This window comes from Peromyscus californicus, unplaced genomic scaffold, assembly GCF_007827085.1.
Source record: "Peromyscus californicus insignis strain IS unplaced genomic scaffold, ASM782708v3 Scaffold_3__1_contigs__length_106647218, whole genome shotgun sequence".
Lineage (NCBI taxonomy): Eukaryota > Metazoa > Chordata > Mammalia > Rodentia > Cricetidae > Peromyscus > Peromyscus californicus.
This window is the reverse complement of record NW_026294551.1, coordinates 79,639,510-80,216,225: the sequence shown is the minus strand read 5'-3', so window position 1 is coordinate 80,216,225 and position 576,716 is coordinate 79,639,510. Positions and strand designations below refer to the sequence as shown.

Sequence of the window (576,716 nt, the reverse complement as noted above, 5' to 3'; positions counted from 1 at the left end):
GTCCGGGTCTTAGCTACAATGTTCCACATTCTTCTCCATTTCCATATCTTGGTTTTCTAAACTTCAATGTCTGGGACTACTCTGTTTGGCTTGATTTGTCTGTTCCAATAAACAGCCTGTTATAGGAGTTCCCTGTATGTGCTATGTAGAAAGAATGCCTGGAAGTAAAGTCTGGCTCTGCCTCAGATTAGTGTTCTCAGGGCCTCTGCTTCCTGAAAAAGGAAGGGTGATTATAATTAGCTCACAAAGTTATTGAAAGGATGAAATACCTAACAACACATTAAGCATTTAGAGGTTGATAGGAAATTTTTAGTAAACATTGCTGTATGTTTTCACAATAATTTGGTTACATATAAAATAGAAGCCATAAAAAAGCATATTTATAGGCCTAACACCTTATTTCACACCCAATATCTGCTCTCCTCTCTTTTCCTCACTCTTTTATCTCCTCCCCTGCTATTCACTCCTCTTCTCTTCCCTTTACTCTCTTCCCTTGCCACACCTCCCCTTCCTATCCCCCTTCTTGAGATAGGTTCTCACCACATAGCACATACTAGCCATGAAATTGCTTTGTAAACCACTAGGTTATTTTTTAAGTTTTGTTTATTTCTTTTTTATGTATGTGTGAGAGAATGCTTACATGAATGTATGTGTACCACATTCATGCCTGGTGCCCACAGAGGCCAGAAGATGGCATTGGCATTGGATTCCTGGAACTGGAGTTATAGATGGTTATAAGCTGCCATCTGGATGCTGGGAACTAAACTTAGATCCTCTGTAAGAGTATCAAGTGCTTTTACAGTTGAGCCATCTCTCCAGCCCCAAGTCAGGTATTTATTTAAATGTACTAGCTTTTGAAAATAGATTTTGGTCTTTTGAGTCTTTTTCTTACTTTGGAGAAATCACAAACCTGATCATTATTATTTTACTCTATTCTCTTATATAAAGGATTTGTATGATGTATGTATCTGATTATGATCATTGGCTGACAGTGGATTCCTCAGCTGTGTAACCTTGGTGAGCTCAGTGGCCACAAAGAAGACCATGGCTGAACTCAATGGGTCACAAAAACAAAGCAAAAGATGTTAATATGAGAGAGGTACTTTGAAGTGTTAGCAAGGGTAGGAGGGAATGGGAGAATATAGAGGTGAGAGTAACTAAAGTGCATCATATACCTGCCAAAGAACAAATTTAGTAAACTAAAAAGAATGGATTTCAGTAAATCAACTAAAGAATATAAAAACTTGCTCCTCAAATAGAGGACACTTTCATAGATAAATGGTGTTGTTAAGATTGAAATTATATGGTCTAATGGAGTATCTTACTAGGCTAATTTCTAATCCATGATTTATGTATTATACTATTCACATACTTGCAGCTGATTTGGAGTTCAGTTCCTCCATATCCTGTGTCTATAGTCTGTGGTATCTTCAACAGTAAGGTCTGACCTTCAGTTTCTGGGAAGCAACCAAAGGCAATGGCAATAGCCATTGGGAGCCTTTTGGACTCCTCCTATGAACAATTCAAAGACTTTTTCCTTGCCTGGCACTCATTTTTGTTGGGTAGTCTATAGCTCTTGGAGGGAGCATTGTCAGCCCAAATGGCTTTATATATGTGTGTGTATATCTGTATATAAATACACACATACATACATACATATATTATACAATATCTGTATATGTGTACATACTGCATTGTATATAATATATATGTACATTAAATGAACATAAAATAATGTTTCTCTGTGAAATAAGTTACTGAGTTGGAATCATGGACCCAAGATTTTTGAGATTAGAAAGATATGGGCTCAAATCTAGAATCTACATGCAATCTTAAATAAATGACTGAATTTCTGAGATTGTTCATCTGGGAGAATGATATTAATAACTCTCATTATAAAGTGAGGATTATAAGAAAAATAAAAATGATGCTTGTTTTATTTATTAAGTTAGAAAGTAGTGAAATTTCTCCAAAGAACTGGCACTATAACACAATGGGATTTCCTAGAACTCTGAGAACTAGAGATATACATATTCCTTGAGGACTCTAGTTATAAAGCATAATTTCCTCATCCCATTTGTCCCTGGCCCACTGTACAATTTACACCATAGAAGAATCCGAAAGAAGCAGTACTGGGCTGTGCATATCTGTTCTTCCAGGGAGAGTCATATCAAGATCTAATTAAGTTAAATTCTAATACCCACGTGTGTGTGTGTGTGTGTGTGTGTGTGTGTGTGTGTGTGTAAATTATGAGCCACTGCAGTTTGTGAAAGTAGTCATTATTTTCTGTCTCATTGGTGTTTGAATGGAGAAAGCCCAAATGTGCAGCTCATATCATCAGAGGCAAGGGCTAAGACTGGTGATCTAGGCAATGAAAGGGAGGTTTGGGCCTTTGTTTCTTCTTTCAACCATCACAATAATTCCAAATTATTGTCACCCTTAGAAGGTTAAAGCCATACTCATTCTTACTTTATGTTGAACACACCTCAGGGTAAACTGCAGCAGCCTAAGGTGTTGAGTGACACATGATCCATTCAGATTTCCAAGCACAACTCTTTCAAGAACATGCAGTTTCCTGCTTCTGTTTGATCACTTCATTTTACCTCAGTTGCTGCTAATATATGATCCCAGACTTGGCTTCCTAGGGAGCTGTAATCAAGGACTACAAGCTCCTTGCTGAGAGACACATTAGTATTCTTTCTAGAATTGATGTATGATGTGTATTATCATTGTGTATTACACTTGCCTTGGTTCTATCTATACGCAATGGAAACACTTGCTGCCATATTCCTTTAAGCAGTAAAAAACAAACACATGAGTAATTTTTTTCAAAGTTCTTTTTTCAAAACAAAGTTGCATGAGTAATTTAAATGGCATAATTACAAACTATGCATTAAAGAAAAGTTCACGCCTCCCTAAAAATGTTAATTAGGGTCTTCTTATTCTCTATTGTAGATTTTGTTATGAATTTAATTTTCTTCTTGCTGCCTCTTTTGATTGTGTATAAATAGGATATACTATATGAGTGGAGGGTTATTATATTCAAATATGTTGAGAAACTTTGTAACTCTAGTGCATGGTGCCTTAGTAGTCATCTCACAACATAATGCAAATTTGGGCCAAAATAAGCCATTTATCTTTTAGTACATACCTAGTCTATTCCTCATATGACAAGCTACAAAATAGGGAAAAATAATTAGTCCTGATAACTTCTAGCTAAAAGGTAACTTTTTGATTTATTTCTTCAGCAGGTTAATTCACCCTTAGTGCTAATACTGCTATTCTGTCCTGCTTCAGCATCCTCTTTCAGCTTCTTGGTTCCGACTAGAAACCAAATCCTTCAACCCAAACTTTATCCTTAGTAGAAAAGTGAAAGCAGAGTAGAAAATATAATCATTTTAGTAATGCTTGTCTATATCATAAATATTTTGTTTTCCCTGAAGATTCACAGTGGGAAGACTCTTCAAAAACTGTAATTTTAAAAACAGCCTGAAAATTGATTTTCTTTCTTTATTCTAACAGGTCATTCTAGCAAGAGGACTCTAACCTGAAACTCTGAGTATGCTTCAGAGTGCGTGATAAACAGCTAATTACCTGTCAGTTACCATAGCAATGTTTACAGGAAGACAGAAAAGCTCTCCGTGCCCTGCTACCCTGTCTGAGGGAGGAAAACCCACATAATTTCTTCTTTTTAGTCCCTAGTGGAGCTGCTGGCAGCAATTTTAAAATATTCTTCACTTGGCAAATTCTTATATGACCAATTTAGCTTCCAGGCTTTGAGCAAAGTCTGTGGATCTGAGTAAGCAGATAGGGTAAAACAGATTTCAAGGATCTGTGAGATGCTGAAACAATAGACTCTAAAGAGTTGTTCTGTTCAGAACAGACCAAATTGCACTACTCCCTCAAGGAGCCATCTTCAGGGCCCTCCACCTAGCCCCATGAATTTCCCAAACAAGCATCTATTGGTTGCTGGGGCAACATGGTACTTTTTCTTTCAACACATAGTTTTTGAGCTCGTCATGGGCCAGCCCAATATAGCCTAAAGGGAGCAGGAGTTGAGGTGGACCGATGGAATGTTTTAGAAATGGTTATAGGTATCCAGTCCCAACAGGCTGTAAAACATCATGTTAGCCCATGTTTCAAAAAGATAACAACAACAGAATCTCCACCAATACATGCACTTCTGAAAAGTCCCCATCCTAGATTTCTCCTACCAAATGTTGTCTCCCCTTGATCCCTGGTTGTGCATTTTGATTTGGGACTCCAGACTGTGAAAATGCCATGCGCTTGCATTCTACCCTCGGAGGATGTTTGCTTTTGGACTCAGCTACCTAACAAAAAGATAATAAGGTATCATGGATTATCACTGTTTAATGTCATATAGTAACGACTATCAGCAACCAGGTATATGGCTTGTCTTCCCTACGATACTGAACTTCATTCATTGGATGCTCCAAAGCCCTAACTCTTCTCAGATGAAGGCACCATCAGCAGAGAATGGAAATAAACTACCTCCTGTGTGCCCAATCTAAAATTCTGATCTGCTGTTGGCTTGCTAACTAGATTATTTTTATGATGTATATACCCTTCCCCCAACCCAGGCAGTGTTTTAAGCAGTCCTCAAGTACTTTACGCAGATAAGTACAGGATCAAGTTAGCATATTAGATCATACTAGTTTTGAAAAACTAGTTTTGAAAAACATTAGCAAAGGTAAACCTGTTAAAGAGAAAGACATAGAAAAAATATATGGGTGGGCATAGGACATTTAGATAATAATTCAAGAATTACATGGAAGCCAAAATCTCATGTACTATATATAGGTGGACAGTGAAACACAGGAAAAGAGGTTGTGGTAGTGCCCCTGTCCTGAAAACCAGGCAGCAGATGACACCTTTAATTGTGATAGAAGACACTGGAAAAGGAGCCTCACATTTAATTGGAGCAGCATATTGAAACTAGGAAGTAGATATGAAAAATAATTTTTAAAAAAAGCATGTTCTAAGATTGTCTGTTGTCAAGAAAGTCAGCCAGAAACTTTCAAAAGGCAGTTGTTGGGACTAGAGAGATAACTCAGCAGGTAAGATAGTACTGATGTTACAGAAAACCCACATTTAGCTCCAGCACTGGGATCCTGATATTGCAAAATCACCCATATCACCAGTTCCAGGGATTCTGACACCTTTGACTTTTGCAATCACCTGAACTCACAAACAAGCACACACACACACACACACACATACACACACACACACTGAGAGAGAGAGAGAGAGAGAGAGAGAGAGAGAGGCATTCATATAATTAAATATAATATAAATAAATCTTTAAAATGGCAACTCTTATTCTAGCCCAAGTAAACACATCATAATAATTAAGACCAGAGAACATTCCAGAAGCCTGTTCACTGAACAAGTGCAAGTTAATTCTGGGTTTAAAAGTTAGAAATAATTAAGTGGTATTTTCTCAAAGTTACACTTTTAAATAAGAAAAATTAAAAAAAAACTTTTTTTTCTTTTTTTTTTAAGCAGTTAAGTCTCAAATAGTGACAGGTTAAGCTGTTTCAGAACACAACTTCACAAATTGTTTGAAATAAAATGAGCAATCCCCATCACTGTCCGACAACTGCTAGTTTGAACCTAACTCAAATTAAGTGAATATTCTTCCAGACCAACTTAACACAAGTTCTGTGTCATACAAAAGCAGCAGAATCACCAGGCTTTCCTGCTTGCATAGCCTAAGTGGTACAAGTCTAGCCAGTTTGTACTTGAAACTTAGTGAATGTAGAGTTAGAGATGTTGCTAACTTTGATTGTAATAAAAGGAAGCTGATTTCTTTCCTGTGAAGCTTCTAAAATCTTAATGCTTTGCATATCCTTAACAAGAGTCTAGAGTATGCAAGCTTATCCATAGTGCTAATAAAGAGACACTGTTTCTTTTGGGGTCGAGTTCAACAGTGGCAATAGTTTAAAGAAAACAGATTATCCATTCTGTTTCTTCCTCCCTGACATTAATATGTGGGGGGAGAAGGAATGGTACTAAAACTGAGTCTGAACTTGACACTCGTGTGTGCCAGCAGAGGTGGAAGGGCAGCAATATGCTAATGCATATTAGCTGCTTTACCTCGTTATGCAGTTGTTTAGAGGTTTTGATTAATGGAAGCATTATTAGCAACAACAGCACTGGGTTCTTTTTCATACAGGCAGCGCTTCACTCCTAAAGGTAGATGCATTAATCTCTCTTATTTTGTTTACCTTTTCTCTCCTTCTTTATAAATACTTCCCCATGTACCATTGCTACAGTGGAAAGTCATTCGAATTAATTTGCCTACCAGAAAAATATCCTTAACTAGAAAAGGATCCACAGTGAGATGGGCCTATGATTCTCCAATTACATATAACTGATATATAGAAAAATATGCATAAACACTTGTAATATGCCTCTCCCATGGTAAGGCCCAATATAGGTAGAGAAAACTAGTTCAAAGAGTTTTTTTACAAGAACTCATAGTTCTTGAAAAGCTAGGAAATAAGTACTAGACTGCTCAGATAAGTACTGTAGATGAAATCAGAGAATAAAAGATCTGGGAAAACCTTAGAAATAACCCACAGTGGTACATTTGTATAAAGAATGAAAATTGCAAGCTTTCTTTGACATGATTGGGGGGATGTGGGATCATTCAAACTATAAAAAAAGCTGAAGGTGGAAACCTATTCTGACGTTCAGAGGATTTCCATTGAGTTTAAAGGGTTTGACTCCCCCACTCCCTTCCTTGAATTGGTTTCACTCCTTCCTTTTTTCATCCTGGTAAATGTCCCATATAACAGAGGATACCCTCAACCAAATGCTCATTCTTAACACCTCAGAGTTTCCCTCAGTCGATCCTTAATCCCTCGAGGCTCAGCTGTCAAAATATACATATCAAATGATGTTATCACTATCAATACCCTGAACTGCATCTCTTTTTCAGAATTTTTCCACTTTGTCTCCCTGCTTATGGGTCATCTGGGCAAGCCTAATCCATATATGACCAAAATTCATTCTTAAAACATCTAACTTTTTAAAAAATGTTTAAAAATAGGCAGATTGTGTTATTTGTTAATTTTCATGTAGTAAATGTTTCCATAAGTATGCACAGATCATTAAAGCCTAACTTTAAACTGATGCCATTGAAAGTACATTTGGAAAAACAAAACAAACAAACAAAAAACAAGCTAACTCCATTCTCAAAAACTGGTGTGATCCAGTGCTACCGTAGCATTGTATTTAATCAGAGAATTGGATTAAAGTTGATAAGAAATTGTACTTAGATATTAGTTGAAAAGACAGAGAACTTTCTTTTGTTGTTTTGAGACAGAATCTTACTAAATAACCTGTGTTGGTATTGACTCATGATCTTCCAGCCTCAGCCTAAAAGATTGCTCAGATTACAGTAGACTACCATGTTGGGCTTGAGAGAGAGCCTACTTGTTCCTCTAAATGAGAAACTGGAGAGAAAGTTACCTTCCAGCATCACTAAATTCAGTTACTCAAATGTTGTGTTAAAAATTTTGCTTTCATAATTTATTTTTTATTATTTATTCAAAAGTCATTCTTGCAAGCTCATTTTGTGTCAGACACTATCCTGAGTGTTGAGTAAAATAGACATAGTTCTACATTCATGAACTTGTAATCTAGTGGTAGTCACAAATCATAACAAGGGCCATAAAGAAAAACAAGACAGCATCTAGATCTGTAAACAGGAGGTGAGCTGCATCAATATCTTGGGGAGAGCATTTCCTAAAAGGACCAGCAGGTAGACTGGTATTGGGACTGGAACATATATGCATTTTAAGGGTCAAAATCTGTGTGGGAGAACCAAGTTAGTGGGACACTAGTAAAAGAGATTTAAGGGAAAGAAACCTTACAGGTATGACCCTGTATCAAGGTAAATAATTTTGATTTCATTTTAAAATGGATGCAAAACTATTGGAGGTCTTGCACAATAAAGCGTTATAACTTGAATTATATTACAAAAGAGCTTATCTACCAGACAGTATTGTGTAGAGAAAGCAGGAAATCATTTAGGGGATGGTAGTTAGAAAATAAGTGAAAAAGGAAGGTGGTTGGAACCGAGATAAAGCTACAAATCTGGAGAGAGGTGGATAGATTTTTGACTGAGGAGATTTAATGATACACAAGATGTGTAGTGAAGAAAAAGAGGAAAGTTGTATTTGATGTTTATGTGACCTAAGCAGAAACAAACCTTCATGTCCACATATTTTTTGAGACTCACAAAACAGTATAATAGACCACCTCAGGGAAGAAATGTGGGATGATGATAAAAACATGGCAATTATTCATGAGTGGAAATACAATGTTTAAAGCCATGGGCACAGAATATAAATAAGAAGAGAGAAATCTAAGATCAAGCCCTTTTTGAGAAGAAGAAAGCCTGGTCACAAAGATGAGAAATAAAGGACAATTGTAAAGTAGATGTCCTGAAAGTCACCTGAAGTCAAAATGCCAGACAGGTGGTCTAGGTACAGGAAGGATTATTATTTTTTTATCCATATATCTTTACTTTCAAGTGTTCATTGCAAAAATGTGATTGGTCTGGTTTACGCCTCTGGCTTCTGCTATGCTATCAATGTTGAGCTGTTGAAAATTACCAGTGCCCAAGTCCAGTGCAGAATTTAGAGGGAGTGAGAAACAAGAATAGATATGTTTTAAAACTCCTTAGGGGAATCTAATATATACCACAGGCTGAGAAAAACAGTTCTAGAAAGTTCCAATAAAGAAAAGGTGAACTTAAAAAAAAATGTCAGACAGGTAGGAATGATGGTCAGGGCCAAAGGTTCCTGGGATGCTGGATAGAATGAGAGCATGACAAGGGTGGTTACAGCATGGTGATGGCATCATGGTTCTGACAGATGAGGGCTGGAGAAGAAATGGGATAGCAAGAGGAGGAGAAAAGGAGCAGAGAAAATAGTTTGAGGGAAACAGAAAAAAACAAGAAGAATTTGAAGGAAGATGTAGAAGTTAAGGAACGTTTCTCTTTGTTTGTTTCAGTCAACACAGACCACAGGGAATAACACAGTAAGCAGGGCACTGAGAGTGGTAAAGGGCGGAAATCGGGGTAAACTCAATGGTAAGGGCTGTGGCTTCAGAGCACGAGCAGACTGCCATTGTAATCAAGGGAAGGAAAATACATCACCATGAAAGTTGGAAGGGTGGTTGACTGAGCAGTGGGAAGTTCTATTGTTTGTATTTTCACAGTGAAATAAAAATCTGGGTCATTGAATGTAATTGATTAGGGAAGGAAACATTGGAAGCTTGAAGGAGAAGGGGAAGTTTGGGGTGGATCTCTCAGAAAATAAGAGACTAGATTGACTAAAGAAGTATGTTATAACTGCCAGGCATTGACAAAACCTCATAGAGACTGTCAGTCAATTTTCTGCTTTTATTCTATAGAAGGTTCAATCCTGTGTGTACCAACATGACTCCCTGCTTCTCTTGTCTTATCTCCTCCCACCTGAGAAAATCCAGAGAAGTAAAGCCTATTTCTCAATAGTTCCAAAAATGCATCTCAGTGAAGCCCCTGTATTTGACTATAGCCTTTGTTTAGGCTTGATCTCAACACTCTGGTCATGGGATGCTGTGCTTGGTCATGCAAATATCCTAAGAGGATGGAATAGAATTGAAGTCAGACCATTCATCTAAGGTTAGAAAGGAAATGGTTGGGCTGGTGAGATGGTTCATTTGGCAAAGTACATGCTACCCAAGCATGAGGACCTAAGTGTCAGTCCCCAGTGGGCATCTGTAATCCCCGTGCTGAGAAACAGGCAAATCCCTGGAGCTCTTTGTCCATCCAGCCTAGACAAATCAATGAGCTGTGGGAACAGCAAGAGAAAAACATCTGCCTTACAAACTAAGTTGGAAAGCACCCATCAGTGCACTCTGACACATATGTACCTCCCCACACAGAGATAAATAAATACACAAAATAAAGAGAAATGGTGACTGACCATAGACAATCATAGTATATATTGCCATATGAGTCTCTAATAAGAGCTATGCAGTCAAAACAGCCAGTATTGGCCACACTGCATAGTACCATCATTTTTACTTGCTGGGGAAGTTGTAAAGAAGAGTAGAGTATCATAAATGTCCTCTAAGAATCCTTTCAGGCTAATAATCTGTCATTCCCTGGCTTTACAGCCCCCAAACTTGAGTTGGGGAAGGGAACAATTCTACAATCCAATTACTGAAGACTCTCACAAAGCCTCCAAGTTATTTGCAAGCTGAACTTACTCAGCATGCTTGCTCTCTGCTTGTGGCATACACACTGTTTCTGCCACCCTGTCATATATTCGCTGTACCAATGCTTTTTTTATCTCTGGATTTTTTTTCTACACCTGTCGTACTTCATTGAATTTTCCTTAGAACTTCTCATATTCAAAAGAAAATAAGATTTATTTTTAACACATATTTTCCGTCATTATTCTAAAACACAGTTCACTTTTTATCTAATTCTAACTAGATATGTGTTTTTTAAAAAATGTTCCTCCCTAAGAATTTTTGTCATGGATTTATATTCTTAGTGTTTGTGCATTCACATAAGTTGCTATGGTAATAGTATAAAATTATTCCAAGTCTCCAGGGCTTCCATGAAACTTTGTATGTAGGATTTAGAAATAACATTTTTATAAGCCCTGCATTTCAATTAATAAATAAAGTAAGCACAGACTCCTAACAAGCATATGGTGGGGCAAAACAAATAAGCAAACAGGATTAAAAGATACTACATCATTGCCCTACTAAGGCTAGACATTCCATGTGGTAGGTAAAGGCATTGCCTTGAAAGCTGCAGAACTAAGTGATTATGATCTGGGACTGAAATATTTATATCTGATGCCCTTGTCAGATTCCTTGGGTTTAGAAATCGGCATTGCCCTTGGTTCTTTTTCTTGATCTCTATACCAGTACAGAGAGTATATTTATTTATTCCATAAAACAAGGAAGCTCCAGGCTGGCTGGCTTCTCTGCAGGACACAGGGGAGAGGAACTTCTTGAATCAGGCTTCTGTCAGGAAGCTGTTTTGAACTTGACCTCCAGAGCCAGAATAAACTGATAGAAGCATTTTTAATCCCAAAGAGACATTGCTCAAGTTCTGCATCAAACACTTTTTCGCTCTCCATTTTCCTCTTAAACAATACAAGAGACCTAATCAGTCCCCTTTAAGAACCCTGGATAAGGCAAGTTTTTCTCCCTTTCACACAGACTGCACTTCAATCTTATCCTTGGTCCTCTCACAGAACATAGAAATCACTTTCAACTTAAAGATTTGAAAAGAAAAATAGGACCAAAAATGTTTCTCACAGAGGTAGCCTAGGGTAGTTTATCTCCCCTCCCCTATTCCCAGCTCAAACTTCAAGCTATGTCTGTAATCCTACAGGCATGGTGGGTGGATTAGGAATGTCCAGATTTTTTGGCTCTGCCACATGAGTTTTCAATATAGTGTAAATACAGTTTAAACATAGTGTAAAAATATTTTCAATTTAAAAAGTGAAGGATACACAAATTATTGACAGCCTGATTAACTATGCATTTATAAACAATTTTTCCAGTCATCTAACCCTTCCTTATTTTCAGGAATTGGAAAGCTCCTTCTGAGTTATTCTTTCTGTTTGTTGTTGATGAATTATTAAGGACTCTGAGATGTTCTGAGTTCTTCCTCCTCACTCTCCATGGGTATTTGGTTAAATGAATTGGCGATAGCATTGGATTTAGTAAACTGAGAAAAGCATATGCCCTCCCCATCACATGGCTGATTCACCGAAAGCCTGGCAAAACCAAAAAGGGCAAAAGAAGAGAATTTCTTCTCTCTGCCAGATGATCTTTGAGCTGTGACTTTGTTCTCTGGCCTTTGGACTGAAGCTTGGGCTGAAACTTTTGAATTAAGGCTGTTAGTTCATATAAAGTACTTTGAAAATTATCTAGCACCAAGTAAAAAGTAGCTACTAGGTGCTATTTAGTTGACTACTTAAGAAGTGCTGCCTACATCTCAAACAAGAGGCATTTATTTTTCTGAGTTACCAAAATAAGTAAAATTCCTGCCGTGTGGTGTTCTGAAAAATCTACAAAATTACCTGCTTATCTCAACATGAGAGTATCATGACTAATAAGAACAAAAAAGAAAATACTACAGGAAGTTACAAAGCTAATTAATTAATTAATTGTTGAGTTCTCTTAAGCTTTAGTATGACACACAGTCTTAAAGTTTTGGTATATATGAATAAAACTCCCACCAGAACTCCAATTTGACCCTTTCATAAATGTTTGAGATTTTCAGTTGTAGGCTGGGAACAGTTGTGCTCACATTTTATCCCAGCACTTGGAAGCCAGAGGCAAGAGGATCTCTGTGAGTTCGAGGTCAGTTGGTCTGTGTAGTGAGCTGAAGGACAGCCTGGGTTACATAGTAAGAGCCTCTCTCAAACAAACAAAAAAAAGATATTTAGTTGTACCTTAATCATTTAACATTCAATGATAAGCAGGTGAATGAACAAGTACTGATAAACCTTTCCTAATTTTGTCCTCTGATGGCCCCGCTGCTTTATTATTTTACATATACGTGAATGAGGGCAAGAGACTTAGTCGAGACAGATTTCCAATGACTCAACAAGCATTTATTATTTTTCATATATACATTTGTATGCATACATATGTATGTCAATCACTGTCATGGGTGTCAGTAATACATTATGAACAAAAAGGGTTTAGGAGGAAGAAGCTCTCTAATATACTATGTGTAAAAGCCAAGTGGGACAACCAGAGCTCTTTATTAACTATCTGGCTGGAAAACTTTTTGTTTGTTAGTAGGATTGGAAAATGACTGGTTCTGCCATGATGATCTAGACAGAGATAGAGGACAGAAAAGGATGTGGTGAGCTTAAATCCCAAAGATAAAAGCCCATTGGGATTGAATGTCATATTGGACCCCCTTTTTAAAATGTGAAAAATCTATTGTGATGAAACTTCTGTTTGTTCTTCAGGACAAAGACATTAAAGGGATTCTTCAGACTTTTCAGTTTTTCCTCTCTGTTAGACATGCATGGGCCACTTAGAAGCAGACTGCACTGTTATGATCCTAGGCTGCTTTTAACCTCATCCCTGGTTGACATGTAGGATCTGTCTTATGTTGGCATTTAGATGATATGTTGAAAGTGAACATGAATAAGGATCCAGGGTATGATTTAAGCATCAAGGTATCTAGGCAAGAGCAGTCCTTCGGTGCTTATCAGCAAGTGTGATGATCAGAAGAGATGAAGAACAAGATGGAGAAGTAGAAAAGGACAGAGAAAGATGAACAGCTCTGCACTAATGGCAAAGATCTCCCCTGAATGCTACGGCAACCATACTTCACCCACCCAGTATTTGTAACTTATGGATGTTCAAAGTGGTTATTTTTTAAAGGCCACCTTGATATGTCTTTTTTAAAAATGTAAACATTTCATTTACACATCTATTCCACAACTTGGAGCAGAAAGGGGTTAAGCAGCACATTGTCAGATGACACCACATCACATGACAGAAGAGGCGCTTACTCTCAAAGAATTTGCAAACCATTGAGAGAACAGACAAAATAAATAAATAAGGAAACAATAAATAAATACTTGCCTATTGTAATTCGAGATTTAAAAGATTTATGTTCACACTTTTGCCACAGAACAAAAAAATTCTGTTTAGAGCGCTGCCTGCTGGTACATAGCTGTAATCCCAGCACTTGGGGAAGCCGAGGGAGGAGGTTTGAAAGTTCAAGGATAGTTTAGGTAACATAACGATTCCCTGTCTCAAAGAAAAAGAAAAAAGAGAGAAAGAAAAAGATCTGCTCAGACGACTCAGTTACTGGGTTATTCCTATCTTCTGTACTGGCTTCTTTTTGTTTCTGTTTTTGTTGTTATTTTGGTTTTTTTTTTGAAACAGGCTCTCAAAGTGAAGGCCTAGCCAAAACTTTCTATGTAGAACAAGATGGCCTCATCTTGACAGTAATCCTCCTACCTCTCCCCAGTGATAGGATTAAAACTATGAACCACCACTCCAGGCTTTCTGTATGTGTCTTTTTCTGTGAATGAGTATATGAGCACACGTGTTCATGTATATACATAAAAACACATTTTCCTATGAATTTAGTAGACATCAAAGGACAGAACATGGTGAGTCTTCTTCTTGTCCTCATATTTATATTAAGGATTTCAGATATTGTCATATATTTATATTGAAACATATAACATTCTTCATTCAACTTCATTTTAAGTGCCAAATAATAATTATATGTATGGGGAACAATGCAATGCTTTGAAACATGCTAAAATAAGTCACCACCAACAATTTTTAACTATTTTATTATTTTAAATTTTCTTTTAGGAAAATGGCTAGCTGAACTTTGTAAATCCATAAGTGAGGAGAGAAAAAGGAATCAACTTATTTACCCAAGTTAACACTCAAAATGCTAAATATTTTTATTATACTAAGAAGTTATTTTTGGTCTCATTCTGATGAATTTTTAGCCCAACACAAGAGATATTCTTATTTCTATCACTATAGATTAGTTTTCAATGTTTTTTATATTTTTACTTACATAAAAATTATTTTGTGTTGAATGTAAAATACCTAGTTCTCTTATTCAACACAATAATTTGGGAATGTGCCCATATTGGTCCATGAATAATTTTTCTGTTGCTGATCACTGCTCCATTTAACAAATATCCCACAATTTCAAAGTACAGCATTGTTGATGGACATTTGGATTGCTCTTTATTTGGGGCTATTATAATTATACATTTGCTGTGTCATTCTGATAAAAGTTATAGCCATGTGCATTTATTTCTCTTGGACACAGACTATAAATGGAATTTCTAGTATATTAGGTTGGTTTCTATTTATTGGAAACTGCAAAAATGCCATTCTAAACAGTTAAGTCATTTCTCAGTCTCAATAACATCATACAAAATACCTGTTGCTTCATATCGTCACTGGCACTTGGTCCTTTAGGTTTTAGTTTTAGCTACTCAGAGAGCTGTAGTAGTGTATCATTATGCTCTTCCAGCTTCCCTAATATTCATGATTTTCATGTAGTTACAGATCATTCAATATTTGCTGTGGTGAGGTAATTTATCTTTTTATCACTGATTTTTATAGTTCTTTGTATATTGTAGATTACAATTCTTTATCAGACATGCTTTTCAAATATTTCTGCCTATCCTGTGGTTTAATTTTAAACTTTATTAAAGTCTTTTGATGAGCAGAAGCTTCAAATGCTCATGAAGTCTAATTTATATATTGTTCTCTCATAAGAATAGTTTTGTTTGCATTTTCTTTAGGAAAACTTGGCCTGCCTCAAGCTCCTAATCTCTTACCTCCAGAAAAAAACTTATAGTGCAAATTTTCACTTTTAGTTTATGGCCCATCTCCCATTTAAAAAATCACTATAAATACGTAGCTGTTCTAACACTCTCTATGAGGACATTCTCTTCCCTGTTTATATATGTGCTTTTATAAAAAGCTATTGGCCATATTAAAAAATAATATCATTTCTAGTTCTTTTGTTGCCTAAACTATTTATCCATAACACTTTTATTGTGTCATCCGGTTATATGTCTAGAATAGATGCTTACACACTCTGTCTTAGTTACTTTTCTCTTGCTGTGTTAAGACACCGTGACCAAAGCAACTTATGGAAGAAAGAATTTATTGGGTGCTTATAGTTCCAGACAGTTATTTTCCATAAACATCATCGTGGGGAGCATGGCAGCAGGCAGGCAGGCCTGGTGCTAAAGCAGAAGCTGAGAATTTACATCTTGATCCACAAGCATGAAGCAGAGAGGGACTAACTGGTAATGAATGGGGTTTTAAAACTTCAAAGTCTGCCCCCAGTGATGCATCACCTTCAAGAAGGCCATATTAGTTAACCTTTCCCAAACAGTTCCATCAACCACAGACCAAGTATTCAAATGTATAATATCAAAGCACTTTCACAATGGTTAGATAATAAGCTAATTAACAAACCAATGTGAAAATACAAGAGATTAAGAATTTGTTAGTGTGAGGTTAGCTTGGGACAGCACTTTCCTATCTGCTGGCAGGGTGAGCCCTGGGTAAGCTTGTTCCCTATCTATCTAAAGGCTGTGAATCAACAAATTCAGATATGTTGTAATTCTGTGTCCTTGAGTGTCTGAGAATGTCTCAAATGAGATACTTTTGCCTGAACACTTAACATTGACCAAATGCCTGCCAATGAAGATAATTGCAGGAAGGCAGACCTCTAAGTTTACATTGGAGAAAGGAACAAAGACCTGGTTGTGGGAAACAAGTTTTGACTGTGTGACTGTTTTCAAATGTTGCTGGGGGATGTTATCGAAATACCCCAAATGTATAGGGGAAGTTGTGCCCAATAAATGATCAATCACATTGTTAGAAACTCCTGGAAAAAGAATCAATTGGGAAAGCTACAATAGCACACAAGGAATTCACTGCAGGTAACAGCTAATACATTCAAAAGGCAATATCACCAAAACACCTTGTTTTTTGGCTTCAATCTCCATCAGAGTGCTTGGATCTGATGGGTCAGCCTTGTCAATGCCAGCTGAGTTCCTACTTCATATTTCTGCAACTCACAACAGTATGATCCTATAGTTACTGAAATGAATGATAATTACCAGCAGAAAGGTCACAATAGAACCCTGTTGCTTAGTAGCTGAGAGCTTTATTAGAAGGAAGGGGAGGAGGGAGAAAAAGACCAGGCCTGTGGAGGAAAGAGAGAGAAAGATGGTGGGGTGGGGGGAGAGAGAGAGCAAAGCAAAGAAGGAGGCTGGGGTCCGTGTATGGATTTTTAAGGGCATATGGAGCTACACCATGCATGTGCTGATTGCGTGACCACACTGCGCACACATAGTCACCAGCGCACACTGATGACATAAGAAGCAAAACACTTTGCTTAACTCCTGAACTGTGCCTGTGCAGTCATGTACCTGGAGTGAGGGCAAAATTCTAACAGTGGCTGTTCTCATTCAACCCATCATACCCTCTCCCTATTAAATTCAAGAATAAGAATTTTAAAATACTTTTAGTGCATGTTGCCAAATTTCTTCACAGATTGATAACATGACCAGGACAACTTATAGAAGGAAGAGTTATTTGTATTTATGATTCCAGAGGAAGAGTCCATAATAGCAGAAGATACATGGAAGCAGGCAGCAATCATAATGGAAGGTGATTAGAAATCACACCTGCAATGCAAACCATGAAGCTGAGAGAGAAATTAAAAGTGGACAAGGCTATAAACTTCCAAAGCCCTCCCCAACAATGTTCTTCATCCAGCAAGGCTGCACTTTCCCCAAACAACTCTACTAACTAGGGACCAAATGTTCAAACACATACGGGAGACATTTCTCATTCAAACCAAAACATTTAACATCAGCAGAAGGAAAACTCAGAATGCTTGGTTGTGTGATCTTGCTGCTTACTAAATATGTATTATTGGGAAGTGACCTATGCTTTGGATTTACCAGCTTTGAAGTGGAAGTATTAATAGATTCTACCTCATAAAAATCTATGAGGAAGTAAAAGTGTGAAAATTCAAATGCACACACACACACACACACACACACACACACACACACACTTGGCATTGGTAAGTGTTCAACATATGTTAGCCATTACTCTTAATATGGCATAATTACCAAGCCCTTGAATTTCTGCCTAAGTTTTATTTCTTAGCAATTTAGAAATATTGGGGAAGTTTTTACAGAAAAGTGAAAAGGAATCTCAAATACCTGCAAGTGAGTAAAGAAAGAGCCATAGTGAAAAGAAAGGAAAATCAAACATCAGCTTCTTCAAAAATGTGTTTAAAGTCAGCCTTAGAAACACACCCTCCTTTTTATTTGTGATGATGTTTTTATGCCAAAACTCTATGCAAAACTGCCAGTGTTTATACACACACACACACACACACACACACACACACACACACACACACACACACTTTGGACTTTTCTGGGATGAGCTCTCATACTTTTCCTTAGACTTTCTAAAGGACAGTTGGAGAGAGAATTTCATTTTTAATGCTTTGTTTTGTAGGCTCCCTCCTTATAATCAAAGGATCATCTATCATGGTTCTCCCTGGAAGCCTTAGACATAGAACATTAGCTCTGGATGGTGATTTGAAGTTTCTCTACAGTCTGCAGTTTCCACAAAGGTAAATTAAAAGCTGAGCAAGGAAGTGACAGGCTGCAGTTTATATAGCTACAGAACAGCAGAGCCTGGCAGTAAGCCTCAGAGCTGTAACTCCTGGCATGTACCTATTTTGCTATACCAGATTACTATGTCTCCTCAGGCAAGCCCTCCAGCTTCTATACTTGTCATATTTCTCAATTCACTCCACGTAAAGGTGATCATCATTAACTTATTTATGAAAGTAGAAGAGCCATGGAATAAAGTGAAATGTATTCTCTGAAAGAAAGAAAAAGCAGGTATTAGAAATGATGAAAAATATATTGTATTGTTTTGAAAAATGATTATTAAGCACTTAAAACAGACCAAAGCATTGTGCTAGGCATTGATGTGGCCATGGTTCACATTGCAGTACCATAAGATGACCGGTATTTTTCCTTGTTGAACACTTGATGTTTACATCTTATGCTTCACGGTAAGACAGGGATAGGAGTCTAAATCAGCAGTAGAGTACCAGCTAGCATGTGCCAAGCCCCAAGTTTAATTGCTAGTACTAACAAGAAAGAATTATATAAATAAAAACAGTATATATGCATTTATTCATTGTACATATGTTTTCTTTCTCTTTCATTTCAGGACCTTTGCTAGATCTAGAGAAAGCTAATTATACAGTCAAGGTAATAGGATTTTAAACTATCTGTAGCCCTTAGCATATCTGGCTACAGAAGGTAGAAGTAAAAACAATGGTTTGCACTTTCACTTAGTCTTAGCTGACTAATGACATAGGCTAGTTTGCCTGAAGGGTCTTCACATCTCTGCTCTTCATTTTAAGTATGGAGGTGCTGAACTCACACACACACACACACACACACACACACACACACACACACACACACACACACACACACCATAGATCAAATGAAACGCAAATAATCAACGACTTAACTCCAGTTAAAACCAAATTAAGGAAGAAAATGGGGCCTATACAGGGACACTTTGCGCAGCCTTGGAGGAGGGGATTGGACTTGCCTGGACTGAATCCACCAGGTTGAGCTGAATCCCCAGGGGAGTCCTTGCCCTGGAGGAGATGGGAATGGGGGGTGGGCCAGGGGAACAGCGGGGGGGGGGCAGGGGGGGACAGGAGGAGGGAGGACAGGGGAATCTGTGGCTGGTATATATTAAATCAAATTATAAAAAAAAAAATTAAAAAAAAAAGAAAATGCTTCTATCACTAGATAGCTGGACTATTCCCTGTTGGCTAATTTCCTACGTGGCCCCTAAATCAAAGTACAATTTTTCTTGCCCAAGAAAAAGCATCTGTCAAACTTATGTCATTTTCTTGTGACATAGGCATGCAATAGCTGAGTACTTTGGAAATGTGAACAATGAGCATTTTTGACATAACAGTTGGATCATATCAAAGCTAGCTTGCTACTTGTTCCTTCCTCATCCTCTCTGTGCAGCCAATGTGTACGCAGAATATACTGAAATTAGTATGTTTCCTTTCATCTCACGGTTTTGTGGCCTCGTTGGTGAAAGTAGAGTTTTCTAACATAAAGCAGAATATGGCATGTGCAGAAGGGAGGCAATTTCATAAGTAGAAGGCTACTTCTGTTCAACTGACTAGAAGAACATGATATTGGGATGAACACCTTAGCCCTTTTTTCTACCATATTAGCCATTCTCCTGGAGGAAGAATGAAGGAGTTATTAGCTGCTGATTTCAAAGAAAACTGGATAAATATATAGGACAATTCCCTGCTCTTAAAGGAAAATGATGGATGAGAATAAATTCACTTGGTTTTAAAATGGTCGTACATTAACAAAAGATCTCAACATTGTGGAGGTGGAATAAAGGTTCTTAGTACCTTATTCAATGTTTCCTTGAAATATCTTATTATTCAAAATCAACTTTAAAAAATTAAGTGTTACTCTTTATGTTTCTCTAAGGCTACATATAATAATGGAGCATTTGAGATGCTTTGTAAGTATGATATATATAAGCTGGTTTATTATGGAATATATTATTAATAATTTTATAGTGGTTGCTGGTTTTATACTGTTGGGATATATTATATTAAATATAATGTATTAATAAATTTAATTTTCTTCTTTCAGATATTTTGTGGCCTCTAGAATATTTCAAATTACAAAAATGTTTCACTGAATATGTCTACTGGATAGAACTACTCCAAGTAATTTTTCATGAATATGTTTATGAAGGAAAGCTGCAATTCAGGAACTCTCTCTCTCTCTCTCTCTCTCTCTCTCTCTCTCTCTCTCTCTCTCCTCCCTCCCTCCCTCTGTTTGTGTGTGTGTGTGTGTGTAGAACAACATTCTGGAGTGTGACATAAATGTGGAAAAAGATGGAGAAATGAAGATTTTAGGTCTATACACTTGAGGAATTTAGCCATCAGGGTGATTTGTCATGTGTGACTGTAATTCCTTCTTTTTTAAATCTACCTTTTGGCTTCTTATATCTGTTTCAAGCTCTAGAGCCAGAATAAGAAAACTAGGGTGACTAGACTCCCTTAAACATCCAGGATTAAGAAAAATACGAGGAAGAAAAGACAAAACAACAAAACAGCATTTATGTTGAGCTATACACAGAGATATTAGTGAGAGAAGAGCATTGGAAACTGTGTCACTGTGGGGGTGGGCTTTGAGATTCCCTATGCTCAGGATACCGCCCAGTGTCTTGGTTGACTTCCTGTTGCCTGTAAGATGTAGGATGCTCACTACTCTTCCAACACCACTTTTACCTGCATGCCAGCATGTTCCCCACCATGATGACAATGGACTGAACCTCTGAAAAGAAGCAAACTGAGCAGGGTAAATTACAAAATGTAAGTTTTGAGAAGAAAAAGAGCACCAGGAAGTGGAATGGAGCTAAGTCCTGTGTTCAAGGAGATAAATGGATTAAGAAACTGAGTAAAAGGAGTTGTGACCTCAGAGCAAAATCCCACTCAAGTCTCCAGCCTGTGAAAAGGAATTAAAGAAAATCTTAAGAATATATGGTGGTACACGCCTTTAATCCCAGCACTCAGGAGGCAGAGGCTGGCGGACTTCTGAGTTTGAGGCCAGCCTGGTTTACAGAGCAAGTTTTAGAACAGTGAAGCTTAGACAGTGAAAAACAGGAAGCTGGTGAAGATATAATTGAATGAGGGGGCCAAGTTCCAGCCCCAGCAAGCAGCAGAACATGGTAGCTTCAGTCACATGGTTCTGGGTTCAGTTATAGAAGAAAGGAGTTATGAATCAAGCCACTGTTGCCAGGCATGTGTCAGGGATGTCCCTGAATGGAGGCCTAGTAGAGAGGCCATTGCATGAAGCTGTGAATGTGAAGTCTGGATTGCATTGGGGAACCCAAGATTTTAGAGATGCCAGAGTCGTGAGATGCCTTCCAAGGAGAGCAACTAACAGTGAGTAGGATCAGCCCAAGAGAAAGAAGTGTGTTGCAGTCAACAAAGCTGAATATAACTGGAGATCTGAAGAGCAATTTTACATCAGACATGGAGATGCAGTTTGGAGTTTGCCCAGTTGGTTTTCGGTCTTGCTTTGGTCCAGTATTTCTTCACTATGCTCCCTTCCCTGTGATTTGGCATGGTAATGTATATCCTCTGCCATTGTGTGTTGGAAATATGTGATCTGCTTTTTGATTTTGATTTTATAGGGGATTACAGTTAAGAGATTACATGAATCTCAGAAGAGACTTTGAACTTTGGACTTTTAAATGTTGTTGAGACTGTTATAGACTATGGGGACTTTTGAAGTTGAACTAAATGCATTTTTCATTATGATATTGTTACAAGCTTATGGGGGTAGGGGATAGAATGTAGTAGTTTGAAAGTAATTGACCCCCATAATCTCATATGGAGTGGCACTATTAAGAGGTATGGCTTTGTTGAGGTGTTTATGGCCTGGCCTTGATGGAGGATGCATGTCACTGTGGGGACAGGCATTGAGGTTTCCTATGTCAGGATACTACCCAGTGTCTCAGTCGACTTCCTATTGTCTGGAAGATGTAGGACACTCAGCTATTCCTCCAGCACCACTTCTGCCTGCATGCCTCCATGCTCCCCACCATGACGATAATAGACTTAACCTCTGAAACTGTTTGTTAGCCCCTCAATTAAATGTTTTCCTTATAAGAGTTGCCATATAAGACATGGTTATGATGTCTCTTGACAGCAATAGAAACCCTAAATAAGACATAAATAGTCAGAAAACTGAAAATATGGTCTGAATTTGGAGTACAGCTATTACCATATTTACCTGCCTGGTGTATAATATCCCCAAGTTTGATAAAAACTTTAAAAAAGAGCACACGTTTTAAAATTATCTCATAGATAATCAAGGTACATTAAATTATTTAGAATAGAAGAATAAGGTGATAAAGGACTCTGGTTTAAGATAACTGATGATAATATAAAGAGGATGTTGGCATGAAAGAAAATTGAAGGCAGAGAAATTGAAATATTTGCCAACTGACAAATATTCAATAAAGCTAACAATTATGGTTAGAGCAGTTGAGTTGTAAAATTTAAGTTTTCTATTTGAATTCAATAAGCAATTGTTGAGAACATTAGCCACACTCCGCACTGCATTAGTCAGTTCAGTCCCTTGTCCTCATCAAGCATGCACTCTACTGGGTAAAGTCATTAAATGTTTCCAAGTGTCATGAAGCATTGTGGAAGCTAACTACAAGATGCTTAATACATATTTAACAGACTCTCTCCCTAACCAAGCCTTGTGAATCAACACTTGAAAAATAACTCACCAGAGCAGAATGAGTTTGTACCTGATAGCACTCAAGTTCTTTTTCTCAGACAAGTTATAGAACTAGACAACAGAGGAGTCATGGCAAAGTGAAAGTACAGTGTATTTGAAGGTGCTGGAGTCCATGAGCAGAGGAGGGACCTAGAACTGAAGACAACCAACTCTAGGAGAGCTTAGGTTTTATTGGGGTTTAGGGTTTCCCACCTGCTTATTTCCCTTCCTCCCCTTTTCTATTGATCTAACAGTGTCCATGTGCCCCTTTTACAGTGGGGATTGAATCTCTGTCTCTGTCCAATAGCAAAGAAATAACTGATCTTATTGCTTGGCTGGTTTAATAGTAGACACCCAAACCTCCTCTGCTCTTCATTGTATAATGGGTACAGAGAGACCTATGACAAATGAGAGGAAATGGATTATGTTCTGAAGAAATAGAACCAACTGCTGGGGACACAAAACCACCAAAGGTAGTGGAGCTCACTGATTACTGCTTGGGGCAGAAGGTCAAGGAAATACTAAACTGAACTTATTATGTACCCTCCTTCCATCTTTTTTTTTTTTTCAATTTTTTTTTTTTTTTTGGTTTTTCGAGACAGGGTTTCTCTGTGTAGCTTTGCGCCTTTCCTGGAACTCACTTGGTAGCCCAGGCTGGCCTCGAACTCACAGAGATCCGCCTGGCTCTGCCTCCCGAGTGCTGGGATTAAAGGCGTGCGCCACCACCGCCCGGCCCTCCTTCCATCTTAAGGTCCACAATGTCATGGTGAACCAGAGAAAGGGAGAACCGCACAGTTGAGGAAGTAGCAGATGCAATAAGTGAAAGAGAGAAATAAGTGTTCTATGACACTTCCCCATGGAGATGTGACACAATTGTCTACTCACCCCAGAGAAATCTCCAACACGGATCTTAGTAATGACACTACCAACATCGAACTTGGTGGATGGATGAGTTTATTAGGGTTACTTACAAAAGTATGGATGAAGGGACAACTCAGATGTAACCATATCACCACCTCTAACCTGGGTACCAACTCAGAGAGTTCCAATCCTGAATCTCTCTGCATGATATGCAGGCATTTCAACATGTAGGAAAGTCTCCTCTCCAGTCTTGTTTCTTGGTTCTATAACCTTGGACACAGACCTTATGATATTTTATGTTTCATTTTTTCAGATATCTGAGATTTGTTTACTTTCTAAGTGTCATGAGCTCCCCCATTTTACCAAAAGACTATGTTTCAGTATGGAGGAAACTGTTACAATAGCAAAGAACATGAGGCTTTTAAAGAAACTAATGGAGTCCTATATAACTAGAAAATGAGATCAAGAATTGAAGAGAAGACATACTAACATTACAATGAATTCTTGCTATTCTTTATTACACATTCTGATTTTGCATGTGGAGGCCCAAGATTATCCAACCAGAGATCATTCTTCATAGCCAGAAGACAAATATATACATGTATATGTGTACATATATATATATATATGTGTGTGTGTGTGTGTGTGTATACATACATAAATGCATATATACATATAAATGTATATATCATATATCCTAGACTATAAATCTCAGTGGTTTATTTCTGGTCATGACTCTTTAAAAAAAAGACTTTAAAATCTCTGCCATTTTCCTATGCCATAGGATGTTATTGAATATAGCTAGGAGTACCAAACACAATCAACCTGCTATTTAAAACAGCTTAAATTGATCTTAAGGGTAAAGATAACACAGTTGATCTCTCAGATGTCTCTGGCTTTGTAACTTATCCTTGACATCAATCTAATTAATTCTAGACAGACATCTTATTCTCAATTATTTGTTGGAGAGAACACACTCTTTGCTCTCAAAGGCAGCTGTGGACACTCACCAACCACTCTGATCTGCATGAGCCTTTGGGATATTTAAGGGCTTTTCATAGAAACTGAATTGATTTGCATTCAGAGCAAACCTTTCAGATTTTCACAGGATTCTCTGGTTCAGTGTTTACCCTATGAGTAAAAGTAGAACAAGATTTTGTGTCCTGCTTCTTCATCCTGGCCTGCTAGCAAAATATTTCTTTCTTTCTTCCTTTTCTTTTCTCTCATAATTTTCTTGTTGAAAAATCTAAACCAGACATTTTCTTCTCATGCTCCAAGTCTTTTACCAGAACTCAGTCAGACATTCATAACTTATCATTCAGAGACCCAATTTCTGCGAAAAAAGGAACCCCTAAGAAGCATGGGATCCTGCTAGTTGCCTTGATTCTCTAAGAACACAGCACACCATTTATTAATTCTACAGATTCTTAAAAATAAATGAAAGCATAAATAAAATAATAAATAAAGGAAAACTCATTAGGCTCATATATCAAGGGAGGTTTGTTAACTTACCCAACAGCAGGCTCCAGAATAGGTTCTGACTTTGGGGAAGACTTAATTCAGTGGCTCAAGCCTAGGAGTCTTCTGTCATGGTTTGATGGTTTCAATGCTTCCCAGATCCACATCATACACTTCATCAGGAGGAGAATGGAAAAATAACAGAGAGAAGGAAATCTATTTTACAAGTTGCTTCTTCATGCATTGCCTGGTTATATATAGTGTACCCATTCTTGACTCAGTCTTTGTGTTCAGAGGAGGTAGAAACTGCTGAGTGATTAAGTTAATCCAGCCACTCTTAATGTCAAAGTAGTAGGGCCCAGGCAGGCCATTTCATTATGGGAACTAAAAGGCATATAAGCTCTGTATTAGACAGGCTTATCTAGAGGAACATAGGGTATATGTGTGTGTGTGTGTGTGTGTGTGTGTGTGTGTGTGTGTGTGTGTGTGTGTGTATACACACACATATTTGGGGAGTTATTTCATTGGCTTGTACAATAGGGAGTTGAGTAATCCAACAATGCCTATTAGAATGGAAAACAGAGAACTCAATTGGTGCTCAGTCTATAAAGTTGGATGTCTGTATATGAGGTTTTCCTCTGTCCCACCCAGTCCACAGCTGCTCGGACCCAAGTAAACACATATAGGCTTATATTAATTAAAACTGCTCAGCCATTAGCTCAGGCTTACTACTGACTAGCTCTTACACTTAAATTCATCCCATTTCTGCTAATTTACATGTCATCATGTTTTCCATGACTTTACCTGTGTGCCATTGCATGCTGTTTCCTGGACAGCGGGCTAGGGTCTCCTGACTCAGCCTTCCTCTTCCCAGAAATTTCCTTGTCTGTTTATCCCACCTATACATCCTGCCTGGCTACTGGCCAATCAGCATTTTATTAAACCAGTGTACAAAAGCATTATTCCACAGCATTTCCCCTTTTCTGTTTAAATAAAAAGGAAAGTTTTAACTTTAACATAATAAAATTATATATAAAAAACAGTTATCAAGCAAGAATTACAGTTACAATATCAAGTCTATTTATATTTGACAAATTCAAAGAAAATATTCTATTTATCCTATATTTGTGAGTCTAAGGTTTTATATCTAACTTATCTTTTATCATAACTAAGGAAAATTATAACTATCTAGTCTTCAACTGCAGCAAAGACCTCAGAAGGATATAATATTACCTAAATAAACAGGGAGTGCATTGTAAGCAACTTTTAAAAATCTAGAATAGCAGAGACAGTTGGCTGCCTGGACAGTCACCTAAAGTTCCTATGTAATGTTGGGGTATCCATCTTCAGCCCATAGGCCTAGTCTCTCAGTCATTTTTTTTTTCTCTGTGTCCTGTAGAATGTTTGGCAGTTTCTTCTGTGAAGCAGGAATCTGAAGGATCATCTTACAAAGTTCAGTGGTCATCTTCCTATGGGTCCTGCATGTCCAGTTTATATGACATTTTGTCAAGACGTCCAGGCAAGAACAGTTTCTTGTCCAAATGACTATTTTTGCCAAGAAGAAGATAAACTCCCTATGGAGTGCCTTTGACACCCATCTTTCTCTCCGAAGTAAATTGGTGCTTCCAGGAGCAGACGTGTCTCATTGTCCAGAAAATCTAAGTTTTTAAAACATTTTAAATGCCTTATTCTGTAGGTCTTTGAAGTGTTTGAAAATTACCTACCTAACTGAATTATATCTATGTATACCTAGAAAACTTAACATGACTATAAGTTTGATTATCATCAATGACTAATTATAAATCTGTCTTTCTCAACTATATACTATAATTTCAAATGAGTTGCACAAACAAAATATCTTAAGAGTAGAAATATACACACAGTATAACAAAATTAACTTGAAATTTGTATCAATAAACTAAAATCTATACCAATGTAAAACATTTTAAACAAGTTGCTTTTTAGAAGTAGGTTCAACAATCCACCCTTTTATTCTATCATATCTATATCCTATATTTCCATATCATATACTTTCTTCTTTTAGAAAGATATTGACTATGACCAATATCAATTTGTAACCAACAACCTAAAACAAAGACAAACATCCATAATCCATTTTTTTGGGAATGTGGACATAGTTTCCTAGGCTACTTCCTGCAGATAAAAGGCACTGGTAATCTTATGGGTATCCTAAGAAAATTAAGAATTATGGTCAAGTCCTGACTGGAATAATCTGTGATATTGTATTCTCTGAGTCAGTTTCCTTGAAGCTGTTTTTGGATATTGGATCAACCGGTCACAGGTTCTCATCTTCTGTGGAAACAAAAGCAGAACCTCTTTTCCAAAGTAACGTCTCTCTCTCTCTCTCTCTCTCTCTATATATATATATATATATATATATATATATATATATATATAATGTATATATTGATTTAACTCAGCAGCTTTTACAATCAAATGTCTCTCTGCAGTTAAAAATCCCAATGACAGCATAATCCAAACTCTCTGTGTGATTTCCATCTTTATGGGGCTTATTTTTTATATTACTTTTACAGTCTCTTTAAAGACTTTATTTTAAAAGTATCTGTTTTTTGTATAACTGTCCATATTTATTTTTCTATCTCTTTTAAGCCTATGTACATTTTTATACACACTGTAAACTGTTTAGGGTTTATCTCATCTGCATTTGTCTTATTCTGAATCTATAATCTTTATCTGGCCAAGAGAGACTTTAAACTGCTAAATTGTGTGGCCAGAATGAAAAGTGGCAGCCTTGACTGCTGACTCCACCCATTTCAGCTTTTCAACATGGCAGAGGTAATTCACCTCCAGCTCTGGGCCATGTGTACCACCAACTCTCAGAAGCAGTGGGTCTATGCCTCCATTAAAGCAGCGTGTAGTCCAGAAACCTCTTTTTCTTTCTTTCTTTCTTTCTTTTTTTTTTCTTGTCTGTATTAATAAAATCTATATCCACCATGCAGCATACTGCACAGCTTGGAGATGCTTCTATGTAGTGTGGCAGGAATCCGCTATGCTGCAGGCCAAGCCCACATGCTGCTGCAAACCCAACATATTGTAGCTCATGGCTTGCCTGTGAGACACAACTAGGAAGCTGTTTTTAGATCCATTTTAGAATCTTATTTTTTAAAGCTTTCTCAGGTTTTAGGTGGAAACTCTCACCCCACATCTTGGTGCCATTTGGTAGCTGAGGTTTTCCTATGTCCCACCCAGTCCACAGTCACTCAGACCCAAGTAAACACATAGAGGCTTATATTAATTAAAACTGCTCGGAAAAAAAAAAAAAACTGCTCGGCCTTTAGCTCAGGCTTACTACTGACTAGCTCTTACACTTAAACTCAGCCCATTTCTGTTAACCTATATGTCACTATGTATTCCGTGGCTTTACCTGTGTGTCATTACATGCTGCTCCCTGGAAGGCATGCTGGCATCTCCTGACTCAGCCTTCCTCTTCCCAGAATTTTCCTTGTCTGCTTATCCCACCTATACATCCTGCCTGGCTACTGGCCAATCAGCATTTTATTAAACCAGTGTACAAAAGCATTATTCCGAAACAGCAGATGTCCCAGCAATTTCAATCCCATGCTGAAGCCCTGGAAGTTCCCTTGAAAGCTGCTTGTATTCAGTTCATGTTGGAAGGCTACAGAAATGGAATCTGGTATCAGTGGAGGACAGCAACCACAGTAATAGATATGCTTGGTCAGGGAGAAGAGATCCACACCACAAGTATGCAACATAGTCTTTTCCTTGAACCTCTCTAGAGTTGGGCTTCTATTGGTAAGTGCTGACCACTTCGAAGTTGAATCTCCCAAACTCCCTACAGTTAATACTCTCTAGAAACACCTTCCTTCATAGGTGTGTGTACTAGGTGACTTCAAATCCCAGAAAGTTAGCAATCAAGATTAATGATCACAGATTCTAAAGAAAAACTTTACAATTTCCAAATAGAATGAAGGAAACTAAAGATGTCCTCTTGTTGAATAAGTAAATGAGTTCATAATGGTTTTAGAGACTTTAAAATAGAATTACAATTTAACAATCAATCTAGGAATGAAAAGTTTAGCTCCTTGGATCAGCATCTATCTTCCAATTGCTTGGTTACCAGAAATGCATCATCATACACAACTCATTTCTTAGATCATTTGTACAGGAAAAGTCAGTTTCAAAATCTTCTTTTCATTCAAAAACGTATCAATATTTCTTCAACCTGATTTACTTCCTAAAAAATTTTCTCCAGTAAATGTTTAAAATGTTTAACTCTTCTGTTTTTTTTGTTGTTGTTGTTTTTGTTTTTTTTTGCAATGGAACTAAATCCTTCCACTCACTCAATTTTCCTTTTATTCTGATATTTGAATTTTTTTAATTTTCTGGTCAAATATTACATTAAATTCCATTTTGTTGTTAGTGCTTCCCTGCTTTACTTTGTAAAAGCCAAGTCTAAGTGTCAGAGAATTGCTATTTGTCCTTCATTTGGTTTCATAGTCAAATTAATGGCTGAACTTAATGATTATCTAGAACTATCCATAGGCTCCCTTGAACCAGGTGGTACAATATCAACATAGACTAACAGTACCATCTTTCAGAAACCAAAGCAAGATGTTGGTCAGTGAGTCCCAAGTTACAGTTGTAACTACAGAATGAAGGTATAAGTCCTAATGTTCTGTTTCAGAACATGATAAATCATACACTGTGTGATTTAAAAGAACTAAAAGGAACAGGTTTCAAATGTGCTCACTACAAAAAAAAAATATTGAAGGAATAGGCATATTAATTAGTCTAATTTGGTAACTACACAGGTATAGGTTTATACAAACATCTCATTATGCCCCATAAATATGAACAATTACTATTATTATTATTATTATTTGTCATGCTGAGATGTAAAATAAAGCTTTAAAATCTATAATGATTATCAGTTTAGATCTTTTTTCTTTATTGCAAACTTTACTTAGTAACCACTGCCTAAAAATATGCTGTCAATTACAGCACATGGTTCAAAATAGCTTCTTTCTGTTCAATGGAAAATGTATCTTTTATATCTTTCTAAGGCTTTGTATATTAATGCTTATATATGGAACTTAATCCTCTTAAATTATAGAGTAGAACTTGGCCTTTTTATTTTCATTCTTATAATCTGTTTCCATCTAAATTTGCTGCTGTCTCAGTAACAATTTCAAACACTGTAAATATGGACAAATTTAACATAAATGATGTAAGTATCCATATATGTAGTTTCATGCTGTGCTTCATTCTTGGACTAGATCCAATGTTCTATCTATGAAAATCTAATTTCAAAAATTTATCTGACATAATTAAAACTGAGTACAGCATGACAGCCCTAACATATTTTAAATATTTTTAAATTTATAGTCTTGATCCTTTCCTCCAAAACCATATAAAATATTCTAGAAAGCATGATAGACACAATGTCCCTAAGAACATTAGGGGTTTTCCTACTCATTGTTTGGTCTCTATGTATTGAAATAAATTTTGGTATTTCAGGAAAGAAAATTGCCAGCTTGGCAAATATTCATCAGAGCATGATATGGCCTAAGAAGGTATGCATTGGAGATGAATTTGGATTCAAGTCTTAATTACATCATTTACTCACTGTGAAGATGTGGGAGCAGGTTGCCTAGTTCCTTGAGCATTGGTTTATTTCAGAATTAAAGCAGTAAATGTCCCCAAATCCATTTAGGACAAACCTGGATCATAACAGGGAATCAATGAATGCTATTATTAACTCTTGAGTTTCTGAGGTTTATTGAAAACTTTTCCTAGAGTCTATATAGTTTGTATGGAAGGTAGAGAACAGAGAGAAATATGTAGTAACATATTTGGTAATTACAGATTAAATGTTTGAAGAAACATATTTTTAGAGTAGAAAATTAGAATAATTTCTTTTTGATAGATCTACCTGAAGTTGTCTTAGTTAATGTATATCATCTGCACTGCAGATCTATGACAGACACATTTTTATAAATAAGGTCTCAATGGAACACACTCATTTCTTTTGTTCATTTGTATTGTTATCTTTCATTGAGTAGAATTAACAGACACTTACTGCTCTACAAATTCTAAAAATAGTTACAATCTCTCCCTTAAGACAAATGGTCTACTCCTGGGATAGACCATCACTTATGAACAGTAAAGACAGAGTTAGAAGTATTGGTTGACTGGTCTAAATTATCTTCAACATCCATTTCAACAATTTTCTGATACCATAAATTACCTCTAAATGGTTCTCATAAGATACATCCCAGAAAAAAAATATTTTTTAATTATAGCCACGTATTACAGCTTTCTGGGTTGCCTAAAATCAACTCAAAACAAGCATTATGTTCAGGTAGTTTACTTTAGGGAACTGCATTGTGGGTGAGGGGAAGGCTATGGTATTGAACTGTGAGCATTTGAGGCTCAGTATGTAAACACCTTTTGAAATGCTGTAGAAAATGCTTGTAAGATGTCCGCCTGAGGATAGAAGATGGGAATATGTGTCTACCAGCTTGCATCTTTTCCTGGATGAGGACTCCTACATTTTCACATCACCAAGCTTGACAGGATTGCCATGCAAATCCTCAACTCAGCCACACAGCAGGTCCAGATACAGAAATTATGAAACAAGTACAGATGTGGTGAGGTGAGAGGGACGCAAGAGGTTGCTACAGAATGGAACAAGTTGCTAAGCAGCAGCTGGAGAGGGTGTGTCAAAAAGAGATGAGGCAGAGCTCAGGAGTCCCATGTAGTACCTAATAGTTATTAAATGTTCAGAATGCATAGATCACGGAATGGGGAATCCTTTCTTTCCTCTCTCATAACTCTGATACCAGTGCAATGAACTGAACAGTTTCTTTAACCTTTTTATGATCAAATAAATTAATAAGGGAATTTAAGCCAGAGACATACAAGAACATATCAGAAGTTAATGGTCTTCCTAAGATTTAATGATGGGGTAGCTTATTATCTAGTCTCTTTGCTTCAGTTGACTAATTTGTCCCACAATAAACATCCTCCATCCATGAAATTGTTACCTATATGTTATGGATGAATACACTGAGATTCTAGAAATTCAGTCATCTTCCTAAAGACAGTGAGTAAATGAAAAGACTTTACAGGGACTCAACCCAGGTCTTCCTGAGTCCTTAATCATTTTTTCAAACATTTTCTTAACTTGTGCTTTAATTCTTATAGTTTTCTCTTGACCAAACACAGGTATAGCATTAAAGTCATCCTCTGTTAGAATATTTGTGAGCATTTTAAGTATCACTGCACTATGACTAGGCTGTACAACTATCTATGACAGTCAATAAAAAGATTGAAAACCTTGACATCTTTATCATTTAATCAGTTACTCTAATCACTAGCTATTGATTAGCTGACTATAGGACAGTGTATATCCAAAGTAAATTGTGCTCAGTAAGTATGTTAGAATTCTCACTGAATCCTTGTGGGCTCTTAGACTTTCATTATTTAGCTTCTACATGGGAGAGAAATTATTTGAGTCTATAAATGGTATTTAAAAGTACACTAATACATTGTGAAATGATTCTTCATGGTTGTGAGCCATGGCTTCACAGATGATGAAAAACAGGCAATTTCCCTAGATAAAAAGACAAACTGACATCTAATAGACTGGAACAGTGAAAAATCAATAAATGTAGAGTCATAAGTCACGAGTTCAATGTGTAGCCCTGCTATGCCTATGGACCAAGGCAAGTCCTTAAGGCAGTTTGATGCTTTAAAAATATTATTTGAGTATTCCATATAGATCCACCTCCAACTCTCCCCTATCCAACTCCTATTGGACATCCCCACACCCTACTCTGAACTTCATTCTTATTTCTTCTTCTTCTTCTTCTTCTTCTTCTTCTTCTTCTTCTTCTTCTTCTTCTTCTTCTTCTTCTTCTTCTTCTTCTCCTCCTCCTCCTCCTCCTCCTCCTCCTCCTCCTCCTCCTCCTCCTCCCCTTCTCTCCTTTCTACTCCTTCTTTTCAATAACCTTCTGAGTCCATTTAGTGCTGCCAGTGTGTGGCTGTAGAGCCATTCATTGGATCATGGACAATCAACAAGGGCCACATCCTTGAAGAAAAATCACTCCCTCCCCAGCAGCTATCAGCTAGCAATTAATTGCATATCAGTTAGGTGTGGGGCCTTGTGGGCCTGGCCTCCATCCATGTTGGAATGTTGACTGGCTTCATCCTGTACAAGTCTTGTACTGGCAACCACAGCTTCTGTGAGTTCATGGGTTCAGGAGTCCTGTCTGTTTAGAAGACACCATTTCCCAGCAGTCCTTCCAGTGTTCTACCAAATGCTCAAAGATGACCTGAAAGAGTTGATTTTCTTGGTTTTTCTTTATACTTTCAGTCATTCAAAGTAATGTAGGTAGTATTTCTCCCCCTTTTTCTGAGTGACATGTTCTGCTGCGTGATTGCAGAACTGGAGTCTTCTGTATTTGGATTCCAATTCCTCAGTGGTCTATGTAAGCAGGGAGGATGTCTAAACAAGAAAGAACACTGATGGCCAGTATCTGTGCTAGTACTAACTGATGGCAAAGTAGAACATCATGGTCTTTGAAAGAAACTCTGCTGGGAGCTTAGGGTTGATTTATCTCTGCCTCTGAAGTTTCAAAGGAAAAGTTTCTCCCTGTCAAAGTTCCAGAAGAGAAAAGAAATGGCATGTTCTTTCTCTATCCCAGAGCAAAATAGCCTGAAGGGAAATAGCAAGGGCTAAGAAAAACATCTTGTGCAGTGTCGGCTAGAGTGCATGCTGACACTGACATTGTTCCTGACTCTGTTTCTCCCTCAGCTGGTTATTTAATCCCCCCTTTCCATTAAAGACCATCTGTAATGTATCTGTATTGCAAATGTTAAGAAAAACAGACCGGGGCATCTGTCGCCCACTACAGTTGCAGGTGTCATAGTTTGAATTGAAAGTGTTGCCATAGACTCATTCCCTTAATATCTGCATTTTCACACTGTTTGCAAAGACTCTTGATTGTTTTGTGTTGGCAGAAGTAGGTCAGAATGGAGATGGGAGGCAGGTCCCAGGTTGTTTTAGCCCTGCTTGTTTTCCTTTGTTGCCCCTGCTTTTCAGTCCATCATGGCATGAATGACGTCCACCACATTTCTCCCACTATGGTTTGAAAGGTTCCACCAATGTTTTCCCTGTGAGGATTGGTTGGAACCCTCTGAAACCATGAAGGCTAATAAATCTTTCCTCCCTCAAGTCCTTTTTGTCAAGTGTCATGATCACAGTGACACAAAAAATAACTAACACAAAAGGCTACACACTAAAATGTTTCTGATGTCTCCATCTAAACACACACACACACACACACACACACACACACACACACACACACACACACACATGCACGCACGCATGTATGCACATAGAGAGAGGGAGAGACAGACAGACAGACAGAAAGGGTAAGATAGTGGCAACGTGGAGTTGACTCTGGCTTATTGCATAATTGGGACTTATTCCCATTGGTTAAGCAATTTCCCTTTCCTCTCCTCTTAGCCCCTGGAAACTACAGTCCTACTCTCTAATTCCATGAGTTAAAATTTGTAGAAATCTTATACAAGTGTAGTCATACAGTATGCGTCCTTCTGTGACTGGACATTTTTATTTCAATATAATATTATCCGGGTTCATCTGTGTTATTACAAATTTCAGCATTCTCTTCTTTTAGAACTATCATATTATCCTCAGTCCAATTTCTGGATATTTATCCAAAAGAATTAACATCTGGATCTTCAATAGGTAATAGCAAGCCATTGTTCTTTGCAACTCCTTTTGCAATAGCAGAAGTGGAAACAACAAATATCTATCTGTAACATAAATAAACAAAGGAAAATATATGTAGATATGTAGATATGTGAACATACAGTAGAATGTTGGTTAGTTTTTTAACAGTTGTGACTGGTCTTTTAAATCGCTATGAAATCAGAGATTTTAAGTTTTATTTTTAAGCAATCTCCCAACATTTAAAAATAAACTATTGCTCACTCTTACAATGTAGATTTCAGCCTAGTCTCCACAGTTCAGCAGCTTCACAGCAATGTCCTACATTCCATTAGAGGGATAGCCCATGAAGCTGAGGAGGACCTGTCACCTTAGGTAGATAAGTGCTCCTTCCTGTCCCACAGTCCTTTCTGGTCCATTTTCTGTTACATTTCTGGGATGTCCCTGGTAATATGAAAGGCTGATGTTTTTCAATTTGAAAAGGAAAAACTTTTTTTTAAACTTCAGAGACTGTACGTTCTTTCTGAGTCATCAGTCCCCAAGAAGAAAGCACACCCAGTTCCAACCCCTGCCTGCCCCATGCACATAACAAAAGCTTTTTAACATCACTCAGACTGACTTGGGTCCCTGTAGATTAAACACGGAAAATTGTGAGGTACTAAAATATTAATTTCAGGAATATAAATATTTTTGTTTTCATCATTATTTAGTCTCTAGTGCCCAAAATAACGGCTGACACATAGTAGGTGCTTATTATATTCTTGTCAGATGACTGCAGTAACTGAACTCATATGATGGCTCAAGGTCTTTAAACATTGTGGGATAGGTAAACAGCCTATCTGAAAATCATTCTAAAGCATTATATTCAGTTGTGACTATGATCACATTTGTTGGCCAACAAGTAAAAATAAAACTCTAAGCCACTTGATTTCTATCCAGAGGGAGTGGTTAAAAGACTGGGAGAATCAAGCCGGGCGGTGGTGGCACACGCCTTTAATCCCAGCACTCGGGAGGCAGAGCCAGGTGGATCTCTGTGAGTTCGAGGCCAGCCTGGGCTACCAAGCGAGTCCCAGGAAAGGCGCAAAGCTACACAGAGAAACCCTGTCTCGAAAAAACGAAAAAAAAAAAAAAAAAAAAAAAAAGACTGGGAGAATCAAACTTTGTTCAAATGTTTGTTTGCCACTGGAACCTGATTGTGTTGCTCTACCTGTAAATGGTATGTATCTCTCAAAGTTGGGGATTGAATAGGATGACCTGTGTAAGTCGTCCAGCATGCAGTGCTAGTTGATAAATGTGAGGTATTGGTGATAGGCTTAAAGCTTGCTTTAGAAAAGAAGGGAACAAATCATGTTATGATGGGCAGAGAATTCGTGTAGGACAGTAATAGTGGGAACTGGGCTTAATATTGAATACTCTAGGCGGTGAGCATTATACAATAAGCTTTAAGCAGCCTAACTATTTAAACCCCCCTCCACTCCTTCTTCCTCACCCCCACACACATTCTGTGCCCTATAAAAAGCCTTGAACAGCCCATGGTCTCTACAGGTGCTGGCAAATGAAGAGTCTTGGTTTTCTTTTGGTTGTCTTCTTGTATGTTGGAACTATTATCATCTTCAGTTTTAGACATTTAATCGCTTCCTAAATTTGTCACAGCAGTTTTGAGAATAATACACTGATCAAAGAGAGAAGTTTGCCCCACATACTTTGGCATTTCTACAGTACTTCAGCTTTCAAAATAAAAGCCCCTTGTGGCTAAAAGATCATTTAGAAACTTACCTTGAGAGCTCTTCCCTCATGAGGAGAGGAAGCATGGAACATGTTGAGGTTTTTCAAGCACTATTCTACTTGGACTCTCAGAACCCATGAGTGGACATTTCCATTCCAGTTTTGGACCATTTATCTAGAACTAATAAAAGCATTTACAGGAAAAGAAAAATTGTTGAATGAGAAACATCTTCAGGTTCTTCCCAACCAAGTATCAAAAAGAAACCATTGGAATTATACTGATAACACTTGATCCAGTTGATCCAGTTTATAGAAAAAGGAAGTCACAAGCTTTCCAGATAGATCATTTACCTTTCATAAACACACACACACACACACACACACACACACACACACACACACACACACACACACACATGCACTCACACACATACCACATATAATTACTTATCCATATACTTATTAAATACATAGCAAGGACTGATTCTATTCATGTCCCTATACCTGTTTAATACTGAGTAACATAATACCACTTTCAGAGGGAATATAGTTAGACACTTATCCCCACATTCACTGTCCTGCCAATGGATGAGGAATGCCTTTTGGAGGTCCTATAAAATAATTACCAGCTTGAATTCTGGACTCATACAGACCTACTGTAGAATCCCATTCAAATTATAAGCTGAATTGTCTTGGGGAAATTACTTAATTTCTCTCAGCAATATCGATCAAGACCCAGGAAGAAATAATAGCATCTCTCAAATGTTGTTGAATCAGTGAGAAAATGCATGTTAAGTGATTGTCATCATGTGAAAAACTTGAGAAGTTTGTGACTGATACATATATTAAGATAAATGGGATGACTATTATAATGTCCCACTGCTCAGTGGTCCTCATGACTATCTTAGGGCTATCTGAGTCCAGGAATAAAATCTGTCACCACAACAATGATCTGTCCTACATAGATATTTTAAAAATTACCTAACCTGAACATGAAAAAACGGGAAGAAAACTTTAAAATTGAAGAATAGGTATGAAATTGGATGATTCAATATACAAGCTTACTTTAAAATTGTAAGTTCAAGGACAGCCTAAACTACAAAACAAGACTGCTTCAGAAAGAAAAAAGAAAAAGATGAACATCCAACTTTGACTTGAGATGGACAGTGGTAATGAAGCAAACTATATAATGCCTAACTATATAATGTCCCACTGCTCAATAGGGCACAATAATCATTAATGAGAAAAAATTAAAATTTTGCCCTAAATTATATTGTAGTTCTTACAGTTTTATATCAGTGAAAATGATTTTATTCAAATTTAAACACTGGAACAGGATGTGGTAGAGTCAAGAAATGCTAAAATAAGATAATTTTCTCAAAACATTTCTAAGTTGTCTTTGTGTCTCAAAAGAGAATTAATGTCATATAAAGTTTGCTTACTGTTATGTTCATAAGTGTTCCATTATGTCTGAAGATCCACACTTCACCTTTTTAATATCACACCATTCATGATGGAAAGACAAGCTTTAGAAGTTGCCAAAAAAATTAGCTACCCATACTTCATGAGTTTAGAGGTCGATGAAATTTTATAAGAGATTTTCCCCACTTGACTAGAACCACAGTTACTTTAATTATTATTAAAATTTAAATTTCCATGCAAAGGTAAATGCTTAAGCTGCTATCAAATATTTATGCTTTGCATGAATAAATGTATCAACATGTTTATACATGATGATATGCTCATTGACCAAGATTCAAGAGCTTCAGAGGATTGCTAAAAATAACTGAAAACCTCACCCTTCTCTCAAGCAACTGTAGCCAATTCTTAGTCTCATACATAAACTTGCATAATTTCATGTATACTTTTTCCTTTCCATAAATGAGATTACATTAAACACATTCTTCCTTGAATTTTTTTCTTACATACAGTGTACGTTGCTGGTCTGTGTATACCTTTGTGTGAAGAGGTCCCCCTCTATGTATCTAAACATTTTACTTAATAATGATCATTAAGTTATTTCCAAATATTTACATTTTCAGTGAGTACTAAAATAAATGTTTTTGCATGAATGTCCTTATGTATTTGGGTGAATATTTCTTGACATTGAATTCCTACATCCCAAACATAAAATTATAATAATAATGCTAAATGCATTTGAAATATGACAGGTTACATGAAATTGCCCAACCAAAAGTTTTTAGACCAACTTAGAATCTCATTGTATTTACTAGAAAATTTTCAAATAGCAAGTTCTAATTAAAAGTAAACTAAACAGCTGGGGATGCTGTTTGATTAGAGTATTTGCCTATCCTAACATACATGTGCAAGGACCTAGGCTCAGGCCTTGAAGCACAAAATAAGACAAAAAAATAAAATTAATCTAAATAAATGGAGATTTGATTTTTGTCACAAAACAGTAGGCCTGCATGGAGGTGACTACTGATACTTACTGGATAGCCTAAAATGTTCATAGCTTCCTACTTGTGAGTCTCTTGGCTTTTCCCTTATGATGACAGGATGACAGTGATTACTCCAGATATGTCTCCATCCCCAATGCAATGAATCATGCAGGAGCATCTAGACAGTTCTGTCTTCTTATCAATAAACACTTTCTCACACACCTGCACATTATGTTTATTGTTTACTAAGCCTCTGCGGGACACTTTTTGGTTAGCACAGTGTCATTCTAGCCATCATAACTGTAAAAGACACTTGGGGAAAACAAGTGTCATTTTGTACTCCTAGCATTTAAAGCTGGTACAAACCAGATGGGTAGTACATACCAAGGTCTTTTTTTTTTAAAAAAGCCAGCAAAATGTTTGAAAATGTCAATTTTATTGCATTTTTGCCAGCATTAAAAACTCAAACTAACTTCTCAGCCTTATGATAACAGAAAGATATACAATTGCAGTGATTAATTTAGCTGCTAATATGAGTTTGACCATATTTTTAATTTAAAATGGTCATTTCTAGTGATGCCTTTCTATGAATTTCAACTTTATGCTATGTAGCTGGAGAATTTCTCTCCAGCTCCCTCTAAGTCCTGCCAGTCCTGGGGCCCACTTATAAAATAAACACACAGACTCTTACATTATTTAAACTGCTTGGCCATTAGTTCAGGCTTATCATTGTCTAGCTCTTACTCTTATTTGTGAGTTGTACATTTTAGCATATTCAGGAGTACATACAGTTGCATGAATCCTAAATGGTCTTAGTAAAAACTCAGAGCCAGATATTGGGGTAAATACTGAAAGATCAGAGAGACAAGGGAACAAACCACAGCAACTCCTCACCTCACTAACTCCATGAATCCTCTGACTGAATGTCCCTAAGTCCCCAGCCTAAAGACCTCTAGTTCCTGTCTCCTCCCACCTTATATGCCTTTCTCCGCCCAGCCACTTCACTACATATCTCAACCTTCCTAGTGCTGGGATTAAGGTGTGTGTGCTTCCCAAACACTGGGGTCAAAGGTGTGTGCCACCATTACCTGTCCTCCATGTTTAACTCTGTGGCTGACTCTGTTCTCTGATCTCCAGGCAAGCTTTATTTCTTAGATTACAAATATCACCACAACATACATTCATACAGTACATACAGGAGTAGAATATTCAAACAAAACATACAATATAGGATTGTTAAGTCCCAGAGTTAGGAGAAGTGAGAAAATAAAAAGTCCACCACCTGGGAGGAAAGCCACTAAATACAAACCTCAAAAGAAAATTTTGTTTTCTTTTTTATCTGTAATTACACCAAAGAATAAAACATAGCTAGCACACTACCTCAGAGGATGGACAGAGATAAGGAGGTGCTACATGAAGTTCTAATAAGTTAATGTCAAGATCAAGTATGCCAGACATGACTGACCTTCAGCATCACTTAATACTGCCAGTGTTCTTGACCTGCATGTCTAAAGGTTAATTCAGCAGATCTCTAGGAGACTTTCACATGGGCTAATTTTGGCTTTCATTTTTTTTTGTTTTCTTTTGTTTTATATCTTTAGCAGGGTCCACAGTTGAATCCAAGGGTTTGCAGTCTTCAGATGGGTACAGGCAAACTGTTTGTCCAGATGGGTGCTCTATATGGTGCTAAAACACAAGCGAAAAGCAACGGCAGGGACTCTAATTCAAACCAAACCAAGATTGACATGGGTGCTTGTACTCACTCCAAATAGACAATAAATTACAAGGTAGACAATACAACAACACACACCTGTATAGATTTTTCAAGAGTTAATGAGCAAAATAACTATATTAGTTAGGTACTACGATCGTTTTAGAATAAACTTTAATCGTAGAGGAAATGAGTGTCCAGATAAATTTGCATATTTTGAATAAATATCCATGTTATTGTCTGCATTACCTGGAGATAAAGTCTCAATGATGTTGAGAAAGAGACAGAAAATTTATATATTCATCTTTGGGAAACTTCAATAGAAATATTAAATGACTTCTCGGCCTCAAATATTCCTCAAATTTTATTTCATATTTCTTTTTTTGTTGATTTTTGTTTTTTGAGACAGGATTTCTCCGTGTTGTTTTGGTGCCTGCCCTGGATCTCGCTCTGTAGACCAGGCTAGTCTCAAACTCAGAGATTGGCCTGGCTCTGCCTCCTGAGTGCTGGAATTAAAGGAATTTTTTTTGTTTATTTGAGACAGTTATTTCATATTTCATAATGAAAATCAATTGGTCCCAAATTACCTAGACATTTTGTTTGAATAATTTCTATGAAATCCCTCCCTCTCCAGAGGACCTGGATTCCATTTCCAACATCCACATAGTGGTTCACAACCATATTTAATGTCAGTCCCAAAGGATCATATTCCCACTTCTGACTTTCTTGTACAATTTGTGCATGTGGTATACAGACACACATGTAGGCAAAACAACCATAAACATAAAATTAAAACTAAGGGGAAAATGTTTTTAAAGAAAGAAAATGAAAACAATATAGATTTATACCATGCTCAAGATTTGTTTAGAGTCTACCTGACTTTTTAGCCTTAAATAGTATTGATTTGGAGGAAATTAGAGCTCTCTTAAGGCACAGACAGTGAGCATGTGCAGACCAAAAACTAATGCACTAGTGTAAAACTCTCAGATTCACACAACAACTCATTAGTGATATTAATCAATAAACTTTATCTACTGGTTTCTGGCCTTGAAAAGTGATCTTACACAAACAAGATATAGTTACTTGTGACTATACACATCCACACGTTTTTATGTCATTAAATTTACATGTCATTGTTAGATGTCATGAGGGCATTATAGACTTCAATATACCAGAAATGTACCTATAAGGATTAGCTTGATTTATGCAATTAATCTTCACTGAATGATCTTCACTCTGTCCACCCACCACACATTTTCCACTCCCCACCCCACCTGCTTAATAATTTAACTTACTTGTCATTTCCTGACATAACATCACTCAGCATATCAAATTAATAGTCTGTGAAACTAAAGAATCCCTCCTCATAACCTCATAAAGAGGTAGATTATTTGAAAATTGAGTTATGAAACATTAAATATCCAACTCAAAGATCTGAAAGATTATGGTTTACAAAGTAATTCCAAAAGATTATATTTTGTTGATAAAATTTTGGTGTCTCAAAAAAGTGTTGGCTTTTCTTAAAATATGCTGGCTCTTATGGACTTAAATTTTGAACCAGGTTGATCTGGAAGGAAGGTCACAGACACCTCACAGCTTAAAATATGACAGGCATATGTACCATGGAGTTTTTGCTGTGGAATCACATGAAGATGCTAAGGAGGAAAACAGAATAGCTTGGTTTTAGTTATTGAAAAAAAATAATAATAATGAAATTATTATATATAGTAATTGTGCAGTTATTATATAAATAATAATAAAATTAATAATAGTGCAATTAATAATAATATAATAATGCAATAAAAATAATAATAGTGCAATTAGGACATGTTACAAGCAGTACAAGATAAACATTTTCCATGTCCTAAGACAAAGTAGGAATTAATAAAAGGAATTTGGGGTCTTGAGGCTGAGGAGGTGGCTCAGTGAGTAAAGTGCTTGGTGTACAAGCAAGAAGACCTGAGTCTGGATCCCCAACACCCAAGTTAAAAAATGGGCATGGTCACATGTGCCTGTAACCCCAGGACTGCAGAGGCAGAAACAAGCAGGTCCACGGATTGGCCAGTCAGTCTAGCCAAAATGGCAATGCCCAGGATCAGGGAGAGACCTTGTCTCAAAAAGTGAGATAGAAAGGAGACAAATGAAGACATCCTGAGATCAGCCTCTGGCCTTTGCAAGTGTCACAAGGGTGAGTACAAGCACACGTGCATGCACGCACACACGCACACACACACACACACATACATACACACACACACACACACACACACACACACACACACACACACACACACATGCACACAGTGGAGGTCCCATCAGAGACACTAGTGTGATTTTTCTAAAGAAGAGAGCTCATAGAGTCCCCTATTTTGTTAGTGTTGGAACACAGTCATGCCAAGTACATTGACACCTTAATACCACAGGGGCTGAGCTGTCCTAATTATTATGCAGTTGAAGGAAATGAATGGAAACCACACTGGAAAAGAACGATAATTTATTTTCAGTCCATGGGAAATTTCCACCATCCCTTGGGAGTGGAATTGCTTAGGAAAACAAATGGAACTTAATATGGTAGCTTTATGATTTAAGTTTAATTTATATCTGTAATTTAATTGACTGACATGCAAGCTTATTCAGGCACTTAGGCACACAATTTGGAGGGCAATTGGTCACTTGTTTCTTATCACCTTTGTTCCAAACAAGATCCTACTTGGGGTCCCTAAGTCTTCCTTTTATACCTTATCTAGTTCATTTGGTGTTATATTTTATAGAATAATTGCCTATAATTAGCAAACCCTGATGAAAGCATTATGATTAGCTAAAGCAGATTCATTTCTACTTCATCAGTTTGGTTCATTTGAATCTGTACTCAACGCTTCTTTTTAACCACTGCTTCTTTATTTAAATAAATTAAAAGAAGCATCAAAATATCTTCTCTGTACCCATGATGGAAGGGGTAAATCTGGGGTGCTTTGAGGTTATGTTTTGATCTATTTGTAGGTCCTTCTAAGTGTCTATAAATTTATTTATGCTAAGAACATTTTTAGACTTGAGCTTTACATCCAATGTGAATTCAAAGGAAGTTTAAGCAGAACATTTCTCTCTCATTGAAGTATCAAGTATCAAAATGGTGTTTGATGTCCAAGGAACTTGTAAAGCCTTCATTTTCCTTTGAGCAAAGAAGGTCATAATTTTCCACGATCAGAAAGGATGTGAAGCCCCAGTTTCTGGGTTTTCTTCACACGTGCTCCCCCTTCACTATAACTGTTTCCTTTTTCGTTCTACTCTCTTTCTTAGCAGATTTTCTATCTCAAGATTCCTTGGATTTCTTCACTAAAGCAACCCAGTAGTTTTGCATGCCATCACTCTCTAGTGAAGAGGAGGAGCCAGTATGTGGATGCAACACTGGGGTTTATATGGGGATTAGTTGGATGCAACACTGACCTTGAGGAAGATAAAGCACCAAGAAACATGCTCACCCACAAGCATAGGGATGGGAGGGTGGTTCAGTCCAACTCCATCCCATGTCCTCTAAAGGTTTCTTTCATATATGCTATGATAAAAACAGTATATGGATGGGCATTTGTTTGTTTGTTTTTTCTCTTTATGATATGGTGATTTACGAAGATGGTAACTAACAAAGTCATGATGATAATGGTTGGAACATTTTCAGAGTTGAAAAAAAACACTTTGAATTTATTCCTCTTGATATTACCACTAATTCTTCCACCTATGAAGAACACCAGAAATGAATAGGTTGGTCACCTCTATCTTTCGATGTATTTTTTATCTTGTATTTTTTATATTGTTTGAGACAAGTTCTCTCTACATACCCATGGTTGGCCTGGAACTCAATATAGACCAGGCTGACTACAAACTCAAAGCAATCTTCCTGCTTATGCCTCCCAAGTGTTGGAAGTACGATCATGTTCAACCTAGAAATGTTTTATGAGATAGTTTATACTGGACCAGCATTGTATAATTGCTGTAAATCCCAGAAACTTCAATAAACACTAAAGGCAGCAAGTCAAAACTACCAAAACCATAAAATTTAAGAGGAGAGATGGCTCAGTGGGTAAAAATCCTTGCCACATTGCACAAAGATGAGTTCACATCCCCAGAGCACTGATAAATCTAAGTGTGGTAGTGCATGTCTGTAATCCCAATGTGACTATGAGAGATGGAAGGCAGTGTCAGGAGAAACAGCTGAAGCTCAAGAACCAGTTGGACTTGAATACATCGCAAAATAATAATAATAATAATAATAATAATAATAATAATAATAATAATAATAATAATAATAACAGAGCCTCTGTGCCAGGCTTAGGGGATAAAGACCACCAACTGTTCTCTGGATCTCACATGTGCTGTGCCACCTGTGTATTCACCCTTACAGAGGAAAGTACATACATACGACCTCACACCTTCTCCTTACAATACTGTTTAATCATTCCGGTGGCCATCTCTCAGCAGCTATTATGACATTGAGTTGCTTTAATATCCTTTCTCTATATGAGACACATACGTCCTGAGAAGGGGAGGGGAGAGATTACAAGGCCCCCAGGGATATGGTTGTCTCATTGGTTTGTATCCTATCCTGTGGCTGGCTTGCCTTCCCACTGTTCATGCATTCCCACACTGCCTCAGAAGCTTTGTGCTCAGTGAAAACTTTCACAATTTTGGCCTCACAATGATTGGTTTAAATGGTGCAGCCCTGAGAAATTATGTAAACCAACTCAAAGGCTTCATTGTAAACTATCACTGCTATTGTAACCGACCCAATTACCTTCCCTATGTACTGCAATTCATTTTGTTTCTCTTCTTATGGTGAAAGAAAACTAAATCTAAATCTCCCTGCCTTGCTCAGCCCTATCTTGTGGCCAAGGCAGCAACTGTTGGAGTGGAATGTGGAGTCTGAAAGCATGCCCTCATTTTGTCGTAAATCTCTCTCAAAAGTCATGTATTCAAAACGGATTTGAAAATTATGCTTTGAGTATCCCATTGTGCATGCCAACATAATTAAAAGTGAAGCTAAGCTGGCCATTCCTACTGATGACTTAAGGAAACCTAAACACCATGATCAATGGCATCACATTCTCATTGTGTTAAAATCTGGTCACCATCTCCAGATACCTAATCAGCTTTCCCAGAATGTATGTCCTAAAGTGCTTATCACGCAAGAGATATCTTTGATAACCATTTTACTGTAAATTACCTTGTACCTAATATAATTTCAAATTTAATCACTACATGTATCTTAATTCCTTTGGGTTTATGTAAGAAACACATTATACTGGGAAGCTTAAAAACCTATCAACATAGATATTTGTCACTCAGAGTTCTGGACTGTCTGATCCACTCCCTTCATAGATGCTACCATCTTACTGTAAACTTATGCGGCCTAAACCTCATATTGAATGTATATACTAAAACACCTGCTCTGTTTTTTTTTTAATTTTAAAATCTTTCATACAACATATTTTGATTATATACCTACCATTCCCACAAGTGGGAGAGTGAGAAACTTTGGGACATTCAGCCCTACCAGAGATGTCTTTATAGAGATAACCCCTCTTCAAGGCTCAGGGATCAGTGTGGAAGAGGATAGACTTTTTTTTTTTTTTTTTTTTTTTTTTTTTACGCCTTTAATCCCAGCACTCGGGAGGCAGAGCCAGGCGGATCTCTGTGAGTTCGAGGCCAGCCTGGTCTCCAAAGCGAGTTCCAGGAAAGGCGCAAAGCTACACAGAGAAACCCTGTCTCGAAAAACAAAAACAAAAAAAAAAAAAAAAAAAGAAGAGGATAGACTTTTAAGAGCCAGCAGTGGTGGAAGACTCCAAAGAAACAGCACCATCCAGACACAACAGGACTGATACACATATGAACTCAAAGAAATTGTGACAGCACACACAAAAGTCAAAACTAGAAAATATCTCAGCACTGAGAAGGGAAAGTGGATACAGAGTTCCACGTCTAGCCAAGGAGCTATTTGCAATTAATACCTGCTGGAAAGGGGAAAATCAGTTTTTTCCAATGGCATGTCACTGAGTATATCAACCACACCCCAGGGCAGGCCTCATGCCCAGTAGATAGCCAACACAAAACGGACTCCTTTCTGTTACTGGTATTGCTCTCAACATATCTACCCTAAAGCTCACGAGGCATCAACACCAATGTCATGTTTTGTCAAGAGCATTAGTGATTCAAATTTTTCCTTATTTTTCTCATTATCTAATAGAGTTTTACTATATTTGTGCCTGTGCCTCAAAGATCCTACTTTGTTCAACAATGTTTTTTTGTGTGTGTTACAGGTGACATCATCCTAACTTGAGACAAAAGAAAACAAAACCCCTGTAGCCAGAAATTTGAGGTTCTTGTTACATAGGGAATTGTGTATCACTGCTTGGTCCTAAGTAAGACATTAGCATGTATGCATAGGAAGTTGATTGATTGGTAGAAGGCAGGCTGTTTTGTATTTGTTTTTAGTGTGGCGATTGAGAGAAGGCAAAGCTGAGTTCTGACATCGCTGATGAAATTGCCAGGAACAGTCATCCTTGCTTATCTTGCAGCAGCTAGTGGAGTAGCTGAGGTGCTTTGTGAGGGCAAGCTACATCACATCCATTTGTGGTGTCACAAACACCACCATGTGAAACCAAGCCTCCATCACACGTTTCTTCACACACATGACAGCAGTTTGCTTCTCAAGCTCACATGCACTCTAAGGAGGAAAATGTGGAATTGACCTGACCTGGGTGGGAAAGAAATATCGTGTGTGTGTGTGTGTGTGTGTGTGTGTGTGTGTGTGTGTGTGTGTGTGTGATCAATCCCTTCAAGATGAAAAAAAAAAAGGAAAACTTGTGTTTTATAGAACCTTGGGTATATGTGTTCTTCTGCTTCCCTGCTAAGAAGTCTAGCACCAAGTTTGCTTTTGAAGTGATCCATTCAGTACAGACAGAACTTTATTGTGTGGCATAAAATATAACTGTCCTCAGAACTTACTAAACTGCTTGAGAAAATGATGGAACAATGACTCCCATAGCCTTTCATGAGAGTCACCCGATAGGGGAAGTGTTGGCCATTCACCCTTGCTGTAGTGACCCGTAGCTGTAAACACAACAGGTAGAAATAAAGCAGCAGGCGACTCTCCCCTCGCAGTCTTCAATTAGACGTTAGTCTTCACATTGTGTTCTGTGTGTCTCTGTGAAGACAGAAATCTTTGAGTTGGCTTTCCCTACATTCTCTTCCCTGGAGCATAACTAGATGTAAGAATTTTTTGCCTGTTTGTAATCAGTTTATCTGAGATGGTAACAGAGCCTCTGAAGAGGGGTCCACTGTGCATCTCCAGGCAATTTTAAGATTTTCAAAGAAATATAGTCAATAGAGACACAACTTGAAGGATTTTGAGGTAGGAAACAAAAAAAAAAGTATTTCAAGAAAAGGGAAAATTATGTTATTTTTTTCATAATATTTGTTACTCAATCTCATATTTAAACTGAAATGTAATACTCTAAAAGAATACTTATAGCCTTGCTCAAAATTTGTGAAAGAAAACATTAATTTTAAGTCACTTAAGTAATTCTAGCAAGCTAAATAAATATTTAGTGACTTTAATTCGTGTAATTTACCCACTTTAAATGTACATTTTAATACACTGACTTGTTGATGGAATTTGATTATTACTAATTGGCTCAATCAATATTTGATAATATGCATTAACTTCAAAAGCAAGGTCTTCCAATAAGCTTCTATATTTAACATGCACTTAAATTGAAGCTCTAAGTCTCATTCTTTTAACAATATATTTGAATATTATGTAGTACTTTGTAATAGTGTTGATAAGAAAATGTCATTTAGAGGGTAAAGCATGGAAACAGAAAAGAAAAGAGTTGTGCAAATATAAAAATCCGCACATGTAGGATTTTATGTATATACATATATACATAGTATATATGTTGTTTTATGTATATACTGTATATAATGATACTACCTTTATGCCTTATATAAGAGGTGCATATTAAACCTCTCAACTCAATAAATTCAGGTGACATTTCCTTTTCCAGAAAATAGAAATTCTGAAACTGCAATGACTGTATAGGAAAAAGCAGATGCACTTATGTTGTCAATGAACCCACAAAGCCTGACCCCCTTCCAGCAGCTTTGGATGGTAGGGCACTGAGAAGGTGGAGTTTATATCAGGAAGGACTCAGGCCACTCCACAAGGGCTCACAGAGGTGGATTCTCTCTCTGCTACTTTTCTGTTGCATAAGGACACAGTCTTCCTCCTCTTCAGCAGGCTCTGTGGTGGCCTATTGTCTTAGAATCACAGATAGAATCTGCTGATAACTTGACCTTGAACTTCAAAGCCTCTAGAAATATGAGAAATAAGTAAAGAGAAATCACTTTTCATTATTCTGACACAGTGACACCAAAAAAAGCTAAGTCCTCACACAGACCCAATGGCTCACTATTCCCAGGCATCTTTCCTCCTCCTCTTCAATGAAAATCTGAACACTTTGAAACAAATCATTGCAGAAATCTGAGTGGGATATAATCTTAGCAGGCATAATGGGCACTAGCACACCACCTTCCATTTTATTTTACTGCCAAATAAAACAGAAAACCCCCACATGTTGGGGGGCTGCCCTGGCTGCATCTATGCAGTCCCAGAGGAGAGGGGGGTCTAAGTATGGACAATAGGAGGCAATTAAACTATGAACTGCAAAGCTGTTTATCAAAATCAGCCCTGCCCACTAGGGACAGTTGTTAATCTGGGATTAAATGTTATGCTGGATGTATTTCCTTGGTGCCAAGCGAACACCTGAACATTTAAAATCAAATATGCTAGCAGATGTTTCTAGAATAGCAGCATTAGGGAACCAGATCTCACTTCAATTAGAAACACATTTTCCATTGTTTTAAAAATTACCTTTACAAGCCAGTAAGATAGCTGAGTTTGTAAGGGTGCTTGCCACCAAGACTTGACCTGAGTTTAATCCCTGGAATTCACATGGTGGAAGGAAAGAACCACCTGCTGTAGGATGTCCTCACAGGCACCATGGAATTCAGAACCCATACACAAGCATGCTTGCACACAAGCACACACACACACACACACACACACACACACACAACCAAAAATAGAAATTAAAAAAAAAATAAAATGGTATAAAGCAACTTCTCCATGCTTATCTTTTTACCCATAGATCAATGCATCTCCAACCTTCATCTGAGAAGTTCCTGTGTGCAGTAGATTAACACAGAGACTCACAACTGTCGAAGATGCCAAGAATAAGACAATAAGTCCTGGCAAGAACATAGACACTACACCACCCTTGCTCCACCCTCTCCAACGACTCAGGGATCATTGCTGAAGAGGGAGTGGCAGGGAAGTAAGAGCCAGAGGTGGTGGATGACTACATGGAAACAGTGTCCTCGAGATCCAGCAGGGCAGCCATTCATAAGAACCCACTGCACTTGTGACAGCATGTACAAGACCTGTGCAAACCTGAGCATGAAGACAGGAGTGGAGCACACACCTCCACCTCTGGCTGCAGAGGTGTTGGCAATTGCCAGATGCTGGGAAAGCGGGAGATTGCTTTCTCTAAAACTGTGGCCACCTGTTAAGTCAACCACACTCCAGCGGAAGATTTAACATCTAGGAATATTTAGGCAACATGATTTAGGCTTGAATGACTTATACAAAGAAAAGAGGTGGGTAGGAAAGAAGGGGTGCTTCTGGGAAGAGCTGGGGGGAGGTGTGAATATGATCAAAACATTTTGTAGCAAACCTTTAAAGAATTAATAAGAATTAAATAAAAAGAATATTCTTAAAAATAAAAAATAAACTTGAAGTATTTTAAAGTTCTTCAAATTTACAGAAAAAAACTGGAAAGGTAGTTCAAAGGGTATCTGTATATCCATCTCCCATATTCCCCAGTTGTTCTATTATATTAATTAATAGGCTTATTTTTCCAATATAATATTTTTATTAATTATTAATTTGGGAATTTCACGTATTGTCCTCCCAGGTCCACTCCCCTAAGCCTTGTGACCCACCCCCGCAAAAAAGAGGAAAAAAGTACACCAAGTCCAATATGTGTTGTCCATATACTCAGTGGAACATGGTCAAATTTCCAGGGGCCAGCCTCTTAAAGAAAACTGAGTCCTTCCCCACCCCCACCGCTGCCAGAAGCCGTCAACTCTGAAGAGCTACACTTCAGCATCCCAATTACAATTTTTAAGTGTTTTCTTTGATGGCTTCCTGTCTAGACTGTTTCCTTTGGTGTGTGTGCGGCAGGGAGGTTGCCCTCTGTGTCTCGAATTCTCAACTGTGAGTCTGTAGTCATCAAAACCACTGCAAAACAATATGCTTACTCTTAACTCTAACCTCACAGGTCTCACTTATGTTCTCTTGCCGCCCTAAGATTTCGACAAAGACCTGCATTATTTCAGGTCTTGTCTTCTTATACTTTTTAAAATTGAAATCTGTCTGATGTTTATCTTTTCTTTTTTTCTTGGTTGGTTGGTATGGGTTTGTGTGTGTATGTGTGTGTGTGTGTGTGTGTGTGTGTGTGTGTGTGTGTGTGTGTGTGTGTGTGTGTGTGTTGTGTTGTGTTGTGTTGTGTTGTGAGAGACTGAACCCAGGACCTTACACATACCAGGCAGACATCCTATCACTATACTACACCCCAACCCCGAAGTTGTACTTAAAATTAGAGTGGGATTAAAGCTTTGTGGGGGAAGACCACATAAGAGAACTGTTTTTGTTTTCTCCTCATCATATTGCAGATCCGTTCCTGTCATCTTAATTCACCACCGCTGCTGTTGACCTTGGCCTGAGATGCTATCATGAAGTTTCTCCAGTATAAAGTATATCCTATTCTCTCTCAGAAAGTTCTCTGAAAAGAAATGACTTTGCTCAGCTCTCATGTCAAGGGTGGACAGCTGTGGTCCTCTTTGTGGGGAAAGCACCAAAATAAATCAGTAGGAATGCTTCTCAGCAGACTCATCTTCTCCAGGTATTTACTTAAGTATCAATTTATGCTGGCAAGTAGATAAATACTTGTTGTTATACTTTGAGCTTTACTGTCTTACTTATTTATTTATTTATTTGTTCGTTTATTGCACAAATTGTTCCAGCTTTAGCCATTAAGAGAAATTCCCACTGGCCCCTGAGCCTCTTTGACCCAAGCCTCTTTAACTGAAGAGTGGAGGTGCATGACCTAAGCAAATATCTACACTACAAATAATCACTAGTCTAGACCCATCTTGTGCCTTTTCTGCCTCAATTCTAAAACCAGTGTTTTCCCACAAGGGGCTCTACTTTCTTTCAGGGAAAAATCTCATTAAACATGAGGTCACAAGCTATGCTGTTTTCTACTCACATGTCCTTGCTTCCTAGCCCTGTCAGCTGACAAAAAGAAAATACAAGCATATATCCCAACTCATGCTTGTAAATGTTTGTGTGGCCTGAGCTCCCCTGCTGTGGCTGCTTGTATCGGTGGCATTCAATGGCTCTGTGGGTATTTCAGAATGCCTGTACCCTGTTACAGTGTGGGTGTGAGATGTCACTTACAAGCTCTTTTGCTTAAGTATTTGGGGAATTTAAGACCATGCACTGAAACTAAACTAAAACTAATGATTTGACTAATTTTTGAAAAGTCTGGGAAGTATATAGAGTTTTTTTTTTTTAAGAATAGCTCTTGTAAAAATATAAATGTGTCATTAAAAGGATGGAAAATGACCTGAGTTGGGAGGCTATTGTAATTTAGCTTTCAGCCATCTGCAGAGGACCCTTTGCTCTTAGCCACAGACATGCCAGTTCCCATGAGAGATGATTTTTGAGGTACTGTTAATCATACTAACCTTCCGTCTGATAGACCCCTTCATCCACAGAACTACTAGAGACTGATAACACACCAAAGCCCTGTCATAGAACAGAGCTGAAGTTTCCAGCACCAATCTTAATTCCTATCTAGCAAGTAATAAAATTACCGACACCCAGGAGGTTTAAAGCTGAATACTTCATCTGACGTTTTTGTAATATCCTCAGAATACCCTTTAAAGACACTTAAACTTGTTTTCTGAGATTAGTATCTTACTTAGGCCCAAATAAATGCAATTTTCCTTGTTTTCTACTAGGTTGATTTTTAGACTAGGCTGACAACCCATAAGAATTGACAAAGCCTCTTCAGGCACTTTGTCTCTGAGTTGAGTTAATATATGTCTGATAAAGAAGTACAGACTTCTTTCCCAGACAGCTACATACATTATCTCTTTGTCTTCCCATGCTAAAAGTGAGGCCAAAAACTGCACCACTCACTGGAGATGACCTGCCTCTTCCACCTGCTACCTTTATGGATCAGATCTTCAGCCACTGAGAAATCTTAGACAAATCCCACTGCCTTTGCGAGCCAAAAGTACTCAGCTAGAAAATGATGAAAAAAGTTATTGATTTTTTTCCAAGATGAAGTACAGTATAAAAATTTAAGAATCTGAGAAATATTATATGAGGTATCTGGAAAGCTTTCTCCTGAGGCATTTTAGCTAGAATTGGGATACCCAAGTGATAAACTCTTTATTTCTGAAACCGCTTATACTAATAGCACACTGCAACAAAAAGGGCTACATAGACGATCTATGTAACAAACAGAAAAAATGAAAACTCAATTCCATGAGTCAGTTTGGGGACTTACCCAAGACAAAAACATAATGGGAGTCAGATATAGTGGTGCACACCTATAATCCTAACATTTGAGAGGCTGAGGCAGGAGGAGGGTGAGCTCAGTGTAGCCAGTGATACAATGTGAAAACCTAGCTCAAAAGAAACATGTAAAACCAACACACACTCATACCCTCATGCCCTCATGCCCTCATTCACTCACATACACTCATACACACTCACACTCATTCACTCATACACATATACTCACACACACACCCTCACACACATACAATCACACACACACACTCTCACTCACACACACACACACACACACACACGTTTATACACACATGCATACATACACACATATACTCACACATATACATTCACAGTATACATTCACATACTCACATATAGATACACTCACACAGACATACATTCACATACACACATGCGCTAACACATACATTCACATACATATATTCACATGCATTCATATACTCATACATATATACTCATGCACATACATTCATACACATACACACACTCACACACATGCATTCATACACACATATACTCACACACATTCACACACAATATATATATAAAGGAAATTAATGGGAGAACAAACATCGTAACTCCAAAATTTTGACACCCATTTTTTTTTCTTTTTTGGTTTTTTTCGAGACAGGGTTTCTCTGTGTAGTTAAAGAGAAACGTGTTCTGCTTACTTCTAGGCATTGTTTGCCATGACAACGCATGCTTTCTATTATGAGTTTAGTAGACCCCCTCTAACCTCCATTTGCCACTGGGCTTCTTGAAACACACCGCATGAACCCCCTGTGTCATGCATTTTTAACAGCTACATCTAAGTGAAACTTCAGATCCAGAGACTGGCTTGCTGCTGCTACCTTCCAAGGCAGAAACAGACTCAGAAATGAAGAGATTATGTAACATTAGTTAAATGTTCTATGCTGGGATGGTGCTGAAATTTTACACAACTGTTTTTGTTTTTTTTCAATCCCTGCTGAAAGCTTTGCTCTGTCATCTGTGTTGCCCATCCTGTATTGTACAATCTGAAATTCTAGCGATTGAGCCATTGTCCTTCTTCAATGCACTCTGTCAGCACATCTGCTGCTTCCCTTCATTAGATGGTACGTTTTCTTGGCTTTTCATGCAGCTGCTAATTTTTCATGGCATACCATTTGAAGGCAGTCATAGAGACTAAGTTTACATAAGGCTCTTTCAACCTGTGTGTCCCCTTTCTTCGGGCTGGTCACTTCAAACTGACTATGACTTTAGTCTAGTGCAGTCTCTTGTTTCAGGGTCTCAAGGGTAATGCGAGTTTTGTGATCTTTTCAAGTAAAAACCATGTGTTGCTTAATGATGAGAATATATTGTAAGAAATATATCATTTGATATATAATTTGATCACTGTACAAACACAGCATGTAATTTATACAAACTGAAGTGGGCATGGGACCTCCATCATATATTCCATTCACATTGATCAAAATGTCACTTGCTGCACATAACTACGCTTCCCATGAGTGGGACATTTTTTCTAAGTTACTCTTAAAGACTATATAAAATTATTACTTTTTCCTGCCCAGTGCCCAAGCTTCCCATGCTACTTGAGCCTATTACAAGTGCCCTGTTGAAAAAATCAATGTTGCATGAGAAAATCCCCCAGATTTTAGAATGTCATGGCAACATGAATATCCAATGTTCCATTAATGCTCCTTTTGCCCAGAAAAAGCAATATCACACTAGACCAATGGCCTTGATTCTGACTTGGAAAGTGCTTCCATGTAGCAGGTGAAAGACAATTCTCTCATTTCAACTGTGAAGGTTTCTTTCCTTGAGGATATTAGTCCATATATCCTTTTGTGGTTCCCATACTTCTCCAACATTCAGCCCACAAACATGAAGCAGAGCTTTGAAAATCCCAAAGCTTTTGCCCAGTGACATGCCTTCTCCAACAAGGCTATGCCTCCTAATACTTTGCACATAGTTCCACAAACTGAAGACCAAATACATGAGCCTATAGAGGCCATTCTAATTCAAACCACCACAAAATTTAAGATGGGAAGTTTTTAATCATAATATCCTTCAATACTTTACTAGGTCTTCTAACTTGAAAAAATACTCAAAATTATGTAAGTATTTAGCAAACACAGGCACTGTGCTGTGGTGAAAGAATACAACAAACACAGTATTATGTTCCTCATTGCTATAAGGCCTTTAACCAAGTGGTACAATGATAATATTTTAGTGGGTATATATTTTTTTAATGTTTATTATTGTGTGCATGTATAATGTATGTCAGAGGCAAACATGCCACTCGTACCATGGTGCACATGTGGAGGAGGTCACAGGATACCTTTGTGGAGTTGGTTTTCTCCTTTCACCTTGATATGGGTTCTGGGGTTTAGTCTCAAGTCACCAGGAGCCTTTACCTGCTGAACCATTTCACTAGTCTGGGAGCCTGGCATTAAAAGTCAAAGACTGTGAATGATAACCACGAGGTTAAAGACAGAGAAAAATTATGGCCTCAATTCCAAGGTCAGGTAAACATTCTCTGAAGTCATAATCAATGTGAAATCTAAAAGTAAGGAGTAATTATTCTAGCGCAAAGTCAGACATGATCATTTCAGACAAAAGAAACATTGTACAATATAATCAAAGGGGAGAAATAAATTGCTCTTTTCTTGTCAAACTCTTGAGAACATGGAAGCTTGGGCAAGAAGGGGTATGTTGATAAGTGAAATTAGTGGGAGATTCGGGACAAGGTTATAGAGCCTTATCATGCTAAGCCTTGTATTTTATTTTAAGTTCAGAAGTAGCAATTTGCTCTGTAAAGAATGGTTTAAGAAAGCATGAACACAAGGAGATGGATTAGGTAGGTATTAAACGTGCCCATGTGAAAAATGACAATGGCTTGGATTAGATGGTGGTGGTAGAGGTGAGTAGCTGATGGGATTTGAAATGTATTTTGAAGGTAGAACCCAGAGGACTTGGTAATAGAACAAAGAAATAAATGAAAGTAAAGGAGATAGGGAAAGTTTTGGCTTAAAAAGAGATAAAAATTCCATCCGTGCCCTTTCTGTGTTTTGACAGCCTACTTCTTCTTAGCACTGGATAAGATTCTATTGGCCACATACACTGTGGTGCATCCCTTTACATGCTGAGAGATTTCCCAATATTCTTAGCTTTTAGTGATTATTATGAAGCTGCTATAAATATCCATGGACATAAGTTTTCAAATTCTTTAGACAAATGCCAAGGATTATGGGTTTGTTGGATCAAATGGAAAAACACGCTGAGTTTAAAGATAGAGGAAACTTAGGTGCATTACTCAATCAAAATAGCTAGTCTAAAATGTCTATACTCTAGATGGTTATATGGCACTCTGGGAAAGGCAAAACTAGAGAGACAGGAAATGATCAGAGGCCCTCAAGGGTTTTGGTTAAGGTACGGATAGGCCAAGAACAGGAGATTTTATGGTGGTGAAACCATTCCCTATGACACTATGGTTAGATACAAATCCTTACAATTGTTTGAACATTTAGAATGTGCAACACTCAGTGAACCTTAGTGTACACATAGGATTTGGGCAGTGATGATGTATCCATGCTGGTGCATCTCTAACAAAGATTGGATGGTGGTGGAAATACTCAGTATGAAGGAAGCTATCCTTATTTGGGAACAGAAAGTTTATGGGAAATACCTATACATTCTGCTCAATGTTGCTATGGAATAAAGTGGCTTTAAATATAAAATCTATATTGAGAAGATATGTGTGGTGTGTGTGTGTGTGTGTGTGTGTGTGTGTGTGTGTGTGTGTGTGTGTGTATGCGCGCGCGCGCGCGCATGTATGTGTTGATCTGTCCATATGCTAACAAGAGCTTTACAAAACACTTCACATTCTTTGTCTGACTTAACCCTCATAATAACCTGTGATAAACATCATTTTGCCTTTCACAAATAAAATAAGGCTCAGATATTTCAAGTGTACTGTCTGTTTTAACCCAATAAGTTATTTACAGCTGAAGCCATCACCAAATTCTATAACACAGCCCAGGGCTATTTTTTCCTCTCTTGTTTCATTCCCACGATGTTTCCTAAAATCATATTGCCATGCCCTCACCAATCAAGGAAAAATCATTATCTATCTAGGACCTATAGTGATCATAGGAAGATCCAATGAGCTTTATTGATACTTTACAATATTTTACAAACCTAACTCATGTTATGTCCCTTAATTGTCATATTGGTCATTTAGAATGGACACTGCTGTTTACCTACTTTATAGATAAGGAACCCAAGGCACAGAAAGATTAAATGATTTGTCTGTGTCAATAGAATTACCAATTGTTCTAAACAAGTATGCCATAGTCAGCATGGTACTGCCTATTATGAATTCCACAGAGAACATTTCAAGAGTAAAAGCACAGACAATAGGGCCATATAGTTGAAGGAACACTGAATTCAGACTCAATGTGCCAGCCTTGGCTCTATCACCGGTGAACTCCATGCTCTTCAGTCTTCCCCTCATACCCTGCCTTGTTCCTCACCTCCATTTCCCTCTTGGGCTCTATCTCATTCCAGACATTTGGGTGGTTTTGTCTACTTCTGGCAGATCATACAAATTTTCAAGATCTGGTTCATATATCTGGTAATATTGCCAAGCATTTCCCTCACTGACCTCCTTCACTGACTTTTCTCTTCCTGCATTAAATTTTCCCTCTGCCTCAGAATCCCAGGATTTCTTAGACAATTCTCAGCTGGTTTCCAGAGTGCTGGGTTGATAGCTTGGCAATTAACTCATCTTGCTAGCTCACTCCCTGTGTTAAAGTGCTAAATTACAAAGGGTGTTTATCATATGTCAGGCCCGCTGTCTCCTGCTGTCGGTTTTGATTTGCTAAATACCTGCAAAAGATCTAGTGCCTAGAACACCTGGTCTGGAGGGCAGGCTGCATGCTAAGCTGTAGACAGCATCTCAGAAGATCCCTGGAGCCCAGCTGGAGCTGCCCCCACAGCATTCCCTTTTCAAAGAGCAGGGAAGAAACAGGCAGTGTCAATATAGACAGTAGTCTGGACTCAAATATTAAGGAAATTACCCTCATATATACACCCCTCTTCCTGGATAATTCTCTAATGACAAACTAATATACCATCATGGAGAGTTTATTACTATGTACAAGGCATCACTCACACAAATTTACTGAGTCTTTGCAACACTGTAGATGTTAGACTTGCCCCTGGCCACCCACAGTAAGTGGCATAGCATAGCAGATTTTGCCTGGTTCAAGTTTCAATGAAGCCTGAGAATTTATCTTCATCCCCCCACACACACAACTGCCAGGCATCACTGTGCTTTCTTGAGTTAGCAAGAAAAATTTCTGCTGTGTCTTGCTTCTCCGCTATAGACTTCTGCTACTCCATGCAATCATTACTATGATTAATTGCATTTTGAAGAAGGAATATTAAATCAGTGATTTCTCATCTCCTTGTTAAGAGGAAGAAGTTTGATAGGTGCTAATCAGAGCATACTTGAGACAAAAATCTCTGCTAGCAATGTCATAATGCTAACTCTGGCTAGTTACCATCTAGTCTTCCACTTTGAAAGTAGGGAGTCAGTGGTCTATTGGTTCCATTGGACATGCAACTTTTTTAAAAAGCTGAAATACTAAAGCCAGGAGCTCTTGTTGATAACTTCACTTTACTGGAGTCATACATTCTTGAATGAGAACTTGGAAATTTGTTTGCACATGAAAAGTATGGCTCTTGAACAATTTACCATTTTAAGCATCAGAGTCTTAGGCTCAAAATGATTATAGTGCTTAATCACCATAGTGTAGGAATTAAAGTGTAAGGCATATTCAATCAGGAAGTGTGAAGCTTTGAAAATGCATGTGGGCTTGACTCTGGTCTCTGACAGTCTGAGACACTCAAGGCCCTTGTGTCTGTTTCTCTTGACTATAAATGAGAATGATAATTGTGCTCTAGGATTATGCCAAGAACTGCTTCAGATCCTGGATATGAAATATCTAGAATACAACCCATCACTGAGAACTATTAAACTAGTGTGAATAGCATAGGGAAAGCAGGGGGAAAGGCACAAAATGAGATAGAAATCATGGTCCTCTAGTACATACGTGTAATCCCAACACTGCAGAAGCTAAAAGAGGAAGGTGTTGAGTTCAAAGTCAGCCTTGACCACATAGGAAGACCCTTCTCTAATCTTTATCCAAAATCAGTTAAAGTATGTTAGTAATGATACTTAAAACTTATTATTTTTGCCAATTATAAGACATGTTAATCTGATTCTATGATATTAAACACTTAAAATATAAGACAACATTTAAAAGAAAACTGATAGAAACAGGTACACTAGGTAAGTACTGACTAAAAGAAAGCTGAGTTGGAAGACAAATTGTGTCATAAGATAAAGAACATGATTAATCACAATTAAAATACTGAAATGATGGCAGGTTCAACTTAACCAGGAAAAACATAGTAACTATAAAATTATATCCATTCATCAAATGTTATACATATCTTTATGTATTGTGTTTAAAGACATATATCGTTGGTTTCTTGGGACTGAGTTTTACTCTGTAGCCCAGGCTCACCTGATACAATAACCCTGTCTCAGCCACTGTAGTATGAGGGTTATGGGAGTTAGCTGCCATATCCAGCCTTATGCTCATATACTCTTATATTTTTGGTTGTGAGCCTAGCCTTTAACAGCTGAGCTATCCCTCCAGCCCCTTATGCTCATATACTACATACACACACATGTACACACACACATAAACTCATATGTAGGTTAAACTAAGACCCTTGTTTCTTCTTCTCAAAAAATGTCTGACACAGCCGGGCGGTGGTGGCGCACGCCTTTAATCCCAGCACTCGGGAGGCAGAGCCAGGCGGATCTCTGTGAGTTCGAGGCCAGCCTGGGCTACCAAGTGAGTCCCAGGAAAGGCGCAAAGCTACACAGAGAAACCCTGTCTCAAAAAACCAAAAAAAAAAAAAAAAAAAAAAAATGTCTGACACACTTGAAAGGATCATGGAAGCACATGGAAAGCCCAAGTGAGGCTTCTACCTGCACTGTAGGCTCTCTTAAAGGGGACTACAGTGGCTTTGGTGTGCTTGGATACAGCCCCACATAGCAACCACTCTAGTTTTACAGACAGATGCAATGCAAATAAGATGTGATGTATTGGATGAGAATAGCCTGGTTTTGTAACTAGGAAAATCAAGTTGTTTTAGAAAAAAATGATTTTTTGATGGATATGTTTGGGAATGCATAAGTGAAGCTTAATCTCTGGTAATGGTCATCTGGGCTATACTATAACATAAGGTATGATGCAGACATAGAGAAGAAACAATGTTTTTTATTTCAAGTTATCCTTCTGAATAACTTGTCACTCCTGGATTCTCTCCATTTGCAAAACAGACATACTAAAATCTGCCTTTTGATCTCCTGGTTTTACAAAGGACATATTTAAACAGATGTTTATATAAACAGATCTGCAGATACACCCATAGGCATGCAACACACATCAGACATAGAAATTCTTAAACTTCTCTGCCTCCTAAAATCACCTAGGAATTTTTGCTAATTGCCCATACTAATTTAATCAGAATTCTGAGAGTAATACTTAATATCTATGGTTTTCAAACCCTTCTAATTCCAAAGTAGAACCAAGTTTAAGAGTTTGAAGATTAGAGTTGGGCATTGCAAATCATACTATTCATGCAAATCATGTTTTTTTTTATTAAGAAACTTTTATTCATTTTATATACCAATCACAGATCCTCCTCTTCCCTCCTCCCGGTCCTCTAGCCTGCCCCTCAACCCACCCCCCATTCCCTCCTCCAAGAAAGTAAGGCTTCCCAGGAGAATCAGCAGAGCCTGATACATTCAGTAGAGGCAGGTCCAAGCCCCTCCCCCTGCCTCAAGGCTATGCAAGGTGTCCCACTATAAGTAGTGGACTCCAAAAAACCATTCTTTCAAATTTATTGTCTTTTATGTGTATGAGTGTTTCACCAGCATGTGACTCTGTGCACCACATGAGGGCCTGGTGCCTGTGCAGGCCCTACAAGGGTGTCAGATCCCCTGAAACTGGATTTACAGATGTTATGAGCAACCATGTGAATGCTGGGAATTGAACCCAGGTCCTCTAGAAGGGCAGCCACTGCTTTTAATTACATAGTCATCTCTCCAGTCCCAGTGCAAATTATTTTTGAGCTTAAAATGTGGAATTTCATTCAATAAGTTGGGTAAGTCAGGGGGTTAATAGCCTATAGTTCTAATGTATTCCTAGGTAAGACTGATACTGCCCAAATGTGAACCAGTTAAGAGAATATAGAACTAATGGAAATTCTAAATACTATTTGCAATAGATTAGGGGAGAATAAGAATTTTTAGAATATTTTTATAATTTTCTATCAATGTCTGATAGAAAAAAAGATAACATCAAAACCTTGAGACCAGAGATGAACATTACCAATACATTGTGTCTTAAAGAAAGCTTGATTGTTACAAATCTTCTCTGCCCATCCCCTCATCTTCCTGCAGATAAGGAGTGAGTGAGACTGGGAAAGGTTAAGTAGAGAAGAAAACAGGAAAAGGCAAAAGAGTAAAACTCTTACCAATTCAGTTCATAAGAGATTAAGGAGGAAATTAAGTACTTATGGAAATGATATTCAGTTTGTTTGGCAAATTGAATGAGTTATTAATATGTGTATTTAAAATGCTGCTATGTATACAGTGCATTTAAGAATACAGTGTTATTAAAAAGAAAAAAATGAGGGCTGGAGAGCAAGAGTACTTGGTGTTTTATCAGAGAACCCAGGTTTGTGCCCCGGCACCCACATGACAGTTAGCAACTATCTGTAACTCCAGCTACTGTACATACAACTGGCCCCTTTGTACCCGCCCACTCACAAACAGTGTACATACATGCATCCAGGCAAACACTCAAACATGTAAAATAAGAACATTTTTTAAAAGATGAGCCAATATGTGTTAATGCCCTGAGAAACGTTCTGGGTGTATTTGCCAACAGAGCCTTGGTGTGGTGGAGAATAATAAAAGAAACTAGACTGACTTTGACAATAAAGAATCTACAGCATCCAGTAAGGCTGAAGAAATGTGTTCCCCAGTCAGTTGCACACTCTATCCCATACTGCCTAGAGGTCAATTCATTAATTTTAAACACAGGCCCAATTACAATTTCCCACAACAGATATTCTGCAAATAATGTTTCAACATTGATTATCTACTATGTGTAAGTATGAGTACCCATCCCCTTGCATCTGTTTCTATCAGTTGCTGGATGAAGCCTCTCTGGTGACAACTGGGCTGGGCACTAATCTATGAGTATAGCAGAATATTGTTAGACATGGTTACATTGACATTATTATCTCTCAAGTTATGTCTGTTTCTATCCTAGGTATCTGGGCCATCCAGCCTCTGGGTCTTGGTGCTTCAGGCAGTGTCAGGGATTGGCTTACTCTCAAGGCATGGGTTTCAGGCTGGACCAGTCATTGGTTGGCCACTTTCACAATCATTGCATCACCCTTACCCCAGCATATCCCATAGGCAGGACAGACTGTAGGTTGAAGGTTATATGGCTAGGTTGGTGTTCCACACAGCCAACCATTAGGCCGAGCCAAAGGTATCAAGGACATCAAAAGAAAACCCACAGTATCAACTAACCTGGACTCATAGGGGCTCACAGAGTCTGAGCTGACAACCAGGGAGCCTGCATGGGACTGACCTAGGCCCTCTGCATATATGTGACAGTGTGTAGCTTGGTCCTCTTGTGGAACTCCTAACAGTGGGATGTAAAATAAATTAATTGATTAAAAAAAAACAAGGCCAACCCCTTGACCTTAAGTAACTCATGGGTTTAGTAAGAGCAATGCAATGCCACTGAAAGAAATCAGATCCTTTATTTTCTCTAGCTAGCTGAGAATTTGGTCTTGAGCTTCCTATTTTTTTCTACCTCCAAGAGTTTTACCAGCATCAGGAGGCCTTCTTTGAATCCTGCTGAGGTAATACCCTTTGAGGATAAGGGAAATAAGAAGATTAGAGTAGGAAATTCTCCCATTGTCTCCAACTGCCCAGTTTATGACCTATTTCACACACAGCAAGACCCATTGCTGATGAGATATTGGGTCCACCAATATGCAACTTGGCTCTTTCCCAGAGAGAGCTGTCTGGGCTGCAAATTTACAATGAAAACGGATCATTTTTGCTTCAGGCAATTAGGGGGATGGTACAGAGTGGAGGGTGTTGAATTTGCAGCTAATTATTCCTAAACCGGCCATGCTTTGAGTATTTAGTTATCAAAGTTGCTCTCAATAATTCCTGAATAAGGAATTCAACTTGGTTTGGGATGCAGGAAAAAGAGAATGTGCAATCATAGGATTTGGGGTAAAGAAATTAAAATAAGCATCCAGTTTTCATTGAGATGGTTATGTCAACTTATGAGTCACCTGGTCTTTGCCCATAGGTATGAACATTCTGTCATGGTGGGCAGGAGAGAATGGTGATCATGACTGTTATGCACAGAAGTAAGTGACACTTTGTTCATAGCTAAAAAGTTCATCCAAAATATACTTATCAGTTGAGAGCAAATATTCCACACATGGCCAAGCTACATGGATTTGGTTATTACCTGTTCGCTACAATATTAGTGCTATATTTCGTAATCGTAGACCAGCACCATCTGTAAATGAGCATAAGATCTCTGTTCAAGAAAGATATGGTCTCACTCAGCTCTCATTTCTCCATGAAAATGAAACCTAAGCTTCTGCCCAAGAAAAAGGCGTAGATTATGGATATGTCTTCATACACATGTGAATCAAAGATGTGAGACTGTCTTAGTTTTACAACATTGCTGTTTGGCTTTGGCTTCTATCAGTTTGACCATGATCTGTCTGTAGCTGCTTCTCTTCATATTCATCTATTTAGCATTCACTTGGTATTCAAGATATACACATTAATGGTTTTCACCAACTTATGGAAAATTTCTCATTATTTAATAAAATATCTTTCTGATCTTGTCCCTTTGTCCTTTTCTCCTGACATTCCTGTTAGATGCCACTTAATACATTTGAATAGTTTCTTACAGTTTTTCTGAAGCTCTTCTCATTTTAACTTTCTCCTCTCTTCTCTATATTGAACAATTTTTGTTTTCCTATTTTTTTCCTTCACTGATCCTTCTGTAGACTGAATTCTACTGATTCCTCTATTGAATTCTTCTATTTATCTCAGTTGCTGTGGTTTTTTAAATAATTTCTATTTCCTTGTTGAAAACCTCATCTCATGTTCCTGTCATGCTTTCATTTCATTGTTTGAAACATGGCTTCATTTAATTATTTGAATATGGCAGCTACTTTTGAAGTGTTTGTCTCCTAAGGCAAGTATGTTAACTACTTTGGATCAGGTGCCATTGACTATGCTGACATATATTTTCCCCTGGGTATGGTACATACACTCTCTTGACTCTTTGTATGTCTCACAACTTGGGATTGAAAGTACAAACTAGTGCATCAGGTCTTCACTCTGATTCTCTGATCCATCCTCAATGGTTGTTACTACTGTTTTCCTTTCTGTTATTATTTAATAATTTTCTTCAACTAACTGTGAAATCTATTTCTCTTAGGATATATAGACTGATAACTCTACTCATTCCCTTCCTTCCTCCTCCATTTCTTCTTTCCCTCCCTCTTTCTTTCCTTCTTGCCTCTTTTTCTCATTCTCCCCACCCTTTCCTACATCCCCAATCTTTTGCCTTGCTTCCTAGAAATCACTTTTAGATCTTCCCAACTTAGTTTCTGGCAAATGATTAAACAAATGCTGAGTTCAAACTCCTTCAGGCACAAAGTCTTCTATCCACCACCACTGGTTCAGTGTAGATAAGCAACTGCACTAGGTATTGTCTAGTCCCTAGCAGAAATAATGATGTCTCAGCCAAGAATACACCTACTATAGACATACTGCAAGTGGCAGCTTGATTAGCCACATTTATCTGACATCCCTTATGTTTACTGAAAGTATTGCTAAGCTTGGCCACCTCTTCAAACTGCTCACTTTTGTTTCCGCTGGGGTAACAAAGTTGCTGATCCTTGTACTTATTCCATCCTAGAAAAGGCTCTATGTCAGTGGAGCCTGCCAGACCCATAGAGCATCAGGATTTTAAGCGCATGTGCTCCTCCCATTGCCTTGTGGCTTTAGCCAGATTGTTGAAATGGATAGGTTTTGGCTTTTGTTTTTGTCAATGTTCACTTTTAATTCTACCTAATTTCTCAGGTGCTTTGTGGCGGCAGAGTCTGCTGGTCAACTCCCACAGCCATAGCCCAAGGTCTTGCTTGCCACATGTGCTCTAATCTGTCGATAGCACCACATCTGCTGATAGTGTTCCATTATGGATTCTCTAGAAGCTAAATAAGTGAAAGAAAATCAGATTTTGTCTGTTTCACCCTGTGGCCTTTGCAGAGGTCTCTATCCTTCCCAGAGCCACTCCTAGGAATAAATCCAGTGTGGAGCAAATTCTCGTTTTCCTTATACAAGGAAGAAGGAAGTGATTAAATGAGCATTAAAAAAGAAAACCAGTGTGGTTAAGTAGTTGAAATGTAATTTAGGGGTCAGCTAGATGGGGCTCATGATCTTACAAAGCTACAACCTTGGGCAATGAAACTAAAGATTCTAGACTTGAATAACTTGAAAACAAGGCCATCAGGAATACCTACCTTACAACTGGTGAATACACTGGCACAAGGCATGAGAGGATGCTGTTGGGTGTGGTGGGTGGGAAGCTGCCTAAGTGTGATACATCATGGTTGGAGAGTAGACATGAGGCTCAGGGACTCTGGGATTCTTACTGTCTCTGTCTACCTGGGAAAATCCAGAGATGACTTTTCTCTAAATCACATCACCTCTCTGTAAAAGGAGGATTGCATCAAATGGTTTCTGAGAATCCTTGCAACTTGAATATTAATAAGTCTGATTTCTACCTTCTGGCATAATTCAGTAATTTGAAATTTACTGTATGTCACCTTTTAATATCAAGTGAGGCAAATTGAGTTCCTGTGAACAGATGCTACTTTGGTTACCTTTTCACTATTCTAAACATTCATACCTGGGTCTGCCTGCAGTCCAGGAGACAAAATGTTTTAACAATATATAGAAAGCCAGACTTGTAGTCCAAGGCTCTTCTTACCTCATTTTGTTATCTGCCTAAATATTGGAGCACGAGTCCCAATAGCTACAGGAATGAAATCATGGGTTCATCAAGACAAAAATAGCTTACTGGGAGATAACACAAATATCTAAGGCCATCTTTGTGGGTCTTTGTAATAGTAGTGAAATCCATAGTCTCAAGTTCCTATCTTAGAGTCACCTATAACAGGCAAGCCTTAAAGCCTCTTCATAGCTCAAATTTTGTTATTTATACAACTGAACAAGGGGGAAACAGTGCTCTTACCATATGTATTAAAATTATTCCTTTCAAGTGCTTAATAAATGGTGGTGGTAATGACCATTGTTTTTCTTTCATAAAATATAAAACAATGATTCTCAACTATATGTAATGAGTTGAATGGCCTCCTCAAAAATAATATATGCAAATTTTATCCCTTGATATGAATGGTTTCTTATTCAGAAATAAGGCCTTTAGAGTTATAATGAAGTTAAGATAAGGTTGTTTTGAATTAGAGTTGTCCCTGATCCTATAGCTGGTGTCCTGTAAGGAGAGACATTTATATACAGTTCCACAGGGGAAACACTACAGAGGCAAACATTTCAGTCATGCCAAGGATCACTCAGGACAGCTGATGACAACCACTGGAAGGTACAAAGAAATAAAAGAATGCCCTCCCCAGAGTTTTTAGAACGAGAAGAACTTCCAGAGGGAAAATGACCCTTGACAATTTGATTTCAGACTTCAGTTCTCCAAACTTCAGCTGTACAAGAAAATGTTTCTGATATTGTAACTCTCCCAGATAATGGAAATATGTCATGGCAGCTCTAGAAAACTAATACATACAATTGAATATTAAAAGTCACCTGGGGAACATTTTGAAAATATGCATTCTTAGCTCTTATATAAGCAAAAATTTTGTTCATAATATTTAAGAAGAATTGGGAAATGTGTTTTCTAACAGCTTTTCAGATAACTATACTACAACAGCAGAGTTGAGAATCATTGATATGGAATGCCATCAGCACTTTCATAGAGTTATATGTACTATTGGGTTTATATAGTTACGTGTGGTGGTATTGTGTTCCCCAAAATATTGTTCACCCTAATAAACTTATCTGGGGTCAGAGAACAGAACAGCCACTAGATACAGAAGCTAGAAAATTGTGGCATTCACGCCTTTAATCCTAGCATTCCAGAGGCAGAAATCCGTCTGGATCTCTGTGAGTTCAAAGCCACACTAGAAACAGCCAGGCATGGTGACACATGCCTTTAATCCCAAGAAGTAATGGCAGAAAGCAAAAAAGTGTATAAGGCGTGAGGACCAGGAACTAGAGCTGGTTAAGCTTTTAGGCTTTTGAGCAGCAGTTCAGCTGAGAGGCATCCAGTCTGAGGAAACAGGATCAGCTGAGGAACTGACAAGGTGAGGTGGCTGTGGCTTGTTCTGCTTCTCTGATCTTCCAGCATTCACCCCAATACCTGGCTTCAGGTTTGTTTTTATTAATAAGAACTTTTAAGATTCATGCTACAGTTATGTGCTAAGGTATGTATACATTTACATAGAGATACAAATTTCTAAGAATTGGTGGCATAGTGCTTCAAGTTGGGAAAAACACAGTGTTCCTCTCTGTTATGAATTATGCATGGGGGACCCCAAGGGTATCCCTCATGTGCAGGGAGACATGCTGGTATGCTGGGCAGATGCAGCGGCAGGCTGGTAGGTGTCCCACGCCGTGTGGGCATGGCCATGGCGCAGCCGGTGGACATTCACAACCCAGACGCTGCATCCACGTGGAAATGGTTTATTACAATAGAGAGACAAAGAGAGTCCAGTTGGCGAGAATGAGGAGGGTTTATATGAGCGAGAATTGGTGAGACTAAGGTTGGATGAAGCACAGGGACAAATGGCCAGACGAATGGGAACACATGAACTGTGAACCAATGGCTGAGGGGTCACCAACTGGATCGGGCCCTCTGAATGGGTGAGACAGTTGATTGGCTTGATCTGTTTGGGAGGCATCCAGGCAGTGGGACCGGGTCCTGTGCTCATTGCATGAGTTGACTGTTTGAAACCTGGGGCCTATGCAGGATCGCTTGGCTTGGCCTGGGAGGAGGGGCCTGGACCTACCTGGACTGAGGCTACCAGGTTGATCTCAGTCCTCAGGGGAGGCTTTGCCCTGGAGGAGGTGAGAATGGGGGGTGGGCTGGGGGGAGGGGGAGGGAGACTGGAGGGGGGAGAACAAGGGAATCCGTGGCTGATATGTAGAGCTGAATTGTATTGCAAAGTGAAAATGAAAAATTTAAAAAAAAAATTAATAAAATATGCCATTGTGTAACAATTAAAAAAAGGAAAAAAAAGGAGAGACAAAGAGAAAGACAGGAAAGAGAGACACAAAGGAGAAAGAGAAGGAAGAGAAAGCGAGGTATGCATACCTCGTGGGGACGGAGACAGAGCACACGCAGAAGAGAGAGGAAGGGGAAGAGTTTTCCTTTTACATCAGAATGCAGGGTGGCCCCAAGGGGCGGGATTTCAAAGGGCAGGTCCAAATATTAACACTCTCACTCCACTGACCAAATGTGTCATGCCATGGTAGAAACCATCTGTTAAAAGTAATAATGATTTAGTCATCAACTGAACTCAGTATCAGAGTTTCTGATAGGTGCCTTTAATGAGCTATCTTATTTTTGTGGATAAGTTTTTTCATAATAGTTTTTAAAATTATAATATAATTACATCATTTTTCCCATTTCCCTTTCTTTCCTCAAATTCCTCCCATGCACTACCCCCTCACATTATACCTTGCTCTAATTCATCAATTAGATTTTGTTATTGTTTACCCTTTTAAGACATCATGATTCATAGAGGTGAAGTAATTTTTCAAGGTCACATAATCATACAAATTATACACAGTAGGAAGATAAACACAGCCTAATTTCAGAAGTAGCTCTCTCTAGAACGCCACTTCAAAGTTTCTGATTTTATTTGTGACATTTAAGAGAGAGAGAAACCAATCCCTCTATGATTATGAGGAGCACAAAATGAAAACAACATTTGTATTGTATATTATTTGGAGTAGAGTATATAGCATACCTGGAGGCCACATACAAAGAGATCAAAATTTATATGAAGACAGGAAAAGAGAAACAACTGTGGACATGTGACTTTCTAGGGGTCCAGGGCATCATCCCAAAAGATTTCTGCAGGGAGTTTTCTCTGTGAGATAAACAGACACAAGTTCCCGAAGATGCAGCTGTGGTGGTGAAGTGGTTACTATGAATGCCTTCAGTCTAATCATGAGTTCTAGGCCTAAGTGAGAAACATTGTCTTAAAAAACATGCTACATGAGAAAAAGACAGCCAAAGTTGTCTTCTGGCCTAAACATGTACCTGCACATATGTGCACATGTACCCAAGCACTCCCATACATGCATGGGAGTACCCAAGCACATGCACACACACACACACACACACACACACACACACACACACACACACACACACACACGGGTCGGGGGGACAAAATGGCACCAAATCAATAAGATAGCTAAAATCTGCGAAATGTTACATTACACAGACTTATGATACCAGGGAAACTGAGGTTCTCCTCATTTAAGCTATGCTGTTTAAGCCAGTATGGCGGTCAGACATACGGCAGACAAGCAGCGAAGCCCAAAGTGTTAGGAAAAGCATGCTTAGACAAAAAGATAGAAGAGGAAGAGAAAATTATCCTTTCTTGAATAAGTCAGAAAAGCAAGCAGGCTCATAAAGCAACACAGTTACACTCCATACAGACTGCTAGGGAGAGGGAAGTCTGAGAAGGAAAGTACAGAATCTCCTTAAGGGGCTAATCATCCCACCTATATATAGCTTGAGCATGGCTTATTATGACCCTACCTTCCTAGAGGCGACCCTGGCTTCCTATGAGGCAGTTCCTTAGCCAGGTCATTGACCCACCCAAATGAACTAACTCTTAAGGGAGGAGACAATGGCACAGCACTACCTAGATCAGTGGTTCACACATGTGGGTCACAACCCCTCTGCAGCTTGCATATCAGATATTTACATTATAATTCATAACTAGCAAAATTACAGTTATGAAGTAGCAATAAAATAATTTTATGATGGGGAGTAATCACAACACAAGAAACTATGTTAAAGGGTTGCAGCATCAGGAAGGTTGAGAATGACTGACCTAAATGTAAATTCCATGCTTTACTGTAACAAAAGAGATAGATAGACAGATAGATAGATAGATAGATAGATAGATAGATAGATAGATAGATGATAGATAGATAGATAGATAGATAGATAGATAGATAGATAGATAGATAGATAGATATAAATATCTACTCTACTGTTTCTGGATCACTAGACCACTGAAGAATTTTAACTGTAAGAAGGAGGAGGAAGAGGCAGACCATGCTAGAGGTTAACAATTTCTTTTGCTTCTCAAAGAACTCTTGGAAAACACTGAGTAATGGAGGTCACTCAAGAGATCAATATTGTGCTAATGAACATGGAAGACATTCCAGGAGGCTGATACACTCCACAGTCAGAGAGCAAGGTCATTTGAGGACAGATAAATAAGGAGGGCAGGCCCTGAAGTGAAGCACAATAGAATTCTTTGTGGAGAATTTCTTCACCTTCCCTGCCTCCCTCCCACACCAACAGTGGCGACTCCTGGAATAAATATTTGTATTATATGATCCCTTATCCTTGACTAGTATGTATTAAAGCAAATGTTGAAAACTGGCTCAAATTCAACCCAATACAAAATACTATGAAAGTTTAGCATTTTGTCATGAGTATTCAATTGCTATCAATGCTTCAACTAGAAGGAAGTATAAGCTAGAATATATAATTTGTGTGATAATCAATTCTTGCCATATACATAGGAAAATAACGGCAGTCTATGGAAGTGAAAATGACATAAACAGCTAACAAGGAAAGAATATGGAGACCCAACAGGCTCACACAGTCAAGCAGAACAGTCTCCAGTTGTTAGTCAAGTGGTTCTAGTAGATGACAGTTACCTATTGCTGCACATGTAGCAGATTAACTCAAAATTAGCCACCTTCCACAGCAAGTATTTTATTATGTCTCATGATTTCCTGGGATTGGAGTTACGGCAGAGCTTGGTTAGGTTAGTCTCCTGATTTCCCGTCTTTGAGGTTGTTCAGTGTGTTTAACTAGCAGATAGACTAGTTGGTGGCAGAGGGCATCATGGCTTTACTCACTTTTTAGTCAGTTTTGAATTGGTAAAACAAAATGTTTGTGACTGCATAATATATAAAGAAAGTAGGTTCATTTACCTCACCACTTTAGAAAGCTGCTGAAAGTCCAAAAGCAAATATTCTTATTTGTTTGGTCCTTGGATGACTACATGGTGAATAACATAATGGTTGGGGATAAGCCCAAAGTCAGGGTGAGGAGAGGGTAGTCTTGTTTTTTTATAGCAACCTACTCTCAGAGGAACTAACAGGGGTCCTAGAAATATTAGTCTTATATATAGTCCTAGAAATATTAGTCCTTTTCAGAAGTGATGTCTCTAATGATCCAATCACCTTCCATTAGACTCCATCTGTTAATGATCCTACCACCTCATAATACTGCCACATTAGGAACAAGCTTCCAACATAGGAGTACTTGAAAGACAAACCCTATCTATTGCTAACTGGAGGTACAGCCCCCAGGCAGCATCAGAGTAAACAAAAAAAAAATCCACAAATGCAGTGAGACTTTTCTGAAGGGTAAATAAGGAAACACACTCTTTCTGATGGTAACTTTCTCTTTTACTTCATCTTGAAAAAATATCTCTCCAACAATCTCTCTGTCTCCACACAGCTACATTCTTTACATACATCTTCATATATCTCTTTACATATGTACATCTCTCTCCTGCACAGCCACACATCTCAACACATAGTTACATCTTTTTATATAGCTCCAATCTCTCTCTACACACATCTCTCTTCTATACACATTTCTTCTATCTACTCTGCTACATTCCTCCACACACTACTACACCATTCACTCACTCTTTACTCACTCTCTCACTCACTCACTCTCCTCTACACACACATTTTTGCCTGAGACACACATCTCTGTCCTACATACACATCTCTGTTCTATACAGCTACATCATCTTTATCTCTCTACCCACCCAGCTACATCTCTTCATACTTCTCTCACACTTTCCCCCCATTTCTCCCTCTACACATTCATCTACATCTCCCTTTCAACACATATACCTCAATAGCCAAATTCTGGACAATTATAAGTTACATTTTCAGGGTCTGACCCATGCTCATAACACATGATAAGTCACAGAGCTTCTCTTAGGCTAGGGAGGTTGTGCTGACTAGGCATAGTAAGTAAAGTAAGCACATAGCTCTGAGTAGTTAGCTTTTCCAGAAAGAGAATGACATTGAAATTCAGGATTTAAACATCAAACAGTTAGTTGGCTGAACCTTGAGGGTAGGAGTAATTGCAGAAAATCCATTACTGCAGGGGTTATGTGTACCAAAGTTGCTTCATGCCTGACCTTGTTCAGCAAAAAACACCTTTGAACTTGTCCTTGTGAATTTTTTTCCAGGGGCAGCCAGTTTGCTTTGAATTTGTTCTGAAGTCTAAAATGGGCTGTCTTTGTGACTAAGCATACTATTACTTTCCTATGTCAGTTATGAAAAGTATTCTAGTGTTATTTCTAGTCATCAAAATTATACAGCTTAAGTAGAAATCATCTTCCTGACCATCCACAGCTGTATGTGTGCCCAATAGATGGAACATATACATGAGATAAACACACAAACAGTGAGAAAACACCCGTAACTATTTTAGGAAAGAAATGTATTGGCAAATGAGAGAAATTACAGAAAGAAGCAACCAGTCCAGATTCTATGGTCCATAAGCCTTGCTTGATGGGATTACTCCACCAGAGGACTATTTCTCTGACACCTGAATTATTAATTGCCATCTGCTGCATTTTCTTGTGGCCTCTTGTGAAGCCATTGCTACCAGCAGCCCTCAGCACCTATCAACGCATAAGTGTGGTCCTATAGTGAGTTGACAAGAAGGCTTAGCTGAGACTGTCAACCTGACTATCTGTGTGTGGCTTCTGTTGCATATCCACTAATCCCAGACAAGTTAGATGCCTTTCCTGGAGGCTATGGACTTCTATAGAGCACATTCTAAAAGAAAAGTAGAATCTTCCCATGCCATGAGGTCCAGGTGTGGAAACTCTTCTTCCTTATTATTAGGTAAACAAGTTTCTAAGAACAATTTAGATTTAAAAGAGTAGAAGTAAACTCTACTTCTTAAAAAAGAGTAGAAAGGAATTCACTGCTATTCTTTATCAATGACATTATCCTTAATGAGACTATGTTGCATCTCTACATGAAACACACATTTTAAGTAAACTAGTTTGAGATGCTTTGGGTTATCTATGCTTATCACATTAATGCATTGAGTTATAGGGATATTGCTTTGCATTGTGTTAATACTTCACAGGTGAATGAAGTGAATACCAGACACTGACTGAGAAATTGGGTTTAGTAAAACTTGTTTATGAGTGAGTCTCTGCTTCAGAAAAGATCAGATGTGGACTTTAAAACTTTCTGGGACCCCAGACCCTAGAAAACTAGTTACTTTTCTTCTTTAGGCTTTGACTTCCATATCTGCACATAAGCAATAATAACAGCACCTGCGTCATCCAGTGCTGGTAAAGAGACACGTAAGATTGTGTATACAAAACTATAGTTATGGCACATAGAAATCATCCAATAAATGTCACTATTGCTATTTATATTAATTGTTATTAAGGTTTCAATTCATAAAAGAAAGATTGTACTTTTGAGACTAAAACCAGAATGAGGAACTCTTTAATGACATAAAAATCATATTATAAGTTATATTAAATTAAAATGAGAGAATAGCATGGAGACATTAGCATGAGGACTATAGTACGAAAAACATATATATATTTGACAGTCAGAAAATGTCCCAAAGTCAAGATTGCATTTGCAAAATAATTTAAAAGAAGTTCAGAGTTTGGAAGAGAAGAAGTAAACACAGACAAGTATGAATGTTCTTGCATAGTTAGAAAGCCTTAGGGCAACAGTGGTTGGTAGGAACACTGTGAGAGATGAAGTTAGAAGGCTGTAGAGCCTTGAATTCTAATTTAGGGCATGTAGAATTGATATTTTCACTGGAAAAAAAACTGATGAAAGTTTAAAAATAAGTTTTATCAACAATAGTAATAGTCTACAAAAGTGAAAAGTGAAAGAAGAAAATAAGAGACTCTTAACTTTTGTGTATAATATACTGGTGAGGTAAGCAAAATAGAGGCTGGGAGGTTGATGGCGGAAAATGAACACATGACAGGCATAAAGGAGACAACAAAGAAGCAGCAGGGCTAAGGAATCATGACCGATTCAATGCGAGGAAAGGGGAAGTGCTAGGGGTACCACACATAGACCAGTGACGAATGAGATAAGCAAAGATTGCCCCAATGACGGAAATGTCAGCCTCTGTGATGGGGGCTTAATTGGAGCAAGAGCGAAGCTCGAGGAAAGGGAGAAAAAGAAGCCTTGGGTGGAAGGCCAGAGAATGAAGACGGGAGAAATTAATAAAGTACAAGACAGAGTTATTGGTTCAACCTTCAAAGGACAAAATGTGTAGTAAAAGCATGAATCATTCTGCCTAGAAGCATGGGCATTTACACACTTGAGTTAGAGCTTTCAAAATAAATGGGCCATGTGGGACATCATTTGTAATCCCAAATCCCAGAGCCTGCATGATATGGATTTCAAAAACATTTAACCACAAAGTGGGCTTCAAACTCACAAATTGAGTTATGAAATAAGGGGGTCCCCCAGCCAAGTCTCCACATTTGTTTATAGACAGATGTTGAGAATATATATATTATATATATATATATATATATAATATATATATATGAAATTAATTTCTGTATTACTAAGGTTCCCTTGAGCATTCTGTGTGAATGTGTGTCACATAAATATTCCCCCAGGGAGCCATTTAATCAGGCATAGGTGAAGGCTTTGAGATACAGAGAGGTTCAGTGTGATTACCACAATCCATGGGTAGTTCTTGCAGATGCAAGACTGGCTGCCTGCTTCTGTCTCCTTATGCATTCTATAGCTAAGCCAAATTAGGAACCACCTGCTTCATCCAGCATGATTTACACTCTACCATGGTGAACAGGCAGTCACCGTGTCTCTCAAGAGTTGGAAGCAGTGACCTGGATTATATGCCCACAGATGCAATCTGAGGATCCTCACCTTAGATGCCTACTTGCCACAAGACATAACCACTAATGTTCATTCAAGGAAGAGAGTGTTCCTAATTCACCCGTCTTTCCAGCTCCAATTCATTTTATATTCTATCACCAAATAATCTTCCCTGAAAATAGCAGTAACCACGTCTCTCTTGCCCAGTGAGATTATTTTATAGATGATAAATGGCCTTGCTTCTTTCCATATGCTTCCAAGCATCCCTTTTCCTTCCTAGTAGTATCTTTTGGGAGAAATCTCCACCCACTGTATATTGTCTTGGAAGAATTTCCAATATCCCTGTCTAAATTACTGAGTGCTGGTATTCAGTTTGTCCACAGTATAGTGTTGCTCATATCCTGGATGTGTCTTTCCTTTTCTGTTAAATCTTTCAGGAAATACTCTTATAGACACACCTAGAGGTATGTTTCGATTGTGATTCTACAGCCAGTCAAGTTGAAATGAAGACTAAACACCATGGTTACCGTAGCATAATGTTTTTCTCCCTGCTATCTGGCCCACTTCAGGCCTATTAGGAGACCCAACATGTCCAATCAGAACATATCTCTCTAGAGCTTGAATCTTGACCTAGGACCAGCATCAGAGACAACAATGAAAAGAGACAGGTCCTTCCTGACAGGTCCTCTGGGTACTAGATAGCCTTAATTCCCTGATTCCTTTTTGGTCCTCTAGAACTTTGTTTCCAGAAAAGCCAAGGAAATGTGCCTGCCTGGAATCAACCCACCCTATCCTAGATATCAAGGGTCTCGGATTTCTAAGAACAATTAGTCCCTACCTCTACCTAGCACTTTCCAACAAGAAAGCAGATTGTATCATCCCTGACCAGTGTACTTAAACTACGTAAAGTGGATCACAGGGCAGCATATTGTAAGAAAGTCTTAGAGGCGAGGAGTACAGAGGACAGCTAGTGAGAGTCAGTTTCTCCTTCCACCATGTGGGTCCTAGGGATCAAACCCATGTCATCAGGATTGGTGATAAGTGTCTTCCCTCACTGAACCACATGACTAGCCTATGTACGTGTTTTAGATGGAAAGTATAAAGAAGAAAGAAGAAATTATCCAGCATTCAAGGAACATTTCTGTAGTCTTTTTACTATTTCATTTTCAGCAGAATTGGTATTACGTTTTCATGGTTGTATGTCTGTGTGCTTCCTTGAGCACAATCATTTCCCCATCATTAAAAATAATTATTAAGGAACAGTACTTTCAGTAATAAAATAATCTTGTATAGATATTTTAAAGTAGATCTGACAAATCCCCAAGTTTATTCATTGGCATAAAGATTCAGATCAATGTATAGAAATATTTTTCTATATTTCTTATTACTAGTGTAAAAATAGTCTCCTTGAAGAGATATTGTAATTTTTTACAATATTGTATATTGGCAATGCTAGAAAACCATTCTTCAGCAAGATTTTACAATTTGCCCTCTAGCCAGCAGCCCCTGAAACATCTGATTTTCCTATACACCTCTACTATTGGTTTTTGTTGTTGTTGTTGTTGTCCATCAGATGTCCGTGGGGCTATTGTTAGCTACACTTTCTCTCCCCAAAGGGGAAACACACACACACACACACACACACACACACACACACACACACACACACACACACACCTTAACTACCTGCCACTGAGAAGATGAGGATCCCTGTTGAACTAATGCAGAAGGAGATTCTCTCTTGCCCTTTCCTCCTTTGGTATTATTCGATTATCTTCATCTTTTTCAGTTAAAGAGCAGGTTCTTCTGGGAAGCCTAAGGACTGCTTTTTCTCCATTAGATTAAAGATGTGTCAGTGCTCACAATTGTCTCAAGCCAGTTCACCAGATGTATGAAATATAAAGCAGTTGGAACCAGAGGCTCCAGATGCAGGAGGTGAGGGAATGACATTTTTATGGGCTTCTCAGAATGCACAGTCATGGTTGGTGATCCTACTGTCGGAGACCTAATGCAATTAACTTTTAGTCAGAGAAAACTTGAGATCTGTTTATCTTACGAGCTTGCAAATATGTGGATACTTCTCATAGAGATCTCACAAGGACAACTCAGTCTGTTTAGTTCTGTAGAAATACCAAACCAAGTAGTTCCCTAGAAATGTTGTGCTGTGGGAAATGTAAGAGGTTAAGTGTAAGGTATGTGGAAAAAGAAGCAACCTGAGAAAATCAAATATGCCTATTTTAGGGTGGCTGAAAGTATAACAAAGTTTCCATGAGAGCTGAAGAAAAGCCATTGAATAAACCAGAGATCAGAGATTTTTCTTCCTGGCATTAACCAAGAGAAACACCATGTTCATAATGTGGACTCACTAGAAAGTTGTCTTACTGGCTGGCTCAAAAGCATCACTTTGTGGAAGAAATAGTTGCTAGTTTTTCCTCACAAAACTCTTAATGAAGTCATTCTATTAAAACATAGTAGAAGCCGGGCGGTGGTGGCGCACGCCTTTAATCCCAGCACTCGGGAGGCAGAGCCAGGCGGATCTCTGTGAGTTCGAGGCCAGCCTGGGCTACCAAGTGAGTTCCAGGAAAGGCGCAAAGCTACACAGAGAAACCCTGTCTCAAAAAACCAAAAAATAAAAAATAAAAAAAATAAAATATAGTAGAACCATTTACCTGAGGACTTCCTAATGCTATACCTCCATCACCCAGGGCTCTTAGACCACCAGACACTCGATACTCAGCTGCAGATGGTCCAAAATCCAATCTGTGCATTTCAAGGACATCCCTGCTCATCTCTCCTACTCTTTTATCTCTAACATTTTTAGCTGTGGTGAGGACACAGATTTATTTCTTTGTATAAACTAGACTGTCTGAGAGTTTTGAAAGCAAGTTCTCAGCCTTTGTTTCAAAATATCTGTGATATTTTGAAAACCTCAAAGAGCTGTTTACCATGAATAGCAGAGGGATTCTGTATATATAGTATGTATTTATCACTCTCAAAAAGATAGACAGTTGGAAAGTGCCTTGGCAGTCTTTTTAAACCAGAAGCAATCTGGACTCTAGGGAAGAACTCAAGATATAACATTGATGTCTGTAGTTGGAATCCCCCTCCTTTATTTTATTTTTAAATTCATCCTGAAGCTCTCAGAAAGCCAAAACTATCATGAGAGAATGATCTGAGCTATAACAGACCAAGTGAAGAAACCTGATTGTACTCCCTTCAGGTAAATGTGTCACTAGCTCCCAACTCAATGGCAGAATGCATCAGCAGCCCATAGTTACTTCCTTTATTTCTTAAAGGACAGACCTGGGGAGCTGGAGAGACACCTCAGTAGGTAAAGCACCTGCTATACAAGTATAAGGACTTGGGTTTGGATAACAGAACACACAAAAAAAGGAGGCATGGTTGCGAATGCCGGAAAACTCAGAGATAGAGGAGAGTCAATAAGAGGGTCCCTGAAGCCCGTTGACCAGCTAGTCTACAGGAATGAATGAGCTTTCGCTCATTTAATGAAATGCTGTCTCAAAAAATAAAAGTGGAGAGTGATTGTGGAAAGGCAATCAATATCAGCCTCTGGTATCCACATACATAAGTAGATACATACACATGCACATACAAGCACAGGTGCAAACACCCACACAAGTAATTGTACAGTACATGTATATGTACATCACAGAAGAGAGGGTAGGATTCTGATGATGTCTGGCCTAAGGGAAGAGAGCAGAATGAAACTGACAGATTTGCGTATCTCAGAAAACATGTGTGATGTTACAGAGGAACGTGAGAAGTACTACCAACATCTGTGTTGTACATTCCGGTCTCAAATTCCCAAGCTGAGTGTGTAAGGTGTGTGTGTGTGTGTGTGTGTGTGTGTGTGTGTGTGTGTGTGTGTGTGTGTGTTGAGGGGTAAGGTTGGTAGAAGAAAGTCAGTTCTTCTCCTTCAGTGCACATCAGATCTGGAAGCTAAGCTTTGAAACTGCATTTGCCTTTATTCTTCTTGACTTAAGTTAATGGAATGAAAATAGTTTCAGAATACATCATTTCTTTTCCAATTTCACATAGCTGCAAACCCTTTATTAAGGAGAGCTGACCTTCCACACTCTAGTGAATGTGTTTTGTTCTCTTAATTTCTCCTGCAAGCAGATAACTGGCTCAATGTCACTTGCCAGGCCTGGTCTAGGACACTGAGCATTTAATTATCCCTGTGTTCAACAAAAACATGCCTAGATGGTAAACAAGATGCTTCATCAATTGGCCAGAAATATCAAAAGGATTTGTGATTTAATCTCAGTGAGTGAAATTCCCAGTATAGGAGGCAATACATAACATGTATGTGGTGGGTTGTTTTAAGTTACGTTGAAGGATTGCCAATGAAAATAATGAAACATGAGGGGTATCAAGTTTGACACAGGTAGACCTCAAATAAGCACTGGTGTTATAGCAGTATTGTCATTGCCACAGTGGAGTACCATGTCAGCCCAAGTGGTTTGCACATTGCATCACCTCCTTAGCTAACTCTACCCATATAGGCTTCTTCCTCCTCTTGAAGTTGTACTTGAGGTTTGAGAAAGAGAGCCATTGGTTTTAAATAAGTACTTCAGAGTCACGCTGATTGGCAACAACATTTAGAAACCTCTCATCTAAATTCTCTACACCTAAGCCTCCTCATCTACAGGATGAAGTTCAATACCTACTTCACATGTAAGTAGAAAAAGATATAAAGTAAATTCAATGCCTATTCTATTGTTTTACAACAGATACATATTAGTTATTCTCTTTGAATTAATTCTTGCCATAGTTTGAGTATAGATAATGGCCTCTGAAGGTCCATTTGTAAAAGCTTAGTCCCATGTATTCCATTACAGTGACAGAGAACTCATTGTGGTGGTTTGAAAGAAAATGTCCCCCAAAGGGAATGGCACTATTAGGAGGTATGGCTTTGTTGGAGGAAGTGTGTCACTGTGGAGGCAGGCTTTGAGGTCTCATAGACACTCAAGCCACATCCAGTGTCTTAGACCACTTCCTGTTGCCTGTGAGGCAAGTAGTAAGAACTCTCAGCTTCCTCTCTAGCACCATGTCTGCCTGCATGCTACCATGTCCCACTATGATGATAATGGACTTAACCCCTGAACTGTAAGACACAATTAAATGTTTTCCTCTATAAGAGTTGCTGTGGTCATGGTGTCTCTTCATAGCATAGAAACCCTAACTAAGACATTGATTAACATTTATGAAATGGTTCCATCCAGAACACTTCAGCTTGGACTTGGGAGGGAAACTCAGTCATAATTGCCATATACATATCATTTCTTGTGCATGAGGGTGGTTGCAGTCACACAACTGGCAATGGATACCAGAGAAACAAATCATAGCATCTCCTGTTCAAGAGGCATAAGAATAAGGCCCAAGAAGCACACTTCTTTTTGAAACAAATATTTGGCTCTGCCAAATCAGTAAAGTTGAATGTCCCCCCTTTCTTTTTATCTGAAAACAAAAGGAAAACCCCAAGCCATTGTAGGGCTGGGAATCTCTCTAATTTTATTCTGGGTCATGTCCTCAAGATGTCCTTAGCAACAGCAGTCATATCTCTTCAAAGAATTCTCTCCCATTACCTACACCAACGCCCCAAATTTGTGATACCTTTTAATAGCTGTTTTCTGCTACCTCAGAAAGTATGAATTAGCTTCTCCACAGCCTTGTCTTCTGCCAAATCTGCAGCATTAAAAAAATAGCCTCCAACACCTTTTGTTTGTTTGTTTGTTTTTACTTTGGGGATAGATGTTCCAGGATGATGTCCATGAGCCCTATGGCACTTTTTTTTAAAACCCAAAGCCCTTTTACAGCTCCACTATGTCAGCTTCCATCAAGCTGTGGATAGGTGGAGAGAGTGTCCTTGTTGATGTTTTAATGACAAGAAGCTTAAGGAATCATATAAAATGAGAACCAGAGTTAGTTTGGTAACCAAGATGGAGCCAGAAACACAGGATTCTTAGTTGGTGTTCTTCAGGGCTCCAACTCAAATTGGTTCAAGTGAAAGAGAACTGGCTTTTCGAATTGGGATCTCCTATGATGAGGTAGAGGTGTGTGTGTGTGTGTGTGTGTGTGTGTGTGTGTGTGTGTGTGTGTGCACATATGTGGAGGCACACGTTTTGGTGGAGCTTGTGGAGGCCACTTTGCTTTTAGAGATAGAAGCTGCCACTAGTCTGAAATTCACTAAGTGGCCAGAGAGCCCAGAGGATCTACCTGCCTTCACCTCCTCGGCTCTGGGTTTACAGACGTGTGCCAGCAACCCCGGCCTTTTCTATGTGGGCTCTGGGGATGAAGCTTGAACCTTCACGCTTGTAAGGCAAGTACTTAACTGACTGAACTGTCTCCCCAGCACTGAAGTGCAGCTCTCCATGCAGACAGAACCAGGATCCTAAAGATGTCAGTTTCTCTGACTCTGACTCACATAAAATGTGTGTAAATGTGTCTATGTGTATGTGCTATATTCTCCACCTTTCTGTGTGTCTATGTGTTTATTTCTACATCATCTCTCTCTCTGTGTGTGTGTGTGTGTGTGTGTGTGTGTATCCGTAGAGTTTCACCCCCACTCCTTTTCTCTCTCTTTTTTATCTTTTTGTCTCCCTGCCTTTTCCTACCAGTCTCTCTGACATCTCTGTGTCTTTCTCAAATTGCTTTTTTCCAGCTGGCTGCCCTGATCTCAGTTATAACCTCGGCTTTCTCCTTTTTAAATTTTTCACTTTCAGGTAGGTTTGTTCCGTACTGTATAAGATAGCTTCTTGACACTTCAAGCTTCTGTTCTTCCATCCAGTGCCTCATCTAAAGTCAGGATGCACATCTAAAACTTACTCCCTTTGACCTCATGCTTGCCGGGACTTCACGGATACATTTATAGGCCACTTCAGTTACATACTGGTCCTTGGAGGGAGTCTTTTTGATCCAATTGCACTGGAACCACTTGAGTGCAGAGTAATAGCTCCCTCAGGGAACAGTCTGAGGGTCTGACCAAAGTGAGAGATAGAGCCAGGGGGGGTCTACTGAATAGGCAAAAATGATGCCTATCAGTACAGCCTTCGTTTTATGGGCATATAGACCCCTGCATGTGTTATCTTTAAAAATTCTTACTCCTTTAAAATTAGGTCAAGAAAAAATCTCATATATTCCTGAAATAATACCAGAAGATAATAAGTGAGCATAAAGGGCACATATACAGGCTGAGTTCATATGTCTTACGTATAAACATCATCTACAGAAGACATTTATAAGAAAAAAAATCTGCTTGCCTTTGCAGAAAGAGAATGGCTAAGGAGAGGGATATCTAGGTCCACCATGGTGTCTCAGCCTCAGTTCTTCTGTTTGTCAAATGCATAATATCAGTTGCAGAACCTTCTGCAGTTCACAGAATTACTCTGGATAGTTCTCACAGAAATGATTATTATAATTTTATACAATTTCTGGGGTCTATAGGTGACTTCTGTTTAACGAACAAGTCCATTTAGAGAAAATGTACAGTCAACCCTTAGGCTGCTGTGGCAAATGTCACCCACAATTAGGAGCAAGATGATGGAGGTAGAGCATGGCAATTTCGCCACAGTTGCCTCAGAAAGACAAAAAGACACTTCTACCATGGTACATGCCAGAAGATCCAATCTCAACTATGTTCATCACCTTCTGCTCAGCTCTCACACACAAACACAGAAGCAGCAATCTGCTGCTCCTGGATAGTAGAGGGACCCTTAGACCATGCGTTATCCAAAGCATCGATTCTCTGAGCATTTTCAAAATCATGGAGTATTGAGTTGAAAAGAATGGGCTTTAGATATGAGACAGCCTAGAGTCATGATTTTCTTCCAGCCTCTTAACTCTCCATTTCTACCTTCTGCTAAAAAGGAATCCCTGTGAATAGAGATGAGGCACAGACGTATTCACGAGATGCTGTTAGATTTTCTTCTACAAAACTGAGAATGTGCTTTCTGCTTGCTTAAACAAGCATCTCCCTGGCATGTGTTTCTGCGTTCAATATGCTCAGTTCACCTCTCTGCAAGTGTTTGTTTTGAAACTTTCCCTGGTTATATGTCAGTACCAGGCAGCCTCTACTTCTAGTTTCAAATGCTCTTGCCTGAATCTTCCTCTGAAGCCCGTGCCTCACAGCCACCTCCTTCTTACCCAGACCAGGCTCACGTTGTGTGGATAGGGTCACCAGGTGCTTCAGAATGGATCAATTCGCTTTCTGCCCCCTGGACATCAGGCCCATGTCTGTGTCGTCACTCAGCTGCAATAGACACAAAGATTATTAAGACATTTGAAGTGGAAACAAGTGGGAGGTGTGATTAAAAGGAGAAGTGAATGAGTCTGCAAATTCCTCTCAAAGAATATGGGGAGTACCAACCCTGTCTCCGCATTACTGATGTTCCATATGAGTCAACCAGTGTTCTCATGCCTAGAAACAGAATTTTCATTCCCCTCTCTCCTACGTATTTACCCCTCCATCTCTGCTCCCTCCTTCCTTTCTTTCCTCCACACTCATTTCATACTCTATTTGTTTCATGGAGAATTCCCCTTATGTTCTTCGTATTCTCCTTCCCTCTTTTATTAGTCTATAAGTTTCTAGAGGAGAGAAGTCAGTTTTTACTGATTTCCTATGTTCTATCAGTTCATAGGTCTAAAGTATGACTTTGAAATAAATAGTTGTGCTTCAGCTACACATTAGTTATGTAGTATTAGACCAGTCACTTAGATTTCCTCAGTTCATTTGTTGGGGTGAGATGCTTTAAATATTATAAAGTATCCAATATAATGTGTATCCCAATGGAATTTCCTACCACGCATGTGCTTAAGCATGCGAGGGCTGTCAACTCACCGGAGCTTATCATGTAACTTCACTAGACATAATTGCTGTAAGTTTAAAAAAGGAGACCAACAACAGCCAAAGAGGAGCAATGACGCTGTGAGGACGGAGGGGAAGAGCAGGCCGTGGCAAGAGCATTCAGTGGAATGTCTAATGCTAAGAGCATCACAGCAAAGCCCTTCCCTGCCCTTCACCAGAGGCTAAGTTCAAAGCACCTGGAGGATGTTTCCCTGGATTCTATTGTATATTTCAGAAACTTTGATTTTTTTTTATTTTGCTTTCTTTTTCTTTACACTAACTAAATGTTTCCTCACTTCCCACTACCTTCCCTTGATGAGCATCTCTATTGTCGCTTGGACATGGTATTTGATGTTGTTACAAGTAGAGGAGGTATCTTCTTTTCTTGGTTTTTGGGGGCGGTGGGAGTTTTTGTTTGTTTGGAGGGGCTTGGGAGGTATGCATGCATGTATGTATGTATGTATGTATTCATTTATTTATTATTTGTTTGTTTGTTTATTCATTTATTTATTTATTTTGAGATTGCATCTCACTATGAAGCCCAGTATGGTCTGAAAGTCACTATCCTCCCACATCCTCTTCCAGGTGCTAGGCTGTACACATGAACCACCACACCAACTTGAAAGCAATTTTTTGACCCCAAACTGCACCTCATCACTCCAACAAGAGCAGAAATGGTCTGATCAGGCAACACAGCTCCCCCTACTGGGAGAATAAGACTTGGGTTCTTTTGTGATTCTGAGGAATCAAAGGCAAATGACAAGTATAACTGTGCTCTGATCTTCCCACACTACAAACTCACCTGGAATGTTAGGTAGAGTGTTATTTTCTAAACAAGGCAGTAGTAGCAGAAGACCTTAGCCCACGATCACTTCCCCTGTCTCAGGACTTTTTTTTTTTTAACCGAAAATAGATTCTTCCCTCATACAATACATCCCAACGAACCATAGTTTCCCCTCCCTCCACTCCCCCCAACCCCTCCACCACTCACCACATGCCCTCTCTCTAGATCCACTTCCCCTCTGTTTCCTCTTCAGAAAGGAGCAGGACTCCAGGAGACAACAGCCAAATAGTACAAAACATGATACAGTAAGACAAGGCAAAAGCCCTCCGATCAAGGCTAGACAAGGCAACCCAATAGGAGGAAAAGAGTCCCAAGAGAGGCGAAAGAGTCAGATACTCACCAGCTTACACTGTTGTTGATTGTTTTACTCTTTTGGGGGGGACCTGCCACCCAGCTCCCAAATAAATTCACTCACGGAGGCCTATTCTTAATTATGAATGCCCAGCCTTAGCTTGGCTTAGTTTCTAGCCATCTTTCCTTTTTTGTTTTGTTTTGTTTGTTTTGTTTTGTTTTGTTTCAAACAGGGTTTCTCTGTGTAGTTTTGGTGCCTGTCCTGGATCTGGCTCTGTAGACCAGGCTGGCATGGAACTCACAGAGATCCTCCTGGCTCTGCCTCCCAAGTACTAGGATTAAAGGCATGCGCCACTGCCGCTGGCTAGCCAGCTTTCCTTATCTCAAATTATCCGATCTATCTTTTGCCTCTGGGCTTCTCTTGTTCGCTTACTTCTGTAAATCTTACTCTTACTCTGTGGTTTGCTGGTTGTGCAGCTGGGTGGTTGGCCCATGGTGTCCTCCCCTTCTCTCATTCCTAGCTAGCAGCTCTCTCCTCCCACTTTTCTCCTTCTACATATTCTCTCTGCCTGCCATCCCCATCTATCCTTTCTCCTGCCCAGCTATCAGCCAGTTCTTTATTAGACCATCAGGTGTTTTACACAGGCACAGTAACACAGCTTCACAGAGTTAAACAAATACAACATAAGCAAAAGTAATACATTTTAAAATATTCTACTACATCCCACAAAAACACCAAGATAACAGCCACAACAAACACAGAGGACCTAGTAGTGCAAACCCATGCAGGCTCCCTTGCTTGCTTCTCTAGTCTCTGTGATTCCACGTGAGCCTTGCTTGATAGATTCACTGGGCCATGTTCTTCTGGTGTCCTCCATTGCCTCTGACTCCTAGAATCACCTCTGCCCCTCTTCGGTCTCAGAGGGGAGGGACCTGAAGGAGACCTCCAATTTAGACTCTCTCCCTCCCTCAATCCGCATAATGTCTTGCTGTGGGTCTCTGCACCCACTCCCATCTGCTACAGGAAGAAGCTTCTCTGATGATGACTGAACAAAGCACTGATCTAGGAGTATAGCAGAATATTATAGGAGTCATTTCCTTGATTTTTTTATTGACAGTCATGTTCAGTTCTACCCTAGGTCTCTGAGCTATCCAGTCTCTAGTTCCTGACCATTCAGGCAGTCCTGGGCATGGGCTTCTGATTCTCACCTAACTGAGAATTGTTTAGAACTTGTGAATATTCTAGCTTTAGAACATTTTTTTCCATTTACTTGGTCTCACCTGTGAATCTTGCCCATATAAGACATTTGCAAATTACATATATACAAAATGTAATTTGTATATACAAAATATTACAAAATACATATATACAAAAGGGTCCACAGTCTTTACCTTTCTTTCATCATTCGTTTGTGCCCGTTTGAAATGGATAAACTGAAGAGCAGGTTAAGATGAAGAGCAACGAAAGCAGGCATATTCTAAGAGATTGTTTAGAAAAAAAGAGAGAAAGAAAGAAAGAGAGAAAGAGAAAGAAAGAAAAACATGTATTAAGTACTGTATCTATCCATTTAAATCCCTACAATCAGTAAGAAAGATGACAGACAGATGGAGAACATACTCCACTCTAGCTTGGGAAGGCACAGATAAGATTCAGGTCCTGTGACTAGCTCCTTCCTTTAGAATGAACAGCATTTACAGGTTTCCTTATTGTTGTTTGGCTGGTTGTTTTGGTTTTGTTCTTTGTTTTTGCCTTCAATATCATTCAATATTTTTCTATTGAAGATCACTTGTTTCTTTACAAACACCCCAAAAAGGTGTGGGAAAGAGCATTTTATCCATGTGAAGCTCTCTATCATCCTGAAAACCTTTAGTTATTTATATGTTTCATTTAATTCTATACTTACTAACACTTGGGTCAGTTCATCTTAATTATCATCTTGTGATACTTTCATTGGATAATTCAAAAACTGATAGAAAGTCATGGGACAGTTTTTTATTGCTGCTCAGGATAGTAGAAGAAAATTATAAACTCAAGGTCAGAGAATATCCTTTTCTCTAACTCTGAAGATGCATCAGCTCTTCTTATTCTCAGATTCTTAGAAAAAACATCTTCCAACATCATAACGAGCCTTTGATGACATCCAAAAAGGACACTATTAACCTGAAAGAAAGGGTTCAGGAGCACCCCTGCCTGTCAACCGAGTCACAGACTAAATAGATAGAAGCCACAGTGCAGGAACAGAAAAACACACTAAAGACTTCTTCCATTTAGATTCTGGGTACAAAGAGTGAAGTTGAATCTGATAAGTCATTGCACCTGCAAACACAAAAGCATCCTTCAGGAGAAGGTAAGATAGCACCGAACTTCTAATTAGGAAATTAACCAAATTATAAGCCCAATTTGGCTTTTGCTTTCAGATCTACCAAGTGGCAGGTGGGCAAAGAGACTCTGGAGAATTATTTTCTCTTATTCTTATTCTCACCAAGAAAAAGGAAGCATATTGAATAGACTGAAACAATATAAATCTGGAAGCAACCTTTGAGATCATTATAATGCGCACACATGTTGGTTAATGAAATCAAGTCTCAGATAGTGTAATAGACACGTTAGGGACTACCCAGCTGCTGTGGGATGTTCTGTATGGCAAATGTGTTGCTAATTAGTCAATAAATAAAACACTGATTGGCCGTTGGCTAGGCAGGAAGTGTAGGCGGGACAAGGAGGAGAATAAAGCTGGGAAGTGGAAGGCTGAGTCAGAGAGACACTGCCAGCTGCCACGATGAGAAACAGCATGTGAAGATGCCGGTAAGCCACGAGCCATGTGGCAAGGTATAGATTAATGGAAATGGATTAATTTAAGCTGTAAGAACAGTTAGCAAGAAGCCTGCCATGACCATACAGTTTGCAACCAATATAATTCTCTGTGTTTACTTGGTCGGGTTTGAGCGGCTGTGGGACTGGCGGGTGACAGAGATTTGTCCTGACTGTGGGCCAGGCAGGAAAACTCAAGCAACAAATGGCGTCCAACGTGGTGGCAAGAGTTTCCACCTAAACCTGAGAAAAGATTCTAAAACGGAGCTAAAAACAGCTTCCTAATCGTCTCTCTCAAATGAGCGGCAGCTGCCAGTTTGAGCTACTGGTGGGTTCCTAGCATGTGCACTCGACCTGCAGTATGGCAGGAATGAGTCCTCTGCAAGTGGCACATTAAGCTGCGTGGTGGATTTAGCCTTTGCAGGTACAAAACAAAGAGGTTTCTGGGCTATACACTGCTTGGATAAAAGCATAGAGACCCACGATAGCTCCCAGAGCTGGTGGAAAACGCCATGTTGGGAAGCTGAGGTGGGCGGAGCCAGCAGCCACAGCTGCTGCAGTTTAAGGCAATAGACTCACAATAAGACAGATTCAGATGTAATAGTTTACAATGTGTGTAAAAGATACGTAGGCTTGAAAGAGAAAAAAAAAGGTGATATATAAAGTTATATAAACAAATACATAGTTTTAAAAAATAAAGTCTTTAAAGAGACAGTAAAGGTAGTATAAAAAATAAGCCACGTAAAAATGGATATTACACAGAGAATCTGCATTGTGTTGTCTTTGGGATTTTTAACTGCAGAAAAACATTTGATTGTAAAAGCTGTTGAGTTATGCCAAAATGTATATTTTAAAGGTACCTTGACTTCAAAATTTGGATATAAGGATATGTTACTTTGGAAAGGAGACTCTGCTTTTGTTTCCACAGAAAGCCAGAGGCTATGGATTTGTTCCAGATTAAGACACATCAGGTTTGACCAGCCAAGACCCCCTGAAAGGTCTCCGATGACACCATGGCCCAGATGATCCAACATCCAGAACGGTTTGAAGGCATCTGGCTCAGACGATACAGCCTCATGGACTATTCCATAATCCTAAAATTTTCTTTGTTTCCCCATAAGATACAGCGCCCCCCTCCAGCAGGAAGTAGTAAGAGAAGCTACGCCCAAATTCCCAAATTATATGTAATTTTACTTTGTTAAGGTTAAAACCTTCCTTTTTGAAAAAAAAAAAGGGGGGGAAGTGCTGTGGGATGTTCTGTATGGCAAATGTGTTGCTAATTAGTCAATAAATAAAACACTGATTGGCCGTTGGCTAGGCAGGAAGTGTAGGCGGGGCAAGGAGGAGAATAAAGCTGGGAAGTGGAAGGCTGAGTCAGAGAGACACTGCCAGCTGCCACGATGAGAAACAGCATGTGAAGATGCCGGTAAGCCACGAGCCATGTGGCAAGGTATAGATTAATGGAAATGGATTAATTTAAGCTGTAAGAACAGTTAGCAAGAAGCCTGCCATGACCATACAGTTTGTAACCAATATAATTCTCTGTGTTTACTTGGTCGGGTTTGAGCGGCTGTGGGACTGGCGGGTGACAGAGATTTGTCCTGACTGTGGGCCAGGCAGGAAAACTCAAGCAACACCCAGCTGTTGATGACAGAGCTCAAATTTGAATTCAGAACCTTTATCTACTCCTTTACTGTTCTTTGAAGTCTGTGGCCCTTTACCTCTTGGAAGAATAGTCTACGTTGGTTTATGTTATTAGCAGAATCTTAAATACCTTCATTTTTTACAGAAGTAAGAGAACAGGAGAATGCTGAAATCCAGTGTGGTAGTACATACATACACTCCAAGCATGTGGTAGGCAGAGAGACAGGGAACTAGTTACAAGATTATCCTCATCTACATAACAAGTTCAAGACTAGCCTGGGCTATATGATACCCTCTCCAAAAGTAAATTAATAAATAACATGCCAGTTTTGTATTATAAATATCCCAACTGCAACAAGAATCTTGAAAATTGTTCATCAATGAGACATCTATTCTCCTAATACCATAGTTTGAGTCAAGGTTACACAATCACTAATGGAGATTAAAGTGTGTAATGGGAGGCCTTACCCTCTCTGGAGTGGATAAGGGGTGGGATGGGAGGAGGTAGAAAGGTGGGAGAAAGGGAGGAAGGGGAAACGGGGATTGGTATGTAAAATGAAAAAAAAAACTTTTTTAAAAATTAAACTTAAAAAAAAGGTATGTAATGTTTGGCCATGCTAATGCTATGGAAGCCAGGAAATTTGATACTCAATTTACATCAGGGATGCCAAATATCAATGGAGGACTGGGTTATCAAGTCAGCTCCTAAGGGAAACACAATAAATTCTTAGAAATCATCCATGCCCCTCAGAAGATGCTACACTAGAGGAGATAATACTAATTCTAAGCATATCTGGCCAAGGCTGCATTTGCTCCCATTTTGGAACAGATTGCTCTTTCTTCAGCTGAGCAACAGATGAAGTGGCAAATTGACTTGTATTCAAGAGCAATGTTGTATGAAAAATATGTATCTTTAAACACTAAACACTTAGCAAAGTGGATGCTTTTCCATGAGAAATGCAAGCAAACTACGACCAATGGAAGAACAGCGGTTCCATGACTCCCATACATTACTTTCCTGTAATAAGACTGAAAGCAATTCAAGGAAGAAAAGGTTTATTTTGCCTTATGGTTCCAAAGGGATAGAGTCTATCTTGATGGGGATACATAGCATAGTAGCAGGAAGTGTTTAAACTCTTCCTATTTCCTTTTCCTCTCCATGATTTTGCTGAACCCTGGACTTAATTTCACCAAAATGTAAATGTATGCTGGGACCTGGATGAACTTATTTGTAAATTTAGCCAAGATTGTCATTGTAGGTCACTGGCTCAGAATCATGTATACTGATTTATGCAGAAGTTTCACCTAAGAGTTTATATGTTTCCATGTTAACAATATTCATCATCACAGGAATTATGTGGTGAAATTTTTTATGAGGTGACAGAATTGGAAGGCATAATAACTACTAATAGTTTCTACTCCTGGTCCTACCATTAGCTAGTTGAGAGCTCCTGCAAAGTTTGTTCAATCTCTCATTCTCATATTCTTTACCTTCTAAGAGACAACTTGGACAAGGCAACCAGATGGACCGTGGATCCTAAAATTCAGTTTACACCGCTGTTTGCAGTGCACACTGAGGCTTCAGTTATAAAAGAACACAATGGGCTGAGGGTATATCTCAGTGGTACAGCGTGTGCTTGGCAAGCATAAGGCCCTGGATTCAATTCTCAGCTCTACACACATAGAAAAGCACAAGAGAGAGCATAAGACAACTCATTGCCAAAATAGTGCGCAACCTTCCTCTCCTTCCTTCTCTCTCTGCTTTGCCCGCATCACCTTCATTCCCCAGGCTCTTGTCACTTTCTATCCTCTCTCCTCCTCTCCTTTCCTTCCTCCTCAAAAGGCATAACTAGGTGCCCACGTGTGCATTCCATAAGGGTACAAAAGTAAAGGACATTTGGCCATACTCTTGCTCATACATGGAAATGTCTTTCCCCTTCATTCATTTTCAATGGAGTGAAGTAAGTCTAGTCTGATACTATTATTGGAAAGTAATTCAGTGTGAAGTTTCCTTGGAAATTATATTATATATCCCTTTTAGATACGCAAGATTACTCTTTTAGATTCTAGTAGCGAGGCATATTCTAATCAATCTAAATTATTGAAGTTTCCCGAAGCTCGCTATGCTCCGTTTTGTTTTGTTTTGTTTTGTTTTGTTTTGTTGTTGTTGTTTTATTTTAAAAAAGGGGGGACCTAAAACTTCCAGCATCCTATTCCAGGCCATATGTAATCTTTCTCCCACAATACTCCATTCAGCCCTCATTCCAAGAGAGGAGGATGGTATGGAACTAGACAGATATAGTTTACCTCACAGCTCCATCACTTACCACCTGGGTCACACTGGACGCTTAACATCACTAAAGAGATGTTGATTCTGCATCTAAGTGTACATGATAATTTCATCCTCACAGAACTGTGGAGAGAAGGATTAGGACTCTTCCTTACCAGAGCTGTACTCTACCTGTAGGTAGACACAAGACAGAAACTTGTGAGAGCTGGACAGATAGTGGGTTTTTTAATAACTGTGGAGCCTGGGGAGGTGCCTCAGAGTTAGAATGCTTCTCCTACAAATGACCCAAGTTTGTTTCTCAACACCCACATAGAGAGGCTCACAACTGTCTGTAATTCTAGCTCCAGAGGAATCAAATCCTCTGGCCTTTGTAGGTACCTGCACTAACATGCATACACACACACACACACACACACACACACACACACACACACACACACACACACTTTAAAAATACAAGATCTTTAAACAATAACTGCATTATTGTGAGCATAATACAAGAAGTCACACTATACAACTGCCATGTGCTAAGAATTGTGTTATTAACTTTAGCCAAGCTCTAATGACATAATTATCTCAAAATGTGTACATGACGGCTTAAGTAAGAGAAGTTCCTTTATTGCTCATCTAAGTGTGAGTGCACATGACAGCTTTCCTGCATGTGGTGGTCTTTACTCAGCTTCCTCTCACCTCGTGTTTATGTTGCTCATATTCAGCTAATAAAGAGAAGATGCAGAAATTACTCCTGCTTCCTGAAAGCCTTGGTCCAAAAGTCGCACATATAAGTCACCTTTGTCTTCAGTTGAGTCTGGAGAAGCAGTCATAAGGAAGTCACTTCCCATAAATAACTCTGGACCAAAGGACATAGTCAAATGCTAATGGACAAGTAACTGCCTCAACTATGATGAATGAACACGTTGGGCCACTTAAATCTACAAAGTAGAGGTGTTATTATACATGATTTATCATTAAGAAAATTTCAAGTCAATTTTTAGGCAACCTCCAGGATCCATTTACATGAATCTTCCTGCGGTGCTAACTCTAAAGTTGTATCTCTTCCTCTCTGGGTCTTGAGGGGCAGAGCTCAGACTCCCAAATAGTGGGTTCTGTATACACAGCTTATTACAACTATTGATTTACATGTAAAATGTCCTCTCATGGGCTCTTTTGGAAAACCAGAAAATCTAACTCTCTAAGTCCCTATTCCATCATATACACAATTGCCTCCCTCAGTTTTTACTGTTTGTGATATGGTGTGTGCTTTCCAGTGAAGTCACTGCCATCTCTTCTCTCTCTAATTTATCACTGCCCTGTCACACCCCTTGACATCATCTACCAAAACTATATAGACTTTTTTGCCTAGAACCTCTGTTATAAAAAGATAGCTTTAAATTATTTTATTTGTTGACAGGGAGTATCAGCATTTTGCTGTAAAAACCTCCTAAGCCATGAGACAAAACAAATTACATATTCCTTTTTGAAACTGGCAAGAGACTAATAATAGCCTTTGGCATATTCAAGTTTTGTACTTTACACTCCACTCCTCACCTCAGATCGTTACTCATTCCTGACTCACAAACTCATCTAAATAAATTTTCCTGCAGCCAGACTCTTGTGGGTTCACAACGAGATTTTCTACACTGTAGAAATGGCTTTGTCTTTTCTGCCAGTTCCCTCCCTCCCTGCATTTATTCACAATTCCCACTCCTCCTTCCACCCCAGTAACAGTTTTGTTTCTGTTAGCTCCATTCACCTGATCAATGTATCAGCTTTATGTTAGCCAGGGCCTGGTGAGTTTTGACTCTGGGTTCTCACGATTAGATTTTGGTGTAGGAGTTAAAAAAAAAACAGAAAACAAAGGATCTAGAGAGAAGATGGACATTAACAGAAAATCGAGAGAGCAGCAAGGGCGATATTCTCCATCCTCTGAGACAGACTACCAACTCCAGCTCTGTGCATGGTACCTTGGATGGTGGGGTTGCCTGAGCAGGCCATTGTCATCACTTAATATGATACAACATTAAAGTCTTATCCCTGATCTTACAATGGGGGTTCTGTACTGTCATGATAGTGACTAATAACTTGAAAGATGCTCATAGGATTCTCAGTTTATAAATATGTGTATTGTTTGCATACAGCATGGTTTCTTAAACAGTCACCTTGCTGTGTGCATTTTGTAGCATCAAGTGGAATATTCACCCAACATTTTAATGCTCTATCTTAGAAATTAGTCTTTATTTTTAAATTTTTCTCATCATCCTTCAAAATCTTCCTTAAATTTTCATTTTTGTACCTTTTTCTACATTACTTGAAGTTACTTTTCATGATGGAAAGAACATAACATGATATCCATTCACATAGCAAAGTGGTAAGTGCACAATGCAGTATTGCCACCTCTAGACATAGCACTGTGATACAGAACTCTAGACAACAGGTAATGTTGCAGCATCTTATCTACTCAGTAACACTTCCCTGTTTTCTCAAGCCCAGACAGTTGCCATCTACTGTCTGATTTCATTATTTTGACTACTTGAGACACATCATGTAAGTGGAATCCTAGATTATTTTTCTTTTACTGGGCCTATTTTCCTCAGCATAAACTTCTCAAGGCTCATCTGCTGTATTGCAAAGAGAATATCTATTTCTTAAGACAGAATGGCTGTCTGGATATAAAATTGTCACTCAGTCACATAAATATTTTTTCTTAACCCATTTATCTGTTGGTGAAAGGTGATTTCCACATCTTGACTATTACTTTAATGAATATTTACCTACATATTTCTTTGAGATTCTGGTTTCAGTTATTTTGGTTTTATAATCATTAACAGGATCTTTGGATCACATGATAATCCTTTCTACTGTTTTAGAAGCTGCCATACTGTTGTTTCCCATATTATTCCTACCATTTTACATTCTCACCAACAGTGTATATTCCAGATTTTGTCCATATACTTACTATACTTTATATATAATACTTATATATTTATATTTTAAATGTATTTGTATATATACATGTGTGTATGAATATTTAATATGTCCAACAAGATGACTCAGCAGTTAAAGACATTAGCTGCACAAGCCTGAAAATATGTTTAATCTATATAACTTATACAGACATAGAAGATGAAAATCGACTTCACAAAATTGTCCTCTGATCACCACATACCTAACATGTCACACTTCCACCCCCAGTGATAATAATAATATAATTATTATTGTTGTTGTTATTATTAATAAATGAAATAAAGATTTTTCAAATAACTGTTAAAGTATGAGCTGACATCCCATTGTGGATTGTTTGCAATTTCCTGACAGTAAGAGTGACCAAACTCTTTTCCTACACCTGGCTGCTGTGTTTATATCTTCCTTGGAGAAATACCTGGTTTTTTGCCCATTTTCAGTTGGACCTTTTGACGTTTTGCTGTCGAGTTCTAAGAATTCTTTAAAGGGAGTTGGAAGGATGGCTTAACAATTAAGCACACTAGCTATTCTGGTAGAGGATGAGGTTTCAGTTCCTGACACTCATAACCATTTGTGGCTCCAATTCCAGGATATCCAACCCCTCTTCTGGCCTCCCTGGGCATGAAGCACACACATGGTGAGCATTCACATGCAGACAAACAGTACTACACATACAATGAAAACAAGTAAATCTTACATATTTCTTGTATATTTTGGTTACTAATCCTATGGCAGATGTTTGCATTAATTCCTTGTTTTTCCTAGAATGTCTTTTCACTCTGTTGCTTTGTTAGCTGTGCAGAATCTTTGAATTTGAACAAGGCCCACTTACCTAACTTTGTTTTGTTACTGGTACCTGTCATGTCACATTCCTGCACTCACTGTCACGTTCAGTGTCATGAAGGCTTTTCTCTTTGTTTTCCTCCTGAAGTCTTAAAGTTCGAGGTCTTATATTGAAATGCTTAATAAATTTTGCACAATGAAATACAGGGAAACATAGAAAGCTTTTTTCCTTTAAGAGCAGAAGCAAGGTCAGAATGCCCGTTTTAGCTACTTTGACCCAATATAGTCCTGGGAGAGCAATTAGGCAAAGAAAAGAACATTCATATGAATCATAAAAGAAAGAATAAGCTGTATCTGTTTAACAATGACACAAAAAACTTAATGAGCACACATACCCACATACACACACACACACACACACACACACACACACACACACACACACACACACACACAACAAACACGCTAAATTTTTAGGTTCCCAAATCAACACACACCAAGCAGTTATATCAAAAATTGTTGATGCTCCATCAAAAATCTAAACTGGAAATTAAGAAAAATATATTTAAAATTACATCAAAAAGAATGAAACACTCAAGAATGAATTTAATCAAAAAGGTGAAAGACTTGCACACTGAAATTTTTAAATCATTGCTGTTTGGAAAGACATCTCGTGTTCACAAACTAAAAGACTCAGAATGCTCCATTGTCCATACTATCAAAAGAGTCTTACAGATTCAAGGAGATACCTATCAATATTCCAATAACAATTTTTTACAGAAATAGACGATGTAATCATATACTTTATATGAAACTAAAAAGGGACACAGAAGAGTCAAAGCACATTTGAACGGGGGCGGGGGGAAGAGCAAAGCTAGAGCTCTCGTGGTCAATTCAAAGTACGTGACATGTAGGCCTGGTGGCACATAACGATCATTCTAGTACTCAGTAGGTTACTGACATTAAAGTAAATGCATAGGTCACGGGTGCAGAACAGACAGCAGAGAAAGATGCCTACCTTTCACAAAGGTACCAAGAGTAGATCTTGCACAAAGAATAATCTCTCCAACAAATAGTATAAGCAAAACTGCTTATCTAGTTGACTGAAAATATGATAAAGCTGAATTTATCTGTTCCTTCAGCATCAGAACTCATCTTTTCTCTGTCTTTACAGCTTTTGTCCACCTTCAACTTCACCAAGGACCTTTTTCTAGTAAAACAAAAAGAAACTGGGCTTCTCCCTTTACACAACATAGCCTGCAGTTGGTCTCAGAGAACATTAACCTGGTAAGAATAAAAAGCTCCTGAAATTTTTGATACAACTTCCTACTTTCCCCCCCTTTCAGGATATTTATGATGCACACTAAGAGATCAAAATCTTTGAATGTGTCTCTGAAAAAAAAAGCAAAAATATTTTTAATGTGGCCTCAGAATTTGCAAATTTAGTCTGCTACAGAATCCCACCCCATGCCTCTTGTATCATGAAATTTGTAGCCAGGCTTGCTGGAATTAAATAGTCTCCATGTTAAATATTCTGGAGAAATCTTTCCCCACATCAAGTTTTTTTTTTTAATTAGGTGTGTTTTTTCTTCTTATTTGGTTTCTTTCCTCAACTCTAGTGTGTGTGTGTGTGTGTGTGTGTGTGTGTGTGTGTGTGTGTGTGTGTGAGAGAGAGAGAGAGAGAGAGAGAGAGAGAGAGAGCTGAATTATTGATTACAAGTCTTCATCCCTCCCTCACTTCCTATAGTCATTATTTCTGCCATAGTGCTTTTCAATTCTTTCCTTAAAGACTGAATTAGGTATAAAACATGTGACTTGCTCAGGTCAATGATATATTAGTAGATTTAACATGCGCAGCAGCTCTAACATCTTCCTCAATATCTGCCATAATCACGGAAAAAGAACATATCTCACTAGTCTGTGTCCCAGAAGAAGGATAAACTTGTTATCCTCATTGTAATCATAGCAAAAGAAACAAAAACAATTCCAATTAGAACAAAATCTGCACAATCACCATAAGAATAGACCCCAATTTCATGTTTACCATGTGCTAGGCTCTTAGGACTTTTCATTTGTTATTTTTTCTGTATAATAAGAATCCTATGATGAATGTTCTATTAGCTCTCTTAAATAAAATGACATAGGCAAGGGACAGAAAAGTTAGGTCACTTTCCCATGGTCACATAATACAAAATGATCCTCTTCTGTCCCAACAACTCAATCTGTAACGTTTCTTGGCCTGACTCTGACATTCTGAAATAGTCCAAAGTAGGTTTAGCATCTCCTCATCTCAGTTTCTCAACTGTCTTTGAGTCCTTTGGTGGGTGCCTGCGAGCTACAAGTTTTCCTTAGCTCCGCACTACAATAAATACACTCAGCTCTCTGAAGCAACTTGGTCTGTGGTGCATCAGCCTCCAAGTGGCATGGAGCCTAGGAACAACACACACTCTTGTAAAACCTTTCCCTGAGGATAGATATAGGCTGATCAGTCTAGCCAGCATTCAGCAGCCCCTGAGAAGCGATTGGCACAGTGCATGGAGTTCATACCCTTTTCTACCATGTGCTAAGAGCCAGAGAAGGGAATGGTAAGACTATGGAAAGAAGCTAAGCTCCAGGAAGGAGTAAAGGCTAGAGAATGCAGGTGCTGAGTGCAGATGAGTCTCCTTCCTCCTCTGCTTGTGTAATTGTTCCTTAAATCTTTCTCTGTGAAGTACAAATACGCCGTGTTCAGTTCTATTTGAAAAAAGTTGACCTCAAATGCATTTGCACCTACCTTTCCATGAACCCCTTCAAGCAATGAAAGAAGATTTAATACCTCATGTGTGCATGGTTTCTTGTACTGAAGTCCATGGACAAGTGGGAGACTCTTCAGCCTCTTCAAATTCCCAGAAATGAGGCAAGGAAACTGGCATCACCCTAACTAATGAGGTAAATTGAAATTGAAGTCCAAAAGTATTAATATTTGAAAATACTAGGGTTGAAAGAAAAGATATCTCTGCTCACAACAGTTTTTGCTAGAATTGGAACTATCGATTCAGCCAACATTTTTCTAAATAGCCAATCTGTGATGGCATCAGGCTTTATCTGGGTAGCCTGATCGAGGTGAATAAATCACAGTTGTCTTAAAATTATCTGTAGTCTAGAATGGTGATAACAGACTGTGACATGGAGCAGTGATCTGAAGGCTATGAGCAATGGGACAAATCTGGCCCCATGCCTGTTCCACAGGAATGCAGTCCCTTTCTTCTCATTTGCATGTTGTCTAAGGTGGCTTTTGTGCCAAAATAGCAGAGATACACAAGTGTGGCAAAATCTGTGTGGCTCACAAAGCCCAATGTATTTACTAAGTCTTTGCAGGAAAAAAAAAAAAAAAGTGTGATGATCTCTGATCTGGTCCAAAGAGGGCTAAATGAAATGAAGTGTGACAGGTTTTATGATAGAATTCTGTGAGAGATATAATAGCATAAGCTTCAATGAAGCCAGGAGTGGGTTCATAGAAAAGAAAATACCTTGGAAAGTATCCAAGCAGAAATGTAGGATGTAAGCATGACAGACAGAAGTAACAGTGTCAGTGAAATAATAGAGATAGGAAACAGTAAGTCTCCTGAGAAATTCTCCCATAGTTAGGCCTAGCTGGCACTTACATTGCGATGGCAGGGGCGGAAGAGAAGAGCCAGCAGAGAAGGGAAGACAGGACTACCTAGGAGGGCTTCCTGTTCAAAGCCTGAGCTGCTGACTGTGGGCCCAAGAACCCTTTAGCCTTTAAAGTGTCAGATAGAGACTGCACTGAAAAAGAAATCATGTATTTCTCCCCCAGGCTGAGCAACGTCCCAGGAAAATTTGAGGTCTCACAATCATTGGGTCATCATTATAACATAGCAGGAGTTATAACTTCAAAAAAAATTAATTAATTCAGTATCTGTGACATGGTCTTTAAAGCATTTCCCACCGTTGTAGTCAGAGCAGCAAGCACAACAACTAAAAAGGAAAGTTATGGTAAAGAGTGGGGAACCAATGAATAAGGATGTAGCACAAATCCTAATTGGTCTTCATAAAATCCCAGAGCCAGATATTGGGATAAATAATGAAAGATCAGAGAGACAAAGGAACAAGCCATAGCCACCTCTCGCCTTACCAACTCCTCAGCTGAAAAGGGAAACTGAGCGCCTGTCTCCTCCTGCCTTATTTCCTCTCTCAGTCCAGCTATATCACTTCCTGTCTCTACCTCCCTAGTTCAGGGATTAAAGGCGTGAGATCCCAAGGGGTGGGATCAAAGATGTGCACCACCACTGACTAACTCTGTTTCTCTTTTATACTGGATCAATCTTGTATAGCCCAGGGTGGCCTTGAACTCACAGAGATCCCTCTGCCTTTGCCTCCCAAGTGCTGGGATTAAAGGTGTGTGCCACCACTGCCTGGCCTCTATGGCTATCTAGTGGCTTAGCTCTGCACTTTGATCTTCAGGCAAGCTTTGTTAGATCACAAACAAAATATCACCACATAAGACATCTGGTTTACTCTGGGTTGGGAGAGCAGGTTGAGGAAACTGTTCTAAGAAAATAACATTGGCTGGAGAGATGGCTCAGTGGTTAAGAGCACCGACTGCTCTTCCAGAGGTCCTGAGTTCAATTCCCAGCAACCACATGGTGGCTCACAACCATCCATAATGAGATCTGGTGCCCTCTTCTGGACTGCAGGGACACATGCAGGCAGAATACTGTATACATAATAAATAAATAAATCTAAAAAAAAAAAAAAGAAGAAAATATCGTTGAAGACAAGGCCTGGGGGCTGAGTAGACAGAAGCCAGAAAAAGAGTCAATGTGTAGTATCAGAGTTCTGTCTTAACTTACACAGCTGAGTCATTCCAAAATAACCCTCCACTCCCTGGTGGAATTTCTACAGTTTGTAGTAAAAAGGGTCATGTCCTTGGATGTTTGGTCTCTAGTTGACAATGGGTGGTAGTAGGGCCTTTGAGAAATACTGGGTCATTGGGGGTATCACCTTCTCCTCAGAAAGGATTAACCTTCCTTTTGTGAGTTAATTCTCACAAGACAGGACCCTCCCCATTCTCAGGCTTCCTGTTTTACCATGTAGCCTCTTCTCTCACACACCCTAGCACTATGATGTCATTACCACGTGTACCCCTCAACAGAACCAGGCATTTCAACACCCAGAACTGAGAACTTAACCAGGCCTCTATTCTCTATACATTATCCATCCTAAACTATTTTGTTACAGCAATAGACAATAGATGAAACCAAAGGGCCCTGGGACTGAAATCTCATTGAGTCCACCTGTAAAACAGGAATCAGAACGATGCCCACCTTGTGAGCATGCTCCAAGGACAAGATAAACTGAAGTACTTTAAGTTACATAACAAAGACTAGCACATGCTAACCATCAAGGGATGTCAGCTGTCAATATCAGTACCTAGATTTTTCTTCTGGTCTCTAAAACTTGTAAATCTCCTTCTTGGCCCTGTATTCATCTAAAATTCTTGGAGTAAAGCAATCGTGGTCTATAAAAAATTAATTTTGGAATATAAGTATAATATCTTTGATGAGTGACTCTCCTAATCAAAAGGAAATCAATCTTGATGAAATTCCATCTCTCACTGGCTTCGGAAATCCCTTTCTGACACCCCTAACAGGTGGTCTTTGAACAGCACTTGGATCATGCCAGTGATGGAGTAACTTGCTCCCTAAATGGACTTCTCTGATCACAGGAATATTTTTCCATATGAATCAATTAAGTTTCCTAGGACAGCCATACTTAGAACCTAAGTTCTGTACTCTGAGTCTCATTGGTGGTAACCTACAACCCCTCCCCATGAGGAGCAAAACCTCTGAGAACATTCTCATGTGAATTCCAGGTGACAGAGTAAGATCCATCTATTCCAGGGCACTGTCTTCTCTCTGGCATGAAAAATTATATCAAAAGACACATACTTTTCCACAAGATTCATCTTATCCATCTTTACATGCCAGCACTCAGTGCAGCGTTTCTCACTCACAGTAGCAGGTACCTGGTAAGGCCCATTAATAAACTAAGGGGCAAAATGCCTATCTCAAAGCAAAGTACTCTTTTAAAAGCAAAATAAATCTGAATACGCCTCTGGCCCATTTTACTCTGAACTCTAATGTGCATCAGTGGACATGAGGAAGCCAGTAAAAATGCAGGTTGCTGGACTATGCTGTCACAGAATTTCATCAACCTGGAGATTCTTTGGGCACCTGTACTTTTATCAGGCACCTTGAACATCTCCGAATCACTCCACTTGGAATGCAGATCATATTTAAGAAGCACACTTTAAGCATTGCAGGTATCAAGCAACTTTTATTGCACCTGATATATGGAAATGCTTGCCATATTTCAGTTATTCCTACCCAGAACTTTCCATTTGCTCTCTTCTCATTTCTTTCTCCTTGAAACATTTTTTTCTGAGCTACCCAGCCATAGCTTCCCTCTCATGCTGAGAGATAAGTATGCCCCATCTATTACATTCTTTTCGGGCTTCCTAGGGAGATAATTAGGCATTGCAATTGATTGCAATTTATTAATCAGAGCAGGATGTTACAGAGTTTGGGAGGAAAATCACAGAGTCTAGTATAAATGCAAGACAAGTATACACAGTGACAAGGAAATAAGACAAAAATAACAACGAAATCATAAGCTGCCTTGAGCTATTGCCCTATTATATACTAGAATATTCTAATCTATTAAGTAGGGATATTTAAACTTCTCTGACCTATAACCCTGGCCAGATATGTGTCTCATTCACTAAATATTTGTTGAATATTTACTATGTATTAGCTACTGTCCTTGGTCATAAGAATGCACTATTAAATAAGAAAAAATTTTGCTCTTAAAGAAAGGTTGATAATAAACTTGTTTATCCATATACTTAGAAATGGTAGGTTATTTTATGCTACATAATATGTAAATAGAATTGCCCAATGGAAGGATGGAAGAGAGCTGGTCAGACCTAGTGTTACAAAGGAAGGCTGGGGAAAGACCATCCAAGGAGTTGACTTTTTTGCAAACATCTAAGTCATGGAGTACGTTTTCTGAGGACCTCATAGAAGGACACTTCAAGAAGAGGAAACAGCCATGTTAGAGGTCTTGGTGGCCATCAAAGTGGGATATGTATACTCTACAAGTTGGAGAAACATCAGAAAGGCTTGCACTGTGGAGCAGAACATGTGAGAAGAGGAGTGGCCACAACATAATTACACAGGTGGGAGCACTTAGGTAGGCAATCTGTAGAGGGAGCATTGCACCCAGGATGTTAGAGCAGCAAAACTCTGGGCAATCATTGCCTAGCCTGTTCATGGCACAGACAGAGAGGCTAGTAGAATCCCTTGAAGTAGAGAGCTAGTGCCCAGGTCCTGTGAGAGGCAGAGCTTTGGTTCTTGTGTTTCTTGGTTTCTGTTGCTCTTTACTCTAAAAAGGAACAATCTGAATTCACTCCCAAAGTTAATCTGGCAGGAATCAGTTTGCTCACATATAACATAAGGGAGTCAAATAAATTATGTTCAGAACTTTGGCAAATTTAACATGCTCTTCCTTCCTAGTTCTAAACTACTCAAATTAAGAATGATACCATAATAATGCAAAGAAAGTCTCAGAAATTTTTTCCTCTTTTTCTTCTAACCACTAACCAAATAACAAAATATTTTAGCTGTGTTGTGTATTTTTAACCTTAATATCATTACAGTTATATATTTGGCATGAAATTTCAGAGGGATTAGAGAAAAAAAAGTAAACTTTGTTGATGGGTTTCTGCATGGTGTTAGAGAATAGCTAGTAATGGTTTGGAGATTCAGCTTTGGAGTTTGATTATATTTATAAACAGTGTTGCACAAAATATTAGAGATGAGATATGGTGAAGCCAGACAGAAATCTTCAAAGGAACTATACTATGACTCTGGGAATTGGCCAAAGCCATGCAGTCAATCGTGACATTTCATTTTTTTAATTACTTAATATCTCTTTTTTAAAAAACAGACAGTGTGAGAAGTTTGAGGTTATTGTATCCCCAGCTCTCTAGCTCTTTGGTATGGAAGTTTACCACAACTGGGCAGAGAGCAGATAGCCATACAAGTGGAGGGGCCTAGCTCCATATAGAGCAGTATGGAGAAAAAGCTACATAGCCAAGAGCATTGTTAAAACTAACATCAACCTCACTGCAAACTCAGGAGGGCAAATGTCATAGCTGGCTAAGGCTCTAATACTAATTGATACCAGCAGTCAATATGCCAGAGCGCAGATAGAAACTCTGAAGAGCAAGACAGACATTTGAGACCTCGGTAACATCTCAGGCATCACCAATAGTCTGGAAAGCTATGTGCTTATTCTGGAGGGAGAAGAAAATCTCCTAGGTATCCACTACCCAAGCTAAATGTGAGCCTTTGCAGGAAACTTGGGCATAGCTGATGCCTGTCTGAACCTTTAAAGCATTTTATAATTTACATGCAGTCACAAGCCAAAAATAAAATTCACATAGTGTTTAAGCATAACTTCTGATCAACATTTAACCTTTCAAATGAGATGGCACCAGAGCAAAGATATCACTCCCTAAAAGAGTTTTTAAAGGAAGACCAAAAACATTTGAGGGGAAAAAGAAATACCTGAGTGCAGATACCAGTGGTCACAAAAAGAAATGGGAAAATCAAGACAGATCACTGAATAAATTAGTAATAGTAGCTACATCTCTTAGGATTCGAGAAATGAGAATGTATGATGCTTTGGTAAATTATGTAAGATATCACAATTTAAGAACAACATGAAAATTAAAAGCCTAATCATAATAAAAAAAACATTAGGAATAATCTTTGAATGGATCCAGATGTTGACTTTAGCAAAGGCTTGAAATGAATATATAAAAATATATTTAAAGGATTAAAGCAAACTATAGCTAAAGAGTTACAGGAAAATACGACAATGAGTGACCAAATACACAAAATCAGAAAAGTGATAGAAAATATTAAAAAAACAAAATTGAAAATACAAAAGCTGCAATAAAAAATTGATGTCCAATACCAAACAGTCAGCCCTGAAAGCAGGTGACATTACACAGATTGAACATGTTGCTTTTAGGTATAGATAGATAGATAGATAGATAGATAGATAGATAGATAGATAGATATAGATATATATTTACAAATACATATATACATACAAGAACAATTAGTGAAAAAAAGAGCTGGGAAGGGTGTTGAGGAGGGCTTGTATGGAGGAAAGAAAAGAAAGAAAGGAAGAAAAATATATTTAATTAAATTAAATCTTAAGAAAATAGAAAGTCAACAGGACATTGGAATTGATGAAATAAAGAATCAGTAAATATGATAGTAAGTGGAGACTGTAAAATCTGAAAAACAACCTAAAAATGAAGAAAATGGGCAGTACCTAAGAGATCGTGAGGAATAAATTATTGAGATTATACAAGTGGAGACAGAAAAATAGAAAACAGAGAAAGAAAAATAGAGTGAAAAAATAAAGAAATAAGCCAAATAAATCACAGTTGAAAACTTCCAAAATTTGTGAAAACTATCCATACACTCAAAATGTACAAATCCCAAGTCTGATTTTTAAATGACCAACATCAGACACATCATGTCTTTGCTGTTAAAATCCAAAAACAAAAGGTTGAACCATAGAAATGGCAATGCTTTATTTATAATAATAAAAATAATAGAACTCATAAAGCAGCTACTCAAAATGTTGAAAAATTTTCAGCAAATAAGTCAGTATCCTCCAAAGTTACTTTCAGGAAAAAAGAGAGAATAAAGACTTCCCCAGACAAGCAAATATGGAGAGAACTTGTGCCTCCAGCATCAATAAACTCTCAAAGGAAATCCAGTAGGTAGAATGGACCTGACCTCAGTTAGCAATTCAAAGTTATATAAATAAAGAGCATGTTAAAAATAACTCAGTGGGAATGTACAAGAAAAAGGACATACTTTTCCTTTCTTCTTTAACTGTTAAAAAAAATAAACTTTATCATAAACTTTTAAAAACTGTATTACTGGGATTCTGCCATATGAATATAAATATGTATAGCATTAGCTGTAGCCTTAACTTTATCCTAAATGGATGAAGTAAATATAGCTACATTGGAACAAATTTTCTATATTTTAAATATGTATACATTTGAACTTGGTTTTGATAAAGTACAATTTATCATAAACAAACACTAAGGAACTAATTTAAAATAGTTGATAAAGATCAACAAAAGAATTTAAATGATATTCAAAAGGTCAATAGGGAAGGAATAGGAACTGGGTGTGGTGACACACACCTGTAATTCCAGCACCACATGGAAGGCAGATAGGGACAAAGAAATAAAAAGGAGGAAAAGTGGGAATTTAGGAACTACAGAAAAATAAAGATGAAGAATATAAGATACATAGGAAACAATTATCAAAATATCCAAAGCAAGTTGTTTTGTTATTTTTTGTATTGTTGTGCTAAGACACCATAAGTAACACAGAACTTATGGTGATACTGTGTCCCCCAATATATTATACACTCTAATGAACTTATCTGGGGTCAGAGAACAGAACAGCTTCTAGATAGACATAGAGCCCAGAAAATGGTGGCACACACACACCTTTAATCCTAGCATTCTAGAGGCAGAAATCCATCCGGATCTCTGTGACTTCAAGGCCACACTGGAAACTGAGCCAGGCTTGGTGGCATACATCTGTAGTCCCAGGAAGTGATGGCAGGAAGCAGAAAGGTATATAAAGCATGAAAACCAGGAACTTGAGCTTTTTAAACTTTTAGACTTTTGAGCAGCAGTTCAGCTGAGATCCATTCAGGTGAGGACTCAGAGGCTTCCAGTTTGAGGAAACAAGATCAGCGGAGAAGTTGGCAAGGTGAGGTCAGCTGTGGCTCATTCTGTCTCTCTGATCTTTCAGCATTCACCCCACTACCTAGCTCTTGAATTTTTTATTAATAAGGCCTTTTAAGACTCGTCTTACAGGCACTGAAGCAGTAGATGAGAGATTACATGTTGAAACAACAACCACAAGGCAGAGAGAGAGAAAGAGACTGGGCCTGTCAGGGGCTTTTGGAACTTCCAAGCTCACACCAGGACACACCTCCTCTTACAAGGTCACACCTCCTAATGCTTCCCAAGCAGTTCCACAAACTGGGAGCAAGTATTCAAATGCATGAGCCTTTGGGAACCATTCTAATTCAAAGTGCCATACAAATTAACCAAGGTGACCAGGTGTGGTCATATGCAGCTATAATTCTAGAGCTTGGGAGACTGAAGCAGGGAGGGTCTCAAATTGTATTTCAGTCTAGACCACCTACTTAGTTGGAGACCAGTTTTGGTTATATAGTAGTACTGTGTGTCAAGAAAACAACAGATGAGTAGATAAATAAACTGAACATTAAGTGTAAATAAATCAAATCATTTCAGGCAGAAACAATCAGAAAATGTAAAACCAGCAATATACTAATACATTGACACAATGATACAAGGTTTTCCTTAAAAGGATGAGGAAAGACATATCCTGTGAAGACACTAATGGGGTAAATGCTGTAAAGCTATATTAGTACCAGAAAACATAGATTTAAGGAGAAAATGTCTGTAGAGACACAGAGGACTTTTAAAAAATTGAAATAGTCAAGAATATATTCCAATTATAAATATGTACAGAAAACAAGAAGGTACTAAAATTCATGAAGTAAAAGCTAATTGAACTTAAAAGATCAATAATAAAAGAATAATAACTGTAGATTTAAATATCTTCCCTCAAGAATAATTTTAAAAACTAAACAGAAAGACTTAATATCATAAACAGCATAACAATTTATATCTATGAAACAGTCCACCAAAGACTACAAAATGCACATTATTATCAATAGTACATGGAGAATTCTCTGGCATATACTATATGCTGAGTCTTACAATTATATCAATATATTTCTACACAAGTCATTATAAAAATTAGATTCTTAGAATGTGATTAACTTAGAAACAAAATTTGGGAAATGTACAAATATTAGAAAATATGGCAATGTACTTAAAAATAACTCATAGATCATAGAAATCACAAAGAATATTAGACAAATATTTATTAGACAAATATTAGACAAATAAAAATGAAACCATAACACTCAAGATTTATTATATAACAATAAAGGAAATTTGTAACTACAAATGCCTATATGAGGAAAGAAGAAGTATCAAAAATACATAACCCAAGCTTTGGACACAGAAAATTAGAATAATAATAAAATGTACTCTAAACTTGAAACAAGAAATGGAGGTCATAATAAATAGTGGAGCAGAAATCAGTACTCTCCCTCATATGTAAATCCTTACTTCATATCCTCAGTCTTTTTGTATTTCACTAGGAGTACCTATGGAAGCTGGGAGACTAGAAAGGAGACATTGTTGGAAGGGCTCCTTTAGGGAGCATGGAGAAGCAGAAGGAAAGCAGAGAGAGAATACTGAGTATAAAAGTTAAACTGTGAAGGATTGGAGGGATGGAAAGATGGGAGAGTGAAGGGGAAGGTTAATAAAAATAAAAACTGTATGAAAAGGGCATATGCAAATCTACAAGCCATCTTATCACTCGTGTGTGTGTGTGTGTGTGTGTGTGTGTGTGTGTGTGTGTGTGTGTGTGTATGTATGTATATATACACTTTTAAAAAATCAAAAAGAAAGAGAATGGAGTCTCCCTGATTGGCTGGACAATGCTGCCCCCAGAAGTTGTGAGTTACTAAACAAAAGTCTCAGAGCCAAATGTGGGATATCTCCATACGAGCTGTTGATTAGGAAAGTCCCAGAGGACCACCCCCAAAATGGATGCTACTTGCTACTCCTTTGGGTTGCCTATCAGAACTAGATTATAAGACACTGGCTATTTGCACGCAGTGGAGAATTGAGAAATTAAAAGTGAGAACTCAACAAGTATCAGATTTCATCAGCTATCATCACAATAATAAAGTGATTAGCACAGCAAATGTTACATGCCTGACAATCATAGGAAGATAAATCTAAGGGACAAGTGGATAGATGGATAGATGCATGGTAAGACAAATGATCACTAATTACCTTTGAGAATTGTTGAATCACTATGCATTTTGGTGTAAACCTAGAAATACTTTCATAGACTAGCTGGCATAATTGAGAGAGAAAATGAATGGGAAACTATTCATTGAAAGAGGCAGGAGCTCCTAAGGGGTTTTATGACACCAAAAAGACCTTAACTAGTATCTTAGTTAGGGTTTCTATTGCTGTGAAAAGACACCATGACCACAGCAACTCTTATAGAGGAAAACATTTAATTGGGGTGACTTAAATTTTCAGAGGTTTAGTCCACTATCATCATTGTGCAACATGGTGAGCAGACAGACATGGTGCTGGAGAAGTAGCTGAGAGTCCTACATCTTGACTCAAAGACAACAGGAAGTGGTCTGTCTCACTAGGCATAGCTTGAACCTACATGAGACCTCAAAGCCCATGTCCACAGTGACACACTTCATCCAACAAGCCCACACCTAATCCAGTAAGGCCACAGCTCCTAATAGTACCACTCTCTTTGGGGGCCATTTTCTTTCAAACTACCATACCCAGATCCTTTCAAATGGCATTGGATGTGCAGGTTTGGGCAGACTATATTGTGGATGGAATTAGATTACGGGCAGTGGGGCAGGGCCACCTTAGAGACAAGTCCTAGCAAGATGGGACACCAGATAAAGCTGTGAAGCCTCTAGGTACAAAGGAATCCAAAATAGACTTGATAGACCTTCAGGTCCTAAGAGGGCCAGGACCAGATATTTTCAATGCTCCTGTATCTCTGGGAAAGTGAGTAGTTTTAGAACAACTTGAAAGGAAGGTACATTCTGTGTCTGATGCAAAGGGGGGATAAAGTTGAAACAATGGAGAGATAAAAATCTATGGGAGAGAGGGCTGGAAGATAGCAAGGAGACTTCTGTGAGATTTGTTTTTCTCTCTGATGCAGTTGGAACATGTTTGTAGGATATGTAACCTCCCTTTTTTATCTGAAGCCCAAACGGGGTATAAATAGCTAAGTGTGAATGTAGCATGACTGTTGTAACATGAATCTTAAAAGGTCTTATTAATAAAAACAAACCCAGGGCCAGGTATTGGGGTAAACACTAGAAGATCAGAGAGACAGAACACAAACCACAGTTGACCTCACCTCGCCAACTTCTCAGCTGATCCTGTATCCTCAAACTGGAAGCCTCTGAGTCCTCACCTGAATGAATCTCAGCTGAACTGCTGCTCAAAGCCTAAAAGCTTAACCAGGCTCTAGTTCCTGGTCCTCACGCATTATATACCTTTCTGCTTCCTGTCATCACTTCCTGGGATTAAAGGCGTGTGTCACCATGCCTGGCTGTTTCCAGTGTAGCTTTGAACTCAGATCCAGACAGATCTCTGCCTTTGGAATGCTAGGATTAAAGGTGTGTGTGCCACCATTTTCTGGCCTCTATATCTAGTGGCTGTTCTGTTCTCTGACCCCAGATAAGTTTATTAGGGTGCACAATATATTAGGAAACACAATATCACCACAGACTGTCGTATGGCAGTGACTTGGACACAATAGACAATGCCTGAAGGTGGGGCGTAAAGGATATGAAGTATTTTTTTCCATTCTAGTTGCCACCCTATGGGGGTTAGGGGTGAAATTAGAGGAAACAAAACATGAAGGAGAAATTGGACGGAAGTTCCTAGCAAAAGCAAGATCAAAAGAAACATGGTCATGGGTTTATAAGATGCCTCTTCACATTTTCAGCTATCACTCAGGTCTGTTTGCTGATGGAAAAAAAAATGGATTTGAAGCCAGAAATATGAATGTCTATCCAAGACATGGCAGAATTCTCACATGCCCTACATGAATAATACCACAGCTGAGAAGGATGCTGTGGATAGGAATAGTCCAGTGAAAGTAGTAGCATTCTGAATTTTTCAAAATAAAGTAAGACCTGTAAATATGAGGAAGGAGCAGGATTGTGTATGGGGGTATGGATCCATATGCCTTTGGTGTCATGGTAAACTTTGGCATGGCTGGGGTCAAACTAAGAATAAGGAATGGCTTAAGGTTTCTTCTATGTGTGGTGTTACTCTGAACACCTATCAAAACTTCGAAATGTATGGTGATGTCACCCTTCTAAGTGGAGCCTTCAGTAAAAGAAAGCCCTCTACAGTGCTTTTGTACAATAGCTACTTCCTTAACCTCTTTCCAGGTGAAGAGATGATCCAGCTATCAATGGAGAGATGCTTAGAGTACACCCAGGAGAGTGATGGGCACCACGGAGAAAGTGAAGACAAAAACAAACTAGTTGGTTGCAGAGAATTTGAACATTCTGATTTGTTTAAGTCTCCCACCTTGTGACCAACTTTGGTTTAAAGCATAACAGTTTTCTGCTGGGGATAAGCTTAGGGCATGCACCACATCTTTTTCTAAAGATACAGTGTTTACTGGATCCCATTGAACTCCTAACAAATCCCCTGAAGGTAAATTGGCTAGAGGCACCAAATACTGTCACCTTGATGTATGTCAATGGAATGATGCTGAGTGGCCAAGTGTAGGGGCTACTGGCAAAGAAGATTTCAAAGGGAGGTGAACTACTGAAGAGAAAGGCAAAGATCTGAGGCAATCCCCATCAATAGTCTGATCAAAGAAGTTCACCGAGGGCCCCGAAATCACCCATCAGCTTTGGTGCCTGGATGGCTGAAAAGACAGAAACGACATGGCTCACTCTGGCCATATCCCAGTAGTCTTTTGTTTTTCCCTACATAGTTCATCATGGACTGGAGAGAGGTGGTTCTAATAACAGAGTTTCACTTATTTCTTAATTCCAAGGCTGCTTCGTAGCTGAGTTTAAAGAACAGGAAGGCTTTCCCCCTAAACATGAGAATCCCTCTTGGGTCCCTGTCTGACTTTCCAGAACTTTCTATTCATCTTTCTCATTGACCAGCAAGCTCTGTGAGGGCAGATTGTGTTCCTTCTCTTGTCTGTTGTGCCACCCAACCTGAAAACCAACCTCCAGAGGAGCAAGTGTACAGAACTCAGAACTGTTACCCACGTGGGTCTGCTTCTTCTCCCTGTGCATCATTGCGGACTTTGCGGGTCCACAGACCTGCCAATAGGATGCCTGTTTCCAGGGAAATGAGATGACTAGAGAAGTGTGCTCAGCTAGATTTTTTTGTATTTAATGACAACGGCATCCAGCTTTCATGTGTCAGATTCCTTTCTGTATAAACACGGGTTTCCTTTGGCATTAGGTGCTCGCACCCTGAAGCAATGTTCTAATCTCCTTGGAATTAAATTTCACAACTACATTGCAAAAAGTGTTGTGAGTTGCAAGAGGATCCTCCATTTCACGGGTTCATGGTGGACACCTTCTCTAAGTTACTGGGTTTGAAAATCGGGCACCTTGAATCTCTCCTCCAAAAGCAGTGACTTCGTTATGCCCTGATTAGCATGCACAACAGGAAGGAAGGAAGGGGGTGTTTCAGTGGGTGGGATCAAGGATCACTCTTTATGCACACCATCACTCAGAATGATTCTTATTTATGTGTTACACTTTTCGTTTGGTTTCTTCAGATGAAAGAGATTCAAAGGAAGGACAAGAGGAGGAATCAAACATGAGCAAATTTGTGTTTGTTTCATCATTTCCCTGACCTCTTCTGGTGACAGCTTAGAGTCAAGGACTGGAGAAAAATCAGGCTTGAGACCTGGTTTGCCATGACACATACGTTTGTCATTGTTCTCTATATAACATTTGACAAGTTAATATCATTCAGTCACTATTCTTCAGAAATAACTAACTTTGTGGGTGATGTTAAAGGAACAGGAAGCTCGGGTCCCAATCACAATAGATATGATCACAAGCATCATTCCAAGTATTATAAGTTAGTCCATAGTCAGACCCCCTGAGCTCTCTGCCTAACCAGCCAGTCTATTCAACCAGTGAGCTCTGGGTTGAACAAGAGAACCTGTCTAAAAACAATGATAGAGAGCAGTTGGGGAAGCCATCCATCTCATATCAACATCTAGCCTTCACACACAGGCCTACATACATGCATATGCAGCTGCACACACACACACACACACACACACACACACACACACACACACACACGCACGCACGCACGCACGCATGCACGCACGCACGCACGCACGTGCCAAAATAATATTAATAAAAAAGATCTGTTCCCATGCGTATCCTTGTGAGCAATGTCTATTTTACCCGTTTTCTGTTTGTTTGTACTACATTGATGAGGAGGTTTATAAGACATATATGATGCTTTTTAGCTTTCATGACTTGTTTCTGTTCTTCTAAACATTTTGAACCAAGCTTCCCTAGGTACTATGGGTTCAAGGAAATTTCCTAACTTTCACCAGTAAGCAAGCAGACTCCCTAGCCCCGGCCATTACTTTACTTTCCCCTAGAATTTGCAATTCCTAACTCTGCTATTTTCATGCAGAGTAGATTTCTAGTCCCTGAAGGCTTGGAATGACCATTGAGGGACTGAAGCCTTAAAGGGACTAAGGAAGGCAAATTTCAAGAACAGACTATATCATCACAATAATGAGTCTTCATTAGTAAGAGTTTAAATTGAAGCCAGGCACTCGGGAGGCAGAGGCAGGTGGATCTTTGTGAGTTCAAGGCCAGCCTGGGCTACAGAGTGAGTTCCAGGAAAGGTGCAACGCTACACAGAGAAACCCTGCCTCACAAAAACAAAAAAAAGAAAGAAAGAAATAAAAAAAAAGAGTTTAAATTGACATAGGGCACATGGCCTAGATTAAAATTCAGGTTGTGCAATATGCTAGTTTGTAACCTTGAGCAAATGGATTTGTAAATTTTCATTTTCCTTCTCTGAAGAATAGAAATAAATGAATCTGTAGTTTTGATGATTATATGAGATGATCTGAGAATAATGCTCAGGCATATCACCACATAATCATGAAGGAACAGATCTGAATGTGAGGGCAATCTGGCTGTGACATCATTAACCATACTCACCGCCAGGCTTGATCTGGCTGATCTGACTGACTAAGATGTTTCATTCCTCCCCCACTGTTTCATGTGCATTCCTCATGATGCTGTACACTCAGTGGACAAGGACCATATTCCCCAAACAGAAGAGGACCCTCCCAGAATTGAGGAGCACCCCCCATCTTCATTAAGGGTACATGAGAGGTAGAGATCCCTGTTAGAACCTCCAAACAAGTTCTCAATAAATAGATTTGTAAGACACCTGGTATATTATAGACTTTTAGTCAGGAGCAATATATTGCTAACTCAGATTTTAATGATTCAGAGTCCGTTGTATATTTTGAAATGGTAAATAACTCAAAAATTAAGGATAAAACACTTAATTTTGTTGTTGAGTGGAGAGCATTTCTATTCTCATCAAATTAGAAGTATCTACAAAAAGATAGAAGCCAGGATTGACTTTGGAAATGCATTTTTCTATGTATGCATGAAGTATCTTCATTTAAGAAGATTGCGTTTCTTGTCCCATATTACAAAATATCATCATTGCTTTTTGTTAGAGAGTACCTGGGTTCGTGGTTGGCCTCTTAGTTTAACAAATAGGTCTAATCTATAAGATTCTGTTCTGTAAATATTCAACAAACTTTAATTTCATATGCTTTCCTTAGAGGGTATCATCTTTTTATGGTGGGCAAGAATATATGCTACCTAAATTCCATTTCATGAAAGGATTGCTCCAGTTGCCAGCAGGCATCCCAGGTGAAAGCCACCCAATGGCACCCATGCCTTGCTGGGTAGCCTCATGTGTAATGATGACTAACCAAGGCAGAAGCACAGGGCACTTTTGGACCCACTATGGGACAACTTTATCTGGGATGTGGCTTAACCTGTTTTAAGCCTGTATTGCAGTTCAGCTTCTCTATTTGCCTAATTCTTCTCTTACCTCTCTCCCATGCTCTCAGATCCCAAATATTTTGCAAACCAAACTTCATCTCAATGTCTGCACAAGCAATTTAGTTTAAAGATGTAGATTGGTTTTACTAGAGGTTCTGGGGTTGGGCAATGCTTCATGCTGCAGACTACAATAAGTTCCCAATGAATTGAGTGGAAAAAGTTGGTTTTATAGATGGAAAAGTCCTTTGAAAAAAAGAAGAAACTAGAGGGGGGCAAAGTAGTCTTTTCAAATGTAGAACCTTGAAAGGTGGGGACAATGATAGTAGACAAGTAAGTGGTAGGTTAGCACAGATTCCTCCAGTTTATCTTGGCTGTGGAAAGATTAAGGCAAAGAGCACACATTATGATGCCAATTGAAACTGCTCTGTTTGGGAAAGTTCGATGTTGGCTGTCTCCTGGTTGCTTGCAATGTCAAATAACAACTTTCTTTCAGTTTGGAAATACAAAAACTTCAGCCTGGGCAGATGTATTTTGATTTTTGGTCTGTTTTTGTTGTTATTGTGGTTGTTATTGCTGCTGCTGTTGCTGTTTTGGTACTCAATGCAAGATGTGAGTTCAAAATAATGACCTTCTGTGATGTCTGTTGAACACCAAGCTGTGACACAGAATGTGTGAATTTATGGAAATGTATGAGTTCTTATAGTCAAGGAACTCCTTAGGAAGACTACACACACGTGAGCATTTTCGAACTCCTCCATGCATGCAGATGTACCCCTCAAATAACTAAATAAGAATGTTATATTTAAGTGACAACATTTGATCCAATGTAGTTATGTGGCAAAAAAAAACAGGCTGAGAAAATATGCACAGAAAATTGACTGATCAGGCAAATTTGGAGAAGCAAGAGAGGCTTCTGGGAATTGTGAAGATTATAAGAAAGTGCATACATACTCTTACATGTAATTTTAAAAAAAAAAAAGTTTTGCTTTATGGGATAGAGTTGCCAGACCAGGCCTCTCACTTCGTGATAAACAAACTGATTCAATTCTGCTACCAATCCCATGCATCCTTGGAGTTCTTCTGGAAATTGAAAACCCAGAGCCAAAAAAAATCACTGTGGCTGCAGCAGGATGGAAAAGCCATGCTGGTTTAAATGCTGCTAGCCTGGTCATGGTGATGTATTAGTACAGAGCATGTTGGTACACCAAGGAGATCTGGAAGGTTGCAGATGAAAAAAGGCTTGGCAATGACAAGGTCTGCATTGTTGCTACACTCCACAATTCCTCCCAGACCACTTCACACCTGCTTCAAGGTGTCAAATGACAAAGCTTCTGTCAGATCAAATCCTGGGTCCCTGAATGCATAGACCAGGAATGGAGGCTAGATAAACATTTGTACAATGACCCAACAAATGAGCTGATGAGACAGAAAACTCCTCTCCATACTGCCTTGAGCATTCATTCATTCAAACATCCATTCAGCTCACTTCATTCACTCATTCATTGACAAATGGCAGGGGTGTTGTTAGTCCTACATCTAGAAGTCATTAAAATCTACTAGAATATAGAAAACAGAAAAAAAAGCAAACACAGAAATAACTACTGTTTAGACCAAAGCTATATCAAAAAATAGGGTGAAATGATGAACAAATTCTGTAACTCAGGTCACAGGGAAGCACTTTCCAAGAGAAGAAATAAGAATTGGAAACCATGAAGCCAGCAAAATTTGGCCAGAGAGAAAGGTGTCAGGTGTGGACTGCAGCATTAATTTTAGGCAATGGGAAGAACATGCAAGAGAAACCTGGGAAGCAAACAGCTTCATCTAAGAACTGCCAAAGGTCATACGACTACAGGAGACTGAGAAGGTAGTGTTGGTTTTTTATGTTTAACCCATTAAATTATTTTTTCATACAGTATATTTTTATCATGTCTTCTACTCCCCACCTCTTTCCACATCCACCCCATCTCCCTATGTACCAAACTTCATAATCTATCTCTACGTGTATGTCACTTTACTTCTATCTCTCTTTTTCTCTCCAAATAATACCAAACAAAATGAAAATTAAAACAAAAAAAGACAGAAAATACCAAAATAAAACAAAAAGCCCACAAAACAAACAAAGAAACAAACGTGGAATCCGTTTTGTGTTGAACAACTAGTCCTGGGCATGGGACCTGCCCCAGAGTATAGTTGATATACCCAGTGACTCTTCAGTGGAGAAAACTGATTTTACCTTCCCCAGCAAGTATCAATTTCAAAGAGCTTTGTGGTTAGGGGTGGGACTTTGTGTCTGCTTCCCCTTCTCAGTCTTGGCGATTTTTGTCTGGTTTGAACCTATGCAAGTCTTGTGAGTGCCATTGCTATACAGTCTCCATGAGTTCGTATGTTTCTTTTTCTTTTTTTTAAAATCAAGTCTTTCTATCTACCTTCAATAAAATGATGGGGGAAATGTCTATAGCATTATAAAATATGATAAACCTCTTTTCAGTAGGATTCTTATAATGCAAATAAAAGCAATCTGGAAAATGAAATGGTTACAGAGGTTTCTTTTGCAAAACTGAACAAAGAAGCTGGGTGCTCTTCCCCTGGCTAATGCTGATAATTATCTGTGAAGATCTCCTCTGCTCCCTAGATGAATGTCTGCGGGTTTCAAAGGAACTCATTCCACAGTGGCTGTAAGGGCAGACAAGAGGTTGTCAACACCTAAAGCTGTCAAGTTTGAAATAAAGGATTCTGAAACGTGGCATGAGTACACATCTTTCTAGAGGCTTCTCTTTAACATTTAAAAATTAGAATGTCTTAAAATCACAGCCATGTTCATCATAAAATATTTATAAAGCAGCCCACAGTTTAATTTTATCTTTATTCTCTGCTTGTAACTTAAATACTGAAATGAATTAGATGGAATTAAATATCAGAAGTGAAAAGACCTTAGAGACTACTTCATGCTTCCTTTTATGTCAAAAGAAGGAAGTCTACCCAGAGACAAGACAGGACATGGATGAGATCACATAACAAATTAGAATCAAAACATAGACTGAAGTTTTGTCTCAACTCTTGTTTCCTTCTAGGAGAAGCTCGATTAGGCAGTATAGATTTGTACATTTTATTATTAGAAAATATGATGGCAAAAGCTTTTTGTAGAATAGTCCTTCATAATTAACGACAAAGATATAAGCATTTCCATTTTCATGGAGCTTAATATTGTCCCTTTAAGAATTATACTAAATCATTTCTTCTAGTGACCACAACAGCAGTAGCACTTTAGTAAGACGCCACCTAGTGGAACTATGAAACAAAGCACATTCCCCCCACCCCACAAATCCCTCCCAAAGAGAAATGCCTTCCTCAGGCTCACATTTTAATCAATATCATTATCTCCCTGAGTGCTACATGATTAAAAATAACACTGAAAATTGTCCTACTTCCAGAACCCAGCAGGGAGGATGATACTGCTCAAAAAGAAGTTGGTTCCTGAGAATGAAGGTATTTGAGGTCACACTGGAAACAGTGGAGTCAAAGGGCCTAACACCCTACCTTTGATTTATGGTAAGAGAAAACAAAATAGAAGTGAGTTAACCATGCTACCACTTTCCATGATAGGGATACCCAAGGGGACATGTAAAGTAATGGGTGCTAAGTTGAACACATTATCATACACAATCTGTAAGGGAAAAACAAAAAGAAGAGAAGGACCTGGGAGGGGAGGGAAGGGAAAGAAAGAAAGAAAAATTCTAGAACAGGAGAAACCTAAACACCAAGAATCACCCAAAACACGATCAGATCTGGAACCCTGTGGTGAGGGCCTCACAACCCAGTTTCAAGACCCTAGCCAGAAGCAATGTAGAGAGCCCTCATGGCAGAATGCATGGGCCTCTCTGTCAGGCTCCACATAGAACACGAAGGCTGAAGGACGGATAGGAAGGCAATCACACCCTCGGAGGGAGGAAGGATAACTCAAGCTTGGAAGTATCCAACATGGACTGAAAGAGCTATTTCTAGGAGACTGGGCCAGTATAAATCAACACTGTAACTTATGAGAGCCTTGGAATTATCCATACAGAGACCTAATATTTCAAAGGAATTGGAATATAGTTTTCTCAGGGGCAGAAGATTAGGCCCCTATCTTTGTATTGGGTGGGGAGGATTGAGCAGTGGCACACAGGAAAGGATGCCCTCTGCAGAGCCCTTAGGGAGACCCACAACCAGAATGGAAGTTCACTGGCCTGCCCTGAGGCAAGGGAGGCAGATGAATACACCTGCTGAGCAGTGAGGGGTTTGCTATTCTAAGGGCCAAGGTATGCCCTTGTATCAGTGACCCTCTCTAAATGACAGTAAGCCCAGGAGATGAACACAGCCTCCAAGACACAGGACCTCAGCTCTGGACGTTCATGTGGACAGTTCAGGATGATTCCCCCAAGTCTCTTCTCCCCGTCTCTTTAGAAACTAACCAAGAAATAGTCTCATCATCTTCCAAGGCTGGATAAGTCAACATGCAACACTCAATGCTTTAATTATCCCCACTAAAGTCATATCTTAGAAGACTACATTATGATAATACCTAATTTGTTCTTTTCCCTGATATTTATCACATATTTGCGCCTCACTTTGAGTCTTGACCTCCTCAATGTAGCCCATCTTCTGTAAAATGAGGACGATAATAGCATCTCTTCCTGTGAAACATTGTGGAGGTTTGATAAGTGACCATGAATGAGCACAGTGTGCTCTCCATTCAGAAAGATAATTCACACTATGCATGCCTCTGTGTGTACACACACACACACACACACACACACACACACACATTCCTAATATCCTTGTCTGACCAATTGCTTCAGAAAATTCTAGACCCATTTTAGAGGTCTAAGAAGTTAAAATTATTTCTAAACTAATACTGTGAAATCACTTTTTCACTGGTTTGCTTGAGTGTGAAATGGGGTTCGCCAAGACTACATGAAGTATGTTGAGGTTTTTCTTTCTGTATTAACATGTAATGAACTTATCAATACCATTTCAACATAAATTTGAAACATTTTACCTTCTTTTTCTAACTGACAGTGTGATAACTATCGATTGAAATCTTTGGAGACCTTGAAATTGTCACAATTGCATTAGGCCCTGAAACAAAACTGTTTGAGACCCACTGACTAGGATGAACTCAGTTGCTGTCTTCTAATTCTCACATCCTTCTGCTTCCTACTGCTAAGCCTACTGATAGATCTCCCTGACTTATTTAAGGACATTCGTAGCTTTGAACACTAAGATCAAGTCAGGATATAATCTTGGAAATGAGGATGGAGGAGAGAAAAAAGGTTGTTTTTTTTTTTTTTTTCATTCATTCTCCCAAGCTCATAACTGGGGCATGGTCCTGAATCCAAAGACAGGTTAACAAAAGAAAAACTAGCAGGTTTAATCATTTCTCCCTGGAAATCAACTCTCAGAAATCAGTGGCTTGGAACTCAGTCTTATTCCAGCAAAATGCCATGAATCTCAGGCCAGGGACAAGATCAAGGGGGGGTGGGGGTGGCATAGACTTTACAAGAGGTGGGAAAACTGAAAAGGCAGGAAAACCTGTCCCCAAGTTCCACTGTTCCTGCTGGCACCTCTCGCTGAAATGCCAAGTGAGATAATCATTCGTGGCTCTGTCCTAAGACTAGAAAATGGAGGGAATGGTACAGAACCATTGGTCCCCATGAATTTCTGTCCTGCCACCAAGCAGAGAGTATCTGTCTTCAGTTCAACAATTCTCATTTTAATGAGACATATTTCCATTTCCTTCAGGGATTGAGGAAGGAGAGAGTATATAGTATGCTCTTTTCCTCGGACAGTCAGATGGAAGATTCTGGAATATCAAGTAATATACCAGAAAACTTTTCACTGCAGTAAGAACCTGGACACACACACACACACACACACACACACACACACACACACACACAAAAAAAAAAAAAAAAAAAAAAGAAAGAAAGAAAGAAAGAAAGAAAGAAAGAAAGAAAGAAAGAAAAAGAAAAGCCAGGTGGCACCAGATGGATCACGTTCAACTGCTCAGGAGATGACTGTTTAGGGGCACAGGCATGGGCAGAATTGTGTGGGCTCTGTTGTTTTTTGATACATTACCAGGCGAGACTTTCTGTAATGATTACAAATCACTCCCATCAGTTTGACAGCCCAGCAGAGCAGCAGCAGGAGAGTCTTAAGCTTGCAGAGTTAGGGGAAGAGCCATATTTACAAAACCTATACAGACCTTCTGTTTTCATCCTTCTGGGCCCTACCTCTGAGCTCTCGAGATGGAGGAAATGGCAGGAATAGGGATAGAGATGTAGCTAGGTTACAGGAAATGTTTCATGTGAAAAAACAAATAAAACTGGTAAGAAATAGTCAAAATACTGCACAGCTGTCCTGCTGGTGTCTACCATCATTTTAAGCTCCAGAGCACAGGGTCACATGTGCTTCATAATTTCCAAGAGTATTGTACATACCTCTTCCTGAAAGAAGTAATCTCCCCATCCATCTTCAGGAACCCTGGAAACCTGTATGATCATGAGTGTTTGTAACAAAAGAGGATGTTGTCTGGGGGTTTTATTGCCATAATAAAGTATCATGACCAAAAGCAGCTTGAAGAGAAAAGTGTTTATTTCAGCTTACAATTCTCAGGTCATACTCTATCGCTGAGGGAAGTCATGCCAGAAACTCAAGGTAGGAGGAGGAACTGAAGCAGAGACCATGGAGGAATGATGCTCACTAGTCTGCTTCTCTTGGCTTGCTCAGCCTGCTTTCTATGCAACTCAGGACCACATGGCCCTCCTACATGAGTCACTGATTAAGAAAATCACCCATAGACTTTCCTATAACCAATCATATGGGGCCATTTTCTCAGTTAAGATTCCCATTTCTTGACTCTAGCTCATGTCAAGTTGACACAACACACACACACACACACACACACACACAAAAAAAAAAAAAAAAAAAAAAAAAAAAAAAAAAAAACAACTAACCAGGACAAATGTCTTTCTCCATCCTTCTGTTAGAATTACCCACCCCCTCCAGGCAATTTCCCTTAATGGCCAGGATGTGGGATGTGGGGGGTTGTAAGTCAAATAAAATTCCCTAGACATGTCATAAGTCTTAGACTGGAGAACTCTGGAGGAGGAACTGAGGAGCGAAAAGTTGCATCACTCACATATGGCACTTCTGCATGTTTCTCATAAGATCAGGCACAACTAGTGTTCTTCAATAAAAAGAAAAGTTCTTCAGACAAGGAAGAAGCAATGGATAGATGGAGGAAGGAAGCGGCATTTGAGAGGGGTTGGCAGGAGATTTTGAAAGACTGAGAAGGGAAGAACACATTCCAGGAGGCAGAAATGTGAGCAGACTGAGAGACAGCAGAGCACAAAGCTGTAAAGAAGAGTCTGGAGTAGGCAAAAATAGTGGAAGACAAGGAAGGAAGACAGATGGAGAAAGAAGCCCACGGACAGCAATGCGTGTCATTGAAGATCAAATATTCAGACCATTGATGAAGAGTAAGAAGAAAGAAGTGTGAGATCTCTCACTGGCAGTTTTGACATCTCAGAGATCTCAAGACCTGGAGAAAGCCTGCTGAGAATTCCTGACAGTGCTTCTACACCCCGGTCTTCACCTCCTCAGACAGCGTTTGCTGCTCTCGTCTGGGCCCTTCTTACTGTCTTGGTTGCTTTTCCTGTTTCTGTGAGAAAACACCTGGCAACAGCAACTTAAGGAAGAAGGACTTATTTTGGCTCGCAGTTCAAGGCTCCACCCACCACAACAGGAAAATCAAGGTGTCCAGAGCTTGCCACTGCTCACATCACATCTACAGTCGGGGAGAAGAGAGTCAAGAGCAGTTGCTTACATAACAGCCTCTGTATTTTTTTCAAGTTAAAAATATTAATTTTTATTTATGAGGCTGCAGGTGCCTGCTCGTTTGTATGTACATTATGGTATACAGATCCCCTCGAAGGTGATGAGAGAGGATCAGATCCCCTGGGAGCTGCCTATGTGGGTGCTGGAAACTGAATCCAGGTCTGCTGCCAGAGCAGCAAGCACTCTCAACCTCACGAGCCACCACTCCGGCTCTTTGTTTTTCAATTTTGAATAATTAAATTTATTTTAACTGATACCTAAAAATATAAGTTTACGTAATGATGAGACATGTTTCCATACATGTATATATTATGTATTATTTAAAACAGAGTAAACCAGGCGTCGCTGGCACACACCTTTAATCCCAGCACTTGGGAGGCAGAGCCAGGCAGATCTCTGTGAGTTCGAGGCCACCCTGGTCTACAGAGTAAGATCCAGGACAGGCACCAAAACCACACAGAGAAACCCTGTCTTGAAAAACCAAAATAAAATAAAATAAAACAGAGTAGGCATATGTATCTCCTCAAGCATTTACTATGTACCATAAAAAGTCTCAACATGTGTTCCTCCATCTTAAAAAAATATTTTTTATTTATTCTTGGTGAACTTCTTACATGAATACAATGTATTACGGTTATATTTCCTTCTCCCCCCCCCCCCCACCTTCCTATGGATCCCCCAATACGTTTCCCTCCTAACTTCATGTCATATACATATCCCACTGCACCCAGTTAGGGCTACTCACATCTTCTTCATGAAGACCGTAACTCAAGCCCAGAGAATAATGCTACCCAAAATTAGGGTGGGTCTTCTCACTGCAATTAACCTAGTCAAGTAAAGTATGCACAAGGAGTTCAATTAGTGTTCTGCCTTCCTTGTCAGTCCACTGTGCCTGCCTCATCACCTGATTGTCAAGTCCAGTTTTGAGATCCATCAGAGCATCTCCCAAACAAGGCCATCTTTCTCTGGATATGTTATCTTTCCCCTGCTTCCGAAAGTCAAGAGGGCAATTATAGACTGACCCAAGGCACATATTCAACCCTGGCCGGGCCTCATGCCACTGCTTTCATCCCTCTGCAATCCACCAGTGCCTCCATTCATCCTGTAAGTTATCTCACTATGAAATTTTGCATGGGAAAACAGAAGCAACCTACATTTCACTACCATACTCATTTACAACCTTAAACTGCCCAGAACCTTGCTGTGATTAAATATGAATGTCACTTCTACCCTGCCCCAAGATGTTCTTTCCATTTAACAAAGGATTAGTAACCTAGTCATCTGAGACTTGGAGACAACTCAGGAAGTTACCTTGCAAACTGCCTTGGAAGCACTGCTTATTCATTTATTTAAATTTTTTCTGTTTAAGTTTTGAGTGACAGGCTATTAATTTTTCTCATCAGGCAGCTAACCTCGTTTTCAATCAATTCTTTTAACATAATTTTTATAAAGGTTTGGCCTCAGAGCACTTCATATTCAAAAGGTGTAGTCAATACTCAAATATATTGAGAAATTCCATTTTCCACCAGACAGCACAAATGAGACAAAAATAAAATGTTCAAAGTAATAAATACTAAAAGTTTCTCTTTCTCGATCCTTTCCCCTCATTCACATCTGCTCCAGCATTGTATCTGCCCTCAGAAATCTCTTCTCTGATTCCATAAAACAGTGTCTTTTCCTTCTCCCTTCCACTGACCTCTCTTTCCTGGCCCTTTATTTAACAGCCTATCTTAGAATGCCTCTCAGTGAGAATCACTGCTTTTAGAAGAAGGAGAAATTGATCCCTTAATCTGGGGATTCTCATTTTTGTGGCTGTGTGCATTTGTGTCAAGTCTTCTAATTCCCACCTTCTGGTCCTGCTAATGTAACGTGACTTAACCTCTGAGCCCTTCTTCCACACAACAGCACTGCATAGATTTGATGAAAGCTGATACCCACTCACTTTTATGCCCTCACACTATCCAAGCCTGCTGTGAAGTCATTTTAGTTCTGGGTCTTCAACTACAACATATGTTGCAAGCCTCCTACGCAAAAATGAAAGGCTGAACCAATAGAATTTAGGGGTCTGGGAAATATCTCATTGGATAAAGTGTTTGCTGTGCAAGCACAAGGACTGGAGTTTAGCTCCCCAAAACACACATGAGTTTCGGGTGGGTAAGGTGGTTCCATGTAATATCAGTCCTCTGAAAGTGGAGACTCTGATCTTCAAAGCAAGCTGACAAGCTAGACTGCTCATATGGGTATACTCTTGCTTTAAGTGAGAGATCCTTCCTCAAAGAATAAAATGAGAAATGATCAAGGAAGACTCCAGATATCAAGTTTGTTACAACACACACACACACACACACACACGCACATGCACACGCACATGCACACGCACACGCACATGTGTGTGCGCATACATTTATGTACACCACACACATACACACAAGAAAAATAATGGAATATGGCACTCAACAAATATTAATTAAGCACTTAAGTTGAATGAAGCATCCTTCTATATAAAGTAAAATGTGAAGACTTTAAAATAAAATATTAGTTAATGTACATGGGTTGTTTATGTTAGCTGTACTGCTTAGGGAAAATCTTTGGAAGATATAACATGGGGTTACTAATGCAAAGGATACAGTCTTGTGACAAACTTGAGGTCAAGTTCAAAGACTTCATGGTTATAGTTTGGCATGTTTAAGGAGAAAGAAGGATAAAGGAGGATTTGGATACCATGACATGGAGAGTGGTCATAGGCATGAAGGTAACAAGGCTATACTCTACTTTAGCAAAATGTTATAACTTGGGCAAGTGACCCCAAAGGCTCATGTGTTAAAGACTTGATTGTGGGAGCCCACAAAGATTCCAACTTGTGTTTTGACACAAAGTCAGAGGGTCAGAGTTGATGTTGCTCTCCAAGGCTGCATAATATGGTGCAAGGGCATGGTTACCAGGTATTTTTTACTTCAAGGCCTAATCACAAGATGCTTTTCCGTGGGGCATGGTTACCAGGTATTTTGAAGGATCTACACTGGGTTGTATGCTGTGCTTTGATCTTGAAAGGGGGAGGACTTTTGCCCCTTCCCTTGCTAGTGTATAAAAAGCCTATTAGAAATAAATTCGAGGTTGCTGGGTATTGACCCAGGGCCCTCCTGAAGCTATCCTGTGTCTCTATCTTTTTTCTTTGTCTACTTCTATATTTCCTGGTATTTCTTAAATTCCTCACTCCCCCTTTAAGGGACCTTTCAATAGGTTGGGGCTGAACCCCAACACTGCCCCCACCAACACTTGGTCATCATCATATAGTACTACCAAAGGTGTCAAAACCTTTAAGAGGGGGGACTAGCAATTGGATGTTAGGTTGTTGATAGCTTCCTATTGAATGGGTTATTGAGACCCATTATGGGTCTTAATAGTTATGGATCTTTCCTCTTGTTCTCCTTACTCCCTAGCTACCATGAGTAAGTACCTGTCTCTGCATTGCATTCCACCATGATGCACTGTCTTCTCACAAGCCTGTTAGCAACAGAGCCAGCCAACCATAGACTGAGATCTCTAAAACCATGGGCCAAAATAAACCATTCCTCTAAGTTAGTGTATCTCTGGTATTTGTCATAGAAACCGAAACCTATCACATGGAGAGAAAAGTCATGTAATAATGACATCAGTATTTTCATTTTAAGTTCTTTTATTGCTACGTGGAGATAGGAGACAACAGAGAAGACCAAAGCACTGGACAGTAGCAAGACATGGATGTTAACTAAATTATTAAGAGTTGAGCCAGAGAGCTTAATTTCATTCTGAACAATTCTGAAGGCAGAATCAATGGGACCTCACATTTTCATTGCCTACCTTGACTTGAGAGGATCCCAAGCTTGTATAGTTTCCCAGAAGTCTTCTTTTCTCTAGCCTCTGGCATCTGTTAGATACTATTCCAACCAAAACATATGCATTACCATGGAACAAATCACTACTGTTAGTCACATTTCGATCTAAACCCATTATTAGCATGTAAAATTATCCCCAGAATAGTCAAAAATTATGGATCTCTTCCCACAACACTGAAAATGGCCATTGGTTGCAGTCCCTTACAGCCCCAGGGGTTCCAACTCTTTATCTCCTTTTCAGGGCTTCATTGAAACCTCTACTTTGCCCGTTGTCAGGATTAGAACTCAGAAACCCAAGATTAGTGCCTTGAATGTTAGTTGGCCATTACTTATGATTCCACAACATTGATTCAATTCAAGGAATTTGTTCTAAGCCAGGCCAAAAAATGCTATGATCCCTGTTAACAACTGATCTGACATATACAGGTCACACACCCAGCTATTGTACATGAGAAAACAGTATTCTGGGGACTTCTGCAAAAGAACTCACTATCCCTAGAAAAGAAACACAGAGATCTCTATTAGCCACCATCTTCCTCTGAATGTTATCACAACTGGGAGCAAGACTTGCAAACTATGTGGCCACCACTGCTCATGGGACTGTCTATAAAATGAAGCCTTTCTGAAGAGGACAGAACTTGGCTCCTGGTGACAGTAATAAGGCACTGATCCCAAAATGTCAAAATGATCTGTCTTTTCTCTAGACATCTGCTTGTGAAATTCTGATTAAACTAATGTGTGTTACAATCCTCAGCTGCATTGAGCAAAGGTTGCTCTACCAGGAAGACAGAGGGTCGTTTATGAAACGTATCAACAAATATTTAGTAAGTACCTATTGTGTGTTCTGCACTCTTCTCCATATTGGTATTACAGAGATGAATAAGATGATACTGTCTTCCTATGACATTCCCATTTGGAAGAAATTATATTTGAGTAACTCTAAATGAGTGATATCAGAAAACATTAAATGGCATGAAAGAAATAAAGCAAAATAAGACAGCAAAAAATTGCTAGGGATTGTGAGAAGGAGAAGGAGTTCTTAAAATATTAAATCCATTCAGAAGTGTACCAAATACAAGGCTGCCGGTTATATTAAGGCTTGTATTAGCAAAAGTAGTGATACTAGGAGTAACTCAAGTGTCCTTCTGTAAAGGCCTGATGAAGTAAACCATGGTACATTTAGATGTACACTTTTGTGACACTGGCTACAAGATATATTGTTAAGAAACATTAAAAAGAAAAAGGAAAATTAAGAGCTGAGGCTTGAGACAGCTCAGCACTTAAGACTACTTGTTGTTCTTGTAGAGTCAGTTCCTGGAACCCAAGTGATGGCTACAACCATCTGTAACTCCAGGCCCAGGAGATCTTACACCTTCTTCTCACCTCAGTAGGCACCAGGCATGCATGTGGTGCACATACACACATGCAGGCAAGACACTCATACACATAAAATAATATAATAAATAAAAGCTGTTTGTAGAGTAGTCTGTGAAGTGTCACACCTATTGTGAGAATTGCAAAAAATTAGTATGTAGATGACAGATAGATATAGATAGATAGATGATAGATAGATAGATAGATAGATAGATAGATAGATAGATAGATAGATGGATGGATGAATGGACAGATGGATAGATAGATAGATAGATAGATAGATAGATAGATAGATAGATATAGAGAGATAGATAGAGAGATAGAGAGATAGAGAGATAGATAGATAGATAGATAGATAGATAGATAGATAGATAGATGTAGAGAGATAGATAGAGAGATAGAGAGATAGAGAGATAGAGAGATAGACATAGGTGATAGACAGATGATAGATAATATTTAGATATAGAAATAGAGATAGGCAAAAATGTAGACAGAAATGTGTGTGTGTGTGTGTGTGTGTGTGTGTGTGTGTGTGTGTGTGTGTGTGAGAGAGAGAGAGAGAGAGAGAGAGAGAGAGAGAGAGAGAGAGAGAGAGAGGAGAGTATGTGTTGAAGATATAGGGATATAGTTCAATTCCTATATGTAGAGCTTGTGAGCATTGTCAGGGCCCTGGGTTCAATCCAATCTACAGTTCTACAAGAAAAAAAAAAACAGAAATTTTATCAGTAATTTTCTCTCATAAAGAATCAGTAGGAAACCCTGAAATATAAGAAGTATTTGTTTATTTTAATGTGTCTTTCCATACAATTTTAGAATTTGCCATATGGAATTTTAATTGCAATATAAATTAAAATTTTGGGGGGTAGATCCAAATCTAGGAATAACGTGTAAATGAACTTTATTGTTCAGGAGGAGTGGCTTATGACATACATGACATCAGAGCAACAAGACCTGACTTGAAATAGAAATAAAAAAAAAGGGGGGGCCATCTGTTCTACCTGGTGTCACCTGGCAGATATTATCTCCACCACCAGGGGTAAAAGCTGCGGGAAGACAATCAACATGAGAAGCTCTGTGAGTACCGAGAGTAACACCACATGGGACCAGCTGCCAGGATTAGCCACAAGATCATTTCAGTACAGAGAGATGTTTCAGCAAGAAGGATAATATACTGTGAGTACTTGTGAGTGCCAGGAGGGCCTCACCCCAGAAGATCACAGGAGTAGCTGTAGAAGACCACTCCACATGCCAAAGGAACTCAAAAGACCTAGAAGTTGATGCAAGCAGGTAGGGTTACATCCTCACATAAGTCACATGACCTTCCAGATGATCTTAAGCCTAAATCCTTTGATCTGAGCCAAGCCAGGAGCCTGTGTTGATTCCATTTAAGCTGAGACCCCCCACTTCTCTGAACATGTGTTTTGTAAAATCTTCATCTGTTACACATCAAACTCATATTTTTAACAGGATCAGCAGGTCACCAGGAGAGGCTGATTCAAAGCCAAGTTCAAGAACATAGCAGATTGAACAGTACAACAGGCATGTAGGACCTGCAGCCTGTAAGCCACATGCAGTCTAGAATAGATACAATTTCGGTCCAAAAAACAAACAAATAAACAAATAAAAAACCTCACAAACTTACTTAAAACATTATAGTATTTTCTACAAGGTTTTTAAAAATTCAGTTGTGTGGCCTCAAACATGAACATTGTAGATGAAAATGTCTTATCCCAATGCCAAAAGGCTGGACACACTGACAACTGAAATAAAGGGGGCGGAGGCTTCCCTGGGTACTGATTTTTTCTTTCTGTTATGTCTTCTTATCAGTAAGTGTCACATGTTCAATGACAAGAGAGATAGTTTTCTGATTAATAACCCGTGTGTTTAGAAACAATAGATCACGATGAAGAAAATGAGACTTCATTCATCCCTGGAAGATTTCACACACCCAGAGCATTCTAAGCCTGTCTGTCACTGTGGCATATGCAGTATCCCTAACAATAACCACAGAAGCCTTAAGCCTACAACTTCTTGATGTTCTGTACCTTAACTGCGCAGCTTCAGCTGCATCCTTTAACCTCCATCTCCCTCACCCTCTGGATTTCTAAAGTAGAAAATTAGACAGGGAAGACAATGTAAGGAAGGGGATGGAAAAATGTCCAGTGCTCTTCTTTTCCAAAACGTTATCTTGCCCACTTTGATATTTCAATGTTTTCTCTAACTCACTGTGAACACATATCCTGTGCTCAAACTCAGCATTGCTAATTCCATAGCAAAACAGTTCCTCCTATTGCTTCTCAATGAAGCCTCTGAGCTCCTAGTATCAGTTAGAATGGACCAAGATGCTTCTGTATTTGCTAGCCCCCTACAGCTGCTATAGCCAGGCTTTTTCTTTGATTCCTTTCCCTGGTTTGCAAACCAAGGACATTAATTCTCCTGGAAATTTTTACAGTGCCACATGTATATATATAGTACAGTAGATCATGTCATCACTGATAGATGACTGCTAAGGACCTCTTCATTTGCATAGAATACATACTGATACTTAAAAGGAAGCCAAGCTCATTGTCATTGAGAAAAAGTGAAAATTTATGACTTCCCTACTAAATCACTTTCTTGAGACTTTTTGTAAGTCTTTAAAACAACTGTTTATAATGGAGAAGAAATTTTACTTATCCCTCTGGGTACCCCTTATTTAGCATTTTCAGGAAGGGGGGTATTGTTAATATGATGTCAAGAGGTCAGTAGCACAGTTATATGTGATGACACCTACTGGTTGGGCCCACCACGTAAGGCTTTAGTCCATCTTCCACCACATAGACTGTGGGCAGAAAGTCAAATCAGGACTTGCTCTTGGCAGGACTGCCACTTTCTTGTCTTGTTCTCAAACTTCCAGGACCACTTCCTCAGCTCCCCTTGGAGTGTAGCTGTAGTTGGTTGTTTTGACTCTTTACACTCTGCTCTTTGGGGGGCCACTAACCAGCTCCCAAATAAATCACACACGGAGACTTTTTTTTTCTTCCTTACAAATGTCCAGCCTTAGCTTGGCTTATTTCTAGTCAGCTTTTCTTAACTTAAATTAGCCCATCTACCTTTTGCTTCTGGGCTTTTACCTTTTTCTATTTCTGTCCATCTTTCTTTCTTTCTTACTCTGTTGCTGGTTGTGTAGCTGGGTGGCTGACCCCTTGCGTCCTTTTCCTTCTCTCACTCCTTGATTTTTTTCTCTTTCTTTTTCTCCTTCTATTTATTCTCTCTACCCGCCATCCCCGCCTATCCTTTCTCCTGCCTTGCTATTGGCTGTTCATCACAGTAACACAGCTTCACAGAGTTAAACAAAATGCAACATAAAAGAATACAGCACATCTTCGCATCATTACACAAATGTTCCACAGCATAAACAAATGTAACAAATCTTAAAATAATATTCCATAACATGTAACTCTCTCTCTCTCTCTCTCTCTCTCTCTCTCTCTCTCTCTCTCTCTCTCTCTCTCTTTGAAAATCATGCTTCATGCTACACTGGGTTCACAGCTCATTCACCTGCAGTGCCTTCCAATAAACAAAATGTTTTAATCACCCACTGTGTTCAGAGCTTATTGTAGTTAGACACACCTAGCAATGCTCAAAGAAAAGCAAAATAAATATTAATTTCTCATAATTAATAAAACCTAGAGTTTATCAGATGACACAAACTCTTCAGAACCCAATAAGGCAGGCAAATCGATTAGGGAATGGAGGGAGGAGAGGAGATGAATTCTTATCTGTGGTTAGATGGTCAGGAAAGTCATCACTGAGAAGGTGGCAATCAAAGAGAATCTAAGGGAATAAAGTTTCGAGCATGTAGCTACTAGAGAGAGCAGCATTGAAGATCCAAAGTGTATGAAGGTAAGGACAGGAAATATGCCCAGATGTCAATAGGCAGCGTATGTATGGCCAAAGTAGCTGGAAAAGAAAGAACAACTGGTAGAGTGATGGTAGATCAGGTCACAGCTGCAACAGCTGAGCTACAAAGGGAGTTTCAAAAAAACTAATTACAAGGGGTCATGGTGATGTCGAGGTTTACTCAGGATGCAAGGGAATGAGGATGAGGTCTTTCCTTGTGCTGCTATTACACATTTGTTACAATTCACACAAGTTGGCAGCTTCATCCAACACAAATCTGTTCCCCTATAATTCTGAAAATTGAAAATCCCAAATTGGCTTTGCTGGACTGCAGGGTCAAGATGCATAGTCAAGGGGTAAACAAGCCTGGTTCATCCTGGAGGTATGAAAAGACCCTCTGTGTCCTTGCCTTTTACCACATGTATTCCTTTGCTTGTTGCTACTACCTCTACCTTTACAGCGTCTCACTCCAATCTCTGTTTCCATCAGCTCATCTCCCTTTCCTCTGCCTGAGACTCCTCCAGCATCCGTCTTACAAGGGCTGTTGTGATTTTGTATCAGTAGTGTCTGGGTAAACCAGGATAGTCACTTCTTCTCAAGATCTTTAATTTGATCACGTCTGAAAGTTTCTTCTGCCTTAGAAGGTAACATCCTAAGTCTCAGGATTAGGTTATGCACATATTTAGCAGCTCATCATGCAACCTACCACAGATAGCCTGACGCTATTCTCAGTCTGCTTTGTTGAAAATGAATTTGAGGTGGAAGAGTAGAAATGAAGAAAGCGGTTAAGTGGCTCTTGTAACACCTCAGGCAAGAGTCGATGATGCTTTAGTTCAGGGTAGTGGCAGCAGAGGTGTCCAGAAGTTCTATCGTGAATGCTTTGAAGATAAAAATCAATGTGTTTTGCCAATATAAGTCATGAGAACAATAAAAAAGAAAATTGAAACACTCCAACTTTCCCAGTCTTGGCAGCAAGGCAAATAAATAAGCCTGTTGAAGGAGCAGGTTTGGAGAAAAAAATAATGAGTTTGCCTTTTTCCATATTAAGTTTGAAATGTCTATGGAAAACCTAAATTGATGTTTCAACATTTTTTTTAGTTAACTGTTAAGAGCTGAACCTATTCATGTGACTCAAACTAGACCTTGTCATGATAGTGCACTGAGTTATTATACATTTTACTTTAAATACCATTTACAGTTCATTCAGTATTCTTCCTTTATTCAATTTCCTTCTGTATTTCAACTCCCTATAGTCAGCTGTGATCTGCAAATGTTAAGTAGAAAATAAGTATTTCACAAATTTTAGTAACCTTTGCCTTTTGTCACAGGTCTGTTTTACTGTTACTCACTGTTGTTAATCTCTCATTGTACCTGGTTTATAAATTAAACTTTTCCATAGGCAAAAACAAAGCACATCTAAGGCTTGGTCCATATCTGTAGTTTAAGGCATTTTAAGATAAAGGAGAACTTCAATAAAAATCATGGGAACATTGTGAAGTAGTGTAATATAAACATAAGCAGTAGTGAATCAAGATTCATGAGCTATTCAAACTCTGCCTGTAATACCATCAAAATATCATCAAAGATCCACAGTAAAATTTAATACTAACATCCCAAATACAGCCAATGTAGCTATGCATCACAAAGCTGGCACGGAGTCTTCTTATATCTCAGCTTATGGTCTAGTTGAGTGACCTGAACTCTGGTTCCATCAGACTCACAGAGTACTAGGCCCAAGTGCAGACTCTTTGAGTCTATCTTCAAAGCCTTACTCGGGATATCTAGGTGGTCATAGTAGATGGCCCAAACCTAGGCAACAGTGGAAAGAGGACAGAAAGAAAAGGACACACGTGGTGTGTGTGTGGAGCGTGGGTTTTCAATTAAGAATTCATTGATCATTTGCCATCGATAGATACAATTCTACTTAATTCTGTTAATACTTTAAGAAATTGGAAGAAAACACTACTATTAGTCTCATTTTATTGATGAGAAAACTGAAACAAAGAGAAATTAAAGATTTTTTCCAGATTTTATACCAGCTCTGTTTGACTCTGACTTCCAGACCACAGCTGGCATCCATTGTTCTTTGTTGGGGATGATAACATGGATTGATGAATGGTCGGAGGTTTGAAAAGGGATCATTTTAAGCTGTTGTTGATAATGTCTAGACTTTTGTTGAGATTACTGGGGCAAAATCTGGGGCCAGGTGGCTCCAAATCTGGACACTGGACTTGTTAACAATGTGACTTTGCCATGATATTTAACCTAGGTCTAACAGTCCATCACTATAGATAGAGAAACCAGCAGCATCTATATCATAGGTCATTTTACTGATTGAAAATAATGCATGAAAGGCCTGTTACTGGTAGACTATGTGGACCCCGCATGGTCCTGTATCCCCTCAGCCTCCCATGTGTATCTTCCACTCTGCATTTTCTCAGAGATGCTCTCTTTTACTCCATATTCAAATCTGGTTGATTTGGAACATGTATTAAAATGCTCATCTTCCAGAGAAACTCTTCCCACAGATCTCTCTATGAGAAGGAAAGATGGTTCTTATCCACTGAGGTCTGATTTTAAGCATCTATCCCATTGAGAAATTTTCCAACAAAAAATAGCCCTACTTTCCCCATCACTATCATAACATCGTATTTTATTTATCTTTTCATACCTACCATTATCTGAATATGCATTGTTTATGCATTTGCAGTTATTATTATATCTTTAACTTGAATCGAAGGAGCATGATGTCACTTGCTCACCATTTAACCTTGAACTCTTAAAGAAATATTGGGCCTACAGAGAAAGCTCAGTAAACATTTGTTTAAAGAAAGGAAGAAAAGTAGAGGAACAGAGAAAAAGGAAAGTTCTTGGCATGCCATTTAATGTACAGAAATATTTTTAAAAGCACTAGTGTTATCATTATTAGGTAAATATTTATTTAAAACTCCACTCAAAGCTAAGCACGTTGCTAAACTAAATTCTTTGGTCTTCCAACAGGGAATAGCCCTTTAAACCATTGATGTATATGGACCAAAATCTTAGAGAAGGAAACCACAGTGTAGTCCTTGACTCACTTATTAAATTCAGGACTGACACAACACATTGTTAATATTTTTGAGACAACCCACACCTTACTGGAACCTGTCCCATACATACAACCTATTCTCCAAGTACCTACCTGGCTTAGTGACCGAACAGATGGACTCTGCTTTGTGTCTGGGAGTCAAGCCAACTCTTGCTGTGCTGGCTATAGCCAAGAATCTTACAGAAGCTAGTAGAATTTACTAATTTCCAAAAGGGACATAGTTCTTAGGTCCCACTTGCAAATTTGATTTGCTCGGGTTATGTATTTTAGATGGGCTCTTCATTGTTTACCCTCACTTAATGTTGGTTCTTTTTCCATCTGAGATGTTGAGACCTCATTGCTACAAGTATCCTCTTGGCAGAGGACAGACTGTGATTCAGATCACCTCTCAAATCAACACAGCCTCCGGATTCATCCAATTTGACAAACTGCTCACACTACTACACAGGTTCAGATGAGATGGATGGAGGGATTTTTTTTTTCTTTCAGAAAATAGTGTCATTCAATAAAATTTAGCCAAGGATGGTGGAAATTAGCTGTTTCCATCTAAAATTTGTGGATTTTATAGTACTGAATTCTATAGTACTCTGGTTATTTTCATTACAGTTGTATTGTTTGTATTTGTGGCTATTACAAAAAAATCACAAATGTAGTTTTCTCTACATAGGTTTAAATCTGAGAAAATACAGAGATAGCAGGTATATTTTTTCCAGAGTCCTAGCTAAAGGGAATCAGCAATGGCGGTTGCACAGAAAAGATGAGCTGAGATGTTTTTGCATTTTAGACGCTACTTCTCTGCAACTGGGACAGAAGTATCTAATTATGTTCAATCCAAAAGACGGTTTAAGGGCAATTTGTCTCTCAGTTTAGGTTGAAGATAGAGTTAGAAAGGTGGCACTATTGAGTCTTTCATGTCTTTCTCCTTCCTGCTCCCACTTCCCTATCAACATACTCCTCTATTATAGACTATACTAGGCTCTATTCTACTTTAACTCTTTAGTTACATGTTTCATCTGTTTCTGTGTCCTACATTCATACAGGGAGTGTGTATCTCTTCCTTTCTTCTTCCCTCCCCTTATCCACAGGTCATGTACATATGAATAACTCATGAATTAATTGATGAAAAAGAGAACAGAAGAATGTTCGTTTTCCTTGTGAAATCTTTCTCTGCGCAAAATAAGAAAAATATGTTTCCTTATAGCTGCCCTGCTATGACCTATTATTCCCACAAAAGTCTCATATTGACTACTTTATTCCCTATATATTTAGTATATGTTCCAAACTTGCACATATCAAAACATACATGTCTGATCATTTATGAATTTTCATATTTTCAAGGTAAAACTAATTTCCTGGCAAATGAACTCATATTTCAGTAATTGATGACTCATGGTAAACTTGGTATGCTATTCTAATCTTATAGAAGGTTCTTAAAGACAAATTCCTTTATGATGAGGCTATATATCTAATTCTAGACTTGTTAATTGATCAGTGTAAAAAAAAAATCCAATGTTGAAACTGTTCAGTGTCCTTCAAATCTCTCAGCCTGCAGCCTGTTTTAAGATCCAGTTAGAAACAAGCATTCATACCATGAAGATGAAAACCTAAGATTAAATAAAGCATCAATCATCTGATTTTCAAAAAAATCAAGCCTAGGTGGCTGATGCCAGAAGCCTCATAAATGAACAGCTGCCTGCAAACAGCTTTTATCTTGTGTATTTAAATACATTCATCTTGGAAATGTGAGCAAGAAAGCAGCGAAGCGAATGTTTGTTTACTGTTGAAAGCCTGGATCTTCACGGTGCCCTCCTCCACTGGATTCTTCTGCATCTGTCATTTTGAGCTAGGTTGCCAGAATTCCGACATGTGAGTGATCATTACAACTTAAATAGACCATTTTGGCTAAAGAGACAAATCTAAATGGGAAGTTAGAAGGAGACATAAATTTGCCCTAGACTGTATATAAAAAGAGGTCACTACAGAGAACACATTTCTGTTTCTAGGTGAGAGACTGAAAAAAGCTTAATATTTTAGATAATCTGTGAAATTTTAGGAAAAATAAATAGCTAAATGCAGAAATCAAGAATAGCAGAAAAGTAAAAAAACAGAGGACAATATCTTTATATTATAAAAAGATGTTTGGGGTTTTGTTTTTGTTTGTTTGTTTATTTGTTTGTAGACACTGGCTCATCTCTTCAGGTAGCCTTGGCTGTCCTGGAACTCTATGCAAACCAAGTTGGCTTTGAACTCACAGCCGCCTGCCTCAGCCTATTGAAATTAAAGATGTGTGCCACCATGCTTATCTTTTTTGTTGTTGTTGCTCTTTCTTTATTGAGACAGGGTCTCCATTAATAAGATGTTTTAATGAACCAAAGATATATTGGTGTGTGGCTCCAAGTTGTCCCAGATGAAAAAATGAAGATGTTGGGCCAATGTCTCTTTGGAGGATGATTTCATGGTCAAGAAGTTCAGAAAGTTCAGACTGAAAAACAAACTCTCCACCCTGAACCATAAATGCTGTTTCTCACCCACACATGAGTTTTCTAACAGAATGTGTCTACAGCTAGCCATGAAAACCAACAACAATGATAGAGTAGCATTTTTTTGTCATTCCAATAGGAGTATTTCTAGCCAGGAGGTTGTTTAATTAGAGTATTACTTTTAGAAATGAGGGGATAATATATCAATTGGGAAAACCACACATTAACACAATACAGTCACTGTCTCTGTCATTTGCTTGGCCATTAAATACCCAATAAATTCTTGTTATGAACCAGGCACTGTTTGAGTCACTAAAAGGAGAAATATGAAAAATTGGTCATTGGCGCAAAAAAGCTTGTAGATAGGAATATGACCCAAGTACAGCTACAGTTAGTCCATAGCTACCTATAGTAAACATTTGTGGTTTGGGTGATAAGAATCCCATATCAGCTTAGATATCAAGACAGCTTGCCATCAATAACAGTGCTCAAAAACTGAAAAGTATCTCCTACTCACCTAAAATAAGCCATTCTTTTGAAGCGTTTCTCATTTAGGATGTTTTCCATTTCTTACAATGCCATCCAACACAGCTTATCAAGGTACCCTTTATATGCCATCAAAGTGAATTCCAGATGTATCTGAGACAAAAAAAAAAGTCTCCTTCTTTATTGTGAGCATAATTTCATTTATTTTGCCTGAAATTCTATTATTAACAATCATAATAAAGCAACAAAGAGATGGTAATGATGATTGTGGTAAATAAAAGTAACAAGGATGTCAACATTCTGAATGTGTGGAGCATACAGTTTTCCATTTCTAACTTTATCTGATTCCTTGCAAAGCAGAACTAAAGCCATGTGTGGTTCTGTTTTTCTGTGTTTCCAGTTACTCAGGAGGCTGGGGCAGGCAGTTTTCAAGCTCAACGTCTGTCTAGGCTACAAAGTAAGTTCAAATTCAGACTGGGCAACTTAGTGAGAGCCTGTCAAGAAGGAAAGGAAGAGGAGGAGAGAGTTGGAGGGATAGTGGAGGGAAAGCAACTCAAGGGAAGGACTCAGGGGTCAAGTTCTTGCCTAGCATGTACAAAGCCCTGGGGTCAATCTCCAGTAACACACACACACACACACACACACACACACACACACACACACACACAGCACACATAAGTATAACTAGATTGTTCACAGTGACAAAACCTAGATCTCACCAGACCACCTACAAGGTTCTGTCTTCTCTGCAGGATTCTCCTTGCCCACTCCCTACTGGTAGAGTCTTTAAAATCTCCAGGCACTATCTTAGACATTACATCTTTTCCAAAGCTCTATTAAACTCCCAAACTTTAGAAGATTGCCCTCTTGTGTGCTTTGCTACACCTTGCTTTTGCTTGTCATCTTGCTCATTGATTGCTTCAATCAATGTAACTATAAATTCAAAATGGCCAGATATGCCTGAGGGATGAAGCATGAATAGTGCCTGTGCCTATGTTGCTTGGGGCCAACTAAACATAGCTCTCACTGCAACTATAATTTTGAAAAAAGCATAAGTCTGCCTTTAGCATATATATATATATATGTGTGTGTATATATATATATATATATATATATATATAGAGAGAGAGAGAGAGAGAGAGAGAGAGAGAGAAAGAGAGAGAGAGAATATATAAATTCTCAAGAATATTCTTATACTAGACTAGTTTCCTCCAGTTGAGGAAATATGACATATTTTGGCTATTAGATAAGAATAATGATAACACAGGATTCAGGGGCTATACAATAGTGAAGGACCCCATAATAATCAAATCAAGATTTTTCTCAATCTAGAAGTCTTTGTGAGACCATCCAAACCAGTTATGGATGATTTTTCAGAGAACTGCTCAAATTTCAAAGTCCTATGGGACCTAAGCATGATGCTACTACAGAAAGAGACTATGTTATTCTCTCTCCTTAAAACTCTATTAGAAAGATCTGCACACAGCCTGGTAAAACCAGAGTGAGGACCTGTGAGTATTAGTGATGAGAGATCCAGAATTAAGCCCCTTGTCAACTATATGATCTTACATTAGTCATTTAGAGCCTCTGAGCCTCACACTTCTCTACTGTAAAATAGTGAGTTGTCACAGCTGGTTGTTTTACATGAACTCAGGTATACTGCGAACCTATTAGGCCTCTAGTTGTTGGATTTTCTTGAATCCATGTCTAGGTTGTAATATTGTCCAATCTTAAAATATACACAGGACATTCATACCTAAAATTATCCCATTTGAAGAAGAGTTAAAAGAGTTTTGAATCAGTGCCTCTCAATCTTTGACAGAAAGAAGTCCCATCTATAGAGTTTGTTATGTTAGACATTGATGGGCCCAACTCCCAGGGCTTCTGATCCATTAAGAACAGGATGGGTCAGGTGGTGGTGGCCCACACCTTTAATCCCAGCACTTTGGAGGCAGAGGCAGGTGGTGCTCTATGATTTCGAAGTCAGCCTGGTCTACAGAGGTAGTTACAGGACACCTAGGGCAGCTACATGGAGAAACCTTGTCTCAAAAGAACAGGATGGGCCTACTGAGCTTGTAAGTCCAACAAGCCCCTGAATGACAGAGATAATTTCTGTTCTCAGCCCACATCCAATGATTATCATTGAAGCATCATTGCATATACATATACCAAATACACAGAACCTAGACAATTATTTGGAGCATAATAAATGCTCAATGTACGTAAATATTACTTTAGGATGCTCTAAGTAAAGAAAGTCATGAAAAGAAAGGCAGTTTTCTGTAGAACAAACCCCAAATGGTTTCCAGTAGTAATAGTAGCTCCACGATGAACCCTTCTAGACCTCACTGTGTCCCATTAACTCACTACTAGCTAAAAGTGCAACCTTCCCTTAGAAATTAAGGTTGTTTCTTTCCACTTAACTTCCGTTTTAAGGATGTTCCAGTATGCCGTATGTTTGGAGAGTAACCCTGGATTTTCAAAATATGTGCTACTAGAAATGCAAATGTCTGTGGACTTTTTCAGGCAAATAAGATTTTACTCAAGAAGTGAGTCATCTGTCTCTGTTTTCACCAAAGACACAAAGAAGAGGACTAAAACAGACCTGAAAAATGAATTGAAAATCTAAATAAAAAAATGTCCTTGCCATGGCATTGACGACCCACCAGAGCAATCGTGAGAAATTCTACAGGATGTGGACTAGCTTGCTTCTCAAGAGCCTTTTAATACCAGCATCAAAGAAGGAAAAGATTGAGAGTCAGGTCAATGACAGGTCTCCACCTTGTTTCCATCTAACCATGAAAAGCAGAAAGATGTTTTTTGAAGGCTCCAATAAAATTCTAGTCAGTGCTACAATTTACACACTTCTGAGAGTAATTGGGGGGAACTCTACCTTGGTAATAAGAAAGAAAATAAAGCATTCTAGCCTGGCCTCACATGAGGAGGCTAAAGGCCTCCTTCTTATGGAATCATTTTTCTCCAGTTTGTTTCTTAGGACTCCTGAAGAACTGACAGTTGACTTTGTGGTATCTGAGTTATTCGCTGACTCTTTAAACCATTCACTGAAAAGTGGTATGCTGGCACCTGGAACACTGATGCCAACTCATTTGGTCTTGGTCTCCATCTTCACAGGTGGAGCAGGTTTAGTGGCAGAGACACTCTCATCTGACACAGTTTTAAAAAGACAATATCTTATAGGATACCTATTATCTATAATGTCTGTCAAAGTGCATCTCCCACACTTCACCCCCCAAAAGGTCAGTAAGTACAGAGTGAAGCCTGGAATCTTAATTTTTTACTATCTTTCCTAGGCATCCTAATGTAACTGGTCTTATTAACACACTCTGGAAACAAAGCCCTGCCCTGTTAAAGGTCATCATTCTCTGCAGATGGATTGCTCATGAAGTCTCCTAAGTGGAAGCAAGACAGATTGAATTCCCTTCTATTTTAATAAAGAAGTGAGACAAAATTAAATCTCTGTGCTTCACTTTCTTCCTCTGGTATTTCAAAGGCCTGTGGGGAGTGGTTTTAATTAAGTAATTCATGGAGAGAACACCTGTTCGGGTATACCTTGGGTTTATTGGGAAAACAATGATTAAAAACCAAAGTCCCACTGTTACTGGGAATAGATAAGTATTTGTTTGTTTGAAGGTATAGATAATATTTGCAGAGCAGGAGAGGGCTGTATGTGTGTTCAACTGCATAAAGATCAAAAGCCTAACTGAGTCCACACTGAGAACGTCAAGCTAACATCTCCCAGAACTATTTCTGCCATTGAATGTAGCTGTGTAAGCACCATGATTAAAATAACCCTAAAATCATACTTCTTTAGTGTAGAAGGTATAACATAGTGGGATGAATATTTAACATTCTGAGCATCAGTCCCTTCCTCTTCTGAGCAAAGACACAAGTGAGGACAAACCAGAGGTAACACGGGGCCAGATTTAGAACAATGCTGAGACAGAGAAATCATCAGGCCTCCAATCCACCTGAGGCCTTCAGGCACTTTGAAAGACTTTCCAACACTGTTGCTACTGTCCCAGAAAGCAAGACCACATCAACAAGGGATGATGCTTTTTTTTCTCTGCATTCCCCACTGGAGCAGTCAAATGTACTGCTAATGGTCTTTATGTGTTCCAAGGCTTTTGCTCCCTCCCTGCAACATGAGAGATGAGGATGTGGGCACAGAGTACACTGTCAGAATAGCTTGACAAGACAATGTCATAACCCACAACAACAGAGAACTTCAAAACAAGAACAGTTCCTTGAGAAAAATTAACTGGAATCATGACACATTTAAAATGGTCAGAAGTTTTTAGACTCTGGCTTGATAGGAAAAGAAAATATCAGAGAGAGGTGAAGTATCTCAGCTTCTGTCAAATCAAAAGTTTGCATTGCTAACCTATGCTAGTAAAGTGGAAAATTAGTCTTAGATGAACAATCTAAAGCATGACCCCAAGAAGCGTTCATAATGATGCTTGATATCCATTCTCTTGTTAATATATCCACACAGAAAATCTCCACAACTGAGTCATCCAACAACTCAAAAATCACCCATCTGTTGTCCCAATGTATCATACCTTTTGGCACTTTTTTGGGCTATAATACATACAGAGTACAGAGTGAGTGCTCACTACTGATAGAGGGACACATAAGTCCTAAGAGTACATCCTCTCCCTACAGGGACATGAAGTGGTGTGAACCATGTCATCCCACCTCATATATGGACCTCTCTGTCCACATCCTCATCGACTTCTTGCAGAAATCAAGGACAATAATGTTGCATTGACTCTGAATGGACAAAGTAGTCAGCACCTGCTGCGAAAGATTAGTTTAAAACGGGTGATTCTTTACCTGATAAAACCACAGAGGAATATTGACAAATGATGAAATATAGCTTTAGTTATCAAATACAAAAATAATAATATTTCCATCGATAAAATAATAAAGTTGACAACATGAAATATGTGTAATCAGAGCTGGCAAACCATGTACTGGAGTCAAACATAATTAGCTACTTTTCTTGAGAGAAAATCACAAACATGTGCCGATGGCAATATCTGTCATATATTTGCAGACAAAAATACCCATCTAGGAAATTATGTGAATGCTACTAAATATAAAGGACTTGTTGTAGAACTTCTATAAAATGGGGGAAAATTAAAAAACTAAATGTTAAAATAACCTAGAACTGGGTAAGTTATGCAACAACTGTATGACTAAATTGTTGGGAGACTAGAGCTTGAACACACAACACTGATAAAAATGTAATCCAGCTTAAGATGAGAAAAACAGGTCAGGGAGACCTAAGTAGAGAAAGAAGAGGAACGACAACACATAGGGAAGGAAATGGATAAATAATACTAGGATGTGTAGTCTGACTTTCCTGTCCTGCCAGCTCCCAAATAACTACACAGAAACCTCTTATTAAGAAAGCTCAGCTGATAGCTTAAGCTTGTTTTTAGCTAGCTTTTATGACTTAAAGTAACCCATTTCTATTCATCTATGTGCTGCCCCAAGGCTCATTTACCTCATCTATGTACTACCCATCCTGCTCACTCTGCATCTCATGGCATCTCCTTGTGACTCCACCCATCTTCTTCCCAGCATTCTCTCTGCCATGAAAATCCTGCTTAGCTTTTGGCCATTCAGCTTTTTATTAAACCAATCCTGCTGACAAATCTTCAAAGTGTGCAAAAAGATTATTCCACAACAAGGATGTTTGAAAAAGCCCTGGGAACTATATTATATCATATTTACTTAAAATTACATTTTTTATATATATATATATATATATATATGTTTATATGTGTATGTATAAATACACACATTTATATAGTTTAATTGAAGTTATGTCAATTGGGGTGATAATGCCCCCCCCAAGTAGACTTTAACAAAACATGAGTGCTGGGCATGTGAAATCTCTTGGGTTGTTGGTCAGGAGAGTCCACAAGACCCCCAGAACAATCTAGGCTATTGCCATTGTCATTGGAGCCTTTGAGTAAAGAGCATAAGACCCTATTGCTGAAGACATAAACATACTGTGGACACAGGATTTGGAGAAATCAGTCTGGATCTGATCTGGAAGCTGCTTCATTGATGACTAGTTCTAATTGTTTCAGAAGTAGCCAGGCAAGCTACCAACAGAGAAAAGTATCAGCAGTTCTATGCCAATGAACCACAACAATGACCAGCATCAAAAGATAGAAAGATATCTTCTGAAGGGAGAAATAGTGACACTTATATCCTCAGGGTAACCACCAGTTACCTAATTGGACTTAAGAACCTCTCAATAGATGGGAATTCATGGATAGCACTGCCAATCTACCCAGTTACCTATGGCTGGTGAGGCCATGGAACCTAAGTGAGAACTACTGCCAAGGCCAGCATCCTAATAAAGTATAATTTCTCACTGCATTCTGAATACCTACCCTTCTGCCCACAGGTAAATGTAACTCTCACCATTCATCAAAGAAACATCTCCTTACTACAGAGACCATTTCAGAAAACCACAACTGGTCAAAATGCAGACATCATCTTACCATTGATCACAATTAATATATTTACAACACGTCCCCTACACTTAAGACTAGGGAATATAACAGAAGAAATAGCAGAAAGATTTTAAGAGCCAGAGAATCAAGAAAGTTGCTGAGAGAGTGTCTCTTTGAAAAAAAAATACACAAAGGGGAATGAAGGGAGGATCTTGGAGGAGCGAGAAGGGCATAATGTGATCAAGATACAGTGTATGAAATTCTCTAAAAAGTAATAAAAGTAGTATATTAAAATATATTTTATTAAGAATTTCCTAAAAGTCTAACTATAGAGTCTCTACAATCTGTCAGTGATAGCTCATTCTGTATTATAAAGTTAAGAACAGCTTATATTTTTCCTTTTTGTTAATACTCATTTCTAAATTTTCTGTAATGAACAGATATCCCTTCAGAAACTTGAGAGTCATTCATTTAATCATGAAAAGGATAAGTGATATGGACGAAAATCAGGTTTTTCACAAGGTCAGAGTAGAAGGACAGCATCCCTCCCATGGCTTGGTCCCACTCTCCACCTCAGTTTTACTCTCAGCTTCTTTCAGCTCTAGTCCTGCAAGTCCCCAGGTGTTTTTGCCATAGCTTTCTACCCCAGACCCTTAATCTAGCAAATTCTATTGTTTTTATAGTTATTTACTTCTTCCCACTACCATGTGGCTCACCCTGCTGGCAGGACCCTGCATCTCTAGCCCATTTCCCTTGAATTTTAATCAAACAAATGAAAGCAAACAGCAGGAGGCCACATCTAAGCAGATCTTCAGAAGTAAGGCAAGTTTCCATGAGGCCCTTCTTTCCTGCTCCATGACACCAATGTGTCCCATATAGAAGCTATCTCTTCAGCAGAAGAGCTCCGGTCAACTCACAGCACGCTTGTGGTAAAATCTTTGTGGCAGAAGCCATGTAGGTTTGAAGATTACTTGTTGCAGCAAAACTGATCACAGCACATAGTACATGGCATTATTCTGGAATGGTTGACTCATGACCACTGCCACGCAAAGTGAACTCCATTCTAGTTCCAATCTCACCCTTTGACCAGGTCAAATCCTTAGAAACATGATTTCACAGCACCAGAGACTTCCCTTTCTTAACATTTGTTAAATCCACACTGTCATAACTATTGTGTGATTATCAGAACAGTATCTTCCATACTATATGATCCCTGAGAGCAGGGGAATATAGCCTTATTTATTCACCATTGTTTCCCCACAGCTAACATAGTTCTCAACATACATTGATCTTTGATCCAAGACAGGAAAATGAAAACATGAAGGAAAATGTGGGCTAGCTAACAACACTGACCATAGAGATAAAAAAAACATATATCCAGCAAAACCAATATTCTGGGACCCTCATGTATTCCAGAAGTGAAAATGGGCGCTTGGCCCGGGTCTCCCAAATAAACAATAATGATGATGATGATAAAGTACTTTTACTATTAAAAATATTTTTACTATTAACAGCCCTGTAATAAGTGTGTTGTCATTATTCCTCAAGGTTAGTACTTTAAAAACCATTCAGCTATGAGCTGATAAAGCAAAGCTTCGAGATAGTTCAGCCCAAGAAACCTGTCGGTCACCTGGAGGTGGCAGTAGTTAGAGGCCTGAGTCTCAGGTGGAGCAAGGGTAACCTCTGTGCTGGTGCAATGGCTGTTGAAGATATCACTTCTAAGGCCATGTACAGTTTTAGTATCTGTGAGAGGAGTGCCTACCCAAGTTCATTTGTGAGGTGAGAGAAGAATTAAAGTACTAGAGTCAGCTGGAAATTTCTTGTAAGTTGGAAACAATGGGAAAATAGGTCCTGACCCCCTAATTTTGACTTAAGAACCAAGAAATGTTAAGCAGCAAGAACACCATGGGCAGAGTGAAGGGAATTTTTTTTTTAATGCATAGTCCTGGACTCTGCAGAAATCTATATTTTAAATGTCCCCAGATAATCCTCAGGAATCCTAAAATCTGGTAATCTCTGATCAAGAAAGGGATAATACTAATTTCTATCTTCAAAGTAGGGAAACAAAATCTTAGATTTGGAGACTGAATGGTAAGTACTATTTTTTTAAGAGTAATTCACTTCTTTATCTGCAAGACCACCCATGGATTCCATGGACCCACCATTAATTGGGGTGATTAACTGCAGTGTAGTAACAGATATGATGAGCATTTAGTGGCCTTTCCTATCTCGTGTCCTCGTCATTGTCAGGAGATTTAATATAGAGCCTTGTTAGATTTGGTGGGCACACTTGTTGCTCATGGTCCTTGCTGAGAATAATCTGAACTGGGCCGGTGGTGGCACACGCCTTTAATCTCAGCACTCGGGAGGCAGAGGCAGGCAGATCTCTCTGAGTTCGAGGCCAGCCTGGGCTACAGAGTGAGTTCCAGGAAAGGCTCAAAGCTACACAGAGAAACCCTGTCTCGAAAAACCAAGAGAGAGAGAGAGAGAGAGAGAGAGAGAGAGAGAGAGAGAGAGAGAGAGAGAGAGAGAGAGAATCTGAAAGTCAGGGTGCAAATATGGCTCAGCTTGATACTACAGGCAGAGCCCCCTTAGCCTGGAATGAAGCCCACCTGTGTGCAGCTGCTGGTTTAAAGTCCCCAAATCCTAGTATCTAGCCTTGACATACTCACAATTGTCTAAACCAGCCCTAGAAATTGTAAAGGCTTCACTTTTCCATGGTCTGGCCAAAGTTTCAAGTCCTCAGTCCAATCCAAAGTGCTCTCTAAAAATCAATTGCAGTAGCCTATGCAGGCTGGTGGGGACCAAGGCCAACCAAGTATCAGCTAACAGTGCCTAGGCAGACTCTCTGAGGCACCTGAACTGGTTGGGCCAGTTCTGCCAGGAGTCTAGAAGGGAGAGGAGGGAGGAGGTACAGGAATTGGCAGGGAGCCTAGAGTGGATGAAGGAGGGTGGGACAAGCTAGTTTCTGCAGCAGGCCAGGAGTGAGCGAAGGAAATCAGGAAGGAGGAATTGTGCTCAGGTGTATAAAATTGAAGGCTGAATTTGTAGAAGAGATTGGGGCTGATGTGACCCAACCAGAGACTTAAAAAGGAAGTTCTCCCTGCCACTCTTTTTTGATGGCATAGCTGGGGGTGATAGAAGTCCGGTCTTGCTTCCTGATAACCCAGCAGAATAAGAATGACAGAGTGCTGACATCTGCCTTGGTGTGAATCTTGCTGCACCCAGGAGGGAGGAGGTAAGACCCGCCAGCAGGAAGGCGTGCTCTTTTCTCTCTAGCTATCCCATTGCTTGCTGGTCTGAAGTTGCAAATTGCAACTGACCTTTGAGTCCTGGGTCTCGGGGCTAGAGTTGTGTCTACCAGTAGTTCCAGGAACCCTCCTTCTGTTTATCTCAGAAGTTCTTGGCCCAAGTCTGCAGGCCCAGGACATATAGGCTCATAATTCATGAGAGCTATTGCAGATGGTGATGTTGTTGAGTAGAACTTCCTCACATTGATGAATAGGCAGCCCTGGCAACTCACCTATGCCCTTACTACCTACTGTTTATAAATGACTTACCTATATGGAGAGCCTATAACACAAAAGATACTAGTCAATGCTTGCATTATTTCAGGTCTCTTTACAAATGCTTACTGTAGGATTTTGAAAGAAATTAATGTTTGTAAAAATAATGAGTGTTTTAGGATGGTGTAGAATAAAATTAGTAATGGTGGAGGCTGATTTAAATCTTCTCAACTACTAAGCATGACTATGGAATACTTTATATATTATTGTAAGCCTATGTGTTTGGTGGTGTTATAGCTGTAATTACGGGCAAGGAAGGTGAGACTCAAGGAGGCTAACTGAAGCCAGCTTTCATTCATCACAGAGCCCATACTCTCTGCATTTGCCTTGATGAGGCCGTTTTTAACCAGTGGGCTTCCAGGTTAGAGTGCACAGCGATGGTGCAGAACCACTCGGGTTTGTAAAGAGCCCTTTTCCAGGCAGAACCAAGGTGATACCACCATCTCCTGTTTCCAATCATATCCACTAACTTAGAGTTTGGTCTCTAGGACTCAGGCTTCTGTGACCCTTTCCTGTAGATGTGGAGACCATTAGCTGCCTGTGGTCAGAATTATGCAGTCCACGTGATCTATGGCATTAAAAACTTGGAGGCTGTACAGCTGGGGTAGGGAGCTAATCTAGAAGCCACAGAACTAGCAATAGAAAGGGGGAGGAAATACATTTGAGAAAGGGAGAGCTGGGTACTGCACCAGCATCCTGGGGGCAGCTAGAATTAAATCTCGCCACCAGAGCATAAAAACTCCTTACAACTCCAGAGCTGAGCTGCTCTCTAGTCTCTGTTCATAGTAAATCAGTTACACTGATCAGCCTGTCCCTCCACAGGACCTGTGCATTCAGACCTCTTTCCTCTGCCTGGAACACTTTTCCCTAGACTTGCCCTGTAAACGAATGCCTCTCATGCCACCAGGTTTCATTGCAGATGTTGCCTTCTCAGATCCAGGCATCAAAAATACTGTCCCCTCCCCTGTCCATTGTTTCCATAATGCTTATCACTCTTACAGTCTTCTCTTGTTTAATTTTTACCCCTAGTGATATTAAGTTCCAGGAGGATAGAAACGCCTCTTTTTACCTACTGGGCATTACCAAGTCCTTGGAGCTAAACAGTATTGTTATTAATAGCAGAAGCCCAGTTAATGTTTGGTGGATGAGTGAGTAATAGAAAAGGAAATAGCTAGACTACTAGTTTGCCTTCCTCCCATTCAGTACTCGTACTCAATCCTCCAGAGGAGACAACTATGTGCCTCTAAAAACTGAAGGTGTTTCAACAGCTGATTCCATTCTCGGGTAACAGAAGGAAAGAGGTAAAAAGGCACCAACTAGACTTTGTTCCATGAGAAACAAGCAGGAATGGAAAGGCTGGCTGTGCAGGCCAGAGTGATAAGCTGCACGGCCTATGACTCACTGCAGTCTGACCTTCCAGACAGGAGAGGTGGACGAAATCTTCGCACCACTTGGGTACTTGTCATGCCAATAGATCAGCTGCCGTAGAGTACTCCCTTATACTCCTGCTTTACCAAGCCACCACGGAAATTCACGCCAGGCTCCCTTACACAGCAGATGCTTTAGGGGATGTCATTCACTTTCAGGGTGACACATAGGTCATATTTGAAACCAGAGGATGAAAAGACGTTGTATGAGCTCTACTGCTCTATGAAACTGGTGCCTCCATTTCCCCCTGTTTCTGCTCTGGACAAGTGGAATGATCATCCATCCCTAACAGCAAGTGAAGTGGGTGAAACTCCAGTGATGAAAGCACTCTCTGATATTATTGTGACAGTGATATAGGAACCATCACAGTCTCTCTCCTGCCCTCAGGCTCCCAGTCCAGCAAGAGCTAGAGAGCAGAGAAAGCACAGGGAGGTGCGTTGGTTTGAGAGAATTTCACTTTCAGAAAAGCTACAATTGCGAACATAGTCTATCAGAGAGACTTCCTTGAAAGATTCCTTCTTCCACACAGCTACCTCAAAAATCAAACCACACACCTTAATTAACACCTAGTACACTTACTTTTCAGTAAACGCACAAGAGAATCTTGCATGCGCTGTTTCTCTCTGGCTCTCGCACAGTGGCTGGCACCATTTCACAGGCTGCTGGGTTTTATGGGTCCCTGTGTGCACTTCCATGTTCTCCATTGTAATGGATGTTAAGCTTTGCCAGCATCAGACCTGGCCCTGGCATGTGTGATTTAAAAGACAGCCGATTCACTGGCTGGCTCTGTGGTTCTGTTTTTAAGACACTGCTTATGTTGTTCCATTCTGTTCCCTGTATAATTCTTGATTTGTGGAATTTTAGAAAATAACTTTTTAGCGAGAAAATAAATTTTTGAAGTGGGATCCAAGCCTAAGTTCTGTTGCTTTTTGGAGAAGCAGGGACCTACAAAGCAATGTTGTGATGTGAGACTAGAATTACAGCAAGAGTCTAAGTAATCCCTTTCCAATCATGCCTTGGTGGCAGTCAGAACAGAGTGGCAGTGAAGCTTTGTTGAGACTTTTCTAGGTTCTAAGAGCTTCCCCTAGACGACTTCTTTAGTGTTTATGCCTCTTGCCTCCCCATGGGGATAAAGAGATTGTGAGATTTGGAGGGTGAAATACCATGGTGTAGTAGGTAACAGAGTCCAGAGTTGAATGAACACTGGTTAACACAACAGCCTGTATTTCTACACATCCAGGAAACACACAGAAGTCTACTGTATGAGACCACCTAGAACTCTTTATGCAGGAGTTGAGATTGCCAGGTCTTTCCTTTTCAGAGGGTGTTAGCCAATGAGATGATGCTAAAGATGATTGATTGACATTATCGGCATATTCCACTCTCATCTTGCTCACTACGATTTGGAAACATGTATGAACGGGACTCCTTTTCTCTGGGGCAATAAATTGACAAGTGTTTTCATAAAGATAAATAGTGTATGTTTCAAGGGGGAATGTAAGAATCAGACCAGTTGTAGAATATGTCGTCTATACGGTATGAAAATGAACCATTTTTAAAATTCTAAACCTTTAGAAGAAATTTTAAGATACTTCATCCAACAATGGGGCCTTGAACTAATGCCATACTAATGCTAATCATCATTTATTGATTGCTGCTTCATATGCAGCACTGATGGAAGGGCTTGTCTCATGTTATCTCACACACCCAAGACAGTTTATCATAGTGGGTAAAGAGTTATAGGTTCAAGGTTTTCAGTGCCTGGAGTTGTTAGTCCATATCTGTGTGATACTGGATCAATTTTCAACTACTCTGTGTCTTCAATTCCCATCTTGAAGATGGGAAGATAATAATGAACCTGTTTCCTAGGGAGGTTGTCGGATTACATGAACTCATTTATATGAACAATATACAGGGTTCCATAAATGTGTGTGTTGTCCATTTGTGTGTGTACATATGCACTGTGCAATGCCCAGTATAATGAGTCCTCAAATGTCTGTTTCTGCTACTTTTCCTACTAATATTCCATGAGACAGGTCTTTTCACTACTGATTTGTAAGTTTGAAACTGAATAGTCAGGTCAAAAGGCTAGAATAAGACTTCCAACTTCTTTAATGGTCTTAATACATACCGTATTTCGGATAAGGTACCAAGGAGGTAAATTCCTTTGAGAATCTAGTTTGAGAAAATGCATAATCTAAAACCTGACTAACTTCCCTTCGTATTGCAGGCACTTGCTGGCCTTGTGCCTTCGAGAGCTAGCGCGTGAAACATAATAGTTGCGAATAAGTTGTGGACCTAGAATTTCACCAAAAGCATCAGAATTTTCTCCTCTGTTTATAACTCTTTCCAATACCAGATAAGTACCCTACCCTTGGGGTCAAAATTTGTCCACTATCAGCGATCAAAGGAGCTCCTATTGCCAGAATCGAGTGTGGGACATGATTGATATCATTTTTGAAAGAGCTTTCCTCTAACTCTATGATAGCATTGTCCCATATGGCTCAAATCTGTTAATATCAAATCTCTGGAGCTGTCACTCACATCAATCCTGGTGTTAAAAAAAAATTTCCCTTAGGTCTTCACTGCTCTGGCTGAAGATGGTTACTCTATGTGCTTTGTTAGCCATAATTATCACTTAAAGCTGGGACTGTTTAACTAAAGTACTCCCCACACTTGCTTCTGCCAGGATCTCAGGGCCTCATAGCCAGGAGAAGCCACTCATTGTTCTGCAGTCTACATGGATGGAGCATGCAGAGCTCTACGATAATCCCCAAGTATTAATAGCCATTAATAATTGAAAATAGCTTTCTTTTATTGAATATTTGCCGTATGTGAATTTGATGAACTTATGTAATTTTAACACAGCCACATTCTAGAAAAGGCTCTCATCCATCTGACCCTCCACATTTTAGGGGAATCTGAAGTCTAGGGAGCACTCAGACTCAGCCAAGGTCACCAGACTGAGAGTGGCAACATGAGGCATAAACCTCATAAACCTGTGACCAAGCGCACATGCTTCACCTCTGGGTTCAATTGCTGCCACAGATTGCTCTTGCCTGAATCACCCTCCGGAGATGGTTCGATAACACATTACAGATTAGCCTTGGAAAAACCTGTCCTGCTGGCTGGGAGAGCTGTGTACAAACCTGTCTCACCTGTTTCCCTCAGTCCTCCTGGCCTTGCCTTCCCTGGCAGAGTCTGTTTATTTTCCTTTTGCCTCCTTTTCTGGACATGATTGAGCTCCTCAGCTGTTCAGCCCAAAGGCTCCAACTCTTTAATCACAGGCAAACAATAAGATGTGAAAATGAGGGGAGTTTTTCTCTCCAAGGAAAGTCAAGGCCCAACCCTACTCTTTGGATAGTAATGTCCATGCATTTTTTTTTCAATTTCTGTTTTCTTCCTTGTTCTTTCAGCATGGCTTAGTGGGAGACTGATTTCACAGCAGAGCATACAGCATGTTTTTATTGTACTGAAATAGTTAAAATAATTGACATCTTAGATTGAAGCCTGTGAGTACCATCATTTACAAAAGCATGACTCCATATCAGAAACATGCCTTCCTTTGTAAGTGGTGTTTATACAATTGGATTGTTACTATAAGGTATACAGAGAGAGGCAGATAACCTAATTAAAAGCATAGCCTCTTCTTATGTGACCATGGACAAAGAAATTATTTTTTCCACAGTATTTTCTAATCCCTGTATGGACATTATTTCATCAATTTTCACCCCAATCTAATGAAGTAAATACTTCAGTCATTTCACAGACAAGATAGCTTAGTCTAGTCTAGTTAAACACCAATAAGATGATGAGGCTAGATTTGAACCTCAGTCTTTCAATGTCAACATCCATTCCCTGAGGACCAGTACAGTGACCAGAGAATTAATTTGATATTCACTTATTCATTTTCTACTTCAAGACCATGGACAAGTCATCCCTGTGTCCTTTTGAAACTTGTGCTGAGGTTATTTTTCCAAAGGCCTGACAAACTGGCCTGCTCCTCATTTGCCAACCTTCCAATTAAAGGTGGAACAGCCGTAACCTGTACCCTAGCCATGACTCCTTAATCCTCTGCTCACTCAGCTCTCCTGTCACACAAAAGAAACCACATCAATAGCTGTAAGGCTTGTTTCTTTCCGATAATGGAAAGATTTTTCCGAACAAATGCTAGTCCTTTCCTCCAAGGGGAAGATGGAAGACATCTTTTTTCTCTCCTTCTGGGTGGCAACATTCCCTTCTCTTTTAGACTTCCAGTACACTCAAAGTTTTGAAGGGAATTTGCAGAATCAGAGCTTGAGGTAGTATCAGTAGGAGGGAAGCCCATGAATGCAAAGGTTTTCATTGTCACATTTGTCACTGTAACCTGGTAACCGCAGCAGTTCTGACCACAACATGCTCAAGTGTTTCTTTCCTAAATTGCTGTTTTGTCTTATAAGTGGAGTCATTTTAAAGATTTGATGACCTTACTACTGAGCAAATCATAACTTGAATCACTGTCATTCTTTTAGGGACCTATGTTCTTCTATAAATCTCCTAGTAAAGGGTTTTTATGCCTAGTTGGGCTGGGTAGCCAATGGTGGAGAGCAGGTTGGACAGTGACCATCTGAACGTCCCAGGAACACACTTCTCACTACAGCTTCCTACTTTTTTACTGTGAAAAGTCCCAAACTGTTAGATTTCTGTTTCCTTAACAGCAACAATGTCCCAACACAATAGCAAATGCCCATAACATCTATAGATCTGACTTAATTCTCAGCTCAGCATCTTGCAATTGAGAGGAGCTGGTGCATGGAGCGATCTGAGTGACTTGCTATGGGACATATAGCTGGTGATTAGTAAGTACAGACCTCTGAGGAGAAAGGTTCTCAGTCCCAATCTCTTTCCCCTGAGCTGCCCAGTGAACCCATTTCTTGCCTTTGCCCAGGTCTGTCATGAAGCTTTCCATGTCATATAAAAGATAGCACCGCTCTGGCTTGTTTCAAACCAGATGTACATTTAAACTGTCACATGTAGATTGGTGATAACCTGCTCTAACGTGACTGTGGTTGGTTTTCCTGTCTCTCTCTGGGCGTGCAAAACTGTATAAGAGGCTTGCCACTATGTAGTTACCTACTATTTTGTTGAAGTGAAGAAAAGACAGACTGTTGTGTTATATGACTTGCAGAAAAAATGGCTCTAGACCTTAGAAAAGGTTCCCTAGGAGTATAAGTCATGAGGTTCAAGAAGGAAAAAGCTTAGCTATCCAGACTGTGAGTGTTAAGGTCAAGTGGCTATTGAGAGGAACAGGAGCCATTCTTGGCTTTCAGCTGTTCACTGCAACATTCATTCAATATGGCACAGACAAATGCAGGCTTCACTAAAGCCAAATGCTGTTATTTACGTGGAACTTAGGTGTGTTTAAAGAGAAAAACTCTCTAAGTGGAGAATTAGTGGTACTGACTACAAAAGGAGTAAATGGAAAAATAAATACAATGAACCCAGAGCACTGTGAATAAGCCACAACTTGGCTCTGCCTCCTGTATGCTGTGACCCTAAGACAGGTTCTAGTTCTGTTTAAGATGAGTTGAGTACAAACTGGCATTAATTAGCACGCACAGAACAGGATGAACTGGGTCTGGAGATGTATGGTAGCACAGCAGTGTAAATATGCCTACTGCCACTCACCTATCCACTCAGAAATGGTTGGGACTAGTGTTTTATGCTGTGTGTATTTTACAGAGGCAGCACTTTATGTATGGCTAGGAAGCAATCTTCAAGATATAGTGGTGAGTTGGGGAAACACACAGAGAAAACCTGAATGCTATCATCTGTGAATTGTTAAAGGGATGTGGACATATACACTTGTATTGTTTTATAGGCAAGGACTCCTGTGGGAGAATTTGAGTTTGTAGAGGGAAAGAGGTTCTGGCAGTTGGAATAGAAAAGTAACAGGGCTGACTGTTCATGGATCACCATTTGATTTGTGTTCTGGGCACATGGAGAGCTAATTCATAGAATTTTATCCCTTCAAAAGAGGATTAGTGTAAAATTCAGACTTCTTAAAGCAGTGGTTCTCACTGCAGTTGGACCCTGGATTTCAGCTGACCAAAGTAATGTCCCCTAACCAGAATCATGGACATGATATGGTATTGTTACAAACCACCACCATCAGCAGCTCTGTGGCATCAGAATCTACTTTTTTTTCTAAGTAGTCTGTGTGAGCATTACAGCTTGAGAATGGGGAGGAGGCAGATACTGATATCAGCATCTCTGGGGTGGGGCTTGAGCCTGGTAGCTTAAGGTTCCCCAGATGATTTCACTGGCAGCTGACATAATGTAACAGGGAACACTGAAGCAATTTAAAGTAGGACCAGTTTTGCTGCCATGTGATTCCATTTTCTTCAGTGTGAGGCCCCATTCTTGTCAGCACCAGTGAGAACACTGTATTAGATCTTTTGAATGTCACACATGGTGGGCAGGGAGATGCCACATGTACTAGCTTTGAAAATAATTCTCTCCCTATCTAAAATGGAATTGGTTTGGGATGGAACTTTGTGGTAGAGTGATTGCCTAGTGTGTGCTAGGCCCAGTATTCAACATTTGGCACTAAGTGAAGCACAGTAAGAACAATAATTAATAAAACAGATTTGACCGTCCAACACCAAAGCATTAAAGACTCTTTATCAGTGACAAGGCATAAAGTCAGACTTCGAAGTCAAGAAGATGTATGTTTGAAAGCCTCTCTGAGAGGAAGAATTCTATGAGCAAGGGATATAGAGATCATGATGGGAAAATTTACAGAGAAGGCCAGCAAAACTGGTGGAAACCCATGAACTGTGGACCAATTGCTGTGGAGGCCCCCATGGAACTGGAATAGGCCCTCTGGATAGACCAGACAGTTGTTTAGCTTGAACTGTTTAGGGGGTCCCCAGGCAGTGGGATTGGGACCCATCCCTGGTGCATGAGCCAGCTTTTTGGAGCCCAGTGCCTATGGCGGGACTCCTTGTGCAGCATTGGTGCAGTGGGGAGGGCCTTGGACCTGCCTCAACTGAATATACCAGGCTCTGCTGACTCCCTATGGGAGATCTTGCCTTGGAGGAGGTGGGAATGGGGATGGGTTGAGGGGGAAGGCTGGTGGGTGGGAGGAGGGAGGAAATGGGGATCTGTGGTTGGTATGTAAAATGAATAGAAAATTTCTTAATAATAAAAATTAAAAAAAAAAAAAGAAAACCTCTCTGAGTCTCTGGCAAATAAGTTTGCTACTTACCCTGGAGGGCTACCAGATTCAAGCCAGACACCGATAATAGGTAGTGCTTGGTCTACTGGGGTTAGTCAATCTTAGGTGATAATTATGATGTCTGTATCCTCTCATCCACCCATTCTGTGTCCTCAGCTCTGCCACTGCCTCATCATGTCTGCTCATTGTGTCTTGAGCATTTTGTGTCCAGGTGACATTTCTCACATTGCATTTGAAGCCAAAGAACTTGAGCGCTGCCTCTTCTGTATCTCGACAGACAGATTTAAAAAAAAATCTGCCGTTTCTTACCAAATTATCTGCCATATTTTGAAAATATAACTGAAACCTCATTACATGGATGAACAGCTTTCTATCAACTCACTCCAAGCTTTGATAGTAATATAATTGTTGTAAGGATGTCGCAGTTAGCCTCAGAGGCAGTTGAGAAGGCATCACTGTTAGTAACCCGAGCTGGATGCAAGTGTAAGGAAAGCTGGTGGGGACTCAGGGGTCTTTTCAACAGGGAGATGATACTATGCAGAGGGTTCCCTTGATGGGAGGTATCTGTTGAAGGCAGGGAAGGACAAGGTATATCAGTCAAAGCCTAAGTCCTTTGGCTTATTGGAGCCAGAGCCATTTCAAAACGGAAAGCTGGACTGCTTGAAACTCTGATTAATCCTGTCACAGCATTGCACTGCTTTGAAAACTGTCAGAGAATATCAACACTTTGAAAACAAAGGATAATGATCTTGATGGGCTCTGTAAATTCGCTGCTACTCCGAATCATCTCCTCCAGCTCACACTTGTCAGTTGTGTTCTTGAAGAACTTGCTTTATGTGAGCCCTGGTTCCAAGGTCAGGGACTAAGTCTCATCTTGTGTAGGATCATAGGTCTGGGACAGATGCTCGATCTAAATTCACAGAAAAAATAAACATGATCAAGGATGTCATACAAGATTTCCTTGCCTGGTTTATACTCGGTGCTTGCTCTGTGCTTCCCACTGGTATGGAAATGCTGGGTGCTGTCTGTCTAGGTAGCAAGGTGTTTCCTACTGCTACGATGTTGCCATCTTATCTACTAACCTCTTAGGGAAGCTTACTCAGCCAACAGTCACCTGCACCACTAAACTGCCTTGCTGGATGAATTTCTAAGCAGCTCTGATGCTCACTGATGCCCCTGTTCCTATTCTAACTTCTCATTTCACTCTCCTCTGCTCCATGTCTGTGTCTGCTTCTCCAGTACCTTGAATAAATGGAAATGAGGAAAGGAAACATGTGGTTGGAGAGGTGATATAGAAATAGGATTTGTGTGTATACAGATACCTCACTGATATTTCATAAGGTGTTTCATTCACATGGCTTGAGCACTTTCACAATTCTGTCTCCTCTACCCAGATATTCGTCCCTCTTCCCCTCCTAGTCATCTAATACCCTCTAGACCTCACATCAGTTAGACTACTGATCACGCACACATTCCTTGCCCCACACCCTAGACTCAATCCTATGCCCTGCTAGTATGTTTTTCTAGCACCAATGATTCCTTTATGTAGATTATCCATGTTCCCAATGAAAACTTGTATGCTTACTTGATTTAAATGTTTCTCCCTTATACAGGAAACTTTAAAACTAACTTTCCCTTAACCCCCTGCCTCCAAGGTCATAAGATGCTGCCAAGAATCTGCAGATGCTCATTGAAATCAATACCAGGCATCTACAGCCTCCTTAGGGCCTTGAACATATTAAAGGAGTAGGCAGAGTGAGGACACCCAACCTCCTTTCTCTCTGTGATACTGGGAATGCACAATTGCGTGGCAGTACATAGAGACTACGCTCTGTTCCATTATGTTGCCAGGGCCTGCCAGGAAGCCTGTGGCTCCTGCTCCCACTCTGCCTCACATAGGGCCCCTCCCTGCTTAGATCAGGTCACATCTCCTGGGAGCATGCTCCTGAGAGTCCTCAGCCATGTCTAGCTGCCAAGGAAACAAAGGATATGACAAAAAAAAAAAACACTCAGAGGTAAGGCAAGTGTCAGAAAGGCCAGAATGATGACTTAGAAGAAGGTCTGAAATCCCCAGACATGATCAGTCACCTCAAACTAATCTCAGCAGTTTCTGGAGACCTTTGGGGTAGGAGTGCCATCTTCATCTTCCACCCAAAGCATGGGTGGTGTGACTTCCTGTGAAGATTCAATTGTTCTAGGTGGGCCACCTGCTCATTCTCGGCCCCAATCCTACTGCTTGTAGCTAACCATGTTTCTATCTTTGACCTTGGCAGGACATTAATGCTCCTGGCATTGACAAATCACCCAAAAGTTTTTGTTCTGTTTGTCCTACCCTGGAAAGCCTGGTGGAGACTTTCCCCAGTCAGCTTGTGGTTACAAGGGTTTAACTTCCAGGCAGTCAGGAGAAAGGCAACAGGAGTGTGGACATGAGAGTGTTTGACAGATCACCTCCCAGGTGGAGCTAGGAAGTGACCTGTTACAATGAGAAGGGGTAGAACAACATCAAAGTGCCCAGGGAGCCTGGACACCACACCTAGCTGGGTCTCTGATTCACTACAGATCTTACTACCGGTTAACTATGCCTCATCTTCCTCCTGTAAGACAAATGGGCAGAAATAGAGGAGTGATTTTTACATCCTCTTTGGAGCTATAACATTTGGAAGTGATGATTCAGAATCACTGTGGTAAACAGAAGGTCAGAATTCTGAGACATTCACCACACTCACTGATTCTTATGTCTCACATTCCTACACACACACACACACACACACACACACACACACACACACACACACACCCCTACGTGTCCTCAGGCAAACCACAGACACCCCTATTCTCTACTCAGAGAAGCCCATCTGTTTTATGTACCATCCCTCTGTAAGGAGCGCATGGCCCTACAGGTAATAAGGTACAATGGAGCATGGAGAGGTTCAGAAGTCATTGAACCAGGTGACCTCTGAAACCTACCAGCTTCTTAAGCCTTCAGCTATAAAGCTATAATATGGGATGTACATCTTCTGGTCATCTATTACAAAGAAACATGGGGCCATGCAGCTAGATTGTCTGGCTTTAAATTTGGCTTTTTCTACCTGTTTCTTTTGAAAAGTTTCTTAACTTCCTCTGTGCAGTTACCTCACAGATACATGATAATTAAAGAGTTAAATATATAATGTCATTAAAACAATGAAGGATATAATAAGCATTCACAAGTATGGGCAGTTATGATTTTATTGCTTAACATTGCCAGTTTTTCTAAACATTAGAGGATCATAGATTTCTCCATAAGTCTATTGAAGTCATGGTCTCACTCCCTAGGGAACTATGTACCAGAACATATATTGCATTCAATGTAGGGAACATGTGGCCCCATGACTTCAGTGGGAAATTGAGGCCCTAAACAAGAAAAGAAACCACAATCTAAGGGATTAAGGCAAAACAAAGGCTGGCCCCCACCTCCCCAGTTCCCAGGCTGGTCCTGAGTTCAGGCCTTTCATCCCTAGTATGATCTCTGTAACACAATCATGTACAGTTGCTCCCTTTGTTTTTCTTCTATGGACTACTTGTAACAACTGGGAAATTTTCTGAATGTCAGTTTCCATCTCTGTGAAATGGGTCTGTGCATTGCAGTCATTCCTGCATGGTTAGACAGTTACCAAAAACTCTGTGTGAGCACAGAACAAGTGAGTACGGAGCAGGTGAGCACGGAGCAGGTGAGCAGCCCTGAATTGACTCTGTGTTTCTAGATGACAGAAGACATTCAAGAGTCTAAGAATGCTGAAGCTTACCACCAAAATCCATATCAGTCCTGCTTAGATTTGTGTGTTGTCTGGATAGCCAAGAAGCTGGCTCCCCCTATAGCACCTTCCCTGAACATCCTTTCCTCTCCATTGTCAATGTTGTCTCATCACATTGTTTGAACCTTTAAAGGCATCATCTGATAGGATTTGAGTGAGGGAGTTACTTGTGTGGCTGTTGTGATGATCCAGGACTTAACTCTGAACTAGGGAGCCTTGCTCACCTGCAGAAGGCAGCACTGACTGTCCAGACCCTACCTGGGTGTGCTTAAATTGATCTCCAGGTTGTATCTGAGCACATCTCCAACAGAACCATCTTCTGGGCTTTATGAAACACCCATGACAAGCCTTGTCTCAGTTCACAGAGGCTTTAGATCTGAAGCCTGAGTGGAGTTTTCCTGAGTCTCTTAGACGGAATCACTAGCAAACGTTTCAGCCTTTTGGTAAAATTGGGAAAAAAAAAACAAAACCTACCTGCATCTGGTATTGGGAACCTCCTTCCCTAAATAACTCTAGGACTGGTGCAAGGCATATGATCCTGGTCACTTAAAGCCTTTCATTTCTCATCTAATTGGCTCATTTTTACAAGTGTACAACTACCAATAGGATTTGTATCTATCTCTCTCTCTCTCTCTCTCTCTCTCTCTCTCTCTCTCTCTCTCTCTCTCTCTCTCTCTCTCGTGTGTGTGCTATAAATAAGTTTGCACATGTATGTGTGAGTGCAATTGCCTGTGTTTGTATCTGTGGAGGCCAGATGTTGCCATCCAGATGTCTTCAGTTGTCTCTCCACTTTATTTTTTGAGACACAGTCTCTCCCTGAAGTTTGCTGTTTCAGCTAGACTAACTAGACAAGTCCCAGGATCTACCTGTCTTTGTCGCCCAGGGATAGGGTTATAGCGTATGTCACTATGCCTGGCTTCCACCTGGATGCTAAGGATCCAAACTCTGGTCCTCAAGCTTGCTCAGAAAGCACTTTACCCACTGAGTCTTCTTCCCTAGCCTTTTCTTCTTCTTTTTTTGATACAAGACCTTGCTGTATAGGACAGGCTAACCCCATGATCCTTCTACTTCAGCCCCCTGAGTACTAGCATTACATGCACATGCCATCACACCTAACTATATATTTATTTGCCATGGGAATTCCTAAACCAATTTCTCAACAAATTGCAGTTCCTAAAATTAGACCCCTTTGGAAGGTACTTAAATAATATTTACCTTGTTTGAAAGATTTGCAGTGATTCAAAAGAAATAATTGGATTACTTTAACACAAAAATAGATTTGAAAAAAAATAGAAAACATATAATGTGTCTTGAACATATTAGCACTATTTTATAACCTCTTTGACAACTTTGAATTCAGAAGATAGCTTAGCTTAATATGTATTTGCTTAACCAGGCATAGCTTAAAGGCTATTGATAAATGCATATGCATAAATGTGCATATCAGTATACATGTATATTGAAGTGGAAAATCATTTATATTTTTGCAAAAATATTTTAGTATAATTAGCTAATCAATAAAAATTATACATATCAATGTGCCATGTAATGTTTTGGAACATGCACACATTGTGTGATGCTTAAATCAGGCTAGACATCTCTCTCTCCTCATTCATCTTTTAGAAAAGCATTTTACTGTTTCAACCTAACCTGTCAAACAATGAACAATCTAGCAATTAACAAGTTCTGATAAATGATTGCTAATTAAATTTTATGATACATAGAGCAGAGCCAATCTATTTTTGTGTTAAAATAATCCAATATTTCTCTCAAATGGCTGCAAATCTTTCAAGCAAGGTATACATTTATTTAAGCACCTTCCAAAGGGATCTAGTTTCAGGGATTGCAATTTGCTGAGCAATTGGTCTAGGTATTTCCACAGCAAATAAGTAATTTCATTTACATTTCACGCAGGCCTGGTAAAGTGGCACACCCTGAATCACTCATTACTGTATTGCAAGGCCTCAGACCTCATAAATGGTGTGAGAGCAATGTGGGCATATAAAAGAAACAGAACAGTCTGGTTCCTGGAATTTCTTCAGGCTTATTATGAGCACTCCCTTCTTAGGAGCTTTCAGTGAGAGGACAATGAAATATGTGAGTTGCACAACCAGATTCAGATGGGAGATTTGAGCCAAGTAGATGGAGATGAAGGAGAAAATGGGGAGGCCGGACTAATGAGCTCTGAGAGGCCAGCTTGGGAAAGCAAACATTAGCTGTATGGTACTTTATTTTCCCTAAAGCTGATGTTATAAGGCTAAAATCTCTAGAGCCAATATATCTTCATGCTCTGACAAAATTCTGAGGGAGGGGTAGAGAAGAGCCTTGCTAACTTCCCATTTCCTCCATCAAATCTTAGTTCCTGGGACTTACAAAAGTGAACGCAGCAACAAAGATCTGCCTTCTGAGTTTTAGAAGGTGGTTTATAATCTTGTTAAAGGTTGCCATTGTGGGCAGCTATGGTCCAAGCCTAGGTTTGGATCACCAAAATTTCATGCCTGTCCTATTCTTTGTTAATTTTATCTTTGCCATCTCATCTTCATCCAGATCTAGCTGGGAGTTCAGTTGAAATGCCCAATGCAAAAGCTCTGCCTTACCTGTGCCTATTTCTAGCCACTTCTCTCACACTCACTTTCAAAACTGACGTGCACAGAATACTAAAATACATAGATGTTTTCCCTACAAGAGTGCAAGTTCCTTGGCAATGGCTGTCTTCTTCAATTTTTACTCATCACACAATGTTGATTAAATATTTCTCAACTAGCATAGATCAATAATAATGATGTTAACCAACATGTTTTCACATGTATCACTTGGCAGATACTGGGCCTTAAGATCTTTGTATATATCCTATGTTTTACAAACTGATGACAGTTCCCTCATAAGGCAATCATACTTCTGTGCCTAAAGAAACAAGGCTGAGTCAGAAGGTCATTGGATGTAGGTGTCATCTTTAAGAGAATAATCCCCAGAGGTGCTCTCCTCTTGGACCTCCCAAAGAGGAATTTTCCCTCTTTCTCTCAAATGCTATTGAAGGAAGTAAACCCCCCATAGTCTGCCTTGTAATATTTGTTTTGCCAACTTCATAGGTTATCAGTTCATCAGATCTATATATGCTTAGACTCAAGTTCCAATATGTCTGAACATATTCACTCTTGTCCCCACCTCAAACCAAGCCCTCAGATTAGAACTAACCTTGAAAGACACCCAAGTCACCTCCTCCTTACACCCAGCTCCATACTTAATGAGTAAGGGAAGTTTCATAATTCTTCTCAGTCCATGCTTTCCTCATACCAGATCTTTCTAGGTCAGATGAAGCTCCTATTCCCTCCTTTTAGATTCTCACCCATTGTCTTAAAATTGTGGTATGTGAAGTGGGTGTAGTGTTTGAGGAATTCTAAGGGCAGCCAAGGAATTTGGTTTAAATTGCATTTTCTCTATCCTGTGAGCTGTGAAAACACTGGCCATACACTGTGCTGGCCATGGATGAGTCTGGGAAACAGAAGACAGGAGTTTCTACATCAGCTTCTACTACTATCTGACTAGCCAGCCGTTAGAAAAAATGTTACCACATTTTAAAAATAAATATTAATGAACCTTCTTCATTCTAAGTCAGTCAAGCTCCCATTTTTGCCATTGACATTTTTTTTACTGTATTTGGCCTTAGAAAGCCATCCATCCAACTCAGAAACATTCCCTTTACCATTTACACCCCCACGAAGCATTAAACTTTATCATCTTATCATTTTAAAAATCTATCTTAGTAGTAAAATACAGTAACTATTTTTGCTTTTTCTGGATTAGTTTTATCATCTGACAATTAAATACAATTGCACAATGTATTCTGATTACCATCTCCCTCACAGCCTCCCCTTTCTGCTTCCCATCCTTATCAAGACCCTCCATCACTACTCGTCACTTTCCAAGATTCATGACTTGGGTTTGTTCTGCTAACCAGGGACATTGATGTGACTATTGGATTGGGACTGCCCATTGAAGCCTGATGTGGGATCATCTGCATGTACACAAAATACAATAACTTTTGCTATTCTTACTGGACAGTATAGCTTGAGCAAGACTAACTTCAGTAGACTATTTGGAAGACTGTTAATGCCTTAAAAAGCTGTTGTTCCCTTTCCATTTGTTGCTCAACATACACTGAGACCTCTCTTAGTTCTCATTATTGAGGCTAGAACACCAAATAAAATTGATTAAGGCCTAGCTCAAATGAAATTCCTTTCTACTAGAAAGAGATACGAGCACATATACAAATGAGGGAGACCTCAGAAAACGGTGACTACAGTCAATAAAATAAGACAAGATAGAGTAGAATTTGGGGAGGACTGGCTTAGGAGTCAGAGAAAGTCTTTCAGAATCTCAAGTTGCTGCTTGTCTCATCTCCAAGTGAAGAAGATGAGAAAGCATTTCAGACAGTGATCAAAGCAAACACAAAAGCCTTGAGACAGACTGTCCACAGTCAGAAGGGTAATGTGGAAGGAGGACACTGGGCAGGGAGGAAAGAGGGGCAAGACCAGGCGAGAAGTAAGCAGATGCCAGGTCACACGGGGCCTCCTACGCTGTGCAGAGGGGTCTGGATTTTAATGCATCCAGACTCCAGTTTCCAGGTTTAGGAGCTAAAGCTCAAAGGAGCTTAGTCAAGGTCACTGAAACACCCATTGGTCAAGGCAGTTAGGTATTGTCACTTGGTGACGGTTGTTCTGTTTGCCGGATCTGCCGTAGCCAGCCGTGCCCATGTCACTCAGCTGAGACCTTAGATGGAAGCTGACATAGCTCTGTGCTCTTTGCACTTGTTACTTTTTTCCCCAAGTCCTTTTTTTCTGATGTGGGATGTCTCTCTTAATTTAAGTGACTAGATTCCAATCATGTAGCTATTTTATAAACAAAAGAAAAAGTAGAAGTGATTCCAAGCCAGTTAAGTCCACATCAGTCTTTTAAACACGGAAATGCTCAAGTCAGAGACAAGATCTGATGGGTGGCTGTGTGCATCAGCTCACCTGAGCTGTCGCTGCCATTGTGGCTTCTTTCCTTCCTCCAAATTTCCGAGTTCCTGCTTCTCCAGTTTGATATGCTTCTGCTAGAGACTCTATAGCACAAGCATTTAAACTGAGAGGATTTGGTCAGTGTCTGATGCACCTTTACCCTTGTTAGTATTTAAAGTCTTGGCCAAATGAATAGTTGGTCGCCCCTCCATACACACACACACACACACACACACACACACACACACATACACACACACACATCCATGTGTGTGCATCATGCTGCACACATAGAGAACAGAGAACTCCCTTCAAGAGTGGTTTCTCTGTTTCTACTATATGGGTTCCAGGGATCAATCTTTGGTCATCAGGTATGAAAGCAAGAGTCTTTATCCACTGAGCCATCTTTTCAGCCCATAAAGAGCTTCTCACATTGCTGCAGAAGGGCATCTTCCTGACAGTCTGGGTTACAGTCCCTCTCTCAGGTCTCAGAGCACTCTATCCTCCCTCCATCAGAGCCTTCACCACATTATATCCCAGTTGCCTGCCTCTGTGTGTCTGTTCCCCACGAGTTCAGGGTACTCTGAAGTGAGTAGGCACCCTATCAGGTAGGTCCAGCAAGTACCCCTCAGAGCCTTGAACTTAGCACAAGGCAAATATTTGATTAGTATTTAGCAAACTGAAGGCTTAATATATGCAGATTGTAATGGTTTAGCATAATTTTATGATATTATAATGACTTTGCAATAGTGTGGAAAAGAAATACCTCTAGTAGAAGCTATATGTAAGTTCACTTCTTTTTCTGGGCAAGTGACAATTGGTACCAGATCCTCTCTTGATACTGGGTTGCAATCTCAAGGGGAAATAACCAGTGCTCACAGTGCACTGAGCTGAGTCTATTAAAAGCATTTTTGGTCTACAAAGCTTTATTACATAGCTCTATAGAAGTAGAGGATCATCACATTGAACTGAATTGAAATCAGCATCATTAGAATGTATGTGGTGGGTGGTAGTACATAAGGAAATTGCAGCTGTAACTTAGAAATCTTGAGGCCTGACAGAGACTAGATTTGTTGCAAAGGTAAGTAAGAAAACTGACCAGCAGACTATGAGAATAATAAGCAATCAATGGAGCTATACTTCATACTTCCTCTCAGCTGAATGATGGGAATGAACACAATAAAAATTAGCAAAAGTATTAGCATAGTGAGAATCTCCTCATGCTGGGATCTGGGAGGTAACCAGGGGCATTCTCTGCTTCCAGACCCCATGCCTTTCAGATAGCTCCAGCTTTCCTGCTGAGATCAGAGTAGGTAATGCTCAAATGAGGCTGGCCCTAAGGTCCTCTAGAGATGAGATCTCTGTGAGAGAGGAAGAAAGGAAGTGAAAACATTAGCAGTGTCAGCTGATCTCCTTTGGAAGCAGATGAGTATCCTCTCAAGTAATCATGGAGATATGTGGAGTCTAAGCATAAAATCAGGTTTGGACCCATGTTCTTCCACTTATTAGTTCAATAGTTATAGGCAAGGGGATACTTGCTAAGAAGCCCAGATGGTCTTTTCATACTACTAGTCATTACTTTGTGTAAATAATAATTTTGTTATTGCATTAGGGAGAGCTCTACAGCACCAACAATAGGAAAACAGAAAGGGAAAGTTTAGAGGCATTCAAGCTAGGAGTACAAAACTCAAGAAGGAGCATTTCTTGGTTGCTGTCACTTCTTTTATTTTTATGTGTAAAGAGCAAAAATTCACAATAGGATAAACCAGAAATGACTGCAGATTCTGCCTCTGCTAATGCGTTGGCCAAGGTCATTGACTCAAAGCATACAGCAAACAAATTCCAAATTCCCAATGGCTTATTTCTTCCTATGTCCAGTGTAGACTGACAGGACATGATCTAACCTGTAGCCAAGCTTTCCCCCCAAGAACTCAAAGGCAGAGTACAAGAGAAGGAAATACACCATTATCTGGCTCATTTGGCCTTTCAATTGCATATATCTGAACCATTCATTTTATTACTGGTCATAGGCCCTGCCTAAATGTAAGAGAGGTTGGGAAATGATTAAGTAGCACACAGTGAGCTACTGGCTGCGCAACATTGGAAAGTTTGAATCACCCCAATGTAGATGTAACCAACCGTCTTATTAAATAAGAAACACAGAGCCGATTCAGAGAAGAAAGTCAAGAGGTCAAAGCTAAGAGCCTTACCCTTCCTGCTTCAGGGATCCTCTTCAGCCAAGAGAGCTCTCCAAAAAGGGAGCTACTTCCTGTGTGTTTGTCTTTATAGTCTTTCTGTTCTGCCTTCTCATTGGTTGTAAACCCAAACACATGACTGCCTCGTCACTGCCTGTCTGTAGAGACTTCCAGGTCTTCTATGGTTGGGATTGAGATTAAAGGCATGTGTCTCCAATGCTGGCTGTATCCTTTTACACACAGAGATCTACCTAGCTCTGTCTACCAAGTTCTGGGATTAAAGGCGTGCGCCACCACCACCATGCTCTTGCTATGGCTCTAGTAGCTCTGACCCCTGGGCAACTTTATTTATTAACATACAATTAAAATCACATTTCAGTACAAATAAAATACCACCATATTTCCCCTTTTCTATTTTAATAAAAAGAAAAAAAGAAAAAGGTTATAACTAATAAAAGAAAAACTATATACAAAAGTACAATAACTATATACAATATATACAAGTAATGAATATCTAAACAATGTCTAGTCCATTTGTATTTGACAAATTCAGAGAAAATAATTTCATTATATATCCTATTTTGGTAAGTCCAAAATGTATCTAATTCACTTTCTATCCTAATTAATCTTCAACTATAACTAACTAACCTTCAACTATAACTAACTAATCTTCAACTCCCTCAGAGACCCAAGAAGGAAATAATATTAGCTAACAAAAATAAAAACAGGAAGGGCATGCAAGCAACTTCCAAAAAATTTGTGAGTTGACAGAAACAGCCAGCTGCCTGGACAGTCACCTGAGGTTTCTCCGCAGTGCTGGGGCATCATCTTCAACCTATAGGCTTAGCGTATCTGACAGACTCATTTGTGAAGTAGGATGTACACAAGGTCAACAGTTCAACCTCACATTGGGTGAGAGCAATCCATGTACCAGAAACACCTGAATTCCACTAGTGTCAAATTCAGGATTTTAAATTCTGGAAATTGTTGATGGTTTTTTAATTCAGCTGTCCATTCTTCTTGGCTGTGTATATATGGCTTCATCTCAGCATCCCGTTCTTCTCCACATCCCTCTATCAAATGCCAGTCTACTATTGAGAGGCGTGAGCTTAGTTACTCTTCAAGAATAACTGTTTCAGCTGCTGTTCCATTGCACATCAGAGGCCATCGGCCCACTGCCTGTTCAGCTGCCTTCGAAGAAAAGGGCACTGTACCTTCTCCAGATTGCAAAGACCACTTCAGGGATGGTGTCATATTGTCCTGGCCTCAGAAGATGCCTTTTGATAAAGCCATAACCACACTTGTTTTTGGCAAGAATCAGTAGTCCTTTGTTTCATGTCCTGTCTGTCCATTTTGTCAGCAGTTGATTCGAGGATACTTTGTTGTCCAGTGGCTAACTTTTGCCACAATGAAAGTTAACTCCATATGCAGTTTCTTCAATGCCCATATTTTCTCTGGAGTAGATTGGTACTGCCAGGAGCCGACCTGTCTCATAGTCATAACAAAAAAGAAAAATTTTCTAAGTTATTAAAACATTTTAAATGCCATATTCTGTAGATCTCTGAAGGATTTGAAGATGACCTGTCTAAAATATATCTGCTCAATTTTTAAAACATATCTAATATGACTACAAGTTCTATTGTAATGTCTAACTACTAACTTTCATTTCTTTATATCCTAATAGTTGGTAATAATAACATTCAAGGATCAGAAAATTGCATTGTTAAATGAACGGTATAAGTACAATTAGAAATATACATATAGCATTTTCTAACAATATCAATTTCAATATATATAATTTGTATACAATATAAAACAATCCAATCCAATGTGAAGTATTTAAAACTAATAATTGTCTTTTTCTTCTTTTCTTTTCTTTCTCTTTTTTTTTAAACAAGAACCTTAAATCTAATCTCCTTTGCTTAGCCTTTTTCCTAACCCTTGACAACAACTTGTAACCAACCCCCCTAAACAATGAAAATTATCCCAGACCCCAAAACCATTAAAAAGATCAAAAAACCACTTGCCCCACACCACCTCTTTGGGAATGTGGGCGTCGTATTCTTAAAATTGCTTCCTGCTGAGTATGGGCGAAGCTATCTTTATCCTGAAAGAAAAATTTTAGGTTAATTGTCGAATTCTAGGAAAGGTAACTATACCCTTCATTATCCAGTCTGTGTATAATGCCAAAGTTCAGGGTTTATCTCAAATCCTTATTCAAGTAGTCTTTGAGACTGGATCATCTCAGCTAGTCATCTCAAAATTGCTCTGAGTACCTTGTAGTTCAAAACTGATCTGTAGATGATGTTTGTCAGCTTAGTGACATTATTATTGTCCACGTGGAATTGTTGTTGTTGTGGGGCCCCATCTTCTTCCTGGAGACTTCAGTTGATGTTAGGCCTGGCCGTGATTTCCTGCAGAAAACTGATAAGAGACTCGAACACAAAGACATATATATGCAGCTAATTGAAGCCTTTTTTCTAGAATTAATTAGTACTCTATATGATCATTCATATCTTAACAAGGTTTAAAATGTATATATATCTATATATCTATATATATTAATCTTGTAAATTTTGATATAAAATTTATACTTTAAGAAAAGTTTAAAGAATCAGAATAGAATCAAAAAGTTGAGATTAGTAATAGAATAGTCCCTTAATTAATTTGGCTTTTCTCCTGTCCCATAGCAGAAGATGGCTCTTTTATTCTGGCATGATACAGGGAGTTTGCATTTTCCTTTTAACAACATGCTTGAGTTTAAAGAAGGAGAGAGCCATTCTCCAACTCCAAAGTCAGCTTTAAATTTTAATTGAACTGGGACTATTAGAAGACCAATAGTGTTAAATCTTTAAAGAAAAACAGAAACAAACATTTAGGAAGACATAAAATTTTTTAGATAACATACCCATACACCGTTTCACTCTGTTTCCTGGGATAGATGATTTGTCCCTTTTCTTCAGTTGTCTCATTTGTCCAGTGTTCTTCAGATTCCTTAACCTTCATTCTCCTAAAAGACAAAAACAAAAACCTTTCCCCAAGACTAATTTTGGGGATGTTCCGTTTTGGCAAGTTATTATCTGATTAAATGAAAAGGCATGTATTACTGGTATAAGTTAGTTTAAATTGGATGTTCATGCTGGTTGATGAACTATCACCTCCTCTAATTAAGAGGTTTCTCTTGTTCAAATCGAACCTTTATCAATTTTGATGGTACCCACAGCTTATCTTCTCCTGTAGAAACAAAAGCAAAACCTTGTCCCCAACGTAACACATACCCTGGTTTCCATTCTGAGGTCAGCACATCCTTAAAGTATATAGGTTGATTTAATTTTGTAGTTTTTTCTATTATCCAATGTCTCTCTGCAGCTGTTGTTCCTTTCTCATTGGCATTAAGAAAATTCAAAGTTAATAGAGCATTATGCAGTCTATTTCTGGGGGGTTTTGTTACCCCTTTCTGTTTATTTAGCATATCCTTTAGAGTTCTGTTTGATCTTTCTATAACTGCTTGACCTGTAGGATTATGTGGTATGCCTGTAATATGCTTTATATAGTAATAAGCAAAAAACTGTTTCATTTTAACAGAGACATATGATGGAACATTGTCAGTTTTAATTTGTGCAGGTATGCCCATGATGGCCATAACTTCTAGCAAATGAGTGATTACAGAATCAGCTTTTTCAGAACTCAAAGCAGTTGCCCATTGAAATCCTGAATAAGTATTGCTGGTATGGTGTACATATTTCAATTTTCCAAATTCTGCAAAGTGAAACATGTCCATCTGCCAGATTTCATTCCTTTGAGTACCTTTTGGGTTACATCCTGCTAGGCGCCAAATGTAGATGTAACCAACTATCTTATTAAATAAGAAACACAGAGCCGATTCAGAGAAGAAAGCCAAGAGGTCAGAGCTAAGAGCCTTACCCTTCCTGCTTCAGGGATCCTCTTCAGCCAAGAGAGCTCTCCAAAAAGGGAGCTACTTCCTGTGTGTTTGTCTTTATAGTCTTTCTGTTCTGCCTTCTCATTGGTTGTAAACCCAAACACATGACTGCCTCGTCACTGCCTGTCTGTAGAGACTTCCAGGTCTTCTATGGTTGGGATTGAGATTAAAGGCATGTGTCTCCAATGCTGGCTGTATCCTTTTACACACAGAGATCTACCTAGCTCTGTCTACCAAGTTCTGGGATTAAAGGCGTGCGCCACCACCACCATGCTCTTGCTATGGCTCTAATAGCTCTGACCCCTGGGCAACTTTATTTATTAACATACAATTAAAATCACATTTCAGTACAAATAAAATACCACCATACCCCTTTATCCTTCAGTTTTCTGGACTCAGTAGTTCCTGCTACAAGGACATAGAAAGAGTCGAGCACATTTGCTGGATGCTAGAAACTAGCTAGTATCATTGTTTTGATGAAGATTAATAAATTCTGAGCTGGTTCCTTGGCTATGGGCAACTGAAATGGGCTTTAACCTAACTTAAGAAAACATGGAGTTTACTGGAAAGATATGGGGTAACTTATAAAAATAGAACAAAACACTCAATGTGGAGAAGCAGAAACTGGGACTCCATGGCAGGAATTACAGGAAATAATGTCATGTGGTGCCTTTGGCAAACTAAGGGCTGGACATTTTGTCATTCCTTTCTCAAAACTCTATTAAGAGAAAGGGTAGTTCTTTTAAAGGAACTCTGGGTAGTGTTGCTAGAAGAAAAGGAGTAGACCCTATGCAGACACCCACTGTCCATTTCCTCTGTTACTCAGGAATGAGTCAACACACAAACCAAACAAAAGCCAGTTGCAGTGACTTTACGGAAGTAGTTAACTGAAGTAACAAGTCCATGATGCCCTCAGAACCTGGTGTTGTAGCCATCCTCTTCCCATCTTTACCACACTATTCTCTCATCCCTGTACTAAACTACTTTTCTCAGAAGTCTTATGGGACACAGTTTTCCACCTTACCCCTAAGAGCCCAGCCCTCAAGAAGGGAGTTCACTTGCCCAGCTATGAAATGGCAGCTGAATCTTAAATTCAAAGTTGAGCTACTCCACCAGATCTCTTATGGCTGAACATAATGTGGTGCAAATTGAGTATCTCTTGCTCAAGATGACTTGGTACTCAAAGCTTTCTGGGTTGGGAATATTTGCATATATATAGTGAAATACACTAGAGATAGGACTCAAGTCTAAACGTGAAATTCATTTATATTCTATATGCCTTATTCTCACTGCCTGAATGCAATTCCTATGATATTTTTGAACATTAGGAAAGCTCTTCTTATACTTATCTTCTTACTTGTAACTTCACCATCAAGAGTTGCGAGCAAAGGGACTGGAGATACATATGGCTCAGTAGTTAAGAACAATTTCTGTTTTTCCAGAGGACCTCAGTTCTTTTCCTGGCACCCTTGTCAAGTGTCTCACAACTGCCTGAAACTCCAGCTCCAGGAGATCTGACGCCCTCTTCTGGCCTCAGGAGGCATTGAACTCACATGCATGGACCTACATGAAGATACACATCTTATTTTTTTAAATAATAATCTTTTTAAAAAATTGTTCCAAGAAAAATATCTTAATTAACAGATTTATCTGTCATTTGGGCAGTTTCTCTAACCTCTCTAAGTCTTAGCTTACTTATCTATGAAATGTCTCTGGCCATATAACAGTAGTGCATAAAATGATGGTTTTGTTGTAGGGATTTGATATAATAGACAATTCAGAGAGGCCGGTCAGTAACTTAGCTATTTTTCTTCAATTTTGTTTGAATTTCATTTATTTTCTTATTCATTGTGTGGTGTGAAGGAAACTCCTCTTCTCACTAGACCTCAGTTTCCTAATTTATGATAGTCAAGGTCTGTTTCCTGTCTTGAGTCTCCTTTCAGCTGTTATTTCACACTTTATTAATTTCCCTGTAAGGAATCAAGTGAAGCCATGCTGTCTCCTGCTGTACCTGAGCGGGGGAGCATAATGCTCCATGAAAATAAACACAGGGTTAATGTTGGCAGCTGGAGTGCCAAGCACCTGGACATTATCATGGGAATAGCAATAATTTGCCTAGTGCCTGCCTCATGCCAACTGTTTCTCAGGACATTGGATATACATTGTGATATGTAATTCAAGAACCTGTTCCTCACTTTCCTTCTTTCTTGTTGACTTTGGCAGAATATATATTTTGCTGGCAGTATAAATTGCAAGTTGAGCAGACAGTCTTAGCAAGGTATCCCATTAAATATATATACATACAGGCATGCACAGACATCTATCCCTGTAGAGAGGGGTATAGATGACTAATGTTATGTCTTATCTTATTAGGTTATGTCTCTCAAAGAGATCAAGTGCTTACCTACCTAGAAAGTGGAAGCCATCTATTCTGACATCAAAGACTTTATACCTTGCATCATTAGACTTATTAGAATATTCTGAAGTTTCTTAACATCAACTCCTTATAGTAATTTATTTTGTGGTTCCTAGAGTCAAATTCAGCACCTTACCGGTGGTGAGCATACATTCTACCCCTGAGCTACATCTCACCTTTTAAGCCCCTTTGGAAAAGCTGTAACCCATGTCTAGCTTCATGATTGTCAAAAGGAATTGCACTCTTGCCTGATCTCTGGGAACATGAAAGACTGGGGTGACATTTCATCAGGAAGGCTATCAGTGGTGGTTGCCAAAGCATTTAGACCTCAAACCTTCAATGACAGAAGCAGCCAAGTGAGTCTACCTGGACCCCACCTAGAGAGACAGCCTCCTACAGCTTAGACCGTTCCTAGCTCACCTAGGGTGGGAACCAGAGCCACAGCTTATAGCTTCTTGGCTCACCAGACCTGCTTTCTACATAATGTAAACTTGAAGGGGACAGGGTAGCCACACTGTGCTTCTGTTAAGTTTGTTATGTGATATTGAATGGGGACGCCAAGCTGCAACCTTGTCAAGCATGTGACAGAGACTCCTAAAATGATGAGGTTAGTGCTGCTGTCACCCAAGTAGAAAAAGATAGTAAAAGTGAACTGAGGCCTCTGAAGTATTTCATTTTCAGTGGCTCATCAGATGGTTAGGCATGTAGCATTTTGTGTAATGGAAAAGAACAGATTTAAGTTATCAAACATTTTCCATTTACTAAGATATGCTCTGTGGCCCTGGAGCCCTGAGAGTTATGAAGGCTACTCCTAAAACAAACAGTGAGAGTTGTATACCAAAGCCTCTTCATCCATACACCCTGGATAGCAAGATGGGACCACATCTGGCATACCTTCAAGCTCTCATCTCTGCCTTCTTCTCAGGCTCACCACAAGGAGAATAATAACAGTTCTGAGACCTAGCCTAGCTAGTTAGGTGAGTCCAGAGCAGTACACCAGGTTCTGCTCTTTCATCTGACTCAATAAGCTGCAGATCACTGGACAAGCTGGCCTTTCTGACCAGCTTTCTACAAGACAAAAGGGCTGACTGGTCTTTAAGAGTCCTTCTGCTTTATTCTACCATATGGCAGTTTTTCCAACTTATCTTCTAATAAAATACTACCACTCACAGCATCAATTTGCATACACTCACTCAAACACAAGTGGACTCCTATCCACACTGCTGGACTCAAAGTGTTCCCATGATTAATTGTTGGCTACAGATTCCTAAGGCTTTCATATGGGTCCCCTTATATAGGTCCCCTTATATGGGTCCCTTCCATATGGGTCCCTTCAGACATCTGATTTTGTATCATTTCTCTACCATCATATCGTTGCTCTTTCATTGTTCTTTCTCTCAAAATTTACCAAGCTATTAGTCAATTTGTTGTGGGTGTGTTAGATTATCTAATAGGTCTCATGAGTGAAATACAGTAAGTAGAAGGAACAGGTGATGCCATCAAGTACACTAATGCTGTTTAGGAAAGAAGAAAATGCCAAAATTTTTATCCTCCTCAGTCTTTGCACTGATACTTCTTATTTCCCATCATGAGATAAGTTCCTTCCTCCCAAGCCAGTATCAACACTTTCCAACTGTGTCATTCTTTACCTCTTCAAATGCCCAGTGCTTCTCCATTTTCATGGAATATTAACATCTGCCCTCTTACCCACACATTGGCCAATTCTCTTGTCCTTGAGAATGTGACAGTGAGGGCATCATTGGGGACCCTGGGGTCAAGAGTGGTGATTTTTTTCTCTAACGTCCCATAGCAAATCTATTGCAAGAATAGCCTTAGGGTTTAACAATAAAATGAGACTCATAAAAATTGCCCTAGTTTTCTTTTCTAAAATTTCACCTCACAACTTAAAAGAACAAATGCCTTCTATAAAAGTACCATCTAGTTTTGAAATTTCACAAACATAAATGGTAATGTGCCTAATTTTAGTTAGATTCCATAATTAAACCTTTTTGTATATCTGTATAATTTCTTACACACTTCAGTCTTTCAGGAATCAGTAGAAGCAGGTGCATCTTGGCGATCACCCAAATGATGTGGACTGAGATCTTGGTTTTCTTACCAGCTGCTTAACCTTGGGCAAGTTCATTTTTTTTTTCTGAATAGATTCTTTATCATCAAAATGTGGGGAAACAAAGGGCTACTTCCTCTGGCAATGAGGTTAACTGACGTGGAATCCATATAGCTTAGGAGATAATAAGAGCTCCTTAACCTATTGCATGAATTAAGTTCAACAATTTGTTGATCCTCCACTGTGTAGAAGGTGCTGTTGGGAAAAGAAGAAATGGCTGATCCATTTGTTCCTTGAGAAAATATTTGAGTAACTACCATATACTTCCTATTCAACTTTCCAATCCCACAGTTCCCATTCCTAGCTCAAGTATCACATCTCCTCATAGGTCTTCCATAGCCACCACAGGAACATTCATCTCCTCAGCTTGTGGGCTTTCTTCAATGTACTGTCAGTGCTTGGCCAGTTTTGCATGATTGCACATTCATTGGTTGGTTGGGAAGGTCTGGACTTAGACTATATTCTCATTATAAATCACTAGCATCTGACCCAACAGTGAAAAAAATTATAAAGATTTCTTTTATTATTTTAATTATGTATGTGTGTATCTGTGTTCGCATATTTATATGAGTGCAGTTACCTGCAGAGGCCAGAAGTTCCCCTGAAGCAGGATTTATAGGAGGCTGTAAGCTGCCTGAGGTGGGTGTTAGGAACTGAAATCGGGTCCTCTATAAGACCAGTAGGTATTTTTAACTGCTGATCTATCTCTCTAGCCCACCAAAGAGACATTTCAACTGTTGTTAGAGGAGGATAAATCCTCATTTCTGAGTACTTCTTAAGAAGGAAAATATAACTCTTCACTTGAACCGATTCACAATCAAATGCAGTAGTGTAAGGATTGCTAAGTTAAAATTGTAAACCTTCTTTTTCTAGTCACATTTTATCAAGCTAAATATCAATGGGTACCAAGCACAGAAAACTAGGGGAAGAAATGACAGGAGATGAAAGACATGGGAGCTGTCTAGTAGAAGATGGTGCTAGAGTGACGTGCACACTTGCGAAGCATTCCTAAAACAGTTTCTCTCTCAGTTTTGGTTAGAGTGGTTCTTACAAAGAAAGCCCCACTTTGGACTGAATACTAAGAGCACTATAAGCATGCTGTGATTTGCACCTCCAACATTTTCCTGCCATCTTAGGATACCCCCATTTATGCTGCCCTCATTGGAAGGAAGAGATGCCACTCACTATTTGGAACCAAGTTCATATGGAGAAAAGAGGATCTTTCTCTTTTGTCTTTTGTCTTTCTCTCCTGAAAGATACAGAGCATTCAGAGAGCATTTCTGCACCATTTTCAATGACATGAGCAACATGTGTTCATCAGTGATATTTAAGAAAATATAGACAAGCAAAAAAGGAAAGTATCAACATACTATAATGATAACCATTGATATTTAATGTTTATGCTTCTACTTCATGGTCCATGTTTGTATGGATCTTAAAGTATATAATTATTGAAAGTGCTTCTATGCTTAACAGTATGCAGTGAATATTTTCCATGCCAACTAATAAACTTATACCACATTATATTTATAAACATATAATATTAAATTTAGTGGTAGGTAAACACAGACACATATAGTTATGGAAAGTGGGAAAAGAAGAAGAAACATTGGGAAAATTATAAAAGGAGCTATCTGGAACTGAAGAGCTGAGATGTTGACTAGACCCAGGTCCCAACCCTCACACAGCATTTATAAGAGTCAAGATACCAGCCATGAACTTGTTGCGGAATCATTTTGATCATCTGTCAAATGGGAATAACCATGCCCATAGTTTCCTGTGTTGGTATTATGGATGAAACAGTCTCATTAAAGCTTTCAAAGCCAGCCTGGTCTACATAGTGCATTTCAGGCCATCCAGAGCTAACACAGTGAGATCCTGTCTTGAAAAATAAAGGGAAGTACTTGGCCTTACAGTATTCAAAGAATGCTTACCAAATAACATTAATAGCATATTTACAATAGGAATAAACCAAGTAGAGCAGAGGAAATTCGAACAAAGGAAGAGGAAGAAAGAATAAGACTTGCAGGGTTTAGAGAGGACTTGTCCCTAGAATGAGAGACTGTTAAATAGCTACAAGGAAGCTAAGTGAGTGAAGGAGGCTTCAGGAGAGGTGATCAGAGCTTGTCACCCACAACTGCTGATCTGTGTGTCTAGCTCCACAGAGACTCAACTAAGTGCTGTAACAACCACCATAAGCGGTGCTGATCAGGCTATAAAGCTTCCCCTTACAGTGCCTAGTGCGGCCAGGATTACTGGCCTCTGGCCTCCAAGGAAGGGAACCCTCTTGAGGCCTTTAAGGAAATGCCCTCACAAATTCCTCTTCCAGAATTCAGGGGTTGGGGGAATGGAGGAGGAGTGAGAAGAACTGAAGAGAGATGGGGGATGAGATTCATTATTCTCTCTTCCTACAGAAACTGGGAGGCTGAGGGCACCAGCTAGAGAAAGCTGTGATTACCATTTCTCTGCTCTTGATTTCATCAAATTGTTTAGGTTCTAGCAGCTGTATTGAGGTAGAACTGCTATATAATAAACTATGCATATTGAAAACATGAAATTCAAGTTTATGTATATGCTGATGAACTACTAAGATCATGTGACAGCAATAATCGCCACACACAACTGTTGTTTTGTACATTTTTAATTAAAATATAACACCCTCCTACCCTTTTCCTTTTTAAATAACTGTATTGTTCATCCATTTCACACATTTTAATGAAGGTTAGAGACCAGGCTTGATTTTATGTCCCTTGTGGACTGCTTTTTCTGGAAGGAGGGTCTTATATGAATTTTACATCATCTTACTGAAGATTTTGGTATCCTCTCACCCCAATATCAATCAACTTTTGTAAAGGTGGCTCAATTTCTTTTTTATATTTTTAAACTTAAGTGTGGGAATGCATGCCACAGTGTACATATGGAGCTCAGGAGACAGAGGACACCTTGCAGGAGTTGGTTATCTTATTCCATCATGTGGGTTTCAGAGATTAGATTCAAAGTCATCAGGATTGGCAGAGAGACTTTAAGCCCTGAGCCAGAGTGCTGACCCTTGCACAGCTACATCTTGTAATGTGCATTATTGCAGATTCAAGTGTTTTACTGATAGGTAAATTTTTCTAAGAATGTTCCAAAGCAAATCTCATCACCAGTGCCCATATGTATTTATAACTGTCATATGTTCTTGCTAAAATGATCTTTTAGTCAGCATGTAATAACCTTAGTCTCTTATTCTTTTTTCCATTTTTAGTAGCTCTTTGAGAGTGTCATACAATTCGGTCTTCTCATTTTTGATGCTATTTCACCCGTTACTGCAACTCTTCCCAGGTTCATTCTCCTTCCCTATCTATACAACTTCGTGTCTTTTATTATTTTAAACCCAACAAGACTAATTTGTGCTGCCCATATACTTTTATGTGTGGCTTTCCACTGGAAAGTTGTCAACTTACCGGGGGCTACATTGCTGGAGAAAACTGTCTCTTCCTCTCCCGGTGGCTGGCAACTGTCAATGGTCCCATGGCTAGGGGTGAACCTAACTGTGTGCCTAACTGCCCTCTTCAGTGCTGGGATTTTGTCTGGCTTGGGCTTGTACAGATTTTGTGCATGCTGTGTCAACCATTGTGAGTTTTGATGTACATCTACTCTGTTATACTCATAATTCCAGGCTGTGTCTGTCTGGCATTTATACTCTTTCTGAACCCCCTTCCGCAATAATCCCTGAGTTCTTTTCTATAGCTTCTTATTTAAAGTTGTACTTATCAGATAAGTACATAGCTAGTCATCTTGACACTTTTTGGTTTTTATTTCCAATAATTTATCTTTTTCTAACCCTTCATTTTTAGTCTATATGTGTTTTTACTGAAATATTATAGACAATATAGAATTGAATTTTTAACTATTCAGTCAATTTGTTTATTTGATTAATTTTGATTGATTGATTTTTAGATAGCCTTGCTTAAGGCTCTTGATCCTCCTGCCTCAGGTGCTAAAGTACCAGGTGCTAAATATCACAAGCATGCACCACCAAGCCTAGCTGAGTCTATGCCTTTGATTGACATATTTAATATTTATTAAAAAATATGAGCTTTGTCCTGTCATTTAATTTTTCATGTGGTGTATTTTTTTTGCCTTATCATTTTTGTGATTTGGTGGTTTTCTGTTCTGCTGAGCTTTGATTCTCTTCTATTTCTCTTCTATGTATCTTTTCTTGTAGTGTGTTTTGTATGTTAATATTTTTGTAGTACTGCTGTCCTTTTGATTCTAGCATAGGACTCCCTTAAGCATTTATGGTGGTGAAGAATGTCCCACCCCACCTCACCTACAGTGGAAACCTTTGACATCGGCTCATACTTTTTAATTTCCCTGTAGAATTAGAAATAAGACAATTGGGAAAGAGGATCCAGATTAATTCATTTGACAAAAAAAGCTCCTCTGGAAGGTTTTATGCAAACAGAAAAATAAAACAAGACTCTTTACCTCACAAAGTTCCTAGTTTAGAAATTGAATTCAAACTACACCACAATAAAGGGATAATCATTTATGAAAGGAAGCAGAAAACATGCAGAGGGAAAAGGCATCTTTTTACACTTCATTATAAAGCACAGGGAATGATGTGTGTCTGGGTGCAGACAAATAACTAAAACAAAGACATTTTTCACTCTTAAGATCAAAAGCTTGGAGAAATCTGCGGAATGATATGCTGGGTCTGGTCACTAGAAGAGGTTAAGGAGTTAAAGCAGGGGAGAAATTGGTGCATCACAGTGTTACATTAACAGCAAGCCAGCGTGGCTAGAACATGAGATCTAAGAGGCCTGAAAATAGAGCTAGAGTGGAGGGAAGGGCATGTCATGTGAATTCATGAAAATAGTGGATAGAATTGGGGGTTTATTCTCATTGCAATAAGAAATGATGAATTTAATCACAATTTTAACATCAAGGATTTGATAATGATTTTAGCATCAAAGACACAAATACTGAAAATAACAGTTTTCTAACTAAAATAATTATGACTATAAAATTCTCTATCCTATGGCACCTTGCCTTAGGTAAAAATGATATGAACTACTTTATATTAAAGAGGTTGTTATGAAAGATATGCCAGAATCCAAAAACAAAATTCTAATTTATTAAACATGCAATATTTCTATTTTTCAAATCATTAACTCAGAGGTTAAATAACTTCACAAAATGTACACAACTTCAGGAGTAGCCTAAGTAAATTAATAAGACCAGGGAAAATGTCTCTATAAAAATTCCTCTAACATTTTGCAACAGGGATGTGTTTAAAATCTGTTTTCGAGCCTCTATAAATGATGTTGGCTTTTACAAGGAAAATAGGTCATTCTATGGAAGGAGAAGGTAATGGAGAAAATAATTGGAGATAAAGGCCACATGCTAATGGAATTCTAGGGCCAGCGACAGAATGCCCATAATGGTTATCCAGATATTACTCCTCCACCCGCCACAGGAACATGAAGAACATGTTATGGAAACCTGACACTTATTACAACAGAGCTTTGGAAAACAAAACAAAGCCTGAGCAAGCACAGGAGTAGAGAACTATCTATTCATACACAAAAAGCCTTCAGGAGTTAAAATCAGGATGATGATTTGACCTAGCAATTCTTTAATTCCCCTTCTTCAAATATACTCAAAATATCTTTTTAAAAAAGATATTCAAGAAGCAAATAAAATTATAAATGAGGGACCTTAACAAAACCATTAATGATCATGGAAAGGTAGATCAAAGCAACCCAAAATGGTCATAGAATGATGAATGGATAATTCAGTGCACCCATTTAAAAAAAAAAAACTAGAATTTCTGGAACATGATGCAATGCAAAGGATCCACAAAAACATCATTAGTGAAAACAGCCAGGCACATCATTCACTGTAGATTAAACTTATATGTAATATGCAGGTCTGGCGAGACTAAAGACACAGGAAAGACAGGAAAGCAGGTGAGTAGTTGCTAGGGCCCACAGCAGGTTGCAGTGGTGACTAATTGCTTATTCGACTGACATTTTTTTCCTTAGGGATGATGAAAATCCTGGGATGGTATAAGCTGATAGTCACATGTTGTAAATACGCAAATACCACTCTACAGTTTTAAATGATTAATTTTATGCTGTATGAATTTTACAAATTTCACAGCCAGCGTAAAAAAGCACACAAAACCCTGAGTGGAGAAGGAGAATCTTGTAGTTTATAAAGATAGTTCTCTCTCTCTCTCTCTCTCTCTCTCTCTCTCTCTCTCTCTCTCTCTCTCTGTGTGTGTGTGTGTGTGTGTGTGTGTGTGTGTGTGTGTGTGTGTGTGTGTATGTGTGTAATATTGAACTCCTATCCATGTAAATGACAGGGCTCTATTTATTAGGAGGTTTTTTATCGTTTGACAGTTTCATATACTTTACAAATGAATTTAATTTCCTTTTACCCCAATTCCCCTCTTACATGTCCCTCCTCCTTCCACTGGAGCCCTTCTCCTCAACCAATCCCCTTCCTACTTCCATGTTATCTCTTTCTGTATGACCCACTGAGTTTAATTAATTCCTTGCCTGATCATGGGCAGGAGGTTATTAGATGCAGCAAGAACAACTTATCAGTAGTCACACCACAGAAGAAAATACTACCCTCCCCTACAATCATTAATTTTCAAAAGTCCCTCTTGGAGGGGTGGGGCCTCATGGGCCTCTCCACCTCTATGATGAAATGTTGAAGGGCCCAATCTTGTGTAGATAATCATAGCTGCAATGAGTTCATGAGTGTAGTGGCTATGTAATGTCCCAAAGACATCTTTTCCTTACATAGTTTCCCATCCTCTGGCTCCTGCATTCTTTCTGTTCCCTTCTCTGAGATCTTCCCTAAGCCTGGGATCACCTTCCTGGACCTCTTTTTCTCATTCTCACTCATAACATTCTCCCCTTATTAGAGTAAACCAAATTATACCTACCTCCTGTCTTTATAGTGTACACATTCTAGTGGCAAATGAAGCATATGCTTATCAAGCAAGAAGAGTGTGGATCAAGGATGTAGTAAATTCTCTGAAAGAGAAGCTCCACGTTGGCCCAGGAGGTCAAGCAAAAATTCCTTGATGAAGTGACAATTGAGGAATCTTCTGAAGAATTTATTAAGGACAAAAGAAGGCAGTGAGAGGGAGCAGCATTGTAGAACTGGCACAAAGTTTCACAATACAGAGGTCAAGATCTGAGGAAAGCTTGTGAGGTGGAATTGTAGATGCTAGGAGACATGTGTTTAAGGCAAAGCCTTCATGAAATGGAGCAGATCCCATAGACCCATTCAGGATTTTAGTCCTAGACTTCAAAAAGGTATAAAACACCCTCCAAATAACTCCCTTCAGTGTTTCTGCATTCCCTGTCCCCATAACATGTCTTTTTTCCTGTTTATCACCCACTGCTATACAAGTTCCACAGGAATAGACCCTTTCTGCCTTCTGATAGGTCATGGTACATAGCATATAAAGTATGTTCAATATGAAAATATTGGAATCTGTGAAATTTCATACTGAAAACATCACTCAGATGGGGTTGGTGGAGCTTAGACAAGAGGCAGTGCAGCCAGCTACTCAGTGTATCCGAAGGAAGAGGTGGGGTCTGGGCTGCTCCTTCTGAGACACCCACATGCACTCACTGCCTGTAGATGAGCAACAGGTGACTCTTCTCCAAGTACCAATTCTTTGTTTGTTTGTTTGTTTTTCAAGACAGGGTTTCTCTGTGTAGTTTTGGTGCCTGTCCTGGATCTCGCTCTGTAGACCAGGCTGGCCTTGGACTCACAGAGATCTGCCTGGCTCTGCCTCCCAAGTGCTGGAATTAAAGGCATGTGCCACCATCGCCCGGCCTGCAAGTATCAGTTCTTATCCTGGAGAGTCAGGGCCTCTGGCAGATGAACGCTTCGGCCCTTTGATTCAAACTGCCCATGCAGTGCTTTACACCTTTAAATTCGCAAGTAGGGAACATCTAGTGGGGAAGGCTGGAGAGGCAGCCAGGTTAGTCTGCTAACTAGGAGTACTCTGAAGTCTCCAGCTAACTACATTCCTGAGGTCTACCATGCCCACAGTCATTTCACATGACCTCAAGGCTATCTACCTCTCTGCTTCTGTCAGATTTCAAATAAAAAAAAAATGTGATGTAGGTGGTATATCCCTGCCTTGAGTTTTTCCCACTGATTTCTCAGTCTTTTGTAATAGTAGTGACTTTTTATTTGTTTGAATTGTGTTTGAATTTGAAGGTTGTTGTTGGGACATACCATGCTATGACTTCAGCCACCTCTTTAATAAAATGTTATCTCCACACACAAAAAAGAATATCTGACACTTGTTCAGTCTACAGATAGCTCCTGGATTCACACACACCTGAAATTTCATGAATAATTCACATAGTTCTTAAACCTCTATAAGTGAGAAAATGAAAGATATTCATGACTGGAGAGATGCTCAATGGTTAAGAACACATACTGCTCTTACATGAGACCTAAATGTGGTTCCCAAATCCACATCAGGCAGCCCACAACCACCTGTATCTCCAGATCCAGAGAATTTGACATCTTCTGACTTCCACAGGCACTTCTACCCATATGCACATACCTCCACACAGATACACATATACATAATTTCAATAATAAAAATTTGAAAATTGTTATAATCTGACAAAACCAGATTGTAGGAGAGAGATGAAGTACTTCCCCAGCCTACTGTTTATTCTCCCCACCTTTTGTCTTCTTCCTGACTCTATGCAGGTAGTTACATCTAATATCCCATTGTCCCTAGATAAAGGTCTTCCCAAGCTCAAGCAGATTGCCTTATTTACTGGCCAGATGGAAAAGTGTCACCTGTGCGAAGACCCTGAGGTGGCTCCTAAAAGAGCTGCCAAAATGAGAAATGTTCAGAGCAGCTTCTTGGCCATGGGAGAATTCTGTTGGCTGCTCATTAATTTCTCAATAATAATACATTTTCCTTAACTGATAAATGAGGTATGACTTTTCATGGATTTATGGTAGTGAATGTCTGTGGGCCAAGGTCTGCAGGTAAGTCCACACCTGTGATCAGTACAGTAACTTCATGCAGAGGCACACAAGAGACATTTATCAAGAGGTAAGTGATTACAGGAGGACCTCATATTGGATTGACCTCCTACACTAGACCTCAACACAACAGGCTAAAGGTTAAAATGGAGTCAGACGAGATAATGTTCTGTGTCACTGAAGCTAAGTGATTATCTAACCTTCTGAGAAATCAACAGAAAGAATTCAGAGCTCATTAATTACATAATAATAGTTTCCCATTCTTTAATCCTCGATGAAACAGACAAATCATAACCTGATTTTAACCCATTAGTCATTCTTCCTTTTGCTCCATTGCTCTGTTCCTGTCTTATAAAGAAATAATTTGAAAATGACCAATTTGATTTTGTTCTTTGTTTCTGCTTTTTTTTTAATCTTCTTGTTTTGTATTTCATGAGTGAGGAGAACAGGTATTAATAGCAAGAGAGTGATATGAACAAATTATGTGAGAACTTAGGGGCCGCACTTGGGTTCTTATTCAGGACTGTGGATGAGTGTTCTCCAAGGTCCATGTGTTCAAGTCTTGGTTCCCAGGGTGGTACTATTAGAAGACAATTTGGACCTTTGGGAAGTGGGGCTTGCTTAGCAGAAGCCCTTAAGTCATTGGTTCATAAAGGATTGTCCTACTCCTATCTCTTCCTCTTTATTTCCAGGCTTGTAATATAACTGGCCTGCTCTGCCATGGTGTACCATTCTTGCCAAAGATCCAAAAGAATAAGGTTACCTAAACTGCAGACTATGAACCAGAATCTTCCATCCATATAATTTCCTACAGTATTTTATTATACGACAGAAAGCTAATAAATTTACTCAGAGTGAAATGAAGGCTTTTGACCAGAGAACAGATGAGATTTGTGTGTGTGTGTGTGTGTGTGTGTATTATTACATGTTTATATTTTACTTGTCTCATAAGTTTTTCTAACAGATTGCTTTTATTTTATGTATATAAGTGTTTTCCTGCATGTATGTATGTACATCATATGCATGCCACACCCACAGAGGCCAGAACAGGGAGTCAAATCCCCTTGGAACTGGAGTTACAGATGGTTGTGTGCTGCCATGTGGGTGCTGAAAATTGAACCTGGGTCCTCTGCCAGAGTAGTATATGCTCTTAAACACTAAGCTATCTCTCCATCTGCTTTCTAATAATGATTTTAACACTAAACAAAATTAGGTCCTAAATCAACGAGTGTATTAAATGTGTTTTCCAATTCTCCAACTCATGCTTCCTATAATGGCTGGCTTTTCTTCTATGAAGTAGAGCTTCCCTTCAACAGCTTGGGGTATTTAGTTACCCAGGAATAAATTTCCTCCAGGAAAGTAAGAATATATGCTTTGTTACCATTAGGAGAGAATGTTCATATAAAGATTTTCTTTTTCTTTTTTTCAAGTTCAAATAGAGACAAATGCACTTTGTGCTCTGGAAGAATTCTCTGACAATCTCTTTTGTGATCTTGTCTCATGCCCTACAATGCATTCCAGCATGGGGACATTCTCCTGAATAAGCTGTCACCTAGAGGCTTGCTTTGGAGAATGCACCTACTATAATGCTTGCAAGGAAAAGGCCAGCATTTGACAAAGCAATCTTCAAACCTCTACCATAGATTTGGCAGTCAGAAGCCAGCTGTGGGATATAGATACTACAATGCAGAACTGAAAGCATCATGTCCTTTTTTCACGGCTTTTGTTGTTTAAAATTCAATTCAAATAGCTCCTCTAGATTTGTAAGACTTTGTGAAGTCTGTGCTTAGATGAGCTTTGACTTCTAATTGCTATATTCCTTTAATGATACCTCTTCCTACTTAATACACACATAGACATGCACAGACACACAAATATAAATACTTACAAAATATGTTCTGGATAGTGTTATAATCACTCCAAATGATCCTAATGCCCCCAACACACACTTTATTCTCCATCATCTCCAAATTTAGCTACAGCATAACTTTCCTTGGAATATCTTTCTTCAATTACATCCATACCTATTGAATTCCTTCAAGTCTTCCATCAAATGCATCTTCAATCCCTACCTTTAGCAAACCCCAAAGCTGCATTCTGGTTCCAGTTTCTCTGTGTGACCCCGTCCTTTTGTGATAACCCTTTGTACTTTGTGTCTTTGTTCTTTGATGTGTGCAACTTAATTGTGTGCCTGTCTACTTCATCCCCAACTTTGCAAATGTTTTGAGAACAGGAGAAGTTACACTGATTTTTTTAACTTCCCCAGTTATTAAAGGAATGTCTGGTTTCTTACAGATCCTCGAATTTCAAAGGAAAGACTTTGTAGGGCAGCAATAGCAATTTTCATATGCCTGCTTCCATTTGCACACTTAATAACTAGATCTTGAAAACCTATTGTTTCTTGAATAATGGGTACCTGTAGAAAATACAAAAATAAGTCAAAAAGTAGTTCCTGCCTTCTGGAAGAGTTCGATCTAAAAGTATGTTTGGACAAGTATGCAGATTACTATAATACAAAAGAAGACATGTTCAAGATAGAGCATTGAGAATAATAGGTTAAATCCACTCTGTTTCTCTTCGTTCTCCCATGGGTGTTTTATCCAATACTCTTAGTCATCTCATCAAGCAGAATATAAACAACCTACCAAAGACAAGAAGAGTTTGCTCCTGTCCTTACAAGAGTTTCTTTTCTATGTCACACTGATGCCATTCTTGGTTGGGGAACAATGTCAAACACCTTCTATAAGGTGGTGTTTCTGTTTTAACTCAGAAGATAACTTTCTACTGTAAATGAGAGTCAATATTTACTATACCAACAATAGATATTTTTAATTTTCATGATTTCTCTAAACCAGGGATAGATACATTTGGTTTGCAGGTTCCATGAGGATAGCTGTAAGCTTATGCCCTATCTGACTTGCCTGAAAAGTCATTTCTGTGTCTACTGTTGACAGGGGTTTACCAGCCAGCCCCACGAATTCTTTTGGGGAGAATACCAACACTCCATAAAGGAGCTACTTTTCCTCTAGTTTCCTGATGCTTCTGGTTTCACAGCAGACTGTCTGGGCCATGCAGGGTGCTGTCTTCCTTGTTAGAATCACAGTGTGCTCTTTGCATCAAATCTCCTTATTAAAACAGGAGGCTCGAAACAATCAGAGTGGTGTGGTTCTCCCTCTCAGCTCATCTGGATTTTTTTTTCTGTTTACTTATTCATTTGCTTATGTATTCATTTTTTCAACAAATACTGATTAATTGCCTCCCTTTTTATATACTCTGCCTATTTTCTGAAAGAATCTGAGGCTGCTTGTGAAATCAAATATGATGCAAAAACAGGGTACCCAGGGATGCAAACAGAAAGAAGGAAAGAGGCTTTGTCACCAGCTCCAAAGGTGGTTAGAATTTGGCCCTGTTTGTCACAGAAAAAGAATTGTGGGATGCCTAGAATTTTCTTCCCTGCCCAATCAAAATATTCAAATTATGTGAAGAATCTAACTTTTCCTAAACATAGTTACTGAGAACCATTTGGAGTGGTTTTTTGGTTTTTTTTTTTTTTTTTTTTTTTTTTTTTTATGCAAACCCCTGTGGCATAAATCAAAGAATGAACTCATTGGTTCCACAATTGGGGGCATCAGTATGCTACCCTTACTTTTTTTGTTTAAATTATATATACACATATGTGTATGTGTGTGTAACTGTTATTATTCTTTTATTGTTTGACAGTTTTAAACATTAATATCTATATAAGACCTGCACAAAATTGGGCCCTTCAATATGTCATCACGAACAGGGGCTTCCACTCACCCAGAGTGACTATTGGCGATGGAGTTACTGGTGGAGGGAGGGGCCACCATTTTCTTCAGAAGTCTCATCACAGATAAGTTGTCCTTGTGCTGCTTAAAAACTACCCATTCACATCAGGCAAGTGACTCATATGAAACCAGAAGGCCACATACAGGAAGATGTGAGAGTGTGAGTGGAGCTTGTTGAGAAGAGGAAGTCAGTAGGGAAGGCTGAGGGAAGAGAACATGAGGAGAAAATGACTAAAATTCTTCTCACTCCTGGGGCTTTGCGGGGGGTAGGTTGGTGCACACGCATGTGCTTTTCTTGAACTCTTCATTTTTTTTTAAAAAAAAAGAGCATTTCCATCCCACTAGTAGAATGTTTATATCAATAAGTGTAAATGAATGAAATAAAGGAATAACACTGCACTTCAAAGAAACAATGGCCTCTGAGCTATAAATTCTTCCCTTGTGTGACCAGGGAGATTAAAAAATATTAAGTATGAAAATCCAGCTGTCAGCAGACTGAGACAGGCAGTTCTTTTGATTGTTTTGATACAAAAAGAAATGGAGAAAGTGAAACTCACTTTAAGATAGGTGCTATATGATTTTTCAGTATCAGCTTAAGCCACCTCATTGACAAACACAGTTACATGCCAGCACTTGTGAGCTATTGATTAGTTAGCTGAATTTCATAAGGTTCAGTTTCTTTTCTACCTCAAAAGTATAAAAGTTCTTTGACTCTCATATGTATATTGATTTTATTTCAACAAGTCTGACATAAAGTCATCCACAGTTATCCTTTTTGTAAGTCTCAATGGACTTCTGCAAGATCAATGGTGGGAGCTTTGCAAAAGGAATATTAGTGAATTGTGCTTAGCTAATAACACCACGTTGCTTATAAATACCATGCCATGCTGGACAGAAAGAAAAGTGAGTGGTGAGTCAGTCTTAAAATTCAAGCATATCTCAACAAGTTTACTAAATGGCCCACTTTGAGATGCTTGGATATAAATCCTAGTAAGTGCTAATTTTTGACCTGTAGCATGTTAAACTACTTTATTACATCTCCAGAACCATGTACTTGGAAGGCAGACATCCTTACAGAGGGACTAGTCACGTTGAGCATGGTGGCATTTGATTGTAACATGACACTCCCTGGCATGTTGTTTGGTTGGTTGTCTCTTCTGGCAGGTTAGTTGCTCCCGACTCCCAGTTAATCACCACCTCTTTCTCTCCTCCCTTGATTTGGCTTATACTCTGCCCACCAAATTAATGTGCAAAATCCTAATCCTCTGTATCTCAAAAACATGCCTTGAGAAATAAGATCATCATCAATGTAGTTAGAGATAAAAGTCATACTGAAATAGGTGGACCCCTTATGCGACTCATCTGCTTACAAAAAGTAATTTGTGCAGAGTAACATCCAGAGCAGAAGACCATCTGAAGATGAGGTCATAGATCAAGGCTATGTGTTTACAAGGCAGGGAACATCCAAGATTGCCTGCAAACCTCTGGACATGAAGAGTGGCACAGACTAGCTTCTGTTTTGCAGTCCTCAGAATGAGCCAACCCTGAGGCTAGCTTGGACTTCCAGGCTCTACAACTCTGAGAAAATATGTTCTGTTGTTAAGGTCACCCAGTATGTGGAACAGTGTTACAAATGGCTCCTTTCACTTCCACCACTGTAAAAGGACAGGGCTGGAAGATTGACACCACTCTACTTTCTAAACACCACTTCCCCAACTTCTGTCAAAGATAATGTATTTGCTGCTTTGAAGCCATTATTCCTGCATGTTTAGGCTTCACCTTGTATTTAAAAGAATGTGTTCTGCACAAGCGTTTTCGCTGTGATTTTTAAAGGATACATAGATCACTTAGGTTTTTCAGTGATGGTGCTTGAGAAGAGCGTCCTTTATGTCTTTCACATTCAAAAGTGTTTCTCTGGTACCTGTGTTCAACACTGATACTTCGGTTGGATGTAAAGTTGTTAACTGGCATTTTTCTATCCCTGAGGACAGATTTTGATGTCCTTTACATTTCCTGAAGCTATTTCCTCACTTTATCCAAGACTTACTTACACTGTTGTTGGTCGTTGGTTGATGAACGTGTCTTTAACTTTAACTACAGCATATGGGATTAATGACAATCATTCTATGTCACTTCTTTTCTGGTTTATAGTATCATACCCAACTAAATAAGAATGACCTTGAACTCCTGATTCTGCCACCACTTCCCAAATGCTACAATTATAATTGTGTGACACCATGCCTACCTTTCAGATTATAATTATTAGTGTGTGTTTCAGTTGTCCATTTCTACTTCCTCCATCAAAATCCTCAATTACATAATCCTTGTATATTGCCTTTGTAGTCCCTAGTTCTTGACAACATGCTTTCCCACTCCATTCTTTTCATTTCAGGCTCATTGTTGGTTCAAGCTCTGTCTCTCATTTCTTCCTGTAGATCAACCAAATCTAATATGTTTTCTTCTAGAAAAAGCTTTTGTGAGCTCCTAGAATTTTGCTTTGAACTCTAGGTTTAGGTTTCAAGTAACTCACTTGATAGGTTTGTGATGAGTTCACAATGAAGTCTTGGTCATTGTTATCTCTGCTGGCAATTTTGTATTGAGGGTTTGTTATTTTTCACTCATTATTTCTTCCTCCTTTCTTCCTTTGCTCTTCATGGTATGTACAGATCCACTAATGACTGTGGTGTGGGGTGTGTGTGTGTGTGTGTGTGTGTGTGTGTGTGTGTGTGTGTGTAAATAGTCTTGTTGCCTAGCCAGTTGTCCCTGGAAGAATTTTATTAAAAGTGAAGTGAATACATTTCTTAAGGATATGCATTTTAGAACAGTTATATTCACTGTAAAATTAAAAAGAAGGTACAAATACTCACCACATATTTCATGACACTATACACATATAGCTTTCATTATTGACATCCTTCTTAGAATAGTAAAATTGTTATTAGTGAACCTACACCAACATTTCTCAAACACCCAAAGACCATGGTGTACATTAGGGTTCAGATTTCATATACCTTCTAAGGCTTTCAACAAAATGTAAATTCATCTGTTAGCAGAGTCTTACTCAGAACATTTTCTCTCACTTTTAGTTTTTTTTCAGTTTTTAGTTTTTTGTTTGTTTTGAGACTGTTAGATTATCTCAGGTTAGTCTAGAAATCACTATGTAGCACAGGTAGCCTTAAACTTGCAGAAATCCTCCTGCCTCAGCCTGCCAATTTGTAGAATTATAAGTGTGAACCACCATGCCTGGCTGTACAGAGCATTTTCACGATCTAGAAAATTCTTCCATCTTCTGTACCTTTGTCACTCCCCACTCCCTCCCCACACCCCGACACCCACTGATGTTTCTGTTCTCATCAGGTTCACCTTCTGACGGAATGCTGTGGGATGACATCACACAGTATGTAATATGCCTTAGGTTTCTCCACATCTTTTTTTTAGCAATAATTTTATTTATTTTACATCTTAACCACAGTTTCCCCTCCCTCCTTCCCTGACCTTAACTCTCATCTGCCCCTCCTCCATCCACTCCTCCTCTCTTTCTATTCAGAAAAGTGCAGGCCTCCCATGAATAACAACAAAATATGGCATATCAAGTTGCAGTAAAACTAAGCAACTCCCCTTAAACTAAGGCTGGGCAAGGCAACTCAGTATAGGGAGTAGGATTCCAAAAGCCAGCAAAAGAGTCAAAGATAGCCCCTGCTCCCACTGTTAGGAGTCACATAAAAAGATTAAGCTACACAACTGCCACATATACACAGAGGGCCTAGGTAGGTCCCAGGTAGGCTCCTTGATCGTCAGTTCATCTCTGTGAGCTCTTATGAGCCCAGGTTACTTGATTTGTGGGGTTTCTTGTGATGTCCCTAACCCCCTCTGGCTCCTGCAATCCTTCCTCCCTCTTTTCAGGATTCCCACAGCTCAGCCTAACTTTTGGCTGTGGATCTCTGCATCTGTCTCCATTAGTTGCTGAATGAAGCCTCTCTGATGACAAATGGGCTAGGCATCAATCTATGAGTATAGCAGAATATCATTAGGCACCATTACATTGACTTTTTTTCTCCATTCATGTTTGGTTCTATCCTAGGTCTCTGAGCCACCCAGCCTCTTGGTCTTGGCACTCCAGGCAGTGTCACAGGTGGGCTCACACTCATGGCATGGGTCTCAGGCTGGACCAGTCATTGGTTGGCCATTCCTACAATCTCTGTGCCACCTTCCCTCAGCACATCCCAAGGCAGGACAGACTGTAGTCGATGGTTATGTGTTGATGTCCCAATCCCTTCACTGGGAGTCTTTCCTGGTCACAGAAGGTGGCCAGTTCAGGTTACATATCCGCTATTGCTAGGAGTCTTAGCTGGGGTCATCCATGTAGATTGCTGGGGAGTTCCCCTTACACCAGGTTCTACCTCGCCCTGAAATGCTCTTACATTTACAGTTGTCTCTTTCAGTACTCTCCCCCTCCACCATCATCCCTGCACCTGATCCCTCATATTCCTACCCCCACCCAGCCCCAGTCCACCCAGGAGACCTCTTCTATTTCTCCTTCCCAGGGAGATCCGAGCACACACTCCCCCAACGCCTGCTTGAGCCGTCTTTGTTAGCCAGCCTCTCTGAATCTGTGCATGATTATCCTTTATATTACAGATAACATCCATTTATAAGTGAGTACATACCATGTTTGTCTTTCTGGGTCTGAGTTACCTCACTCAGGATGATTTTTTCCTAGTTGAATTAATTTACCTGCAAATTTCATGATGTCATTGTTTTTTACAACTGAGTAATACTCCATTGTGTAATTGTACCACATTTTCTTTATCCATTCTTTGGTTGAGACATCTAGGTTCTGGATATTACAAATAAAGCAGCTATGAACATAGTTCAACAAGTGTCCTTGTGGTGTGATTAAGCATCCTTTTGGTTTCTGCCTGAACAGTATAGCTGGGTCTTAAGGTAGATTGATTCCCAATTTTCTGAGAAACCACCATATTGGCTGTACAAGTTTGCACTCTCACCAGCAATAGAGGAGTATTCCCCTTGCATGGCATCCCCTCCAGCATGAGTTGTCACTTGTGGTTTTGATCTTAGCCATTCTGACAGGTGTAAGATGGAATCTCAGACTCATTTTGATTTGCGTGTCCCTGATGGCTAAGGATACTGAACTTTTCTTTAAGTGCTTGCCGGCCATCTGAGATCCTTTTGTTGAGAATGTTCTGTTTAGATCTGTACCTCACTTTCTTTTTGGATTACTTGGTTTTTGATGTCTAGTTTCTTAACTTCATTATATATTTTGGAAATCAATTCTCTGTCAGATAGGGGGTTGGTGAAGATCTTTTCCCATTCTCTAGGCTGCCCTTTTGGCCTATTGACAGTGTTCTTTAACTTAGAGAAGCTTTTCAGTTTCATGAGGTCCCATTTATTAATTGTTGATCTTAGTGTCTGCACTATTGGGTATTCTATTCAGAAAGTTGTCTCCTGTGCCAATGCATTCAAAGCTATTGCCCATTTTCTTTTCTATCAGCTTCAGTGTATCTGGTTTTATATTGATGTCTCTGATCCACTTGGACTTGAGTTTTGTGCAGGGTGATAGATATGGATCTGTTTGCATTCTTCTACATGCTAACATCCAGTTATGCCAGCACCACTTGTTGAACATGCTCTCTTTTTCCATTGTATAATTTTGGCTTCTTTGTGGAAAATCAGGTGTCCATAAGTGAGTGGACTTATGTCTGGGTCTTTGATTCTATTCCAATAATCCACCTGTCCATTTTTATGCCAATACCATGCAGTTTTTATTACTGTAGCTCTGTAGTAGAGCTTGAATCAGGGATGGTGATGGCTCCAGAAGTTCTTTTATTGTGCAGGATTGTTTTAGCTATCCTGAGTTTTTCATTTTTCCTTATGAAGTTGAATATTATTCTTTCAAGGTCTGCAAAAAATTCTTTGGGATTTTAATGGGGATTGCATTGAATCTGTAGATTACTTGGTAAGATGGCCATTTTATTATGTTAATTCTGTGCATTCATGAACATCAAACATCTTTCTATCTTCTGATATCTTCTCCAATTTCTTTCTTGAAAGACTTGACGTTCTTGTCATACAGGTCTTCAACTTACATGGTTAGAGTTATACCAAGATATTTTATATTATTTGTGACTATTATGAAAGGTGTTGTTTCCCTGATTGCTTTGTCAGCCTGTTTATCATTTGTGTATAGGAGGGCTACTGACTTTTTTTTAGTTAATCTTGTATCCTGCCACTTCACTAAAGGTATTTATCAGCTGTAGAAGTTCCCTTGTAGAGATTTTGGGGTTGCTTATGTATACTACCATATCATGTGTGAATAATGATACTTTGACTTCTTCCTTTCCAATTTGTATCCCCTTGATCTCCTTTAGTTGTCTTATTACTCTAGCTAGAACTTCAAGTATTATATTAAATAGATATAGAGAGAGTGTAAAGCCTTGTCTTGTTCCTGATTCTAATGAAATTACTTTGAGTTTTGCTCCATTTAATTTGATGTTGGATTTTGGCTTGCTGTATATTGCTTTTATAATGTTTAGGTATGTCCTTCCAAGATGTTTTACCATGAAGGGGTGTTGGATTTTGTCATAAGTTTTTTTTCATCATCTAATGAGATGGTCATGTGATTTTGTTCTTTCAGTTTGTTTATATGGTGGATTACATTGACAGATTTTCATATGTTGAACCATTCCTGCACCTCTGGGATCAAGTCTATTTGATCACGGTGGATGATCTTTTTTTCTGTGTTCTTGGATCTGGTTGGTCAGTATTTTATTGAGTATATTTTCATCAATGTTCATGAAAGAAATTGGTGTGTAATTCTCTTTTCTTTGTTGAGTCTTTGAGTGGTTTGGGTATCAGGTTGACTGTGCACTCATAAAAAGACTTTGACAATGTTTCTTCTGTTTCTATTTTGTGTAATAATTTGAAGAGTATTGGTATTAGCTCTTTTTCAAAAGTCTGGTAGAATTCTACACTGAAACTGTCTGGCCCTGAGATTTTTTTGATTGGGAGACATTTAATGACTGCTTCTATTTCCTTAGGAGTTATCAATTTATTTAAATTGTTTATCTGATCTTAAGTTAATTTTGGTAAGAATTGTCCATTTCTTTTAGATTTTCTAATTTTGTGGAGTACAGTTTTTTAAAGTATGACCTAATGATTCTCTGGATTTCCTCTGTGTCTGTTGTTATATCCCCCTTTTCCTTTCCTGATTTTGTTAGTTTGCATATTCTCTCTACCTTTTAGTTAGTTTGGATAAGGGTTTGTCAATCTTCTTAATTTTGTCAAAGAACCAACTCTTTGTTTCATTATCCTTTGTGTTGTTCTTTGTTTCTATTTTATTGATTTCAGCCCTCAGTTTGATTATTTCCTGCTGTCTACTCCTCTCGGGTGTGTTTGCTTCTTTTTGTTCTAGAGCTTTCAGGTGTGCTATTAAGTTGCTAATATGATATCTCTCCAGTTTGTTTATGTAGGCAATACTTAGTACTATGAATTTTCGTCTTAATACCACTTTCATTGTGTTGCATAATTTTGGGTATGTTGTGTATTCATTTTCATTGAATTCTAGGGAGTCTTTAATTTCCTTATTTCTTCCTTGACCCAGTGGTAATTCAGTAGAAAGTTGTTCAGTTTCCACAAGGTTGTAGGTTTTCTATTGTTGAAATCCAGCTTTAATCCATAGTGGTCTGATAGGATGCAAGGGTTATTTCAGTTTTCTTGTATCTGTTGAGACTTATTTGTGACCAAGTACATGGTCAATTTTGGAGAATGTTCCATGGGGTGCTGAGAAGAAAGTGTATTCTTTTGTCTGTGGGTGAAATGTTCTGTAGATACCTGTTAGATCCATTTGAGTCATAGAATCTGTTAGCATCAGTATTTCTCTGTTTAGTTTTGTGTAGATAATCTATACATTGGTGAGAGTGGGGTATTGAAGTTTCCCACTATCAATGTGTGAGGGTCAATTGTGATTTAAGGTTTTGTAGTGTTTTCTTTACAAACATGGATACCCTTGTGTTTGGGGTATAGATGTTGAGAATTGAAATGTCATTTTGGTGGATTTTTCCTTTGGGTATGAAGCGTCCTTTCTATCTCTTTCGATTAATTTTTGTTTGAGTTTATTTTGTTAGAAATTGAATAGCTACACCAGCTTGCTTCTTGGGGCCATTTGCTTGGAAAATCTTTTTCAACCCTTTACTCTGAGGTAATGTCTACCTTTGATGTTGAGGTGTGTTTCTTGTATGTATCAGAAGGATGGCTCTTGTTTTCACATCCATTCTGTTGGTCTGTATCTTTTTATTGGAGAATTGAGTCTATTGAGATTGAGAAATATTAATGATTGTTGATTCCTGTTATTTTGTTGTACTTGTTGATGATGGTAGTGTGCATGTCTGTGTGTCTATATGTCTGTCTGTCTGTGAGTTTTCCTTCTTTGAGTTATTCTGTGCAAGATTACTTATTGCCTATATTTTTGTGGGTGTAGTTAACCTCCTTGGGTTGGAGTTTTCTTTCTAGTACCTTCTTTAGGGCTGGATTTGTGGATCAATACTATTTAAATTTGACTTTATCATGGAATATCTTTATTTGTCCATCTTTGGTGATTGAAAGTTTGTTGGGTATAGTAGTCTGGGATGCCATCTGTGGTCTTTTATAGTGTGTAGCATATCTGTCCAGGCCCTTCTGGCTTTTAGAGTCTCCATTGAGAAGTAAGGTGTAATTCTAGTAGGCCTGCCCTCATATGTTATTTGGGCATTTTCTCTTGCAACTTTTAATACTCTTTCTTTCTTCTGTGTGTTTAACATTTTGATTATTATGTGGCAAGGGGGTCTTCCTTTTCTGATCTAATCTACTTGGTGTTCTGTAAGCTTCTTGTATTTTTATATGCATGTCCTTCTTTCGGTTAGGAAATTTTTCTTTTATGGTTTTGTTAAAAATATTTTCTGGGACTTTGAGCTGGGAATCTTCTTCTATTTCTATTATTCTTCTGTTTGGTCTTTTCATAGTGTTCCAGATTTCCTGAGTGTTTTATGTCAGGAATTTTTTAGATTTAACATTTTCTTTGACTGATGTATCTATTTCTTCTATTGTGTCTTCAATGCCTGAGATTCTTTCTTCTGTCGCTTGTATTCTGTTGATGATGCTTGCATCTGTAGTTCCTGTTTGCTTACTTAGATTTTCAAGTTCCAGAATTCCCTCAGTATGTGTTTTCTTTATTGCTTCTATTTACATTTTCAAGTCTTGAATAGTTTTATTCATTTCCATCAACTGTTAGTATTTTCTTTGTTTTCTTGTCATTCTTTAAGAGATTTCTTTATTTCCCCAACGTTTTGATTGTCTTTTCCTCAATTTCTTTAAGAAATTTATTCATTTCCTCTTTAAGGACCTCTAGCATTATCATCATAAAGTTAGTTTCTTGTTCTTCAACTGTGTGGAAATATTCAAGGCTTGCTATAGTGGGATGGCTAGACTCTGTAGTGACATATTGCCCTAGCTATTGTGTTCTTACACTTATGTTTAGGCATCTAAACATGATTTAGAGTGATTATAGGTCTAGGTGCCAACTTCTGGATTTATCTTTTTTGAATGGGTATTTTCTTGCTTGGTTTCTGTTTCCTCTCTGATCTTCTGGCTGGAGTGGCCTGTTGTTGAGTAGAGGGTCTCTGCTGGCATTAGGGACTGGACTTCTGATGATCTAGATGGCCTCTGGTCCAGCAGGGGGGTGCTGCCCAAGTTTGGGGCTGGAGTTCTGGCTATGTGCATGGCCTCTGATCTGGCCAGAGGTTCTCTGTGTTTCTTGATGCTGGCTTGGCTTCTGGTGGAGTAAGAGGCTTCTGCCTGGTTTTCAGGAAATTGGATTAGTGTCTTGGGTTCAGATGCTGGCCTGACCTCTGATGAGGTTGAAGGCTTCCACCAGAGGTGTGAGGCAAGATATGGTGATGAGAAGAGGAGGGCCAGTTGGGGTTGTGCTAGGCAGGCACAGGCAAGGAAGGAGGGTAGGGTGGCTTACCTGGTTTTTAAGGAGCTAGCCTGGCCTCTGATAGAAGGCTTCTGCCAGAGGTGTGGGCCAGGATATAGTAATGAGGACAGGAGGGAAAGTTGATGTTATGGTGGAAAAGCACAGGTGGGGGGGGGGGGACACAATCTTACCTGGGGTTCAGGATGCTGGCCTGGCCTTTGGTAGAAGAGGAGGCTTCTGCAAAAGGTATGGGTGACAAGGAGAGGAGGGAAAGTTGGGTTTATGTTGGGTAGGCACTGATGGAGGTGAGGTTGCTGTCTTACCTGTGGTTTAGGATGCTGGCCTCACCTCTAGTGGACTAGGAGGCTTCTGCCAGAGGTGTGAGCCAGAATATGATCTCTCCATATATTTTAATGGCTTCATAGCTCATTTCTTTTTAGTATTGAATAATTTTAGTATTTAGTCCTATCCAGTTGTACTATGGCTTATCCATTCACTGCTGAAGGAAATACCAATTGCTTCCAAGTCTAAGCAACTATGAATAAAGCAGAACTATCCATGTGCTGGTTTTTATAATGACATAAGTTTTCAAATCCTTCAGAATAAACATTGTGAAGTATTATTGATAGATTTCATGCTAAGAGTGCCTATAGTTTTCTAAGAACACAATGAATTTTTGCAGAGTGACTGTGTCTTTTTGAGTTTCCAACAGTAATGACAGTATCTGCCATTTCATATCCTCTGTCACTTGGTGGTGTGGGAGGTTCTAGCCTTGGGACATTCAAATAGGTGTGTGGCTTTAACTGGTTTTTCCTGATGAGTGACTCATTCTATATACATGTTTTCCATCTGTGTGTCTTCTTTAGTGCAGTGTCTGTTGGATATTTTTGTTCATTTTCTAATCAAATTCTTTTTTTTAATGACTCTTAGGTGTTCCTTATACTTTTTAAATAATACGTCTTTATCAGCTATTCTTTCTGGGGAATAGTTTCTCCTTGTCTCTGTCTTATCTCCTTGTCTGTCCTCCTTTTGGAAAATAGAAATTCTCTTGTTTTACTTGCTTTACAGAAGTCAAGCTAGTTGCGTAGGAATTCTGTGGTTTTGAAATTGACATTTGTTCTTTTGATTTACTTTGAGACAATTTTTGTGAAGAAAGTAAGATCTTTACTTTGATCTTTTTTATTTATTTTTGCTCATAATGCTCAGCTGTCCTCTACCATTTGTTTAAAAGGTGGTTTTTGATCTAATGTATTGCCTTTTCTCATTTATAAGTATCCATTGACCATGTTTGTGGATCTTCTGATGATATATTTCTGGGTGGGTTGTTATGATCCATCGATCCATTTCTCAGTTACTTTACTAATAACACCCTGTCCTGATTTACTTCAGTTTAGGGTAAGTCTTTTATTTATTTTTATTCTTAAAATGTTAATAGCTCCTATAAATTTTATGTATTAATGCAGTCCAATGTGATCTTTCCAAATAAGCACAGTGCATGCACTAGTCAAAGAACCTTTCCTTCCCACCCTGCTGCCCATGCCCTTCCCAATGCCTGGTGATCACTGCTCTGCTTGCAGTTGGCTCTTCTCAGCTTATGCACGTGAAAGAGAATGTAAGGGACTTGCCTTTCTATGCTCAATGTATTCCTCCTAACATTCTCCAGACCCATCCATTTAGTGGTAGATGGCATGCTTTCATTCTCCTTTGGAGCTACATAATACTCTATTGTGTGTATAGGCCATGTTTTCTTGACCCATTAACCTGTTGGTGAGGACCTTTGCTGATCTCATGTCTTCTCTAAAAGACATAGACTATCCTTTTCACAATGCTGACAGATTTAATTCCAATCATCATTGTTTCGCCTTTTATTTCCTGTGCCTGGTGGTCAAATCCAGAAAATCATTGTCTTGTTATCAGTGTCTAAAACTGCCCCACTCCTCCAATGGCTACCAGTTGTTTCAAAGCTTCGGGTCTCGGGTGTAGGTCTTTTGGTCCATTTCAAGTTGAGCTCTGTTTCATGGGAAAGAGACATATCAGGATTCCATTCATTTTGCATGTGCATACATCTACTTTCCCTAGCACGATTCATCCAGACAGTGTTCTTCCTCGGATGTGTTCTGATGGTCCTTAGCAAGAGCCAGCTATCTGCAGGCTCACAGGTTTCCTTCGCAGATTTCTGGCTTGCTGCATGGTCTGTACATCTGCTTCTATCCTGGGGTTATGCAAGATTGGAGACGAGGAGTACATCTTGAAAGTCATGCTGTCATGCCATCAGCTTTGTTTTGCTCAAGATTTCTCTGGCTATTCAGCACGTTGGGCACTGCATGTGAATTTGTAATTGTGTTCTCTAGTTAGGTGAATTGTATCACAGGTATTTTGACTTTGATTGAATCTATATATTGATTGGGTAGTTTGGATATCTTAGTATTAATTCTCCCAGCCATGAGTATGGAAGGTCTTACCTTTTTTTTTCTCCTATTTTTATTTCTCTCCTCAGTATTACATAATTTTCACTGCAGATGCCTTTCATTTCTTGAATGAAGTTTATTCCCTGGGCATTTTATTTTGCTTTCTGTAGCTGTTGTAGATGGGTTTGCCTTTATGGTTTCCTCCTCATCTATTTTATTAGTGATATAATGAAAGATGCTGACTTTTGTATCTTTCCACTCTATTGAATTTGTGAATTCTAATTGTCTTTGGGAAGAGTTTTCAGTATTTCTACACATACAAGCATTATTTGAGAACAAGGATAATTTGACTTTCTCCTCTCCTGTTCCTATGCCTTGTATTTCTTTATTACCTAATTTCTCTGATTAAAACCCCTGGTATTATATTGAGTAAGAAAAATGAATATGGATGCCCATATCTTGTTCTTCATCTTAAAAATACTTTTCCTCCCATTCAGCACAGGGTTGGCTGTGGGTTTGTCAAAATGGCTTTTCTTATGTTTGGGCATGATCTTTCTATACCTATTTAGTCAGGACTTTTATCATGAAGGGATTTGGATTTTATCAAATGCAGCTTATGCAACAATGGAGAGGATGGAATGGTTGTTAATCCTTCATTCTGTTGATGCGATATTGCAGGTTTCCTGAGAGGCTTGTGCTAAGTCATGCTTTCCATGTCTTTGCCCAGTTTTGCTAATCAGTGCAGCCTCACACAATGAGTTTAGAATGGTCCCCTCCCTTTCAATGCTTTGGAATAGTTTCAGAAGAACTGGTGTTAATTATTCTTTTAAAAGTTTTGAAAAATCAAGCATAGATGCCATGGTCCAGGTTGTTTGGAATACTTTTGTCCTTTGTTTGGTCCTTTGTTGAAATACATTCTATTATTCAATCTAATTAGTTATCAATTTGTTAGGGTTTTTCATATTTTTATGGATCAGAGAACCCTGTTCCACTTTCAGGAGTCCCCCTAAGACCCCAAGCCAGCAGCCATAACATATGCAGAGGACCTAGTGCAGAACCATGGAAGCTCCTCAACTGCTACTTCAGTTTCTATGAATCGCCACAAGCCTTGCTTAGTTGATTCCACTGGCCATGCTCTCCCAGACTCTTCAGCCCCTTTGGTTCCCACAATTCCTCCTCTCCCTCTTCCAAGAGGAACCCAATGAAGACCTCTAACCTAGGCTTGATCTCCACCACATGCTTGCTGTAGGTCTTGGCATTAGCTATCCACAGCTCTCTGATGATGACTGGTCTAGGTACCAATCTAAGAATATATTTGAGCATCATTAAGAATCATTTCACATCCAGGCAGTGGTGGCACACACCTTTAATCCCAGCACATGGGAGGCAGAGCCAGGCAGATGTCTGTGAGTTTGAGGTCAGCCTGGTCTACATAGTGAGATACAGAACAGGCACCAAAGCTATGCAGAGAAACCTTGTCTTGAAAAACCAAAAAAAAAAAAAAAAATCATTTCACTGATGATTTTGTTGTTGTGTTCTTGTTTTGTTTTGTGTGTGTGTGTGGGGGGGGGTGGGGGCAGTTGTGCTTGGTTCTACCTTAGGTTCTTGAGCTATCCAGCTTCCAGTTCCTGGTCATCTAGGCACTATCAGATATGGGTCCCTTCTTGAAGTGTGGTCCTCAAATTAGACCAGTCTTGGTTGGCCACTCCCACAAGCTCTGTGCCACCATAGTTGCTTGTATTTTTGTATTTTTTAATTCTACCTCACAAATGTCTGCCTAGGATCTTCATTATTATTTTCTGTCTATTGGCTTATGGTTTGTTTTCTTGTTTGTCTAGGACCTTAAGGTGTATTATTATGTTATCTATTTGTGTTCTCTCTGAGTTTTTAATGTAGGCACACATAACTATAAACTTCCCTTCTAAGATGATTTTCCTTTTATCTCATAGGTTTTTGTACATTATGTATTCATGTTCATTCAGTTTCCCTTTTGATTTTTGCATTGATCAGTGGATCACTGTATTATCCAATCATGTATTATTCAGTTTCCTTGAGTTTGTGTATGTTCTAACCTTCTAGCTTTGTTTTGTTATAATCTGTTAGAATGCAATAAATTATTTCAGTTTTCTTATATAACCTATATGCTAGTTAGTTTTTGTTTGGCTTTTGTGGGAGGGGATAGTTGTTGGTGGAGTGTAGAGATGTATAAACATGACATAAGCTAGAGTTATTTGAATAGAGGCAAACTCAACTAAATTCCTCCATCAGACTGGCCTATAGGCAAATCTGTAGGGCATTTCCCTGATTAATTATTGACACAGCAGAACTCAGTCCACTGTGAATGATGCCACCCCTGGGCATGTGTTCCTGGGTGGTAAGAAAGCAAACAATTAGACAGCACTCCTCCATGGTTCATGTTCCTGCCTTGACTTTGCTCAGTGATGGACTGTGACATGGACATTGTAAAATGAAATAAATCCTTCCTTCCCTTAAGATGCTTTTGGTCACTGTGTTTATCACACACTAGAAAGCAAACTAAGATAACCTGTTTTAGAGAGAGCCCCATGGGCTACTGAGGAAAAAAATGTGTATTCTGCAGTATTTGGATGGAATGTTCTTTATATGTCCATTAGGTCCACTTGATCTGTCTTGTCATTTAATTTATTTATATATATATATATATATATATATCTTTGTTTAGTTTTGATCTGAATTTAATTTATATATATCTTTATTTATTTTTTGAATGAATGTTCTGTCTATTGATGAAAGTAGAGTTTGGAAGTAACCTGCTATTATTGTGCTGGAGGTAATCCATTTCTTTGTGTGTAGTAATTTAGTACATGAAATTGGGTACATTGATGTTTACCATATGTGTTTAGGATTGTTAGTCTCTTGATTGTTCCTTTAATCAACATGAAATAAATTTCCTTATCTCTTCTCATTAATTTTGTTTTACATTTCCTTGGAATGCCTTTGGCCATTCTTTTATCCTAAGGTTGTGCTTGTCATTTACAGTAAAATGCATTTCTTGAATGCAGCAAATAGGTCCTATTTTTAACCTGATCTCTCCTTCTGTACCATTTTGTTAGTGAATTGAGACCTTTAATATTCAGAGTTATTGTTGGAAGATGTGTATTCATTCCTGTCATTTATAGACTTGTAATGTCTGATGTTTTCTTACTTCTCATTGGTTTATCCACTGCAGCCTCTTGAATGTGTTCTCTTTCTCCTCAGTGTGATTCCTTTTAAGTAGATTCTCTACCACTGGCTGGGGAATCATAAGCTCCTTTTGTTTGTGTTAATCATGCAAAGTTTTTCTTTTCTTTGAAATATGATGCATAGTTTTACTTGGTGTATGATCTGGATTAACAGTTATATCTTTTAGAAGCTGAAATATATATTTCCTTGCTCTTCTGGTTTTCAAGGTCTCTTTGGAGAAATCTCTGATTCTAGTGGGATTTCCTTTATGTATTATTTGTTGCATCTTTCAGTATTTTTTATTTACTCTCTGTATTTTTTATATAATATAACACAAGGAGGTTCTTTGTAAGGCATTCTAGATGCCCTCCAAATCTTTATAGAAATCTCTATTCTTTCTGCTGTGATTTTATTGAATATGTGATTATTCCTCTAGCTTGAAGTTCTTCTCCTAGCCTAAAGATTTGTAAATTGACTCTTTTAATGGTATTTCATATATTATTTCATGTATTTTATTCTTACTTTACTTTGTCTATGTCAATGTTTGAATGTTCTAATTCATCTTTCTGGTCTTCCACCTCTGATAATCTGTCTGACAGTGCATATAGTCTGTTGGTGTGACTTTCTTCTGAGTGTTTCTATTTGACTTAATGAGGTTTTTGTTTCTAAAGTATCAGGGCATTTATCAATACTTTTGTCTCTTTACTGAATTCATTTTTCATGTGTGTGTGTGTGTGCGTGCATGTGTGTGTGTGTGTGTGTGTGTGTGTGTGCATGTGCACATGCTGTATGCATGTGTACATGTTCATGTGTGTGTACACATATATGCAGGCACATGCACACATGTGTCTGAAGACCACAGATCAACTTTGGTTTTCTTCCTCTATTGGGTCACACCTTAACTTCTGAGACAAGGTCTCTCACCGAAGGTGAAGCTCACTAACTGGGCTAAACTGGCTAACCAGCAAGATCCTAGGATCCTGCTGTCTCCACTACCCAGCACTGGAATTTCAGGCATGTGTCTCGTGGCACTCAGCTTCTTACATGGGTGCTGGGGACCCAAACTCAGGTCCTTATGCTTGTGTGGCAAGCACTATCCTGAACTGTCTCTCCAGCCTACACATCCTTCTTCTTTATCCTGTGTTGCTTTCCCTATGTCAGGCTGGCATTTATTTGTATTCTTTTTTAATACATTTAGGACTTGATTTGTATCCTACATAATTTTGCTAAACCTCATTACAATTATTCTTCTGAATTTTTCGTCTAGAATTTCATCTAATTTACTCTCATTGGAATCTGCTACTTTTAGAGGCATCATACTGCTTTTATTTTTCATGTTTCTTGTATTTCTGCTTTGGCATTTGTGTCTTTGAGATTATTTCAATGGTTCTGTTTTTACATATCAGCCACATCTTCCATTTGAAGTTTTTGTACCGTTCACAGAGAAATAGATTGCAGCAAAGTAAATGCATAATTCCTCCACAGAGGGCTGGTAATAAAGTTCATTAGCTAAAACTCCCTGTGCATGGCTGTGGTCATAATTTCCCCAATGGCACTCCAAGAACTGAATATTAACTGCTTTATAAGACCACTATACAAATATCATAATCACGGGATAAAAAGAATAAGAGCAGTGTTATGGGATTTATCAGATTAGGTACTAAGTTCAAGACTAGAAAGAAAATTGTCTTAGTAGAGAAAGATGAGATAGAAAAGGGAAGAAGAGATGTGAAAATTCTCAGAATTTAAGGATTATTAAAACTATGACACATATTAAGAAGTAAAAATGGGATTGAGGGAAGAGAAGAGGGGAGCAAAGTGGAGATGAGATGGAAAGTATATGAGTTATATGATAAGAATAGGAGAGCGTACACAATGGAATGGGTGCAGAAACACACTAAATAAGCATAAAAATCTAATTGAGTGATGTAAAAATCAAAATCCAGCCACTGAAAGGATATTTTTGCAAGAGTGAAGTTTTTTTGAGGTTTGGTTCATTTTGTTTGTGTTGTTGTTTTATTTTGGTTTGGTCTGGTTTGGTTTTGGTTTTTTTGTTTTTAGGGTCTTTCTTAGCACATGCTTTTAGTCCCAGTACTGGGTATGATTTTGTTTTCTATCAAAAGTAGCTAGCCCACCAAACGGCCAATATTGCATAAATCTCCCCCACCTAGTAAAACTTTTATGTAGATCTTTGAAAGTTTTAAGACAAAAAAAAATTGTAATAGAAAAATGTCAAATGTCGGCACAAGTCAGCATCTCTCCCTCAAAGGGAAGGCTTTGAGATCATTTCTGTGTAATGTTTCATACAGTCAACCGTGCTAACCACACTGATGAGGGAAGCACAGTTTGATGCTCCAGTTCAATTCTAGAAAGCCAGACTTGTGGGCATGCAGTGTCTGAGTGGAGGGCAAACCCTTTGGGTCCAGTTTCTTCTTGGTCACCAGCAGGTGTCAGTCCTTCCTTGGGTTTTCCCCAGCCATCTGCACGGAAAGTTGCTTTGGGGTCTTTCCCACCTGTTACGGTGCTGGATGTCACACTTGCTCTCCTATTGTTTGCATTTGCAAATGGACACCTTCGTCTTATCTGGTCTCTGGCTAACTCTGTGGACATCCTCCTCCATAGTCATCTCATAGCTTCAGCTCAGGCCAGTCCGCATGTCTTGATTATGTGGTTTTGACACAGCTGTGCTGTGTTCAGCAGCATCCTTCTGAAGTGTCTTTTACAGTAGTGGGATGTCTCCTGCTTGAGATAGTCAGTTCAGGATGGCCCTGAATAATCTCAACTTCAGACCTATTCACATTACACTTAAGCCTCTGTCTCTACAGCCCATGCTGATTTTGCATCTCTATCCACGGTGCCTCCAAATCCCTGGTCACATCTTAGCAGCCTGATCCATCTTTCTCCAGCTTGTGCCTATAATGTCTGTTTCTGTGTGCATAGAGCAAACACTTCCCTGGGCAGTTCCCACAGACTTCAGACCAAGCCATGTGGTGACCAGTTCAGAGTCTTCTTCCTGTTACTTATCAGAGCTCTTAGCTAGCTAATTCTTCTGTTTTCAGTTGTTATATAAGTAGAGACTATTGTTACCTTGACTCTTTCACCAACCTACAGGGAGGGCTCCTAATCTTCTATCATACTTAGAACTTTGAGTATTCTCTATTTTTTTCCTAAATAGTATAGTTTCCTTTCCATGAACATGAAACATCTTTCTATTCTTCAAGTAATTCTTTGTTTATTTAATCAGTTTTGTCATTTTTCCCATAAGTATCAGTTGCATTTTCAGATAGATTTATTTTTATTTCAATTTTGGGGATACTAACTAGAAACAGTACTGTTTTTACTGTGTGTTCATTACAACTATACATTGAAGAAGTTGAATTTATACTGACTATCAAGAATAATACTGAAAATCATTTGTGAGAGATTATGACTTTACTTTGTTCTAAATCAGTGCAATAAAAAGTTGCTTTTAGTGTTACAGCTCTTTTAGAATTTGTCTAGCAGGTTTTCTGGCTTCCGTCGGAAAACCCCTAAAAAAAAAAAAAGTTGCTTTTTAGCCTTATCTATGTCAGCTATAAAATATTTAATAAATTGAAGAATTTCTCTTTAGTTCCTAGTTTACTGCTAACCATTCAAAGCACCTTGAATGGTGGCTGCATTTTATTAAGCACTTTTGCTACATCTGTTTATGATCATGTGATTTCTTTTTCTTCTCTAACCTATTGATGAGCAGGATTGCCTTAGCTGGTTTTCAAACTGGAACCATTCTTGCAAAACAGGATAAATCTCACTTGATCATGGTGTGTAATTTTTTTTCCACATGGTTAGGTTTTACTTGTGAATATTTTGCTGAGGGATTTTGCAATTTTCTTTGGTTCATAGATAATTAGTTTGTTAAGGTTTGTATCATTAGGGTGGAAAGTCAGCTTCAAAGTTTCTTGCATAGAAAACTAGAAACTAGAAGTATAGGAAAATTTTTTAATGGAGAGAGTTTCTTGAGTGAAAATTTGAGGCTTTTTCCCCCCATTGGAAATAAGCAAGAGTATTTCTGTCTCATGAGTACTATTTCTACAAATTGGGCTTTCGTGTGATTTTTATATATTCACCTTTTCTTAACCAAATGAGATGGGAGTGGAATGAGAAATTGAACTCTCATACTGATGAAATGATGCTTAGGTATAGTGTCTGTTAGATACGGTATCTGGGTTTGTGGCTGAATTAAATAGAATAGCTGCAACCACTATTTGACTATTCATCACACCAGGTTTACATATACATGTAATGTCATATATAATGCATTTATATGACTTACATAAATGTCTATAGAAAATAGATAATCGATGTTATGCTTATCTTGGAGATAAAGAAAATAAACTAAAAGATAAAGAAACTTCTCAAGATCTAATAAACGGTTAAAGGTAGCAGAGATGAAAATTAGAATTTGGTCTGTCTGAATCAATTTCAATGATACAAAATTAACCCTTACAGAAAATCTTTGGCTTCTTTGTTTAATGATTTCATGTGAGTAGTTATAGATTGTATCTGTGCTAATATCTCACTGGCTCCATTCACTAGTAAGAAGCCCAAATCTTGATTGTATTCATCTGTATACGTACAGGTTTCCCCCTCAACAAGTATTATAAGGAAGTCAAGGCCACATCACATGTGTAATCTCAATAAATATGTGCAGTCACCAGTTTGTGTTTTTTCTAGCAGGCCACTCTCATTACCAAAATTTAGGACAGTAATACATAGTTGGTTTCTGAACAACAATAAGCCATTACCTGATGGGTTCATGATAATTTGATCTCTGACTTCCAGAAATATATTTTCCATAAAGAAGAAAAGAATTAAGACCATAAATTTCATTTTGTAATATAAAACTATTTTTAATAATGTATTCATCTACCTTAGAAATGTGATTCTTTTTTGGCAATAAGCTAAGTATTTTTTCCCTAAGATGGTCACAAACAGTATAGTAATCCTTTCAGAGAGTGAATTGTTGAATGCAGATGGGAAAACTGCCTAAAGTCTCATTGTGAACCTTGTGGTAATGTTTATTTTTCAAATTAAATAAGAGAGAAAACATAAAATGGATAAAACAGGCTGTTGGTTTTACTTGTAATAGCCAACTGTTCAATATCTTCAAGCCAGAAGAATTAAAGGGGGAAATCAAGCAAGAATAAATTTGTTTATTTTTAAAAAAATTAGCCATCAACCCACTCCATATGAGATGCTGGTTTCGTGGCTTCTCTTGAGAAGAAAATGTCATTGTGGGCTTGTTTTTGTGTGTGGAGCTTTTGTAGGCCATATAGAACTGTAATCAAGGCCCATGGCTTCCTGGGCCTTGTGATTTTAAGGTTGTTTTCACAGCTAGTAGGGATGTCACTCCCTTGTTCTGTTCAAGAGCAAGTGAGCTGCAAAATATGGATCCTCATCATAAATTGCAGATGAGAACTGTTTCGATTAGGTGCAATAGTACCATGTGCCCAGAGAATTAGATGGCATCAATTGCTGCATTCCACTGTAGATCTGTTAAGAACATTCTGGGGACTTTAAAAATATTTCCCTAAAGACACACAGATGAAAGCCGGGTGGTGGTGGTGCGTGCCTTTAATCTCAGCACTTGGGAGGCAGAGCCAGGCAGATCTCTGTGAGTTTGAGGCCAGCCTTGTCTACAGAGCGAGATCCAGGACAGGCACCAAAACTACACAGAGAAACCCTGTCTTGAAAAAAAAAAAAACAACAACAAAAAAGACATACAGATGAAACAAAATTCCAGAATTATGAGAATAAGAAAAAGTGAGAATATATGATAATTTGAATCTTGACTCTTAGGAAAATAAAGTATCCTTCCAAAACAAATTTCTCGGAAAATTCAACCCCAATGATGGCACAGAATTAATCCATACTGAAGTTGATGGAAGAACAAGAATGCATCTGCCATTCCATAGTTTTTGGTTCAGTTTAATTTATGATGTAAATTGAAGTGAGGGCCACTTACAGGCATGAATGTGAAAAGTTTATACAACATGACTGATGCCATACCAACTAAAGAGGTCCTGACCATGTACAGACACCAAGACCAAGGCTGACCCTAGAAATTAGTGTGACCAAATCCTCATGTCATACAGGTAATAAAGAGAAAGAGACAACCCAAGGAAACAATGAGTGGACAGTAAGAAACAGGTAGATGCTACTATTAAGTATGTTAGCATGGAGTGCTGTTCCCAAGATAAATGACAAGGTTTTTGTGGTATTTGGGTGAAGTAGTATCCCCAGCAGACTTGTGCTACCTAGAGGCATGCTAATATCGAGGCATAATCTGAGATAGCATAGGCTCAGTACCTCTGCTTCTGTCTTTCTGTGATATAAAGGAACACTCTTAGTAGGTGAATCAAATGTTTAATTCTATTGAAAATGTCATGCTGTGGCACCCAAAGTCTATTGTTCTTAGGATAGATTTCCAGGAGATGTTTCATAGACACTGGTTCTGGTCACATATTGGAGTGGACCTTCTGCTAAGGTTCTCTCCAAATCTGGTGCTGAAAGTGACAATTATGGATGCCAAAGCTATCAGAAAACCCTTCTTGACTTGCCTTTTTTCTCATATACCTTCTACAGTAGAATAAGCACAAAGATGTTTAAAGTACAGGCTTATGTGCACATGTTTGAGAATAAGCACAAAAGAATTTAGAATTGGTATGTCAATGGCACATCTTTACAAAGGGGCATGTTTTGTTTCATTCTCACGCCAATCCTATTCTTGGTATGTGAGTCTATTGCCATCTTACATCAAACTATCTAGTTTGGTTCATAAAAATTGGCAAGAAATTCCTTTCCTATAAATCCCTCAGTAACATTCATTAGTTACTTAATAAAAACCTGTGGTTGTCCTAGAAAGAATAAATAAAATCAAGGTGTAATTAATTCAGAAGTTGCTTACAAGCAAGTTTGAGAGATTTCTACTGCTACAGCTTATGTCTAAAGTAAATTATGATAAAGAATTGAGTCTATATATTTGTGATTATGAAGAATTCCACAGAGAAGAATGAAGAGAATGAAAAACTTGGAAAGGCTCTTTGGAGAAAATATAAAGCTTTCACCCAAGTCCATAAATTTGTGTATTTCCTAGGATGTGCTAGGAGTGTCAATAGGTGCTATTTCTTTTGCTTATTTTAGCCCCTAGGTAAAAATCACCTTATTACAACTGTAATGGAAATGGCATTCACATTGTCAACGAGTTACCGACTGATGACCCCATGTTGCAGTGGAAGTCAGAAAGTTTGAAGACCTGAAGTAAATTGCCTAAGTTCACACAGTTACTAAGAAGTCGGTATTTGAATTGAGAATTGTCTAAGCAAACCCTAGCTCCTAAGCCTGACTTTACATTATCTTTTTGGCCTTGATAAGGCTTATAAAATCCAGAATCACTATTTCTTTTCTTTATAATTCTTCTGAGGTTAGGTGGCAATTTAAGTGAGAATCTGTACAGCATATAAATTGTTTTCTTTTTGAAAGATGACCTTGTAGAAACCAAATTCTATAATACTTCTAGCTATATCACGAAATTCCATGTGAACTGAGGTTTAACAAAGACTCAGAATATACCAGTACAACTGAAGTTTTAGGAGGGTGAGAAATGTGTGCTGTACAATCACAAAGAGCAATGCTATGCAATTTGGGGAAATGTCAATACTACTTTCACTGTTAATTGAGGCTTCATAAAATGACACTTGATGAATTGATCATCATAGGCATGGGGTCATAAAAGGCAGTGGCCTTAACATAAATCACATGAGCAATCTATATGCATATATCAAAGGAACTTCTTATTAATTGGCAGGCATGTTCTAAGAATGTAAGCTGTTCTTAAGACTAGTTGATTTGATATAAGCCATAGTGAATCAATAATGTCTTCTCTCTCTAGGATTTCAATGTCTTTATCTTTATTATTACAAGTGCTGACCCAAGTCCTTGAGGAAAAAAGCAACATTCTCTCCCCTGGTTTAGATTCTTCTGCTCGGTTAGTTTCTGTTCTTAGATATTTCCATCTGTTGCATATTCTTCTGCTCCCAAAGATGCATTTTAGAATGGAATTATAATATTATAAATCTGGATATGTCTAGAATCATTGGGCTTCTGATGATAAAAATCCCCCTTTTCTTGGGATGTACATACTCCTTGTAGTTAAAAATGCTGACCCCAGCTGTTCATTTCACCCAGTGTGTCCACAGTATCCCCACTGCAGTAACAGTGATTGCCCCAGGGACTAGCAACCAGTCCAAACTGAACAAATCCATGTCTTCTTTGGGACTTTGGCAAGATGAAATATGTCAAGAAGGCATTTCTACTGAGACTTCTAGTCTGACTCCATATGTATTACTAGAATTCACAAAGGCTTAGCTACCTTTCCATATGGAGGGATACTTCCTATAACATTGAAAGAAAGAATTGAAAATGGTATAAGGAGTCTTCAGAGCTCTGGACCATTTCTCTAAAACAAATGCCTTCTCTTTTTGGCTTAAATTGAGTTAGGTGGAAGTCAGTTGAACAGAAGGTAATGTTGACCTCAGGGAAGCAGCAGGACGTGTAGGGAGCATACTGATTAGAAGTTATAAGATAGTCTTGGTTGTGACACTGACTTGTGACCTCAAGAAAATTACTTAATCTTTCTGGAACAGTCTTCTTAATCAATGATATGCTAACATTGGCTCACATAAATTCTGAGGCAACCTTTTCATCTTCTGCTTTGTGTCTACATCCATCACTTTAAATTTACTGACTCATAATGATCTACAACTTAGAAAGATTAAAATGGCTTATCAGCTGCTTTTCTCTGTAGACCAGACTGGCCTTGAACTCAGAGATCCACCTGCCTCTGCCTCTGCCTCCTGAGTGCTGGGATTAAAGGCATGTGCTCTGATTACTTTTTCATTGTCATGATAAGATACCTTACAAAAGGAACTTAAGGAAAGAAGGATGTGTTTGGGTTCACAGTTTGAGAGTATTGTCTGTCCCAGTAGGGAAGGTATATCACTGAAAGCATAAGTAGCTATGGTAACAGGAAGCTGCACATATTGCATCTTACAGCAGGAAATAGAGAAAGATGAATGCTGGTACTCAGCTATCTTCTCCCTTCCTATCCTTTTATTCAGTCAGGGAATCCAATCTGTAAGATGCTGCTGACCACATTCAGAGTGGGTCTTCCCTCCTAATTTAAACCTCTCTGGAATCACTCTCACAGACACACCTAGAGGTGTGTCTCCTAGATGAACTCCCATCCAGTCAAACTGCCAGTGGAAATTAGCCACCACAAAGCATAAGCTATTCACCATCCTAGTTAGCATATCTAGCTAATATGAAGAATACTTCTCTCTGTTTCCAGATCTCATTCTTCCTTTATCCCAATCTTTATCCCAAACGTGTGGAGTCAAGTAGCTACAAGGCCTGGACAACGAGAAAATCAATTGTGATGGTTGGAATGAAAATGGCCCCCATAGGCTCATATATTTGAATATTTAGTCACCAGGGAGTAGAACTGATGTGGCCTTATTGGAGTAGGTGTGGCCTTAGTGGAGGGGGTGAGTCACTGGGAGTGGGTTTTGAGGTTTCAAAAGCCCATGCCAAGTCCAGTCTCTCTCCTCCTCTCCTCCTCCTACCTCTCCCTCTCCCTCTCCCTCTCTCTCTCTCTCTCTCTCTCTCTCTCTCTCTCTCTCTCTCTCTCTCTCTCTCTCTCTCAAGATATATATATATCACTCTCCCCCCCCCCCCTTGCCTGTGGATCAGGATCTAAAACTCTTCAGCCCCCATGCTCCCTGCCATGATGGTCATAGACTAATAACCCTCTGAAACTGTAAGCAACACCTAATTAAATGCTTTCTTTTATAAATCGCCTTGGTCATGGCGTCTCTTTATAGCAGTAGAACAGTAACTAAGACATGCACTCATCTACCTAGAAAATTCAACTTGAAAACCTGAATCCAATGAATAGAACATTATGTACAAAGGCTATTGTATAATTTTTCATTTATATTCCTATGGTAACCATGATTTCTGAAAAATATACAGCTAAAATATATAATTCCTTTGAAACAGGTACCTACTTCTGTTATATGCAAATACAAACACATATGCCAATGGACTCTGAAGTGAAATACATCACTTTAAACTAGGAACTATATCCTAATTCTTTTTGGTGTTTTGTTGTATTACCATTCATCCTTTCAAATGAATCTAGCTATTAAGTTTGGAAATCCACTTATCTTCACATTTAAATATGCACAGATTGTTAAAGCCAATAAGGGTGGGAGTACTAAAGGAGTAGAATAGGAAACAAGAATGTAACGATAAAAACTGAGAGCTGCTGGTGAATGTGTGCCTTTTGATAAATGCTCTCACTGAGAAGTCACAATCTGTCCTATTGGCTTTATATAATGCTTGTGTTCATCCATTTATATAAAGGGCAAGAAAGGCTGTACAAAATATAACTATATATTGTATGAGATTTGAGGACCTTAAGAGGTCCTTGTGTCTGTGAGAGTTCAGTTAGAACAACAGATGCAATTGGAGACAGATGTTAAGAGACCTGTGGTGGGAAACGAGCCTTTGTAGCTGGAAGGCTGGCTAGGCAAAGGTAAAGTCCACAGGAAGGCCATGAGCAAAGGCACATCAAGCCACTGAGTCAAACCCACCTGGATCATCAGAAGCATCTTTCTGATTTAAAGTCAACTCATCTTTCTTTCTTTTTTTAATTTTTTATTTTTTGTTTGCTTTTCAAGTATCAGTGTTTGCCTCAGGATGAGGGTACACCTTGAGGCCAGAAGAGGATATCAGATCCCCTGGAGCCAGAGGTACAAGCAATTATGAGCCACCTTACATGGGTGCTGGAAACCAAATTCTGGTCTTCAACAACAGCAGCTAGCACTCTTAACTGTTGAGCCATCCTCCAACCCCAAGTCAAATGATCTTTAACTATTAGTGACGTTTATTGAGCCTACAAAATAACCTCATACCACCTCAGTTGATGTTCAGTTAAAAACCCAAAACTGTAACCTTGCCAAATACACATCACTGTCTCTAAACCCTTTCAAATAGTCTATAGATCAACACCTTTCCAACAATGTATGAGGCTAGATTTTCCTTCATAGACCAACCAAAGCAATGTAAGAACACAATGGATAAAGTCTGTAAGCAGACATGAGAATCCAGCAAATCTCTATCTGAACACTGAAGATGTTGTTTTAATTCTCATAAATTTTTTTGTTATATAAAATAGTTACATGTGATAAAATGCACCATATATCTTAGTATAAAGTGGATATATTTTTATTTTAAAAGAAGTAAAAATCAAAAAAAAGAAGTAAAAATCATTACTTTAAAATTTCTAACTTCGAGTCTCTCTTCAAGGAAATATAGTTATACAATCCACATAAACAACTCATTGAGTCCTAAACAATTTTGAAGGGTATAAAAGATCCCCAAGTCACCAAATGGTATGAGAACTGCTGTCCTATATAAATAGACTATATTCCCAACAGCCCAGTAATTCTCCTTTCATTTGACATTAATCGTTATAGATGCCATCTACTTCACAGCATAAACAATGCAAAAAACTTGTTCATACTTTATGAATATCACAATTAATCTCTTTTCCCTCATGCATTAATTTGAACAAATTGTTCTCCCAAAAAATTGCAAGCTCTTTTTTGTAACCTCCTGATGATGTGACCTGATTCTAGAAAATACCTATTTAAATTTTGGCTATAAACACATTCCATATCAGTATTCAGTATTTTTATTCTGAAACTTATTTTATGCAAATTCTAGTAAGTTATCCATGATAATTTACATACACAATAGGCAAAATATTTATTTGGGGATATTTGATTCATGCTTTTGTATTCTGAAAATGAGCAAGCTGATGGAATGGGTAGGAAAGAGAACTGTGGCTGAAATAGAATCATCAGTTTCTTCTTTATCAGTCACCTTTTGCCTAATTGAAAAATCTGGAGCAAAGTCATAGGAAGACCAAAATTGTGAATTTTTAAAAAAAAAAAAAAAAAAGTGACCGAAATATGGTACAGACTTGATTGACTTTGCTCAGTAATGGATTGTGACCTGAAAATGAAAGATGAAATAAGCCCTTCTCTCCCCAGATTGATTTTGGTCAATGTTTTTTCACAGTAAAAGGAAGCAAATTAAGACAGAACATATTCCTTTTATATAGAAACTTCAATATAGTGGCAGAAAATGTAGCCTACTGAAGGAGGCCAAGTAAGGCATAGGGATAACTATGGCCTGCCCAAAGTTATTGTCGTCATTTAATAGTGGCAAGTTCTTAATTTGTGAGGCTAGATTCTTTTTTTTTTTTGCATTTGGAGCCGTCTTCCATAAAATATGTGAGTCTGCATTATAATGAGAAATCTCCCAACATCTAAGCACTCCCAATTAATTTAAAATTGAGGCCCGTGCCAATTAAACAAAATATGTCAATAGGTCAGTAACCTCATGTGACATCTGATATAGGAACATTGACTTTTACACAAATTAGTAAATGGCAAAGGACCAAGAAATTCATCATATACTAAGGTAGCCTGCAGTTGCTGTTGGTTTTGGCTGACCCTTTTCATGGCCATAAACACTGTATAGCATGAAGAGTTTTCATTATTTTTTTTTATCTTCACTTACAAAAATTATTTCACAAATCAAATTAATTGGTATAGGCCTGTACTGAGACTTCAAATTCCTTCAATATGCATGTGTAAGTTTGCTTAGCATCTTCCTGGAGAAAAAGACACAATTAGCCTGGAAAAGGACCATAAACATGTCATTTACTCAACAAATCAAGTCTTCAGTGTCCTGTTCCATCACCTTAGAAGTTCAGGATATAGTTTGGGCAGGTATCTCAACTTCAGCACTATTAACATTTTGGATCAAATCATGCTTTGTGGTGGAAGGCTACCCTGTGCTTTGAAGTTGTGTTTGCCAATCCTTTCCTATGTGGTCTTAAGTAGACTTACCCACCTCCCTGAGTTCCAGCACCCCACTTATGATACAAGGAACAGCAGAGCATTAAATGACCTCCAGTATGAATATTCAGAAAGTGAACCAGACTTCTGAAAGAAGGGGACAGGAAAGAAAACTTAAAAGGCACTCATATTTTGCAAATGGTACACTATAAAGGGCCAAGATCCCATCTTAAAATTCCAGATTCTCTGAATGTTCAGGTGGGTTTTGTGCTCTTAAGACTTTCTAGTTTGTATTTTACAGCAATTTGGATTTTAGAAGCTGTTGTTACTCTTGAAATTTTTTCCTATGTCCAAATTTCTTCTTTGATGTCTGGAAAGATACATAATAATATATAAACTTCACAATTACTAATCCAACTGTTTTAGTTCTCTCTCTATTGCTGTGATAAACACCATGATTTAAAGCAGCTTAGAGAAGAGAAGGCTCTATTTGGCCTATACTTCAGGTTCCAGTCTATCACTGAGGGAAGTCAGGACAAGAACTCAAGCAGGAACTGACATAGAAACCATTGAAGAACACTACTTACTGGCTCACTTGCTCACTGGCTTATGCTCAGCTAGCTTTTTGACAATCACACAGACCTGCCTAGGGGTGGTACCACCCATAGTAGGCTGGACCCATCAATGTCATTCATCAGTCAAGACAATCTCTCAGACATGATCACAGACCAATGTGATCTGGACAATTCCTCGATTGAGGTTCCCTCTTCCCCAGTGACTCTAGGTTAATAGAAGAACTAACCAGTACCTCGGCAATCATGGCATTAGATATTGTTTGTTTCTTTCCACCTCTTTTGAGGCCCAAATTTGAAGATGTTCTCCTCTTTCTATCTTCAAGATAGGCTTGTTGACTGTCCTACTTTGTCTCTTCTTTATGGGTCCATCACTTGCTTTCCATCAAAATAACAACTGGCTTCTGACATTTACTCCATTTAGTTTGGTTACAGGCAACTCAGTAAAAGGATTATGCATGAATTGTAGCTATCAGTCAAGCCATAAATAATCCTGAATTTTTTGTGATGTCTGAAGTATGATATATTAGTCCCATGCTTCATATTTTGTATAATCAAACAGTAATCAGTAAGAACTATGACTACTGCAAAATGAGACCTCTGAAGCTTTAAGAGCAAATTTATCACCCTCACACACATAAAAGTCACTGCTAAGAGTCTTTTCTTTCTTAAGGGCCCTTGAAACCCAGCAACTGAATTCCATTCCAGACCTCCAAATGAGAGCAACAAGGTTATAATTGTCTCACACTTAACTACATGTTTTGCAAAACATAATAGGCAAAGTCATTTTTGTACCATGCACAGAGAATGAAACCCCTTATGAATTCCTATATGGCTGGCTCAGTGATTGACAGAAAGGAGAAATGAATGCAAAAGACTTCAGTGATGCTTCTCTATCCATGTGGTGCTGAGAGGAGAACACAGCCTTCACTGTTCTGGGCCTGGGCCCCACACTCACAGGCTTGCTATTCTTCTCCTTTACTCCTAGGCCTAGGGAGGCAGCTCCTTGTTGCCTTTTGTTTCGTTGGTTATAGTTATTTCTTTCCTATGTCTCTTCTCTGAGTTACTGAATTGCTGTTAGCTTAAGGCCTTGCCTTGACATAATCGGAGAGATGAAAGGTGCCATAGAGAAGAGAAAAACTTCAGCCATGCTTTACAACAGAAAATATACCACTCTCAAGGACTGTTTTCCATGGCTTCTAATGGAATCTGCTCGGTAGAGACATCAGCTTTGCTGGGGTAAGTAAAAGCATCCTGGCTTCCCAGATACAATGTAGGGATAATTGCCTCTTAGAATCATGGATTCTAAGTTCTAAATCAAGCCCAAGGTACGACTACTTTTTTAACGCTGTGTTAGAAATTCATTTAGCTTGCTGGGCACACGATCCACATACCTTCTCAGATAGAACATTGTATTTTTCTGCAATTGATTTCATTATGATAAGCTGAAAGCTAATGCTGCTTCCTTGCCTGACAGAGCTTGCAGCTTGGCTGTGCCCTAACATGTTTTATGATAAATAATATATCCTGCATTCATCCAGAGTAGCCTGGAGAAGCAGATGGAGTTAGAGGCTTGTTCTCAGATAGAAAGAAACTACAGCTCGGAGGAAAAGAATGAGATCACTGTATGGCTTCTCAATTTCCTCAGGATAAACAGGGAAGCTGGCACCCTGGAGGGTTTCCAAATGATAGCTGGGAACTTTGGCTTTCCTCTGAGTTCAAAGGAGAAAGCTGTTGTTTTTTTGTTTTGTTTTGTTTTGTTTTGTTTTGTTTTTAAATGTGTTTACTCCTGATGGTTAGCTGTGGCCTCCAAGAAAAGCTTTGTGCACATAGGTAGGTCTCTGGTAAGCACCCTCAACCGGATCTTCTTTGGAGTGCCATTTGGCTGGGGGTACTTGCATTTCTAATCACAAGGTGAAAGGTCAATTTTGAAAGTTACATCTGCAGAAATGCATGTACACGGAAGTCACTTTTGCTGCTTTCTAATTCTGACCACAGGAGTCAGAGTGGAGCTTGACTTCAGTCACCAACCTGGCACCTGTTTCTCTCTTCTCCCCCTGCTCCTCTGTTTCCAGACCCTGCAAATGTAGTCTGAGAGCATGTAGAGTGTTATTCCATTAATATATGCGCTGTTACACTAAGCTATTAATCAGGCAAACCACAGATGTTGTTTTCTTTCCACATGTTCCTATTTAATTACCCTTAATAACACCGACTGAGCTTCTCAAACCATTGCCATCGATGGCTTTTTAAAACTGCGTTGGATTTGTTTCCTCGGCTCTCTACTCATTAATGCTGGCTGTCTACCTTGATCGGCTAAGGATCTCTTAGGTTTCCCAGTGTATTTCTTGCAGAATGTAGCAGGGAACTGCACATAGGCATAGATTAATAGGCCCTTCACTGAAGGTTGAAAGTCACATGCTGAGCTTACAATCAAACCGTATTCTCCTCATGCTAAGGAGGGTGTTATCTTTTTGAGGAGTGTGGCATTAATAAATCTGTCTGGAGGAGGCTGCCACTCCAAAAGATCTGAGCTTGGAGGAAGGCAGGGGAGCTTGGTGCGACTGTCTGCTTTAAACAGGGGGAAACTCAGGTCTAGAGAAATGAGCTCTGGGTTGCTGAAACAAAATGCAGGAGCCTGAGGCTTTTGGTCCTCAACTCAGGGTTGGGTCTTCTGACTGATAGTTCTCCACAGCACCTACCACTTGAGAAGAAAAAAAAAAGTGCCCTATTTGACTCAAGCAGACTCATGCAGGCTGTATTTCCTGTGACTGACTTTATCTACCCACTCTCCTAAAAGGAAAACTTGACTAGACATTCGTAAGTCATGCAGTAAATCTAGAGAGTCCTATGTTTGATGATTATTAGGAATTTCTCCTTTTTCAGTGACATTTGCTTCTAAAGAGCTAAAACTTACAGAGCTAATTTACCCTTCTCAGATTTTCATTTATTTGTTTCTCTACATTGCACACTTTAATTAAAAGATTGAGTAGAGTCGGGTGTGATAGCCTAGGCCTTTCATCCCAACACTCAGGAAGTGAAAGCAGAGGATTGCAATTCCAGGCCACCCTTAGCTTCATAAGAAGTTTCATACCAGCCTGAGATACATATTAAAACTCTGTCTCAAAACAGTAAAAAGAACGAGAGGGTAGTTTAATAAATAAGTAGTAAACAGTAAGCATAGCAGTAGTGTGGATTGATATCAAAAGTATGAGAATCAAGCTTGGATTTGAATCCTAATTGAACTTCTTAAAAGTTGTGTGACCTTAGGAAAATTATTAAGCCTTTCAAATTTAGAGGCAGGGGGAAGGGGGATCATCTACTCTGATGCAATGGTCTACAGAGACCCTTAATAAATTCTTGCTATCATCATCATCATTATCATCATTAATTGGAAACAAATGAGAAAAAATGTTTTTTTAACATTTTTCCTTCTATTTTAATATGTCACAGGACACCTTAATATCTAGAGAAAGAGAGCCTTTATTTTCTGTTCTGGGTGTTTAGGTCGTTGTGGCCTGCTGAAATTTTCACATACGTGTTGTCTTTTGTTCTTATCCCCTGACCCCCAAGTGAGCTTAGGCCAGTGGTTTTCCAAATGTAGTTTCTGGTTCAGCTGTTTCAGAACTCAACAACCTGTTAGAAATGTATCATACCAGACCCTGTACTCAGACACACTAAAACTCAGGGTAACTCAAGATCTGGTTTGAACAAGGCTTCAGATGAGACTGGTGATCTCTTGAGTTCAGAATGGCAACCTGAAGAAATCTGCCTGGCCACTTAATGAACTGCTGTAGTCCTCAAAGTGAGGGCAGAAGACATCAGAACACCCTGGGTGAGACAATGATGACCAGATGACACTCAAATGTGTCATCGAACACCTCACTTAGACAGTAAATGTTCTCTCTCTTCATCCTAGTTGAATTCTGAAGTGTCCATTGGATGTTACTAGCTTCAGTTGGCTCCATAACTGTGGCTAATCTCTTAAACACAGAGTGGGTACAAATCTAGTGTCCTAAGGGAGCACCTGCGTCTTCCCAATTAATGACATCCTGTTTAAGTTCTCATCATGGCACTCTTACAGGGTAACTTTAAGATCTATCTGTTGTATTTATATTACTTATATACAGAAAGAAGTAAGACAATTAAAATACTGTATGAGTGATATGGGGGTTATATGTATTCAAATGCTGATGCGTTGAAAAAAGCCTGATTACGTTGGCACCACTTGAACCCTTTATTAGATGTGCAATTCATATTCTTCTTCCTCCTCCTCCTCCTCCTCCTCCTCCTTCTCTCTCTCCTCTCTCTCTTTCTCTCTCTCTCTCCTCTCTCTCTTTCTCTCTCTCTCTCTCTCTCTCTCTCTCTCTCTCTCTCTCTCTCTCTCTCTCTCTGTGTTTCTCTGTCTGTGTGTGTGTGTGTGTGTGTGTGTGTGTGTACAAAAGTGTGTGTGTGTGTGTGTGTGTGTGTGTGGTGTATTTGTACTTGCACATGTGTGTATGTGCTTAAAGACAAGAGGTCAACTTCGGAAGTTGATCCGTGGCCATCTACCCTGTTTTTATTGTTGTTCATTTTTGATTGTTTGGTTTGTTTCAAGAAGGACCCTTCACTGGGACCTGGAATTCACTGGTTATGCTAAGCTGACTGGCCAGTGAGCCCCAGTGATCCATCATCTCTTTCTGCCTCCATGATGCTTGAATTACAAACACTCATCCCCATGCCTATTTTTTGACATGGAGTCTAGACCTCAAACTCAAGTCCTCATACTTAAACAGTAAATGCTTTATCAGCTGACTTTTCATCCCAGCCCTGTGCTGTCGTCTTACCCTGAGATTCCTGACCTGTCAAATGATAGTGAAACTGACATTACAGAAGTAGAGGAGGACGGACATATGAAACATGGATATTATGGTCCTCAGAATCCATTAGGTCCTTGTTACATAAACATTCCCCCAAACCTACTTTTTAAAAAGATGTATTCTTAGAGAAGTTCATACATGTATATAATGTATTTTAATTAGTATTTTGATTATATCCACCCCTTATTTCCCCCCTACACTGCTCTGTGACTCCTCCCTCTCCCATATCCCCCATCCTCTTTTTTTATAACCCACTAAGTCCAATTGGTGCTGCTCATATGCACATGGGTGTGGCACCATCCACCTCAGGAACCTGGGCAACTTACCAGGAGCCACATCCCTGAAAGAAACTGACTTATCCCTCTCTGCCAGGAGCCATTAATTTACAATAGCTCCTCCACTATGGTAGCGTCTGGTGTCAAGCCTGACCTCAAAGCCAGTTTGTTATGTGATCTTTAAAGTGTATTTTATTTGGTTATTTGTCAGATGATAATGAAGAAAGCAATGAGGTGAAAGGTCCTTCTAATTCTTAATATGTGTTGGCACATGTGTATTGTGCACAGATATACACATGTACAGACAATAATATTTGTATCCCCTACAAGTATGGCTTTGGTATGCATAGCTCTATTCCCCTGACATAAAACTCAAGTACTTGGGAATAACACTGAAAATAGATGGCCCTGTTGGAAAAATAAAAAAAATCAAGACATGAAGAATGCGGAGACGGGTGTACATTTCAGAGCTCAAAGGTAATTTTGCTGTATTTTATTATCATCTGTCAAACTTAAAGCATTACTGAGACTAGAAAATAGATTGTCACAGAGGTTTCTGAGGACAATGGTTTCCCTGAGTTGGTGTAAATATATTCAGAGAGACTTGTTCCCACTTAATAACCTGCGTTTTTCCTTCGGAATCACTGATGCGTTCACTTACAGCATTTGAAAGGCGGTTTGTCCTCTGCTGTCAAGTGAACTTGATAGAATAACAGAAAAAAAATACTGAAAAATTCAATCAGATCTTGTTACTTCTCAAGGGACTTTCTTGACTACTTGTTCTGTTTAAGAAGGAAGAAAGGGAACACAGTGTTTCTTCAGTCTCATACTAAGTTCCAACACAGTTGAACAGAATATCTCCCTGAGAGACGCCATCTGAAGTTCTCCCCTCAGTGTGTCATGACATGGGATGATGGGGTAGGGGGCAAAGCATATCTAAAGGACTACTTCAACATTGTAATGCTATGATGTCAGATAATACTCATCAGCTTATTTATTGCTTAGGATATTATTGTTAATCTACTCAACCAATAATGAAATCTGTAATAATCTCAACAATAATGAAAATCTTCCCCTAATCATTAAGTAGTGTCCTGAGTTTCACATAACTGACTATTGAAGAGACCCAACCCTCCAGTGGAGCTCTTCCACTTGATTGAGCAGGTATTTAATTTTAAAAAAAAAATCACTGTTTAAAGCAAGGGTTAAAATCTTCCCCCCCCGCATGTGCTCCAGCCTCCTTATCTGTAATCTGAGAATGCAATGTCATAGCTTCACAAGATTGTTTTGAGTATTAAGATGATCATGTTGGAAATCACCAGAACAGGTAATACTCACTGAGTTCTCACTACCTGCCAATGTTAGTCCAAGGGTTTTGCCCATCAGGGGCCATTTACATTTATCATTGAGCTCTGTGGTATAGCCATGGGGATTAACCAGCTTGTCCATTATGATGTGGAAGGAAGAGGTGGAGCCAAAATCAGAACCCAGAGAGTCTGGCTCCCTGTTCTTCATCTTTAGGATTTAGGCCACTGTTCTTAGTCATATGTTATGTGAGCACTGACGTCAGGGAGCTCACAACAGCCTGAACCACAGCTCCTAAAGATCTGCCACCCTCTTCTGGCCTCCATGAGCACACGCATACACCCACACAGAGCACATATACATATAATTTTTAACTAAAATCTTTTTTAAATGCATGTGTACATATGTGTGCATATAAAATCTAGTCTTAAAACACATGGCTGCCAAATATTTTCTTCTATTCTGTAAAATGCCTCTTCATTCTGTTCATTGTTTTCATTGTTGTGCAAAAGTTTCCTAATTTCATGAAATCCCATTAGTCAATGCTTGTTATTATTTATTGGACTTAGAAGTGTTTTTTTTTTTTCTGAAAGTCTTTGTCTATACCTATATCTTAAAGGATAATATCTTTGTTTTTCTCTAGCTGTTTCAAAGTCTTACATAAAGGCCTTTTGATCTGTTTTGAATATATTTTTGTGCAAAGTGAGAGATGTGAAATCTAGTTCATTCTGCTATGTATGGATACTTGGTATTCCCAACACCATTTCTTTGAAGAGGCTATCTTTTCTCTAATGTAATTTTTTTAACTTTTGTCAGAAATTAGGTAGCAGTAGCAGCACAGGTTTATTTCTGGGATTTCAATTCCATTAATCTGCATGTCCATTCTGTGCCACTAGCATGCTGGTTTAGTTACTATAGTTCTGTAGCATAATTTGAAATTGAGTGTTATGATACCTCCACCATTAATTTTTTTCTGCTCAGGATTATTTTGGATATCTAGGATCTTTTGTGCTTCCATACTAATTTTAGAAAAAAAAATTTTCGTTCTGTGAAGAATATCACTGTAATTCACATGGAGATGCATTAAATCTGTGAATCATTTTCAATAATATATCATTTTCACAATATTAGTTCTGTTGGTCCATGAACATGGGAGATCTTTGTATTTTCTAGAGTTTTTTCAGTGTTTAAAAATTGTTATTGTACATGGTTTTTTTACCTCCTCAGCTAGGTTTATTCTTAAAACTGTTTTGCTTTTAGAGGCTGTTGTTAGCAAGCATGTCTTCCTGTTAAGTGATTAAACAAATACAAATAGTAACATAATAAACAAGGTTTGAAAAGGCATTGTATCTATAAAGAGGAGAAGCTATTTGGGAGAATAGCAATGAAAACTAGTTCTCTGGTCCAAAATAGCTAGACAGCAATCAACTGCCTAGGGTAGCAAACATCTCTAGGAATAAAACATGAGTGTTATCAGAACACCTAATTAGAATGAATGCAGTATACACAGGAAAGACCCCCAAGTAAATTCTCAGATTTTTGTATGTTAATTTTTGAATCCTGCTACTTTATCCAATGCATTAGGTCTGAAAGTTTTCTGATAGAGTCTTTGGTGGTGGGTTATTGTTTTTGTTTGGATGGGTATGTGTACGTATGTATGTCCATGCCCATGGACATGTAAAGGTATGCATGAACATCTGTGCACATATGTGTGAAGGCCACAAGACAACCTCTCGTGCCATTCCAGAAGATGCTATCCTCCTTTTGCTGGTAGGATGAGGTCTCTCATTGGCTTGGAACTGGACAAGTAGGCTCGGCTGGCTGGCCAGCAGGCTCCATTATCTTGCTGCATGTGCTGTCCCAGGACTGGAATTCCAAGGCTATGCCATGTCATGTCATCATGGCCAGATTTTTTTATGTGATTTCTGAGAATCAAAGCCAGATCCACATGTTGGTACTTGACTAAAAGAACTATCTCCTAGATGCATCTTTCAGAGGCTTTGAGTCAGGGTCATATCATCTACAAATAGAGGGATCATCTGGTTGTTCCCGTTCCTACATGTATCTCTTTCATTTCTTCTGTTCACTTGCTCTAGCTAACAGTCCTTGTACTCTATTCAAAAATGAGTGAGAGAGAGACAACCTCATTGCATTCCTAGCTTTAGAGGAAATGCTTTCAGTATTTCTTCATTTATTATGTTACCTATATATTTGTTATAGGTAGTGTTTACTATGTTGAGATATGTTTCTTTCCTTCCTACTAACATTGGGAGTTTTATCAAGAAAGACCTTGAATTTTGTCAGAGATATTTTCTGAACCTCATTGAGATAACTGAGTAAATTCTGTCCCTGTATCTATTTATGTATTGTGTTACATTTACTGATTTACATATGTAGAATTGTTCTTTCATTCCTAGAATGAAATCAAACTTATCATGTTGTATGATCTGTTTAGTGTGATGTTGAATTCAGTTTTGCAAAGTGTCCTACTGAGCATTTCTATCCATCAGGGATGATGAACAGGGTCTTTCTTTATGGTTGTATTATTATACAGCTTGAATATCAGGGTGATTCTTGCTTTACTAATTGAATTTTATAACATTCCTTCCCTTTCTTTGTTAAGAAAAAGCTTGGGGAGATTTATTATTAGATTTTTTTTTAAAAGGATTGGTAGAACTCAGCCAAGAATCCATCTAGCCCTGGGCTTCTGTTGTTACAAGACTAATAATGCTTCAATTTTGCTGCTCATTATAGATCTGCTTATGTTGTTTGTATCACGTTGATTTAATTTTAGTAGGTCACAAATGCCTAGAAATCTATCCATTTCTTCTGGATTTCAAGTTTATTAGAATGTAAGTTTTCTTACTATTACCTAATGATTTTCTGAATTTCATTAGTATCTATCATGATGTCCCCTTTTCATCTCTAATTTTATGGATTTGTGGTCTTTTATTGTGGTTAGTTTGAGCAAGAATTTATCAATCTTTTTTTTTTTTTTTTTGGTTTTTCGAGACAGGGTTTCTCTGTGTAGCTTTGCGCCTTTCCTGGGACTCACTTGGTAGCCCAGGCTGGCCTCGAACTCACAGCGATCCGCCTGGCTCTGCCTCCCAAGTGCTGGGATTAAAGGCGTGCGCCACCACCGCCCGGCCGAATTTATCAATCTTATTTACCTTTTCCAAGAGCAAATTATGCTTCATTTATACTTTGTAGTGTTACTTTTAGTGTCTTCTTTATTAATCTCTAATCTTTTCTTTATTTTTCCCTCTCTCTCTTCATTTGGAGTTGTCTTTGCAAGATAAAAGTTTATAGCTATGAGTACTTACCAAAAAAAATTCATAGATTTCAAATAAATAATTTAATGATGTACCTCAAGGTCTTAAAAAAAAACAAGAAGTCAAACCCAAAGCCTTGTCAGCTTCAGTAGCTTTTGCTGGTTGACACTGACCTGTGGATTGTGTCTTGAATAATGTTGGAATTCTATGATATGTAGATAGTAAAAGAAAAGTCTTTTTTATATATGTTTGTATTCTTTTACCTTTATAAATATATTCTTTTGGGGGTTAGGCTACAAATAATCATAAACTAGTAAGAATCTTTCAAAGAAGAGGCTAGACATGGGATAAAAATTATTACTGAGACATTTGAATAAGGTGGAGAAAAGAAAGCCATGCTTACCAGAGTCTTTTATTACACCTTTAAATGTTTTGTAATGTTTATTTTATTTTTAATTATGTGTCTGTGTTTGTGTGTCTGTATGTGTGTGTAGATATGAGTGCAGATGCCTATGGAGGCCAGAAGAGTGTGTCAGATACCCCAGGAGCTGGAGTTACAGGAATCTGTGAGCCACATAATGAGCATGCTAGGAACTGATCTCTGATCCTTTGCAAGAGAAGCAATCACTTTTAACCATGGAGTCATCTTTCCAGATCCTTCCTGGCTCTTTTTTATTTAGCAAAAATTAGATACGTTCCATGTAATCATGTTTGAAGGACTATGGAATTAGCAATAAATGAGATATGATTTGTATCCTTCCATAACTCCCTGTCTAGCTAGAAATGTGGGAATGTAAACTCATAATCACAGACTAGTGGATAGTGTACTGAAGGAAGAAAGGGTAGTAGCCCCTCATCTGCCATTTTGCATTTCTATGGTCATAGTTACATCATTCAATGACAATCCAAAAATGTTACATTGAAAATTCCATAAATACTCAATAGATTTTAAATAAACCTTATAACAATAGAATGTTACAATTGTTTGGGTTTTTTATTTTTAGGATACCTAATTTATAAATTATACTATGTAATGAATATGTAGGAAAAGTATAGTACATACAGAATTTATTACTACACTTCCTTTTAGATTTCATATAGGGTCCTAGAATACATCTTTCCCAGGTGTATAGGGACCATTACATTTAATTTGGCTTCAGTTTCAAAGAGGATCTCAACAATTGATGTGAAATTTATTAAATTTGGTTGTTCTGAATGATTGGCTTCATATAACAAACTTTATCTCACATACACACTGAGGACTAATCTTGAGTTTCAAGATTATACTAAAGTGAATTTGTCTACATAACCACCATTGAGACTGGTAGTTTTATGTTTTCTTCCTTTGTTAGGTCTATTTTCAATATTCAGAGAATTGACAGACTTCTGAAAATCAAAACTTATACAAAAAGGTACACTCAGACAAGTGTCATGGTGCCCTGTTACTAGCCAGAAATATTTATCTGGCTTTTTCTTCCTCTCTTTCTCTTTATAAACACAAGTATATGTATACATGTTTTCTTCTTCCTCCTTCTATCTTTTACACAAAGTAATATGTGAGATCTTTGCAAAAAGTTTCTTTTTCCATTTAATAATACTTCTCAGAGATTACTCCACTCTCATAATGAACTATTGCCCTATTTATTCAAAGCTAGGTCATGAATGGATCAATGAATATGTGCCATCATCTATATCATCTATTCAGCCAGTCTCCTGTGCTCACGTGTTTCAGTAGTTTCTTCTAGATGTCACTGGAACAAGTAGAATGGTGTACGTGTCTTCCTATTGGGATTGTGTCTTCACCACAAATTCCCAGAACTGGGATTGCTGGCTGGAAGGAGACATGTTTTGTGGCAGTCATTAGTGCCATGCTAGTGATACACCTCAGGGGGTAAAGTAGCTTGCCACCAAGGCTGATGGCACGAATTCAATCCCCAGAATCCATGGTAGGAAGAGAGAGTCAAACCCTGAAAATTGTCATCTAACTTCCACACGTGGACTGTGGGACACACACATACACACACACACACACACACACACACACACACACACACACACACACACACGCTGAAGGCCAAAGTTCCCTCAGTGAAAACTGTACATTCCTCTGTCTTGCATTCCTCCCAGCAGCGCCTATGGGAGTCTGTTTCCACAGCCCACTGAGCAAACTCTGTTGCCAAGCTTTGAACTTTCATCACTCTGAGCAAATGAGAAATAATACCGCAATGAGATGTAATTAGCATTTATCTCAATGTAAGTGAAGTTGAATACTATTTCATACATTCAAGGCCCATGTCTATATCGTTTTATAAATTCTGTATTTATATTTTTGGTTGTGAGCCTAGCCTTTAACGGCTGAGAGATCCATGGCTAGGCCCCGAGTGGAGCTCTGCGAGTCCAATTAGCGAGAATGAGGAGGGTTTATATGAGCGAGAATTGTTGAGACCAAGGTTGGATAAAGCACAGGGACAAATAGCCAAACGAATGGAAACACATGAACTATGAACCAATGGCTGAGGGGTCCCTAACTGGATCATGCCCTCTGAATGGGTGAGACAGTTGATTGGCTTGATCTCTTTGGGATGCATCCAGGCAGTGGGACCGGGTCCTGTGCTCATTGCATGAGTTGGCTGTTTGAAACCTGGGGCCTATGCAGAGTCGCTTGACTCGGCCTGGGAGGAGGGGACTGGACCTGCCTGGACTGAGTCTACCAGGTTGATCTCAGTCCTCGGGGGAGGCTTTGCCCTGGAGGAGGTGGGAATGGGGGGTGGGCTGGGGGGAAGGTGAGGGGGGTGGGAGGGGGGAGAACAAGGGAATCCGTGGCTGATATGTAGAACTGAATTGTATTGCAAAATAAAAAAAAAAAAATTCTGTATTTATTCCCTCTGCCCATTTTTCAACAGTATTATAATTTGTTTTTCTTTCTAGTGCTAAATATTTTTATTTGTTAAGGATGTTGACTTTTTCTGTGGTATGTTGGGAATACTTTCTATTTGTGATTGGCCTTTTGACTCGTCTCAGGGTGGTTTTGCATATATAGTGAATTTATTAATCTGCTTTCATATTTGGACTTTTAGGTATAATTACCTATAGGTCTAAATTAGATGAAATTTTGCCCATATTTCCTCCTAATGCTGTTAAAGATTTTTATGTATATTTTGACTATTTATTCATTTACAGTTTCTTCTTATATAAAAATAACTGGATCTATTTTAATTTGTAAAATAATAGTTTTTAAAAATTGTTATCCAGCTGACTAACACCATTTACTAAAAACACATTCTTTTAAAAATGTTTTTTAATTTATAAGTATGTGTGTGTTCCTGTTTTTCTATCTATATACCACACGCACACAATGCCTAATATTGGTGCTGGGAACCAAATCCTGCGTCCTTATCCCCCACTGCTGTTTTAAATAGGATATTTCCACTCACTGCGCCCACTAACGACACTTATCTACCTGCACATAATGGTTATTTTCATTGCGAAGTACGGTTTGAAATTATAGGATTTTATGGTTTTGCCATCAAGTCTAATCTACCCAATAATGTTTCTACTCGTTTCTTATGGTTTTTTTACTGTACTGAATACATCTATAGCTCTTCCTTTTAAATTTTTTCGAGGTGTCACATTTTAGAGCTAGATAAGCAGCTTAGTGGGAGAGCATTTACCTACCATACTGATGTCCCCAGTTCTTCTAATTATGATTTAAAAACAAGACTGTATTTGTTATGGCTGAATAATATTGTGTTGTCTGCTGGGAAGAGCAAAGGTGACAGAAGATACAGAAAATTTGGGTAATAGGTACCAAAATCATACAGTTACATGGAAGAAGGACAGGGAGATGTCTATAGTTATATATGTTACACACACACACACACACACACACACACACACACGCACACACACACACGCACACTGAATGAGTATAAAGGCACTATTCTAATTTGGTCAGCTCTTTTTCTAGGCAAGTGCTAAAATATCACACTGTACCCCCTAAATATGTACAGTTATTACATGTTAATCAAAATGTATTATTTAATTAAAACACACAGATAGATGTGGAAGGCCAAAGAAAATATTTGAATGGTCCTTTTAAATAAAAGACATGTTTCCATGGCATCATTAAAGTGCTTGTCTAACCCAAATTCTAAACCTTGAAAGTCTGGGTTCAGTACTGTGAGGCTCTCCAAGAAGACATGGAATGGTACTTGGCTGTGAAAGTGAAGATGGTTGGTCTCACCTGACAGCTGAAGGTCTACCTGTCGAGTTTTTCCTTGTTTCCACATTATAATCTGAAAGCTGCCACCATACCTCAACCTGATGATCTATTTAGGCCTGATTTCTTGTGTTCCCTGGATTACTCTAACATGAATGAGAGTAAGGGTAAATTTTAAACCCATGAGTACCATATCTAATATAAGAAAATTCTAAAAAGGGGATCTTTTACCAACTGTCCCAAGCACTTTTCCAACCTGATGCTACAAAAGCAGTAGAGAAGCATTATGAATTAATGATGTATTCTTTAGAAACCCAAGACTTTAAAATGTGAGCCGTATTCTTCTAGAAGGACAACCAAAACTGTCTTTAAATCCCAGAATAATCCTGTAACTCTCAGTGAGAGAGCCCAGTGTCTGATTTGTGCTCACAGTCTGAGTGTGCATCACTGAATCCTGATGTGGAAGAATATGACTCTGGTAATTTTGATCACACATTTGAGACATAAACACCTCTCTGAACAGGAATGGTTAATCCATTCTAGTAAACTCATAATAAGTACAGGAATGTCTTCAAAGCAAGATTGAGACTGATCATAGGTAAATAACAAAAAAAAATTCTCTGAGGCTAAGGCATAAAGCAGATTGTCACATATTTGGGGAAAAAAAGAAGTAACAAATGGCAGCTATTTACATCCCTCCTCTGAAGGCACTGCCTGTTTTCTGCAGGATGGCATCTTTGCTAGGGACTATTAACTTGAGAGAGGATAACTAACAACAAATGATATTTTAATGACTGGCAGAAAAAATGTGTGACATTTACTGTGATTTCACTGTAGAAAAACATACTTTTGTAAAAAGTCTTAATCATACTTTAGAAGCTCTGCTGTGTTTTGAAAGGGTGACATATTTTTAGGAAAAGAAACACTAATATGCTTTTCCCTTTCAGAAATTATTTACCTCAACAAACATTTAACAAGGTTTTTCTATGTTAATAGCATGGCACTGTGCTAGTGACTAAAGGGTTGGGGAGAGGAATAAAATATAATCCTTGATCTCAAGGCATTTGTGGTCTTGTGAAGAATAATCTAAAATCATCTCTATTTTATATCAAGCTAATAACAGTAGGTGCAGTAAACAACCCACCTATGACCACAGTCACTGGCCTTTTAAACATTTGCTTTTAAAACCTTCTTAGTTAGGAAAAGAGAATCCCACCCCCCACCCACATACACACACACAAACTTTCTTAGAACAGTAAGATGAGTTGCAGCCTTGAAAGGGTATAACCAACAATGATAGGAAACAACAGAGAACTGACTGACTAGATGGAATACTTTTGATCGCCTCAAAATGTGACAAGATTGTGGTTTCATGTACCTAGAAATCAAACAATGATTTTTACAAAGGGTTGTCATAATGCAAAATCCCAAAGACATTTTTAATTTGATCAAGGGAATCTTCAACTTTTACCACAGTGGGAGGAGAACCTATTGGAACAGTCTTCACAGTTCAGAGAATTACAAGGAATAATGGAAGTATAGAATGTGGGGAATGGGATACATCTGGTAGCTAGAGACCAGTACTGAAGGAGGTGTCCTTAGAACAGGAAGCATTTAACCTGAGTCTTGAAAGATGGAAGAAGTAAGTATATAAAGCTCTGAGCTTCTTGGAAATCTTGTGAAGGGAAATGATTTTTTTTCCCTCTTGATGTGTTAAGAGTTGAGGAAGCAAAGAAATGCTCCGACTGGTCCTCAGAGGGTGTCTGTAGCTGGAGAGTTTTCTATCCAGGTCCCACCAAACCCCAGCAGTACGACAGCCCACTTATAAAATAAACACACAGACGCTTATATTATTTAAACTGTTTGGCCTAGTGGCTCAGGCTTCTAGCTATCTAGTTCTTACATCTTAAATTAATCCATTTCTATAAATCTATACCTTGCCACGTGGCTCGTGGCTTACCAGCATCTTCACATGCTGCTTGTCATGGTGGCAGCTGGCAGTGTCTCCCTCCGCCTTCCTGTTCTCTCAATTCTCCTCTCTGTTAGTCCCGCCTATACTTCCTGCCTGGCTACTGGCCAATCAGTGCTTTATTTATTGACCAATCAGAGCAACACGTTTGACATACAGACCATCCCACAGCAGGTGTCACTCAACAAGCAAGGAAGAGAAGATGGGGTGTAAAGATGGCTGCGGTAAGACCAGGGCTTTGGATTTATTTGTGGGCCCCTGGCAGTGGGACCAGGATCTATCCCTGCTGCATGAACTGGCTTTTTGGAGCCCATTCCGTATGGTGAGATACCTTGCTCAGCCTTGAAGCAGAGGGAAGGGGCTTGGCCCTGCCTCAACTTGGTATGCCACTTTGTTGACTTCCCCAGGGAGGCTTTACCCCCTCTGAGGAGTGGATGGGGGATGGAATGGGGGGCAGGAGAAAGGGAACTGGGGTTGGTATGTAAACTAAAAAAAAGTTAAACCATAGTTTTAAAAATGGGAAAACTTGCTCTGAAAGCACAGTATAAAGTACTAAAGAGAAGTAGAGCAACCACGTGATCTCATTTTGTCCTCAGCAGTAAATGGCCTGTTGATATATGCATGACAGGCCTTCTACAAATATTTCACTTGATCACACGTCTGCCATAGTCAGGAATCTGTGGAAGCTAGAAAAATAGAAAAATAATTCATTGTTTTCAAGGAACTTAATTATATTTTACTGAAAAGTCATGGACCAATGACTTGGATCTGAGAACCAATCAAGGTTCATTTCAGGAAACAGTTTGTGTTTCTTTTCTGCAGGATACCAATAGTCAGGACCAAGTTTAAGGAATGAGCAATACAAAACATTAGAAAGTTCATGAAAACAGACATTTCTCTCTCTTGTCTTTGTTTCTCTCTATTTTTCTTTATTTCTTTTTTCTTTCATTCCCACATTGACCTTAGTTTTTAATAAATTTATAAAAAAACAACTGGGAAATAAGAACACCACACACCAAAATCATATATAAGCCCCATCCCCCTTCGTTAAGCTTCCTTTTTGGCCATTTTCCCACAACTGAAGATTCTATCATGGTGCTGGTACCACTTCTCTTTTGGGCTCTAAGCCCCTTGGGCCTATTCCCTCCACAGCCCATAGCCATTGGACAAGGGTCCATTAGCTATCCTGAGCCTTCGGTTCTCACTGACTCTCAGGGATGCTGGAGGTCAGTCTCATTTCATTTGCTGTCTGTCTGGCTCATGGCCCTCAGCTCCTGCCCATGCTTTGAACTCTTTCCAACTATAAAACCACAAGCTACACACTTGGGCTGACTCCTCGATAGACCCAGTCTGTTTCTGAACTAGCATTTGGAATCTGAAGTGACAATTCCATCTGATATTTTTGCTCCCATCTCTATAACTGGAATTATTCCTGTCACATCTTTTTATATAAATACTTTTCTATTTTTGTATTTTCATGGATACATTAATTGGACACATTTAAAGGGGTTCAGTATATTTCCATACATGCACACACCATGGACTAATCAAACACAGCCTCCCATTATCCACCTGCCCTTCACTTTCCCTAGGAATCATTATTCTGCTGTCAGGTCTACATTTTTCAGCTTTCACATATGAGACAGACTATGTGGTACTTGCCTTTAAGTGTCTGGCTTATATCACTAAGCACAATGTCCTCTAGTTGAATATATTTGTTGCAAATGACAAGATTTCATTCTTCTTTAGTCTAAATAGTACTTTACTACATATAGCCTGGTTTTTTTGTTTGTTTTGTTTTTGTTTTATATTTTTAACCTGTTGTCTTAGGGTTTCTATTGCTGTGAAGAGACATCATGACCATGGCAACTCTTCTAAAGGATAACATTTAATTGGGGCTGGCTCACAGTTTCAGAGGTTCAGTTCCTTATCATCATGGTGGGACATGGTGGTGTGCAGGCAGACATGGAGATGGAAAAGGAGCTGAGAGTTCTACATCTTGATCCACAGGCAACAGGAAGTAAACTATGCCCACACTGGGCATAGCTTGAGCGTATGAGACCTCAAAGCTCACCCCACAATAACACACTTCCTACAACACGGCCATACCTCCTAATAGTGCTACACCCTCTGGGCCAAGTATTCAAGCACTTGAGTCTATGGAGGCCATATCTATTCTAACCACACCTATTCATCTATTCATGGGAACCTAGATTGATACCTTAACTATTATGAATAGTGCCACAAAAAATATTTGCATGCAGATAGCTCTTTTGTATGCCAATTTGCCAAATGTATGTGGCTGTTCGTTGAAAGGCAGGATAACTTGATTATGTAGCAGATCTATTTTCAGTTTCTTGAACAATGACCCTACTATTCTCTGCAGTGACTATACTACTGTGCATTCCTTATGTGTGGGAGTTCTTAATTCTCCATATAGTTGTCAGTATTTTTTACCATTTATCTTTTTTATATAAGCTGTTCTAACCAAGATGAAATACTCTTATAGTTTTGATTTGCATTCCTCTGTTTGTTAAATCTATTGAATGATTTCCATATGCTTGGATGTTTATATTCTTTCTTTGGAAACAATCTCTTTCAATTATTTTCTCATTTAATTACTTCTTATTTTATGTTAAAGGGTTTCTGGGTTCCTTATTTACTCTGGATTCAAACAATGTCAGATGAATAGCAGACAGATGGTTTCTTCCTTTAGGTACATTGGTCTTCATTCTGGGTTTCTTTTGCTATGCAAAAGCCTTTTAGGGTGGTGCCATAGTTACCTTCAGCTCTCAACTTGACACAAACCTAGTCACCTGGGAAATAGAAACCTCAACTAAAGAACTTCCCAGATCAAATAGGTCTGTGACCATGTTTGAGAGACACTTTCTTAATTGCTCATTGATGTAGAAAAGCCCACTGTGGACAGTTCCATCCCTGGACAACTGGGCCTGGATGCTGAAAATCATACCTGAGTAAGCCAGAGGGAATAAGCCAGTAAGCAGTTTCTGCTTCAAGCTTGTGCCTTTACTTCCTGTTGTGGCTTCTTTTGATGATGGACTACAACATGTAAATGTAAACCTCTTTCCTCCTCAAGTTGCTTTTGGTCATGGTGTTTGTCATGGCAACAGAAAGCGAACTCGGACAGTTGTAATCCTACTTGCAATTTTTTTGCTCTTGTTTTCTGTGGAGTTTCTTTGTGGGGAGAGTTATCTAGAGAACTGTTGCCTGTGCCAATGTCTTTAAGTGTTTCCTCTCTAGTCTCTTATGGAAGTTTTAGATTCTTGATTTTGTGACTGTTTCTTCAAGATTGGACGAAAAATAATCATTGTCATCTTCAATCAGAACACCTGTGGTCATGCTCACAAGACCCTCTCAAGAATGGGCCTACTAATATTCTCACATGAAAAGGCAAGCAGGCTCACAAGACAGATGAAGCCACCCCTCCTTTCCCAAGGATTACATAAACAGTTAACAATTGCTAGGAGGGTGAAAGTCTTCGGTGTTGTTTTAGTTACTGTTCTATTTCTGTGAAGAGACGCCATGACCAAGGCAACTCTTATAAAGAAAACATTTAATTGGAGACTCGCTTGCACTTTCAGAGGTTCAGTCCATTATCATCACAGCAGGGAGCACGGCAGCATGCAGGCAGGCACTGGAGCAGTAGCTGCCTCCCTTGAGCTTTTGAAACCTCAGAGCTCAGCCTCAATTACACACTTCTTCCAACAAGGCCACATCTCCTAATCCTTTTAATCCTATCAAAGGGTTCAGTTCCTCTCCCTGGTGACTAAGCATTCAAATATATAGGCCAATGGGGGCCATTCTTATTCAAACCACCAAAGGTGTGGTCCATTCTTCTGTAAGGAACTCTTCATCTGTGTTGGGTAGATTCATTTCTTTGGTCTGCCATTGTCTTACTCTCCAGTGAACAGGAAATACTATGCTTAAATCACTCAATAGACTTATATTTAGTGCTTTGGTTCATCTTGAATTTTTACTTTTCCTTTTCAAGTATCTTGGAGTTTGGCCATCTTGATGATATGTTAAGGATCCTTTTCTGGTCATGTTTACACACAGTCATATAAGACTCCTGTGCAGGGATGTCCATATATTTCCCAAGATTGAGGAAACTTTCTATAATTATTTCATTAAGTAGATTGTCTATGCCATTGACCTTTCACTTCCTGGTATTCCAAATGGAGGTCTTCTCCTTTGGTTCATAGTTACTTCTCTTGTTTCTTTACCTATCTCATAATATATCATATATGGAGACACTATAAAAAAAAGAAACAGAGTTAAGCGAGTATCAACTCCTTCAAAGGAGAGTATTTCTTTCCCTTCAATCCACTGATGTGGAAATGCATGTCAATCTATCATCTAATCTTTAATTGAGGTGGATTTAGGAGATACCGTAGCTTTAGTCTAATAAATTCGCCACTTACATCAAGAACCTAACGACTGTCTCCAGATTTCTCTGTAATCTACAAGCCAGCTTCCAGCTTCCCACAGTGTAGGAGACCTTTCCTCTCTTTTCCTTACTGCATAGGTATATGCCTTTGAGACACTATACTGTTCCCTTTGCACTCCAGTCCCATAAATACTTTTTTGTGCCTTGTGAAAAGCAATCTCCCATGTTAGCCTGCTACTAGCCTTCAGCAGAGAGATGCTGAATGTTTAGTGAAGGCCCCATGGCACACAGAGAAGGTCTCTCCGGGCCTCCCACTGCATCTCAGTTCTTGTCACATGAACCCTCCACCTGGTGAAGGTTCTGTAGGAGAGGAAATGCTCAGGAGCTTTAATCCTCCTGCCCATGAGAAGACTGTTACAAATGGGTCTTGTTGCTTACACTTTCTGTGATGGGTATGGGTCATCTTTTCCATGCCTTGTGTAAGGGCAGCAGTCATAGCTGCGCTCTACCCTAGAAGTTTAGGTTTCTCTTAAAAATGAGTCCCTAGCTTATCTGGTTCTGTCTCATATCAGGAAATGAGGAAAAGCCTTATAATTTTCTATATTCTTGAAGCAAAATATTATATAATAAAACCGAAAGCCAGCATCCTTGTTCCCTATATGTGTATATAAACACATTTGTTTCTCTCTCTGCACATGATGATGCAACTGATTTGAAAATAATTAATCTCACTATGCATTATTTCTTTAAGTTGAATTATTTCCCAATGCTATGTTCAGTATATATTCCCTCAACAGTATTCATAACTCCCTCATTGTTTTGAATATTTGTATCATATTCCAACAAATGAATAATCTATCTTTACTTTCTTTTAACTAATGGACATTCAGTCAAGTATATACTACAAGTAGCATAGTCATGAAAAGTTCACTAAGGTATTCAGATTTAGGGATGTCCCTAAGGTTTAATTCTCTCAAAGGAAAATACTGGGTTTAAAATTTATCTTTTAAAAGCTAGCATTAAGTACAACCTAATACCTCATATTGCTCTTAGTAACAGAGATGAAATTTAAACAAAATGTATCCAATATCAAGATCTGCCTTTAACCATTATACTATTCTACCGTGTGTGTGTGTGTGTGTGTGTGTGTGTGTGTGTGTGTGTGTGTGTGTACACATAAGGCCAGAAATGAACTGAAACTTAGCAAAGCTATTGTTTTTGATTTGTCAGATGAATGAAAATAAGAGTCAGAGTTGAGGTCCGACTACCTCGGCCTTTCACCTGTCTTACTCTCATGGTTCCTCTGGACTATCCATTAGCATCACTTACAGAATATTGGAGAGAATTCCACACTGCAGATAAGGGATTAAAGAGATCTCTGAGCGAAAAAGAAAAACCCAGCTCAGAGTTTCATGTATTGAAATTTGGCTCAATTCCTAATGGATTTAGATTATGTGAAGTCCACAGGGATTCTCTGTGGATAACCAATCAATATAAGTACAAAGGAAGACTGAGATTAATTTTCAGCTAGATAACATGCTTGAAAAAGCAAAACACAATTTTTCAAAGCTCAAAAAGACCCTAGGCCTGTTTGATCTGGTGTCGTGATTAATTCATTTCATGCAGAAAACACCCATTCACTCACAAATATTCATCAAACATTTCCCTTCCAAACCATTGTGTTCACTATCACAATGCCTACACAAACACGTGGTGATTGGAAAAAATAAGTGAACTTTTGCATTTGGAAGTTTATAAAAATGTGAAAGACTAAAGAAAACAAAGATGTGCACTATCACCTTCTAGTGATAGAACTAGCAGGAAATAATTTAAATCCCATTGGTAAGATGAATTTTCTAGTAGAAATTTCAAATTCTCTTTCAACAGGTATTAGGTGAACAAGTATTATATTGTAGATATAGCTAGGTCCTGGGAACATGAGGGGGAATTAGGACATTCCTAACCTCAAACAGTACATAACTGAGTGGGGAAGAAGACATAAGAAATAATTATAACCACACACTTATTTATATAATAGTAGCATAAGCAAAAGGTGGAAAGAAATCCTAGAGATTTGTTTCATCTTCATCCCAATGCATTCAGCTGGTTGAGAAGCTGTATATGTAACCTCTGGGATGCTAGAGAGTCACAGGCCAGTGTTTTATTTACCAAAGAAGATACAGGTACAGAGAGAGGGTGGCTTGACCAAAAATATGTTAGGACAGGCTGAGACTAAGAATGTCCTTGATCCCCAGGCTAGTGCGTGCTTGTCACATACAACTGAGACCTTTTTAGATGTATCCAAAGACTTGTTCCCTTCTCTGACCCAGGTCCTTTCTTGGAAACAGTTGTAGCAAATGGTAGTTCTACCCCTGAGAGTCAGAGTCTGGGATAAACATTTGTGAGTATGCCCAGGGACTTGCCAGAAGCCACAGAAAATATAAACTATTTGAAATAAACATTTTTACTGAAGAATGTGACAGGGAGTACTATCACGTGAATGTTTTGCCATTAGAAACACCCGCCACAAGGTCAGAACTGCCTTGTTTACTGAAACTCCCCTTCCTGCCTTAACATAAATTCAAGTATACAGCTGCTGTTTTTCTGGAAAAGGAAAAATAATGATGTTCTGTTAAGGGACCTGTTATTGCTAGGCTGGTGAGAACCATCATCTTTTCCAGGAATTAGTTTAACTCCCTTATTATGCATCAAATAATGAAAGTAAGAAAACCAATATTCAGCCACAATTGTCTAAATCCTCCTTCGGCTTTGTTCACTAAATTACTGAAATATAGAAGAAAAAAATTAAATTTCTACAAACTAGATGAGATTCTTACACATGTCCATTTACTTCAAGTCAAAGATTCCTCATGCTGGAAGTTATCTAAGAACGTGTACTCAAATAGGAGAAAAGATGGATTGCATTAAACACACTGTTTTTAGGTGAATATCAAAAATTATGCTAACACTGTAAATACCAAGCAGTGGAGGAATGCTAGCAAATTGGATCAATTTTTAGAATATGATTAAGCTCATTAATAAAATCCTAATTAAAGAGCTGAGTGGCTGCATGAAGAATTGTTCAGTGTTGTACGCATGTTCTCACTTCTGGTGTCATTGCTTAGAGATAAAGTGAGAAGCTTACAAGAAAATTTGACTACATGACAGGAAAGTCACCTAGTAGTGAAAAGACAACAGACATCCTTTTAAGAACTGAATAAGCACTTCAAAAATAAAGTTTAAAAGACATCCCAAGGTGCTGGAAAGATGGCTCAGTGACTGAAGACTACCCTTGCAGATGTCCTAACCTCTATTCTCAGCACCCATATCAGGTATTTACAACTACCTGGAACTCCAGCTAAAAGGGATCTGATGCCCTCTTTTGGCCTCCATGGACACTGCACTCACTTGCACAAACACACACCTAATTAAAATATGAAACACACATACATAATTAAATCTTAAAAAAAAATCAAGGGACTCGGGCATGGAGGCAGGGTCCCATAATCTCTAAAGTAAAAGCAAGAGGATCAGGAGTTCAAGGTCAACTTCTGCTAAATATGTAAGCCAAACTGATCTATGTAAGACCTTATCCACGTTCAAAGAAAAAAATTCCAGGAAAGCAGTAACAGAAGAAGAAGAAGGAGAAGGAGGAGAAGGAGAAGGAGGAGAAGGAGAAGAAGGAGAAGGAGGAGAAGGAGAAGAAGGAGAAGGAGAAGAAAGTAAGAGAAATTAGCCTCTAAGTACCTGAAGTGAGTTGCTGAAGTGAGTTGTAGTGATAGAATGCCTATCGTACTCACTGCTGGTATTCTACTTACAGATTTTACTTATGAATACCTACTAGTGTACAAAGACCAATATTTGGTACCTCAAGCATTTGAAGAATCTTAAATTATCTAGATAAACCCAGAAATTTCAAATGACAACCAATGCAGTGAACAACTAGAATAGGAAAAGAACCTTCCCATCTGCAAAGGTCACTGGAAGCTTGCGTGGCACATCCTAAGGAATAGCACAGAGAGCCCTCCCCTAAGAGTGTAGCAAGTCTGGCTTTATTTATCTTTGAAGTTCAACTCATATACCCTCATCTTGACTCAAGAATTTTTTTTACGTATTTTAAATGCATTTTAATTATTACATAAAAATGCATAGAAATTGCACATATATTCATGGAGTACCATATAATATTTTGATACCTACATGTGCTGTATAATGTTTAAATCAAGTGCAACTTATCTCCTTAAAATAGTTCTTTCCTTTGGTTCTAGTCCACTCTGCGTGTGCCACTGCAGTTTTTCAGCTGAGTTACATTAGATGTTCAAGGAACAGGCAATATCATAGCTAAACTGTTCTAAACTGCCTATTACACTTCTATTGATAAAAGCTAACAGAACCTTTATTTCAAAACCTGAAACTCATATTAAGAAACAAAAAACCTTGGCTATCTCACTAAAGGCCAAAGATCATCTGAAATAAAATATTGGGTTTAAGTTTTCCATTTACGATCAAAAGCCATCAAACTATAGCACATTGCCAATATTAGTCAGTAAACCTTTTTCTTAATGACTTATAAGCTAGAATATATATGTATGTATGTATATATATATATATGTATATATATATGGATTAAAAAGGAAAAAGACCTTCTGTGGCCAAAAGTTTATGTAATAAATGCAAAATCCAAAATATTTAGTATGTAGCCCTTTGTAGAAAAAGGATTGTTATCCTTGATGGAACAATTACAAAAATTATCCAGGAAGATCGATGTCGTCATAAGGAGAAAGCTGGATAGTGGTGGGTTCATGTAGAAATCAAAGCAAAGGCAGAATGGCAACTTCCACAAGTCAAGGAGTTCCAAAGATTGCCACCAGGCTGCCAGAAGCCCAGGACAGGTGCAAAACAGCCCCTCTTCACTCCTGTTCCTAATGCCTTCATCTCAAACTTCTCATCTCTAAAGTGACAGTAAGTTTTTACTCCTTATGTCACTCAATTTTGGGTACTTCGTAATGGTGGCCCTAGCAAACTAACACACGTTCCCTCAAAGACACTGAATGAAGGTGAAGGATCTGCTGAGAATATCTTAGTTAGAATGACATGGGAAGGGAGAGAAGGATCCAGGCATGCTGAGTGCCTAGAGCAGAATGAGGGAAAAGGCCAGCCCATTAAGCAAGAGAAGCTCCCTTAGGAATGATCAGAGTATTGTTATTTGTCACCAGCAGTGGCATATTCTTACTTGGATAATCCTCTCCATGCCCTAACTCCTCCCATGCTACATCTGTGTTTTTTTGTTTAATACTGACATTTTTTAAATAGAGAGATAGCTTTTAAGTTTCTCGCACTCTTTTATTCTGTGTAGAGAATTCTAAATCTATAGAAAACAAAACTCCACTTAAGATAATACTGCTGTGAGGTAACTGAAACATTTACTACATCATCCTAGCATTTGATACCCCTGCTTTCTCTGGAAATTTCCAATGCATCTTTTTTTTTCCTTTGGGACAAGCTGGCCTTGCACTCCACATGTAGCCACAGATGACTTGAACTGTTGATGCTCCTGCCCTTAATTCTCTGGGATTACAGGAGTGAGTCTCCTCCACACCCACATTACCTAAGGCTTTGTGAGCATTAGGCTAGTGCTCTGCCAGCTGAGCCCCATCCCTGCTCCCAAAGCTTTGGTTTTTGTTTGTTTGTTTTTTTTAACTGCCATTCTGAGCCTTTTTCCTTGCCTCTGTTCTCATTCTCCAGAGTGTCTCCTCCCCATCCTGTTCTGACTTCAGGTGATCTGGGGGCAGCAAATCTTCATGTTTTCTACTTTTTCTGTATAGCTTGCTTTTGAGATTTAAGAGTTTCTGGTTGGAAATCCTCCGACACAGCCCTGTGCTTCCCATTTCCCAAGGGACTCACTTTGCCATTGGCTATAGTTAACTCTTTAGAGCAGACATTGCCTTCCTTCTTCACTAGAACTCCTTCTTTGCTTGTGTAACAGTGCTACTCATTTTATTTTGCTTAAACTACAGCTATTTTAATTTCAAATACTCAGTAGTGACTCTCACAGTTGGAATATAAAGAGGAAAAGAATGTTTAAAGAGCTGTGTGCAGTGGAAGCTTTTAATCCCAACACACTCAGCACTCGGCCGGCAAAGGCAGGGGGATATTTATGAATTAGAGACTAGCCTGGTCTCCTGCCCAGCCAGGGCTACACACTGAGACTCCATCAGAAAGAAAGGAGAGGGAAAGGAAGGGTGAGGGAAGGGGAAGGAATGGGGAAGGAAAAAGAAGGCTTGGTTCAAATGGGCATTTTCCCCACCGTTTCAGAAAATGTGCCAGGTTTTCTTAGTGCTTCATCTGGTGGGTTGTTGAGGACTTGACCTCCACCTGTGCATCATCATCACCATCATCATCATCATTGTGGAAAATGTTTTATTTATATTTTTTTACTTTATTTTTCTTCTTGAAATCTGAACCTACTTCAGTAGCTTTGGCTGTATATACCTTTCTTTCAGATTCTACACAGTCAAATCCCTATGGCTACCCAGGAAACTTATAATGCAGTAGATCTACATAGACCACATTGCCACATTTCCAAAAGTCCTTTCATTCCAGGTGTGTTTGACATTTGGGGAAAATAATTTCTGTGATAAAATTAGAAACAGTATTGAGTAAGACCTTAATAGCTATAGCCTAAGCATTTTACAGTCACTATACCTTATTAAGAATGTGAATAAATTTTTATTTTAATATTTAAGAATCAGACAATGATTAAATATAGTTCCTTAGGTCTTTGGAGGGATAAATAATTACCAAAACTAGAATATTTCTGTCCCATACATTTTAGGTTACCAGGGCCATGCCCACAGTACAGGATCCCTTATTAATCTCTCAGATAATTTAGCATGTATACTCCAGGTTTGTTCTTACAAGGACTATGATGAAATCACCATGACCAGTAATGTTGCAATGACAAAATTACAGATTGGTTGGAAGGACTGGAAAGCCCAATCTTCCTTCCAAAGTATTCTTTACTTCTCTGATATCTTTACTGTATATTGGAAAATTCTCCTCTGTTTCTACCTCAAAACATAGCCCATTCTGATCCTCATCTCTACATTTAAAAAAATATATATTTTTTTGGGTGGTGGTGGTATACACCTTTAATTCCAGTACTCAGGAGGCAGAGCCAAACTGATCTCTGTGAGTTCAAGGCCAGCCTGGTCTGCAGAGTGAGATCCAGGACAGGCACCAAAAACCACACATAGAAACCCTGTCTCAAAAAAACAAATATATATATATATTGTTATATATATATATATATATATATTGTTATATATATACATATATAGTGTTATATATATATATAGTTATATAAGTACAAGGTACATAATTTCAACGACAAGACCAAAAACTATTTAAAGGGAGGATTATATCTTCCTACTTCCCTCTCCTTTTCAAAATAGTGTATTTACCAGAAAGAACTGTTTGTGCCAGCAAAGTACTGCCTTGTAAACATACAGGCAAACTTGATTTGGGGAATGGAATAGGGAAGCTGTGTGTGTACTCTGTCCCTTCATTTTTGTGGGATTCTGTGTCACTCTTTTTTTCTCTTGGGATTTCCATTTTGGTGTCAGAGAACGGCTCATTCTTTTGTCACAGCTGTATGTATTGTTTTCTATTGTGATTCTAATTTGTTGTTAGATTTTCTATTTTACTAGGTTGAACTGTGCATCTCTGTAAATTTGTTCCCCATTTGTGTTTTTCTTTTCCTTGAAAATGGAGCTAATTTCACTTGCATTCTGTTGAACTCCTCCATGAGGAAAGGAAAACACCCCTACCCTGACAGAAAGCAGGCCAGTGTTCTGTTGTCATGAATATGTGCAAAAGCACAGTGAATTCCAAAAGGCAGGGTAACATATTGGTAAAGAATACAGATTGCTCCAGCCCAAATCTAGACGCTGCCACCTCCAGCAAACTGACCTGGACACCCTATGCAAATGGTCCATCTCTCCCCAGTTTTCCTCGATTGAGAAATGGAAATGACAGTAGCATCCATGCAAAGAGGGCAGAGAGTCTGTTAAATGGCCTTTTAATCAAATGCCTAGCACAAAGTAAGAGTTCCATCAGGGCTAAGATGGTTGTCACTGTCTTCCCTAGAGAATAGAATTCATCCTTAGGAGTTCTCTTGGGCAATATTCTAAAACACCCAATCAGCTTGTATTTCTGCCTCCTATATCTTATTCCCACTGGTCAGGGAGATAAGTGTGTTTATCTGTCTGTATTTCTTTATTAAAGGCCAAATTCAGGCCTGGGCACACTCCAGAATTCTGCCTAGTAGCTCTTCTTCATATCCAATCCTGACTGGCTACTAACATTGATCCATGTCGGAGGACAAAGGCAGTCGTCCTGTGTGCCAGAGGAATGTAATTTGCGTCTTAGCTTCACACCAATTGCCCCTCTCCACGTGGTGGTAAATTGTATACATCAACTTGACCAGGTCTCAAGGTGCCCTGACATGTGTTACCCATTGTTTCTGACTGTGTTTGTAAAAGAGTTCCCAGAAGAGATAAGCATTTGAGGAAATGAACTGAGTAAAGTAGGTGGCTATCCCCAGTATGAATGACTCCATTTTAATCTGTTAGAGGCTGGGTAAAAAAGAGCTAAAAAAAGAAAACTGCTTCTCTCACACTCCCCCTTAAACCGTCCATTCTTAGGGATCTCAGGCTTTGTGCTATGGACTCTGGCTCTTCCAGATCTACAGCTTGCAGAGCATGGGAATTGTCAGCTTCCACGGTCCAGTGAGCTTGAGCGGTTGCTCACCACATATACTCCTCGTGTTGCTTCTGTTCTCTGGAGAGCTCCCATACCTTCCCCATATCAAACCTATGGCTGTCTGCTCACACACACAGTTGTCATCCACAGACAGGAGAATGGGATCCTCTGCAATGTCCCAGGCTGCCATAAGCACTGTGTAAACGTTTTTAAGTGCCTCATATTTCTCTGTGCCTGCTGCCTTGGCAAACTGCAAGACGGGTTTCTGGCTCCAGAGTTCGTGGGTTAGTCCCAGGTGGCCCTCTTGAGCAGGTGCAATTCAATCAGTGCGGGCACCCAGAAATGTCCAGTTCAGTGTGCCAAACCGCAAATCAGCAGTATTGCAAGCAGTGTTGGTTCAACGTCTAAACTGAGCAGACAACTTAAAACCCTGGTCTAAATAGTTTCTTTAAGATACATTTAATTTAGATTTAACAAGACAATTAAATTTAACAGGATCACATTAAGTGCCAGAGATTGTTTAATATGGATATGTTGAACTGCCATGTAGGAGGCACACACTAGTATTAATTATGGCTACATTATTTTAATCACCCACATTTAAATTTCAATATTTCCTATCAAATTTTTACATTCAATATGCAGACTCTAAATTTGATGTGCAACAATATATAGACTTTAAACCCCTTCTTAATCCAAAGGAGAGTATAATATGTTTATATGCAGATATATACAGTATGCTAAGCACTATTCTAAGCATCTGTCAAGTAACACAGATAACCTCACATAACACTATGAGGTATCTTAGGTTTGACCTTTATTTTATAGACAAGGAGATTAAATCTGAAGCCCAAAGGCTTTAGCATTGATCATATTCTCCTAAATGATTACAGACTTGTACATGTCTAGCTTTCAAACTTGGGATCAGGATAAGCATGAATTAGAATCCTGGCCTACAAGCTATATAACTGTGGGCCCCTGAGTCTGCTTCCTTCTTTGGAAAATGCCATACTAATGCATGCACATGTGTATAGAGCACCTTTGTTAGGGATTGGCACTTAGTAAGAACTGAAGTTTCTTCACTGAAAGAATATTTATAGAGCATCACTGGAGGAGACACAGGGAACCAAATAATGAACAAAAATAGTGCAACACAGTAGGACCTATCTCATGCTCTGTCACAGAATGATTATAGAACTGATACTGGCCAATTACTGACAAGGACAGGTACAAGCTACCATGGGACTATAAAAATAGGACTAAAGGCAAAAATTTAAATGGATCTTTAGGGTTATAAGGACATGAACCCTCATCTATTCTAGAAGTAATTTAGCCAAATAGATACACACATCTCTATGCATAGGTATGTGTACAAAATATTTTAGTGGTTTGGTTTGGTTTTGGTCTTGTTTTGTTATGATTTTTAGCCTTTGAACTCACTCAGGAAGCCACCAGGAGGTGGTAGACCAGATCAAGGTCTAGTATCAGAAGTTTGATCTCTGGCTCCCTGTGAATTCCAAAATGATAGAATTTAAAAGACCTTGGTGTTTGCTGCCTCTAGCACAGTAAGCATTAAATTAAATTAAAATATACAGAGGTATTCAATATGTGTGAAAAATGAATAAAATATAAATTGTTTTCAAAGCACTTCACATTATCTAGAGCTATTTCTCCCTAATTGTTAAAATGAAATTCTATGGTTGGATCAACAGGTTTCAATTATTCTACCACCTACAAGCAGTGGGACCTTAAAGAAGGCATCATTTTGTATGTTTCAATTTACCCACTGGGGAAAAAAATTAATTATGGTGAAGATTAAATCATAGAATACATCCTTAATATAGTTCTTGGCACAGGGTGATCCTCATGGCAATATTCACTGGGGTAATAGTGGATGGTAGGTAGTAGCCCAACCTGGCTGGTGATAGCCTCCTCCTCCCACACACAAAGGTTCAGAAGTCTAAGGTTATATAGTAGCTAGTGAAGCTCAGGCCTGCTGGTTACAAGCCTGCCATGCCAGATGCACCAACAGATGCTCTTAGAGAGTGCCACAGGGAAGGCACTAAGGAAAAGGCTATTCATGGAGCAGGTGCAGGCGAGTAGGGTCAGCTGGGAGTAACTCCTTCTGAGCAGACAACTGAATGCTGTATATCAATCCCTGGTTGTTCCCCTCCTGTGCTTTCCTGGGCTGGGATTGCAAGAGATGCAGAATTGAGAAACTGATTCTCTCCTCTTGATCACAGCAAGAGGAAAACGGGAAGCTAGAGGAAAGCAATGTCGTCACTCTGACTAAGGAATTCTACATCCTGCTGCAGTGCTGGATAGTTTGACCCCAAGCTACCCCTCAAGGATGCACTCAGAATTCAGGATGCTGCAGTCTTCTAGCTACCCCCTCAAGATGCTGGAGACTTTTAGCAAGTTGCTTTCAGCCAGGAAATTGAAAAGGACTCAAGTGCTGAAAGCAGTGGGCACTAGGTTTCTCGTGTGAACTTAGCAGGTTCTTTGACTTTGTATTGGACTTGTCAAGAGAGCAGTCCCCCAGTCTCAATACTATTAAGTGTTTTCTCTGTGGGGATAATGTTCTGTGCACTTACCAAAAGATGTTTAAAAATAGCTGGTTTTGTCCCATTCGTTTATCAGTAGACCTGCCCCATTGGTGACAGTAAAATGTTCCCCTAGATGTTGCTACATGTCCTCTAGGGGACAAAGTTGTGACCAATTACAAACTATGGGTAGGTAGACTTTGAAAACAAGCTATGAGCTATACATGTTCCTGACTTTTTAGAGACATAATAAACAGTTTATAACCTGGTAGTTCCTAAGAGATAGGTCCCATGCCTCTAGGCTGACTATTTTTGTTTGCTCTTCACAAATTTGGAGATCTGGTGATGCATTTAGCTGGTGTGGAAGGAGGTATCCGTGAGGTGTTCACCTCTGCACATTGAGCTTTCTATGATACATCTGTACTTTTACAAATAGTTTCCTAGCACCTATTGTAAAGTGGTATGAATTGTGTCCAGGGAGGTGAGTAAAGAGAAAGGTGTTAGAGATAGCCCCTTCCACAGATGTGGGTAGAGCACTTATCAAATGAAGTGGAACTCTACCTCTATGGCTAGTCACCTTGACCATCATGCTTGCCTTTATCCAACAAATGCTTCCTGATTCTTCCTTGCTAGGCACTATAACAGGGTAGGAGGTGCTAAGATGAAATGGATACTGTTCCCAAATCTAAAATTTCTAAATTATTTGGAAAGATCCCATTGGATGTGTTCTCCTAAGTGAAATGGAGACCTGAACTTGGAATCCGGCTTTGGACTCTGTCAGATTGAGGTATATATTGCCAGAGCCATGGTGGACTCTTTCCAGTAACTGATTTGAATTAGTATCTTTGCCTTTCTAGTCAAGATCTCTAGATATGTATTTTTAGGTTGAAGAGAATGATAGATACTTGTTCTATTCATTTATATCATTGCTGCATTCAGGATGATGCCACTCTGAGTACAAGAAGGTTAATCAAAAACACAGTCCCTTTCCTCCTGGAGTTTAGCATCTTATGGGGAGGGTGGACATTAGGCAGAACTCTCAGAAACTAGATATGCGATTGCCGTATTAATTGAGATCTACCTATGAAAAGATGAGACGCATCTCTGTTGCTCAGCCTCTACAACTGGGTAGAACGGGTGCTACCAACTGTCTAGGGGCATAGATGACATGAAAGGATTTGTGAAATACAGGCACTGTAGGAGATCAAAGTGAAGCCAGCAGTTGCCAAGAATGGCAGTATCCCAACTGCTGCAGGAAAATAGACTCACCTTAGTCCTCAAAGGAGTTTGTATCTCTACAAGCCTCTGTAGGCAGAGAGTTCGAACTCACAAGTGACCCCTGGCTGCTGAGGTGCTAGCTGAATGCATCACCAGAGGACCACAGACAATGAAGCAGCCAAAACTGTGCAAATTCCTATTAAACTTTTCTCAAGAACTCCTAGGGGGAACCGTAGGAGAGTCTTGCCAAGGATCCACAGTATTTAAGCAGGACTAAGGTTCAGTAAATTCTGTATTGCTATCCTATATAATGAGTAAAAGAAAAGCCTGAGCAGAGGGCTCTAGAGGGATCCTAAGGACAGAGAAATTTCCAAGTTTCCAGGAAGAGGTAAGTCCTTGCCTGGGCTTTGAAGTATGGATGTTTTAAATTTGTTTCTTTAGCTGATATCACCTTCCCTAAATGGTAGCTAGGGAGTACTTCAGACTGAGGAAAAGCTGATAATGTAAGAGGAGCCACCTAGCTCTGCCGCATTGAGAAGTGGTGAAACCCAGTTGCATTAGCCAAGTCAAGTATAAGGGGAGAACCTATTAAGCAAGACTCAAGTTTCTTCTCCCATGAGAGTATACTGCCTATAATCTGTCAATTAAAAACATTTCTTTGGCACAGACTTTGGCTAGAACACTGTAGTAAGAAATCTGGATTACAGCAGCTGACATTAGAGGATTCAGCCTCCATTCTACCACATTTTAGCTTATGCCAAAGGACAGTTTTCTCAGCCTGCTTTTTGTCTATGAAATAGGGGTAATAATAACACATCTGTGTAGAAGAATTTCTGGCACATAGTAATGCCAGATAATTTTTACCATTATTATTTTTATGATAGGCCATGCTGTATTTTGTGATTACATTTAACCCTTAAAATACTGCTACTTTTAATTCCATTTTATAGATGAGGAAACTGAGTCCTAAATAGCTAAGGAACTAGGCAAAGTTACTTAGTTATAAAGTTCCAAGTTCATATATTGACTCCCAACTCTGAAATACTAGGATTATATAAGATGATGTACATGCAGTACCAAATTAAGATACAATAGCCAACAAGTAATTTCTATTCTCATTCCCATCATTATAACAATACCTATTTTCCTAATTAGGTAATACAATGAATAATGTAATATATGATTGAGAATTTGACACATCACTGGTATTCCATCATGTGATGTCCAGTTTCCTAATCAGAAAACACCAGTTTAAATGGATGTGCATGATGAATGAATCCAAAAATCAAAATGAAGAAAATAATTCCTCCAGCTGAAAACCCTAATTTCTACCAAGCTGTGTACAGCTGTGCTCTTCAGGGCCTTCTGCCCTATTTCCCCAATTGGCCATTCTTCTCATGAGTTATATATTTCCCCCCAAGAGTTAGGCAGTTAGCATTCATGAATGGCTTGATTGGGCACCTGAATCTAGTCATCCAGTCATTGATTTTAAACTCACACTCACTGCAAACCGTGTTGAGAATCAGAAGAGCATGCTCCATCCCTTAACTAAGCACTTTTTATGGAAATGTCAGCAAAGAGCATCAGCATTAATTAATGTCACTTTAGAATGTGTGATGTTTTCCACTCGGGCTGAAGGGAGCTAGAGGAAGACAGCAATAGCACAGGGCACCACCATGTCTGTGAGGAGAGAGCAGCTAAAATCAGAAACCAGAGGTAAATGCCTAGATGATTAATAAGAGAGGGGGAAGACAGAAATCTGAGTATTTAAAAAACTACTTAAAAAAATAAGGTTCTACTACTAACCTAACACCCTTCAGTGGATTTCCACCTCACTAATAATGAAGTCTAGCTTTTTCCTGGCTCCCTGCATTAGTATCCTAGGGCTATCATAACAAATCACCACATTGAGTAAACGTAAGCATTGAGAATTTACTTCTCTCACAGTTTTGGCTACTGGGCGTTAGACAAGGCATCAAGAAAGCCCCCATCCTCTCTGGAGGCTCAGGAGAGGCACCTTAGCCTCCCTTGGCATTCCTCACCATGTGCTATTGTAACTCCAATCCCTGCCTCTGTCTGCACATGGGTTTCCTCCCTGTGTTCCTGTTTTCTCTTCTGATATGCACACAGTTCTTTATTTAGAGTCCTCTATAGTCTACTATAGTCCAGTGTGACTTCTTCTTATATTACATCTGCAAAGGATCTGTTTCAAAATAAGCCACATTCACAGGTTCTGAATGGGGCTTCCCTTTCAACCACCCAGCCTCAACAACTGAGCCTTAGCCATCATGGTCTCCCTTCAGAGACCTTCATTCTTTTCTGCTTTGGTTCTTTGGAACTTCCAAGTCCTTTCTTTTAAGACGTGGGCCCCCTTCCTCCTCACTGCAGCCCTTGGTCTGAGTGGTTTCTAGCTCCCTCCAAGGGTCAATTTAAATGTTGTCACTTAGAAGGGACCTCCCTGAATCCATGACACCAAGCCTCCAGCTCCTGTTATCTCCTCCTGGCCTCCACATCAGTTCCTCTTCTAGTATTTAACAATTTAAGTTTAACAGTGTAACATTTATCAATGGTTTTCCCCTTTCTGGACATGTGTGGATGTGTGTGTATTTTCTTGGCTTCCTACTAAAATATAAGCTGGCCCCAACCAGAAGTTCTACTTGTGTGATCCCTCCTAATTGACATAGCTGTTGCTATATAATGTCCTGTCACATAGTATTACAAAGTAAGTAGCTGTGCAATAACCACTGAGTATATCTTCTGTGCTAGGCCAAGCGCTATGTACCTGGGGGGACATGGACTATATGAAATAAAAGTCATTGGCCCCAAAGGGAGTGGGCAAGATCAGAGGGGGATACAAATAACTCTGGGATAATGTGTATTAAGGTCAAGCACAGAGGGACTGAAAAGTGCCACAGAAACTACTCAGAGCAAACAATTTATCCAAGCAGGCAGTCTCAAGGGAGTAGAAAGACACAGGTGGGAATAAATCTGGAAAGTTGCCTTCAGAGCAAAAGGAGCGGGTATTCATGTAAAATGTGAGAGCAATCCATTGTGCAAGCGACCACGGGTAGCCTCCAGGGCATTGGGCACATCTGTGGGCTGGCTGCAGCGGAGCCATGTGGAGTGGATGTCTAGGCCCAGCTGCTGCAGCAGGCAAAGCACTCAGGGGGAAGACTCAGCATATGTTGTCTGTCCCAGTGGGGGTCCCTGGCTATGGGTCCTGTAAAGGTGATAGATGAGTTCTGACATCGACAGGCAACCTACGAAGAGTTTTTACAGCCAACCTTTGAATATTCCACTCCACGGCAATTAGTGCCTCCCACCCTCCACTTCCAACCCTATGAAGATTTTTTGTTTAAACTCTGGTAAATTAATTTGTGGGACAAATTACACTCTGAGCCTTTTGCTCCGACAGTCAGGTCGCTTAGAAGAGCAACCATTTTCTCCTCCTTCTGGACTCCCATATGGTCTCAAGGTGCAGGTGGATGTTACCAGGTAAAACATTCACCCTCAAAATTCTGGCTTCCCATAAGAATCTACAATAGGCAACATGGCAAAATGGACAGTAATTGCTTATGGTGTAACAACTATAGATTGTGAAATTTCTCTGCCATTTGCTGGTTCCGAGCAGATATCCTGCCAGAGAAAGGGGTTCTTCAGGAAGGCAGTTACTGCTAGCTACTATTGCTGTTACTATATTAATAATGTTTTCTTATTATTGGTAGAAGTAGAAAATTCTATGGCACCCAGGACAAGACTGAACCTCCTGAAACTCATGATGCTACATTAACTAAAGGGACTTGGAAAGTGGGAGAGATCACATTTGTGCGCGCGCATGCGCGCGCACGCGCGCGCGCACACACACACACACACACACACACACAAACACACACAATTAATTAGCTAATTAATTAAAGACTGGAGAGGGCAATGAATGAGAGGTTGCAGAGAAGGAGGCAAGGGGGAAGAGGGAAAAGTACCAACTACATGGGGAGTACATATACATGTGAATTCTCAATTTAATAAGGCCTTGTCATTGGATATGCATAATATTGCCCTCCACATCTGTTTCTGCTCTACATTAATTTCTTCCTCACATTATGCAGGCCCAGTGAGGTCAGGAGATGTGATGGCATTAGAGAGTGACCACAAGGTGAGCCCTAGGCTTATAAGGCTGCAGCTCTAGGAGATGACTACTGTATTGCTTTCTTATAGTTCTTATAGCAAACGCCACACACCTGGTAGCTGAAAATAGCAGTAATGAATTCCTTCACAGTTCTGCTGGCTGAAAATCCCAGGTCACACAAAGCGATGCTTGGTTAGGGACACAAGGCAGAAGCCACTATCCACCTCTTCCAGCCTTTGGCTTGAGGCCTCATCACTACAATCTCTGCTTCCAAGGTCAAATTGACTACTGTATTCAAATCTCCCTCTGCTTCTCTCTCATAAGGACTTATCATTAGATTTAAGAACTTCCTGGATAATTCATGATAATTTCTTTACTCCTAGATTCTTAAATTAATTACATCTTCAAAAACTCCATCCCCCCATTTTTTTCAAATGGGAATGTGTTCCCAGATTGCAGGAACTGGGATATGAACTTACCTTTTAGTACTTAAACTCTTAACGCTGAGTATCCAGGGGCCAGGAGACACTGGGTGATTTGTCAAAGGTCTTAGTGCTAACACATAGAGGAGCTAGATGTCAGCATTTGAGAAGCAGATGGGAAATGATTTACCCAACATTCTAAATTGCATTATGGTAGAACCTGAGTCAATGTTTTTGTTCACAGTAGTATTCAGTGGTTGTACACAAATACACAGGTAATCTGTGAATAGCCTATAGTGAGTGTTTGGACAATTTTCTCAGGAAAGGAAACTGAGAAGAATGTTTTACTATGAAGATATCTGCAAGCTAGGCAGATATCTGCAAATTACAGCTATAGCTCAGTGATATAGCACCTGCCTAGCATGTATGAAGCCCTAGGTTCAATTTCTAGTACTGTCAAAGAAAAGGAGCTATCTTCAGATTCAACACAATAAATACTATTTGGATAAGATTGATTTCCTTTGTTAAAAATAAATATATAGAAAGAAGAATAAAGGCCTAAAGAGACAAGGGAAACATGTCAGGATTGAAATGGGAGTGGATTGCTGAACTAAAGCATGCACCTCATTGTTTACAATCAGTATGAAGCTTTCACACATTTAATCATTCAGCAGCTATTGAGGTCATTATGGGAGGAGATCTGCTCAGTGCCAGGAAGACAATACATTTACAAGATGAATGCCTTCCTTATGTCTGGATCATAATGTAATATGAACAGATAGACAGCTACAAGACAACAAGAGTGAAATTTTGAACTTCAGAGATTCCTGTGAGTAGAACACACAGTGTAATAGAGGATTGTAGTGGTGAAGATGGTACTTTGGGTAGAAGAAGAGGAGAAGGTGTTACTTCTTGGGTGAGAATGAAGGACGAGTTCACTACACAGAGGTTTGGGAAGGCATCTTATTCCAATCATGATACCTTAAGGAGCTGATGAGCTTGGCATGTCTTAGTGTAGTCAGAATGCCACTGTGACCAGAATGTAGACATGAACAGGAAAGGTACAAGGTGTACCTTGTAGAAGTGAACTGATAATGCTTTTCACCTTGTAATCCAGGTGGTAAGCTGTGAATGACATTCAAAACACCATGGAAAGCTTTTAATATGTGTGTCAAGAGATGAGCGTATAGTTAAGCTAATTTTCATTACTCAAATTGTTTCTGTAGATAATGGACCATGAGAGGGCAAAAGTAAAGAGGAGCATGCAGCATGGTTCTCCAGAGAAGGTCATAGAGATCAAGACTTGAGCATGGTTCTCCAGAGCAGGTCATAGAGATCAAGACTTGAGCATGGTTCTCCAGAGCAGGTCATAGAGATCAAGACTTGAGCAATGACTATGAATATGGCAATGAGGGGGAAAGACTTGAGACAGCATTCATAACTGGATCCTACAAGGCTTAGCTGATGTACTAGATACTGGGCATGAGCAGAAAAGCTGAACCAGGAACAATTGGTGGGTGGTTGTGCAATTTACAAAGATCATGGAGAATAAGGAAGGAATAGAATGTTAGTGAAAACAAGTAAAAACGAATTATGAATAGGTTTTACAGAGCCATGTCAAGTTAGAGATGCCTGAGACCTCCAACCAGCATCGAGTATTCAAGGGAAGGTCTAAGCTACAAGTGTGATTCTAAAATCATCAGTCTGCAGGTGGTATTTAAAACTATGAAGATGGATGTGACCTCTCAAAGAATGATAAGGCATTCTTGCAGGAAATAGGTTGACATCTTACTGTGTCCTGATTTCAGCCTGAGTTCTGATCAATTTTGGACTCTACCCTTTTCTATCTCACAGATAAATTCTCCTCTGCTCATCCAAGCCCTCTGGACCCTCAAAGTCACATGAATAAAACATTGTGATACCTACAAATGACTTTGCATAGAGAAATCAGAAAATGTCCAAGGACAGTCAATGTGGAAAGTACTTGAACATGACTTCTACTACAAATCCATCACAAGCAGAGAGTTTGAGCAGCCACTCTGGGTTCTAATGAGTATGACCCTCATTTCTACTGCAAAATATTGTGTGGGTTCATGTACCAAGTGATGGGTTGTCCTTGGTGAGAAAGAAGTTCACTGATTTTTCTCTGGTGAGCAAGCTCATATTTACTGCTCACCTGTTTTCCTGCTTCCTTCATGGAGAAAACCTGAGAGAAGTCTTTCCCTGACTCTAGATCAAGTCATACCAGCAAAGATGTAGCAGCAGGTATGAAACATGATCAAACTTGAAATCTCCCCTGACAAAACTTGGTGAATCTAGGTAGGCTGAGAGATTTTCAGGGTAGCCTTTGCCCTTTGGGGCTTGCATTCCAGGCTCCTGATGTGGTGGCTGCCCTCATAGTGCAGTTGAAGTGGCTAAAGAATGAGATTAGCCTCTATCACATCCCCCACTGTTCTCCCTGCTCACTTTACACCCTGCTACACAGTCTTCTTTCCGGCACTCAAACACATGGAAGCCTCAGCCTTTGTATTTGCATGTTTCTCTGCCTGAAGCATTGTGTTGTTTATCTAAATTGGCTCATTTATTTCACTCTGCAAGAGAGTAAGAAATAATCCTAATATCTACTTTAAATGATGCCACTGGTTCTGAGATTCAGAGCTCAGAGAAACACATCTCCCCACAGAAGCCTTCATACCACCGAATTGGGTGGTCCTGTTCCCTTCTGTCCCTTCTTTGTTATCCCTGTGACCAGTATCACGTCCTCAGACTAGTTGTTCATCTGTTTGTTTTAGCATTGCCATCTCATTCCACTGAGGCAGAAGCCTTGAGGGCAAAGCCCATGTCTGTCACATTCTCCTGTATCCATAGTATTGACAGAGTTTCTAAAAAAAAAAAAATAGAAGCTACTCAATAAAAATTGGCTCCATGGATAAAGACAGCACATTTGCTTTCAACTATACATCAGCTGTCATGCATAAGTCCACACCCTGACTTCCCTACGCCCTCCCTGCAAACTCATATGGTGTGATGCTTATTGTTTTCTGAATACTACTCAGGCAGCTACTTTTGAAGTTAGAAGCCTCAAAATTAGGCCTGCCTGGTGATTAAGTCCTTTTTCTTTACTACCACTCTGCACTGAACTACTTTGAAAACATAGGTTAAAAACTATACAAAAAACTGTTGAGCACCTTCACCTAGCTGGTAACGTACTCAACACTGTGCCATTCATTCATTTGAGGAGTAATACCAAGCATGTTTTCTGCTCAGCTCACCAAACTGGGTGATGGAGACTTCTAGACCAAAGAGCTCAAAAGTAATGTACAGCTCAACGAATAAGCAACACTTGCTATGTGCCAGTGAGCACTGTAGCATCTGACCATCTTGTTCTTTCTCCCCACCAAATTACCAATCCCTCAGTGTCTGCGTCTCCAGCTCCCCACTACTTCTCCATGACTCTGCCTCTCAGTTGAAAAAGCTGTCTCTCCACATGTGGGGAAAGACATAGCCACAGTTGACCTCAAGATAATTTCATCTCTGCCCAATGTGACAGATCAGAGAAGAGCTTGGGTCTCCTATTTCCTAGATTCTAAATCCCAGAAATGACCTCATCTGGCTTATATTTGGGTCATATGGCTTTACTTGTTCCAATCACTGAAGCGAGAGGACTGCAATATTCAGAAGAGCCAGAGCTGGACTGTCTGCCTTCTTCCATGGGTACCAGCTCCATTAGAATCATATGATGGAGTCAGCAGGACAACAGTTGTCCAGAGAAGATGCACAGATAGCCACCATCTGGAAATGTGACTCACCAGCTGCCCACTAGATCGTTATGAATATGAACACTGCCTGTCTTATTCATTGCTCTGTCCCTAGTAGCAAGAACCATTCTTTATCTGTGGGGGTCTATGAAATGACACAAAGGAATAATATGTCATTACCCAAAGCAAAGACATGATTGCAGTATAACATTCCTCATAACAAATAGCTAAATAACTGCTGTTTCACCACTCTGCTCTGGGGGACTGAGGATCTGCAGAGTAGGAATATGAAAATGAAGAGGAATACTCAAATGCCACAGCCACAACTTCCCAAGCTTCTTAGATGAAATGCTATTAGATTGTGAAAGGGCTTTGGAAAGTATTAAACAGCATACCAATACAAAGCATTTTATTGTTAATAGTCACCCAGGAAATGAATGCTCAGCAGAATTGCCTAAATAGATTCCTAAGAAGGAAGGACGGGGGAAAAATGGAACTTGGTAGAACATTTCACACGGCAAAAACACATAGGCAGCAGCAATTTTCTAAGATGATGGATTGAAGAAGAATGAATCAGTGAGGATCAGAGCAAAACATTGTTTAAGAAATCTGAACATACTCCTAATTAAAAATATTTTTGAAGAGTGGCTTCCACAGTAGTAATAAAACTCTAGGACCAAACCTGTTTGTTTAACCCTCCTGGTTAGCTAAGATCAAGAATCTGAGCCTATGGCTCCAGCAGATGCCCCAGGGGCCAGTAGGGCTTAACATGTATAATTCCAGTTAAGTGACATAAGTCTCATCATTTTATGCTAGGTGTCACTCTCCTGGCAAAATGACAATTAGGATTGAAAGCTTTATTTCTTTCCACTAAAGACCAGTTAATCTTTCGAATGAGGCAAGACACAGGTAAACTGTCATGAAGACCAAGTATAGCCACTCAGAAGGATGGGCTTCATCAAAGATGAGAGGGCAGAGGAGGAAACAAATAGTTCCAAGAGGTCATCTCAAGTCACAAGATGGAGAGTTGGCCCCACTATTCTCAACCTGTGACTTGTAATCCTGTGACCAAAGCGGGCACTGTGTTCTTTCCCAGCAATATATGAGAGTAGAGGAAAGAGGTTGAGCAAGTAGCTATGTCCTAGTGAAGATGATCTCAGAACATGGATCACCATTTCTACTCTCATTCTGTTGGCCAGGAGAATAGTTATAAGGTCATAAAAAAAAAAAAAAAAACCTGCAGGAGGATTAACAATGAAATCTCTAGTTGGACACTTATGGTGAAGGAGAAAATGATTTCTAAAAGGAAAGAAGTGTGGTTACTAGGACTCATAATGATGATTTCTTCTGTGACATGCTCTCTTAGTTAATAGCAAGTTCAGAGACATTGTGGGAAATACTTCTGTACATAAGAAAATTACCTGCATTTCAAAATGTAACAGAGAGAGAGAGAGAGAGAGAGAGAGGAGAGAGAGAGAGAGAGAGAGAGAGAGAGAGAGAGAGAGAGAGAAGGAGGAGGAGGAGGAGGAGGAGGAGGAGGAAGGGAGTCAGGGAGAAGGAGAGAGGGAGAGAGATCCCCCTATAAAACAGGGCAACAAGGAGTAAGTATAAGACCAATGTTGAGGAAATTTAGAGAATGGAGAGATTATTTCCTTCTGAGTAGAATTTAGGCTAAGTTATTGAAGGAAGTAAAAACTGAAATGGGTCCTTAAGATTGAATAGCACTAGCAAAGACTGGAAGGTAGGGTTAAGGAAAGGCACATCAAGCAGGAACAGAGAAACCCTGGGCTAATGTAGAGTGAATAATTTACATTTCAGTCAGGATAGTTTCCTAGCTGTGGCCCTTTGAGACATCCAGTATCTCCATATAAATGACCATATGAATGCTAATACTATTACTCTCCCCAAATCCATCCTTTCCCACATCCTTGGGGATGAAAATCCTATCACTATCACTATTAAGACATGTTTGGGGAGTATGATTTAAAGCTTTGATGCATAAATACATTGGTATTTAAAATCAGTGATTGGCATATTTGTCACCTTATGAATTTATTGCATTTGGGATAAAAACATTCAAAGGGCTCTCTTTTAGCTATCCTTAAGTATACACTACACTATATCCTCATGTTAACCACAGTCCCCACACTAGAAGTATACACTGTATCCTCATGTTAACCACAGCCACCATAGTAGAAGTATACACTATATCCTCATGTTAACCACAGTCCCCACACTAGAAGTACAGGAGATCTCACTGGAGTTTATTTTTCCATCTTATTACTTTGGAGAAATAAGGAAAGTGCCTGTCCTTTCTTTCCTTTCTCATTCTCCTCTGATAACACTCGGAAAATCACTGTTCTACTCTGTTTCTATGAGATCTGTCCATAAGACTCCCATATGAGAAGGAAGAGATGCAGTTTTTGTTGTTTTATGTCTGGTTTTTATCACTTAACACAATGTCTACTAGGTTCAGTCATTTTTTTTTAAGTCTCATGATTTCATTTAAATGACTGAATAGGATTCCATCACATATATGACACATTTTTTCTGTGTCTATTCATCTATTGTTAGGCATTTATGTAAAATCTAAGTCTTGGCTACTGCGAATAGTCCTACAATAAACATGACAATGTACATTTTTCTTTGTATTGATTTCTTTCTCTTTGAATATATAATCAGTACTGGGACTGATGGATAATTGAGTAGTTCTATTTTTAATTTTTGAAGACCCTTCTCAACTTTTACCCCCAATGATCTGTATTAAGTAAAATTTTACCCATTTTACATAATGGTTTGCTTTTTTCTGTATATTCATTGATACTTGATTCCTTTTGTCTTTTTTATAATAGCTGTTCTAATTGGAGTGAGGGAGTAACTCAGTGAAGTTTAATTTGTGGAACCTTGAAGACTCCTGATGCTGAGTATTTTTCATTTACCTATGGTATTTTGCATGCCTTCTTTTGAGAGGTATCTAATAAGAGCTCTATCCATTTTCAATCAAGTTCTTTTACATTGCATTAAATTTCATTTGAATTCTATATATGGACTTCTTGCCAGTTATATAGTATGCAAATATATCCTCCCATTTTGAAGGCTGTCTTTTTACTCTGTTGTGTATCATTTCCTGTAAAAAGTCCTTCATTTTGATATAATCTTATTTGCCTATGTGTACATACTTCTCTGTACAGAGAAATCGGTACAAAGAAGTATATACACATCTTTGCTTCAGTTTGTGATCTCATCTAAAGAATCTTTGTCCAGGACAATGTCATGATTCATTATCCCTACGTTTTCTTCCAAGTCTGTCATCATTTGGTATCTTACATTTGAGATTTAATCCACTTGAACTTTAAATACGTGAAAGGAAGGGGTTTGGTCTCTGAGAATCCTGATTTGCAGTTACCTGCCTATGCTTTCTGCAAGCTGCATGTGATCATGTGACCAAGTTTTGGCAAATGAGACAGAAGTACAAGTATTACATGAAGCAACCAGGGCATACTCTTTAAACGTCAGGGGTTTTTAGCTCCTTCATCTTGCTGCCCAGAATTTGTGTGATAGTTTGACCTCTGGTGATCTTTCGGGGTCAGAAGAATGCAAATTAAGCAACCAGCTTTGCTGTGATTCTATAGAACCAGAATAACGGAAAACACTGGGATATCTTCCTCATTCAGGTTGTTGGCTGAATATAGTTTCTTACTGTGGGAAGACTGAGATAACCCTTTCCTTGCTAGCTCTCAGCTGAGACCCATCTGTATCTTTTAGAAATTGCCCATATTATTTGGCTCATGCCTCCTTATTTACAGATACAAAATACAAGAAGCAGTTTTCTCTTGATTCTCACATATCTTCCAGATGTAAGAATTCTGATCTATTATGATTTTAAGGCTAATACAATGTGAAGGCTTGGTTTCCATCTGCGTGTACATAATGCACCAATTCTAAAAGGCCACATAGAGAATGTTTCAGGGCCAGCCAGCCTTCAGGCCAAAATTTATACATAACAGGGTGGTTTTCTCTGGCACATACAGAATGGCATCCAAGGTTAAGGCTGGGATCACTACCTCTTCTCAAAGGAGTGACTCGGGCTGAAAGTGAGCTATAAAGTGCCAAGTTCCTTGTTTATTCTTCCTGGATAGATCTGAGGATAGGATTTGGGGGTTGATATATTATGTTCTAGAACATTCTCTCTTTAAACTTCAGAGAAAAGGAAGGAAAGGGAAGAGATAACAGTTGCCCATTAATGAAAATAAGGAGACAAGGTACCACCCAAATTATCTGAGAGAAGGTAGGAAAGACCACCTAATAGGCATCCCTCTCCTTGAGGGGTCAACTTGAAGGCCTACTCGGGCTTGCTCTCTGTTCTTTCTTCCTGTTTCCTAGGGAAGAGAGCCATTCCATGTAAGTTTCAGGAAGACAAGCACCTTGTCTGTGCTGCTTCCTTTATCTCTAGCAATCACAGTACTATTTTTCACGAAGTACACCACAGATAAGCATTTAGACAAATATATGAGAAGATGGAATGATTGGTGGAAATAAACTCAAGCACTCCTCCCTCCCTCTCTCTCCCCTGCTCTCTTTGTCTCTCTCTACCTCTCTCCCCCTCTCTTTCTCTCTCTCTCCCTCTTTCACACACACACACACACACACACACACACACACACACACACACACACACACACACACACCATGAACCTGTCTAAGCACATGCAAGGTCACAGATAACTTAGAGGTCAGAGCCAATGTTAATGCCTTCTCTTCAATGAAGCTAACTCTATGGCAATGGTCAAGAGTGATCTCTTTATTCCAGAATTTTTCAATGATGATTAAGTCTGTTTTGTGTTTCTCAAATACCAGTGCCTCACATAGGACTTGGAAAAGCAAACTGGAGATATTTTGGAGGGAGGAGAGGGATGGATGGATGGATGGATGGATGGATGGATGGATGGATGGATGGAAAAATAACTGTGTTCCTTGGCAGCTCTTCAGGGATTTATTATCCTGATAACCCCAACTGATCTGGTGTCTTACCTGCAGTGGGAGCTCACTAAATGTTAGCTGGATGAGGATAAAGGAGACAGAAGATCAGAGAGATGATCAAGAGCCCTCTCCACCTGGAACCATTCTCCTTTCAGGGCATCCTATTGAACAGTGTTATTGAGCAGAGAGGCAGGGAGTTGACAGCCACTCTCTGGACTCTCTCCCAGGGCCTTTTTAAAACAGGGAAGTTAATTATGGAACCAGATTAACAGTTTCTTTTTTGATACAGTCAAAGTAAAACCAGCAGGATGCAATTTAGCTCGTCCCCACTTTCCAAATAGCAGCAAATTTTCATACAAAACAAAGAGACACTTGAATTGCAAATTACTTAGAGAATCAGCTACCAACCCCAACGGAAGAATATTTCTGCTGCTTTCAAAGCCAGTCTGTTGCCTTTTCAGGTTTAACTGTGTGGAAGGACCTTCACAAAGCCCTGCACACTTTGTTGCTTTTCAGCTTTCCAGTGGGAAGGAGGAGCAATTCCTTAAGGTTTAGTAGAATGCTTCAAATCATCTCTGACACTTAGCATCATCCTCTACTCATGAAAGGAGGGTCATGCATCTCATTCAAGGGCATCAAGAGAAAGTGCTCACCAGGCAAGACAAAGACATTAATGACTATAACAAATGTTGAGACAATAAGTATGTACTCTTGGAGGTGGGTGAAGAAGGGGAGAAGCGACATACCCTATCATTGTTATACAGGAATTTGGAAAAACATTGTTAAATTGCAAAAAAGTCCTGGGAAGTTTGTATTCTGGATTATTAATTGACACATTCCCTTTAGTTATTGTATGTAATCAACAAAAGAAAAATAGGACCCAATAACTGGATATAACCAATGGGTCAGCAGCTCATAATTGTGATCTAGCACCACGTTCTTATCTGACAGACATAGGAATTAAAGTCAAGAGAAGGGGATAATTTAGAAAAGATTACAGAGTGACCGAGTCTTCTGATGTTTCATGTATTGCCTGGTAGATGGTACCACACAGCTTTCATCTGCTTTCTGTCCCCTGAAGGAAATAGCAAAATTTCATTTTCATAAATGTACTTATAAACCCATTTTTTCCTAATCAAATAAATAGTGTATGCATTGGGGGGGGCAGGTAAACAATAGGCCAAGGATAAGGACAAAATAAAAGAAAGCCACACAGACCTTTTTATAAAGGGACTGAAGGCTGAGATGGGAACCTAGCTATACCCAAGCTGCTTTCAGATACAGCCACTGTGGAGCAAGGTGGACTTCAGTTGAGTTAGCCCCAAATAGATGGTAGAAAAGTTGGGGTAGAGGTTGACCATCACTGTACTTACAGTTAGCTCCGGCAGGTGGCAGAAGTGAGCACCACTTGGAGGATATAGCAAAAAAAATCAACCTTGCCCTGCTTAGAGATAACAGGCACCACTCACACTCACCCTGGGTCACCATGTGGGAAAGAAGACTGTATAGACAGCCCTTTTGAGCTTTTTTGATATGAAACCTGAAATCTTCTAGTGTAAAACTTTTCAGTGTTTAAACATAGACCAATTTCCAAAAACGTGAGCCAAAAAAACTCCATCAAGATTCAGGGGCTGCGGACAGTTTCTTTGTGACCCTTACTTAGTGACTCCCAGTGAATTAATTGGGTCCTGGGAAGGTCAGAGTGCTGTGTGTGGTTAGTCCAGTCACAAGTCAGCAGAGAGGCCTGGTAAAGAGATGACCATGTCAGAAGGACAAGATGAAGGGAACAAAGACAGGTTGTAGGCTTAGGTCAGCACTCCCGTGGGGAGAGACAACTAGAATCAACTACCCCAAGCCAGATCCTTCCAGGAGAAGATATACTTGCATCTAAAGCCTATACTGTGTGTGTGTGTGTGTGTATGTGTGTGTGTGTGTGTGTGTGTGTGTGTGTATGTGTGTGTTTGTATGTGTTTGTGCATGCACAAGCACTCATATATGTATAAGTGTGTGTTTGTGAGTGTATGTGCATGTGTGTGTACACATCTGTGTGTACTCGTGTGTATATATGCATGTGTGTGTCTGTGTGTGTGTGTGTGTGTGTGCAATCTTTACCTTGTTAGAATGATGTAAATAGCTCCCTCAGTGATGCTTTGCAAGACCACTCCATTTCCTCCAAAGCAGAAAGTTTTTACTGTTTTTAGTAGAAATAGAATTACATCACTTCTTTCTTCCTTTTCCTACCTTCAGTCCCTCCCAGCTATCTTTCTTGAACCCCTCCATGGCCGCTACTCTCAAGTTGATAACCTCTTTTTCTTTGATCATTATTTTATATGTGTGTGTTTATATGTATGTATGTGCATAAATATTTATTAGTAGATTCTACTGAGTCTTTTGTTGTATGTGTATATATGGCCTCAAGGCTGACCACTGTTGTGAAATATTACTTTAACTATGTAAAGGTGTGTTACATTTGTTTATGTTGAAGAATATTACTTTAAGTAAAGGTGTGTTACATTTGTTTATGCTGTATTTGTTTAATTATGCAAAGATGTGTTGCTGTTTCACCTTACCTATCTAAGGCACCTGATTGATTTAATAAAAGCTGAATGGCAAATACAGCAGTAGAGGGATAGGTGGGGCTCGTGGGCAGAGAGAATAAGAAGGAGGATGTAGTTGGACGTTTTCCTGTGTCCTGCCCAGTCCCACAGCCGCTCAGACCCAATTAAATACACAGACTTATATTAATTATAAACTGTATGGTTTATGGTAGGCCTCTTGCTAGGTAGCTCTTATATCTTAAATTAACCCATCTTTATTAATCTATGTTTTGCCACATGTTCCATGGCTTTACCGGTCTGTTGGCATGTTGCTTCTCCTTCGGTGGCGGCTGGCATCTCTCTACCTCTCCTTTCTCTTCCTGTCTGTTTGGATTTCCCACCTGCCTCTAAGCTGCCTTGCCATAGGCCAAATGGCTTTATTTATCAGCCAATCAGAGCAACACATATTCATAGCATATAGAAAGATATCCACAGCACTTCCCCTTTTCTTTTTTTCAAAAAGAAAGGTTTTAACTTTATCATAGTAAAATTACATATAATAGAACAGTTATCAAGCAAGAATCACAGTTACAATATTCAGTCCATTTATATTTGGCAAATTCAAAGAAAAATATTTTATTCATCCTATATTTGTGAGTTCAAGGTTTCATATCTAACTTACCTCTTATCACAACCAGGGAAAAATCATGATTATAACTATCTAGTCTTCAACTACATCAAAGACTCCAGAAAGATATAATATTACCTATGTAAATAAGAAGTGCATTGTAAGCAACTTCCAAAAATCTAGAATGACAGAGACAGCTGGTTGCCTGGACAGTCACCCAAAGTTCCTCTGCCATGTTGGGGCATCCATCTTCAGCCTCTAGGCCTAGAGATTTTTAGTTGTTTCTCCATGTGTCCTGTAGAATATCTGGCAGTCTCCTCTGTGAAGCAGGAAACTGAAGGACCATTTTGCCTTGTTTTGGCAAATTCAGTTGTCATTTTCCTATGGGTCCTATATGTCCAGTTTATACAACATATTATCAGCAGTCCAGGCAAGAGCAGTTTCTTATCAAAATGCCTATTTTTGCCAAGAAGAAGATAAACTCCATATAGAGTATCTTTGATGCCCATCTTTCTCTTTGAAGTAAATCAGTGCTGCCAGGAGCAGACATATCTCACTGTTCAGAAAGTCTAAGTTTTTAAAACATTTTAAATACCATATTCTGTAGGTCTTTGAAGTGTTTGAAGATTACCTACCTAATTGAATTATATTTATGTATACCTAGAAAACTTAACTAACATGACTATAAGTTTGGCTATCATAGAAGACTAATTATTAATCTGTATTTCTTAATTATTCATTACAATTTAAATGAGTTACATAAACATAATACCTTAAACAAGAGTATAAATATATATACAGTATACCAAAATTAACTTTAAATTTATAATTAACTAAAATCTATAGCAATGTAAAACATTTCAAATAAGTTGTTGCTCTTTAAAAGTAAATTCAATAATCTATCCTTTTATCCTATTGTATCTATAGCCTACATTTCTATATCATATCACCCTTTCTTCTTTTAGAAAGAGATTGACTATGACCAATAACAATTTGCAACCAACAATCTAAACAAAGACAAACATCCATAATCCATTTTTGGGAATGTAAGATGAATCTTAAAAGGTCTTATTAATAAAAACAAACCCAGAGCTAGGTATTGGAATGGAAGCTGGAAGATCAGAGAGACAGACAGGACAAGCCACAGCTAACCTCACCTCAACAACTCCTTATCAGATCCTGTTTCCACGGACCTTCAGACTGAAAGCTTCTGAGTCCTCACCCAAATGGATCTCAGCTGAACTGCTGCTAAAAGCCTAAAAGCTTAAGAAGTCTCTAGTTTCTGGTCCTCATGCCTTATATTCCTTTCTGCTTCCTGCCATCACTTCCTGGGATTAAAGGTGTGTTTCTTTCCCAAGCAAGACATGAGATCTCAAGTGCTGGGATCAAAAGTGTGTGTCACCATGCCTGGCTGTTTCCAGTGTGACTTTGAACTCACAGAGATCCAGATGGATCTCTGCCTCCAGAATGTTAGGGTTAAAGGCATGTGCTACTGCTGCCTAACCTCTATGTTTAATAGAGTGGCTGTTCTGTTTTCTGACCCCCAGATAAGTTTATTGGGATGCACAATATATCAACCACTAGAGGAATAATCTAGGCTCTAGAGAGGAGAACAAAAGAAAAGAATGAGGAAGAGAGAGAGAGATGCCCAGGGCCAGCCAGGCAGCTGCCAAACAGACAGACATGGAGTAGGACATACAGAATGAAAGATGGAAAGCCCTGAGGCAAAATGTAGATGAAGAGAAACATGTTAAGTTATAAGAGCTAGTGGGACAAGCATAAGATAAGGTTGAGCATTCATAATTAAGAATAAGTCTCTGCATCATGATTTGGAAACTGGTTGGTGGCCCAAAAGAAAGCCTGCTACAGACCACGTGTGTGTGTGTGTGTGTGTGTGTGTGTGTGTGTGTGTGTGTGTGTGTGTGTAAATATTTGTAAATAAATTCTGTTGAGTCTGTTTTCTTATATGTGTGTCTATGGTTTCAAGGTTGAACACTTTGCACTGGACAACTATTCACTGTGCTCATGCCGGGGAGAGGCTAATTCCCTTCCTCCCAACAGTCATTAGTTGCCTGTAGTTCTTTGTCTACAGATAAGACCTCATGAAATTCTCCCCCTTAAATGTTAGTATGCCTATTGATATTGCTATTGTTCTCATCTTTTTTATGCAGTCATTTCTAAGAGAAACAGCAGATCTCCTGGTATTCTGGCTGTTACAATCTACTGCCTCTTTCATGATGTTCCTTGAGTTATAGATGCAGGAGCTGTGATGTAGATGTATCCATTGGGGCTGGGCTCCATACCTTCTGTTGAGCTCCGCATTGTGTCAAGTTTCTATTATGGTCTCCATTTACTGTAAAGAAAGGCTCCTTTGATGAGGGGTAGTACCTACAATTATCTGTGGGCATAAGGGTAAGATTTAGAATGCAGTAAGGAATTGAGCTAGTCTAGGAAAGTGATGGTAGTAGATTGTTTTGTAAGGTCCATGACCCCATTAGCCCTGGAAAATCTGGCTAGATTTCCAGTACCAGGTTTGCTTTCCCTCCATTAATAATAAAGCAGAAATGTTTAAGATCAATAAAGACACTGATTAGTGTGTCAGCTGTCTTCATTTTACTGCAATCAGTGAATAAGTATAAAGGACAAAACCAAGTTGATTAAGCAAAGCAAAAGCCAACACTATCAAACTAGCCTGGCTTAGCAACAAAGGGGATATGTATTGTTTACTTCTAAAAGTGTCAATCATTTTAGTCATGGCTGGATCCAGAGGCTATATCAGAGCTAGGTACCTTTCACTCAAAACTGCAATATACACAGACACAGACAGACAGACACACACACACACACACACACACACACACACACACACACACACACACCAATAGCTGCCCTAAATGCATCTTCTCCACATCTAGCTCCATAGAAGGAGATCTCCTCTTTCATTCCACATCTTCAACCATGTTTGTCTTTCTTTTATTAACTTGAATCACATCTGATCTTCTTTCTGAACTGGTCTATGGGGCAAAATTGAAATGCACCAAGTGGTTGGACCAAGATGTGTCCCATGGAGTGAGGAGGCATTTAGATTGACATCCAAGAGAACATGGAACATCATTTGTATTCTGCATGTTGGCAGATAAAACAGTAGACCTGATTCCCTGGTCAGAGCAAACCGTTACCATTGAAACAGCTTCCTGGGAAAGTGTCCAGCTTGCTTGTGAAGTTTATTTGGAGCTGGAGTCAGCCAGCTGGAATGGAAAGGGCAAAATACTTAATTACTGCCTGATGCCAAAATGAGATTGCACATTTTATATTTATTCCCCCTCCTGTGTCTTTCAGCCTCACAGTGGCAGGAAGATCATGAGTGACTGCAGAGACTTGTTTCAGTGAAAGCAAAAGTGGAAATAGTAAGTTGTTTTTCTTCTTGGTTGATCATACAATATGGACTCCCCTTGGTGCCCAGAGGAGCTTCACTAAACTGCAACTGTTTCCTTCAGTGCACTTAGGCAAGTGTCAGTAACTTCATTAGTCAATCAGATGCCAAGTATATGGCTCTAGTTTCTCTGCAATGTTTACATATGCATAAACATAAACATGTGTGCACACACTGAGCAATTTAGGAACTATCAAGGTATATATCATTAAAATGTGTTCTTGTAGCCGGGCGGTGATGGTGCACACCTTTAATCCCAGCACTCGGGGGGCAGACCCAGGTGGATCTCTGTGAGTTCGAGGCCAGCCTGGTCTAAAGAGTGAGATCCAGGACAGGTACCAAAGCCACACAGAGAAAACCTGTCTCAAAAAAAAAGATGTGTTCTTGTCTGTAAACAACAGAAAATACAGGCTCAACATGGCTTAAGTAATATTTTTAAGTTATTGACTTGTATAGAGCAAGTCCATAGAGAGCAGAGACAACTAACAATGCCACCAAGACCTGATTCTGTTTTCAGATGGGTATCTCTTCCATGTCTCTCTTTTCATGCACTTTTCTAGAAAGCCCCCAGGAAACTTCTACTCATGTTCACTTACCTCAATGTGTCACATGTTCCTGTGACAGAGCAAGTGAGATCACCCAACATATCAGTCATTAGTGTTCCTAGGTCTAGAGATGATAACTCTGAAATACCAGGGTCTTCTGGAGCAAAGTAAACAAAATGAGTATCTTTTTAGAAAGAAGACAAGGGGGTGAATGTTCATTTTACAGGCCATTGGGCAGTGTCTATGGGACAATAAGGCTATGCAAATTTCATCAGTCACTCCTCTAAGATCCAACTGATGAAAATATCCATTTCTAAGATCTCCACCTTGGCTAACCTCCCCTTAAGTCACAGGTGAAGTTAAGAAATGAACAGAAATGCTTTGACTCTGGATATAAAACCCAAGTCATTATCATTATACCATAGGCAGACTATTTCTTCAATTTGCATAATTATAAACTCCCCCTCAAAGAATAAACATTGCTGCCAACTTAAAAAAAAAACAACTACAAAGCAGCATTAAATATGCATTGCTAATTTGACTTTCTAATTTGTCTGGGATCTTCACAAAGACATGCACAGCTCCAGAGATCCTGGATGCTTAATAAAACATTTCACCTGTCGAAAAAGAAGACACAGGGAAAGAAAGCTAAATATCAGGATTGGGGTGGGAGTCAGGCATTAGCTAAAGAATTTTGGCTGGTGCCTACTTGTAGGAGTTGATTCTATTAATGTGACTGTCAAATTTGTTCTTTTGCCACTAACTCTCCTCATCAAACATAGGTGATTGCTTTGTGTGGCCAAAGAAAACATTTCCTTAATATGTTTCTATTTAGTTTTAGATATCAGATATGTGCTGGACATGGATTTGGGCAATTAATTATAGGAAGTAGTTGGGTTCATGCACAAAGACTATGTTGCCTTTCAAATCGCATTTCCTGATCTATCCCAAAAATCCTTGACAACCACTGAACTGGTCCTTGAAAGCCCCAACTATAGCATAAATACATTACCTGGGCAAGATGAAATGTTTATCTGTTACTATATTCTTTGGCTTAAGTTTACCAGGGGTGATGGTGATAACCAGGACATGGGATATAGATCTTTATACACATAAAAGTGATCCTGAAGTTTCATATGTGTATTTACTTAATAACTGCCTTTTAAGTTTAACTGTACATCAGACATCTTCCCATTGTATGTATGTTTCATGTATACACATCATTTTTACTGTGAATTAGCATTATATCTCGGGTATTAATGGCAATCAATCTATTTATTCAGTCCCTTGTTTAAAAATACTTGTCATTTGAAGTTACATTTTAAATGACCTCAAAACATTCTCACATATGCAAGGCTTTCTCTACACATACAGTTATCCCTTTGGTGATGTCTCTTGGTCTGTGAGTGGTCCTCTGACTGTGTCAAGGGAAGAGTGATTAAAAGCTAGATTCATGACACTGTCCATGGGCTATCAGAACAGAACCCTTCTAGATATGCCTGTCAGGCCAGGGGATCCTATCAGAGAAAGGAAAGGTAAGAAGAAAGGCGGGGGAAAAGGAGACAAACCATGCCAGTAACACTAAAGAGACCACTCTTACAGCAAGCAATCAGCATAGTCGTTCATGTGTTTATTTAAATACTATCAGTTCTTGGTCTAGACTATAAACCTGCTGCAAGCTGGAGCAAGCTCTGTGCTACTGGTTACTCACCAAGACGAAGCAAGTGCCCACTATATTTACATTAGTGTGTGCATGCACCTGGGGAAGAAAAGATGAATCAATTATATAAACTGCATGAGAAATTAAGGAAACATTAGTCAAAAAGATAAATTTCATTGAGGTGTGAAGAATAAGTTCAAGAGCTCTATTGCATAACATGGTGACATCAGCCTGCCACCCAGAACTTTTGCCGGTCAGTCTTAACCATGACCTCTTAAAATGAATACTACTGTTACAAGCAAGTAAGCAAGCACAGGGCATAGAGTCTCTTATTCAAGGGAGCATAACTGAGATAGGCAGCACTGGCATTTAGACAAAGGTCTGTCTGACTTTAAAACAGAATATCATAGTTTTGAAAACCACTAAGAGTAGGTTTCAAGTGTTAACTTCACCAAAAGACTACAAATGCATGAGGAAATATATGTGCTAATATGTTAGCTCTATTGAACTCTTCTACAGTTTATACACATTTAAGAATAATGTATTACTATATATATATGTGTGTGTATGTATGCACACACATATGTATGCACACACACATAACGCACAAATGCTCCTTTTGATTGTTAATTAATAAAATAAACTTAATTGGGAGTGATTCTGAGCCTGTATCTGGACTTACTGGGAAAACTGTTTTGTTTTTGTTTGGTTTTTTTGTTTGTTTGTTTGTTTTTGTTTTTTCGAGACAGGGTTTCTCTGTGTCGTTTTGTGCCTTTCCTAGAACTCACTTGGTAGCCCAGGCTGGCCTCGAACTCACAGAGATCCGCATGGCTCTGCCTCCTGAGTGCTGGGATTAAAGGCGTGCGCCACCACCACCCAACGAAAACTGTTTTGATTGGTAATAGTCACTCTCTCTCTCTCTCTCTCTCTCTCTCTCTCTCTCTCTCTCTCTATATATATATATATATATATATATATATATATATATATATATATATATATATCCCATATATATATGGGATATACAGATATAATAATATGCCATATGTTTACTGTCTATTTATTTTTATTAGATGTTTGAATTTCTGTACATGTGTGTGCCTATGCTTGGGTGCCATGGCACAGATGCGGGGAAACCAGAGGACACTGTAGAAGTTGGTTCTCTCCTTCCAGCAGGTGGGTCCCAACTTAAGTCACTGGGCTTTACTCATGGACCATCTTGCTGGCTTCCTGTCATACTGAGGTACATGGTACATTAGTTAGCTATTACTATTTAGCAAAGTACTCAACATAGAGTTACTTTAAAGAATAATGTGTATAATCTCACAGTTGACCTTAGGTTGACAATCCCTGTCCAGCTTTTCTAGATTTCATGATTCAGGCCATAAGCACAGTATGAGCCAATAACTTGCCTTAAGGTGAATCCTCTCCCAAGTACATGCTCATGGTTATCATGTTACTGGCCACAATAAGGTCCTAGGGGTCCTGATGCACTGTGGGTCTCAGTTCCTCTCTGGCGACAGTCTGAATACTGCCCCATCAATGTGAGATGCAAGAATTGTAATCCAGCATGCCAGCAGCAGGGAGATCAGCCTTTTGTGACATCTTGTCTCTTTTTCCTAATGGATTCATTAGTCATCACTATGTCAATTCTAGAGGAAAGGATGACATGATGGTATGATTTAATAGTAGGCAGGCATCGTTGGGAGCTATTTGATAAGCTGACTGCCACCCAGGTTGGTCTTCACCATTCTCTCTTAAGGCAGTGGCTCTCAACCTTCCTAATGCTGCAAACTTTTAATACAATTCCTCATGTCACGGTGACCCCAAACCATAAAATTATTTTGTTGCTACTCCATAACTGTAATTTTGCCACTGTTATGAATTGTAATGTCAACATCTAATATGCAACCCAAGGGGTCGTGACCCACAGGTTGAAAACCACTGTCTTAAACATTATTACTACAAGTAAAGAAGCAAACATGGAAGGAAAAACCACTTATTCAGCTTATTCAACATGTCACAACTAAGACAGGTAGTTCCGGGATTTAGACAAAGACCCATATGGCATTCAAACAGATACCGTTGCCACTAGCCTGCTTTTGCCTCTCTGAAGATCACTTTGTAGAATAATTTTAAACAGTTTTGGCTGAGTGTGTAACCCTTTAGCAAAGCCTTTTCAGAATCCATCCTTTCTATGTGTGAACAGCTTTATAAGGTACATCTTGATCTGTCACTAGACATGAGGCACGTGACTCCCTGGCGACAATGAGATGAGCTAGATGGGGAAAGCTGCTTCCACCCGGTGGCTTATACTTAGGAGGGGAAACAGACTACCAGCCTCCTCCTCACCCTGTGATCAGTGCCAGGAGGAATGGGACATGAAGTAAGGTGTAGACAGCTCTTTCCTCTCCCCTGTGCCTCTTAGCTCTGGAAGGCATAGCCCTTCTCCCATACTTGCACCAGTGAGCCTCACTCTGGAAAAAAACAAACAACAGTTTCTCACAGTTCTAGAGGCTGAAGTCCAAGATCAGAGTGCCAACATGATTAGGCTCTGGTGAGGGGCTCTCATAATTTGCAAGTGTGTGACAGTCAATTTCTCTTTTTGACCAGCACAGTTGAAAGAGAGAATTATCTGGTTTCCTTCATCCCACTGCACAGTTTTCCTTCTGTTTTCATGGCATCTGTATATCCATAATTTTAAGTGTCTCTATGGTCGCAAACCTACAAATTTTAGAAACCATCTGATTTTGCCATCCTGGGACTGGCTTAATTTACTTAACGTTATGATTTCCAGTTGCAATCCATTATCTAACAAAGGACAGAACTTCATCCTCCCTTATGATAGAAAAAAAAAATCCCATTGTGAAGTACCAAAACATGCTGCCTCAGATTGAAAATTGCATAAATGTTCAGGTGCTAACTCCAAGAGAGACTTTCTATTTTCTAGCAAGCTGTTCATTATTGCTTTCAAATTATTTCTGTGTATATACTAAGTAGGACATTCAAATGCATGATAAAAATATGTTTAATACATAATCATTGTTTAATAAAAATTAAGCTTTCCAGCTGTCTCAAAACTCTCCACTCCCCTCCCCTAAAACAGTTACATGTATGTGTGTTGACCTTCAGTGAAATCTTACACCCATATGAATACATGTGCAGACGTCCTGCCTTCTTAAACCTAACTATCTTACTCACTATCTGTACCATGTTTTTCATTCACTTCATGTTTCTCAGGAGTGGAGTTAGATGGTATGCTTAGCTTATTTTTTAATTTAGATTTTATTTTAATTTTTGACAGCTTCACACATGAGCACTGCATCTACATCAGTCTGCCCCTCCTTCCCCCAACTCCTCCCCAGTTTCCTCTCCAAAATCCATGACCTGTTCCTTATTATTGTTACACACACACACAGAGATATGTATGTACAAGCATCCAGGGCTGACTACTTGGGATTGAACAACCCCTGTGGGAGTTCATCACAGGAGGAAACTGATTCTCCCTCTCTCCATAGCTATTGAACTACCTGTAGCTTTCCATCTTGGGGTAGGGCTTTGTCAAATACCATCCATCCACACTGGCATGTCAACTGATGGTATTATACCAATCTTATCCAGGAAATTATGCAAGTTAATGGGTGCATTTCATGGGGATACTATCTAGCAGCAGCCATCCCGGTTCTCTTATAATCTTTCTGCTTCCTCTTTTGTGATGTTCCCTGAGCCTTAGATGTAGAAGTTGCATTGTAGGTATATCACTCGGGGTTGGGCACTACACAAATGCTTGTTCTCTGTATTTTGAAAAGTTTATATCTCTGTAACAGTCTCCATCTGAGGCAAAAAGAAGCTTTTGTGATGAGGAGTGACAGGTGCATGTATGTGAATAAAAATTTTGAATACAGTTAGAAATTACATTTGTTTAGGAAAATTATAGTAGTGGATTCTCCTCTAGGGCCTATGACTTCTCTGGCCATGGATAATTATCTAGGTTTATAGTATCAGGTATGAATTATGAATTCCTTACCATCTAGCAGGCCTTAAGATCAGTTAGACAGCTTTTGGCTACCCCTAAGATAGAAGTGTCACTGTTATAACATTAGGAATATCTTTCCAGGTGAGTCTTATTGTGGTTTGTAATTAACTTATTGTTTTTATTGCTACATGATATTTTATGAAAGTATCAGAAATATATATGCAGTCCCCAAATGGTGAATATTTAGGTCAATTCTGATTTATTTGTTCTTATAAACATGGTGTAATAAACATATCCATTAAGTAATTGTTTTGCAAACTGATAAGTATTTTTGGATCCCCAGAAGTAGGTTTCTCCACCAACACAAAAAGCCAGATCAAGCCAAATTAAAAGCCCAGGTTAATGAGAAAAGCACTCTTGGGTGACTCTGAAGCCCCCAGAAGTGAGGCAGGGGAGGGAGAAGAAGAAGTCACATGGCAGGTCTAGGGACCGGAGCTTAAATACCCTGTAGGCGCAGTTTTGAGCAGCTTTGGGGGAGGAGTCGCTGTTTGGCGGGCTTTCTGAGAAAGGCAAGATTTGGGGAGAGAGGAAGGAAGGCTTAGGTGGAGCTTCTAACTGAACACAAACATTTCACTTTCTCTATACCAATAAATTTCTTCTGACCATAAAAGAACTGTATGCTCATTGACTGCACCCAGTCATGAGGTATGTCATTGAAAACAGGAACATAATACTTTCCTCCTTCTCCAGTATGATTTGTGGGTTCTCCTCACTTCAGTACTTGGTACCTTAGCTAAACAAGCCCTGAAAGGTTGTTAAGAAAGAAATATTGTGCAAATTTTCTTGAAGAATAGAGGAATTAAGGATTTATCTTCCATTTTTGGATTTCCCAATGCAAGTATGAAAAACATGGATAAGATTTCTACCATGGGTCAGATACCAAGCTTTATCAAAATGATCACATATTCTCCAGCAGTAGCAGCGTGGTATGGTGAAGAGAACATGAGCTGTAGGTCCATGCACTTAACTTGTGTGGGTCACTTCCCAAATCTAGACATTGTCACCAGAAAATGCGGGCTGGATGACAGCCAGGTACAAATTATAGATGCCTACCTCAGAGTGTTCAAGCACATGCATCATTACTGTTACTTACCTGGTTCTAGACATCCTCCCAAGTTTCCTTCTGCATTGAGACTAGATGACTCCCATGATTCCATGTATGTCTAATCTTCCCTAGCTTTGTGACTTGCTTTAATGTGTTAGAGCATGAAGCCTGGCTCAGAAACCTGCTCTGTTTTGTTAGATCATCATGTAAGATCACTCAGCGCTCATTGGACATGGAAACATGCCTCCCTGGTGCCTCCTGAGGTCTGCCTGAGGACAATAATTAACATCTGCCTAATTGAAACGGCTTCTGAAGGCACACAACACTCTGTTCAGGAAGACAAACACACACTGAAACCTCAGTCTCCAAGTTCTGACTGAGCAAGATTTTTCCAGAGTGGATATATTCTTTTAAGTACAAAGCCAACTAGGTTGCTTGGAGCTTTCTCTTGTTTCAAGTGTCACCAGAAAACAATCTATATAAGAACAATACCAACAATAATAGCAGCCTTTGCTAAGAAAGCCTAGAACATGGTGACTGATGACTGGTGATATAGCTCAATTGATAAGGTTCTTGTCTAGAATACATGAAGTCCTACATTTGATTCTAAGCCCTACATAAACCACACCAGCAATCCCCATCACTAGAAAGGTGGAAGCAGGAGGATCAGAAGTTTAAAGTCATCCTCAGCTTCATGAGTTCAAGGTCAGCCTGGACTACATGAGACCCAGTCTCCAAAAACTATAGAACCAATATACCTGGGTTGGAATACCATCCCCATCATCAGTAATTGTATTACCTTGAATGCCCCTTGATCTCTCTGAATATCAACAATGCCACTTACAAAACAGAGCAGTAACTGCACTCACCTCATAGAGCTGTTGTGAGAATCAAATGAGGTAGTCCACAGAAAGTGCTTAGCCAGTGCCTGGTACACAGTGAGCAAACAGTACCAGCTACCATGTCTTAAAGTTGCCTCTACAAGATTATTCCTTGCAATTTCATAAAAGTGCAAACTCACCATCAGAGAAGACAACGTGTCCAAGACCAGAAATAACAACACTGAGACTTGAACTTAGGACTCTCTGACTTATTAATTCATCAAATACTGATCAGGTGCCTGCTATGTTCTAAGAACTGTGGATATTGAAACAAGTGAGCAAGACATAGTTCCAACCCTCAAAGGGTTCATAACTTCATGAGAAGCCATGACACTCCTTGACATACCTACCACCCATTGCCTTTACAAAACTTCCTAGGTTCCCTATTTTAAATACCTTGGAATCTCTAGACAGTGACTGTAAAAGCTTCGACTTACTGAGTAATACTGAGTGACCTTACTTTTCCAAGCAGTCCTGGGAGACAGCTAAAATTGCTATCTCCATTTGACAGATTAAAATCCTTGGGGAAGACAGAACATCTTGTTGGACTTAATGGAGGATGGTAAAATTTTAAATGTGGGAGAATCATGGTATGGTCTGTTATATTGTTTAAGTGAACCAAGGTGATTTGAAACTAGAATTATACTTAAAACAAAAGTTTAAGGTACTTTTGCAGCCCAAATCTTATCACATGCAAGGTGTGTCCCATGTTCTGTGCCCCTTAGCTACAATACTTGCTCTTAGAGGTCAAAAACATTTTGGAAGAGATATAAGCTATGAAAATGAAGACATAAATCATTATCAAATTCAAATAAGGCCACAGTACTTAACATGGACTAAGTTTGACCTCCTAAGCACTGCTTAGTTATGTTTTCAAAAATCCCTGTGTGAGGCTCTTAGATCTGCCAGTACTCTATATAGCTACCTCCCTTGAACTTTTGGACATAGAGTCTCTCTTTTCTGGGTATACACAGGCATAGCCTGGAAGGCTTATGTCAAGACAAAGTCCAGAAATACGGCTGATACAGAGCTGTTCTTCTTCATGGGGAGGGCCATGTTCACAGGAGTTGAACAAACCAGTCCTGTATTCATCTGAATCTCTACAGGAGCCTGGTAGGCCAGGGAGCTATTGATGCAGGCAGTAAGTGGAATGCCACCAGCGTGACTTTCTCCCAGTTGCTGGCATTATTCATGGCTCCCAACTACAGCCAGGGAGGGAGTGGCTGTGCAAGCTTAAGACTCTGTCAAGTTGACTGGAAGTCAAAACAAGGCAGGGAGGAGAGGATCCTGCAGAAACCAACCAGGCTTTGACCTTCACACACAGACAAAGCCATGCACAGCTGGAGCCTAAGTTTTAGACCTGGGTGGCTTGCAAAACAGAACACCCAAACAAAATAAAAAAAGAGACACTAAAGAATTACGTTCTGATTTCAAACTGAAAGTGAGAACTCTAAAGCAAGAAATCCTTCATGGATGAATTCCCTGCCTTCTGGCCAGAGACACAGTCATCCCGGGAAAACAAAGAATGACCCAGGATTCTCCTAAGGAGGAGAGCCACAGGTCTTAGAGTTTTATGTTTTGGCAAAAGACATCATCTTTTGTAAACAGCTTACTGATAATGTGTCTCATTTGAGACTCACAGCATCATGGAAGGGCACAAAGGATTTTTTTTTAACTCATATTACACTTGCGTAACTCTGAAAACCCTGGCAAGGTTGAGATCTGCCCACAGTCACTGCTGTGGCAATGTGATGGAAGAGGACCAGCCACATCTCTCTGTGCCTGATGCCCACTTAAGACTGTTTCTGCTCCTCCACAAATGCAATGAGTATGCTTGGGGGGTGCAGGCACACCTAGCCCATCCTAATAAGCATTTAGTCCTCATTAACTGCCATTACTTAGCCAAAACCTCCAGTCATTCTTTCTTCAGGGTAGAAGTGAAGACCAGCATTGTTTACTTTGTATGTGAACCTCCTGGGGTTATGGTGGAGAAGTTGCTAATGAACTACAGCAGAAGACAGCAGCAGGTTCAATTAAATGCCTAGGAAGGTCTTTTGTGATTCCCTACCTGCAGAGGAAAACAGTAAATAGGGAATGTGTGTATGAATAGAAAAAAGAGAAAATGTATCTGTGCTAATTCTTCCAAAAGTTCACAAGAGATTTTGCGAGGGCAAACAGCCCAAAGGCCTTCAGAGCTACCATGCTGGATTTTTGTGAAGAAACTTTGTCGTTGCCAATGGAAACCCCATAGGTTTAAATTACCTATGAGCATTCTGTTACTGTATTCAAAGGAGTTGACAGGTCAGGCATCTTGTGACCACTGGCCAGAGCAGAGGTGGATCTCTAAGGGTATCTCATGCAGAATAAGAGACTATCTTGCTGAAAAATAAACAAGAGCAGGTTGTCAAGAGTCAGAGAATTGGAGTCAAGGTCTAGATCTTCCGCTTTCTAGGTATGACACTGGAGATAACTACCCCACATCTGTACTTCTTCAGCTATACAATGGAGCTGCTGGTGTACCTAACAAGGAACATGTCAAGTGTGCTGTGGAATAAATGAACGTTCTCTTTGGTCATCGTATCTTTTTAACAGAGATGGAAGTGACTCCAGAAAGCATCTCATTCAGAATCCAGTTGAAATGTACATGGCTTGGTACCAGTCTTGCTACCTGTGTGACCTGATTTCACGGTCTAAGTGTCACAGACATTCCGTTGCCTTGATAAACAATTACTACAATATCTGTGTAAATTCCATGCTTCTCCTAGCCAAGACTACATTTTTTCTAAGTCTCTGAATCCAGGGAATAAGCATTTGTATATTTCAAAGCTCCTTGAGTGATTGTTCAACAGTCAGAGTATTTAGCATCAGTCTTTAGGACAATCTGGGATCACTGACCTGAGCCCTAGAGAGGCTCTGTACCTGCAGGTCTCAGAATGACATCACATAAAAACAATAGTAAGGAAGGGCCCCCAAAACATCCTCAGTTTCTCTGATTCCCAATTTAATGATCTCATCAAATCAACACAGCAAAACTAAGAGAGCAGGATAGCTTTGGGGTCTGTTTTGTTAAGTGTGGTCCATATTTTCTAGGTCACCCATGTGTTAGCAATTGCTTAGAACTGTCAGCTGGCTGTTAACTCCCCCAGGACTTACCCTGGAGAGTCCAGCTAGAATAACAGACCCAAGGATCTTCAGGTATCTCTCCGAGTATTAAAACATCTCTGGCTTGCCCCTGACTACAGCCCAGGCATCTATATACCACAAAAACTCTCTGTGCTGGCTTCATGGGTGACATTAATTCCCAGGAAGCTATTGAGAATAGGAAATCTGGCACACAGACCTATGGCATGACACACTGCAGACACAATTAGAGACTACTATCTAGAGGAGCCGGGGTGAACAAGAAACCCTCGTATTCTGTTGGGAGAAATTTAAATTGGTGCAGCCAGGATGGAAAATGTCATAAAGGTTTTTCAGGAAAACTAACAAATTGCAATATGGTCCAGTAACCCAACCCTAGCCGCCAAGTATTTTACCACCAAAGGCTTGAAATAGGACTGTAAAAGATGTACCTGCTCTACCTTGATCATGCAGAACCTAAGCGTTTATCAGGAGATGAGCATATGATGAAGAAGTCTTTTGCATTCTGTGTATATACACATATGTAAATACATACATTTATAAATACGTGTATATATACACAGAATGCAAAAGGATTGCCTTTTAAAGAAGCTTTTGTCATTTGTGACGTGTGTGGAATTGAAGGACATTTTGATCGGTAAAATAATCCTAGCATGAAAAAAACAATAATTGCACATGCACTCATTTGTTGGTGGAAACTGCAATAATTGAACTCAAGAGAAGCAAGGAGTGTAACAGTTGTTTCAGAGGCTGGAGTATGAAGGAGAATGGGGACAGGATGTTGGAAGGAGATAAAGCCTTAGTTGGGAAGAATAAGCTTTTCTGTGATTTTGAGAGATACTGTGCATCGATGTAAATATAGCAACTAAGAAGTAAAATCACTGAGAGTAAATCTTAAATGTTCTTACCATATAAAAGTATTTGAGATGATTGATATGGTAATTAGTCTGATCTAATTATTCCACATGGTGTTCATAAATCATAGCATCATGCTGTGGGATGGTCTGTATGTCAAATGTGTTGCTGATTGGTCAATGAATAAATCACTGATTGGCAGTGGCCAGGCAGGAAGTATAGGCGGGACTAGCAGAGAGGAAAATTGAGAGAACAGGAAGCTGGGTGAGAGAGACACTGCCAGCCGCCATCAGGACAAGGAAGATGTAAAGTACCGGTAAGCCACAAGCCACGTGGCAAGGTATAGATTAATAGAAATGGATTATAATTTAAGCTGTAAGAACAGTTAGGAAGAAGCCTGCCACGGCCATACAGTTTGTAACCAAAATAAGTCTCTGTGTTTACTTGATCGGGTTTGAGCGGCTTGGGACTGGCGGTTGAGAGAGATTCATCCTGACTGTGGGCCAGTCAGGAAAACTCTAGCAACAAATGGCGCCCAACGTGGGGCAAGAGTTTCCACCTAAAACCTGAAAAAAAAGATTCTAAAACAGAGCTAAAAACAGCTTCCTAATTGTCTCTCTCAAATGAGCGGCAGCTGCCGGTTTGAGCTACTGGCGGGTTGCTGGCGTGCGCGCTCGACCTGCCGCCATATGGCGGGAATGAGGCCTCTGCAAGTGGCACATTAAGCTGTGTGGGTGAATTTAGCCTTTGCTAGTACAAAACAAAACAAAACAAAAAAAAAGAGGTTTCTGGGCTACACGCTGCTTTGATAAAAGCGTAGACCCACTATTTCTGAGACTTGATGGTTCCCAGAGCTGGCGGGAACCGCCATGTTGGGAAGCTAAAGTGGGCGGAGCCAGCAGCCACAGTGCCGTTTCAGGCTTAGAAGGCTGCAATTTAAAGCAACAGGTTTACAATAAGACAGATTCAGATGTAATAGTTTAAAATGTGTGTAAAATATACGTAGGCTTAAAAGAGAAAAAAAAAGGTGATATATACAGTATAGAAACAAATACATGGTTTTAAAAAATAAAGTCTTTAAAGAAACAGTAAAATTAATATAAAAAATAAGCCACGTAGAGATGACTATTACACAGAGAGTCTGGATTGTGTTGTCTTTGGGATTCTTAACTACAGAGAGATGTTTGATTGTAAAGGAAGCTGAGTTAAACCAGTACATATATTTTAAAGATACTTTGACTTCAAAATTTGGATGTAAGGATATGTTGCTTTGGAAAAGAGTCTCTTTTGTTTCCACAGAAAACAAGAGGCTATGGATTTGTTCCAGAGTAAGATACATCAGGTTTGACCAGCCAAGACCCCCTAAAAGGTCTCCGATGACACCATGGCCCAGATGATCCAACATCCAAAACCGTTTCAAGACAACTGGCTCTGATGATACAGCCTCACGGACTACTCCATGATCCTAAAATTTTCTTTGTTTCCCCAGAAGATACAGCGCCCCCCTCCAGCAGGAAGTAGTAAGAGAAGCTACGCCCAAATTCCCAAATATACCAAGCTGACTTTGGAGATGTGTAAAGGTTAAAACCTTCCTTTTTAAGAAAAGAAAAGGGGAGGTGCTGTGGGATGGTCTGTATGTCAAATGTGTTGCTGATTGGTCAATGAATAAATCACTGATTGGCAGTGGCCAGGCAGGAAGTATAGGCGGGACTAGCAGAGAGGAAAATTGAGAGAACAGGAAGCTGGGTGAGAGAGACACTGCCAGCCGCCATCAGGACAAGGAAGATGTAAAGTACCGGTAAGCCACAAGCCACGTGGCAAGGTATAGATTAATAGAAATGGATTATAATTTAAGCTGTAAGAACAGTTAGGAAGAAGCCTGCCACGGCCATACAGTTTGTAACCAAAATAAGTCTCTGTGTTTACTTGATCGGGTTTGAGCGGCTTGGGACTGGCGGTTGAGAGAGATTCATCCTGACTGTGGGCCAGTCAGGAAAACTCTAGCAACAGCATCACTTTGTGCCCTGTTAATGTAATTTGTCAGTTTACAAATAAAATAGGAAAACTCACAAAAGAGAAGAGCAGGTTTTCTGAATACCGGGATGTTTTGAGCATTGAGGTAACATACCTCAGTAGACTTAGAAGGACAGTACTGTTGCTTATCCTGTGTTTTATCCCATGTTGCTTGTAACTGGTAAAGATGAGGAAATGTGACTGCCAGGGATACAGATGAAGACATACAAACACATACCAAAGCCAGATGGAAAAAATCCCACCTTTAATAAAAGGAAAACTTCTGGTTTTAATAAGTGCTATAACTGTGAATAATGACTTTTCCTTAAAGCAACACAATGTCTTTTGGCTTCAATCATCTTCCATCTTCTATTTTCCTCATTTGTGAAATGATTCACAATGTGCCCACTCCATAAGGTTATAAGGACTGAATGAATCAATGCGTAGAAAGCACTTAGCAGAATGAACGCATCATAATTGTTCAATAGATGTTAGATTATTATGATAATTGCTGTTAGACTGTGGATTTGGACTTTATAGGCAGTAAAATTTACTCATCTAAGAGTGAAAAATACAGCAAATAATTCAGTTGAATGCATTATGTGTAATAAAATATTACATTTGTATAATTAGGGCTAACATTTATGACTTTAGATACTGTATTAGTTTTCTATTACTATCTTACAAATTATAGAACTTCACAGCTGAAAACACCACCCATTTATCAAGTCACATTTTTCTGTAGGGCAGAAGTCCAGAAGACATGGCTGGGTTCCTCACTTGAGTCTACAAGGCTGCAATTGAGTCCTGGCCCTTTTCACAGGGTCATGGCAAAGTTCACTTCTTAACCCACTCAGACTGTCAGCCAGGCCAGTTCCTTGGAAAAAATAGCATTGTAGTTCATGTTTTCCGATAACTGTCAGATCTGGGACCCTCTTGTATCCTACACATCATCAGGCTTCTCTGTCATGTGACTCCATGCATCCATTAACAGTGGAAAACTGTTTGAGAAGAAACCATTTGAGACTAGACAGGCTCATCCTGGTTCATCTATTTTAAGGCCAACTGTGTTGGAATTTTAAGTGATCTGTCAATTCCCTTCCCAGCTGTTATCTACAAGAGTACTTAGTGAATGGTAAGAGTTTTGTATAAGACAGGAGTCAGGAATCCTGGGGGTCATCTTGACATTCTTCCTGCCACAGATTCATTTTCTCATCCTCTCATGCTTGGATCATAGCAAGAAGGGACAGACAGGTAATAGAGAAGTGTAGGAGTTATGACTAATAATACTGTGTCATACACTAGGAATTTCCTAAGATTGATTTGTTAACATTCACACGTAAGATGATGGACATCCTGAGATGACAGACAACTTAATTTGCTAGGCTACTATAAGCACCTCACACCATGTTCTACACTTAACTACATACAAAAATATATAAATAAACATTGTGTGTATTTGAAAACCAAGATGGGACATCAAAATGAGAGTGTGAGAGTGGCCGGTTAGTTATGTATAGCTTGCAAAATAATACTGTGTGGGGTGCTTTGTTTTGTTTTGGAGACTGCGTCTCACAAAACCACCCAGGCAGGTCTTGTACTCATTCTATAGCCCAGCTAGGGCCTGAGTGCGTGATCCTTCTGCCCTTTCAGTTAGCTAGGATTACAGGTGACTCATTTACCTTGGCTTTTCAAGTAGCTGTAAATTACTGGCCTGCACCTATTTTGTAATTATACTCCATAGGTGGGAGACCCAAGACCCTTAGTCAACAAGAACCAGGGTAAAAGTTGTTTAATGTCCTGTGGTATTAAACAGTAACTAGTAAGAATCCCAAATGCAACTGGGTACTGGCTGTGTAAGTCACTTAGCCTTTTTAATGCCAATTCAGTCACCTGGAAAGGGAAGAGGTACATGTTGCCTAACAGGGGTGATTTGAGAGTACTGTATCTTTTATAAAGTTGATACTGTTGCTGAACGTGTCATTGCATGCAACTTTGCAATGTGAAGACACTGTGTGTACTTCTGAGGACATTGCAACGCAGTTGAAGGAATGGAGCTTCAGAATGAGGCCAGAGCCATATTTAAATCCCAGTTCTGTTTCCTTTAGCAGATTTATTAAGAGATTCCATAGCCTTAGAAAGTAGGAACAGAAGGAATAAATGATAGCATAAACATGAACCCTAGAGAGTGGTCGTCATCCAGTATATAGTGGATACATAAGTATTGGTTCCTTCTAAATCTTCAGACATTTCGATAACACCTGTATGATTGTTTCCCAAACTGAAAATCATATAGTCTACAGTTGCCCATTATTATGATTTGTTTTGTTTTTTAATGTATGTGTATGATGTGTGTGTGTTGGGGGCTTGACAGAGTGTACATATAGAGATTAGAGGATGACCTCTAAGGTTGGTCCTCACTTTCTACCATGTTCGAGACAAATGTCCTTGTCATTGACTGCTGCATACACCACGTTAGCTGACCATGAGTTTCAGGGGAATTCTCCCAACTCTGTCTTCATTCTCACCATAGAAGCATTTGAACTACAATTATACAATACCATGTCTGATTATACATGGTTTCTGGAGATTTGAACTCATGCTTTCACACTTAATAGCGAGCACTTTACCCACTAAACCATCTCCCAAGCCCCTTAATGTTGTTTAAATCAGTCTTTTGTTTCCTTATCCATGAAATTACAGTTTTGATATGCCACTTTCATTTTCTATAAAATCATGCTATATAAATGCTTAGTCATTAAAATAAAAATATATGACGAAAGTTTCCATGTGGCCTACATATTAGAGACTGCTACAGTGAAAAAGCAAAAAGATCCCATTTAAATACATGAGTGTCCCTCGGAGTCCCTGATGAAATTAATCAAGAGCTAACTGTATTTAAGACAATTATATTTTTTTGAGATGTGCCTCCAAATAGAACTCATATAATTTTTAAATTAAGCCTAAGAAATATGACTGGAAGGAACGCTTAGTGGAAAGACAATGAAAACAAGCCAGTACCCAACGTTGGACTCAGATAATCCTAACTCCATGGTCCGTGTTTTTATAACAGGAAAGAGGAGAACTGGTAACAGGACATGTGACCCGGCAACAGTGAGGCAGCAAAGACAGAAATGCAGAGGAAGAGTAATACCAGTGGGGGCCAGGAAGCAAGGTGGGGAGGAGAGGATTTGGTACCTAGTCGTGCATATGTGTTTATCTCATTGCATTCCTCAGCTCCTGCAGGTATATGCACATGTGTGCATGTGCATGTCATAGTCAGAGGTGAGCCTCCACTGTCGTCCCTCAAACACTGTCCACCTTGGCTTACAAAGGACTTTCACTAGCCCCAGTGCTCACCCAGTAGGCTAACCTGGCTAGTCAGTAAGCCCTAGGGATCCTTCTGTCTCCGCTCTCCAGGCCTGGAACTATGAGTGCACGCCACATCGGTCTCTTTGTGGCTCTCTTAGTGAGCTCAGTCCTTCCTGTTTCCACAGCAAGTGCTTTACAGAATGAGCTATCCCCACCACTCTCCTCTGGGCTTTAAATTGCAGTCACTCCCTAATCGCTTCACCTTGCCTGTTACTCAGGTGATTGACAGCTCTCCAGCTGTTCTTTTCTGTTAGGCCTTTAGAATTCCACCTCAAATCCAGGTGACATGGATGTGCCCTGGGTCAAAATTATGAACAGTACAGCTTGTTCATAATCAGCACCATCCGACTCCAGCATCTGAACCATCAAGCTGGGAGCCTTAACTCTGAGACCCTGCCCTGGAACTAAAACACCGAAGTACTAATTGCATTATGGCAGCCAAGTGAAAATGGCCTTGAACAAGAGAACGAAATGGTTTCTTTTGACTTCCTACTCCATGCTAAGTGGTTCTCAGGAGGTGGATTTCATACAGCCATTTGCGTCTCTGACTAGAATTACATTTTCCATCTTTGCTATTTCCTATCCCAAGAAGCACAGCAGTGCTCTCTGCTCAGTACCAAGGGAAGAGCACTTTCATTCTATATTTTAATTAGGCCCTGACATCTGGTGTGGCCCATGAGCACTTATTTGCACACCTGCAGGCTATTGGCTGTAAAGGAGCCCAGCCTGTGTGGAGATTATGTGCGCAGATGGAGTCTATGGTCGTTTAATTTAATAGAGCAATTGTGTGGGCCTTGTCAAATGTTCTGCAATTGTGAAATGTGGGCCCCTCTCAACTCCAGGTACGCTGGGCCATTCCTTATGTAATGCATATTTCACCTCTCCTGCCAGACTTCATAGAAAATATAGTCAGTTAGAACAGAAGCATGGCAACCAGGCGATGTGTGTGACCTTTCATGGGAGCAAGGAGAATGATGGGACTCAGAATTTATAAAGCAGTGAAATTTTTCAAGTATCTAAATGATCATCCACCCGCCTATGTTAAGCAAATGTGCCGTGTGGAGCTCCAGCCTCCTTTAATAACAACTGAGAGTGAAGCTAATGTGACAGGAGGTGGACAGAGTACACTGTGCCTTTTCATATCTGAACTGCCACCCAAGGCCGAGGCTCCAGTTTGATGGCGCTTCCCTGTGTCACTCATACATCTCCTGGTACCCTATATAGCTTACTGCTCCATAAACATCTACGAGAAGAGCAGCTAACAACCAGAGGAAATAGTGTGACCAAACACAAGGACCCATTGGCTTCCCAAGTACATTTGGATGTTCTCAAAGCTTTGGACCCACCCTGGATGGCTTGCTAGACAATTCCACTCATCAATATGTTCACTGGCTATGACACTCAGATGCTAATGGTTGGCTTACTGTGGTTCCTAATTATCTTCTGCCGGTCCAGTGGGTCCTGGCTAGCTTACATTTACCTCAGGAGACAGGGTACTTATAACAGAGTAACAAAAGATATAGAAAGGAAAAGATTGCACAGCATAGTATTGATGAGAGGAGTGGGAATTGCCCATGGGCTAGGAAAGTCTATGTACTTAAGAACTTCATTCATGGATAATGAGAAATCGTGGGAAATCTCTAAGGTAAGAGGAAAGGAAACAATAGGGATTGTGGACAGGCTTGGTTTACAGTCCCACCTTCACCATTTCCAACAACGTGAAATTTACGTAAGGCCTGGAGAAATGCCTCAGAGGTTAAAAGCATTACTGCTCTCCCAGAGCATCTAAGCACCATGTCAGGTGGCTAACAACCACCTGTAACTCCATCTCCAGGGGCTCCAGCGGCCTCATCTGGCCTTCTCATACACCTGTCTTCATGTGCACATAACCTACATATATGCACATAATTTAAAATAAATCGTTTTTAAAAACTATTTACGTAAGAAATTTACATAAGTAGCACAATTTGTCTAAACTTTAGTTTTCTCACTTTGAAAAGTGGGAATAATTATGATAGTGCAACTTCTGGAGATAATCACAATTAAAAGAAGCAATAAGTATACAAAATTTAGCAAAATTTCATACATGTAATACCTGCCTTGTCAGTTCCAAGGATGATGGTGGGAACAGAGGGAATGCAGATGGCAGGCAGGCAGCAGTAACATGAAGGCTCAAGCTCATGAGCAGACTGCTGACTGGAAAACAGGAAAGAGAATGAGACTGCTGTGCTTGTGGGGAGGAGTAGAGGTTCAGAGGGTGTGACAGTAACAGCTGGTGAGGCAGGAAACCAAGTTCAGAAAATGATAAAGAGACAAAGCAGCGCTGAGGTGGAAACATTTAGGACTAGAAAGGGAAAGGGGCTTCCCAAGAAGGCAAGGGAGTTGGGCTTCAAATGGTTGTGCTCTCCCTACGGAAAACACAGGTGTCTAAAGGAGTAAATGGCAAACTTACCAAACTTACCAAACGTCTACTCGGCGTGGAAAAGCAACTTTCGCTGGGATTGCCTTATTCACCAAGATGCATCTGCTTCACAAGAAACCAGGATTCTGGTTTTTGTTAAAGAAATAAATAAGGAGACCAGGATCAAAAAGTAACCTGTTACTTTTGGATTTATGAAAATGTACTCTCTCTACTCCTGTATAAGAAGTGAAGTGTTCTGATTTGGTTTTGTTTTTCTTTCAACTGAAAGAACAGTTACAATTGATTTCTTGGCCACAGACTTTTAATTCCAAGTCAGGAGCTTTGGGGTCAAGCATGCTTGGGTTCAAATACTAGAACTTACATTAGATGGTACTGTGAGCTCAGGGATGTTGCTTTAGGTTTCTGAAACATACCCTCTTCGTTTGTCCAAAAGATACAGAAACACCCTTTATTTCCTTTATAGAAAAGATTTGTAAGCCCCAAGCACAGAGAATAACAGCATGTGGGAAATAGTCAGAGGCAGCCCACTTCGTTATACTGCCCAAAGCAGTCCTTCTTCACATTGCTGAAGTGCTTGAGGGGAAATGCAAAATCAAAAGTGAGCATATTGCCCTGGAGATCTTGAGAGTCTGGGACTTCACCACGACTGGAAAACCCTCCTGAGACTGATCAGGGACACATGTTAAACCCCAGGTCCTGGTCACCAAGATCTAGATGAATGTGTGTGTGTATGAAATGGAGCAGCTGTCACCCTCAGGGCAAACTGTAGCCCAGTGAGTAAAATAAAGGCTTTCATTCAGAAAGCCAAATTTATTGCACTTACACTATCTTATATTAATGGTAGATGCTTACCATTTAATATAAGATAATGTCCTTCTTAATGTTCAGTGGAAGTAAAATCAGCATGTCAGTTTTTGGTTTTATGCTCTTGAAAGTGGCCTTCATTGGAAGATTAAAAGTATTAACATTCTAGATGAGCTGCCAAATGTCTTTGGTCATATAATGCCAAACTATGGGAGCCTTGGTCTGCAAAGCAGAAACTCCCTGTTTCATTGGTTGGAGCACGAGACAGTCATGACACCTTTTATTCACGGGTTTTATCTATGTTTTTGAGCATATACAAAAAGCACCTGCCCAGGTATTGCTTATTTCAGGCAACCTTTCTCAATACCAACACTGCTTTTATAAGCATATGTAATGAGCCAGTTATTATATGGAGTTGTTGCTTTATGGCCTAAGAGTGGCAGAGTGTTCGGGCTGTGTAATTTACCTGGAATAGAGAGGCTTATTCACTTTCTTAATATTCAGAACTTGGGAGCTCTACTCGATGGATGTACAATGTTCCTTTAGATCAACAGACACATTAATCACTCTTGCAGAACCTATTGTTGTGTCTATGAAACAAGCTCTCTGATAGTCACTGTGCTAGGTAACTTTCTGCCACTGGGGAAAAGTGCCTAAGATAATCAGCCTCAGTGGAGGACAGGTTGATCTGGGCTCAGGGTTTCAGAGGACTTAGTCCATGTTCATTGGGTCCTGTTGATTTTGAGCCTGTGGTGAAATTGTACATCATCATGAAAGTACATGATAAAGGATTCTGCTTACCTCCTAACAGTCAGGAAATAAAGAAAAGGAAAAAAGAAGGGACTGGAATCTCAACACCTGCTTCAAAGGGCATACCCTTAGTAACCAAACTTTCTCCTACCAGGTCTCATGACCTAAATGGTTTACCACCTCACAATAATGCCATAGGCTTGTAATCAAGGCTTGAATACATGGTCCTATAGGGAATCTTCAAGATGACAAGTATAGCACTTGAAAAGTCCAGATTTAGAAAGAATTTGGATGTAAGCTCATGCCTTGCTCAGTTCAATAAAGCATGTGTGGAAACGGTACTCATAAAAATAAACTATACATTCAGTGAAACAAATGATTACAAATACATCATTCACGATGGACACAACTGTTTCCTGGATTTGAGACCTGAATTAGTTATCATGCTTACTTGTGCTACCCCTCCATGACGCTGATAAGGGACTGAAATGTTATTCAGACTGTGAACTGCCAGTCAAGGGTGGTTCTGAAGAAATTACAATACAGATGGATCTGACAGACAGATAGCTGGCAAAGCCAGCCTTATCATGCAGGGTACAAAATAGTTAATGTTGGCTGTGCCTAGAAGTCTATTCAAAGCCAGATAATAAGGCAAATTCAGAGAAAATAATTGGGGCTTAAAAGGATGCTGAAAGGCATGCTCAAGCTTATTTTAAAGATTCTAGAATTGTAATTTTTATGATTCAAAAGGAATTCTAATGATTGTATAATAATTTATTATGGATTGAGCTGCTGCTTTGATGGCTGAAGGAGACTTGAAAGTTTGGTACCCCCAGAGTACCAAATCCAGCTTAAAATCCTTAAGGGATTCCCCAAGAAAACCATACACAATAGCTAACAGAAAAAATAGGTGGAAATGGTTACATTATTGATATCATAATAGCTCTGATAAAATCAAATTAGTTAGATTGAATCACAAGATTTTCTGAAACCTAAATTACTGTTCTTACTTGTATGCTCACACATACATGTGTGTTCCCTTCCCTCATGCACATGTGTGTCTGTCTGTCTGTCTGCTTGCTTGCCTGCCTATCTGTCATCTTGTAAATCTTGATCCCAGGATTTTAAGATACACTAGAAGTAAAAAAGGAATGATTCATCCCCAAGAGGACCCAAACCCACTCACCTACCCGGGACCATTAAATCTGAAAAGAGGTTAGTCATTTTCCCTACTGGCCACCAACCCCGCCTATAATGAATGGTCTTACCATAGAAAGCACAAGAAAGAGATGAAGGCTCTTTAAGGTTCAGTGGCCCTGACCTCCAGTGACCTCTGTATCAGTGTTTTTGATCAAGTAAGCAGTTTCTCTTCCTTTGTACAGGAATGAGGACAATGGATAAGCAAAACACTGCATGTGTTCCTGCATCTGTACCTGCAGTAGCAACTGCCTCTGCTATACTCACAGCATCCACTAGGTACTAGGTATGTTGCGCAGGTTATGTGTACATCATCCCTTTTAACATCATAGAACCCTGCGCAGTATTAGTATCACTCTACTAGGGTTACAGAGAAGACAGCTCAGGATAGCCAAGCATGAGCCAGGCTCATACCTTTAATCTTATCACTCGGAGAGGCAAAGGCAGGTGGAACTCTGAGTTCAAGGCTAGCCTGGTCTACAAAGCCTGTCTTGAAAAACAAATGTAAACCAATAAAAGCAAGTTGGCGGCTTAGAAAGACCAGGCATCACTTATACAGCAGTGACATATGTGGTATTTAAGTGCTGACTGTGATGAAGAGCCACCTGCTGTTGATTTATAATGGAAAGTTTGCTTCACCACCAATCCAACCCTAAGCAAATGACACTGTAACTGATAACTCTCACCACAATTTAGTTATTTGTATCATTGGAAATGTCACTTTATAACCCACTACATGCTGTGGAATAATCCTCTTGTACACTGTAAAGGTTTGTCACTCAAATGGTTTAATAAATCACTGACTGGTCAGTAGCCAGGCAGGAAGTATAGGTGAGACAACCAAACTAAGAATTCTGGGAAAGAAGGGCAGAGTCAGCAGCCAGATGCAGAGGGAGTAGGAAATGAACGTGCCGTGCTGATAAAGGTACCGCCATGCGGCAGAACATAAATAAGGAATATGGGTTAACTTAAAATGTAAGAGCTAGTTAGTAATAAGCCCGAGATATTGGCCGAGCATTTATAATTCATATCCAGCCTCTGAATTGGTTATTTGGAACCAGGCAGTCCAAACAGGAAACGTCCATTTATATATACTGATTACTTAATTTTCCTTGTGGTTTCTTTGTAGTGTTGTGCTTTCTTTGTTTCTTTGTTTTTTTGTTTTTTTTTCCCAGTGGTGATGTTGCCCCAGTGGGCATTTGGCAAGGTCTAGAGACATTTTGAGCTACTTCACTTGGAACTATTGTGTTGATATCTAGAGAATGAAGGCCAGGCATGCTGCTAAATATCCTTCAGTATCCAAGAGAGCCCCACTGCAAGAATTACACAGTCTAAGATATTCACAATGCTGAGATTGAGAAAGCCTTTTCTGTAGCCACACAAAGCAGATTGAATTACATTCTCTACTAGTTGAGATGTCTTTAGAAAACAATGATACATTTATTCTTTCTACCCTATCCACATCTACCCTATACTTACCCACCATACCCTTGCCTCACTCTCTGTCTTCCTGTATCTACCTGTTTAAACAGTGCCCTTTTCTAAAAAGAGACTCAGAAGTCTAAAGAACAGTGTTATCAACTTATGGGTTGTGACCCCCTTTTGAGGGGCTCAAATGACTCTTCCTCAGGGGTCACACATCAGCTATGCTGTATACCAGATATTTACATTATGATTCATTACAGCAGCAAAATTAGAGTTATGAAACATCAACTAAAATAATTTTATGATTGAGGGTCACCACAACATGAGGAACAGCATTAGGAAAGTTGAGAACCACTGCTAAAGAACTGCTAAGGTCCAACCTAGCTACCCACAAAAAGCAGATAGAACTCACAATACCAGTTCCTGTTTCAGCTACCTTCCAGGTCTGTCCTAATACTCAGTTTATCCAGGAGAATGGTGATTGGCAGAATGTCTCTACTCTCGCCAAGTTTATCCCCAAGGGAACACTAGCCATATTGCCTATACTTGCATGGACCATCACCTCTATTGTTGTCTGAATTGGTTATGTCTTCTTTTAAAGCCAATATGAACATTTACAGAATCAAGACCCCAAAGCAAAGCTTGAATGCTTTCATGCCAGCTAAGAATCTGTGTCAGGCATAGTGACGCCAACCTTTATTCTCAGCACTTGGGAGGCAGAGCCAGGTAGCTCTTTATAAGTTTGAAGCCAGCCTGGTCTAGATAGCTAGTTCCAGGTCCAGGGTAGCCTGGGCTACAAAATAAGACCTTGTTCCCCTCACCTCAAGATGGGTATGTCAGTAAAGAAGAATAAATTTTCCAAAAAGGGACCCCATGTGATTGGTTCTTGGAAAGAACAACAAGGCCATTCAAAAGGAAATTGATAATCCTCATAACAAATGACAGTAGTGAACTGGATAGAGATGCCCAAAAACATTGACCTTGAATCTGTCTTCATACCATAAAGAAAAATTAAATAAAAATGAATCATAAACCTAAAAATAAGACTTAAATTATAACTTTTTAAAGGATAGAAAAATCTTAGTGACCTTGGCAAACATTTCCTTAGTATAACAGAAAAGCTGAAACTGGAAAAAAATCAATAAGTTTGACTTCAAAAAATCAAAAACTTTACACTTCAACAGATACTATTGTAGCAAGCATGAGATCGCACACCTGTAATTACAGCATTCAGGATGCTGAGGCAGGTGAGTCATGAGATCAGGGCAGGCCTGGACTATACCTCAGGATTTTGCCTTGAGGAGAATGAGGAGTAAGGCACTGTTATAATACTACAGCTACAGGATTTCAACTGGGACAAATATTTGTATGATATATATTCAATAAATAAACATATTCTAGTAAAGATTTTCCTTCAGTGGTAGGTAATGGTCTCATATTAATCATAGCTGATTCTTTAGCTCCAACTTATCAGACACCTCAAACCATTAATAAGAAACATCACACAAATGGCCCCAGGAGAGTCTTTGCTTCTGTCTGAACTTCACAAATCAGACCTCCATCACCTGTTTTGCTCTCAACATTCTTATCTTCCAAACTCCTACAGACCAGCTCACTGAGCTCTGAGCACTCAACCGCTCTTTTTAGCCCAAAGGTCAAATGATACCATAATTCTCCCCAAAACATATGGTCAGGTCTGTCACAGCAATACTACCTGACCAGGCACCAATCTTCGTATGTTCTTAGGTTCCTATTACTGTGATAAACACCGTGATTTGAGAAGATAAGGGATTTATTTCACCTTTCAACTCTGAGATCATACTCCATCACTGGGGAAACACAAAGCAGAAACCTGGAGGCAGGAACTAAAGCAGAAGCTATGGAGAATGCTACTTACCTGCTTCCTCTTCCTGGCTTACTCCATTTCCTTTCTCCCACAGCCCAGCACCACCTGCCCATGGGTAGTACCACCAAAAGTGGGCTTCAACCTCCCACAGCAATCAGGAAAATGTCACAACAGACTTGCCTACAAGAAATCTGGATGGAGGCATTTTCTCAATGGAGGTTATTCTTGCCAAATAACTGTAGCTTGTGTCAAGTTGACAGAAAAAGATAAGAAAGACAAAGACCTCTATGTAAAACAGATGAAGAACTCACGATGTAAGACCAGTCATTTGACATGTACAGATCTGAACAGTGTGGCTATCAAAAAGTATTTTATAAGTGTCATTTAAATACATGAAATGACGTGTGATACTTCCGTCCGTAAGGGAATACAAACTGAAAGTGATGTGTCGCACTAACTGTCTAAAGGGGTAAAGCATGGAAAACACTACAGCAAGTTGTCATGACTGTAGTTCCAGAGACTTCCCTGCACTACAGTGGGGACACAAATAGAATCACCTTCTAGAATATGTAATCTGGAAGTTTTACACAAAGTCAAACATTGGAGTAAGCCACCATGGACTACAGGTGAACTTCAGCAGTAGAGTTCTTGCCTGACACACACAAGGCCTGGGCTTCAGTTCCCAGAAGCACATAGCCAGCTGTTGACCTCATAGATACTTATCAAAGACGACAGAAAAATAACCATTCAGATTCATAAAGACTATATAGACAGATGTTCAAAGTAACTTTATTTGTAACAACCAACCATTTTAAAGCACTCAAATGTATGTCAGCAGCTAAATAAATAAGTTTTGTTACATCTATATAATTTTAAAAAGGAATTTCTGACACATAATACAATATGCATCAATCTCAAGAAACTAGGCCTCCCAACCAATAAAAATGTGTACACACACACATACACTCATACACACACATGCATACACACACACACATACATACACACACACAAATTATCTACAGAACAGAAACTAATGCAGTGGTTTCTTAGGAGACAGAGGTGGGGAAGGCCAAAGGCTTATACAGTTTGAGATAAGGGGCATGTTCATATCTTGAGTGCACAGATGATCTTGGGAATGTCTGTGTATATCAGAACTCATTAAATTGCATGTTTTAGACATATGTGAATTATATACAATGTGTTCTACTTCAAAATACTTTAATGGTAATATAAAGAAATAAGGAAAGGGGGAGGTGTGCAAATGTGCAAGTGTGTGTGTGTGTGTGTGTGTGTGTGTGTGTGTGTGTGTGTGTATTTTGGCTGCCTGGACACTTTCCAGGGACTGTGGTATCTCTGTCCCTGATATGCTAAGTGAAGACAGCAGCTCAAGCAATGCCTAATTTCCATAGCGCCAGCCCCAAACATGTCATGTGTAGGAAAACACAGCTATCCAACAGTCAGACTGTCTACCCACAAACAGAAAAGGCAGCAATTGGTTCTATAGCTGCAAAGCTTCCTTGACATGATGGCCTCATTTGGGATGACCTTTGTTATTAAGTATGGACTGAATTACACCAGTTATTTTAGTTCAAGGCACAGCATGGAGGTTACCTGAGTCTCCTGTGTCTGAAGGTTGCATCTCAGCGCATCTTTTATTTGCATAGAATGTTACAGTGCCTCACCCTTGACTCACAGCATCTTTACTTGTCTGTCTGAATGTGTGTCCTTGAAAACTTGTTTGAGTTTTCACATTCTCTTTCCTGACCAAGCAACTGTGAGACCATGAGCCACATAAAGAGCATGATATACTGAGATATTTGCTTCCTAGCAAATGTCTTCTTCCATAGAAGTAAAGAATATGTTCAAAAGTTACAGGTTTATTTATTTTGTGGGAAGGGGCATGCATGTGCCATGGCTCATGTGTTGTGGGGATTTATTAAGGCAACTCCATGTAGTTAAAAAGGAGGTTTATTTGCGGGGGAGGTAAATTACAACTAGTAAAGTGGTTGGTTACAGGATCTGGGAGAGGTGAGGTGCAGTCCAGCTGGGATCTCTAGAGAACTCTGCTCGGTCTACCATCCAGCATCCAGGATCTCCAGGAACCAAGAGACGGCACATCCAGATCTTGGGTCTTAAGTGCTCCCATCTGGGCTCTGCCTCAGGAGCAGGTCATAGATAGGCATGACAGTTACCAGAAACCTCACTGGGGGTAGTACTTCCAGGTCAAAGCTGGAACAGCTACCCACTGCACTCTTGTGTGGAGATCAGAGGAGAATTTCATGGAGTTGGTTCTTTCCTTCCACTCTGTGGGTCCTGAGGATTGAACTAGGTCATCAGGCTTTGCTCTTACCTGCTGAGCCACCTTGCTGACCCTTGATTTCATTAATATTAGCTTTCTCTATGTCTATATAGGATGAATAAAAACTGCCTTACTCTATATTATACACAAGTCACCTTGATAATAGAAATGGCAACAAACATTGGTTCTAAGTCCCATCTAACAGATTATTTGATAAATGTCTCCAATACATGACCTTCGTCAAGTATCTAAACTTTTGGAATCCTCTGTTTTCTGTGAAGTGGGATCATTCATGGTAAGGGTTTGATGAGATAGGCTATTTTTTTAATTAAGAAAATGTTTTCATTCATTTTACACACCAATCAAAGATGCCCCTCTTCCCTTCTCCTGCCCCCCAACCCCCCTCCCAATCCATCTCCCATTCCCTCCCACAAGAAGGCAAGGCCTCCCATGTGGAGGCATATTCAGTAGAGGCAAGTCCAAGCCCTTCCCCCTGCCTCAAGGCTGCACGAGGTGTCCCATCATAGGTAGTGGGCTCCACAAAGCCTGCTCATGCACCAGAGATGGATTCTGATCCAACTGCTGGGGGTCTCCCAAGCAGATCAAGCTACACAACTGTCTCACCATGCAAAGGGCCTAGTCTAGTCCCATGTAGGCTCCACAGCCATTGATCCAACTTTCATGAGTTCCCTCTAGATTGGTTTGGTCATCCGTGCATGTTTCCTCATCATGATCCTGATGCACTTGCTTGTAGAATCCCTTCTCTCTCTCTCTCTCCAATGACTAATAGAAGCAGATGCAGAGATCCACAGCCAATCACTAGACAGAACTCCAAGAGTCCAGTCAAAGAGATAGGCTCTTTAAATAGCCTTGTACTATAAGAAGTTGTAATGTGGGTAATGAGATGTGGAGCCAGACATACAATGCTTCAATCTGGACCTTATGTTGTAATACTCTGCCTAGATTTCCTCTTCTTAATAATGGAGACAGCAAGAACACTATGCCATAGGTTGGTATGTGAGTTATAACAGCTAATCCATGTAGAATACTGACAACAGTTGCTGGCACAAATTCAATAAATCTTAGCTGTTATCATCATTGTTACCACCATTATAACACATACCATGCAATAAATATTGAATAAATGGTGGGCATTGTTTAAGTTAAACTTCTTTGGCATCCAAAGTCACTTCTGCCCCGTGGAGCTGCCCCACTGAATTCTGGTAAGGAGTTCCAAACGATCTTCAGATTATACTGAGAATGACATCTTCTCCTGTTTGTTAGTGTGTGTTGTGCAGCAAAGCAAATAGAATAATAACCAATCTGATATTTTAATTATCGTGCATGTCAGGGATGCTGCTTTATAAATCAAACCTAATTGATTCTGAGCACTTGCTATTTCTTCAGCCCTCCTACCAGCTCAGGAGCAAGCCTGCTATTTTCTGTGTAAACAGCAAGGGTGGTTCCAGAAACGGTATTTAGAATCAGTGGAGTGCTGTTTACACAAGGCAAACTCAAGGCCAGGAACTGAGACTTAGCATACTGAGTTCTAGCCATGGTATATATACAGAAGGGGGCATGGTGTTCCTCTTTGTGATGTCTGAGCAGCTGTGCTTAGTCTGAACCTCCAGAAAATGGTCTAAACTTTTGAATCAATTTTCTCCCCATAATCCTGTGGAGCACTCAGTAATTTAAATGGCTGTTACATAAACCAGTACTTTTGTTTATCTTAATGCTTGATTTTCAAGCTTATGTTGGTTCACACTAGATCTTGCATAGAAATATAATTCATAAAGCAAACCATGGGAGCTGAAAGACACAGGTTGGAAAATGCAAACAAGCAAACACCCAACAATCCCCTTCACCACAAACACACTGGATCCCTGCAGCTGACCCCAAAGTATTCTATGAAACTGCTGACTGTCTTCCTATCATAAATCCAAAGCATCTGCTTTAGAGTTATTCTTACCACTAAGCTTGCAAAGAAACTTCTTAATCAATGGATGCGCGCGCGCACGCACACGCACGCGCGCGCACACACACACACACACACACACACACACACACACACACACACACACACACCTAAAATTTTAAATTCATTTCCTGTTTGATTTAACATAGGCTATACCCCCCCCCAATAAACTCACCATAAGAGGACATCAAAAATTCATTTAATCCACATGACATACTGAAGTATAGAGCATGTGTTCTTATCTCTGGTAGTCATGTGAGTGACCCAGAGCTACGGCTTGCTGCTGCAGCCCAGCATCAAAAGAGAGTTGTATACTAATGCCACCAGTTTAGGGAAAGGACTCAAATTGTACTTTTTAATGAAGGGGTATTGCATTCCTAAAACCAAAAGTCCTTCTTGATCCACTGTAAGTGAAGGACTGCCTATCAACCAGTCCTCCCTACCCTACCAGCTATTTCTCCAGTCATTTGAATAATTTGGGGGCAGAGGATGAAAGCAGCACATTGAGAAAGAGATTGAGGTTGAAAATTTGAAGATGCTTTAATCTAGAAAGATATGAAAGAAACTTGAGAATGACTAACGCCTATACAGTTGCTCTGGGATAGGAAGAAGAAAAGTAGATTTGTTCAGGAAGCTCTTCTCTCATGGATTGAGGCCAGAAAGTTTTCCCTTGTAGCTTGAAAATGAAGATTCATGAAGAGTATGATAATTTATTACGGCAGCCAATATAGATAAAAATTAGAAATCAGTTTGCAAGAGACTGAGCAAGTAAACAAAGATGATAAAGCTGTCAATGTTTACTGCTCATTTAGTCTTGGTGTGTCAAATCTATGGCAAGCTTGTTCCTGTTCCACCCACAATACTCAAGGCATATGAGCAAGGTGTAGGTGATTTGAGAGTCCCACATGATCAGCATGCCAGACAGTGACTACCAAGTCATTAATCAACACGAGCATGTGATTCAAAGGTGTCCTGCTGGTAATCAACCACCAGTTTTATGTAGGAAAAAACAGGCCAGAAAGGTGGACAGCTTGTCCAATATTGCACTTTTGGGTAGAAAATGATCACATCTTTTTTACCAATCTACTCTTAATCATTATACTGAGCATGCTAGAATATTTTTTTTTCTTTTTTTTTCCAAGACAGGGTTTCTCTGTGTAGCTTTGCGCCTTTCCTGGGACTCACTTGGTAGCCCAGGCTGGCCTCAAACTCACAGAGATCCGCCTGCCTCTGCCTCCCGAGTGCTGGGATTAGCATGCTAGAATATTGATGAACACCTATTTGAGAAATCTGTTGTTATGCCTGTGTATGGAGATAAAAACATCTTCAGAGTCTTCTTCTGGATCTGAAGTTGTTTCATAATGTTGATACTCTTCTGCCCTTTTCAACATTGTTATCACTGGGGCCTGGAGACAGAGCTCAGCGCTTAAGAGCACTTGCTGCTCTTTCAGAGGACCAGAGCTCTGTTCCTAGCTCCCATATCAGGCAGCTCACAACTGCCTGTAACTCCAGGAGATCCAGTGCCCTCTTTTGGCCACTGAAGGGGGAGAGAGAGAGAGAGAGAGAGAGAGAGAGGCTCTTCCAGACAAGGTTTACCTACTATGCCATTACTACTTTGAGGCTTACTCGCATGATCCCAGCATGCGATTGAACACTTTTGAACTTTCCTAGAGTATAAAGTAAATACCTAGGGATGCTGCATGATTCAATCAAACTCTAGTTTGGTAGAGCCTAGCACAGGATTCAGAAGGCGATGGCTGACAAAATGTTTCAGCGTAGGACTTTTCTCTCATTCCTCCTCCCATCCTTCCTTCCCCGGCCTCTTCCTATGTAGTGCCACAAGTTATTAACTCTCAATCTTAGGTAAGGAACATCATCTTTTGGGGCCCTCTTTGTTTTCAAAACAAGGGATCACAGTACTGAGCTCACTGTGTGAGGAGGGACAAATGAAATTATAGCAGCATAACAAATTCAGCTCACCACATGGTTACAGACTCCATACATAGAACCTTCCAGAATATTACCTAATACCCCATGCTTAAATTTCTAGGCCCAGAAAATATTGTTCTAAATATTTATGTCAGGGCCAGTAAATATAGATAGAGTGCAGAAAAGTAACCATGATAGAATTTCAAGCTTTGTCCTATAGTGAGAGAGATGTTGTCTTAGTCTGTTGCTTTAAGAATGAAATGCTTAGCCGGGCGGTGGTGGCGCACCCCTTTAATCCCAGCACTTGGGAGGCAGAGGCAGGCGGATCTCTGTGAGTTCGAGGCCAGCCTGGTCTCCAAAGCGAGTTCCAGGAAAGGCGCAAAGCTACACAGAGAAACCCTGTCTCGAAAAAAACCAAAAAAAAAAAAAAAAAAGAATGAAATACTTAAGACTGGGTAATTTACAAAGAATAGACATTTATTTACCCCCCAGTTGTAGAAGTCCCAAGCATTTCACAGCATTTGAGGAGCATCTTCTCTGCTTCCTGTGAGGTCCTTGCAGCAGAAAGTGAGAGAGAAGTGAGTACCTGTGGAAGAGAGGTCACATGATGATGGAGGAAGCAAGAGATAGCCCTGTTTTATAATTGCTCTTGTGGTAACTAATCCAGTCTGCAGAGAGTGAGAATTCACTTGTTCTCACAAGGTGGCATTAGTATATTCATGAGGGCTCTGCCCTTGTGACCCTAATAACTTCCATGGACCCCCTTCTCCCAACACTGCTGTTTTGAGGAATTAAGCCTGCATTCAAGTTCTAGTGAGAATAAGCCAAATGTGAAATATAGTTACTGGATTACAAATCTGCTGACTAGGATTCTCTCATTGAGTCTGTCATCACCTGCCTCTGTGACCTTTGGCAGGCCATTTCACCTCTCTGGACTTCAAACTTGCCCACCATATCCACTTCATAGAAATAGCAGATGAGAAACTTTCCAGGGAAATATAAAGGCTCTATATAGATGGAAAGACTTGGTTCATTTTCCTTTCACATAGAACACAAAAAGACATGCTCCACCTCCACAGTCTGAGTTGGCTCCAGTGTGTGTCTTTATTTTCTTGCATGTTCAAATTCCTCACTATGTGACAATATATTTCTTTCCTTTTACTTGAGAATTGGAACTAGAGTTGCCCTAGTTAGAATGAAGAATGTCTATGAACAGCTATCTTTCATTCCTACCCATATAGCCAATTAGAGGGCTGCACACTAATCCTAGGCTCCAGAGAATTTTCTCTTGATCTTTATGCAAAGGGCTTTGTGTTTAGAGAGCTCTAGAGTTGTTATATCTCACAATTTAGTTCATCAAAAAAAAAATGGAAGCTGTATAAGCCCTCCTTACTGTTTCTCATTGCACAATTGTGCCTGCACATGGTACACATGCACACACAGACCTCTCACCAAGTCTCTGTGAAGCTCCAGAGTGACACATGTGAGTTAAGATGGACCATTTTGACCAGTAGCAAAAAGTTTTCAAGATTGTATGAGAACACTAGATAATTGAAAAAGAGTCCTTTGGGCTGTTAGGTGTCTAGCAGATAGTAGGATAAATTCTCATATCTTGCTCATTATAGAAAAAGAGACATTTTTCTCCTCTACAAAAGAAAGTGAAAGGACTAGACCATTATCAGTTACCATGGCAACTGAGATCCACTCCATGCTTAGTTCATCCTGTCACTGTGGAAGACATGACGGAGGGAAAAGTAAAACTAAGCTTTTCTGGGTATTTTTTTTTTGTTAAATATTTCAAAGTGACAGTTCATGGCATGAGTCCAAAACACCTTTATAAGAGTGAAAGGAAGAGAGGAGAACATGAGAGAAGGAGGTAAAGGGACAGCACTCCGCCTGGGGACACTAAGGATGCTTTAGACGAACCAATTGTGGTTAATGTGATCAGTGCCAAGCGAGCTGAAGGGAAGAAAAGAAAGCAATAAATATTTATTGAGTGTCTACCACACATTCCCAGTGCTGTGCTTAATAATATGCAAGCCATGGCCTCTCAGAGCTCTGGATCTGGAAGAGAAACGATAGTGAGCAAGCAATGGCAATCAGAGGGACCAAAGCATATGCAGAATGGGGCAGGTAGCCAGAATGCTGTCATAGGTGTTTACAGGGGTGTATATAGCTAGAGACTTCCCAAGAACTCATCAACATCGGCATCTGAAGAATGTGTAAGGGAAGCTCAATGAAAAGCCAGGGCCTTCTTGGCCAAGAGACTGAAAGGTACAGAGGCCTTGGGGGAAGAAGTCTATTATTTGAAGTTCATGGGTGTTTGGAGTTGAATGTGAGCAAGCTTTAAATAGTAGATAGCTCAGTCACAAGTTTACAGGGGCTAAAATGAGATGTTGCTCTGCTAAGGCACATTAAAGGATATAAAATGCATCTGGACGATAATGAGGAGCCATTCAAGTGTTAGAGGCAGGTTTGTGGCAGAGTCAGGCCAGCAGCAGAATGGAGGATAGTTCTGGAGCCAAGCAGGAATGAAGGCAACCTCAGGAGCTGAATGTGAGTGATAGGTTAGACAAGACCTAGTGGTTGCAGGGCTGGAGTGATGTGAATGTGTTCTGGATACTTAGTGAACCTAGAACCAACAGCACTTATTGGGATGACAGAAGAGGGCTGAGTCCATGGGTCATTCAGCAAGAACTTGCCACACAAACATGAGGATCTGAGTTTGGTTCCCTAGTACCCATGTTAAAATCCTAGTATGGCTACAAGCCCCTGTAATCTTAGTCCTAGAGAAGAGGAGACAGGCAAATCTTTGTGGCTTGCTGGCCAGCTAATCTAGATAAGTCCGTGAGCCCTAAGTTCAATGAGAGGCCCTGACTCAAAAATTTAACGGAGAAAGTTCAATTAAGAAAGATACCTGACAATCAGTCTCTAGACTAAACACACGCACACACACACACACACACACACACACACACACACACACACACACACACACTTCTCTGTATTAGGGGGGATAATTGTGTCAACAGTAGGTCTTATCTAGTGGGTGGTAACGAGGACTTATTAATTGATTATTAATTATTAAATCAATTACTAAATCAAGAATTATTAAGTCGAGGTGTGGAAACAGGATTTAGAATCATAGCACTGAGATGGCAGCTGCATTATAAAAGGAGAAGGAGCTAGCCCCGGACGCTTCTTGCTGCTGCCTTGCTGTGTATGTCCAAACACACCTGGGAGGCATTTCCTCGGCACATCCTTGAGCGTCCTGTGGGAGGACACTGAGGTCTGAGACGATTGAACCAATGAACATCACAGAGCTGAAACTGCCAAGTGTTTCTTCTCCAGTATGACTAAGACCTTGAAGGAACGACCTCACTCCTACACCTTCTGTATGTCAACTATCCAAAGTTGTAGTAAAGTGGCCTTGAACACAGTCCCTCAATATGGCTACTTAATTCACGTCCACTCCGAGAACCACCAAAATAACCCAGATTTGGGTTCATACTACCAAGATCCACCTCTAGCATTTACCCAGTGCATGGTCTCAGAGAAATCATTCAACTTCCGGGAGTATGTCTCCTCCCCTGTAAAACAAATAATGTGATAAGAGTTAGAGATTGTATACACAAGGGGCCAAATGCAGGAATGCAGGGCCTAGCACAGAGTAGGCCCCCATCAGCAGAGATCACTGAATAAGAACTCCATCAACCCCTTGCCCCCCCCCTTTAAATTTCCTGTCAATTCCCATGGCTAAAGAATATTCTACAATCCTGAGAGAAGCATGTAAGCTTAATGGCTGTGAAACAACAACAAGCTTGAGAAAGGACTGGGGAAAGTCCTGTGTCTGGTTCTAATCTGGATACTGCTAAAAGGGCTCAGGCTGCGTCATGTGGGATGGCATCTAGATGTTTCTCTTACTTTGCTGAGCATGCCTGCAGAAGCCAGGTCTTTTGGGGCGGGGGGGGGGGGGGGGGGGGGGGGGTGGGGTAGGGCGTGAGGCAGCCTCTCTGCAGGCGGAGGAGGCAGGAGAATCAGAGAGCTCTTAGTTTGTGCTGTGCTCCCAGTACTTTTTCGTTGTACAAAGCGGCTCTGTGAAGGGTGGATGAAGGGTATTGGGTTTTAATTGGGAAATGCTATCAATTGTCCTAGGCTCATTTAAAAATCCATTAGTATCAGGAAGTGGACAGATTAAGCAATGAGGAAAGGAAAAGAAAAAAAGCTGTCAATGCCCCTGCTTTGTAGGGAACATACAGTCTGTCTAAGCTTCACCAGCGAGGGCTGTTGCTGAATGCTAAGAAGCTGCAAAAGTCAATTTTAGGAGGCCGGGGAGGGAGAGTAGGTGTCGGGGCCAATTCACATGAAGTCGTAAGCAAGCTTGTTGTTCTCACAGCTTCCAGAGATGATATTGCCAAGATCCACACTGCATATGTCAGGCCCTTGCAGCTGTTTCTGGCAGCCTGGTGGCTATGCCATCCAGCTGTAAGCCACTCGACACCTGCTCGTCCTCTTCCCTCCCTCCTTACTTAGCAAGCTCTCAAACAGGCTGTCTACCCGTTTGTGCCAGGAGGCCCAGCAGTCTTGAGACAGACCAGGAGATGGGCTGTAGAGACATGCTGGAAAGATGGATGAGAGTGGAGGAGGAAAGAAAGGAGGACAAGAGTGAGGAAAATGGGGACTGGGAAGAAGGCTCAGGCTGCAAAGTGCATGGCACGCCTGAGTTCAACCCCCAGAACCATGTCCAAAAGCGGGGCATGGTGGTATAAATGTTGGGGAGATAGAGACAAGTAGCTGCCTGGAGCTCTCTAGCTGGCTGGTCAGCCTAGATGAATCAGCAAACTTCATGAAAGTTAGAGATGCTATCTCATAAACCAAGGTGGGGATTTATTGCAGAAGATACTTGAGGTTGAACTCAAACCTCCATACTAACATACATACAAATGGTAAATGAAAGTATGGAAGCAAATGAAAAGGATAAATAAGAGAACTATGTGCTCATTTTGTAGCATTTATTATAATAAAGCAGCAGAAACAATGTATTAAACAACAGAAATTGATTCTCTCGGGGATGTATAGGCTAGAAATCAGAAATCAAGGTGTCAGTGGGCCTAGGTGCCCTCCAGTGCCTAACAATGATGTCTTCCTTCCTCTTCCAGCAAGAACAAGGCCTTGTGCTAGCTAGGCCAGGTACCCTTGGCTGTGGGAGCTAGGATCACTCCCATCTCTGCCCCTGTCTTCTCATGGCCACATTCCTTCTGTCTCTGTGTCCATCTATTTTCTTTAGAAAGGCACATTACCCTGGGTTACAGTCCACCTCAATCCAGTGTGACTTCTTACTTTGATTACATTTGCAAAGATCTTTTACCAAATAAGGTTGCATTCACAGCTACTGAGAGTTGGGACTTGTAGGGAAACAGGTCAATGCACATCAGGCTGTTTAGAAGGCTTCTGCCTCGGTAACGGTCCAGCACTGGGATGGCACAGGGGAGATTAGAAAAGGACTGTTGAAGAATTCATGGTTGTGAGTTGAAGAAAATGATGATGGGACTTAGCTCAGTGGAATTGCTGGGACCACAGTGGACTAGAATGCATGCCCTTGATGACAGAAAAGGCTACTCAGTTCTGGCCTTTGTGGGCCTCAGACCCAGGGATGCCAGATCTGGTGAGGAGCTAATATTCCAATTTCTGTGTGAAATTCCTCAATCCTCTTGTAAACTTAAGCACCCATGTTTTCTCCCAAATATAGTATCAGCCAAAATCATCCCATCTGAAAACAAGCAGCCAAATTGTCATCACTGTGTAAAACCTTAGGTTAAATCGCAGGCTGGTCACTTGCTGTATGACCTTGGACAGGTGACACTCCTCTCTCTCTCTCTCTCTCTCTCTCTCTCTCTCTCTCTCTCTCTCTCTCTCCAGCTTCCTAACGGGGACTGAGAGTGGTCTTAGTCACATCAGAGAGTATAGTGGGAGCATTCATACGGATCAGGTGCCAGGCTCACCCTGGAAATGCTAACAGCTTAGAAGGAGAAACTAGACATACAAATTGGGGAATTGAGTGACACCATCTGGTGGCTCTGAGTGTTATTTCAGTGGATTGATTTCCAACTGCTAGAAAGTGCCTCACCCACACTAGGGCTGAGTAATGTCTCTCCTTACATTTAACCCCTTCGTACAAGCTCCTCTCTAAAGAAGACTGTTTGGCAAAAGAGTGAAGAGTGTGTTTCCAAAGGCAGAGAAGTGAGTGAGACAGAATCTGGTAAGGAGCACACTGCAGTGGGGAAGCAAGCCCAGGTCCAGTTCAAACACTACCAAGGACAACAGCCAAGCACTCATAGTCTTTGAACTCATCCTGTGTGAAGCACTGTGTTAAGTTCCTGTGCTCTGCTCAGAGATGCTCCTCATTGACTGCTGTAGACAGAGGCTAGAATTTACAGTCACCCTATTAAACTGATGAGGAAACAAGAGGTAACCCCGACGTCTTAGGGAAAATCTCCCGATTCCTTTATAGCGGGGCAGCTAAAGCAAGTACTGTTTTCACAGTATCTAGAAGTCTGAAAACTCAAGTCCATCTGTAAGTTGGGTCCAGCCTAGGAGCAGCCACTTTACAACCTTTGTATGAGCTCTGGTCTTAATTTTTCTATTTTCTATGTGACCTTGAGTGAATAACATTCTAATTCTCGCTGTCTCTGTCTCTCTCTCTGTCTTTGTCTCTGTCTCTGTCTCTCTGTCTTTGTCTCTGTCTCTGTCTCTCTGTCTTTGTCTCTGTCTCTGTCTGTCTTTGTCTCTCTCTCTCTCTCTCTCTCTCTCTCTCTCTCTCTCTCTCTCTCTCTCTCTCTCTCTCTCTCTCTCTCCTGCTCCCCACCCTCTTTTCAGTCATGAAATACACCTTCAATAGCTGGCCAAGGTCACAAAGATTGCAAGTGACAAAGTCCATCATGTGAACCCAGGCAGTGCAGCGACACTAAGTTCAGTCCTTACACAGTCATCAGCACACGTTTCTGGCACAATTCTAAAATCCTTCCACCCTCCAAGCTGTGCAGGTAGGATCTAGGATAGCCACCTTGTACTGCATGGTGTCTTTAACAAACTCCAGTGAAGGACAGTGAGGTGAACATGGATGCCTGGAGGGTTGCAGAAACTTCTGTGAAGGAGAAGAGCCAGGAAAGCTGAAGGTCCCTCCTCAGCTCTCCGTGTGTTGGCCTGAAACTACAATATGGAGCCCCCTCCCTCATCATATGCCAATTTCAATTCATACTTCAGAATAAAGAAAATCTAGCTTTAATGTCAGGTGTCATTTAGTCTTAAAAGCTCTTGATGTGAAAATGAAGGCACCTAGCGGTTTTTCATATTTATTTTTAGAAAAAATAATCTTTAAAAAAAAAGAGTGAAGTCTTCTCTAGAATGCAAGCATATAAAATAGGATCAGCTGGTGTCCATTGTGTGCTTCCAAAGCATAATAATGATGACGACGGCAAGAACTGCATCAACTAAACCTTGCTGAGAACCTGCCCAGTGCCAAGTGCTTTTTATTCTAAGACTCTTCCATAGTGACTCAGCTTTCCACCACCCCACAAGGAAACTGAGGCATGGAGACAATTAAGTTGGTCACTCAAGGTCACAGCATCTCAGTGTGGTAGTCAGAGACCAGCCTCTGAGCCTATATCCTTCCTCATCCCATTGCCCTGCTGCCCACTCCAGTCTCCAGGGCCATCACAGCAAATAGTCACCTGAGAAGCAGCTGATGGCAAAGAGAAGCAGGAACTGAAACACTGGGAATCTTATGATTTTGAGTCATATTTTTAAATTGGTGTGATTTTGCTGTCAAATGGGTCTTAACGTGTGAAATATCTGTCCCAGTTGATGGTCACAGAGACCTGTCACTGAACCTCACTCAGTCTTAGCTAATGTGTCATGAAATACTTCACAGGATCTGTCAAAGAGAAATTTACGTTAGCCCTAAAACCTGAAATTCTAAGTCAGAATATATTAAAGGTTCCTCTCTAAAATTTCTAAAAATCTGCCTCATCTTTTGTGTGGCAAAGCAAAACCAAGTCCAAATTTTATTGCGTTTGTGAAGACAACCGTGGAACTCATTGTTGTAAAGGAGGAGAGGATCCAGAGCCTAATACCCGAGGCTATCAGAGTAGCATCTTCAAGGAAGGGTAGACTGGACCCAGAGCCTAACACCCATGGCTATGAGGGTAGCATCTTCAGGGAAGGGTAGACTGGACCCAGAATCTAACACCCAAGGCTGCTAGGGTGGCATCTTCAGGGAAGGGTAGACTCTGTGAACCTTCTCAGAAAGCCCTGCTTCTGGCCAGATAAACACACACCTAGCTGCAGTCCCTGGGAAAAGGGGAGAGTTGTGTCCTGAGTCTAAGAATGAATGACAACATTCAGGAATAGAGACATCTTCCAGGAGACTGGAGGGGACAGTAATTCTGGGCTCTTACAAAATATAATTTTAAATAACACATGAAAAGTAGTAAACTTTTAGAGAGGTGAACTAGAGCCCATTTTTCAACCTTGGCATATACAGTTTGGACTGGGTAACTCTGCTCTGGGGCTATCCTATGCATCATGGAGTGGTCAGGAATATTCCCAGCCTGTGCCTACCTGTCACTAACATACACACACACACACACACACACACCATTAGTGACAATCAAAAATACATTCAAATGAACCCCAACTGAGACCACAGAACAGAATTATATCAGAGGTATTATTCAGTTCTCAGATTTGTTAGGATATTTCATGTGAATAAAACAAAAAGTCGAACTTGGTTTTGTTTTACACTGCTAAGCTATCCCTTGGTGGGCTGTCTGATGCTTAGGTTGAGGCCCGGGTCACAGTCCTTTGCTGTCCTCCTCCTTTCCCCTGGCTCCCTGCCCTCAAGTCAGTTGCTACAATGTTTAGCTTAATCATCCTTCGGATTGACTTCTTTCCACCTGCTGTGGCTTCCAGCTCCTTCTTTCTGCCCACAGTTGTGAAACTGGGGGAAAAAATGAAAATGAATGTCAAATGTCTTAGGTAAGGAGCTTAATTCACCCAGACAGCCTTTCTCTTACTGTAGGTTAGCATTTTTTTTCTTAACTCCAAAATTGTCTTTCTCCCATCAACTTTCTCCAGTAATAACTACTTAGCTGCTTACAGCACAGGTTCTGTGCCTGGTGTTTGGAGCTGAAAGTTCATAATCACGCCATAGACATCTTGGTGTCTAACCTGTCTGTTAACTGTTTTCATGATCCTAGGTGAGTCTCTGAAGCTCTCAGCTTATTTTTCTGTTTGATTGGTTGTTTGGGTTTTTATTTATTTAACTTGTTCTTGGACAATATATATATATATATATATAGTGTTTTGATTACTCTCCCTCCTACCCCTATTAATCCCAGCTCCTCCTTAGAATTCCCTTTCCAAGGTTCCTGCCTTTTTGTTTTGTTCTGTGAACTATTGGATTAAACTGGGGCCATCTATATGACCTAAAGGTTGGAACTATTCAGTCGAGAGTAGTAGGTGCACCAGAGGATGCTCAATTGAAGACATTGAGGCCACCTTCTCCAGGAACCTGTGGGTAGCCAGTAGTTCAGCATAGAAAGGGAAGGCCCCATTGTCATAACCTGTGCTGCTTTGGACTTGACCTGACTGGGCAAAGGAGGGAATGAAGAAAGGACAGACACACAGACACACAGAAAAGCTGGGATTGGGCAGGCCTTGCATTCTGATGAATACACCAGCAACAGCCTGGAAATTCAGCACATTTATTGTATACAATTGGATGGAGGAGGCAGGTTTATTGTATACAGATGAATGGAGAAAGTAGGTTTAACTTATCCCTGTAGGTGGTCCCTGTAGAGGACCAGTCTTAGGATGGAAATATCTGGAAGAAAGAATCTGTGGTCAATGCTTTATGCACATACTGTCAACCTCCACACCTCCACACACAGATCAGGAGACATCTTGCCATTTCCCTGAGGCTAACCCGGGGAAGACTGCCAATGCCCGTGGATCTGAAGCATTGGAATCATTGACATGGCCATATTCATGACAAACAATACACATTTACACATGACCTTCTCTGCTCCCCACTCCTCCAAGAGCCTCTCCCTAGGCCATTACTGGCTGTTGATAAAGCCAGTCTTGTGCAGGCCCAGTGTGACAGCCACAGCTGCTGTGAGATCATGAGTGTGATGGCTGTCACACCCAGAAGATGGCATTTTGCAGAACTTCTTCCTATCTTCTGGCTCTTCCATTCTTTCCACCTCCTTTTCTGTGACGTTCCCTAGATGTGATGAGCCTTAGAGGGAGTAGTATATAAATGTCTTATTTAGGGCTAAGCAGTCAACTACCCTTTATTCTCAGTCCCTTGAGCAGCCAAGAGTCTCTGCATTCATTCCATTCATTGCAAAGAGGAACTTTTCTGTCTAACACTTAGAGTATCAACTTTAGTTCTAGTATTTAGAAACTGGGGGAAATAAAAGTGCCAGCCCTAAAGAGCCGTGACCATGATTCATTAAAACACTTTGTATAAAGTGTTCAGCAAAGCACTACACACAGAGAAAAAACTTAACATATACCACATCTCTTTCATCACCACCATTATCATTGTTGATCAGCACTTCATTCTATTCCCTCCTGTTTTAGCTAGATGTATCTGCAGGTAATAACTTCAGGGCCCCAAGGGATTGCTTTGAAGAATCTGTCAAAATGTAGATTGTTTTTAGTCAATCAGAAGTCATATCATTATACCTTAGTCACTCACAGATCACCAGGTATCTACAAGGTGTCCAGATTGTCTACAATGAACCCAGCTAGAAATAAAAGCAAGTCCCAGAAGTCCCTTACTGACACCCCAAACTAGCCTTCACTTTTTTCTTTCCCTGAGCATCCGCACAGGCACTAGACCACTCTGTCCCAATTTCCACTTTTAGAAAGTAACTGCACTTTGCAATGATGATGCTTGAATTCAGGATAACAAGGGAGTTGAAAAATACTATCATTATTGTTGTTGTTATTATTGTCATCATCATTATTATTAATTTTCTTGCTAATATTTACTTCTCAACAAGTGAAGTGTAAAGACCTGCCATGGAATGACTGAACGTTAGCACATGAGGTAGCTATTACCATTTTATCACCAGCAAACCTTCACTCCTTGCTGCTCATATTTCCAGTGCAAGGAATCCAGCCCTGTGAGAATTACAAAGAGCACAATTTAAGTGTTTCTCATCAAGTCCTACTTCTTTTGTTCAGGTGACTAGTTGTGGGAGTCTGGGTAATGGGGCAAGCATCATGAGTGTACAGTGTAGCATTGTTCCGACATCTTCAGCTAGAAGTGCACAGGGTTAGATAGTAATCCCAGCCCTGCAATTTACTAGTATGAGAGAAGGATCACCATGTCATGCATCTCAAGAGATTTTCCTTCCCATTGGTACAAATGGTCCCCAGGCTAGATAGCCCTCCAGGTACCAGAAGTAGATATCATTAGCTATCATTAGCCTTATTAAACCCAGAGTCAGAGACCATCAGCTCCTCAGGATTATATATCAGTCCATCATGCACTGAAAATGACAACTCAAGCAAGTATCTAATTGTTGAAAACTCCATGTTCATAGCTGCATTTCTTCTCCATATGCTTATTATGATGGTTCAGTATACAAATAAGGTTTGTAAAGTACTTAGCCCAAAGCTTTGAACTTAGTAAATGCTTAATAAATAGTTTGGAAATAAGAGTTATTTAGATGATTATAATAATGGTCTATAGAAAACAGCTTATAAAAAGACCCCTGAGCTGTCAATGTACCAGACAGATCTGAGACACCAGACCTGTCTCTAATTGCTATCATTAGCTACTCTCTTAACTTCTATGGCATTTTATCAGGGTTAAATGTAGCTAAGATTCTGTGTGTGTGTGTGTGTGTGTGTGTGTGTGTGTATGGATGTAAGAGATCAGAGGTCAACATTGGCTGTCTTCTTCAGTCACTTTTTTTTGAGACAGAGCCTTTCACTCAACCTGAGTCATACTGATTCAGCTAGCCTGCCTAGACAATGGGCTCCAGGGATCTGTCCAAATGATGGGAATGCAAGCTGACTTTTATGTGAGTGCTGAGAATCTGAACTCAAGTCCTCATGCTTGCAAGTCAACAGTTTTACACACTTAACCATCTCCCCATCCCCCAACATTGTCTGCTTCAAATTGCTTGTAATAATAGTAAGAGGCTCAAATGGACTATAGGAATAGAAAAGACCTTTCGAAGTGTAAAGCACAAAATAAGTTTAACTAATCAATGACTCCTCATTCTTTGTAGGCTACATCAGTTAACTGTATTTGTTCCTGATGATAGTAACGTACAAACTAGGTTACAGATATTCTCTGCTAACATATTCCTAGATAAGGCTAGACCTCTATAAATGATCCCTGAAGATAACTGAAGGCAGAGTCAGAATTCTTCCTTTGGACTTCTATGAAGGCTAAATGTATTGACTAATGGCATTAGTACAATAAGGCATCAGGGTATTCTGTATAGCCATTCTGTTTGCTAAGTCTGCAGAAGCCTCTCTTCAAAGCTATTTGTCTTTCCTTCCTTGCTCTTCAGGGTAAAAGAGTGTTTGGAGGCTGACAGCTGGTGATGGGCTTACTTGGGAACAGTTCATAAAGCATGACTGCTTCCAGGAGACCTGTTTACACAGGCCTGAGAGAGGCCTCAGTCCACTGTTGGAAGCAGCAGAGACTGTCTGCAGAATCAACACACAACTTCCTAACGATCATTTCTGTATTTTTGAATAGCTCCCTAATCGAAGGGGAGCAAGGAGCAGGGAAGCCATTTCTTTTGTTTGTTTGTTTGTTTATTTTGTTTTGTTTTTTGTTTTTTCAAGACAGGGTTTCTCTGTGTAGCTTTGCACCTTTCCTGGAACTCATTCTGTAGCCCAGGCTGGCCTCAAACTCATAGAGATCCACCAGTCTCTGCCTCCCGAGTGCTGGGATTAAAGGCGTGCGCCACCACCGCCCAGCCTCAGGGAAGCCATTTCTACTCCATGAGCTTATCGCATCCCACTGAGATAAGAGCCACAGCAGTCAAGAGCTGTCAAGGGATGGTACGTTTTCCAAAGCTGACTGACAGCAGAATGCGGATGGGGTCAACTAAAGGTCCAAAAATTCTTGCTACTGCTAATTGTTCTTGCAGAGACAAATTGGGAGAGACATAAATATTATAAGAACTCTTGATACTCAAAAGCTTTTCATATTTTGCAATAATTTGCATTAAGTAAGCTGAGGACAGGTGGTTCCAAAGTAAAACTGCCTAATTCAACACAGGTTTGGGGTTGAGGGCACTGGCCATTTCTAGGCCAATTACAGAAGAGAAGAAAATAGTTAGTGATGGCAATATTTAGTGTTCTAAAGAGACCAGATAACTCTTTACATACTTAGAGAACCCGCAATTGGAAAACTCGCAAACCCTCCATGTGGGTTTGTCCAATAAATGGTGGTCACAACATGACTCCATAGTTGGGAAACTGTCCATAATGAAATGAAATGCTTTGCCAAGTAGCAGCTTCTCCATCAAAGGTGGACAAGCACAGAATAGCTTGCAGTCTGTGAACGTTTATGGTTTTCCTTGAAGTTCAGTCAAGTTGTAGTGCATATAAGAATGAGCTTTGACAGCTGACTCTGAAAACAAAAAAAAACCAATTTTGGTCTAAATTACCTTTGGAAATCTTTTTAGTTGACAAACATATATGTGCACGATTTTATTTCTACAACCCCGGACACTTAAGATTTGATTGCCTCTAGGGACAATGCTGTAAAAAATGGGTGTCTGAAAACACAGGATTCACTTTCAGTGGGCTTAAAGGGTTTAAAGCTGGAGGGACTATCACTGTTCATGTCTTTCACCTGTGCATTCTCTTGGGCATACGTTCTGGGAACAGATGGAATGGCAGGAGGAGCCACCAATAGTTCTCAAACAGATGAACATGGATATGTGCCTGAGTGCATATCGTATACAATTGAAGGTATCAATATAAAATCAGATACACTGCTGGCCTATCATACGTGTAGGAAGAAGGCAGGGGTAAAATCTGAGCTTTGTCATCTTTGCTAAACTTCCATAGTCTCATCTCTATCATACATATGTGGATTGAATAACCCAACTGGGGACAAAATAGAAAAGAATAAAATTTACTTACATATTTTTATTTACTGTTGCAAAATTTATTATGTGAGGATAATGTGATTTGATCTAATCTACCCCCACTCATATTTTTATGTATTTTAGATTTACACCCTCACAATAAAGACAGGAATTTTCCATCACCAAAGCCCAACCCTTTGCAGTCAGCATCCTCTCCGTTACCCTTAGCTATTGTAAGCCACAGATCTACCTTCCATCCCTAGGGAGTTGCCTTTTTTTAGAAACAACTATGAATGGATTCAGAATAATATCTGATATGGATTCACATTGTTGAGTTTCCCAGTCGTTCTCTTTTTCTTATTATTCTTAGTAACATATTTTATGGCTTCAGTAGCTCTCTGAAATTTTGGAAGAAAAAACATAATTACATCGCTCTTGCATCCTTTATGCCTCCAAAGCCAGTACCATGTGCATGATACCATCAAGTTCCACTACCAGCTCAGGATGGACCTTTTCCCCCTTGAATCATATTAATCACACCTTTTGTATGCAGTTGCCTTTTAGGAACAAAACCCCTTGAGTTTCTGCCTTTCACAAGCAGGAAACCTTAGGTAGGTGGGGACTTGCTGCAAAGCCACTCTTCCCATTGTTCTGGTATAGAGTAAAAAGTCTCTACTTAGTAGGACTAACCCCTCTTAACAATTACAGTCTCTTTCAACTCATGCCTTGGCTGTGATGTTAAACATCCTGCTGTCTTTTCCTCAAGCTGTATATTTTGTATTTCTTTTTGCTACACTTGCTCTTTTTCATTGTGGAAATGCATATGAATTATCAGTAATAACTATGCCACCAAAGAAATTAGTCCACTACTTTTTAATTTAGTCTCAAGCAAGACAGTTGTCACAGGAATGACCTCTAGACTGGTGGCTAATAGAGACTTCATTACCTCTGATACCTCGTGAGCTGCACCGCTATGGTTTCAATTATTCTCAGCACTACTGTCATCCAGCCAACTGCAAGAATTTCTGATAAAGCTCTGCTTAGAGTAGTCAACCACTTTTCTGGTCCAATGTTCCCAAGTCTTTCACATGGCCCTCAAAAAAACAACACAGTCAGTTCCTTCACAGCACCAGTTCCAAATTTCTCAGTACCAACCTCTACATTAGTGACTTTTCATAACTGTGACAAAACACCATGATCCAAAGGGACTTAGGAAGAGTTTATTTGGGCTAGCAGTTTCAGAGGCAGAGTCTATGATGGGTGTGGATGGTGTGATGGCAGACAACTAGAACAGAAAGGTAAGAGGTCACATCTTCATCCACAGATATGAAGCAGAGAGAATGAGCTGTAAGTGAAGTGGGGCTATAAACCCTGAAAGCCCATCCCCCAGTCACGTACTTTCTCGAGCAGGACTCAATGATCTAAAGTTCCATAACATCCCCAAGTAGTGCAATCAAGAGCCTAGAGAGGATGTATCTCATTTAAACCACCACACCCCACTGAATTAGCATGGCACCTTTGGTAAAAATAATAATAATAATAACTGACCAGTGAAGACCTACTTTTGTGTTGCTTAATATATTCCATTGATCTATCTGTGCTTAATACAAAATTCCCTGTCTTACTTTATACTTACAGTAACTATTAAAATCAGAGACTAAGTTGTCAAGGATCATCCCTTTCAAAATTGTATTGACTGGTTAGTGTCCTTTGAAATTCATATGCTTTTTAACTGTAATTTGACACCATATTTCAAAAAGTTTAGTTGAAGCCTTGACTGGATATCATTGACTATATATCAACATATTATAGCTATTAATTTAATCCATTAACTAAGTATTAATTTAATCCATTAATTTAAGTATCTTTTGGTTCTTTTTTTTTTTTTTTTTTTGGTTTTTCGAGACAGGGTTTCTCTGTGTAGCTTTGCGCCTTTCCTGGAACTCGCTTTGGAGACCAGGCTGGCCTCGAACTCACAGAGATCCACCTGGCTCTGCCTCCCAAGTGCTGGGATTAAAGGCGTGCGCCACCACCGCCCGGCCCCATCTTTTGGTTCTTTAATCAATATTTTATGATGAGTAACAGAACTTGAATTTTTTAGTTACATTTGTCCTTTGGTATTTGTATTATACTGCTCCTGGGTATGTAAATTCAATGTTAGTTTTCATTTAGCTAGTATACACAAATATAATTGATTTTTGTAGACTGACCTTGTATTTGACAACTGTATCTCTTGTTAGTTTGACTACATTTTAGGATTTTCAATATATATTTTCACAATGTATGCAAATCAAGGCAATTTTACATTTCCCTTTTAAATACATATCACCTTTAATAATGTGTCTTACTTTCTTGTACTGCCTAATTCCTCTAATGCAAGGTTCAATGAAAGTTGTGGGAGAAGATATCCTTGTCTTAACCCTGATCTTGGGAGAACACATTCAGCCTTTCATGACAAAGTATGCTATTGGCTGAAATCCAGTCTCCTAAGGTATTCTTATGAAGTGAGAAAGAGTCCATTAGGACTGGCTGGATGGCTCAGCAAGTAAGACAATTGTCATGTGACTTTGACAACCTGAGTTCAATCCCTAGACCCCACATAAAGAGAATGAGAGAACCAACTCCACAAAGCTATCCTCTAACTTTCAGACATGTGCCGCTCAATGGAATTCATACACACACCCAATACTAATAGATAATTTTTTAAAAATCCCACCCATCACTAGTTTGTAGACTTTTCTTCATAAACAAAAGATGAATTTTGTCAAAAGTTTCTTTTTAATCTATTAAAATGATACTGGATTTGTACCTTTATTTTTTAATGTGATGAGCTAAATTGAGTTTTGTATGTTAAATCCTATTTTGATTTTTCTGGAATAGTTCCTTAGTGGCCATAATCTACTACCTTTTCTGTATCTTTTTTTTTCTTTTTCCAGAGCTGAGGTCTGAACCCAGGGCCTTGCGCTTGCTAGGCAGGCGCTCTACCACTGAGCTAAATCCCCAACCCCTCTGTATCTTACTAGATTTGATTTGATAACATTTTGTTAGGGATTTTAGCCTGTGTCCATGAGGGATATTGGTACACAGTTTCCTTTGATGCATTGGTAATAATGAGTTTATTAAACAATTTGAGGAAGGTTCCTACCTCTTATATTTCCTAAAGGAATTTGTATATGACTCATCTCACTTCACCTTAAGTGTTGCATGGAACCCACAGTGAGGCTATCTGTGCCTGTTCTTCTTAGGGAGATTTTATTTTTATTTATGTGGACATTTGTCTTTGTGTAGGGGTGGATATGTACACTGTGTGTGTGGCAGTGCCCACAGAGTCCAGAAGAGGGTGAAAAATCTACTGGAGCTGGAGGTACAAGTGCTTGTGAGCCACCCAGTATGAGCCCTGTGGACCAAACTTAGGTTCTCTGGAACAATAGCAAATGATCTTAATCTCTGAGCCATCTCTCTAGCCCCAAGATTTTTTAAATTGAATTTTGTAACTAGTATAAGATTACTAGTATTTTTTTCTCTTTTAGGGTGAATTTTTACCATTTAATGTTTTTCAAAGAATTATGTCTATTGTTAGTTGTCAATTTTATTGCTGTGAAATTCATAACTTTTTTTTTTTTGGTTTTTTGAGACAGTTTCTCTGTGTAGCCCTGGCTCTCGTGGAACTGCGCCTATCTCTGCCTCCCAAGTGCTGGGATTAAAGGTGAGCTGCCACCACCAGCCCCTGGCTCATAACATTCTCCGATTACCTTTCCATTACTGAAGAGTGCAGAGAGCTTGGTGAAAACAGTATTTTATTTTCTGGATCTTGTTTTATTTTACAAAGCACATTAATCTATTCAAAGAAACAATTTTGGAGTTTAACAATTTCATATCAATAATTAACTATCAATATTTCTGCATTTGTCTTTATTTTCTTCTTTATATTAAAACAGATTTACTTTGGTCTTTTCTACTTCTTATATTAGAAACTTAGATCCTTGACTTTTTTTTATTATCTGGACCTGGCTTCTTTGGCCTTCTGTGATCATATACAGTTCTACTCATTTTCCAAAGGACGTCATTTCTTTCTTCTTAATGACTAAACAGTATTCTATTATATATGTATATATATGTATATATAATATATACAGACAGACAGACATATTATATATATATACATATATATATATGTATATTTCCTAATATCTTCACTAAGCTACACTCCACCAATAGTGTTTGAGTCCCTATTTGCTGCATCCCCAATGGAGTTTCTTGTTTGATTCCTTGATGATAGCCTTCTGATTAGGATGAGGTAGAACTTAGCATAAATTTGATTTTACATTTCCCTGATGGGTCAGGATTGAACATTTTTATAGATTTATTGGCCATTTGTATTTAATCTTTTGGGGGTTATTCAGCTTATTTACCTACTTCAAGCTTAAGCATATACAGCAGCTTTATTCTCTATGCCTAGTATTCATTGCTAATAGCTCCATCTGATGGAGGAAAGCACATTCAGATGCCAAAGAATTAATTTCCATCTGCTTGAGTATCCTTGGACTAATTACTTCATCTATATTTGTCTCATATTTCTCATCTATAAAATGAGATGAGAGAGGTTTCCTCATTCAGTATAACAAGAAAGTGAGCTAGCAGGTCAAAGAATGTTGACATTTAAAGCATATATTTGAAACTTAGGGACATAGTCCTGGTCCTTTGATCTGTGGTGCTTAGGCACTGCACACACCCCTTCTCTTAGCTGTGTTCTCCACATCTACAAAACAAGGACAAGTGAATCCATGATGGTCTCTGTCAGCACTGTAGGATTTACACAAATCACCAGGCACAGTGCTAGGGCTGGGACTTCAAATTATATTCAAAACATTTTTATGCATAAAACACTTACTGTTGCACACTGTAAGTTTTCTATTTCTGCTTATTACCATGACTTATCATCAGACTCATCACTGATTTAAAGATCCACAGATGGGAACAAGGATAAAGAATGTGTAGCCTCATCCTTTCTTCTTCAAGATTCTTCATATCTATGGAGTAAGAGGGAAATACCTAGGCCTGATAGACAAGGCTGTTTGGTCAGTTCACTGACTTTCTAGCCCCTTCAATCTCCCTGACACTTTCTCATTATCTATGGTTCTAGCAATGAGCTGTCCCAACATACTCTATATTTCTAATATCTTTGCCTTTCTTTTCTTCTTGTTGTTCCTGTAAAGACTGTGTTTCCTGTGTCTACTCCTAGAAATTCTTATTTCAAGTCTAGCATAATCTCATAGGACCTGTCAGCTGTACTTCTTCCATTACTACCCTCTGGGTCATTTGTTCAACCCCACAAACTTCTCTTTACACCTCTGTTCCCATTTAGCTCTTATTTTCTTTAGCTATTCTGTTTAGTTGTGTATATGACACAACATAGTTTCTAGCTCCATTAACTTCCCTCTATTGCTGAAGGGCAGAATTCCATCACGATCATCTTTGGAATCTGTATTAGCTAATACAGAGCTTGGCACTAGGTGGATCACAAGGTACAAACAAGAGAAAGAAAGCTGATGAGAAGAACAGGAAGAATTGTGCTGTAAACTGTTCTCAGTGGGGCTCAGGCCTGTGGTCACAATAAGTGTGAGCACATGTTCTATCTAACCAACTGAGCTGCCCAGCCCAGCAACAAACAGTATCCAACAAATGGAAGAACAAATGTCTACCTTTCATCATAAGCTTCCAGGGGACTTTTTTGCATGTTGACACAACCATGAAATCCTAGACAATCTGGAGCCTTTGGGGACCTGATGAGAACTTAATTCAGGGTCTATATGTTATAGATATACAAAGTGAGACAAGGATACCTCCCTCTCACCCCCACCCTAGAAAAGCATTTGACAAATAAGCAGCAGAGATATGACCAGGATTGGAGGCTTGTGCCTGCCACATCTATAACCCACTTCATTAGTTCTACTCCCATCCCAAGACGTTGTCTCATTTTCATTGTCCTAGGCTAGGATCCTGGCCTTCCAGCCCCACCACTCTGTTGGACCAGTGTGTAGTGGTAGCTCATTCTAAGCATTTGTTACTTAGACAAGGAGACAAGGGACTGCCTCATTCCAAGAGACAGAAGCTGCCAGCCGGGGCGCTGAGCTGATGAAGCTAGAGGAACAGATCCCACGGTCAACTTTCACTTGTGATACCAATTACAAGTTAGTGGCTTCCAAAACTTCCCTCTCTCAGTTTCTATAGTATTAGAAGTCTCAAAACTCACAGAAAGCTGTTACTCTGAGAGTAGGTTTTATTACATGGAAAGGGTACTAATTAAAATCAGCCAGGCGACAAGGCAACAGGAGAGGAGTCCACAAATGCTCTAAAATGCAGTTCCCAATGCCCTCTACCGTAGAGTCACAGAATTTCTTTCACAGCACCCACATATATAACATATATTAGAACATTGTCAACCAGAGATGTTCACTTAAGGCTTTATCCTAAGATTCTACTGGGGGCTCCATTACATAAATAAAATATAGGCAAATTCCCACCTACCTGATCTCAGAATCCAGCTCCACTTGGAGGAAGAGCTAATACCTCCTGACCCATGACCCAAAGTCCCAACCCTAAATTACATTGTTAGACCCTCTGGAATGACCCCACACCTCCAGGCAAACAAAACACTCTCCAGCATGAAATTCTAAGGTCTGAGAGATTCCTTCCCAGAAGTGTGGGCAAAGGCTAGGCTTCTTTGGGACAAGATAAAATTCTTTGCTACCCAAAGCCCAGTACAGATATTCCTCCTGGCATACCCTGACTTCAGGCAAGCATTTGCAGAATGCCTGCACTTAGTAGTTAGATAGGCCTGTGTAAACTCCACCACTTACACCTGTGAGACCTCATCCCATCAGGGATGGGTCTGAGTTCTCCTCTTAGAAAATGGAGCTAGAGATACCCAGCCCTGTGGTGTTTTTAAAGCGCAGAGTTTGTGCCTTCAGTGCCCTATGCTAATGTACAGTAGGAATCCTAGGAATGAAGAACTCATGTTAATGGCCCTTTCTAGTTCCTTTCTTTCTCACTCTGCTTTTTCTTTTCTCAAATTCTTTTTCCAATGTTCTGTCTTCCCTTGAAATAGGAGGAAGCCACTCCACTTGTTGTGAAGAAGGAAATTTGGAATTCGAAGGAAACAAATTCACACAGTCCTCTTAGGGTAACCCACCCAAGGGATGGCATCTGACACAGTGTCTGTTTGACAAAACAAGCTGTCCATCCGGGCCTGAAATGAACAAGACTCACACTTTGTAATGACTTAGCTCTGCTCCAGGACTGGTGTAAATTGAAGATGAAAATGTGTTTTCTAAAAATACGCGGGCATCTGCTGATGTCGGCACTTGTCTTACCTTTGCTTATGCAATGGTCTTGCCTGGGCTTCTCTTCTGGGCCCACATAACCAGGGTCAGATGCCAGAAAACTTCTCTAAAGAAAGGGCCCAAGTGTCTCCCTGGTTCAGAAAACAGTAGGCTTACTACACAGGGATCATCGGGAGCAGACTAGAACATTGCTGACCACATGAAGCAAAGTCTTAGTAAGACCACAGAACTGACATCATACCGAGCTGGGCTTCCTCATCTCAGGGGGCCCCTCCTGACATTCCCTGGAATGGTCCAGGGAGTTGGAGAAAGAAAAACCTTTGCCTAGACCCATACCCTATGATAGGCATAAGTCTTCCATGTAATCTGTCTCCAAAATACTCCCATTCTCCTTTCCTGCCTGCACATACTATAGTCATTGAAAAAAACAAAAGTAAATTTTGTGGTTCAAAGGCTCAATTTCCAGGCTGTTAAAATTCTGAGTCACAGATTTTACCATGTGCCTCCCTTTACCCCTTCATAGAAATGTGACATTCAGAATGATCTGTTACTATGAGACCTATACACTCTCCAGCTGGGAATCCTACAGTAAGTCTGTGATACAGAATAGGCAACTGCAGCTAAGTAAGAAGACTGGACATCCATGCACTGCTCTGACTTCTGCTGCAGAGGCTAGATGGAGAATGTTCTTCTCCAAGGTCATAGACATTCATTCACAGCATAGTGATCGCTGAAGAATGACTTCAGTATGATAAGCTGAACATTTGTTTCCTGTATGTTCGAGCTATCTTTATACCTTGCTTCTCCTGTTTAGCTTCAAATTATACTTCTGTAAATAATCCTTCATCTGTCTCATGGTCATTCATTTTCCTTCTCTTCTAGATCAGACATCATCTTCTTCAATCATTAAACTCTCTAATCATCAAGTCAGATGAATAGGTGTTCTTGCTTAACTCATTACTTCAGTGGGTGCTTATTACCTCCTGCATGCAAAGGATTTGTCTTGGCATTCTAAAAAACAAAAGATTAATAGCCAAAATCCTTGCCTTTGTTTAATTTGAATTTTAGTAGTGGAAAGTAAGTTATAAACAAACAAGAAAATGGTATAATGGTTTATTGGACAATGAAAATGTTTTTTATTCATAATCTATTCTATTTCAATTTACATAATTATTATCTGCCAGAAATTACAATATTATTACTTTCTTTCTAATATTTATACATTTTATTTTTTAATTATTTTATTTCTTAAGATTATAATGTAGTCAGATCATTTCCCGTTCCTCCCTCCAAACCTGCCCATATATCCCTCATTGTTTGCTTTCAAATTCATGTCTTCTTTATTCATTAACTGTTGTTGCATACATATATAGACTATTTCTCCCGTTCTCAGCATCCCTTAGTAGCCTGTAGTTCTTTGGGAAGGGTTGACACTTCAGGAGCTTCCCTCCACCCTGTCCATGTTAATGTGTCTGTTGTTGTCCTTTTTCAGCACATGTTTAGGCAGCCATCTTATCATGTTGCTCTGCTGTGCTGGCTTCCTTTGCAAAACTAAAAATAGCCTGATAGCATTTATGTCCCTTTATCTTTTCATCAAAACATAGGCTTTGTGAGACAAGCACTTCATCTACACGTCCTATACTAACTAACTACATCATCAGTTTCCATACCAGTGCTTTAGCTTCAGTGTACCCTTGATGAGTATTTAGGAGAAGCACAAACAATTCCTACACCCAGGCAGCCAGGAATTCCCTGTTATTGCTCTCTTGAGAATGAGCACAACATTGATAGTTGGTTTCACACATTTGCACTTTTTCATTTGTGGTTTGGAAAAATTGATAGTGGCCACTGTTCTAACTCAGAAAAAAAAAAGTCTTTCTTTTTGCTATATCTAGATCAAAGGAAAGTTCAGCTAAACACAGGCACCAGCAGGAATTCCAAGATTCCAGGCCCAGCAGTGGAACCTGCTCCTTCTGAAGCTGAAATCGATGCACTCAGTTGTACTCCAATTAGCAGTGCTCCTGCTCTGCCTCCATCCCCTGATTCTGCTGTCAAGGTGTCGCACATCTCCAAGCTGGCTTTCCATCCCTAGATAGCTTAGCTTGCTGTGAATAGCTAGAGAAGGCAGGAAAAGGGCATGGAGCCAATTAGATTGAAATGGAATGTAGTCTTTGGAGGCCCTTGTCAGGGTAAAGAATATTGGATGTTCCCAAAGATGACAGATGCCTCTTTATTTGGGCTGATCTCAGGGGTTAGAGGTCATTTGTAAATAAGATTTGCTCCATTTGGTATGGCAAATCCTGTTCCCTATGTCTGTCTTTCTTTTTTTTTTTTAAATCCCTGAGTCTTTCCCTGTGTATTGACATGCCTACTTGCTAACAGAAAGGCCACTTGCTCTATAATGAACATTTCACTTCCTTTGAGACACCTGAGGTAGTAACTAACAGTTAGGTAGGTTTGGTAGGGCACTAACGGTCAGCCAACACTGTGCTGGGACATCACAGTGGAAAAGAAAAAGAGGAACAAATTATGGTAAGTGGATGGATGGGTGAAACCTAATAGTTATTTCTCCTGGGTTAGCTGGGAAAAGGTAAAAATAGGCTAAACTTCATTATCAAGCCTTTATGTTGATGATCAAAGCTTTTGTATGGATGATATTCCATGTGATACAATCTTCAAAGGAAATAAGGTCCCATTCTGTGTATGAACAACAGCTTTTATTTTAAGTTAGCCCAGATTCATGGACTCTTAGAATCCATGAACTGTCCAACATGTGTGTGTTCTAGTATATTTAGTTCATAACCACTTAGAGGAGGGCACTCACTGAATGTGTGGGGTAGCAATTGTTCTAATGCTTTAGAATGGTATGTCACAACAGCCCCTTGACTGAGTCAGTGTTAGTGTTAGTCTCACATAAAGATCTTGCCTGAGGTCTTGAGTGGTTAAGAAGGACTCAGCCAATCTGTGGCAGTGCTGTTATCTGCAATGAGGTAAGCTATATCAAATTATAGGAAAACAGATCAAAACCAGATTCTGGATTTGATGTTTTATAAATATGGTATGTTGAAAGTTAAGAGGAGCATCTCAGAGAATTCAAGAGCAGAGATATCAGTTGTGTGGGTAAGGAGGTGGAGTCAGATAATTGAGAGTCATCAGAAGACTTTGTAAGCATGCAGCTGGTCTCTTGGCTCCTTGTATTTTCTCTGCAAGGTTGGCCTGTGAACTCGCTCACAGCTAGAAGGTGGCCTTAAATGAGCTCAGTGTCCCCAGCTCTTTACCTCTTCCACCTGGTTCTCATATTTAGTTCTTATCTGTCTCCCAGTCAAATGAGACTTGAAAAATAACATATACTAACCCAAATCAACCAGTGTCTGAAAGTTTAATTGTATAAGTTCCACTAGGAATACATGGTTATATTTTAGCATTCCTGAACAATCTCCAGAACTACACCTCTTCATTTATGCTCTAACATTTATGACAATGAACTTGGGCATACAGGAGACATACGTATATGCTTTATCCCAAGCATGGCCACACTGGAGATCTAACAGAGCCCATTTTATAGCCCAAAATTTTATTTTACTATATTATAAGAACTAGCATCATGGAGACTAGAAAGCTGAAGAGTCCTCTTCCAGAGGACCCAGGTTTGGTTCCCAGCACCCAAGACAGGGGGCTCACAAGTCTCTGTAACCTGAGGTCTGGGGAATCCAACATTCTCTTCTGGCATCTGAGGGCACCTATACACATATGGCAAATACAAAGATATACATTCACATGTAAAAATAAAAATAAAAAAATAAGTCTTGCAAAAGAACCATTAGGATTATTCCAGAAATTTTAACCTTCCATAAGGAGAAAACATCCCTATTCATGATTCTTTGTATGTTCTGAATCAGTCAGTGCCATGGTTTAAACAGAGCAATATATGTCCACAGACTCAGCCCATGAAGCCTCAGTTGCCAACTTTTCACATTTGAACTATTTATTTTATATGAATGAGTGTTTAGCCTCCATGTAGGTATGTGTACCATGTACATGCCTGGTGCCTATGGAAGCCAGAAAAGCATGCAGGATAGCCTGGAACTAGCGTTCATCATGAGCCACCATGTAGGTGCTAGAAACTCAAGTTTGTGTCCTCTGTAAGGGCAGCAAGAGCTTTTCACTGTTGAGTGCCCCATCTACCTTGTCTCTCTTTTGAGATAGGATCTCACTATGTAGCCCTGGTTAACCTGGAACCCACAGAGATGGGCTGTGTTTGCCTCCCAGGTACTGGGATTAAAGGTGTGCATCACCATACCTAGCTCTAGTTTGCTTGTAGGGTTTGGTTTGGTTTTGTGTTGTTTGTACATAATGTTGGTGCACACACACTTCTGAGAAACCCCATTTACAACTGGCCTACCTGCTGCAAGCAGCTCTTATGCCAGTTTTCAGCTGAGTGAACTGGCACCAAGCCAGCGTAATTAACAATCATAAGAAAGGGCAATGGGCTGAGTCATGAGATGGAATTGGTTTTGATTGCATGGCTTTGAAAGTGGGTGTGCATATCCTATGCTTCTCTGCCAAAGCTACATAGTTGCCCAGGAAAGGAAAACCAATACCTCTGAAAAAAATGAAGAAGAGATGTGGTATGGCATCCAGGAAGGACTTCTCAGCACGAGCAGGGGGTGATTCAGGCTCTTCAGGAAGAGAGGACCACACACTCAGGATAAAGCTGCAAACAGAAAAGGAACCAGCAAAGCATCTCTGAGCTAGGAATTGCAAAGAGTATTTTATTTCACAAACAAGTTTCAAGATTTCTTGGCCAAAACCTGATTGCTGAGGCTTTGGTATATATTGACTCATAAGAAAAGTTTTTAAGTGGGTTAACTTTAATTTGAATTCAGTTCAGAGGACCCTGGAGTGAAGAAGAATGCTTAAGAAACTAGTTAGAGCTTCTCTAGGAAAGGGAGCCAGTGTTTTAATTTTAAACTTCATTGCATTCAGAGGATTTTTTAAAAGTCTTTTAAAAAAGAAATTTAAAAATTATGATACATCCTTACCATTCAATATTTGATTTTTTGCTCCTTAATATGTGTCTGTAAAGGAAGATATTTAAGAAGCTTATTTTTCCTTTTACTTACGTTCATGATTAATGTTGGTATTTTGTGGCATGCAAAGTTTTGATATGCTTAATAGCAATTTGCAACCTCACACCAATGGGAAATAAAAGCTCACATTACATGAATAGATTTGCCAGCAGGAAATGAATAGGTTAGGAACTGCAGCTGGAGTCTGTTGAGAGTAGCCATTAGAGCCTGGGCACTTTGGGAAGAGTTGCATTGAAGAATATTTCCTCGAGGAGAAAGGCTGTTCCTTGGCTGCCTTTTGTAGATGCTGCAACCTAGCATTTAAAAGGAAAGGAGGATAGTCATTACAGTAGCTCTCTTGCTTTTTCTAGAGACAGCAGAACTGTAGAATTTGGAGTTTAAGAAACACACATTTCAATCCTAAATGATCCTTTTCAATTTGGTCTTTGAGAAATCACTTGACCCTTCTAAGACTAGGTCTCCTCATTGTAAAGTTTTGATGATGGTGATGATGATGATGATTAGACTATGCTAGGCAACACTAAGTTTTAAAGTTAATCTTCTTAATAGAGGCTGGCACACAGGATGAACCAAATAAATGCTAGTCGTAGGTTTATGGTTTTATTTGCCTTGTTAGAAATTTGAGGACATTTTCCCAAATGGTGGCTCTTTATTTGTGTATCTGTTACAACTAAAAGAAGGTAGATACTAGAAAGGAAGCTGAGATGAATTACCCCTAGACTGGCTTTTTTAGGAGAGTTGGGCATAGGTAGCCACAATGAGTTCCTGAAGGGGAGAAAGCAAGCCTTTGGGTTCAAAAAAAAGAGGTTTGTGAGGAGAGATGACCATTACGGAGAGCATGACAAGGGTCCTAAAGGGAAGGAACTTTTCATTTTCTTCACCTCTCAGAATGTTGGGACAGTTATAGCTACCATGAAGACCATCACAGATCCTAAAGCGAGACATCCTTCTGTTTTCAAGAAATAAAGGGAATCCCTTGACCTAATATGTTTGGTAAGGAAAGAAAGGAGTTCTAAACCATATGACCAAGCCTGTTCCAAGAAGGTGCTAGATCAAAGTAAATTATAATTCCAGGTTTTCTTAGGCCTGAGGGTGCTGTGGGATAATGCTTTCGTACACTGGTTTAATAAAACACTGATTGGCCAGTAGCCAGACAGGAAGTATAGACGGGATAAGCAGACAAGGAGAATTCTGGGAAGAGTCAGGAGACGCCAGCCCGCTGTCCAGGGAGCAGCATGTAATGTCACAGGTAAAGTCACGGAAAATGTGGCAACATATAGATTAACAGAAATGGGCTGAGTTTAAGTGCAAGAGCTAGTCAGTAGTAAGCCTGAGCTAATGGCCAAGTAGTTTTAAATAATATAAGCCTGTGTGTGTTTATTTGGGTCTGAACAGCTGCAGGATTGGAGGGTGAGAGAGATTTGTCCTGACTGCAGGCCAGGCAGGACACAGGAAAACTTTCAGCTACATCATGAGGGTGAGACAGGGGGCTGGACTTTCAGCTACAAAGAGGAGACTGCAAGCCTGAATTGGGCTGCTTATCAACTCTTTGTCCAGAAAGGGAGAAGCTGTGTAGGATTATGGCCAGATTTCAGAGAGAGAGAGAGAGAGAGAGAGAGAGAGAGAGAGAGAGAGAGAGAGAGAGAGCGCTGGAGGATCTATGCATTAAACATATTTGGTTTTTTGGTTTTGGTTTTTTTTGGTTTTTTTTTTTGGTTTTTCGAGACAGGGTTTCTCTGTGTAGCTTTGCGCCTTTCCTGGAACTGACTTGGTAGCCCAGGCTGGCCTCGAACTCACAGAGATCCGCCTGCCTCTGCCTCCCGAGTGCTGGGATTAAAGGTATGCGCCACCACTGCCCGGCTGCATTAAACATATTTATGTGCAACCTTCTCCTACTATCCCTGCCCAGCATTAGAAGTCCCTCTTTTTATTTGATAACCCATCTTGGTTCAATTCAGCAAGCCCAGAGTGGTAGCACATGTCTATAAGCCCAGCACTTTGGGAGGCTGAGACAGGAAGATCATGAGTTTAAGGCCAACCCAAGCTATATCAAGAGTAAGTGTCAAACCAGCTTGGGGACCCTGTCTCAAAAGTAAAATAAGGTCAGATGAGCAGCTAGACTGCTATTCTGTAGGTACTACTTGGGCACAGACTCTAAGAAAAGTATATAAGTATGACTAATGCCTTGGCCTTCGCCCAACTTTCAACTTGAGCACTGAAGTGCCTCAACTTACACCCTTCTTGGCAGGTGTTTCCAGCTCAGTTACCTCCCTGGATTATGCCCTGCAGAGGCAGGACCATGACTAGTAAAAGATTTCCTTTTTTTCTATAACTTCTAATATTTCTCTGAGTGGTCCCTCACTTGCTTTCTCCTTCACCTCAGCCAAGCTTTCTGTGGCCTTCCCAAAGTAACATTCCACCAAACACAGGGCAAAGCTAGCCTGCTCTTCCATTCTAGACCCAGCACCCTGCCTTCCCCACTGTATCCTAGCATCAAATGACACTCTTGCAAGGTCACAGTACAATGTGATGTTTTCATAGTCAGTTTCTCAAGCCTCTTGGGTATGGATTCTAGCCTAGGTCCTGCCCATGTGGAGTGAGGATTCTTGACTTCTCCAAGCCCTGCTTTCTTCATCTGTACAGAAAAAAAAAAAAAAAAGATTGGTTTTAACACCAGGGATTCTTCCTAGGATGAAATAAGCTAATACGTACAAATAGCTTATCTTAGTTTGTGATGTTTGATAGCATCTCAACAAGTTTATTACTGTAAATCAGGTGTTCTGCAAAAAAAAAAAAAAGTTTCATTTTTTGGAACAATCTCACATCCGAGGGCTTGAACTTCCAACAGGGGAAATCAGTTGTTTGGGATCAAGACTCTTTTCTATAGAGAGAAAAAGAGTGAGTAAATTATACAAAAGATGGAGAAACATGGGTACACATGTGCTCCCTGGAGACACAGAAGCCTAAACCTCCATCCAACTGATAACATTTTAACATGTCATTCTTATGTTTGATTTTTTTTCAATTGGTTTATCACATATCCCTTCTTCTTCATTCTCTAAACCATAAGTATTTTCCTAAATTTAGTATTAATTTTCATACACATTTATTTAAGTATGAACTCTAAAGGAATATTTTATATCAACAATATATAGTTTGTTTGAAACATGTATTGTTTATATATATATATGTATGTATGAATGAATGATACTTATGATAGAAACATAATTACTTGCTCAATATTTATTTTCTTCTACATTGAACATAGAGTTTATTCAAGGTAACAATGTATCTAACTCAGGAACTATACACTCCAACTTTTCTTAAACAGAGGGACAGCCAATGAGATTAAAGATTGTAGGTCATGAGGCCTCTCCTTAAATCTTCAGGGGGACCATGCGGCAGGTGTACATTTGCCTGCCCTCCCTTCTTTCTTTTGCCTGCTTGGAAGGAATATGACCGATGGATGATACTCCCAGATCCCTTTGGTTCTTAACATTAAACAGCAATGCCAAGGATAACGGGACAGAGAAATCTGGATCCCTCATGACTTAGGACCTCCCCATGGGCCTTAGATCACCAGCCTCTCAAAGTGTTGTATATCATAATACTTTGTTTTCACCACTTATAAGCTAAACCTAACACTAAATGAAATAGAACCATACTCCATACGTCACATTTCTAGTTGAATATTGAATCCAACACTATACTTTTGTTTGTTGCTGAGGCAAGTGTAGTGTTTAAAGTAGTACTTCTAGAGTTAGACTTGCTGATCTATGGCTATATTCTGCCACTAGCAACTGTAAGAGAGAACTGTGGGTAATTCGACTTCTCTATACCTTATTTTGCTCATGTGTAAAACACAGATGCTGACAGTGCCCACATCACGGTCTTCAGGAAAACTGCAAGTTAATATCCACAGTGTTTGCTATGGTGCCTAAAGGAAAATGAAAACTCTTAGTGAGACTTGCTATTTTTTTTCCCTATGGTCTACTTCTATCTTCATATAGCGTCCCATTCTATTTATATGGTAGCATTTATTTTTTCTTTCTAATCTTGTACAGACACTTGCATTTTTAATATTCCCAAATGGTGATGGAATTATCATTTCCAAATATGTCTCCTTGTACACATTTGTACAGGTTTCTCCAGGGTACCCATCCAGAAGTAGAAACATTGGGTCCATGGGCATATGTACTTTCAACCTGCCTTCATAAAGTTAAATTGCTTTCAAATGTGTCATAACAATTTGCAAATGAAAGTATCTGTTGTACCTCATCTTTGCCAAATCTAAAATTCATTTGTTTGCCAGTTTGGTAGTGTGACAGTTACAACTTCATTGTTTTAATTTGCTGATTGCTAGAGAAGCTAGGAATAACTTTGTATGAAGCCACATGAGTTTCCCCTTCTGCTTCTATCATTCTTTTTTTTTTCTCCTGGGTTATTGATTATTTCCTTTTCTGAATTTGGATACATGCTAATGTTACCAGCATCCTCTCCCAGTCCCTGGTTCATCTTTCCATGTTCTTCAGGAGACACACATTTTAATGTGGCTCAGGTTCATCAATCTTTCTCAAATTACCAATGTCTTTGCCTTTAGAGTTTCTTCCATGCCTCAGAATTATAAAGCTACTCTCATTTGTTTTAAATCACCTTTTTTTCCTTCAGGAAGGTATTTAATATACCTTGAATTTACTTTCTATGTTTGACAAGAAGTGAAAAGTGTTCCTACTTGCTTTTATTGTTGTTAGTTTGATTATCAAAGAACTCAACATTTATTCGTCCATACATCTGTACAGACTTAAAAAGCCATACCTATCAAGTGTCTAGTTTTATTGCATACATTGGACTATTGTCCTATCCTATGGCATGTAACATTTGTCTATTTGCTGTCCTGATGCTGTCTAAGTCTCAGTCTCTCAAGGGTCTTTATAAGATAATTCACAAGCTTTGATTGGTTGGCATTGTGTACATAAACCATAGTTAGGATATATACTCCTTTTTGGGCAGGTCTTCTAACTCTATGGAGGACATGTCTAAGAGCCACAACTGCACAACAGATAAGAAGAATAGATTTGACTCAAAATAGCATTTTACCTCTCTTATCAGCACACCCTTTGATGTCTCATACTCCAAACCCATCATACCTTCTGCTACCATCAGAAACTGCCTCACATGGTTATGTGCTCAGCAGTAATCCATCTCACATTGGTCGGCAGCAAAGTCATTTGCCCTACTAATGGTCTACAGATAGAAATGTTGTCTGGATACAACATTTAGGGCCTCAGCAATTGGGAAGCACCTGTTACAGAAACCATTCTATATGAAATGTGAGATGTCAGCAAATCCCCACAACAGCAATTCTAAGAGGAATTACAAATGTGGAAATACATTTCTACTCACCAATTCACCCCTCCATGAAAGGACAGAGTGAAATTACTGGAGGGGAGGGGAGACAGTTGAATATAGCTACCTACACATGTTTATTTACTTTTATTTCAATTTCCTATATCAGAGAAATAAGCTGAGAGATTGCTGGTTTTGTGCCATTAATCAGTGAAGCTTTCATAACACACTAAAACTGATTAACTGGATACCAAGTCCCCTGGGCATCAGGAAATGCCATGGGGTCAATGACACCTTCCTTAAAATGTAATCAGAGTGGATTTCAGACACCCAGGATCTCTGGCAACATTTGGAGCTGTAATGAAAGGGGAAAATTAAAGCATTTGAGACTGTGTTTTTGAGAGGATCTATTTGCTGGAGGCCTATGAATCATCCCTAAGGCTCCATCATGCAGTCTAGCCTATCTTCTTGCAGGCTGCTGGTTACTGATAAATTCATGATGTTGTGCTTTCTCTGTCTCACAGAGTCTTGCCATGTAGGCCAGAGGAGTATTCAAAGGGTAAAGTCTTCTATACTTCCTTGATATTTCTTTTTTATCTCTTTTCTTCTTTTGTTGCTAGGTTTATGATCTCATCATAGGAGATTCTTAGTCAGGTTCTCTTTTCAATTGTATAGACCCTCTTTTAGGATCTTATAGGTTTTATAGGTTTAAAGGAGAACTTCATGTGAAGGAACTCTGATTTATCTTTGTAACATAAAAGATTATTTGTAAAAAAAAAAAAAAATCCCCCTAGGGTAATCACAGACTGTGAGATAAACATAGGGATAATTCTGGTTCAAAATAAGCAGAAGAAACAATAGCCAAAGTGTACACGGTGAGTAAGGGAATGATTTGCTTCTATTGCTCATTGTCTTTCTGCCAATGGTTTGTAGAAAACCTTCTAAACTCTCTTCATTTTTATTACCATTGCAAGATTATATACACCTATACAGATATAATAATATATATAATTTATATCATATGTTATCATTAATCTTATTCCAGAATAAAGGGCAATTAGATTCATCTGCACAATATGGACAACTTCAGACTTACCCACATTCACACTTTCTAAGCCACAATCTCATCTTCTATGATAATTCAATACAAGTGCAAACTTACTTCTGAAGCTCTTCTAACTGCCCTAGTCTATTTCAGTTCCAGTATATTCAAATATTAAGCCATTTCTAAGAAAAGAGAGAACTAAAGGTTTACAAATAAATAGAAAAGGCATATGAGAAATAAAAGATAAGAAGCAGTGAAAGCTTGTGAATTGTGATCAATGAATCATCCTCTGGGTCTACTGGGGAGGAGCTCACTGAGACTCAAGGGCCATCCTATTGTGAGTACTTTAACTGGAACCCTGAGCAAGAGTGAAAGGTTTATAATCCTGAGCAATTAGGACAGGTCACAAACACTTCCCAAATAATTCCTCTATCTCAAAACTCCAGTCACTCTTAGTTGATGTGATCCCATGGGTCAGAAGTAATAAGATTAATTTTGTTAAATGCTTTATAAAAGGTATCAGCAATGGAGAAAATTAATTTTAAGTTTGTTGTGTCAAGAGAGACAACATTAAAAACTTCTAGGGAGCAGGTCCTTGATGAAACTGTACCATATATTATTACTCAAATGAATTACATGTAGCTTATTGATGTTAGTGACTATGATCTCTGGATTGTTTCTTTCCAAATGTTTCTCACAATCCTCCCAAAATGTGGTCCCAAGGGAAGTCAAAGTCTCGAGTTTAAAGAGGAACACTGGAGGGTTTTGTTCCCATGTTAAGAAGAATCACTGTCACCCAGACATAACTGACCTCAAAGGAATATTTGGGGAGGAAAGTCGAATAGTAAGGATTTTTTGAAAGTTTTTAAATCATTGTTAAGTACAAATTATTGGTTTTTATTCATCACACAACCTAGTGCTTCTTAGCACTGATCACTGTACCTAGGAAGATGTAAAAGGATGATTGTTCCCAGGAGGCACTGGGGTAGAATGGTGACTGTTCCCAGGAGGCACTGGGGTAGAGTGTGACTGACATGTAGAAGTCCTCAATTCAGATAAGCACATAGCCGAATGCACAATACTAAGAGCTAAAATGGGGTAAGGATAGAGTACTATAAATCATATGAGGGACCAATCATACTTTTCAGGAGAATAAACATAAATGAGCATTGGCAGTTGACATAGGGGTCCAGAAGGCTGGTGTTGACACTGAGGAAAAGATGTACACAAAAGAAAAGGAGAGGAATATCCTTATGGCTAGGTTAGAGTGTGAATGATAGATAATCAAGAGAAGGCTGGGAATATAAGCTATATGTGGTAGAAAGTTCTGTAAATTATGCTAAAGTCTTAAAGTTATTTTTTTTATATTTTATTTTGAAAAATTCAAAGCCAAGAAAACCTAGCAAGGTGATGGCATGAATAGACTCACACTTAAATAATGTCTTTCTGATTTAACTGAAGAACAAACTGGGTGTGAGTAAACTTACTTATAAAGAAGAGAACAAATTGTGAAAATATTCAAGCAAGTGAAAATATTCAATATTCATGTCTAAGACAAGACATGAGCATATCCTGGTGTGATGTGTGTGTGTGAGAGAGAGAGGGGGAGGGGGTCGGTGGTAGCAGTAAGCCCAGAGAATAGCCAAAACTGGCAAGCATTTGTGGTTGGGATCAATAGGACTTGGAAAATGTTTCAATACCACAGAGTCAAAACAGAAAGTACTCTGCCATTCCCTGAAAATGTGAAGGATGGATATCACAGATAAAGCAGCAAACTGAGATTTGCATCCTTAAGGCATCCACATGGCAAAGTCTAGAAAGAGCTGAGTCTTCTTAAGATTCCTCCCTGTGCTGGGATGAGAATTTGGAAGCTATTTTAAAATCTAGTTATGCCGGGCGGTGGTGGCACACGCCTTTAATCCCAGCACTCGGGAGGCAGAGCCAGGCGGATCTCTGTGAGTTCGAGGCCAACCTGGGCTACCAAGTGAGTTCCAGGAAAGGCGCAAAGCTACACAGAGAAACCCTGTCTCAAAAAAAAAAAATCAATCTAGTTATAATTAGAGAGGATAGAGCTGTGAGAGTTTAGTTGCTTATTTCAAAGTATGAGACTGTCCATCCCCAAACATGTATGAGAGCAGAGTAACTCAACCAAAGCAAAATGGATGAAAACATGTTCCTTTCTGGAAAAAGAACAATGTCCTGTGAGGTCCTTTTCCCTCTATAAAGAGCCAAGGCTGTGATCTGGGGAGGACTCTGATGAGGGTGTCAAGACACAGGTCACTGTGAGAACCTGAGTGAAAATACAAGAAATGTACACAGTCCATAGGAATCCCTTTGTCTTGTAGAAGAAGGAATTACGGCCCAGAAAGTACATGTGAGGACCTCCCAGGGTCATACAGCTGATGAGTACAATGAATAAACCAGGCAGCTTGATTTGGCTTACATTGGTCCTAAGGATCTCCATGAGGTCAGGGTGAGCCCTAATCCCATGTCCTAATAAAGGCCAACTTCCCTTCTCCTATGGCTTCTGGAATTCCTAGGAGATTGATTTTTCCCTTGTTGGTTTGTGGTTGTAATAGTCAATACTTGCTGTATTTCTTTCTCCTACCTGTCTTTCTCATGGTCCTCCTTGTATCTTTTCCCTTACATTGTCCCAAACCTGGAGACAGCTCCTCCCAATCAAATGATATCATTTGAGGTCAACAACCATATGTTGTAAAGTTTTATTAACAGTTTTAAAGTCACATGGAAGGATATTACATCTTATTAGCATATCATATATATTTTAAAGGAGCATTTCACTTTTTTGCCAATAGTCACCAATAGCTATTATGTTAATTATGATTTCCCATGCCTTTACTAAATAATTCTCCTCCCCTTTATCCTTTTCTTTTCCCCTCTCTCTCTTCCATTCTTCCTCTATCTTCCTCTCTAGTGTTTGATCACAGTACATTTCTTCACTAAGGAACCCCTGGAAGCAGCTATCCTACAGCAGTTTTTCTCACTTCACTTTACAGGTCTGGCCCCATGTTCTTTGTGCTGAAACAGGTACCTAGTTCATTAGTCCTTGATAAGGCTGTTCCCAAATTTCCTGTTCCATGCTGCCCCCACCTCAGATTTTCCTGGGCATATTTGTCAGTGTGTACCTTGTTCCACGTGTATGTCTGAACATGGTGCATTGAGCCACTCAATCTGGACTCTTGTCTTTTAATTGCTTATAGCCCTATGAACTTTGAACAATTTTTTCCACCCTTCAGCTAAGCACTGATTCATTCCACTTCTGTGAGCAATTTATTCTCTTTTAATTAGACACAACTTAATTATTTTGCCGTTAAAACAAACCAAAAGAATCTATAAAGCAACTTTTAAGTGAAATCACATTTCTGCCTGCAGGGATATTAAAAATGAAATTATGCAGCTCATTTTACCTGTCTCATACAAAGGAAAGATTGGCTGCATTGTCTTTTAATTTCCCCTGATCTTTTATCTTTCATCAGAAAGGTAGCTGGGAAATCAAGGTTAGAGTTGGGAGGAAAATTGGGACAAGGCAGTCACAGAGAGCAGACACATGAATGTAGGAGACTGTATTCCTTCAGGTTTGTTGTGTAGCAACTTTTCTGCACTGCTTAACTGGGTAAGTGTCTTCTCTGTCCCCAGATCTCCTTACTCAGAAAGCTCTTAGGTAGGATGAGAGGTAGAGCTTCCTAATTGCCTATTCTGGAACTTTCTGGATCCATGTTTGCCTCTAGACACCCAACTCTGATTCACTGAATTGCCAATACTATTGTTCAGGAATCATGCCTTCTATCTTGAACAGTTTCTGATGCTAAATATTAGCCATTTGTTCAATTCCCCATTAGTTTTCTACCCAGCTACCTTTGCATGCAAATATATCCTATGTTTCCAACCATTTCATTGATTCAAGAACCCTGCCTTCTGGAGCATCTTCTCACGTGACAGCAAGTTCTTTCAGGAAATCCATAATGGCCTTGAAGATGAATTTTCTGTTGTCTGATTACAAGTAGACTACCCCAGGTCATTGTGTTTAAGGACTAATCTCTTGCCTTCAGATTTGGAGTACATCACCCAGATAACAGGGTGGCAGAATAGAAACAGAAATTGCAGAATATCTGTTGGCTAAGAATCACTAGAGGTAGATATGCTCATGTCCTGTTGTCAGGCTGCATGCTGCTCCAGTGGATCTCACTGAAATCATTTCCATGTTCTTCCAAAGAAGCCGAGCCTCCAGTGCAGTCAGGATAAGTTGACGAGGCTGGTTCTGGCCATGGAAATTAGACTATAAGCAAGGTGCTATAGTTAACTTCTGGGTCCCTGACCTGGCTATATTTAAAGCCACATGTTGAGATGATAAGGTGGAGGGAACTTGGATCCCTGAGTCATTGGATGGAGGATAGTCACCTCCACTTGAAAATTCTTCACAGGTTGCTCTAAGCCAATGAAATTTGCACCTTGATTCGGCTCTTAGCTTAGCTTCTCCTACTTTGACTCATATGCCACACAGCATGAGCAAAGACTTCAAGGAAGATAAACAGCCAGAAGTCTAGGCACTCACACGCAGTAGCATCTGGAGACTACAGAGCCAGAAGGAAAGAGGTAGGCAAAGGCAGCAAGTAACAGCATAGATAACAGTGAAATCCAAAAACCTAGATCTTAAGCAATCATAATTGCAAGGCTATAAGAAGAAAACGGCCATGGGCTGACTTCCACATTAGAACAATAACTCTGAGCTGTGTAAAAGCTGGTTGCAGAAAGAGTGAACAAGAATGCAAGGGATAGTTTAAAGCTGATGGGCTTGTAAAGTATTTAGGAAGCAAATATGGATAGAACTTAAAAATCGATTGACTATAGTAGAAGGGGGAGTCAAGATAGCTGCTAAATCATCTGATAGAGACCCCATAGTAGAAATGGGGATTACTGAAGTCAAAGTGAACTTCAGAGACAATCTGAGTTTGAGGAACGTTCATGATGCAATACCCAGAAAGCAAGAGAGAAGGCACTGGGATACTGTGGTCCAACTGATAAGAGGGTTGATAATAACAAATGGGAGGCCAACTTGCTGGGTAACAGGGACATCATGAGCGATAATGAACTTTAGAGATGGGATATGTCACAGTAGACTAGGCTTCTTGACTGTTTAAAAATGCTTTTCTCTTGACAATCTGTTGGAGTAAGTTTTTATCAAAAATAAAACTCATTAACTCAAAGACCAGTGATGGCTGAATATGGCCTGCTGGTGATGTTTGGAGTTTTGGAGGTCTCCCTTGTAATCATTCCTCTTCCATATATTTTATTATCTTCTATAGAATTTTTTTGTATTGTATCATTTGGTTAATTTAATTTTAGTTCTCTACTCTTTCTTTTTCACTCTCTCTTCATCTTACCCCAAATGCCCTATTCTCTCCAACCAAAGACAGCACTCCCCACCTTACTCGGCACTCATTCTAACTTGGTATTCCCTCCTCCCTGTTAGACAGAGCCAGCATATGGCACCCTAGTTATATGACATGCTTTGTAGTCTATGAATGAGGCACAATCCCAGCTCGTGCCCTTCTCCCTGGGAAGATGTCTAACGCCTGTAAGAACTGGCTGGGGAGACGGCTCTGTAGCTAAAGTGCTTGCCTTGCAAGCATGATGACTTGAGTTCAGTTCCCAGAACCCCCATTAAAAAAAAAAATAGCCAGACATTGTGATGCAAACTTGTAATCCCAGAGCTGGGGGGCAGAGACAGGTGGATCCCTGGGCTCCTCCTAAGCTTTCTACCTATCCAGGCATCATGATAGATTATTGGGTCTTTGGCTACTCTATTCCCATGAAAGCATTATTGACTAGGTGGTTCTCAGAACCATGGGCCTCTCCAATGCTGATTTCATTCTTCTAGCATGTGCGTCTCAAAATTCAATCATAATTTCTGAGTATAAAATAAATAATAAATAAATTATGCAACATAGTCTAGGCTTAAAATACTTGAATATAGGCAGTGGAGGGGGGAGGATATCTTGGCTTCTAATAAACATAGTTCTCCCTAAAAGAGATTTAAAAGGAATAAAAGGTTCCAGAGAGCAAGCATTTTGCCTTCCCTTGCTGAGTTCTATCTGTTCACCTGTCAAATAAGCAAAAGGCTGCATAGGAAAAATTTAAATCCAATCAAAATAAGTGAAGGAAAAAACAAAATTAGTAAGACTGCTTTTTCCTGCCAGTCCTCTGACCTACTTGAATGTTTACATAATGAAAAGAATCAGGGCTAGCTGAATTTTAATTTATTTCAAGGCTAATGAAAGCCTGCTGTTGCTGTTGCTTTGACCCTTCTGTGGGAGTGGAAGGCTTCCTACGGTGTTAGGTGCTTCCTCCCTGTTAGTAGGCAAGCTTCCATATGAGAAGAACTACGGCTTCCCTGGTAATTGTAATGCTTCTGAACCTGGTTCTCAGGGCAGCAGAGATTCAGAAGGTACCTGGTCCTGTCATAGACCCGTAGTTTTCAAGTTTTTAATTTTAATGAATTCAGACCCATTCTTGCCTATTTAAGACATAACAAATACATCAAATTCCTTAATGTCTGTTATCACCATGTTTATACATAGTCAAAGTCAATATTTAAGCCTCAAAATCAATTGACTTAGATTCTATCACATTTGATTAAACAAATGGTATTTGTGCAAGCTGGAAAATGGGAAAGTGATTTGAGAACAATTGTGGTTTGCAGATGGTTGATTTGAAGCTCTCCTACGTGCTCACTTCAGATCCTTTCATGTAAGGTGGATACTGTTTGTTAACTGGGTGTTGAATCAAAAAGTATTTTTTGGAGTGTTTTGAAAATACCTGCTTACTGATGTCCAACTTTCTTGTATTCTAATTCAAATAGCAGGGCAGTATACTATCTATTAAGAAATGCAGAGTTGTAGCATGGGTGTGTGTGTGTGTGTGTGTGTGTGTGTGTGTGTGTGTGTGTGTGTGTGTGTGTGAAGAGGTTGGGAGTGTGTACATGGGTGCACATATACATGGATGCCAGTGGTCAACCTAGAATGTTGTTCTTCAAGATGTCCATCCATCATTTTACTATTTTGTCTTATTTTACTTTTGAGACAGAGTTTTTCCCTAGAACCTGGGACTTGCTGATTAGGCTAAGGCTGAGTGACCAGCAAGCCCCAAGGATCTTCCTGTCTCTGTCTCCACACTACTGAGATTAATCACAAGTGATCACAAGCGATTGTCTCACAACCTTCCACCCTAGCTTTTTTATGTGGGTCCTGGAGGTTGAACCCAGGTCATTATGGTCACAGAGCAAACCCTTCATAGGCTATCTCTCTGGCCCAAGAAATTGAATTTAAATTTAATTTTATAGTTCCTCTTTCTTCCTCATGATCTTGGACAACTACTTTTTAGTACATACTTTAGAAAGTTGTAATATGAAAAAGAATGACAGTCTCTAGCTTTTCTTATTCCACTCTCTAGCCTTCTTGGGTTACTTTCCATTCTTTCAAGGACAACTGTTCCTTCTCTGAATCCTTACCTGACTCCCACCCTTCCCTCTCACCCTTCCCTCTCACTCCACCCTCGCTGCCTCTCACTGATTCCCTGACCTCGTATAAGCCACCCTACCTCCTAAGACACAAAGCCACACCCTGGCTGAGTGTGAAGTCACTGCCCAGCTTTTCTCTGCACTGGTGGATATACATGCTTGCTTCTATAAATCTGTACTTAAAATTTCTCCACCACACTAAAGTCATTCCAGGAGAAGGATGTACATGTGCGTTTTACTCATCGCGTTAAAGCAAAGGTCCAAAAAGCATTTGTTGATTCCATGAATAACTAGTTGATTCCACCATTGAGAGAGTGGAATTCGCTAAAGCTGAAACTAAAGGAAGTGAAAAAGAAAGGAATTGAAATCAATAAGAAATGTGAGCCAGACAAAATGAGGAAGTTAAGATCTGAGAAACAGGATTCCTGCTTAATAGGCTAGGCTAGGCCAATAGCCCACCTCATCAGAATGCCCCCTACCATCTAGAAGACATTCTGCACAGAGAAAAATAACTCTGGTACTTCAAGGCAGGGTGACTTTGTGTATAAACTAATAAAGCTAGGGATCCTCAAGTTTACTGGTAATGGGAGGTGCCATTTCAAAAAGGAGAGAGATGAGAACTTTACAACAAGAAGGACCTTGGGCCGTCAGGAGTGCCCTTCCCTGCCATTCTGAGCAGTAATAAACCACACCTCAGATAAAACATGATACAGTCCTGGCTTCCTGTTCCACTGTTGGGAAGAAGGAGATGATTGAGAGGAACACCGAGGTGGGAAGTTACAGAGCAGCCAGCCCCTAGCCTCAGCCCTCAGCTCACCCTCATGCTTGCAGTCCACCTCCTCCATCTCATCATTCTTCTGCCTAAAACTCTTCAGGACTCCTTCATCCTCTTCCTCACAGAGTAAGAGCTTAATTAGTCATCTGACCCAGTCTAGTCATTCCAGTCTCAGCCTCTGCCACTGTTGGTGGTCAAGCTTCATGATCTCTGAGAAAAAGACCTACAGATGTCTGCTTTTACATGCAGCCCTTAGCCTGCAACACCATTCCCCCTAACCTGCCTCAATTTTCTCTTTACATGCTTGCTAGATGATGCTTTAAATAGTGTTGCTTTCCAGACACCTCCTCTGATTCTGTAGGTCTGTGTGTGCCCATGTGTGTCTGTGTTCATACGAAACACATTTTTGTGAACCACTGAGATACATTGCCACCATCCTTAAATAGTTTAGAATGAATTTTCTAATAATGAGAATGAATTTTCTAATAATAATTTTATGTAACCGATACAATTACTAAAAATAACCAAAGTAAGATGATTAACCAAAGTAAATGATTATTAAATCATTACACTACTTAATCTGCATTTTGTTTTCAAATTTATCCGTTTTCTAATAATGCCTATATTTTCTTAATTCATGGAAGCAATTGTTTATTTCTTTTGGATTTGTTTTGATTTTGTTGTTTGTTGTTGTTGAGACAGGGGCTTGCCATGTATCCCAGGCTGGCTTTGAACTCTAAATCTTCCTTGAGTCTCAGCCTCCTCAATGCCAGGATATTAGTTATGAGCCACCATGCTCAGCCTCTTACGACTCTTATATCTCCCATCCTGCAGCAGATGGCATTCTACCATCCACAATCATATTCTATTTAACTTCCTTCTCTCCAAGCCTTTCTTTGATCTGTGATACTTGAAAAATATAGGCTAGTAATTTTGTTTGTTTGTTTGTTTGTTTGTTTTTCGAGACAGGGTTTCTCTGTGTAGCTTTGCGCCTTTCCTGGGACTCACTTGGTAGCCCAGGCTGGCCTCGAACTCACAGAGATCCGCCTGGCTCTGCCTCCCAAGTGCTGGGATTAAAGGCGTGCGCCACCACCGCCCGGCAAAAAATTTTGTAACTAACCCCTAGTTTGGGGGACTTTCTAACTCTAAGTGATACCATGTTCTCTTTATAGCATACCAGAAAGGCACAAGGTGTCAAGATTCCCCAATATTTATCCTTTAAAATTAAGAAAAAAAATGCAATTCCTTATCAAACTTTCTATCATTAATTTGCCATCCCTTTCATATCTGCTCACCACCCCCCAAGCCCCACATCACTGGGGATTAAATCCAAGACCTTCATGTATACAAGGCAAATAGCCTCCAAATGAACATTATCCCTAACCCTCATCCTTTTAATTTTAAGGAGACTTATTGTACTACTTTCTTTACATGGTTCTAGGAATTGAATCTAGGGCCTTACAGGTGCTAAGCAGGCACTGTACCACTGAGTCTCATTAGTCTTTTAATTGAATCCTTGCTTGCAACATTTGTTCTGTGACTGACCTTCACTAAGTTGTCTAGGCTGGCCTTGAACCTACTCTCTAGCCCAGGTAAGCCTTGACATTGTGGTCCTTCTCCTTCAGTCTCTTGAGTAGCTAGGATTATGGCCCTGTAACACCAGGCCCAGCCTGCTGTTAAAAATAAAACTAACAATATGATTATGACAAAGAGGTGTTTAAAGCTACCCCGCAAAAAAAAAAAAAAAAAAAAAAAAAAAAAACCTGCATCACCTACATCAGCCCAATCTCTTCTTCATTTAAAAAGATTTTACCACCCAAAAGAGAGGGGTCTCTGGTATGTACAGCATTAGCCAAGTCAAGATTTCTCATTTGCATTTTCAACTCTGCTCATGAATTATCTTTTCATTTCCTTTGCCTTTGCAATAAAAAGGAACCCATGAAAAGAGCATATCTTTTCATAATGAGAAAAAAAGACACACAATATTCTTTCTGGCTTACAAAATGTCATAATATTGCTTTTGGTCCCATTGTGATGGGCATCTGTAATTGCACTTACTTTTTTATACTTGCTACAAGGGTTTAATGTGGTCTCTGAAGAGCTCCCTGCAACCCTGGGGTCTGTGGATTGAAAAATCATTCGGATTGATTAAAGCCATGAGGAGAATGATGATGAGGGCCAGGTCATATGAACATCAGGAAAGTAAAATATTACCATTTAAACTACAAATGGAACCTTTTTTTCCCCCATAAGTGATCAGATTTACAATAGAAGCCTGGGTTGTTCATTGTAAGATTAATAACAACTGACATTAACTCATGTATTTATTCAAAAGAAAATAATCCTATGAGCCCAGTAAGTGAAAAAGACCATTATATACAGTTTTTAACTTCACAAAGTGTATCTTTGAGAGATTTACTTCTAGGACTTCAAACAAAATTGGTCAAGAGGAACCTTGAGGGTTTAGTTGTGCATTCCATTAAAGAGCCTGGCAGTTGTAAGATCCAGAGTACAGCACCATCCTCCACACCTGCTGGTTACTTTTGCATCACTGTGACCAAAACACCCAACAGAAACAACTTCAGCAATGAAGCCTCCTTTTTGCTCATGGTTTCAAGAAATTCAGTCTGCAGTTTCTCTGCTCCATGTCCAATTGCCATGACCAAGGCAACTTAATGAAAGAAGCATCTGATTAGGGGCTCCAGTTCCAGAGGAGTAGAGCCCATGTCCATCATGGCAGGGAGCATAGTAGCAGACAGACAGGCAGACATAACAGATGCTGAAGCAGTGGCTGAGAGCTTACACCCCTATCCACAAACAGGAAGCAGAGAGAGAGAGAGAGAGGGAGAGAGAGGAAATGGTGTGGACTTTTTGAAACTTCAAAACCCACACTGCCCCTAGTGACACACCTCTTCCAACAAGGCCACACCTCCTAATCCTTCTTAAACAGTTCCACTGACTGGAAACCAAGGGGGTTGTTCTCATTCAAACCACCATACTCCATGTGTTGGGGTGGAACACTGGTGGATGGAACACAGTGCAAAGGCTCTTCTTTACTTTCTGGTGGATAAGAAGCAGAACAAGATCATACAGGAGGTGGCCAAAGCAAGATACAGCCCCAATGACCTACTTTATCCTACAAATAGGCCCCACCTCCTACTTTTCACCACCCCACAATAATATTATCATGGTACAAATGAATCAAGAAATTAATTCATTAACTGAGGCCAGAGCTATCAGAGGCACAGACACACCAAGAGGTATGCTCATGTTTATGATGCCAACAATGGTCATCACAGCCCAGTCACTTCATGTCCAGGTATCTTTCTGCCTTATTCCACTTTCTGTTCCCATTTAAGGGTCTTGGCTAAAAAGACAGGCAGAGACTCACACACACACACACACACACACACACACACACACACACACACACACACAGAGAGAGAGAGAGAGAGAGAGAGAGAGAGAGAGAGAGAGAGAGAGAGAGAGAGAGCGCGAGCTTATGTAACCTGCTAGGTTGCCATTGAAGTTGCTGTATAGTTGAAAAGGACAGCAAATCCCCCTGCCTCTATCTCCTGAATGCTGAGATTATGGATGTGCATCTCCACACCTGGCTTATGTGTGATGGAATCCAATGCCTGTGCTTGCTGGTAAGCACTCTGCCAATTGAGCCACACCCCCAGTCCCATCCATTTGATGTCCTGCTCTGAAATGTTACATGGTTAAAAATTTTATATCTAGAAATCCCAAAGACTAAAGAGCTCTTGGTAATGGAATACATGTGATATAAAAACTGGGGGACGGAGCTATGAAGGGAGAAGGAGGGGACCAGAAGAGGGTGAATACAGAGAGCATGTGGGAGGGGACCCCATTACAACAAAGCATGATGATGTATATGGATGAAAAATTACACAGTATGCTACTTTTCTAAAAAAAAATCAGTTACAAGTAAAATGTAAACATCTCTCATTTTGTCTCAAAATATGTCAGCATAGTTTTATGTACTACCCATTTTTTTCCTCTCAAATTTGTTCCTACATGGGCAGGGTTAAGAATATTGACTATCCTTCCAGAGTACCCATGTTCCTAGCACCCATGTAGTGACTAACAACTGTCTGAAGTCCAGTTCCAGTTTCAGGAAATCCAATGCCTTCTTCTGACCTCTACAGGCACCAGACACGTCAGTAGTATACGACAGACGTGCTGGCAGAACACTCATACACAGATAGATAAGATTTTTAAAACTTTAAATTAATCACATGAGCAAAGGGTGGTAAGAATATCTTTCTTCATTTTTTAAAGCTAATTCATTTTTAAAGGTTTGCTTTTATTTTATGTGTATGTGCACATGCCCGAGTGCACATATGCATGTATGTATACCACATGCATACCTAGTGCCTACAGAGCCCAGAAGAGAGTATCGGATCCCCTGGAACTGGATTTGCATGCAATCATGAGCCGTCTGATATGCGTGCTAGGAACTGAACCCAGGTTCTCTGCAAGAGCAGCAAGTGTTCTTAACCATTAAGCCATCTCTCCAGCCCCTCTTTCTTCTTTTTATGTGGGGAAGTTGAAGATGAACAAGGTAAATGGAGAAAATTTACCACTAAGAATGAACCAGAGCTCAAATTTAGCCCTCTAGCATCCATCCTTGCAGGCCAAGCTTTCACTTTTCTGTGACTGCACCAACTAGGTCATCAACACCTGCCACTACACCTCTATTACCTGCGTTCACAACACTGTTTAGTTGTAGATTGACTTTATTGGTTGTTTAATATATCTGACCCTAAAACAAATGCATGGTAGGGACTGTTTGCATTTTTCTAAGATTGGACCTTGCATACACAAATGCCATGTTGTGGTTTTCTCCTTAGCATAGTGACTTTATGTGTCAGTATTCCACTCATCTCTCCTGACCACAACTTCCTGTGTGTTTTCAGACCATTGTCACCTGCTTCTGGAAATGACTCTCTCCTTGGACTTTTCTTGGCTCCGGTGGAAATGGCAAACCCAAAATGGCTTCCCCCAGTCCCCTTCAGAAAGCACACCACTGCTTTCTCCAGAGATGGGCCGGCAGAGCTACAATCCAACAGAGCAGCGAGTGGTATACCCCAACAATGGCATGTGTCATCAGGACTGGAAGAAGGTCTCCAGGAGGTACCCAGGCAACAGTATCTGCACAACCAAGTACACCCTGCTCACCTTCCTGCCCCAGAATCTCTTTGAGCAGTTTCATAGGTATGCAGCTAGGTCCCCCAACTATCCACACCTTAGGCTAGTATTTGCCACTAAGACAAACTCAGAGAAGGTGGTCTCTAAGCAGCACCCTTTAATATCCAAATGTACATATAAAACAGGCTTCTCTCACTGATCAAGTAATGACTTACCATGTCGTGTGTTGGGTTTCAGGCATACATGGGAAAAAAGAAACACTGGACTCATTGGACCATCTAGTGAATGAGACACATGCTAATTATTAAATTGATTCAAAACTGTAACTAGGAAGAATACTTTCAAGGAGAGGTATAAGGTGCTTTCCAGTGAGAATTTGACCTACTGTCAGCAAGACTTCCTTGAGGAAGTAGCAATTCAGACATGACTGAGTGGAAAGACAGATGCCTGGGTAGATAACTCACAGCGATGTTGGGGACTAAAATGTTCACTGAGCCAAGTGTGAGGACCAGAGTTTAGATTCCCAGCACCTCTAAGTGCTAGGCAAGTGTGAGGCTGCCTGCCTGTAGTCCCAGTTCTTGGGAGAGGGAGACTGGGGAGCCCCAGAGCAAAACTGGTTTTAGATTAGTGAAATCACTGAGCTCTGGTTTCAAGTAAGAGACCCTGCATCATTATGTAAAGTGGAGAGTGATTGAGGAAGACTTCAAACATCAACATCTGGCATGCACACGTGTATATGCACCTGCACAAACATGTGTACCCACATACATGTTGAACACATTACTTATAACGCACACACACAGTTTTTTTTTAAAGAAAGGAATAAAAACAAAGAAGTAGGAGAAGGAAACCAGGAGAATGTTTCTGCTTACATAGTTTCATGTGCAAAGGCACTGTGGCAGAGAAAAATGAGATTCACTTAAAAACTTTGAAAGTAGAATCCATTCTTCTCAAACAATGTGCAAAAATTATTATTAACTATAAATCAAATATATACTTAAAATAACCACAAAATCTATTGAATTTTGTAACTAATATACATCAGCTGTTATGCTTCAGAACCCTTTAGTATACACAACCAATTTTTATGCCACATAACATTTATAAGAGCCCTTTAAAGTAGACAGTATGAACTTATGCACAAGAAAGAACAAACTTAGGCAGGTCAGTGAATTAGTAAACAGCAGAGACAAGGCTGGAGAGATGGTTCAGAAGGTATAGGTGGTTGCCACCAAAACTAATAACCTGAGTTCAATCCCTAGGACCCACGTGTTGAGAGAAGAGAAACCACTCCTGCAAATTGTCCTCTGGCCTCCATATTCACACCATGGCAAACAGCACACTTGTGCACACACACACACACAGAGAAAATAAATTAATAAATGTAATTTTAAAAATTGATTTTACAAAATCTATAGCATTTGCCTTCAACTCCTTTACCACATTGTTTAACTTGGCACTGAAAGTGTTTGATTTGGTTACAGCCAATAACTAAGAAGAGATTGGAAGAGTACATTTTTCTCCTCCAGGGTCTTCACTCACACCTTGCTCATCCCTCCAGGTGGGCCAACCTCTACTTCCTGTTCCTGGTGATTCTGAACTGGATGCCCTCCATGGAAGTCTTCCACAGGGAAATCACCATGTTACCATTGGCCATTGTCCTGTTTGTCATCATGGTCAAAGATGGCGTAGAGGACTTCAAAAGATACCGCTTTGATAGAGAGATGAACAGTGCCGGCATTCATATATATGAAAGGTAAGGGGACTCTACTACTGGTCTCTCTTGCAAACAGGTTAAATAAACTCATCAGCACATTTAGGGGACTGATCTTTGCTTGCAATATGACTTTTAACTTTGTGTGTGTGTGTGTGTGTGTGTGTGTGTGTGTGTGTGTGTGTGTGTGTGTGTTTGCCACAACACACATATGGAGGCCAAAGGACAGCTTGCAGGAGTTGGTCCTCCCTTCCACTATGTGGGGTCTGGATATTGAACTTAAGTCATCAGACTTGATGGCCCGTACCCTTATTCACTGAGCTAACCTCATATATTCTTTTTTTAAAAAAAGACACGTTAGTCTTTTTTAAACTACTGCTTTTATCTTTTAATATTATAGTGTAATTTCATCATTTCCCCCTTCTTTTATCTCCTTCCAAACCCCTTCATATACCTCCCCTTGCTCTTTTTAAAATTCATTGCTGCTATTGTCATTAATTATTGTTACATGTGTATATGTATATACATATTCTGAAATATAATCTGCTCAGTCTGTATAATGTTACTTAATGTAGGTTTTCAGGTCTCACCATTGGTATTAGAGAGCCAGTTGGTGTGATCTTCCCTGGGGAAGATCATTTTTTCCTACTCTCAGCAGTCCTTTGTTGCCTGTAGTTCTTTGTCTAGAGTCGAGGTCTCGTGGACTTTCTCCAGGGCATGGTAGCATGTCTGTTGTTCTTATTCAGCTCAAGTTTGGGGAATCATATTGGTGAAATTTCCTGGGTGTAGCTTCTGACATTCCTAGGAGACACAATCTCACAGAAAACTCCCTGATCCTCTGGTTATTATAATATTCCCACCCCATTTTCTCCAAAGTTCTCTGAGCCTTAGGTGAAGGAGTGTTTTGTAGCTATATCAGTAGGGACTGGACATTTTGATTGGTGATGGTTTTCTGTAATGTTTTCCAACTGTTGAAAAGAGATGTTTCCTTGATGAGGGATAAGGACTACACTTAGATGTGGATATAAAGACAAATATTTAGAGTGTAGTTAGGGATTATGCTGGACTAGTAAAGTGGCAGCTGTAGGTTCTTTTCCAAGATCCATGACGTCACTAGCCCTGGGTAGTTGGCTACGTTTCCAGTAGTGGGCATGATTTCCTTCTTGTTGAGCTGGACTTAATCCAATGATGGAGCTACTAGTTACTATCAAGATATGCATGCCACTGTTACATGGTAAGAGTTATTTGTGCCATACTGGTCATTGTTGTGGTTCATAGGTATTAGAGTTAGGTAGGACTGTTAGTTGTTTTCCTCCCTTAGAAGCTAGAATGGCACCTTCTGGTATCATGAAAGCTAGTCCTTTGGGAGCTGTCTTGCAAGTCAATTCCAGCTCAAGAATCCCTGAGCCCTGTGTCTAAAGTGCATGATGTCTTCACCAATAGGAATTTATCATCCGCCTCTAGCAGTAGCCTGTGATGTTTTGGGAATCTCTGACCAACAACTCAAAAGAGGATTCCCAATGCCTCATGCTGGGGGTTTAGTTAGATGCATCTTCTTTAGCTCTGGGAGGAACATTGTCCGCTCAGATAAGAAAATTTCATTTGAACTACATATGTATATTTACACACAGACTTCTGTATGTGGTAGCAGTTTCCTTAGGTAGATAGTGAAAAGTTTGATTCCTTAGAACTTTTTCAGACATTGAGTTTTCTTAATTCGGTGATTCTCAGCTGGAGGTGATTCTGACTCACATCTCCTCCCTCCCCCTCCACCCTGTGAGCACATGATAATAGGTGGGGACAGTTGGTAGTACCGGCATCTAGAGGATGGAAGCTGGGGGTGCCAGTACATATCTTAAATACACAAGACAGAACATACACACACACATACACACACAATCTAGTCAAAAATAGCAGGACTGAAGTTGAGAAACCTTGATATAGCTCATAGAAACCCTCATATTCTTAGCCTCACAGACATTGTATTATTAAGATTTGGCTAGAAGCCCAAGAATTTGACTCCAAGATGATTAGATCATCACAGAAAAGTAATTTCCTAAGAAACTCTTTTGATGGTGTCAGGTGATGTCACACAAATAAAAACATGTATGCTATTTTTAAAGCTGCAGAGTGCCCTGGCTAAAAATCCATTGTGTTTCCTAACCTGGTAGGTTTTAGGACCCAACATCAGTGCACCTGTGTAGGAAAGGATGACACCTGTAGATGCCGCCTACATTCCAACAGGTGGAGTCTCAGCCAGGCAGCAGGAAGTGCCTCCTGGACACACACCCATTCTCTGCAAGCTCCTTCCTGATCAGTTCTCCCATACAAACTGCAGACTGGATTGTTTTCTCTCTCTCTCTCTCTCTCTCTCTCTCTCTCTCTCTCTCTCTCTCTCTCTCTCTCTCTCTCTCTCTCTCTCTCTTTAAACAAAACAAAACATTTTTTTAATTGTTAGTTTGGAAAGAAGTTTTCACCACAGAAGGCAAGTGAAAGATGCAGATTAAATAATGAGAAAAGAAGAGGTAGGCTTGAGCAGAGATGAGGAAGGAAGGGAGGAAGAGGCGGAAAAAGAAAGAAGACAAGAAGAGGGTCGTGGTCTCCAACCTGCCTTTCGAAGGATGGCCCTACAAAGAAAACCCCAACCGCCATTACCGTGGGAACCAAGTCAAGACCAGCAAGTACACGGTGTTGTCCTTTATACCCAAGAACCTTTTTGAGCAGCTGCACCGGTTTGCCAATCTCTACTTTGTGGGCATTGCCATTCTGAACTTCATCCCCGTGGTCAATGCATTCCAGCCAGAGGTGAGCATGGTTCCGGTCTGTGTCATCCTGACTGTCACTGCCATCAAGGATGCTTGGGAAGACTTCCGGAGATACAAATGTGATAAAGTCATCAATAACCGAGAGGCCCTGGTTTATAGCAGGTAAAACTCAGAGCTCTGGGGAAGTCTCCCTGGTGCAGCCCAACTTCCTCTAACCGCTGCTCCTGCTAGCAGAAGGGATGGCGACAAGGGCTCTCAGGACTTTATCTCCTGGAGTGAGGCACTACTGTAGTACAAACCACAAGCAAAAGAGGACTAAGGAAGGCTTTGCAAATTAGGAAGTCGTCGTTTTATAGTATTTTCTTGGACGATGTGTCTATAAATTCCCTCCCCTAGTTAGTCCTGTGTGGCTGTGAGCATGCTTGACTCTGGGAGGGGAAACGCACCTGTGTTTCAGGGGGGTGATGGAGCTTTGCCTCAGAATGAGAGCCTGAGGACGTAGTCGGGGTTCAGCACTGTCTCCAGTCCTAACTGTGTGGTGGCCTTAGGCAAGCGGTGCAAATGCCGTAATTCCGAAAACAAGAGCAATTCTTGATGTGTTCATGGGACCGAGACCAAATAATCCTAAGAGAATGCTTACTGTTGATGTCAGACATGTAAATAAGAGCCGCAATCACTTTTAGAAAGCAAAACTCCTATCTGCTGAGCTATTCACTGCCCCAGGCTCATTTCTGATATTCCCACAAAACCAAGCCTGCCTGCCTTGATCTGGTCTGACCACACTGTTTAATATTGTTTTATATATACAGATATTTTGCAAAGTTCCATTGGCCAGATGACCAAACTGGGCTCTTGGGGACATACTTTTATTTGGTAAGGGGAAATGGATGTAATTAAAGCTACGGGAGTTCATGAAAAAAAGTAACAGGATGCTTGTTGGGTGAGCTAGCAGTTAGCCCTGAGTCTTGAATTGCTTAGAGATGTAAGGCTTAGTTTCTTATTAAATAGGGAAAGTCTTTCATTTTCTTAGCCTCTCTCAGTCACACAGTCTCTCTCTCTCTCTCTCTCTCTCTCTCTCTCTCTCTCTCTCTCTCTCTCTCTCTCTCTCTCTCTCTCTCTCCCCCTCCCTCCCTCCCTCCCTCTTTCTCCCTCTCTCCCTCCCTCTATGCCCCCTTTCTTCCTCCCTCCCTCCCTCCTTCCCTCTCTCCCTCCTTCCCTCCCTCCCTCTGTCACCCACTCCCTCTCTCTCCTTCCCATTCCCCTGCTTCCTCAGATCACCCTGGGGTTGTCTTATTTCCTCTAAGTTTATCAACTTCATCTTCAGAGGTTTACTCTGTTGCCCTGGTCACTGGCAGAAATAAAGGGAATTACTTTGAACGCTTAGCTATTGGAATTGGGTTATGAAAGGGTTTAGGAGCCGGGTTCCAACAGGGAAGTTCTCCACCAGGGGAAGCCTCCAGAGAGACTTTGACATACAAAGAACCCCTAAGTGAAACCCCATGCTCCCCACTTGGGAACACTGAGTTTTGGCCATCTCCGCTAGCAGGGCCACAATTATATGTCTAGAAAAAGTAATCTGAGGGATTTTTTTCCTTTCCCAGCTAGATCTAATTGTCATGAATGTTGTGAGCACAGGGGTCAGCTATAACTGAGATGGAGACAAGCCATCTAAATGAGGGGGAGGAATAGCTGCCTGAATGGAAAGCCTTTCCTTGCAGGGAAAGCATTCATTTCCGCTGGCCCCAACCCACCCACCTTGCCTTTTGTTACCACCTTTCTTTGTTGTTCATGCAGGTGGCACAAAGGTGAGCAGGAAGCTGGTCCCCTGCAGAGGAATGGGAGTCCTGTTCTTCCTGCTCTGCCAGAATATCCCAGAATAATGAACCTCTTCTTGGCACTAATCCCCATGTTGATCAGAACGTAGGCTCACCTGTGCTGAGAGCCAGACTGACCTGCTGTTCTGTTCTCAAAATAACTTGGGGAAAACAAGGTAGTAACTATCTATAATAAGTAATAGTATGATTATCTATTCAATATATCTAATAGATAAGGTTTGATTGCACAAGCCTGAAATCTCAGCCCCAGGAAGGCTGAGGCAGGAGAATCAGGAGTTCAAGGCCTCCTTGCCTACATATACATATACATATACATATACATATACATATACATATACATATACATATACATATAGTTCAAAGCTAATTTGAGCTACATGAGAATGTGTTTCAAAATTTAAAAAAAAAATTTAGAAAAGGTTTGTTAGCCTGATCACTCACTGGCAGGAAGAACAAAAAGGGGTTTCGGTGTCTCTAAAGGGGTATTCAGTGGAATAACTAGGAAGGACATATTGTTAAGATATCCTGCCCCCAAAGAGCTGCTGGTCCTCACGACCCATGGCTCATGGTTGACAAAGCAAAGGTACCCTGTAAAGAAACCTGTACACTTTGAATTAATCAATTAAACTTCATATTGCTCAAAAATGCTTTTAGTACCTAAGTGTGGAAAAGTTTACTCTTTTCAATGACAGCAAGATAATTGACTATGGGGACCAATCAGGCAATTAGTGTTGGCATGTGCTGGGGATGGTGGGACCTCCAGGGGTCAAGCCCAGAAGGGTTCACCTCCCAGCAGAGCTGGCTGCTCAGCTAACAACAAGCTTTGTTCTAAGTGTAAATACAGCCCAGTGCTGGGTTACCTGAGTTCCTTAGGGGAACTAAAATTGCTACATCTTTATTATGTCAAATTCAGTTATCCTTTTACAGTTTCATGCACATGTAGATATATGTATCACTTTGATCATATATATAATGATATAGATATATATATTATTTTGATCATTTCCCCATCATCCTTTCCTACTCCCCTCCTCTTCCTATTGAATGCCTTCTTCCCAACGACCCCCACTTCTAGTTCCATGTCTTTTTTCATTCTTGCGAGGGAGGGGGGCATCCCACTCATTTAATTAGAATTGCATACATGAACACAGGTGGGGGCTTATTTACTTGAGTAAGGATAACATACCAGAGGCTACAGTCCTGGCTACCTGATCTTCCTTCCTCCAGCAGTCTTTAACTGCCTGTTGCTCCTCTTCCAGGGTTGCTAATGACATAATTGATGCAAATTCTTCAGATTTTGTTTGTTTGACCTGAAGTTCTGCTCTGCCTGGGAGCGTCTAGTTTTCACACTTGGCCTTATAATGTCCAAGGAATCAGAAGTCTTTGCAAAAAGAATAGTTGTGTTCTTCTGAGGTCACCCCTCAATAAAGGGCTGTCTTTGGATAGAAGGGACTGTGACCTTGAGGGGACCGCAGGTTTGGGAGTCAGCTGCCTGCCCTCTAGGCCCAGGTCTTGAGCTATCAATGAATAGGCTGGGAGAGTCACTTCAATTCCTGCATTCCCATTTCTGTTTTCATAAGGCTAGTGGGTCCTAGGCGATGTACTGTTGGGGGAAGGAAGGAAAAAAAAAAACAGAACTTACAGCCAAATAATTCAGAATAGAGCGTCTCATGCTGTTGTTCTTGGTCTAATAGCATGCGGTAACATAATTATGAGTCAGGTACAGCCCTCAGCAAGCGTCATGTCTAGTGCTGCATTGGCTCAGCTGTTTTCTCCTGCCGGTGGCAGAAACCTCAATCACAGAGATTTACACAAAAGGGAATTAGGATGGCTTAAGCTATCACAGGTGACTTGAAGTAAGCAAGGACCTAGTGCTCCAATCTGCTTCTAGACCCAGACTTAGCATTTAGTACCTGTCTGTGTCATCCAGCCCTCAGACAGTTGTGACTCATGGCAATGAGAGAGCCACAGCATGATCAGCCCTCAGAGCTACTTCTAACAACCCACAAAGGGACAAAAAAAGGTGTTTCTGGTGGCCTTCATAGAAGGTCAAGAGAGGTAACGAGCGGGGCGGTGGTGGCGCACGCCTTTAATCCCAGCACTCGGGAGGCAGAGCCAGGCGGATCTCTGTGAGTTCGAGGCCAGCCTGGGCTACCAAGTGAGTTCCAGGAGAGGCGCAAAGCTACACAGAGAAACCCTGTCTCGAAAAACCAAAAAAAAAAAAAAAGAGAGGTAACGCGTACTCCTAACCCCCTCACATCTTGGTGACCCCCATCAGAGCTCATGCCCACCCCGACCCAATCCCTGGCAGCAGGAAAAAGGATTATGATAATAAGTTATATCTGAGGTAAGGTCCTTATCCAAAGAGCCCAGCCATGTTTTCCAGAAAGAAATAAAACCCAAATAAAATAACTTCCAAGAAAGAGAGAAACAGACACTGCAGAGGCCACTTCCATGCCCTCAGCACTGTCACTAAATCCATTTCTTGGTCAGCTGTTTTCCACACTAAAGTCCACTTGGGACATTGTATTTGTATTCAGAAATCACACAGCACAGAAGGAATGTGAGCCCAGGGAACTGGGCTGGGATTGGTCCCCCCAATTAAAACGGAATAAAGTCTATCCTGAGTTACAACAGCCAGTCACTGGCTTGTTCACCTGTTTAGCTAAGATGCCTGCACTAGATGCCCCTGAAGTTTCTCTTACTCTGAAGTACACAGGTTCTGTAAAAAAAAAAAAAAAAAAAAAAAAAAAAAAAAAAAAAAAAAAAAAAAAAAAAAAAACACGGCAGGAGAAGCCAGAAATGCCACCTATGTGTTAATGATTATCTGAACTAATGGATACTAAGGGGCCTGTCTCATTGCCGGAGACCAATGACACAGGATAAGGTATCAGACAAAGAAAGTTTGAGAAAGTGACACTGTTTAGTGAGGGACACCTAGAAGCCTGTGTCCGACTCTTCCCTCTGATTCACGCGTCTGTGAAACTGGCGCCTTTTCTCTTCCTTTTTCTTTTTTGCAATTAGGCACAAAGACCCCGTAGAATTCTGCTCGCTACCTAATCCCATGCATCATCCAGTCTAGACTCATTTCTACTGTGAGAAAATGGCTTTTGCGAACAGCAGAAGCCTTGTTAACAGAATTACAATCCTGTTAGAGCATTTTCTTTTAATATAGCAACGGTGCTTATGGTCGAGAGGTGACCCATTAATCAGATTTATGGAATGACTTGGAGGGGAGATTAGCTTCAGAATTGTATTAGCTTAGCTTCTCCCAGGGCTCTGTTTAATGAATCCAGAAACCATACCCAGCAAGAGACTTGTATTTTTCCAGCTAGCTTAGGGAAATTGTATTTGTATTCAGAAATCACGCAGTACAGAAGGAGGAATGTGAGCTGAGGGAATTGGGTTGAGATTTGTCCCCCAATTGAAATGTTTCTCTCTCTCTCTCTCTCTCTCTCTCTCTCTCTCACTCACTCACGCGCGCACACACTCTGTGCATGTGTATGTCTCTGTATGTGTGTGTGTGTGTGTGTGTATGTGCGCGTGCATCTGTGTGTGTAGTGTAGTATGTGTCCATGTGTGCACATGCATACATATGTGTATGGAGGCCAGAGGTTGACAGCAAGTGTCTTCCTCTGTTGCTCTTCACTCTATATTTTTGAGATGGGTTCTCTCATTGAACCCTTACCGCCTTCACAGGCTATCCATCAAATTCTGGGAATATTCCTGTGCCTGCCCAACCCATGCAAGAGTTTCAGACAGGTACAACCACACTTGCCTTTTTACAATGGTGCTGGTGATCTAACCTCAGTACTAGTGCCCATATGGCAGACATTCCCAAACAAAGTCACTTCTTCAGCTCCTGTTCAGCAAATATTAATTGGTGCATAGATACCATCACGGCAGCGTGTCCTCAAGGAGCTTTCAGTCCAGGGTATATGAGATGCTTACAAACAATTACAACACCCCATGTACTTTAGTGCCCTGTATACAAGGGGGCAGGGAATATGGTACTATAGAGAAGGTAGGGACTCACCTACCAGCATGAAATGTCAAGGTCAATGGAGGCCTTCCTCAAAGAGGTGACCCTTCAGGGGGCAGGCTGAGAAAGGCTTGGTCAGACACACCATTCAGTTCATAGTCTGGTCATATGTCAGCTGAAGGATACACATGTTGGTTTTCAAAACGACCAGGAAGTACCAAGAAATGCATGAAAATTGAGAGGAAATGAGAGAACACTAAACTGGTTTTCTTTACTCTGTGTGTGCATGCATGTGTAGTACATGTACATGTTAGTATGAACACATGTCCATGCAGGTTTGTATGTGTATATACATATACTTGCTTTCCACAGGTCAGTGTTGAGTGTCTTCCTTGATTGTTCCCTGCGCCCCTCCCCCCCCCTGCTTATTTTTTGAGACAGTCTCTCTCTCTCTCTCTCTCTCTCTCTCTCTCTCTCTCTCTCTCTCTCTCTCTCTCTCTCAACCTGGAGCTCATCTAATGGCTAGGCTGGCTGAGCAATAAGTGCCAACGATCAGCTCTGCTCCTGACTGGTTACCTGAACTCGGTTCCTCAGGCTCGCATAGTGGGCATTTTACAGACTGATCTATCGTTTTACAAATGGACTATCCCTCAGTTTGACTTTTTAGCGGGAGATGACGAGTCTTCCTTCTGGAAATCAGGTGGCTGCTTCAATGTCAAGGCAACTCCATGTGCTTCAAGAGAGAAGCCACTGGAGCTAGCAGCCTGGTTGGGCCTTCAGCTTGGATGGTTGTCTGTCCTGCCTACATCCACAGCGAACAGCCTAGGGATATGGATAAGCTGACACTGATAGTTTTGTTAATTATCTAATGATAATTTAAATAACGCCATCTCAATAATAGCGCCAACTGCTCTCACCTTGAAAATTATGATGACCATAATTCTGCCTAAGATCTCTTTCATGAGAAAATGGGCAGACGACATGCAAGAGGGCTTGGAAATAGCATTGCTATAGAAACAAACTGTAGAACACATGGCCACAGGATGGGGAGTAGAGGAAGAAGATCAGCCTCACAGTGACCTGAGTGAATGCATCCATCAAATACTCCCCATCAAATCTGTACTCAGTCAGAGCTGCCCATCCTGGTCCCTATGTAGTGACTGCATCGCATGAGCCTCTGTTTCAACATCTGAGCATCCCCACGCTGAGTATCAGGTTCAGAGAAGACCACATGTGTCCTCACCTAGCACAGACCCTAGAACGCTTGGTCCAGCGTAACTTGTAAGATGGCCTGAGCATGAGAACATCAGGTGTGTGCACTGCCTTCCTGGTGGTTCACGCTTTGCCTTTATTTCTCCTAAATGGTGACTCTCTGAAAAAACCTAAAGGAGAGATAGGGATTAACAGGGCAGAATTCAGGCTTTTTCAGAGCTATTCTCACATCAAAATACTATCATAAACCTACCTTCACCCATAAACAACTTCCTAGGGTTGCTTCTGGGACTAAGTAAGCTAGTACATTAGCATGTGCTGCTAAATGCTTTGTAATGTATCTGGCATTCGGCATCACTTAGATAATATTAGCTAAAATACCCCTGAGGAGACTTTCAGAACCTTGACAGCCAGGAATCACCGTGAACTTGACCCAAGAAAAGTACCATACCAAAAAAAAAAAAAAAAAGGCCAATGGCTGGAGTTTGAAAATATACGAGAGAAGAGGAGAAAAAAAACCTTATCTGTGGAACTTGACTTCAAGCTCCAATATACAGAAAAACAGGCCTCAGGAGAGAATCTGAACAATGCAGACAGTGGAGAAGCATTCCAGGTCATTTGAAGTATGACTAATGAAAATTACCACAGCCTGGAGGTCACAGACCAACAGACCATGGTGTCCATGCCCCAGGTCTTTATTCTGCATTTGGCAAACCCAGTGGCCATCTTGCAAGTGTCTCCCATCCACACACTAGTCCTTCTGCCTTGCCTGTGTTCACAGAAGGCTATAAACATAAACCACTTGGGCCAATTCAGCGTGTCGTTTCAGGAGAGACCACATTAGGTCCCCCAAAGACAGGCGAGTCATAAAACAAGAGCTCAGGTGTCCCTGAAGCTCTGCACCCCTGTCACCAGAGATGATTTGTGTATCAGCAAGGGAGGATTCATAGCCTCTGCCTTGTCATTACTGAGCTCAGGACTCTAAAAGGTGACACTCTTGTTCTCATTAGCCAGTTAGGCTTTGTCACCTTCCTCAGCTTCATCCACCATGTACCTCATTCCCAAACAAAGCATCCATTCCCTCTTAAGCTATGCTGCCCCTCACTGCAACTCACAGGTCCTGTTAGACATGCCTGTGTGATCTTAACTGAGTTAGGTAACCTCTTGGAGGCCCTGTTTTTCTCATCTAAAAAGAGGGGGTAAATGGTAACAATAAAAGTTGTCTCCTAATTAGGCAGATAAATGGTCACATTAGTCTGGTGCTGGGCTCTTTATGGGCATTCCATACATGCTAGCCAATAATATGAGATCATAGTTTTATTAGAATTCTTCAGTGAGGAGTCTGTAATGACTAATTGTCAAAATGGCTTCCAAAAGCTTTCCATAGTATTCAAGATGAACCTATAACACATCATATTTAACAAGCACTCAGCTTACCCAATTTTAGGTACCTAAATGTAGACTTGCCCATCTCTCAGGAAGGTTACCACATAGTGAACATAAAAGGTGCATGGAACAATAAAGCAATAGGGGCATGAAGTGCAAACAGGCATGCCAACGAGCCATGCAGCACTGATGTTCTCTGCCTGGGGGTGTAAAGAGAGAGGCAGGATTTGGATCTGCTGAGGTTAGAGAAAGTTCATACACACTGTGCTATGTGCTCTCAGACACCTCCAGGCTAGTTATTCATAACCCAGTGCCCATGGCCTTGCAGGAAGGCTCCTGTGACTCCCTATCCTGTGAGGCATGGTATGCCTGTGGCCATTGCCTCTTAATGATAATCTATTCTAAGTTATTCTTTCTGAACATGTCAGCTTCAAAATCAGTGAGGTTACAGATGGCTACCATCACCAAGCCTGGAGCTTTAACACCTAGTGTACACATGGGACTCCAGTATGGCCAGGTTTCTGGAGCCTCTGGATGAGAAGAGGGTGCTGCTAACACAAATGCTCCACTGTTAGGGATGCTCAGCTCCCACCTGTTGATTTAAGATTTGGGTCCTCTCATGCCAATCCCCAGTGCCCCTGGATGGAGTTGGGCATCTCTAGTGTGATGAATGTCACTAAACTCCCCCAGGGTCTCCAGCCCAGACATGGCTCTACCACCCTCTGTTCCTGTACCTCAGCTGCTACTCCTTTATAGAGTTTCCCCAACTCCTCTATGTCTAACAAACTCCTCCTGTGTGGTCTGTGCCAAATAACAAGTAGAGACAATCAATAATTGTAAGGTGGGAAGAAAGCTGTACTGTCCATCCCCTGCCCTAGCTCCAGGCTGTCTTAATGGTACCCCTTCAGCCTCAATGTAATTACTGGGACCAGGTCAAGAACTAAGACCACACCACCCTTTTCAAGCCCTACTCCCTCTCACCAGACATTCCTTCCAGCCACCAAACTCCATACCTCATTTGTATCTGCTAATAAAATAGACAATGATGGTAGTATCTAGTCCTCTGTCTCTACAACAATGCTCCATTTTGCCCCAACCTAGAAACCACTACAATGAGAAAGCTGGCAGCTATAAATACCAGTGTGATAAACTCTGAACTACAACTCCCAAAAGTTCCTCATCCCATTTGAATAATCTGAGGGTCAGGTTAAGATGGGGCTGGCATGACAGCTCATTCAGTGAAGTGCTTCTGATAAGCATGAGGACCAAGTCTGATCCCCAGAAGCCCCATAAAATCTGGGCATGGTGGCACTTTTGTAATCCAAGAACTCGGGAGCCATAGACAGGGGGATCACGGAGGTTCACAGCACATAGAGCCTAGCCTGCATGACAACTTGCAGGCCAATGAGAGAATCTTTCTCAAAAATATATGGTAAACAGAACTTAAGCAGTGACAGCAGAGGTTGACCTCTGACCTCCACTCACATGCCCAAATATATGCAGCTGCAAGCCCATGAAAACACAGAGAGAGAGAGAGAGAGAGAGAGAGAGAGAGAGAGAGAGAGAGAGAGAGAAGAAGAAGAAGAAGAAGAAGAAGAAGAAGAAGAAGAAGAAGAAGAAGAAGAAGAAGAAGAAGAAGAAGAAAAGTAATAGTCCAAGGCTATGCAATATGTAAATGTTAGAACCATCCTTCAAATGCATCTCAAGTGGCTCCAATGCTCCTCTACCTCCACACTCAATTTCCCAAACAACCAGGCATTATAAGCAGGCCTGAGTCAGTCATGGGCTGTGGAAAGAACAGTGAGTCTAGCCTGAGCTTTGTCACTCTGCATCTTGGCCAGACCTCTCCACTTATCCCAACCTTGGTTTCTTCACCTGAAGAATAGGGGTAGAACTACAGATATCGTCTACCATAGAGTGAAATTGTGAGTATAAAGTAGCATGAAGAAGAAGATATAAGGGCACAGGAAGGGTGAGAAGCCCTCGCTATACCATAAATGATCATTTTTCTCAGCATCATTAAGGAAGCTGTGTGTAATGGGCACTAAGTACAAAGCACTAAACGCAGTCCTCTTGTGGATCATACCTTAGTCCTCATTCCACAACCCTGTGAGGTGATGCAGATAAAGAAATACAGGTTCTGCAGGGCCAGGAACCAGAGGCTAGACAGCCCAAAGACCTAGGATAGAACCAAACATGACTGGCAAAAAAAAAGTCAATGAAATGATTCCTAATGATATTCTGCTATATTTGTAGAGCAGAGCCTAGCATAATCATCAGAGTTTATCCAGCAACTGATAGGAGCAGATGCAGAGACCCACAGTCAAATATTAGATGGAGCTTGGGGAACCTGTGGAAGAGGGGAGGAAGGATTGTAGGATCCAGAGGGGTTAAGGATACCACAAGAAAACCCACAGACCCAGCTAACCTGGGCTCATAAGAGGTTCACAGAGACTGGAGCAATAATCAAGGAGTCTGTATGGCTCAGACCTAGGTCCTCTGCATATATGCTATGGTTGTGTAGCTTGGCCTTCTTGTGGGACTTCTAACAATGGGAGCAGGGGCTGTCTCTGACTCCTTTGCTTGCTCTTGGGACTTTTTTCCTCCTATTGGGTTGCCTCGTCCAACCTTGATTTGAGTGTATGTGCCTAATCTTCTTGTAACTTGTTATAGCATGTTTGTCTGATCTCCCTGGGAGGCCTGCTCTTCTCTGAAGGGAAATGGAGAAGTGATGTGAGAGAGAGGGAAGGTGGGGAGAGGGACTGGGAGGAGAAGAGCGAGGGGAACTGATGTTGAGATATAATATATGAAAGAAGAATAAGTAAATAAATAATAAATAAATAATTTTAAAAGAAATATAGGTTCTGAGAAGTTGTATAGTTTGACTATGTTTTCATAGACAATACTCAATGAAACTTGGATTCAAACAAACTCATTTTTTAAAAGAGGATTTTATTTCATTTTAATTGCGTGTGTCTGTGTATCTGTATTTTGGATATGGTAACATGAATGCAGGTGCCTTCACAGGCTAGAGGAGTTGTCAGGGTCCCTAGAACTATAATTACAGGTGGTTGTGAGCTGCCAGACATGGGTGATAGGAACCAAACCTGGGTTTCCTGCCAGAACAGTATGAATTCCATCACTGAGCCGTGTCTCCAGCCCCCAAACACTGTCCTCATTCTTAATCCCTGAACTGTCCTCCTTCTTCTCAGTGGTCCCTAGCCACTCTAAATAGCTACCTAGGACATTCTGGGCTTAGTATTTAAGCTTGCTGAAGGACATCCCAGGTCAGTTTGTCATCTGTCAACCCTAAGTTCTATAAGACAGCTTATCCTCCTGACAGGTCTCGTCCTCTCCAGTCCCCACAGCTCTATGCATAGAGCCCAGTTACAGGAGAAACAGAGCCTTAAACAACCTCTCCTCTACCTCTCCTCCTCCTCTCCCACTTCTGCATGCCATACTGTTGGTTAAGAACCTCTCTTGCTGTTTATTCACCTTTTTAAAAAGGCCCATCTCCTCCCAGAAAGCTGTTTAACCCTGCACCACTTAATTTCTCCTGAAGGTAGAATCTGCCAGCTGGAGTCTCTGTCCTAAGCCATGTGAATTTCTCTTATTTTTAAACAGCAGCAAACATTGCAGGAAGCTAAAATAGCAATGAGTCCCCAGATGCAAACTCACTGTCAGCAGAGGGACAGGCCAGAATCTGTGCATGCATCCACCTGGGGCAGCTGTGCCAAGTGGGCCACATTCATGAGGGAATGACTCTTGCTGGTGGCTCCTGGCCAGATGCTGGTCACAGCTGAGTGTCACTCAATGTAGAAGCATGCCACTTTTATGCTTCAGCTAAATTCTGCTGCTTCTCACCTCCCTTGGCTGGACACCCTTGGGCTATGCATCCTCGGCTGCTCCTCAGACATGCTGCTGACAGATGAAGTGATGTAGTGTACCCCAGAGCACTGAACAACCAGAGCAAAGTAGCCAAGTGTGAAATAGAACTGTCCCTAAAGATCCAGTAAAATATTCCTGTCATCCTATTACATAGCTGGGTTAGGTTACTGTAACATAGCATTATATACTATAACACCACTACAAATAAAATTTCTCAACTGATGTATCCAAATAAGGGATGTCCCATGTACTCATACTAAACTGCATTCACCCAAATACATTTTTAATGAATTCTAATAGCTCCAGTACTCCAGTCACCCTCCAGGGATTCCCGGAGGTAGCATGGACCTGTTGGAGAAGTACAATGTTTCTGGGAACTTGTTCCAGAAACCTCACTCCAGAGCCTGAGTGTCAATTTGCTCAGATCCCTCTTTTCTAGAACTGGGGGAAGGTTGAAGGGGTTGGGTTTTTGTTTGCAAGCCATTGTTGCCTGACCCCAAGCCACAGAATGTAATTACAAGCATAAAAAGCGTGAGAAAAAAGAAGGGGTTGGCAGAGTAGTGGCAAGCCAGCTTTACAGAGGTAAAGAGGCAAGCCTCTAGGAATAACCATGAATGTCCCTTCCCTATTCTGTTCTGTCTGAGGAAAGAACTGACCTATAGAAACAACTGTCCAGGACGGTGGTGGCTTCACTGGGATCCAAGGAGGACCATAAAGATGCAGAGCACAAGTCTGACGATGCCTGTATCAGGATGAAGCTTGACAATGTACCATTCCATCCCAGTTCAGACATATATTCCTAAAGTGTCTGCACCCAAAACTAACCTCCAAGGCCTTCCATCTTTCATTATCTCAACCTATATCCCTTACTTCGCAGTGGAGATCTCTACTGGGAAGTGGGAAGAGCAGGTTTGCTTTCACTGATGGAAATGCCTTGGCCTGACTTTGCTCTGAATGTAGCAACCCCAGCTACCACATTTGCCACAAACTTCAGAACGAAGGAGCTCTGAAAATGATGACCATCCAGATGATGCTCAGATTCAAGGGTGTTCTCCCTAAACCTGATCTCACACACCAGGGGGAATGTTGAGGTTGTAGAGAACAACTGATACCCTATAGTCCCAAAGGCCAGGAGGAAGGAAAGGGAGATGCAGATAAACTAGGGGAGAACCCTTTACTCCTTTGGGCAAGTTTGCTATAATATTTAAGGATCATTTGTTTGCTTTCTCTCAAAATTAAATGAGAAGAAAAAAGTAGTAGCAAATAAACCCCTCCTTCATCCTGTGAAAGTCCACTTGACATTGAGTGTTTAATCCATCCTATAGCTTTTTTTTACACATTCTGAAATGTTTTATTTTTCCCCTTTATTAAGAAATTTTCATTCATTTTTACATACCAACCACAGATCCCCCTCTCATCTCTCCTCCCACTCCTCCCCTAGCCTTCCCCCCATCAGTCTACCCCCTCATCCCCACCTGTGAAAAGGTAAGGCCTCCCATGGGGAGTCAGCAAAGCCTAGAACATTCAATTAAGGCAGGTCCAAGCCCTCCCTCTGCATCAAGGCTGTGCAAGGTGTCCTACCACAGGCACTGGGCTCCAAAAAGCCAGCTCATGCACCAGGGATAGATCTTGATCCTACTGCCAGGGGGCCCTTCAACAGACCAAGCTACACAGCTGTCTCCTTACGCAGAGGGCCTAGTCCAGTCTCGTGTAGGTTCCACAGCTGTTGGTCTTAAGTTCATGAGTTCCCACTAGCTTGATTCAGTTGTCTCTATAGGTTTCCCTATCATGACCTTTGTGTGTGTGTGTGTGTGTGTGTGTGTGTGTGTGTGTGTGTGTGTGTGTGTTTATTAGAGCCTTGTACCTAAGCACTTAGGCAATCCCAGGGCTGGGTTGCTGTGGCTATCTTGGTGGATGAATATCTACCCCAAACATACAAATGAACACATTTTAAAACACATCTGTGAAATGACACAATGGATTAGAGCTGGTAGGGCTGTCCCTATTCTTCATTTTTAAGATGAGATGTTGGATGATGTGGGTGCTTAGATGGTGATAATTAAAAGTTGCATGGAAATCTGATATCTCTTTCTTCTGTGATAAAGCAGGTATAATAAACTGCCTCAGGGAGACTGTCCATATTCAGTAGCCATGTGGACATTATTGCCATGGATAGACTAGGGTCACTATACTGGGTTCCTAGGGCTGTGTTGCACTTCCAAAGACCCTTTGGTAGCTTCCAGATGAAGGCTGCACACCAATCCTGATGTTCTAAATGACTATATTCACTGATGAGGTCTTCTAGCCTTCCAGATGGAAGAACCTTCATTTCAAGGGCTGGGAGAGTCTTTTGCAGGGACCATGTATGACGAAGACAATAGGCTTTTAGGAGGGCTTTGCTGACATTCTCCAGAGATCCCCAAGATGGGCAGATACTAGTCCCTTCATCCTCTTCGAGTACTTTCATTCACATCTCTTAGATGTGGGCTTGTAATGCCCAGGTAGCTCAGATTCCAGCAGAAACAGGAACACTCCCAGAAGGGCTCAACTGTGTGTGGAGATAGCAAAGACATAAGCTGTCTTCCCTGGCCCAGGTCCACTTAAAGAAAACAGCTTCAAGCCAGCAAGGCTCTGAAAAAAAGACCACATGTGGAATATTGGTCTGGTTTCAAATCCCACCTTGAAAAGGGAATGTTAGAAGTGCAGTTATAAAGGAGCCCACACCTTTAGGATAGGTCTTGAAACTGCAGATCCAAGGAATAATTGAGAGCATCTGGGGCATTCAATATGGCTTGGTATGACCAAAAGACTTTATAGGGCCCTGAGGGATATTTTCAAAGAGTTTTCTAAAGGTAGAAAATATGAGCATCTGGATTACTTAGGAGAACAAAATTTGTTAAATACTTGGCCGGGTGGAACGAAGACTTTCTGATACGAGAGCTCTGTGTAAATAGCATGTCCTATTGGGAAGGAGGGGATGGGAGAGTTGAGGCTGTAATAACAGCTGGGAGGGGCTAGCAGTGAAAGCTGTGAGCTTTGACATCGAGCTGGATACAAGCTCAGGTTTCAACTTGGGTTTCACAAGACTTGAGGAAAAAATGTTTTTGGCCCTTAGTTTCTTGTGAAATTCATGTAATGTCTACACCAATGAGTTGTCATATAAGTGAACAAAATGTTGACACTAGTACTCAGTCTGCTGTAGACATAAAATTGGCAGTTTAGTTGCTACTGCTATTATCTAAGTTTGGTAAATTATAAGGGGGAAAGTTTATCGTTTCCTCCTAGTTCCTCAATCCTCTGCTTTCCCAGTTCTTGTGAGTCCCATGCTGTCAAAGTCCCTGGTGTCTTCTTACTAATGAGCTCAGTGTATCTAGAGTTTTCCATTTTATCAATGTCCCATTCATTCTTAATGACCAACATCCTCACTTTTACTGCCTCTCTGCTCCCCATAATCGAGAACAGCTTTCTCTCTATCTCTGGTCTTTGTACCTTTGCTGTCTTCTGTGATAAGAAGCCATGCAATATAATGGTGCAGTTAACTTCCCCTTAAAGTGTTCTTCCTGCCAGGAAAGAAGGGCTCAGCACAACACCTGGTCAATGGCTGGTAATTGTTCAAAATTCTAAATAGGCACAGGGACAGACCTGTTACTAATGGGATTTTATAAACCATGACCAAAAGCAACTTAGGGGAGGGAGAAATTGATTTGGCTCACAATTCCAGGATACAGGCCATTATTGCAGAGGACATCAAGGCAAGATCTTCAAGTGTCACATCCACAATCAAAAGCAGAGAGAAAATAAATGCCTAGATCCTGGCTTACTCACTATTTAATCACTACTCAATAAGCCTGCTCTATTCTACTCACATACCACTCAAGACCCCTACCCAGTGAAGGATGCCACCCACACTGGGCTGAGTCAACCAATAATCAAGACAATTCCCTATAAACATGACTGCAGGCCAACCTAACCTAGCTATTTCCTCAATGGAGACCCTTCCTTGGTGATTTTAGATTGTGGCAAGTTGACATCTAATGTAAACTAGCACACTGAGGAATCTTAAAGCTCACCAAGACCCCTGTCTTCCTTGCACCCCAGGAAAGAGCAGAGCTACATGCAGAAGCGCTGGCAGGATGTTCGTGTGGGGGATTTTGTCCAGATGCGGTGCAATGAGATCGTCCCAGCAGACATCCTTCTCCTCTTCTCTTCAGACCCCAGTGGGGTCTGCCACCTGGAAACTGCCAACTTGGATGGAGAGACCAACCTCAAGCAGAGACGTGTTGTGAAGGGCTTCTCACAGCAGGTAAGGTGCTTTCTAAATCATCTTATGTGGTGAGGTCAGAAGCAAGAAGCAAGTTCATCTCTTGGAAAGCTGAACCTACACTGGCAGAAAGAGAGGTTAAGGTAGCAGGTGCCTCTTTAGAAACTCACTCCTCTCAGCAACCCTCTGGATAACTACCATGTCCATATCACAGATGAGGAAACTGAGGCTAAAAAATGAGTCTGTACCTTGCTGAAGACCTGAGTTCTTAAGTGATGACTGAGTTCATCCACTTAGACAACCTACCTTTGTATTCAAAACCAAGTCCTACAACTGCACAGTTACAAATGCAACCAACCAACCCTCTCCTCTGTGCTCAGCCTAGCCTGCTCATTCTGCCCAGCTCAGATCTGAGCATGAATCTTTAACATTCCTTTGGCTCCTTCTTAACCACCGAAAGATAAAAGTAGTTCTTTTCCCCGTGTGTGTGTGTGTGTGTGTGTGTGTGTGTGTGTGTGTGTGTGTGTGTGTGTGTGTAGGTACACAAATATCTGTGTACAGCATCAGGTCTGTCCTCAGAAGCCATCCACCTGTTTATTGAAACAGGGTCTCTCATGGGTCTGGAGTTTACCGAGCAGGCCATGCTAGCGTTCCATCAAGCTCCAGGGATCCACCTGACTCTACGTTTCCACCACTGGGATTACAAGCACATACCACGCTCAGCTTTTTTCTTTAAGTGAGTTCTGAGGATCGAATTTAAGTCCTCACGCTTGCACAGCAAGTGCTTAGCCAACTAAGCCATCTCCCAGTCCCCATGTTTTTCCTTTTGTGTACCTGTCTTATTGACAGTGCTAATCATCTCCTAGATCAGAGAGCCCTTGTTATTTCTTTACACTTAACATCAGCAGGGCTGGAAGGCGGACGAAATGCAGGTAGTTTGGTGGTGACCAACTCCGACTCTGGGCTTTGACAGAACTGAACTTAACTATAAATTCTGTTACATATCAGCTGTCTCATTCTACACAAGTAACCACTCTCTCACACCTTGGTTCCTTTATCCAGAAAGAATAGGGAAAAATAATCCCTTTCCTTTAGAGTAATTCTAAACACTAAATGGTATAGACTTGAGTTACTTGGCATGGTCATCATACTGAAAGAGACTGGCAAATGGTTGCTATTAATATCAATGATTTTCATAAACAGTCTGTTGGCTAATTGGGTATGATATTCTGGTTTTCTATTAAAATCCTCCTTGTGGGGTTTGATTTCCAACCTGGTGCCTTTCTCCACTGATGGGAAAAGAAGAGCTCTGATACTTTTTATTCTGTCATCTTTTGGCTGAGGAGAAATTTAAAAAGTTGGGGGATTTGGGAGAAAGAAAGCAAATGTTCCATTCCTATAAGGGTCTCACGAGCTGTAATTCTATGGCATATACCATTTCTCAAGATGAAACAGTATATTCTGCCTCAACTTGCCGCCTCCACAGTACCTGATGAGCAGTCCTCAAAATGCTTCCTATGTGATTGACAGTCATCCTAAGCCGGGTCTCTCCTCTCCACTTGCGGGTAGGCATGCCAACCATTGTCCCATAGCTTGGCTGTGAGCATGAACTGGAATAGGAAAGCAAGGAGCAAACTGACAGCTCGGTTCCCACTGCATACACAATAGGTGGTCTCTATGGCCATCAGAACTGGAACCCACCTTCACTCATCATTGTCACTGCATTCACTGCAGTGACCACAGCTCTTTGGCTCTTGGTCTCTGAACCCCACTGACCTGGCTTGGCCTCTTGAGTTTTATTTCCCTCCCCCACTCACTGAATCACTTTAGGATTTACAAGGAGGAAAGACGAAAGTCTAGTGTACAGTCATAAAGTCCTTCACTGCAAGCAGGAACAATCTAGATCTGGCCTTGGGGCCCTGTGACCTACTTCCTTGATCAGAAACCTTTTTAACCAATACTTACTGTAAGGATTGCACATTAAACACACCGACAATGTGTGCACAGGTGAATCTGACATCATAGTCTGGGTACAGGCAAGGGTATCTCAGATTTGGTATTTGGTTCTATTCCTCTTCTTTTAAGTTCTGGAAATAATAAGCATTTATTTGAGTAAATATCTCTGTTTTTGAATCTCTAACTTCATCCTCATCCAATTTTAAATCTCATTTCATCTCTCATCTCAAAGCTGTTGAAATTCAGCCATTGACTTTTCTTATTGCTTTGGCCTCAAGTCCTGACTGTTTCTAATCTATCAATCAGATTCTTTGGGATTTAACTAAAGTGAAGCTAGGTGAAAGAATCCTTCATACTCCAGCACCTTGACCATTCAATTTAGTAAACATTTCTAATTCCCACCCGGAATTCCCATAGGGCACTTGGCATTTCTTAAAAAGGTAAATTCATATGTGAAAAGAAGAAGATTTATTGACTTGGCTTCTGGAGCTCTTTGTCCTTGTCCTGATTTTTCCTTTGCTCAAGAGCATTTGTGATTCACTATTAACAATAATAAGCTTGAGTCCATGGTTAGAGCTTTGCATGATTAACTTGTCCTCACAACAGCCCAATGGGTGGACACCATCATCGTCCTTGTTTTACAAATAAGGAAAACTAGGGCATAGATAAGTCATGTCCTTCACCCATAGTCACTGAACTGTAGAGTTGGAACCAAAATTCAAAACCACACTTGTCCTTAAAGTCCATGGTAGCTCACCTTCCTGGCGCTTTGGCTGTCACCTTGCATTTACAGAGGGGTGCATGTAGGAGAGTACTTATGTATTATTTGCAGATCTTTTCAGACATAAGTAGTGGGTTGCAAGAAGAATAAAGCAGTGGGATTAAAGGATTAAATCCCAGCTCACTCTCTGAACAGGGGGAGACTTGGCTGCTCTCTGCCCACCCACCCACCCACCCACCTCCGTTTCTCCCTATTATCTTTAATGAATGACATTCCTGAATATACACAGAATTCACTATTAGCTAATGCTATACCACAGATTTCCCCAATGTATTGAGCAAAGATACAGATGAGAGTTGCAAAGAGGGAAAACACTGCAAGGATAAATAAGATCAGAAGGCAATAGGCAGCATGTTTTAAATACTGTCCTGTTGGACTTTTCTGATCCTTTAATAAGTGTCAAAGGAGGAGAGGAGCATGTAATTTCTATTTATTTATACACAGAAATCTTTTATTCCAAGGAACAGATCCCAGAACTGCCATTGGAAGAGTGGGATCACCCTTAGAGGTTTGCTGCACATACATAATGGGTGCTCAGAATGCATCATCACTGTCCCTGGGGAGCTTTCACAAATATCCATACCCTCTCCCATTGGCACAATGAAACAATGACTTATATAACTTGCATAACTTGAAAATGTCCCCCCAAGTCATCATGATATAAACTCACTGACACCTTCTTGAAAACTGGAACAAAGGAAAGGCATCATTCCAGTTGGCAGGGATGAGAAGGGGCGGGGGGCGGGGGAATGACTGCAAATTGCCGTCAATCCATGTGCTTCTTACTGTGCAGCCACACTTCCAAACACATTATCCTTTGAGTCCATGCAACCACTCTGTGAGGAGGGCATTACTATCCTCATCTAAGAGATGAAAATTCTGGGAACACAAAAGGCAAATCTCACTATTGTCTCAGAAGACTTGGAACACCTCCTAATATGATTTGTGTAGGGTCTTAGTGTCTTGAATGAGTCTCAGTGGCTTTTCTTAACTTGTTTTCTCTCTAAATCTCTATAATCCATGAGACCCTTACTCTCCCCAAAGGACTTTTACTTACCTCAGAAATTGCTGGAAGTCCCCACTTAACATATTATTTTCATTAACCTGAAATAGTAAGAGACTGAAGGTGGCTTCCTTAGTTAAGCATTTCCCAAGACAAACTATGCCCAACACTGTCCCAAGCTCTTGAAAAATATGGGTCATGGTCAAGTCAAACTAGTAAGCTGTACATCACCCCTCATTGGAGGGTCCAGCGTACATATATGAAGGTCCCTGAGAGCATTTTTTGGAACAACTACTTGTTTGCATTCCTATGGAACTTTATGGAAGGGGACATTAACCCAGATTTTCTACACACATGATCATGACTGGTGAAAATGACCATTCCTCTGGCCCAAGTAGTTTCATCTTCTCTTTCCACGAGTGGAATTGTACACATCAGGGGCCTCTGATAAGTGCCTTCTTTCTAGGACACTGTGGGGACCAGAGTTTGTGTCCAAATCCTTTTCCCAGAACTAAAATTAGGCCAAAGCCATTACTTTTTCAACTGAAATCTTCCTTGGGAGCCATTTTTGAAATCACAAAATCATTGACCTATATTTGAAATAATAAGTCCCATATCACAATGCCAAGAAAGAGTTGGAAACAAACAGTCCAACATTATTACTATGCTAAGTTCTATGCCCAGCAGCCAAATGGACTTGACCAGGGTTTTAACTTGTTCACTTTTCTTATTTGTGACATTCTGAATTTTGAAGCCTTTGCAAATGAATACCTGTGCCTCTTATTTTAGTAAATATAAAAGCTACTAAACAGAAAGGATCAGAAATGAATTCTCCTAATCAATACTCTAGATCAAATATGTTTTTTGTTTTCTATCATCTAAATGACTGAAACTTAAGTCCTACAAAAGCATGTATCCAACTGTTTTCCTGTGTCAGGAATATGCTAAGCTAAGCCCAAGTGTGGGCTGGCCATTTCAGCATCATCTAAGAGGTACTCAGCAATAGGGAATTGCAGTGATTTTAACAAGAGTCCCTGGCAGTTCACATGCATATTGAACCTTGAAAAGCAATGTCCGAGGGCAACACTGATTAATATTTGTGATTTTTATTAATTAATTAATATTTGAACTCTTTGTTGAGCCTCCATTTTAACTACTATAGCTTCCACCCCACTGATAGTTACTGCTTGAAAGCATTGGTTAAGTTAGAAACAATCATTCTCTGCAGTGGAAGTACTGATTTTAGCACATTTAGAAACAAGAGCACTTGCCTACAAATGAGCTGTGGTCCAGTAAGAGCAAAAGTTTCACCATCTCCAAACCTCAAGTGGAACAAAAGATGGTTGCCTGCCCTGAGAACCAGGGAAAATTTGCTTTCCTGGTAGAAATGGAGTTTGGTAATGAGTCCTGCCCATGACAAGTTGTTCAAAACTTCTATCAAAAATATTTAGTGCTTTCTTTGGGGAAGGCTGGAAGGGCAGGAGGAGGGAGGAGGGGAATCTGTAATTGGTATGTAAAATAAATAATAAAATTTCTTAATAAAAATAATACTTAAAGAATATTTAGTGCTTTCTAATTTATCCCTGAGGAATAGTGGTTACATTCTTGGATCATTTAATACATGATCTATATGATAATATATAATACTATATGACATCAATGTGTAACATAAGTCAAGCTTGTGCTGTGTACAATGAGTTGTCTTCTAAGGGTTTTATGCCTATGATATCTTGTTATTTCTCACAGAACCCTATGGGTAGGCACTTCTATGATGCCCAGAAGTGAAGTAATAACAGCTCTATTACCCTGCTAGTCGTGGGCTAAACTCACATTAAACTCAGACAGGCTTTTCATTTCTGACTTTTATTGGGGAAATTTTCAAGTATATACAAAAACTAGAGAATGAGATGATACATCTTTATGTACCCATCGCCTAATTTAAATGAGCCACACAGAATTAAACCTGGTCATCTATTCCCCCTCCCTCTTTAGCTCTGAAAAGTATTTTTAAGCAAATCACCAACATGTTAGCACTTCTCCTGCAAATATCAAATAAGTATCTATCTCTGAATGATAAGTTCTTCAAGTATACCATCATCATGCCTGTAAAACACCAATAATTCTTTGATATTAACTTTCAAGTCAGTGGTCTTGACTGTTAACTAGTGTGTTTGTTTGAATCAGACATTAATTATTGAGGTTAATGTCCCACATTTCTTCCACTTTCAAGTTTCCCACTTAGCTCTCTTCTTTCCTTGCATGGTTGGTATCAAGTTGTTTAATAAGCAAAATTGTTTATTGTACAAAATTCCCCATAACCTGAATTTTTCTGATTTTATTGTGTCCCTGTGGTATCATTTAATGCATTCCCCTTTCTAGTGTATTTCTATAAGTTGGTAATTGGATCCAGTGCCTAAATCAGATTAGAATGGACTGTGGGTTGGGAGATGGGTTCATAGGAAACATGGTGTAGTGGTTACTTTTCTCTTGCTATGATAAAATACTGAGTGAAAGCAACTTGAGGAAGAATGACATTTGACTTACAGTTCCAGAGGAATAGAGTTCATCATGGCAAGAAGGCACAGCATGGGGCAAGAGTAAGAAACTAGTTTATCACATTTCATCCATGCACAGGAAGCAGAGAGGTAAAACAGGAAGCTGTGCAAGGCTGTAACCCCTCAAAGCCCGCCCCCAGTAATATACTTCCTGTAGCAAAGCTGCATCTCCTAAAGGCTCCAGAACTTTCCCCAAACAGCCAACTGGGGACCAAGTGTTCAAATTCACCACCCAACAGGGAATATTTCTTATTCAAACCACCACACACAGTGTATAAACATCTCACATGGTTGTCTTTTCTGTGCCTGCTGATGATTGGTTAGAGCCATAAATTCAATGGAATTTTTAAAATGGTGATTTTCTAGTTTAATTTCTTTCATGGAACATTTGGTTTTGCTGAGATGTCTTCTGTCCAGGAAATTCAGAAGAAGTGATCATTCTCATTCATTTAGCAGTTTTCAAAATAATTTTTCTTCGGCATCCTCCAAACGTGTCTACTGAGTCTCAGGTCTTTTGCTTTAGTGTCAATGAGAACACAAATATTTAGAGAGGAATGACATATGTCAAACCTATGCATTGTTGGTGTTCATTGATTGTCCATCTTTAGCCAGTGAAAGGTTCTTCAGTAGAAGTGTCTCCTGCATTCCCTGACATGACCTCAACAGTCCCTGGTAGATCTGGTTCTTCTCCATATGAACTTATATTCAGAAAGTACATACTGGAGATGTTCATGCTCTCTGGGTTCATTACTTCTGTGCAGTTAAATAGAAAGAACTGAGGCTTGAAAAACACTAAAATCAGACTTTGTGCTGATAACACCATTGAATTCAGAACTCAAGATTTTAACTGGACCTTATCTCCACACAATATGTAGTTCTTCCTGTCACCTCAGACAAAGCCCTTACCCACTGTTGACCAGTCTCCTCCATTAGCTGTCACAGAAACCTTCTCTTCTAGAAAAACAAGAAGTTGGAAATATTTTAGAGATGAGGAAACAATTTCAGAGACTGAATTTTAGTGAAACTTGACTAGTTAATATAGTGTTTAGTCCGAATTAAAACTCAACTCATATACCTGACTGCTTCCCCCAATGCTAAATTAATTCTATATCCTTTTAATTGTAGTTTATTTCTTAATTGGCTATAACTTTCCTGTATGTAAAAATACCCAAGTATAAGTTTTAATTACTTACAATAATAATGATAATTTAGTGACAGAACAACCCAATGAAAACCAGTTCTTTTTGTCTTTTACGTATATTTTGTGAATCTCTAGTCTCTTTTTTCACTAGGCTGTCTCCTATAGTTGTTTCCCCCAGGACACAAAATTATACACATGCATGCTGAAACAGATATATAGATAGATAGATAGATATAGATATAGATATAGATATAGATATAGATATACATACATACATAGATACAACTAAACATTCGTATCTGGATACTTATGTACAAATATACACAGAGAGACAGTCAAACATGGAGACAAAACAATGCATAACAACACACATGAATACATTTAAACAGATAAATGTGCATGGATCCATATAGACACGCATAGGTCCATGCACACAAACACAAATGCATGTGTCTATACAGACACACATGCACAATATGGATATTGAGTGCTGTCCTCCCAGCGTTAGCATTATTTACACACAGCTACTTGAAAGTGCTTTTCCATTAATATACCTTCAGGACCTGCTCTGCCAGGTTATGTGAAAGATATAATCACAGAAGAGATTAATGGATGGTAGTATAAAGATTTTCCCCATCCCACTATCTCCATATCTCAGGATATTTACATTTAAATACTGGCCTACACCACCTTAACCAGTAAGAAAAATGGTGTATATTTAAAGTCAATATGGAGACTATTTCTTGTCTCAAATGATAACCATACCTATCTAACATGAGGATTAGTCAAAAATCTTAGTTGGAGGATGTCTCAGGCAAGTAAATGCTGCACAACCATCCATGAGGATATAAATTCAATCTCCAGCACCCATGGTTTTTTGTTTGTTTGTTTGTTTGTTTAAAAAAAGTGATGTGAGCCTGTAATCTCAGCACTGGCAAGGTAGAGGCAGGAGTATTCCCAGAGCATGTTTGACTACCCAATCTACAAGACTCTGTCTTAGAACATTTTGTGGAGAGAGAAATGGAGGAAGATAGCCGTGTCAAGTCCTGGCCTATATATGCAAAACACACACACACACACACACACACACACACACACACACACACACACACACACACGCACACGCACACGCACACGCACATGCACGCACGCACTCACGCACGCACAGGGTGGGGGAGGACGGGGAGGGACAACCTTGGTTGCATATGACAAAATACTGACTAAAAATACCTTGCCCAAAATGAAAATTATTAGGAAAATACAAGGTGAGTGGTGAGGGGGCCTTAGATCTTGTGGTACCAGGAAGTCAGAATCCATCAGGATAAGCTCCACCTCTTGTGTTTCCATCTTTGACTCCCACCTGCCATTTGATTCCCAGGGAGGAGTAATCAGTCTTCTCTAAATCAAGAAAGCATCCCAGAGAAAGAGACTGATGAGCTCAGGTTGGGTACCACACACCCATACCTGAAACAATCAACTATGGCCCAAGGGGCAGGATCCTCTGAGTGGCATCCTCCACTTGAAAGTCATGAGCAGAACTGATCTGTGGAGAGAGGTTTCTGAGCTGCAAAGTAGTTGATCTCCATCACAACTATTCCAGACCCTGACAGTAAAATCCTAAATTACATACAACCAAGACTGTCCACCATACTGGGGAGGGTCTGGATGTCCTCTGCCTTTCTCCTGTAGTCCCCCATGCTGGTCTCTGTTCCCCAAAGCCTGCTGTCTTAGCTCCTCTGCCTTCCCAGCAGTTATTCTTCTCTGGGTTCCCATAGACCTCACCACATCTCATTCTTCTTTGCCATTGTCTTCCAGTTAATCAATTCACTTTCTCATCCAATACTGTTGGATGTCTAACCATTACCAGGTGCCAAGCTTGGATTTTCATTGCCATTGTTTATCAGCAGAGGTGACACGTTATGATTGTATCTTCTGTGAACAGCTCAATATAGCTTTTCAAGCTGAAATTTATACTCTGTTCTTTATGACCTCTTTTGCCAAAAGCATTGGAGTTTTTTATTGTTTTCTTGTGTTTTTGTTATCTATAACAAGACAGTTTTGTACAGGAAAGGTTTGTCTTTGCAGTGAATACTCCCTTAAGACATGTCTTCCCATCCGATAGCAGCTGTCCATAGTTTATGCCTTGTGTCACTCACTCGTTTATTTGGTCACTGAGTATAGATGGAAGTTCTTCTCTGTGTGGTATGCAATAACATATTCCTGGAGGTTGAGGAGAAAATAAACATGAGGCAAGGGATGGGCTAGGCCTATGTGCTCTAATTGAGAATTAATGAATGAATGACACAGTCCATAAACAGCTCTACTGATAACTACTTTTGGAAATGATCAGGGGACAAAATCCTTCTTTTTCCAGTATTTCCTTAGAATATCAAACCAATACTTCATTAGGAAAATGTCACAGCAAGACCTTAAGATTTATCAGCCTCGAATAAAAAAAAAGAATATTCATCTACTTGGAAAGGGGAAACTCAATCTGCAAGGAATCATTAGTGTCCCATTCACATGCTCTTCCAGCCCAAGCCACGTTCTCATGTATGACAGAGGCTGTGGCAGGAAGGCTGTCCAGGGTGACTGGGGCTGTAGACTAGCTCCTCCTCCAGAGACAGAGGGAAGGGACTGCTTGTCACTCTTGTGGTTGTCTTGAAAAGGACTCTCACCAACCAGGAACTAGAAAGATTGGCAAGTGCCAGTAACTTTTAATAGCTTCAGATAGGATTCTCAGAAATGGAGAGTTCTTCGTTTGCATTCCAGGAAGGAGACCTCAGTCATTTAGCTCAGTGGCGGAAGTGTGGAAAACATTTGTTTTCACACTTTAGATAATCTAGTAAAGCATTTTTTCCCCTAATGAGTAAAGGGGAATGAAAAGACCTTTTCCAAGTCTACAGCATTTCTCCACACTGCTTCCTTAGTTGGCATGGTGCTCTACCAGCCTTGTAACCTCGCCTTAATGTGGTCCAGGATCAGCCTATAGAGAGGTGTCCCTGCCCCTGCTTTTCTGTGCTAATTCCAGGAATCTTCATGGTGGTCCCATGCCTGAGCACCATGGAGAAAAGGACTCAGCAGTAAGCTAGCATAGTGATGACTGGTCCCGCTCTTCTTTTTAACAGACATCTGGCTCATAGCAAAAACTGGATGAATACATGTGTTCTGTGTTAGAGGAAAGCCTGGCTGTTTCCTTTCCTTCCATGAGCAAAGGATTTCTTGAATGACAGAGGGGTTTCAAAACAATCTGAAACACGCTTCCTGTACTCTAAGAACTTATGACTGTGGGTCACTGTTACTTTATATCAGTGGTTCTCTACCTTCCTAATACTGTGACCCTTTAATACAGTTCCTCATGTTGTGGTGATCCCCAACCATAAAATTATTCTCATAATTTTATAACTACTTCTTAATTGTTATTCTGTTACTGTTATGAATCATTAATATAAATATCTGATATTTCCAATGGTCTTAGATGACCTCCTGTGAGAGGGCCACTGGACCCCCAGTAGGTCATGACCCACAGGTTGAGAATCACTGCTTTATGACATCAAGACCCTGTGTGACTACAAAATAATGTAGTAATGCTTTCAGTGTTTATTAACAAAAGAAATACAGATTGAACAAAGCTACTGTGTAATTGGTGACCTTTTGTGGGAATTAGTCATTTACCAATCTTGGTTAAAAACAGGGGTCTCGAAACAAAATGAATATGGAAAGGGAGGCAAATGGGGAGGATGGGAGGACAACACAGGTTTGAGTGAGATAAAATAGAATGCAGAGAGAAAATAAACAGGATTATTAAATACATGTATGAAATTGCCATAAACTAAATGTAACCACTTAAAATATAATTGATTTGGAAAATAATAATTATTATTACAATAATAATTAAGTAGAGTTCTCACAACATTTAAAAAGTAATGCTACATCTATGTCTGAAAGTTGGCTTTGCCCTACAGATAGCACTGTGGTTCATTAAGGGAGCTCAGGGACAATACAGCCTACCAACTAACAAACAAGAACTGCTGAGAATCTGACAATTTAAGAAGATGTTATGATTACATGTGAGTGGTTTGATATTAAGAATTGTCTAGGTTTAAAGAAGAGACTACTATGATGTGTGGTGAAGAGATGGGATATTAGGAGGTATAGTTGTTGGGCTTATATCTGAAAATGAAAAGTTTTAAGGATGGCCAACACAGAAAATTTGAGAATAAATCATTAAAAAGGCCCAGAGTCTCTGTTCTGTAGACAAACAACACTAAACACCTCCAGTAACAGATAAAAAGAAGCTCTGGAAATGAGGCAAACAGGAGCTCAATCGAGATGTGTGATCTTGGACATGTTCCTGGGTATCATCAACACTCAGTTTTCCTTCCAATAAAAGGGGACTAATTTGTTCTGAACACTTAGTAAAGTTAGTAAGATCAAATATGATAAAGTAAATAAAGGGTTTCATTCTGTGAATCAGAATTTTACCAAATCTCATTCTTTTCTTTTTTTCTAAAAGCCCACAAGGAAATGTGTCATGTGCCCATGGAATTGACTAGGACACTATAGTGATGGGGGTTCTTTTTTTCACAGGTAACAGAATTCTAGGTGACTGGTTCTAGGTAACTGAAACAAAAGAGAACTGCTCTAAAAACGTGGTATGGGAGGGAAAAGAAGGAAGAAGCATGTACTATGGCTCAGAGGATGAAAAGAAAGCTTGACAATTTGGGCTTAGAAACCACAAGGAGGAAACCAAGATGGAGATGAAGAATTGGAAGCAGTGATCACTTGATGGTCTTGTTTGATTTTCCTTCTTGTTTGATTTCCTAGAGTGAGTCATAGCACTCACCTCACAGAACCACAGTGGGAGAGTCTAACAGGCAGGACATCAAGATATGAGCAGGGAGATGAGGGGACTTCGGGGGCTTGTTTTGCAAAGAATGTGAAAGGGAAGATGAGTAAATGGGGCAATGGTCCACGACAATTTCAAAAGATAAAGCATGTACTTGTTCAACCAGTTTTATTGAACAACTTGATAATTCATTGTGAAAGTAATGGGAGGTAAACCTAGAAGAGTAAACCTGGAGGAACATACCAGGGGATCCCCCTCTATCCTGTTCTAGCTGTTGGGATATACTCCAGCCCAATTGCTTCAGCTTGAATTTCCTTGGTGCCCTTGACAGTGGCCAGCTTACTGTTTCTGGGACACAGGTCAGCAAAGAGTAATGCAACCTGAGAAGTTATTACACCCTGACGTTGAGCCTACTTTGTTTTGCTTTCAAAGGTATGATCATGGACACACCTGAACAAGACTGGGAACTGTGTGTTGTTTTATGGCTGTAGTAACTGTTTTATGTCAACAGCCACTTCCTCCTCTCTGAGTCCCATTCTCTTTCCTCAAGACTCAAGTCCAGATATCCAATAAATACTCAAATTCATTAATGAGTAAAGAATGAATGCATGAGACCTCAACTTTGAAGACAGTTTTTATGAATGAGCTATCCTAATTTAGTTATAGTGAATGAGCTATTAGTGTATCGCTCATTAGTGAATGAGCGATTCACTAATGAGCTGTAGTGAAAACATGACCACTTGGGTAGGAAAGAGCTTATTTCACCTTACAGCTTATCCGTGTAAAGGAAAATCCAGACAAGAAAAGGAAGCAGAGGCCATGGAAGAGTACTGCGTACTGGCTTACTCCTCTTGGCTTGCTAATTTTACTTTCTTATATACCCTAGGACTCCCTGCCCATGGATGGCACCACCCACTGTGGGCTGGGTCCTTCCACATCCATCAAGAAAATGCCCCACAGATTTTCCCACAGGCCAACCTGATGGAGGTGATTCTGCAACGGAGGCTCCCTCTTCCCAGATGACTCCAGCTTGTATCACATTGACAAAAGCGCTAACTAACATAAAAGTCAAAGAATTCCCATAAAAGAAGTGGCCTCTTCCTACAAATGAAAGTTAAGATTGGACCTGGTTTTATCAGGATATTGCTGGGATGACAGTAAGTTGATGGGTGAACAATAATCAGTATGATATACCCATTGACTCAGAAATCCATGATGTTGATACAGAATACACTAAAGAATATACAATCATTACTATACCTTAAAGATGCCAGGAAAGATCATCAAAGATTTTTGCTGTATTTTGCTGATAATTCCAACTTAGCATTTATTATACTTAGTTTTATCGGAGAGTATGCAGAGGGAAACAGAGCTAAAATAAACAAGATTTCAAGGGGAAATAAAAGACTGTACCTGGGACTGTCCTGGTTGTGTTGGACAGTCTTTACAGTGATGTCTATCACTACATCATCTCCCATATACTTTCCTTAGAACACTCTCTCCAGCGCCCACTTCATCCTCTGAAACCATGGTGGCATGACTATTGAAACAAGGCATTCAGGGATTTGCCCTAGAGAAAGATTACAGTCTTCCAGAAGCTGCACAGACCTAGGCATGCACATGTGATGTGGACACAGCACTGTGAGGCAGAACCATAAATATAAAAGGGCAGCTAACTCTAGTTGGCTGAGGTGAAAGGGTTTACCAGGATTAGGTGGGTTTCACAGAAGAGATAGTTTAAAAAAACAAAAGACACAGATAAAATGAATTAAAAACCCCCAAAGACTATTTTCTGGGCCATTTTTAATGCCAAAATGTCTACCCTTAACCCTTTATGGCTACTGTACTTTCAAGTACAAATATACTTGGGAAAGGCAGCATTGTAGTGCATATTACTAGAAGTGAGTTTATAGGTTCTCCACAATATATTAGGGAATGAATCATTCCATTATATCTATTACATAAGTGAAAACAGAAAAAGGAATAAGGCTAAGAACTCAGACAGTAATCTTTCCTCCATGCACCGAAATAAGACTGTGATTCAAGAGTGACATTGCTGGAGTCAGTCGTCTTAAGGACAAAGCTGCCTTCCTTCCTTCCTTGCTGCTTGCTGATGGCCCAGGGAAGGCATGACTTCTACCTGAGTCTTAGTTCCTTTGGCTGTAAAATGAGGGTAGTCAATGGAACCTGCCTGACAGGACTAATCACTAAAGAAACAGCGTGTATAAAATACTTGATGGTTGGCCTATAATAAGCACTGAATAAATGCTACAGAAATCATCATAATAGGAGAGTGAAAGGAACAAGCTATGATGGTGATGCCAGCAACAGTGACGTCAGTGATGTGAGCTGTTATCCTCACTGTTACATACCAACCAGGGGACGATGCTCGTTTTATCCTCATCTGTACACTTGTCCAAATCTCCTAAAGTTACTATGGGAACTTAGGAGCATGTGCCTGGCACAGAGAAAGTATGCAAGAGAGGTTGATCTGCCCTAAAGCCCTGCAGAGACATGCACTTTGCTCTGAAAGGGCCAAAGAGCAGCAGCTTAGGGAAAAGACCAATTCACCATTAATAAATTGATTGGATGAGCTTTGCCCAGGAACTATGATAACCTAGGGGTTGGTGAGGTGAGCCCCACCCCAGCTGGGAAGAGAATCAAAGTTGTTGAGCTTGGTTGACATTGGGTGGCCTGGTGATTATATCCATCCTTCCACAGTCACAGACACTTCCCTGGAGGAACCATAGCTTGTCCTTACAGGCAAAAAGGGCCACATAGTCATGTTTAGAGGAAATGGTTTGAGGGGTTTGCAGGCTAGCTCAGTGGTTAAAAGAGCATGTTCTGCTCTTTCAAAACACCCAAGTTTTGTTGCGAAGGCTCACAACTGACCACCCAAAGGGATACAACATCCTCTTCTGGCCTCTTAGGATACCTGCACACACATGTCCGTACCACAGACACATACTTTTAAAATAGTAATAATAATAATAATAATAATAATAATAATAAAAAAAATATCTGAAAAAGCAGTTTTCATTTCAGAAAGTGCAGGATTCAACCAAGGGAACAGAGAGAGCAAGGTCAGCCCTCCTAAAGGAGATGAAGAAAGAGGACCCATGGACAGTGCTCAGACAGGAGGAAGAGAGAAAGGATACAGCAGAAGCTTCACCTTGAGCAAGCACAGGGGCAAGAGGCTCAAACTTCACTATGGCCATGACTGGAGCCCCAAAGGGTGCGATTCGGTAGGCAGCAGGGACTCAGAGTGGCTGCAGGATTACTAGCTCTCAGACCCCGCTGCCCCTCCTCTCTGAAACCCAGCAACAAGCTGAGTGGTTGTGGGTCAGCGCCTAAGCGCACGGCTTAATCAGGAGCGCAAAAACAGCTGACAAATGACGGAGTGACTTGTCATCATCTCAGGACTCACTGTTTATCCCTGAAAGAATCAATACCTGGAGGGGCGAGAGCCATATTTTTAGAAACTCCTGTATGGGAAATTTATTTCAAGTGAGAAGAGAGTTTATTCATGTTGGCACCCCCATGGGTGCAATGGACAGTATATTTACACAAAGATAGAAAATGCTATCGTTTCTTCAAAATCAAATTGCCCCTTGGAACAGCTGTAGCTGACAACTCTGAGTGATAAGTTTACTCACTCATATGCTCCCAACTCTACCCAGGAGCCGTTCCCACCACTGCCTTCAGCCCTGCTGACTTCTGTTTACGCAGAGTGACAAACATTGCAAAATTCTCCCATACAGATTCTATCTTCTAAGGCTCCGGCGATCAAGGCAGGGTTGGTGATACTAGCTCCATTTGACAGAGGAAGAAACCAAGGCTCCATAGTTTAGCACAGGATTATTTGGTGGGGACTAGAGTTGGAAAGCAATACCTATCTCCTCATCCCTAAGTATGTTTTAGCTGTGTTATAGCTGAAACAACTTCAAGAAAGGAGAGTTTTCATCAAAGCAACACAAGTGAAAATGATATAAATATTGAATGAGAAGAAATATCTTTGCAACTGGCCTTTTCAGGTGTTTCTAAAAAATATTTAAACTGACATTCAGAAATGTTCAAGACAGGCTGGGAAAGAGGGTTCAGTAAGTAGCATGCTTGCTACAAGGATGTAAGGACCTGGATTTGGCTCCCAGCACCTATGTGAAAAGTTGGGCATAGAAGTGTTTGCCTATAATCTCAGTGCCAGGGACAGTGAGATAGGAAGAGATGTAGCACCTGCTGATCAGCTAGTCTAGTTTAATCAGTGATTCAGTAAGAAACCTTGCCTCAAAATACAATAAATAAGGCGTAGAGCATTGAGGAAGGCATAATATATTGACCTCTGACCTCCACACACACATACATACATGTACATACACTGTTTGAAGAAATAGTCCAGATATGTGACCACTAACTCATTTTTGAAATGCAAGAATGTGTGCAAATATGCATACATGTATATGTTTGTGGCTATTTCTAAACCCTGGAAATAGATGCATAAGCATGTTGACTGTTGGCCGTAGCTGTCTCTAGTTACTGTACTTATCACCCTTTTTTTTTTCCTGCTGTTAGTATTGTTTAAAGAGAGTGTCTTGCTGTGTAGCCAGCTTGGCATTGAACTTGTGACTCTCCTGCCTCAGCACACTGAGTGCTGGAATTACCATCTTTAGCATGAAAAGCCCACCTTTTCCCTCTCGCATTTCTGTATTACTCAGTATGGTGGCCACTAGCCACATGTAACTAAAGTTTAGTTTAAATTCAATTAAATTTGAAAAATAATTCCTGGGTCAAACCAGCATACTTCAAATGCTCAGTGGCCACACCTCACTGATGGCTTCCGTATCAGATGATGCAGACTTGGATTATCCATTGTTGGGCAGCTCTGGACTACACACAAACCGCACACTGCCAGAGAAACATAGTCAGTACAACCACATTCCTCTTTTATATTTTTTATTCTTTGACAGTTTCATACACTTATACCATGAATATTGATCGTATCCACTCATGACTATTCCCTTCAACTCCTCCCTAATGCCCTCCACCCAATCAATCTCCCTCCCAACTTCATATCTTTATTTACTATTATTAATAACCCCCTGAATCCAATTAGTGCTGCATGTATGTGCATAACCTGCTCCATGGGAGGGATTTTATGCCTGGTACTGTAAACCTGGTCCAAAGCCTATGACTATGATGATCATTGGCCCTAGATAGGAACCTAGAGTTGTTTTTGCAGAATGTTCATGCTATCAAGCTGCATTCTATGACATGGCCTTGTACAGCTTGGGTCCCAGGACACAGACTAGGGATAATAAGGAAATGAAGAAATAAACAATGAACAATAAGGTTGGGATCAAGTCATCTAGGCTCTCAGATAGGGAAGGCGTAGCACCTAGGAAGCTCAATGTGTTTATTATATACAACTAAACAAGGTAGTAGATACAATTAACTGCATACAGTTGAACAAAGAAACAGGTTATTACATATAAACAAGGAGGCAGGGTTATGATACACAGCTAAACAAAGAGGCAGGTTTAGCTAATCTGGGTAGGAGGAGTCTCTGTAGGGGACTAGTCTTTAAGCCATAAACATGGAAAGAATACCTATGTGGAGATTTTCTACATACACTATCAACATTCACACCCACACCAGAGGAAGGTTTTGCTACTTCCCTGTGTTTGAGGCGTTGATCTTTGATGTGGCTGCGCCCACATAAACAATATAGATTCACTCAGAACTTCATTTTCTCCCTACAATTCTAAATATATATATGTTTATATTGATAGATTTGTGTGCTTTCAGCTTTGGTTAGGGAAGCTTCTTTTTTGCAGTGGGTAATGGTTAATGAGGATACTTGTAACTGGTCAAAATAGCAAATACATGTATGTATGTAGCTATGGGTGGGTCATCTATAGCAGCCTCCCACCATCCACTGCTCAGGGAACATCATGGAAGAAGGAGGCAGCAAGAATTTGTGAGCCTGTGGATGGGAGGAGAGCTAGGAAATGCTGATGTCTGCTACATCCACCTTCCTTCAATCTACTCCCAACTCTGTGTTCCCATTGACTTTCTTCTCCTTAATGAAGACTTAACTTTAACCTAGCATGCTGCCAGGATCACAGTGTGGCAAAGCACGGTGGCCTCATTTGTAATGCCCATAGCAGCAATTAGCTCTCCCCATGATCCTATGAAGACTAAATCCCTTTGACGCAACCGCCTCACAGGGTTCTCTCTTTTGCAGGAGGTGCAGTTCCAACCCGAGTACTTCCACAGTACCATCATATGTGAGAGGCCCAACAACCACCTCAGCAAGTTTAAGGGTTATATGTAAGTACTTAAGACCCCTGGGCTACTGGTAAACACCTGCTCTGCTGCTGGAAAAATATATTTACTTGAAATGACCAGACAGTTGAGTCCAGATCCTGAGGTTAAGATTGTCGAGTTTTAAAGACCTGGGCTTGAGGCATAGGTCTCCCAACAATAAGCTGGATTGGTTTGCTTACCTGTCAGTTTCTCAGGTGCCAGCTTTGCAGAGTAAAATTTATAATACCTGTGTCACAGGACTTCTCTTCCCTGAAAATCAAAGTGTCTATCACATGCAGAACTCCGATTAGCAAAACTGGGAAAAATTAAATGCCCAGTTAATCACAGATGTCTATGTCTGAATTCTTGCTATTCTTCCACCTCAGAATTTTACTATAATTCTGGCCCACATCAGACAGCTGACCTACTTGCAAAGTAAGAGTCACAAGCATGGATATAAGCAAATGTCTAGCCTTGTCCACTGCTACAGCAGTTCTCAGAGCACTTTCGCAGAATACCATCTTATGTGGTCTTTACAGCCACCCAAGGAAATGAAGACCATGGTCTCCATGTTTCAGATGTGGAATCTTATGCTCTAGATGTCTGGATTTGCCCTAAGTTTCACAGCAGGTACCAAACAACCCAGCCTTGATGTGGTTTTGATTGCCCTGCTTCACAGAGTTCAACCGTGTTGGGCCCACTCCTCACCAAAAGGGTTCCAGGCAACCGAGCGGGTTCTTCCCGCAGACAGGGTCTCAGCCCTTCTATGCTGTCATGAGGAGGAATACAAGAAGGGAAAAAGAAGAAGACAGAAGATGCCAGCAGAAGCCTTGAAACTTTGCTTTTCAAATACACAGGAAGGGCTGATGGAGACAGGTAGAGAAGGACGTGAGCTGGGGAAGTGTTCTTTGTGTGCATCTGTCAAAGAAGAAGCCGTTCATTGTCTCTGGCAAGCATAGTCGCCTTCATGCCTGAGTTGATGGATTTGGTTCCTCCAAGTCACCTGTGTCTTGAACCGTTCTATAATTTCCTAGCAATCAGCTTGATGGCCTGCTTTTTTCCCATGGCTCTTTCTCCATCAAACTCATGCTTGCTAGCAGCTAGTCTGTCTCACAGTCAACCTGGGCTCAGGCCTGCCTACCTCACACAGACTTCAGACAGCACTGGCCCCAGCTCTCCTTATCTTAATACCCCTTATTTCTGACCATTGCTCTTAGAGACCTGCCTTTCCCTACCTCCCAGCCTCAAGGATAAGCCTTGGAAGTCCAACTGGCCAGCCCATGGTCAACCCAAAGATCGTAGAAGATTCTACCATCTGGACCTATATCCCCATCTATGTCAGACAAGGAAAAGACTTTTAGACCCAGCACCCACAAACCAAATGTCTAATAATCCTGTTTCCTCAAAGCCTCCATTGGGTCTCCTCAACTGAGGAATCCTCTGTGATTACACAGATTAGCAAGATAAACAGCTTTTTATTATCTACTTGAAGATTAATGAGCTTGAGATTTTAAAATGCAACCATTTGGGCTGGTGGGGTAGTTTAATTAGTAGAGTCTTTGCCTAACATATACATGCTCTTGAGTTTAATCCCCATAACCATATAAACCTGGGATAGTAACATACATATGTAACTCTAGCACTTGGAAGATGGAGGCAAGAAGGATCAGAAATGCAAGGTCATACTCAGCTACATAGCAAATCTGAGGCCAGCCTTGGCTACATGAGACCTTGTCTCAATAAATGATTGATTATTTAAACAAATAAATCTCTGTAGGACCTCAGTTCTCACTCTGAGACGATATCCTTCTCCTTAATTGGGAGTCTTTTGGCAATGTCTGGAGGCAGTATTGGTTGAAGCAGCTGGGAAACTGTGCCACTGGCCTTTTGTAGACAGAGTCCAGCGTACCACCCAACATCCTACAATGGACAAGAAAACCCCCACAATAAAGAACTGTCCTGCCTAGACATAAATGTTGCATGTTAACCACAATCATCTTTGTCCACAAAGAGCACCCAGTGGAACAGCAGCCATGAGACAGCTAAGCCTTTTTTCCCACCTATCCAAAAATGGGCACTGTGAGTGAGAGAAGAAGCTGGCTCTCCCCTGCGCTATTACTTCAGACTGTCATAAATGACAAGCCATCAGCAGTCTATCACCTGTGACCCAGAATCCTAAGATAGCCAGTATACTAAGTTTGTGTCCTTGGAAAAAAAACTCAGCCTCTGTAAGCTTTAGCTTTTATACAATGACTCTGCTAACCTTCCAGAGCCATGCAGAATAAAATGTAATCATGTAAGTGAACATAGTTTATACGCAGAATAAGGAATTGTTAGCATTTAAAGGGATACTGAAGTTGGCATGGTAACACATGCCTGTAATCTCAGTATTTTGTGAGGTTAAGGAGGGATGATCATGAGTTCAAGGACAGTTTGAACTACATAATAAGACTCTATCAAAAAAAGAGAGCATCTTTCTCAATTACACATCTGACAGAGGATCAGATGCTCATCAGAGAAGTTTCTTCTTGAAGTACCTGGAAATTAGCACAGAGACCCACAACCAGACAGTATGCAAAGAGAGAGTTTGGAGCACTGAGCCTTGAATGAGCTGTTTTTATCAAACCCTCCCCTCAAGACTCGGGGATCTACATGGAAGAAAAGTCAGAAAGATTTTAAAAGCCAGGGGTAGGGATAACTCCATCCCTGGAAAAATCATCTTCCCGAACAGTAAAACTGACGCACACATCGATTCACAGAGATGGAGACAGTACACACAAGACCTACAAGTTCAAACCGGACAAAAATCCTAGACACAAAGTCCCACCCACAACAAGAAGCTGTTTGTAGTTGTAATTGTTTGTAATTGTAACCTTTTGCTGGCAGAGGTTAGAATCAGTCTTCTTCAGTAGGGGCACTGGGTATATCAACCACACTTCAGGGCAGGCCCCATGCTCAGTAGTAGTTGGTCAAGACCAAATGAAGTCCATGCTTTTTGGGTTCTTTTTGTTTTGATTTGGTTTGGGTTGGTTTTTGTTTTTGTTTGTTTGTTTTTTCCTTTGTTTTTTGTTTTTGTGTTTTGTTTTTCTTTGAAAGAGAAAAAAACATGAAGTTGGGTGGAGGGGGAGGGGAGAAGTTCTGGGAGCAGTTTGGGAAGGGGAAAGAATTTAATCAAATATATTCAATGAAAACATGTTTATCAATAAATAAAGAGAATTGTTTGATAACTCAATAGGTGCATTAAGTATGAACATAGCATGAAAGGACAAGATATTTAATCAAAGACGTATTCTGTCACTTACTAGATCTTTGAATTTGCCTCCATTGTCTTTCCTATAAAGTGGATATGATAGCATGACCTGGCTTATAAATTGCCTTCAGCTTAATTAACACATAGAAAAAGTCACAGCTGTGCATATGAAAATGAAGTATTGACGAACCACAGGGAAAAGAGATTCAGTGTTAAGATTATTGCTTCCCTGTTCTCCCAATGTTACAATTAAATAGAATATTATAGTTAAACCTGCTGCAAACCCAGGGAAAAGGAGTCAGGTTAGAATGCTATGCTGAAGGTAACAGATGGATGGAGTCATTCTGGATCAGAAGTTTCTAGCATGAAGTGGAAAGCTGAAATACCTCCTGAGGTCCCAAGAAGAAAGACACATCTGTAGTTGGACAAAGGGCCACTGTGCCCTCCTTGGAGGTCTGCGTACTTTATGAGAGACTGAGTAAAGGAGGGAGTGTTTGGGAAGAGAGACTCTGAGAATGAGATAGCTCAGATGTGAGAAGGCTGTAACCCACCCCTTCTTACTTTAACTTCCAACATTCACCTCATGATATAAAAAGCAGGAAGATCTAGCATCTTCTATGGACCAGGATGCTCAGCTACTATGGCTCTGGTCCCCAGCAGCTAGGTGATGGAGGAATATGAACACTGTTCAAAGGAGACACAGCACCAGACCTCAAAGGTCCAGAAGCCCATTCCCCAAACTTTATCCCTGCATCCAGTTTGAGGGTGAGAATTGAAATCTAGGATTTTGTTTTTCAGCAGAGTTCTGCCTTTAGTGGGTTAATGAGGTGTTCCTCAGAAGAAATAATTCCCTTCTGATGGTCCAGCCTCACCCAGGCCTACTGGGAGCAATGGTGAGATTCATCTGGACATAGAGATAGGATCCCCAAGAGCAGCAGTAGCCCTTGAAATGTAGAAAAGGGGGAAATGAATTGCTTTTACTCACAGCTTCTAGTTCTGTTATACTGATCAGAAACCACATAAACAGACCAAGAGAAAGGACACTGCCTAACTTTCACTCCTTGTTCCCAGGGAGCATCCTGACCAGACCAGGACTGGCTTTGGCAGTGAGAGTCTTCTGCTCCGAGGCTGCACCATCCGAAACACCGAGGTGGTGACTGGCATCGTCATCTACGCAGGTCTTTGTCTCTGCACAGTTTCCTTTCTCCAACCTGCCTTAACACTCCCCTCTCCGGCCTTTCTTCTAAATTCATCTTCAGACAGTGGAAACTCGCAGGCTCTCCTGGGGGCAGAGCCACACAACTTCCCACTTCTCAACTAAGCCACAGAGGCTGGGAGCCACGGGAACTCACTCAGGCCACAGGAGACATAATGAGATGCTGAGTCCATACGATGTAATCCACTAGGTAGGGAGAAGGACTCAGTTAATCACCCCAGTGGTGGCTTGGGGACAGAAGTACAAGCAGATCTTCAGAATAACCTCACCAAAAGATAGGAAAAATATGTGTCTACTTTAGAGATTCCTGATAATCAAACGGCCTATCCCATGCAAGTCACCTAGTGCTATATCAAGTGAAGGGAAGGCTGGATAAACTTCAGTTACTGTGTTTGTTTGTTTGTTTGTTTGTTTGTTTTTTCCCAGCTATGTTTCCTTTATCCACTGTATGGCTCTAGATATGGAGATGTTTTAATTACTGTACTACAATAGCTGAGGCAGGCAAGCTTTCGAGAAAAGGGGTTTAATTTAGCTCACAGTGTTGGGAGGTGTATGGACCTGGCGCAGGTATTGGCTCATCTCCGCTTAGGACCATCTTGCCTGTGTCCTGTCATTATGGCGGAATCCCCTTGTCACCGAGAGACTAGAGTCTTCCAGAATCAGCTCTAGTGTGGAGGTATGGGCTTCTTCTCACAGCAAACATTTATTGAGCCCCTTCTACCTACCGAGAGCTAAGTGGAGGAGCACACACACATGGAAAATACGATGTTGCATTGGCCATTAATGATGATGGGGGCCGGCCATTGGCACTGAATCATTGGAAGCAGGGAGGAACATGGTTCCTGAATGTGGGCAAAGGACTTTTGGTGGTTCTCACACCCAACACATACACTCACCCTCTGAAATTGAGCCTCAGTGAACTCTCCTTCCATACGTCGCTTTGGTCATGGTGTTTTGTCATGGCAATAGGAAAGTAACTAAACTGGCAGTGGTGGCGCACGCCTTTAATCCTAGCACTCAGGAGGCAGAGGCAGGCAGATCTCTGAGTTTGAGGCCACAGCCAATTTCAGGACAGCCAGAGCCATTATACAGAGAAACCCTGTTTCAAAAAACCAAAAAGAAAAGAAACTAAAAACAGAAGGTGAGGCGGGGCAGCAGTGGCACACACTTTTAATCCCAGCACTGGGGAGGCAGAACCAGGCAGGGTTCAAGGGCAGCCTGGTCTACAGGACAGGCACCAAAACTACACAGAGAAACACTGTCTCAAAAAACAAACAAAACAAAACCAGAAAGAGAGAGAGAGAGAGAGATTGATTGATTGATTCTGGTGGAGGGCCCCGGGCCCTGCTGGCCTCATAGTCCATGCCTGCCAGGGATTTAGCAGGAAAAGCAGCCTTTGTTCTGGATGAATCAGGCCAGCTGTTTGTGAAAGGCCAGCCCTACTCTTCTAGGTGCCCCATACCAGAAGGCACTTGGCTGTCCGTGCAGGTCACCAGTGGGAGGAGGGGCAGTGCATTATCAGCATACAGAACAATGGGCTTTTCAGATGTGGTGATATGTCTTAGCATTGAAACACAATTGGCCTGCAATACATTACCTTCTTTGGGATTAAAAAAAAAAAAAAAAAGCTCTGATAAATAAAATTAAAATTCAGCAGAGCAGCTGATGGGGTTGAGGTTGAGATTTTAGTGGAAGATACTCGTAGACTGAGGAAAATTGGTAAAAATGCTTGTCACATAAGCACTTTAAAGCATATAAGCTTGTCCAGTCGCAGCATACATGTAGGAAAGCCAGGGTGTGCCTGTAACACCAGGGCTGAAGGCCTGCTGGCCAGACACGTAAGCCCCAGATTTAGAGAGAGATCTTGTCTCAAAAAATAAAGTGGAGCCAGACTTGGAGGGGTACAACTTTAATCCCAGCACTTGGGAGGCAGAGGCAGGTGGATTACGGGGGGAAAAAAACGCACAGGAAGTAGTAGAGAGAGCCTTGGAGCTTGGCGGTCTCTTTTGGTTTGGCATCAGGAAAGAGAGTCTCTTAGTCACTAGCTAAGGAGGAAGGTCAGCTGATTGCTTCTCAGCCTCTCTGAGCTAGCATGTTTTCATCCCAGTATTGACTCCGGAGAATTTATTGGTAAAGACTTAAGAAACTTAGCTAAAAACTATGTTTGGCTACAGAGGCAGAGGTGGTTCTGGCGGGACACAGGGCAGAGGGGCAGTGATTGAGGAGCTGCGGTCTGTACAGAAACAGCTTAGATTCAGGCGCGGTCCTTACGGAAACAGCGTAGATTCAGGAAAAAGCGTAAATTCAGGCGAGGTCCTTACAGAAACCGCATAGATTCAGGAAACAGCATAGATTCAGGCGAGGTCCTTACGGAAACAGTGTAGATTTAGGAAACAGTGTAGATTCAGGAGCGGTCCTTATGGAAACAGCGTAGACGCTGTCCTTAAGGAAACAGTGTAGATTCAGGAAAAAGCGTAGATTCAGGTGCGGTCCTTACGGAAACAGTGTAGATTTAGGAAACAGTGTAGATTCAGGAGCGGTCCTTATGGAAATAGCGTAGATTCAGGCGCGGTCTTTACGGAAACAGCATAGATTCAGGTGTCCTTACAGAAACAGCGTAGACTTCGGAAACAGCATAGATTCAGGCACGGTCCTTACGGAAACAGTGTAGATTCAGGCGCCATCCTATGGAAACAGTGTAGATTCAGGAGCGGTCCTTACGGAAACAGCGTAGATTCAGGTGCAGTCCTTATGAAACAGCGGTGGATTCAGTTGCAGTCACCATGCCGACAATAAAACCACAGATTCCCCAGAAGCATGCCTTGCTTTTCCTGCTGAGTGGCCGCTTGCAGGTCACTTTGGCAAGGGACAAAAAGCCATATGTAACTTCTCATTTAGCCATTCTCCAAGGTCTCAACTGGCTAGGAACCCTATGTCAAAATTTGTTGGTGTAAACACCTCACTTCCCTACAGACTCTGGCTACGTCCTGTTTTCTGACGTTCTCCACATCACCCTTGAGGAACGAAAATACAGACTTCAGGCAAGTTTGAGGCAAAGTACCACAAAAGGACCATTTTCCTCAATAGGAAAATTGATTAAATTTTCAGAGGCAATTTATGACTTGCTTTAAAAACAAATTATTACAGCAGACTGGAGAGCTGACCCTGCCCACCACCTAGGCAGAGTGGGAGAGCTGGCCCTGGTGGCCCTAGGCTGACCAACTCAGCTTCCACCCAGGCCCAGATCCAGAGCTTTGAGTTGGGGGACCCCAACATCTACCCCATCCATAAACTGCTGGAGCATGAAGAGACCAGTCCTGCAGAACCAAAGCCGCAGGATCTTCACAACACAGGTCAACAGCAGGATATCCAAGAGGAGTCCCAATGAGGGTGCAGTAATGGTAGTGTAGCAGAAGCCAGAGGCCTCGAACCCGTCCAATGACTGGTTGCAGTGAACATTTGCAAGTAAAGCTGTTTGGGCAAAAGGGTAGACTGCACAGCGCTGCAGCTCCACGTCCACATTTTTGTTTGTTTGTTTTGTTGTCTTTGGGGGAGGAGGTCGCAAGAGCAGATATGGAGGGACAGGAGATGAGTAGGTTTGGGATACATGAGGTGAAATTCACAATCAATACAAAGTTTTAAAAAGTAAAATAAAGGAAAGAAATTTAAATATTTTATTATGTTATACGTAAGAGTGTTTTGCCCGCATGCATGCTCAATGCCCACAGAGTTCAGTTGTGAGCCACCATGTGGGTGCTGGGACTCAAACCCAAGTTCTCTAGAAGAGAACCAGTGCTCCTAACCACAGAGCCATCTCTCCAGTCTCTGTGACTTGCCTTTTAAAGCATACAGCTTAATCATGGCATAAAATGCAACTAGTGATCTGGCCTTACAGGAATTTGAGATGTCCAGGGCCTGGAGTGGGTGGGGTTGTTAAACATTGCAGTTCTCACCGCCCAGACAGACTGGTCCCTGCTGCCCTGCCTGGCATTGTGACCATGGGTGACCAGGCCTCACTATCTTGTTCCTTCCTGCTCAAACTCTGCACCCACAGCAGCCGAATCACCGTGGCAGCTACCAAAAACCCCCTGAACCCCCAACCACGAACCACCTCTCTCTCTTTCTCTTTCTTTCTCTCTCCTACTCACCATAACATGCCTACAGTAAGCTGTAGGTTAATTCCCTCCTCCATACCCACCACACATACACAACCCTTATCCCCTTTTGCAGATGAGAAGTTCAAGTGCAGAGGAATCTATTTACCTAAGGTCTCACATGTTGGTTAAGCAGCGGCACTGCTGACTACTGGATGCTGTGGTGGCAGAAGAATCACGAGCCATGGTTACCTTTCTAGAGCTTTATTGAGAAGGAGAGAGAGGGAGAGAGCGAGAGAGAGAGAGAGAGAGAGAAAATACGGAAGGAGAGAGTGCGGAAAAAAGAGCATAGAGAGGGCACACCCGCTTTTTAGGCTGGGACACTATTGCAGGCTAGTGACATAATTAAGGACATAATCCTTACACCACACTCCCTGAGATGAACTCCCTGTAAGCCAAGGTCAAATATATACAGAGCTGAATCCCAACTCTAGCAGCCCTGCCCTCCCTAACTGCCTTGCCTTTGACCCCACTTCAGGCCTAAAGAATGAAAGGATCTCAGAGAGTGAGGACCCCTGTGAGGTGAGCCTGAGGCAGGGAGTGAGCGAAGAATGCAGCAACCTGTGCCTATCACGCTGTCAGAGCCCCTCATAACTACAGCAACTCAAATTGAATAATCTGAGCTCGTTTGCTCCTACTGCCATTGCTATTCTAAATCCTCAAGGCAACTAACTCGGTAGCATTAAAGCCATTTGCTTCTGGAGCTGGTGCACTGGTTTTCTTTAATTTTACACAGAAAAACGAATGGCATTTTTCACTTTGGCTATTGGTGAGTACACACAGTAATTAAAACCCAGCAACTCCTAAGAAGAGACACAGTCTGAAGACCAAGTGTTTCTCAGCACCTCACTTGGGTTGGTGAAAGGAAAGATCCTGGCTTCCCACTGTGCTTCTAGTATTAACTTATTCTTTCACATTGGACAAGTTCCTTCTACCCTGCTCCTCAGTTTCCCCAGGTAGAAAAGAAGTAACTAGGAAAACTGATAGTCTTCCAACTTTGGCATTTTTTTCTTGGAACAAGATTTTTATGGGAAGGTAGCTGATGAGTACTGGGGTGACAGATTTTGTCTCTACTGTTCTTCCTCAGGAAATGTCAACACCTTAGACATAAAGAAACAAACATGGGAACTGTTGGCCCCAAGATCAATCCTCCTGCAGGATCTTTGCACATGCATCTCTTTCCATCTAAATTCCCAATTTTCTCTCAAAGGTCATGAGACGAAAGCCATGCTGAACAACAGTGGGCCCCGCTACAAACGCAGCAATGTTGAGCGGCGCATCAACAGGGATGTCTTCTTCTGCATCGGCCTCCTCTTCCTCATGTGCCTCATTGGAGCTATAGGTAAGGGATGTTCTGCAAAAAGCAACACAGAAATCCATTCAATTCTTTTGGCAAATCACTATAATTCTGAGCTTTAATTTCCTTAAAGAAGAATCAAGTCTGTACCACCTACTTTAGTGAAGGTACTGATGAAAATCTACTGTAAAGTATATGTGTTCTTAAATATTAGCAATACTGTCAATGATTGATGGGCTGAAAAAAAATCTCATGAAGTATAGGTGTTCTCTGAGCATGGAAGGAGAACAAGATGAATGAATAACTCACAGGACTGATCCTTGGAGAGCCCACAATCTGCCCAGGAGGAGTCAAACAGAGTTGAGAGCTCACACTGCCCTACTCAATGGGGCACTTCCCATGGGCACTGCATTATTTGCCTGTTGTTGCCGTGAAATTAAGTCATGTATGCTTAGAGGATCAAAACAGCACAAATTCACTCTGCTTCTTCATCTTCTTCTAAGCAGCAGAAGTCCAATTGACTGGGTTAAGATCATGACTTCAGCAGCTCTGCTTCCTTCTGATGAGACCCAGGGAGGAATCGGTCCTGTCTTTTTTCAATTTCTAGAAGCTTCCTCCTGGCCTTTGTTCATTGTACTAGAAGCATCTTCCATACTCTGCTCATATCTCCCCAGCCTTATCTGTGGTACCTCCTTTTATAAGCACAATTGTAATTACATCCTTGAAGCCACCAGGAGAATCCAGGATACTCCCCATTTTGAATTTCATGAGTTACTCACACCTGCAAATTCCTCTCTTCCTCCTAAGACAGCCTCTTCCCAGGACCCACCAATTAGGATGTATCTTGTTATGGGTGAAGTGTTATTTCACCTTCCGTGGGCACTGTGGAAACACCAGTGAGGGGAGTCTTTCCTGGAGCGGTACCTGTTCTAGCTGATTACTAAATGAGGTGGGCTTTTGCTGCAGGAGATAGGTGGCAGACACAAGTTCAGGAGTACGAGGAGGCAGGGAAATCTGGGGAGAGAAAGAATGTACTTAGTCACATGGGTAGCACAGGAGGGTACAGAGGTGGAAAGGAGAATGACTATAGACAGAGAAGCAGTTGGCTATCTAGTGTGTAAGAGCAAGAGCAAGCTCAAAAGGCATAGAAAGGAATGGCTGAAACCACTTAAGTTTATCTTCAGAGTGGAGACAAGAAAGGGTTCTCCATGGAGATCTTACCCTTCCCCCCCATCATCTTTACTCTAGGGGTGTTTCACAGAACGCTTAAGGAGACCCCACAAAGAATAAGGGATGATCAGGAGAAAAAATTCATGAGCCCGCACACCCCTGAATGACCCTGACCCAAAGAGCAGCAATGATGTTGGCTTGTCTCAAGGTGGCCAGGAATTTATACTATAATTTACATTATAATTTAATGTAGCTCACAGGTGAGTCTAACAGTTGTGCATGAGTGGGTGGCTCACAGCTGAAAAGGCAGCACAGGAAGATAGAGGAAACCACAGCAAGAACACAGCCACTCCCAACTCTGCCCTCATGGCTGCAGGAACTATGCCTCCATGTTAAGTTTTTCAGGCATGCCAGAACTGAAAGTTTTCTTGAGATCATTGTGTCTCCAGACAAAAAAAAAGAAACTAATGATTACACACAGAGATAAGGCACCCAAAGTTGGCTTTACAAAGTCTCAAAAATGATAAAGGGAGAACATCAAAGGAGAAGGAAGACAAATCCTCTATTGCAAATAGCAACTTTTATGACGCAGGACTCTTTGGCCGCCTCATTAAAGCATAGCCCTTGAAGAGGAGAAAGTCCTCCCATGACAAGTAGGATTCCAGGGTTCCTTACCAAATGTTCCCTTTGGTTTTATAGCAAGGTGTGTCTTCTTGCTTAGCTCATAATACACAAACATTACATGCACAGACACCTGCCCAGGCTCCATGGCCCCCGAGACTTCTGGTTCACCTTGTAGCTTCTCTGCTTTCTTGTCTTACTGCAGGGGCCCCTTCTCTGTGCATGTCTTCTCCTCTGTACTGTCACCATTAAATTATATTATGTCTGTAATACTCCTTCCTTCTGAAGTGACTGTGAGGAATTTGGCCCAGCCTGGCAGGGAGGGAGCCTTTGGGTGTGATGACATTTTATGGCTCTTACTCTCTATAGTTCCTGCCCTGAAGCTGGCAGCATTTGTTTTAATTGGGATTTTCTCCACATCAGAGTCCATCATTGAGGGAAGTCAGGGCAGAAATCTAGAGGCAGGAATTGAAACAGAAGCCATGGAGGAGTGCTGCTTACTGGCTTCTTCCTCATGGCTTGCTTGCTTGTTTTCTAATACCATCCAGGACTACCTGCCCAGGGGTGGCATCACCTCAGTAAGCTGGTCCCTCCCATATCAATCAAGAAAATGTACCAAAGATTTGTCCATAATCTGTGGGGAATTTTTTGCCAATCTGGTAAGGGAATTTTATCAGTTGAGGCTCCCCCTTCCTTGTATTAAAGCTGACAGAAGAAATAGTCAGCACAGAATTCTGCACAATGGGTTATTCTAGTTTCACAATAACCCTATAGGATAGCTATTACTAATGAACAGACAAGGACATTCAAGTTTAGACAGATCTGTAGCAGGTGCTGGATGTAGCTCATCTTGCACAATCCTGTGGTGCTGTCACCCCTTTAGCAAATAAGGAAACAAAGAGTTCAGTGTGTACATGGTGTGGGTTCTGTGGACTCTCATAGCATTCCATACTCTAGCACACAGCCCCCTCAGGATCTTTTAAGGTCAAAGTCCTTTGCTTAGTGAGAATTACTCAAGAACAAAGAACAAGACTGATAAAATCAATGAGTATTGGATATAGGAGGGAAGAGTGGGAAAATAGGTAATTAGGTACATAAATAGATGAGGGGGGATGGGTAGGAAAGAAAAGTGGAAGACAGATGTGTCAAGACTGCCCAACCACACACTTCATACAATAAGACTGAAAAGTATATGTTCCATTATCTTTCCAACCTCTATGTGATAAGACTCCACCAGAATATATGTAATCTTCATACTAATCTTTCCAGTAAAAACAGACAGTGTCCATCATTCCATCAAGGGATTGAACAGTGAAGAGTTGGGTACATGAAGCACCACTGTCACACTAAAGGAAAAGAGAAAGAGGAGGAAAGGGCAGTGTGTCATGGGGAATAAAAATAGGCTCTTCAAATACCCACCCATGTCTAGGAACATGTCATGGCCAGGTGGCCAACTTAGGACTAAGTAAAGACTTAGTCTCATGCCTAGCTTTGCTTCTTCTCAGGCCACAGCCTCTGGAATGGGACCTTTAAGGAGCATCCTCCCTTTGACGTGCCAGATGCTGAAGGGAACTTCCTTTCCCTTGGCCTTGGAGGCTTCTATATGTTCCTCACAATGATCATCCTTCTCCAGGTAAGAGCTCTCTACCCTCCACAGCTTCAGAAAATAAAGAAAAATAAGTGCTAGCCCCAGAAAGAAGTAATAAGGACAAGATGGGAAGACAGAGTTATTGCCTTCTGGTGTGTTTACCAAGTGTTCACATTGGTAATGTCAGGACCACCTCTCAGCTGTAGAAGAAGGTTAAGAGCAAGAATGCAACAGTCACCCATGTATATGTGCCTTTTGCTGTGGGATGTTCTGTATGGCAAATGTGTTGCTAATTAGTCAATAAATAAAACACTGATTGGCCATTGGCTAGGCAGGAAGTGTAGGCGGGACAAGGAGGAGAATAATGCTGGGAAGTGGAAGGCTGAGTCAGAGAGACACTGCCAGCCGCCACAATGAGAAACAGCATATGAAGATGCCGGTAAGCCACGAGCTACATGGCAAGGTATAGATTAATGGAAATGGATTAATTTAAGCTGTAAGAACAGTTAGCAAGAAGCCTGCCACAGCCATACAGTTTGTAACCAATATAAGTCTCTGTGTTTACTTGGTTGGGTCTGAAGGCTGTGGGACTGGCAGGTGATAGAGATTTGTCCTGACTGTGGGCCAGGCAGGAAAACTCAAGCTACACCCTTTGCCAGATGCAGAACAGGAAAAACACTAAGACTCAAGACCAAAGGAAGATTAAATACCCAAGTGTTGGAGATAGAGAAAATTTACATATTAATGTTCCAGCATTCGATAGATAGAGATAGAGAAGAACAGAGTAAATGAGAAAAATATAGTTGAGACCTATAAAATATGTCGTAAGGGATAAAGTGATGTTTTTCTTTACATATTTGCGCTCTATAAAGACACACAGCTGATGGAAGATGAGAAGCTGGAGTTTTGTTTGGTGAAGACTCGTCTACAGTCAATGTCTTTTAGAACTCTGTTCCCGACTGATGAACCATTTCAACCTCCCATTCATCATAGCAGTTTGATCCTTCTTAAAGGCAAATGTAAACACACCTGTTCTCTGCACAGAATCTGCTGGTAATTCATGTCTGCTCAGAATAAAATCCGAAGTCCTTGTGGAAGCCAACAAGGCTTTAAACAACCTGGACCTTGACCCCATCTCATCTCCTCCTCCATTCTTCCTGTATCATGCCTGCTCACTATCACCTCCTGAACAACCAAACCCCTCCCACTGCCCAGAATTCTCTTCCCAGTGTGATCTTTGCACCCTCCTCTCTTCAGTTTCTGCCCAAACGTCATGTATATGAAAGTCCATTCAGTCTATGACTCTATGTCCTCTCTGATTTCCTTTACTCTATTTCACGAGACAACCACATCATATATATTGATTGTCTATATATTGTCACTAGAATATGAGTTTCTTATGGCCAGTTTTGTTCTAACAACCTCCATTGCCAAGACTTGGAACAATGTCCAACAAAGAGCAAAGCTGGCGTTGGACTAGTGAACGTAATCAGCATAAGGCCTGAGCACCTGCAAAGATGCCCGTGACCCTCCATGTCACAGAGATCGGAGGGCTCAGGAGTCTCTCAAGAGGGGTGCTAAAATTCCTATACTCAACATGCTGTCAGTAAATAGCCAGTGAGGAGTGCCTGCCCCCCTCCCTCCAGACACCACAGGATGAAGAGGCATATCTCCACTTCACATCCCCCCAAGAATTCCAAGGGAGACCTGAATTCACTAACTTTTAATTTCTCAGGAAAAGCCATGCTGTGAACTGTCCTCACCTTTCCATCAAATGCCTTTGCTATCCACTAGTGAGGGTCTGGGAGCAGGGATCAAGCGGGTTTCTGACACAGTGTGAATCTATCCTCCCTCAGGTGTTGATCCCGATCTCCTTGTACGTGTCCATCGAGTTGGTAAAGCTCGGGCAAGTGTACCTCCTTCATAATGACCTTGACCTATATGATGAAGAAACCGATCTGTCTATTCAATGTCGAGCCCTCAACATTACAGAGGACCTGGGCCAGATCCAGTACATCTTCTCTGACAAGACGGGGACCCTGACAGAAAACAAGATGGTGTTCCGGCGGTGTACCATTGTGGGCAGTGAATATTGTCACCAAGAAAATGGTATGAGGGCCCACAAGCACCCTGCCCTCTTGACAGGGGGACAAGGACACTATTCTGATTCCCCACAGGGTTTCTATAGCATTTTGGCAAGTTGTATCACCTCTCCATACAGCACAGTGTGTTTACATCAAGGATGGGCTAAGATGGCATGTGTCCCAATTATGTCTCAGTCATGAAACCAAGGCTTAGGAATTTGTCCTGTTACCTTACCTGGTGTGTTGGGATGTGTCTAGATCTAGGCACAGGGTGAACTTTGACACATTCAGAAAATGCCTTCCATTTTAACAAATGCCTTAGATTTCATCAAGTCAGTGTTTTGGCTTAGAATATGAAGTTTTACGATGCCTGAACTGTCACTTTGCTACTTTTTGTGGTCTGAAGGTAGCCTGTAGAACTGAGTTAGTATACACACACACACACACACACACACACACACACACACACACACACACACACACTAAAGAGAGAGAGGAGATATTATAGATAGCCCTATCCCCTTTGCTATGGCAATCACTCACTATTTACACGGGAGCCTCTTATTTCCTTTTAATAACACAACAGCTATTACTACAAGCACCTAGCTTAGCTAGTCGTTTTCACATATTATGTTGTTACTAAAATCTTCAAAATGATCCTGAGTTTTATACTTCTTTAAAACCTCTAATTGAGGAACTAAAGGTAGAGGTTAAATCAAAGCACAAGATCATATAACTTTCTCCAGTCATAGCAGCCCAGCCACAGTTTTCCATAGACCTTTCCTGTGCTCTATTCCAACCCCTGAAGTCTAGCACCCCACCCCACCCCCACCAACCACAGCTCAGCCAAGATGTAACAAGATTCCATTCTTGCAGCCAAACGATTGGAGATGCCAAAGGAGCTGGACTCAGATGGTGAGGAATGGACCCAATACCAGTGTCTGTCCTTCCCACCTAGATGGACCCAGGGCCCAGCAACGATGAGAAGCCAAGGAGGTGCCCAGCCTCTGAGGAGGTCCCAGAGTGCCCGGGTCCCCATCCAGAGCCACTCCCGACAAAGGTCTGTGGGACGCTGGGAGACCTCACAGCCTCCGGTGGCCTTCAGCAGCTCAATAGTAAGTCTCTGCCTTGGTTCATTGAATCACAACCAAATTGCGCCAAGAAGATAACAGAGAAGGTTCTTGGATATATCAGAGCCTCTATAAACCCTGATTAGCTGGTGGTTGGGGGTGTAGCTTAGTTGAGAGAATGCTTTCCTAGTATGTATGAGACCTGAGTTCAATCCCAGCCCCTCACAAACCAAGTAGAATGCTGCATACCTATAATCCCAGCACTTGCTACATAGTGAGTCTAAGGCCATCCTGGGCTCCATGAAACTCTGTAATTATTTTTTTTAAAGTTATTTAAAGCCTGAAGAGATCTCAGAATGTCCCCTCCCAGTCCCATATGGAACCCATACAGTGTTCTATCAGCATACACAATTCTCGTTAGTTCAAAACATTCAGTGTTTGGAAATTAAGAGTTCTTATCTGAAATATTCATTTCTCCTGTTCTTAAAATGGAATTAGAAAATTCCCTGTACTAGTCCAGGGTTTCCTTATGGCAATAATTGGCTTGAGTTAAGAAATCCTTACCACGTAGGTTGGTATAGTCCTCGGTGCCCTAGAGCCTTTTCCCTTCCCCATCTGTCACTACCACAACTGAGAGCCAGGGGTCTCCTCATTATGGACACATTTCCAATTACACAGCTAAAGGAAACCAGAAATTATTTGTTATGTCTGTATTTTCATACACTAGAAAGACAAAAGATAAGCCTTTAAGGCCTTGTGCACTTGAAGAAAGGTGAAAGAAAATATTTTAGTAGTAATTAAAGAGGAATTTTAAAGAGTTTTATCATGTCTTCCCTTTTCTTTAATTCTACACACTGAATGGAATGCTCTTTTCCCAAATTTTTATATGAATATTTTTCAGTTACTTAAATGAGGTGTCATTAGGCCTATTCTGAATGTCTTTTGGCATTTCACAGTTCTAATGTGGCAGGCACCTTATGTGCCTATTAATAAGTGCCCCCACTGCCAAGGGCACAAGGAGGGAAATCTGGAGGCTTTTTGCCAGCATTGAAACAGGCAACATGATGATTCTCTGCCCCTTGCTTAGCCTCACAAATCACCGGATCCCAGAACCAGGCAGAATAGATTCCTTTTTTTTTTTTTTTTAAATACAATTTCATCTTAACTTATTTTGCCCAAGATGATCTCAAATTCCTGGGCTCAAGAAACCCTTCTAGCGAGTGTACATTTGATAGAGGGCCCTAGGCTAATGGCAGTGCATGGGACGTACTAATCCCAAACTGCCTCCAGAACCTAAACTATGGTCAGTGTTCTGCACTGGCTGGCAATTTCAAAAGCAAGTTGTAAGTCAGAGCTTGCCCCAGAAACTCCCAAGGTCCCAGGACCTGGCAGCAGTCTACCAGCTTCTCAAGACACCAGCTACTAAGCCCAGCAGGTGGTGGCGCATGCCTTTAATCCCGGCATTCGGGTGGCAGAGGCAGGTGGATCTCTGTGAGTTCAAGGACAGCCTGGGCTACAAAGCGAGTTCCAGGACAGGCTCCAAAGCTACACAGAAAAATCCTGTCTTGAAAAAGAAAAAAAAAAATTTAAAAAGGCCAGCTCTTGGTTTCCCTGGCCCGTGGGTACAAACCAAAAATAAAACGGGAATCAGTCGTAGCAGCAACAACCAAAACTGGGTTTGTTCTTTTTCTTTAGCTACCAAACACAAGACAGTATCAGTGATTATCTCCTAATTGCCTGCTATAAAACTGTGGTTTTAAGGTGGGTAACATATTTATGAAACTGGCATGTCCCCAGCCAGTGTTTCATGGCACGGACAGATGGAAAATAAAATGCCTTTTGCCCTGCTCTGAAAGCAGCCAAGATTTCAGCAGAGTCTAAGAACCACTTGCACAATGTTTTCCAAAATCATCGAAGCCAAGAACATCTTCCCAGTCATGGGAAACAGCACTGGGCCCCTGAAGGCTCGTCCACCACTCCCTTCTGCGGGCATGTCCCCTTCCCCGACACCTCCAGAGAGAATGCAGCAGACACAACTTAAAGAGGTGAATAGGGCAGCCTCTTCCTTAATGACTCCTCTGTGAAACACTCCGACTCTCCTGCACATTGGCACGGCAGCCAACATATGCCTGCTGCCTCTGTGAGGTTAGATAAGAAAGAGTCCTGATTTCATCAGGCAGGCACACAGTCTTTCTGCAAGTAATGTGACCACACGAGGCAGAATTGTCCTTAGCCCCCAGGGACCCAAACAGAAGGCTGAGAACTGTCAGAAAATTCTTTCCTGGGTAGCCACAGTGAATTTTCCTTCAACTTACATAGCTTGCTTTAACAGTCTGGGTGAATTGGGTTTTCCTGATTCTTCATCCAAAGTAAATATCATTAGGACTGAAACCCGAGGATAAATACATCACTGCCTTGAAAAAGGAATTTAGCCTTTAGTTCCCAGCAACCAAAAAGGCCTGTTTGCATGCTACTAATACCAACATGCAGTTAGGTATTAAAAGGGGATCAAAGGCCACATGGTGCTGTCCTCCTTCCCCCCCCCATCCCGCAAAGGCCTGTACAGCCTATCCTCACAGTAGCCTATGCATCCTTTCCAGGGGAACCTCCCTATACAGAAGCCTCTATGGAACACACACACACACACACACACACACACACACACGATGATGCTTTGACCAGAGGACTTTTGGACTTTGACTTTCTGTTTTCATGTGTGTGCATGTGTGCATATGCAGGTTTGCATGTGTGTGTCCACGTGGCTGTGCATGCATATGCCTCTCTGAGTATGCACATACATGCACATGTGGAGACCCAAGGTCAGAGTCAGAAGTCATCTTCAATCAATCTTACTCGTTGCAATAGGGTCTGTCAATCAAACACAGAGCTTACCAATATGACTGCTCTAGCTAGGCAGCTTGCTCTGGGGATCCCTTGTCTATCTGCCAAGGCTGGAATTACAGGTGGGCTGCCAAGGCACCCCGTATTTACATGAGTGCTAGGGATCTGAACTGCAGTTTGCACACTTTCAGAGCAAGCACTTTAACCACTAAGCCATTTCCCCAGCCCCAATGTTTCTATTTAAAAAAAAAAAATTAACAAATCCTGGAAAATGTTTCCTGTATGCAGGCACGTGTATAAATGCAGTAGATACAGCCTCATTCTTTTTTTAGTGGTTGTTGGAAGTTGTTGAATAGTTGAGTGCTTTATATGTGTGTGGCAGACTTTTTATACAGTATTAATTTTTAGAGTATAAGAGCTAAGTTGGAGTGTTGGTGCATTTCTTAGGCTATTGATTTTTCCCAAAGATGTTAGAGCAATTGACATGTCCCCCAACAACAAACAGAAGGGCCTGCTTCCTCCTTACTCTGTCGAGTGTATCTGTGGTGACTGTCAGCAATTCTTCAGAAAGCCTTTCATTTATTTGGTCAGCTAATCTTTCAACATTAGTTAACGTCTATTCAGTGGTGGATACAGTAGCTGGATGGAGAGGATACAAAGACTCATAGGGCAGTAGCCCCTGGACTCGGGGATTTACATCCTAATGAAGGAGCAAGTGGGATACCAGTGACTTCTTCTGGGATGGTGGGTACAGATGTGTTATAAGAGACCAGCAGAGGGTAGTACCATCCTCCTTCCAGCTTCCTGGCAAAGCTAGCACCTGAATTGGCCTTCAAGACAAGATTGAGAGGCAACCAGGGGAATTTAAGCAGTGGTAGTAATCTAATGAGGAGCAGGTGAAGAGTGCAAGCTTCTGGGGAAGCAAGGCAGAGCATTTGGAGGTGCTCATCCATAGCTAGAAAAAAAAAGAATGCAAGCTGGAGAAGTAAGGAAGATTGAGTCACAAGAGGAGCCATGTCACAAAGGGTTTACTTGCAGGCTAGGGGCCAAGCCACCTATTTCTGTCTACCACTGGCTTAATGGACTTCTGTATTAAGAAGCTGCCATCCCCAATCAGTAACAGTGACAGTATGACTCAAGTGGCTTCTTAAAACTTATTCAAACCAGCCTAGCCAATCAGTGAGCTCCATGTTCAGTTAAAGTCCCTCTCTCAAAAAATAAGGTGGAAAGCAATTGAGGAAGATACCCAGCATCTAGGATGGCCTCTGACCTCCACACATATGCACATGCATGTGTATACACACACACACACACACACACACACACACACACACACACACACACACACACACACAAACTACACACACACCTGAAAGTAGAATACCAGAATGGAGGCTGCCTACTTTCACCAGACTTCAGTGTGGGAATACATCCTAGCCAGAGAGGAAGAGCAGTCATTGGGCAACAGTGTAGTACACATTTTTGCTGTTCAAACTTTGCTCCTGAACCAGCAGCACAAGTCCTTCCTGTGAGCTAGTTAGAAATGCAGGTGACCAGGCACATTCCAGGTGGCCTGAATTCAAACACAGTTTGTAAAGCACCAGTATAACATTTAAGAGTTCAGGCTTATGGATTAGCAAGAACTAGATTCAGGATCCCAGCACAGGACTTGAGACCTTGGACAAATTCCTTCATTTCAGTGAGCCACTTTTGCCTCATAATCAAAATGGAAAATGACAGTAGCTGATGTCAATTATGTAAATGAGAGTATTTAGCCAAGGACTTAGGATAACAAGTATGTACCCATTATCATCAATGATAATCTAATGATAACAGCATCCCTTCCTGTGGACCCTAAGCTCCCACAAGATTTGTATGCTTCAGGTAATTGACAGTAGAAGGAAAGCCAACCAATTGAGAGCCTGGATACCACAGAGCTCTAGCTTGAAAACCCCATAAATGGCCTCCATACATTCCTCTTTCTTTTCCTTTGGAGTTACCAAGAGTTGGGAAAGAAATTGCCTTTTTCTATGTGTTTGAAGGGCTAAGTTCCCAAATGCTAACAAACCACACAGAAAAAACAATGGGCCAGAGCACAGAGCACCCTGAAGGAATTTGCTGGACAGAGCAGATATGGTGACTATGTAAAGGTTGATTGACATCTTCTCCCAGCACCTTCAGAAGCCTTTTGTCACACATTGCGTACGATCAAGTAGAAATGTATTAAAGAACAGTTTTAATAAAGAAATGTTAAGGGCCAATGAGATGGCGCAGCAGGTAAAGTTGTCTGCCACCTAGCCTGATGGCCTAAGTTCGATTCTTGGGAACCACACAGTGGAAGGAGAGGACTGACTTCCAGACGTTGTCCTCTGACCTCTACTCACGGCACCCACACACATACACATACACTCAAAAAATAAATAAAAATGGGGGGGAGGTCAAGAGTCCATCAGTGGTGGACAAGCAAAGTACTCTAGAAGGGAGTCATTCAACATTCTGCATTCAACATGTCCATAATCTGCGGGCACTGGGGACACATCAGAGACAAAGCCATCATCCTCATGACACACACTCGAGAGTACTTAAACAAGTACCTGCTAAGTGATTCTGGCTGTGTGACCAATCCAGGATGTGGAACATGATTTTTTTTCAAGAAGAGGAACACTTGCACAGCCTCCCAGACTGCTGAGAACTCAGGGTTTGATATGCAAGCCAGTCTATTGTATCTGGCATGCCAGACACTAAAGGCTCCAACTTTCACCAAGTCCCAAAGGCCTCTTCCTTCTCATGGAGGATCTTGCCTGGTATAGGGGTGGGGGAAAAAGGGGGATATTCTAGAGTCAAACTACCAAAAATCAACTGAGGAAATCCACTTATTTTGAGAGCTTAGGTGAGGCACTGAATTTTGCTAAGCGTGAGTTTCCTCATTTAAAATTCAGAGGTAACATCACCCAGACAATATCAGTACTAATAGCAAGGATACATTGAGATGGCAGATGTGCTGGGAACATATGAAACACTACATGGATAGGAGTTCTTATTATTATGAGAAATGGGCTCGGTGTTTAGGTAGTATTGGCTACTGTAGCTACAGAACTTTGGAAGGAGTGTTAATGAAGCCCCTGTGGTATAAGCCCAGGGAGGAAGATGCTGTGCCTGTTGTATAGGTATATAATTCATGATTTGGGCTTCCCCCTGTCTTGCTAAGAGCCAGTGGTCAAATTAGCCCACATCTCTGGACTTTGGTTAAGACTGGATTACATTCATCTCCACATAGACCTGGGGGGTCCTAGGCTTGGGAAGGTAGAAAGCACTTCATAAATGTGAGCTACTTTTAGAAGCACAATATTCAAATGCAGAGAAGTTGGATAGCCCATATTTCAGAGTGACGGAACAAATGGAAAGTTCTACAAAAGAATGGGAAACTATGGACCAGCTTCAGCTCAGAAAATAAAAGGAAAGAAAAAGAGAAAACAGGTCACTTAACCATCTCTGCTTTCTCCCGAAGAGTCAGGATTCTTGGCAAAGGGACCAGCCTTGGAGCATTTTGCTAAGCAAAGCTGGCAGCACTATCTAGTATGGCTTGCCAGGTCAACAGCACCTTCCATCCCATAATGACCTCAGCTGTGCCTTGGCCTACTTCCCTCATTCTCCTTACATGCTTGGTAACTGTGGGCAGTCTCACTGTAGAACTTGCTTTTGTGGTTCAGAAGAGTTCATCGTGAGTTAGAAAACCTCTAATGAGCAGGCGACACTTCTGTGGTCATTAAGATCTAGGAAGGATTCTGCTGGGTAGGAGAGGATTCTTAACCTAACAGGTGTGACCAAAGTCATCGAAGGAGATGGTGTGTCCAAAATGCAACAGAGACCTCTAGGGTCTACTGAAGAAAAATCTTGGAAATGCATGTATGAAAGGTTGTAGATGCAGGAGGAGTTGATGATGCTAACTGTGGTGATCTAGAGATCTTTTTGGAAGTCTTAAGTTGCAGGAAGAAAGTAATGTTTTGGGAACATGGCATAGTATGTGTGCACATGAAGGGTGAAAACAAGAACTAAAAGGCAGTAATACTGGTATAAAGTTGGTGCAAAAAAAAATTACAAAATTGAGGGCTGGAGGGTCCAAGCCAGACTGCAAGTAAGAGGAGTAGGGAGCAAGTGGTAAGGAGGTGTTAGATGGGAAGAAATGCCAGTGCCTGGCAGCTGATGGTTCCATGGAGCTGGTTAACAAGGAGGAATAGAATGAAAAATGAGCAATGATCGGTCCAGTGGAAGGGAGGAATGTGCTGGATTCGAGACAGCAGGGAAGATAGAGTTATCCTTACCCTAGACATGCAGAGCCTGCTGAAAGGGACCGCCCTTCCCAGTCCTTTCAGGACAGGATCTCACTTGTGCTTTTCTTCTTCCAGGAAAAAGATGTGACTCCCGATAAAAACCTCCTGAGCAAGGTGAGAGATGCTGCCCTGTGGCTGGAGTCCTCAGACACCAGACTCCCCAAGCCTTCCCATTCCACCACTGCCTCCATTGCTGACTTCTTCCTTGCCCTGACTATCTGCAACTCTGTCATGGTGTCCACAACCACTGAGCCCAGAAAGAGGGTAAGGCCCAGTGATGGTTGGGAATCGGGGGGAGGGAGAGAGAAAAGTATAAAGGCAAATCGGAAAGGAGAAAACCCTGATCATAAAGACATGACCCTTTGGTGCTAACCACAGCATCATCAGTCCATCACTGTGAAACCTGGATCAGGCATGTAATCTTCCTAGGTCTGTTTTCCTCTTTATAAATTAAATGGGAAAAGTCACACATCCACTGCTTGTGTGACTTTCAACCTATCCATATGTAAGGCAGATAATGAGTAAATATTTATTGAGTATTTGGCTGTGTGCCAAGTCCCATACTAAACACTTTACCTGCATTCACCATCTAACCCTTACAACCCGGAAACATGATGTGGGATATGTTTGGATTTAACAAGTGGAATCTGAGGTCTTGATAAGTAAGGAGGTATAATTAATACACAGTAGAACTGTCTGTGTGGCTCTGTCGTGGTTCCCAATATTATACCTGCATCTGCTTTTATAAGGGGGTTAAAATTAATTAGCTTATGTGTTATGTCCTTTCCTCGGGAATAATGCAGATATGTGGTTACCTATATGAAGTTAAACAATGAAATCTGCGAAGGGTAGATGGGTCTTCAGTTATCTACAGACCCATCCAAGCTTCCTACAAGTCACTGACAAGAATGATTTGGTACAACTTGTGGCTGTCAAACCAAGAAAACAGGATTCAATAGACCATAACTTCCTCTCATTATGCCCACATTTCAAACCACTCAGAAACATCACTTGCTGATCAAGCATTTTCAGTGACACATAGGAGACAGGAAGCATTATCTGAACAAGTAACTATTTTTGAGAAGTGCTATTTTGGAAAAGCTAGCATCCAACTTCAGTTTTCAAGCTAATGAGAAGGCTTACACTAGCACATAGCTCTGAGCTAATGACTGGACCCAGGCTCAGAACTGAGTCCCAGCTCTATTACCAAGACTCTAGGTTATCGTGGCAAATTTATTCACCATCTGGGTGCCTGGTTACCACACTCATACTGATGGTAGCCCATTAAATTTCAGGAAAGAGTAAATGTGATGATTCACACCCTGAGAAAGCAGCTTACCATACAATAAACTGTGAGAGAGTGGGCACTCTTGAGTGCCACACTTAAATCTCCCTTGTTTTTTTCCACCATGACCAGAGTGGGATGCTCAGAAACTACAGGACTATGAGCACTGGCCATACCTAGGATGGCAGGCCTAGAAGGAATCATCTAAGCTAACACCCTCTTTCTATGAGCAGGTCAGCTGAGGTTCACAGAACACATGGGTCTTGTCTATGGTGACCACAGGAGACCCAAATAACCCACTGACTGCAAAAGGACCTTCACATTCTGTATGAATACGAAGCCTGAGTGCTTGGAGTAATTTTGCCCTTTCCTCATTCAACCACAGGTTACCACTCCCCCCTCCAACAAGGCTTTGGGGACGTCCTTGGAGAAGATTCAACAGCTGTTCCAGAGGCTGAAGCTTTTGAGCCTCAGCCAATCATTCTCTTCCACCGCCCCCTCGGACGCAGATCTAGGAGAGAGTCTGGGGCCCACCATGCCCACCACAGACTCAGACGACAAAGATGATGCATCTGTATGTAGCGGAGACTGTTCCACGGATGGCGGTTACAGAAGCAGCACATGGGAGCAGGGTGACATCCTGGGGTCCGAGTCAGGGGCTTCTCTAGAGGAGGGGCTGGAGGCCCCAGCTCTCAGCCTGGATGGACCTGAGCTCTGCTATGAGGCCGAGAGCCCTGATGAGGCAGCTCTCGTGCATGCTGCCCGTGCCTACAGTTTCACACTGGTGTCCAGAACACCTGAGCAGGTGACTGTGCGTCTACCCCAGGGCATCTGCCTCACCTTTGACCTCCTCTTCACACTGGGATTTGACTCTGTCCGGAAGAGAATGTCAGTGGTGGTGAGGCACCCGCTGACAGGTGAGATCATTGTCTACACCAAGGGTGCTGACTCAGTTATCATGGACCTGCTAGAAGATCCCGCCTGTGGTGAGTTCGCCTTATCAGGCCCAGGGACACAGGTGCTATAGTCCCAGAGGCAGTGTGGCATGGTGATGGGGAACCAAAGTAACAAGTCACTTGCTGCATCTAGCATGTCCCAACAGGATTCTGGGCCCATGAGATGCTCTCAAAACAAGGTCCTTAGAATACACTGAATTTTCCATCACCTTGACCTAGAGAATTGGGACGTCCATTCATACACTCAAGACTTTATAAGGTCTTCTATATGGAAAACCATTTTACCTTCACTTTACCCAGTTTCCGGATTTCCACACGCATTAAAATAGTCATTATCCATATCCACACCCTGTTTCTTTCTACCTAAACATCCATTAGTCATACCCTAGAGCACACCACGATCCTTCAAGTGTCCCTCTTTATTATCATTTTCCCCAGTGCCCCACTCCCCCGATGCACCAAGATAGATTTTCATAAACTTGCACAGAGCCAGAAACATGTTCCAAAGTCCCTACGTGTCCATGTGCAATATCAGAGAAGCATGAATTAGTGTGCAGCCGCATCCTGGTTGCTAACAAGGAGAAGACAGTGATAGGGCTATGATTCTCCCAGGATAGTAGATCCTAGCCAAGCTTCAGAATTGCCCAGGCAGCCCAGAGCCTCCTGCATTATCAGCTGTGGATCACAGCCAAGAGGTTCATGGGGACTGATTAGTGTTTAGAATGAGAAGGGAGCTAATTAGTTTGCTTCATCCCTAGACTCTGGCAGACAAGTGAATTCAGTGCTTCTGAGTCGAGGAAGCCATAGTGCTCTGTCTCTGGGCAACAGAGACACGTTACCCTGGAGACGTTTGTTTACTCCTTCACTTGATTGCAAAAACAGGTTGGAGATCCTGCCAATAAAAAGCACAGTCAGTGTTACTGTGTTAAAAAAGAGGCAGAGCTTTGAAAGGGAGGGGAGAAATAACATCAAGTTCAGTGAACTTGTGGAGAGGAACCCAAGGCTCACAAGTGGTGAGCTTCAAAAAGGATTGTTTCTGAAGATAAAATATTGTAAATAGTGCTCAACTAGACATTGCATGCATGCATGAAGACCATGCTTAGGTACTTTGAACAATGAGGAAATAATATTTGAAAGGATGTTTATAGTGTATGAAATAGACTAACTGGACTTCCTTAGTGGACTTAGTGAGATCACTGTTAGGAATTATATTTTTACCTTTGTACTGTACAAAGGAATGGGTGAGGTATTCAAATTCTAGTCACTACTGAGGGTCTCTCTACAACCTCTGTCCAGCACTGGTAAGGGATTTCTGAAGGTTGCATTGCTCAGATTTATAGCGTGCTATGATAGACGAGTAATGCCTGTCACAGCTTAGATAAAGGAAGTGACATTATCACCGGTCCTGCCCCTCCCCAGTCAGCCCAGCCCCAAAATATTCTTACTGTCTAATAAGGAAAAAACAAGTGACTTCAGAAAAAAAAATATGCTACATGGAACTTTAACACAGGGATTTTGAACAAGGCAGTGAGGTATTTTTCACACTATAGTTACAGGAAATGCAAAAGCTATTTTTTTTTCTAACACCATCTCTCATATTGAGAGAAAGCCTAAGTCAGCAAACCCAACATGCTGAAGAACTCCGCTAATGAGATCCAGGTTTGCAGCTGTCTTGAGACTGAGCTTGACAAGAACTAAAGTAGATGACAGAGAGGATGATGGATTGTCTAAGTTTCAGAGAACAGTTTGCAAAGTTGGTTGGCTCTGTGGGCATGGCTGGCAACTAAAAACATACCTCAGGTAACAAGGAAGACTGAAACTCCCAGCCCCTGACACTCCACCCGAGGATACCTTTGTATTAACTTCCCAGGCAGTTCTCTTGTAGATAGATGTATTGGAGCAATTTCTTAGATTACCTCCTTGCCTTAAGTAGCGCTTTTTCTAGCCAGGCTTTTGAAGAAAACCTATAAGGAGCAGACCACATGGGGACTCTTAAAATTATCATTTTCCAGGGCAGCCTGTCATCACAAGGCCTCTTCCACATTCCTAGGGAGGGCTGGGAAAGGGGACCCCTCCTTTAAAGCTGCTGTGGTTACCTAGGAAGATTCTGGGAAGCTGAGGGCAAAGTTCCCTGAGTATTTGCCCATGGCTTCATGGGAAATAATAATTATTTGACAGTGAGTGATATTGATGTGGAAAAAAAGCTGAAAAGAATCCATGCCCGGACCCAAAAACATCTGGACTTATATGCAAGAGATGGCCTTCGAACCCTGTGCATTGCTAAGAAGGTAAGAATAAACCCCTGCAGGCATGCTCCGTGTGTGTGTGTGTGTGTGTGTGTGTGTGTGTGTGTGTGTGTGTGTGTGTACGTGAAAGAAAAATCTAGCTTTCTGGTTTCCCTTGAGAATCAGAATCTTCATTGAATGGCACCAATCACTATACCTATGTAGCAGCTGATCCCTGTAATGGGCCATGGTGACGTATTCAGCTGTGTTCTGCTCTTGCCTGCAATCCCCATCACCAGCTATTGCTTTACCCTTGCCCCAGATGTGGCCATACAGATCACCCACCTCTTGCTCTCAGATACTTAACTTTGCAGGCCCTGCAAAACAGGGGGCTTTGAATGACAGAGCAAGGTCATCTGATGAGGTATGTAATGTCTAATAGGAATGCCATGATGCTCGTATATTTCACGGTAGCTAGAGGTAGTTTCTCCTCTGCATCTCCCAGGGCTGCTCATATGCTTCATGTTTAGCACAGCATCGGGATTAAACGTACTCACTTTAAAGCCAGGCCTGTCTGGGTGCCTATCTCACCACCTGTTGGTGAGTCTTTAGGACAGCAACCACACAGCTTATAATGTTCTCTAGGTCCTATAATTATACTCTTACTACTCTGCTTTCCATAAGTCTGTGTCTATTTTGTCTCCTGTTACAGACTGTACATTTCTCAAATGTAAAAGAGCTACCTGTGGTCAGGCTTGGCGGTGCACACCTTTAATCCTAGCACTCAGGAGGCAAAGGCAGGTAGATCTCTGTGAATTCCAAGCCAGCCAAGGCTACATCATGAGGTCCTGTCTCCAAACAAACAAGGCCTGTGTCCCTTGACTTTCCCTATAGTGCCACTCAGAGGGACTCTGAATATTTAGTGCTTGTATAAAAGAATTACTCAATTGTAAAAGAGAATGCAGCTGAGCGGTGGTGGCACACGCCTTTAATCCCAGCACTCGGGAAGCAGAGGTAGGCGGATCGCTCTGAGTTCAAGGCCAGCCTGCTCTACAGAGCCAGATCCAGGTACAGGCCCAAAGCTATACAGAGAAACCCTGTCTCAAAAAACCAAAAAAAAATTAAAAAATAAAAAATAAAAGAGAACGCAAACATATAAACATGGTGGTCCCAAAGTGCTGTGGGGCTCCAAAGGAGAAAGGCATGGCACCTCTGTATGTTTGACAACATGCCTGGTGGAGTGTTCTATAGGCTGTGGAAAATAGGGCTACTGTTTTCCTTTCCAGCCTCATGTCTGGCCCTTCCACTTTACTTCCCACCTCCCTCAGCTGATGCATTATCGGATCCAGAATGGGGTCAAGTTTATGGCTGTTTCACATGTTCCTCCTCATGACTCCTAAGATTGGGCCCTTTTAAAATATTTTTATTAATTTCCTGAGAATTTCATACAGTGTATTTTGATTATATTCACACACCCCCAACTTCTCACCTTAACTTCTCCAGGAACTGTCCTACCTCCTTACCCCCTCAATGCTATGTCCTCTTTTGTTATATAATAACCCATCAACTCCAATTTATACTGTCTGTATTCTGGGCATAAGGCTATCTACTGCAGCATGGACTCCTTGAGTCTTAGCTTGCGTGTTACCTGACAAGAGGATCTTGCTATCCAACAGAAAGCCACAACCCCAACAGACTCTATAGTTTATCCCTTTTGTTATCTGCATAGTACTCCTTGAAATGATCTATTCATTTACATCACTTACCTGACTAAAATGTCTCACCCTCCACCAGCATATAATCTATGGCATCCTGAGACCTTTTTTTGTTATTCATCTCCAGAGCCCTGAGCACAGTAGGGACTCAGCAGATGTTTGGTGATCGTGAAACATAAGAATTAATCTGTAATCAATTTATGCATTCAAAACTTCACTATGGAGAATTCTGCACCCGATTCTGTGAAGCCCAAGCAGACATATAGGAGGCCCAGCACATGAGGAAGAAGAGGGGACTCCATTTGCTTATCCACTCAAGGTTACTAATAATCCTCTTCTTGTTTCATAGGTTGTAAATGAAGAGGACTTCCAGAGGTGGGCCAGTTTCCGGCGTGAAGCCGAAGCATCGCTTGACAACAGAGAAGAGCTTCTGATGGAGACAGCCCAGCACCTGGAGAATCATCTCACTTTACTCGGTAGCTGCAAATAAGGCATCGCCACATTAAAAAGACAGAAAGGGGAATGCTACACATTAGGAAACCAGCTCTTGGCCAGGATTCTGATGCCACTACAATTTTGTCTCAATTAGGAGCCTTCCCTGGGTGTTTCCAGATATTTGACATAATTGGGCCATGCCAGCAACCAGCCTGGCTTCCTGGGGATGTTCTGAGAGCATTCCCGGACTCCCTGATGGAAGAAACCTATGAATTTGGCTTCTTCCTCAACCACAGATTCCTTTGCCCATTCAAATGTTTGTTGTATGCGTACTGTGTGCACCAAGTAGCATGCTAGGCTTTGCAGCTACACCGAGAAATGCAAACCACAACCCCCACCTTCCCACAGCTCAGAGTCTAGCCATGTAGACTTGGGATGGTTAGGCAAGTCATTTCATCACTCAGCAAGTGGTAAGATCTGAGCAAAAGATGTAGAGGTGGGAGACAAATGTAAAATAGGAAGTTTCAACCTCATACTGGGACCAAAGAGGCTCTGGGAAGGCCGCTAATTGAAAACAAAATGATAAGCTGTTCAGAAAAAGGGGGGAGGGAGTGTTCACGACAGAACAAAGGGACTAAATGAAAGGTGGGAGGTGAGGTCTGAGGAGAGGTGGAAATGCAGAGATCTGCTTTAGCTGGACCACAGAATATAGAGGAGAATCACAGGAGGTGAAGAGGCCAGCGGAACCCAATTTATGATGTGCCATGTACATCATATGCTAAACATTTACAGGGTACTTTAGTAAAACCACCAGGACTACTGCTATAGAAAGGGTAGACCGAGAAGCCAGGGGCAAGATGAGAAGTACTGAGGCTGCTTAAGAGACGGGCTGGATGTCTGTTGGAAGAAGAGCATTGCAAGCTGAAAAGTGAAAGCTTTGCTTAGGAAGATGAATCTCCTCCTGCCTGGGGAAAGATGCCCATGACTTTAATCACTCTGAGGCCATCAGGATGGAAGAGCAGCATCAGGAAGGAGTTTGGGTATAGGGGCTTTTTCCCAGCCCCCCTCTAGAAAGACACACACGAAGGAATCAGGGGTGTGCACTGGCCATTGAGCCGAAAGCCATCTTTCATTGCTATAAGATGGTGAGGGCTTCACACCTAAAGGGTAGCAGCAAGGTTAGTTGAAGAGCCTTCAAACAGAAGAAATTATTACTCTCTAGCACCTTCAGTCGCTTGTCCTTTGTCTGGGCTGCAGAGGCCTGTACGTGTTGCCTCATGAGCCCTGATGCTTCTAAAGCTGGACACAGGAATTGTTTTCACAAGAACCAGAAGGTAGCCAGTCCGGAATATTCTACCTGCCATACAAGGCCGCAGGCAGTCACCCCCATCTGGGGTTCCCACCACTCTTTCACATCCTGGACATGTCTTTAGCTTCAAGGTAGCAACAAGTCTCAGCTGCAGAAAATGTTCAGCAGCTGGCTCTGGTGGGGAACTCACTTGCTGGAGCCAGTCAGCTTCCCTGTCTGGGAGAGGCAGCCACGGTCTTCCTGTTTCATTTTCCCTTTTCACACAAATTAATGTGTGTTTCCTCCTCCCTCCTTCACACAGCCTCACTGTACCAGAAATCGACTTCAGAAGCTCACCTTGCAGGCCGAACCTCACAGAGAAAGATGATACTTAAGCCATCACTATCCATAGAGTTGTTTACCTGTGTATTTGTACCCAAAATACAAAACAGGCACATTTGAAGAGAGATGGGTCCCTTTTGTCACCCCAAGGTGGCTGGGAAATGTGACTTGGTGGCAGATTTCCTGTGACCACCAAAAATATTGCATGGCCTTCACACTAAATCTCAAAATATGAGTTGGTTTTTCAATATGCAGCCAATATAACTGCTTTGCCAACGTTTTAACCACTCTTGATTGTTGAAAGAAACAAAGCCTTTGCTTCGACTCCAAGTGAAATGGTTAGCCATTAGTCTATAGCCTGAAATGAATCTCATCTTAAGTGCAGGCTGAGTTTTTGCTTAAGCACTTAGCAACTATTTAATATCTGGGGATGGATTCATCAGGGTTGAGGCGAAGCTTGAGATCATCCACAAATGATGGCATCTGCATGTCTAATTCTCTCCGAGAATAGTAACAAAAAACTGAGGCCCTATTAAATCTGCCGTCATCAGCTGCAGAGTGAAGGTTCCCATCTCATGTCTTCCACACCCATTGCCCTTTGTCACTACAGGCCCCCACCAGGTCTTCTCTGCACTCCTGCTCAGCCCCTAAGAACCTCTCATCCAGCCTCTCCCATCTCCCATCCACTCTCTAGAATGATCTGAAAATATAAACCTGATCCGGTCCCTCCTCAGCTCACACCCTTTAATGGCTTTCTTTGCTGCAAGATAAGTCGCCTATCTATCAAGGCCCTGATATGGCCCAGAAGCCCTTCTTCCTCCCTCTCACATTCTCTTCTGCCTCCTGTCTAGTTGTCTAAACTCTAGACTGTCAAACATGCAGATCCCATTACCTTCACCTCTGTGACTGATCTTCCAGGTCTGAACCAACATGGTCTTTCAGCAGGAAACTATCCTTGACTTTCAAGGTGAAGCTCAGCGTCCACTCACATAGCACTCTGACCTTACCACGTAGTTCAATTACAAACCTTCATTCAATGACTTGAGTTCTGGGCAAGTACCAATTGTCCTAGTTAGGGTTGCTATTGTTGTGGTAATACCATGACCAAAAGCAAATTGGGAAAGAATATGTTTATTTGGCTTATGTTTCCACATCACTGTTCAACACTGAAGGAAGTCAGGACAGGAACTCAAACAGGGCAGGACCCTGGAGGCAGGAGCTGATGTAAAGACCATGGAGGGGTGCTGTTTAATAGCTTGTTTTCCATGGCTTGCTCTGCCTTCTTTCTTATAGAATCCAGGACCATTTGCCCAGAGGCAACCCCACCTGTAATGAGCTGGGCTGGACCCTCCTACATCAATCACTAATTAATAAAATGCTGTACAGGCCTAACTACAGCCAATCTTATGGAAGCATTTTCTCAACTGGAGTTCCCTTCTCTCAAATGGCTTTAGATTATATTATGTCAAGTTGACATAAAATTAGCCATCACAGGAATCATCTTTATCTAGTTCATGGCTGTATCCTGGGGACACAGACTAATACACAGAAGATATTTGATAAACACTGTTTGGCTGTGTAGTACTTTGAGAAGTAAGCAGTCATGTATTTGCTGTAACTGAGCTCCCACATCTTTGGACTTTCCAGGAGCCACTGGAATTGAGGATCGACTCCAAGAAGGAGTTCCAGACACCATTGCTGCACTTCGGGAGGCTGGAATCCAGCTTTGGGTTTTGACAGGAGATAAACAGGAGACAGCAGTCAATATTGCTTATTCTTGCAAACTGCTGGATCAGACAGACACCGTGTACTCCATTAACACAGAGAATCAGGTGAGGCCAAAGAGATAGGTGGGAGAAGTAGATTGAAGCCAGTTTAGGGAGGGATTGAAAGTTGATATATGCAGCAGCCCCTCAGCCAACTCTTAGGATCTTGGATCTCAGAGGATCCAAGGAAGGATCTGGAAGACATTCAGCCCAGTATTCATTAACTTATCCACACACTTACTTAACTGTTTGTTTGGATGCTGCTGCTTATCTCCCTACTTTACAGGTAAGGACATTGAAAGCCCCCAAGGCTCAGTCTCTAGCCCAACAGCTTCCCCTGCTACTCTGTGAAAACAACCAAGTCCAGAATTCTGCTCTCTTGCCAGGCTAGAGCGAGTCACATATGCTGCACTTTTTACTCAATTGTCAATGTCTTGCCAGTTAAGATTAGCCCACCTATTGAAAAGTCCCATGTAAACTGAAATTACTCAGAGTTTAAATTTTCAACACCTATTGAAAAGTTCCACGTAAACTGAAATTACTCAGAGTTTAAATTTTCAACACCAATTTGTGTGTTGTGGAGCAGGACCCTAAGGAAATAATGCCTTCAGCTGGTACATTTTGATGGGACAGGAGACAGGGAGAAAGGAACAAAGTCCTAAAACAGTCATTTCCACCCGGAGCAGGTTATAGTTGACAAAGAGTGAGGACCGGGAGAGCGCTGTGTGAAATCTAACCAAGTGTCTTCCTCCCTGTCATACAAATTTGTATTAGGAAGGTGGCTTCTCTTTTCCTGGTGCAAATGTCGAAAGAGAATTGAGGAGTGTGGAAAATGAGTGCTGAGATGTATCCCGTCAGAGGGGGCAGGGATGTGAGTCATGGAGACAAGAAGAGCACTGTACCCAAGGGATGGGTAGGAGCGGAACCTGGCAACCTAGTATAGCCCCTGGGAAAGGCTGAGTGGGAAGCCACCAGAGAGGGAGAGAGAATTTAGACCTCTCACTGGCTGATCTAGACCCCAGAACAGAAGGTGGGAAAGATTTATAATTGATTGTTACACCATGAAGAAAGATGCATTATTTGAATATGTATATATTCACACCTGTCTACATCCCAGGACCCACTAATCCTATAAGATTAGTCTTCCTCAGCCTTTTCCCTGGGAGTAAGTAGTAGATACATAAATATGTTAAACCGGAAAGTGGGAATACACACTCTAAATCTCAGATTTATTTAAACCATAGTTTAATGTAACTACCTATTCAGTGAATATTTTCTCCAAGGGTTTTAGTTTGCCTAACTATAAACACATTTAAGTCTAGTATCTTTTTTGTGCATATATATATATATATATATATATATATATATATATATATGTATATATATTAAAGCAATAAACAAATTTTATGGGGCCTGCCTAGATCTCTAGGTTCTCATATATATAATAAGGGACTAAGTATTCCATGACTAAAAACACATTTCAAAAAAAAAACTAATAATAACAATCATTGTTACTCTTATTATTAACAACCCCTTTAGAGCGTCATATGCTCCAAACAACATACTTCCTATCTTTCTTCCTCTCAGCTGTAAAGCATGGATTTAAAATACTTATTTTACAGATTGCTGGAAGGATTAAATCAGATCAGAGGAAAAGTACTTACTTAGTCCCTACATTTGTTAGCTCTTGCTCTATGACAAGTTGTCCCCAGAGCTTAGCGGCCACAGCAGACCTTTATGATGCCAAGGTCTGAGTTAGAAACCTGGGGGTTTCTGAGCTGGGGCCTGTGGATGAAGGTCTGGGTGAAGTTGCAGACCACCTTTCCAGGGCTCTGAGGCCCAATGAAGCTTCCACTGGGAAGGGTTCACAGGTAGGAAGGCACTCTGCTTTCAAGCTCACCCCCACAGCTGTTACTAAATCTCAGCTCAAAGTCCTCTGGGCTTTGCCACAGGCCATTCCACAACCTAGCAGCTGGTTCCTCCCAGGGCATGCCACTGGAGAGAGTGAGAAAGAGTTCTTCAGTAGAAGGCCAACTTGTATAACCTGCTTAGGGAAGTTACACCCCAATGTTTGGTGGTGGTGGTGGTGGTGGTTGTTGTTGTAAAATTCTCTTCATTGAAGGGAGTCATCAGGTCTAGATCACTGCGACTGGAAGGAATTACTCCAAGCACTGGTTACTGCAGTTTCCTGACAAAATGTTAAACATTCAGGCACTAGAACTATTGTGATTAAAACTTGGAAGTAAGTAGATTCAGGTTTACCTGTGTAATTTATAGCTCCAGTGACTGTGGGCCAGTACTGGAGGAACTTATGTAACTGGAACCAAGACCAACATCTAGCAATAATCACCTCGTTATCTTTCTTAGACAAATGCTCTGGTAAAACCATAGACCCAGAACCCGTTCCTGAGGCCCCTCCAGGCTTTGTGCACATCCTACTGTGTGCAACAAGTAATTTAGCATCTTCTAGAGGAGAACTCAAGAAAATGAGCTAGCTGCCTCTGCTCCAGGAATCACTCCATTGATGACTAGACAGAAGTCACTAGATGGAGTTTCTCCAAATCTGTCACTTCAGGAGCACCTTTGCAAAAATCTACCCAAATCCATCTATTACTTTACCTATTTCTCTTAATGATTTCATTGAAATTAACTCATTTGAATAATATTTACTTAGAATAGATTTTTAGCATTTTGACTAACAAAAAAGTATCATCCTTTACCATGGATAAAAGAACCTGATAGGGCTCAGGGGATGGCTGAAAGAATAAAGTACTTGTGGCATAAGCATAGGATCAGAATTCAGATCCCAGCACCCATATGTCAAGTGGGCATGGTGCCTGCCTGTAATCCCAGCACATAGAAGGCTGAGACAGGGAATGCTCAGGGCAAGCTGACTAGATAGACTAGCCAAATTGACAAATTCTAGAAACCCTAACTCCATAAAGTGGAACATGATCAAGGCAGCATCCAACATCCACCTCTGGCCTCCACAGGCACAAGACACATACACATTCACAAACACATATGTAAACTTCCACACACAAATGCACACATGCCACACTTGCACATGGAAAATACAGTCCATATGAGTACTGCATGTTATTAAAATTACTCATGCTATTATCTCTGTTTTCTCAAGCTTTATTAAAAAGTGATGTTTATAAGAGTTGGAGATATATCAGAAGAATAATTAATACCAAGATATGATTTTATCACTAATATAATTCAAACTGGTAGAAAAGGATTGCTAATTAAAAACAACTTCCTCTCTGTATTTCAAAGTAAGCATCATTTGGAAAAATCATAAAGTTAGCATGATAGTGGTACAGCTTTAATCACAGTACTTGAAAAGGGAAGCAGTAAGATCATAGGACTTGTAAAGGGAAGCAGTAGGATCACAAGTTCAAGGCCAACCTGGGCTATATCAAAAGACCATCTCAAAGAAACAGAAATAACAGAGAATATTCTTTGAACCAGTAAGAACTTCACATCCATGGTCAGTTCAGACCAACATGAAAAACCCTTCATAGCACAGTTCTTAAAACCTCTGTGGAGCAGACCAATAGATAAACACAGGGCAGTGGTTTGCTTTTGAAGTTAGGAAGCCACATTTGAAGAAGTCAAGATCGTGCCTCACTACTAGGTTAAGTTGACATTGAGTAAGTTGCTAAGTTACTCATCATTTCAATCTCCTCATCTCTAAATCTTGACCAGGAATCCCTACAAAAACATCAAAAGGGGCAACAGGGAACAGGGGGAGTCTAGAAGAGACTGAAACCAGTTTATATAACAGCATGAAATATTATCAGTGTCTACCAGTATATTAGTGTTGATTTTTATTTTATACCCACCTCAACTCAGTTGCCTTCTTGCTGTGCAAGTTTTATTTTAATCCTAATCACCTTCTCCTATTCTGGTCATTAATTTGTTTCAAAATTAGTATAGTTTAATGCTGCTTCAAATCCTGCAGAGAAATGTACAGTGAACTTAGAGAAAAATTCCTAAACAACCTATACGGTAAGAGTTTTATAACTATCTTACTAAAAATAAAGGTAAAGCTTCAACATACAAGGTTGCTTACTAATACTGTTTGACTCTCTACAGGAAACCTGTGAGTCCATCCTCAACTGTGCATTGGAGGATGTAAAGAGGTTTCATGAACCACAACAGCCAGCCCGAAAACTCTTTGGGTGCCACATGCCGTCTAACATGCCACCTGTTAACTCAAGAGCTCCGGCTCCTGAAGTTGGACTGGTCATTGATGGGAAGACATTGAATGCAATTTTCCAGGGAAAGCTGGAAAATAAGTTCCTGGAGTTGAGCCAGTACTGTCGGTCTGTCCTGTGTTGCCGCTCCACCCCACTCCAGAAGAGTATGATTGTCAAGCTGGTGCGAGACAAGTTGAGCGTCATGACTCTTTCCATAGGTATCCATCATGCTGGGATGTGGGTGGCATCTTGGCAGGGATGATGATCTGGGTCATCTAGGAAAGCTGACATGCTTAGGCCGAGGGTCATTGCCTTTGATAAAAATCGCAGTCGAGACGTGGCTGTTAGGTGACAAAATGGAGGTCACTAGATTAGAGCAATGATCGAAGCTCTTAGAACTGGCCAGTTAACTAAATAAAAATGCGATCTTATAGGGAGGTCACTGCCAACAAGGGCTAGGGACTCAAAACATGAATGTAGTTTTTTTTAAAAAATATTTCTACCAGAAACCAGCACCGCTAGGAGATACCATCCAGTGCCCTTCTAGAATTAGCTTACCCATGGTAATATCTATGGTAGCTATGAATTTGCTATTCTTCTGAGGATAGGGGACTGGCAGAGAGATTTCAAAACCTTAGGTGAGCTCACTTTTAATTTCATATGCTAGTCTCTAAATCTAAGGCCAGCACCAAGCATATTCCTAATCCATTCTGGTTGGCTGATAATAAATTGCTCAGAGGGGCTTGAGCAAATCAGGTCAAAGCACAGAAATAAATACTTCTCACTGAGTACCTCCCAGGCATAACAAGCCTGGTTTACAAGAATCTTCACAATCTGGTCTCCACTAACTCTCTGACAGTGTCTCTTATCATGACCACCTTTCATTCCTCATCACTGGGCTCTTCATGTTCCCTCCAAATAAGTTATGTGCCATTGTCCTCGCCTCCTACCTATCTTGCCCTTTTCTGGGATTCCCATTTCTCGTTTAGGCCCAAGATCTATTATCCCTTCTGTGACCACCTCTGCAATAGTTTACAAATTCCTGGACTTCCAGGGATGGGATCTGCTTCATTCTCTATTTGATCTCATGATTAGCACATTCCATACATGTAGTAAATACAGCCACTCCCTCCTCATCCCTCAACCCCCACACACAGCATCCAAGCCTCACTTTCTAACATTTTAGTTGCCTTTGGGCCTAAGAGTAGATAACTATAGAAATAAACATTCGTGAGTCTAAATAACTATTATAGTATATTGTTTTAATTTACTATAATATTATATGTTAGTTATTGTTTACCTTTTATTGGGCATAATTCAAGGATTAAATTTTATTATCATTACATATGTATATAAAAAATAGTCTATAGAGTATAGCACCCTCCATGGTTTCAGACACACATAGAAGTCCTGGGAGATAGCCCTCATAGACAAGGGTAACTAAATCACTCTGCAGATGGTTCTAGCCTCTCTTCTTTCTCTGGTGTTCCAGAGATCTGGAAAGTATTATGTCTTTTCCTCAGTCTTCATGTGCAATATAAAAACTGAATTTAAAAAACTAGAGGATCAAACACAGTGGCATATGCCATAACCCAGCGCTTAGGAGACAGAGATAGGAGGACCCAAAATCCAAGGTCATTCCCACCAACACAGAGAACTCTAGGCCAGTCTGGAATATATAAGATCCTACCTCAGACAATGAAAGGAACAGATCCCTAAGCAACTACATCACTACCTCAATGCTGTGAATTGTCCTCTTCTGTAACTTAGACAGACAATGGGCAATAGCTCAGCACATATTCTCTGAGGTTAGAGATTGGTCTCACTCCCATAGCAACAGAAATAAACCCAATGGGGCAAGAAATAGCATGATTCCACACCTCTGCTTCTCCTGGTGTGCCAACAGAAGTTAAAGCTTAGATTTATTCTTCCTTCAAAAGGATTAAAATTATGGACTGCTGTGCTATTGAAAAAAGAATTATTATTATAATAACAAAGTCTACCTATAAAGGCAAATACTAGATTTTTAATTGACATAATTGTATAAATTTATGGGGTACAATATTAATGATAACATTTTAAGCTCAATTATACTTGTTGCCAAATAATTAGGGAAAATTATTTTCTCTCCTCTCCACTTCCATATTTTCTGTGATGAACAATGTAAACTTAATTACAGCTTATATATGAGAAGCTTTTAGGAAAAAAAAAAAGAGTGGGACCAGGAAAAGAATACAGTCAACACAATCTATAATAGGAGTTATCAAAACATAGCCCACAGGCTATGTCCAGCCTACTACATATTTTTGTGTGGAAGGTAATAATGGTTTTTGTATTCTTTAAGTGTAAAGTTTATAACTACCAGTCTTTGAGCAACAGCAATTATTTGACTTTGTGGCTTCCAAAGTCTAAAATATTTACTGGATCCTTTAGAGTTCAGTTTGCTGAGCTCTGGCTTAAAAGATAAAGCATTGAGGAGAAGTGGGCTCTGTAAGATGCCCTCACTGTATAGAGCTATATGCGGCTTCTTCATTAAATAGAACTTCCCCAGCCACATTTCAATAGATAGAAAATGGCAGCAGTTTCTGTACTTGACACTGTAGATACAGAGTTCTTACTTCATCAAAGAACTGGGTATTTGAAATATAGTCCTGGTACCGGAGGTAGAGCAAGGTGTGTGTGTGTGTGTGTGTGTGTGTGTGTGTGTGTGTGTGTGTGTGTGTGTTTATTTTCATGGCCTCACCTCCAATTTCATGAAATCTCAATTCATTCAATGTGACTAGTATATCTCAGCCAAAAAAGTGAGTCAACCTCACTTTTCCATATTCATACAGAAAACTGACTGTTGTCCATCCCTTTGGATGTTACACACAATCTCTGGGGATCTGGCTGTCCCAGCATTCTAGCCATCATGGTATGGTAGCTGGTGCAAGTCAAACTGAGGTGGAGAGGGCTCCTCGGCCTTGTGTTAGTTACCTGTTTGTCATTGTGATGAAATATCTGACATGAACAGCTTCAAGTGAGGAGCTGTTTATTTGGCTCACAGTTTGGGCAGTTTCAGTCCACTTCTGGCTCCACTCCATTCTCCTGAAGTGTGAGGCAGAATACCATGGTGGATGACTGAGGAATGTGACTCCATGGTGGAGTCTCACTTAGCATTTGCTCTAGCTCTAGCACACACACACACACACACACACACACACACACACACACACACACACACACACGCTCATGCTGGTCATGTGCTGGAATAGAAGTGCTAGCTCATGGCAATGAAAAGCTGAAAGAGAGACAAGAAGGAGCCCGAAAACCCTTCAAGGGCATGCCCCAAGTCACTCACTTCCTTTAGCCAACTCCCACCTCCTGCCAGCTCCCAAGAAAGCCATCAAATTATTAATCCATGAATGGATTGTTCAATTGATAAAGTTAGAGCCCTCATGACCCAGTCAGTTCTCAGTGAGTCGACCCACCATCTGGGGACCAAGCCTTGAACACAGAAGCCTTTCATGGATTTGCCACATCAAAGTCCTAACAACCTCAGAATCAGAACAGAAAAACCCAAGTTCCAATACTTATGAGTGCCTTCACCAGATGGACTGCCCTGACCAAGTCTCAAAATGGGTCAGATTCTTGATTTGCTCTTCAGCAAAATCTGTTCTCACATTTGCAAAGGTCTTTCTGTAAAGTGTAAAGGACCACTCATGACTCTTTGGATCACCGTTGGTGGGGGAGGACAATAAAAAAAATACTCATTGAAAGATCTAAAATAAATTGGGGTTTCTCATCCACAGTTTAAAAAAAAAGACAACTTTCAGGCCAAATACTGTAGCAGTGATATCCTATTTAGAGAAACGTTGAAAGAATTCAACTGTGCAAATGGGGACACTCTGAGATTTCTTATCAGTGAGTGGTTGGACAAGGAATAAAGACACTCTGTGACCTCTCTCTTTTCAGGTGATGGAGCGAATGATGTAAGCATGATTCAAGCTGCTGACATTGGCATTGGAATATCTGGGCAGGAAGGCATGCAGGTAATGGACCCTTTAACGCTTTTTTCTCCCCTGCTCTCCTTCATTCTTACTGGAGATTTGAGGAATATCGTACAGTGCCAGAGAGACCTTCCTTTGAGCTTCATAGAATTATTAACTGACGGTCAGGGGTGTCTCCCATGCCTCTGTGTCCTCTGTCATCAAAATCTTACCATCCAGTCCTCCAAAAACAGAGGCACACTGAGGATAAGGAGCTTTTTTAAAAAGGCAATGGTAGCTATAGTCAAAGGCTGCACAACATGTAAGCCTTTCTCTGACTCCACATACCCTTCATGTGACCTCCATAATGAATGGCAGACATAGGGGCATTTGAAAATATTTTATTGCCTCATAAATTAATTGGTACAGTTTCATAGTATACCTATTCTCTAAAAATTCCATTTGGAGCATGCATACTTAAGCAAGATGATATAGTTCTTTCCCACTAAAACAGACCCTATTTTGTGATTTTTGAACCATCAGTGATCATGGTCTCATCATCAAGGAAGATATTGCTTAAATTCATTGCTGAGAATTAGAAAGGCATCCATAATTCTCTGTTCCCCTTCAGGTGTTTACCTTATGCCAGCAATGTTAGGTACTTCATATTTATGTGTTACCACAAGATAATTATAGATTATAGATTATCAATCATTTTTTCAGATAGTAAAACTGAGACTCAAGAGTTGAAGTAATCTGAAAAGTATTTATACCAAGATTTACAACCAACACATCTAAACCTCATTTTCTTAAGAAAATGTAGACTGTATCTTATTATAAATAGCCCCAAGCATAAAATGCCCATCTTAACATCGTGTAAATGAACTTCCCAACCAACAGTGTCATCTGTAAATTATGCCAATAGTCTGCTTGAGTGGTACCCAAGGGTGCTCAGGGGCTGGAGAACCACCCAATGGAAATCTGTTCTGGTTCACCCCTAGAACAGATACTAACACTGGGCTTTAATGAATGATTGCTGGATAAATGGATAGAAATAAGGGGCCAAGTAGAGTACTGGCCCCTCTCACTTGCCGTTCTTGGATTCTGGCAATCTTTCAGCTTCCAAGAAGGGAGGGAGGGATGTCAGAATCAAAAGAGCCACCCAAGAGCAACTACATGACAAGGGATCATTCAGGCCCCGAATGCTGCTGACTTAGAATAAAGCATGGTCCTTTAGGGAGCTTCTTTCGGGACAGTGGTGGGTGTGCATGAAAGCTGATGTCTCCGCTCTTCCCTCCCAGGCCGTCATGTCCAGTGACTTTGCCATTGCCCGATTCAGCCACCTCAAGAAGCTGCTTCTTGTGCACGGCCACTGGTGTTACTCGCGCCTGGCCAGGATGGTAGTATACTACTTCTACAAGAATGTGGTGAGTATCCCCAGCATAACCTACCACTCAGGCTTTGTGGTCCTTGCAAGAGGTCTGTCTCCTCAGAATAGCAGATCAAGGACGTTAGTCCACTGACCTGGACTTGGGATCTCACTACTTGTGTAACTTTGGGTAACACTGTTCATTTCTCCATAGGCCATAGTTTCCTCTATAATTTTAAAACAGGAAGGGGGCTGCTATCACTGGCTGTGATGTTGTCATGAGAATTGCCTATGCTGTGTGGAAAGCACCTGGCTCATAGGGACAGCATGAATGCTTATGTTGGTGGATCCTGGGGTCAGATTAAGTTCCATATTCAGTCAGATTCCCATATTTAGTAATTGTCTCCAAATTTAGGTTTCTCCATTTACAAAATGCAGGTGATAATAGTTCCTTTCTCGCATGTGCTCTGTGCTGGTCAGCTCTTCATCCATGTGGCAGAATACCTAGCATAATCAACTTGGAATTAGGAAAGATTTGGCTCATTCTTCTGGAGGTTTCAGTCTGTGGCTAGTTGGTTCATTTGTTATGGGGTCCGTGGCCTGTAATAATAGTGATGTGTACCCTAAATAAAGGTTGGTTTCTATCCTGATAAGGCCCCAAAGCAAGTATACACCAGATGAGCTATTAAAGCTACCAAAGGCTCCTGTTTTAAAAGTCCAAGATTAATAGTGAGAAATCAAAGCATAGCTGGACCAAGGGATGAAACAAGGGACTGAGTTTCCATCACCTACTTCAAGGATCTCTGATCCAATAGAACTCAACTCCTTTTTGCATCAGGAAAAATGGACGGTTAACACCGGGGTGATGGAAGACAAACGTAGTAGCCTCTAAAATTATATAAGTTTCCTCTTACTCCATTGTTTTAGGATCTGACATAGTCATCCTTATTCAGGAGTCAACTTCTCTGTTCAAAGTTTACATATGCATATGTAAAAGGACAGCACAACAAAAATAGTATAAATTCAGCCAACTGGATATGATATTGTCTCGACACTGTCTATGCAAGCAAGTCACTCCATTTGACTTGAAATTCACTCTGATCATGAGAGACAGTTTACTTAGAATTCAAAATACCCTACTTCATTTTTCCTTTGCATCCAAGGACTCATTCTTTTGAATCAGCACAGCCTCCTCTCTGCATTAAATTTGTGAAACAGAAAGGAAATGTCTCCAGCCAGCCACGCTCTCAAAGCTCAAGTGATATTTATTTCTAGCATGTTGCCAAGCTCAAAACTGCAATACTCATGCTGTATTATCTCCCAGCTGCAATTAGAGGGTGGGGAACTATGACTTCCACATCCGAAACCAATTCCAGAGGGATTAAAACCCTGCCTGCTCTGAAATTTGAACAATGAATTAATTACTGTACTGGAACATCGAGGGAGGAAGAGCAGGCACCCAATCCGAGACACGCTGTCACGGGGTTCAGTGTGCTCCCTGAGAGATGCAAAGACTGTAGCTAGGAAGGGAAAGTGGAAACCAGCCTCTGGGGGAAGGATATACTCTGTGATATTAAATTTTCAAGATGAGTGTCAAGACAAAACAAAGATTCACTTCATCTATTCACAGAACTACTGATGTCTGCTGTGTGCTAGGCAGGATGCTAGCCACTGGACATAGCGTGGGGACTGAACCAGGGAGACTATTCCCTGACACTTGGGGAGGTTTTGCCCATGTTGGGACAAGAAACTTCTTCCAGGAAAGGCTAGGCAACAAATACTTTCCGCTTTGTTGGTCACGGATGTCTAGATGAATCTTACTATGGAACCCAAGGATAGGAGCAGAAAAGGCCTAGAGTAACTAAAGAGAACTTTGGAACTTCAGGTACTTGTTGCTAGTTCTCAAATAGGGTAAAGTGAAGCTGAGTGTCTTGGAGCTATGAATATCATTGCTATAGTACTGATATTTATTACTTACATTCATTTAGTGATATTAGTGATGCCCTCACAAGTAGTTAAGACTAATAGTAATGGATACCACACATCTTGTGTACTAGATGGCAATCTGTTGACGTGCTATAAATGTGTATGTCACATTTAATACATACAAGAGTTAAAGAACAGATTGTAGTTAGTGTTAGAACTATGATAGTATTAATGTGTTATTATTAGTAATGATAATAGGGTTGGGGATTTAGCTCAGTGGTAGAGCGCTTGCCTAGCAAGCACAAGGCCCTGGGTTCAGCCCTCAGCTCTGGAAAATAATAATAATAACAATAATAATAATGATGATGATAATAAATAGCCTCTTCGAAATAACATTGACCCTGTCAGATATGGTGGCATTTAATCCCAGTACTCAGGAAACTAACACAGGAGAATTGAGACTTTAAAGTTATATCAAACCATATCTCAAAAAAAAAAAATTTAACTCAGAAATTAGAGCAAGTCTTGTAAAAATCTGCTGAGTAAAGACCACCCCTAACCGCCCCCCCCCCATCTATGCTTGGGTCTGAAACTTCTGCATTCCTTGAGGCTAGGTCCACACATCAAATGGCAGTGGGAACCCAGCACTCCTGGTAGGAGGATCTTGGACAGAAAAGAGTTGTCAAAACAAAAGTAAAGCCTGGGGTAGTGGCACATGCACTTAGTCCCAGCACTTGAGAGGCAGAGGCAGACAGACCACACTGAGTTTGAGTCCAGCCCAGTCTACATAGTGTATTTCAGGTCAACCAGGCCTCCATACTGAGACTGCATTTTAAAGAAAAGGACGTATTTAAGCAGATGTTCTGTTCACCCTTCTGAAGGTGAACCATCACCATCAGGAAGGTATGTGGTAACCCTCATAGGGTCAGCTTCCCATTAGGTTTCCAGCTCATGGACTAACTTTTATGAATTTTTGTTTGAATCCACAATAATGTTTTAGCATGACCTCTTCATACACTGCCATTATACATTGTTCTCATTCACACACACACACACCCCACCCCAAAGTCCTCTTCCACCTCCCAGTTGGTCCCCTTTGTTGTCTCAATTATTCCCCCTTCTTTCTTATTACATGTATGGCATTACCCTATGTCCCACCCCCTTTAAATTATCCCACCCATGATCCCTTCCTAGTTTCATGACCTAGGAACACACATTTGTAAATACCTTTAGATACACACCACATTTTCTTCATCCATTCATCTGGTTCCGTTCCCTGGTTGTTGTGAATGGTGCAACCATAAACATAGCCATGCAGTCCCTCCATGTGTTTACCATGAGTCACTGGGGCATTCATCAAAGCTTAGTCACATGACGGTTCTATCTTCAATTTTTGAGGGACCCTCTGTAGAGATTTCCACAGTAACTGCCCAAGCTAAGTTCCTGCATCTGTAAGTGTTCCTCCTCCATCGTCCTCTGTCATGCACTTTCCTGCTGTTAGCTCTCAGGGAGTGCAAGTTTAAGCTGCTAAGGACAGTGAACACTTTTTCAGAATCATTGGCCCATTTATTGGTTAGATAACTGTAGTGCTTAGTAGTTACAGTTATCTGTGGATCCTGAGTATGAATCTCATTTCTGATGCACAGTGGACCGTCTTTCTTTTGGCATGACAGAGACTGGACTGGTGTTTCTGTGAGGACACTTCTTAATTTCATCTAATTCTTCCTCAGTTTGGGGGATTATTGCCTGAACCATTGAAGCCCTATTCAGAAAATTCTTTCAGTGCCTATATCTTGTTTTCTCTCACAGCAGTTTTAAAGTTTCAGGTTTTACATTAAAGCCTTTGATCTATTTTTAATTTACTTCCGTACAAGATGTGAGAAGAATCTAGTTTCATTCTTCTACATGGGGACACCCAGTTTTCCTAGTGCCATTTATTTAAGAGGTTTCCTTCTGTCCAGTGTGACAGCTTTGTTAAAAATTAGACAATTATGGCATTAGAGAGATGGCTCAGTGGTTAAGAACACCACTGCTCTTCCAGAGGTCTTGATTTCTGTTCTCAGCAACTACATAAAATGGTTAGTTTTATGTTTAACCTGCACAAGGGGATCTGATTGCCATCTTCTGGCCTCAGGATGCACTGCACTCATATACACAGACACCACACACAAATGGAAATAACTCCTTTATTAAAAAGACACTTTTTCCTTTAAAAATTAGACTGCTATTATTACCATGTTAGTTTATTTCCAAGTCCCCTGTTCGACTTCATTGGTCTACATTGGTCTACATGTCTGCCTTTCCAGACAGTGCCAAGCTGTTTGTTTTGTTTTGTTTTTTAGTGTAGCTCTGTAATATAATTTGATTTGGGGTGTTACATTGTTTCTGGCATCACTCTTTCTAATAAGAATTGTTTTAAATATCCAAGGCCTTTTGTATGTCCTATATTTTGCTCTAGTTCTTTGAAAAATGTCATTGGGATTTTAATGGGGATTCCTGTCGATCTGTAGATTGCTTCTGGTGATCTTGCTATTTTTACTGTTAATTCTGACCATCAGTGCACACAGGAATTCTTTCCATCTTCTAGCACCTTAAAGTTTTCATTGTAGAGCTCTTTCATTTCCTTGATTAGTTATTATTTCCCTTGATTTTTATTCTTTAAAGCTGTCATAAGAGACTTTCCCCTTATTTCTTTCTTGGCAAGTTCATTATTACTATCCAGAAAAACCACTTAATACATATTAATTTTTTTATTATGCTACTTTTCTGAGTGTTTATCAGATCTAGGAGGCTACTAGTGGAGTATTGGGATCTTTAAAATATATCATCTGTATAATTACAATTGTTTTAGGTATATAAAGGAATAATTCCCTTATTGATAGGTACTTCCTACATTTCTTCTAATTTTGAAGTCTACTTTCTCATATATTACAAAAGTTATATAACTTGGTTCTGGTTTCCATTCACTCAATAGTTTTCGATCCTGTGACTCTCAGCCTGTAGGTGTCCTTCCAGTGAGGCCAGTTTCATGGCACCAACAGAACATTGGATCAGTTTTTCTTAATCCAATCATCCAGGCTCTATGTCTTTATTGGTGACTTGAAGCTATTTGTGGTTAAAGTTGTTATCGATAGATAATTCCTATCATGCTTGTTGTTTTTCTGGCTAGTTGTGTTTTGTTCTTTACTTTTCTGCTAGAGTCAGCTGGCTGTGGTTTACTGGGTTAGGCATGGTGGATTCCTTCCTAAGTCTCTTTTGTTCAGCATTCCTTTTGTGAAGTTTATTTCCTGTGCTTCTGGGATCGAGACCACCTGTCTTCTCTGTGTATAGTTTGTTCCTTTCATTGTCTTCTGTGGTGCAGAACTGCTTTAGCGAATGTTTTTTCTATTTTTTATTTTATTTAAAATATAATGACACCATTTCCTACCTTCACATCTCCCCTTATAAACAGAACCTGCTGCGTCCATTTAGTGTTGCTTCCATGAGCATGATTTCAGGGCTGTCCACTTTGTGTTGGATAACCAGTTCCAGGGCTCATACCTGAGGAAGACAAATTCTTTCTCTTTCCAAGTTGCCTGTAGTTTCTTATGTAGGGCTGAGGCCCCATGAGATTTCCCCCTTCCACTATAATATGTCTGTTGGTGTTGTCATTGTTCAGCTTTTGTTTAGGCAGCCATATTGGGAGGATGTCATGGGTAAAGCTTCCCTGTTGTTTCTAGGAGATCTCACAACAGATTTCCTGGTCCCATGTCTCTTACAGTCTTCTACAAGGTTTCCTGAGCCTTAGGTGCAGAAGTTGTGTCATAAATGTATCTGTTGGGTCTGAGCACCATGCTATCAATTGTCCTCAGTATTTTGAGCAGTTGATGTTTTCTGTGATAGACTCTGTCTGCTGTAAAGAGAGGCTTCTTTGGTGAAAGGTGAGAGCTATGCTTACCCGTGGGTATAAGAGTAAGTATTTAGAATATAGTTAGGAATTCTATCACTCTAGTAAAGTGGCAGCAGTATGTTGCTGAAGTTTTCCTGTGCCCTGCAGCCACTCAGACCCAAGTAAACACACAGAGGCTTATATTAATTTAAACTGCTTGGCCGTTAGCTCAGGGTAACTATTGACTAGATCTTACACTTAAACTCAGCCCATTTCTGATAATTTATATGTTGCCATATGTTCCATGGCTTTACTGTGTGCCATTACATGCTGCTCCCTAGATGGCGGGCTGGTATCTCCTCACTCAGCCTTCCTCTTCCCAGAATTTTCCTTGTCTGCTTATCCCACCTATAATAGTAGGTTGTCCTCTAAGACCCACTCACTATCCCCAGATCGTTGGCTAGATTTCCAATACAAGGCATGATTCCCTCCAGTTGAGCAGGCCTTGAGTCCAATTAGGGAGCTGTTGATTACCATCAGGAGATGATTGCTCCTGTTGCACCTTCAGGAGTACCTTGCAAGCAGGGCTAGTCATTGTAATGGTTCACAGGCATCTCAGTCAGGTAGAACTATCCATCATCCTCCCACCTTGTCAACTAGCTCTTCCTAGTACCATGAAAGTTAATCCTCAGAGAGCAGGCTTTCAGGTCAGACCCAGCTTGAATCTTCTAAATTGTGTCCAAAGTACATGGTGTCTTCAGCCACTAGGAGGCAACCAAGAGCAATAGCAATAGCCTACTGTTTGGGGGAGTCTCTTGAATGTCACCATCAACTAGTCAAAAATAGGTTCTTCCTACCTGGTGCTGGGGCTTTGTTAAATGGCCTCTGGCTGATGTGGGGACCATTTTCAGCCCAAGTGGCATAACTTCATTTAAGGTGTGTGTGCATGTATGTAATTTTAGATATACATTAAATTTTTCTTTAAGACTTTAAACATTCTTAGTGTTATTTGTTACTCTTTCCTTCTGCATTGACTACCCTCCCACTTCTGAATTAACCCATTCATATCACTTGGCTCTTGCTAGTCCCCTCCCTAGCACCCCTCCCCATCCTTATCCTTTTTTTTTAACTTTCTGGCTTCTGCAGTTACTCCAGATTAATATATTCCCATTTGAAGATAGGAACCAGAGATGAGAGAGAATATGTGACATTTGTCTTTATTTCTGTCAAATTTAAAAGTGCTAGGTATGGCACTTTTGGTTGCCAGCCATTTACTCTCAGGGATTAAGACAGCTCATTCCATGATTTCCTGCTTTTGAGGGTTTCTCATTAGAGATCTGCTGCCACTCTGGTATTTCTGCCTCTGTGAGTTGTCATTTTTCTCTTAAAGCAGTTTTTCTTATGACTTTATTAAGAAATTTTATTTTTTTAATTATGTGTGAGTGAGTATGGGATTTCTTCATGAGAATGCAGTACCTGCAGAGATCATAAAGGACATCAGATCCCTTGGAGCCGGAGGAACAGGCAGTTATGAGCCTGTAACAGTAGTTGTGGGTACTCAGAACTAAACCCAGGTCCTCTCAAACACAGTTCACACATCTTACCACTAATGGTATCCATACCTCACCACTGAGCCATCTCTCCAGCCCTCCCCTTACCACTTTTAATATTGTTTCATTGCTTTGTGTTTTTGATATGTTTACTATGTCATATTCCTCTGGCCATATCTATTTGAGACTCTCTAGACTTGGAGAGTTTTCTGCTATAATTTTCATTGACTAGATGATCTGTATAGTTTATCTCAGTCCCTACTTCTGTCCCACATGTTAAGTTCTGTCACTTGATCATACCTCACAGTTTAAGAACACCATAGTCATACTCATTTGCTTTTACCCTTATTGATATTTGAATACAGGATTTCATCATCCTTGACACTTCTTTTTTCTGCTCACTTTGGTCTTTGGGCAGTGCTTTCTACCAGGTTTTCTATTAGGTTCATTGAGTTTTCATTGCCAACTTTTTTTTTAAATCTCTTCCAATATGTCTTTTTGCTTTGTCCTTCAAATCTTAATTTCCTTGATGAATGTTCCTTCTGTGTTGTGACTTTCCTCTCTAGAGTCCCAGGTGAATTTAGCTGCCTGTTTGTATACTCTTTCAGAGCTTTTGAAACCTTCTTCCAGTTATTGATTTGAGTGTCTCTGAGTTCTTTAGTTGAGAAATTGTATTACTACTGAAGAGTCATGTGTGCTCTTTATTGAATTTCTGTCTAGCAGTTTGTGCATCTCTTAGCACTTGGGTTGAAGAACCTTCATACTGAGCTCTTGAAGGTTCAGTCCCCTGAAAACTCAGTCAAAGGAGAGCTAGTGGAGCAGCAACAGCATCTCACCACACAAGATCTAGAAATATACTTTAAATCAGTTACAGCCCTGGGAGTGAGGAGTGTCTCTGACTCTTTGGCCTATTCTTGGGACCTTTTTCCTCCTACGTGGTTGCCTTGTCCAGCCTTGATATGAGGGTTTTGTGCCTAATCTTATTGTAACTTGTTAGGCCATGTTCAGTGGATATCCTTGGGAAGTCTGCTCTTTTTTTTTTTTTTAATGGAAATGGAAGAGGAGTGGATCTGGGGGCAGGAGGGATGGGAAACTGTGGTCCAGATGTAATGTATGAGAGAAGAATAAAAGAAAATAATCAGTTACATCCCATCAGTGACCACAGATTTGAAAATGAAAAATTACAGTAACATAAGCCATGAAGTTAAAAATTATTCAGGGTAAAGGAGAGGGAGAAGAGAAAGGAGACGCCCAGTTAATTTTATGGGAAAGGGAGGAATGGAAAAGAATGTTAGAAATAGGAAAAGAGCAAGAGTTGTGAATCAAAATAAAAGAGAATTTAAACAATTCTCCCAATAGTGAAAAAGTTCAAAATTACATCAATGTAAGAGGGAGAATAAAAAGAAATTTAAAAACATTACCTTTTAAAGGCTAATAAGGTAAAGTTGAAATATCACTCAATGTGGAGGAGGGGGAAGAAATAGAAAATAAATAATAAAAATGCATAAGTAAAAATTAGATGGATATAAATTAATACAATATGGTTTTAAAACTGTGATAAATAAGCAAAAAATAAAAGGGGTGAGTATTGGGGTAACTTCTTTCTGGCCCTTCAAACTGGGAACTACAAGTGTGTGTGGAGGGACTAGGCCAGTTAAATTGTGACATCTCACCTGTCCTGTGGTTTATGTGACATCTCACTCTATGTTGGACAAATGTCTAATGTTCCCCAGAGCTTTCTTCAAAAGGGGGCATTCTTCAAAAGGGGCATTCTCCTTCCTTGCATATCAGGGACTGCTGGCAACATTTAGGTTTGTATGATATGGGCTAGGTACCATCCTGGTGTGGCTGTTTTAGCTGGGGGAAACGGTGGGTCTCCCAAATTTATTGAGAAGCAACCAGAGCATAGAGGACCTACTTTAATATTATTGTACCTTCAAAGTTTGAGTCCTTACAAATCAGGTGGCTTCAGAATTTGATCTAAGCCTGGCTTTCGACTTGGCTATCATCAAACCTAAGGGCAATTCTGAGTAGATGAGATTGTCCCTCTCTTCACATACAGCTCAGCATCTGAGCCTTCTCTCACCTAAGCCCTATGGCAAGTCAAATGGAAGCTCCATGATCTGTGGGTGTTTCCTAAACTCAGGGCCCCAAGGATAGCTCAGTCTTCAACACTTAATTCACTCTTAATACAACACTGGGCTGCTGCCCTCCTAGTTACAGTGTGGCAAAATGGGGTTTGTCTCCACTGCTGACTCATCCGCAGCTGTCTCACCAAAATCTACCAGGTTTGACTCATGAATATTGTGGGCTTGTCTTGGGGGACATCACCCAGCTTTCTTACCTGCCCAGTCTCCTCCCTGCACCAGGCTCTGTCACTTGCGTCTCCTGTGTGACACATCTTTGCTCCTGTCACTTCCTTCTTGGTTTTCCTAAGCTTTTCCTTTACTTCTCTTTAGGATCAAGTTTCTTTATTCTTACTTTCGCTCTCTCCTTTACGCACTCACACAGAAGCAATCCATAATCTGCCATCTTACCTGGGAATCCACAGCTCAGCTTTCGATCATCCCTTCCCCCACCTTCTATTACCACTGGGATACTATTTGTGTGTGATGTGCCGTGATAGAGAGCAAAATGATGTTCAGAAAGGTGATGTAGTTTGCCCAAGGTCACGGAGCTAGTAATGAATACGCCGGGGCATTTAAAACCTGGCCTCTCTACTTCCCAAACCATGCTCTCCGCCATCCTAGTCCAGCACACTGCGTGCAGGGACCTGACTCACGAAGGCATGCTCTCTTCCTGCAGTGTTATGTCAACCTGCTCTTCTGGTACCAGTTCTTCTGTGGTTTCTCCGGCTCCACCATGATTGACTATTGGCAGATGATATTCTTCAATCTCTTCTTCACCTCCTTGCCTCCCATCGTCTTCGGAATCCTCGATAAAGATGTCTCTGCAGAAACGCTCCTGGCATTGCCTGAGTTATACAAGAGTGGCCAGAACTCCGAGGTGAGGGGCTGCGGCAGGCTTGGGAGGTAGCTTCAGATTCTCCCTAACCTCTGACAGTTCCCTGCAGGTCAGAGAATGAGGATTGAGCTGAGGGTCAGGAACTCTACTGTCTAGCCACAGTTCTGCCATTTACTTCCTGTGTAACTTTTTGGTGACTCTGGTCTGTTTCATACTTGCTAAGAATGTTAGATAAGACCAGTAAGTATATTTTAATAGCACTTTAATTATATCCCGTGTCAACTGCCATAGCAGAAGTGGGGAGGGGGGGTACATATGGTAAGATCCCATCCCTCCAGGCTGTGAAGTACAGCAATTAAATGCCCGAGACCCAGTTACAAGCACATTTTCTGTTTCTCTAACAAAATACCAAGGGCTGGGTAATATCACAAAAGATTTTATTTAGCTCATAGTTTTAATGCTACAAGTCTGAGATTATGTAGCTCTGTCTGCTCAGCCCCCTCATCTCCATCATAACGAGGAAATGCATCCATTGTGATGGCAATAAATCTGAGAAGGGGAGATCACACAGGGTGACAGGAAGCTAGTGAGATTCCTAGGTCAAGATCACTCTAACAACTCATTCACATGGAAACTAACTCACTCTAAACCCATTCAGAAAAGCACCCTCCTTCAGTAAGCTAACCACCTCCCACTAGGCACTGTGGCAAACATCACCATACTGAGGACCAACCTTCCAACATAGAAGCCCTTGAGGACACACTCAAATCATGTCCAAACAGTAGCACCTGGTTCAGGGGATCCCTATGACTATCAACTAATCTTCTCAATGAATAAGGTACTCAAGAATGCTTCTATTTCACTCGAAGGAAGGCAGAACTAGACCTCAGCATAACATAGAGTCTAGCACTATCTCAAGGAAATTTAAGAAAGCTTAGGAAGTCATCAAGCGCGTTTCTATAAAGGCCGTACGGAAGCTCAAAAGGACCAGAAGAAATAATCCAAGTGGTGTGATTAGCCAAGGCACAGACAAGGGGGCTGGACAGAAGAGATGAGAGTGACATTGGAGCTGTAAGGAAAGAGCTTTGAAACACCCGCGAGTACAGCAAGTGCCTTGGCACCTTGAAGAGAGGAGGGCAAAGCCATAGATGGTGTTTTTAAGACCACTGTTTTTGTTGTTTTGTTTTGTCTGGACTGCCGAAGAATCAAACCAAACCAAGTCCTAATCAAAGACAGAAGAGAAAGCAATGCAGCACCCAAGAAGCCAAGCTAAAGAGGAGAGGGAGGGAACACAACCCCTCTTAGGCTCCTCTAATTTTTACCCTCCCCACAGGCAGGCTGGCTGCACAACAAAGTCCTTGAGTATCTAAAAAAAAAACCATAGTAAATCACGTTTCCTTTTTCTCAAAAAGGGAGAAGAGCAAAGCATAAGATGAAAAATCTTATCTCTAAAGTAGTTGATCTCTGACTCTTGGAAGCATTGATCCTGGTCTGTGAGTGAGCTCTCCACCTCAGAGAGCACTTAGTGACTTCAGAATAGCAGCCCTAGTGACAGAGCTAATGAACGGCATTGACAGCACTTCCTAGATACCAAAGCACAGTTGCATTTAGTCCCCTTGTACTACAAATTTTATGGGACAAGAAAGCAGTTCTCAGAGAAGGTTCATAATTTCTACAAAGTAATGTGTTTGAGTGGTGGAGCTAAGATGACAGGTATGCAAAGTATCATATTGGTGAGCTCAGCCACACAGAAGGGAGATGCTTGCAGACCAGAGGCTCCCTAGGATGCTGAGTTATTGGTGTGTTCTTCTCTGCAGTGCTACAACCTGCCAGTGTTCTGGATGTCCATGGCTGATGCATTCTACCAGAGTCTCATCTGTTTCTTTATCCCTTACCTGGTGAGTCCCATCCTAGACATATAAGTCATAGTGTGAAATTGGTCTTAGGTATACAAAATCACAAACTGGTAGTGCCATTTACAAACATCATGGCAGAGACTCTCAATTAGTAGCTAGGCACACACATCCAACCCAAGGTATTTGAGAAGACAGAACACTTTATGCAAAACTTCACTTCTTGGTCTCTTGAGAAACCAAAAGCTGTTACACTGGGAAGACAGTACAGAATTGATTCATGGCCCTGCTTAGATAAGGATTGTACTCTCAGAGAGCATGTTGTCTGACTTCCTCTGCCTTTGCATCTTCCTGCAGGGGCCCCTTCTCTATGCATGCCATGTGCAGGATACTATCACCTTTCAACTATATCATGTCTGTAATTCTCCTTTCTTCTGAGGTGACTACAAAGGATTTGGCCCAGCCTCCCAGGGAGAGGAGGCACCTTTGGGCAGAATGATGTCTTCTGCTTCTTATTCTCTATAGTTCCTGCCCTGGACCTGAGAGCGTTAATTTTCTGTTGCTGTGATAAAATACCATGACCAAAATTAACTTGATGATAGGAAAGGACTTTTTCAGCTTTCAGTGATCACAGTCCATCACTGAGGAAAGTCAACCAGGAACTCAAGGGAGGACCCTGAAGGCAGGAATGGAAACAGGAGCCACGGAGGAAATTTGCTCACTGGCTTGCTCCTCTTTGCTTGATCAGCCTGCTTGTTTTGTTTTTTCTAAACAGGGTTTCTCTATGTAGCCCTGGCTGTGCTGGCACTCACTCTATTGACTAGGCTGGACTTGATATCAGAAATTCACCTGCCTACCAAGTACTGGGATTAAAGGCATGCGCCACCATCACTTAACAGCCTAATTTCTTATAGCAACCAGGACCACCTGCCCAGGAATAGCACCCTCCCACATCAATCATTAGTCAAGACAATACCCCATAGACTTGCCTACATGACAATCTTATGAAAGTATTTTCTCAATTAAGATTCCTTCTTCCCAGATATGTCTAACTAAGTTCATGTGAAGTTGACAAAACCCAACCATCATACTGTCCACTCCTAGGCTTGACCTCTGTTGGACTATGATTTCCTTTATTATAATCTAGTCTCAGTTGATAAAGCCTCGTCTGTGCTCCCAGGGCATCTAAAAGGAATGAGTGCCATAAGGACTGAAGTATACAGAGCCATCTGCCCTGCCTAATAGACCACAAACTCCTTAAAGGTAGACACACATACCCTCAGCAATCAGTGCAGTGTCTGAGAATGCTCAAGAAAGCCTTTGTTCACCCATTCCACAGTGATTTTTCCAAACTTCACCAGAACCAACACATTCCTAAGCAATTTAATCCCATCCACTCATTTCTCATCTTGTCAGTTCCTTGAATCAATCCCTTCTTTTCTCCTTTCTTCTCACCATATTCCTTCCCCTGCCTTGACTCCCAGCTTCATTGTATTGAACACATAGCCTTAAATCCATGCAAGCCCAGGTATGCCTACTTGACATGCCCGTTTGTTCTTCCTCCTTAGACCTACCGAGGTTCGGATATAGATGTCTTTACCTTTGGAACACCAATCAACACCATCTCCCTCACTACCATCCTCTTGCACCAGGCAATAGAAATGAAGACATGGGTAAGGATCCCACGGGCCATTTAGCTTAAAAATCGTATTCTTGTTCATTGACTGAACTCAAATCTCCAAGTCCTTTTACTCTACATAGTTGATCTAGTTCAGTAAGCCCATGAGTCTCTCACTTCACCCCTAGAAAGCAGTGGAATTTGCAAAGATGCTAGCATTGCTGGCCTCAGCATCCAGTCATCATGACAACATAAAGCAATGAGACAGTTCCAAAACCAGACTTATATTGATGAAAAATTCAGAAACACTGCAGTGATAGGAAAGTCTAGCCTGAGTACAGCTGAAACTGTATACATGGCTATTATTTAACTCAGTTACCACATATCAAGCATTCCCAAATACCATGTTAGAATCTTAAATCATAAAAGGCAGACTGAGAAAGTGGCTTAATCAATAAGGTGAGGACCTGAGTTTGATGCCCAACACACACAAAAAAAGCCAGACATGGTGATTGAGTATACCTATAATTCCAGTGCCAGGGAAGTAGAGATAGGAAGATCTGTGGAGCTGGTTGGCTAGCCATTCTAGCTGAATCAATGAGCCCCATGTTGAGTGAGAGACCCTGTCCCAAAAAATAAGATGGAGTTTGAGGAAAACAGATACCAAAATCAACCTCTAGTCTCTACAACAACCCACACATACAAGTATAGAGAAAGAACAAAGATACAGAAAACTCACTGAGTTTTGTTAATCAGTAACTCTAAAGAGCTCAAAATTATATGCCATATAGTAATCTATGTGATTTATGTACATTACCTCATTTAACTTTACTATGTTCTTGGTGTTAGATTTTTTTTTTTTGTAACCCCATTTTACAGATTTAGAAACAGACGTAGCAAGGTTAAGAAATGTGCCCCAAGTAGCTCAAACTGGAAGTGAGTTTTGAGCCCTGTCATTCTGATCTTTGAACTTTTAACTGCTTTGCTGGCAATACAAAGTCATACATGGAGATCACAGTACAGAAAGATCTTCCCATAGCCATGATAAAATGACTGTTTCTGAAAGCATATACTAAACCTTTGAAAATGCCTCCAAGTAGGCTCAACACATGCCTACATTCTGCCATAAAACTTACCCCCTACCACCATCACAAGCTTAGTAAGAGGCACCAAGAGAACCTCTGGGTCTGGGAGGTCTCATCCTGGAAAATCTTGTTCTCTAATGTGTACCAGTGACAACAGAACAAAGCGATAAGCCCGGCTATGCTCTTTTGTCCTAAGTTCATGTTCTTTATGGACCATCAATACCAGAAGAGGCTATGGCACAATGGAGAGAAGGTCGGGTACATCATGCTCTCTAGAAGGCAGGACACAGATATGCCAGTAGGGAGTCTGGCTCCTGTGTAGTAGGGGACTCTAGAGCTCCATTTATTGCTGGTCCAATTGTCTCTACCCTACAAAGCAAGCTATGGAAAAATATGGTATTGATTAGCTCCTGGGGTATAGTTATATCAGAAACAGTGAGCAAGGGATGTAAGAGTCAAAGATCCTTTGATACTAGGAACTGAGGCCAGCAGGGGAAACTTTTAGAACTCCCCCAAATTAAAAATTATCATTGAAATTAAAAGTACAGTCTGTGGAATTCATTCTAGATCAGACAGCACAAAAAGAAAGGAGGAAAGCTACCAAATTGGGAAGTAGAATTAGAAACTCATGTGGAATCACATACAAGTAATAAAAAGTTATTAACAGGAATGGTAGCTGAAAAAAAATGACTCCACCAAAGGAGTCTCAAAATGAGGAAAAAGGCAAATAAGCAATATTTGAAGAACTAAACATTCAAAAAATCAAAATAGATCTGGCTATACCACTTAAATGTGAAGAGTAAAACTGTACAACACAAAAACAAAAAAAACCCAGAAATGGACTTAAAATCTGTTAGTGATTAGGGGCAATTCCAGTATAATTCCTACTGGAACTTGCCCAAATGACCAGTAGATAGTGAGACCAAAGCAAAAGCTGCTCAGAAACAAAGGCTTCCTGATCTTCAAAGACCTGAGGGGAAACAACTGGAGCAGCTCTGTGTGTACACGGGCCCATTAGTGTCTATAACTAACCCACACTTATTTTGCCTCTTGAAATTAATGACATTTTCAATAAACTATGAGATTTATCATTCACTAGGAAAAAGGAATATACCAAATTTGGCAAAAATATTAAAGAACAATAGGTAATTGATTTGGCTAAGAAAATAGAAATGTTTAACTGTGCATTTTTACAGGAATCCTCATTTATTTAGTTTCTTTAACTTCGGCCTAATCACTAAAGAGCTAGAAAGAGGATAGAAAACTTATCTTTTTCAATTCTTCAGAACATAAGGAAGATGAGAAAACTAAAAACAGGAAAAGATGTCAATCAAACATGGAAAATAAATTAATACTAGTTTTCTTCATTGGTAAATAAAATAAATGCATAAAAATCTCATGCTATGTGAAATTTGCTCAACTCTATCAGAAACCGGCACAGAACACATCTGAACAACAAATTAGAAACAGTCATCAAGAAGCCAGAGAAAACCTTACATCTGTCAATACTCCAAAATCCACTTCTAAATTGCGCATGAAATAAAAAGAATATCATGATGAACAAGAATCTCTTTCTGAGTGACTAAAAAACATGACATATGGTTTGCTTTAAGAGCATGGTTACCGGTAGGTCAAAAAAATCAGTATGCGGACCAGAGTGAACTCCGTAAAACCACACCCCAGCAAAGCCACACAAAACCACAGTAGCAATGAAGATGATGACAATGGTATTTAAAGTTTACCAATACATAGTCAAGAGCAACTCAAAAATAAGCTAATCCTTTTCCCAAAACATCAGCTCCAGGGATTATAAAGTAAGTTTGACCAAACTTAACATTTCTATTTTTTAACCTTTTTTTTCATGAACTAAAAAAATAAGAAATAAAGAGAGACTTGTCTTCTTGGGCTATTATGCTACTATAACAAAATATTTGTTTACAAACAAAAGGACTTTCTCTGGTTTCTGGAAGTCCAAGATGTAGGGACAGGCAACTTGCATTGGGGACAGGAAGTTAGGGACAGAATATTATCTAACTCCTGTATTTCCAAGATGGCTTGCTTTTGGTGGAGTTCTAGACAGGGGAGGCAGTCAAAAATGGGTGCTGTGTTCTTACATTATAATGGCAAAAGATTCCCTCAAACCTCTTTTATAAATCCGTTATTTGCACAAAGCTCTTGTGACTCAGCCGCTTTCCCAAGCATCCTACCTCCCTCTGGTCTCACATAGGGCCTTAGGTACCCATAGGAAACTGATAGGCACACCTACGTTCAAATGACAGTTACCTGCATTCCATGGCTAGAGTAATTCTGATGCCTCATGAACATAGTCAGTTCAAGGAAATAAAATCATGCAACTAAAACATTCTGTTTTGGAAAATCTGCTCAGCATTACGTTAAAGGTGAAAAAGTACAACCATGAAACATTCATATCCTATTAGAACACTACAAACCAATGAGAGACTAGAGCAGTGGTTCTCAACCCATGGGTCACAACCCCTTCAGGGCTCAAATGACCCTTTCACAGGGCCACCTAAGACCATAGGGAAACAGATATTTACATTACTATTCACAACAGCACAAAACTACAGTTATGAAGTAGCAACAAAAAGCATTTTATGGTTGGCGTCACCACAACATGAGGAACTGTATTCAAGGATCTTACCATTAGGAAGGTTGAGAACCACTGTTCTAGAGGGTGAATTTTTTTTTTAAAGATTTATTTATTATGTATACAGCATGTATGACTGCAGGCCAGGAGAGGGCACCAGATCTCATTACAGATGGTTGTGAGCCACCATGTGGTTGCTGGGAATTGAACTCAGGACCTCTGGAAGAGCAGTCAGTGCTCTTAACCTCTGAGCCATCTCTCCAGCCCCTAGAGGGTGAATTTTTAAAACAGCTGGAAGAATTTTAAGTACCCACAGGCTATGAGAGAATTTCACTTCTAAGTATGCACCCCACAAATAATAATGATAAATCATTTTGCATGTGTGTAGGGAGACATACAAAAATGTTTGCTGCAGAAGCATTGTTTTTAATAGAATATATATATATATATATATATATGTGTGTGTGTGTGTGTGTGTGTGTGTGTGTGTGTAATATATAGATATATTACAGAAAGTCTAAATGTTCACCAGTGGTAACATTCACAGTGGTATATTTGTGCAACCAAATACACGTAGTCCCAACTTAGCAATGGTTTGACTTATGTTTCTGTTTTATTATGTTTTCGTTTTATTCTATGCTGGTACCAACACCACACATGTGGGATACAAGCTGTCCTTCCAATGTTGAATTTAGACCTTTTCCTGAGCTGGCAGAACACGGTGGGACATTCTCCTGAGGCTCCTGCAGAGCTAAGCCTGGCAGTCTCTCCTCAGCCTTGCAATCACAGCACAAACAACCCATGCTCTGTGCCACACTGCCAGGCTGTGACCCACAGAAGGTTAGCTATAGTCTGAAGCATTTGTAAGTTACAGTATTTTCTACTTACAACAGGTTTATAAGGCCTAACTCTGTCATGAGTCAAGAAGCTTCTATAATTAAAATGAATAAGCTAGAGATAGACCATCTGTGTGTAGACATGGCTCCCAAAGTGTTGTGTGAAAGAAGCTGCCGAGTTACCTCAGTTTGCTTGGGGTCATAACAAATGCTGTTCACGGTGTAGCTTAAATAGGAAAAAATTATGTATTACCATTCTTGAGGTTAAAAGTCCAAAGTCAGCATCCTGGTCCAGGCATTGTCTGGGGAGAGTCTTCATTCCAGGCTGTAGGCAGCTGTCTTTTATTGCATATCCCTGGAAGGAAGAGAAAGAAAGGTATCTTCTTTTGTGCTGTTTTGAGGGCACTAAGTCCATTCATGGGGGACTCCTAAAATTATCTCCCCAAAGCCCCATTTTCAAATACTATCAATTGAGAGTTTCAACATAGAAACTCAGGAGTCGACACAAACTTCTAATCCATAAGCCAAAGGGATACATAGATATGATAAAGAATGTATCCATAAGCATAGCTGTATAGACATGTACAAAACTTCCCTAAAAGTCGATAGGCCATTTACAAGAGATATATGGTTACTTTAATTGTATCTATAAGGTTTAGTATACTTGAAATATTCCCCTCAAATTCTGCTCTCTAGAATCCTCTTAACCTTTACATTTTTTTTAAATAGAATTTTAAAAGCTGAGTCAGTTTTCACAAGCCAGCTAGGTAGAGCAAATATGGATATTTGATCCATTAAGCTGCTGTGTTCTGTGAGTGCTTGATATGTGTGTGTGCCTCTTCAAAAAGTTGGAAGCAAAGCCTGCCTAAGCTATTTGCATTTGGCTGTCCCTTAATCTAATCGGAACTTCCAACAGCATCTTCTTTGTCCTCTCCACAGACTGTCCTCCACGGCCTTGTCCTTCTCGGCAGCTTCTTGATGTACTTCGTCGTCTCCCTGATATACAACGCCACTTGTGTCACCTGCAACAGCCCCACCAATCCCTACTGGGTGATGGAAAGGCAGCTCTCAGATCCCACATTCTACCTCATCTGCCTCCTCACACCAGTTGTGGCTCTTCTACCAAGGTTTGAGCTCTTGGGCAATGCCCTTTAAATTCCCAGTCTCCACAAGCCCCCACAGCCCAAGGGTATTACTTCTCACTGCTGTGAGAGATGATTGGCAAAATCAACTTCAGGAAGGAGGGGCTTGTTTTGGCTCACAGTTTAAAGGCAGTCAGTCACATTGCACCCACGCTCAGGAAGCAGAGAGGAGTGAATGCTGGTGCCCAGCTCACTGTCTGCTCATAACCCAGGGGTAGCCCACACTCAAGCTGGCTCTTCCTTCCTCTGCTAAACCTTCCTAGAAACACCCAACCACGCAGATATACCCTGAGATGTGTTTCTTCATAAAGACTCTAAATCAGTCAAGTTGACTGGAGTTTTAAAATTGTAGTCCAGAGACTGAGGTGCTGGGGTAAAAGAACAATAAGATAGAGGGTAAATAATATGGACTCTGGTCCCAGGTCAGCCATAGAGAAGCAAAATGTCCCCCATGGTGATGTATGTAATATGGGAGGAATCATTCTACCTCTCTGGCTTAGAAATTGTGTTGTGTGGTAAGAGAGCATTTTTTTTAAAGCTCTGTAACCCTTTTCTATTAGTCAAGGAGTCACACACCCCAGTGCCTGGAGGACAGGAAGCAGTCCCCACAAGCCACATGAAGTGCACACAAAGAACTTACTGTTATCATAGGAAAGAACTGAGAAGCAGAACTTCAGATTTCTCTCAGAAATTTTAAATTTTTCATAAAATAGCCAACATTTTAATATCACTTAAGTTTAAAACACATGCGTAACATTCATGATCGCATACTATTTTCTGACATTTCCAACCTAAAAACCCCTGCTTTCACATTTCCAAGGAAAATACCAGCAATATTAGTGCTTTTCTGTGGAACTCATGGTTGATACACATTGTACAGCTTCAATGCCCCTTTTTTCTATCAGCCAAGTAGTAGGCAGAACTAAGGTTCTGGTTCATGAAACAGCTGAAGACCTAAGTCCCCAGATGTGTCCATGTTACCAGTACAAACCACAGTGGAAGCAAGATTCTCCTGACTGAAAACCCAGCCCCATAGTTAGGGGTTTTTGTTTTATCTCTTGATTTTGAAGGTAAGCAACTGTGGTCATCATGGCCAGAGTGAGCTTTTTGAGTCCAAATATTATTTGGAAACTAGAAAAGAATTCATGAGCCCAGTGTTCTTCCTTAGAAAAAAAGCTTGGAGCCAGAGTCTTACAAGGCAGCTTAATAAAGGCCCTTGAAACATGTGCAGGGACTGTTGACACATGTGGAATGAACAGATGGGCATCAGTTTGACGGCTTGCTGAACAGATGAGGAATGAGTTGAGGAAATGTTAGCAAATATGTACTTGCTAGTGACCATGGTATACAGTCCAAATCTTTGCTTATTCCATATTATCACCACAAAGTTGAATTCCCATTTAATTCTATTTACTAAGGTCACAGGGATTTCTTCTGATAATGAAGGGATTATTTTCATAGCTGTAAGGACTCCTGACTTACAACCTTGGCATAATTCTTGTTTGTTTATAGAAATCCACATGATAGAATGTTTGCTGTAGAAAACTGTTTCTGGCTTAAAGTTGAAAGTCACATTTCTCATAATGGGCAGTGATCTTACTCACCAATCTTGTAATAAGTAGACCACTAATCTTAGTCAAGTTAATTCACCCCACACAAAAGGACAGTGCAAAAGTCACTTCAACTAGAAGCATTGATGTATGCAAACTATTTTAGAGACTTAAAAACAGATTAGCACACCAAGCTTAAACCCTAGGGCATCCTCTTAATCCTTTTAATTAGTAGTATTGAATAGTAACAGTCTTGGGACTTAGTAAAAGTTCTTGACTTTTATGACCTACACGTTCTTGGACTCTCTTCCCACTTTTCTTTCCTCTGCAACTCACACCCTAGATACAGTGAGTTCCAAGCCTTCATCCCAGGTTCGCTGATCTCCCACCATTGTATTTTTCTCCACAGACCAGAAATCACTGTTCTGAATTGAAAGAACTTTCTTAATGGATGCTTCCCAGCACAGGCCTCTCCCTGATTCCAGCTACATTTCTCTAGTTTAGTCTATCAACTGCACTTGGCATATTTAGTCTAAGAAAAGCAGAAAGCACTTACAACTTCATGCACCAATTCACTCTCCAAATCTCAGTCTCAGAGTTCCCTTCAGCTAATGCCAGGGCCCAGGCCACCCTCTGTCCATTATCCTGTGACTGCATATCCAGAGTTTGCACAGCAACAAGTCACCACCTCTACCTGTGGTGTATTTCTCAGATACATTCGCAATTTCCATTTCTAAAGCTGCCATCATAAACAGGATACTCCCCTGATGCCCCAGATTACATAATTTGTCTCCAGTTAGGACTTTTCTCACTATCCACTATTAATGTAGCGAAGTCTGATCTAGCCATCCATTTGTCAGCCCCCAAAGACTTCCCTGGGTCTTTACAATCAAATAGGAAATCCAAACCATGACCCACAGCCCTTGCCTGCTCTAGTCCTTCCACCCCATCTTGGGTCTACCCCTCGCTTTCACACTTGAGCTGCTTGGCCTGGGTTTTGTTTCTTATCCCTGTGCCTGACTATTCCAACCCTCAGCCTTCTTCAAGGATGGTCTTCAGATGAGACCAAGTATTTAACCTTCTCTCCATCCATAACTGAACTCCTGTGGAACAAGCGAGTAGGAGTTCCCTCTTGTTCAAAGCTTTACTCCTCTAGGGCCTGACTGTTGGAGAGACTTGACACACAGTTGTTGAATGGAGGATGGAAGAGAAAGACAGTGTCCTGGGCGAGAGATTGGACTAAAGAAATTTCAGTTTCCAGATAAGAAGTCCAATCTTTCCTGAAACATATACACGGCTCCCTATTTACTCGCTGGTGTGATAAAAATGAGGGAAATTTTATCTGCACTGGTAGGATCTACTACAGTCTTCAGAAAACTCTTGACCCTGTGGGTTCACCATGCAACTTTCAAATACAACAAAATAAGAGTCTCTGTTTGCAAGGCTTTAAAATTAACATTGTAAAATGTCTCCAAAGCCAGATGGGTAGCTTTTTTAGATAACACTCAGAAAAGGGAATGTGGGTGGCCTATGATACAAGATAGTTAACCTTCTCACCCTTCCACTTGCCTAAATTTGGATCCAGAAGATGAATTTAGAGTCTCCCACAGGCTACATGCAGCTTGGCAGGAAAAAGGCAAGTCAGAGTGAACTACTGAGATCTCAGAAATTTTCGGACCTTGGGAGAATCACCTCAGCATATTGCTGTAAGGGTTTTTCGGTGAAAGAGTATCCTGGTGATCACAGGGCCAAGAAGTGCTGCAAAAATCAACCCACACAACAGACCTCATCTGGGGGTGACAGTTTCCTCACTGGGCAAAGGGTAATTATATAAAGTTCCACCAAAAAAAAAAAATACTGATGCCTACACAGTAGATAAGAGACTAGCTTATAGATCTAGAGCTCTTGGGTCTGACCATAGCTTCATAGTGGACAGCGCACTGGATTCATTTTCACATCTGTACACAAAAGGAAACAAAAGTGTAGTTATGCATTGTGTAGACTCTCTAAGACATGAGAAATACAGCACCAAATACACTCATGGCAATGTCTCCAAGTGACTGAAGCATGTGTGCCTTATTGTGGGTCAAAGACAGCCTCATAGTCCTTGACTGTGCCAAGCACATGGATTTTTGAGAGAATGAGTCCGCAATCAGCAAAGCTCTTTGAACAGTCCTGGTACAGAATAAGCATTAACTGTTATGTTTTGATGGTGTTATCGTGCTGCCTCCATCTCCAGAGGCAGCCACCCTTAGCTTTGAGAGTGATCACTCAGAATACAACAAAGACAATGTCACCCTGAGAGAAAAGTTCTAAGAGCCCTTTCAATGTTGAAATTTTAAGGCATCAACCACAACTCAAAAACTATCTTTATTCTTTTACTTCCTACTAGGTACTTTCTCCTGTCTCTGCAAGGGACGTTCGGGAAGTCTTTAATCTCAAAAGCTCAGAAAATTGACAAGCTGCCCATAGACAAAAGAAACCTTGAAATCGAGAACTGGAGAAGCAAACAGAGACCTACCCCTGCCTCTGCCTCTGCCTCTGTTCCTGCTTCTAGCCCTGCCCATGCTCAGCCCCCATGCCATCCAGTACCACCTACACGACAACAGGACTTAGGAACCAGCACCCCAAAGAACTCTAGCCCTCCCAGGCAGAAGCACACTGAAGACTGGGTTCTCCAGGGTCCAAGATGCAGCAGAGAATTTTCGAGGGATGACACATGTTCAGGGGACACCTTGGCTAAACTCTCATCTGGGGAAAGCCTTCTGGGCCCAAACAGAACAATGGCTCCCACAGCCTATACCAGGGGACAGAAGGATATGTCTCGTCACTCAAGCAAAGGCAGTCATCGCCGGTCTCAGAGTTCGCTGACTATATGAGGGGGCTACAGAAATCAGAGCTTGATCCAAACTCAGAAGAGGCCACCCCAATCACTGACAAGTGACCCTAGTCCCCTTCCTCTCTGTAGAGGAATGACTGACAGTTTTATCAATTCTCCTCACCAGGGTTGACTTCCTTCAGGAAATGCTGGCCCCAGAGGAGCTGAGCAAAATTGACTGACGTTAGCTTTCTTCTGCTGCCAGGCAGCACATTTTGAAAACAATAGTCTGGATTCAGATGTTATGAGTTTGTTGCATTGTGTTCCAAAGTTTTAACCCAAGCACATCCTTACGCACGTCTAAATGAGTAAAGCCTATGAGCCCAATGCAACCCGGCAGTAAGTATCCAAGACTCCAACCAGTATTATAAATCTTTGAAATGTATCAGAATATGGAAGTTACTCGGCTTGTCAAGCCATCACCTCACCTCACCCAAGAGTTCAAGTTTCACAAGAGACCTGCACACACAACAGCTTCATCTCAAGATCACTGCAGTACCAAGTCAGGGATAACATCCCTTCCATGAACAGAGTTGGGTCTGCTTCCTTCCTCTAAGCCAGTGGTTCTCACCCTTCCTACTGCTGCGACCCTTCTTTAATACAGTTCCTCATGCTGTGGTGACCCCAACCATAAAAATATTTCATTGCTACTTCATAACTGTGATTTTGCTACTGTTATGACCTGTCATGTAACCATCTGATATGCAGGATATCTGACATGCAACCCCCAAAGGGATTGTGACCCAGGTTGAGAACCACTGCTCTAAGCCAAAGAAAACTATATCTGAAGATGAAAATGGCATTAAACAGGATTTATGTGCACAACAGATACTACCAACTGCTGTAAGGTTACAACTCATGTAAGAGGCAGGAAGAATACACATACTAAAGAGTTTCCACTAATGGACCACATGCCCCACCATCTGAGGAGTATTCCAAAAGTACACGACATTCTCTTCATAAAACTACTTATTTATTTGGAAATAAAATTGCCCGTCCTCATTCAACTCTTACAGTGGGAGATATCAGGAATAAGATCTCAGCCCACTTTCCTGCAAGAAGAGGCCCATATGACAGAGCAACTATGAATGCAACGTGGCATCTTCAAGTTTAAAACCTACGCTAGTCAGCTTATGCCACAATGCCATGGCCATCATCTGCCCGTGATTCAGCTAAGTTCAGCAGTCATGGGGAAAGAATTCTATGTGCTTCATATCCCTAGAAATTGTAAATGCTAAAAATGTTGAAGAACTCAAAGATTTCTATAAAAGGCTGGATGACAGTTTTCAAAAGCTGTCAAGATAAGCTAGATCTGCTATGACCAGCAATGGCCTATTCAAGTCTTCAAAGTCAAGTCAAGGGTATTCTTTGCCCTAGTCTCCTTAAGGCAGTGCTTGCACATTCAAAGTCCAAGGATAGGGAAACTGTAACCTTTGTACCCAAGTCATCACCACAAGCCATTAGTTGGCCTGTCACTTAATTCCTAAGCAATGATACTAAGAACAAGCTCAACAATCAAGATGGCAAATGGCAGAGTGAGCTGACTCTCTGTTCATCCTTGTGGAAAACAAAGACTGGAGGTGCCATTTGGAGGATCATCTCTGCCATATAATGATGCCAGCATGAGCCAGAAGATGGGGACTTGAATATCCTACAGAAAAATTGATGTGGCCATGCAGGAGGTGTGGGATGAGGGATGAATAAGCAGGCATGGGTTGTTCCAAGTGAAGAGATTCATCAAAACTTGGATTTCACCCCCTTTTACCTATGAGACTCCTGCCTACTGCCAATAGCCAGAAATCCTCAGTAATATATTCTAGAAAATAACAGAGCATTGGCTCCAGTGGATTGGAGTTTAAGTGTTTGCTTTTCCCTGTAGCCTTTAAAGGACCTTGAAGCAGGTCACCATGCCTGCAAATTAAGTTTAAACAGCTCTACCTCCTGGCATAAAGATGGAGTCCAAATTGCATACAGTGCACTGATGAGGCTTTCAGAAAGCAGGTAGTCCTTAGAACCAAAGAGAGTCTCACTTCAGAGGGAAAAGAGGGGATGGGAAACTGAAAGAAAATGTGACACCGCAGCCCTTACCGAAATCCATGCTCAGCGCAGCATTCGGACGCTGCTTTTTCTTGCCTGACTGACCATCTCAGTTTGCCTGAGATGATCCCATTTTTACAGTTTCCCACATGCTGGGGAGCCTGGGCCATCTGGTCACAAGTAGTCACTTACTTTTGCCACTCCTTGTGGACCAAACCAACAGTGTGACTGTCTGATGTGCCACCTTCCTCAGAGGGAAGCTCTACACTTTCTCTATAATGTAATGCTAGTGATGGTATGTAGTATATGTTATATGTGTATAATCTTTTTACTGATTGACTGGAAAAATGTCATTTTTTTTTTAGAAAGAAAGAAAAATAAACTTGGTTTTTCCATAGTTTTCAGCCGATCTGAAATCTTTATTATTCTTCCTATATATTATCATTATTGATCCTGAATATTTATTCATTCACTCATCCTTCTTTGCACTTACTCATTCATTTATCTATCCAAGAAACTTCAGTAAGTCCCTACTAAATAATTTGAAGGGGAACATGAGCTGTGAAGAAGTTAATACCTGTCCTCACCTTCCTTCCATACCTACCTTCCCAAGGCTCATGGCATTAGGAATATTTAACCCAGCATGAGAGTAGAACACAAACTCTGTCTATGGGCTGGAAGAGTTGGAAACGGTCCATACAACACTTACATTCAGGAACTCTAACCCAACTACTTCTCTCCTGCAAGTCTAGCACACACCCAGAACCCGGGCTGACTTGGTCATCTCTGCCATTTCATTGTAAATGTGAGTGATTACAGCACAAACATGAGGATCTGAGTTCAAATCTCCAGTACCTACATTTAAAAAAATCGATGTGTAGCCAAATGCACCTATAATCCCAATATTATGGCAGAGGGGTGGGGTGGGCACAAATGAGAGGATCTTTAGGACTTGGTGGTTGCAAGCCTAGGTTTAGTAAGAGCCTGTTTCTAGGCAAAGGGTGGTAGTAGATGAAACCCCAATCTCCTCTGGCCTCCATATGCACAAATATCAGAGGGAGAGAGAGAGAGACTAAATAAGGTGATCAGTGTGACTAGAATTCAGACATCAGAAGGAAATGGCCTGGGAACATGTTGTGCTAATGACTATAGAGTTAGTTTACTGGTCTAAGCCTGTGTCACCACCTAAGCCCACCGCGACCCTCCAGGATAAAGGCTTATCTAGCCTGGCACAGTAGCTTCAACTGTACCACAGCCACCTCAAAGCTCCACGCATTGACCTCACCCTGACTTTGTCAACAGAGCTCACATGTGTCTGGGACCCAAGCTCTCACTCCCTGCAGGGTCTCTCACCCTCAAGAAGGCCAGCTAGGCCTTGGCACATGGCTCCAGAATTGGAAAAAAGAAAGCTGTAAGATGTCCTGCAATCTCTGCTGAGAACTTGTATACTTCCATGGAAGCCAGTCACAAAATCAGCCCTATTTCAAGAATGTGGGGAAATGCGCTCTACCTGTTCATGAGAGGCACTGTAAAGAAACTGAATGTCATTTGCAGTCATCCATCCCCACCGAGTAGAGGAAGGAAGTGAGGTGAAAAGAAGTCACAGTACCACCATTAGCAAGTGGTCAGGTGGTACGCTAACCATGGGAGTCTGAAAGCAGAGGCCATGTGTTATGCTTAGCCGGAGATACACAACTCAAGGTAAGACCAGAGGGCAGATAGGGACCAGAACCAGACAACGTTCTCTGGAGAGGCAGGGTTTCACAGTGGGGTGGGTGCCTGAATTTCATCACAACTCTGGCACAACCTAGGAATGTGATCCAGGGAAAGACCATTCCACACCATGTCAATCCAGGTTGCAGCCCAAACAAAGTAAGTCTAAAGCCAGCATTTAGGGGGAACCTCAGTTACTCCTTACACTGCCATATAGTATCTCCCCGGTGGCCCTCCTCCACTCTAGACTGAGCACTTAGCCAGGCTGATCCATGTGGAACCCTTTCCTCTGGAAGCCTTCTAGTGCCACCTAGCAGGATAGAAAGAGGTACTGCACCTGAGAGGGCTTCGGACAGTGGAATTCTACAGACAATGAGTTGGGCTGGAGCTAAGAATGGGAGACCAGATTTCAAGCCTTGGTGGTGTGGTTTCCATGGTGATTCTAAACAAATTCAAGGTATTTTTTCCCCTGAAACTATTAATCTCAGATTCCCCAAACTCTTAAGTTGGGCCCTCTTGGTTCTAGAAGCTGTTTGGGGTGGCTGGTTATGGTCTAGGAATATCCTCTGACGGTTCCCAAGCCTGTGGTTTACTATATGTGCATCTGTATGAGTCTGTATAGCATGCACACATAAACACAGAGACTGGAAAAGCCCATTAAAAAAAAAACCACTAGTTTCCTGCTGTGCCCCCTGGTGCTTGGAATATGGCATCACATGACAACAGTGTGAGGCTGCCATTGGAGAAATCATGAGTGGGACTGGTTTTCAGGGATTGAATGAAGCTGGGAAGGCATCAACCCTTTGGAGAAGGGTTAAAAACCTCCCAATCCCTTTGAAGACCTAGGTTGGCTTTTTCAGATCAATAGATAGGTGTTGAGAAACTGTTGTGAAAGGGAACCCTAAATGAACTGCCAAGGCAGTCATCATTTTCAACTGTCAAGAGGGAAGTCAGAGCAAATACATACATACTTTTCCTTTACATCGGTCCTCAGGCAACTAAGGACCAGGCACCTCCATCAACACTCCCATCCACCCCTAATAAACATGGTTGCTTACTATGTAAATAAAGCACAGAGCCAATATTCCTGTGCCCCTCCAAGCAGAGCACTACCTCAAAGACATACCTCTGTGGACAGTTTAACAGTCACTGTCTTACAGCACTCTGTAAGAGAGGTTTACCCCTCACAGGGAAGCCTGAGGAAAGGTAACCCAGGCACAGAAGGATCCTCAGAAACAATTGCAAAGAGGCTAGCCAAGAAGACACTTGACTGAAATTTAAAGAAAGTATTTTTCCTACATTTTTGAACCAATTATTTTAATTAGGATTAGTTACAAAAGCATGAAGGGGTATTTTTAAAACCATCTTTCCAGTAGCTACAATGCTGAATAAAATGTCTCACCCTTACCCAGCAATCATAATTAATCTATGGATCTTCAGAGAAGGATGGGGCCATGTCTTAGTGAAGAGACATCATGACCAATGCAACTGATAAAAGCAAGTATTTAATTGGGGCTAGCTTACAGTTTCAGAGGTTTAGTCCATTTTCATCATAGTGGGAAGCATGACTGCACACACAGTGCTGGAGCAATAGCTGAGAACTACATTCTGACCCATAGACCAAGAGAGAGAATATGAGCCTGGCATGGGCTTTTGAAACTTCAAAGCCCACCCCCAGTGACATGCTTCCTCCAACAAGGCCATGCCTCCTAATCCTTTTCAAATAGTGCCATTCCCTAATGACTAAGCATTCAAATATATGAGCGTATGGCGGCCATTCCTATTCAAATCACCCCAAGCCTTATGAGCTCCACTGGCTCATAATGTTAAGGGGCCCAGTCCTGCACAGGTATTGGGCAGGTAATAGAAAATGTTTTTCTTTAGGGTCAACAGCCATTTCTACTGCAGCTAACCTGTTTATTCCCACAGGTGAAAAGTTGCTATTGCATGTCAATGATGAAACCCAAGTGAGAGATAAGTAGCCAAGTCCAGGGTCATCCAAAAATATGTAAGCAAAGCTAAGATCAGAATTGTGCCCTACTGACACTCATCTTCAACCATTTCATCAGCCAGAAAGAAAATACCAATGCTTTCCATGGTAGTTTGCATGTTTTAAAGGACACCCTCACACAGACATGAATACAGGCAAAACACCAATGCATATTAAAAAAAAAAGGCTGTTACACCAAATGGGTAGAATAAGAAAATATGAGGCCACATGATGGATGTGTGAAGAGAAATCTGTCTGACCGTGGGGTCTGTAGTGCTTTGAATAAGGATAGCCACCATAGGCTCATATATCTGAACACTTGGTTCGCAGTTGGTGTCACTGATTAAGGAGGTGTGGACTTGCTAGAGAAAAGTAATCACTGGGGGTGGACTCTGACAGTTCGTAGTCTGTCCCCATTTCCAGGTGGCTGATTCTCCTTTGTGCCTGCACTCGAGGATGTGATCCCTCAGACTCTTGCTCTAACCACCATGCTTGCCTGCTGCCATGCCTCCCCACCATGACGAACTCTTCCCTCCAGAACCACATGCCCAAACAAACTCTTCCTTCTATAAGTTACTTTGGTCATGGTGTTTTATCACAGCAACAGAAAGATAGCTAACATAGGGTCTTTCTAGAACTCATCGTTTGCAGATGTATGTATATTCTGGGGGTGGAGGGATGGACTATACCAGGTAAGGGTATCTTTCAGACTTCTCTTGTCCTGCTTGCTGAGGCAGAAATGAATTCTAAAGCCCCATCGAGTGCTGCTGTTGAGCCCCAATTCTGCCCTCAGAAGAAATCTCTCTCTCTCTCTCTCTCTCTCTCTCTCTCTCTCTCTCTCTCTCTCTCTCTCTCTCTCTCTCTCTCTCTCTCACACACACACACACACACACACACACACACACACACACACACACACACTTTTGTACTTTTACTGGATGTATTAAAACACATACATAAAAATAAGCATGCCCTTTGTTCTCCCATTTCTGCAAGACTTACAATCAAGAAAATCAAGAGTCCTAGACAACATGATACTCACTAAGACTCTAGCCAAGGCATCCTTCTTTTAAAGAGCAAGAAGCAAAGTCCCAAAGAGAGGATGAAGAAGAGCCACCTCTGATTCTCAGTTACTCCATGAACTTTCCCCACAGTAGCCCATTGGAACATTCCAAAGTAAGATTTTATACCACCCTCCTGTCCCACTATCACTTGGGTCAAGACAGTCAGAAGACTTCACTCAGGCTACCATCTTCATGAACATCATGACCTAACAAGGAGAGATTCCCAACTTGGCAATCCATACTTTTCAAAAGCACTCAGTTGCTTTATCCCAAAGAAGCAGGCCTAAGACTTCTCAAGTCAAGGTAGCAAGTGAGGATGGGGAAATAGACATCTTCATCCAGGAATGGAAGGGATTGCCTATATCTGAGGCTGGCCCAGGCACACACAGGGAGGGGACATTCTGTTCTTGTTCAGTTAAGTCTGTGGCTGGGCCAAGAGTCAACCCTGTGTTGCTCAACTTCAGGGTTCAAAATATAAAACATCAAGCCACCCTCCTGCCAGAAGAAAGTGGGGAAAAAAGCCCCAACTAGATCTAAGAATCAAAAGATCATTTCTCATTCTTACAAATTTCTTATTGTGAGGCTTTTCTTTCTCATCTAATTAAAATAAGGAGGTTGTTCTGAAGGTCTTCTGAGCCTGTGATTTTCCTGAACTCAGCCTTCTCATCTATGAGAACACTTACGAAGTCATTCCTAGAAACCCTTGAAACTTTCATTCAAGAGATATCACTAAGAAATCTTTCCTTTTTTTTTAATGACGATGTCAGAAGTCAGATGGATCCAACTCTTTGAAAAGAAAATTAAAGGCACTAGGAGGTCAACTGAAAACCTGCTGACTGGCTAAGCATTAGCAAATTGCAAATATAGATTGGAGAGGGGAGGAGTAAGTAGGTGGTAGGAAATGAACCCGAAGGATATTGAGATAACTCTCAATGTAAATAAAAAAGAGTCACCAGGTCTCCACTTACATGCCCAGCTCCTAAGCCCTCCATCACCTGACCTTGCCTGATCTTGCCAGGCTTGGAGCCTAAGCTTTTAGGAACCATAATAGACTGCTGCTCTATATTCTGAGGACACTCTGTACCTTCTAATCCCTGTGCCTCTGCTGCTCCCACCATGGCCTCTACCCAGTAGCACCTATTCAAAGCCACATCTAGAATACAGACCTGCATAGAACAGTCCCTGTCACTTCACTCCTGAAGCCTTTTGCACATCTCTGTGGAACCCAACACTAGTTACGCAGGTCTATGTGTCTGTCACTCCCCCAAAGACTGATGGAATGGGTCATCAAAGATTCCACTTCAGTTCTTCCCAAGCCTGGTGCCAGGCTTTGGCCAATGAGGACACTGGACCAGCCCATAACAATGTTCTCATCTCTGATCCTGAACACAAATCCAGAAGACAGAAGTTGAAAGCATATTTCCTGTGACTTGATCTGCCTCTTTTTCTCTGCATATTCAAAGACCAGATGATGATCCAAGGGTCAAAGTTTTGGGGAAATCATTAGTTCCTTGTTGCCTATGTATTCAAAGGACTCAAGCCACAATGGGCTCTCTCTCTCTCAAATTCTCTCTCTTGACTCTTTCTTCTCCCATTTTCTCTCTTTCCTCTCCTCCGTGTACTTCTTAAAAACCCTTCTTTTTCTCAAAAACTTCTCTAGGTCAGCTGACACAAGTAGGCTGAGCCTTATCCAAAGGGAAAACCATCTTCTCCTTTGTTGCCTTTTCTCGCCAGGCTCTACTTTTGACTCATGGCCTTAGCCATAAATGACTAACGTGTTCTCATTCTTCTCCTGTCCTCTGTGTTACTGGACTGTGGATAGGGGAGTAGGGTTGTGGGGTTGGGACATGGAGAAGAAATGTGACTCACCATGTACAATACAGAAATGTCTGAGGCATACACCCATCAGAATGCCATCAGAGTTTCTATTTGTTCTTTATCCTCACTTTACAAGGAAGTACACCAAAGCTCAGAAGAGGTAAGTGGCTTTTCCAAAGGTATATTGTCAAGAACACAATTAGTGTTCTGATCCAGTGATGCTCTTGGACCACTCACTGAACCACCAGGCAAGCTGGTCTCTTGGAAGCCATCAGGGTTTGCATCTGATCTTCTAGAACAATCTTGTCTCATGAGCTCCTTCCAGGTGTCAGTCTGAACCTCCAGCTGATTAAAATCATGCTTCATTTCTTCCCAGAGTCCCCACTGGCACACACACTCCAGACACTGACAGGGAGCCTGGGAGAAGAAGAGGCTTGTGGGAAGACATGTTGACATTGGCCCAGCTCTAATGAGAGCTCCAACAGCCCAAGCTGTGCCTACTAGACAAAGCAGACACACGTTCATCTCTGCCCCAGCTGGCTCCCCTCATGGCCTTGCTCACACAGGCATGCTCAAGGGGGCCCTGCCTGAACCATAATGCAGGAGGAAGGCACCCAGCCCTGACTCTCTTCTTATTTTTAATTAGAAATTCCCATTAAAGCCACTACAGCAATGAGGCACACGCTAGGCAGTATACTTCAGGACAATTAGCACACTCTTCAGGTGGCTAAAATGGCCCGGCTCTGGCCTGTGGCTGACATAATTGCACCAAAACATACAGCCCACCATGGGGCTCCCATTTCAAATGGGAAAAAAAAACAATTAGTCATGCATCTATGGGGCAGTTAGATCTGTAGGACATAATTTAGCATTCACAATTTAAAAGATTGCCAGGGGTGGGGATACATGGAAATCATCTCAGTATGTTCATAAGCAAGTCTCTATCCTTCACATCCAGCACATGGCTAATGCTGGGGATGGATAACTGTGCAGGGCAGCCGGGTAGTGACTGTGTTGGGATCACTGGAGGCATGAGCATTCCATTCTTAGAATGTGGGAAGTAATTAGTGGGGCAAGTAGCTTCTGGAACCCCTCTGTACCTCCCTGCTACTTTCTGAATTCCCAGGCCACTAATTAAAACCTGCCTGTAAGACAGCTCCTGGCTGAGTCACTGTGATGATTCTGAAGAGTAAATAAAATGAGCAAATTCGAAGAGCAGAAAGACCTCTCCGAACACCGGGAGAGCTGTAGAAAGCCACCCCCAGGCTCCCAAGACTCTGTTTGAAGCCATCCTCTTGGATTCCACATGCACAAGCATTTTGTCTGCGTTTGCTAGTCTTTCCCGGCTCCGCGCTGAACCACTGCACCGTCCACGAGCCGGGCCGGCAGCGCGGCTGTAATTAATATTCAACTGGCATTTCCACTGCGCACTCAAAAGCCTGTTCTTTCAGCCTTTTCAAATCCAATTCAGACCAAAGTAATCTTTGCCCTTGCATTTGGGTTCAGGCAACAGCAATTCTCGGGCTTGCAGATTGCCTTTATTAGCATTTATTGAACAGCAGAGGAGCCCCGCACGTTACGGGTTGTCACTAGGTCTCTGATTTTCCAACTAAAATTAACAAGCCAGCGAGGCATTTGTATTGGGGCAGGAAGGAGGCATTTCTGGGAGAAATGTTATTGGTGATTTTCATAGGGACCTATTAATGGAGTGGAGGGTTGTGAGGATTTGAAGGAACGATCGGTTAATGGGAGGCAGCCCTTCTTTGATCGCTCACTCAAAAGTCCCCTGTAGATCTTCCTTATTTGTGGATCTACAGAAAGGGGTAGAGCTTAAGAAGCTTTGACTTAAATCCTGTACTCCAGTGGGTGACCTTGAGCAAATGACTTTCCTACAGGACTCTGCTCATCTCAAAATGATTTAACAAAATCAGCGGTATGCTTAAACTGTGTTCCTCAAAACCACCAGGAGGATGTGATCAGAATAGGGGATCAGGTCCCCTTCTAGGCCTCCTTGTATTATGCAATTTTTTTTTCCATCTTAATCTGTGGGCCACAAATGTTAGAAAGTGAGATCTGGTCTCTAAAATCTGCTATAGCTGTGGAGCTGCTGACCTGTTGAGAACCAGGAAGTTTTGTAAAAAGGAATCCACCCTGTTTTTATTTTAAAAAAAAAAAAAAAAAAAAAAAAAAAAACAGCTTTAGGCGTTCATCTTGAGTGGCCAAGGAGATACTATAGTGAGCCAGAAGCAGCAGATGAAAATGGAATCCTGGCAGAGAGATCATCTAGAGGTGGGGCTGGTGGGTATGGGGATTCAGAATGTACAGATGATGGGAAAATCATGACTTCTCAGCAATAATCTACAGCGGTTACTTGGCCAGATGAGGTCCCTTGGTCTAGGCTGACAGATGCAGGGAGCCAATAGGCTGTAGGAGAACCACCAAGATGGCTGAATAGAAGTGTCCTGCATGTGACTCTGCCCTACAAAAGAACCAAGCCAACAAAGGAAAAACTGTTTTTGAAGATGATGATAAAGAGAGAGATCTGAAAATGAGGTGGTAAATCATTAGAACCTTAGTCAGCAAGATGGAAAGTCCACCTGGAAAGCTTGCCACTTGTGATTTCAGCCCTGACTCCCTTTGAGGGGTGAGGTGTTGGTTGTTTTTTCTTTTGGGGGCCTGACACCCAGCTCCCAAATAAATCACACATGGAGGCTTATTCTTACTTATTAATGCCTGACCTTAACTTGACTTGTTTCTTGCCACCTTTCCTTAACTTAAATTATCCCATCTCTTTTACCTCTGGGCTTTTCCCATTTTCTTACTTCTGTAAATCTTACTCTTACTCTGTGGCTTGCTGTGTAGGGAGATAGCTGGAGTCCTCCTCCTTCTCTGGCTCTTCTCCTCTCCTCCTAGATTTCTCCTTCTATATATTCTCTCTACCTGCCAGCCCTGCCTATCCTTTCTCCTTCCTTGCTATTGGCCGTTCAGTTCTTTATTAGACCATCAGGTGTTTTAGACGGGCACAGTAACACCACTTCACAGAGTTAAACAAATGCAACATAAACAAAAGTAACACACCTTTAGTATTCTACAACAGTGATGAATTAGGGGAGTGGAGAATGGGTGAAAAGTGACAGCAATGACTGGCAGCTGTCCTTACAGACTTTAAATCCAGTTTGGGAAGTTGGAAAATCTAAGAGTGGCCATTGTGTTTCAAAGAAAGAGTGTATTTTGACTCTACCCCAACAGTCAATGCTATATACCTTCTTGGCTTAGGGGTTTGCAATTACTTCCCTGAAACAACCAGAAGCCTTGGGCTGACAAATAATTCACAAGGAAGAGGACATCCCCCAGCATCCTACGACTTGAAGGCTAGTACTGAGTTCCATCCTCACTTGCCCTGGCAAGAACTAAGGAAAATCTCCTCCCCAGCCCACAATCTACTGTTACAAAGTCCTGCCTCCATCTGTGCATGTCTTTTAGGGGTTGGGGAAATCCTCAGCTGAGTCCTAGTACTCAGGAATGCTCCCTAGAAGCTCCAGGAATGTAGATACCAATAGCTCAAAACTGTCACCAAGTGGGACCATGTGTCAAGAGCTAGGAAAGACTGGCTTTCCAGCCAAAGGAAGGACTTGAAAGTACAGCTGCTAGTGAAAAAACTTTAGCATCACTCCAGCTTATCCCTAGTGGACAGAGGAGAGTCCTACCCATGTTCTACAGCTCTAGAAGTGTAGGAACTATGATTTCAAGCTTCCCCACCAGAACTTGCCTCACATAACCTAGGAGCATCTCCATTCACATGCAACATTGCCAGGCCCACGTTGACAAATCCATCAGCCCCTTACTCCCTCAGGACCTAGGAAAACTCTCCATGGCCTATTCCTTCAGGACCACAGACAGGAATTTCTCAAACCTAAATGTTACTTATGCATGCCTAGAGAAGAATTATTATATTTCAAGTCCTGGAAGTAAATAACTGCCAGCAAAGATTGTTATATCCAGCTGTATTTTCTGCTGCTCTGATAAACCACCACAACCAAGCCAACGTACAGAAGGAAAGGATTATTTGTTTCTGCTTCCAGATGGATGAGTCAGTCATGTCAGGAAAGCATGGCAGCAAGCAACAGGCCTCAGCCTGAACTGGATGATGAAGGTTTACATCTTCAACAAGAAGCAAAGAGCAAAGGACAAGCCCTGGGAATGGTTGCAAGGCTTTGAAACCTCAAAGCCTGCCCCCAGTGACATACTTCTGCCAGCAAGGCCACAGTTCTTAGACCCTACCAAACACCACCACCAACTGGGGAAACAAATATTCAAATACATGAGCCCTCTGAAGACATTTTCATTCAGACTGCCACAACAGCAAAGCTATTTTTGGAAATTGACAGAGAACCAGGGCAGCTCATGACCACCAAGCCAACACTGTAGAATACATTTTTTAAAATACTAAGCATAGGGAAGAAAGGAAGACAGTCTTCATCAAAAAAAAATTATGGGGGAAAAGTCAGTTTCAGCCACAAGAGCACAGGAAAGAATAACATTCCTGAGAGAAATGCTGAACAAAGAACTAGGCTGGACTCCACCATGTCTAACACAGTAAACCAACAGCCTCCCAATGCTGTAGGAGGGAAAGTAAAAACAGACAATAATTCAATGAGCCAGAAAAATAACTCCCCCACCAAGAAAAAAAAATCCTGTAATTTATAAACATCTCTCAATAATAACAAGTATAAATGGCCTCAACTCACCAATAAAGAGATGCACACTGCCTGATAGACTTAAAAATTAGATCCAAGTATTTGTCTCCAAGAAATGTACCTTAAGGGTAAAGACACCACAGGCTGAGACAAAGGGTGGGAAAAAATCAGTCAGCTGAATGGAAACGTGTAACAAACTGGCATAGCTATTCTGATAGCTGATAAAGTAGGATTTAAGCCAGAATTACTCAAAATAGGCAACAAAGACCACTCTAGAACAATGGAGAAAAGAGTCAGGAGACAATTGCAGGGCTGGTGAGCTGGCTCAGGCAAAGACATTTTAACTGCTAAACCTGACTACCTGAGTTCTGCTGTGTGGTATTTTGTTTGTGTGCTGACAAAGAGAGCTTGCCTGGAGATCAGAGGGTGGAGCTAGCCACTAGTTAACCATAGAGGCCAGGTCGTGGTGGCACACCCCTTTAATCCCAGCACTCTGGAGGAAGTGATAAGGCTGGGTGGAGACAGAATCTGAGCCCTTTTGGCCAGAGAGGTGGGAAGTCACTTGGGGGGGGGGGGGCTGCTTCTCTTATCTTTCAGGTTATTACCCCATATCCAACAAAATTTTATTGACAAAATTATGCTTCAGAGTTCAATCCCCAGAACCCACATAATAGCAGGAGAGAACTGAATCCTGAAAATGGCCTCTGACTTCCACATTTGTACCATAGCACGCACATGTATGCACACACAAAAGAAAGAAAGAAAGAAAGAAAGAAAGAAAGAAAGAAAGAAAGAAAGAAAGGAAGAAAGAAAGGAAGGAAGGAAGAAAAAAAGAAAAAAGAAAGAGAAGGAAGGAAGAAGGGGGTAGGGGAGGAGAGAAGGAAGAGGGAGGGAGGAAGAGTTAAGAAAAATAACTTAAAATCAATTTCAAATTATGCACTGAGCACTGAGGTTCCCAATTTCATAAAACAAGCATAAGGGAAATAAAATGTCAGATAGGTCCTGATATAATAATATTGGATGAATTGAATATTCCACTCCATCCCTAGATAGCTTATATAAACCAAAAACAAATCTCAGAGTCCAACTATGCCATAGGAACTGGAAAGATAGCTCAGCAGTTAAGAGCACTGACTGTTCTTCAGAGGACCCACATGACAGCTCACAACTGTTTATAATTAGATTTCCAGGGAGTTCAACACCCTCTTCTGGCCTCATACACATAAAACACTCATACACATAAAATTAAATTAATCATACCATAGATCAACTGGAGTTAACAGATATTTACAGAATTTTCCATTCAATAGTAACAAGATATACATTCTTTTCAACAGCTCATGGAAGCTTCCCTAAAATAGGCCACAAATCAAGTCTTACCAAAAACAAAATAATTTAAATAATATTTTGTTAATAGTATAATATATAATATATTATTAATAATAAAATATTTTGTTCATGATGCAGTAAAACAAGAGATCAATAACAAAAAAAGCTAAACAAATACATAGGCTGAATCAATCTTGAATGAAGAATGGGTCATTAAAGAAATCAGAGAAGAAATTAAAAAGTATCCTAAATGAAAATCAGTGTAAATTCATTAAAACCCATGGGAGACAGATAAGGAAATTCTAAGAAGAAAGTAAATAGTTATGAGTGCTTATGGTTAAAAAAAAATGAGAAAAAAAATTACATAAATAACTTAATGATAGATCCCAAGATCCTAGACAAACAAGACCAACCCAAACCCGGTAGACAGCAAAATAAATAATGGAGATCATGTTGGTTATTTGCGGCGCTCTTAGCCTATGAGGAGACATCACGAAACACAACAGAATCCACTAATAAGAGTTTTATTAAAATAAGGTAAAGAGACAGAGGTGCACAGGCCTGTGGAAAGGACACGTGAGTAAAGATGGAGCCGGGAATCATGGCGCTGGCTTACAAAGGCTGAGCCATGCCTGCGCACACAGGCCCATGTGGCTATTCCACGCATGTGCATAGATCACATGGTTGCGGTGCGTGCTTTACGCAAACACACAAAGCCACGGGGTCCTGGTCACACAAGACATTTTGACCTGGAAATGACTAGGCGAAAGTGACTAGGTCCAGCCAGGCATACGCAACCATGCCCAACTGTGGGGGCGTGTTGTGAATCCATATCAGATCATGGCAGAAATTAATGAAATAGAGATTAAAGAACAGCACATAGAATCAATACAAAGTTGGTTCTTGAAATGATAAACAAGATTGATGGTTGTTGAGTGCCAAATAGCCCTGACAATGTACACACAAGCAACATTACATGCACTGAACAGGCTCTCGACAGGAATTTCTATGTTTATACAAAGACATGTGTGCATGTCAAACAACAGTTAGTGAAACAACAGGCCATGGACCTGAAGGACAGTGGGTAGGGGGATAGGGGATGATTGGGAGGGAGGAAAACAAAGGGAGAGATGTTGTAATTAAATTATAATCTCAGAAATAAAAAGATTAAAAAAAGAACTGGCAGTCCTCTAGTCTAACTAAAAGAGACAGAAAATCAAAACTAAATGAGTGATTAAAAAATTGGAGGCAAAAAAAAAAAAGGAAAAAATAGAGATAGGTGGACCTCTGAGTTCGAGGACAGCCTGGTCTACAGAGTGAGTTCCAGGACAGCCTAAGGCTATACAGAGAAACCCTGTCTTGGGAAATTAATTAATTAGCTAATTAATTAATTAATTAAAATAAAAAAATTGGAGGCCACTACAGAGTCCAGTAAAATATAGAAAATCATTAGGGAATCCTATGAAAACTTATACTCCAAAACACTGGAAAATATAGAAAAATTTTGATAAATTCCTAGACATATATGACCTATCAAAATTAAATCAAAATATGAATGACTTAAACAGATCTCTAATGATAAAAACACTAAAATAATAAAATGTCTTTCAACAAAGACAGGTTGTATAAACCCCAATTCTGGCACTGGAGGGTCCCTCTAACATTCCCAGGCCTGAAATGGTGAGGGGAGGGAACTATACTATGTAGTGGGGTCACAGAATAGAGACGATGCCCTGAGAGAACCACCTTTTGTGGACTGAGAGGTTCAGATGAGGAATAAGTAACCCCATAGGTGGGCACAGAAACCAATGCCCCAGCTCACTCTCTTACCAGCCTTCCATCTGCCCATGCTTCAACCAGAAGTCACAGGGGAAGGAAGTCATGGTCACAGATTTATAGTTCTCAAAATGAGTAAGCATCACAATCATCCAGGGGCTAGCTTCTCATTCATGTGGTCAGCAGTAGAAGTTCCCACAATAGCACAGGTGCCAGTAAGATGCCCATGCCACTAGCAGACCATAAGGAACAGTCATAAACATCCACTCTACGATGTGGGCCTGACTTCTGCTGTGTCAAACAGGGTAGAAGAGCTGGGATGATGACCAGCAGAGCAAAGGGGCCACATGAGTCAGTTTTTCGATTTAAATTGGCTCTGTGATTACTATTGACAGTCTATGCATGGTGTTTCAACTGTACAATGGTTCAAAGAGTGTTTGCATTCATCAGATGCCACACTTGGAGTTTTCATCCTTTCTCAGACTAGTGATAAGCAATATGAGCTGTTGTATGGTGCTGGGCAGCAACTGGCCACAACTCATCCAACCAGTCCCCAGTGTGAACAACTGACCCTCACTCTGCTGTGTTGTTAAGCTATGGTGCTTGATAGGAATATTGATTACATTTTCCACTTACGATTTTCTTCCAATTTATACTGGTTGTGTCTGGCTGTAACACCATTTTTAAGTCAAGTAGTAGCCACAGAGTAACTCTGGGATTATAGTACAAAGCAGTCATGAATGACCACAGCTATGTTTTGATTCATATTTCATTCTTCCATTACAAATGTGTTACTGTAAACTCATCTAAGCTTTACCTGCCTTTCCAAAATGACCCTCAGAATCATCCACTGAGTATCCACATATAAAAGCCAGGAACTTTATGCCCATTATCTCTCTGCTTTGAGAAAACCTAATCTTTGATCTTCCGATAGGATTAGCCCTCAGGCAGATCCAAAATTTGTTATTAAGCAAAATTTTTATAGCTACTGTGCTATAGGAAGCATGCTAGTCACTCAGGGTCCTGAGGTGAACCAGACATCCACAGTTCCCTAGTTTTGGAGAGTTAACTGGCTAATGAGAAGGTATCTGTGAAGGTTTTCTGGTTGCCAGCAGTAGATATGAGCCTAAGTAACTTAAAAAGAAATAGGATACAAATCTCCTGTTAGGGCTTTGTCACTAGGTAGGTTGATAGGGCTGGGAAAGAGATAAGAGAAGGTAGGAAGTGAAGGTAATCAGAATGCATTATATATAAATATATGTGTGTATTATATATGTATATATTATATATGTATACCTCTATACACATAGAATTATTAGTTTAAATTTAACCAATAAAAACAGAGTAAACTGCATTGGGGAACCTCTGGAATGTGAAATAAACTTGAAAGACAAAGAGGTCAGCCATTTTGGGGGGCAGGGCAAAAACTAAAACAAGTATCCATGAGACTAGGCAAGGCATAGTTCTCTCACTCTGAATTTTTCCTTAACTACATCTTGGGTAAGAGTCTAGGGCAAGTAGTTCTCAAATAGCTCCAGAGTTTATCAGCTCTGGTTGATAACTGCTGCTGTGGTCTCTTTGAGAAAGCACTTTTACTTTTTTCCCAAGTCACTCTGGCTTTTAGTAGACCACTGACACCTGATGAAAAGTATCTCAATTCTCCAACTCACTACAAACTGTAACAGGTGGATAGCTATATGCTCCATGACTTTGGCATCTTTTTTCTTTCCAAAGAATTACAGGTATCTTCATTTCAAATGAGACTCAGGATTCCCCTATGACATAGACAGGTGGCACAGGGGATGATTATTTGTTGCTCTATAGATAGGGAAACTGAGGCTCAGGTAGAGCTATACCCAAATTTAAGTATTTAGTTCCCAGTTGGTAAACTGTTTAGGAAGGATTTGGAGGTGTGGCCTTGTTGGAGGAAGTACTGTCTTGTTACTCTTAGAGAGTGCTCCAGTACCATGCCTACCTTGCCTGCTACCCTGCTTCCTGTCATGATGCTGATGGACTCACCCTCTGAAACTGTAAGCAAGCCCCCAATTAAATGCTTTCTTTTATCAGTTGATTTGATCATGCTGTCATAGCAATAAAAAAGTAACTAAGATACCAAGTTCACACCACAAGCACATAGCAGAATCCAAGTCTCCCTTGTTCTGATGTGGCATCCTTGACTTCAGACCCAGAGGTTCTGATTCAGGAAGTCCTACATTAAAACTAAGGTCATTCTAATACATGTGGCCCCAGAAGCTCGGTGAAACACCACCACTGATGATGACAGTCTTCAGCCCATGACTTCGAACAGTTTTCTGCCCAGAAACAATATCTGCCCAGAGAGTCAAATAATCTACTTTATTTTCCTTTTCTTTCTTGTCTCTCATATCACCTTTCCAGAGAGGTAATAATCAAAGGTAAACTCTAAACCAGTGATGGCCAGTGGCTTTCCTTTTGATATGCCTGCTTAGATGAGCCAGTAGTGATGACTTAGAGCCTTGGATTAAGAAGCAGTGAAGCTGCATTCAGGCTGAGCAAGAACATAGATTGTTCTGTTAATGATGTCTGTTGTGGACACAGTGAGGATTTTGGCAATCTAGTACTTTCATTATTCTAGATAGAATTTTATCCTAGGTCCTCTTCTGACTTTTCTGGGAATATTTCTCCAAACAGAGGCTGTAATTCTGACTACCGATAATGAGAAAGATTTTGTAAAACTGTTCCTATGATGGCTATAAACTGCAGACTCTCCTTGACACATTCTAGATGTCAGGATTTAAATATAAGTATCTTCTGAAATCCATCAATGTCTGGGTAGCTGATTAAGCACAATGGACTATAACCGTGTTCTCTTTTCTGGTCTTCAGGCAATTTTGATCTTTGAGAACTGATGTATTATCATGATAAGGGGACTTTCTTACACATTCTGCACATGATAACGGATGAGGTGTGAAATTGATTCTGAACACTAGGAGGGCTATGATTTATCATCACACATTAGGCCTGGTGGAGTGCTCCTGGGTGAATCCCAGCTACACTCAGCTGCTACCTTATAGAAAAAAGAACTCTTAGTGATTCCAGAAATGTTCAATATAAAGCTTTCACATTCGCCATCTATAAAGCATTCTTCATTTATTCAACCTACAAGTATTAACTGAACATCTAACACATGCCACATAGTGTTCCGGCATCTATAGATACAGCACTGGCCAAGAAGAACCAGCTGTCTTTGGAGTCACTTGTCCTTGGAGCAAACTGGCTCCCTTACCTCCCTTACCTGATCACAGCTTATACTCATTATTGGGCAAGCACCCAATGACATAGCTGCTTGGTGACCTTGACTGGACATCATCCCACAGATTTACAGACCACAGAAGCTAAAAGGAGACTACCTAGTGGTAGCTAACCCCTCAGTCATGACTGCAACACTTATCCTTGGTACAAAGCACAGGCCAATTTCATATGCCAGGTATTTCATATGAGCTCCTCGGGCAAGCACTATGTTGAAGCCGAGCATCAGAGACAAGTGGGCAGACACCTCGAAGATGCTAATGCCAGCCGAAGTGCTAACTCTTCAGCCGTAACGGAATATCACAAGTTGGTCAAGAGAAATGGCAAGCCCAAGTGTTCAGAATGACATAGCAAAATCTGTTTCGTTTTGGTGTTCTGGCTTGATTTGGGCGTAAGTACACCCAAGTCTTTGTCCCCTTGCCCCCAAATCCCTGCCTCTCGAGTCCTGGATTAGATCTAGGTTTATCTATTTGAGAAAGTATCCATGGGTGATTCCCATGGCATCTAATTCTCCCACATCAATAATAAAAACTAAGTCTCTGTCAAAATATAAGCCACAAACTTTGGCCGAGTTTGGAGAATCAGGTTATAAACCCACTGAATTAAAAATCATGTCATTTGAATTTTTATCTTGACTTCGTCTTTAATTAGCCATGAGACCTCATCTTTGCAGCTTCCAGCTTTCTGGGTCCCACCTTCATTATATGCGCTAACATGCCTTAAAGAGCTGAAATGATGATGTGACTAGGGTGTTTGGGGTTTGTTTGTTTTTCTTTTACATTTGCCAGCCCCTTTCAGGCAATGATTGATTAATTCCCACTATAACTTACCAGTGTAAAATAGTTCTTATAGGAAAGTAATGCATATTTAAAACACATAGGCCTGCCAGATCAGTCCTCAATCTATTTACATGGCTTCGGGGTCAATAATTAAGATTCTGAGATATTCAGAGCAGAGTTTTTGTAAACCCCTCCCCACCTCACACCTGGCTACTTACTCACCACCTCCTGCTCCCCATCACCTTCCCCATCTCCGGCTATTAGCAATAGGAAGCACTAAATTTCTCTAATATCTGTACTTTTCTTCTGGTTAAAGAATCCGCAGCTGTGGCTTTTCCTTCAGATTTTTTTTTTGTTTTGTTTTGTTTTGTTTTTCGAGACAGGGTTTCTCTGTGTAGCTTTGCGCCTTTCCTGGATCTCGCGCTGTAGACCAGGCTGGCCTCGAACTCACAGAGATCCGCCTGGCTCTGCCTCCCGAGTGCTGGGATTAAAGGCGTGCGCCACCACCGCCCGGCTTCCTTCAGATTTTTAACAGACATTTGCTTAATCATTTCCACTTAACTAATATCTTTGTGCCTTTCTGATTGCCTGTCTGTCTATACACTACTCACGGACACTTGCACACAAGTACTCTCTGTGCAGGTGGCTAAGATTATTCCCCAACAAGAGAGGTAATGTGGATACTTTCGTATCTTACTGCTTTTCCAAAAAGTCTTCCTTGACTGGTCAATAAATAGAAACTGGTATTCTTGCCCTTTCAGATTATGTATCTAGTCTATGACTCTGTTCCCAGCCAAGACACTGACCCCAATTGAGTTGATTCAACCAATGTTTGCTTTGGAAAGGGATTTACATGTCACCACTCTCCCAGAGCCATAGCATGTCAGAGCCACAGGTCTCAAACCTCTACTAAGAGCCCCACAGGGATGTAACAATTTATTCTCCCACTTCAGCGCCTGCTCTGTCTGCCATATCTGGAAGCCTCTGGGATGGATTTCCCTAATTCTCATGCTAGGCTTTCAGTCCATTCAGGCAATGTTAATCAACACAAGGGTGAAAGAGAAAGTCATCCTGATGCTAGTGTCCACAGGTATGAGGTCTCTTCAGCAATCCAGGAGCAACTGGGACATTACTGTCCAAGGCACCAGTTAATGTTAAATACATGCACTCCTGACCACAGCTTTATTTTTATTAATTAGACCCATCTTTCTTACCTGTCCTTAAGCACACACCATTCTTCCTTCTATTCCTCCAGTCCTAACACTTTTATCACTAGGATAGATGATAGTCCTGTCTTACCCATGGGGGAGGCCAAGACCCCAGAGGATACCTGAAACAGTAAACAGGTCTAACCACCATACTTAGTATGTTTCTTCCTGTGTGCATACCTATAACAAAGTTTAATTTATAAATTAGACACACTATAATTAGATTAACCAGTAACTAAATGAGTGACTAATTACAGGGCTTACTTTTTAAATTTTTTAATGTATTTATATATTCTATGTGCGCAGGTTTCTGCCGACATGTATGTCTGTACATGGAGTGTGTGCCTAGTGCCCAGAAAGGACAGAAAAGGGTATCTAATCCTCTGGGATTGGAATTACAGAGACCCTAGTGAATTAAACCCAGACCTTCTGGAAGAGAAGCCAGTGCTCTTAACCACTGAGTATGTTTGTGTATGTTTGTGTATGTGTGTGTATGTGTGTGTATGTGTGTGATATGCATATATGTGTGTGTGCATGTGTGTGTTGGTGTGCAGAGACCAGAGGTTGACCTTGTGTGTCTTCTTCTATCACTCCCCACCTCATTTTCTGAGACACAGTCTCTCCCTGCTGAACTTGGAACTCACCATTTTGACTAAACTCCCTGGCCAGAAAACCACAAAGATTTTGTCTCTGCCCCTCAGTGCTAGACTTACATCACACCTGGATATTACATGGATGGCAGGGATACAAAGATATGTCTTCTGCTTGTGCAGTGAGCATTTTATCCACTAAGCCATTTTCCCAGCCCTTGCAAAGCGACGATCCATTTCTTGCAGGAAATAACCAGTGTCACTCATATCAAAGTGACCTCTGCTGAGGTCTTCATATAGGCTCAATGTCTTCTGGTGTAATGCATTGCTATCAATTGGAATATATTTTCTTTTAATGTCATGCACCCACAAATTCGATGGGTTTCCATCTCAACGAAGCACTCATCACTCAATGTGGCTGTAACTTATACAGCTTGAAGTGCACAGCAAAACTAAGGTACATTTTTCTTCTAGTTTATCACATTGCATTGGTATAAGGTTAGTTCATACTATAGATCAGCAGTTCTAAATCTGTAGGTCATGAACTCTTTGGGGGGTCAAGGGACTCTCTCACAGGGGTCACCTAAGACCATCAGAAAACACAGATATTTACATTAAAATTCATAATAGTTGCAAAATTACAGTTATGAAGTAGCAATGAAATTAATTTTATGGTTAGTTTCACCACAACATGTATTAAAGGATTAGGAAAGTTGAGAACCACTGCTGTAGATCTTAGCTGTTGAGATCAGGCAATGCCCTATTCTAAATTTTACTCCATAATGTGTGAAACAGTGGCTTCTCTGGCTGTGCCTTGCCCTGAAAAACTGCACCTCACAAAAGCATCTGACTCTATTTTGAGTGCATATGCAGAGGCAGGATGATGCCACACTTTTGTGGACACTTAATGTGGTCTTCCAGCACCACCCATAAGGAAAAGACTGATAACTATTTCTAAATGTGAAAAGGGTGTCTTATAACTTAACAGTGCAAATTATCAGGAAAAGCAGGCCCAAGAACTTACCAAGCACACCAGACTGAGGAAGGATGTGACACCTTCACCTGAGCTCCATATAGAGGACATCTCTGATATTGACAGCCCCCCCCCCCTGTCATCTGACGAGTCAGTGTATGATCTAAAGACTGACAGGCAGAAAACTCCCACCTGTCCTAGAAGCTTCAGTTCTACTTGGTCCCCACCGTCGATACAAACTATTCAAATTGTTATCCATCCATCTGCCATTTGTCCATCTTGACCTGCCTTCCATCATCTACCATTCATTCATCTAGACCTGTCATCTATTCAATAGCTCTTTCATCCACCTGGTCCTGTCCTTCACCTCTACAACCCCCAGTGCCAGTTCGACTTGGATCTGCAGCTCAGCTCAAAACTGTAACCCAGTGCATTGATCTGCCACAAGAACTTCCAAAAGACCTCCAACAGGGCTGGTTAGCCTATTCCCACGAGGACTTTCTCTGAATCCCTAACTTCCTACTCTGCCTCTAAGTTGGATCTCTATGGAACTCCTTAACTCTGTTCAGACCTCTTTATCCCTTGCAGCCGTTCTGTAACCTACATAAATAGATGACAAGTTCACTGCGTGGTGTCTAATGTGTCACGCTGTTATTATTAACAGTTAAGATTGGAATAAACGAAGCTGTGTTTGCCTCAGTCAGTTATCCAAGGAGTTGGGACTACTTGGTGATTGCTTTCAATAAAACCACTGTACCCTGTAGCTTTGTTATTCAATAAATTTTGACATTGTTGAAAGACACAAATGTGTTTGCCCATGCTTCTGATATAGTACACTTTTGACTCTAGCAACCTCCTTATTGGATTTTTTTTCTTTTTTTTTTCAATCTTTATTAAGAATTCACTTTTTCACATAAAAGAAGCATGCTACAGCTTCTTCTGAGCCTGTCTGAACTGCAAGCATCACTGCTCTTGTGCTGTAGGACTGTAAAGGAAAGCCAGGATTACTGAACCCGAACAAAGCTACGCCATGATGGTCAGCCTAGTAACAGAGATGGTGACAGGGTGAGATCGTGCAAGATTGTATCATGCTTCTCAGAGTGCTGTGAAATTTTGAAAGCCTTTTACTTCTGTAATTTTCTATTTAGCGTTTCTAGACCACTGTTGATCATAGGTTACTGAAACCATGGAAAAATGAAACTGTGGATCAGAGGCTACTATACTACTATTAATTGTGATATACTATACTACTATTAATTGTGACCAGTAGAAAGTGGTCACAATTAATTTGTCTTCCTACAAACTTCTGAAATGTAATATTAAAGATGGAGTCCATTTCTCTACATCTTGAGCATAGATTGGCCTTAGTACTTCCCTTAGCTCTTCAGCCATAGTAAACACAATATTGCATCAGTTCTGATTCCAGATCTAAATGCTCTTTATGCTTCTACTCTTGCTTTGGAAACCTACTGACCTGCCAGCCATATGAACAAGCAAGCTCAGGCTTGCCTACTGGAAGATGAGAGCTATCATCAGGAGAACCAAAAGGTGAATTGTTGTTGGTTGTTTTTTGGCTCTTTTGCAGTGGGGGGTGGGAGAGTGGGGGTGGGGGGTGAGGGGGGCACCCAGCTCCCAAATAAATCACACACAGAGACTTATTCTTAATTATGAATGCCCAGCCTTAGCTTGGCTTAGTTTTTTTTGCCATCTTTCCTTAACTTAAATTATCCCATTTACCTTTTGCCTCTAGGCTTTTCCTGTTGTCTTACTTCTGTAAATCTTACTCTTACTCCATGGCTTGCTGTGTAGCTGTGTAACTATGTAGCCCCTGGAGTCCTCCTCCTTCTCCGGCTATTCTTTCTTCCTTCTTCTACTCTCCTCCCAGATTTCTCCTTCTATTTATCCTCTCTGCCTGCTAGCCCTGCCTATTTCTCTCTCTTGCCTCACTATTGGCCGTTCAACTCTTTATTAGACCATCGGGTGTTTTAGACAGGAACAGTAAAATAGCTTCACAGAGTTAAACAAATGCAACATAAACAAAAGTAATACACCTTAAAATAATATTCTACTACAGTGGATAATCAACCAGGCCTCAGAATCAAAGCCATCCAGCTGATTTCACATCCAGCATAGGCATCTGAGAGAGTCTAGTCTAGACCAGGAGAAAAAAAAAAAAAAGCTTGCTGACTAGGGAACTCATAAGTCATAATAAAAGTTGTTTTAAGCTACTAGTCTTAGGATATTTGGTTACCCTACACAGATAACTTATACAGTTTTCTCATATTAAATATCTCCCCATTGTTTCTCTAACCAGACCATGATTGATAAAGGAAACTTATTAAAAATAGAAATCACCAGCCGGGCAGTGGTGGTGCTTGCCTTTAATCCCAGCACTAGGGAGGCAGAGGTAGGCAGATCTCTGTGAGTTTGAGGCCAGCTTGGGCTAGAGAGTGAGTTCCAGGAAAGGCTCCAAAGCTACATAAAAGAAACCTTGTCTCAAAAAAATAACAATAAAAATCACCAATTTAAGCACTCCAGGCAATTTCAATTGTAGGATCTCAGACTTTTTCTTGCCAAAGACAAGTTCCATGGTAAAAAGAGACCAACTTTTCTACTCACTCCCCCTTAGGTGGTTTATGCATAATGTTATCTTTAAACAAAAGCTCATCCTTTTAAAATATGTAATAACCAATCCCATTACATTCAAGTGTCCTTTTTCTCAGAATTGCTTGTGTTTTCAGCACAAGCAAACAAGTATAACCATGAGTGGTGATGGAGGTGTTCATTACCTTAACAATGGTAATTACTCCACAATCCAAAAATATATTGAAACATTGTACAGTGAGTTAATCCTCATTGTCAATATGACTAGATTTAGAATCACCAAGGAGACATACCCTTGGTTGTATCTATAAAGTCCTTTCCAGAGAGAATTAACTGAGGCAGAAGACCCACTCTGAACACGGGGAGTACCATCCCAAAGGTTGGGGGCCTCAGACTGAATAAAAGCAGGGAGTAGAAAGCCAGATAAGAACAAGCATTTCTCTTCCTCTATTTGCTGGTCTACTGAATAGGAAGAGTCCTAGCATATTCTCACTGCCATGAACTCTGCCATGCCTCCCCTGCCATGCTGATCACCACCCTCTCAAACCTCAAGCCAAAGCATCCTCCCTCCCATACGTTGCTTATTAGGTATTTAGTCCCAGCAGTGAAAAAAAGAAATTAAAACAATATCAATCCATGGATGAATGAGAATACAGTACTATCAAACAATGGAATATTGTTCAACTATATTTTTAAATTTTACTTTGAGAAGCCTCAGGAGGAAGGTAGACAGAGGGAGTATCAGACACAGTCAGATAGGAAATAGGAATGTTTTAGTGTTCGATAGCACAGCAGAATGACAATGGTTCATAATAATATATCTGATGAATAGCTAGAATAAAAGAGATCAAAGTCTTGAGACATAAAATGAGATGGAAACACTAATGATCCTGCTTTGATCCATATGCAATGTGTACATATATTAAATTATCATGGTGCAATCCATATCCACTTACTTAGAGGCTTCCCTGGTTTGACCTTCTCCAAAGTTCATAGGTTAGAAATTTAACCCCAGGGCAACAGTCTTGAGAGGTGGGACTTTTAGGCATTGGTGAGATCGTGAGGGATCTGCTCAGGAGTTAGTTCAGGAGCTCGGCCTCTCTATTTCTATTTTTCTCTTCCTACCCTTCCCTTCCTTCTGACCTCCCTCCCCCACTGCCTTGCTCATTCTCACTTAACATGTATTTATTGGCCTGCCCACTTTCTGCCTTGGTTAACACTCATCAAGGTAGCTCCTGGATCTTGGATTTTCAACCACCAGAACTGTAAGCCAAATAAATTTCTATTCATTCTGAGTTTCCCAGCTTTAGATACTATTATAAAAAGTGAAATCGCTCAAGACAGTTATTCTTTCCTAAGACCACAAAAGAGGAGTCACTAAGGATTGCTAAGGAGCCAAAATTTGAAGGGACTGAGGACTTCCTTTTTTTGGAGGAGATTGTGTGCTACTCAGTGCAGGTGGTGCCCCAGATTACTAAATGCACTGTTTAGAACAGGGTATGTGTGTAGCTCAATTCAAGTAGGATCATGAGTTGCCAAACTACCTCTACATTTGCCTATCTCACTATCGGTTGAATGTGTACCCCAAGTTTATATGATAGAATCTCAATACCCAAAATCACATCTTGAATATATCTGGAATCATGGCCTTGGGGGGGGGGGGGCGGGTAACTGACATTAGATGGGGTCCTGTGGGCGAGGACGCCATGATGAACTTGGTGGTTATATAAAAATCTCTGCTTGCTCCATCTCACCATGTTACAATATAGTAAGAAGATATCACCAGATGCCACTCACACACACAAAAAAAAATTGATTAACACTCCACTTTCTAAATATCCCATCTGGCCAGCCACAGTTTCCTGGTCCCAAAGATGCCCTGCTATTACCGCAGCTATTCTCCTTCACAGCCCTCTCAGCTGGGTCTCACCCCAAAGTCTTCTCTGCCACGGTCACAATCCTCTCCTTGAAGAGAATGCCACATCCTCTCACTTTCACCACAGGCCAGCTGAGCGCGGCAGAGCCCAGTGGTTGAACAAGGACTCTCCATAGCAGGCAAGCACTGGAGACTATTCCTCACTACTTTCTTTCTTGGTCAATCAAAAGTATCATTAGGTACATTTAGAGTAAGCGGGAAGTCTGAAAGGTCACTGTCATGAAGACGGTCAATGATGTGTTCCCTGAATCACTTTCTTCTGTTGTTTAGGAAAGCAGTACAGTCTGGGGACTTGGGGACTCCTCCAAAGGTGCTATGTTCCACAGGCTATTATAGGCTTATTTCTCAGGTTTCAGGTGCCCTCTTGTTGACTGGATATTTAATCCATTGGCCTTCAGTCACCTTTGGTTTATCTTCCCAAGTCTCAGCCAAATGTTTGCGAGCCACATGACCTTTATAGAAAACTCGTCTTTTTTTAAAGGGCATATTCCCAGACTTGGATTTATGTGAACAATCCAGAGAGTGAAATCTAAACAGATCTCTGAAATTAAGCCACAGGTGGGCACATTGGTTCTCTAAGAAGGAAAAAACATGCTGTTAGGTTCTCAGTTTATAGAGCTATTTTTATACTCAGAGCATGGCCAATGCTACTTCCAAACCATAGAGACTCAGGATTAAGACATTGTTCAACAGATATACCAGGTTCCCAAAGCCTCCCCCAAGTTGCCTGTACCTTGGGAGCAAATGTAAATGTGGTATGGAGTCATAAAAGCTAATAAAAATTTGCTAATTTTATCTCAGTAGATTAGTATGGCTACAAATTCTTTGCAGACTCTGCTGTGGGGGAAAATACCCCCTCCCAATCTTTAAAGCAAGGATGGTCTTATGACTTTCTTTGACTTGTAAAATATGGAGGAAAAAATTAATGTCACCCAAGTTCCAGAGCCTGTAGCTCTGTGTCCAGTGTCTGAAAATGCTTCTCTAGGACAACTATCAGATTGCTGGAAGATGGGAAACCACATGATCCAGAAACAAGGTACCCACAACCCACACTTAGTGTCAACTGCCAAGTACATAAATGAGGTTGTCTGGCCTCTCCAACCCAACAGCTCTCTGGCATCTGCATGAATGAGTCCAGACAAACCAGCAGAAGAGCCACCCAGCCAGACTAGAGGATGATGGGGAAAGAGTTCTTGATGAAATGAAGCTAGCTTGATACACAGCAAAGCCTGAGTCTGTTTGCTCATCAAATTAGACGATTCCTATCCAACCACCAATGTACTTAACATCTACTACACTGTAGCTACATGATAGATGTTGATATACAGTTTGAGAATCAAATGAAATAATGGATGCTAATATTCCCAGAGTTGCTTTTAGTGTTGTTAATAGCACCCCCTGTCATTGATCTTCCACATTTTTAACCATTTAAGTTCATTCTGTGTAAGATCTCATCAAAAGATCAGAGAGCATTGTTTCCAGTCCTGTCTGGTGGACCTGCTCTATTGACATTTGACCTTCTACTTTTCAAAACAATCAGATGTGCCTTTGGATACACAGCATGTAGGACTGCTCACTACAAGGCCAGAAGCTCACTCATAACCAGTAGTATACAATCCATGCCATAAATCATGCTAGTACTGGTATTCAGTGTGGCCTCATTCAGAAAAGGAACAGATGAGGAGGTCCATTGGCCCCTCCCAAGCCCATCTTTTCCATACTGATGCAAGGTTTACATTTAAATACAGGGCAAGAAGTATGCATAAGTTTGAAGAACTGTCGACATATGGCTCTGTCCATCATTGACCCAACATTGTCTTCAGACTGGTCTCTTTTGCAAGGTAGTTTGACAAGTTGTCAGAACTGTGTGAAATCGCTTCCTGGGATCCAAATCCCCCTTTTGGCTATCACCAGGCTTCAGCCTTTCCTTCTACCAGCTGTACCCTAATTGGAGTACATAGCACCTCCCTTAACACCACCCTAGTTGGAGTACATAGCACCTCCGTTAACATCACCCTAGCTGGCACACACAGCATCTTCTATAACACTACCTTAGTTGGAGTACACAGCACTTCCTTTAATACTATCCTAGTTGGAGCACAGAACTCCACCCTTACCACTACCCACGCTGCTTGCTTGAACCTTTCCATAACACATGTCAGTATAGTTCTCAACTCCTGTCCAGGAATGGAATGTCTTTTCCAAGCTATGCTTTATGAGGGTGAAGTTTTGTAATCTTAGCTAGGATTTCAGCTTCTCTGGACCTTGGCCCACACCAGAAGAATTCTGTGAAGGGTTAGTTAAGATGATGTTTAGAATCCCTTCCAATCTAAAAACCAAGAAAGTAAAATTTAGAACCAAGAAATAAAAATTTCAAGGTCTTGTTATACTTTTATTTCCTTTTTAAGGCAACTAAAAAGCATTAGGCGAAGAAAGACAGATGTTATAAAAGTATGTTTACTAACTAATATAGGAAGATAAAAAAGAACTGGAGAGAAATTCCATTTATATATCCCTTGAGGATTAGGCAACAATACACACTGCTTGATTCTTTTTTAAAGCAATTCATTCAGAGCTAGGATCCTACAGGCTACTCCTGAAGGTTGGCACTGAATGAGGTAATTCAATTAAAATGGACTTGAGCTTCTCCAAGATATATTCCATAAAGATTTAGGACTAGTTCAAGGCAACCTCAGCATCAGCATTGGTGGAACCATGAAAAAAGGACAGGTAGATCATGGCAGTGAGTGCTTCTGTTAGCATTTATTTTATTTATGTGTGTCTGTCGTGTGTGTGTGTGTGTGTGTGTGTGTGTGTGTGTGTGTGTGTGTGTGTACACAGATGCACTTAAGAGACCAGAAAGGATGTCAGATCCCCTGGAGCTGGAGCAACAAGTGCTCTTAACTGCTGATCCATCTCTCCAGTCCCAGGAATGAATGTTTCTGGAAACAGTGGAGCAGGTGTGCTCTGAGCTGGCTAAAAGAGGGCCATCAGTATGGGAACTATAATTGTGGAGAGACAATATGCCCCAACACCTCCCAAAAGTTCTCAGAATCTGACATTCATTTGCTCATATTGGCTCAGATAAATCAATATTTCCATAGCAGGAAATGAAGCTTAGTAATTGTCAGTAACAAATATCATTTGCACAATTCTGGGTGAGATAGCGGACAGTGTGCTGTCTGTGTGACCCAATAAAGGAGAGAAATCAGTATGAGAAAGCATAGATTGTTTCAAAGAGAGAATGGTGGGCTTTAGAAAGTCACAAAGACCGTAAGAGAACAGCTGCAAGGTGACAAGAAATGATGGGTGATGCACCAGAAAGAAACAATTCAAACCAAAGGCAGCTCCGGCTACACAGTCCCTGGTGGGAGGAGGGCGCGGGGGGGGGGGGGGGGGGGGGGGGGGGGGGGGGCGCGGGGGGGGGGGGTGCGGGGAGCAGGGAGAAGAAGCCTCACCGAAAGGAAAGTCAGGCAACCTGGTGACAAGCCATGGTCCTCACAAGCCTCATATAAGGTCATGGTTTTTGGTGAGACCATGATTCCTCTGATGAACATATCAGCTGTGGAAAGGAATCCCAATTTTGTCACTCTTCATGGCTCAGAATGCAATAACCAGGTGCTATTTTGCATGGGAACCTATTATTTAAAAACTGAAGTACCCTGGGGTATGATAATAGGAATAACCACAATTCAGGGAGCCTGAATTTAATCCCCCACAACTCGAAAGTGACAGCTGGTACAGATATTGACAAACAGAGGCGCATGAGATGTTCTGCTCTGGCAATCAAATGCATAGGGAATGGTGACCCCACCCTTGGTGCCCAGGAGTAAATGTCATCAACTAATGATTAAAACTGAAGTTCATTATTCCTGAGCCTGAGGTCAGTATGTGGATCAACCTCTGAACACACCAGTCTGCCTTTCACTGATGCAGGACCCAAGAATTTAGAAGTGCACCCCCACAGCAGGGTGATGAGTACTTAGGATTTTTTCAAAGTGGGAAGACAGGACCTCTGTCGGTACAGAGCTCAGCCTATGGTTGTTCCCAACACACTTGGGAGAAACCTTTCCAGCTGGAATATTAACCACCCGTGGGAGTATAACCTGGGAGGTAATAGGAAAGTGAGAAAACCTGCCTAGCCCAAAGATTGCAACACTAATTGTGTATGCTGGTCTTTGTTGCTGTTCATAGGCATCATAGCTGGGGAGGACTGTTTATTGCTTCCCTCCTTTGGGAGCTCAAATGTGCCTTCTGGTACCATGAAAACTAGTCCTCAGAGGCTTTCAGGTCAGTTCCAACCAAGCAGTCTAAGTGCATGGTGTCTTCAGCAATAAAGAATTGCCTTCCACCTTTGGGGAGGGGGGGGGGTGCGCAACCAAGAGCAACAGTAATAACCTGTAATGTTTCGGGCATCTCTTGGATGACCCTTACCAACAACTCAAAAAGACTTCTCGTGCCTGGTGTTGGGGTTTCTGATAGATGGTGTGTGACTCTTGAAGGGAGCATTGTCAGCCCAAATGTGAAAATTTTTAAATATTAGAAAGAAAGAAAAAAACTCCTAAATCAAAGAAAAACACCACACCATAATCAATAGACACAGCCAGACAAAAGAAAGAGTACTGGGGATAGAGGACAAGACAGGAAATACTACACTCAAACACTGACAAATAAAACTAAGAAACATAACTACAACATCCAAGAATTCTGAGATACAATCGAAAGACAACACCAAAGACTCTAAAAAACAGGAGACGAGATAAGAACTAGAGTTGGAGAAGATGTATTATTCAATAAATTAGAAAAGAATATAACTCAAATATAAAGAAATCAGCATCCAAACACAAGTGGCATTTAGAGCTAAATAGATGTAACCAGATAAGAGCATAACATCTCATAGTAAAAGAGCAAAAAAGCAGAGCAACCAAACATTATTCAAGGTAGACAGACAGACACACACACACACACACACACATTCTAAAACTAGAAAAGCATGAAGGTATACAAGTTCCTCAAAAGTTAAAAACAGAACTATCATATGACCCATATGGCTCTGCTGGATATATACACAATTGACTTTAAGTCAGCATATCACAAAGAAGCTTGCACACCTGTTTTTATCCCTGTCCTACTCACAATAAATAGGTAAGAAATGGAACCAGCCTAGATGTTCACAGATAAATAGGTCAAGAAAATATGGTACATATACACAACAGAATTTGGTTTTGAAGCAGGATCTCACTCTAATCCAGGTTACACTAAAACTTACTTTATAGCCCAGACTGGCCTTGAACTCTGCCTCCTGAGTATTGGGACTACAGCAATGAGCCTGTTCAACCATAAAGACAACTGGAATCAGGCTAGGTATCTAGCTCAATTGGTACAGTGCTTTGGGGGATTAAAAAGAGTAGGGACAGGGGATATGAGACACCTACCAGGTCCAGAGGAAGAGACATCAGAGGCCAAGATGACTGCTCTGAACTTCTCACCCTACATGAGTTGTTTTAAAGCTGATATAAACCACAGCTACCAGGAGAGCTCCTTAAAACACACACTGATGGTCCCAAGTAGCGGTGCTTCTGACTCAGTACATCAGGGAGGTTTTGCATTTTAACAAGATCCCAGCTGACGCCAATACTGCTGGCTACTCCCTAGTACCCTGAGGCTCAGTACCTACCTGACACTCATTACATATAAGAATGATTTGAGGATCATATAAAAACACCCAGGCCATACCCTAGATCAGGTCCACCAGAATCCCTGTGGATATGATTTTCAAAACTGGGGCAAGAGTGTAAATACAGTGGTGTAGGTCTATTATCTCAGCACTCAGAAGGCTGAGGCAGAAGGATCTCAATTGGAGACAAGCTGGGTTACATAGCGAAACCTGGTCTCAATAATAAAATGGAATCAGATGATTTCAATACACAGCCAAGCCACGAGAAATCATGCAAATGGGGGTTGGGGAGGGGTCTGTGATTTAGAGCACTGGCTGTTCTTCCAGAAGTTCAGGGTCCAGACCAGGGTTCAATTCTCAACACCCACAAAATGACTCACAACCAGGGATCCAATACACTCTTCTGGCCTCTGTAGGCACTGCACAAATGTGATGCACAAACATTCAGGCAAAACAACTGTATGCATTAAATAATAAATAAACAAGTAAACAAGATTTTAAAAAGAAATAATCCAACTTAGAACATGCCAAAGAGATTACAGTTAACAGTTACTGTGAGTCACTCCTCCAAGCACATGACTAAAGAAGATCATGCAATCCTCCACGGAATCTTCACCTAGGGACTGTTACTCTCATTTCACTGATAGAGAGGTCAGAAAGCTCAAGTCATTTATCATAGGGTATAAAATGCTAGGTGACAAGGGGAAGTCAAATTCAGATCTATATTCTTCAAGATGTAATCTCCAAGAGACTAATGCTCAAAATAAAACTGTCAGAGATGGAACCCCTTGGACCATCCTTATACATGGCATCATACAAACCAGCACAGATATGTGCAGTCACGGGCACATGAATAAGCAAACACACATCACAGTATGGTTGTTTTAGCCAATTGACTTTCGCTTATGCTGTTTCAGTGAGCAATCACTCCAAGAAAACTTCAAATTCCAAATGTGACATCTAAAGGCCCTCCATGATGGGACCACTGTCTCTGGCTCCCGAACCCTCTTTCCTCCTCTGTTCTCATCAGTTGATTTCCAGTACTCCAAATCCAGCCTCATCACTACATGTTTGTCCACAACTTCTCTCCTTCCTTCCTCCCCTCTGTCTCTCAGGGTGGCTTCCACCCATTGGCTAAAATTCAGGTCAGCTTTCGCCTCCTCCCTACAGTTGCCTGTCAGTAGCCCCTCTCTAGCCATATGTGCATCCACTGCTCATTTTGATGGTGTTCTTATCATACATAGCCAATACACTTAGCCTATTCTATGACAGTTACAAAGAAGACATTGGAAGAGCCCCAATGGTCCCCTGAGAAGATCCTCCAAGTGAGGCTGTGTTCTCTCCTGCCCACCAGCTCAAGAAATGACCGAGTATCCTTTCCCCCTCTGTCAAGCCATCCTCCTCCTTCCTCCATAAAGATGTTGCACCTTTGGGTCTCCTGTTATCTCATTGCACCATCCACCACCCTCTTCACCATATCCCCAGGTTGAACCTTCCGTGCTGGACCAGTCAGTCCTAGGCTCACCATCACTGACTCCAACCCACTCTTGTTTGATTGTTAGTGACTTCAAGTACTGCGTTGCTGAGTCTTCCAATAAGCTGCTCGTTCTGTTCCCCGTCTCATCTCCAATAAGCTTATCCTCCATCCCTCCCTCTCCAGCCACCCATCCCCATGGCTTCATCTGCACATCCTAAGCCTTGGCATTTGCAATCACCGTAGGTCCTCTGAAACCTCAGTTCCAAATTATCTTCCACAGGGAAGTATGATCCCTGGATCCCGCCCCTCTTTATTGGACTTCTTCTTTCCCCGACATCATGACCCCACTGGCTGTCCTAGCATGGTGTAGATTCCCAGGCCAACTTCGGTCATTGCTCCCTCTCACTTCTTGCCTTGCCCAACTTGCCTGGCTAACGCATGCCTTTTGTCAGTTAAAATCAAGACTCCCTTTGCTCTGCCCCTGTACCAAGAGCTGGACATGGCTGAGGAAAAGTATAAACCAGGCTAATCCAGTCCTTGCAGTCTTAACCACTACTTCAAGAAAGTTCTGAGAGTCTTTCACATCCCCTCCCCCTGGATGCTTCCTCAACACCTTTTCCTCAGTCTTCAAACCTCAAGCTCTGAGCCCAGTGTCAGCCATCCACTTTGCTTCTCTCTCGAGACCCTCAGGAACCACCCCTCTTATCTCTGCTCAGCATTCTCATCCCTGCCATCCCTCAGGATGCACGAGAACATCCTCTCTGGCCACTCAGGAGTTCCAGCCTCTGCAGTACCACTAAGTCCCTGCTGTGCCACCTTTGTGCCAAATTCTCTAGCTTCCCTGACGATGGGGTGATACCAGAGAGACAGAAAATGAACTGTGTTGGGAATGTGAATCTCTTTTCTTTTTGTTAAATTGCCTATTAAAACATTCCATTGTGCTTTCTACCCAAGTAGGATAAGCCTCTTGATATGCTATTATTTCAGCCAACAAAAGACCAGGCATCCCCACACTGCTCCCCCACAGCCTATTCATCCGATTGCCTACTGATTCCAAGTATGGTGACCCAGACAAGAAAAATAAAAAGGGATTTGAAATCCTTAATGTATTGTGTGTTTATGTGGATTCACAAAGAGCAATTGTTGGACTGAATCAGTAAAAAATAAGATACTCAGTCTTTTTCTCCCGTGATCATTGGAGGATCTGAGTGAATGGTGTGGGTGGGTGAGTATGCGTGGAGGGGGAGGGAATGAGAAGGGGACATTTTTCCCCAGTCAATGTTGGAAAAGGGTACTAAGCATCGTTTTTCCAGCTCAAACTTTCAACAACTCAAATTCCTCCTTTCCATACTGCAAAGTCGGGCGGGCGGGGGGGGGGGGGGGGGGGGGGGGGGGGCACTTGGAAGGAATTTGCATTTTAATTTACATAGAGCACTTACCATCTGCCCCAGAATCACAGAAATGATTTCTATCTGTAGCCACAATCACCCTGCTCACAGACTAGGCAGTACTTCAGCATCAGCGCGACAGAGTGAGGAGGTAGTGGAAATTGACACTGAGGTGAAATGAGAAATCAGCCCAAGGTTCTCAGCCCACCAAGCAGGGCAGCAACCAGCCAGACCTGGGCAGCCTAACTCTTGAGCAAGTATCCAAGGATGTCCTGGCACCAACTGCTCCACTCCCCCAGACTCTAGCCTCTGCATCTTCCTGCCCATTTGGGGAATTTAAAGGGGAAGTGAGATGAAAAGAATCAAGTGGAATCAAGTTTCTCTCAGAGGATTTTAAAAAATGGATTAAGTTGTACAGAAGGAGGGACCAACTTCTTCAGGAACAGACTCAGCAGAGACAAATTTGGCTGGTACAGAAGGCCCATTTTTTAATGTAGTCTTTTTTACTAATTCTTTGAGAATTTCACACATGCATACAATGCATTTTGATTATTTTCACCCCCTATCCTTCCCTGTGCTGGCTAGTTTCATGTCAACTTGTTACAAACCACAGTCACTGGAGGAGAGGGAGCCTCAACTAAGAAAATGACTCCGGAAGATCAGGCTGTAGGCAAGCCAAGCCTTTAGGGCATTTTTTTTTTTTTTTAGATTTATTTATTTTTATTATGTATACAGTGTTCTGCCTGCATGTATGCCTGCACGCCAGAAGAGGGCACCAGATCTCATTATAAATGGTTGTAAGCCACCATGTGGTTGCTGGGAATTGAACTCAGGACATCTGGAAGAGCAGCCAGTGCTCTTAACCACTGAGCCATCTCTCCAGGGCATTTTCTTAATTAGTGATGGATGGGGGAGGGCCTGGCCCATTGTGGGTGGTACCATCCCTGAGCTGGGGGTTCCAGGTTCTATTAAGGAAGCAGGTTGAGTAAGCCTTGGGGAGCAAGCCAGTAAGCCGCACTCCTCCATGGCCTCTGCATCAGCTCCTACCTCCAGGTTGCTGCCTTGTTTGAGTTCTTGTCCTGACTTCCTTCAGTGATGAACAGTGATATGGAAATGTAAGAAAAAAAAAAAAAAAAAAAAACTTTCCTCCCCAAGTTGCTTTGGTCACGGTTTTTCATCTTAGTAATAACAACACTAACTAAGACATTCTCCCTAACTCCTCCCAGATCTACTCTACCCCCTCACACACATAGGTGTGAGGCTATCACCTGGAGAATAGTCAACCTACCAAGGGACCACATCTTTAATGAAAACTGACTCCCTCCACCAACAGCCATCTGCTGTCAACAGCTCCTAATTAGGGATAGGAGCCCATGAGTCCCTTCCCACCCTCCATGCTGGAATGCTCACTGCCTCTGAGTCTCTGTGTGACTCCAACAACAATGGCCAGTTCCGTTGCTACCGCCTGTAACTGTAAAAACAACATGTGATCAGGCTCAGGATAGTTTTTGGGGTGTGTATGCACAAGCACACCAGCAGAGACCAAAGGACAACATTTGGGGTTGTCAGTCACCGTCCACCTTTTATTGAAATAGAATCTATCATTGACCCGGAACTCCAAGTAGCCCCAGGGACACTCCACCTCCCTAGGGTTGGGACTATAAGTGTGGACCACCATATCCAACTTATTATTTGGGTGCTAGGGGTTAAACTCAGATCCTTATGCTTGTAAGGCCTACACTTAACCAACACATCTATCTCCCAGCATGAAACTCAGGATGTTTTTGAGATGAGAGGCAAGGAAAATGACACGGGTTGGGTGATAGACAGGCAGTGGAGGAGGCATGCACAGTCAGGGAATGCTGGAAAAGATTTATTTCCAGGCTAGAGAACCCATGCCTCACACCCACCTGCTTCCTGCACATATAGTAGTATATCTCCAAACACCCTCTCTCTCAAAAGATCATGCTCACTCATCCAGCATTCATCTAGAGGACTGTTTCCTTGAATGGAAGTGCTTCCAGGCCATTCATTCATGGGCTCTGGCTGTAATTTCTATCCACGTACTGAATGGACACCAACATCACCAGCTCCCAAAAAAAAAATCTTTCCAATTCCCTAACTGAAAACATGAAATCTCACCAATGAAGCCAGCTTCAACCACAATTAAAAAGTTAATAAACCAATAGAATCTCAATGTTTTTAAGTATATCTGAAAGCAAACATATCAAAATGTTAACAACATTTGTGATCTCTAGATAATGGTAATATAGGTGATTTTATTTTTTTTTCTTAATAAATTTCTGTCACTTCTAGGCCTTTAATAATGAACAAGAACTTTTCTTATTGAAAATACTCCTTAAAAATTTCATTTCTGGGATGGTCAATCATTTAAAATCTGTCAGTCATGTATTCCCTTGGTGTGAACCTGTGGCTCCTTAATGGGGTGGCCTGGGGTGAGTGCTATCCAGCAAGGTCAAAGGTGCAAGGAAAGTGTGGCCCAAATGCTCCCCAACACAGCTGAAGACAACCTCACTGCCAGTCCAGGGCTGCCTTACAGCACCCTCCACTCCACTGTTCCTGCGGGTGTATGAGACAGTGGACAGAGTTCTTCAGCTGAGCAGCAGCAGGAGCTGTGGGAGGCACAAGCACGCTCAGGGTTTCTGTCAGGGCAGTCCCTACAGCCGATTTCTTAAACAAAGCACTGACAAGTCTGAAATGCACACAGGCAAACTCAGCAATAGGAAGGTCCAAGAGAACCATGCCTGGGACCGATTCAGTCCTGACCAGACTTTATGGTCAATGCCTGAAATTAGAGAATCATCAGTGTGTGTGTGTGTGTGTGTGTGTGTGTGTGTGTGTGTGTGTGTGTGTCTGTGTGTGTGTGTGTGTGTGTGTGTGCGTGCGCGCACGCACGCGTGAGTACGTGTGTTTGAAATAGAGAACTGAGGAAAAACAAAAGATGATTCTGGGTGCTGTCCTCTATCCTCTCAGAAGGACGGGGTCTGCCATTGACCAGCTCTGCCCCAAGTTCACTAAGCCGTCTGCTCTGAAAACCCTAAATAGTTACTGATGTCCATACTTATCCCCTTATCCCCTAAATAACAAGACTCTGTCTACTTTGGCTCTTCCTGGACCTGGGCTTTCAAATGTTCTTCAGCTTATGTAGTTGTGTAGACAGAAATGTCCTCCCAGGACATATTTCTCTTATGATGAGTACACAGGCCTGATACTTAGGATGGATACTCAAGCAATTCTGGTCCCCCCAAAAAACATCCAGAAGTATATCATCCTGTGAAATATCAACATTTGAGGAAACACCAAAAGCAGAACTGTTTTTTTCATTATCATACTAACACTTATTGAGAAAAATTGCCTAAAGCTTGTAATAAAACAAGGTGACTGATATATACCCTTTCAATATCATTGTTCAACAGATTACCAGAACATTATTTAATTACCTGGGACTTTGATATTTGCTATTCACTATTTGATCAGAGAACAGATGTGAAAATCATGTTAGCTTGTAAATTTCTGCCCCAAAGGTTACAACTTTTTTGTCCTATAAGACACTACCTGATGATGTATATGTAAGCAAGTTTAACACCATATTCCTTTGACTAATTCCCTAAATAAACCTCCATTCCTCAAATTCTTTCTGAGCCAAATGTGCCCTCTTAGTAACTCCTTCAACTCAGGACTTGAATGAAAGCATTAGTAGATGTTCATCTTATTCTGTATTATCTTAGTTATGGTTACTATTGCTTCAAAAAAAACACTATGACAAGAATAATTGGGGAGGAAAGGGTTTATTTGGTTTGTACAGCACTGTTCATCATCAAAGAAAGTGAGGATAGGAACTCAAACAGGACAGGAACCTGGAGTCAGGAGCTGATGCAGAGGCCGTGGCAGGGTGCTTTTTGCTGGCTTTCTCCCCATGGCTAGCTCAGCCTGCTTTCTTATAGACCCAGGACCACCAGTCCAAGATGACACCACCCACAATCGGCTGGGCTCTCTCCCCATCAATCACTAATTAAGACAGTTCCCTCCAAGCTTGCCTACAGCCCCATCTTATGAAGGAATTTTCTTTTTCTTTTTTTTTTTCTTTTCTTTTTTTTGGTTTTTCGAGACAGGGTTTCTCTGCATAGCTTTACGCCTTTCTTGGAACTCACTCTATAGTCCAGGCTGGCCTCAAACTCACAGAGATCCGCCTGCCTCTGCCTCCCGAGTGCTGGGATTAAAGGCATGCGCCACCACCGCCCGGCAAAGGAATTTTCTTAATTGAGGTTCCTTCTTCCTCTCAGATGACTTTAGCCTGTGTCAAGTTGACATAAAACTTTCCATCACATGTACCAATAGCATTTTAATTTTTGAACTTGTTCCCCGTTTTGCAGATGAGGAAATCTAAGACTCAAGGAGAACAGAGCCATGCTTCATCAGAAAGACAGGAAGACCTTGAAGTTAGTCCTGCCCTAAATTCTTCCCTAAGCTTCCAAATCCGATAGCTGTGAAACCATGGTCAAGACCCTTTCTCTGTGCTTCCTTTCCTTGTGTGTAAATTGGGGTGAGTGGAATCTGGGATGGCTACAGTCCCTTCCATAGCCAGTGGAGTCAACTATTTGGGAAAAAAATAATAATGAGAACAGTCTAGATTTCTCTTCAACTCCTCCTCCCATTTCACCCCCACCTTAATGGCAATGAGACTTCATGTAGAGAGACCCTTTCTTCCCAGGCCCAGCCCACAGTCCTGTGTCATCTCCCCATCAATGCCTAACTATCTCCACTCATCAGGAAAACTTTCTAGCTCAGGTAACAAACTGTAAGTAATCAGTGCTGTGGATAAAAGTGTTTGCATGTGTGCATGTACACACACACATACACACACACACACACACACACACACACACACACACACACACACGTTAATAGTGTCTCAATTCACTTTCAAGGAAGGAAAAAAACTATCACTCAAGTGATAGAACTACCAACAAACTGACAGCCTGCAGGGTAGCATGTGAGCATAGGGGAATCTTAATAACCCCGTGTCCAGTGTGTTGGCAAGCTGGGCATGGTGGCACAGGCTTCCAACTCCAGCTTTTGGAAGGTGAAAGATAGGACGACCAGAAGTTCAAGGTCATTATTGGCTGCATAATGAGTTTGATGCCAGCCAGGACTACATGAGATCATGGTTGAAAAATAACATGTGTTTGGCAGACTGGATCAGAGCAATGTATTGACCAGACTCAGTCCCCCAGGGCTACACCAGCTGTTTCATGTCCTGAACACCACCCTAGTGTCTTAGGCTATGTTCTGAGGGTCTCACCTGTTTCCAAATACCCACAACAGTGACAAAGCCTCTGCATCTGCAGCTTGTCAATCATTTTTCAAGTCTAGAACGTACCACCTGCTCTTGAACACTACTGTTGATTAAAATGATTAGACTTGATTCCCATTATTGTTCCTTTAATTGAAAATAGATGCTTTACGTGTTTTTCTTTTCACTTATTAATCTGGACTAATGTTTCAACGCTGAATATTTTTTTCAATGCCAAAAGTTAACTGATGAAAACAGCCAATGTAGAGCCTGTGTGAAGGATAAGGAGTGAGCCTCTGTCCTGATCCCGTCAATGGCACGTGTGTTTTCAACGTTCGATTTCCTTCCTCCCTGGCAATTAAGAGACAAGCATCTTTGCCAGAGAAGGGTGTGTGCTTGTGCATTTTGGAGCAAAAGAAACAAAGCGGTCTGTTTGCCACTGCTCATATGCTATTGACAGTGCATACCTAGAATTCTGGAGGGGCATTTCCACATAACTATTGAAAAAGACAATGATGAACCTTCTCAGGATCAGATCTCAAGGAAACGTCATAGACTAGTATAGACGCCACACAAGTGGTCACAGGTGTATGTAGAGTTGTTATTCCTACCCTAGGCTACATGTTAGAATCACTTTTTTTTAATTCTAGGACCAGCAAAACCAGAAGCTCTCATGTGGCTCAAGCTTAAGGAACTCTCCAGGAATTCTACCACAGAACCGGAAATCTGAATTCCAATACAGAGAAACATCCACCAAAGCTTAGTGCATGGAAGAAACCTGATACAAGCCAGGTGAGGTGGCACATACCTGTCATCCCAGCACTCAGAAGGCTGAGGCAGGAGGATGGTAACTTTGACAGTAACCTGGGTTACAATAAAGCAAGAGTCTACAAGAAAGATAAAAGGGGAGGAGTGCAAGGCAGAGGGGGCAGTGGAAAAGGGAGAGAAACAAAATTAACAACTTATGTCTTATTGATTGGTGTGACTCATTAAATTCTAATTCAGACACACAATTAGGATGCTGTCTGGCATGCTTTTGTTTTGAAAAAAAAGAAAGAAAGAAAAAAAGACACAGTGATTAACTTTAGGAATTGAAGGGGTCATAAAAATATTATAGAACTAGACAATTATTGATTATAAAATAGACAAATTGAAACTTTGTAACCAACAAATGTTGTACACAATAATGTAATGTCTGCATTAACAATAATCAATTGGGGCTGGAGAGATGGCTCAGAGGTCAAGAGCACTGGCTGCTCTTCCAGAGGTGCTGAGTTCAATTCCCAGCAACCACATGGTAGCTCACAACCCTCTGTAATGAGATCTGGCACCCTCTTCTGGCCTGCAGGGATATGTGCAGACAGAACACTGTGTACATAATAAATAAATAAATCTTTAAAAAAATCAACTGTACTATTCATAATATCTTTATTATATTTTAAAGGAGACAGTAAGATACCTTCTCACAGGGATCCCCTGTATACAGGTCAATAGTCCCCAAAATTGACTCCAAGAGCAGTGACGCCAGGGACCATCACCTGGGAACTTGTTTGAAATGAAGACTTTGGGCCACACCTCAGACCCACCAAATCAGAAATTCTAGGGTGAGCCCCTAGTGTCCGTTTGAATAAGCTTATCGAGAGTTTCTGATATGTGTTCATATTGAAAGAATACTCAGCCAGGTGATTACCAAAACAGAGAGATAAAAATACTATACAGTCAAAATAAAAGCTAGACATAATTAAGCAGTAACAGGTTAATAAGTAATCTAAAAATACCAATTGGAAAATATTTTCAAAAAATTATTTTTGAGTGTTAATAAATACTACATGGTGTGTTTGTGTGTGTGTGTGTGTGTGTGTGTGTGTGTGTGTGTGTGTGTGTGTGTGATGTATGTATGTATGTATGTATGCGTGCATACATGTGGAGACATGAGGACAAACTTGGGTGTGACTTTTTTCAGGAACCATTCACCTTTGTTTGAGACAGTCTCCCACTAGCCTAGAATCTGCCAAGTCAGCTAGGCTGAACTGAAAAAGCTAGGATTCCACCCATCTCTGTCTCCCCAGCCCTGGGATTACCAGCACCCGCCACCACACTTGGGTTTTTAACATGAGTTTTAAGGGTAAAAAGCCTTTATATTTTTTGACTGAACTATGACCCCAGCCCCCAAAGTTGTTGTTGTAATATAGATATATAGATTCTTTAAAAGTACGTAAAATCTTGATGATACTCAATAGAAGTACGAGGAATATATAATAAGGAAAGATGACTTTTCCATATTTGGTGAAAACCATTGATCTGTATATGTGGGAATTCTCAATTATGTCATGTAAACCTAATTGCCACATATTATAAATATGAAAATTAATGCTTATGTCATCCATAAAGATGAACTCAAAATAGAGTAACTATTTAAACACAAGACCTAAAACTATAACGCATAGAAGAAAACACAAGAGAAAATCATCACAACATTGACCTTGGCAACAGTTTCTTAGACATGACACCAAAAGCAGAGGTAACAATAAAATGGGCTCAGCCAGTTGTATTCATATGTACATATGTAATATGTATGCACATATTATATGTATGTATGTAATGTTACATGTATCAACAATAATAATTAAAGAACATGAATTGGAGAAGGAGTATGTAGAACAGGAGAGGAATTGGAGGAGGGAGAGAGACAGAGGGAAAGGATGTAAATAAATATTCATGGAAAAAATTCTCAAAAAATAAAAATAAAATAAATGTAAAAATAATAGTGAAGATGTGGAACCACCCTAAATGTCCATTGTCAGGTGAATAGAAGAGAAAATGTGATGTGTTTTGTCAAAATCCCTTTAATTATGGAAATACCAATACACATATAAAGGATATTATGCTAAGTGAAATAAGGCAATCACCCTACATGTTACTCCTTAATATGTGGTATCTAAAAATAGCTCAATGGGTTCTCAAGGGATAGAGGGAAAAGGGAAGAGGCAGTCACTGATAAGTGATATAAAGTTTCAGTCATATGAGATGAGTAAGTTCTAGTAATGTGCTAAACAGCATTATGCTTAGTGTTAACCATACCATATTGTCACTTAAAATTGTTAAGGGGATAAACCTCACGTTATATATCCTTATCACAATAAAAAGGAAAGGTTACTATACCCTGTGGTTCAGATGAGTGCCCCACTCCACCCCCCATTGATGAGTATTCCTGGTCTCCATAATGATGCTGTTGGGAGCATCTGTGGAACTTTAGGAAGTAGATTTTATGCAAGTCTTTAAATCATTAAGGTCATTTCCTTAAAGGGGTGTGGGACTCCTAGTGTCTTCCTTTCTTTCTACTTCCTGAATCAAGAAGTGAAACATTTGCTCTGTCCTATATTCCCATCAGTGTAAGCCACCCTAGCCAATGGTCCAAAGCAATGAGGAAATTGATCTTGGATGCAACCTCCAGAACAATTAAGCCAAAAACAACCTTTTACCTTTAGAAATTGATTGCCTCAATTTTTAGTATTATGTTAGAGTCATACAAAGATAAAGTACTTTATCACCTATCAATTTGACTTCCAGATATATACACTAAAGATCTAAAGCAGGAACTCATAGATACTTGAACACCAGTGTTTACAGCAACGTTATTCATAATAGCCAATAGGGGACTTAAGTGTCCATCAAAAGATGATTTGATAAATATATATAAACATTTAAAGAAATATTTAGCCACAAAAAGAAATAAAATTTTGCACATGCTGCAATGTGGATGTGCAAGGTTCTACCTACGTGAGATGCCTAGAATAGAGGTTGCCAAGAGTTAGGGAGAAGGAAAAATATGGACTCACTGCTTAATGGGTACTGAGTTTCTATGTGGAATAATGAGAGCATTTCAAAAATAGAAGTCTTGGTTTACTGAATTGTTTTTTTCACTTTACATACCAACCACAGTTCTCCCTCCCTCCCTTCTCCTGCTCACTCCCTCCTTCCCCCATTTAACACCCCATCCATTCCAAAAAGAGGGTAAGGCCTCCTGTGGGGAGTCAACAGAGTCTGACATATCAAGTTGAAGCAGGACCAAGACCTTCCCCCACTGTATCAAGGCTGAGCAAGGTATTCCTCCATAGGGAATGGACTCCAAAAAGCCAGTTCATTCACCAGGGATAAATCCTGGTCCCACTGCCAGTGGCCCCACAAACTGCCCAAGTCACACAACTGTCCCCACATTCTGTTCGGTCCCATGCAGGTTCCCCAGCTGTCAGTCCAGAGTCAGTGAGCTCCAACTAGCTCCGGTCACCTGTCTCTGTGGGTTTCCTCAACATGATCTTGACCCCTGTGTTCATATAACCCTTCCTCCCTCTCTTTGACTGGACTCTGGGAGCTTGGCCCAGTGCTTAGCTGTGGATCTCTGCATCTACTTCCATCAGTTACTGGATAAAGGTTCTATGATGACAATTAGGGTAGTCATCGATCTGATTACAGGGGAAGGCCAGTTCAGGGATCCTCTCCACTATTGCTTGGAGTCTTAGCTGGATTCATCCTCATGGGTTCCTGGGAATTTCCCTAACACCAGGTTTCTCCCTAACCCCAGAATGGCTCCCTCTATCAAGATATCTCTTTCATTGCTCTCCCTCTCTGTCCCTGTTCTCTTGCCACTTCCCCTTACCTTCCCCCTCCATACTCCAAATTTACACAGGAGATTTTATCTATTTCCCCTTCCTGTGAGAATCATGCATGTCTCTCTTAGGGTCTTTTTTATTACCTAGCTTCTCTGGGGTTGTAGTTTGTAGCCTGGTTATCCTTTGTTTTATGTTTAATATCCATTTATGAGTGAGTACATACTGTGTTTGTCTTTCTGGGTCTGGGTTACCTCACTCAGCATGTTTTTTTCTAATTTATCCATTTGCCTGCAATTTCATGATGTCACTGTTTTTTTTACTGCTGCGTAATACTCCATTGTGTAAATTACCACATTTTCTTTATCTGTTTTTCAATTGAGGAGCATCTTGGTTGTTTTTAGGTTCTGGCTATTACAAGTAATGCTGCTATAAACATAGTTGAGCAAATGTCCTTGTGGTTTGAATGTGCATCCTTTGGGTATATGCCCAAGAGTGGTATTGCTGGATCATGAAGTAGATTGATTCCCAATTTTCTGAGAAACCACCATACTGATTTCCAAAGTGGCTGTACAAGTTTGCACTTCCACCAGCAATGGAGGAGTGTTCCCCTTACTCCATATGCTCTCCAGCATAGGCTGTCATCAGTGCTTTTGATCTTAGCCTTTCTGACAGGTGTAAGATGGTATCTCAGAGTTGTTTTGATTTGCATTTCACTGAAGGCTAAGGATGTTGAGCAATTCTTTGAGTATCTTTCGGCCATTTGAGATTCTTTTGTTGAGAATTCTCTATTTATATACCCTATTTTTTAATTGGATTATTTGGATTTGATGTCTAGTTTCTTGAGTTGTTTATATATTTTGGAGATCAGCCCTCTGTCAGATGTAGGGTTGATGAAGATCTTTTCCCATTCTGTAAGCTGTCATTTTGTCTTATTTACTATGTCCTTTGCCTTATAGAAGCTTCTCAGTTTCAGGAGGTCCCATTTATTGATTGTTGCTCTCAGTGTCTGTGCTACTGGTGTTATATTTAGAAAGTGGTCTTCTTTGCCCATCCATTCAAGGCTACTTTCCACTTTCTCTTCTATCAGGTTCAGTGTAACTGGGTTTATGTTTAGGTCTTTGATCCACTTGAACTTGAATTTTGTGCATGGCAATAGGTATGGATCCATTTGCAGTCTTCTACATGTTGACATCCAGTTATGCCAGCACCATTTCTTGAAGATGTTTTCTTTTCCCCATTTTACATTTTTGGCTTCTTCGTCAAAAATCAGGTGTTCATAGGTATGTGGGTTAATGTCAGGATCTTTGATTTGATTCCATTAATCCACATGTCTGTTTTTATGCTGATATCAAGCTGCTTTATTATTATAGCTCTATAGTAGAGCTTGAAGTCAGGGATGGTGATGCCTCTGGAGGTTCCTTTATTGTACAGGATTGTTTTGGCTATCCTGGGTTCTTTGTTTCTCCATATGAAGTTGATAATCCAGTCTTTTGAGGTCTGTGAAGAATTGTTCTGGGATTTTGATGAGGATTGCACTGAATCTGTAGACTGCTTTTGCCATTTTTACTATGTTGATCCTACCTATCCAAGAGCATGGGAGATCTTCCCATTTTCTGATATCTTTTTCAATTTCTTTCTTCAAATACTTAAAGTTCTTGTCATACAGGTCTTTCATTCATTTGGTTAGAGTTACCCCCCAAGATATTTTATGTTATTTGTGGGGGTGATGTTTCCTTGATTTCTTTTCAGTTCATTTATCATTTGTATATAGGAGGGCTACTGACTTTTTTTAGTTAATCGTATATTCTGCCACATTGCTGAAGGTTTTTATCAGCTGTAGGAGTTCCCTGATAAAATTTTTGGGGTCACTTATGTATACTATCATATCATAGGCAAATAGTGAAAGTTCTTCATCCTGGCAATATAATGAAACTAGAGCAAGTACCACAGGGAATTTGAGCAAAATTTCTGCCTTCATGAGTTTTCTGGAGATTCTCAATGAGACACACAACCACAAAGAGCATAACACCACTGGTGTAGATGCTCAAACAGGAAAGGGTGGCACAAGATTTTCCTACAAGTGGAGTCTGGCAAGTGTTTCAACTACATTAGTTAATAGTGATCACCATAGTACACTGTCAACAAAAGCAAGAGAGGAAATCCTAATCTATTACAGGGCCCATCTCATCTGCTGACCACCCCTCTCTGATTTCTGAAGTTTTACCAGCTCTCCAGTTTTGCAGTAGCAAATGAATACCCTGATCATTGCTGTGATTTCTATTCTGGTGATTTCTCCTCCGGCGGACACTGGCTGGACACAGCTGCTTCCTGCTTGTAAAATTTTTCAAGACTGTATTTCTTTCTGAACACCTAAATCCTCTGCTGAGGGAGGAGCCTGGCATTGATCTCAGTCACATTCTATTCAGCAGACATTCAATGTGGTTCTATCCAGATAGAAGAAGCCAGGGACACACAGAGGAGGATTATATAACATGACCTTTGAGGTAGTCAAAGTTTCAGATAAGAAAAAAAAATAACAACCTGTTCATCCTCCTTATTAAGGAAAGAAATCAAAATTAAACTAAGCACAAGAAAGCTCTTTGGAACTATAAGATTTTGTGTGTGTGTGAATATATATGTCAATGGAACTTAAACAAGATAATTCTGGAGGGTGTCCTGTTGCTGTTTACTATGCAGCCACCCTACATTGTCGGAGGGCAGGTGATAGCTTACCCTACCTGTGGTCCTCTTGTGAGTATGTACACCAAGACATTAGTATGCTGTATTCCATAAGAGCATTTATACAAAGTTGTTTCCTGAGTCTCTTCACAACCCTGATGGTATCTTTTGGATATTTACACTCCCATTAAACACATTGGAAACATTAGTTAAGTGATATTTTGCCACAGTGGTGTGAAATTCATACCTGATGTCCTCAATCCAACCTGACCACCTAGCTCTGGAACTCCCAACTCAAAACACCTAAGGACTCTCGTGGGTCTTTGTTTTCAGGAACAGAGAGTTTCTTCATGGTAAATGCTCTCTGGATGCCATGGAGAGAAATCAACTCAGAAGCATGGTCCAGTGTGCTGTAGACATCTTGGTCATCAGTCTATAGGAACTAGAATAAGGAACTTGGAAAGCAAATTCACAAGGTCATTTCACCTAGCCGTCTGTCCTCAGTACGTTAAATGCAACCTAGAGAACACAGACATAGGGAAACAGTTTTCTTTTGTTTTGTTTTTTTCTAGACCACTTAAAACTTTAGTTCAGGAGGCTTATGAACTATTGGATGGCAAACAAGCAGAGAACTGATGGAGAAGCCACATGTCATGGAGGTTAGGGTGAGATGAAATCTTAATATGGTTACTTTGTAAATAACTTTAAAATATAAACATATTGAGGGGCTATTGGCAGTTAATGGGTGCTGGGAAAGGGGAGTCGTTTTTCCTTCAGTGATGTAGCCACTGGTAGGTGCTCATGCTCCAGCAAATAACCTCCAACCACACCCATGCTCATTCAAGAAGCTCTAGTTAAAGTTAAACTCAGTGGCTTTTTTTAAATGAAAATAGAGAGAGAACTTGTTGGAAGGAAGAAAGGGGTTCAGAGGGAGAAGGGTGGAGACAAGAGAAAAAAATGGGTTAATGTGATCAAAATATATTAGGTACACATATGAAAAGGTCAAAGGACAAATGTTCAATATATATTTTTAAATGTACTTACCAGAATATTTTCACTTTCTGACAGAGTGCACTACTCAAGTTGCTTGAAAACTCAAGTGTCTCCAGGTAAACAGTAGCACACAACTCCCCTTCTAGAAGGATACTGCATTTTCAACCCCATGGGACTACATCCTCACAAAAGAATATATATATATATATATATATATATATATATATATATATATATATATATATATATATATATATATATGATGGGTCCAAAACTTCTAAATAGAATCTACCTCAGAGGTAGAGAGATGACTCGGAGGTTTAGAGCACTTACTGCTCTTGCAGAAGACCCAGGTTCAGTTCCCAGCACTCACACCAGGTGGTTCACAACTGCCTGTAATTTTAGTTCCAGGGGTTCCAACACCCTCCTCTGACCTTTGTGAGCACCTATAGGCAAGCTACATACATAAAACTAACACAGGCACACACATATGCACATAAATAAAAGTAAGCAATTTTTTAAGGACCTCCCCTTTTACAGCTACTTTGAGAAACAAATGGAAGAGTGACTATAATCCATGTAGAAAATTGTAGGCAAGGAATAAATATTGGTTATTATACTAGTTACTTTTGTTGTTGTAAGAAAACACCATGACCAAAGTAACTTATGGAAAACTTATTTTGGCTTACAGTTCTAGAGAGAGATCCTTAATGGTGGGGAAGGCATGACAGACATCTGGAAGATGGACGATTGCATTTTATCTGCACATAGAAAGTAGAGAGATTCAGCAGAAAGTGGGGTGAGACTAAAAACCCCCAAAGCCCATCCCTAGTGGCATGCTTCCTTCAGCAAGGCTGCACCTCCAACAGCAGCACCACCTGGGAAGCAAATATTCAAATGTCTGAGCCTCTGAGGGACATTTCTCATTCAAACCAAAGCACCAGTTACAATTGTCCCCTTTTATTATCTTTGCCAATGAAACTTACTAAGCCCTTCTGTACTCATGGAATGAGCCGTGCATGATGAAAACTGGACCTAGAATTAGAATTCTTTGAATTTGGACAACTTAAATATCATCTGACCTATTTTCTTTTTCCAAAAAAAAAAAAAAAAAAAAAAAAAAAAAAAACTAAAACTAAAACCACAGCTGCTCTAGAGGAAGGAGTTAATAACAGAAAACCTTCCTTCAGGCCTACTCAAACCCTAGGGTACCATGGAGCACAGGTGGGGACTGCATCCAAGCTCCTCATCTTACAGATGAGGAATGTAAGATTTGATAATGCCATTGCTTGTCGGAGGTCACTCAGCCTTCAAGGACAAGCTGTCTGACCTAGAAGCAAGATCTTCATTGTCAAGAAATTTAGCAACTAGCCGTGGGAATGAGAGAAACATGGTCGAAGCAAATGTAGGCTAGTGATTTCAAAGTTGTGCTACCATAGCCTGGGTTTTAAAATCCATTGCCCTTTGCATTAATTTCCTCACTGACTGTACTGTTCTTTGTAGAAGAGTGCCCATCACAGAGAAGAAAACTGCTCGTGTGCATTCTTAGCAATTCTCATACTCATTTTTCATTGATTATATTTATGAAATTTTTCAAGAAAGAGTCTCACTATGTAACTCTGGCTAGCCTGGAACCTGCGATATAGACCACACTGACCTTGATCTCATAGATATCTGCCTACCTCTGTGCACCCCCAGGGGCTGGGATTAAAGACATGTGCTACCACATCCAACCCAAATTTATGAATTTATTATTCCCTCATTAAAGCAGATATAATAGGCTGGCATTGTAGCTAAGAAAAAATGTTTAGGATCAAATATCATTATGTAATTTAAAAATACAGTGAAGAAATTCAGAAAGTAAATATTCAAGTATTAGATGTCATTTCCATTATTTATCTATTCTGTGCTCTGAATGATAAAATTTGTATCACTTTTATGTAACTCTGAGGCTTTATTTTTTAAATACTTACTAAAGGACATTTCAAATATGTAAAATAAGCTCTGCTCATTCTGCCTAATGCCTGACTAAGCAGAGTAACAGTACAACTGACTGATGGATTATAATGCAGTTCTTCCCCAATGTCAAGACCAAGGATCTGAGAGTTTGAATACTAAATACCTTCAGAAATTCCTACTGGGGCAGGGACGACCAAAGGAACATACTTCAGGGCACCATCCCACAACTTGAGGTTGGGAGCTGGATGAGTCAGCACCCCCCAGCCACCCTGGTAGGTACCTCTCAATGGTACGTGCACTTCCCAGACATCTTGATCTGTGTTTTGAATCTCATTTAAAGATCTCAAACAGAAATAGAGCCAGTCTTCCAGCAGAACTCAGATCAAATGAAACAGAACTTCGTTCCTCATTCCATCACCATCTCCATCCACTACCACCTCTGGACCAACAAGGGAGTCTTGTCCAGTACATAGGCTCAAAACTAAGGAGGATGTAGTCCTGAAACCTGCTAGAAAGGTCTGTACTCTAATAGAGAAACTTAACTGCAAATGAACAAGTACTTCAGAAGATAATCAACACCACAAGAGTTGACTAAATTGTAGACACTGTGGAAAATTAGACTACACAGAAGTCATTGCTAGTATTTAGAGAAGACAGTAAGAGGGAAAGGTCCTGATTTAAACATTTAAAAAGGGCTTTTAAAAAAAATGGGTGAGTGATAAGAAGCAAAGATGTTCCCAGTAGGGGAAACTGAGTGAGCAAAATTGAAACAGGAAAAGGCAAGCTAAGGGAAGCAAGAGGAATCTGATTGAGGGTTGAGGGTTCAAAACAGACACCGAGGTCAAACTCTGAAGGGTCTTCAATTCCAAACCTTTCTTTCTCCATTGTGATTCATATTAATCTGACCAGGTCACCATAGAGGTTAATGGCAGATGCCTTGCCTGCCTCATCATTATGTAAGCCAGGGTCACAAATCCTCTCCCTATTCCATACAAAACCTGGTCTGTTGATAGAAGCCATGTGGAAAGCTGTTTTGAGGAAGAGGGAGGTTACACCCGAGAACACAAAAAGCTCTGTGAATTATTGTTGGTGTCTATAGAAGAAAAAGCAAGGAGGAGCTGAAATAAAACAGTAGCATGTACTCTATGTGTTTGCCATAACTGACAATGCCAACTGTACATTATCCAAAAGGCATGATGATAACTGAGAAATTCAGACATCAAAGTTGCTTTATAGGGAAAATGTGGAGTAATAAAAGCCTCTTTGAGGTCTGCTATTTACTAGATCATATTCACTCTATCTATGCTTGACAGCAACCCCAAAAAAATGTTCTTACTAGAAAACAATCGAGAATATTAGCTACTGCATTAGTTACTTCTTATGTTGCTGCCATAAAATTCTTGACAAAATTGACTTAAGGAAGAAAAGACAGACAGGATTATTTTGGCTTACAATTTGAGGATCCAATCCATGTGGCAAGAAAGTCGTGGCAGCAGGAACTTGAGGTAGCTGGTCACGAGGTGTCTGCAGTCAAGAAGAGAGTGATGGATGTAATTTTCTTCTTTTTATTCAGTTCAAGACTACAACCTAGAAAATAGTGCTATATAGTTTAGGTGGATCTTCCCACCTCAATTAACTTAATCTAGATAATTCCTGTAGGCATACATTAGAAACTAACCTAATCTAGATAATCTCTCATAGATATGCCCAGAAGTATGTCTCCTTAGTGACTTTAGAACCTATCAAGTTGATAATCGATATTAACCATCACAGATAATAACATCTCGATTCAGCAGTAAAAAGTGCTATAATTGATTAGTAATGTCTGCCATGGAATCAGAAGTGAGAAATATGCATGCTACATATTTACTGTGCCTACCTTTACCCAAGGGAGGCATACTAAAGTATTTCAGGCATTAGAAACAACTCAAGCAGGAAGTTAAGAATTATAGTTTGGTTTCAGTTGGCTTGGTTTGGTTTAGAAAGGACATGGGTGGTTTTTGTTTTTTGGGGTTTTTTTTCAATTTACATAACCAAGACAATACACACTCATTCAATGTAAAACACCAGTCCAAAAATGGACATTCTGTCCCAGAATAAACTCAAGGCAAGAACACAAAGCCTCCTAATCATAGGACTCTTGGAAGTTAAAAGCCTTTGATCATAGCAGTTTTGTTTATCAAACTTACCCATGGTTTATGAACTTCTACTCATGCCTGCCAGTTGTTCATGGTGTGAATCAGCCCCTGAAAGCACCCTCTCACCCTAGCTCTGAGGTCCTGGCCTCACATTTTCCCTCCTACTGGAAGCCCTTGATCTCCTTCTATACCATACTCCTGGGGGAAATGGAATATATCAGCAGAGAGAGCAGGGCTTTTTTTCTTCTTTTTATTCTTCCCGTTAATGCAAACAAGTGACCCACAGTACATGAGCTTTCCTATCTGCAAACACCCCAGGGTGCTTTGCAGAAAAAGATCAATCCAGCCAAAACTGTGAAATATAAATTCACCTGATCCAAGCACAGAGTGACTGGAGATTTCTCTCCCTACCTCCACAGTACATTACGTCCATACAAATGACTGTGCAAACTGCACCAATTACCAGAGCTCCTGGATAAATCTCAATGTCAGAGGGATTTTCAGGAAAAGGAAAGTAAATAAAATGCATCTTTCAAGAGGCCCCTTTATATAGGAGAGGCCAGGCTGAGCACGTTCAGACAAAGGCAGATGATTTGGGCATGAAATTTGCCACCTTCCCTTGGTGATTCTGTAGCTCTTAGAGACACACAGCCCTCACCGTTCTTTCCCAGAAGCCTTTCCCAATCTAGATCTGTGCATTGTGCTTCTCCTATTGTGGGGGAAATTTGGATTGTACTGGTTGGGAGGAGGCAGTGGGCAGGCGTAGCACTCCTGAATATTTATATGCACAAAGTGTTTGCTTTTCTTCTTATCAATTTTTTTTTTAATTTTAGTGTTGAAACTTCACAGAACCCAAGGAAATAACAAAAAGAAGTGGCAGGTCATCCCTCATCCCTCTTAACTTCAGGAGCACTGCTTAGCAGTATAGCTCCAATCCTATTAAGAGACTGTCAAGAGATCGGCTCGTGCATACAGGACATGAGGACTCCTGGGACCCCTTATAGGCTGGTACTCATCTTATTTCTCCATGTTTCCCCCTTTTCCCCTCTCTGGGTTCTCAGTTCCCAGGATGATGCCACTTACATTCAAGGTGGTTCTTCTCTTCTGGAAATGGCCTCACAGATATCATCAGAGGCTTTTTCTCCTCAGGGGTTCTAAATGCAGTCAGGGTTAACCGAGAAAGATTAACCACCAGGTATTTAACTATGCAAACCCACCAAAATTCACTTGGGAAATTATGAGTCAGGTATGGTGGCACATACATGAGAGGCTGAGACAGAACCACAAGTTCAAGGCCAGCCTGAGCTACATTATGAGACCATATCTCAGAAGAAAAAAAGAAAAGAAGGAAGGAAGGAAGAATGAAAGGAAGAGAGAGAGAAAAAAAGAAAATTACCAGGTGATCTTCCTCAAATTATACAAAACTATAGAATAAGCATGCCAAAAATTATCCCCATTATCTTCTCACAGTCATTTCCGAATTGCTCGGTCAAAGGATATGAACATTGCCAGGGCTCCTGAACCATGTTGTCCAGTGGCCCCTAAAATATTTGGATAAAATTTGCATCCAACAACAGCAGGGAGGTACCTATGTACCCCCATAGAAAATGCAGAAATGCTAAATGTCTGTAAAAAGATGTGCCAGTGCATGCCAGATTTAGAGTAGCATTTCGGTTCTTATAGACAAAAATCTAGGGACAATCAGGAAAAGAGGCAGAACTGAGTCCTCCCCTGCATTCCTTGGGCCCTCCTCTACAGTCCATCATGGGCTTTTGTCTCGGCTGGGTGCTTTTCCTTACAATCCACTTCCAGCTGTTTAGCATCTATGCATCCCACCAACTCACTGCCTCATGGTGTCATCCAGACTCAGCCCTGCAGAATAACTTCCCAAGATCACTCATCATGGAAAGAGACGGAGTCTGGATTACAGAGCAGGTGCGCTTAACCTCCCCCCACCTAGACAGCTTCTCCATCAGCAAAACTTCCTTCTTGGAGAGAAAAACCTGAACTGTGAATCAATCATTGCAGGAGCTGACAGATCTGGCAACCCTGGAACCAAAAAAAAAAAAAAAAAAAAAAAGTAATGACTTCTCACTATACAGAAAAAGGGAGCAGAGAGATCCTCTACCCTTGGCCCATGCATTCCAAGTCACTCCTCCTCAGCTTCAATCACATGCCTCTGCTGAAAGCAAAATCATTATTGATCCAGGCTGTTCTCTACACTGGCTCTGATCAACCATGAGCCTAGCATAACAACTGTCCCCCCAACCCCCAGTAGCCACATCCTTCTTCATCAGCTCTATCTGACTCATGTTTATACTGAGAAATTAAAAGTTAAAGTAAAAGCAGATAGAGATGGACTTTAATTAAATTGAGCAAAGGCACAGTGCATAAAAATGTAAAAGAGTATGGGGGACTGGCTTCTGGGCACCTAGGGAATTTGTACCTCCCCCCCCCATCTCTGTGATCTATGGATGTGCGTATGAACTCCACTGGGATGGAGGCCATGTCTGTCACTCACCATGCTGCTATCTGTTATGAGAGTGATTGATGGAGAGGTCATGTTAAATCGTTCTGTGTCTGATGTTTTTCTGCATCAGGGGTTCAGAGGACGGCAGCCTCACAGTTGGTCTTTCGGCTGATTTGGGTTGCATTCTGCTTCCATCTGCCATCCTCGTATTGATTTCTCCTTTATAGGCTGACAATCCATATAGCAACTTCTTCACGGCACACAGATGGGAAAAAAAAAGAACAGAATTTTCCAAGTTTTCCTATTTGGGTCTGCACTTCTTATTAGAAACACCTATCTTTGCTATTATGTATCCCAGTTTAGGATTGCATGAGGAGATGGGGTACTACACTGATTCATCGTAGAAATTCCATGAATCTTCACTGTGGTCAAATTGTACCCCAGGGTACTAAGAGAGATGGCTCAGCAGTTAAAGCGATTGCACCCAAGAATGAGGATCAGAGTTGGGATCCCCAAAACAGACATAAATGTTGGGTGGGTATGGAGGCCTGCCTGTAATTCCAGCCTTGGAAGGTGGAGATGGGCAAACCCAGAGCAAGCTGGCTAGCAAGATTAGCCACATTGATATCTGGATTTGATTGAAAGATACTGCCTCAGTGATTAAAATGAAGAGCCCACATACATAAAAATTCAATTCTCTCTCTCTCTCTCTCTCTCTCTCTCTCTCTCTCTCTCTCTCTCTCTCTCACACACACACACACACACACACACACACACACACACACACACACTACATGCCACTTCAGACAGAATAAAAGCATGAACCCTTCAGAGACTGTCTGCCTCTCAGGCTTCAGGAATCTTGGTGTCCTGTTTTAGTTCCTAAACCATTGTCGCAAAAGAACTGTCCATTTCCTAGTTGTCGAGTCATTCGTGACAAAGGAGGGAGCCAGTGCCATGGTGTCTTTCTAAATGTTCTAAAAGTTTCGTCACCATTAACTCTAGGGGGAGGGCTCCTGAGGGCCTCTGCCCTGGAAGTGCCCACCCTCCTTCTCTTCCTAGGCCTTGCCTTGTTGTGCAGCCAAATGAAAGACAGCCCACTCGCATTCAAAACTCCACTCATTAGTGGGATGCCATTCACATGATCCCACTAATTACCCACAGAAGGCAGTAAAAAATAATAAGGAACTACAGTGTAATTATTCCATAATGGCAGGGAGTTCTAAAGTGCCCTCCTGAGTAATAAAATTAACACTGGAACTAGTACAGTCAAAGAACCCCCTCTTAAACATAGCTCTTCACTTTTAGGGTGGCTTATTTATGCACGTGCTCGCTCTGTGGCAGCTGGAAACCAACACAAATGGATCTTTAAGACTCTCCCCAGTGTTCCAGGACAATGACAGGCAGGGTCTCCAGTGTTTCAGGTGAGCTACGATGGCAGGAGAGCCACCGCACACACACACACACACACACACACACACACACACACACACACACACACACACACACACACTTGCATTATCCTGCATTTATTTGATTGAGGGTAGAGATGCTTGCTTCTGGAAAAGCAGTGCATCTTCTTAAAGAATGATAAGCCTGGGGCCGCTGCCAAATTGCTGTACAGGGGAGGGTTGGTTAGTTGGTTAGTTACTTACTTAGTTACTCAGTTACTTACTTACTTACTTACTTACTTACTTAGTGACAAGGTTTCACATAGCTCAGGCTGACCCCAAACTCACTGCGTAGCCAAGAATAACCTTGAATGAACTATGAACCGGATCCTCCTGCCTCCATATCCCAAGCACTGGGGTTATGGGTATGCACCATCCTGCCTGGTTTCATGGAGGGTCTTACTAGATCTCAGGGGTGAAATTTTTGCTATGTCACTATTTTCTCAGATTTAAACTATTCAGGGAATGAGGCGATTTAAAATGTGCCAATAAAAGGAAGCATCTACTTCCTTTCCCATGCATATGAGGATTTAGCAATTCTCTTCTAACAAATAAAATGAGGCAAAAGTGGTGCTGTGTGACTTCCAGTTGTGTGCCTGTCTTTCACCTGCCCCAATGTGTGTGTGTGTGTGTGTGTGTGTGTGTGTGTGTGTGTGTGTGTGTGCGCGCGCGCATCCTCATATGCCTATATGCATGTACACATGCACATACATCTGGCTGTCCCTCTTTTGACTTATCCTTGGACATCAACCACCACATTGTAAGGATGCCCAGACACATGGAAAAGCCACACTCAGGTTTTCTAGTCAACAAACCTAGCCAGTCCCACTGCCTACAGCAGCAGAAACTGCCAGAATCCTATGTGAATAGGTCTAAGATTCCAGCATCCAGAGTTCAAACCATCCTATTTGAGACTCAAAACATCAAGGAACAGAGAACAAGTCAAGTCTCTCTTGTCATGCTCTGCCTTTCTTACCTACAGGAACTTATAATAGATAATAATTATCACATCGTGCCTCTAAACTTTGGAATAAGTCACTATACAGCAACAGGACACCAACACAGGAATGTTTACAGACATTGACTCTCCTGATTCTTAAATAAAAACCCTAAGACAAGGAAGGCCTTGTCCATCTAAAACACAGAATGCAGAAGGGACTGGCTAGACCTGACTTCTGGGCTAGCCATCAGCCCACCTACTTGCTGGATCACCCCCACAAAGAAGCCACTTGAAAAGCTCTTTAGCTCTGAGCAATTTTAAGGCTGAAGGATTTTCTTATTCACAGAGATGGGGCTAAGCACCGTTTATCAACCTGGAACATTTGCTTTCCCTAAAGAGCTAAGGATTGGCATCAAAAATCCCTTGGAAGTGGCCTTTCAGCAAGTCCCATCCTGTCGTGGCTCATTTCACACATGTTTAGGAGGGAAGGAATGCCAGCAGAGAAAAGGTGGCCATTCCCAGTCTTCTACACTCAGCCCAGACTACATACCTCATATCCACTGTCCCTTCTATTAGTACTGCTTATTCCTCCAAGTCAGGCAACTGTCTTCTTATTTACTCACTAATTCATTCAATAGTCATTAGATGCTTTCTGCATCAAGAGAGATAGATATTAAACAATAAATCATACAAATAAAGGATCCTAAGTATTGAGGAAGACAGACAGGGTCCTTTATAGGTCTAGGAATATCTACTAAGACCTACAAGACCTATGAAGGGATAATGGCAATTAGTGGATCAGGTGAGCATCAGGTGGGGTCATTGACAGTGTGTCCCAAAAAACATACATCATTCATACATCACCATGTATAAAGACCATGTGCTAGGGAGAAAATTTGGGCTATCTAAAGACCTAAAGAAAGATGATTCAAGACATAGGGACCATTGAAAGAGGGTATCATGGAAGGATCTGGAATAGAAGGCAGTAAGCTAGTCATGGGTGCATTGGATGTAGATTTTTATCTGCAGTCTGAGAACAAGCATATTTCCAGCAGGAAAGTACCAGGGTCACATTTCATTAAGTCATGTTAGTCCCTTAATTCCATCGCATCCCCCTCTGCATAGCCCATACTACATTAGGTGGCAGCCAGCAGCTGAGGGGTCCTTCTTCCTCACCATGGTGGTGGCCAGACAAAATCATGAACCATGTTTAATCATATGTAACTCCACTGGTCTTTCTATTGCTCCAGGATCAAGTACAAACTCCTTTTGCAGCCTACAGGCTATCAAAAGTCCTGCTATGGTTCAGATGTGATCTGAGTGAATCTCCTACAGTTTCATGTGCTAGAAGCTTCATCATCTGTCTGGTGTTGCCAAGGAGGGAAGTTCAAAGTAACTATGCTGTCGGTGGCCTTGAAAAGGATTATTGCAGTACACTCAGGACCCAGGTGAGTTCCACTGAGAGTGTGGTACTATAAAAACTGCTTAGCATGACCCCTACATTTCTCTGGCTTCCTGTTTCACTATGTGTGACAGACCACATTTTGATGGACACTTGTGCTCCCAAGGCCTCATTCTCAAGCCACAGTAGACATTATTGTTTGTAACACAGTTCCCCCATCAAAACCGTATTTGTCTTTTAAATCCTGCTGATATCAGTGTTCAGGTCAGCCACTAGAATACAAGAAATCAGGGGTACCGTGGAGAATAAAACTTATTTAACCAGCCCTGCCCTACATGGTCCATAGAGTGGCTCTTCGCCATATCCATGCCAATGATAAGGAAATGTCTTTGTTTTTATTTCCAGCCTAAGAAGCAATCAGAGAAAGGTCATTCCAGGTGAATTCTTCCTGTTCATTCAATCCAGTTGCAATCTTCTACAGCATGAACCTTTAATTCATACATACTGGAAGAAAATCCAGTGACATACATGTGTGCTGTCAGATGTAACTATGTGTATCAGATTTGGAAAGCTGCCCTGGCTGGCCATTCACTTTGGTTTGGTAGGTTAGTTGGTTGGTTGGCTGGTTGGTTGGTTAGTTGGCAAGTTGGTTGGTTGGTTGGTTGGTGGATTGGTGGTTGGTTGGTGGGTTGGTGGTTTGGTTGATTGGTTGGTTGGTTGTCTTTCCCTTCTCCATTCCTGTAGCTTGCCTGCTCCTGTTAGATGTGGTCTCAGTGCTTTCTTCACAGTAGATTATTTTGCTTTTCATTCCTGTCTGTCAAACAATGAGATTTTCATCCCTCCCACTTTTATTCTTTTCCCCAGAAAAGTCAAAACCAGTTAGCCTTTCCCTGATGACCAGCAAGTTCTGACCTCTAAGTGACCATCACAGAGAGGACAAGAAAGAAAGAGATAGTAAACACCACAAAGAAGATAGACACCACTTCAAACCTTCTCCCCATCTCCTCTATAAAATGCCCTGGAAATATATGTACAACTTCTCCTTTAAACCCTGCAGACCCAAACTCACAAGTTTCTGAGGTAGAGTGGTCCCTAAGGAGTGTCAGTCTCATCCAGAGGTTAGCTTGAAGAGCAAGATTGGTCTTTTGGTCCATCCAACTGATCAGTATTGGAAGAGCTAAATCATCTCTCAGATGCTATTTCCAAGAAAAAGAGGTGAGTTACTTAAAATCTTAAAATGAAAAGATCAAGATACACTCACAGGAGGGCATGGGGCTAGGGGATGTCAAATAAGAAGGAAGTGCATGTGGGGGGGGGGGGGGCTAACTAGGGCTGAAGAGATGGTTCAGCAGTTAAGAGCACTAGCTGCTCTTCCAGAGGTCCTGAATTCAGTTCCCAACAAGCACGCAGTGGTTCACAACTACTCATAGTACGATCTGATGCCCTCTTCAGGTATAAAGGCATACATGAAGATGGAGCACTCATAGACATTAAATAAATAAATAAATAAATAAATAAATAAACTTTGCAGAATTTCCTAAAATGTCAAATAAAATTTAAGAAAAAAAGCAGGCTAACTAAAAACAAATTTAAAAATAAAAAGAAGTGCTGGGCGGTGGTGGCGCACACCTTTAATACCAGCACTCGGGAGGCAGAGCCAGGCGGATCTCTGTGAGTTCGAGGCCAGCCTGGGCTACCAAGTGAGTCCCAGGAAAAGGCGCAAAGCTACACAGAGAAACCCTGTCTCGAAAAAAAATAAAATAAAATAAAAAGAAGTAAATGTAAAACCGCTTTGAAAGTGAGAGCATAGGAATGTTGGCGTCTCACTATGCTCGACTCTTACAGTCACCTACAGGCAAACATCAGCACGGGAGGAAAGAAGAATGAAGAATTCAACTCATCTTTGGAGGGACAGATTTTGTGGATAATTGGGAGCTATAGTGAATTCAAGGAAAAGAGTTAGGGGTTTGAGTCAATGTGCTAGTCCAAGTAAGACATGGTAGTCATTTCAGGAGTCAGAGTCATAAAAGGAAGAGGTGGGCAGATTAAAAATATGTATGAGTCAAGTCACCAAGGCAAGGCTACGGGTGGGTGGCATCTGGAGAGGGGAAGTGGTCCCCAGTTGCAGTCCAGTCTCTAACTTATTGAACTAGATCGTGGTGCTGTTCAGTGAACTAAGAAACAGGGGAAGAAAACAAGACACAAATGGGTGATTGCAGGCTTTCTTCCCAACATGCTGTTTTCGAGACAACCAAATAGTGAAGTCAGGTAGACCTTTGGAGCTGAGGGAATACACGTGACTCTTGTATTAAAATGTGATGTATAGAAACAGAGAGGGAAGTCGGGCCTGGTTAAAGGCACACTCCTTAAATCACAGCATTTGGAAAGCAGAAAAGGATCTCTCTGTCAATTCAAAGTCAGCCTGGTTTACATAGTGAGTTCCTCAGGCCAGTTAGGTATCACACAGTGAGGTTTTGCCTCAGGAAAAGAAAATATAAAAACAAAAATCAAAACAAACTAACAAAAAAAATGCAAAACACAGAGGTGGGAACTGAAGTGATTGACTGTGGTTGTATCATTAAGGGAGAGACTGCCATGTGAGAAAATCAGTGGTCCTGGGACCATATGTAGTGGCAGAAAAGATGAACCTCTAGAGTAGGGGTTCTCAACCTGTGAGTCACAGCCCCTTTGGGAACCAAAAAAACCCTTTGAAGGGGTCACATATCAGATAACCAGCTTATCAGATATTTACATTCTGATTCATAACAATATTAGCAATATTACAGTTATGAAATAACAACAAAAATAACTTTATGGTTGGGGGTCACCACAACATGAGAAACTATATTAAAGGGTCACAGCATTAGGAAGGTTGAGAACCTCTGCTCTAGAGAGACATGAGGGAAACCCAGACACAGAAGAAATGCAGAATGGTATGTTCTTGTCAAGAGAAGGAAGATCTAGCTATCAGTGCTGAGAAAGCTGAAATTTTCAAATCCTCAACAGAGTTCAACCCCTAGAGCCTTTCTAAACACTAATTCCCCCTTTGACCCTTTTCCTGGACCATTTGTATATAAGGTTTGGAGAGAACATCCATTTCTGGAAAAATCAGTCTTCCTTCTGGCCTTGAACACCATGGCTATTTCAGCAGGACAGATCTTGGCCTTAAATAAGCCTGGAGATCCCTGGAGATCCCATTCTGTACTCTGATTAAGCATCTCCACAGACAGAAGGCAATATGTAGCATCAGACCTCACCCATGAGTCACTTAAAGACATATATCCCTGGGGTTCGCAGTCTCCATGACTGCCCTTCCCTGTTGCCTGGACAGTCAGAGACCTAAGTCCCTCTGGCCACCCTGTCTCCACTTCCCACCCTCCTGTAAGGGAGGCAGAGCAATACAGATAGCAAGTCTTAGTACCAGCTAGTCTCTGCCCTTGATTCTGTGTCCCTGGACTTGGCTGCATGTAGCCAACTCACCAGACTATTGCATCTGTTCCCAGTATTGATGCAACACGCAGCGACTTGCTCAGAAAATCAAAGTCTGAGGATTGTAGGGTTTATCTGAAGTGCAGGCTCTGCACACTGCTGAAAGGGTAAGGCTGACTCACAGTACTTTCATTTGTTTGCTTTACCCTGTGAGACACACACACCCCACTGGTCCTGCCCAGCATGGATGATCTGTGAGCCTCCTCTGGAGTTTGATCTGGGAGGATAATAAGCTAAACCAAGGAGCAGATAACCACAGGGGTTTACTTGCTGTCTGCGGGGTTTATATTTAGCTGCTGGCTTGTGACTGGGTTGTTGTCTGTATGCACCAGTGGCCCTTGGGAAACACAGTCCTGGGGGAACACAAAGGTGGGGTGGGACCAGGAAGAGGGTATGGAGAGTTTACGCTACTACTTGGGGACGCAGGAAAGAGAGTCTGACCAAATATGCTGTATGAGCAACCACCTGGGGATGGTATTTTGGATGCTTGAAGCCTAGAATACAGAGATGCAGAGAATACTACTCTGTAGATTGCCCTTACCTTCTCCTGACTACACTCTATGATGAGTAGATAACAGGGCAGGTGGCATTCCAAAAGTCTGGAGTCTCACCCAGATCTCACATGAGCTCAGAAGCCATCTCTCTTCGCTCAACAATGGAAATGTTAACTATGTTGCTAATGTTGGAGTTAACATTGGAGAAGTACCTTTTGACACCGCCCTTCCTCCCTGGCAAGGTCAAGGAGAGTGACCTGCAGGATGTGCGGTGGTCAGCAGGGATCATTACACGACACTCTGCCATCCAACAAAAAGTGATCATTGGTGGAAGTAATTTTTAAATATTTTTAGATTAAAATTTATTTACAACATTTCCCACCTCCCTTTCATCCCTCCATACCCTCCCATATACATATCCCTGAAGGGCCCCAGCATACTTGCTTAGCCTAACGCCATTTTTTGAGCAAGGCCTGAAAAGTACGGGGAAAGTTCATGGGCACAGGAACAAACAGGGTATCTGTGGTCGGCCACCTCGTCCCGGAACAGGGTACTAAAGGTCAGAAAAACAACTTGTACCCTGGATAAGAGCCAAGTCAGCAGGCGTGTCGAGCTCGGGGAAAAACCACGAGCTGTCCTGAGTTTGAACCTGGCCTCATACGAATCGTCCAATCAGAACCCTGTAAACTATGCTTCCTGCTTCTGTACCCGCCCTTCCGCTGCCCAACCCTATAAAAACCCTCCACTCCAGCCCGTCGGGGCGCCAGTCTCTTCAGCCTCTGGAGGGACTGTGCCGCCCCGGGTACCCGTGTTCCGGAATAAAGCCTCTTGCTGTTTGCATCTGACTTGTGGTCTCGGTGTGATCTCTGGGCGAGGGTCTCTCCAGAGGGAAGACTCTCTTCGGGGGTCTTTCATTTGGGGGCTCGTCCGGGATCGGAGACCCCCGCCTCGGGACCACCGACTCACTGTCAGGAGGTAAGTTGGCCGGCCACTGTCTGTCTGTATTGTCTCAGTCTGTTTACTTGTCTTTCGTTTTCGTCGGGCGTCCTAAGTCAGGTCTGAGTCGGTGGGGGCTGAAGGAGCTGACGAGCTCGGACTTCGCCCACCGAAACCCTGGAAGACGTTCCACGGGTATCTGAAGTCCCCTCTGGGGCACGGTTTTTCGGGGCCACCCACGCATCAGAAGGATACGTGGTACTGGCAGGGGACGGAGAATTCAAACACTCCGCGTCCCCATCTGAGTTTTTGCTTTCGGTTTTACGCCGGAGCCGCGCAGCACAAAATTCTGTGGTCTGTCTTGTCTGTTTGTTTCTCATTGTGTGTTTAACCCTTCTTTATTTAGAGACCACCATGGGACAGGCTGTCGCCACCCCACTGAGCCTAACCACGGACCACTGGTCCGATGTTAAGGCCCGAGGAAACAATGAATGATGAATGTCGGCTGGCCACAAGAGGGATCTTTTAACCTCTCTCTTATTTCGCAGGTGGAGGGTAAGGTTTTTGCCCCTAGCCCTTATGGGCATCCCGACCAGGTCCCATATATCGCCATCTGGAGATCACTGGTCGAGAACCCATTTCCATGGGTTAAGCCTTTCCTTCCGCAGCCCCCTCCAGTCTCTGGGCCTTCTGCGCCCCCCAACCCGGACTCCTCCCTTTACCCCGTGCTCCCTCACAAGGAGACTCCTAAGCCTCCAGTCCTTCCCCCAGACCCCCAGACCCCCCTTATAGATCTCCTGACGGAGGACCCACCACCATATCGAGCCGGACCACCTGGAGAGCCGGCCGAAGCGGCCCCAGCCGCCGCCCCGGTGGTGGCGTCCCTGGCCGTGCCCGTGGCAGATCCGGAAGTCACCTCGACTCGCAGGACCCACGGGGCTGAAGAAGAGGACGCAGCCCCGTCCCCCATTGCCGGCCGCCTCCGCGGCCGCTGGGATGACCCCCCTAATGAGTCCAGGGCCTTCCCGCTCAGAGAGGGGCCGAATCGTCAGTTGCAGTACTGGCCCTTTTCAGCCTCAGACCTCTATAATTAGAAACAACATAATCCCCCTTTCTCCAGGGATCCTGTTGCCTTAACCGGCCTAATTGAGTCCATCCTAGTGACTCACAGGCCGACTTGGGACGACTCTCAGCAGCTCCTGCAGACCCTCTTAACAGTAGAGGAGAAGCAGAGAGTTTTCCTGGAGGCCCGGAAGCAGGTTCCGGGCGATGACGGGAGGCCAACCCAACTCCCAAATATCATCGATGCAGCTTTTCCCTTGACCCACCCAGACTGGGACTTCAATACACCTGAAGGTAGGGAGCATCTACGTCTCTATCGCCAGTTGCTCTTAGCGGGTCTCCGAGCGGCCGCCAGAAGGCCTACCAATTTGGCTCAGGTAAGGAATGTGATACAGGGAAAGGAAGAAACACCCGCTGCATTTTTAGAGAGGCTGAAGGAGGCTTATAGGATGTACACTCCGTATGATCCAGAAGACCCAGGGCAAGCACCAGGTGTCATCCTATCATTTATCTATCAGTCTAGCTCAGATATCAGAACCAAATTGCAGCGGCTGGAAGGTTTACAGGCACTAGGGTTGCCAGACTTATTGAAGGAAGCAGAGAAAGTGTTCAATAAGAGAGAAACTCCTGAGGAGCGAGAGGAAAGGAGATGGCAGAAACAAGAGGAAAGGGACAAGAAACAGCATAGGGAGATGAAAAAGGTTTTGGCCGCCGTTGTGTCTCAGGGACAGCGGAGAGAGGGAGATAGGTTGGGAGAGCGAAGGAGGCCACCCCTTGATAAAGATCAATGTGCTTACTACAAGGAGAAGGGACACTGGGCCCGAGAGTGCCCCAAGAAGCCACAAGGACCCCGCCGGCCCAAGCCCAAGACCGTAGACCTCCTTAGTCTGGAAGACTAGGGGAGTCGAGGCCAGGAGCCCCCCCCTGAGCCTAGGATAACCCTCAAGATCGGGGGGCAGCCCGTGACCTTCCTGGTTGATACTGGTGCCGAACATTCAGTCCTAACCCATGCCGGAGTGCCTCTTAGCCGGCATTCTGCACTGGTGCAGGGGGCAACTGGAAACAAGAGGTATTATTGGACTGCCGAGAGAAAAGTCCAACTGGCATCAGGGCAAGTAACTCACTCCTTTCTGCACATACCTGAATGCCCCCATCCGCTGTTAGGACGGGACCTATTAACCAAATTGAAGGCACAAATCTATTTTGATGAGAAGGGACCGAGGGTCACGGGTCCTAAAGGAGACCCTCTACAAATCCTTGCCCTAAGTTTAGAAGAAGAATACCGTTTGTTTGAACCAGAACCCCCGGAGAAATCACCTGAGGAACTACAGAACTGGCTGAGAGAGTTTCCTCAGGCCTGGGCAGAGACTGGAGGCTTGAGGCTGGCACACGATCAGCCACCGCTGGTGATCTCACTAAAGGCCTCCGCGACTCCCGTTTCAATTAGACAATACCCAATGTCACGGGAAGCTCATGAGGGGATCAAGCCCCATATTCGAAGGCTCCTAGACCAAGGGGTGCTAAAGCCCTGCCAGTCCCCTTGGAACACCCCTCTCTTGCCTGTTAAGAAACCGGGGACAGGGGACTACAGGCCGGTCCAGGACTTGAGAGAGGTCAATAAGCGGGTGGAGGACATACACCCCACGGTGCCCAACCCCTATAACCTTCTGAGCACCCTCCCACCGACCCACGTCTGGTACACTGTGCTAGACCTGAAGGATGCCTTCTTTTGTTTGAGACTGCACCCTCAAAGTCAAATGCTATTCGCTTTTGAATGGAGAGACCCAGAAAAAGGGCTTTCGGGACAGTTAACCTGGACCCGGCTCCCTCAGGGCTTCAAAAATAGCCCAACCCTCTTTGATGGGGCTCTACATGCAGATCTGGCCGGATTCCGGGTCGAACACCCAACCCTGACTCTGCTCCAGTACGTGGATGATCTACTCCTGGCGGCCAGGAGTCGAACCGAGTGCCTGGAGGGCACTCGAGCCTTATTGGCCAGACTCGGACAAAAGGGCTATAGAGCCTCAGCCAAAAAGGCTCAAGTATGCCAAGACAAGGTTACCTACCTGGGCTACACCCTGAGCGGGGGGCAAAGATGGTTAACAAGAGCAAGGAAGGAGACGATAATCTCCATCCCCCCTCCTCGGAACCCCCGCCAAGTGCGAGAGCTCCTGGGTACGGCTGGGTACTGCCGCCTTTGGATTCCTGGCTTTGCCGAACTGGCAGCCCCATTGTACCCCCTCACTAAACCAGGGGCCATGTTCCAATGGGAGGAGAAGCATCAGAAAGCGTTCCAACAGATCAAGAAGGCCTTATTCGAGGCCCCGGCTCTGGGTCTGACAGATCTAACCAAGCCCTTTGAGCTGTTTATGGATGAGAACTCAGGTTTTGCCAAAGGGGTACTGGTGCAAGACTGGGACATTGGAGGAGACCTGTAGCGTACTTGTCCAAAATTGGACCCGGTGGCTACAGGATGGCCATCATGCCTCCGCATGGTGGCAGCCATTGCCGTATTACTCAAGGATGCCGGGAAGCTGACTCTGGGACAGCCGTTGACTGTGCTGGCCTCCCATGCAGTGGAGGCCTTGGTCCGACAACCACCGGACAGATGGCTTTCTAACGCCAGAATGACTTATTATCAGGCCTTACTACTGGACTCAGACCGGGTAAATTTTGGGCCGACAGTTTCCCTTAACCCTGCTACCTTGCTGCCACTGCCTAGCCCCTCCGAGGAGCATGACTGCCTCCAGATTCCAGCCGAAGCACATGGCACCCACCCTGATCTGACAGATCAGCCACTTAAGAATCCAGACGCTGTCTGGTACACAGATGGGAGCAGTTTCCTGGAGGAGGGGAAACGCAGAGCCGGGGCAGCTATAACCACCGAATCGGAAGTGGTATGGGCATCGTCACTCCCGCCCGGGACATCGGCCCAGCGCGCAGAACTGATTGCGCTCACCCAAGCTCTCCGGATGGCAGAAGGTAAGAAGCTCACAGTTTATACTGACAGCAGATATGCCTTCGCCACTGCGCATGTCCACAGGGAAATCTACAGACGGAGAGGCCTGCTGACGTCCGCGGGTAAGGAAATCAAAAACAAAAAAGAGATCCTAGACCTCCTAAAGGCCCTGTTCCTCCTGCTCCAACTCAGTATTGTCCACTGCCCAGGGCATCAAAAGGATGACTCTGCGGTAGCCAGAGGGAATCGGCTGGCGGATCTGACTGCCCGAACAGTGGCTTCCCAGCCAGCAGGGAGCAGCCAGTTGATGGCCATACAAGAACCACAGCCTGAGAGAGACCCCGTGCCCTATAGCCCAGAAGACCATGAGCTAGCAAAGAAAATGGGGGCGGACTGGGAACAAGGAAGACAAGCATATATACTAGGGGACCGGATGGTCATGCCAACCTCCCATACCCGATACATGCTGAGATTCCTCCATGCATTGACCCATTTGAGCAAAAACAAGACGAAGACCCTATTGGACAGAGAAAACACCTGGGCAGTGCTGCTGAACCAGGATCAGGTACTCCAGCAGGTAACTTCTACCTGCCCAGCCTGTGCTCAAGTCAACGCAGGAAAGGTTCATCTAAACAAGGGGGCCCGCCAAAGAGGCCATCGTCCTGGTGTTCATTGGGAAATAGACTTTACAGAAGTAAAACCCGGACTCTACGGGTACCGGTACCTCCTGGTCTTCGTGGACACTTTTTCCGGATGGATCGAGGCATTTCCAACCAAGAATGAGACGGCTAACATGGCAACAAAGAAACTGTTGGAAGAAATCTTCCCCAGGTATGGGATGCCTCAAATATTGGGGTCGGATAACGGGCCTGCCTTCGTCTATCAGGTAAGTCAGAAGGTGGCCAAACTATTGGAGGTTGATTGGAAACTCCATTGTGCATACTGCCCCCAGAGCTCAGGACAGGTAGAACGAGCTAATAGAACAATCAAGGAGACTTTAACCAAATTAACGCTTGCAACTGGCACTAGAGATTGGGTGCTCCTACTTCCCTTAGCTCTCTACCGAGCCCGAAATACTCCTGGCCCACACGGCCTAACCCCTTTTGAGATCATGTTTGGGGCCCCACCTCCTGTTGTAGACTTTCTCCATCCTGATATTTCCTCCTTTGCTACCACCCCCACTGCACTCAAGGTCGACGGGATTGCTGCATGGATCCACGCCTCGCATGTGAAGGCTGCCAGGGAACCCGACCCAGCAGGATCCAGAAAGTCAACATGGACAGTGCGCCGCACACGAAACCCCCTAAAAATAAGGTTGGCCCGCGGCTCCTCTTCCTCCCCCTCCTCTTAATCTCTGCCTACCCCCAGGGGACTAGGGCGGCAGAGAGCCCGCACCTAGTTAAGAGGCTCACTTGGCAGGTTATCTCACAAATTGGGGAGACGGTCTGGCAAACGACCGCCCTTCACACCCCCTTCACATGGTGGCCCAACTTGCATCCAGATCTCTGCCAACTAGTAGCAGGGTCAGAGGACTGGGACATCCCTACCACTGACCCCATGAACCCCAGAGCACCAGACGTCTGTCAGGATGGTAAGGGAACTTGCAAATGTAGTGACGGGAGATATGGATGTGGTCACCCTGAAACCAGAGCAGCCCTGTCACAACTATCCTTTTACGTCTGCCCCCGGGATGGTAGGGACAGAAAGATGATTAGACAATGTGGGGGTTATGAAAGTTACTTCTGTAAAGCATGGGGATGTGAAACAACTGGTAATACCTATTGGAAGCCTTCATCCACTTGGGACCTCATTAGGGTAAAAAGGACTACCCAAAGAGAAAGCCACTCATGGCGTCCTCTTACTCAAGGACGTTGTTGGGGAACTGTCACGTCAGGAAGAGATAACGCTTACTGGAAAGGGGGGGGGCCTTGTGTAAATTTCACCTGCAACCCCCTGAATATATCTTTTACTCAAAAGGGAAGGGAGATAACACAAGACTGGATTAAAGGTAAAACATGGGGACTTAGACTTTACATGACGGGATGGGACCAGGGAGTCGTGTTTACGATTAGGCTTAAAATCACGGAGCCCTCCGCCTCTATAGGTCCCAACCAGGTTCTCTCTGACCAAAGCGCCCCTCTTTACCCGCTCCGGCACCCCCAAGGGCTACCCCCCGACCCAATTCGGCCATTCGCCCAAGCACGGCTCCGAATGCCACTGTAACCCCAGTCACCCTCCAGCCACCCAGGCCCGGTACGGGAGACCGGCTATTGAATCTTATAGAGGGCGCTTACTCAGCCCTCAATGTTAACCAACCCAAATCAGACTCAGGAATGCTGGTTATGCCTAGTCTCCACACCTCCCTATTATGAGGGGATGGCCGTAGTCGGAAGCTTCACCAATTCTTCTTCACCCCCGTCAGGATGTGCCTCGACACCTCAGCATAAGCTCACAATCTCCGAGGTGTCAGGACAAGGACTATGTCTGGGGATAGTACCCTACACCCATCAACACCTGTGTAATCGCACCCAGGCACTTGCTCCAGGACCCCACTATCTCGTGGCTCCCAACGGGACTTATTGGGCCTGTAGCACTGGACTTACACCATGCCTCTCCTCCTCAATACTAGCCAACACGGCCGATTATTGTGTGCTCATAGAACTGTACCCCAAGATAGTCTACCATGCACCTGAAGATATCTATGCCCGATATGAAACAGGGGTCCCCCGTATAAAAAGAGAGTCAGTCTCGCTAACCCTGGCCCTGATACTAGGTGGATTAACTATGGGAGGAGTCGCCGCCGGAATAGGCACAGGTACCACTGCCCTCATGGAAACCAACCAGTTCAGACAACTCCAGGTTGCCATGCATACCGATATCCAGGCACTGGAGGAATCCGTGAGTGCCTTGGAAAAGTCACTCACCTCCCTGTCTGAAGTAGTTCTGCAGAACCGGAGGGGATTAGACCTCCTCTTCCTGCAGGAGGGGGGGTTATGTGCCGCCCTTAAAGAAGAATGTTGCTTCTATGCGGATCATACTGGGGTGGTGAGAGATAGCATGGCTAGATTAAGAAAAAGATTAGAACAAAGACAAAAACTCTTTGAAGAACAGCAGGGATGGTTTGAAGGATGGTTCAGAAGGTCCCCCTGGCTCACCACCCTCATCTCCACCCTTTTGGGACCCCTTCTGATTTTATTGCTCCTTCTGACGCTCGGGCCCTGTATCCTAAACAGACTTGTCCAATTTATCAGGGAACGCGTTTCTACTATTCAGACCTTGGTATTGACCCAACAATACCAACGACTCAACCAGGTGGAAATGGAGCCACATCCCTATTCTTCCCCATGAATGGAGGATTCCATTCCCTGAGATAAGAAAATGGGGGAATGAAGGGCCCCAGCCTAACGCCATTTTTTGAGCAAGGCCTGAAAAGTACGGGGAAAGTTCATGGGCACAGGAACAAACAGGGTATCTGTGGTCGGCCACCTCGTCCCGGAACAGGGTACTAAAGGTCAGAAAAACAACTTGTACCCTGGATAAGAGCCAAGTCAGCAGGCGTGTCGAGCTCGGGGAAAAACCACGAGCTGTCCTGAGTTTGAACCTGGCCTCATACGAATCGTCCAATCAGAACCCTGTAAACTATGCTTCCTGCTTCTGTACCCGCCCTTCCGCTGCCCAACCCTATAAAAACCCTCCACTCCAGCCCGTCGGGGCGCCAGTCTCTTCAGCCTCTGGAGGGACTGTGCCGCCCCGGGTACCCGTGTTCCGGAATAAAGCCTCTTGCTGTTTGCATCTGACTTGTGGTCTCGGTGTGATCTCTGGGCGAGGGTCTCTCCAGAGGGAAGACTCTCTTCGGGGGTCTTTCATCCCCATTTTCCCTCAAATCCATGGCCTTGTTTTTCATTAATTGTCATTGCATGGAGATAGATAGATAGATAGATAGATAGATAGATAGATAGATAGACAGATAGATAGGTGATAGATAGGCAGACAGACAGACAGAAAAAAAGAAAATATTTAGGAAGATATTTTATATAGTGTATATTATACTTAGGGAATGCATATTACATATACATATATTCCCTAATTATAACCTGTTCAGTCTGAATAATGTTACTTGTATGTATGTTTACAGGGATGGCAGTTTGGCACTGAACAACCAGTTGGTGTGCTTGTCCCTGGAGAGGTCCACCTCTCCTGCTCCCAGCTTTATTCAGATGCCTGTAGTTCTTTGTGTCAGTTGAGGTTTCGAGGGCTTTTCCTGTCCAATTTGGTGTGTTTGTTGGAGCCAAACTTGTTCAGCTCATATTTGGGCAATCATGATGGTGAGATTTTACAGGTCTAGCTTCTGATATTACTTGAAGTAATATCACTTCAGAGTACTGTCAGAGCAAAGTCCTTGACCCTCTGGCTCTTACGGTCTTTCTGCCCCCTTTTGTCCTACGCTCCCTTAGCCTTAGGTGTGGGAGCATTTTGTAGATGGAGTCATTGGGACTGGACTCCACAATGCTGCACTTTTATTGGTTGTTGTTTCTTTGGAGTGGTCTCCATCTGTCACAAAGAGAAATTTCCTGTGATGACGGGGTAAGGACTACAGTTATCTGTGGGTGGAAGGACAAATGTTTATAGATTTTGAGGGATTGTGCTGGTTTAGTAAATTAGTGGTTGTAGACTCTTCTCCAATAACCATGATTTCACTAGCTCTGAGTAGTTAGCTAGGATTCCATGCTGGACAGGATGTCCCTCTGGTGGAGCAGTTCTTAAGTCCAATTAGAGAAGGGATGGTTACTGCCGAGGTGTGGGCCACACCTGTACCCTTAGGGCTGCCATGCTCTGCTGGTCATGGATGTGGTTCATTGGGGTCATAACTGGGTGGGACTGTCACTGGCCTCCCTCATTTGGAAGCTTCCATGGTACCTTCTAGTATCACGAAAGCTAGGCCTCAAGGAGGGGCATTCAGCTCAGGGAGATCTGTGCCCTGTCTCTGAAGTGCATAGTGTCTTGAGCAATAAGGCCTTACCTTCATGGAAGTAATTTTTAAAGGGAGGAAATGGTGCTAATCTCTGTTAATTGAGGCTGGAGGTGTTTCTAATATCCTGCTAAGTGAGAATGGCAATGGGGCAGGAAGCAGTCACTTACTGTCTGTCATTCCGGCAGCTGAGAAACATGAAGAATGATCACTCAGAGTGAGATGACAGCAGCAAGTGTAAGCTGGGAAAAGATTCAGCTCCCCACTGCCAACACCTCCCCTCTGTATTCTGGGGAGGTGGGTCCCAGACACTGAGGCTGCCCAAGATAGAAAGCTTTGAGTTTGGTGGGGTTGTTTGGTTGGTTTTGTTTGATTGATTTGGTTTGTTGGTTTGTTGGTTTGAGACAGGGTTTCACTGTGTAGTCCTGGCTGTCCTGGAACTCACTATGTAGACCAGGCTGGCCGCAAACTCACAGAGATCTGCCTGCCTCTGCCTCCCGAGTGCTGGGATTAAAGACTTTATTATATATTTAGCATCACTTGCTTTGATTTGTTTTGGTTTTTTAACTTCATGGCTTTTTAAGGATGAGATACATAGAGAGAGCATACACAGAGGGAGTCAGTCCACAGTCTTGCCCCCATGTGGGACAGCAGAACGTGCAGATAGGCTCATAAGACCTTGGGCTCATTGGAGTTCCTTTTAGGAAAAAAAAAATCATAGCTTTGAGAGGAAGCTCTACCACCTGGTATTGCATGGTGTTAGTCTTGCCTGGCCATAAATGTCATCTAGAATGATAAGGCAGAAGAGAGCCTTCTATACCATGCCTTGCTCCCAAAAGTATCCATGTGTCCCCACCATTCCAAGCAGGCAGCCTGGGCTGGTTCCGTAAGTTCTGGTTCAGGATAAGTGAGGGTTTTATGCGGATTTCAGGACAACTTCAACTATCACAGATGCTCATGTCAGACCTCACCATCCTCAAAGGGTGCAGAAAGGCACTGTGTGAGTGGGAAGAGCCGAGAGTGCCTCTCTCACCTCTTGCCAAACTTCCACCCCGAGGTCTCTGTTCCTGTGTGTAAAGTGCAGCCATCTGCAGAAGCGGAAAGATACCAGAGACAGGAACACAAACTTTGCGGACACAAAGGAGAGATGCCAGAGACAGGAAAGCAAACTGCATGGACATGAAGGAGCCTTGGACGTAGAAGCTGCACAAGACAGAGTCTACAGAAACCCACCACCGCATCCGCCATCTTGGCCATTTGCCCTCCTGGAATCAGGAAGGGCTTTCTCCGGCACCTCAGCCTTTTATGAAGGACATTTAGGTCCAGGGAGAGGTGGCGGGTTAGGCTTCTTACAAAAGATCACGCACCATGTTAGAAGCAGAGGCTGAGGTCTTACAATTCCCAAGAACTTCTTTAAGAACTCTGAAAGGTTAATTCTTGTCCAAGACTCCTCTGCTTTGTTTCGTGGCTAGGAGGATCCTACGTCAAAAGTCCACCTGTGAAATGTCTTTTCAGGCCCTAATATCTGTAGCCGCTGCACTGTGCTGCATGACATTGTCAGAACAAGTAGGCACGTGAGGTATGCAAGATGAGACAAAGAGAGCTGGGAATCAGAACTTCAACTGTCTCCGGTCATCCTGTTGTCTTGCAACCTGCTAGCTTCATTTGCTGGCTTTCTTTAGTCCTTTGCCTTGGTGCTGCTGTCCTCTAGTGGCCAATAACTGTAGTGCAGCCACTCGCTAGCCACTGCTCATTAGGCAGAAAGGAAACAAGGCTATGTAGTAACACTGTATCTTTGTCTATAAAAACAAACCTCACTGTGATTTAAAACAAAACAAAACTTACCTTACCCACAAAAACACAGCTATCACATTTTATCTGGGAACAGAACTGAAGCTTGGTACCAAGGAGTCTAGTTTGAAAAATAACACATACTTGACGCAAGGACTGTGTGAATAAGGGGTTCCCAGGAAGATATGTGGGGGAGACTAGGATAACTTAAAATGACTTAAGAGTGCAGTGTCACGGTGTCTTTTAATTAATGCCAACGGAAACACATCCAAAAGCCTGCCTCCCTGCCCATCTTTGCATTCACAGACCTCCAGCCCCACCTCCAACCTGCCCTCACTTGGCTGAAGTTGGCTCTGGATCCTGTCTCAGTTCTCTGCAGGATCTTACATTCTCACAGCATCCAGCACAAGCCTTTCCCCACAGTCCTTAATCCTGTGCTTCTCTGATTATTTTCAAGGTCTCCATAAAGTCCCCTGAGGATGAACACAGGCCTTCTTGTCAAGTATCAAATCTGTGTCCCCAAAGAAGTAATGATCACAGGAGACTCTAATAAATACTGCTCAAGAAAATTAATGAAATCTTTTGTTGTTGTTTTCGTTTGGTTTGGTTTGGTTTTTCAAGACAGGATTTCTCTGTGTAGCTTTGCACCTTTCCTGGAACTCACTTGGTAGCCCAGGCTGGCCTCGAACTCACAGAGATTCACCTGGCTCTGCCTCCCAAGTGCTGGAATTAAAGGCGTGCGCCACCACTGCCCGGCAATGAAATCTTAAGTATTGGGTCCATGACTGAGCTGTGTTGATTTACAGAGGAATTCCAGGTGGGCTTCTGTGGATGAAGCAGGCAAACTGTCTCGGGTCTTCTTCCTGGCTGGATGAGTCAAAGCAGTGGTGAGGATTTTTCCTGTCTCTGGTCTCTAGGTTCTTCTAGCCTGTAAGAGTCACATAAACTTCAGAGAGTGGTGACCTCCTTGAGTATTCATTCCAGATGCTCCCCACCTCCCAGAACCAGGGAGCTGGGCAGGAGTCGTCTCTGTAATCACAGCTCGTAATCAGCAGCCGACTCGGGCTCATCAGTTACTGCCTGAGACCTAAGACCTGAAGGGCAAGCGGATTGACAGGCTGCAAGCACCCAGACGACCTGGCCTTCGGTGTCACCGCACCTCCCTGCCGCTGGTCCCCACTGACCCCGCTTTCGTTTAGAAAAGAATCTTGGATGAAGAGACATCCCAGAAGCTCCGACTTCTGGCCTAAAGGGAAAGACGGGTAGAACCACAACGTGAGTTTAGGCCTCACCTAGGCCAGGGTATCAAACCATGGAAGCCACTCCGGCCCTCTCTTCTGCTTCCTCCGGTGTGGGCTCCGGACGGGGGAAGCTTCCTTCTTTGAGGAGGAAGGGGTCTCCAGCCTCCCTCAGCTTCCATCCTCACTGCAGAAAAACAGCAGGACCTTCTCAGTCCTGCCAGGCCCAAGTCCAGAACTGCCTACATTGCTGTCCCTTGGGCCACGGGCTCATCCCTGAGTCTGTCGGAGAAACCATGCCCTGGTTTGCGTTCTGTCACCAGGACAAAGCAAGGTGACCAAAAGCAAGGGGAGCACGGGCTTACCTGGCCCACACTTTCATGTCATGCTCCATCAGGGAAGGAAGTCAGGGCAGAAACCTGAGGGCAGGAACTCAACCAGAGACCATGGAGGAATGCCGCTAGTTCTGCTACCTTCCTTATAGTGCCCCCCACCAGACCACCTGTTTAGGGATGGTACAACCCACAGTGGGCTGGGCCCTTCTCCATCAATAAAAAAGCCCCAGAGTCATGTCCACAGGATGGAGTAATGTGGTGATATTTTATTTGTGTTCTAACAAATAAAGCTTGCCTGGGATCCGAGGAAAAAGCCAGCCACTATATTAAACATAGAAGTCAGGCGGTTGGACCACACGCCTTTAATCCTAGCACTCGGGAGACAGAGATTCATCCAGATCTCTGAGTTCTCAACCACACTGGAAACAGAGCCAGGCATGGTGGCACATGCCTTTAATCCCAGCACTAGTTAATCATAGAGGTCTGAAGGTCTGGACAGACAGACAGGAAGTGATGCGGCTGGGAGGAGAGAGGAAGTAAGATGGCAGGGCACAGAAAGGAATATAGGCCTGAGTATACAGGAAGTAGCTCTCTCTTGGGCTGAGGATTTCCTAGCAGTCAGAACTTGTGGCGGGCTTGTTCTATCCCTCTGATCTCTCAGTTTTCACCCCAATATCTGGCTCTGGGTTTTGTTTTGTTTTTTTATTAATAAGACCTTATTAATTTAATAAGAAAATTCCTCAGTGGGAGTTCTTCCTTCCTAAGTGACTCGATGACAAAAAGCTAACCAGCATGGGCCAAATTCTCAGCTCTGGATGAATCATGGAGACTGGTAAGATCAGAGGCAAGACTTCCCTGAGAAAGATCCGGAAGCATTCTCGGAGTGCTTGGGATAGTCACTAGACACACAAAAACCAGAGTGGCACTGTTGTTTTTTACTCTTTTTTGTGGGGCCCGCCACCCAGCTCCCAAATAAATCACACACGGAGGCTTATTATTACTTATGAATGCCCGGCCTTAGCTTGGCTTAGTTTCTAGCTTCCCTTATCTTCAATTATCCCGTCTACCTTTTGCCTCTGGGCTTTTCCCATTGTCTTACGTCTGTGAATCTTACTCCGTGGCTTGCTGTGTAGCTGGATGGCTGGCCCCTGGAGTCCTCCTCTCCTCGATCTCCTTCCTCCCAGATTTCTCCCTCTATATATTCTCTCTGTCTGCCAGCCCCACCTATCCTTTCTCCTGCCTTGCTATTGGCCAGTTCTTTATTAGACCATCAGGTGTTTTAGACAGGCACAGTAACACAGCTTCACAGAGTTAAACAAAGACAACATAAACAAAAGTAACACACCTTAAAATAATAGTGTATTACATGGCACTGTGGAGTAAATTATTTTTTCATTCTGATATGATGCAGGAGTTTGGATGTCAGAGAGAGAGAGGTGGTAAAAGCCTGGGGTGCTCCCTAGCATAAGGTCCCACCCCAACTCCTTCCAAAGAGCGTAAACAGAAGCCAGGCATGGCGGCACCCAGAATTCCTGTAATCCCGGCACTTGGGAGGTTAGCCTTGGCTACACAGCAAGTTTGGGGTCAAACTGGGCTACATGAGACCCTGTCTAAAACAAGAAACAAAAAGTCTGAACACCAAATAAGAGCCTTCAACCCTTTCTGGAGAAGAAAGTGTGGCATGAACAGCCAGTCCTAGAAAGCAAGCAATAACTTTAACCCTCTGGAAATCACAGGACATAAAATGAATGGCATTTGATAACGCCAGTAGAATGGAATATTTCTATTTCCCAAAAAGATGGACACTGTCAGTAAGATTCCTTTTTAAAAAAAAAAAATCAGCCGGGCGGTGGTGGCGCACGCCTTTAATCCCAGCACTCGGGAGGCAGAGCCAGGCGGATCTCTGTGAGTTCGAGGCCAGCCTCGACTACCAAGTGAGTTCCAGGAAAGGCGCAAAGCTACACAGAGAAACCCTGTCTCGAAAAACCAAAAAAAAAAAAAAAAAAAATCTTATTAAACTTTCTCTTTCGCTGCTGCTTTGTATCTCTGGTAGAAATGGAGCAGGATGCAGGTTACCATGGTGATGACTGGATTTTTCTTTTTCTTCTTCTTCTTCTTCTTCTTCTTTTTTTTTTTTTTTTTAAATGACAGGGCTCAGGAACACTGGCTGTTGGCTGTACCAACCCCAGGCAGGAAATGATGTGGGGGAAGGGGGAGGGAGAGAGGCAGAGACTGAGAGAGAAAAGGAGGAAAGCTGTGGGCTCATCCTGGGACACTGTAACTTCTCCAACATGTTCCATGACGCTAGGAGGAGGGTCAAGACTCACAGGCCCCCGCTGCCTCCTAGGATGAAGGAAGCAGAACCCAAATGCATGTGGAAAACGTAGATGTCTTCACTTTCACTGACATGATCCTTCTTGTGACAAATGGACTTCAGCTCTTTCACTTTCAATGGGTGCCTTCAACCCAGGTTTTAGGAAATCCACCGAAAAGCCCAAGAGAAATGACAAAATGCTGAAGATACTGAGAGCAGGACCCCCCAGGAATCTTAAGCGAAAGGGGAGTTTGAGGTTACAAGCCCTGTGGTTATCCGTTCAAACAGCCTTTGCCTCACATTCCTGTTCTTTTCAAAACCATCTAAGAATGAAAACAGAGAGTCTTTGCGAGGGTGGGGTTCCCTGTCAATCAGACAGGGGTCAGCGAGGTAACCGACAAGAGAGGCAGGGAGTTGCTGAGAGAAGTTCCTCCCCCAGAGCCCTTCCAAATTCCAGGCAGGAAGCGAGGAAAACGTAATAAGGACAGGGAAAACAGCAGGTACAAAACCTGCTTTGCAGACTCAAAATGCTGAGGGCCACAAGCTTGGTCAGGGGTTGGGCTCACTGGCTGCTTTGGCTATCTTGTCCCCACAGACCCAAGAAAGGAAATGTATACTAGATCGTAAGATTCCTTGCCTCTGTTTCTGGAACTATCAAGTGAGGTTGGTACAATCTGCCCAACCCTCTGCACTTGAACTTTGGGAGCGTGTCTCTATATTAAGGCAAGAACAATGATCATAGCGTGGGTCAAGTGTTTGCCATGGACAGGGGTCAGTGTTAGCATCTCAATCCCAAAATCATGCTTTCAGTTACAAAAGCAGCTTGCTCGTGGTCATGTGTTCACACATCCATGAGGCGCAACAGGTGTGTCTGAGGTCAGTGTCTAAAGGTGGCTTCCCATTCCTAAGTGTTTGAAATGATACTCAGGTGTCCTGTACTAAACACTCCAACGTTGGAGCATTGGAGTCTCTGCCTTTGCTGAGGACAGTTTAATGAGGAGCTAGACGTCCCCACGAGCAAGTTGACACGGTAGACTCTCACTCTTAGAAGTTTCTTATTGCATGGCGGAAAGTAGGATCCATAACTGACCCCTACCTCAGGAAGGAGCACTGCAAAAAGCCCCAGGAAAGGCTCATAAAGACAGTGAGCTTGCCCCTACCCCAGCCCCAGTGTTACCATGGCAACAAAGGCTCTGATGCCCATCCTCAATCCCTGTTCCTGATTTGCAATGCCTGTTGCCTGTTGCACACTTCCTCTTTTGGTCTCTTCTTGAGCTCAGGAACTTCACAGCTTTCTACAGCATCTAGAGGTCATGAGCCCATGTTCTCGAACAAGCAGACACATGCAACTCACTCCCAGCAGCCCAAGCGCTGCTCAAAGCACCCATAGCTGCTTGGGTTGAATGCTTTCCCAGCCTCTAAATCTAGTGTCACCTTCTATATATCACATACCATACCCACCCTGACTCCTTCAAGTACCTGGAAGGACTGTGCTCACTGAAGCAGACTGAGCCACCAATGCTGAAGGAATACACCCCTTAGATCAGAATATGAGAAGAGGGCATGTGGCCTGGCAGTGGTGGTGGCACACACCTTTAACCCCAGCACTTGGGAGACAGAAACAAACAGATCTCTGAGTTTGAGGCCAGCCTCATCTACAGAATGAGTTCCAGGACAGCCAGGGCTACACAGAGAAACCTTGCCTCAAAAAAACGTTAAAAAGGGAAGGGCATGTGCTGCTGAACAGTAACTAGAGCACCACAGGCCACATAAGGCAGCAGACAGTGGGGGAATCACCATTTGGAAGAAATATGCAACAGGGTGGGTTTCTTTGGGTGCAGTTTCCTGGCATGTATATTATTGCATTGTGAAGCAATGATGTGATCAGATTGGCTGGCTTTCAATTCTGTGTGGTCCGTGTGAGCTGCCGTACACATCTTCTCCTGTTGTGTGATCTCGGCTGCGCCAACAGGGCCTGTGCCAATAAGAGCAGTCCTGGTTGATCAAGTCTGGTCCTTTTCAAAAAACTCAGACCCCAGGGTACTGGGTGGCATCTCCATGGTGTCCAGTTGCAGCATTCCTAGGCTCACAGTTAGGGTTCTTGGACCAAGCTCCTGTAACTTCCTCATGGGGACCAGCTCAATTGTCCTCTCTCTTAGTCACACTCATGTTCTGCTATGTCATTGTCATTTCATCTCTAGGGTGGCAGCATGTATCAGATGGAACCCCACAGTGCTCAACTCGCCCCCAGAATTTCTGATCCAGTGAGTCCAAGGTGGATCTAGAAAGGTACAGTTCCAGATGCTCCTGCTGCTGTCCGGGCATCCCAGCTGACAATCACTGCTCCACATGGGCCTCCTCACTCCTCTGAATATTCCTTCAGTGTGAGAGCCCCCAGGCCTCTGTGCCCTCATAATCTATCTCCTGGGAAGCCCCTCTAGCTCACCAACATGGAACCTTGAGTGACCTCTCTTTATGAAAAACTTGTATTCCCTCAGACCACCTCAAGTAGTAGGAGGTACATCAATAGTGGACATAATACAAATCTCAAGTTAAAGCCTTGAGAAACTTCTTGGTGAACACAGAGATGGCCAAGCATCTGTACCTCTTCTGGGATGACAGGAGATGCTGGCATTTCCTCAGCAGCAGGATGACTCCGTTGACTGTCAGCTCGCTTCGCTTCTTTTATCATTTCTGCTGTGGCTAACGATTCCTACTTCCTCGTTATTGTTTCTGTTTGTCTTACATTTCCTTATTCCTTCATCCGGCCTCTGAAACAGCGTGGCCTCCTTCAGAGAACACTTCAGCTTCTAGATCTGCTACCCACGACCTGATTTGCAATCATTTTCCCAGTTCAAATTCCCCAAGGAGAGAATCAGAGTGTAGACCCTTGTCTCCCTTTAGAGAGAGCTCTTCAAAGCAGCCTCTAGATTAAGTGATAGCTGAGCTTCTGTGGCTCGTAAAAGGTTGGACCTTATGAAATAAGCACCGTGTCCCCCTTAGACGGAGGTGGTAGGAGAGGTCTTCAGTCCATTGGCCTCCAATACCTTACACGCCAACTCCATTCAAAAACACCTAACTGCCTTAAACATTGTGAAAGAAGATTTCAGAGGCTCCGTCTGAGCTCAGTGGAGGGCTGTTGGCATGTGGCATTTGCTCAGCCTGGATCCCACTGTAGGCGTGTGGTCTGTGGAGATAAGCAAAGCAATGGTCACCTTCCTCCTTCTGACACTCCTACTTCTCTTTTTGAGAACTAAGATCACTTTGCTTGGTGGACAGCTGGATTCCACAATGGCTTCACACTGAACTTCCGCCGCAGGAGAACCCCAAGCCCGCTACTTCTCCCTTTCCAGGTTGTGCAAAAAGAAAAGGGGAAAGGAATGGAATCCAATAGATAGACTCTACAATTCTCCATAAAACAGTTCATCTTGTTTAATTTAGCCCGTCACTCCAGTCTGTTGAGATCTCCTGAATATGAATGATGTCTTTTTCCAGCTTATTTGATAAATTGCTCAAACTCCATCAGCGGCCATCTGCCCATGAAAATGAGGGTAAATGTGTAAGTTATCTTCTTTTCACGGCTGACAGGAAGGTGGATTTTGATGATTTGTTTCCAAGGGCTCCTTTGCAGCATTTGGGGAACAATCATTCCATAATTTCAAGACATTATCTTAGACTAAGATATTGATCTTACACATGCATATCGATCCATGGTGTCCACAGCAAGGAAAATCAGAGAATCATGTCATGGAGGTAGTTCCTTTCCTCAAACATTAACTACTGTTTAACGAGCAATCATTTTAGGTCATGGACACTTTAACACATTATTTATAACCCTTAATAACCTAAGGACATTTGTTTGGTTGGTTGGATTTTCTTGATTTTGTCTGACTTTTCAAGACAAAGTCTCTCTGCTTTTGAGTCTAACCTTGAATTCACTAAGTAACCCCGGCTGGCTATGAACTCACTGTAATCCTCCTAACCGAGCTACCCGAGTGCTAGGATTACAGACATGTACCACCACACCCAGCTCATTTGTTTGTATGGAGATAAGGTTTCAATACGCATATTGAATATATTTGTTCCTCAGCCACCCGGATGCTAAGCTTGCAGGTGTACAACACCTTGCCCAACTAAAGGTAGGTTTTATTGTCTCTTTTTCACAGACATGAAACAACTGCCATTCATAAAGTCTTTATTGATTTCTAACAGTTAAAGTGTGGTAGAACTGAATCTCAATGCCAGTCTCCTGACTGTGTCCCTTCCCTGTGCCACACCCTGAGAATGGCCTTCAGGATAAAACTGACTGAAGGTAGAAACCAGGCTCTTGTGTTTTAAAAACATGTTGGGTCAAACAATTATAATAAAGCCATACTTGGGATATTTACATTATGAGTCGGATAGAACCTCTACATACGTGTGACAACTATGTAGCTTGATCTACTTGTGGGACTCCTAGTGGTGGAAGCAGGGCCTGTCCCTAATACTTTGGCTGGCTTCCAGGAACCTGCTCCTCATAATGGTTTGCCTTGCCCAGGCTTAATACAAAGGGAGGAGCTTAGTCCTACCTCAACTTGACACCCATGCTTTGTTGACACCCATGGGAGACCTGCCCCTTTCTGAACAGAAGCAGAGGAGGCGTGGATTAGATGGGTGGAGGGAATGGCGGGGGAGGGAAACTGTGGTCGGGATGTAAAATAAATGAATAAATTTAATTAATAAAAAAGAGTTGGATAGATCCATACAGGTTTATGTCAAAAACCCACCTTACATTCAGGCTGTCCTTTTTTAAATTTTGTTTTGCTTTTTTTTTCTTTATTGGGTGGTGGTGGTGGTGATAATTTGTCTGTGTCTGTCTGTCTGTCTGTCTGTTTGTTTTTGTTTCTTCTAAGACAAGGTAGGTCTCTACTATAGGTCTGGCTGTCTATGTAGACCAGGCTAGCCTCAAACTAGAGATCCACCTGCCCCGGCCTCCCAAGTGCTGGGATGAAGGCATGCACTCATGCCTGGCTCTTCATTTTTTAATATAACACTGACACATTACTTAAGAGGTAGAGATTATGGACTTCCAGTTTCTATTATTAACATTTCCATTTTGTTTACATTTTTGCATCTCTATTATTTTTTCATCAAAAAATGAGTCAAGATTATCAGTTACCCTTCTCTATCTACTCCAACTGTGGAATTTCATATATATGTTAGATAGTCCCAGGCCTCCTGTGTCTTCAAGCTTCCAAGGTAAGATAAGCGGTATCACAGGACTGGATCGGTCAACTCTGTGGCTCACCAATGGTTAAACATCTCTGTACTCTAGTCAGGTGGTGGTGGTGCATGACTTTAATCCCAGCACTGCAGAGGCAGAGGCAGGCAGATCTCTGTGAGTTTGAGGCAAGCCTGGTCTACAAAGTGAATTCCAGGCCAGGCCCCAAAGCTACATAGAGAAACCTTGTCTCAAAAAAAAACAAAAAAAAAAAAAAACTTTGTACTCTTCCATCCTCAGTATGAGAATTGGTCCATGCACATCATCACCCTGATGTTCCAGTCCAAGGAAGAAGAGACCACTATTTCTTCCCCCGTGACTCCACTTAGCAACAACCTATACACAAAATCCTTGCTGCAGACTGCTCACAGCTTTTGGGCAGAACCACATCACATTCCCCTACTATTCCAAATCACCAGTAGAGGATGAGATCGTCAAGCCTGGGTGAACAAATGATTTGCCCGGGAGCTGAGGAACTCCACCTCCTTTGAGGCATGTGGCATGCCTACTATTTAAACACTATTTGGGTTCCACTAACAAGGAAAAAGAGAGTGTAAAACTGTGTCCAGTCTGTGCCCTAAACTAATTCTGACACCATGCTTACTGTGACTCTTCTTGCCAAGTCATTCTCTGTGCCCTCTTCCTGCCCTATGTATTCTCACAAGCACTCCATTTCTGAACCAGATGTGTCAGGCGGAGAGTCTATTTGACTGTTAAAATGTCAGTGGAGTGCTCCTGGATTTGTTCCTGTTACATGGGCTGGCAGTGACATTCATAAACGTCTCTAAGGTGGACGCTGGGAAATGTCACCATGAAGATGATTGAAATACACCCATGGGAACCTACTTTGCTAAAGATCTCAAGCCACAGGCTGTGAGTTTCAGAAGCTGTGGATTCTAAAAACTGGCTTTTAGTGGTAGTAATATATGGCTCCATTTACCAGGATATATGGCATTTGACAAGGATTAAGCAGAAAAGATTGAGAGAATTTGCAAAGCAGGCCTGACTGTCATGAGTATGTTAAGATGGAGCTTAAAGAAGGGTTCTCTACACACTCTGCCACCCATCTGAAAAAATGTAGAAGAAACCATCCCTGTGAGGTCAGCCAATGATCCACTAGACTGTCACTGAGATGGAGTCTGCATCCCTGTGTTGCAAAGGGGGACTCTACGAGGTGCAATAAGTGATCTGAGAGACAAGGGGGAGGCCTGAGTAAGCCGACTTGGAGTTCATCTTCATCTCTTCGCCCTCATCCTCACTGCCGCTGGAGGGAAAGTTTCCCCTGGCCTATTGGTCCAACAGCTGAGTCTGAGTCAGTCTAGAGAGAAGGGAATGAAGGCAACGTGAGAAGCCCCTTCTCCAAAGCCAGGTTCTATTCCCTGCTGGCCGCGAAGTCCCAAACTTCAGCACAACCAACACAAACAGGGTTGCTATTGCCTGTGAGGACCATATTCCCTTTCCCAAGGGCTGTTTCAAAGAAGCATGACAGAAGCAACAAAGAGGGGGCCAGAAAGACCGTTCAGAGGGTAGAGGAGCTTGCTGCCAAGTCTGAAGTCCTGAATTCGATCCTTGGAACTCACACAATGAAAGAGAGAGCCAACTCCACAGAGCTGTCCTCTGGCCTCCACATATGCAAGGTGGCACATGCCACACACACACATACACACACACACACACACACACACACACACACACAAAACTACATATATATGTGTGTATATGTATACACACATTTTAAGAGACTTAAACTGGGTATAATGGTGCATATCTTTGATCCAGCATTTGGAAGACAGAGGCAGGTAGCCTCTGTGTGAGTTTAAGGCCAGCCTGATTTACACTGTGAATTTTAGGACAGCCAGAGTTGTGATAGCCTGTCTTAATACAAAACAAAATGAAGAAGAAGAAGGAGAAGGAGGAGGAAGAAGAGGAGGAGGAGGAGGAAGAGGAGGAGAAGGAGGAGGAGGAGGAGGAGGAGGAGGAGGAGGAGGAGGAGGAGGAGAAGAAGAAGAAGAAGAAGAAGAAGAAGAAGAAGAAGAAGAAGAAGAAGAAGAAGAAAAAGAAGAAGAAGAAAAAGAAGAAGAGAAAAAGAAGAAGAAGAAGAAGAAGAAGAAGAAGAAGAAGAAGAAGAAGAAGAAGAAGAAGAAGAAGAAGAAGAAGAAGAAAAGAAGAAGAAGAGTTTTTAGAGGTCACTCCCTTGAGAAGCCTGCACCCATGTATCCTATTACTACAGTATTTTTCTGAAGCTCTCTCTCCCCATCCCACCCCCATGCTTAAAGCTGAAGCACGTGCCATCTTTGTCTACTTGAACTCATTAACTTTGCCTCACTCTACCTTGTCCTGAAATTCTTCCCTGAAACATAGTCGAGGTCTCAGCTCTCCCTGAGTAAAGGTAGAGATCCCTAAGGGGAAAGGGATGCTGCCCTTGCTGCCAGCCAGCACTGCTGGACTGCATCTCTCCGATGACTTTGCAGCCTTGCAGAGAATACTATCAAAAGGCAGGTGGACAGGAGCGGTGAACAAGCAGACAGGCCGTATTTTGTGTTGTGAGTCGTGTTTCTATGGAAGAGTGGTTCAAAGATGAGGAGGAAATCCCCCAAAATGTCTAGGCCTGAGAATTTGGGGTCATTTCCACATAAGACAATGTATGAGAAAAAAAATGGTAGTACAGAGGAAAGTGGGTTTTAATGCTTCCAGGTGGTGAAACATGGGAGGCTAAATGCAGGAGGAAAGTGATGAGACAAGGGCCATCTTGTAGCCATCTGTCTGCACAGATCCACCTCTGCAGCTCTCCATCTTCTCTTCGGTAATAAAACTTCCCAGGGAAGGGGAATTTATGACAGCCCTCCAGACTCCGACATCTCTGCTTTCAGTCACATCAGGGAGAGTCCAGAAAGGCTGCTTCCTACATCTTCTGAGCCTCAAATGCCTTCAGTGTGAAACAGCCCTTCTCCAGGGTTACATGTTTTGTGGTGGCACCTTGACCTTCACCCAGCAGTGATCTTCGCTGGGACATCCCCCTGGGCTGGTGACCTCATTCACCCCCTCCTGAGCCAGTATTCACCCTTCTCCTCTCCACTGTGTGCTCCCAGCCTGCTGCCCTGCAAGAACCCAGGCATGGGCCCCTTGCCCCCTGGTTGCCAAATTTGTTTGGCACTAGCTAGAAAAAGGAAAGAGGACTCAAAGGGTGAAGTTGGGGTATTCCCTCCTTGGGGCCCCCTGCCAAACACTTGGGCTCCAATAAGGCACCCATCCCCCAGTCCCGTCAGCCTCCCCACTTCCTGGAACTCGCCCCCTCCTATGTCTTTCAAGGGCCTAGGAGAGCTCTAAGGAGCCACCTGTTACTAATCTGAAGTCCCAGCATTCTGCCTTCCAGTTTCCCTCCACTCTGCCCACGCCTTTGTAATTTCTTTATGGAACTCGGCTGGAGTGATCCTGATTCATGTTGGGATGCATGCTTAATATAATATTTGTATTAATTCTTTAAGAATTTCACACATCCATACAATGTATGTTGGTCATATTTACACCTCACTCCTCCCAACTCCTTTCGGACCCGCCCCCAACCACTATCCTTCCTCCTAACTTCATGTCCTCTTTTTTCTTTATTTTAATAAGCCTCCGGGTGCAACTTGTGCCTACCCGTATAGCTTGTGTGAGGCCACCTGCTAGGGCATGATCTACCTACCAGGGGTCACAACTTTAAAGAGAACTGACTCTCCTTCCCCCTGCAGCTATCAACAGTAACAATAACTCCTCAGCTCTGGGTGGAGGGCTCATGAGTCCCTCCCTATCCATGCTGAGATGTTGATTAGCTTGACCTTATGAAGGTTTTTTGCAGGCAGCTCACGCTGTAAGTTCATGAGTGCATGTCCACAGGGTACTGTTTTGCTCTGGTCTTCCCTGACCTCTGGCTCTTACAGTCTTTGTATCCGTCTTCCAATATTGTCTCCGAGCCTTGGAGGGAAAGGAGTGTGCTATAGGTGTCCCATTTCTGGCTGAGCACTCCACTGACACATTCTCTGCACTCTGACAGCTGTGAGTTCTATGTTAACCACCATCCACTGCACAAAGCAGCCTCTGATGGAAACTGAGAGATGCACAAAGGAATGCTTTCTGACACTCCTCCTGCCTGTGCCTCTGTGACCTTATCTGAATCGTGGGGATAACAGTAGCACCAAGGAGGGAGCTTTAATGAGAACCTGTTCAGAGTCTTGAAACAGCTTAGGTACCATATGTCCTCAACGCTAGCTAGCATTATTGGAGTCTAACAAATAAGAATATACTAAGCTATTCTTATGCTCCTGGGGAATGAGAAGAAAGAGGAGTGGTATATTCTATATACATATATGAAATTATCAAAGGAAAAAGGGAAATACAGAGTTTGTGGCCTTTACAGATACATAGATACATAGATAGATAGATAGATAGATAGATAGATAGATAGATGCATGAATGGATGGATGGATGGATGGGTGGGTGGGTGGGTGGGTGGGTGGGTGGGTGGGTGGATGGGTGGATAGATGGATAGATGGATAGGTAGGTAGGTAGATAGATAGATAGATAGACAGACAGACAGACAGGCAGACTTGGAAGTCATAAGCCCCAGTTCAAAATATGCAGTCATTCCACCTCCACATACAACAGACATTGCCATGTAGCATAAGGACAGGCTTATGATAGAATGTTAAATAATGAAAACAAAGCAAGCACACACAAATTATCGTGGAGAGAAAAGAAAGAACTTAACATGGTAATCTATGAGCTGTTGGTGAATTACTTTTCTTCTTCCTGGTATTCTAAATTGCCCATCTTCCCAGTAATAAAACATAATCAGTCTATAATTTTTAATTTAATAATTGCAAGTGTTTTCTTTTATGCTCTATCATCTATCATATTTTCAGAATTAATTGTAATAAGCTCATGATACTTGTGTATATTATTTACATATATATTACTTATATACAAAAAAGGTCAGTTTGAAATAAAACATAGCCAGGTGTGGCAGAGTATGTCTATAATTCCATCAGCTCAGGAGGTTGACATTAGAGAATCACTGCAAGTTCGAGGTCATCCTGGTGTACACAAGTTCAAAACCAACCAGGGTTATGTTTTGAGACAGTCTCAATGAACAGGATTGTTAAGACAGCTCCGTGGGTAAAAGTTCTTATCACCCAAGCCTGATGTACTGAGTTCCAATCCCCAGAACCCACCTAAACACTAATGCAGTTGGGCTGTCAAGACGACTCAGGTGGCCCATGCCGGCAAACCTGACAACCTGAGCTCAATCCCAAGGTCTCGTGTAGTGGAAGGAGAGAACCAACTCCTGTAAGTTGTACTCTGACCTCCACATGTCACACAAACACCAGAGACCAGGACTTTCTGGAAACTCAAAGTCAGCAAGCCCAGCCTACATGGTAATAAAGAAAACTTGTTTTAAAACAAGATAGAAAGGCGAGGACCAACTTCTAAAGTTCTCCTCTGGTGTAGCACATTCATGCCCATACCCTTGAACAGTCACACATCACGCACACAAAAAAAGAGAAGGAAAGAAAGAAAGAAAGAAAAAGAAAGAAAGAAAGAAAGAAAGAAAGAAGGGAGGGAGGGAGGGAGGGGAGGGAGGGGGAGGGAGGGAGGGAGGGAGTGAGGAAGGAAGGAAGGAAGGAAGGAAGGAAGGAAGGAAGGAAGGAAGGAAGGAAGGAAGGAAGGAAGGATGAACGAGAGGGGAAAGACTGAAATGGGGAGTGAAAAGACACATTTATTCCCCAGACAGATCAGACAAATGTGCTCCACCCAGCCTCAGAAGTGTGACGGGACCTGGAACAAAGGTCATGATTGTTTCTTCGTAGGCACCAACAATGACATTCCAGTACAGGTTCAAGCATAACTAAGCCTCCAGGTGGAACAGGACACATGTAAGCACCTGTGCCGCTTGCAAAGGAACAGAGGCAACCTCACAGGGGAGCAGCTGATGCAAATCTTTTTTCTTTCCAAAGTTACATATCTTCCTATGGATGCTTAGATTTAAATGTTTCTACTTTAATGCCAACTGATATTTTAAAGCTCAACTGCATGTCCCAAGGAAAAATCATGTTGAAAACTCCATTTTCTCTTCTCTAAAATCAGCACTAGAAGACCTATTCCATTCTTTGTGGGATTGCTATGTTCAGCAACATATACTGATATGTGTTAAAGAGTTTCAATAAAATGCAGATCCCCTAAGGGAGTGTACTGGAAGGATACTAGCTTCCACCAGGCAGCTCAGTTAACACCATAGCTGGCACTTCCAGTGTGAACTTCAAGGGCAGGTGTAGAAAGGGTACATAATATCAAGATGAATGAGGTACTGTAAACATCCAATAGAGGAAAATATATAGAGAGATGTAAGTGAAAGGCACTTTCTGGTTTGTTTAGTAAAGAGATGAGTGGTCAATAGCTAGGCAGGAGAGGGAGGATAGGTGGGACTTCCAGGGAGAGAGGAGAACTCAAGGGAAGAATATGAGAGGCAGGGAATTTGCCAGAGAAAGGTGGAGGAAGTCGGATGTACACTGTAGTAAGGAAAGGTAACAAACCATGTGGCAGAATGTAGATTAATATAAATGGTTTAAGCTATAAGAGCTAGTTGAAAACAAGCCTAAGCCAAGGCCAAACTTTCATACTTAATAAGAAGTCTCCATGTCATTACTGGGGAGCTGGTGGTCCAACTACATGTGGCCTACATCTTCTCAAAAATCGAAGCAAGATCCGCCAAGGCTCAGAGAGCATTGTGGAAGTGGGGAGAAGAACAGAAGAGCCAGAGATGGAAGGAGTATGTGGAAATCCTGTCTTTCTGGACATGACGTGGCCATGGCACTTATGAGCTCACTGCAGCTGTGGTCACCTGCACACGATCAAACCAGTCAATATTTCAACACACTGGGGGAGGGGTTCCGAGGCTCCACCCCTTGAGGAGGAGCTATTGATGGCTGCTGGGAGAAGGGGAATCATTTTTCTTTGGAGGTGTGGCTGCAGGGAGCTTGCCCATTCTTGGCCCCACACTAACTGGACTCGGTGGGTAATTTAAAAACCAGAGAGAGGACTGTTGATGTAGGGAAGGGATCCTGGTGAGAGATCTAGGGGGAGTTGGAGAGGAGAGTTGGGTGTGGATATGATCAAGTTACATATACACATATGTGAAATTGCCAGTGAATAAATAAGATATTCTGGGTGGGGAGAGAAACACAGTTAACTCTTCTATGTGTAGGGTTCCCCCAAGAGACAGGAGCAGAACTTCCTTCCAAAGCAGTTGTGAAAATCAGCCTAGTTTAAAGAAGAGCAAAGAGGAACTAGGCAAGGTGCCAGGTTCTCTAACTCCCACCTCAGTGTGTTTTTTCTAGACTCTCTGATCACATGGGCCTCCTAAAATACTAAAAGAGAACAGGCAGTTTCCATATAAAAACTCTGAAAGGGGAATTTTCCTGTCTGATTGGTGAAGAGTTGGCTGCTGGGAGAATCATCAAAAGCCATTGTGTCTGGAACCACTAGATCACAGCAACCTGGCAGAGCAATGGCTATCCAACTGTCATGTGCCCAGCTTCCCAAACAGCCCATCAGTGTAAGCTGATAATTCACACCCTTCCTTGTTATCTGAAGATGGCTAATCAATACTTCTATTATGATTACTATTGCTCCCAAGACTCATCTCCAGCTGCATCTAAGCTGCTCTCCCTGGGGAGCTGGGGATGATGAATTTGCTTCAGAGACCCCATCAATCACAAGAGTAAAGGGAAAAGGGAACTGGAAAAGAACATATGAATATAGTGCTGTCTTAGAAACTGCTCGATAGAATCCATCCTGGGTGGCCATTAAAATGACAGATCCCTGGAGATGCTGGGTCCCTGGGTTTGGGAGTGACCTAGGACCTGCCTTCATTAATAGCTCTTTCAGGTAATTTAATACACTGAAAAATTGTATCTTAAGAACCCAGAGAACCAAAGTAGCTGAGGTTGACTGCACCTGTCCTACACAAGACTGAGCCTGACAACAGCCAATCACAGAATAGGGAGGAGTTCATAACTATAGGTGAACTTTTTTTTTCCAGCCTGCCAGTTCCAAAATAACCAACACTAATAGAGACTTAATATTACTTATAAATACTTGGCCAATAGCTCAGGCTTGTTACTAGCTAACTCTTACATTTTCAATTAGCCCATATTTTTATCTATGCTTTGCCACGTGGCTTGATACTTTTCTCAGTACAACATGTCCATCTTGCTTCTCTCTGAATCTGCTTGCTACTCCTTAGACTCTGCCCTTCTTCTTCCCAACCTCCTCTGGGTTTAGCTGTCCTGCCTATACTTCCTGTCTAGCTACTGGTCAGTCAGCTTTTTATTAAACCAATCGGAGTGACAAATCTTCCCAATGTACAGGAGGATGATTCCACACACAAGGCCCTCCTCCTTCATGATGTACGGTTGGCTATTGTTGGATTCTTGAGAGGGACACTCATTGTCTTCAGTTGTGCACTGAACAGTGAGCCCACCAGGCTCCGGTGGACAGTCCCAAACCCATGGCCATAAGAGGCCAGTTCTGTCTAAAATCTGCAGGTCACAGGCCAAAAAGGCATGAATGAGGCCTGTAGGAAAGAGAGGGGGATAACAGGAGCGACAGGGAGTTAAGGGCAAATGAGGGATGAGTGGAAACAATTCACTGAATGTATGTATAAAACTGATAAAGAATAAAGTTGATATTGTTTTTAAAAACGGACTTGGAGATAGATTCTCCTCTGTGGAAATCATTAACAACAATCTGGAAGTTCTGTGGTCCTGCTCTTCAGATACCAGAGAGATTTTGCATGTGCTTCTGTGGGCCAGAGTCTGTCTTTCAGATCTTAGGAGCTATAGTTCAGTTCTGTCAAATAAGTATATCTTTTTACTGACATCAGCAATTGCAAATATCAGAGTAACACAATGGACAGGACCAATCAAATTGCTCAGCCCCACCCTGTTTCCTACTCAGTGAGTCTTTCTTTCCTCTCCACTAGGACTTGGGCAGGACTAAGAACATGCATTATTAATCAGGTTCCTGATTCGGTGATGCTACTGGTCCAAGAAATGTGTTTTAAAACCACCTGCACACATAGGGAGCAGCACACCTATGCAATGTTCTTTTTTTGTTAGGCAAAAATCATAAAGAAAACAAATCACATATTGCCTTACACTGGACACACACACACAAATATATACTCTACATAACCTCTCTTTTTTTTTAGATTTATTTATTTATTGTGTATACAGCATTCTGCCATGTATGCCTACATGTCAGAAGTGGACAGCAAATCTCATTATAGATGGTTGTGAGCTTGCTGGGAATTGAACTCAGCACCTCTGGCAGAGCAGCCAGTGCTCTTAACCTCTGAGCCATCTTTCCAGTCCCCATAACCTCTTTTTTAAAGTTTACTTTTATTTTATGTGTATGTCATGGTGGAGTGCACACAAGTGCAGGTGCTTACAGAAGCCTAGAAGAGGGAATCAGATCCCTGAGACTGAGTTATAGGCAACTGTGAGCTGCCGTACAGGTGTGTGAACTGAACCCAGATCCTATGTAAGAGCAGTAAGTGCTCTTACCTGCGGAGCCATCTCTCCAGCCTCTCTTCATAACCTCCAGGAGGACAAAAACAAGTTTAAAATCACAGCACAGTCCCGAGGAGACGGCTCAGTAGATAAAGCCCTTGCCATAAAGTGTGAGGACTGAGACCAATGTTCGGGCCCCCAGAACCCACATTAAAAAGCTGGACAGGTGCAACCACTCCTTGAAATCCCTAAAACTGGGAGGCAGAAACAGGATCCCTGAGGCAAGCTGGCTGCACTAGGCCGAACTGATAGTCTATGGGTTCACAGGAGATCTTGCCTCACTGAATAAAGAATGGTGGAGGAAGAATACAGTATCAACTTCAGGCCTCCATATGTTCACACACACACACACACGCGTACCATGCACAAATATACATGAAAAAATATACTACATATTGCCTATTAGTTTCTCTTTTATCAAGCAACACATGGGGAGGGCCCCCCTCCAGTTATCTCTGAGTTGCCAATACTGTCTGGAATCAGTACAATTGTGCATTATGTCTTTTACGATAATTTATTTCAATTACACATGCTCAGAGTAAGGGTCAAACAATAAAGAAAATTAGAAAGAAAGGAAAACGCATAGCAAATCTTAGCCTAGAAAAAAGTCGTTGTTAATAAATTGATAATCATTTTTCAATATGCTTACTCCTATAATTTATAATATCCTATAGTTTATAACCTCACATCAATTCAAACAGAATACGAGCTATGGTGTAACCTGATTTTTTTCCCCTTACAATTTCTTTTTGTTGTGTGTGTAGGGATGTGCACATGAGTGCAGGTGACCACAGAGTTCAGAAGAGGACATTGGATCCCCCAGAGCCACTGTCACAAGGTACTGGGAACTGAACTTGGGTCCACTGCAAGAGCAGGAATCGCTCTTAACCACTGAACTGTCTCTCTAGCCCCCGCCATAAGTATTGATAAAGCAAACACAACCTCAAAAATCCTTAGCCAATAGATGACTTAAAGAAATCTTAACACATAGCTATTCTGAAACGAATCATTTTTCTTTATCTTTTTTGAAGAGCTGGCAATAGAACCCAGAACTTGGCTTACAGGCAGCTGCTAAGCCACACCCCTGAGCCTGAAGCATCCTTTTACTTAGTAAATTGCCATCCTCACGGGTAGAGAGAGGTTACTGTGTCATATATCAGCCCAACTTCAGGAAGATGCAACTGTGATAAGGTGATCCTTTGTTAAAAAGGCAGACCTCTAGGTCTTGGTGGACACCTGCCCACCTGCCATGCCCACCTGCCATGCAAAAGCACTGGACCCCGACCCCTAATAAGCCTCCCTGGCACTCTGGGACTTCTGATGTTGATCTCTGGTCTCAGGTGAGATTTGCTAGTGTTCTGGTTCTGTCATGAGTCTAGGCTAAAGGTCTCTTAAGCACAGGATGGAAGGGTTGAGAGGCCTTGAACAGTGGAGCCCAGAGACTGATTGCCAGGTACCCTTTTCCATCTGTAGAACATAGTTCCACTTTTTTCCTTTTATTGAAAATAGGTTTTTTTCATACAGTATATTCTGGTTACAGTTTTCCCTACCTCTACCCCTCTCGGTTCCTCCTCACTTCCCCTCTCATCCTCCTCCACACCCTTTCTGTCTTTCCTTAGAAAATAAACAGGCATACTAGGAATAATAATATAAAAATAAAATAAGATAAATTAAAAACAAATTGACATAGGACAAAACAACCAAACTCTTGAAAAAGAGCCAAAGAAAAAGCACAAGAAACTCATAGATGCAGAGACACACATTGGCACACAACAGGAATCCCAGAAAAACACGAAACCAGAAGTCATAATATATACCCAAAAGACCTATAAGGTAGGGAAAAAAGAGGAAGCAGCAGCCCTGACTTAACATTATGAGACCAAGAATTTCAAATACGCTATTGAATTTATTTTGTGTTGACTATCTACTGCTTGGCATGGAGTTTAAGAGTAGCTTCCCCAGTGAGACTCCCTTAAGAGAAAACTAATTTTTCATTTGTGAGTAGCTATTATTAGATCTAGCTTCTGGGTTAGGGATGGGGGCATGTGTCCACTTCTTTCAGCTCTAGGACCCCATCTGGTACAGACCCGTGCATGCTGCCGTACCCTCTGTGAGCTCATATGTGCGTCAGCCCTGTTGTGTTCAGAGGCCTTGATTCCTTAGTATCCTCCATCCCTTCCTTTCAGCCTCTTCTTCTGCAGAGCTCTCTGAGCCCATAGGGGAAGGATTTGATGGTGACATCCCTTTTAGGGCTGAGTGCTCTGAGGTCTCTCACTCTCTGCATATTGTCTGGCTGTGGGTCTCTGTATTTGATTTCATCTGCTGGAGGAGGAAGCTTCTGATGATGGCTGGAACAGATTTGCTCTCCTGGCTAGTGTTGCTGGTGGGTTCCCATGGAGTCTGGTTCAGATTTTTTAACTTGACACCCTTAGTTTTTGGTGTCAATTTGACAAGATCTGGAATGATCTGGAAGACATATCTCCAGTTATACCTATGAAAGGTTATTAAATTAAGTTAGCCATGGATAACGCCTGTGAGGGACTATCTCAATCAAGTTAAGAGAGATGAGCAAACCCACCCTAAAGGAGGGTGGCAACCTTTCCTAGGTGTTATCCTGAGACTGTATAAAAAGAAGAAAGTGAGTTGTGAGCATCCATTATTCTCCACTTCTTGTCTGCAGATGTCATGTGACTAGGAGCTCTCAAGCTTCTGCTGCTGTGAGCTCCCCACCATGATAGACCTTCCCCACCGTGATGGAATGTACCCTTGAACTGTGAGTCAAAATCAACCCTTTCTCCCTTAAGTTGCTTTTGCCACACTATTTCATCATAGCAACAGAAAAAAAAAAATGATTAACACATCCTTCATTGATCTGTCCACATTGCTCGGGACGAGACTTGGTGAGATTCACTGAGATCATACAGGCAAAGCCCCGAGCTTAGGAGCTGGTGCACAGTACGTGCTTTGTAAATACCAGTGTCCCTGAGAAGAAAGACAGAAAATGTGCATGCTGTAGCATCTCCCACCTCATGCTGCCTCCCTCTCTTTTTATTCAGAGACAATAGTGAGAAGGAAATCCCAGGGCACCAAGACATAGTGATGAGCCAAAAGGTGAGTTCCCCAAAGACAGGTAACATTCATAATCTCCCACCAAATCAAAAGCCTAATGAAGTCCAGACACTACTTCTAACACACTCAAACACCCTGCTGAACAGTGGAAAGCATCATCAAATCAAACCCAAGTCTCAGAACAGATCCAACGTGCATAGTGACAGGTCACTGTTGCCTTTCTACAAAGCCCTGAGCCCCAACATTCATCTGTGTCCCCAAACAAACTTTCAGAACCTTCCTAATTCTTATCCTCAGTGAAGTCTAATTATAACTTCTTTTGTCTTGTTTGGAATGCAAAAGGATACTGCAACCTTTGTTTGCTTAAAGTGGGCAGGAAAGCATGGCTTCAAACAAAAGGATGAAGGGGGCCATAAGAAGGACGTGACTTAGTTCGTTTTCTTTTTTTGCTCCACATCTGAAAAAGCAGCCAGATACCTCAGCAGTCCATGCTGAAGGATAATTGTCACATACAATTAATTCCATCTGGTCCCATAAAGAGACAGGGAAATCACTGCTTGGCAATGCTGTGTGTCTCAAGCTTCATTAAAGTGGTGTTTCCCAAGAGTCCCCTATAACAGCATGCACAGCACTTACTCCCCTTCACACCTGACTCGTCCTAAATCATCAGTAAATGTAAACAAGAGTCACAGCAGCAAGAATCACTCACTGAGGCTATTCATAGGATGCCAAGCTTTTCCCAACCAGGGGAGGATTTTCTACATTACCTTGGTTAGCACTGTCAACTTAACACAATCTAGAATCATCTAGAAAGAGTCTCAGTGAGGGATCATCTAGATCAGGTTGACCTGTGTTTATCTGTGGGGGAATATATTGACTCTATCAACTAACATAGGAAGATCCAGCCCAATGCAGGCAGTACCATTCCCTAGATTCCCTAGGCAGGTAATCCTAGACTATTGAAGTACAGAGAGAAGGTTTAGCATCATTAATCACATATGAGGGTTTCTCTCTCTCTCTCTCTCTCTCTCTCTCTCTCTCTCTCTCTCTCTCTCTCTCTCTCCCTCCCTCCCTCCCTCCCTCCCTCCCTCCTTCTCTCTCTCTCTCTCTCTCTCTCTCTCTCTCTCTCTCTCTCTCTTTCCTTTTTTCTTTTTTCTTTTTCTTTCTTGAGACGGAGTCTCACTATATAGCTCTGGCTGGCCTGGAAATTACTCTATAGACCAGGCTGGCCTAGAACTCAGAGAGTCTCCTGCCTCTGCTTCCCAAATTCTGGGAGTAAAAGTGTGCACCACCATGCTTGACTCTCTTTTTCTTCTTGAATGTGGATGTAACTAGCTGCTTCAAATTCCTCCTTTGTCTTCCCTACAATGATGAACTATAACCTGGAATAATAATCCAAATAAACCCTTTCTCCCCTAAATTTCTTTTTGTTGAGACATTTTATCAGAGCAACAGAAACGAAGCTAGAACATCCATCAACCCAACACATGGATCCCCCTAGACCCACAGTTCTACCCCTCACTCTACTCTCTCTGCTCTTCAAGTTCCATGGAAGACTGAAGAGGGCCTTCAGAATTTATCCAGCCAGTGTTCCTCAGGTCCACGATGACAGAGCTATCCCAGCTGAAGAACTGAACTTCACAGGTCTGACATTGACACAACCCATGGAATTCAGTTCTCAGAGCTGAGAATAAACACAGACTCTCCAGAGGAGGCATACAGTCCTTCCTCGAATGTCAGGTCCTGGAGCCCTGTAAAGACACAAGAGAAAATGCCTGATAAATCCAGAGCCACTGCCTCCACAGGTTGGAAACTTGTGACTCCTAATCTGGGACACAAGACAGGCAAGTTCATAAGTAATCATTAAATATGCTGGACATGTGATACAGGCCATGTAATCCCAACACTTCGGAGGACAAGGCAGGAGGTTTGTCAGTTTGAAGCTATCCTGTAATCCCTGCACTTCAAAAGCTGAGGCAAGAGGATTGTGGGTTCAAGGCCAGCCTGAAGTACATAACAAGATCTCCTCAAAAGCAATTGGTAACATGACAGATGGTCTTTCCTGTCTCCATTGTGCCCCTACATGTGTGTCCTTGGCCTGGAAAGCTGTTCTTGATACCCATTCCTCCTGAAGCTTTCACCTGCCACATCACCTCCTCAGCAAGACCACTGATGGCAGAGATAGCTGAATGACCACCCTGGGTCCCTTCTGTGTTCACAGAACCCTCAGGGTACACACACTCCTGGCACAAAGACTCCATTTCTTAGCCTTGAGTGACCCAGTTCTATGCGGAAACAGAGGTGATAAGTTGCCAACTATTCTCAGAGGGCACAGTACAGCTGCATCCATGCCATGCAGATGAGGACCATGCCCCACCCAGGGTAGGGCAGGGCACCGTACTAGAAGAGCTTCGAAACTGTACCACTTCTTCAAGAACTGGAGACTGCTCACAGCAGCACAGCAGCAAGAACAGGACCTCCGTCTGTTCAAGCCACTGCTATTTAGGGGTCTCCGTTAGAGTCCTTGAATGTGACAGTTTCACCAATACCTCTTCTCCATCCCCTCCTCACACCTATCATTTCCCTGTGTCCTGCCCATCATTTCCCTTAGATGACTCTAGAGATGATTATAATCTGTAACTAACTGGTAGATCCTTTGATGTAATTATTTAATAAATATATCTCCCCAACAAGATTATTATTGTCCTTGTTTTCACAAGGACAGAGCCCATGCTAGTGCCTTTTTAAAAATATATAAACAGAAGCCAGGGATGGTGGCAATCACTTGTAACCCTAGTACTTGGGAGGCTGTGGCAGGAGGATTTCTCTCTGAGTTCAAGGCCAGCCTGGGATGCATTATGGGTTCCAGACCAATTAGGGTTACAGAGTAAGACTCTGGAAAAAAAGACCCCCCATAACAGTAATAACAAAAGTAAATAATTATTGTAAATAAGTACAAAAGCTTTATTGAAACAGAACTCACAACTATACAATTCACTTATTTATAAAGGATAAAATTCACTGGCTTTCAATTTATTCATGAAGTTGTTTGATGATCACCATAATTAATCTAAGAATGTTTTAATCATCCCTAAACTATATGCTAATCACAGTTACTCCTGGCTTCTACTCCCTACCTCTGGACAATCGCTAATCTACTTCCTGTCTTACATATATTGGCCTATTAAAAGCATTTTTTATGAATGAAGTCAAATCACATGTAGCCTTTTATGACTTGTTTTTTCGCTTCATGTTCTCAAAGTTTATCTGTTTATCTGTGGCTTAGTGTATGTATCAGTGTTTAAGTCATTGTATGGGTTTCATGGGGGAAAAAACTACTTCACTATGTGGATATACCACATTTTCTCTACCAGCAATTGATTGGCATTCCTATTGTTTCTGCTTTTCCTAAGTATTTGTTTTTTATTGTTTTTAAATTATGTGTATGTGTGGGTGTCTATGTGTGGCTATACGCACATGAATGCTGGTGCCAAAGGAGGCCAGAGGTATCAGAATCCCCTAGAGCTGGATTTACAAGTGGTTGTGAGCCACCAACATGGGTGCTGGATATCAAACTTGGGTCCTCTGCAAGAACAGTATGTGCTCTTAAACACAGAGCCATCTCTCCAGCCCACTTCTACCCCTTGACTGCTACAAGCATTTCTATGGCCACTCCCGGCTTTATGCTGATACCTGCTGTCATTTCTCTTGACTATTTACCTAAGAGAATTATTGGGTTACATTAAATCTATACTGCACCTTTCGAGACCTCTCACACTCTTTGCCAAAGTCGCTACACCATTTGATATTTCCACCAGCAGGGACTGGGGTTTCCTTTCTCCACATCCTTGTGATTGCCTGACTTTTCAATTGCAGTTCTCCCAGTAGGTGCAAAGTGATATCTCATTGTGGTTTTGATTTGCATCTCCCTGGTGGCTAATGACACTGAGCATCTTTCCATGTATTTGCAGCATTTGTACAGCTACTCCGAGGTGAAAAAAAAAAATCTATTCATATCTTTTTTGTCATTTCTGAAAAGGGCCATTTGTCTTTTATTATTAAATTATAAGAACTATTTATATATCCTAGATACATCATATGGATCATATTTCCAACTTTTTTATGCTTATATAAGCTGACTTTTAATTTTGTGTGCATGTGTTCATTTCCATAATATTATTTCCAGCTGCTAGAAGACACCTGGATCATAGAAGACACTCCAGGGATTTTCAAGAAAAGAAGGCAAGTAAATGCCATTTGGGGTCCTTGAATTCATTTTCTGCACCCTCATCCCCATGTTGTGCATTGAAATGAGGTAAATGCCCTCCATTTATGCCCAATTCATTCTTTTCTTCAGCCTATCTGCCTTCAGAGTTTCTGTGTGAGCCAGACTCCAGAAATGAAAGATTCTATCATCCGATCCCTGCTCTCTAGAAGCTTTCTGAGCACATGAGCGTGAGCAAGCCAAGTCTCCTGGCATGCCAAGTCTCCTGGGAAGAGAAAGAGCCAATCACACTGAAAGGCCAATCGCATTGATCCAGTGCCATCTCTCCCTCCACCTCCACCCACTCATCACTCACTCACAGAGTCCCTGGTGGGTGAGGCCAGATGCGAGGGATGCAGCAAGATCAAGGCTAGCATGGCCTTCACCCCCACCCTCATGAGATCTCACTGAGAGCCATACCAACAATCAAGTTCCATCATGATGAGTACCTCCAATGAAAACCTCAAGATGGTCTGAAGAGTCAGTGCTTCCAAAGAACGACATGGAAGGAGATACCCAGAGGTAAGTACACTGTGGTCTGGTCCAAAACAGTCAAAAGGAAAGAAACACAATGTGTAAACCACGACAGGTTGTGGCCCACTCACTCCTAGGAGAGAGCAGGCCAAGGGAGGCTCAGGCAAACCGTTCAGGCCAGCCTTGTTTAGGAACTCAAGGCTGTCCTACAGAATATGGAGAAAGTGGAGAGAGGTATGATCCAATTGCATTATTTAAATATTTCAGTTGGGCTTAATAAACAGTTGGAAGACATGAAATAATCCTAAATAGCTGTCATCTGATCATACAATTTAACAACAGCTCCTACAGGATCTCAAGCAGGTAGACTGAGATTTCTACCTCTTTACTCCCCTTCTCTCAACAGAAGTGAAGAGCCCGCCACCGCGTGCTAGGCATCAAATACAGGGCCTCATGAGTACCTGGCAAATGCTCTACCACGAAGCCACGTGCCCAGCCTCACACCTCTTCTAAATTATTTTGAGACAGAATATCACTAGTTTAAGTTGGCCTTAAACTGGGAATCCTCCAGTCTCAGTCTCTGGAGTTACTGGAATTACAGGCCTATGCCACCAGGACCTGGTAATCTATAGTTCTCTTAGAATCAGTATGTCCTCCTCACTGCCCTCTAGGTGGTCCTCCCCTGTCCCCAGTCATTTTCCCACCTTCTGCCCACCTGACATGCTTGCTTTTGAAGACCACTATCAAATGACATCCTTGCAAGGTCCTGTTAGTAGTCCCTGCATCACCAGTAGCAGTGAGGTGTCTGAATGGTGCATCTTTTCTTGGTCCACCCCTAACCGCTTAACTTGTACCTGATCACCAGACCCTCCAGCCTCCAGGGCCCCAGTTTCAACATGCAGTCAGCCACCAAAGTCATTGTCTCCCGTTTACTAGGACATTCTCTGAGCCATGAGTCACACTGTTAAACTTCAAGAAATCGGTAGTGAGGGCCTGGGAAAACAAAAGAACAACAGAAGGTCCTTCAGTCAATACCGGTCATTTGAATTTACCAACACAACTGCTCTGTGCATCCTGAGCACTTCCCCAGCGCCAAGCCCAGGAAAGCTGAAGTTGTGTTAAATCAATTATAAAAATGCTGACCTTTACTTTCAGATGGAATACCTACTAAATGTGGTGGGTACAATTTGCCTTGTGAAAAGAAATCATTTGGCCCTGGTCTATTATGATGGCAAGGCTAGTCCTTTCTATTTCAAGTACTCACTGCTTTTCTTTATGTGTGTTCTTCCCAGTACCTGGGGGGATAAAATAAACACAAATCTGAAGGTTGTTATAAATATGACTTTGCTAACCCTCTGCCCAAAATACAAGCATGGTTCCTGCTAAATGGTTAGAAAAATGAATGGGCTTCCCATATGTGGTGCTTCTAGAAGAATCAATTCTTGGTACCAGGTATAAATTTAAAAACCTTTCAAAACTAAACTAATGCTGATTTCCCATTCATTTCCCTGTGGTGTAAAGATGTATCCAAATTGTTTTAAGTACTTTCCCTTTAAAAGAAGGGAGGAGCTGGGCGGTGGTGGCGCACGCCTTTAATCCCAGCACTGGGAGGCAGAGGCAGGCAGATCTCTGTGAGTTTGAGACCCACCTGGACCACAAAGTGAGTTCCAGGAAAGGCACAAAGCTACACAGAGAAACCCTGTCTCAAAAAAATAAATAAATAAAAATAAAAGGGAGGAAAGAAGGAAGGCAGGAAGCAAGGAAGGAAGGGAGGGAAAAAAGAAGGAAGAAAAAGGAGTTAGTTACATAACCTTTTACTTTAAAAAAATTAAATGGGGTATATAAATATCTCATTACATCTCTGCACACAGACTTAGGAGAAAAGCTGGAACAGACAAGTAAATGTTTTAAAAACACAGCCAATAAATCTTTGCCAATGAGAAAAACTGGAAAGGCATCCTCTGGTATTCCATCTTCCTAACCCTTTTTGTGAAGGAAAGCCCCACAACAACCATAAGGTGGGTTCTTGCAACAAAGAGACTTTATGATGTAACTCACCAAACAAATGACTCTAGCCTATGTGCCTTGTGCTGGGTCCCAGGCACCTCCAGGTTCTAGGCCCATTGGCTGGGATACAGACAGAGGCTGGCGCAAAACACGCTCAAAGTCATGAACACTATCTAAAAAGTCCATGAGTACTATCTAAAGGTTGGGCTCTTGAGACAAAAGTGGCCACAACTTTCCTCCCTAGTCCGTCAGCCTGTCCACTTCCAAGTTTACAACTGTCTACTAGTAGAGGAGAAAGCTCTAAGCTCTACCTCTCTCTCTCCACCGTTGTGATGGTCTATCCGCACATGAAATGTCCCCTGTGCCTCAGGTCTAACCTTTTGTGGTTATTAAGGCTCAGTCCCCAGAACAAGTTATTTCTGTTCACTTCGCCACCTCTCAAAGGGCTTCTCTCACCCTGTGGCCTCTTCCCCAGCCTTTGATTCAGCGGAAACACTTTCATTCTGATCTTCAGATTATAGACTCTTTGTACGCACAAGAAATATCATGCTGGACTAAAGCGTATTCTTCACTCGATCCCCCACATAACATCTGGCTTACAGGATGCACTTAATATGTAATAACAGTACTATCATAGCTAGCAACTACCAAGTGCTTATGTTCCAGCCACTGGGTTGCATGGATCATCTTATATTTCACAAGAAAGCCAAGAAGTAGGTTGTCTTATCAGCATCATATTATATGTTAGGAAAGGCTTAGGAAGGTTCAGCTGCCTTCTACTGCAACTGAGAGCTTAACCATTCTAAGTTCAGAACCCACACTCACAGCTACTCTACTACTCTGGCTGAGGGATAAACTGAGCACAGCTGAAGCAACCCATGATGGGTCTGGCTGCCTCATAGCCACCAGCATCCCAGACTAGAGCTCCCATCTTCCCTTTCCAAACCACATCCCTGGTTCCACCCAGCACTAGAACTTATCCCTGGGGCAAAGGTAGAGAGACAGTCCAGATGTTGTCCTCTGCCAGATCTGCTCACACACTTGAATCATCTCAAAAAGGACTTATTCTCAATCTTAGCCACAAACACATGGCTTCACAAAAACTGCTGTTACAAAAAAGAAAAAAATTGTAAGTAACATGAATGCCGAGAAATGAGGCTTCCCTCTACACACTCCCTCCCATATGCCAATAGAATGGTGGATTTTAATAGCAAATAAACAAGGAGGTCCCCCAAACCATCAGGTTAATGAATCAAGTAAATCCTCAGGCTTCATATTCCAGATTTCTATCTCCCCCCACTGTCCTTACCATCTTGCTAACAGAGTCATTTCTGGGCCTTGCTGCTATTCCACGGAGCTGGCTTGTCACTTAAAGGCCTATTAACTAACTGGAATTTGCCATTTTGTAGTTGCAAATAAAACCCGTGCATAGTTGTGATGAGTTTATCATGGGAGCTGATTAATTGGCAGTTGTGGAGCTCTGAAAATAAAGCTGCATTTCATTAACATAGATTTGCAATTTGGGTTGGATATTGTGATTTAAAAACATTCGCTCCATTATGAAGAGAGGGGTGGATGAGAAAAGGGAAGTCTACGTGATTAGGAGTGAGCCACTATAGGGGATAATGGAAGCTGTGTTACCCTGGTTTGTCCTGCCTGGTCTGCTCTGCACACCTGATGTGTTCTCGGGTATGTCAGCTCACATGTTCCTCAAGGTGAGCTCACATGGTCCTCAAGGTCATCACAGGACATAGGAATATTACCATTTGCCTCTTGCATGGGAGGAAATGGAGGTATGTGCTTAGTAAACTGTAGAGCCGGGGTGAAGGTTCAGACAGGCTCCCTCCAGAGCAGTGGTTCTCAACTGCGGACACTGGCAATGACTGCAAATGGTCTGACAGCCATATCAGTATGTCATGAGTCTATGTATCTAATAGGAAGAGGCTAGGGATGCTGCTGAGCAGCCTACAAGGCATAGGACAGCCCCCCAGAACAACAAACGAATGATGGACTTCTAAATATTAGTGGTCTCAAACTCTACTACGAAGCCTGGTTTTGGTACTGTGACCAAGGCTTGACTCAGAGGAAGGGACTGCTAAGAGGCCAGCCACTCACGCCAAGATCACTCTTTCCTATACATTAGTCTCGGCACTCACCAGCAACGGAACTCCACACACAGGCTTCATGCTACTGCGCTGGTTAAGATCCCAAATTTTCTCTCTCAAAGCCTCTGTGAAAGTGCAGGTCCCCTAGGCAAAGGTAGAAAATCTCTACCAATAAATAAAATCTCTACCAATTAAACACATTGGGGGTGGGGGAGAACTAACAAGCGCATCGCTAGAGTAAAAGTGAGGGTTATGAAGCAAGTTATCTCTGTATGGGTTACAATTTAGCACCAGACAAAAATTCCCTTCCAAAGTCGAAGAACACATCAAATAAAATGGTTTTAAAAATAAAGGGAAAGCTTTCCTTTCCATTGTTTCTATACAACTTTTCTATAAATCTAAAAGTATGCTCAAGTTAAAAGTTTATTTTTAGCCGGGCGGTGGTGGCGCACGCCTTTAATCCCAGCACTCGGGAGGCAGAGGCAGGCGGATCTCTGTGAGTTCAAGGCCAGCCTGGGCTACCAAGTGAGTTCCAGGAAAGGCGCAAAGCTACACAGAGAAACCCTGTCTCGAAAAACCAAAAAAAAAAAAAAAAAAAAAAGTTTATTTTTAGAGACAGAATGAAGAACTGGTACCTACAGAAAAACGAACATCAGATCTGTGTCACACCACACATGAAATCAACGTCAAAGCTGGAGAGGTGGCTCAGGGATGAGGGCCCTTATAATCATGAAGACGTGAGCTAGATACCTAGAACCCATGTTTTTGTGGTTGTGACAGGGTCTCACCATGTAGCCCTGGCTGGCCTGGAACTCAGAGATCTTTCTGCCTCTGTCTCCTGAGTCCTGGGACTAAACCAGTGGTTCTCAACTTGTGGGTTTTGACCCCTTTAGAGCTTGAACAACCTTTTCACAGGGCGGTGTCCTGCATGTCAGATATTTACATTATAATTCATAACAATATATATAGTCATGAAGTAGAAATGAAAATGATTTTTATGGGTGGGGGTCACCACAACATAAGGAATTGTATTAAAGGGTCACATTAGGAAGGTTGAGAACCACTGGATTAAAGACATGATGTTGCACTTATAATCTCAGTACTGGGGAGGTGGAGACAGGTAGGTCAATGTGGCTCCTTGGCCAGCCTACTTTACTTGGCAAGCTCCAGGCCAGAGAGAGGTTCTATCTCAAAAAATGGTCAAGGACTACAAAGACGGCTCACCAGTTAAGAGCATCTGCTGCTTTTCTAGAGGAGCCAAGTTTGGTTGTCAGTGCCCACAAGGCAGATCACAGCTGTCTGTAACTCTAGTTCCAGGGGACTCAACATCCTTTTCTGGCCTCTGTGGGCATGCACATGGTGCGCAGACATACATGCAGGCAAAACACCCATACACATAAAATCATAATAAAAACGAATGACTAAAATAAAATAAGAGTTTAATCTTTAAAAAACATAGCCAATGGCTCCCAAGGAACACACATGCAAAACAGGCAAGCACACACACACACACACACACACACACACACACACACACACACACACAGCAAATACATAATATGACAGCAAGCCTGGAGGAGTTTCCGAAGTAAATGTAAGAATAGCTCTTTATAACCATCCTTAAAGAAGGCCCTTTCAGCTAGGCACAAAGAGCATCAAGGACACGGGACAGGCTTGAGACGCCCTTTGCAGCGACACTGTCTCAGGCTGGATAAGCAAAGAGGTTCAGCTCAGTAAGGAAATCATGGCAACTGTTTGCGCAGCTTTTCCTGTAGGAGAAATCTCACAGGCAAAACTTTGAACCTCAGGTTTCAGAAGTCCAAGAGAATAGCCCTTGAGGGCAGCCCCCTGATACTTCCCTCTAATTAGCTTAGAGTAGGCGGGACATCCTCTTCCCTTTTCTCTGCTGCTGGTGTCGCCATTTTTCAAAAAGAATCCCCAATGACAGGAACTGAATGTGAGCACAGAGAAATTAAGAGTCTAGTTTCTAGAACAAGAAGATTCTTTTGACTTTAGTGCCTGAGCTAATATGACTGACATTTTCTCCAGCAGTGGGACCAACTAGTAACATTGTTCATATGCCAAACACTGCTGACCCCTGAATACTAGGCTGCCCCAAAATAGTAACACTTCTTGACCCACCCAATGGCCCAAAGAAACAAGGTCCAGGTCTCCAGAGCTCATGCCCAAACCTCCCGGGAATATTACAATTTTAAGATAACAATTTTTTTTTTTTTTTACCATGAACTTGTGGCTTCACTTTACCAAGGAGGAGATTTAAGTAGCTGTATGCCAAAGGATGTGGGGTTTAGCACAGTAGAGAACCTAAGAAAGTTTATACAGAGTGGTAGATAAGACTCCTTGCCATCTCTCTGATGATGTCCCCACCTGTTCGAGGACTGCTCCTTTGGAATTGATTGAACCCAAGACCCATAATCCCATTGTTAGAAAAGTCGCACCTAGATAGTCAAGACATTCACTTCAAAATAATCTTTCTTTAGATTTAAGGAACACAGAATGCCTGGAGACCTCTATAATGCTCTCCTCAATCTTTAGTTCTAAGGGAGGTAGACTTGATTGTGTCAATTTAATGTAAAAAGCATGTGAATTAACTTCCTGGAAAACAGTGTGTCTGCCTAAAATAAATGCAAAAGCCAGGGAGATGGCTCAGTGGTAGAATATTTGACTAGTATCCATGAGGCCCTGGGTTCAATTTTCAATGCTAAATAATCTGTGATCGCCACTGCTTGGGAGGCTTGAGGCAGGGGATCACAACTTCAAGGCCTGCCTGAGCTATGAAGGAAGTTTTAATGCCAGCCTGGGCAACTGAGCAAGACCCTATCTCCAATAAAACATGAAAAAGGTTAAGGATATAGCTCAGTGGTAGAGTGCTTGCGTAGCATTTATGAATGTGGAAGGCTGTGAGCTCTTTCCCTAGCAATGTCCACAGGAAGAAATGCAGGAGCTAACCCTAAGAGAAAACTAGGTATAGTTTGATGTTCAGAAAAGAATAAAAGAGATATCAGGTGTGGTGGTGCATGCCTTTAATCTCTAAGCTTAGGAAGCAGAAGCAGGCAAATCTTTGTAAGTTCAAGGCCAGCTTGGTCTACATAGTGAAACCCTGGGAATATGTCAGGGGTGGGGGGAGATCTGGATGAGGAAGCCTTGGTTGGTTTGCAGCTTCCTTCCCTATAAAAGCTGTTTATGTCTCTGAGCCCCTCACTTAAGAAAGAATTTGTGACAGGTCTGACTTTCTTCTCACTGAACTAGCATTTTCCTAATTTACTTTCTTTGCCTTAACACTTCATCTCGGGGAAGTGTTGGGGATTTAGCTCAGTGGTAGCCCTGGGTTCGGTCCTCAGCTCTGGAAAAAAGAAAAAAAGAACACTTCATCTCTTGACTTAACTGGCTAGTTGTAGGGTAGCATCCAGACAGTCAGTGGAACATATATTTGATTTTCCTATAGTCTTCTTTTACAGAATCAAAAGACACCTTTCTGCACAATGGATGGCAAACAGTAATGAGAAAACCAACCATGGTGGCCCACATCTGCAACCCCAGAACTGGGAAGCTGAGTCGAAAAGAATACCATGAGTTCGAGACCAGCCTGGTCTATACAGTGAGTTCCAGGCCAGCCTGAACTACAGGGTAAGGCACCATCTCAAAAAAACAAATATTGGCATAGACACTATATGAAGCAGTGTGATGCGGTAAAGTAGAGTATGAGTTGGAGTCCCTACTGCAAAATGAGGCCTTGGGTAGACAGTTTGAGCTGCCTGAGTCTCCATTTCCTTCGCAATCAAATTAGCGTGATTCATTCAAGCAACAAATATTTAATACATGCTCATGATGTGACAATTCTACCACAACTCACAACCTTCCAAATTTCATGGACCGATTATATGGAAAAAAAAAAAAAAAAACACCACACATAAAAATGCTTTACAAATTGTAAATCATAAACATGTACCATAAGTTATTTTTAAAATCTTCTAATTAACTGAGATTGAAGCTGAGGCGAAAATAAGGAATTTTTGCCAGATTCTAGAACAATCTGAGAGGGGGATCATTATCACAATTCAAAACGTGCCCAAAGCTGGCTCTTGGGAACCACACCCAGTAACACAAATTGCTGACCGTAAGAGAAAACAATACTGCAGTGAGCTGAGGGAAAGCATTCTTGACCTCTCACAGCCTTTGAGAAAGTGGGACTGTACGGATCTAGAAATGAGGGGGACAAAGGATGCACCCCTGACCAGAGCCCCAGGGGCCCCTCACCCCATCCCCTGCCAGGGCCTTCAAGCATCTCAAAGTAAGGAGCGGTTAATCTCCCACAGCCAACCATACAAGCAAATCCAGCCTGAGCAGACCTGAGTCAGACATTCAGCCTCCTGTGCGCCCTCTGAATTCTCCTACAAAGACGCTTGGTGATTATCCTACCCAAGTAGTGAATAAGGACCGCAGTGAGATTAAAAATGATAATAATAATAAGGAGATGTTGATTCTGCTCAAAAGCCCAATCCTGGGAACTTGGGGACAAAGTATCAGGACTGAGATAACACCAAAGCTGAACAGAAATGGACAAATAAAACAACAGACATTGACTGGGAAGATCTCAAATACCGTACTAAATAATCCAGAGGCCCATGAGGCTTTAAGAAAGAAAAGTTACATTGTTACCAATTAAAATATAAGTCTAGTTTTACAGAAAAAAATGAAAATTAAAAAATTATTTCTACAGACAAGACTGGAGGAGATTGAGAATAGACATACAATAAAAAAAAAAAAGCTGCCATAACCCCCTCCTCCCTCACGCTCAGTATTTATAATGTAATATTTTTTATTACTGTCACTGGTAATAAAATCGATAACTTGCCAAACAGAAGCCACACCACCAGGATTTAAAGCACATCACAGTGACCCATATTGCCATCCTACCCCAAAGTAACAGAAGGTTAAAGCATTTTTCTTTTAGAAGCGGACCCATGTCTTAAGCATTATCACTGGAAATATTTCTAAACCACTGACATTTTTATATTTACAGCCCATGACGAAAGCCTCACCTCCTTTAACTCTAGTGCCACTCACTACACCTTAAACATCTTGATTATATCTTTAATGTACCATTTGCTCTGCAATAATCCACCGCACAAAAGCCGGCTTCCTCGCAGACACAAGGTAAAGTACACAGTAAATCAGCTTGCCATGATTATTTTCCCAACTCCTACACACCGTGAGCTCCAGTTTCCTTATCTTTTCCAATTCGGCCTCCCTCCCCCCCCCTCCCCCCTCCCCCTCCCTCCTCATGTTGCTGCCCCCTCCTGTTCATCCTGCCTACCCCCTTGCCATGGCAGGCTGGCCAGGTTTTACCACGCCAATGGACCCCCGCTGCCGCCATCCTTGGAGGGAAGAGAGATGCCAAGGGCCTTGCAGAAGAGCATCTTTCTCTTGGCTCACTGGGGCAGAGGAAGGAACTCACAGGCCAATTTGCATAGGCTTTTATTCCATTCCACACCCTGCGAGCTAACTCTCTCTGGAAAGTCCCTTCTCAATTCCCTCCTCGTGGCAGCTAGGGAGGAAGCGGCTGGGCCGGAATCGAAGGCTCCAGCCCAGCCGGGCTGTGTCAGCATCTTAGGGCAGAAGCCAGCGGCTCCCACTTGAAGCCAGCAGGGTCTAGACCCATACAGATGTCCACAAGGACCCTCTCCCAGCCAGGGGGGGAGCTGCTGACTACAGCTATAATGGCCTGCAAGTTCTAGAGAGTTCTTTGCAGGGCAGAGTATGCTCCAGCTTCCCCTGAGGAAGTGCTGGTCAGGCGTTGGGTCCCTGGCTTCCTGTCTGTACTCTCCCCAGCCTGTGGGGAAATCCCGAGAGCTTTATCGGCTGCCCAACGAGCCTGTTGGCTTTTCAAGTAGGCGTAGACTGAGTTTCGACCAAAAAAACCTCAACTTAACACTAGCCAAAATAAATAAATAAATAAATAAATAGCATGTGTGCTGGTATTTAAAAAAAGAGAAAGACTTGGCCTCCGGGGTGGCGATCGGGAGGAAAGGTCTCTGCCTAGCTTCAGACACACAGGCCTGGATTGGCTCAACCGTGGAACAAAGACATGCTTTCAACTATGAACTGGCAGCTTCAAGTGAGTGTGGACCTGGCAGGCAAGAAGGACACTCAGAAATCCGTTCCCAAGCATCCTCCTGCAGAAATGCAGGAACTCCGAAGCAGTCTGTGTCTCTGTTAATAGCCTCAGCAACCTCTAAATTTTAATGAGGTCCCATCAGACAGCGGGCACTCTGACAAGCGTTTCACAAACATGATCTTTCCTGATTTCACAATTTTAATCTTTGGTGAGGTTAGGGGACTTGCCTAAGGTCACGTAGTCCCTCTATGGGTGCCCTTCACTGCTCCTATCCTCGTTAGAAAACCCTGACAAGGAATGTGTAATTAAAAAAAAAAAAGTTCAAATTCCCAGTCAAGATAAATAAATAGAGCCACCCTGGGAAATTACCCACAGACAGAAAAGAGACAGTTCAACGATTCTGCTCCAGGCACAGGTGGTCGTTGCTCTGAACTCTGCAGATGGTGTCCATCGCTCATCCTACTGCGATTGCAAAGCTTGCTTTAAACTTCTCTTGCAGCTAGCTTTTTGGAAAGCAAACATTTATAGAGCATCATTGTAAGTCAGACACTGAACATATATATAATCCTCCTCACACACACACACACACACACACACACACACTAGTTACTATTCTTAATCCTTGGATTATAAATAAGAAAGTGGGGCTCTGAAAGATTTTCAACGCTTGCTCATTGTCACATAGCTAGAAATTAGCAAAGCTGGGATTTGAAATGATGTTGGTTGTCTCCAAATCTCTGATGCTCCCCTATCTTACCTCATACTGCCTCTCAGGGAGCTCTGCTCTCTGAGAAGGGACCTCCTTGGGGTAGAGACGTGGCTCCAGGCCTCTGAGGAGATTCTCAGCCGGCCTGCAGGTGCTGACTTTAGCATTCGCTGAAATCCTGTGTGGAAGAGAAGAAACATGTTGGTAACCAGAACGTCAAGAAGCATGTCCTATTAAGGAATACATGACCTATTTGTGAAGCTTTAATAAAAGGTCAAAAGCTGTAGAATGTCAGTTAGTGACAAGCCTGTTTAAAGACATCTGAAATCATTTGGATCCATTGACTGGGGTGAGACCTGGATAGAATTATCAGGGGGAGCTACAGCCTGGCCAGTGTCTGCTGACAGTTTCATGCCCCATGTTCCAGACTGTTCACTCCCGCATTCCCAGGGCCTCCTTCTTAACACCTGGGGCTCATTCAGCTGGGTTTTCTAGAAGCAGCCAGGTGTGCTCTCAGAGCCAGATGCATAACTCTTGCTGCTAGCTCTATACACTTCCCGTTGTCTGCCTTTTTGCCTTGGGAAGCACAGACTAAACCCAAGAGGCAGGTTTTTGCAGATGAAATGTGAGTTGAGCCTCTTCCCTTCGTAATTAAAATTTTAAGGTTTTTTTTTTCTTTTGGGGGGAGGGGGGAGGGGTGCAAGGTAAAGGCAAGCCTAAATACCGTTTGTGGAACTTATGACACACGCCAGGCAAAGCGCTACACACTTCAGCACCGCTGTGGCACTGAATACTTACCACACGGCTATTTCTAACTCCTAGAAATATACAGAAGAAGACAGTCACTCAGACAAGTTAACAGCTTAGAGGGTGAGTCAGGAGGTGCTGGGAAAGAACTGTTGAATGAGTAGGAGGCGATCCACGCGAGAACACTCAACATCTTCCTTGGTTCAGAGCCCCAGTCTAGCTAAATGCCATGCTGGGGGCTACAGGGATAGCTCAGTGTTAGTTAAGAATTCAGCACACACCTTTAATCCCAGCACTCAGGAGGAGGCAGAGGCAGGTGGATCTCTGAGTGTGAGGCCAGCCTGGTTTACAGAGAGAGATCAAGGACAGCCAGGGCTACCCAGAGAAACCTTGTCTCAAAAAAAAAAATTCATATTTCTGAACCAAAGTGCAGTTCCCAGCCATGTTGAACGTTGGTATGCTGAACCTGACAGGGCCGGAACGCCTCCCAGTAACTCCACTCAACATCTTTTGAGCCCTGCATGGTTTTTTGTTTTGATCCCAAGCAGCACACTTCCCTCTGGATATCTCACCATCTGCTCTACCCCCAGTTCTCCGTTGTATTAGACATCTTGAAACACACATATCCCACAGTCAGTATTACTACTGGCCATCCTCAGTTTCACACGGCACCATGTGAACTGATACTTGCAAATATCAGGACCAGGAATAAAGCTGATAAGCAGTACAGACATCTATCAGTCTTCCTTGTGAACTTCGGAACTTTTTTTCCTCTGTGAGCCCTGAAAAGCACATGCACACAGTGCCCGGAGTCCCTAATATTGGTACCTGGATCCATGTTTAAGTCAGGGTTTTGTTCCATGTTCCAATGAAGGAGGCATAAGGACACTTGAAATGTCAGGGTGTATGCGAATTTTAAACTGAAAGGACAGTCCTCAGTCATGCCCCAGGCGCCTTGGGGATGTCTCCACCCTTCTGGAGTCCTCAGACTGAATGATCTGGTACTTGGAAATTGTGAGGTAGACAGCTAGGAAAAAACACCACCAAGCGTCATGATGAGGCTTGTGTCTTCAGCCCACTCAGTAGATGATAGACTTCAGGCTCTCGAACCCAGGAAATACAAAGCTAAACATAATAGCAGCTGTTGGGGTTAAAGCTGGTACCGATCAGCTGGAGGCTCCGCACAGCCTACTTAACTGTTCATCTGTGCACAGCTGTTCTCACTAAGGATTTACACACGTGTAAATGCAACAGAGAGTCGTCTGGACAGCCAGGCCTTAGACTCCAGTTGAGGAACAACTGCTCTGATCCCTTCAGTGTCTCTTCCAATAAAATCAAGAACATCTGCCTAGCAGAGCTGCACTGAAGATGACATTTATCTTAAAAGTCAGTGAAAGTGCCAGATGCCTGGCCCCCAGCACACTCTGAAAAGGACAAAGCCAAAAAAGCACCTCTTAGGACCTTTTTTATTTTGTTCTGTTTGAGCTTTTTGGTTTGTGGGGTTTGTTTGTTTTTTTAAGATTTATTTATTTTGTATACAGTGTTCTGCCTGCATGCCAGAAGAGGGCGCCAGTTCTCATTACAGATGGTTGGGAGCCACCATGTGGTTGCTGGGAATTGAACTCACGACCTCTGTAAGAACAGCCAGTGCTCTTAACCACTGCGCCATCTCTCCAGCCCTGGTTTTGGTTTTTGAGATAAGCTCTCAGGTAGCCCAGGCTGTCCTCCAACCCACTTTGTAGCCAAGGCTAACCTTTCCTGAGACTCCTTCCTCTGCCTCCCAAGTGCTGGGTACAGGCCTGTGCCTCCACACCCAGCTCAAATGCATCTTTATTACATTTCTTGAATGTCCTTTTCCCAGGTTAGACAGAGAGAGCTCTGAAAACATTTGTATTGATTGGAAATCATATGACACTGTTCATGTCCACAGCACAGGAAAGCAATGATGCCCATCACATGCTGAGTCTTCCCTTCAAACTCACAATGTGTGCTTGTAAAATCTGCATCTCTAGAGACAGAAACAGGAAACATACCTGTTTTCTATTGCTGTAGCAAAATACCAGCAGCTAAGTACTTTATAAAGAAAAGAAGTTATTTAGCTTACAGTTTTGAAAGCTGAAACTCCAAGATCAGGTCAGCCTCTCATATGGACCCGACTTATCTACAGTAAAGTGTCATGGTTCAATAAATGACATGGCATCTACAGTGAGCTCCTCTGCTCGACTTAAAATAATGGTGTTAAAGGATACTTAATAAAATTAAAGAATTCCCGGACTGGGGCTATAGCTCAGTTGGCAGGGTGCTTGTCCAGTGTGCACAAACACCATAAACCAAGAATGGTAGCATGTGCCTATAACCTCAGCACTGGGGAGTTGGAAGCAAGAAGATCAAGAGTTCAAGGTTGTCTTTGACTACATAACCAGTTTGGCTACATTATTTCTTGTCTCAAAAAAGAAAAATCCTCTAGATATATTTGGCTATTATTTGTGTGTGTGTGTGTGTGTGTGTGTGTGTGTGTGTGTGTGTGTGTGTGTGTGTGTGTGTATGTGTACATGCCATGTGTGTGAAGGTGTCTGCAGAATCCAGAAGAGAGAGTCAGATTCCCGGAAGCTGGAGTTATAGGCAGTTGTTAGCCATCTGATATGGGTACAGGGAACTGAACTCAGATCCTCCATCAGAGCACTGAGTCCTCTTAACCACTGAGCAAGCTCTCTAGCCGAGAGAGAGAGAGAGAGAGAGAGAGAGAGAGAGAGAGAGAGAGAGAGAGAGAGAGAGAGAAAGATTTCTTTTCTTTTATGTGTCTGAGTATTTTGCCTACATATATGCACTGCATGCATGCCTGGTGCCCTTGAAGGTCAGAGGAGGGCATCAGATCCCCTGGAACTGGAATTATATGTGATCCGCCATGTCGGTCCTGGGGCTAAAACCCCCTGTCTTCTGCCAGAGCAACAAGTACTCTTCACCGCTGAGCCATTTCTCCAGCCTCCCCCCCAAATATATATTTTAAAGAAACTACTTAAAGCTTGTGGTTGTCATTTAATTTCTTCGGGGGGAGGAGGGACTTTGAAGATACCAAACACACAGAAAAGGTAAGAGTAATGATGTGTAGACAGGAAGTAGATAAAAGTGAGGAAGACCTTTCGTAGCTTTAATCCTCTGTTTTCTATGCTAAAAAGAATAAATAAGGGCACCTGCCACCGGCCAGGGAAGCAGGAAGGCAATCTTCAGATTTCCACTCTCCCTCCTCTCCTGCAAATCCAATCCCTCTCCTCAGTAGCAGACCACCTGATGTGCCTCCGTCTCCAGGAACAAGCAGACCTCCTACAGCCTACCTCACCACCCCATCCCTTTGTCTCAGCAGCCAACTCCCACAGGCATTCCCTGGGAAGCTGCCGAGCCTGCCAGGGAAACAAACCAGATCCTCAGTTCTTCACTCTCCCTCCTCTTCTCCAAATCCAATTCCCCTGTCTCATCCTCAGCTCTGTACCAGACTACCAGCTCTCTCTCTCTCTAATAATTCAAAACTAAACAGAAAAATACTGGAGTTAACTGACGTGTCATAAACCAAATGGACCTAAAAGATACTTGCGGATCATTGTACCTAAATACAATAGAATATACCTTGTTCTTGGCACCTCGTGGAACATTCTCCAAAACTGACCACATACTTAGGCACAAAGACAGTCTCAACAGATACAAAAAAAAAAAAAATTAAATAACATCCTGAATCTTATCAAGCCACCACTGATTAAAGCTGGATTTCAACAATGGAAAAAAACAGAAAGCTTATAAACTCATGAAAACTGAAACACTCACTACTGAATGAAAAAAAATGGGTCAAAACAGAAATTAGGAAAGAAATTAAAAACTCTCTAGAATTGAGTGAAAATGAAAAGACAACATATCTGAACTTCTGGAACACAATGAAGGTGGTTCTGAGGAACAAGTTCAGAGCCCTTAATGCCTATATCTAAAAGAGAGAGAGAGAGAGAGAGAGAGAGAGAGAGAGAGAGAGAGAGAGAGAGATCTCAATTAGTAACTACACAGCACACCTGAAAGCTCTAGAACAGAAATCAGAAATAATGCCAGAAGGAGTCGATGGCAAGAAATAATCCAACTTGGGACTGAAATCAATAGAAAAGAAAAACATGCAAGGCATCAGTGAAACAATAAGTTCTTTGAGAAAAATCAAGAAGATTGACAACCCCTTAGCCAAATTAACTAAAAGGTGGAGAGAGAAAATCTAGATTAACAAGATTAAAGACAAAAAAGGGGGACATGCCAACAGACACTGAGGAAATCCACAGAATCATAAGGACGTGCTTTAAAAACTCATATTCCAACAAATTGGAAAATCTAAAAGAAATGGATAATTTTCTCAATACATATCACTTACCAAAGTTAAACTGATTGGATAAGCGATATAAATAGACCTAGTGAAATAGAAACAGTAATTAAAATTCTACCAACCCAGGATTAGATGGTCTTAGCACAGAATTCTTCCAGACTTTCTAAGAAGAGTTACCCCAATGCTCTTCAAATTATTCCACAAAATAGGAACAGAAGGAACATTTTCCATTTCTTTTTATGAGACCACAGTTGCTTTGATACCTAAACTGCACAAAGAGCTAACAAAGAAAGAGAATTACAAACCTATTTCCTTCATGAACATAGATGCAAATGTTCTCAATAAAATACTTGAAAATACAATTCAAGAACACATCAAAAAACCATCCACTACGATTAAGTAGCCTTCATCCCAGAGATGCAGGGATGTTTCAACATATGTAAATCAATAAATGTAATCCACCATATAAATAGACTGAAAGGCAAAAATCACATGATCACCTCATTAGGTGCAGAAATAGCCTGTGACAAAATCCAACAGCCCTTCACAATAAAAGTCCTGGAGAGATTAGGGATACGAGGGACATAACTCAACGTTAATAAGGCAATTTACAGCAAGCTCATAGCCAACATTAACTTAAGTGAAGAAAAACTCTTTTCCACTAAAATTAGGAACAAGGCAAGGAGGTTCACTCTTTCCATACCAATTAAATATAGTACTTGAAGTATTAACTAGAGCAATAAGACAACTGAAGGAGATCACAGGGATACAAAAAGGAAGGGAAGAAGCCAAAGTATCATTATTGGCAGATGATATGATAGCATACACAAATGACCCTAAAAATTCCACCAGGAAACTCCTCGAGCTGATAAACACTTTCAGCAAAGCAACAGCATATAAAATCAACACATAAACAACAGTAGCCCTCCTATAAACAAATGACAAACTGAGAAAGAAATCAGGGAAACAACACCTTTCACAATAGCCTAATATAAAATATCTTGGGGTAACTCTAACCAAGCAAGTGAAAGACTTGTACAATTAAACACACACACACACACACACACACACACACACACACACACACACACACACACACACTTTAAGACATTGAAGAAGATATCGGAAGATGGAGAGATATCCCACACTCTCGGATAGACCAGGGACCTAGGCAAAAAACAAATACTACTGTTCTGTTAAAAGAATGTAGCAATAAAATGACTCCATGCCTTGCTCATTCATCAACAGAGAAGCCTCCTCCTATAGCAAATGGGAACAAATACAGAGATCCACAGCCAGACAATATGCAGAGTAAGAAACCTTGGAACACTAAGTCCTAAAATGGAGGTCTTCATCAAATCCCTGCCCTCAGGGCTCAGGGAACCCTATGGAAGAGGAAGCTGAAAGAATGTAAGAGCCAGAGGGGATAGAGGACACCAAGGAATCT

The 576,716-nt window shown here is 41.0% G+C and overlaps 1 protein-coding gene and 1 non-coding gene across 6 annotated transcripts; both read left to right on the top strand.

Annotated features, from left to right (window-relative positions):
* Nucleotides 1-208,538: 208,538 nt before the first annotated feature.
* Nucleotides 208,539-208,600, top strand: LOC128123534 (U7 small nuclear RNA). Its single transcript, XR_008222713.1, has one exon. It is a non-coding gene; the product is annotated as a U7 small nuclear RNA (small nuclear RNA).
* Nucleotides 208,601-219,574: 10,974 nt separating this feature from the next.
* On the top strand, nucleotides 219,575-459,096 carry Atp10b (ATPase phospholipid transporting 10B (putative)). Of its 5 annotated transcripts, none has more exons than XM_052758458.1 (25): nucleotides 219,575-219,850; nucleotides 271,233-271,300; nucleotides 321,298-321,365; nucleotides 349,736-350,033; nucleotides 351,529-351,723; nucleotides 370,848-371,052; nucleotides 389,537-389,622; nucleotides 393,920-394,026; nucleotides 399,429-399,560; nucleotides 402,812-402,939; nucleotides 404,751-405,003; nucleotides 405,855-406,093; nucleotides 413,296-413,484; nucleotides 414,891-415,491; nucleotides 417,640-417,749; nucleotides 419,751-419,877; nucleotides 423,114-423,298; nucleotides 427,337-427,658; nucleotides 431,395-431,471; nucleotides 432,710-432,835; nucleotides 442,927-443,127; nucleotides 444,903-444,983; nucleotides 446,507-446,611; nucleotides 452,025-452,212; nucleotides 456,170-459,096. In XM_052758458.1, exons 4-25 carry the CDS (start codon nucleotides 349,759-349,761, stop codon nucleotides 456,654-456,656), a joined length of 4,419 nt encoding a protein of 1,472 aa, XP_052614418.1. In that variant the 5' UTR covers nucleotides 219,575-219,850; nucleotides 271,233-271,300; nucleotides 321,298-321,365; nucleotides 349,736-349,758; the 3' UTR covers nucleotides 456,657-459,096. The 5 variants fall into 5 exon arrangements, with proteins under 5 accessions (XP_052614418.1, XP_052614417.1, XP_052614416.1 ...); XM_052758457.1 differs by having other exon boundaries at nucleotides 321,294-321,365; XM_052758456.1 differs by lacking the exon at nucleotides 321,298-321,365.
* Nucleotides 459,097-576,716: the final 117,620 nt, after the last annotated feature.

What these genes read in the sequence shown, in the direction of transcription:
- Atp10b (XM_052758459.1), top strand. Translation starts at nt 349,759, where the DNA reads ATGACTCTCTCCTTGGACTTTTCTTGGCTCCGGTGGAAATGGCAAACC. An exon ending in AGCAAGTTTAAGGGTTATAT is followed by an intron (nt 389,623 to 393,919) that starts GTAAGTACTTAA and finishes CCTTGTTCCCAG; the next exon opens with GGAGCATCCTGACCAGACCA. An exon ending in TGGCATCGTCATCTACGCAG is followed by an intron (nt 394,027 to 399,428) that starts GTCTTTGTCTCT and finishes TTTCTCTCAAAG; the next exon opens with GTCATGAGACGAAAGCCATG.